The sequence below is a fragment of the Aspergillus piperis genome, assembly GCF_003184755.1.
Source record: "Aspergillus piperis CBS 112811 unplaced genomic scaffold BO85scaffold_13, whole genome shotgun sequence".
Lineage (NCBI taxonomy): Eukaryota > Fungi > Ascomycota > Eurotiomycetes > Eurotiales > Aspergillaceae > Aspergillus > Aspergillus piperis.
The window spans coordinates 1-500,627 of record NW_020291603.1 but is presented as its reverse complement, the minus strand read 5'-3'; the positions used below and the strand labels follow the sequence as shown (position 1 = coordinate 500,627).

The following is a 500,627-nucleotide window of genomic DNA, read 5'->3' as shown; positions in this document are numbered from 1 at the left end:
GCACGCAGTTGGCTCAGACGACGGAGGGGTCCTGAGGAGCGAGAATCGGATGGGAGGTTGGAGGAGGCGGAGGCGGAAACGGATGCAGACACAGACATGGGGTTGGGATTATTTGGAAAGGGAAAAAAGGGAAAGAAGAAAAAGAGAAAAGAAAAGAAACAAAGAAAGAAAAGGAAAATAAAAAGTGAATCAAATCAAATCAAGGCAAGAGTCAAATCAATCGGGTTTTGCTTCTCCTGATTTAATTCTTGGAAATTGAGTGGGAAAGGGATCGGATTTATCAAGTCTTCTGATCCTTTTTCTTTTGTTTCTTCCTTCTGTCACCCTCCTCTCTCTCTCTTATATCAACCTGCGTCGAGAGTGACAACTCGGTCGGTTGTTAAGTTAGTTAGCTGATCGGGGGAAACAGAGGTCCACGAGACGATCGCTTCTCGAATCTGCTGTTCCTGTCCACTTTCTGGTTGTCTGTCACCTCGTGCGATCGACGCGACAGCCCTAAATTGGGATCTTATTTTTTTGACAGTCCTCAAATTCTTCCGTTCAGGTTCAGTCGGGGACAGAGGAGTGAGGTTTAGAGTTGTCCGCTGCTTCGGCGCATTGCAATGGTTCGAAGGTGGATCCGGAGGCAAATCTGGGTCTCTTTGGGAATCAGGGCAGACGATCAGGGCCAGTGATGTAGGGGGAGGAGGACAATAAAAAGAAGTTATCCTTGACAGGTTCTAAGGGGAAAGAAAGGGAGGAACTAGTAAAGATAAATTGCGCACTGAACAGAAAAAGAGGGGAGGAGGAAATATCCAAGTCGAGGCTGGTGGGAAAGTGTTGCTATTTCTCTTACTTCTTCGTCTCCCTTGGGTTGGAATGCCGGAACAGAATGGCAACCATGCGAGTCAAATGGTAAGATCTTCTCCTCTGTGGGGCAAACGGAATGCGCAGGTCTGCAGTAAGTATCTAGTAGTAGTAGTGGATGTAGTACGTACTAATTCTACGACTAGAGACGACCGGTTCCCCATTCGAAGAGGGACCAGCCTGATACTTCGAGAGAGAGAGAGGCGCATCGCACCATGTCTGCTCTATCCAGAAACTCCATCCCTCCAGGGCGGAGCGGCGAATTACAGTGAGGGTCCTGTTATTAGTTGGACGAGTGAGCCTGCGCCCCCCGAAACACGGGCTACCATGGTTGCCCGTCTGAGAAGATTCCACTGGGCTTCCATTTAGCGTCAAACTACCAGTCGGGTTCGTCACGAAGTACATAGTCTAACTACAGGTCCTCGGTCCTCAAGGAACATAAATCTCCCCGATCGGAGCTGTTGTCTGACTGCAGGTCGATGGATTGACTGCAGGCATCTTTTAAGTAACTCCGGGGAGTGGAGCAAGTATCAAATTGGTCGCCCGGGTTGCAGGGCGAAAAAGCAATGCCGATGCCCTCAGCCGTTTTTCCCGGTCTGAGATCAAATAAAACGTCCGGAACATGGAACATCCTTTCTGCAGGTTTATTCCAGGAGCCTCTGTCTGACTGACAGTGGCAGTCTAGTCTCCGTCCTCCGTAACCAGTAGTTTGGCCTCTCCCCTTTGCCCCAGCATTCCATCGCCTGCATCCTGCATAGTGACCGGGATAGTCGATTTAGCACGGTGTAGATAGTAAGTAGTATCGAAGTATCCCTTTTTTTTGTATATACCTGAATCTGTACGACTGCGTCACAACTGACGCACGGAAGGGATCGATCTGTCCTGGGCAAATCCACATGGGAGCATTGAAGGGGAGGGATGATTCGATACCAGGCCATGCTATGGACGGGGATCTCGTGGGCTCCTCCGCACTTTTGCGCTGCCCATGGACATTTTAGCTTTGCGGGGCAGGGAGAAAGGAGAAGACATCATTTGCACACCGGGAAAAACTTGCTTACTGTAAGCCTCTGAGGTTTGTCGAATGGATGGTTCAGCCGGCCAGTGATTGGCATCGGGATCATGGGCCCGGGCCTTCATGTGATGCAAGCCATTTTTGATGGTGTGAATATTGAGAAGACGGTTTTTGCTCATCTCCTCTCACGTGGTCTATGTGGTGGCAACACTCATAGTCACATACACCCACTCACACACACTCTTTCTCTTTTTCTGGTGTATCTCCCTGGCGTTGCATGTAGTACTCTGAGAAATATATTGAGTATGTAGATGCACGGTAGATAAACCAGTGAGGTTGGATATGGTTTCAAAAGCACGCACAGGTAGATGCAGGGGTAAATGCGTCGCAACAAGTCTCAGCGTGGAATCCAATGCAATCTCATCACCCATCCAAGTTTCATTAACTAATCTATCCCTGTCAGCAGACAACTACAACTACTTCTACCTACTAACCAAATTAACAAGATTAGTTCCGCCACGGGCAACACGGCTGTACCCGTGACAGATCCCAGATGACTGGAATTTAAATATAATTCAGCCGTGTTGTGCCTGTACTTTTGAAGGACTGATCCATTGGCATGCCACTAGTTTTGGGGATGCTATGATGATGATGATGGTGGTGGTGGTGGTGATGGTGGAGGAGGAGGATGATGGATGGTTGACAGGTGATTGATCCAAAATAGTTAGTAGAGAGTTGTTGGTCCAAGCATGGATGTTGATCATCTTCCCCGAATGCTGTCCGGTGATCAGCATAGTCGCCTCACTGTCCACTCAGGATGCTTTTCTGAGTTAATACTACTTGCGACTGTACAAACTACATAGCAACGGATTCTAGGAACTACAGCGATAAATGATCCTGGCCCTGCAAGCTGGTAAGTAGTAGTTGTTCATTCATGCAGACGGGTAGGTAGCTTTCTTTAACATTCTTTTCCCTTTGTTGCTGCTAAAGCTTAAAATGTGTAGACCGGGCTATACTACTACTAATAGTTAGCTGCTACTACCTGGGTCTTGCTTTAGAAATCATGTACCTATGTTCAAATTCGTCACAGCTGAATCTACGGTGTAGGAACTGTGCTCTGGGGCGATGGTTAGCTTCCGAAGTGGAACCAGAGGTATTTATTTCTTGACCCCATCATGATGTTGTTGATGAGCATGCGAAAAATGAAATTGGTATAGAACGGTTGCTAATTAGTTTAATTTGTTGAGATCAGTTGATGACATGCTTCAATGTCTGCATCAAAGGTGGGAACACTCATGGGACTAGTTTCAGAATCCTAGACGATATGGCGGGAATGTGGCTGGGAATTGGGTGGAGGTGGAGGGAGGGAGAGCAAAAGAAGGTGAGGCCGAGCAACAGAGCTCTCTCTCTCTCTCACGCACTCTCTCTCATGAACTAAATGACGGGCATGGATACTAAAGGGACTAGTGACGAGTGGTTCCATCCAGAGCTGTTGCCCAGTGGGGCCGCCCGACAGAAAACGAGCAAGCGAAAAGCAAAGCAATGACGAGCAAAAGATAAACAACCGGGGGATGATGTCCCCGGTCGGGGGAATGGGACCTTCTGGTTGATAACGGCGGTGACAGATCTATACGATATAGATAGATACGTAGTAGTAGTTAGTAGTTTAGACGACAGAGTTATGAATCTAGTTGGAGCAATAGTATAGTTCAAGATTGAGTAATATCATCACCTAAAATTAAAATTAAAATGATGAACAGAATAAGGTGGTTGGTGAATTTGGGAGCTTCCCCTGCCTGCTTTTTTTCTGCGCGTTATCATTTGCCCGACTCCAAAGTGGTGCTGGCGCGGGTTCTTACTTTACCACTAAACTACAGTAACAGTAACTAACCATTACCACTGCGTGAAACTAACTCACAACCAGACTGGCTTGCTTCTTTCATCTCTGCTCACTCACTCTCTCACTCTCTCTCTCCATCCACCCATCCCAGAATCCACTCTGGTGATGAACCTCTATCCCCCTGGGTCTTCCATTCTCCGCCATCTCCCCCTCCCCTTGTCATATTGCTCTCCCCTCCATTGACTCTTTTCCATTGTATGTTTTCCAAAGAGGAAAGCAACGTGCTTAAGGGTCCCTTGAAGCAAACGGAAGCTACTTACCCAACCTGACCTAACCTAACTAACCTAACCAACCAACCTCATTCCGTCTCATCTCCCCTTCCTCCTACTTACGACAGTCGACTACTACACTACGGCTACAGCAAACCACTCCTCGTACTATCTATCCATCCATCCCTCCTCCTTCCCTCTCCCCTCTCAGGAAACCATCACGCGCCGGGCCTTGTGTTCCCGTAGCTCCCTCTGCCAGAGCCTCTCTTCCCGTCCCCTTCTTGCGTTTCCCTCAATCGCCATTCGGTCCTTCCCTCGAACTCTGCCTGCTCTTCCCCCGACCGCCTCCCGTTCCCACGTCTATTCCGCCTCCGCTGCAAGTCTTTGTTGGATGGAATAAGGGAAGGCGACTAGCTTGCTGGCACATTAAGGAGCCCGACCTGATCCTCTCCTCTCCCAATCCATTCGGCGTATCTTCCGCCTACTCTTTGCTTTCCTGTTCAAACGCTGGCGGGGCCGTCTGTTGGTCCTGCGGGCTCCCCATTCTGAAGGCATGAGCGGAATCACGAACGCCTGTCTGTCCTGCTTCTCGACAGTTGACCGATGGTGCCATATCTCAGCTTGTCTCGGCCCGATCGGAGGCCGCTCAAGGGATGGCATTTATGAAACCACTTTGGCAGACAACGAGCGCGAAGCGGTTTCCGATCTTCTGGGTTACCTTGAAAACGTATGTTCATTGCTGTCGCACCCTTCAGTGCTGATTCTACTCCACCCGGCGTTCGCTTTTTACTTACCAAGTATTCCTTGGTAGAGGACCGAGACCGACTTCTTCGCCGGTGAACCCCTTCGGGCCTTGAGCACCCTCGTCTATTCCGACAATGTCGATCTCCAACGAAGTGCCAGTCTGACATTCGCTGAAATCACGGAAAGAGGTACGGCTGATACGCACAGAGACCTTGTTGTTCCGATGGTGGCTAACATCCGGGGTATTTGCAGATGTGCGCGAGGTCGATCGAGACACGTTGGAGCCCATCCTCTTCTTGTTGCAGAGTTCGGACATTGAAGTTCAACGTGCTGCTAGTGCAGCACTAGGCAACCTGGCTGTAAATGGTGGGTTTCGCTTTCATCCATTCCTCGCGCCAGCAGGATCACTGACCGGTCGCAGCGGACAATAAGGTGCTGATCGTCGCTCTGGGAGGACTGGCTCCTCTAATACGGCAGATGATGTCACCAAATGTGGAAGTGCAATGCAATGCGGTCGGTTGCATTACAAACTTGGCTACCCATGAGGATAATAAGGCTAAGATCGCTCGATCCGGTGCCTTGGGCCCGCTGATCCGTCTAGCCAAGTCGAAGGACATGCGTGTACAACGAAATGCCACGGGGGCGTTGCTGAATATGACACACTCGGGTAGGTTGCGAAGGATCCCCAGACGGAGTGGCTCTGCTAACATTGCGATCCGTAGATGATAACCGACAACAACTTGTCAACGCTGGCGCTATCCCCGTTCTTGTTCAATTGCTCTCCTCACCCGATGTGGATGTACAATACTACTGCACTACCGCCCTCAGTAACATCGCTGTCGACTCGTCGAATCGCAAGCGCCTGGCTCAAACCGAGTCCAGGCTGGTTCAATCACTGGTGCACCTGATGGATTCGTCAACACCAAAGGTCCAATGTCAAGCGGCGTTGGCACTGCGCAACCTTGCCTCGGACGAGAAATACCAGCTCGAAATTGTTCGAGCCAAGGGTCTTCCACCCCTCTTGCGACTGCTGCAGTCATCCTACCTTCCTCTCATCCTATCCGCCGTCGCGTGTATCCGCAACATCTCCATCCATCCCCTGAACGAATCGCCTATCATCGATGCGGGCTTCCTCAAGCCCCTGGTGGACCTGCTGGGATCGACCGACAATGAAGAGATTCAGTGTCACGCCATCTCGACTCTCCGGAACCTTGCCGCAAGCTCGGATCGAAACAAGGAGCTGGTCCTGCAGGCCGGCGCTGTTCAGAAGTGCAAGGACCTCGTCCTCCGTGTGCCCCTCAGCGTTCAGTCGGAAATGACTGCTGCGATCGCGGTTCTGGCTCTGAGCGACGAGTTAAAACCGCATCTCCTTAATCTGGGGGTGTTTGACGTCCTGATTCCTTTGACGGAATCGGAAAGCATCGAAGTGCAAGGGAACAGCGCTGCGGCGCTGGGAAATCTCTCCTCTAAAGGTATGCCCCCCACCGTGTGCAAACGTGTTAACTTGCCCTCCATATACTAACACTTGTGAATGCAGTGGGTGACTACTCCATTTTTGTGCGTGATTGGGCAGACCCGAATGGAGGTATTCACGGCTACCTCAACCGCTTCCTCGCCAGTGGCGACCCGACATTCCAGCATATCGCCATCTGGACTCTGCTTCAACTTCTGGAATCAGAGGACCAAAGACTCATCGGATATATCGCCAAGTCTGACGATATCGTTCAGATGGTCAAGTCCATCTCCGACAAGAATATCGAATCGGACGAGGAGGATGCTGAAGACGGGGAAGGCGAGGTCATTGCGCTGGCTCGGCGATGCCTCGAATTCCTCGGGAATGGTCACAAGCTTGTAGAAGCCTAAACAATTCCTCCCTTGACCTTGATCCTCACCTCATCTAACGACCTGTGTATGGCTTTGGACCAACCTCTTTCACTTCCCTATTTATCTTCGACCGACTTCTTTTCTTCTATATCTGTGTTCCCACTGCCGTTCTTATCTATAAGTTGAGTCGCCTTGTGTTCCAATGTGTTGACCCATTGATGTCTAGCTGTCCAAGGTGTTAAGCGGGCATGTGCTTCGGTGTCTCTTTTGATTCGTGTCAGCGAGCATTCGGTGTGCTTGAGATCGTTGTCCGTTTGTTGTCTATAGTCACCTCTCCGAGGGAGAAATGACGCTGTGCCGACTTTTAATTGTGTCTGCGCATAATACTGTATTCACCGTTAGAGGATTTCGAGTCTATACTTGCAATACATTGATACCATGATCATAATAGCTATCGTTGTAGATACTTTGTCTACATGACCTGTCTCAGTAACACAAGATGTATACAAAGGCCTCTTGATTGGCCCGTGCTAGCTGTCCGGAAAGAGTGTTGTTCCGGCCGAGACCGGGTCCCGCCGAAAAAGAAAAGCTTTGCCAGCATCTCGCGTCAACAACTTAAGCTCGACTATCTCCGAGCCTCTCCCTTCTCTTCCTCCTTTATTTCCCTCTAATATCCAGTCTGTAAGACGCAGCGCTGGAATGGCCACTGCACTACCCACTTTGGCTATCCCAGGCCAGCGCCTGGGCTCAATTGCCTCATATGCCGCCGGTCCTGGTACACACGTGCAGAACGCAACCATCTATGCCTCCATCGCAGGCCCCGTGGTCGTTGATCAAGCGCAACCCAGCTCCAAAGCAAAGCTCATCCTGAGTGTCTCCCGCACAGGCCCCAAGAAGGCAGCTGCACCTGCACCCAGCACCAAGGCGTCCGCCAAACCAGCCACCACTGGAAAGCCCAAGCTGAGATACAACACCCTCCCCGCCGTCGACTCGGTCGTGTTGGCGCGCGTCACCCGCGTTCAGAAGCGACAAGCCACCGTGTCTATTCTAGTCGTGCTCGACGAATCTGCTAGTTCCCAACCTCTCAACCCCGCACAGACTGCATCGGACAATGACAACATCGAAGCTATTCTCTCGTCCGCGGCTAATCCAGAGAACCACAGCAACTCGGATGAACTTCGCTTCCAGGCGCTGATCCGCAAGGAGGACGTGCGCGCTGTTGAGAAAGACCGCGTCGTCATGGATGAGATGTTCCGTGTTGGGGATATTGTTCGTGGAACGGTCATCTCCCTCGGTGACCAGAGCTTCTACTATCTTACCACCGCACGCAATGATCTGGGTGTCGTTATGGCCCGCAGTGAGTCGGGTAATATGATGTTCCCTGTTAGCTGGAAGGAAATGAGAGATCCTGTTACTGGGGTTGCGGAGTTGAGAAAGGTTGCTAGGCCGTTTTGAGAGGTCTATCACCTTTTTTTCTGGGGTGAGAGGAATTGATGATACCAGCAATTATGTATGATGCGTTTGGTCTGGCCGAGCCTTGATGATGGCTGGCTAGGCTAGACTATGGCGCTCATCATTAACAACCACAGTCTACTATCTGCCACGGTATGCGCCTAGAGGGGTAGCCGGATTGGCTGAGTGACTGATCCCGAAGGAGTCAGGCCCTTGCAGCAGCAGTACCTGAGGTCGGTGCGCTCGCGCTCGCTTATGATTAGGCCGGCTCCTGCTTGCTTACAGCTTGCTTTGCTTTGCTCTGAAGAACAGTCGCGGAAGCGCGCGAGTGCATATGAACTGCCGCCGAGCAAGCATATTACTTACACTCGACATGACTGTACATAATCTCAACAGGTGATGTACTCACATCATCGGCTAGTCGTATGACATGACATGACTGCCAACCCGCATCGCGGGCATCCCAACATATTCTTGATCCTTGTGAGGGATACAAATGAAACCGCGTTCACACTTTCTGCTTTCCAGTTTGCTTCGCTACTACCCTTAGGAACGTCTTTGTTTTATTGTTTTTTTCCTCCTTAGTATACATGGCTTTGGCTTTCCCAATGCTAAGCTGTGTTTGTCATGTGAGGTAGATGGATGGTTACCGCGCAAGGTCTTATACTCACTTTGCGACCCTTGTTTAGAGCTTCCTTATTCTGATTTTCCATGTGGATTGGGAAGTATTATATACAAGGGCACACATATACCTCTATTGTAGTTAATATAATATAATTCAATTCAACTTTTTCTTTCTCTCACTAACAACATCTATATACCCCCTCAAAAAAAATTCGATGAAAGAAAAAGAACTACTACTACTTACTACTTCTTCAACGTCTTCTGCTTCTCCGCATCAATCAACTTTCTCCCCTGCACAACCAACCCCTTCCTCCGTCGCACATTATCCATATACCTCTTCGCGACATTCTCCCTATCCGCCAACTCACCCAAATCCTCCAATTCCTCCTCCGTCGCCGGAACCCAGAATGGATCTTCATCGAGCGCCTCGAAGCCCGCAAAGATCAACTGAGGCTGCGCTGCCCCGGACGTCCGCTTACGGATTTCTTCCGCGAAGCCGAATGATTCTGCCACGGGCAGTAGGGATAGGATGGTGAAGAAGGGTGTGCCTTCTTTCATTACTTCGGAGAGAATACGGCCCCGGCGACGGGTTATGACGCCGTAGACGCGGCCGAGGACTTCGGCTGTTCTATTTTTTAGTATTTGATGAGGGTAAGGGTGAAGGGGTAGGTTACGCACTCGAGGCTTGAATCTCGCAACTGTACATGGCTAGCATGATTCGAGGACTCCAGTCGAGGAAGCCCTGGGTGATGCTGTCGCGGACGAGACGGATGGCTTCGCCGGTAAGACGGCCTAGGTCGAGGTCTTCGTCGGTGGTGGTGGTGTTGATGGACACGGATTCGAGGAAGACGGCGATGCCTTGCATGGGCTCTTGGCAGAGAGGACCTTGGCCGGTTGCGAGTTGGAAGGCGTGCGCGATCTTGTCGCTGAGGTCGCGGACCATCAGGGCTTCGCGGGTGCTGGTGTCGGTGTTGATTTGGGGTTGTTGTTGGTGGGGTTCGAGGAGGCTATACATAGGTTTGTGTGTGTTAGATGGGTGAGGGTTCTGGTGATATTTTGGGGGTGGGGAGGAGGAGGGGGCATACAATTTCTCGCAGGTGTTGACCTCTGTTGCGTCGATCAGGATGTTGGGTCCAACGCGTCGTGGGCCAAAGGCTGTGATCCGCTCGACTACGTCCTTCCAGCGTCCCTTGTCGTCGGTTGCTTCGTCTTCGAACAGCTTGGCCAGTTCTTGCTTGAAGTCCTTCAGGGAGAGGGAGGTTGCTTCGCGGGCCTCGCCGGTGGCGTCGCTGGCTTCCATTTGCTGGGAGCTTTCGGCCGTGGTGGTTCCGTTGGTGGGTTGTTCTCCCTCGCCGGATTGGGTCTCTGCTGCTGTGCGCTTCTCGGTTTGCAGACGCTTGATGGTTCCCACGTGCTTGGAGATGAAGTCCGTGACGGCTTCAGGAAGTGGCACCACGCGGAGGCGTATGGTCAGTTGCTTGGATGAGGAGGTGGTCTGGACGCCGCCTCGTCCGAGCTCGGGGTTCTTGGGAGCTGCCATTTCGGGGGCGCTGATGATGGTTTCCCGGTAGGGTACGATGGTCTGACCGGTTGAGATTTCACACTTGGCGAAGCGTTCGCGAAGATCCTTGATACAACGCTCGAGATGCAGTTCACCGGCGGTTAGGATGACGTGCTCGCCGCTGGGGAGAACCTCGTATTGCGCACAAGGGTCGCTTTGCTCGAGGAGACGTAGACCAGTTACCATCTTGCTGAGGTCTGCTGGGTTCACGGGCTCTAGGGCGACTCGCACGATGGGTGGCGTGTTGAGAGAGACACCAGCCAAGTTGATGCTGCCCTCGAGCTGCGAGGACAGAGTGCCCGTCTTGAGAACGTGGCCTGCGAGACCGCCAATGCCGAAGACGACACCTGCCGGTACCGACTGAAGAGGTTCGAAGCTGCGGCCCATGAGGAGGTAGAGATCGGTGACGGTAACCTTCTGGGGTACCGGGCTGGCATGCGGGTTCTCCGGCGAGAACTTGGGTGCCAGGACGTACACCGAGTCTCCCACTGAGAGGGTTCCGGAGTATAGACGGGCAAATCCAATGAGATGTTCCGGGTCATCCTTCTCCTCGCTCTCGGCTGGTTGATCATCTGATATGGTCGTCCGTTCGAAGGCAGATGTTATGCGAGTATACTCATCTGTCTGGTCGCCGTTGGCTTCTGCCTGCATTTTGGCAATCTCCTCTCGCTTCTTGCGAGCAATCTCCCGGGCTTCGTCGGCAGACATGGTGCCACCAGCTCGCTTCTTGCTCGATCCCAGCTCGCTCTCCGGGATGGACATCATTTTACTGACGTAGGCAATGACAGGCTCATCTTTTTGGGTCTTGAAGTTGACCATAGCATCCTTCACTTTGGGATCCACGAACTGGGAGCCAGGAGATTCTTCAATCATCGCTGGCAACCGAGCTGCTTGAGCAGCTGGCGGGCTGGGAAGGTACTCGATGACGGACACCAGCACGGCAGTAGACAAAGGCAGCCACATCGAGAACAGCGTGGTCATGATATTGCGAGGATCGCGTGAGCGCAGGATGTATTGGGGAATGTTGATGTTCAGAGACTTGGTGATCTTTTCCAACAAAGCCGGGTCACTGTTCAAATTAGCAGATGTACATCACGTATATACCGGTTTACATACCCCTTTCCTGTGCCTGTGCCTGTTGTCGCCTCGTATGCCGCCCAGATACTGTCCAAGACAAGCTGAACGAACATAGGCTTCAATGCACGACCCTTCAAGTGCTTCGAACCCAGGACTCGCTTCGTTTTGGGATCGAGATAGTAATCTCCCCAGAGCACCTTTTCGAGGACAGTGCGCTTGATTCCGAGCTTTCTTTCGTAAATCGCGGCAAATTGACGGATTGTAAAAGCCCAGCCATCGACAGCACTACAGAAGATGACGTTGTTCTTCTCTGGCGCAAAGTAGAGATCTTCATCGTCTTTTTCCTCATACTCGGCCGTAGGCTCGTCATCCTGCTCCTGCTTCTTGGAGCGAGCAGCAGATTCATTAGCACGCTCCTCCATGCGCTCTCGCCATTGAAGATCCTCTTCCATCCGTTCACCCTGGTAGAAACTACCAATGACGGCATTGACCTGCTCCAGCAGCTTGCTCATATGGGAGTAAGCTTCGCTGGGACTCATCTTCAGCTCCGTGATCAGTCGATCGATCTTATTAATGACAAGGATGGGCTTCAATTGCTCCACCCAGGTTTGACGCAGCACCGTGACGGTCTGACTGCAGACGCCCTCTACGGCATCCACAAGCACCACGGCACCGTCACAAAGACGGGATGCGGTCGACACTTCACTGCTGAAATCGATATGGCCGGGCGAGTCGATCAGGTTGATCAGGTACTCTTTCGCCACGGGCGCAGCGTCTGGAGCAGGACGGCGCATCATAGAAAAGAAGAGCGAAATGGCAGAAGACTCCATGGTGATGCCTCGTAGCTGCTCATCTGGACGGGAATCCAGATAGCGGATCTTGCCCGCCAGCTTTGGTGAGATGATGCCATTGGTGGCAATCAAACTATCTGTCAAGGATGTTTTACCGTGATCCTAAATAGGTGTGAGTAGAGAGAAATTCATAGACGGATGTAGTCTGCTAGACTTGGACAAGCAGAAAGTACATACGACGTGGGCGAGAATGCAGATCTGGGATGGCTGTTAGTGATGGCGGACGGAGCAAAGATGATGATGGAAGTGGGATGGAGGGGTAACTTGCATTGCGGATGTCATCGGGCCTCCGTTGCAGACGGACGAGATCATCCACGTTAACAACAGGCATTTTGGAATATTGCTGGTGCTGCCAAACAGCTCCCAGAGTCCAAGGTAAAATCCAGGCCGGAAAGTTGCTCTTTCGTTGGGTTTCCGTGCCGCAAACTGCGGAATCTGGTAGAAAAACTCGTCGCGGGAAATGTCGAGCTTGAAGAACTTGCCTTATCCCTCGGATTTAAAGCGTGGAATTCACGCCAGACCTAGACAGTAGGAGATGTGGTTAATATACTATATGGGAAGATTCTTTTACATGGCCTTTAAAGGTTCAAGCCCTTGATTATTAATTGCTGCGATTTTACTATGACTACAGCGGACCCGAGTGCTATACTCTCTCTGTTCAATTATCGTCATCATTCTATGGTATCATCCTAACTAAGTATGTATCTACCAAAAATTGGAGGAAAAAAAGAAAGCTGAACAAGCGATACAAAATCTCTTCTTCAACCATGATAGGGTATCATTATTGTAGTATATAGTGACTCAAATCCTGTCATTATGAGTCATCTTCATCGAAGGATAGCTTGATCTTCTTCTTTTGCTTTGGTTTCCGAGTGCCTGGTTCTTTCTTTTGTACCTTCTCGGTCTCTTCACTGGGAGTGTCTTCTCCCACTACTTTGGCCTGTTTCCTTTTCCGTGGCCCTCCTATTTCGGCCACGTTCTGTTTGGAGACAGGTGCCTCGGCCTGGGTATTCGCTTTACCTTCTTCGCCCGTCGCAGGCTCTTGTGTATCTTTATTGGAGTTCTCGGTATTTTTGTTATCCTCGCCACGGACTAAGGCTTCATATTCCTCCTTGGAGATGATCTCGTTGCTCTCTTCATCAACGTAGGTAGGGCCATCGTCGTCATTGTCGTCCCTCGGTTTCCGTGGCCGCGCAATGGGTCTTTCGAGGCGACCAGAGGTATCTCCGTATTGGTTCTTGAGTCTCTGTAAGAAGGCAGGCTGCTTCGCCTCTGAAAGATGGTTAGGTCAATGCCGACAGGGAGTGGAGACAGACAACGTACCATATGCGAGGTCCTTTGATTTAAATGACATGGCTTGGTCAGCCACAGAGTCACTGTCAGCCTATCTCTATTCTATAATAGTCAAGAAAATAGCAGGACTGATGTTACGGCAGCTTAATAGCGAGCGAATGTGGGCTGTATGACGTGACGCTCCTTGTGTAGGACACCATGCACAATACTTTGTATAAAGATATTCCGGGTCAACTGTAGCGTAATAACACAATATAGATGCCTCGCTCGCAAGCTACAGACACAAACACCAAGTAGATATGAGCATGGAATAGAAATAAAAGGCGACTTGGTATACTCCGACCAAAGAAGTTGGCTGGCCCGCCAAGGAATCAGTGGGCTGCGGTGCGCTAATCCGCATCGGGCGAGGTCGAAAAGTCCAGAGGAGCCGCAAGCTTCGCGTCGAACCAACCTCGTCCTCCATCAACCAACATACATCAAATACCATGCTCTGCGCAAGTAAGTCGTGCAATGAATTGCTCTTGCAGGTCCAATTACTGATGTTTGATGTGCAACAGTTTCGGGAGAGGCACCGCAAGTGCCCGTCGTCTCGCCCAAGAGCGGTATGTCTCAACCTCGAAAGCATCGATGCGACGTAATGCAGCTAATGCTCGACTAGGCAGCGTCTTTGAAAAGCGACTGATTGAAGCCTACATCGCGGAGAATGGAAAGGATCCCGTGAATGGAGAAGAGCTCTCCACAGACGACCTCATTGATGTCAAATCCCAGCGCGTCGTCCGCCCCAGACCTCCCACCCTCACATCCATTCCTTCCTTGCTCAGTGTCTTCCAAGAAGAATGGGATGCCCTGGCTCTCGAAACCTACACATTGCGACAGACCTTGGCACAGACCCGCCAGGAATTGAGCTCCGCGCTCTACCAGCACGATGCCGCCGTTCGCGTGATTGCTCGGTTGACAAAGGAGAGAGACGAGGCCCGTGATGCCCTATCCAAGGTCACTGTCGGTGCCAGGAGTGCCGCTGCCTCCGGTGGTGAGGCTATGCAGGTTGATTCGACCGGTCTGCCCGAGGCCGTTCTGGCTCGTGTTGAGAGCACACAGGCATCGTAAGTTGCTATGTATAGGATTCTACTGCGTTTGGTATATCTAACAACCTACAGGCTGTCCAAGACACGTCGTAAGCGCCCGGTTCCGGAAGGCTGGGCTACGGCTGAAGCCATCTCCACATACAAGCCTACGGAGAGCTCCAACCCTCTTTACCCCGGCAGCAAGGCATTCGCCGTTAACTCGTCGGGAGAGCTGGCACTCATCGGCGGCGCGGACGGTGCCGTTGGCATCTATTCCATTCCCCAGAAGCAGGTTGTCCAGGACCTGCAGGCAAACGGACCAGTTACCGATGCCGTTTGGGCAGGCGAGAAGGCTATTGTGGCATCGTCTACGGGCTCTGTGAAGGTCTTCGAGAACGGCAACGAGGTCGCCAACTTCAACTCCCATGCTGGAGCCGCAACCGCGCTTGCCGTGCATGCTACTGGTGACATTGTTGCGTCGGTTGGCGCCGATAAGAGCTACGTTCTGTATGACCTTACGACGAACTCGGTCATCACTCAGATTTTCAGTGACGCATGTGAGTAGCCCGATGACAAATTGTATGTCCGGACATGACTGACATTGCATTCTTTTTCAGCTCTTCTCTCGGTCAAGATTCACCCTGACGGCCACCTGGTTGCTGCTGGTGGCGTGGACGGGCAAATCAAGATCTTCGATATCAAGACTGGCGCGTCCGCTGCCACTTTCGCCATGTCTAGCCCTGTGAAATCCCTTTTCTTCTCCGAGAATGGTGTTTTCCTGGCCGCGGTTACCCAGAACTCGACCACTGTATCCATCTGGGATCTCCGTAGCGCACAGGAGAGCAAGGTTTTGGAGACGGGGAGTCAGGTTGACTCGATTAACTGGGATTACACTGGACAGTTCCTTCTGACCGCCGGACCTAGTGGCTTGACGGTGCATCAATACACCAAGGCCTCCAAGTCGTGGTCCGAGCCCTTGCGGAGCGCGGTGCCCGCGGTTGCGGCGGCTTGGGGCTCTGCCGCCCAGACTATCGTGGCGTTGAACAGCGAGGGAGGCGTGACGGAGCTGACGGCACAGTAATTATGATACCTACTTATGGATACGGAGTGAAAATTCCATTTGTTGTTTTGTATTTCTAGCTGTCGGTGCTACTTTTCTTTTTTCTCCTTATGTGTTGTTGTTTCTTTTTCGTCACCGGCGTCTTTATTTTTTTTTCTCTCAGACCAAACCCAAAGAATAAAGGAAGGAGAAGCCACCTGGCAACAATAACGAACCCGGATTATAATGGGATTATCATGAGCATAGAAACAACCAGAATCTGAGTTGTCAGCAGACCTACTACCTACTGCTGTGATTATTGGTGATTGATGGTGACAAGTCATTCACGCAGTGATCGGGGGTGCTGGGCAAGTCGGCGGGAACCCTCATACTACTAAATTATAAGACTAAAATATATTTGTCTCCCCTCCGCAAACTGAACCACTCCGCCTGGCTCTGAATTTCCACGGATTACTACCCTGGAACTGCAAGTGCCAGAACTCTTACTAGTACTCAGTAGTACTCCCAGAGGGTCCGTCCATTCACTGAAGAGTGGCATGCTGGACAAACTCTCACGGTGTTCAGTGAGGCAAAAAGCAAGTGAACCGGAGACATGCCACTCCTGACCGCAGGGCACTCGGACCCAGACCACTTCGTTAACACGACTAAGCATGGCGTTCCACCAACCGCAAGTGAGGCCTAACACCGGCTGTTAATAACTCACTACTACCTCACCTTCTTCTTGCCATCAAACCGCCCTCCCCTCGCCCTTTTTCCCTCTCCCACCTTCTCTTCCCCTCCAACACCGTCGTCTTCCCCTGCGGATTGGTTTCCGGGATGAGTGACGATTCAGGTGTCTTGTTTGTGGGCTCTCGCCCCCGAAAGGTTCGTATCAAATCTCCCCGTCGTCCCTCGAATCTCCTCATGGAGGCGGGGTATCCCCATGCTAGATCAAGGGATTGGAGGTTCAACTGACGCCCGACTCCACCTTCCAGAGAACTCACCGCGAGATATCCGAAGTTTCTTCAGGACGTCCATCCGGAGAACCATCTTCATCATCCCTTTCCGCAACACCGGGGCCTTCGTTGCCACCGCTTCGGCGCTACCCCGGGGACGGCCTCGACCTCCGCCGACCGGCCACAACCCAGCCGTCTGAAGATGTGATAGACCTGACCGATGAGCCCGATACACCCTATCAGGATTCGTCACTGCAAGAGTCCCGTACAACGAACGAAGCTTCTCGGCCGCGTCCTCCCCGATTTCCCAGGGACATCCTCACGGAAGTGGTTGATCTAGAGGAAGAGGTGGACGATAATGACCAGCAACAACCCCCCAGCAGCCCCGAAGTCGAATTCATCGGAGCCACCGTGAGGCGGCCACAGTTGCCGCCGCCGCCACAACCACCACCTCCGCCTCCGCCGCGCAGCAATGAAGGTTTCTATATGCCCAGCTTGTGGCAGCAGATGCTACAGTTTCGATCCCCGAGACCACCTGGACGGGTTGGAGACCATAGCAGACCGGATCTATCGTTTCGAGGATTTCGGAGACATCCTCCAATAAGTGATGTGGAGTCATTCTGGATCGGAGATGGCCCGGCGGGCGCCATAGATCTAACGATCAACTTGGATGTGGATGGCCCGTTAGGATTAGACTATCAACTAACGGGCCTGACACGGCAAAGGACGCCCGCAAACGCCTACAAACCTCCAAGTCCGCCACCGGAGGGGTTCACCCGAAATGTTGCAGAGGACGATGTGGTTGTATGCCCGAATTGTGATATGGAACTGGGTACTGGTGACGAAACCAAACAGCAGATATGGGTGGTCAAGCAATGTGGACATGTACGTGATTCCCGGGTTAACGACGTTCGTTATCATCTTCTAACCTTGACCATAGGTATATTGTGGCGACTGTGCCTCGAACCGATCGTTGTCGAAGGCGAAAAAGAACGCTTCAAAAGCCAAGCCTTTCTCTAAATGCCAGGTATTCGGTTGCGGGAAGCCCGTTAGCTCGCCCAAGTCAATGTTCCAAATATATCTATAATGATGCTGCATACCATCTCTGGCGTTTGCATAGTAATAGCATGTGATGATGGTGGCGCATGGGCGGGGCTTCCTTTCTGAACTTTAACCTTGGCATTTACGAGCAACATTTTGATACCCTCATTGCATTTGTTTCGGTTGGGCGGGATTATGTTTGTGTTTACCTCTATGGCATAGAGAGCGTTTTGGGTATAGGTGGTGGTCCGGTCGGGGCCATCCATGTGGATAATGACACTCTACTTTCCTGATAATTACTTTGCTGCATACGGGGAGCGGGAGCCCATTTCATGGGATATCAAATAAAGACATTCTGTACATATGATACATATCGTTCAAACAAAGACAGAGTCGGGTTCGCAAAAGGCAGGTACACAAAACAGATGAAGTAACCCATAATACATCGAATAGGAAATGATATTTGACCCAGAAAAAGAACACCACCGTATGATCGCACAATCCCCCATCTTTACACCGACTTGTAGCCACCGTGGTACGGAGACCAGATGCCCCTGACACTCTCGTTGATACTCGTGACGGGCTTCTTGGTGCGCTTCAACTTCTCTCCGCTGGCCTGCTTCAACAGATCGGCCTTCTTGCCTATTTGCTCAGGCTCGAGATTCCGCACGCAAACCGCCTTCTCCCGTCCATTGATGTAGTGTCCCTTGATTACGGGGTGCTTGTGTGGCCGCGGCGATACTCGGATTTCGATCTGAGGGTTTGCTTTCGCGAAGGCAGGAAGGTGGTGCTTGAGGTAGGCACTATCATAAAACAAATATTAGTACTTTCGGATCAAAGATAACAACCCAACAGAGAAAGAAGAACATACACCATGCCCCGGGAGCTACCAGCCCAGTCACAGTAGTGGAAATCCAACCGCTTGCATTGTAGGATAAAGGCACCGACACCGTTCTGGATGATGAAGTTAGTCTAGGAGACACAGACGGATAAGATCCCAAAGAACACATACTCTAGCGGCCGTAACCGTCCGGATCCCTTGAAGAGGCATTGCGGCTATCTGGGATTTGTATGTTCACAGCGAAGGCGTCAACAGCTTTCCAACAATCTCGAGGGACACTCTTCGGGGACTTTTCAGGGCCGCCTCCAATACAGAGCCGTCATTGGGTGCAGCGGCAAGCTCGGCTACCGCGACTAGCGGTTCCAGAAGCAGACAAGCACCTGACGGGAGGAACGCGAAACTCCCCCCAACGCTGCTAATAGGACCAAGTGACAAAAGACCGCCATATCTCCTCTTCCCCCATCTCGTCCTTTCATCCTCGATGCCTCTGAAGGCTTTGAATTAATTTTTTTCACGTTTATTCAGAGCACTGGCTGAGGGCACAACATGACGGACAAGCTCCCCCCTCCGCTTCTGGCGCTCTTCCAACCTCGCCCGCCTCTGCGTTATGTCACCCCCATCAACCGTGCCCCAGAAGACTGCAAGAAGAGTAGCATTGGTGGTATTGCGCAGTTTCTGCCCGAGGTGAAGAAGTACGAGGAAGAGATCCCATACACGCCTACGGAAAGCTGGATCCAGCGCAAATTGCGCCAGAAGGTGGAGAAGAAAGAGAACATTAACAAGCAATTGACGGAAGGCCTCGAGAGTTGTATGATCATCGCATCTGTTCTGGGCTTTTTCTGTGCTAATACTGATGATTTGTTGCAGATGAACCATCCAACGACCAACAAGCACGAGGCGATCCGTTCAAGACGCTGTTTGTCGCTCGACTGAGCTACGATGTTAAGGAATCGGACCTGGAACGGGAGTTTGGCCGTTTCGGTCCTATTGAACGGGTACAGTCACAAGCCGAGTGGGCTTGATGGGTTACACACATGATTAACGTTGCTCCCAGATTCGCATCGTGAAAGACACCGTAACGCCAAAGGGCTCGAAGAAACCACACAGAGGATATGCTTTTATTGTCTATGAGCGCGAAAAGGATATGAAAGGTATTGCTACAGATCTAGTCGCCTGTCACTCTGGATTCAGACTGGTACCGAATCCCCGTACTTTCTTGATGCTAACCTAGTTTTCTTTTTGTCACGATTTCAGCTGCCTACAAGGAAACGGATGGTATCCGTATCAAGGACCGCCGTGTCTTGGTAGACGTCGAGCGCGGTCGTACAGTCAAGGGATGGAAGCCTCGTCGCTTTGGTGGTGGTCTCGGAGGTCGTGGTTACACCAAGGCCTTGCCTTCTCGACCTATCGGCCCTGGCTCTTTCAACGCCCCCTCTGGTCCCGGTGGCTATGGTGGTGGATTCCGTGGTGGGTTCGGCGGCAGAGGTGGTTTCAAGGGAGGATTCCGCGGTGACCGTGGATTTGGTGGGCCCCGTGGAGGTGTCGGATACCAAGGTGGTCGCAACGGATTCGGTGGAGGTGGACAGGCTCCCCCCAACGCCCCTTCAGGTCCGGGAGGCGGACGCAGCGGTGGATTCGGTGGTGGTCCCCCTGGTGGTGGCAGATTCGAGCGTGAACCCCGCGGCGCTACTGGCAGCAACAGAGAACCCATCAGGCCCCGGGACGGGTTTGGCGACCGCGATCGTCGAGACCGGGATCGGGACCGCGACGGTGACCGTCACCGGGACCGTGACAGGGATAGCTATCGCTACCGTGACCGGGACCGTGAACGCGACCGCGATCGTGGTGACAGGTACGGAGGCCGGGGCGACGACTACGGGCGGAAGCGATACCATGAAGATGATTCGTATGATGATCCCCGTGCCAAAAGAAGATACTGAACGTCTGTCCGCGAAGGATATCCCCATTCCAGTGTTCAGTGACGGGTTTGCTGGTGGGTATCATTAACTTGGTCCTTCTCTTGTTATACCTCGTTGCAGCAATGGGTAAGGCAAGGTCAAACAAGGCTCAAGCTCCGTGCTATATCGGACTTCAACCATCGTATAACTCACAACAGTTGAAGTGCTCCGTATGCATCATCTTTCCTTCGTAATCCTGGTTACGTTACGAGATATCCATCTTCCATTTGGAGCAGGCAGGCGCAAATTCCCCCCCTCGAAGGTCGATTTCCCGCCGTTGCAGCAGACACAGATACGCGCTGTTTAACGGACACACCTCTTTCCCTGCCTGTCACGCTCATGCTCTTTTACTCTCTTGTCTTTGTTACTACTCGTGTCCTCTTCTCTTTTTCTTTTACTCATGTCGTTTTATTTCCCTTGGGCCCGTGTGCGGCCGCTACTTCTCTTCAGGGGGTAAGTATGTACTTTAGATAGTCAACACTTTGTGTCTTCACAGGCGGAGCTTTTTATGGTTTGGGATCTGGGTTTCGTTTCAGGTAAGAAGATCAGGTAGGGTTGTTTTTTTGTCAAAAAGAGAAAACTTATCAGTCAGTTCTTGACCGATTGATTGCCAACATGCAATGCAGTAAGTAAATGAAGGTAAAATGATATACTACTCCTATCCAGGGTGTGTGACATATGCCCTAGTTATCTCATCATGTAAATATTTCATCCGCGGCATTAGTTGCCATCGTTAAGCGGTGGGTACTAAGCAAGTAGTATAGTAGTAGTAATGGTAATCCTAGGAACTTGAGAGAGATGTTATTCTATTGTAACTGAACTGTTCGGATTGGTTTATTCATATCGGTATGTCCGTCATACGCTCATCAACTGAAGCAGAATAGTAGTATATACCGAATCAGACACGAAACACACACACGAGTCGAAAATTCGACAATCAATCATTGGAAAGAAAACGCCTAAACCCAACTCCAAAGATGCCCAGGGGATCTCATCATCAAAGGGGTGTGGGGAGGAGGTGGTGGTGTCAGACAGGCTGGACTTTTTAAGTCCACATATAGATAGATAGTTTTTTTTTCCTTCAAAGATTGAGAAGGAAAAACCTACCACGACCCAAGACCAAGGCAACACCACCAGCACCACCAGCAGGAACCCCGACTCTAAAGAAAAATACCGAATCGAAACTTTTTCTCAAAGCATCATCAACCGACCTAAACGAACTTACTCAACCTCCATACCAGCCTCATCCTTCTCCAGAATCTCCACCTCACCAGACTCCCTCGTCCAATGAGCCTTCAAGGCAACATGGAATTCAGCCATAACAACTCCAAACATCTTCAACAGCGTCGTCTGCCTCGAATCGAGCACCTCTCCCTCCCTGCAAATGGGGAATCCCTCCTGCCCCTCCGTCAACTCCAACATAACCTTGCCCTTGACCAACCGAGTCGGGACACCAAGTTTCCGCAACTCCGGCTCAATAGTGTGGCTGAGCGGCTCGTCCTCAGAAGCGGGGATCTCTCCAGCCCGCGAATACACCTGACCGTTGGGGATCGAGAAGGCCCGAGTACTGACGGTTCCGGAGCGGGCGAAGTCAAGCGGCCGGAAGTTGTCGAAGTAGTCGGTCACGGATTGAGGGTCGCGGGAGGTGAAAAGAAGGCCGACGGCGCCGGTGAGGTAGGGGCTGAGTTTGTGGAGGTTGGGCGCGGCTTCATTCTCGGGGTTGTGGCCCAGAGCGACGGCCATGACTTTGGTTTTGCCGAAGAAGAGACTGTGTTCAGGTGGTTAGTTTAGTTTACATTGCATGGTGATTGTTGTTGTGGTTGGAGGGGAGAGGGGCAGGCGGGGGGTATTTGCAGGGGAAGAACTAACCGGCTATCGGCGAACTCGGTACGGACATCCTTCAGATAGGTATTGCGCATGTTGTCAACACCGAAGACGAACAGGTGGTCGTATTTCTCAATGCATTCCCGGATGTTGGCGTACAGGCGACGGGTCTGTTCCTTGTGGGACTTCTTAACGGTCTTGGACTCGTGCACGACGCGGGCACGCTTGGAACGAGGCATGGTTATTGATTGAGATGTGGAAAAGTACTAGACACTAGGAATATTGGGAGAAATGAAGAAAGCACCGAAGAAAACGAGTAGGTTGAAATGGTGATAATTGCAAAGAGCCGGCGCGGGAAATTGTGGATTCGAGATCCAATGATTTTTTTTCTTTGCGGCTGTCGATAACGCCCGGATTATTGTTGTCGCGCGGCTTATCCGTGCCCCCATCTGCCCTAGTCTGCTTCGGGAAATGAGCTGATTGCGGGCTTCATCTTCAATCCGCTTCATCTACTCACTCTCTCTCCCCATCGGGATACTCTACTGCAGGCCCAGGCCGTCAATGGTGGGCTGTACCATGCTGGATGGGTCTCACTACTGAGGCTGCTTGATTCATCCCCATTGCTTCCGCACCATCCCCGACAATGCTCGATTTCATGGATTACATCCAACTCGCCTTCGCCGAGGCGACGAATTGGAACCGCGACAACTCGTACTCGTCGCTGACGGCCACTGCGCAGTGTATGCATACCAGCCCTTCTCCCTCTCAACTTCCATCCAAAACACCACTAACAACAAGTCCCCAGCCCTCCTCGACTTCTCCACCCCCGAGCGCCTCCGCGTCCATCTCTCCTCCCTCTCCACTCCGCACTTCGCAACAAGTTACACCCTCGGCACCGTCGGCCTCATCGACGGCTCCGTCTCCTACCTCTTTAGCACCGTCCCTCTAGACAGCTTCCCCAGCCGAAGTGCCCTAATCCCCCTCCGCAAGCTCTCCCCAGGTTACCGCCAAGTACAAGCGCCCATTGCCCCCATCGCCGAAACCATCCTCATCAACGACGACAACAACAACAACCTCCTCAACGATGCCTCCCCCTCCGCATACAACTCCATCGGCAAAAAAGCCACCCTCTTCCACGCAACCCTCCACCTCCCACCCCCGACAACCCTCAATGCCCTCTTCCTGCGTCGTCTCTCCCCAACCATGCAGTTGTCCCTAGCAGTCTGCTCAACGCGAGGCCCGCCGCTCTCCAAATCCGCCCCGCAGGCCTCCCTCCTCGCACAACTCTCCCATAACACGGGGAAATACAACAATGAGTACCTCTTCAGTACGGATAATGCCCTCTTCGGCTGGCGGGGGCTATGGAACTTCGGGCCCGATCCTAGGGACCCTGTCCCTTCAGGGTCTTCGCCGCGGCTGTCGTTGCTGTCTGCGGGCGCGGAGGCTTACTATTCGCCTGTTTCGTCGCTGATTGGCATGTCCACGGGCCTGAGGTTTAGCACGTTACCTGCTGCTACGGATGTTCCTTCTTCTTCGTCAGCCCCTTCAACTAGCACCAGTAGTGCTAATGCCAACACTCCGATTTCGACATTCCCCTATACTCTAACTCTCACTCTGACCCCGTTAACGGGTTCACTTTCAACGACTTACTCGCTCCGCGCATCGCCGAATTTGGCATTCAGCTCCCGCTTCGGATTCAATGTCTACAGTTGGGAAAGCGAGATGGTAGCCGGGTGCGAACTCTGGCGGAAGAGTAAACCCCGCTATCGTGATGATGATGGTGATGGGGTGGAGTGGGCGAGACGGAAGATTCGCGAGAGCTTGTTTCCTCATCCGCATCCGTCTACAGCTACACCTCCTGACGATCTTAAGGACTTAGTGGGCCGTGGATTGGGAAAGGGGAAACAAGAGGAAGAGCAGAACGAATCCGTGTTGAAGATCCGGGTGGATCAGTCGTGGAATGTGCGGTTGTTGTGGGAGGGACGGGTCAAGGAGTTGTTGGTTAGTGCTGGGGTGGGGTTGGGACCGAGTTCGTTTTCCTCGTCGTATGCTTCTGATGGGGGTGGTGGGGAGTCTGGGAGTTTGAGGAAGTCGTATTGGAGGGGGGTGGGGGTTTCGGTGTCGTATTCGTCGTGATCCTTGTGTATATTATTGATCTATATGACGGGTTATATTGGGCGTGGGGGGTGTGGGGATGGATGTAGATACTATGATATGTGCTATGATTATACTGCAACTTACTAGGTAATTGATAGAGTAGTCTAGAGTTATAATTACAGAGGGTGCATGGGGAAGGTAAGGTTAATGGTGGTATTCAATTTGGATTTATTTGGTATAAATTCGATTTTTTATATTCTTTATAGATTTTCATGCTCTGCAATTGTTCATGGTGTCTGCAGAGTTTCCAGGCTGACTTCCCCGCCTATTGGGATTCGGATATCATATCACATGTCCATCAATCATTCCATTGTTTACAGACGAGCGTTGATGATGTCGACGACTACAACAAATTGGTCAGTAAGCTGCTTCAACCAAATGGAAGGTTATACATACAGGCAGGCTTCAAGCTGGCACCACCAACCAGGAAACCGTCGACATCGGCCTCCTTGGCCAGGTCACGGCAGTTCTTCTCGCTGACGGAACCACCGTAGATGATGCGGGTGTTGTCGGCAGCCTCGGGGGAGATGGCATCAACGAGCCACTTGCGGATAGCGGCGTGGACCTCCTGGGCCTGGGCGGTCGTGGCGACCTTGCCGGTACCGATAGCCCTGAATCGGGGTTAGCGTGCGACCAGCAGGCCAGACGAATTGATAGAGAACTTACCAGACGGGCTCGTAGGCGACAACAACCTTAGCCCACTGCTCCTTGGTGAGCTCCTTGGCAACAGCGTTGAGCTGCTTGGTGACAACGTCGATGGTCTTGTTGGCCTCACGCTCCTGGGGGGTTGCATTAGTCTCGGTTCATCTCACCGGGTCACCGCGAGCTCGAAGAGGGGTAGTCGCGAGGTTAAAAAAAAGCAAAATCAGAGAAAGTAACAGGCCCACATACCTCAAGAGTCTCGCCAATGCAGAAGATAACGCTGAGGCCACCGTCAATGGCGGCCTTGACCTTGCGGGCAATGAACTAGATGGGGGTTAATATTAGCCCGACTCAACTAAATAATATTTGGCGGGGTAGACCTACCTCATCGCTCTCCTTCAGAATAACACGGCGCTCGCTGTGACCAATGATGGTCCAGTCGATCTTGGCATCACGGAGCTGCTCGACACTGATCTCACCGGTGAAAGCACCGTTGGGCTTGTCGAAGACGTTCTGAGCAGCGACGCCGATCTTGTCACCGGCGGCCTGGCGGGCGGGGAGCAGGTAGAGGGTGGGGGGAGAGACAACCACCTCGGCGGACTTGTCCAGCTCGGCGGCATTGAGGTTCTTGATGATGGAGGCAATGCTTTCCGCAGTACCGTTCCTGTGTGAGAGTAACGCAGAAGTCATTCGTTAGCCAGCGGGCTCGTTGAGGGTGAAGCGATATTTGGTGAAGAGCTGGCGGGGCAGCGGATGGAGGGGTTCCCATACATCTTGAAGTTACCACCCACGAAAAATTGACGAGGCATTTTGAAGATGTGTTGGTGTGATTGAAAAAGACGGGGAGAGTGTCTGAAGAGGGAAATTGTGGAAGGAAGTGAGTCAACGAGTAAAGTACAGAGAAAGAAGAAGAAAAAGAAGGGAAGAGAGAGAGAGAAGAAGGAGGAAAGAGGGAAGAAGAAGAACCGGAAGGATGAATGACGATGGGGGGGAACCGAGAGAGGGGCAGAGCAGCTGCCAGCACTGCTAGTTACTACTACTAGTAGTTAAACTGCTACACGGGCGGGGCTTATCGATAAGTCACTCGCTGAGCTGGCAACTCCTTCTCTTCTTCTCTCTTTCTTTCCTCTTGCTTCCTCTCTCTCTGTGTCTCATCTCTTTACTACTAAGCTCTACAACAACTACTCGGTGTCTGCTTCGGGAATGGATAACTCGGCGCGTGATAATCCACCTATAATATAACATTGCTATTGCACAAGGATGAGAAATGATAATCTTCAGGGTGCGTCTGTGTGTGTGCGCGGTTGAACTGCAGCTTCCGATGGAACTTTTGTCTTTCCCCCCCATGACGTTATGAGATACCCACTTGGATCCCTCCTTCACCCGATCCCAAAATGCAAATACCCGAAAATCCACTGGTAAACTGACTTTCCCAGGGACAAACAATGAAGCGATTCCCCTTCCATTGCTCCCCCCCCCTCTTTCCTCCCCCAATTCGACTAGTCCTATGTAACTAATCCCCCCCAAGGACCCTGCACCATCATTGAAGCCCCTCCGGGAGGTAATATCGTCGAGGGCCATAGAAGGTGCCCGGTTCGCGCAGGGACATGCGTCGTCCGAGGTAACATGCATCATCCAAGCGTTCCCGTTCCTCCAGCACGCGGGCCCGGTATTCCACCATCCGCTCGCGATGCTCCAATCGGGCCTCGCGGTCATCTAGTATTCGCGCCCGAATATCGTTCCGGGCCCGCCCCCCTCGGAACCGCTCTGCCCTCTCGGCCAAAAGTTGCTCCAAATCCAACTCGTCTGCACTCACTGGCGCATGGATGATCTTGGGCCGGTCCCGCGCTGGCCGGCTCACTTCTTGACTGGCACCACTGCCACTACCACCACCACCACCACTAACGGCACCCTCGCTGCGTGGGTCGACATGTTTACTGTCTGCAGGCACCACGTCAATGCAGCCATTGGGATACCCTGACCGGCTCGTCTTGCTGTCTGACCCGTTCTTCTGGGGCTGCTTCCGATAATGGGTGCGGTACGCATGTTTCGCTCGGGGGGCGGAGTGTCGACGATATAGACTGCCGCGCCACGGCTGGGGTTTATCCTCCAGTTCGGGCTCTTCATCAGAGCTATCGGTGATGGAGCTGTCGTCGTCAAAGTCGAACACGGATTCATCGTCCCCCACACTACTCGACTCTAGTCCCAGTTCTAGCTCGGGATCTGCCGCCGGCGTCGAGGGCCTGACGTTCTCGGGCTTAGTCTCTTGGGGAGCGGGGGTAGTGGTTGGAGCAGGGGCATGGGCAGGGGCGGGTCCTTTGTCAGGAGGATGGGTCTCTTGCTGGCCGGAGAAATGGGCGCGGGGGTCGAATCCCTGCCTTTGGTGGAACATTCCAGCTGCCATGTGGACGCCTCGCAGGCCATTCGGCTGAGCCATCATGTGCGGAACATTGGCTTGGCCAGACATGGCAGCACCAGGCATGACAGGAGCAGGCACTTGAGAACTGGGCATAACAGATGCAGGCATCGTAGAGACAGGCATGCCTGGCTGAGCGCGGTGTGGGGGCATACCAGCTGGCATCCCGTGCACCCACGGCCAGGGCCCCTGGGGCATATGTGGTCGTGGCCCCGCATATCCCTGAGGAATTTGAGGAGGTGGCTGATGGAACCTTGTAGGCAGAGGCTGCTGGTTATGATTCATGGCCGGTGGCATTGTCCCCTGATGGATAGTAGGCCCAACCAGTGGCTCACTAGGCTGCATGCTCCTAGACATCCCCTTTGGTCCCGATTCGGATGGATTATTGTGCACGTGAGTTGGCACACGGTCCTGTGGTTTAGGAAGGGCCTCCACATCCACATGGTCGTCGACAGGTATCTTGGGAAACACCAGATCTGTAGCCTTTCTCATGATGACAACGTTCACGGAGAGCGTCTCATAATCACCCCGCCGGGAGTTCTTACCCTTGAATGGCTTCTCGTCCTCCTTGACATAGACGCAGGTCCATTCAAAATGGGGGTCACTCTTCCTAAGTTCGCTGATCAGCTGGTCCACATGCGCACGTTTGACCTTGGACAGGGACTGATATTGCTCCGCGATAGGGATCTTCTTGGTTCGCTTGTGCACCAGCTTCATCAGATCAGACTGGCTGAGGTTCATCTTGGTCCGCTCCACATGGTTCCAGGTGGACTTGTGTCCGGGTACGGCATCGGCCTTGAAGAAGGTGTACCCCAGGTAGTAGAAGGGTGCACGAGCATCAATCTCCTCAACGACTGTGGTGGTCTCCTTGGGCTTTGGATTGTTGACAGCCGGGGGTTTCTCCGGTTGAACATTGAGTCGATTCATCTGATGAACCAAGTACTCCGGGTTCATGGGACGTGGTGAGCCCGCTTGCGCCACACGGACACCCTCATTCGGGCGCATAGGTGGATGATGAGTCGGAGGCGCAGGAGGCACCTGTTTGTTGTTGTTCTGGTTGATGACCGCCATACTGTAAGACTCCGCTCCTGTTGGGGACCGAGAGGATGCGGCCACGGGGACCCGTAAGTATGTCAATCCTCAGGCAGAAAGGAGGCAGCTGTCAAGGTGAGCGAGAAGGAAGAAGAAAAGCAGCCGCGCAGAAACAAGAAACCCTAGGGAATGGGATGGGATTCGGGAAAAACGGAACTGGGGGAAGCGGGGTCAAGAGCAAAGAGCGAGCAAGTATAGCCTCCTTATATCTCCGAACGCGCCAGGGAGGTCATGGAGGGGTCAACTGGCCTCTTTTAATGACGACGGACTACCGGCAATAATCATGGTGTAAGAATGTTTCAGGAGATGAAGATCCCTGGTGCTTTCTGCCTTGCCATTAGGTTTGGAAAGCTGCATGCCCAGCAGAAGCAACCATCCAACCCCAAAAGATTCGGGATATCATGGTCGCGGAGCTACTGGAGTCTTTGCTTGTGACCATGGCAATCGTTCAATCACGATGCGCCGTCCAAATGAAAGGACCAGGGGAAAAGCGCGCAGGTCCCTCCGTCGCTGCGCAAGACGGAATTAGCAGGGCGCGACATCGCCCGGGCATGGGCAAGGAGAACTGCCCTGGCCATTTTGGCGCATTGTCATTCGCCCCTTTGACCTGCGTCTTTTTATATCCACCCCCCTCCTTCTGGATGAATGATAGTCGTTACTGAGTCGCGGGCTCGCGACTGCTTCTCTGGCCGCGTGTTTGCCCGGGCTTCGTATCGCAGGCAGCCTTCCTCAGCCGCAATGGAATGGGGCGATGCAGCAGCAAGTAAGAAAACCCAACATCTTCCCAGAGCGACGAGCAACTACAGCCCGGAGTAACAAGGCGGCAGTAAAAAAAAGTCTGATCTGATGTTGGATGGGCGATGACGGGTGAGCAAGACAATCAGATGGAAGATGAAGAAAAAAGAACAAGCAAGGCCGCCGTCATGGTGCACTCTACCTGCATGTGGCCGACCGGCTAGCGGGTTTGCTGCTGTGTTCAGGCCCAGGCTTTCACAGTCCAGGACGAACATCGCTGCAGCCTAACCGCCATTCAGCGCTGTTGCCCAACAATGAACTTCTAGTTCCCACAAGCCTGATTGGCCGCAGGGATGCGCCGGTTCTGCAGCCAAACCCCCCTTTGCCGCCGTCTGTCCGTCTGGTTCAAAGAGAGATGTTCTGCTTGCCCGTCACTGTCATTGAAGTAGAGTGGATCAATCCACTTCCCTACATACAGAAAGGTATAGAATTATCCAGCAAATGCTGCACGTCATGAGTTCTTTTCTTGTTATGCTGATCGTGCTGCATGCGATAGTGGAAATGATCAATTCCGCTCTGTCGTCTTGGATGGCCGCCACCAGCAGCAGCAGGATCACCCACCACCACAACCATCACCACCATGAAACGGTACTTTTCTCCCCCTCCTTTAAGAGTCCTGGAGAAGGATATCGTCATCTTCCTTGCTAGTCGTGTTGAGAACGGCCGCCCGCGTTGATGATAGGCTGGATCAGCCGTGACTCATGGCAAATGCCTGCAGGTGCTCCAGGCCTCAGCTGGGCCCATCCTGCAGGTTGGGAGGCCCTTATTGGATGTTCAGTCTTAGTACACCCTCCTTCCATGACTTATAGAATCTATATCGGAACATGACATTGCCAGTCCGGAAAATATTGGTATCTCACTTTACTAACAGCCCCTCCACGAGCACAAAAACTAACGCTGAAAGAAACCCTAGGTGAGTGAAAGTTAAACTTTGAGCAGCACATACATCCTCAAGATGTTGCCTTCATGTGATCTATCAAATTGACCGTTGGGCTGTTGCGCGAGTCATGGCCCAGTTAGGGTTTCTCAAGACTATACTGGAAAAATCGCCTCATGTACCGTTTGATCTCGTAGTAGGGTTTTTGTTAATGTCCACAACCTTTGTTCTTTATATACATATTTGGACTAATAGAACAATCCGAACAATCACTCGCATACCGGGCTCTTTCTTTTCGATGTTCCAACCATTAACAACGGCGCAGTAAAAACAAAGGCTCTTTATGTGAAAGTAAGGAAACCACGATCCGCGATGCATCCCTTTGTCGGTAGTATTCATGGCGCTCTTGGAGCCCTCCAGTTTACCTCCACTACTATAAAAGCCTGCCCTCTATTCAAACTACCGGGAGGAAGCTATAGCTAACCCTGAAACCCTATTTCGACATCTTTTAACATTCTCGCAATGGCGGACGACAATAGAAATCAGATGTTCTGGAGCCGCGAATTCGCCCGCCTCGTCGGGGTTTTGACTAGTGCTCATCTCTTGAGTGCTGCAGAGCATCGGCAATTATGGGCCCACGTCTACACATGGGAGTCGAGCCTGGCAGCATTGATCCACGATCTTTTACAACCAGAGAGTCTGCTAGCAGCCGAACATCCCCAACTCCATGAGGTACTCTCAAGGCGCTACTACGCCAGCATGCAAGCCAGAACAGAGACAGAGATATCCAAATGCACGCACGAGGTGGACGGGGAACCTCGAACAGACAGTTATAGATACCAGCAAAGCATACACTATAAAGATTCTACTATCCGTCGTCAAGGCGATGAGAACGTGTGTGATACGTACCGCGCTAGTATCTGTCCCAACCTGGATGACGATTTTGTTCTCCGGGGCCTTCTGGGGGTAGGAAGTATGGGGTTCTGACCCTCTTGTGCTCTTGGATAGTTCGCTAACACAGATTTACAGCCTTTGGCGTCGCCTTCCTGGCACATAAGCGTAAGGCCCCTGACCTCAGGATGACTAGTGCTGGCTTCCTTTGCTGACCAACATCTCTAGGAAGTGATACCAGACCTCCTAAACAACAAAAGCTATACGCAATCAAGGTCGAGACTTCATCGACCATCAATACAGATATAAGAAAAAGGACAAGTGACCCGAGTGTGGCGCCTCTATACTATCAACAGCCGCATCAGTTCCGCTATATCCCAATGGAGGCATACCTTCTGCTGCTCACGGCTGGCTGTAGGCGGTTCCCGATGCTGGACTCCGTCTACTCCCACGGCAAGTACAAGGCAACGGTGATGGAAGCTACAGTCCCCAATGAAGTCCGTGAAAAGAATTACGACCCATATGCCGAAACGAAGGATTGGCTTAAGAAGGGGTTGCAGCCACTCGACGGAAGCAGTTACCTTTTATCGAGAGAAAAGCAGACCGGACTAAACGAGGTGACCGTCTGCCAGATAGCAACCCAACTGCTTGAAGCAACATCATACCTATATGACATGCGACTCTGCCACACGGACATCTCACACGTGAACTACCTACTTGACGATGCTTTCAATGTAAGCCCCTCTCCACAGACACAACCCTACAACCAACCATCCTACACCCTAAAAGAACCCACCTACTAACCCCTCCAACCAAAAACAGACAACCCTAATTGACCTCGGCCTCATTCACTTCGGCCTGCGCGACGCAGACTTCCAAAAAAGCCACACGCCCTACATCCCCAACTACGAGAAATTTATGACACCCGAACTCGCCACCGAACTCCTAAAGCCCAATTATGACAACACCAACTTCAGCGACGGTACCGTCCAAATCCCCCTTCGCCACGATGTCCGCGGCCTCACGCTCTGGCAACTCGGCTGCATCATCTACGAGCTCTTACACGGCTTCGCGCCTTGGGAAGAGCCAAACCCGGATCCGGATATCGGGCGTCTTTCCGATTGGCCTAAGGGTAGGAGTGCTGCACAGCAGGCCCGGAGAATGAGGAAGATCAGGGAGCGAAGGCAGCGCGTTATTAGAGAGGAGTTGCCTGTTAGTGAGGACCTCTCGCAGGATTGTGTGGATATGCTGAGGGCTATGTTTACGAAGGACCCGGAGGAGAGACCGAAGTTGCAGGAGTTGTTGTCGATGCCGTGGTTTGGGCAGTCGAGTTATTGGGTAGAGATGGACACGCTGGAGATAAGGAGGCAGGCTGCCACTGGGTGAGTTGCTTTTAGGCAGGAGGAGATAGATGGATGGGTAAGTTGATGTGGGTGGTTGTTTGGGGTCCATAGTAAGTTACTCGTATAAGTACTCACTAGTTGTTGGATTATAGTTTGAGTTCAATTGGGTAGATCGTCAGCCTCGCAGGCGAGATGGCATATATATATATATATCACTATGCGCTTTCTCTTTCACTTCTTCAGCATACGTACAACAAGCAATGATAATATCTGTATCATTGGACTCAAGTCAAATTGCTCATGGATGGATGGAATCAATGCAAACCCAGTTACCCTAACGCCGTTCGAAACACGAAAACCGTATAACAAACTGCAAGAGTGCTTATAGCTATAAGAATTAAAATAAATGTAACTCATACTATCATATCACAAGTAGTATGAATCACATCACCTCCGCAGACTATCCAATCTCGCCTGCAGGTCATCGTCACTGGTATTCGCACCACCGCCACCTCCACCCCCAGCACCCACCGCTTGCGCAACTCTCGTCTCGCCCACGGCCGTCTTTTGTATATCGGTGGGTGTTTCTCCCAGCTAAATAGTATGTTAGCATCATATACCTCATCGAATCTCCCTGCGAAGAAAAGAACGCAGAAAAGAAGAGTGAGAGGGGCACGAACCGCCTGGCTAAGATCCACACCAATCTCATCAAGAACCTCCTTGACAATATCCTCGCCTTCTTCCTCCTCGCCTTCCAATCCCGTTGCTTCGTCAATCGCCTCATCCATCATTTCCTGTCGTTGATCCATGATATCGTTCTCTCGCTCAAACTCCATTGCGATTCGTTGCAATGCGGGGAGATTCATCTGTCGGTTCATGCTGCCTAGTAACATCGTTGCGCCTTTCATGGATTGCATCATTTGTTCGTTGCTCCGTACCGTCTATTCATCGATCCGTCTTGTAAGCTATGGTTCCTTTGCGTAAGATGGAAAGAAGGGATATCGTACCTGAATCCGCAGCGAAATGGCCTGTAACTGTGTCCGCATCTGGTAGAATTTCTGGACATACCTGTTTCCCGCGTCATTCATTAGCATACTGGCCCACCACGGCCTTCGGGATAAGAGACAAGGGATTGGGGGGCACCCACCTCCTCGTCCTCACCAGATCCTTCGCCTGGATCTTACAAGCACCAATCTGTCCATTCTTCGCGCTCTTCTTAATATCCTGGACTAGCTTCTTCTCCTGGTTCTCAAGCTTGACTCGTTCGCGATCCAGTTCGCGCTGGGTTCGGTCGAGCGCTCGTTGATGTTTGCGCAGACGCTCGGCGGGCGTCATGCGCTTGCCGAAGGCCCATTCGACGATCTAGTTGGGGGGTGGTTGTTAGTTTATTTTGTTTGGGTTGAGTTTGGGGCGATGCGGGGAAGGGGAAAGGTTAGGTGGATAGATCAGATAGATAGGGACGGACGTACGTTCATGGTGGGGGTGATTAAGAGTCGGGATAGAGAGTTCAATGGTGATTGCTATTTCGGCAGGATAGGAATAACATGCAGCTTGTGGGCGAAGGAGGAAGCGAAGGAGGGCTAGATATCATGAAACGATAACAAAGTAGCGATGAGGAATGAAGATAGGATAGGATGTCAGGCTACTTCTTTAGTTGAAGTGACATCAAGGTAACCGTACCATACCATACCAATTAATTACATACTCTAATTTACTCCGGTAATAAAACGGTGTCACATGCAGAAAACCAGACCAAACCCCTTTGGGCTTTTCCAGGGAATCTTTCGTTTCTTTCCATCTTCGCGTCACCGATTGATGGCTTTCCATCCCTATCAACTCCCCTCATACTTTCCCTGTCGGTCGCCATGAGTCAGGAGTATTTCCCCGGTCAGGGCGCCTCCTCTGCCGGCGAGGGTTCATCCTCACCTTCGTCCTCCTCGCCCACTCACGCCTATCCTCCGCCGCCGACGGAGGAGGAACGCCTTCCCAGCACTAGTACTTCTACTATGTTTCCGAGACCCCCGCCTGCATACATGACCGTCGGCAATGGTTCAACCTCCGAGAGCGCGACCGCCTTGATGGCTTCCCTGCATGAGGATTCCGGCTACGGAGGCAGTATTCCCAGTGGAAGTGTGATGGAAGGTGATGCTGGTGGCGACTGGAGGGCCGATTTGATGGTCGATCGCCCGACCCCCATGCATACCCCTACGCATCTGGGAGAGTGGAATCCTGCCGGTTCGTTTTTGTCCCCCGGACTGATACGGATATAGTTTATGTGGGAAAGGGACTGACGTGCGGGTTATACAGTGGAGCATGAGAGACATGTTGTTGCGAGCCATGTTCATCAATTATTATAGTATGTGGTTATCACTCTTTTTTTTTTTTTGCCCCTTCTATGGGATGTGCAGACACTAACCAGTCTGCTCTTCGAATCTACAGCAACTCGAACCGCACTAAGCTCGCGCGTGCTATCTCGCGCACTATCGAAACCCTCAAAGAACTCCAGAACATGAACCGCCAATGGCCTGCGCATTATCCCTCCTCCCAGAGCGCTCCTGGTTCCCCTGCGCCAAAGCCCGCCTTGCAGAAGAGACAGTCGTTTTTCGGAGATGCAAGCACCGAATCGGAAGATCTCCCCCGTCCCGGAATGGTCAGACGTGCTGCCACGATGACCGGTGGCGAGGATTTGGCTGAATCCAGCGCTGCGGCGGAACGTCGTGTCCCGTCGGAACCGAGGCTGATGAGCCCCCAAATCGCGCAGGAGTTCTCAATTCTCAAGCTGGATTTGAAGCTGGGTGCGCTGTCCCAGGCGGAGCTGGTGCACTCGCTGGAGAAAGCGTCGATTGCGTCGCTGTTGGATGGCAAGATCAGCCAGAGTATCAAGCATCTGTTGTCGCTGCGGGATCGGATTGAGGATACGTCGAGTAAGGTTCTGATTACGGGTGATTTGAACGCTGGAAAGTCGACGTTCTGTAATGCGCTGTTGCGGCGCAAGGTTCTCCCCGAGGATCAGCAGCCATGCACGAGCATCTTCTGTGAGGTTCTGGATGCACGCGAGAACAGCGGTGTTGAGGAGGTTCATGCTGTGCACAAGGATGTGCTTTACAACCGTAACGATGAGAGTACCTACGATGTGTATGCGCTTCAGGAGCTGGAGAACATTGTTATCGACAACTCCAAGTACATGCAGTGCAAGGTCTACGTGAAGGATGTGCGGACGATTGACGAATCTCTTCTCAATAACGGAGTAGTGGATATTGCTCTGATTGATGCGCCTGGTCTGAACTCGGACTCGCTGAAGACGACGGCGGTCTTTGCTCGGCAGGAGGAGATTGATGTGGTCGTTTTTGTGGTTTCCGCTGCAAACCATTTCACACTCTCTGCAAAGGAGTTCATTCTTAATGCTGCCCATGAGAAAGCTTACATGTTCATTGTTGTCAACGGCTTCGACCAGATTCGCGACAAGCAGCGCTGTGAGCGGATGATCTTGGACCAGATTGGCAAGCTCAGTCCCCGCACGTACAAGGAGGCGGCTGAACTGGTGCACTTCGTCTCGAGTAACGCTATCCCGGTAGCGCCTCCGGTTTCGGTGGTGAGCTCCGGTTCTGGTGGTGGTGATGGCGATGACTCTGATGATGATGATGACGATAAGCCTTCCGGCAAGAAGGATAAAGGAAAGGGCAAGGAGAGGGAGAAGATTCAAGACTTTGAGAACCTGGAGGGCTCCTTGCGCCGCTTCGTTCTTGAAAAGCGCTCTCGTTCGAAGCTTGCTCCTGCCAGGACCTACCTCTTGAACCTGCTTGCTGACCTCAACTCGTTGGCCTCGGTGAACCGTGATGTTGCTGAGACTGAGCTTAAGCGCGTCACGGATGAGCTGGCGGAGCTTGAGCCGGCGTACGAAGATGGTAAGAAGAAGAAGGTTGAGATTGGTGACCAGGTCGAGAAGCTTGTCGACAAGTCTTGCGACGATGTCTACAACCACACCCGGTCTACTCTGGGTGAAACCATCGCCCGTGTTTCGGAGGCTGATCTGGGCGTCGAATACCCGGGTTTCCTCTCCGCATTCCAATATGCTGAAGACCTGAAGGTGGCCATGTTGGAGCAGATTGCTTCGGCTGTAACTGGCTGCGAGGACTACGCTCGTGAAAAGACGGTAAAGGGCGTCGGGTTCATCCAAAACATCGGTCTCCTCCATGTTGGCGAGGACAAGTTTGCGCCCTTGAACTTCCGTGCAGACATGATGTTCCGTCGCGGTCGTCGTCACACTCTCGCTAGACAAGTGCACACGGAAGTGGAACTTTGGGACTTCTTCGACGTCTCGGGCATTTGGGAGCGTCAAGAGAAGGTGGCCGGCACAGGAATGGCCATGACCGCCTTGACTGTTCTTACAGGCCGTGCCTTTGGCGGAATCAGCTGGATCGACAGTGTGTTTAGCGCAGTCAAGTTCCTCGGACCGAACAATATGCGCCGCCTGTTCATTCCTGGTGTCATGGCAATCGGTGAGTCCTACCCTATAAGTCACTGTCTTGAACTGTTCACTAACCGACTAATTCAGCCGCCTTGACAGCCGCCTACATGGTCTCGTCCATCCCAACGACCCTTCCCCCTCGTCTCTCACGCAAGCTCGCCGCCACCCTCTCGGAGATGGACTACGTTCACTCCAACGCGACGCGCATCTCCTCCGAAGTCCGCCGCATTCTGCGCCTTCCCGCCGGAAACCTGCAAACAAGCCTGGCGCAGGACATCGAAGATCTCGGCCGCCGCAAGCACGAAGTCAGCAAGACCAAGCAGGAAAGCGACGCCGCCTGCAAGTACTTTACGAACTTGTTCCGCGAGAGCGGCGAGAACCGCACCTCAGTCGAAAACATCGATCTCGATGCTCCCTTACCTGGTGGCCTGGCAGCCCATGCTTAGATACCAACTCTTGACTTCTACTCTCATTTTCTTTTTATCATCCCCCATCATCTTTTACAACTGTACAAAACATAACATAATGATGCTGTACGAACTTGCTACTGCTATTCCCTCTCTGTTCAAGAGAAGTGTTAGCCGTGGCTGGCACTTTTCCTTACTTCTCTCTTCCTCGTCTACTTTACCACTCAAAATATCCCCCTCGTGTATGTACATTCACCTCCCCTTCACCCCTTTTCCTTATTTTTATCTGCATCATTACCCCATCCCCTTGCAGGATAGGGCTGGTTGATGATTGTTATCGTCAGCTTATGGATGATGATGATTACCTTAAGGATTTTCAGTTTCTGGCGTATCACCACCGTTGATTGGCGTCTTAGAGCTTAATTGCATACCTACCTAGTACTACCTACCATAGTTTCTGCTTATGGTTTTTAGTGTTCGTGGTTTTTTAGCAAAGGTATTAACTAGATTGAGGCTGTGCCTTTATTATTATGCTTTGTTCCTTTCAATTCTTCTAAGAAGTAATGTCCTAGCACGATTGTCAGATCTGGTAGCATTGTTTCGATGATGATGATGATGCAAATTTAGGGAACCGAGAACTGATATCATATAGCAGAAGAAGGTACACCAAAGCATTATGGAACTAAAACCAAGCATGACTTGCCCTAGTCGCTAGTAGTAGGTATTCATTCAGGACAGAGACGCCATGCTATGCTATGCATGCACTTAACAGCAGAACAGAATGGACCTCTGAGTGTCCAAACAAACCAAAGGTAGATAATTAACCCGTCACCGGTTAATTTCTTTTCTATCCTTTGTGGACAAAACTCGCACATCCATATATAAATCTATCTACCCAACAGAACTCACACGCCAATCCAGCAGAGATCATAGTTTAATTAAAGATTATCCAACGCGCGATTCGTATGCCTTGTCCTCCTCGCCGTCCCCCACGCACCATTCTCCAAACCAGGAACAAGTCTCCCCTCCGCAATCACATCATTCGACTTCTTCTTCTCGACTACCTTCCCGGCCTTTTGGAGGAATTTCTCCCGCATGGCTACTGCATCCGGGTCCTCGTAGTCCAGCTGCGTCATGGGCGGGGCCTCGTTCTCGTCCTCTTCTTCGAGGGACCCGTTACGCTCCGGGTACTGGTACTCGTATTGGTTGCTGTGAGTGTGAGACAGCGAGGGGATGCGGGAATTGGTGGCGGTCGTGGTGGTGGACTCGACGGCGCTGCCGCAGCCGTCTTCGTTCAGGGTGTCGATTGAGCTCGCGCGGGAGAAGGAGAAGTGCTTAGGGTGGTCCAGGGAGGAGGGGGCCCGGCCCAGCAGCGGTCTTCGGCCTCGTTGAGGTCGTTGGCGGTCGTCCGAGCCGGTGCTGGGTTCGGAAGGTTGGGCTGGTCGGGCGTTTTTGAGGAGGCTGGTTACGGCTTGGTTGAGGGCGGATTGGGTGGTTGTGGGTGTGCTTGAGGGGTGTTGGTCGGTGGGTTTGCGCTTGAGGGGGGAGGTGCTGGTTGTGCTGATCGGGGCTGGGGGTGGTTTGGTGGTGGGCTTAGGGTCTGATGAGGATGTGTCTGGTGGTTGTGCGTTGCTTGATTTTTGTTTCTCGTGCTCATGCCCGTGTCTGGAACGTGGAGGCTCGTTACTATTGGGGGGTTGCTTCTGCTCTGGGCGAGAACCGGCTCGCGGTTCCAGAGACTTTCTGCTTTGTGTGGAATGCTTTTGGATTAGGTATTGGTCGACTGGTTGTTTCTGTTCGTTGCGGATGGAGGACCAGAGCCAGTCTGCAGAGACGGCGGGGACGCCCCATTCTTGGGTATGTCGCAGCTTCTCCGGGTTCACCGGGCCAGCGTCGTTGCATATGAGGATGGAGGCGCTGGGCGTCAAGTACTCGTGGTAGGTGGCACCTGGAGGGTTAGACAAGTTCATCAAGCTGCTTAGAGTAACTCACCAACGAGGTGGACGAGCTTCGATAGATGGAGAAGGTCGATTCGGGAGAATCCAGTCGAGCAAACCTTCATTCCCGCGAATCCTGGGATTGTCAGCTAAACGTCCATCGGGAGCTGATTGGGATTCTACCTTTGAGGGGGAAAGAAGGGATCGGTGTATTCGCTGTGTGGGATTCTGGCGGTACCAGCGTCTTCGCATCGAGACATCTTTCCAGCCACATGTCGGTTACCACTTCGCATTCGAAGGCCAAGTCATCCGTGGATGGGACCTGTGCGCGGGGCATCTTGTAGGGCACGATGGTATAGAGGCCATGGCCCCTTTTGGGTATGTCTGGTCTAGAGAACTCGCTCAAGGAGCTCACCAGCTCTGCGCCATTGAAGGAAAGGTGATCTCGCAATACGTTGGTCTTGAAAGGTTAGAAGGTGGGAGAAAGCGTAAGGGTATGCAGACCGACCTGTTTAGAGGAGAAGCCATGGATGAAAAAGAAACAATCACCTAGAAAACCCTCGCGACGCTCTGCTGCTGGTGGAGGGGGCGGGGGCGGTTGAAGGGGCTCCTGCGGTTCTGCAAAGGTAGTCTCGCTCGCAAATGAGCGCGACTCCTGCAAAATAGAGGGCCTCTTTGTCAAAGACTGAGTCCTCTGCAGACTTTCTCTAGACGGCCTCGGATCGCTGCTGTCGAAACCCGTACCAACGATATCACCCCAGATGCCTTCATTCTGGTCTCCCAGCTTAGCACTTGCAATCCTCCGAAGCTTTCTCGGTCTTGGATTTGAGGGGTTTTCGTTATTAGTGACTTTTGGTTTCGGAGTAGGCAGCGATCGGTTCCAGGCACCAGCGCCCTGTTGCTCATCGGGTAGAAGAGGGTGATAGAGAGTTTCTTCCAGTACCATGCCACGCTCAAGACTATCCTCGAACCACTTCACTGTGACAATTTTGATACCCCACTGCGTTGCGAATTTGTATTTCTCACCCTCCGTATTCCTGGCGATAAGATGAGTGACGTTCTTGGTGAGGTCTTTTCGGAACTCGGCCCCGTGCGCAGTGACGGTATCCTGGATACGATTTCGCAGCGACACTATAGCATATGCATTAGACGAGTCTTCCAGTGCGCTCTATGTTTGGTATTCCCTACTCACTATCCTCAAAGCCCGTTATGCAGATAGATAGCCCAGCAAACGTCGGGAATCTGTACTTTTCTTCCAGAGCCCGAATGTCTGTATCGCCTCCCTGCATCCATGACTGGCGAACAGCTTCAACCCATTCCGGTTTCAGGACTGTTATGTCGGTACGCTCGCGCGCGACGAACTTGTACTTCGGAGTATTGACTTCGCCGATAAGCAGATGCGTGACGTCGGAGGTAAGGTCAAATTTGTGGGTTGCTCCCATCTGACTTGCGACGATAGCGAGTTCAGACTAGACGCGACACATAGCCATCAGTATTGTGCTGCATTCCTTGAATTACTATAGTAGGAAGAGGTACAAGCATCAGAGGGCGTTTAGCATACCCGCTGCTCTGGTAAGATGGAGGTAAAGCAGAGGACCACCCCCGCAAGAGGATGCTCCTTGTCTGGAGTGGAGTTAGTCTGTATCTTGCTATCTAAAAAGATGAATTGAGTACTGACTCGAGGTTGCTTTCTCTGCCATGCTTCATGATTGGCAAAAATCAGCCTGGGACCGGTGCGCCGATCTGAAGATTCGCTTTATCGGAGCTCCGCGCGGAAGCGCGTCTTGAGGAGTATACGCTGTCACGTGATAGAAGGGGGGGGGGTTCTTTCCTTTTGTGAAGATGCAGCAGAACATCCTCGACACCATCGATGGTACCAAGGACTGGCTGGAATCCTAACAGTAAGTAGCATTCTGATCTCCATGATAAATTAAGGGTCGGACAGCGTTAACAACCTCTCATTAATCTAGCTAGTATCTATATAATCTAAGACCGAAATGAGCAAAATGCTACTACTACCAACAATCAGCTAGCCACTATCCCCTCTACCTGATTATGCAAAGCATCGGACAGTGAGGTAGGATCCGGATACACTCTCGTCCAGTTAGGTGGCAACTTCAACCCAGTCCGTGCTGAGAGCTCTTTACGCATTTGAATGGCTCCTAATGAGTCCAATCCAACATCCATGAACCCCCGGTGCATATCTACTTCCTCTGCGGCCGCCACACCAAGTATCTTGGCCGTTACTTCCCGTACCAGCCGCTGAAGCATTGTTGCCCTCTCCTCGGGGCCAACCATCCTGATCATGGTCGTGAAGCTGTCCGTCCCATTCGACTTTGCTGCTGCTGCTGCTGCTGCTGCTGCTGTGGTTCCATTGGTCGTCTCTTGTTGACCATTTTCGCACAGCTTACCATGCTTCTGAACCTCCTGGACGTGAACCTGGACCGGCGCCTGCATTTGCATTTGCAACTGCATTCGTGGGACGAGCACTCGTTCGCCAAGCACAACACATTCAGGTTCGGTACTCATCATCAAGATCGAACAGAGTTTAGTGGCTATAGCGATGTCCACTTCACCCTCCAGATCCACAATACGCAGACAGAGTTGAGGGTATTTCACGCGCGCACTTCGCATCATGCCCCAGAGCGACGCCTCGCCCATATTTCCGGCTCCAGCAGCACCACGCGTCACCCAGACTAGCCAGGGAGAGAACCCCATCCTGGACACTGTCTGCAATTGCTCAGATGCCTTGGATGTCAAGTCATCCTCATTCTCTGATTCCCAAAAACAAAGCACGCCACTCATAGTTTTGGCTTCCGCCAGCTGATTGACTGTAATAGGTTGCTTCCCGGCGTGCAACAATGCTTCCTTCACCGGTACCATCCATGGCGCATCACTTGCTGGACAAAGTAGACCCCAAGCTGAATTGGGGTAATGGCTACTCGCATCAATAGCATGCCATCCAATTTGAATTTGTCCGGAGGGCTGAGCGCCACCCGAAGAAGACTGGCCAGATGGCTTACCGCTGTATACTGGTCGCAACCCGTCCAGCCAATACTGATGTCGCTGAAATGCGTAAGTAGGTAGCTGGATGCGGCGCCCACCAATGTCTTTGAAGAAGGCTGCCCAGTCGATCTCTACTTGTCGTATGTGCAGGTCGGAGAGGCTATTCTGGATTACCAGAGCGTCGTCGCTCTTGGGTTTCAACGAGGGCAGCCAAGCCAAGTTTCCTCCGCCTTCGCGGTCGGCCATTTTGCTCGTCTGAGTGCTGTCGTCATCGAGACATGAGGCTCCTATACCACACAGTGTCGCTGCTGGGCCTAATTCAACAAAGCAATTCGCACCTTGGTCGGCGAGGGTCTGCATGCCTTCAGCGAACAGGACTGGATTGCGAGCTTGTCGGACCCAGTAATCCGCGTTACTAAGTTGCCCTGGCTCTGCCAGTTTGCCCGTAACTGTGCTAACAATAGGCAGCGTTTGCTGCTGGAACACAATCGTTTTGGCGACGGCGCGTAACGAGGAAAGCATGCTTTCATTCAGGTGATGCGAATGAAATGCGCGACTAGTTCTGAGGACCTTACAAGACCGGCCCTGAGTCTTGAAGCGGGTTACCAACTTGTTGATGACACCCATATCCCCAGATGCTACCACTTGTGTCGGGGTATTGATACTGGCAATCGACACACTGTCCCGGGCACTGAGCTGCTCGATGGCTGAAGTGACCTCGTCTACGCCGGCTTCAAGTGCCACCATACCACCACTTTCAGGCAGCGCGTGCATCAACTTCCCTCGTGCCGCGACCAAGCGGCAAGCGTCCGCCAGATTCATAGCTCCGGCGACGTGCGCGGCCGCAATCTCACCAACGCTATGGCCCAACACAACTGCTGGCTGGACCCCCCAGCTCTGCCACAGTCTCCACAGTGCTACCTGGAGGGCAAAGAGAGCTGGTTGCGCATAATCCGTACGCAGGAGCAAAGAGGCGGCCTCGCTCTCCGGATCTGCCCACATAACATCCAACAGAGGCTTGTCTAGAACTGCCTCGAACAGGCTTGCGATGTGAGTGATGGTGTTGCGGAACACATGGTGACGTTCAGCAAGAGCCTTGCCCATCCTGTTCCGTTCAGTGCCCTGTCCGGAAAACAACATCGCCACGCGAGCTGACTTGCTGTTGTCAGCAGTTGCTGGTACTCCGTTGTCGATAATGCTTGCTAGGCTGCTCAGCAGTTCAGTCTTGTCTTGTGCCGCAAGAACGATGCGTCGTGGGAAATGTGTGCGAGTAGTTGCCAATGAGTATGATACATCAGACAGCTTGATTTTGGCAGTAGAACTGGAGATGTGATCGCGAAGTTTTCTCGCTTGCCCCCGTAGCGCTTCACTTGTATACGCGGAAAGGAGGAACGGTAGCGGCAAAGGCGACCTGGCATCATCATCATCATCATCATTAATGTCGCCATTAGACTCTGAGTGAACCCTTGGAGGCTCTTCAATTATAGCATGCGCGTTAGTTCCCGCTATTCCGAATGAGTTTACCCCTGCTCGTCGCGGAGTAGTCGGGCTGTTTGTTCTGGGTAGCCATGCCATTGGCCGTTGGGAAAGTTGCAACTTGCCACCAACCCAGTCGATCAAAGGGCTGGGCCGACTGCTATGCAGTGTCTGTGGCAGCATGTTGTGTTCCATCGCCAGAGCTACCTTGATAAGGCCTGCAACGCCGGCGGCTGCCTGCGTGTGCGCGATATTGGCCTTCGTGGAACCAATCTTCAGTGGTCCAATGGTATCATCCCGACTGCTGCTGAATACTTCTGCCAAAGCTGAGGCCTCGACCGGATCCCCTAGCTTGGTGCCAGTCCCATGCGCTTCAACATAGTCAATATCATACGGCTTCAAGCGCGCTGCCGCCAGAGCTGCGCGGATAACACGCTCCTGGCCTGGTCCACTCGGTGCTGTCATGTTAGCGCCACGGCCGCCGTGGTTGACTGCCGAACCGCGAATTATAGCGTGGATATGATCGTTGTCACGCTGCGCATCAGAGAGACGTTTCAAAATCACAGCCGAGGCACCTTCACCCAGTCCCATCCCAGCCGCGTCCGCTGAAAATGGTCGCGAACGACCATCTGGTGATGTAACGCGAAGCCGGCTAAACTCTACATGCAAGCCAGGGGAGGGCAAAAATGTGACACCACCAGCCACAGCCATGTCACACTCGCCCAGGCGAAGTGCGGTGCATGCCACATGCGTGGCGACCAGCGAGGCAGCGCACCCAGCATCCAAGGTCATAGTAGGACCCTGGAGCCCCAGGGCATATGCCACGCGACCAGAGAGCGAACTCGGCGCCGTGCCGAGACCTAGATGTCCTCCAAGCTTTTCTGTGCCGGCGGCGCTTAGCAGACCGTCATCCACAGAACTGTTACCGCTGCCGATGAAGACACCAGTCTGGCTGCCGCGCAAGGACTTAGTGCCATAGCCTGCCCGTTCGAAGCCCTCCCAGCAGGTCTCCAGGATCATGGTCTGCGCCGGGTCGATAGCCCGGGCCTCGCGAGGGGATATCCCAAAAAATTGCGCGTCAAACTCCATGGCGTCCCTGACGAAGCCACCACCCATGCTGTAGGACTTGCCGGGGGCCTCTGGATCAGGATCGTAGATGGCATCGGCATCCCAGCGCTCCTCAGGAACCTTGGTAACGGCGTCGGTGCCGCTGATGAGAACCTTCCAAAACTCTTCCGGCGTGTGGATATCGCCGGGCAGTCTGCACGCCATGGAAATGACAGCAATATCTTCACCAGTAGTATCGTTCCCAACGGAGTTCTGCGTCTCTTTCGCGACTCCATTGGTATTGGGTTGACCAGAAAGAGATGCAGCAAGGTTGGCAATGGTGAAGTGCTCATACAGTTTTGACACCGGCACTTTCCGACCCAGAAGCTTCTCCAGCTTCATTTGGACCCGAATGATACTAGCAGAGTTACCGCCGACGTGGAAGAAGTTGTCCTGCATGCCAACCTGACTGTGACCCAGTACATCGGTCCATATAGCCAGCAGCTGTTCTGTTAGTGTGGTAGCGGGTTTTTGTGCCACTGTGACAGTCGAGATCGGATCCGGTAGTGCTCTGAGGTCCACTTTGCCGTTGAGAGTACAAGGAAATTTGTCGACTTCGACGAAGAACGAGGGGACCATGTATCCGGGGAGGCGGCTTTCTAGCCAGGGGCGTAGCAACTTGGCAAGAGGAACATCATCGCTGCCAACAACCGGCTTTCGTATGCAATAAGCCACGAGTCGCTCGTCTCGATTAATCACAACGGCATTGGCAATAGCCGCGTGGGCTGTGATTGACGCCTCAACATCACCAGGATCAATTCTTTGCCCGCGAATCTTGATTTGTGTGTCTGCACGACCGATGATGGCCAGTCTCTTGGGGTCCAAGAAGCATGCTAAGTCTCCAGACTTGTACATGGTATGCCCTTCCCAGAAAGGGTCCGGCAGAAACGCAGCCTTGGTGCGTTCTGGATTGTTCCGATATCCACGAGCAACCCCTGCTCCGCTAATATACAGTTCGCCGGTGCCGCCAACTGGCACAGGTTGCATGTCGGCGTCGAGGACATATAGTCGTATGTTTGCGTTGGGCGTTCCGATTAAGATGTCCTCGCCGACTTGGACTTTCCAAGCAGTCACGCTCATTGTTGTCTCAGTCGGTCCGTATATGTTCCATACTTCCTCAACACAAGCGGTAAGGCGCTCTGCCAGGCGAGGTGACAGTGGCTCGCCACCGGTGTACAGCCTAGAGAAGCCCGGCGTGCCACACCAACCGCTGTCCAGCAGCATCTGTAAGATGGTCGGCGTCATCACGGCGAAGGTGACGGCATGGTGATTAATGAGATGTATCAGCGCGTGTGGGTCCCGGATCTCGTATGTCTGTGCCTGCACGACCGTGGCGCCGCACAGTAATGGCACGTAGATCTCAATCGCGGCCATATCAAAGGAAATGGTGCTCCTGAACAGCACGCGGTCCTGGTCAGTACGGCCAAGTCTCTGGTGTACCGACAGCGCATAGTTGCATATGGCGGCGTGATGAACTTCCACGCCCTTAGGCTTGCCCGTGGAGCCGGATGTGTAGAGGATATAGGCGAGGTCATCTCCTTGGACATCTACGGCTGGCTTCTTGTCCGCTTGATATCTCATCTGATCTCGCAGTTCGCTTGTCGTGCAGCAGGCTGCTTTATGACCATAATCACATCGACAGGTGCCCGTCATCCCTTTGGTACTAGCATGGCTAACTATCACCAGGCGTAGCGCCTCATCATCCAGCATCTGGTTGACACGCTCGGACGGTAAAGTAGGATCAATGGGTATATATGCTGCACCGGCTTTCAGAACACCAAGGATGAAAATGATCAGCTCCGGTGTGCGATCTAGTGCAAGAGCCACCACATGGCCACGGCTGATGCTTCGCGATAGAAGCAGGCAGGCCAGGCGATCCGACTCGGATGCAAGAGCACCGTATGTGATGGTATGGTCCCCGCAGACTATCGCGGCCTTTGAGGAGTATCGGGACTGGATCTGATTGAAGAGGGAAATGACATTGTGACCAAGCTTCGATGGGTCGTCGGTGAGGTTGAACTCGTTCTCTGGTACCATGGCTGTCGTCACTTCCTGATTCTTCAGTATCCTCTTCTGAACTGATCTTGAGGAAGGAAAGGATCTCAGCAGCAGGTGAATCTCGAAAAACGAGGACAAAGAAAGAAATACGATATATAGAATAAGGCCGGTAAAGTATACTGACTAATACTAGGGCAGGAATGGGTGGCAGCACACTCACCAGGCCCGTATATCACAAGCTGGTATATACTGCTATCAAGGCAGAACTTGCGGTGTGTGTATGCGGTATCACTTCCCTGCACATTCTAATACGCGTCATTCCTATGGGTTCGTAGGCTGGCCACTCTGTCATACCGGAAAACTGTTGCTGCTCAGTCAATGATGTCGTGATCACTGATATCTAGACACAACTGAGGCAATTCTGCTCAGGAGTAGAAGCCTATCATTGCCTAAAATTGCCCAGAGTGCTTAAGGTGCATAACTGACGGTTAGGGTACAAGCAAGGGAGTTCTATTGTTCTATTGCTTAGCGTCTGGCCTTATCACGGACTACTGGAGAGACTTGCAACTACTGTAAGGGTTATCAGTTCGGTACCTCGGCAAGTGACTATAAGATGGCTTTTATTTATCAAATGAGACCGTTTTCCAGCAAGGCATTCTCATAGAGCGTTCTGCCATTGGTCGAAGAGCCATCAAATAAAGCGCTCATAGGAAACAATGTAGGCAAGGGAGGGGGGAATGACAGGAGGATAAGACAGTTAAACTTCCAGTTAGACAATAAGTATACTAAACAAAGATAACGAAGTAGAACAAATGAGACCGTTTTCCAGCAAGGTATTCCCATGGAGTGGTCTACCATTGGCCGAAGATCCATCTAATAAAGTGCTCATAGGAAACAATGTAGGCAAGGGAAGGGGGAATGACAGGAAGACAAGACAGTGAACATTCCTGCCAGGCAGTATACGAATCAAAGACAACATGATAGAACAATATGGAACGTAAAAGCTGTTTGAGTGCTGTCATTCGATGGATAAGACATGACCTGCGCGAGCGGGTGAGACTGCATGATAGTTCTAGTGGCATTTTGGTATCCAGCCCTTCACACATTCTTTTCATTACCGCCAGGGGCGCCCATTTCCGTCCCATAGTTATCTTGTTGCCCTCGATTTCAAGAGCAAAGACTGAACAAAAGAAAAGAAAAGAAAAGAAAAGAAAAGAAAAGAAAAGAAAAGGGATACACACAAACACTCTCACTCTCACATCCACCCCAAATCAGCCATGACAGCTTCACCAAAGACCCCTTCAACCTTGGAAGAAGGGATTGCAGTCTATACTCCCTTTCTTCTCCGCTACTTCTACGATTTCTGGGTCCTCTGGGTTTCCAATAACTTTGCATGGAAATGCCCAACCTCAACCGTCCAACTCCCATTATTCAATGCCGCCATGGGCCAGAGTCACCTAGATATTGGCGTCGGCACAGGTTACTATCCAGCAAAGAGCCTAAAAGCCGGTGCCAAATGCAATGAGATTACCCTCCTGGACCTCAGTCCCAACTCGCTCCAGGCTGCCGAGCAGCGTATCCTGGAAACGGTAGGCCGCGAGGCGGTCCGCGTGAATACCGTCGTGGCCTCGGCCCTGGAGCCACTGCCCTTCGACAAGTCCAAGAAGTTCAACTCGATTAGTGTCTTCTTCCTGTTGCATTGCATTCCGGGTACACCTGAAGAAAAGTGCAAGCTTTTCGATGTGGTGCGGCCGCATCTGGCGGAGGACGGCGTTTTTGTGGGGACGACAGTCCTTGGTCAGGGTGTACCAATCAACTGGCTGGGACAGAAGATGATGAACAGCTATAATAACAACACAAAGTCGTTCCATAACTCGGAGGACAACAAGGCTCAGTTTGATGAGGGACTTCGTCGGAACTTTGAAGAGGTGGAGTCGTGGGTTATGGGTCAGGTCATGCTCTTTAAGGCGAGGAAGCCAAGACAACAGGGTGATGTTACCAATGTAGTTCCGAAAGGGGACTTGGATTGATGGGGATCATCATGAAGCTGTTCGAGTTAGTTAGTCTCTTGAATAACTAAAGAAGAAGGGAAGGGCGTCCAACGGAGGAGGGAGGGGGGAATGGCAGTCCAATATATCGAATATCGAAGTTATCCTGCATTTACGATGTTACTAGTTCATTATGACCTGCAATCCTGCTATTATCATATTACAGGCTGAGCACAATGACATCTTCTAAAGTAGAGGCAGTATTCTATAGACGGTAGACAATTGCACGTGCAAAGGGCATTCATAAGCCAGCCCTTATCGGAATCACGTGAGCGATAAGTAGTGGCGCGGCGCGTATCGCCAAAACGCGCCGGTGGATAATTGAATTAGTTTCATCAATAGATTGATCAGGGCAGGCAAGTGCTGCATCTCCAACTTACCCTGAATTCAAGTATATGTACCTTTCCAGACATCGCGCGTCGACCCCAGGTATCCTCCGCCAATTCCTTTCAAATGGTCCAGTTATAAAATCGCCAACGGCCTCTACTAGATACTCCGCATCGCGAACTTCGCCGGTTGGAGAGGAAGCTGTGATGTTCAAGAAAGCCGTCAAGGAACATTCAGTAGCGTCGGCGACTCCGCTACAATCCACGCTTACGCGCAGCAACAATGGGAATGCTTCAATGAGACCCCCGCCGCCGTCCGCAGGGGTCAAGCGCAAGATTGAGATGGCTACCGTGCGAGAGTCTAATCTGGGGTCCCTCCACGACGGTGTCTACTTCGACGAAAATGACTTTGACGACGATGACGACCTGGACTTTGAGGAACCCGATCCATTCATTCCCCCGGCCCCCATATCCAGACCGAGCGTCCCGAAACCTGAACCGCCCAAGTACCCGTCCCTCCATGGCATACCTGCGCAAGACGAAGAAATATCAATAGTCGACTTGACTTCACCCAGCAAAGCGGCGGCGGAGGTCAAGTATCCTGATTTACCCCCGGTTCCAGATGAGAGTGTCCCGCCATCCAGCAGCATACAAATTCCATGGTCTTCTTCGCCCCCCTCCCACTTCCAACCACCGACCAGGAAGCCTCGAACTTTACCATGGCTGAAAGACGAGCCGGAACCAGAACCAGAGCCCCCATCTTTGAAGCCGCAAACGCCTATGCGGCCGAAACAGACGGCTCCCTGGAACAAGTCAGCTAGCGCGATCAAGGATGAGCAAAGGGAACTGCGTCGGCAGAACAAGACTATGAAGGCACAAGCAGGCGGCCAAATGCACAACCCCCGCACGAAGGTAGCTTCGATATTCCTCAGCGATGAGCAACGCCATGTCTTGGATGCGGTTGTACAGCAAGGGAAGAGTATCTTCTTTACAGGATCTGCGGGAACTGGCAAGTCGGTGCTTATGAGGGAGATCATTAAGAAACTGAGAGATAAATACAAGAAAGAGCCAGACAGGGTTGCGGTGACAGCATCTACCGGGCTAGCAGCTTGTAATATCGAGGGTGTAACTCTCCACAGTTTCGCAGGTATTGGACTGGGGAAAGAACCTGTTCCGGAGCTTGTCAAGAAGGTCAGCATTGGCGTCGACCGATCACACCAATCCACATGTGCTAACTATCTATAGATTAAGAAGAACCAGAAAGCCCGGAATCGCTGGATGCGCACCAAGGTTCTGATCGTCGATGAGGTGTCCATGGTTGACGGCGATCTCTTCGATAAGCTAGAGGAAATCGCACGTCGCATTAGGAACAACGGTCGTCCTTTCGGAGGCATACAACTAGTAGTCACCGGTGACTTTTTCCAACTTCCCCCCGTCCCAGAAGGGAGCAACCGAGAAGCCAAATTCGCATTCGCAGCAGCGACATGGAACACTTCCATACAACACACCATCCTTCTAACCCACATTTTCCGTCAACGAGACCCCGAATTCGCCGACATGCTCAACGAGCTTCGACTTGGAAAGATCTCACCACGAACGATTGACACATTCAAACAACTTTCTCGGCCTCTTGACTTCCATGACTCCCTCGAGGCCACTGAACTGTAAGCCTGACACGCACCCCCATATAACCAGGCCCATTTCAAACTCAAGCACCCAACTTATTCCATCCACAGGTTCCCCACACGTCAAGAAGTCGAAAGCGCCAACGGCGCCCGAATGAGTCGCCTATCCGGCGAAACAATGACCTTCAACGCCGTCGACAGCGGCACCATCCAAGACCCCCAATTCCGCGAACGCCTACTAGCCAACTGCATGGCACCGCCAGTGATCCACCTGAAAAAGGGAGCACAAGTCATGCTCATCAAAAATATGGAAGACACGCTCGTCAACGGCTCCATCGGCCGGGTCGTGGCATTCATGGACGAAGCCACCTTCGACTACTACATCGACAACGAGAACGAATTCTCGGGAGCAGGAGGATCAGGCAACAACAGCGACGACGAGATCATGGCTCGTGCACGCAAGAAACTCAAGCCCATGGCCGCCAACAAGGACGCCAGTGGTCCCGGCGGCATCACGCTCACCCGCAAATGGCCCCTTGTATGCTTCGTGCAGCCTGACGGAACGGAACGCCATCTCCTCTGCCAGCCGGAGACGTGGAAGATCGAACTTCCCAACGGAGAGGTGCAGGCGCAGCGTCAACAGGTGCCGCTTATTTTGGCTTGGGCTTTGTCCATCCATAAGGCGCAGGGCCAGACGCTGCAGCGGGTGAAGGTTGATTTAGGCCGTGTGTTTGAGAAGGGTCAGGCCTATGTTGCGCTGAGTCGGGCGACCTCGAAAGCTGGTCTTCAGGTTATGCGGTTCGAGGCGCGCAAGGTCATGGTTCACCCGAAGGTTACAGATTTTTATTCCAAGCTTGTTAGTATTAGTGATGTTATGAAGACTTCGAAGAAGTCGAAGTCGGGTGGTGGTGGTGGTGGCGGTGATCCTGAGGATGATTTTGAGCAGGATTATTTAGAGCATTTATATGGGTAAAATGGGATTGTATACCATTCTTATGCCATTTGCTTATATTATCTGCACATTTCCAGGAGGGAAATACATCATCTATCCTTCATCCCATGTGTATTCTTATGATGTGGTCCGGTGTGACTATCTATTGACTTAATATCATTTGTACAGTAGAATATAGTAGATACGGTATCTTCGCTCAATCACTTCCTGCCTCGGCCAACATATGATACAGATCTAATACAGATACTTCCGAGTACTAAGTAGTATAATCTTTATATTGATTAATCGGATCATCCTATATGAAATAGGAATATATAGTAGTAAGATACTACCAAGATATATTGGAGCCGAACATATGTCACATATATCTCATTCAGAGAGGCAATTAATTGAGCTAACACAGCTTCACAAGAGTGTTAATAGCAAAAATTCACACGCATTAGTTTACAATAAGAATCAAGACTAAGAACTATAAGAGTAGAAGTGGGAATGCAGGGAAATAACAAAGAATGTATACTACATCGACGTATCGAGCCAGCATTTGAGGAATGAATAAGAAATCATGAAGTCAGCACCCATGGATAACTCAAATGAAAGGAGTGAACATAATCCAGTCAAAGATGGATGGATGATTCAATGGCAGTACAGAGTACGTAGGGTTTATTCCAGGATCTAGTTAACTAGGATGACTAGTCTAAACTTGTGAGGAACCACGAACCCCACAACGAGCGGGTCTCGTGCCTCCCTTATCGATAAGAGCCCAGCCACACGTGATGCCCGAGCCGAGAGCAAAGAAGCAAGCAAGCAAGCAAGCAAGCACAAGCTGACCCCAATCCACATCCACCTTTGGCGACCTTGTCGGGGCTCCTTCCGGTCCGTGGCGTGTTCTATCCCCGGCCCTTTGGACAGCGGTTGTATTCGTGCAGACTGCCGATCATGGCGGCTGAATTTATCGGCTACGATGTGCTTGTGACGCTGCGAGCGCCACCAAATGCAACTGTGCAGGGAGAAGTGGCTAATGTCATCGGTCAACGTCTGATGCTCCGAAATGGTAGGTATACGCCTTCTGCCCCCCCCCTCTCACTGCCTAGCACCACTATCCCCACTTTGCAAGGATCTAACATTAACTCTCTCATTCAGTGAAACTTTCCTGGATCGGACACCCGCTCCCTACGTACTCAATTGAAGCGCCCGACATCGCGGATCTTTCTTTGGGATCTTCGACTCCGCGCATCTCACAGCGTCCGCCTCCGCCTCCGCCTCAGGGATCTCAAAACATAGCCCCCGCACCTCCGCCTCCAACTGCATCGCAAAGCTTCGTGGACCCGGCGATTCTAAGCTTTTCGAAGCCACCTTCTGCGCCATCTAGCCAGGGTGCAGACTCGGGTCCGGTACAGCTTCCAGCCCCTTCCATTAGCCGGTCCACTTCTCAAAACTTTCAATTCCCGCAAGTGGCTCATCGTGACCAAGCAGCTGTGCTCAACGAACCGTTCAGTAACCTGGAACTTGATGTTGGAAAGACCACGAATGAAAGTCGCAGCGCTGTGCCAAGTGGCCCTGTCCCCGCTGGAAGGGAGAACATTGTTTCATCGCAACCAACGCCGCAGTCCGCCGCGAAAGCTAGTCGTCGCACTGGACAACCAAGGACCCCAAAGGCAGTCAATGAACACGATGGGGCGACGAATACGGACCCAAGAAGTAAAGGCTGGCGTCAGACTGCTTTCGTCGAGCCGTCTTATCCGCAGATGAACAAGTCACTCAATAAACAACGCCGGAAGAAGAGGAATAACAGATCGAATTATGTGGAGGACCCTAATGGCTGGGCTACAGAGGATGCGACGGATATTCAGGAGATGGGCGAGTTCGACTTCCAGAGCAACCTTTCCAAGTTCGACAAGAGAAAGGTGTTTGAAGAGATTCGCAATGATGACACTACCGCTGATGAAGATCGGCTGGTTAGCTTCAACAGGAAAGTACCAAAGCCTGGAACAAATGGCGGGAAGAATCTGCATTGGACGGAAAATGTCCTTGACAGCCCTGAGGAGACCGAGAGCGAGGATACCGACCAGGTACCCAGCGATGCAAAACTGAGCAGCGGCACCTATTCTGGGCGGGAACGGTCGAGGACGTCCCGCGCACCGAGCTCTCGCAAAGGAAGCGCCATTTTGGGCCAGCCGTTGGTGCCACCGCAGATCAATTCCCTCGGGCGCAGTCAGCTAAGCACGTCTCGCACAACCAGCCCTCGACCCAATAAGACTTCCGTTTCAGCATCCCCGATAAGCGCCCCTGGTGTACCTGGAGGCTCATTGCGGCTCACCACAACCAATCGAAGCTGCCCAACTGTCAGTCCATTGCAAACCCTCGAGGTTGAGCAGATTGCGGTTGCCGAACTGGGGCTGACCGAGGACATGATTACGGAAAATACGGGACGTGGTATCGCGGAAGCTGCTGTTGGACTCCTTACCAGCGACGCCGCTGCGCCCACGATGCTGGTGCTCACAGGCAATCATCGAACTGGCGCACGTGCCGTATCTGCGGCTCGCCATCTCCGTAATCGAGGCCACCGCGTGACGGTCTGTATGCTAGGCATCGAGCACGACAATGAGTTGCTAGAGAGTTGTCGGAAGCAGCTGGATGTCTTCAAGAAAATTGGCGGCCGAGTACACCGGTGGGAAGACCTATCGACCCGCCTCTCTACATCGGAATTCGCGCCTGACTTGGTTGTCGACGCCTTGTTCGGAATTCACATAGCATTTGATGACCTTCGCACGGATGACCAGGCCACAGCCTTTGAGATGATATCTTGGGCCAACCGGAGCAACCTGGAGATTTTGTCCGTGGACGTGCCTTCGGGGCTGTCTGCTATGAGTGGTGAGTATGCCGGATACTGTACCCTGTCATGACGTCGGTGCTAACGTATTTTATAGGCGAAGTTACTACAGTAGAAGGCGGCCGGCTATGCGTCAACTCGAAATCCGTGGTCTGTCTCGGGGCTCCCAAAACTGGGGTTGTCACTGCGCTACTCTCCGGGGAGGGACTATCATGGAATCTCTCTGTGGCCGACATTGGCATTCCTCAGATAGTCTGGAGAAAATATGGTAGTCGGCGGCGGCATGGGATCGACTTTGGGAACCGGTGGGTGGTACCATTGCGCTACCAGCCCCCTCCCGTATGAGTCCTTGAACGGGGTGGACATGCTTAATGATGATTCAATGACCATGAAGGTAAACAAAATGAGCCATACAGTGGGGCGTTACTGGAAGACAGGAATATCCCACGATCAATGCGTGGCTTAGTGGTGGAAAAGGCATGATTTATTGTGACGATGGCGCTTTTGTGAGCGCTTCTTACATTATGTATGTATGATAGTGTGTAGTGTAGTTTAGCAATTGATATGACCTTACGCCATGTCTACCTTGGTTTCTAGTTTGCAACATATACATAGCTTGTACCTCTATAAACGAATGCTCGGCTTTGGGATGCCGATCCCGTGACTGGTATCATCCCCGTATAATGGTTACCGAACGAGGGACATCTGCGGACAGTCTAGCCGAAATCGGCTAGATCTGGAAACGGCAATACATCATTATCCAGGCCTTGGGCGCGGCGACAGGATCGCAAAAGCGAGAGCTGCTGCACCAGGCATCTAAAGCTTCTGTCGTCAGGATGGGAAAAGGTTGGTTCGGCAAGATTCTTCCGCATATCGAAATGCAAAGCTAACCTACTCAATCACCTGTTTAGGGACCGATAAGTTATATGTACGAACTCCCTTCGTTGAAGATTTGTTCTTCCCTTTCTGCGCTCTATCGCTTATCGGACCTCGCATGGACTGACCCAACGACTTGTATAGATCACACACTCTGAATGGGCGTCGGAGGATGCATTCTCTGCTAGCGCTGGAGCCGGCGTGGGCAGAGCAAAGCGAGGAGGAGTAGATACGGCCTTTAAGCGCCTTCCCTTCAACTTCTGCTCCCTTTCACTACAGCCGTTTTCGCACCCGGTTTGCACCCCGTCGGGCACAATCTTCGACCTCACCAACATTCTCCCCTGGATCAAGAAACACGGAACGAATCCAGTGAACGGCGCGCCGCTCAAAAGCTCCGATCTCATTAAGCTGCATCTCGCGAAGAACGAATCTAATGAGTATGTCGATCCGGTCACATACAAGGTTTTCACGGACAACACGCACATTGTCGCGCTACGGAACACGGGCAATGTTTTCGCTTGGGATACGGTCGAACGGTTGAACATCAAGGGAAAGCTGTGGCGTGATCTGGTTACGGACGAGGAGTTCACTCGCAAGGACATCATTACGTTGCAGGACCCGCAGAACGTCGAGTCGCGGAACTTGAGCTCCTTCAACTATCTCAAGGAAGGCGAAAGTGGATTAACGGACGAGCAGATCCGGGAAAGGGAGGATCCTTCGAACAATGTGAACGTCAACGCGCTGGGCAGTTCGGCCAAGATCCTGAAGGCCAAGGAAGCCGTGGCCAAGGCACGCGCGGAAAGATCGCAACGTGTTGGCTCTGCGGCCGCTTCGAAAGACTTGACTAAATCTGGAAATGCGGGAAATACGGCGCAATCTCAGAAGACGGCGTCGTTTCAATCTGGCAAGGCTGTGCCGTATAATGCGGCCAAACACACTACTGGTTTGGCCGCCGCCTCACTCACCAGTACGGGGATGACGCCCCACACCTCTGCCGAGCTTGCGCTTTTGTCCGACGAGGAGTACATGCTGAAGAGAGGGCGAGTGAAGCAAAAGGGCTACGCTCGTATTTCCACCAACGTCGGGGATGTAAATTTGGAATTACATACGGAATACGCACCGAAGGCCGTGTGGAACTTCATCAAGCTGGCAAAGAAGGGCTACTATAGAGATGTCGCTTTCCATCGCAACATCAAGGGGTTCATGATTCAGGGTGGTGATCCCTCTGGGACCGGAAGGGGTGGTGAAAGTATCTGGGGGAAGTACTTCAATGACGAGTTCGAAGGTCCACTGAAGCACGACTCCCGGGGTACCCTCAGTATGGCCAACAAGGGCAAGAACACGAACAGCAGTCAATTGTAAGTTCCCAAGATGGAGATTGAGGGCCTGCGCTAACAAATTACCCCTTGACTAGCTTCATTGCTTATCGTGCCTTGCCCCATCTCAACAACAAGCACACTATCTTCGGTCATGTCATTGATGACCCCACGCCCTCCTCCACGACCTTGAACAACCTTGAAGTGCACCCGACAAATCCGACTACTAACCGACCTACTCCGGACATCCGCATTACCGATGTGACGGTGTTTGTGGATCCGTTCGAAGAGTTCTTGAAGCAGAAACAGACCGAGGAGGCCAAGGCGAAGGGCCTGCTTGTTAACCCCGAGGAAGAAGAGCAGAATGCGCGTCGCGCCGAAGACGACCGGATGACCTGGACGGGCAAAAGAGTCCGTGGCGCAGGAAGCGGAGAGAAAGACGAAGGCTCTGGCGGGGTCGGCAAGTACCTGAAAGCCGCGCTGGCCGAGAGGGCTGGGCAGGAGGAGGATGAGATTGTGGAATTTATAGATGATGAGCCCGAACCCGAGCCGATGCGAAAGAAATTCAAGGGTGGAGGCGGGTTTGGGGATTTTAGTTCATGGGATTAGGAGCTCATATATAATGGGGATCATACTACTTTATGTGTATAACAATAATAGGCGTTGATGATCAGAACTACTAGTAGTTGGGCTTGGTTTACTGTATTGTTCAAATATAGTGTAGAGATGGTTTTGTGGCTATTAGGGGATATTCCGAACACAAGATACTGCAGGCAACATGACGGGAATGAGTACAGGGAATAGATTCATAGGGAAATGAACGTTCTGGCACTATCACCAATCACATCAAGGCTCATAATGCTCTTTCACTTATCTCTCATCTGGACCTTGCCGCTGCGTCATCCTCCACGCACCATCCTTCAGGGTCACGTTATGACGACCTCGATTCACCGCCTCCCGAAAATAGTAACCAGACTGTGTCCGATCGGCTGGAAACTGTTGTAGTGAGTGGGAGTAGTGCTGGTGTGCACTTAACTTGCTGGGCACGACATGGCAAGTAGTACCAAGTAACAAGTACCCTTTTTCCTAGCGTGCTTCCCACCCGGAGGAACCAACGATTGCTAATAATAAAGGACCCCATCCCGAGCCCGCCTCACTTACCACCACCACTACTTACTACTACTTACTACTACTAGTATTACCTCCGATCCATACCAACTTCCTTCTTTTCCCTTTCCCTCTTCTCCCCACCCCCCCATCATCGCAACATCCAACTGTTGCGCATCCCTCCCCTTTTCTTTTTTCTGTTTGATCTTCTCCACATCCTTGTCGACATACAACCCAGCCTATCGCCAATTTCTCTCCCTATTTCCGTGAGTGTCCTCGATTCCTTCTACATCCTCGCTCCCCGTGGTCGCTCTGTAACCCTGTCCCCTCCGGCGCGCAGTGGGGTTGGTTCGGAAGGTGAGAGCTTAGGACGCTTGCTATAACGTGCCTTTCTTTAGCTTCTGTCTGAACTTCCGACATGGATGAATTTATTCCGGAATATTTCTCCCTATGTTTCGAATTACTTTTCTGCCACTGTTCGCTTGTCGCCGGAAGAAGGGTGTATATAGCCCGCTCCACTGCATGCATCCGGCGTTGCCTGACCACCATGTCACTTGTCCGCCCGCATTGCTGGCTGGAAGCCATCGGAATCTTCAAGCCGATCCCATCACCATCGTGCTTAGCTGGAAACTTGATCTTGTAGTGGATCGAGACGCTGACATGCCTTGTCTACCCAGCTAGATCATCTCGCCTCCGCCGCAATTCGCATCCTACGTCAGTCCTCCCGGCGGCTTTCATTCTTTGGCGCTCTCTCCCCCCTTCCCCACGCGCCGCCGCCGCCGCCCCCCTCCGCACTCTCTCGAACTTTTGATCCGGTTTTAAGCCCCCTCACCCATCAACGATCATCAAGCTGGCAGGGAATAAGCGGAGAAGTTTTTCTAGCCAGGGTGGGTTGCTGAACAGAATGTTCAGTGGCTCCTCGAGCCCACCCAAAGACAAGACAGATTCCATCACTCGTTCCGGCGCCATTGATACGCCTCCCTTGAGCATCCACACCGAGGAAGCCAGCATCAGCCAGAAGAAGTCCTCTCCTCCTGGCGGCTTCTTCACCCGACGGACCAGTGAGGACCAGAACAACTCTGGTGGCGAAAAGAAGCGCCGGAGTAGCACCGTCACCAAGGCAGCATCCTTCTTCACCAGTGCTAAGAACTCCCTCAGCCTGTCGAGCAGTCCGCGCGAGAACTCCTTCAACAACTACACCATCCAAGAACAGCCTGCGTTGAATAGGCTTGGGAGCATGGACCCAGCTCTGAGCGTTCCCCAAGGGTCGTTAAACAATTCGGCTGGAGAATCACTCCCCACTTCTCGCTCTTCGTTTAAAGTTGGCGTGACAGAAGATCGGAATCGAAAATGTCGCCGGACTATGGAAGATACCCATGCCTACCTCTACAATTTCTTGGGGACCCCCGCACCTTTAGCCCTGGCTGAGAACAATGGCAAAGCCCTCCCGAGTCCCACTGCCCCCTCGCCCACTTCTGAGGAACCCCCCGCGACCGTCGTGGAAACCGACAACGGTTATTTTGCCATCTTCGATGGACATGCAGGCACCTTTGCGGCGGAATGGTGCGGGAAAAAGCTGCATCTGATCTTGGAAGAGGTCATGCGGAAAAATCCCAACACACCTGTTCCGGAACTCCTGGATCAAACGTTTACCAGTGTAGATCAGCAGCTGGAGAAGCTACCTGTGAAGAACAGTGGTTGTACCGCGGTCATTGCCCTCCTCAGATGGGAAGACCGCGTACCCAGTCCGCATTCCGCGACGGGATCAGCGGCCCTTGCACCTGCCGCTGCCGCTGCCTCCAAGGGCGACGCCGATTCAGATGCGGGCGATACGCCTACTCAGGCCGCCGTATCAGGCGGCGCGGCGTCTATACTTCCCAAATTACAGGAGAAATCCCTCCGTCAGCGTGTCCTCTACACTGCTAATGTGGGAGATGCCCGCATTATTCTGTGCCGCAACGGCAAGGCACTTCGTTTGTCCTACGATCACAAGGGTAGTGATGAGAACGAAGGGAAACGGATAGCTAATGCAGGAGGATTAATATTGAACAATCGCGTCAACGGCGTGCTTGCCGTGACTAGAGCTCTTGGTGATGCGTATCTCAAGGATCTGGTAACCGGACATCCGTATACTACCGAAACAGTGATCCAACCCGACTCAGATGAGTTTATCATCCTCGCTTGTGATGGTGTAAGTTTGAACTCTTCTTATCTCGCTTAAAACCTTCTTGCTAACAGAGATTATTAGCTCTGGGACGTGTGTAGCGACCAAGAAGCGGTAGATCTTATCCGCAATGTGCATGATGCCCAGGAAGCATCCAAAATTCTGGTCGACCATGCTCTTGCGCGGTTCAGCACTGACAACCTTTCCTGTATGGTGATTCGCTTCGATTCTGACCGGGTGAAGGATGTCATCAACCGCACCGTGGAGCCTATCGGCGTGGACGGAGATCCTTCTTCGAATGTGGATCGCGGGATGAGCGAGGCCGATAAGATCATCGAAGGCGCCAGGAAGAGCATGGCCAGTGCGGGAATTGCAGATGATCCGACGACGGCTGCAAAGGCACAAGAAGAGATTCTGCAGAAGATGTCGAATGATGAGCCTGGGCCCGAGCTTTCCGTCAACGAGCACAGCCATGAGCAGGTGGTCAACAACCTGAAAAAGCCTGAGCCAAAGAATCCGAGTTCTTAATCGTTAGAATCAGAACTTAAAGGAACTTTAGTGTGACATTCTGTGCCGCGAGATAGAGAGACTGAGGCCACCTGGTCTAAGTCCGTCAATGGAGTTCTGCTGCTCTTCTCATCTCTTCCTTGAACATCTGTTACTTGTTCCATTGCTGCTGGCGTCGGTCGCGGACTTGCACACATCAGGTCCTCACTTTGTGACTTCGTTATCTTTTCTTCTTCTCTTCTGCCCAAGGGTCTGGGTTCTTGCATTGACACTTGACCCTATTGTTCTTCCTGTCTATCTTCTCTTTTGATCCTTCATTCTTCTATATTCTCATCCCTCCTTCGTTTGGAGCTTTGATTTTCCACATTTCTTACTTCGGCCGTTTTTGCTTGGACCGGACGCCGGCAAAGCCAGGACAGGACCGGCTGGCAGCGTGAATGACACTTCCGCCGGGGACGCTTCGTTGTATCCTACCTACTATGGTGATGTAAATTTGACCCGCAGGTCTTTCTTTCGCCAGCTTTGCAGCAGACATTTAGCAATACATGATTTCAGTCGGTGCGCACCAGACAAAGAATGCAAGTAGAAAGGAGTTCATGGTCTGCTAAGTGTCATTATATCTTTCCATAAACCAGCAATGTACCATCGTAGAATATCAATGAGCTCTAATACCATGATCTATGTTGATGCTGATCACCTGACCCCTTCAATCTCTAGGTCGTTCCTTTCTACAACTTCATTCCCAACGTCTATCCAACACCCCCCCGCATCGCCCATCGTCTCGCATCACGCACCTGATGTACACCATTTCATCATCTCTCAACGTATCATTGCTTTGCTTCCTATTGGAACATGCGGCGAAAGGCGATCAAAACAGAAAAGTCGCGCAATAATGAATATTGTTAATGGACCTTTCGTCCAGCGAACAGCTGCCGGGTCACCGTCCGCAGATCAAATCCCGCCCAAGCAACAATCAATTTGACATAAACCCACCAGATAATCCATAACAGTTGGTAAAAGGCCCGGTAAGGATAAGCTATCTTCCTGGCGAATATAGTCGAGCAATCATACATCTGCTTGCTGCGGGACACTAGCTCAAATGCACCGACTTTCCTGGTATTGAACAACCGCAATGTCCTTCTTTCTTCCACGCTCAACTTCGACATCAGCTGCTCAGTCTTCCCTTCATGGAAGTTGAACGAAGTACCAAAGATCTTGTATAGACGACTGATTGCGTTTGACTTTTCGGTATTCCACCCGTTCTCCTTCACCCACGTTAAACGAAACCGCCAAGGTAACCATCGGAGTTGGTAAACTGCCGCTTCTACCTCCCTGAAGAAAATCCGAGCTTTTCTGCCACTTACCGCATGGACGCAGCCTTGGGTTTGGTAAGCCAGATGAGCCAGAAGGCGATCTACAACGATGTCAACAGGGACTTCGTCCAGATTGGAGTCTGATTCCGGGTCGTCTAGCCTGCTGGACAATTCAAAGGAAAACGCTGTATGGTTGACAAACAAGGCCACGATCATAGTCATTGGGGTCGATGTGGGAACCGCATACCCGGGGTATGGAAGGCTCTCGGCCGGCCCAATCACCGAGGGCCGTAAAATCAGCAATCGGTCGTACTTGCCGTGTCTTGTGAACCTTTCCGTGACTAGGCGCTCGGAAAGATGTTTGGCATACACATAACCCCAGGGAAAGTCGTTGCTTTCGTATTCTTTGGTGGATCCTCGTGACTGTAGTTCCGAGTATTCTTCGTCCACAGTGGAATTAACATTATTGGGAGAGGTAGATTCAAGTGGTACTATACGCTCTTCCATTTCCACATCTCCTTTGAGAGACAGGCTGCACAGATGGGTATTGGTATACGCTGTTGAGACGTAAACAAAACGTTCCAATTTGTCACATTGGAGCCCCAGTTCGACAGCATACTCTGTGGCCCGGATAACGCTGGGCCAAATCTTTTGAAGCCGCTGGGCAAGGTTGATTGAAGATGCGGCATGGATGATGATATGGACGTTGCGCTTCAACATCTCAATGTGATCAGCGTCAAGGCCTAGGCTAGGCTTCATCATGTCACCGTCTAGAATGGTGATGCGGGGGTGATCTAGAAGCCATTGCGCAGTATCAAATGGGAGATGTTGGTGCCATTTCCCGGACAGGCCACTGTTATGGTCAATACGTGTAGGCCTTACACTATCTCTTCTTCCTACTGGAGTTTATGGCTTACCTTTTCCCTCCACGTTGCAGCAAGTATATGTGTTTGAACTCAATGGTTGTAGCGATCCGATGTACCAAAACTGTGCCAAGGAAGCCGGACCCTCCGGTGATGAATATTGTCTTTCCTTGATAATAGTCGAGCATTTTAAACATGATTCTCCAAAACCTATCCAGAAAAGAAAGCCTGCGCCACAAATTTTCAAGTCTAAACAGAGAGGGCTGACTTTTGGTTTCAACAGGGGTGATTATATACTACCTCACCTGGTCACACAGCGCCCACAGGTCGGCAGAAGGTATATGTAGTCACGTCACCCGCAGTATGCATGATCTATTGCAGGTTGTGTAACTGAACCTGATCGACCCTGAGATCACCTTAGCCAACTACAGTAACTGATATGGGGCTTGGTGTGATCTAGCAAAAGAAACGAGCATTATTGAACTTGATATTCACCGGTGGGTCTCCAAGGCGATCATGTGAAAAGGAGTTAGCAAGGAGGCCAAGGCCTTTGGGGAACACAAGATTGTAGACGATGACGATTACTGTTCGTGGGAATTTCAATCCACCAATTCTTGGATCCCGCGCTAACAATCGATAGTCATACTGCATATCTCCCACTCCGGGAATGTGGCCACAGGTATGGGCGAAACCCTACTTTTGGCAGACTTTGAAGAGCCTGAAGGATAGTTGTCACAGGCATTATCGACCGCTTCCTATCATAGTAGGAGTAATGATTCGACATTATTCATCAGCTGCAAAAAGCTCGCGAATACTATCTTATGATCTTAGTGGGCTGGCAAAATTCAAGGCTCGGTTGATAAGGCTACGAACTCTTCTTGCACCCTGCTCAAGCATTTATCTACTATTGAGCTGCTAACTCCTTAAAGGGTAATGATGTGGTGGTGCTATTCAGCCGCACGAGATCCATCACAGTTCAGCTCGGGAGACTATCTGGGCTGCCAGATCCGAGACCCACTGGCACTACCTCCGGAAAATAGATCCTGTGGACTGAGATTTGCGAAAGCAAATAGTTTTGGAAGGAAGAGATCATCTACAGATATGTTCGATTTGGGCGCGGCTGACTTTTCTCCACATAGATAACATACAGCATGCTTTTGCAAGCTGCGATGATTATCCACGTAGGACAGAGTCCTCCGATTTCTTCATATCTCATTACTCAATGGTTTCGATTGTGGAGTGCTCACTAGTAGGTATGTACTTCTTGGAAATGTGCATTCCAGGGAATCATTATTCAAAATTTGACTAGCCAATGAACAGGTGTGACTCCTGTACTGATGGTCCACTATCGGAACAAGCGCCATGGCTGTCCAGCTGAGGAATCTAATCTGCACTATGGATAGTTGGCTTTACGATCTTTTCTAAACATCAGAGCTCGTGAAGATATCTGGATATGTAAAATTCCCAAAAATGGGGACCGGACGAGACGGAGTTACTATTTCCGATGCCCACTTACTCAAGACAGAGGCAGAATCCAGCAAGCACTAGGCTTGCTAGAAGCGATGGCTGAAAAGGACGAGGGGGTAATGGCCCTCCACATGGTGGATATATCAACCCATTGATTCATCCAAACATGTATTTCACTCACCTATAGTAAAGATACCCAAAATGACGACCTACCAGTTCCACGACGTCATCAAATCCGTCACCGACATTGACAGACGCAAATGTCGTCGTGAAGTACCTATGCAAGTCCTGGCACTTGGACTCTGCCGGACAGGAACAGATTGTAAGGTGTGCATCTTAGATGGACGATCTGTTCCACCGCTAACGAGAATCAAAGCATTGAGACAAGCTCTCCGAGCCCTAGGGTACAATGATACCTATCACGGATACGCAGCAGTTCTGGAGAACCCTCGAGACTGTGAGATGTGGCATGCTGCTTTGAGCGCCAAATATGAAGGAAAAGGCCAGCCATTTGGTCGAGAAGAATTTGATCAGATCTTGGGGCACTGTCAGGTATAGACATCCCCCCGTGCAATCGAGTAGATGAGAGAGAGAGAGTTACATACTAAGCCAGATAAACTGACCACTGCTACTATAGGCTGTATCGGATTTCCCAGCAGCCTGCTTCGCAGACGAATTAATCCAAGCTTATCCAGAAGCCAAAGTAATACTGACAGTCCGAGACGTGGATGATTGGCACAGGTGCGTTCAATCCCTTCATATCTTAATCATGCAACAGACTTTTCTCATACAAAAGGCTACAGATCCGTCAGTAAATCATTCACCCCTCTTCTCACACACCCCCTCCTCCCCCTCTCCACCATCCTCGAGAATCTATGCCTCTCCCGAACGCGTTGGATCCGCCCAACCTGGCAAAAGATCTGGAAATACTACTTCAACGACAACTTCGACGCCAACGGCCGCAAAGCCTTCGAGGCGCATAACAGCCACATCAAGGACATTGTGCCGGCTGAGAACCTCCTCGTCTATCATGTCAGGGATGGGTGGGAGCCGCTGTGCGAGTTTCTGGGGAGGAAGCCTCCCTTGGATGGAAATGGTCATGTGGTGCCTTTTCCGAGAGGGAATGATCCGGGGATCTTTCGGAATAGGTTCCGGGATGCTATGTGGTATCATTTTTTGGAGTTGGGGGAGAGGGTGCTTAGGGTTCTTGTGGCTTTGTATTTTGGGTATTTGTGGGTGGGGTGGGTTTGGGGGTGGATGGTAAGGTCATGATATGTCAAGGTGAGTTTTGGTTTTGGTTTTGGTTGTAGAAAACGGAGTTGAGTGGAGATGAGATGTAATACCAAAGATCAATGCAGTGTGATCTGCTCAAACGCCATTGCATCATTTCTCTAAAACAACAATCGTAGTAAGTAGTGTAGTAGTGAGTAAAAATACAATTTATAATCAAAATGGAAAAAAACACGCAACCCTCTGCATATGTATACACCATCCACAACCCAGGATGTGATATCAATCAAATAAATATGAACATCTTAGTTCTTCTCAACCTCCTGCTGCTGCTGCTGCTCCGTCCTCTCACGGAACTCACCCTCAGCCAGGACCTCCGAACGCAGACCCTTCTGACCAGGCATGACATGATCGCGAGACAATTCCAACTCACCATGTCTAACCCTCTCAGGCCAGTTCTCCGCAAACCGCGCATCATGCAAATCCCTCCAAAGGATCTTCACTCCCATATCCTCCAACGCACCAGACGTATCCTTCGTCTCCTGGACCTTATACTCCACAACCTCACTACTCAACGCCTGCTCCAACCCAGCCACTCTAGCGGCCTGCTCGTTCGCAACCGCCTCCTCCTTAGCCCGAGCAGCACGTCTCCTCTTCCGCGCAGTAGGAGTCAAGTAACCCCTCTTTCCATCCGCAAAGCCATTGGCCACCTCCTCTTCCTGGATCTTCAGCACGGCCGCAATATCCGCCACACTAGTGGCCTTTTGATCCATGACGGCGCGCTTGCGGTGGTGCTTGGGCATGATCCGGCCGATCTTGTCCTTGTATTTCTCCAGGAAGTCTTCGGCGCCCTTTGGGTCGCGCGGACGTTTCTGGTCGATCCAGGCGTCCGTGATGGTGATCATCTCTTTGGGTGGGGAGAGTTGTCGCTGCATGCTGAATTCCCGGAGGAGGTGGTATGCTCGTAGCCCGATTTTGCTGTCGTTGAAGTGCACGCTGAAGTAGGGCACCCACATGTCTTTGCGGAGTCGGGCGGGGACGGTCTTTTTGCCGTGGTAGAGGAGTTGTTTCAGGGTTGCGTTGTTCTGGTGGTGAGGTTAGTGGTGATTCTTTTCTTTTGGATTGATACAATCGGTTTGGGGAATAGTGGATGGGGGAAACTCACCTCCAAATACCGAGTGAGAGAGTACACGACTTGATTCGTGCGAATATTGTGATAGGCAAAGATGTTCTTGCCATGAGTGAGTGCCTTCAAGGCCTTTCGTAACCGAGTTCCCTCCTTGGCCTGATGCGTCTTGAAGGCATTGGAGTTCTGCTCGCGCGGCTTGCCCTGGATAATGCTGTGGTTCTCGACCGGTGGACGGCGCACAATGTTCCACGTTCCGATCTTGGTCGGGTCCAGGATCTTCTGGAAGGGCGTCTTCGTCACCTGTTGTGAGGCCATCGCCGCGGCCGGGTTGGTCACCGTTCTCCGCGTGACCGGATTCTTCCTCTTTAGATGGTGATGAGGGCCGGGGGGAGGATCGTGGTGGGAATAGAGTGGACGGTTGACTTTCGTCGTTCACTCTATTTTACCGAATTGGGCCCAGATCCGGAGAGATTCGGGGGTAATTGGTGGGTGTGGTTGGGGATGAATTGGGTGAAGCTCCGGGAGAGGAGAGAGAGAATGGAGGAAGGTCGGCGGATCAATTTTTCGACGGAGATCCCGACCGGGCGAGCGATTCCGCCGGCAACCCAACTACTACTAACTTGCTGGCTTCATTCAACCAGCTCTATGTCAACGGTCGACGATCAGCAACGCTAATTCATTCATAAAGGGGTTTTAATTGGGACTTCATTCGATTGTATTTGTCGCTGTTGTTTTTATTCTCTGTCATCTGCTTAGGATGACCCGACACATACGCCCTGCGCAGTGCGACAGCTAAGCTTCCCCTCCGAGTGTCTGTCTTGCGATGGCGCTGCCGGCGACCGCCTGGGGATTCGCGGACAACGACGACGACACTGGCAGTCGCCGTGAACGACCTGGCTTGTTCCTTCCGGTACATTACTATCCTCTGGTCTTTGCGTATACCCATTGATGCATCCCGCTGATGATTTCCGCGCAGAATCGCAAGCTTCGCCATCTGCAGGGCGTCTCTGTCCGGAATCTCGTGGTTAGTCCGCCGAGTCGACCGCGCGGGAAGACCATCGACGATGACAACATCCCCAACTCGCTACATACGCCCTTGAAAGCGCTCGCCGAGGATGCAGCGAAACCCTTACATCAGTCGCGCTCCTTCACCGATCTCAAGTCGACCCCCGCCTCCAGCAGCGCAGAAGACCGCCCCCGGAGAGAACAGCCACCCCCGTTGCGACAATGGCAGAGGAGGAACACGCTACCCTGGAATGGGCCCAATCCGCGCACGCGTCAGGTGAAGCTGGAGGAGATTACGAGCAGCCGTATGGCCGACACGTGGTTCTCGATTCACTGCGACGGGGTCGACGAGCCGGTTTACGTGAGTGAGGTAGTCGAGCATGCCACCAACCCCAGCTTCCGGTCTTTCGATCTGAATATATGTGGGCCGGCAATCGCTCGTCGGGACCAGGTTACGGTGAAGGTCTGGGCACGTACGGCGGCCATGGAGGAGTACCTGCTGCTGGTGGAATTGCAGCTGTGTCTGCAGTCTTTACAATTCCTGGGGAAGTCGCTGGATAACTTCCATCAGCCGCTCCCACCGAATTCGATCCTGTTTCATTTCGCAGATGGCGTCTACACGAATCTAACTGACCTTCCTCCCGTGGTCGCTTCTATACCTCCCCGCCACCCCCGATCCGCCGATGGTGCCACGTTACCGACGTCGTCGTACGATGCGCTGATGCGATTGGCCAATTTGGATGAATGTATTCAGGATGCCCTGACGACCCGAGATAAGCTCGAGGCGCAAATCAGCTCGATATTAGAGAAGAACCAGCGTGCGCTGACTACGACCAGTAGTGCGTCGCGGGCCCGGGATAAGCTTGCGCTGGCCAAGCATGCTGTTGCAGCGGAGCGGAAGCAGCTTCGCACTTTAACGAAGCGGAAGGAAGAATTGATCTCCAGTCTTGCAGCGAGACGAGAGGCCATGGAGCGTGGGCGCCAGACGCAAGCCAGGGCGCGCAGTCATCTCCCGGACGCGCAAGAGAAACTGGGCTCGAGCGTGAAGTTGCTGGAACAGAACACGGACGAGGGCCGCGGTCAGATCCGGCGCATGTCGGAGGACCTACTTGCGATTTATCCTATTGAACCCATCCCGGACAAACCGCTGGCTTTCACTATTGCTGGAATGGCTCTGCCAAACTCGAATTTTACAGATGTCGACCGCGATGGGGTTGCGGCGGCGCTGGGTTATACCGCACATCTCGTGTATCTGCTGTCGTTCTATCTGTCCATTCCGCTGCCATACCCGGTCAGCCCGTATTTGTCGCACTCGTTGATTCAGGACCCGGTGTCTGCGTCGCTGCCGCAGCGAACCTATCCACTCTACCCGGTGAATGTGCAATACCGGTTTGAGTATGGGGTATTCCTGCTGAACAAGGATATTGAGTTTCTCTTGAATAAGCAAGGGCTGCGCGTGCTCGATATCCGACATACCCTCCCCAACCTGAAGTATTTGCTGTATGTGCTCACGGCGGGCACGACGGACATCCCCGCACGCAAAGCTGGGGGCATCCGGGGCCTTCTACCTGGGCGATTAACACCGAGTCTATCGCGCCGGGGTAGCGAGGCCAGCAGTACTAACGGAGAGGCGGTCTTGCCTCGCAAAGTGGTGGGTTCAGTGATAAGTGCCAACGGGGAAGGGATAGCGCCCGACAAGGGAAAGCGAGCCATGGCGAGTACTAGTTTGGCTGGCGCAGCGCCATCTGTGGCCTGAACGAGCATCTTGTTTTGAACTTGGTTTTTGTTTCTATGTGTGTATGATTTAGCTTTGGGATCACCCTACACATGACATGATCATGCTTGTTGCGATTGATGTGGTTTGGGTCTTGCATTTGTAGGCCATGTTGGGAGTTGAGCGTGTACATGTTTTCTTTTTGATTTTCATCTCCCTTTTTCCTTCTTATTCTTCTTACTTTACTTCCTTCCTTCTTTCCTTTCTTTTTCTTTTATCCAGCGGTCGAGTGGATTGGGCTGTTCTTCCACTCACCCGCTTATCGGCTTTAATTTATTTGACCGTCGGAGGCGCGCTCAGGCTGTCCGTGTACATAGTGATGATATCTAAACCTACTACACAAGACTCGAATGACCATTTAATTGCAGCCATGGCTATAAGGGTAGGGGGTTTTATCTTCGTATCTCCACCATTCAGACTGGCTGGAGAGAGTTGATTTCAGTATGTAGCTAGCAATAATCTTTCTTGTCTGAGGAGAACCGAGGAAGAATGGAGGAATGGAAGATGGATGCCTGGAGGGGGAAATGGCGGAGAAAGCGACCGGAGCGACCGGGAAAGACCAAACAAATCTACTCGATTCATCTTAGACCCAGAGTCTATTGCCATTCGCTTTGATAACAGGAACTGGGAGTGGATGCAAGGGCATGGGGGGAAACAGTTCCCCCCAGGAAGAGAAAGAGAGAGAAATTCCTGCGAGAAATCCAACTCAGCAGTGTGAATGAATGAATGAAGAAAGGAAGGAATGAATTTGGTTTGGGAAATTCCCTACCCCGCATTTTGCATTGGCAGTACACCTGACTTGACACACCGAAATGAAGCAGAAAGTGAAAGAGTGAACAATTCCCTGGTGTTATTGTTATGGTGGTGGTGGGTGGTTGTATTTTATTTTATTTTATTTTATTTTATTTTTATTTTATTTTTTATTATCAATTATTCCCACCCTCCATCATCATCAACCACCACCTGCCACGGATTCACTACTTCCTTCCCCGTCTTTTACCTTCTCCTCCTCACCACCACCATCATCATTTCCCTCCCCCCCTAAAAGTTGCTTGCTACTTTGCTGCCTGGTTATCCGCGGAGAACTTCCGGGCCGGGACGAAACCAGGACCAGCGCCGTTTAGAATCTGGAACTCAGCGACTGGATCTTCGCCCACAAAAAAGCCGTTTCCCCCCACCGCTTTTTGTCGCTTTGCATCGGCAATCCCCTCTGGCCTGAATATCCACTCTCCATCAAACCATGGCGGCGCCTGCGAGTAACGGCCAGCACCACCACGACGCCGCGGCTTCAGCCTCTCAGTCCCTCTATTCCCACGACCCCGGAGCTCCGAAATCGCCCTCCCCCCAGCTCCAGCAGCAGCAGCTCCAGGCCCAACAGCCCCAGCATCGGCGTGGTTACCAGGCTTGCGACCCTTGCCGGAAGCGCAAAGTCAAGTGTGACCTTGGCAGTAAGTTGCCCTCATTTCTTCCCCCCCGCTCCAAGCTTCTGATTAATTAACCTTCCCCCTCTCTCCTCTCCCCGGTTACTTTTCCCTTGATGCTTATTCGTCCCCCCCGGCAGGTGTCGATAATCCCCGTCCCCCGCCCTGCGTACGATGTCGCCGCGAAAGCAAGCGCTGCGAGTTCTCCGCTACTCGGCGGAAGCGCAAGCCCTCCGAAGTGGAGGAGCCCACCGAGGCCGTCCTGCGACGCGATAAGCGGATGATGGTGGGCGAGGTCATCTCGAATAGCGGATCCGTCAGTGATGGAGGCTCATCCTATGCGCCCGAGCGCACCTCTTCCTTTGATAACGGTGCCAGTCTCTCCCGACCAAAATGGACCGAGGAGTCGCCGGCCACGAACAATACACAGCAGCTCCCATCGTCTTCTACGCCCAGCCATCGGTTTCCCTCCAATCCATCGCCGTCCGGAAATGCGCCGTTCTCCGAACCGAGAAGCACGCGACTGCCCATGTACTCGGCTGCGGAGCGGAGTCATGCGGCGAGCTTCAGCCTCGAGGGTGGCCAGCCCATGATGAACCGGACCGCCGTTGAGTTGTTGTCGCCGGCCATCAGTAACAGTCATGATGCGTTGCACCTCTTATCGGAGGCGGCTGGTCGGACAGAGGATCTCAACCGCCAGAGTCTGGAGAACCGGTATGCTGCGCGCCAGTCGGTTTCATCATTCAATTCGCCCATGTCTCCGCTCACGCAGGCTGGTACGCCCCGGAGTGGAGGCGGGTCGTTCTCTCGACCACCCCGCTCCGGGACCGTGCCTGGCGGTACGTACTATGCTGCGGGCGCATCAGGGTCCGCTGATGCGCGACTTCCCGATGGTCGTGGACCGGCGGATGCTGCAGAAACGGCACAGGATCCTGGGTTCGTGGATGCGGTTAAGGCTTGGTCGCGACTACGATTTGTTCGTGCAGGGTGGTTGTCCGTGGAAGAGTCGATGGCCTATGTAGCATATTATTACGAGCATCTTGCCCCGCTTAGTCCCATCGTGATTCCGGACTTTTCGCATCCGTCCACTCATCGGACGTTGCTTACAGACGAGCCAGTGCTCGCAGTGACTATTCTTACGACAGCGTCGCGGCATATGAAGCCCAAGGGCGACGGGGCCTACACGCGTGCTTTCTACATCCACGACCGCCTGTGGTCATACCTCCGCGGCATGATTGAACGTTTGTTCTGGGGTCAGGAAAAGTTTGGTGGAAACGGTGTTGGCATTAGCGGGCCTCGTTCGTTTGATCTCGCGCCGACTTCATCAAAGATAAGCCATAAGGGCAACTTGAGATCACTGGGCACCATCGAGGCGCTGCTGATCCTGACGGATTGGCATCCGCGGAACCTACACTTTCCGCCCGGTGACGACGAAAATGCCTTGCTGGACCTGGACGCGCAAACGCAAAGTCGGTACGAAAAGGAACTCGAAACAGAGGTTGACAATACGGCCAACCGGGTCCCGAACAGTGCTGCTGAAGGGAGGCTGGCCTTCCAGAAGTGGCTGGAGCCCGCCTGGCGGTCAGACCGGATGTCGTGGATGTTGCTGAGTACCGCACAGGCATTGGCATTTGAACTGGGAGTATTCGACCAGAAGAGCGATGCCAAAGCTGCGGGCGAATCCCCGTCCGAGCAGACGCGGAAACGTCGACTCCGTCGTTTGATCCTGGTGTACATCACTCAGAGCAGTGGTCGCTTGGGTATCCCGTCCATGCTGCCGTTGCCTCAGTGGACCAACGACATTCAGCCCACGTCAGCCAGCGCCGCCAATGGGGCAGATACCATTGTTGACCGGATGCACGATTGCTGGATTGGAATTTCCAAGATCATGTACCAGAGCAATCAACTCTTATTTGCGTCGAGCGAGCAGACGTCAGAGCTCATTCGCAGCGGTCGTTACCGAGATCAAATTGACCGGTTCCAGCCATTCTTGCGCGAGTGGCGACATAACATTGACACGATAGATTGTAAGTGCTCTTTACCTCGTGGGCTGGACGCTAGCCGGTTGCTAATTGATTTACGCAGTGGCCCCCTCCATGCGGTGTATCTTGATGATCGAATATGAATATACCCGTACGTAGCTGAATCATGTGGTTATGACGTTCGACTTGCTGACTCTCTCAGGACTCTATGTCAACTCTTTGGCTTTGCAGGCGGTGGTGGATCGCTGGACGACAATGTCGAATGAAGCGGCTCAGGCCCAGAATGCGCGCCCGAATTCTGGTCCATCCTCGGGCACCGGTTGGTTCCATGTGCTCATGGAGTTATATCGTGTCAACGAGCAGTACATCCAGGAAGTGGTCGATGCCTCCCGCAAGATCCTGCAGACCGTACTCGAAATCCTCGTCCCGCGCGATCACCTTAAGCATGCCCCTGTCCGGACGTGCTTTCGTATCCTTTCCGGGATGATTTTTATCTTGAAGGTGAGCCTCATCGATTCCTCGATAAGCTTGTGGCTCCGCTGACGTTTTCTCAGACTTTCACGCTTGGTGCCAAAGAAGACGATGTGCGTGTGTCGCTGGATCTTCAAGATCGCACCATCGAGGCTTTGAAGACCTGTGTAGTTGACGATGTCCACCTAAACCACGCAATTGCGCGATTGCTGGAGTTGCTCACCACCAGCATTCGCACGCGTTTTCTGCGTTTCGCGCCCTTGGATCGCAGTGGTGACGGTGAACAAGAACGCCCATCAGCGCCAGTCTCACGACATCAGTCACCAAGGCCGCGTGAAGGGCCACAGAACCGTCGGGAGGGGTCGGCGCATGCCTGGACACCAGCGCAGAGTGCGACACAAAATCTGGGATATGTCGATAGCAATAGCCAGACGGGGACCAGCATGGCCTCTGTCCATGATCCGCTGGCCGGCATCCCTGCCCAGCCGATCAATTCGTCCAACATCAATGTCTCGTTCATGCCCCCTCCACCATCGGTATACTACAACTACTACGACCCCAGCGCAACTCCGCCGGCGGGCGAACTGGATGGGTCTAATGTTCCGTCTCAGGCGATGCACGACAATCCGAGCACGTCCGGCGGATTGCCTGACTGGTTTGCTCTGCCACTCGACCAGTTTTTCAACAGTTCGACGGCCGTGGTGGACCAGGGTCTGGGAGGCACGGGCCCCATGGTGGGCGAATTCGACATGCTGGAGGTGCTTCTGAACGAACAGTATGACGGTCATGAGGGGATTGAGTCGGCTGGCGGAGGGAACCTCCCGTCCCAGTTTTTGCAATCGTGATCACCGATGGTCTCATGAATGTACGAATTCACGCGTAGTATTATTTTTTTTCCCTTTTCTTGGATTCTTGCTAGTCTCCTTTCTGTACACTCCGGCTCTTGGCTTGTGATTTTGATTGTTAGACATGTATATCCCCACGGATACCGCCGGAGTGCGCCATTTCTGGTTACATTCTCTTTCCCTTTCTGTCTCCATCGTGAGGAGGAACGCAGGATGAAGACACGGCTTCTCCATGGTGGCCCACCAACCAACAATGTGCTTGGACGCCCAACCCTCCATCTGCAATCTATTGGCCCAATGCAAAGATCCCGTCGAGCTCAAATGGGTCGGCCAACCCCGAGCCGTCAGGGGCAGCGGCAGCGACGAGCTAAATTAGACCACTGATAAGACGCGATAGTCAAAGTCTGACTGTCACATTGTGCCAGCAGATAACTAAGTTGAATCGTGTGACTGGATGTTGGCTAACGCATGGCGTCTCCGGAGTCCCGACGGACCCTGAGCGATCGGCGGTGGAGCGCAATCTATGCCCATCCGCGCCTAAGATATCTATCCTTCAGCAGTTTAGCCTAGCCCTGCAGACCTGTTGCACCAGTGCTATCGTGATCGGCCCCCACGGTCGAATGAGCTCTTGTCTCTATCCGTCAGACCCTGCCAGTTAATCTGCTATCTACTCCGCGGTAACATCGTGCCTGTCTCCACTAAGGCAGGGTCCAGGGCTGCATGTCTTACTTTGCACCGAGTCGGCCTCCGGTTGGCTCTGTCTTGGCAATTGCGAATATCCTCACGGGTGACGGACGACACGGATTTGGACGGACATGCGGGGATCTTCGTCGGCTTATTCCTGGAAGGGACATCATCTCCTTCCATCATCGCGGCTGCCATGGCGGGGACTGAGACATTTTGCTCTGAAGAGTATGGTCGACTTGGATGATGGATGAGTTTGGTCGAGGTCAATGTGGGAGGGTTTGCAAGTATAAGAAGAGTCTGCTCGACCAGCAGAATGTCTCTTCTTGTTCATCAACCAAGAGTCTAAGGCTTCTTTGTCTGGTTCTATCTCTTCTCCGAACTCTCTTGCTTGACATTCTCGTGGTCAAAATGGTCGTCTTCAGCAAAACCGCTGCCCTCATTCTGGGTCTGTCCACCGCCGTCTCTGCGGCACCGGCTCCCACTCGCAAGGGCTTTACCATCAACCAGATTGCCCGGCCTGCCAACAAGACCCGCACTGTCAACCTGCCGGGTATGTATGCCCGCTCCTTGGCCAAGTTTGGCGGTACGGTGCCCCAGAGCGTGAAGGAGGCTGCCAGCAAGGGTAGTGCCGTGACCACGCCCCAGAACAATGATGAGGAGTACCTGACTCCCGTCACTGTCGGAAAGTCCACCCTTCATCTGGACTTTGACACCGGATCTGCAGATCTGTGAGCTTCCCTGCTAGTATGTCCTCACGAACTGTCACTAACCTGAACCAGCTGGGTCTTTTCAGACGAGCTCCCTTCCTCGGAACGGACCGGTCACGATGTGTACACGCCTAGCTCCAGCGCGACCAAGCTGAGCGGCTACTCTTGGGACATTTCCTACGGTGATGGCAGCTCGGCCAGCGGAAACGTGTACCGGGATACTGTCACCGTCGGCGGTGTCACCACCAACAAGCAGGCCGTTGAAGCCGCCAGCAAGATCAGTTCCGAGTTCGTTCAGGACACGGCCAATGATGGTCTTCTGGGACTAGCCTTCAGCTCCATCAACACTGGTGAGTAGATCCTACATCAGCTGGGTGACCAATTTGCTAACCGATACACAGTCCAGCCCAAGGCGCAGACCACCTTCTTCGACACCGTCAAGTCTCAGCTGGACTCTCCTCTTTTCGCCGTGCAGCTGAAGCACGACGCCCCCGGTGTCTACGACTTTGGCTACATCGATGACTCCAAGTACACCGGTTCCATCACCTACACAGATGCCGATAGCTCCCAGGGCTACTGGGGATTCAATCCCGATGGCTACAGCATCGGCGACGGCAGCTCCAGCTCCAGTGGATTCAGCGCCATTGCTGGTAAGAACCCTTTTGAGATATTCTTGCTTTCTCTTTACTGATTTGTGTACAGACACCGGTACCACCCTCATCCTCCTCGACGACGAGATCGTCTCCGCCTACTATGAGCAGGTTGATGGCGCCCAGGAGAGCAATGAAGCCGGTGGCTACGTTTTCTCCTGCTCGACCACCCCTCCTGACTTCACTGTCATCATCGGCGACTACAAGGCCGTCGTTCCTGGAAAGTACATCAACTACGCTCCCATTTCGACCGGCAGCTCCACCTGCTTCGGCGGTATCCAGAGCAACAGCGGTTTGGGACTGTCCATCCTGGGTGATGTGTTCCTGAAGAGCCAGTACGTGGTCTTCAACTCTGAGGGTCCTAAGCTGGGCTTCGCTGCTCAGGCTTAGATCAACACTGAAAAATCGGGGGTATTTGATCTGCTGATCCATCCCTCGTCGATGGGATACATGTGGACATATAGCAGATGATGGTGATGATGTTGATATTGATCTTGATGATGAACCGTACATATTTGATGAAGCTTGGTACATATGGAATGTGAATGTATCTACATGATGAATATATACTTCCAGCTTACGGCTCGCTGTGAGCGCAAGATGAACAAACCCTCTTAGTAGTGAAAATCACCACCAACGATCTGATAGGACCGAACCAACAATTAGTATTGGCAGAATGACGAGTATCAGGTATAAATAGTCAACCAACTCTAGCAAACATAAATAGTAACTGTATAAACCCTATACCTTGAGCAATATGATATCGAGAATGATCTACTAAGCTATCATCACTCACACAATTAGTAGAATCAGCAACTTCGTACACTTTGTATAAATTCAGTTGCCAGTTGCCACCTACATGATCACGAATGAATAACTTTCCTCTCTCATTAACTACCACTACTACTACTACTTCCTAGTAATTGCATCATACTATATATACCCTCTTCCACTTCATCACTTCAGTAATGTAATGGAGAGGAAAGAAGAATGATGATAGTAAATAGTGCGTAGTAGTATTTGCTGTTGTATAGATGATATATTTACGATATAGGGTGGCAACATGCTGTTAATTATACTAGTCTATCATATATATATATATATATATATGGTCGCGTATGATGAACATAGTAGTAGTAGTAGTAGTAGTAGTAGTACTTAGTAGTATCACCACTAGCCCATTATGATACAAGTATCTTTTTGTCTCTGCTAGGATCGTATATACAAGTATATAGAAGGTAGTACTGAAGTAAGGAAGGAAGGAGGGAGGAAGGTTGAGGGGAAAGGGGCGGGGTAATACTATGTATATATATATGCATAGTTCAATTGGTTAATTCGATTCTACTAATTCTGCTAGTACTTCTTAGGTCTATTGTGGTTGGCCTTTTTTATTATGATGATGTGATGATGATATGGCTAAATTATAGATATAATAGGTATTAATGAATCATGAATGAGAAAAGTCGGTGTTGTGTTTGCGTAGTATTTTTTATTTAGTATTGTGTAATTGCTATTAGTTACTACTACTTACCTTACTAGTTTATACTCGTTGTTACCCAAAGATATGTTCAGATTTAGTTAACCATGCATGAATACGGGGTAACCCCTCTATACTATTATTAGTGATTTCCATTTACTGCTGAAGTATAAGTTGAACAGAATTTAAGAGAGGAGGTTATCGTTGCTCATATTGCTATGGTATGGTATAATATCTACTAACCGAGCATCAGCTCAAGTTGATGCTCATCCTAACCCCACGGTTAGAAGGGCATGCATGCATGCTATATATAAGCCCAGTGGGAAACTCCGACAAAATGTCGTAAGTCGCCCAATTAAATCCAAATATTGTTCATGAAAAGAGAAAAGAATCGAGATGATTCCCAGGGGGGTATTGTATTTATCGACACCGTACGCCAAATTCATAACTCCTGTTTGTCCAGTCCCCATATCTCCCAATGTTGCAGCACCTCCCAGCCAACGCGTCGGACACGCCGTCGCCAGTAGCGACCGTCGCGGAGAAGGACTTGCGGAAGGCACGCGTTCATGCCTGGGTCGGGTGCTTGCTCGTCTGCCTGATGATTGGCTTCTCCTGGTTCTGTCGTAGGAGTGTCTTCTTCTCGTGGCCGTTTGCCCAGTACTGAAGGTGGGACATGTCCGTTTCGCTGCGATGGCACCATTGCATTATGGCCGTTGGCTGTTGGGGAGGGTCTCTCGGCTGGTGGGCTCTTGTCGTAGCCTATGTTGGCTTCTGCGCTGGTGGCACGAGAGCCTGTGGGTGTTTGGAGCTGGACGTGTCCTTGGTTTTCGGCCTGCTCGGCTGGCACAGTGTAGTAGTCTCCTAGTTGGAAGCCCTTGCGGCCCAGCCCAATGACCTTCAGCCGGTGAAAGATCTGCTGGTCTGCAAGAGATTCGCTGAGCCTCGCGATCAAGGTGTCATCGTCGGCTTCCACAATGTCAGAGAGCGTACGGGCGGCGGTGAGCGCATTGGCAGATGGAGAGAAGTATTTAAATGTCTTAGGGAGCGGCCCAGTACGAGCCGTCTCGGACGGTGAGGTACAGGTGGGAATGAGGAGACGCAGCGCCTTTAGATTTCGGAGGAATGGAAGAAGAAGCCCCAATGCTTCCAGGTCGGAGAATTCTGTAGCAAAGCCAAGCTGCTCCAATTGCGGACTGGCGTGGACAAGGCGCGCGACCGTGGGTGCCGATAGGGGCCAGCGAGCGGGGAGTAGAAGATGTCGTAAGGTGGCTGCATGATTCAGAGTGATGTTGTTCAGGTATACGTCCCGGACGCTTGTTTGCAAACCGGGGGAGTTAGTTGCAGCGGCAGAGCAATTGGTGGATGTACCATTAGTAGCGGGTTGAGAGGTGTCAGACGAAGGGGGAGAGAGCGCGGCAGCAGAGGTCAGAGGTCGAGGGGAGTTGATATCATCGTTGGGATTATGAGTGGCGTTGACGAAGTATAACCGTTCCAGACCGGTAAATTGGTTTAGGAATTGCGCATGTCTCTTGCTCACGGCATCCTGCCGAATCGATTTAATACGAATGGGATGAGCCGGCATTGTGGGCCAGGTGCTATCCACAAAAGTGTTCATCGAGAGATCCGCACCGCCGTGCTGGAGGATGGTGACGTCTTCTACAGTGCTACCATTTACCGCGAGACCGAAATCCTCCGTGTGCAAAGCGTACAGGTTCTGCAGGCCAATTTTCTTAATTGAAAGGGGTTGCTTCGCGGCGATGCACTTGCGGAAGTAATCGTGAACCATGACACTAGGCTCCTGCGCATTGCGCATGCGGGGAGACCAATGCATATTGAGCTCGCGCAGCTTGCGACACTTGAACACCAGAGTGGAGATGTCATCAGGATAGCAAAGAGGATCAATGTCGGTAACCTTTAGATACCGAAGATGTGGCATGGGTGGAATCACGATGGTTGGGCGGGGATGTCGACTTGAAGGAAAGCGAATAGTCAAGGCCGTCAGCTTAGGCAGCTGCGCCAGCCCAAGATAGACAGTTTCCAGCATTTTGGTATTGAGTTCCCAGCTGAAGCTTTCCAATTCCGTCATCCGATCGACCGCCGCACGCACCGCAATGTTCAGCATCATCGACGAGTCCGGCACGCGACCCACGCGCGCATGTTCCTCGAGCTCGAGCTCCCGCCAGTTGCCTCGAAGCGTAAGCGACCGAACGAGCGTAGCATAGGGACGGGTAATGATGGCGTTGAGACCCATGGAAAAAGGGCTGGCGCTACCCATACCCTCGGGTTCATCGTCGCGATATCGGATTTTGTCATAGGAGGTCAGGGTGATGTGTTTGTAGAGCTGGGGGAGAGCCATGTAGTTGAGAACGCGGCATGCTCGACAGAGACGGGCGAGATCGCCGGGATCATCTACCTGCAAGAGAGCACGAGATGGTTAGTGGGTTGCACAAGCTCTATCCATGAGAGCAGTAGCTAGACGAACGTAAGAGACAATGACCGCGATCAAGTTGAGTGGTAGGATCATTAGCGGAGCGCCCTGGGGGCGATCGGTGGTGACGCTGGCTTCAAACATGTTCCGGTTGACAGCCGCCATGATGCGACGCCCAGGGGCGATAGGGTCGCAGCATGGACTGGGAAAGAGACAAGGGGGGATGGAGATAAGCCAGGCGAGACATCTATCAAAGGGACAGAGGCTCTCCGACTGGGGCGGGATGAAGTCGAAGTAACTTTCCGATGAGGATTATCGCGGGATGGCAGATGGCGGAAACTCTTCGATGTTCCACTGCTGAGTCAGGATCCCGTCTCCTCTCTTTTAAGGTCATTAAAGTTAATTAAGACCTCGAGTGAATTTAATCGCCCTCTCCTTCTTCTTCATCTGCACAACTGGTCCAGTTTAAAATAGAGGAAGCATTCCTGCCAGTTTGACAGATGTGAGGTGGGCGATCACACGTGGTGAGACGCAAGGAGGATAAGTAATTGAGTTGGCACATTGACTCCCCTCCACCTGATAGGGAACTATACTATGGAGACAGCAGGTTACAATATCCAGGTTACTACAAGAGCATAGGCTGTGCTCGGAATTTCCTTCTGATCGTATCCTCCAGTCTGGGGCTCAATTGTGAAACAATCAGATCCCTGCCCTATTGTCCTGCTGCCGGTCATATCGAGGTTAAACAAATGACTTGCATATTCCAAGCCTCGCTTCTAGAATGATGACAACGGCGAACCCATCTGTCAGATTCGGGGTATATATTGACTTTGTGCGAAGGTAGATTGGATTGGTACCAATAAGTACCACCTAACTAGTACTAGTATTCTCTTGAGAAATGCAACGATGCCAACGAAAGGGAGAAGTACTAAGCAGGCCACTCATGCTATATACTCCTCGTAAATCAACTTAACAATTACAACATATCAGCATGATAACATATAACTCCCCAACTAACCTAGCTTATTCCACTCTCCAATCGTAAACTGCGAATTACACATATTCGTCAACTCCCAAGTCTCCGCCCCCAGCACAACCTTGCTCCCTTCATCCTCCCACTCCCCAACAGCGCCCGCCACAAAAAGCGCCGCCATGAAATGATCATCCGTAGCATGCGCATCCCTATACTCAGGATGCTTCATCAACCTCGTCATCGCGCGCCTCATCCTCGGCCCACCAGAACACTTAACCATAACATCCTCCACCGCCTGACGAAACTCCAACGCCCAGTCCTCCGGCGGCGTCTGCATCGCAAAGTTATCACGGAAGCGCAGCATCGGCGCCCACCGATTCCGGTAGAGGTTGTGAACGGCACCACCAGTGCCAATGATGAGGTAGTTCTCGCGACGGAGTTGGCGCAGCGTGGAGCCGACTTTCATGTGGTAGTGGGGGTCGTAGCGGGCGTTGGAGGAGATGAGGGTGGTGGGTGGACAGGCGGCAGGAAACATGCGGATGAGGATGAGGTAGACGTCGTGAATCCATTCGAAGGTGTCGTTACCGGAGGCTTTGAAGCCGGCTTGGTTGAGGAGGGAGATGCATCGGTGGGAGGTGGGTAGGTCCGGGTTGAGTTTGTAGTCGACGTATTTGGACGGGTGGACGTAGGCGACGGGGCTTTTGCCTGGGTTAGGGTTCGTGGAGACTTCGATGCCGTCGCCGTGGCAGGCCCAGTGGGCGCCCTGGTGTTGAGTTTAGTGGTGGTGCTAGATGGAGATAGGGAAGAAGGGGTGATGGATGTACCATGATGACCACGCCTTTGATGCCATGTGCTAGGGCTTCGTCGCCGCATTTCTTCCAGTAGTCGGCTGAAGTGGACTCTTCGCCGAGCATCATGGTCGAGCCATGAGAGAAGAAGTGGACGGGTGTTAGTCCTATACCTCGTAGTTACTTAGTATGCGCTGCATAATCCACAGTATTAAGGACGTACCCATGTTGGTGTCTTCTTAGTGTGCTATATAGTTAGTGTTGAATGACAATGCTAAATATTCGGCATATACTAATGCATCCTATAAGAACGTCGATTAAGTCTGCATGCTGATGCTAGTCTGGTTGGATGCAACGCTGGCACTTATACAAAGCCTCATGTCGGGACCATCGGGTCGGCGGACCACAAACCGAGAGGTCCATCCGAACAGCGCAACTCCGGCCCCCGAAAGCATTTCCGGGGTTAAGGTGGCCCCCACAACTGGGGAAGAAATATACTTTGATCATCTCGTAACGTGTGGGGTTGTTGAACCTGCCGGGGTTGCCGGCATTCTCGACTCAGTGGCAACTGGGATGTTCATCACAGCTTACTCTTTTACTACACTCATACCGAAGACAGCAATATGTCGCATTAATATTCCATAACAACATGTATAAGAAGGAAAGATCAGTGATATATGCATCCCAAGGGTATCTTTGTACATCAACAACAGTGCAGTCGCCTGAGACATGGAGGGCTCCAACCAACCCAGACCAGTCTATGCATACACCCGTGCCCAGCCCAGCCCAGCCCAAGCCCATGATTAAACCGAACATTGAAGAAAGCAAGTAAAGCAAGTTTTTGACCGGAAGAAATAGTGTCAGAAAAGAAAACTCCAGTAGTAGACAATCCGGCAGCACCCAAGATCTCCAATACTCCCCGCTAAAAATTCAGACATCAGCGGCAGAAAATGCGAAACAGAAGCGAAATGGAGTGTTTGAGACAGGAAGACGCAGGCAATCACACGTTACACGTGAACGTCACTGCTGGCCATGTGGCCCTCGTGATTCTTCAGGAGCCTCATCTGGAAGAGGTTGGGTTGGTGATATAGGTGCTCCTTCCGTCGGGTCGAGTTCCTGCTCGGGTTGTTGGCGCACAGCCGGCCCCCGAGTAGGCTCGCTGACCGAGCCATCGGCGTCCAGCGCCGGCTGAGATTCAGAGCAATGCTCACCAGGCTCCACAAGCGCTGCAGCTTCAGGGTCATATCGCAGCTCATAATTGCCATGACTGAACCCTTGTCCATCGGCTGCGCTCCATGGAGCGGCGGTTCGCGTTTGCGGCTGAATCACCCTCACAGGCAGGTCATCACGGGCCGGCGGAACACGCTGATTCGAGGTTGTTGTTCGTGAACTAGGCTCGTGATATTGTTGCGGCGACCAGGTCTGTTGACCACGGCGTCTAGCCGGAATAACCGTGACTGGCAAGGGAGAGTCGGAGCCTTGTCGTCCAGAACCAGGTCGCAGTCGTCGATGGAAGCCAAACCGAAAATCATGCCTGGGATGCAAGCTGTGCTCGTCGTCGCTGTCATCCAAGGAATGATGTTGTGGTTCCACTTGAGCACCTGCGGGATTCCCCTCTTCCTCGGCCTGTGCAGAAGCGACTTCTCTTGGTAAAGATGCCCGCCTTCGCTTGAAAGGATTGAGTAGCGCTCGCCACCTTTTATCCACGTGCACAATCTGAGGGGATTGTTCCCGGGTCTGTTGTTGTGCCAGCGCATCTTGCGCCAGGCCGGCTTGCTGACCGTCGGTGGTCATCTCCTTTGCGGCCACCGCTTCGTCTATGTCTTCATCCTCTTCCTCCATGTGAGGCATGGCCACCGGCGGAGTGGGACTAGAAACCGGATGATAATGTATGTTGTATACCGTGCTGGCCGCGCTGGTTGTGTCAGCGCGACTGACAGGCGTTATAGCTGCTGGGGGAGGAGTTGGTCGGGGCGCGATGCGCCGGCGCCGAGGGTCCATGGGAATGTTGTGCTGTTGGTTCTCCAGGTTCGACTGCCAGTTACGACCAACCCTCGTACGTAAAGGTCGATGAGCCAATCCCATCATGCCTCCCCAGCCTGAAGATGTTCCACCGCCTCCACCTCGATCATGGCCGTCAGGGTTGTAGCGCGGCCAATCGACCTCTTCCGAAGGGGTCACTTCCAACATCTCGTCTCCATCAAATATTTCGCGTCCAAGTATTCCATCCTTCCTCTCATCGCGTTCCAAAGCCTCGATCCGCTCCACCCATTCCCATACCACGACACTCGCTGCAGCAGAACCAACCCACCGAACATAAGTACCCCATCCGGCGATTTTCGGTTTTGCGATATCCAGAACAAAGAACACAACGGGTATAAGAATCGCACATAATGAGAGCAAGGCCACCAGGCAGATATTCCTCATTTTCGGATGGAAGAAGGCGAATCGATGTTTCGAAAGCGAATAAAAGATGACCCAAGCGGCGTACAAAAGGTTGAGAGCAAGTTCGAATAGATAGCTGAGAGCGGGGATCGCGTCCTCGTATAGCCGCGGATGAACGGTGTCAGTCTTAACCAAGAATTTGTCGAGGATACTAAACGTGGTATCAAAGACAATTAACGCGAACCCTGCCCACTTGATCATGATTTTCTCCTTATGTCGAGGAAACAGCCGAATCAAGGTCTGAATCTGGGCCAGCCACAGAAAGGTGCTGGAAATGATTCTGACCACCCGGATCTCCATACCGTCGATGACCTCGTCCGCCAGCGCTTCGGCATCGGAGTAGCCATAATAATATTGCTGTTCAGCCACACGAAAGGAGTCGACAGTCGCAATGGTGAGTGATACAGCGACTAACAAGGCCGCGACCTTTTGTAGCCACGGCCGACCACCCACGCCAACCACCGACGAATTACCACTGTACGAACCGCTAATCATACCATGACGTCCGAGAAAGTTTGCACCACCACCAGGACCCCCAACATAAAATGTACGCGGCGTGATGAGAAGTATTATAACGAGAAGATAGCTGACAACGGTCGTACAGCCCATAGCATACAGCGCCGGGGTAACGGAGGAATAGAAAGGATCGGTGACATCGAGCGCGGCGACCGCATGGGCCGTGGCAGTTGGCGTGCCCGTGCCGGTACAGATGGGATCGTAGATGGCATTTTCGGTCAAGGCGATGGAGTAGGAGCGATTCAAATAGACGTAACCTGCAAAGCAGCCGCCGAAGCGCCGCGTCAGTGTAACCGGACGGAAGCGAATTTGTTTGCCGGGCCGCATTCAAGGCCCAGCACGAATCCACATACCGGAACTGGGTAATAGAAAAGGCGTGCAGTCCGCTTCATAAGTCCTGGTGGTCGTTGTCGTTGGTTGAGCCCATATTTGGCGAGGTGTTAGATGAGCGGGTTCCCCCATGGTCGGCGGGGACGATTGATTTCTCCTCGGAGCAGCCCTCAGACCCCTACGAGATGAGTCGTAATGGCTATCATCAATGCCCTTGTCAAAGTGGACCCGTCACATGTGGCCTTTTCAAGCAACCATCATTCCGGCGGGGAAGGGTGGTGCTGGTAGAAGAAGACGGAGGGACAGGCAACGAAGGGCGCGAGAGTCCAGGCGAGAGCGAGTTGCTTTATCCGATGTTGGACGGGCGGAGGAAGTCGGGGGAAGCTGTGATGAATGGGGAAAAGGGGGAGCGGGGAGACAGGTTTCGAGGGGATCCGCGTCGGGGTTTGGTGATCGGACAGAAATCTGGGAGGGATTTGGGGGGGAGATGAGGGAGCGAACAACAACGGAGCGTAGGGGAAGCGGTGCTGCGAAAGAGCTGAGGTGGTAAGGGTGGTACACGGGATGATACGTCGTGGAGAGTAGCAGGCGAGGGGGAGGAGGATTTGGCAGCGCAATAGAAAGATCCGCCACCCGCGGTCCAGATTGCCGTCGCCAGTTCGGCTCTTCTTGTACACCGCTTGCCAAATCTCCACCTCAACAACTACTTGAACTATACTTCTTTCTTACTACTGTACAGCTATCACGTTTAAGATTCTTGCTAGTGTTTCTGCAATGCAACAATGACAATTGTCTTGATGGTGTTCATGTATGTACAGGTTGGCTGGACCCCAATTGCAGGTCCACACCAGCAGTCATGACAAAAAATCAACCCGCGATGGGAACCCAAGCATAAGACGAAGGCCACGAGGGAAATTGTTTGACTAACAGTTGATCACATGGAGATCTCAGCCTCCCAACAAAACAAGCATGGTAGTACAGGTGGATGAGAGAGGACCGGAGTTACCCAGACCCCATGCACTGCGTCCCCTATTCAGACACCACTTCCGTCGTACAAACATCCCCATTACTCCACCCCTCTCTATAATTCAAGCAGCGATCAGGGTCTCACACCCCCACATTCTTCCCCCGGAAAAGCTCCTACAGCCTTCCCATCATCTCGGAGGTGGCCCGTACGACATCTGCGTCGGAGGCAAGTATGGTGATACCAATGCTGCCCCCGTGGCACTGGCATATCTGCTGCGTTCTTCTTCCCGTTTCTTGACCTCGACCTCGTTTTGGATGAGCGTACAGCATGTGCAGCACGTTGCTCGAACACAGTCGGAGACAATATCCCCTTCAATCTTATAGGCCTTTCGCGTTCGACGGCGCTGGTACGCCGCCAGAAAACCTGCGACAGCTTGTTAGCATACTTTGCCGGTGCTGAAGACTGACGTGAGAGGTGCGCACTTACATTGACAACCGCAGAGCAAAGCCATAACAGTGCAGGAGCTATTGCACGTTTCATACCCGAGCATATTTGTTGGGTCTTCATTTCTTGACTTCATAGAAAGTCGATATTGCGTTTTCCCGAATAGGATGCATGGACAGAGTAGCCCGAGACAGCATGACCCAACATCATAGCATCCGCACATGCTAGTGCGCCATGATCCGCCTTTTATCTCAAGATCTGGGTGAGTTATTTGACCTGGGCGATGATATGCCATGAGATCAAATCCTACAGGTGTTGTTGGCGCCCCGTGGGCGACTGGAGGGGGAAATTGGGGTAATTGGGGCGAATGTAAAGGATTCGTGTCTGGTACAACAGCCATAGGCTCTTTTTTCGGTAACGGCTCTGCCATTTCCAGGTCCCTTTTGACTGGGAGAGGGCCTGGGGATTGTGGAGGCTGTGCGTATGAGTATTCGGGCACTTTTGGATTCTGCTGGACTTGCTGGATCTCGTCCGCGTACGGCGCATAGTTGGCTGGATGTTGCTCGAGATTCGGTCCGCAAGGGTAGCCTTGAACGGCCATATCTTGCTGGTACTGTTGCGACTTTTCGTTTAACGGCGGTTGAAAGTGCTCCATGAAAGTCTGTGGTTCTGCTGACTGGGCGGCCGCTGGAGGTGTGATCTCATCTCTCAGTCGGCTCCCTGGAGCGTGCATTTCCAATGGAGTTTCCATATAAGAGTATCTCGGATTGGGGCTCAGATTGGCCGTATTAAGCTGCAGTTGTCTGTTCATGTTGACGGTCGCTTCTGGTCCCAGATCGCAAACCCGTAGACCCGTCTACAGCTCCAGACACTATATTCCCAGTGCACAGAGCTTTCCGACTCTTTGACCCCCCCAAGAGAAAAAAGCTATTGCAGGGTGAACGGTAATTTCAGATCGCTCAAATGCGGTCGTCCCGTAGGGTTCTACATGTAGCGGCGAGGCGCAAACCTTCCGCTCGTAACCCGGAGGAGAGAAGCATCAATAAGCAGCACAGCACAATGAGTGTGCGAAGATGAAGTTCTTCAACATTCAAGTAGTAATAACCAAGTCACCAAATCAAGAACCAAAGAAGAACAAAAGCAAAGAAAGAGAAACAGAAAAAAAAAATAATCTAGAAGCACAACCCACACCCACCAGGACAAGAAACCGGAAGGCAGCGAGATTATAACTAACTAAGCAAAGCAAGTATAGTGGCAATTGGGTGATCACAATCGCCGGAGGTGGAGAGGGGATGGCATGGCGCTTGGAAAAGGAAATGGATGGACGACAAGCAAGCAAGCAAATTGCTTTGCTGCTGCGGCGGGGGGAAATCAATCATACGTATTGTAGTTAGTTATTGGCCAGCGAGTTAAGCGTCTAAGCACAAGTTGCGCCGAACGAACCCCTAGCGCTGCACCCTTATGTGGCTCTGTTCACACGAGTGATGAATCCTGTTGGTCTGGCGGTCTTTCGGATCATCCTGTTGGGTCCCGAAGCACACACTTTCTCTTCGATTCTCATCACATTTTCGCCGGTCGGCTGGCGTCACATTGGATGGTTGCCGACGCACCATTCGTTCCATTCCATCCCCTGTCTTTTTATTTCTTACCCTCCCCTCTTTCTTTCTCTCCTTCGTACGCAGTTCCGTGACAGTTGCCGATCACAACGCTCCTGGTTGGCTGGATTGCCAACTGTTGCTAGTAGCTCAGTACTAAGTAGATACCGGGGGTGAGAGCGTATCCGCCTATTGTGATGGTGGTTTCCCTCCGGAGAGAATATCCAGCCGCTGGCAGTCATAGTTACTGTCGTCTGTTAGCTAGCCTGCTGGCTAAGTATGTACCTATAGTCACTGCCAGCGCGAACTACTACTAGTAGTACTTTGTAAGCGGTTACATCCCCGTATGCACCAGTGATGCAGGCAGAGAGAGCATGGTGACCAGCCGAGTTGCAGTGCATGCCATGCCGCTCGGGAAAAGGCGTAGCGATAACATGGCATGTACGCGGTAAGTTCTGGATCCGTAACGGCTTGGAGATATATCATCCTGCATCTAGACTATGAAGTAGTAGTTCGGCGCTGAGAGCTCAGCTGGATCCGATCCATAAGCGTTATGAACCTCCGGATAAACATTAAGTAAGACTAGGATGGATGGCCATTACCCCTCCTTCATTCGGATAATTGGAGAGTGAAACTAGTGTCCATGCATCAGAGCAGCACATTGGTCACTTTCCATCATCACACAGAGTACAAAGTAGCTAAGAGATTAGGAAGGATATCCTAGGTTCTCTCGCATAGCATCACGTGACGCATGCTTACACAGCCGTAATGCCTCAGGCTGCACTCACATGCCTTCAGGTCTCTGGTGTCTTGGCGCCAGGGCTGGATGCGACAGACTATTTCTACCACTACAGATGATCGTACTGCATTCTATGCAATAAGAGAAATGAAGTAAGCACGTAACAAATTAGGTCCTGTCAAAGGTTGATACTTTCAGAGAGAGTGGAATAGCACGTGCAGTGCCATTGATGCATTGGTACACTACCACACCAAAAAGTATGATGAAAATAAATGCCAAGAAGCTTGATTCATCCGAATTTAATCGAACTCAGCATCTACAAATACTAGTCCATATGCATCATTAGCAAACGGATCAGTTGAGTTTAACCGTTTCAGATTTATGCAAAGGAACTCCCCCCCAACCCGTCAAAAGCCATCAACCGGCGTGTAACGAGCGCACTGGGCCCTCTGTGGCGCAAGCCCCCATCCATTCAATTCCCGGAACGAAAAAAAGAAAAGCTTAGGGTTGACCGCAAACTCCACTTGCAAGTATGTAACTCCACTACTCTATTTGGTCTGCTTCTCCATACTATTCGGTATGTTCATTGCAAAAAATTATACCACCAGAACTGTGAGGATGTGACACTTCTTTCACTGCTCTTAATGATAACTATGCTTCTTTGATAGAAACAACAATCTCGGATAATTCCCTTGATGAATGCGGATGCAACGGTGTGAAGAAACCGGTTGCTGACAGTTTCACAGACAAACGAGCAAGCATAACAACGAAAAAGAAATGAAAAGAAAATCTCGCAGCATGACTACTCAGATTTAAGCGTCTAGCAAATAGGAATGAGATATCTCAAGCCAATCAAACGGCTTGGAAACACTCGGAGATATCCCCTAGAGTCATCAAATCTTGTCATCAGGAAGCTCCAGGATGGATTCCTCCCGTGGTCATCTGCAAGTTTCAAAGACTCTGAATTCAGCCACAGGGTAACAGTTGGACACTTTGACAGATTCTTTCCCGCCTTTCGCACGGTTTAAAAAAAATACTAGCATGGCAAGTAAGCACGGAAGAATGTCGATCAATCGGTCGATCAAGTACAAGATAGAAAGTTTGTTCCTTGGTAGAAAAGTTCCGCTACTTCTTAGGATTCTATACTAGAGAAGTAACCTAATGAACTGAAGCAATTCACGATATTGAGTGGGCCTTTTCAGGAAACGTCTTCCGAAAGGAAAAAGGGTTTCAAATCGCAGGCAAGTCGCGATAGAGCAAATGCCTTCGAGTTAGGTAGCAGTGAGTCACCTTTCAAGAACAGTATCTATATAAATGGCTTGAAATCCCCGTTGTGTACTCGGTGATCAGGTCAACTCTAGCCAAGCACAAGAGTACTACTACACGTCTTTACTATTCCTACTTCAGTGAAATACGAGAGCGACAAACAAAGCTGCAGAAACACCAGGATCAGGTCACAACATCCCGGCAAGATGTTCGATAGTTTCAGCGAACTGTATGCCGATCAGTTGAAGTTAATTACGGATGCTCTGGACCAAGCTGGAATCAATAACGTACTTTGGGGCCACGTCATTGAGCGCTTCCTCGAAGAACATGTTTCGTCGGTAAGCACACTCCCCCGGTCTCTGACAATGGTCCCTGGTTTTCTTTTCTCCCTCTCTTTCTATCTCTCTAACATAACCAAGAGGGTATCGAATGCATCATTCACGATGGCATGGCCGAAAAAGCATGCCAGATACTTCTGGCTGCGGGGCTCGAGCCATGCAAATACGGGGAAGAATGTCCGGCGACGAGACATTGGCAAGATAGGCCGGACGCTGTAGCGCATGTGCACTTAGAAGCAACCACTTTAGGGTGTGATATACCTGTGATGTTCTGGGAAAAGTCGTCTCTTCTTTGGGCGTTCCCCGAGTTACCATCGTCTCCTCCTTCGTCGGATGATCCGTACTACATGCCAATCAGGATCCCAGGGACCTACTATCGTAGTAGGTCTCAGCGTCCTCCAATAGATTTGACTCCTGCAAGAATGATCAAACCAGTCAAGATCGTTGAAGCCCTGATATGGCTGATGTGTCGGGACCGGAATCCTAATGAGGGATTGGAATGTGGGTGGGAGCATCGGTGGCAGAAGGTCTTGGATTCCTGGGTGCAGAAAGCTCCAGGTCTTGCTAAGCATGGGCTTTTCTGCCGGAACGAATTGCGACCCGGTTTTCTGCCTCTTTGGGACTACCTCTGTGGTTGTGAAGGTGAACAGACCCCCGAGAAGCATCGTGCACACTATTTGGGGCTCCAGGCGAAGCTTCGTGCGGAAAATGCTCTTCCAAGCTCACCGCAACCAAAGAGAAGAACAGTGGAGGAGATTGAACATGAAAGCTGGAAGAGGTATCTGAAGTCCGTAAAACGTTACAGCGGCAATACCCCTTGGATTGAAGAAGACTAATTCCGAGGTGGTACTACTTACTACGAATGCATTCTGTACTTTGTTCCCAACCCTATGGCGTCTCCGCAACCTATGTCACACCAGTCGTAATAAATCCTACGTATTACCTATAAAAATATATACCAGTCCCGGATGCTTCGAACGTACTTTCATCGCGATGTAGATTTAGCTTCACCACGATGATTGGCATGAAACAACTTATCAGGTAGAGTTTCTCACACGGGGATGTCGGAAAGGAAGCCGGGGGAGCTTCTGTTGGCATTGGTGTCAGAACACAAATGCAAAGGTACTAGATAGTAGAAGGCATACCGAGAATTTTCACCACGGAAGGGCCGGAGCTGATATGTATAAGAAGGTGCCTGGTCGTCTTCTTCTCTTTGAGCGGTTGAGAAGATCTCATCATCGAACGATGATGCCAAATGCAGGACAATACAATGCCTGGAGTCTATGGCCGCAGTGCAATCACACCATAACAACCAGTATCGTGCGCAGCAGGCGACTTGATGATGTCAAATTAGTCGTCATTGGCCGGCAGTCCATCAGGCACAGTCTCCCGGCCTGGAAACCAGTGCATACAGTATGTATCCCTGACTGACTTATTCCATTCAAACCACCCATTCCTTACGAATCAAGCGCTACCCCTTTTACACATTCAGAAACTCACTGACTCGTCCGATGAGCCGTACGAGGCCAACACGGTCTCTGTGGCAGTGTCAGGGCAGGGGTCGATTCCCCGACTGATAGATGTCTTGATCACCACCCGCCTTTTCCTCCCAAGTGGTACAAATCGCGTAATATACAGAGACTCTTTTGGTGGAGGCGAGATTTCTGTCGAGTTTATTGCAGAACACGACGTGAGTGACTACGCTCTCCGGCTATTCATGAGCGCTGGATGACAGTTTCTTTTTCTTTTCTTTCTTTTGGTTCTATAGCTATTGTATTTACCAGCCCCTGCCACAAAAGTCGCCGACTTAGGAAACACCGCATACAGTATCCCATGCTCGTCTTTAGTGGATGTGCTTATCGATTATTTCTGGCGCTCGTCTGACTGGTCGACAACCACAGAATAAGACGATTTTCCGTATCTTCTGGCCGAAAAGATCTCAAGTTCCCCCAATAACATCACCCTGGTAACCACGGCACAGAAACTTTTTGGGCCAATTGCACTGGGTCGTGCATATCAAAGAAATTGGCGACGGAGTTTGAGATGGTGGAGAAGGAAATTCGGTATCAAGTATTAGCTAGTGATATGGGCTGATGTGTATTTCTATTTTGTTTGGTTGCTTTCGTTCATCTTTGGATGGGTGGTAATTTGTGCAGAAGCGACGGAACTTTGATTATTGAATTTGCTTGGTATAATTTGCTCGGCTGGAGTCTTGTTAGTGAAGGGAGCTACAAATTGATGTATTGAGTCTGTTAACTATTCATTTCGTTCAAGAATCCCACGTCCTCCGGGATGGCCTGTCCGACCGGAGGTGTTGGTTGTTTCGGTTCTGGTCTGCTGATGGGAATTTGACCAGTCACATTTGCGGCATCATCGTTCTGCATTCTGTTAAAGTGAAATGCGAAGCCAAGGGTGAATTGATGAGTTGTCAGCTCTATATCAGGGATGATCCTAGTAAATGGTAGATGGACGGAGGGGACGAGAAGGTGAAACAAGAACTTTCAATATGCTGACGAATGGAAGGATGGACAACGATCACCTGACGCCGCTGGCATTGTCCAATCCGTGCTGTGTTCAGTTCTTCGTGCAAGGGAATCAGGATGGTGTAGTGTCATGCTCAGATGAGACAGGAACACTTTTTGACCGGACTGGAGCAATGCGGCAGATAGACAGCATCAGATCAGTACTGATAGGGTACTACGAAACACTAAGAGTTGTGAGTTAGATGGAATGAGTGGATGGGTGTTGAGAGTATGCCAGAATTCGAGCCTTTAGTACGCTGAAGAAAACAAAGTATATAGTAATTGACAAGAACACCGAATACTATCTATCTAGTATGTACACAATATGGCAGGCACCATTCTATCTATGCACAGTATGCGATGGTTGGTTTACAAGGACAAGCGCTGACGCGAAAGCATAATGGACGTGTCGACAGTTGCCCCATCAATAAAGTCATTCATGAGAACAATAGTCTTCTCGGCCCGAAGTCTATCCAGAGCATTCTTTCTAATCCAAGGCAAAGTTTGCATGTCAAGCATCCCCTTGGTCGACGTGAGACAAGAGCTAGCCGCTGCTGCAGAGAAGACGCTGTAGACAAACACTTCCTTGATAGACTGGGAGGTCGCCTGGCACTGCAGGATGGTCAAGTCGGAGTCTGCCTGTCCCTCGGTAGTCATGGACTCAAAACGGTCGATTATCGGGTCGGCACTCAGTGTTGCGTACGCTTCAGCGGTCCAGCTATCGTACTTGTCGGCTTCGATGACAACAATCAGACGAGTCCCCGTGCGGCGCAATTCCTCAATCGGTTGTTCAAAGCACTCGCGTGTTCCCCATGTGAGCGGGCTACGCACAGCCCTGGCACACGCCTCGTTAAACACGTCTGAGATCTCGTCTTCTGTGGGCCGCTGGCAGTCTGCCACGATGTTATCCCATCGGATATGGATTGTGACAATCTCCGTTTGGTTCTCGTCGAGGAAGGCGACCTGCTCGCGGAGGAACTCGTCAAAGGCAATACCGGGGATGCACGCATGCTGGAAGTAGAAAGTGTCTCGTAAGGCAGACACTTTCTGAAACATGGGAAGGAGCTTAGCTGGACGGAACTCAAAGTACCGTGCTCCCATGGCCAGCATAGTCGAGACGGTTTTCTTTTGGGTGATGGAGAGGCCGTATACGATATGAGGTAGCTTCTTCATGAGAAAGTGGTCTGGAACGTGATTGACGTGCTCGAGCAGAGGGACAAGCCGGCGAACGACTGCCAGCATGTCCGAATCGAGATGCTGAAAGATGGCCTCGCATGCCGTCATCCCATTCATTCCATTGTCGTGTGGCGCAGCCAGCACGAAGCGCGAGAAGGGCTGCTGTGCAGCAGGGGATCCCGGAGGAGCCACACTTCCCATCCACTCCCGATTTCCTCTCGAGCAGATGGTCACATAGCATTGATGGCGATCGGTGAGACCAACCTCGCCGTGACCCGCGGCATAGAAGCCATAAGTGATGATGGCGTCCTCTGTCACGATCGGGTGGAAGTCCTGTGTCGCGACCATCGTGCCTCCCTCGACCTTTCCCGTCAGACTGCTAACGTCGTTATGGGCGCCAGCCACCCGTTCTCCATAGCGAAAGACGGTCCATTCGAAGCGACCTGTGAAGTTGCCGAGCCCCTGAATGTGCGACGAGTCGATCTCGAGCTGACGGCTGGTAAAGTTGTGGGCCACATCATGGAGCACTTCCTGCTGGGGCACAGCAAAGCCGACCTCGTAGCCCGGAACGCCGATATAGCTGTATACAGTGATGCCTTTGCTGGGCATAGTGAATGGACGGGTGGTGTTCTCCCGAAGGTGACTGAGGGTTGCTCGCCTTGGCGCATTGCCTTTCTGCAACTTGTCCCACTTGGATCGGTACTATTGAACTACTAGCCATATTGGGAAGTTCCCTGTCCGTCACATCGTGGGATCATCGGATATGATGATATGTCAGGGTGTCAGAGGTATGAGATGTTTCGTGAATCATATATCCTGCTAGTCGCCTCTTAATTCATCGTACTCATTGATTAGAGCATTGCATATCTATGGCCCTTGAATCTTCGTGTTGTTACTCCAATTTCTATTGCCCATGTAGACAGCGCCCCCCTGAATTACGCTATACGGTTAGTCTTTTGCCATTTATGGTTTAGCGCTCCAATACCTGTTGAAAAGCCCTGCCCTTTCGACCTCTTGTCAATAGATGTTCAGATAATCACAGCGTTGTGCTATAGGCCAATAGCGAAAATGCCTCACATGTTCCTGGCCTCATCTGGCAACCAATAATGCTGAGACTACGATTGTTAACTACACAGCCCTACGCGCATACTAAGCGGCGAACGACCCAGTCATAAGGATGACTGGCCTAGGCATGCATCGTAAATAGTCATCATCTAAGAAAGCAGGAATCGCAGTCAATGAACTACAACTCGTGTTCAATGGTTGTGGAAATCATGCCTTCCACAACCCTTTTTTATGTGTTCTGTAAAACAAACATACCGGCTGACGTGGCCGGCCGAAGTGCTGATCTCAGTGATCATATTTTGTCAGATGTGTCCAAAATTTAGTTGGTGTCTTGCTCAAGCTTTCTGAAGACCCGCCGACTTGATTCAGAAGAATTGTTGAAGATATTCCGACACTACGCTTTCATGTAAATGTGAGGCAAATAACTTGCAAATTTCCCTCGCCATTGCAATTCTCGTGGCTCATAAATCTGGAGTCTACCCTGTTCAAGCATTTTGTCCCCTTCCGCTGGTGAATCTATACTATTGGGGATCTGTCAATTGGAATGCATGTGATCAAAACTTTTGCAGCGCCCTTTTCTTTACTGATTTGGGGGTTGTATACGCAGCTTCGGGAGCATCAGGGCTTCTAGGGTGGGCTTGGAGGTTCCTGGTTGGTAAACCTCATAAAACCGCCCCTGGGCTCGTCGAAGCTTCGCGCAGCGTATATCGGCAAACCATAGACGATCTTGCGGGGTGAAGGGGCTCTTTAGATCAGCTTGGCTAAAACCTCATCAATTTGTCTTTCCTATTTCCTGAGGGCTTTGGGCATATACGGAGGAATGGGAGCCGATTTTAGTGTGGAATCTGGGATTGTGCAGCGCAAATCAAGAGCGAACTCAAGAGAAGATGCTAACAAAATCTTGTTCCTTAGTTAGATCATCCGAAAAAATCTGGACACCTGGGAGCCTGGGCACAAGACCCCTGAGATAGTCTTTGAGGCCCACCAAGGAGGCTGCGGAAGTGCGGATGCCGATCTGTACTATCGGATGGCCACCCTCGGCAACCCGAGGAGGCCGGGCCGGCCCCGTGCACACCGAGGGCACTGAACGTCCGGTGCCCCGGTGGCCCGTAGAGTAGACTCTCTTGACATTCCTTCATATACTAACATTGAGATTTTAACATAAATGTATCATAAAATAAGAAGTATCAAGCATGTCAAGAGCGCCAGATCTTTTACACCTGCTAATGTATATCAGGGTCACCTTTTAATCCCCCATCATGATCCATCTCGATCAACTGAACAAAGCTGGTGTTCGCATCGCGATTGTCAGTTCGAATTTTCTTTTGGCTGCCTGGTAGTCCCATGCTGCTGGCTTCCTTTGTTGATCCGAACACAGAGGGGAAGAGGCGACCGAGCAAGGATCGCAAAGCGGGTAGGCAAAGACAGAAAATGCCCACATCGATTTCTATCACGGACCAGTAGCCGCCAGCAGCCATGTCCCCTGTTGCTAAATTGTTAGAGAATCTGGTGGATGGAAGAAAGGACATTCGGGGATATTACATGTTGCGTTCGTGCTTGTTGCGAAGATCTTGAGCATTATAGCGCGGTAGATGCCGACACCTGTGATTCTTTTTTTGATTAGTGTTAGTAGTTAAACGGTCTGATGCCGAAGAAAGGAAAGCAAGGTGAAACCAGGAACTCACAAGAACCCCACAGAAAACATGAATGTGACTTGGAGTTTTGTACTGACTGATGCCTGGAGCTTCATCACTTTGGGTATAGGAAGGGCAATAACCCAAGCATCAAGTACGATATTCAATCCGGCGGCAGTAACCACTAGCGCATTCGTCTTGACGCAAGAACCGTGGTGCTCGCCGTCCCAGCTCGTCCAGTTATAGCTTATAGGCGTGCATTGGAACGCGAAGGCAAATATGAAAGTTATGCCCCAGCAAACGGTGATGATGCAGGATGCTTTGATAACGCGGCGCATTCGATCATTCGGAAAGATGCGAAGATAGAAGAGGAGGAAACAGATCTTGATGAGGGCGACACATGTAGCGTAGAGAATTTCTTGGATATAGAAAAGCTAAAGGATTTGGTCAGCAGGTTATCAATTCCGCGTGTCAGTTGGAAACTCGTACGTAGAGAATGCGAGTGATGTTTTTGAACTCGAGGGTCCAGATATCCTTTCCTAGGCCTGCTTTTCCAACTGAACTCGATTGTTAGTAATGTCATTGTTGTCAATATAAGAATTAAGGTGACCTACGCAAAATAGAACCGGAATTCACGGGCACCGCACAACACTAGGAGAGTTAGATTTGAGGGTTTCGAACCTCAGAGAAGGAGGGTGCAATCTTACCGCGAGGAAAATAGTTGCCCAGTCATCCAAGCCCATCTCTAACTTCGTGATCACAAGGCGTGTATATAACCTCAATGCGACGAACAACAGAAAGCATAGACCAACTGCTGGAACCAGTATGCTGATAGAAGTGCGGTCTCGAACTGGAGTTCCGCATGTGGTATCTGTGACATTGAGCGTAGCTGCAAAATTGTGTTAGATCACGGGCGGCTCGCATCTTCATCTATGATTTAATAGCCACTCACTGAGTTCCTCCTTGACAGTGCAATTTGCCGAAACGCAGACGTTCATCTGCTCCTTGAGCTCGAGATTCATACAGATACATGTTTGGTTGGCAAGGGTACAGGATGACTGAGGGACAAGCTCAAACATGCATTCTTTCTGTAGGCAATGTCACTATAATTTTCTGCGACAGAACAGCTCAATTACTTACAGCGCATGCTGGTAAAGACTGGGCTCCGGCTGATGCCAAGTCAGCCAATAATAATACTACGCAGGCTGAGAATAGAATCCCAAGTCGAAAAATTCGCATTCTGCTGCAACCCTGAACAGCTGATGCTGAGTTCAAATTCAATCAAGCATGTGGTAGGAAGGCTCAGACGATTAGCGGCGAAAAGGAAATCCGTGAGTGAAGATGCATTAGCTACAAAGGGCCTGTTCGCTTGTTAGAGGGTCTAGTAATTAAGCTAAGCTTTAGGTCTGCCCCTTAAATGAAAGGAATTTCGGGGCGCTTGCCACGACCAAAGCTAACTAGTACAATGTGAGTTAAGTGAACCATGAAGCATCGGAGCCTTCACCAGTCATTAATACAGATGCCGCGGGATTTGACTCCCGCGGGCCGTCAGAGGTTAAAATTCTCTAGTTGGCTATCACTTATTGAAAGATATTATTAAGGTGATTCAAAAGCTAAGAAAGGATGATCAATCTGTCTGAGCTGGCGGCAGAAAAAAAGATAGAAAGATCTGGTTAGCGCTCTGTTTCCAAGGCTCTGTTTCCTCCCGAATTGCTGGACAAAACGGACATATAATCATTAGAGTACATGAATGAGCAATTTCCGTCCGCAGATAGCTTCCATTCGATCAGTTATTATTCATATTACAGTACAATCATCGGAAAATGTTGAAATTCCCCATTAGTGCGCCGATCAGGCACATTGGCCTCGCAGATCAGGCTTAGTATCTTCCTGCTCCCATGACTCAGCGAAGGCAAAGGAACCAAGAAGAAGCACCATGATGCGAAGGGAATTTCCGCACTATGTACTGGGCTCGTTGGTCTTGACAGATTCAACTGACAGAGGATTCAATCGTGCATAACTTAATGGCGAGAAGGTCATGCATTGTATTCTGTGTGCCCCTGACGGGTGCGGGCCGTTGTTAACCAGTGTTTGCTTATTAGGTACGTAAGTCTCTTTGAAGGATTCGCGCTATGTGGAGGTTCTTTCGTGTGGAGACACTGGCACAAGCTTTCTGCCACTTGGATATCATACGATGCTTTTTTAGTTCCAATACGCACGGTAGCTAGTCTCGACTGGTCACTAGTTCACGGAGCAGCGGGAGAACAAGGCTGTCTCCATTGGCCTTGGTGTACAAACTAAGCACACTATCTTGGAGCCAGGAAAACAGGTCCAATGAGTCTAGGTGTCTTTACTGTTTAGGCAATTCCAGCCCGGTATCATTTTCATACGACCCACTCACGGGGGAGAGCAAGACCGAGAGTTAGCGGCAATGCGAGGTATTTGAGGAGCTAGATGGCAATCTGGAGATCTTCTCAGTTATGTTTGGCAAATATCAGCCATCTTCATTGATCTTCTAAAACAGAACCCTTATATTTTGTACAAAATCAGTCATAAGACTCGGGTCTGGCAAAATGGTCGTTTATAGATCCCCAGTTACCCCCATCCATGATGCGACCAATTTGTCCATTCCGCAATTTATGACACAATACAATCCGGACGATGTAGATGCATCTAAAGTCGTTCATACCGATACATTTTCCGATGAAGCTCTCACGTATGGTGGGCTTCGCTCTCAAGCTGCTCGTGCTGCTTGGGGCTTACAGAAGAGGCTGGGCCTACAACCCGGAAACACCTTACTTGCACTTGTTAACAATTCCGTAAGAGATCCATATGCGTCTATCTAGTATTCAGTTTAACTGGAATCGCAGAATACTTTTGTTCTCCTTGCGCATGCCACATGGTGGACAGGTGCTATTTTCGCGTAAGTAGATGTCAGGTCGCATAATGGGGAACTAGGGTTAAGATTCCGATAGGCCTTTGAATACAGCGGCAACACACCAAGACATATCGCATGTTCTCCAGATTGTGATGCCTACACATGTAGTCACTATTGGGGAGAAGCTTGGCACTGTTCAGGATGCTTTGGCCTCTCTGTCATTGGCTGACATTAAGGTTTTGACTGTTCGTTGCAAGGTGGAAAATTTGCCGCAGTTTCCGGAAGATGTTACTGGCGAAGGAGATTCGCAGGCCCTTCCCCCATATAATCTCCAAGGGAAGAACTCCAAAGATGTCCCCAGTACTATCTGCTTTTCCTCTGGAACAACTGGAAAAATGAAGGGTGTGCAACTCTCCCACTACAACCTTGTCATGAACAGCATCATGATGCGTGCCTCCATGCCTGTCAGAGTCAATTCAGCTGTTTGCGAAGTCTTTTTCGCACCATGTAAGTCCCCCTTCTTCCTGGAACTTTGTCCTTCCGGGTCTACTGATACATTCAAAATCTAGACTGTCACGTTTATGGTCTGACAATAGCGGTTCTGGCTGGCATGTGGGTTGGAGCCCATTATTGCGGCCTCGCGGCTTTCGACTTGGAATCTTTTTGTCGCAAGTCGAGCGAACTAAAGGTTACAGATCTTCATATTGTGCCCCCAGTAGCTCTTGGTCTTGCCGCCTCGCCCATTGCTCAGAAATATGACTTAGCCTCTTTGCAGCGGATTGTTATTTCTGCTGCCCCATTGAAGGTAAAACCTTGAGCTTGATATCTTGTAGCTTGTGTGTGATACTCACTGTATGTCCTCGCTAGAAATCGGTGCAGCAACTTCTCAAGAAGCGTTTTCCACACACCAGAATCTGTCAAGGTAGGTGTTGATATTTCGTGTTTCGATAATAGTTTGTTAACATCAAGTACAAGGGTATGGACTCACAGAATGTTCCGGGGGAGTAATCCATGAAATCGATGAAGACGAGAGGGCCTTCGGGTGTGTTGGCAAGTTATTTGCAGGAATGTAAGCTGTGATAATTGACTCTCTATGCAGCCATTACTTTTGCTGATGCCATAACAGGGAAGCTCGTCTTGTCGACCCAAAGACAAACAAGGATGTCCCTCTTGGTGAGGAAGGCGAACTTTGGCTCCGCGGTCCAGTTGTTATGATGTATGAGACTCTGTCAACTGTTCAAACTTGCAAGCATGAATGTGGTTAATCTTTCTACAGGGGCTACGTCAATGACAGTGAAGCAACAAAGCGCACTTTCTCCGATGACGGATGGATCAAATCAGGAGATATCTTGAAGCTGGACGAGAACCAAAATTTCTGGGTTACTGACCGTCTTAAAGAGGTATGTCTTTTCTTTTCTCACCATGGATACATGGAGCTAAACGAGAGTATTCAGATGATCAAATACAAAGGGTGAGTTAGAAATCTTCATTGGCAATATTCAGCCCTTGGCTAACCCGATCTTTCTAGGTTCCAAATCGCACCTTCAGAGCTCGAAGACATGCTTCTGCGTCATCCTAATGTGGCCGATGCTGCAGTCTGTGCAGTTTACGACGATGCACAAGTGACGGAAGTTCCCCTCGCATATGTGAGTCTCTCACCAGAGACGGCGGAGCTGCCAAGCCCCGAGAAACAGAAAGTCCTTGATGAAATCCGCTCTTGGATGGACGGCCAACTGGCAGGGTATAAGAAGCTCAGAGGAGGTGTTTTCCATCTTCAGACCTTGCCCAAAACACCGACTGGCAAGATTCTTAGAAGACTCTTGCCGGCTAAGTTGAACGATGCACGAGAGGCTAAGCTTTAGTTGCTTTATTCAAAGGTGCCTATATCATGCTCTTACTTGAAGCAGCTTTTTACTACCTTTTTGTTATCCGTTTTCAATTTGACACTCATGGGTGGTGATGGGTGGTTAATTCTTGACTCGTTGAACAATCCCTATGGAACGGTAACGGTTGATGGGAAGGAAGCAATTGCAAAACGTAAAGTGCATGACTAAAAGACAAATCGCTAATTAGTATGCTTCATAGGGTGGAACAATAGCATCTAAGTATCTCATACCTGTTCTTCTTTCACCTTTGTTCCTGACCATTTATGCGTCTGGTTGATCCAGCAGTTTTGGAAGACAGAGCCAGAGCCAGATTCTCGTCTGATATTTCTAATTCCAGCTTATTCATTTCGATTATTCCATCTTTTTGAACTGTTTTTGAGCCTGTTTATCAGTCAGCCAACTACAGACCTCTAAGCCTGTAACTCTAGTGATCAACGGGGGGGGGGGGGAAATCGAATCCCTTGCACTTGGATTAATTGACCTTTTTCGGACCCAAAGGCGGAGGTGCATTCAAAAGAGTGCGTATCGCTAATTGTCGTAAGCTTGCTTGCGCATTCTGGGCAAGTTATACATAGACTAGTCTGTTATATTAACATTTCTGATATACTACTCCCTTTCTGTACCCGACCTTTTCGTATGTAATGCCTCAGATAATAAAACTAAGCTACAGTAATTCTTCGCTCTCCCGATATCTTCAGAGTTCAATGAGAAGCTTAGTAAACCAAACACAGGAATATATACCAGCCTTTCTGCATGTATTCCTGAATGCATAAATAGCGAGGTAAGACCCTCCTGGTTACTATGATCGTAGATATCTGCTCAGTAGAGCTGTATTTTATAGACTGTTTCCAGTATACAGACCCGTATATCTAGCTATATATCTGGTTTAAGCTCACTGTAACAGTACTAGGCATTTGGCAAAGTGGTCTAATCCAGACGGCTGAAGGATATTATTCTGATCATATGCACAATCACTTTACCGCGTCTCTGATCGGGAATATGTGTTAATGAGATACGATCTTCCACAAGCACACGTAACAACATGGTGGAGATAGTGGGCAGAGATGCCATTGTATCTATCTTCTGTGGCTTGCAACTTTTTCCTGGGGGTGTTCTATTGTCGTTTGATGTGCAGTGAGCTAGTAGATCTAGACATACTACTTTGTAGCCAGAATCCTCGCTCTGCTTCAGATGACGAAGGGTTTTGTATAGTTATCATAAAAGGGCTGTATGGATGTATCCCGCAGTGGAATGATTGACTGAAAATCCTCGTTCACGAACAAAAACCGATAGTTCATAGGATGTCGAATTGAAGTAGTAGTAGTCTCATTCCACTGGCCGAATAATTCCTGATTAGATTTAGTACTACTATATGATAGTTCTGTGCTCAATATCGACCACGAGTATCCTATAGCTTTGTACTTCCCAGCAAGCAACATTCATTCAGTAAATATCGAGTCACCACCTCGAACTAGTATCAAAAGTCGTTTCTGATAGAGTGAGTGCCAGATCAGAGTCCATGAGGATATTCCAATAAAAACGGTTAGTTTGAGTTTATGAACTGAACGGATACTAATGAAGTATTATGAACGTATAATAGCTCAGATTAACTGGTGTGCTGCACGTTGCTAATACTCCTGAGCCATCTCCACCTGACTGAGGCTACATGAGAATAAGTGTTGCTTGGTCAGTGACCAGGCCCCTTCGCAACTGATCTCTAATATCTGTTAGTAATGTTCTACTACTCAGGGGGTGGAATGAAGATGCCGGAACACTGGTGCCTGCTGGGCAAGGCCCTACATGCCAAGAAAGGGAAACTCAAACCCGAGAGCTCCGAGTATTTATATATACTATGTTTGGCTAATTTGAGTCAGGCTCGGCATTGCTAGGCGGGGATGAACTGGGCGAGGCGACTTCTACTTGTTGGATGTCCAGCCGTTGGAGTGAAGGATTACTAGTAAGTACTTGACATGGATTGGTGTCAGTGTTCTTACTATTGATTGGAAGGAGCGCTTTTTAGTTTCCCTATCGATTAGATATTCTCTTGTTGGTCTTTCAAGTCAAATCCAGACCAGAATATGTTATACTCGCACGAGTGCTCAGGCATTAGTCAATATCGAGATGTTCGTACTACCCAAGTAACTGCCATAGCGTGTATCTTCGTCGCCGATTACGTGCTACTCTAAGGATATTTCACGCTGTGTTTCACACCGAAGCCCTCGGAAGGCAGTTAGCCAAACAACCATCACAAATTGCGCAATACTCGATGGTGGTTCACCGAGGTGCAGCTTGTCTTGGCTAGACGCCGGCCAGCACGGAATCAATCCAGGCATGGTGGCTCGATTTGAGGAATGTGAGTCTCAACGGGACATAAAACCTGATCTGGTGACCCTGATGGAAATTCTTTTTTTGCCCTTGCCTAGAAAAAACGGGATTGACGAGGATGATCCCTAAAACCAAGCGATACACGTCATATTTGGCAGCAGTAGCGGATATATCTATCAAATTGACCAAGGGGCATGAGGTAGGTAGATAGAAAGGATACTAGGGAGTCAAATAGGATTTCAGGGAGGGACAGAAGGTGGAGACCTATTACATAGTACTGATAGCGAGAAAATCAGGAAATAGTGTGGATTGTACGCAGCAGACACGGTGAGAAAGGGAACACGGGAATTGCAAACAAGACCTAAATGAGGTTGTGAAGGACCGACAGGGATGGAGTTCACGGCTTAGGCTTTAAGGCACTGGAGGATCTGGCCGTTTGGGCGCCTTATCAATGGGGCAGGGAACGGTTGCCAATAACCAACAAGCCGATCACGTTGACCAACCATTGGTCCATCCCACTGGAACGGGGTTATGCGGGAGTGGGCCTTCAATTGGGGGGAAATTGATAAGTGCGGGAATGTTGTTCACTCGGTAGTTGGGATCTCTTGTGGATGCTATTGAAGACTACTACGTACTACTTTCGACCACCGGTAGTAATTGTCTCTCTTCCCCTTCAGACAGGGTGTTCCCGGAGGTTCCTGAGGGTTTATCAAACCAAAACAATCATTTCCCCCCGTGCTTTGTTGATCAATCATCCGCCAATACAAACCAGCCACATGGGTCAGAATGCCACAAAAGGAGGTCGTTATCTATCTAGCAGGTTATCTCGAGGTGTCTTATCGAGCGACCGTCTATCTCCGGAGTACGGAGTAAAATGCACTCTAATCTCTAGTAGTTCCCTCGGATCGGCCTAGAGGCCTCCATTAGTGGAATTCCCAGATCGCGGACCCCACCGGGGCACCAAAATCAATAGTACTAGCCTCGCCGCAAACAAGGACACTTCAGTGTGAATAGTCGCCTATGCAAGGTCGTCGAATCTTCGAACCTTCTAAGGGGAATTGGTCCTGGTTCCTCACTCGGAAAGAAAAGAAAAGAAAAAGCAAACCCTCATCTTTTGAGGTTACAGATCAACTTCGGGATTAGCTTTCAGATGCAAGCCACAGTTCCCAATTTGGGTTGACCCGTTCCGAGTTCTATTTCCACGGTCTCATATACAGTATTTGTTTGTCGGATCAATCCAAGTGTCTGTCGCTGCAATTGTTGAGCGAGGGAATTGGGAGAAACCTATCCAGCCAGCCATGTTCCGTGCAGGGCGGTAGTCTGCATTCCGAGTTCCCCGAAGGCGCCTGTGGATGGTGATTTGTTCCGCGTCCACCATGCTGTGCAAGGGATTTCTCCTAGAATAGTGCGCAAGCACGTCACATGCGAACCAGTCTCAATAGTCGCCCATGTGCCAAGGGGGACTTTCCAGTCATTGGAATTGTCTGAACCTTTGACCTGGTCTGTACCATTTCTACTGGATCAATAAGGTGATTCAGTCAGAATGCTTCAGCACCGGATGTGGTATGCCGGACTATCAGACGCAGGGTGTTTCATCCACGGGACCACCGGGGCATGAGTTTGGGAATGACCTAGGTCACTTTTACTTTCGAATCTGGTCAAGGAGGGAAGGATCCGATAAATGACCGGGGCTTCTCACCCTTTGGACGACGAGAAAAGCCATTGTCACTGTTGATTTTACGTATCGGTTACTCGGATCTGTAAGTCGCCATTGGCTCAAATAATGCTCTCATGGGGTTACTATGAACGACTCGGTGACTTGGGCTCGAACAGAGTTCCAGTGCCTTGGACTTGGCTTCGGGGAGGATCATCAGTGGCTGAGAGTTCTAGAAAGAGGGTTCTTTGTGTGAAAGTCGGTACTAAATAGACATCTGGACAAACAGACTCCATATCTGGACTAGTGGTACAGCAAACATATTTGGGTGAGGCAGAACAAGAGTCCACTCTTCTACTACCTTCTGTAGTGTGCTATCTATCTTCTCCGTATCTATCTACTTCATAGAACAGGGTAAAAAAGGGAGGAAGATTTGACTTTCCCCAAATTTGCTCGAACGGGGGAGAGGCTCCACCCAAAGGCGGTGACGAGGATCCGCGTCATTTCTTCCGCGGTGAGCCAAACTGCTTCTTCTTCCTTTAGTTCCTTCTTCTTCCCTTTCCACTAGAACCATCCTGCTGCCTGCTATTTGGGGGAAAAAAAGGACACTACTGCTGCTACTACTGCCGGTTGACGGAATGTAAGATACCTCCTGCTTACTTACTGAAGAAACTATTATTCTTTTCCCGGGAGTTTGTGCTCTCTCTTTCTCTGTTCTCCCTATCAATTGCCGGGAATACTACGATCCTCACTGCCCACACCCCCAACCCAAAGCTACTAGTACCGCTGCTCACCACGCACTAGTTCCAGCCTCCGTTCCCCGATCATCCTTTACCAACCACGATAACACCTCGAATTTAACCTGTCTTGTCTAAGCCTTCTGGAGAGGTTCTCAGCTCCCCTGCTCTTTCCATCCACCCCCCCACGGCCCTGCAACTAATTTCCAGCCTGTAAGATGCCCTTGCCCCGGAACGTGGCTGATGTTCCCTGATCTTCTCGATTGTCCCGGTTTTCTGAGTTTCTATTGCCAGTGACGCCAGATCCGCCTCTGCCCTTTTCCTATTTCCGCCTTCCTCGGTGAAACAACCACCCAACCCGTAACCTTCAGCCTAACAACGCTTCTTCCCTTCTCGGCTCCTTTCGACCCTGTCCTCCTTCCTGCAGCTCCGACCAATGTCCTCCCCATGTCAAGGCCTCCATCTGCGACTGAGAATACCTGGTCAGGACCCCTGGTGACACCTGCCGCGTCTGCCCAACATGATTGCTCCGACGGGCCTGAACTCCTTCACGACAAGCAGCAGCGCCACCACGACGCTCGGAGCCAGCTCATCCACGACGATGTCGTTCAGCAAGTTCCCTCCCCATCCCGCGCTGAATCCCCCACGGCTCGTCAATGGGCCACGCCTGTTTCGACCTTTGCTCTAAAAAGGCCTACTACCGTCCCTGTGGAACGGCTCTCCCGCCCAGACCGATCGCATAGCCCTCAGCTGTCCGAGAGAGATAGCATTTTTGCAACCCATTACCTCCCTTCTGATACCGAATCCGCCGTCACACCGCAAATTGCGCCCGTGCAAGATGTGCACAATGAGCCACCCGCTAGCCTGATACCTCCCCTCGAAGATGTTTCTTCCACTCCTTCTCCGATTTCCCCTCACAAGGTCCTCCCTCCCCGTCCTACTCACGTCGGCCCTTCCCACATGGAAGTTGACGTTCGCAGGAAGCATTCATTAGGCTCTCCCTCGTTGCTTCCATCGGCAGTCCCGCATTCTACTCCCCTCTTGCCGGTGGACTCTGATGCGACCTTGGGGAAGCGTTCCCAGTTGCCAAGACGGGGTTCGCATACATCAGTGTGGGAGAGCCTGCAACATCTTCGCAAATTCGCGCCGGACGATGCTGCGACGAAGTCTGCCATCGCGGAGGATCCATCGCCTCATCGCAGTCTTCTTTCCGCTTCTCTCAACGATGCTTCCTTGGCGACGTCCCATGCTGCAACACGCTCGCCTACCAAAAAATCTCCGGCTACCAACATCGAAGTCATTTCTCAGCCATGGTCCGGACAACAAATTCAGGACGGCGCACGCGTGATGAAACCCGAGCGAAGCTCGAGTCGGGGCCGCCGGGCCAGAGTAGAGCAGTCTATCGAAGCAAATCTAGCCAATGCAGAGCCGACCTCTCATGTACGCAGCCGCAAGTCAAGCCACTACTTGGGCCTGTTCAAAGAGAATACCACATCACCCGATCGTAAACGCAAGGAAGAGCGCGCGGGTCGACTCGATGAGCTGCCAGAACCACACGACAAGCAGCAATTGACGGCTCATTCAGAACCTCGCTACTCTGGCGAACGCCGTGACTCGAATTTGCACGTCCCGCCCGTGCCTGAGGATACGGGGTTGACAGGTTCCAAGAGCCTTACACATCTGTCTATTGCTGACGCTCCTCTGTTCACGCCAGGCGCCGAAAGCGAAACTGGACCGCAGATGCCAACGGACAATGTGGTTAAATCCCAGCCTAGGGCCTTACCTCGCAGTTTGCTCGAGGAGATTCGCAACTTCCATCTCACTCCCGGGGGAGGTCATGGCACCTCGTTTTCACGGAGCATCCCAACCCAATATGCGGAGAGAAACCGAGATTACTTCTCCAAGGCACCTGAATTGCATGACCATGTCGAGTCACGTCTTTCTCCATCGGACGCGAGCAGAGAGCAACGCCGTGGCTCGGGGCAGTTTGAGGAAGAGGAAGATGAGCAAATTTCGTCTGCTGTCTATTTCCCACACGAGCGCGTCACTCTCTCTGAGGAAGTCGATCAGGTTCAACCTTTTACAGATGGCCAAGATAGCGTGGAACCCGTTGGTATCTCGACAGCGCAGAGTAGTCACGTTTTGGTGCCAAAGAGACAAGTCGTTCCTGAGGAGCAAGAAGCTAATCATGTGGACATATCCCTTCGATCTAAGAAAGATAGTAGAATCCTACACGGCGACCTGCAAGGCAGGCAGGATGCTCCCATAGACAAACTTAATGAAGAGTCTCTTCGTTCCATACCCGAGCGCCCTGCTGAATATTCAACAGAGTCCGAACCCGCGTCTGCCGACGAGAGCGGCATGTCTGTTCGTGATGAAGAGTCCAGCGTGACGGATGAGGCTGAGGTGACGCCGACGGCCACCCCGACTCAGCGCTCCCGTTTGACCCGTCCGCGTCACAAGCATGAACCGGCTGGTCCGCTTGGGGCTGTGGAGTTGAAGCCTTATCGCCATCAGGTTGGGGGCCATACAACCGTTTTTCGGTTTTCCCGTCGCGCTGTTTGCAAGCAACTCAACAACCGGGAAAACGAGTTTTATGAGCGCATCGAGCGCAGGCATCCTGAGATGCTGATGTTTCTGCCTAGGTACGTATGGCAGTGAAGCAGTTTGCCAGCAGGGCTGGTTCAGTCAGGATTTCGTCTAACTTGTCCTCCAGATACATTGGCGTTCTGAATGTCACCTTTTCGAAAACTCCCAAGCGATCGAAGACCCCAGCGAGCCACAGGGAACGCCCCGACAGTAGCAATGCGATCCATTCTACTAACAATGCGGACAATGATGGAGTGGCCGCCGCAGATGCCCGCAGCCCTACTAAGAATGACGCCGAACCGCAACGCATCTTCAGCCAGAAGCAGGTGACCGGCATAATTCCCCAAGTCATTCTCGAGAACAATCGTCATATAATCCCAGCCGATCTTTTCTCCCGCGGCCAGCGCCCAAGGACTGCTGACGGTTCCTTATCAGCTAATAGGCGCTTCCCCGGGGATTTCGGGCAGTTGCGAGACGAAGAGGCTCAGAGCTGCCTTCTGGATGGGTCACAGACCCTGAAGAAAAAGCAATGGGGTGCCACCACAGTGAACAGGAAGCTGCAAGAGCAAGTTCTGCGTGAAGTCTTCAGTCCACCTGCCGTGCACCATCACCGTCGCCATGCTCGAGGCCATCTCAATTTACCGAGGACATCATCAGATGGCATTGAAATCCGGCGGAGGGCCAATTTATCGGAAGACCATACGGCCAATAGCCGCAGAACTATACCTGAAGAACCTGACTCCACACAGTCCGGGGCAATCGATATTAATAGGCAGACAAGTGACGGACCGGGTCTGTCATCTTCAGCATCGACAGCGCTGGATGCGGGCCATAATCGTCTCGAGAAAGTGCGGACCGAAGAGTCTCCCCAACGTTCCAGCTCGTTATCCAGGACTCGGCAGGTGAGGCGGCGCCGATCTGGGAGCGGGTTGCAAAGACGGGGAAGCATGACTTCTGGGCAGCCGGGAGGCGATCTGCTGTTCTTTGATGATGAAGGTTACGGGGGTGATAAGGAAGACGGGATATTCTCAATGGAGGGCGATAATCCGGTCCCTCCACCACCCCATCCTGCCACGAATTCTTCAATCCCAGTAGCCCCCAAAGTTCCAGGAGCGGACCCTGTGCAGCTTGATGGCCGTGTGGGTAACAATGTCCTTTCCCGGTCTCCAGTCCGACCCAGCACCAATCATGTCGATGATGCGCAACTTCCTTCTAACCCCAAAGAGGCCCAGACCAGGAAAGACGATCGAGTGCAATTCTTTCTATTGCTGGAAGATCTTACTGCGGGCATGAACAAACCATGTGTCTTAGACCTCAAGATGGGGACTCGCCAGTATGGAATCGAGGCCAATGAGAAGAAACGCAAGTCACAGAGACGCAAGTGCCAGTCAACGACGTCCCAGCAATTAGGCGTTCGTCTATGCGGCATGCAATCGTGGAATGTTAAAAAGCAAGAGTACTCCTTCGAAGACAAATACTTTGGACGAGACTTGAAATCGGGGCGTGAATTCCAGGATGCTCTTACTCGCTTTCTTTACGATGGTGCGAGTTACAGAAGTGTGGCGAAAAAGATACCCGCCATTCTCGAAAAGCTGGCCAAGCTGGAAAACATGATTCGGAAGCTCAAGCGCTATCGCTTGTATGCCAGCAGTCTTCTGATTCTTTACGATGGAGACCCCCATAATCTCGACAAAACATCTCAAAACAATGGCCCCTCCGGGTCGGCCAATATGCGAGACACTCTACAACGCCAGGTTTCAGATGATGGGTACTCGGACGTGCAGTTGAAGATAGTTGATTTTGCTAATTGCGTTACGGGCGAGGATGAAATATCGCCTGATGCTCCCTGCCCTCCGCAGCATCCAGATGATATTGATCGTGGCTATCTTCGGGGCCTACGAACCCTTAGGATGTACTTCCAGCGCATCTTGAAACAGATCACCGAAGACGATTACGTTGAAAGAGGCGAAGGGGAAGCGATTGCGCTTGGCTCCCAGCACGCCAGCCGCGATGATTCCTCTCAGCGCTATTGGGACGAGAATGTACTGGAGACTGACCCTGGCGAGGTTAGCTTCTAGAACCGGGTTTCTTCGATCTTTGATCGTCGGCACTCGGTGGGCCTTTTAAATTCTGTTTTACCCCCACCATCACTCCTTCTTTTCGATCCTCGGGCTTTCGAGCCGGAGGAACCGGGGTTGCTTTTTCCCTAATGTCCACATGGCAAGTTCTTCTTGCATTCACGGCATGTGGCATCAAACTTGCGTACCAAAACACAGCTGGCTTTGGCCCTTCCCATCTCACGGTGCCATCGCTATACCCACGCTGAATAATGTTAACCGATTGCGATGACGGGGGTAGATGGGTGACATTACAACTTGTTTTTCGGCAACATACATTACGATATTGACGAACGATCATGGCATGATGCTCACCACAGACACCTTACTATCCGTGCCGGGCGCATAATAGAAGGTCTCTGCTTGGGGGGCCACTACATTCTCATGGCGTGTATGAAACTGATTTTCTTTTTTTTTTTTATTTTGATTTGGCCTGCCCCCCGCAAGGGCGTGCCGGTCTTGCTTTCTTCACGCTTTTTATTCTTTCTCGGACATGTGTTACTGATTATACCTCCTGGGGACTGGTCCGATACCCGGGGACTTTTTAATCCGTGCTTTTCCCAGCTTTTTTCCACAGAGTGTTGTTCGGTAGTTGTGTTTGTGTGTACATACCTATAGGCGCTGAGCTTAGACCGGGACAGGAGAATCGAATACCTATAATGATCAATAGGAATTCAGCCGTAGACTGCAAAGTGACAAACCAGCATAACGATGCTACAGTGTATGTGTGCTGCCCAAGGCCTTCAGGCATCAAGCCACGTGATAGCGGCGATAAGCGGTGTGGTTATCGCCTCACGGCTTATTATCTAATCGCAGCTTGGCTCATCGCCTCGTCAGTCACTCAGTCAGCAGCCCATCTCCGCATTCCCTTCTCCTCACGCTTCTCAGGGGTTTGCTGGTTCCCAGTTTCGATGTCTGGGAGGTCCTATTGGATGTGTTGAAGGCCTATGGTTCTTCTGTCTCTCCCTTATACTCGCGTTGATTCATCTTTCTGGTTTGCTGCTTTCTGATTTCCGTTTGCGGAGGAGTAGTTTGCGGAGAACTCACAGGCAGGCCCATCTTGCCAGGCACACTGTTATCTTTCCCCTGGTCGGACCCGAAACACGTTACCCAGGCAGCTATTGCCCGCTTCATACCCTCGAAGGATTTATAATCTGTGAAAAAGTCGTTCTCATCCAGATCGCGCTATCACTATTCAAAAGGAGACACTATGACGCCATCCCGTGATAAGCAAGACCCAGCTATCGACAAGCGGGACTTCGATGCTCATCGCCCGTTACTAGATGATGCAGATGCTGAGGCGGATGAGCAGCAGCGAGGACACCTACGGTCACGGGCAGGGTCATGTTTATCGGCCACCAACAATGACGATGGTCTCCTAAATGATGTTGTCGACGAGATCTTAGAAAGGGATAGAAAGAAAATGGCTAAGGAAGTGGTGCGGGTTAGCAGTTTTGCTTGGGGCGTTATCAGCTGGTAAGATCTCTTGTGCGTGTAGGACGCGCTGATCACATCCTCGTTGGTTAAGTGGCTAATCGGAATTGTGGTCATCAGTCTTGGAGCTGGTAGCATTACCGCATTCTCGCTATACGGACCCCTGTTGCTCACTCGCCTCCACTACACTCAACTCCGTGTCAATGCTGTTGCGATCGCCGCAGAAGTCTCGATGTACCTACCTGTTCCGCTTTTTGGATATCTCTGCGATCGGTACAGCCCATCTCCGCTGGCTTTATTCTCTGGTTTCGTGTTTGGGGCTGGCTACCTTCTGGCTGCACTCGCCTTTAAGAGTGGACCGCCTCCTGATGCAGGTGGCGAGGGCTGGCCGTTTTGGGTGATGATCGTGGCTTTCATTGCTATTGGCGTTGCTACAAGTTGTATGTACTTGGCTGCGGTCGCAACATGTGCCAAGAACTTTGGCAGGGGTAAGCATAAGGGCATTATGCTTGCTGTTCCTATCGCGGGATTTGGCCTTAGTGGCATGTGGCAGAGCCAGGTGGGAACGTACTTCCTGTGTGACCGACTGGAAGATGGTGCTCGTGGCGATGTCAACGTGTACAAGTACTTCTTATTCCTCGCGATCCTGTTGTTCTGCATTGGTGTGATCGGCACCTTTGCCCTCAGGATCGTGGATGAGAATGAAGACAAGTACATCGACGAGGCAGTAGAGGAATTGGAGCGCAGTGGCCTTCTTGAAGAGAGCGAATTCTTCCGGCCCAGGAACGAAGTTAGGGCTGCTTATGGAACGTTTTCGCAAGCCGACGACGGCACCGGATCCGATGGGGACCAAACTCTGACACTCTCAGAAGAGGAGCGAGAAGCAGCAAGACTTGAGAAGGAAAGGGAGGAAGAAGAGCGTCGGAAGAAGAACTGGCTGCTGAACTATGAGACGAGGATCTTCCTCCAGGACAAGTCAATGTGGTGGCTTGCGATTGGCTTCTTCCTGGTCACTGGACCAGGAGAGGCATATATCAATAACGTATGTTGCGTCTAATATACTGTGTTGTCTTAAGCTGACTGAGTTGCTCTCTAGCTGGGCACTATTGTCCAATCCCTGACTCCCGTATCAAATATTACAAACGCCTCGTCACCTGCAGGCCTACCATCAACCCATGTCAGCACCATCGCGCTGACCTCCACCATTGCCCGACTTCTCACCGGCTCGCTCTCCGATCTTTTCGCCCCGCCAGCAACCCATCTCTTCCCCGGTCCTTTAGAAAGTAGTCGCCCTGCGTCCGTCACATCGGCGACCAACCGCACCACCTTCACCCGCCTTGCATTCCTCCTCCCCTCCGCCTTCCTTCTCTCCATCGGCTACCTCCTTCTCTCCTCCCCGATCCCCCTTCAATACCCCGGCTTGACCCACCTCACCACGGCCCTGATCGGTCTCGGCTACGGCAGCGCCTTCTCTCTCGTTCCCATTATCATCTCCGTCGTCTGGGGCGTCGAGAACTTCGCCACCAACTGGGGTATCGTTGCAATGGTCCCAGCCGCTGGAGCAGCCGTTTGGGGTTTAGTGTATTCGCAAGGATACCAGGACGCCATGGACGACGGAAACGGCACGAATGACGGCCAATGTCATGGCTGGAGGTGCTTTGGGTTCTGGGCCGTGGGATGTACGGTAAGCGTCTGGATAGCTATCGGGGCTTGGTTAATTGCGTGGAGGTATTGGAGACGGCGAGGAGTCGTTGTTTAACTGTTATAGAAACTGTCTTTCCCTCAAATTACCACGGTTTTGGGTATATTTTGAAGCTACGTTGGTGTTTCGCGTTATATTAGCCGCTCACTGCATTTTCCTGCTTTTTCTTTTTCCTGCCTTATTTGGAGCGGGGCAACTTACCCCCTAGAGGGTAGTACTGGTTTTCACATCCGCTAATTGATGGTCCATGCTGCCATTGCTATTGCTATTTTAGCGGGTGAAGGGGTCTCGGGTTATTCGTTAAACCACATCATATTATACTTACACACGTCGATTGGGGTTACTAGAATGTCGTTTCATCATTTATTTATCTATCTATACTACATATGCATTGCAGAGCATGCATGGCTTTGAGTTGGAACTGCTTAAATGATTGTTACTATCAATCAATCAATCAATCACATGCATCATGCACTTTATTTACCTCAAAGATCAACTTCACGAGGAGTGAACTCCATACTAAACTCAGTATGAAAATACTGGCTGAATGATTGTTATACACTAGGTTGTGTCTCGGAAAGTTTACTACTGATCTACAATTGATTCAGGCGTGGTGAGACGATGCAAACCATTTAATACATCAGGTAGTTGACACAACAAGAAACGTTCGTTCGTTCATGGTGGGAAAACAACACCTTCAAGGTACTCAGAGACAAGATGGATGGGACAATGGATGTGTTAAATATTTCTATAGTTCTTGCAATATAATACCCTCACTCATCATTGCCATTACAATGATGTCGATGTCGTGGAGAAAAGAAAAGAGAGGGTATGAAAAAGAAAAGTCCCTTTCTATTATCTTAAGTATCTCATATATTGCATTCAATCAATACTCCGCTTGATACAATTAACGTAGCCTGCTAGCTCTCACCATGTCGTACGAGGCTGCGGATTTTGGTGGTCAGTTTTTGGGTTGCACCGCGAGAAAGCAGGGATTGCAGTAAGTACGTACGTTTAAGACAATGTATAACAGTTTTACAAGACTGTTCTTGGTGGTGTTTTGTCTGTCACGCGGGTTTAAAGATGCTGAAGCAACACGATAAGGTGGTGTGGACACTGTTGACGTGGAATGGATGTGTGATATAGTAGAGCTTGTTCTCCATGAACTCCCATATTGCCTGTTGGATGGTCTTCGTACTTGATTATTGATGGATATAGGCTCTCGATAGTGTATGTGGAAAGATGCATAGGAAAGGAACTAGCGTGCACGGGTGAACGACGTGAGGTGTAGTGTGGATGGAATGAAAGGGTGCTGCTGAGAGTACATCGGGGGTTGTTCTCCTCAGATGACTCCAAGCTTTCTTCTGGTGACTGGTTGTACGGCAAAGCAGGGTTGTGGACATTTTGCCCAGACTATATCTCGCATCCTCGTTTGTGCCTTGCGTATAGCTTTCGTTCATTAGGGTTTTTGGTGAATTTAGGTCGGTGCATCTGATCTGATAGGACGGAGAGGAGGCTTGGGGCAGCTTTGAAGTAATGCTCATAGGTGGTGTGGGCTTCATTGAGTCAGTCGAATTCGAGGATGGTATATCGTCCATGGGTTGATCGATACTCTCCAGATCGTCTCCACATCAATTGGGAGTTCAATCCGGCAGGTTGCAAAGTTGTTGCTCCCACAAGGCCTCCGGTAAACGGACAGCAACTGATTGAATGTCGGTCTCTGCTTCGAGTCATTAATAGGCTTCAGACCGCGCATATCCGATCAATACCCTCGAAGGTCTGCCGATGTCCTGGAAATATCGCCTTTTTCTCTTCGTAACGCCAGTGCCTTTGATCTTGGCTTTCGGGGGCATCACGTCTGTAGATTTCGGTCATTTCACAACTGTCTTTCGGATCTCTTCCGACGTAGTTTTGCAACTTTTTCCATCACTGATAGCAGACACACTAGAAGAGGTATGGAGAAGCTCTGTAGAAGCTCTCCCCACGGCTGGCTGTCTTCGTCATCACGAAATTGAATTGCAATGATCATCTCATCCATCCATCCAACGAGCGTATACGCCGCATGGGCATTGACCACGAACAGACAGATTGGCTGTAGCTGGTCATGCTTTCGATGTATATTGCTTCGGTCATCCGTCGAGTCATCTGAGCCAGGCCAATTGATAGCAAGTAAACCCGTAATATCTTGGAATACCAGCATTAAGGAAGTGATGTTCAAGGGGTACGTGTAGTGTATCAGGCAGTTCTCTTCAGGATCCTCTTTATGCACGAGCATCGTCCTCGTTCACCGCATCACTCATGATTGTGGATGGGGTGCACTAAGTGACAAGATTGTATCGCCAGTGTCCGTTTCGAGCACGGCCCCTCTCGCACTAAAGCAAACTGTCGAACGAGTGGTGATGCAGTTTCTTTTCTATGAGTTGTTCAAACCGCGTGCAGTCCATTGTGACTGCAGTGGTCTTTCGATGGTATAGTAGCCTCATGATCCAATTCGATTCGGATATCTCTGTATAGTAGTCGGGTTGTGGTCCAGCTCATGTATATCCAGCCATCTATCAGCTTCGAGACAGAATCATTAGCAAGGATGGCCTCGATATTGGACAACTTAAGGAAGGAGGTACTAACTCCACTCGATATCCTTCCCAGTTCTCCAGCGTCCATAGAATACACCCCATCACGTGTGGCAGATAGAACCACGACAAGACCAAAATCCATAAGAGAGGGATTACCACTGACTTCATCAGCAGTGGATTCCGAGTTTATCCCTTTGCGTGCAGAGCCGAATCGTCGTATTCCTCATACGACAGTTGACAGCCCCGTCGTGTGACGGTCTCCACCCCATTTTTTACAGGATGAACCCACGTCCATGAGCATATGTTCTTCGGGCTGGTCAATATAGATTGAAATAAAGGAAATAGTTGGTCTTTGTTCTCTCTAATGGAATTGTGAGGGGACATGGATGCAACTGAGTAGGAAGGTGAGGAGGCATCCTCAGAGGACTATTGAGTAGGGTGATTCAGAAAGTTGAACGAAAAACGCTGAAGGTATGAAGAAGGTAGATAGGAGTGAGAATAGAAGAATAGAGGACATGAGAAGTGAGAGACACTATATATTGAGTATACTGGATATGTATATAAGGAGACAGAGATGAATATTGATGAAAGTGATGAAAGGAGGAGATTTCGCAGATGAGAAGAGTGCAGAAAAGGATGAAGAGGGAGAGAGGGGAGGGAGGGAAATAAGTAGTCGGAGAAGGGTACTGCTGACAACATGTGACATGGAGGTATCTTGAGTACAAGATGCAGAGTGGTCCGGGATGAGGTGAAACGCGGGAAGTAGGAAGAGCGATGGATTGGCTAGACCTCCCGTATCCAGAGGGTTATGAGGACTTGAGTTGTACAACCACCCAGGGATTATCATTCAACATTAGGTATCCATACGGATAGATAGAAAGTACAGTCCAGGCAGCAGCTCAAGTAGGAAGTAGTACAACAGTGCTGGTACATCAAGTGACAATGTTACCAATTTGGAACTTTTCAGAAGTAATCATGGAGAGCAATAGTGTCAGACCACCTTAACGCTTCACCCATTCGCTGTCCTCTTCCAGCCACGCTTCAAAGTTTTTCAGTCCAGGGTGCGTCTTCCTTAGACCTTGAATATCAGCCCCATAGCCGTGATCGTAGAACCAGTTGAACATAATGCGCAGATCAGCGACCATCCACATCAATAAGTAACAAACCACCCGGTATGTGGTTGGCAACGTCTCCCCCGTCTTCGCCTTGAACTTCTTCTGCATTTGTTCAAATGTCAGGTCATCTCCGGCGAGAGAGATACACTGATTCTTGTAGTTTTGCGGCTCGAGGAAGGCTTTGGCTGCAAACACCCCGATATCGCTGACCGCAACACACTGCAGCGGTTTGCCCTGCAGGTAGGCATCCCAGGCCGTGGCAAGCACCTTGCCTATGAAGCTGGGGACAAGGTTGTCGAAAAAGAACACCGGACGAAGGACAGTCCAGGTCATGGAACCATCCTTAGTTTGCTCAAACAGATGGTGTTCGATGTGGTGTTTGCTGGTGAAATGAGGGATATTGGTTGCGTTATCGGTGGAGGCATCACCACCGCGATCGACGGAGGTGTAGACGAAGTGTCTGACGTCTTGCTTGATGGATTCATCGATCAAGGCTTTCCCTTGGATTTCTTCTTTGTCTACATTTTGACCTTTTGCCATAGGGTTCTATCTTGCGTTAATTAATCCTGCAAGTAAGAGGAAGTAAAGGTACATGGCTGAATACTACCTGAACACTGAAGACACCAGTTATGGGCCGAGTGGCGAGTTTCTTTGCATTTTCGAAGATCTCGGATGGATGATCAAGGTCACCCTGAACTAGCTTAATTTTGGGAGACTTTCTGGCAAGCTTCTGCGATGTTCCTGACTGCGGGTTGCGGGTCACGGCGAGGATCTCAACGTCTGCCTCCTGCGCCAGCAGAGCATTGATGACCTCACCACCTTGGTTACCAGTGGCTCCAGTGATGAGTAGAGCGGTAGCCATGATTGATAGGATGAATCAGAGTAATTATTCACAACGTTCAGTTATCCAGGGTAGGATACTAGACAATAGCTGAAGTCGACAGCATTCTAAGGCGATGCGCATTAAGGCCGGTCGATCTCCCGAATCTGTCATGTTGAGGTCATTGGGTGGCCGCACCCGGAAATGCCTTGCGCACCTGACTAATAAGGCCACCAATAACTAATTACTAAGTAGAAAAGTCTGAACAATTGGCTGGTTGCAATGGTCTGAGTCATGATAGGGCCACTTGGTTTCTTTTCCCTTTTTCTTCTTCTTTTTCTTCTTCACCCATTCTTGGGTCCGACTGAGAACTACACAAAAGCCAGTCCAATCCGGCAATGAGAGCCAGTTACGCAAGGCTGCAGGAAATACCGTAACATTACCATACCGCCCCACCTGCAAAACAGAAAGGGAAAAAAAAGAAAAGAAAAGAAAAGAAAATGAGAAAAAAGAAGGTTGAGGGATATAATCCTAACCAGCAGCAATGATGCTAATGCCCAGACAATTCAAACGCATCGAAATTTCAAGGCAAAAGTTGTACAGGGCTAGTCTAGAACCCACTAGTAAAGTAAGTACCTCAGCAGATCGACATGGAGAAGCCGCCAGCGTCCGAGGTTATAACGTAATACCCCGCAAGAGGGAGAGGAGATGTTGTGATCCATCTAGACCCCCTTTCTTACCCCATCGACCCGTGACCTGCCCGCATTACGCTAGTAGTAATGAGGAGGAGCTTCCCTCATGGCAAAAACTCAACTAATTAATTAATTATTGAAGGCGGTCATATGAACCTAAAAGGTTTTGATTTTCCCCGTGGCCGAGAAAAGTCTCTCTGACTGGTTGGTTTAAGTTGACCGGGTGGCTAAACCCGGTTGGGATGACAAAGAGAAATGGGGAGAAATCACGACACTCGCCTGAAATGGGTTGCAGCTCCACCAGCCCCAGGCTTCTCTCCACCGCAACTGCTGTAATTTGCTTCCACTTTGACCACTTCACCTTCCCCAAGAAATGTGAGTAAGTAAAAGTAAGTATCACGAATGACTGATCCCGAATCCATCCATCCAACCACCGCAGATGCCATTACGTACGGGAAATTCCCCCATTCCTCCCTTTCCCCCACAACATTACGTACCGCTCAACATCACGGTGTCAAGTTGCTCGTTGTGCAACAAGCAAGGAGTGTCAGGGACACGGGGACTGCCTGTTTCGCTGCTTGGTCTTGGTTGGGGACTGGAGGAGAGTAAATGGTACTATACGGATGTTATTTTTTGCTATTCATGAGTTCTCAAGTTCCTCTGCTTGGAACAGACGACTATTGCTGATCTATTAAGGGAAATATGGCTTCACTATGTACATGCAGTGAGACCATTTGCAAACTTTTATTTCACATGCTCGCTGTCTCCAGTGGCCTCTCGTGGGCAATTCAAACAGATGCTCTGGGGTCCGGGGTATTTTCGGGTCGCTGACAAGGGGAAGGACTCCATAAACGGTGCAAACTTTTCCTGAACCAAACGGCGTCTCCAGTCTCCGGGACGCTCAATCTCCTCGCCCATATCACTGCGGTCGGATTGATACTCCTGGCTATTCCTCCGACTTTGTGGGTAGACGCCTCTCCGACTGGGCTTGTAGGGCAAAGGTAAGGGCGACTTGGCCTTTTGCTGCTGCAAGCGTTTGCGAGACCGTTGCAGCTTATCTAGCCCTCGCGCAATCTCATCCTTGTTTCCCTTGAGAGCGTCACTGAACTGGAAGCCGAAGATTGGGTTCACGTGTTCAGGGTCGTCCTCGGGATAGGCGTAGTGGTAATTGTAGTCCCGCTGATGTCTATCCTCGCGCCGGATCTCCGCTTCAGTGCGAGGCCGCTGAGGAAGCAAGTGGATGAGATTGCATACATAGAGAGGGAAGTCGTTGGGCGAGAGGCGGAAAAATAAGCGCCCGGTATCGTTGGGATCAATGCGCGACTGGTCCCGTTGTCGAAGGGTATCACGGGCATGTTGGAAGCTGATGGGGTTGGGAGTGGCAGCCTTCTGATTCGGCTGTGCAGATGCCAGGGTCCCCGCCGAATACTCGAAGAATTGTCTGGGATCCCTTTCCCCCTCGTAGATGACCAGTTGCATGCCCTTCAACTTTAACCGATCCAATTCTAAAAGTCCGCCATCCCAGAAGGTGTCCCTCCAGGTTTGCTCAGCATAGCGGAAGTGGACATCCACAGAGATAGTAGACAAGCCATGGAACGCCAGGCTAATTAAAGAAAGCGTTTCGTTCCATTCGGCCAGATGTGTCTCTACGCTCTGCACCAATGGAATCCGTATCTTGAGATGAGCTATGGAGGCCACCTGCCATGCTTTCAAGGAATAGGTGAAGTTGGCAAAGCTGCCAAGCTCTTGGGTGAAAAAGGTGGCTCGACTATAGGGGAAGTGTCTTGCCTCTTCGTATACCTGACGACAGGTGCGAAGGAAGCCGAGACTAAGCGCCGGATTCCTCTCCAGGGACTTGGGGCAAGGATAATGCCCGGAAGCTATGAGTGGACCATGGCCGACGTAGATGTCACGACTGACTGTTTGGCCTTGTTTTGTTTGACAACCCGGATGTGAACAGAAGCCATCCCAGCTATTTCGATTCGTCTGGTCGGCCATGAACTGTCGCCGGACTTTATACCAGCATTTGTCGACCGGGCACCAGACAGGAATGGACCTGCGTTGGATTTCACAAACGTCGTTATCATCAAACACCGCCTTATAGATAAGGATCCGGATCTCCGCCGGTAATGATAAGAGGTGTCGCTTGGGGCTAAAGACAGTCAGCAACAACAAGATAAGAAGCGTTGTTGGGAGAAAGTCCCAGGGAAATAGCAATGAGCATACCGATTTGGTTCCATGGCTCATCCAGTGTATGTTGAAAGTCACGTCAAGAAAGGTACGAAGGTTACTATACCCTCTGGGCAGATAAGTAGGGACGGGGAAGGTGTCTTGAGATAGTAATGATATGATAGTATAGTATATACTACAAGCTAAAGCTACCCAGGCCAGGGGCAGAGTATTAAATAGTAGATTGGAAAGAATACCACAAACCAGCGGTCAACGAGAAAGAAGCCATTTGGGACAGTGAATGCCCTGAACGAGTTGCAGGAACCAGGCATTATTTATACAATTTCTGACATAATGAATTGATCTTTTTGGGGAAGTAAGAAAGAGCAGAAAATGACGCGATGATCCCATTGTTGCAGCAACTCGGAACTGGAACTCCAAAGGCGGTGGGTATTTTTGGTATCCACCCCCGCTTCCATACTAGTACTAGTACTGAAATACTCAATACTAACTACTAAAAGTAGCCCAATTCATTCCTTCCCTCCGGGAGTGAGCCATATTTAGTTGATCGTCCCAACGCCAATCTAACACCAATCACGCTGACCCTAAATGCACACTAAACCCGTAGCTCGTGCACCACCAGTCGCACTATCGCTCGAACTACCATGCGTGGTCGCTATCTCAGCCTTTCTCTCAAACAGGGGTCAACGGTTAGCTTGCTGCTCAGCCTCGTCGCTGGTAGAGAGGGTGTAGTGAACAGCCACAATGGCCTCCCTCCATGTCGAGATAAGGACCATGGACCATGAGGTATAAAGGCGTCATCTAGAACGTCTGGCGGATGGAATCAATGGACTTTTCCTTCTAAGCTTTCAACTCATCATCTTATATATCTGCTAGAGATTTTTGTTCTTTGCGCTGCTTGTGTCCTACGTACTGAACCGCAACCAGTGAGCAAGCGCTTCCACTTTAGTTGTCTACTGCATACCCAGCCTGCCCTTGCTGTCCATCCGGCACACAACATAATGACACGCCATCTCTCCGACATTCTCGGAATCTACCCAGAAAGCCAACCCTGTGTTGGCTGGGCGCCCTCAAAGGGCCGTCAGTGCCGCAACCCCACAAACGCCAGAAACCGCCGACATGCAGTTTCCCTTCTCGACCAAGGGACCCGCTTGCTCAGAGCCGGCCAGTCTATTGATCATGTACTGGAGGAGTTGGCTCCTCTCGTCCTCTGCCGACATTATCACCAGAACCAAGCTGCTGGCCTAACTGATACTTGGGTCTCTCGAGTCGATGAATACATCGCTGGACATCGGTCTCCTCCTTGGAGCTCGCCGAGTAGATCGATGCCTCGGCGGTCACCATCACCAAGGATGCGTGATGAAACAAGAATCATAGAGAATAGACTTGCGGAACTCGAAAGGAAGATGCAGGATGCAATTCGTAAGGCAGAGCGAGCGGAGCGGGAGAAAGAGCGGGCGAGGAGAGACGCAGAGCGCACTAGACGGGAGACTGAAGACATGGTCAGAAGAAGTGCGGCTATGGGATACGCCCGAGGACAGGAAGAAGCGAGAAGAAGAGCTTCACCTTCTCCTACTGTCGAGACTGAGACTACTACGGTGGAGCGCAACGAGGCATACGGGTTCCAGAGGAACTCGGAGTCCAGTGGCTTGCTGTCTTCACGGAGGCAGGATGCTCGTGGAGGGAGTGTTGAAACAACCTTGCAGGTCAACACTTCCACTAGCACGAACGTGCAACTACGCAGAAGCACCATTGTTAGCACAACCAGGGTCCAGAGGACAAGCGATGGCCCAGCTACTCCTGCTCAAGCTGAACGACGTGCTGCTACCCCGAGCTCTGTGTCTAGGGTAGTTGAGATCGGTGATACTAGCGATGCACTAGCTACTCCTTCCCCTGCCCAGCAAAGCAGCACCAATGCTACCTCCGGCCCCAGCGCTACGGGCTCGAGCACAAGAAGAGCACTTAGCCTTCCTAGCACAGAAACCGACTCTGCCAATACCACAACTACACCCAACAATGAAGAGCGTCCTTCATCCACAACCACCCAGGAATCCGAATCCACTCCTCCTACAGGAACCTCAGAAACCACCACTCCAAACCCTCCACTTCCAAGTCCTCCTACCTCAAACAACGAAGAATCTCGCTCTACCACCACAGACACTCCAGAATCTACAACCACCCAAGACACCACCTCCCAGCCTACCCCTACCTCTACCTCCATCTCTACCCCCCAACACCTCCCGACACCCCCATCAACCCCCCCTCCCTCCATCATCCCACCCACCATCTCAGAACATGGCATCACCCGCCACCCCATCGAAGGCGACTGCTGCATCTGCCTCTGCGCTCTACAAAAGGAGTCTACCGAACACAACCATACCTCTGATGACGACACCTCCCTCGTCTGGTGCCAGAAGCAATGCGGAAATAACTTCCACCGCGAGTGTATGGACCGGTGGATAGCTTCGGCGCTTGAAGGCGATCGGCAGACGAGTTGTCCGATGTGTCGGGGGCAGTGGTGATACCTCTTTCCTTTCCCTTAAGTCGTTGATTTGGTTGGTTGTTGGTAAGGTTGGAGTTGGGATATAGTTTTGGATGTCATTGCATGAGTTATGATTTATGATTTGATGTTTTGATTTGATGTGATGTGATATCCTTGGTTATCTTTCGCTGGATTGCTGGTGTTGGTGTTGGTGGGTAATAGCCTAATGACTAGCTCGTTGATACTATTTATTATGATATTTTGGAGTTGCATTTCATGTTCAGGAAGTGTGCGTGGTATTGTGGGGTCTAATCTCGTAGGCTATACTAAGAGAGACTGTTCCCTCAGTTTACTTGTTCGTTCATGACTACTGCTTACTTCGGCTACGTAGTGTGTTACTCAGTCTATAGAATATACTAGGGACAGAATAGAAGGATTTGAGCTTGTAAATTGGATATCCATTTGCAATAACCATAACCAAAACTGACAATTCATAACAATTATACTGTCAGATATTATCGAATCCTCTGAACCAATAACTCATAACTCTAGGTGAAACACCAAATCACATTCTCAGGCTGTCACTCAACCTGTCACTGATATCATCGCCATCACTTTCGCATAAAAACCCGAAAGATAATCGATTAGCAGTGAAACAGAACGCATGCATCCATGGGTATTTTTGTGTATATATAGTATAGATCAGACCCGTAACAAGACCGAAATATGAACTTGGTAAGTGCTGATATCATCGAACCCCCATATACTGCCATCGATGGGGTATCACCATCGCTCATCGCACGCAGGACTCATACCGGATACGGCACCCCAGTACTGTCTTGAATAGCTTCTGTTATAACTTTCAGGATATTGCGACGGTGGGGACTGAAGGACTGTATTTAGAACATCGTGGCGCGGCAACCTGTACTCGCGGCGGAAAGGGATGCCCGACGTGTCCACTGGGTTATATTGCGAATATTCTGTCCGATGAGTCTTGCGCGGTGCGGATGGTGGAGAATAGCGTTGGGGAATGATCAGATGAGAAGGTGTGCAAGGAAGCAGCGTCGAATACCATTGCTGGTTGGGCGGAGTTCTGGCACCGTTCGATCGGTAAACAGGTGCAGCCTCGCCCTGAATCCCTGCCTTGGTCAATCGGGGGGTTGCCTTGAGGTAGCCTGGCTGTTGGCTAGGTGGTGGGCTATTCAAGTCGGATACACGCAATGGGGCTTCTTTTGGTCGTGGGGCCCGATGTGGTGAGCTGAAAGGAGAGCCTAGGGGACGGGGAGATTGCACCTGGTCAGTCTCTGTGTCCGAGTCACTCGCATACCATGATTGGTTCGCAACAGGTATATCCCCGTAGCTCCCTGACTCTGGACTGCGAATAGGGGTGGAAGGCGGGCGACGAGCACGGAGTTGTTCGTTTGATTTCTTCAGGAAATCTTCATATCCTTCCAGCGTTTCCATCATGTTGAGCGGTGGATGGATCTCTGATTCACTACTAGCCAGATCCCTCATCTTCAGAGTTTGGCTGGCAGACATCGGTTTCGGTGCCGGGGTAGGGGTCCCCAGTCGTGGCGGTTGGTTCACATGCACGAAGTTGTCACAACCATCGGGTGGTGTATTCTTCTCATTCAGGCACATCTCCATATAGCTGTGCACAATTGGGACACCTGCGTTTTGACCCTCCAGAACGACATATTCAGAATCGGAGCAGTCTGAACAGTTGGTGTCCACCTTGGCAAGTTTGCCCTCACATGGACGACACTGGTAAAAGGGACCTTTCGGCAGAAGGTCATGGACAGTGGTGACCTTGTGGTCAGGAGGGTTCTTGGTGCCCTCGCGCATTGTATTCATCATATCAACACAGATGTCAAGGCTGAAGTTTGCAATATGGCCACAGTCAGGGTTGTTGTGGAAGGTATATTGGCACATAATGTTTGCTTGGTGTCTGAGGCGGATTTGGCCTTTATAGGATGCGTTGGAAGATTTGGAGCAGTTGTGAACGTTTCGTGACGCTGCACACACAGGAATTTCAAGGAGGCTTATATGTCTGCGATACGTAGAGGAGACAAAGTAAGAGAGCAATACCATTGCCTTCTTGTATAGATTCCGATCATAAGCCATAACGTTGTCGGAATTTGAAGCTAGTCGATACGGCATATCTCCCTCTTGATGGTTCACACTGGTGGTACAATTCGAGTATCAATCATCCTCCAATTCTGCATCCAAGTCCGTCAGATATTTGACTCCGGAATCTAGCAGCCACCATGCGGCCAGTTCATGAAAGAACCGAAGCACGGGGTTTTCAAGTGGCATTGTGGCGCGCTCTGTTCCATCCGCCTTTGTCCACATCGCAGTTTCACTGGCGAAAACAGCGTCCTTGTCCTCATCCCAGAACCGAATCACCAATCGCCCATCCACCCCTTTGTAAGTCATTCCGAACTCGACTTTGTTCGCGGTTCGGTCTAGGACACGGTAGATTCCGCAGATAACATCGCCCTTGTTAAAATCCAGCGAATCAATATGTGACGTATGAAACGTTGGGCGTTTTGTGGCTGGGCTGATCAGCCACAACATATAGCACTGAGGAAAGTGTGCGAAAGCTGTCATGTTGCGACGCAAGAGAATGGTCAGGATTTCAGCGTCTTTCTGGCGGGGAAGCAGCTGGCGAGGCACCCGGCGGTTAGCTCGATCGTGGAGAGCATAGTATTCTGGTGTGTAGACTTCGGAGGGGATCGTGGATATGGTGGAAGAAACCGATTTGGAGAGTGTACCGCAATGCGTCTCATGGTGGATTCGGTTCTTGAGACAACGGTGGAGGAAAGTCAAATATGTGATGGTGCTGAGGGAAGCAGCGAGCACAAAGGATGAAACGGAGAGGAAGGAGGGCATTTTAATTAAATGGTGAGCGCCTAAGGCTCCTTCCGTGCGACCAGCGGCAGATTATTATGAGGGAAATACTGAGTAGTTTGAAGTTACGGAAGCATGCGCCTGACATATTTTTGCGACCTTCAAGTGCACCAGTCAATCTTTTAAGAGAAGATTGGAGCTTTCCTACGAACCTTATTCTGTGCTGATGACGATCAACCCGAATACGAGATCCGTTGCCATCTGGACCACTTGCTGTCCCATCATTGGCGCAACTGCTGGTCCCATGCGGATGTGGCCCATCCAAGCCGTGGCAGCTCTTTCATAGTAGTATTCTAGGTGATTCAGTCAGATTTGTCCACAGCAATGTACAGTTACTTCTTTTGAGTTCACCATTGCAAAAGTCTAGGTGTTGAAATATCATCCAGTTGGGATAACATAATAGGCAAAATTAAAAAGTATGTATTCAGTATATCCTTTCCTCCCATCCAACTAAGACTCTGTACCCTTAATGCCAACACAGTCCAAGCAATCCATTAAATCAACGCAATCCGTCAGCGCCCAGATCCACCAAAAGCACGAGCGGGTATCCTTGACGGACGGACAAAAGGCACACAAAGATAAGGAGAACGTGCGTATCGATCGTTGCAGCGACGTAGCCAGCCCGAAATCGTATCCTTTTCATCCTTCCATCCTTCTTTCTCCAATACTCTCGTATCACAGCATCATCGGTCGGATCAGTCAAAGGTTCAAGCTTCGACCTCATATGACTGTTTAGCTGCTTTTCGTGCCATGCATTTTCGGTAGATGAAGAGTGCGATGATTCCCACAGCAACGATGAAAACGATGCAGAAGACCAGGACCACGCCCGGATTCTCGCCGGCCCAGTTGCTTCGCTTGATCACTTGGTGTCGTGCTTCGAGGGCGAGGAGGTCGATAGCGGCCATGATCTACTTCCTATTAGCCTACCACACAGAATCAATCTCCTCAAAGCATGTGCAACTCACGAACAACGACCGCGCGGCTTCGGTGAACGAGGACTGATCAAGAGAGATTGAGGATGCCCACGACCTGCGAGAACAACGGCACGGGAAGCAGAGATGATATGACACGAGGAGAATAAAGAGAAGGGAAGAGTTGGACGGGCGGATGAACAACCCTGGTTACTGGTAGGACTGGCTGCATCGGGAGCAGCGGAAGGTCATGACAGCAAGGATCGCAATGACGTGAAGGAGGGCACATGCATGCAACGCTGTATGGGCTGGTCCACGAAGCTTATTTCTGACAGGAGGGTAACTTGGTAAGCCGAACTCGGGACGCTCAAGGGTCAATCAAAACACAACAGCTCGAGGTGAAGCCATTCATGGCAGTCAATTGGCGCGGCAGCACTCCGGACAGATAGGTGTGTAATCTCCCCACCTCCAGTTACACAGAAGCGATTCGCAACCTTCAATGCCCATTCCTAACGCTTCCTCCCCAATCTGCATGCCATATAACGCGTATCGCGATGCCTGCCCATAAGGAACAGTCATGAAATCAATTGTGATCAAGGTTTGGCGATCCGCTCGTCCCGCTGGCGTCACCACTCTTTCACGGCCATGGTTCTCTACCACCGCCCGGCCTCCCGATTCGTGCCCGGCTGCAGTGGATGCAGGGTAAATGAGTCGTGGACAGGAGAATCGAGGATTCATCCATAAGCGAGAGCTCCAGCTTTGTTGATCGAAATTCTAGAGAACAGGCCCCTTCTCGTGTTTGCCGGAGGAACATCCTTGACGTCATACATTTGGTCCGCGCTCTTATCTAATCGGCCCCTTCCCAGCATTGCTGATGCAACGAGACATGGATTTACTACTCGCTTGACTTGGGAGAGCCAAAGAAGCCTTCCGGAATCAATGTCCTTTGACGCCAGAAGATGTGTACTGTAGAAAGATCCAGGGTCCAGCCATTAGGGCTGATATAAACGGTCCCACTTGGGTCCAGTTCTCGTAATGCGGCCTATCATGGCTGATGAACGGGCCCGCAGAAGATGATCAGCAGTTCGAGATAGTGACTGACGACCGCCCCAGGAATCGCCCAATCGGGTACTTGTCCTTCAGCCATAAAGATTGCGGTTTTATATGTCCAGTTCGGTCTGCCACATGCGAGTATGCGCAGAGGTACTCCGAAGTGCTTGGTCAATGTCACTTCGGTCATGTGAAGCTCGCAAAACCAAAAAAGTTTAGAGCTCAAGGCAGAAGCGTAAGCTTGAGAATGACCTAGAGGTTGGTTTCCTTCTAACATGCTGTGTTGTAATGCTTACTTCCCATAGGTTAAGCATCAAAGGTTCTTGCCTACACGCAGACCGTAAAATGTTAATCGTTTCCCAATTATCACAACTAATATGTCCAAGGATATGGTAAAAGACTCATAGTGGTATCACATCAAACACGCAAAGAGACATAGGCAACAGCATAATAAACCCCCATTACTTCTTCGAGCCAGGCCGATGCACATCCGTCCGTCCACTGTTATGCCATGTAGCCAACAAGACACCACAATTTCCACAGTAATGACATTGGTTCTTCAGCGACGACATCATATATGGAATACATCCTAGACACAGACAGCAGCAGAGCACTGCAGCCCAAGCACTATGGAAAACATCATTAGTTTGGTCCATTATTGTGGAAAAGCCGTGCACATACTGAGTTGAACTGCCTGTTTCGGCCTCCACGCGAGTCATTTTCCGCTCTCCACAGGCCGGACAGTCGACAGGTGCCGGCGTCTTCTGCAGTGCATACAGTGGAGTCGGAGTATTATAGCCGCTCGGGTGTTGAGAGCCTGCATAGAAGGTCTGCTGGGGCTGATGGGGTTGGATCTCAGGCGTCTGTTCGGTGGGAGGTTGCGCATATGCAGGCAGCTCTCTGGAGGAAAGCTCGTGGGTTTCGGTTTGTGGTTGTTGTTGTTGTTGTTGTTCCTCGTAGGTAGGAACTGCTGCTAGTAGTAAAGTTAGTAGAGTCATCCAACATGACGCACTTTCTTTTTAGGGTGAACGCACGAGGGTTTGCTTTCTCGGCCATTGTGAATAGGTATACGGTTGAGCTTTGAATAAATGTCCCCTTCAGCTAGTGTGTAATTTAGAGAAAACTATCTTAGTTAATTCCATCCCCGGGCGCATTCTTATAGTTGTGCTAATTTAGATTGGAGGCTCAAAGCCTCAGTCTGAGCCAACGCCTAGAATTTATTTGTGGAACGCATCGCGAGCCAACTTGGATACGAAACAAATATTATTTGCTCGTGCTCTGGTGACCTTCTGGGGATGAGACACACAATCGATCAATCATTTGTGGGAAGGAGATCCACGCGATTGGCAGGGGGGATGAAGTGGCCGTTGGGCTCGCGGGACGAGGCTGAGATTGCGCCTAATTACTACTACTAGTACTGGGCAAACATTGGTCTGGGGAAAAGGCTCTCACGCCAATGGTCCAAGTAGGGGCGGGGAACTCTGGGCATTCCTTCGTGGCTAGGATTTCAGGGCAGTGCCTTCTTGATCTGCAGTGTACAAGGGTAGCCTTGTGAGTTGTGGCAGGGAAAGGTAAAAAAATACGAGGGGCGCTGCCACGGCCAAGATTGTACCAAACTGAGTCCCAAGAATGACGGGCGCTCATCCTTCAATTTAGTTTGAACTTCTGAAACTTGGCGAGGTCATGAGTTGGGTCTACTGGAATGCTTTGACGTAGTTTCCTCTAATTCCCCCTGTGATGTTTGCTTCGACATCATCCCATATCCGTTTTGGGGGCCATTTGCTGGGGTTTAAACAAAAGAAAGCTCCACCCACAACGTAGCAGTGAAGGTGAATGAGACAGCACAAGCTAGGATAGTTCCTGCCATTACTCATCGGAAGTTAATTCCTTGCGATCGACGCTTGCCTTCCCCTTTGATCTCTCTCTATCTCTCTCTCTCTCCTCCATGAACAAACACATCACCATTCTCTGCACCTCACTCCTCCAGTTGAATGAAAACAAGATGAATGTGTTCCTGGAACTGTTCACCACTGTATATACAGCTTGACGGGTCAGCTGCTTAGAACACCGTTGCTGGGGTCCAGCGAACTGACTCCGCTGAGACGCGTTTCCATGCCTTAGGATGCTTTGGCGAAACTCACTCGGATTGACCTGCTGGGGTATGTAGCATTTCCATGTCTACTCCGGCAAGTGAGTTGTTCTTTTTGACTGGCGAAAACCCCTGTGCTGACTGCAACCGTGATCCCATATAGCCAGGCCACAGAAGATGTCATGGCATCCGGCCAGCAGCCGGAGCAATCTCGCGTCCCCGGATGCATCTGCATCCAGAGCTACGGTAGTCTGAACCATGACGTTTCAAAACGTGCCAGGATTTATCTCCCCGACTCGGTCAGATGTTCGTCACTGGCCGGTCGGGGTCCTGCGTGGTCATTTGAGTCGTGTCCAGCTCTCTTCTACAGTAGAAGTCTGCGCGTTGCGCGTCTGGTTGGTTGTTGGATGTCGTCCTAAAATGCTCGAAGGCTGTCCGAGCACATCAATTGTGTTCCGTCCTTCAGACTCTTAGGACCTTTTAATCTCTACTGGACACTCTAGGTAGGCATTCAGTCTTGACCATTCTGAGCTGTCTCTGCACACTCTAGTTTTTCTGAACTAATAGTGAAACTAGGTGGTATGGGGTTTTTTCGCAAGGTTTAGGTTTCTCTCAGATTATGGTGTGGAAGATACAGGATTTAACGAAATCCCTCTATCCACCTCTGAATTTCCAGTATTCCTAGGTCGCTATAATTAATACTGGTCTTCGCGAATTCAGCGTTGACGTTTCTACTCAAGATTGAGATGCTAAATCTCGGCCCTGATAATGCCTGCGTGTCTTTGTGCTTCCTCCGAACCCTTCTCTTCCAATACTTCGATGTCTAGAATGATACAGGAGGGTTAATAGATCCGCCTGCATGATGGCATAGCTCTAGGTGAGCAAACTACACATGCGATGAGGTAATTGCCAACATAATGTCATGTTACTCTCCCCGGTCGGCTGCCACTTACAGTTGGGCTTCGAAGCTAACCAAAACATGCTGTATGGCACTTATACGTTGCACGCTGTTTGGAATGCTGGTGGTCTTACGCAACTCTAGTCGCTATGCAAGCCGCTTGCTTTCCGTCTACTGAACACTTCAAGCCCGATTTCTGTACACATTGCAGCCTGAACGAGAACTGAACAGACAGCGTAGAACTTTTTAGAGCTAACCTGAATTCACCGATGCGTGGAGGCTATTAGCGGATAATGCTTGTGGTTTAAGTTGAAATCTTGGCCCAAGCCCCCATGAGTTTCATCCCATGCGAGCAATGTTCTACAACCACCATTACTGCTGTTGCCGTCTAATTTACATGATAGCATGATAGATATCAGCAGCATCATTTTACCGTCAACAATAGCGATGGATTGGAAAGTGGGCGGGACTGTCAACGGACCTGCCGATCATCAACTCGTTATACCTCATAGTATCGGCTTCAACAGCGACCGACCGAGCGCCAGAACAATTCGGGGGTCCTTTTCTCGGGGCAAGGGTTTCGGAGGATGTCCCAAGCTCGGAGGAGACATGTGTAAACGTGATGCGACTAGCAGTGTTCAGGGTCCACCAGCAACTGTGTTGATCGGACCGCCTCCGAACCCCCCACGGTATCCCCCACGTCCTCGGACTTCACAGCGACCCATTTCCCCTCCATAAATGGTGCCGGTCCACACGACAAAGATCACAGCTCAAGAAGCTAAAGCACATAATTGGAATTGAAAATGTCTAAACCAGCCATTGGCTTTGTCGGCCTCGGGGCCATGGGCTTCGGCATGGCCACCCACCTTGTTCATGAAGGATACCCTGTTTACGGCTACGATGTCTTTCCAGCCTCGGTGCAGCGATTCCAAACTGCGGGGGGCACGCCCGCCTCCTCGCTGCGTGAATCAGCGGAAGGAAAGTCTTTCTACGTCTGCATGGTAGCATCGGCGCCGCAGGCGCAAACCGTCCTCTTCGGAGACGAGGGTGTTGTGCAATGTATGTACCTCCCTAGCTAGCCAGTGATTCCCTCGAGCTAACATAATAGACCTTCCCCAAAATGCAACCCTCCTCCTTTGCTCCACCGTCGCCGCCTCATATGCACAATCTGTCGCTGCAGAACTCGCCTCTCGAGGTCGGTCAGATATCCACTTTGTTGATGCGCCAGTCTCGGGAGGTGCGAAGCGCGCCGCGGATGGCACCCTCTCCATCATGGCGGGCGGTGCTGACTCTGCGCTGCAAATTGCGCGCGATTTGTTGCAGACTATGTCTGCCCCAAGCAAGCTCTATCTTGTCCCTGGAGGAGTGGGAGCCGGCAGTAACATGAAGATGGTACATCAGGTGCTGGCTGCCATCCACATCTTGGGGGCCAGCGAGGCTATGGGTTTCGCGGCGCATCTGGGCCTGGATGCAGTGAATACAGCAGAGCGGATAAAGAGCTCAGAAGCGTGGACCTGGATGCATGAGAACCGTTTTCCTAGGATGGTGGAGGAGGATTGGAATCCTGGGGCGAGTGCTCTGACAATCATTCTGAAGGATGCTGTGGGTTGCACCTACCCTGCCATTACCATGCATACTAACATTATCAGGGCATCATTACTACCTCAGCCCGTCAAAACAACTTTCCAATTCCGCTCTGCGCAACTGCAGAGCAGATTTACCTCTCCGCTCTTGTACAAGGTTACGGCCCCAAGGACGACTCCGCTATGATCCGCCAGTACTACTCGCATCCACTCAAAGACCTCGATACTTCCTCCGCAACCGAGGATCCAGAAACCGCTCTACAGCTCGTGCTTGACCTCATGCAATGCGTAAACCTTGTCGCGGCTGCCGAAGTCATCGCTTTCGCACGGTCACTAGGTGTCGATATGGCGCAATTCTTCGAACTCGTCAGCGACGCCGCCGGTGGAAGCAAGGTATTCGTCACGAGAGGACTAGAGATGATTGAGGGTAAAATCGGCACACAGGCACCAGCTGGCTCAGAGACTCTGAATGCGGTAGTGAGTCGGTTAGAGAAGGTGGTGCAGAAGGCGCGGGACATGCACTGCCCGCTCCATCTCGGCAACGCAGCCCTGAACGTATTATTGATGTCCAAGGGCCAAGGGTACGGGTCGGAGGCCAGCACCAGCGTAATCCGTGTTTATCCGTAGACTTAGCCGCCGAAATAATCAGAATTTAATATCATCAGGAAATGATCTCATAAGGGTCGGAGCAACTCCGGCTGTAAATAGTGGAGTCAACATCAACCATTCCGTCGCGACAGAACTATAAGACTACCCTTCACACATACTCACACCACTAATCAACTTTCTTCAATACCCCTCTCTCTTCACTTACATCCTCTTCCTCTCAACCAAAACTACCACCACCACCACCACCACCACCACCACGATGCCCCTCCCCAACAACCGCGCCCTCCCCATCCTCGACCACGCCTACCAGCACCACTACGGCGTGCCCGCCATGTGCTGCTACAACATCGAAGGCATCCTCGCAACCGTCCGCGCCGCCGAAAAGCACCGCTCCCCAGCCATGATCCTCCTCTTCCCCTGGGCACTCCAATACGCCGGGTCCATCCTCGTGCACGCCGCCGCCGAAGCCGCCCGCAACGCCAGCGTCCCCATAACGGTGCACCTCGACCACGCGCAAACACCCGAAATCGTCCGCCAAGCCGCAGACATCACCCCCGGATTCGACAGCATCATGATCGACATGTCCCACTACGAGAAAGCCGAGAACCTCTCGTTAACGCGCGAGCTCGTCGCCTACTGCCACGAGCGGGGCATCGCGACAGAAGCCGAGCCCGGGCGTATCGAGGGCGGGGAAGACGGCGTCTCGGACACTGCGGACCTGGAGGGGGTGTTGACGACCCCCGAAGAGGCGGAGGAGTTCGTCAACACGGGGATTGATTGGCTGGCTCCGGCTTTTGGGAATGTGCATGGGAGTTATGGGCCCAGGGGGATTCGGTTGGAGTATGACCGGTTGGAGAGCATTAGGGAGAGGGTGGGGGATAGGGTGAGGTTGGTGTTGCATGGGGCGGATCCGTTTGATAAGGGGATTTTTGATAGATGTGTTGCGGCTGGGGTTAGTAAGGTGAATATTAATAAGGTGTTGAATGGGGAGTGGGTGGGCGTTATGGAGAGGAGGGCTGGGGAGAAGGGAGTCGGGGTGATGGGGTTGGTGGAGGAGGCGACGGCTAGGATGGAGGAGGCGGTTGGGAGGTGTATTGAGGTTTTGGGGTCGGGGGGGAGGTATTAATTGTTTTTTTTTCTCTTTTTTTTTCCTCCCTCTTTTGGTAGTTGGTTTTGGATTATGGGGTGTGGTTTGGTTTTTATACTACTACTATACTAGTATCTCGTGGTTGTTGCTCTATCTTCGTATATATAGATTGAGTGGGATTATCTTGAATGATTGTTGGTGGTAGGAATTGAAGTACTGCTAGTATCAATTGCTAGATGATTTTGTCTTTTACTATGAAGTATATATAAAGAAATGAGAGAACATGACTAGTACTGTGCAGTATACTAGTAATCATGATGATGTTGGGTACTGGCGGCAGAATATATAACTGAGTTGGACTGGCAGAGACCAGGTTTAGACCACTTGACTCCGTGTGATTCTAGGCATTTACAACATTGTAACTCCAGTTCAAAGATAATTGATTGGCGGTACCTATTATTGAAATCAAGGCGTATACACTCCACTATATATAATATATATGAAACCCGAATTGACACCGCCTGTACCTTACGCATTACGCTGATCACACAAGTATATACTCAATTGATCACTGGCTGACCGCCATGGCTATAAATCACATTCACAATTTACACCTATTGAAACACATCCGACATGAAAGACCTCGGGGATGGAGGGAATAAAGCTCAGACACGAATTAACCAAAAAGAAATGGGATAGGAAAGAAGGAAAAATACCCAGCCACACAAGACGTAATGCACAAAGAGAAAGCAATTCTTTTTAGATCTCGTGTCACTTCTCTAATGAGCAGTCATCATCTTCTTGATCTCCGCAATGGCCCGTGCGGGGTTCAGGCCCTTGGGGCAAGTCCGCGAGCAGTTGAGAATGGTGTGGCAACGGTACACGCTCATGCTGTTGTCGAGAGCGGCCTTACGCTCGGCGGTCTTCTCGTCACGGGAATCGGCCAACCAACGGTAGGACTGGAGGAGGATGGCGGGTCCAAGGTACTCCTCGCTGTTCCACCAGTAAGAGGGGCAGGAGGTAGAGCAGCAAGCGCACAGAATGCACTCGTACAGACCGTCCAGCTTCTTACGCTCCTCGGGGCTCTGACGGTTCTCGAGACCCTATAAATTTATCAATAAAAAAGCCCACATCGCAGCACACGCTGTCAATACTTACATCCGCGGTCGGGGTGTCGCGCTGCAGGTAAGGCTTGATCGACTTGTACTGCTTGTAGAAGTAGGTCAAATCGGGGACCAAGTCCTTGACGACGTAGGTGTGAGGCAGAGGGTAGATGCGAGACTCCTTGGCGGTATCGGTGGGGATACGGCCTATACAGCAAAAGGTCAGCGCCACCGAGCCGGGACATCGCACCAAGCACTCCAGGACAACATACACAGGCAAGCCAGGGTGTTGACACCGTCAATGTTCATCGCGCAACTTCCACAGATACCCTCTCTGCAACTTCTCCGGAAAGTCAGGGTGGGGTCCATCTCGTTCTTGATGCGGATCAGGGCATCCAGCATCATGGGACCGGTCTTGTTCAGATCCAGGGAGTAAGACTGCATCTTGGGCTTCTCGGTGGGCTGATCGGGGTTCCAGCGGTAGACATGGAAAGTCTTGACCCGGGGCTGCTCCGAGGGGTTGGGGTCCTGCACATTCGAAGTCTTAGATTCGGGAATGGTCTTGCTGCTCGCGTGGCCGCTTGCGCTCACCTGGGAAAGGGCGTCAACGGTCGCATAGGAGCGAGTGAAGGCGGCTGGGCGGAACAGCGGCTTCGAGGAAGCGAACAGGCGCGAGGTCGTGCGAAGGGCAGCCATTGTGGGCGGTCGAGAAAGAGATCACGGTCGATCGGGGGGCGAGGGATCTACCAGAGGGCGAAAAATAGGATATGCGCGAGTAGGAGAGGTCAATGAGACCGAAAGAATGTCGATGGCGGTGGAGGGAGGGGAGAGAGGCCTGAAAGAAGAGCAGCCAGCCAGCGGCAACGACAAACGAGGTCCAAGGGAGGCACGAGGAAGTGAAGTCGATCGGTTCTGGCGATGTTTTGTCGCCTTTGGCAGCTCAAGGTAACCTCGGGTCTGGCGGCCGGCAAATGGCTGACTCAGCTGGTGCTGGCCAATCACGCAAAGCCTAATTGCAAGCGTCGGGGATACACGGCGAGGCACTGGATTGAATATAATTCCACTCAGTGACCTTGAATCGGAAGTCAATTGAAGCCGAATTGTGTTCAGTCCGAGTAAGTAGCTTGATGAGAGCAGACATAACGTCCCTTACTGATATCAAACCCCACTGCCCTCTTCTACGTCCGTGTAACTCGAGTATGCTCGGCCAACAGGCAATATCCCAAAGGGGAAACGGAGCCGAAATCATTTGCCGTTCCGAAACATTGATGCCCAAGGCCACAAGGCAAAAAATCAACTGCAGCCATAAACATCAGGCGATAAGGCATCAACAGTCTAAGGCGCCAAGGCAGAGATTATAGGTGTCAAGGCCACAAGGCCTCAAGGCCATAAGGCAATAGGGCAACAAGAGGCCACAATATCAGGCATTGAAACTATCCCCGATTGGGCATCTCCACCATTCTAATCTCATTCTCGTCTTGGTGGAATTCCACTCACGCTTGCTTCTTTCGTGTGCGGTAGTGGAATTATGCATCACCCGCACTTTATCACATTGCAGTAGCCTGCATCGGTGGCCCATCAATATGCAGAAAAGTGCCGGTGGCGGCCTAGAAATGACGAATCTATATTACTCCTGCATGATTTCTCTCCCGTCATGCGGATATCCATCCCCGACTGCGTTTTGCCGGTTGACTTTCTACATCTAAGTTCCCCTCAAGGAACTGACGAAGATTGCGTCTTATTCAAGCATAATGCGGAAAGAGCTTGTCTATTGTGACCAAAGAAAATGACCAACGCCGAGAGAGCTCGATGTTTGAAGTGAACGATGGCCTTGGTGAGGCTAGAACCAACAAGTCTCTTCCGGGTGGTTCCGAATACCCCTTGGTCATTTACTCAGGCAATATATCACCAACCTACTTTCTGCAATAATATCATGCGAGCTCATGATTGCTCCCACCCTCAACTCGTGATGCTGTCCAAGAGCGGGGTTTGGCTGCCACTTCGAGGACTAGCCAATCCAATGGGCGCAGCACTTGCAAGCGGCAGGTATCGTGTTCAATATCAAGGAAGTCATCAGAGGTAAACACGACACCCTCGGGGAAGATTCTGGTTTCGGTTAAGCATAATCTTGAGTGTCAACAAGTCCACAATTAACCCCTATCGGGCGCCCGGTACCCAAGCGTCTGATCGTAGCTGGCCTAGTTCGATAGCTCCAACTGGGGTGATATTACAGTCCTCGTCAAAGGGCGAGTGGTACCGCGATGTGGCTCACCAGGTTCTAGACAGGCTAGACAGACCACATAGATGGGGTTTAATTAGACTACCACCCCATATTGTCTGATTCAGTATCTTCTTTTGGCGTGGAATAAGCTCCTTCTACGGCTTCGAAGCTTGACGAGCCAAGACGCCGGAATCCAAGCTTAACAGCAAAATGTCTCACTATAGTGTGCAGATGGACCGGAAATATGATTGATAGGGGCAACGTTACCCCATTTCCCCTGATTCGTGATACGAATGAGTGGTAACTGATGCCTACGGAGTCCGACATTTTCCCACCTTATCGTGACCACTCAGCCGTCCAGACTAGATGACAAAATCATCAGTCAGTCAACTAGGTCGATACTGAATTTGGATGGCTAAAATTCTGCACTGGAGTCGAAAATCGAGGAGTAATAGCTGCTCGGCCGTCGACTTAATGGGTGGTCACTGGTGTATTGCTATCACCGAAATCCGAAGACGGTTCCACTGTGGACCACTTGGCCGGCGTTCCTGGCGCCTTACCAAGAACGCCTAATTCGTTTTTTTTTTCTTTATTCCGCGCAGCTTTTCCAGCTGTTCTCATTCGACCAGAAGACCGACTAAAGATAGAGAGAGGCGTGGAGAGGTACTGAAGCCATTAATAATTGAAACAAAATCGGTCTCAGTGGAAGTCAAGGAAGTAAAACTCTTCAAAACTGCTGGAATGGTGATGCAGAATTGCCCCCTCGGTTCCCCTCTTGTTCTTCACCAGTGATGAACAGCCCTAACTGTCAAGCACGTCCAGCCTTCCATCCGCAACATCCTCAAACTACTAGCTACACCCTGATGGTCGAATTCGGTATTTTCCCGACTATCATTGCCACAAGGACTCTGCCAAGACGGAGGAATTGCTTCTTTACAGAATTTCAATCGCGAGGCCCACCAGCCCGAGTGGATGGACTACTTTAGACTACCGAGACTAAGTGCGCCGGCGCGGGCATCATGAAACGCCGTAAATCCCCCGACTCATTCCCAAGGTCCACCTATGACCTTCAATAGCCAGGCAGCACAGTGGACCATCCAACTCACTGTCCACGAACAGGGGCCATCACCGCGATGGACAAACCATGTGGCTACTACTCCTCTTTCCCCTTCCCATCTTGGTTGTCATCGATGTCTATCACTCCATCCATGGTCCGCTATGATGGATCTCCTTCGACTACCTGCTCGGTCAGTACCGACTTTAGCGCCGGTGGAGTGACCGAGAAGAATCAACGGTTTGGCTCGATAGCCCTTGGCTACTAATGAAAGATGCACTTGGCCGTTTCATACTGATCATCCGTCCAATTTACCCAGAATGGGTCTGAGCCAAAGGCGAAGCTCTATCAGATTCTTGTCAGATGCTTCCGTCAACCTGACGAGTCAGTCTTCCCTATAAAAAGCCCCAATCCCATCCAGGTTGACATCTTCTCTGTATCAAACCATTCCTTCCTTTCCTTTCCTTTCCTCTGCATACCTCTCTCTTCACTTTAGTCTTTCTTTCCCCTTCTTAGCTGGTTCTAAACACTTCACCATGAAGTACACTACTATCTTCAGCGCTGCTGCCGCTGTTTTCGCTGGTTCCGCCGCTGCCGTCGGCGTGTCCGGCTCTGCTGAGGGTTTCGCCAAGGGCGTCACCGGTGGTGGCAGTGCCACCCCCGTCTACCCCGACACTATCGATGAGCTGGTCTCCTACCTCGGAGACGATGAGGCCCGTGTCATTGTCCTGACCAAGACCTTCGACTTCACCGACAGCGAAGGTACCACCACTGGCACTGGTTGCGCTCCTTGGGGTACCGCTTCCGCTTGCCAGGTTGCTATTGACCAGGACGACTGGTGCGAGAACTACGAGCCCGATGCTCCCTCTGTCAGCGTTGAATAGTATGTCCTTGCCTGCTGTCATCCGCTTTTGATCTCGCATCTAACTTGAATAGCTACAACGCTGGTACCCTCGGTATCACCGTCACCTCCAACAAGTCCCTTATCGGTGAGGGCTCCTCTGGTGCCATTAAGGGCAAGGGTCTCCGCATTGTCAGCGGTGCTGAGAACATCATCATCCAGTAGGTTATACACGGTGTCATTAGGGAATTGCTCTAACAAGATCAGGAACATCGCCGTTACCGACATCAACCCCAAGTACGTCTGGGGTGGTGATGCTATTACTCTTGATGACTGTGACCTGGTCTGGATCGACCACGTTACTGTACGCCTTCACTTCTTCACTTTTACTAAATCAAGAGCATCGAGTTAACAAATGACAGACTGCCCGCATTGGTCGCCAGCACTACGTCCTCGGAACCAGCGCCGACAACCGCGTCTCTCTCACCAACAACTACATTGACGGTGTCTCCGACTACTCCGCCACCTGCGATGGCTACCACTACTGGGCCATCTACCTTGACGGTGACGCCGACTTGGTCACCATGAAGGGCAACTACATCTACCACACCTCCGGCCGTTCCCCCAAGGTCCAGGACAACACTCTCCTCCACGCTGTAAGTTTTATCTCTGCCGGTCACCTTCGACTGGAACTAACCACCAACACAGGTCAACAACTACTGGTACGACATCTCCGGCCACGCCTTCGAGATCGGTGAGGGTGGCTACGTCTTGGCTGAGGGCAACGTTTTCCAGAACGTCGACACTGTTCTTGAGACCTACGAGGGCGAGGCCTTCACCGTCCCCTCCTCCACCGCCGGTGAAGTCTGCTCCACCTACCTTGGCCGTGACTGTGTCATCAACGGCTTCGGCTCCTCCGGCACTTTCTCCGAGGACAGCACCTCTTTCCTCTCCGACTTCGAGGGCAAGAACATTGCCTCTGCTTCGGCTTACACCTCTGTTGCCTCTAGCGTTGCTGCTAACGCCGGTCAGGGCAACCTGTAAATGAGTAAACTCATTTACATTATATAGCAGTGGATGTAATTAGGGGACGCGGTGTTGTTGATAAGTTACCTTTCGTGTATCTACTTCTACTATAATTACTCATGGGGAGTGTTCACGACCCTAATGCGGTTGATAACCAGCCAACACAATGACATTATTCTCTGTCAATTGCTCTGCTTAAGTAGATCTTGTTTTGATCACATTTAGCGACGAGTATACAGTGCAAAAATCTGATAAGATGGCTGTCGGTAGTTAAACTTTCCACCCGTTATCCCAAAATAGGAACAAAGGCCTAATCTGGATAGCCGAGCCGGATATACTTCACCCCAAACAGTCCTTCAGGAGTAGATGCATCATCCTGGAATTGAATCTTCTTTGCATCGACACCGACTCAAGGTTTACCCTTTCCTTTATGAAAACATGAAGTAGCAAAGCAACTCAAACATACATCAAGATATCACGATAACGATTCCCCGTACAGTCTGTGCAGTATACAGCTGCTATAACGATCATGTTTGAACTTATTCTACAATTATTTATGCCCATTTGACAAGCAACAAAGGCTTCTGGAACATTATGTTGGAGGATTGAATCGAATAACATCTTCATTATGCAATAACGTCTACTACTCAATTCACCATGACCTCATCCTTGACTCACAGGATGACATCGTCAAAACTTGTATATTTGTACGCGAAGTAGAGAACGTACTTGAGAATAACAAACCAAGACAAATACACTACAGCTTCTGATGTCACGATACCTCAACACCTGGAGAGTGTGTCAAGTCTAGATGTTGTAGACGTAAGGATGTGTATACACCACATGTCCATGTATCCCTATAGGGCTGTACATTACTCCCATCCAGCGGAACCACTACTAGTAAACACAGATCAAACTCAGCTATTGGCCCAAAGAGGTAGCGTCGATGAGGTAGACGTGATATATAGAATATAGAAGGAGTCATAAACCTTAAATGAAGGGAAGTATAAGAGCCCCCCGTTTCTTGCAAGCGGAAACCTTTTACTCTTTCCCTTCTTCAACTACCTACTCCTTCGCTTACTACGCTTGAAGTTCAAATATAAGAACACACTTTAAGCTATTATACTTGCTCTTGCTTTTGCTCTTGCAAGCTGCTATCCATCTACTCTTCTCTTTTCTCTTACCAAACAAACCATCCTCTTTTTACGACCAACAACAGTCGAAATGGACAAGATCGTGTCCTTTTCCAACTGGCTCAAGGTAGTCAAAGCCAAGAGCCAGCCAGTCGCCTCTATGTATGCCTCTACGTCTAATGGCGACGACAATGAGCCGCCGAAGAAGAGGCAGAAGGTGTCACATCATTCTCCTTTTGCCGCTGATGGTGTTGTCGAGGAGCCTACTACCCAAGACGATGAACAGAGCATCCGTGTTATTGAAGGAGAAGTCGTCGAGTTTATGGGGATTGATGATTATGAATCTGGTGCTCCGTTGAAGAGAGTGCCTACGCCTCATCCTAAGAAGAATGAGGGTCAGTATGATGATGATGACGAAGATGAAGAGGGAAAGTGATTGAATGATGTAACTTGCCTCCGTTGAGGTATCTCTATGATGTATTGCTCTTGGTTAATTTGCTGTATAGGTGTTTGAAGCGATGTTGTTTGTCTTTTGATACCACCTCTTCTAGTATGACAATGTTTGTTAGCGAGATGTTTTTGATGTCTCTTTGAGTTGGATTTAGTCTTTGAATTAGGTTGCTTGCGTTGGCTTGAATGAATTGGGGTGATTTCCATCTTCGTCTTATGTACAGTAACCCGTAGTTACTGGTCGGGAAAGTAGCTGGTGGATGTGACGTGAAGCTGAAGTTCCTTCCCGTTTAGTTTAGCCATCCCACCGACTCATATCTTTTACAGTGGGTAGCCTTCTCATCTACCTGCTGTTCATCGGTATGTGAATATCGTTAAGTACATTCATTCAATCGATTCCTAATGTCACATCGAACTCTGCTATACATCATTTCACAAACAGCGAGCTGACACCTCCTAAAGCAGACGCCCCAACCATAACTCGCCATAGCATGTGAAACCCACCTACAAGCATCTCCTTCTGGTCCCTACCCTGCTGCGATAAGGAGGCCTCGCCTGCTTGGAAATCAAAGTGACTTCTCTCTGCGCCCTCCTGCCTCACTATTCGATGCAAAATGATCGCCCCGCCAACAGGAACAGCAATACACATCCCCCACGTCCGCAGAAGAGAGTACATGAGGATGCTTGATGCTGAGTAGTGCTCACTATCTCTGCTCGGCTGGTGTATGTGGTGCACCCCTCGATGGTGCCCAGAAATAAGGAGGGAGTGGCCTATTCCGGCACCAAGCAAGATGAAAACCCATACTTGAGGTGGAGTGCTGTCGTCTAGGATAATGAAGAAGCCTGTCGCAAGGACGCTGCACAACCATCCGATCCGGACCATCCAGGGAAAGGTACTCGGGTTTCGCAAAAGTCTCAACCTTTCTGTCAGAATGAGCGCTACCAACGCCGGACTGACGACCGTGAGGAGACTGAGCCCTTCGAATGCAGACGGCAATTCTTGGATCAGTCTTAGATACAGGGCACAGTTGAGGAGATGGCAGGATAACTATCGCAAGTCAGTGATTTTCGTCCGTTTCCACAAGCTGATAACTTACCAAGAATCCGTGCAGCAAGCTACTTAGGTACAACATGGTCCTCGCGATGCTGCTGAAAATTGTCGACGAGAAAAGCGGGTGGACAGACCACAGACTCTCATACAGGACTAGGACGATGATCGAGGCTGCCCCAGCACCAAGAACTACCAAAACGTGCCAGTTAGTCCATTCGTATAATATCCCGCCCCAATTGACGCCTATGAGAAGACAGCCCATTCCCATAAAGGTCAACACGGCACCCTGCCAGTCAAGCTCACACGCCTTGCACTTTGCGATACGCTTGTAGGTCCGCAACTCAACCGCGAACGGAATGACCAAAAGTCCCAGTGCGCAGAAGACAAGACTGGCATAAAAGGTCCAGACGGCGTGATCGACAAGCAACCCACCGAAGATGAGGCCAACAATGGCCCCGACCACTCGAGTCTGAAAGGCATAACCAGTAATTCGAGCCTGGTGAGGATATGGGATGACTTCATCTATCATCAGAAGCGAGGTCGCAATTACTCCTCCACAGCCTACGCCTTGGACAAACCGCCCTGGAACCAGACAAGCTAAGCTCATCGAACCACTACAGACCCCCGTTCCCACTGTGGCCAGCACAGCAGCTCCAAGGGCAATAGGCCCTACCCCAAAAATTGCTGCGAGCATGAAAGAAAATGGCTGGCTTGCCGCACTAGCCAGAAGGTATGATGCCTCAATCCATAGTGTGTTTCCGAGTGGCTGTTCAGATGTGGCTGATAGATTCTGCTCTATCCATATCAGGTGATCGGACGTTTAGATGAGGACGGACAAATGAACACACATACTGTTATCAGGGGAAGCACTACGGTCGCATTGAAGGCATCCATTGTCATCAATAAAGAGACGCAGGTCAGGACTAGCCATTCTTTAACACCGAGTTTCCATTCCACGGCCAGATTCGCCGCGGCATTGTGGCGCAGATGCTCTGCGCTGGCAACCTCGACCAGGTTCTGAGAACTAGCACAATTGCAAAGTTGCGGCTCCAGGCCATCCTTCGCATGGCTGAATTCAATATACTCAACCCCCATATGGAATGGTACCGCAGGTCTCTCGCGGGCACGCTGGACAGTTTCCACGACACGTGGAGGAATACGCAGGTCAAATAGGACTTCACACTAGGCTATCATCGTTCTGGAAGGGGCCTGCTACAGCACTCGAAAAGGACAGATGGTGAGAGTACGAAATGCAAGGGGCAGGGCACAGACCGCGTGGTAGAGGCACATGTTCCTGGGGAGATACAGGCACCTAAGCTGAACATGGGGATGAGGGCTGGTTACTGGGCAGCTGTGACGATTGGCTCAGCACAACTATGATACACGAGCTGCCTGATTGGTGGTCCTCACATTCCTCCGTCCTGGAAACTCAAGGTCCAACTCTGGCTACTGGGGCAAAGGGGCTGCCGCGCAATGACTGGTATGTGAGCTCTGACCTCGGTGACTTAATCCTGGAGCAGTGAACTAAGGAGTTGTAGAAGAGTTGCTCCATGCCATCCCGGAGGACACCATTCACCTGGATGCATGTAACCAATCTCTCTACAGACGAGCAGGAAGCACATAGCCTCCGATATCTGCAATAAACTTCATTTCTTTCGCCATGAAATCCGCAACGTCTTGACCTAGCCATGATGGGAGCAATGCCATCCTTGTCGACTCCATCTCTCTGAGAAATCTTCCAGCAACCTAGCACATAAGTCCCTTAGTGCGACTGTACATCACAATCACTTGTGCAATTCAGTGGACTCACCAGCATACAAGAGCCCCTTCGGTCCGTATCCATCCCGACCTGCTCAATAACCTCCGCCACCCGTTCAGGAGAGTTCGCTTCGAGCCCAGCATCCTGCCAGCTCTGAGACAAACCAGCCGTCATTCTAGTCGGGGTCATAAACGGTGCAACGGCATTAACCCGAATGCCATACTTCTGCGCCGTCACTTGCGACGCCCGAAGCAACCCCACAACACCATGCTTGGAAGCCACATAAGCCGTGACACCCGTTCCTCCAAAATACCCCGACGTAGAGGCCACCAGCACAATTGACCCGTTCTTCTTCTCCTTCTCTTTCATGTGATACATTGCCAGTCGCAGTGCTTCACACCATCATCAACACCATTAGCACAACACACCCCAGAAAACTCAAGAAAGGTAAACATACTACTCAAAGTCCCCAACAAATTAACACCCACCACCCTCCTCGCCTCCAAACCTTCCCTCAACTCCCCCGTCTCCTCATCAACATCCTCCAAATCCAAAACAGACGTAGACTCCATCATCCCCGCATTCGCAACCACCACATCCACCCCACCATATTCCTGCGCAATTATCCTAAACAGACGTGTCATTTGTCCCCAGTCCAGAATATCAGCGGGAAGAAAGACTGCCTTTTCCGGGTGCGGAAATGTACTCTGGATCAAGGACTCAGTGGTCTCTTGGTGAGTGGGCAGATCGGTGAGGATAATGGTGCTGGTCGGGTGGAGGGCGTTGAAGTGCCGCGATGTGGCCAGGCCGATGCCTCCGGCGGCGCCGGTTATGAGGATTGTTGCGTTGGTTGTGGTCATTTTGCTATACTAGTTGGGGTTGGGGTGGGGGTGGGGGTTGTGGGTGAGTATGTGGATTGGTTATATAGTAAATTAAGTACTAAATGGTGTGATGGGGAAAGAGAGGGGGTGATGATGCGGGGTTGTCGGTTTTTACTACTGTAGGTAGTAAGTAAGGAGTATTTTATACTTGTCAATATGATGGGATCATACTTGTAAATACAAATCGATATTCTGATGAAATAAAATTATTGATTGTTTTGCTATGAAAGGACATAGTGCACAGTTCATCGGTCTGCTTCAGGTTTGTATACACTATCAATTAGGACTAATGCCACGGCATACTCCTCACAACATGGCAACAACATCAAAATATCTATCGGGTATATACATCAATCAATCAGTCAGTCAATCACTCATGCCTCATCAATCAATCAATCAATTAATTTAATCCATCTTATCGCGCGACGGCGGTCTCGAAAGCCGCGACACCTCCGCCGACGACTTGACACTATGCGCGGTACTTATAGCATGGAACGAGAAGTCCAACTCGCCTACTAGGGCTTTGACGTCCCTGAACCAAATAAACAACATTCATTAGCAAATCACTCATTCCAAGTTCATACTGAATGAAGTGGAAGGAAGGAAAAACCACTCACCTCATTAATCTCTCCACATCACCCACGATGCAACGTGTCGAGATCTGCAGGACGGAAAACGTAGCGAACCCTGGCTCTGCGATGTGTCGCAGACTGAGAATATCTTTGTCAAGCGCCTCCAGACGCTTGGAGAAACTGTAGGGACGGGGTGTTTTCAGATACGGAGGTAGCGGTTGACGATTTGTTATGCTTGCGGATAGGAGACAGAGCACGGTGGTGATTTCGTGGGTTGTGACGCGGGCGCTGGCGACTAGTCTTTTGAAATCGTGGACCCAGGCGGAGTCGGATTCGTCGTCACCGTCGAGTTGCAGGAGGGTGTCGGAGGCGTAGCCTAGGAGACTGAGGTAGCTTACGATGCTGGTGGTAGTTAGTATTGGGGATATCATGATGGATAGATAGTAAAGGGTGGGGACACGCACTTTTCGATGCAAGTTATGATACTGTTATATCGTTTTTTTGGAAACCGACCGCCGATGGCGACTTCCCAGTTCAGGAAGCCGGCATACGTTCGGAGGTTGTTTAACATTAGCATTTGCTTTGAGAACACCTTGTTACGCGCCTTGAGAAGCCGACGACCTGATGATGTCTTCAGTGCTAGATCACCCTCGTCGCCGCGCATGCGCGCATTGACAGTCTCGTGGATAACGGAGTAGTAGTTGGCTAGGAGGTACAAAGAGGCTCCTAGACTTTGGCGTAGGACAGAGTGTTCCGAGATCGGATAGGGGAAGAATGTCCATATGAAGGCCACCGCTATACCAGCGCTCACAGTGGCCAGTCGATACGGGCCCAGGAGGTAAATTGGATAGTACTGCTGTCCATTGGAACTGGCCACCTCTTCTCCAATCTTACGCACCTCGAGCTCGTAGCCCACAATCATCGAGGTAGAGATGATGGTGATGATTCCGATGATACGGAAGCGGAAGATCTTGATCGGCACGTAGAAGACGCACGTCAAGAATATGAACAGGAATACGATGATGCCAGGCGTCTTCTGCCCCGGGATATACCATGCCAGAAGACTGAGCACCATGGCCAGAACCGTACCGAGGAGACGAAGAACGAAGCCGAATATGCTTTGCCCGGAAGTGGGTGACATGCTGAGGTTGACCATGATCATGGCCCAAACGAATCGCTGCTTGACGAAGAAATCCTGCGTATCGTGAAGGAAAGCAACCACAGCAACGGTCATCGTAGCGCACGCAACTCGGAACCCATATGCCGACTCGGGAGAGCGCAATGCCGTGGGTATGAGGCGAATCTTGTCACCGATTTTCTCCAACATATTCTCCGGCGGCAAGTGTTCCGGGTCCTTTCGGTGTTTATAAGCCTCGCCCAGTTGAAGGATGTTGTTCTGTGAGTTGATGTCACCACCCAAGTTGTCGTCCTCATGTGAGTCCTCCGCCTTGAAAGCGCTGATGAACCATTTTAGCAGACGCTTTGAGCCGGGAATTACGAGACGCTTCCGTGCGAGCTTCCCACTTGCAACCTTCTCGTCTGCAAACTGGATAAAATCATGGACAACGTGGCCAGTGGATTCGAGCAGCTGCTCCACCTGTGATATAGTCAGCATCAGTAGACATCAAGTGTGAGAGCAAGCTTACATAGAGAATCAAGTACAGCTGCCGTCGGCTCCTGTCTCGGCCGACTCCAAACTTGTCATCAGGAATATCGTCCACATCCAAATGTACTGATGACGGGTGCTCGAAAAAGTCAGGTGGCAGGATTATCCCCTTCTCTTCGCTCCAAGTTCGCAAGGCAACTCGCTTGGCGTACTTGAAGTTGCGAAGCTTTTTCTCGTAATACTCGCCAAAGCCTTTCTCGCCCGGTTTCGGACTAGCCGTTGCCTCCACATCTTCCGGCTCTTTGCCCGCTTTCGATGGTTTTGGCGGCTTTGTTAGCTCAAGCTGAAGAGACACATGATGCAGACCCTCGTCAATTGTGTGAATCATTGAGCTGAAAGGATCATGGACTGCTCTCATGATCTCGTTCCACTCCAGTCTAACCCTCTGGCGTACCTGATCGGGAATTTCTGCCCCAGTCGCGTCGATGGGCTGGTTCCATTTGTTGTAGTCAGACAAGCGCTGGAATATGTCCACAACAAAACTTAACCCGACTACGGGTATCATGGTCTGGCGCAGGTGTCGGAAGATGGCTTGGAGATCATCTGGCCCAAGCTTCCCAATTGCAACTTCGCGCTTGGCGAATGTCAAATCGCCATGAATTTTGGCATGAAGGTCTGTGACTTTCTGACAGGCTGTATGGATAGCCTGCGCCTCCGGGCTATAAACCTTGCCCTTATCGGTGACCTTCTCTACGGTCGAATCGTACGTCTCTGCCCTCCCGAACATGTCGTCCTTTTCCAAGGTCTCGAAGTACACCGTGTGTGCATTGAGGGCAGCACGCAGACCGCCGATGTAGCCGGCCATCTGCTTGAAGACGATGCCTCGGGTACTTTTTGGAAGTATGAACAATGAGACACCCGTTGCCACTCCCAACCCGGTTAGGCATGCTTCGAGTAATTTCTTGACGAGCGCAATCGCAGCAGCCATGGTCCCAAGCCTAGAAGCATAAACAAAAGCAACATTGGCAACAATCGAGTAAATAATCACGGGAAACTGGAACTGCTGGAATTTGGCTCGAAAAGTGTGAACCAGGTAGATTTCAAAGAACAACCAAACGCCACTGACGGCTGCTGCAGACGAGTTGTATGCTGTGCTTCCGTCGGCAGCGGCAGTGGCAGACTCAGAATGCTCCCGTGCCTTGACACACGAGTACATCATAAGTAGAGCAACAGCTGATGCAACACAGACAGCTAATACGTCGAGGACCATCATCTGAATGAACTTGGCCCGAGGCATGATTGAGAATCCCAAGACGGAAATGATGGCCACCAGATACCCGACTGTATTGAAAAGCGATGCCACGGCATCCGCTTGATATCTTTATTTTTGTTAGTCTGGCACAAGTAGCAGAGAATTGTGGGTGAACTTACATAGCTACACAAATTGTTGGTGCAAGGGCACCCCTGCGAAATCAATCAATACGAGCTCGGCAGTTGAGAGACACAGAACATACTTCATCATAAGAAGCAGAGTCGGCATATCCAGTTCCAAGCTCTTCCAACCCCGTTTCAGCTTGCTGAAGAGCTTCCATTCGCGGTTCCGTCGTCCATCATCTTCGCCGGGTAAGACCCGCGAGGAGGACTGGTCTGAGTCGACCTGAGCTGCCATCGTGGAGTGTATGTACACCTACCCACGACAAAGCTCTTTTCGCTCGATCTCACCCCTGAATGTCAGATAGGATTGATCCAAGAATCCGGGGCACGAGCCGGCCCCTCATCCACGGCCTCACTTCCCCAGACCACGTGATGCGATCGGCGACGCCAGATGCAACTCGGCTAAACTCTCGCAGAGTTCAGGTTGAACGCCTATTGGACTGGGCGAGGAAGAAGAAAGCAGGTAGTTGCGTAAGCTGGAGTGTCTCCGGTAAGGATTTTTGTGGCCGCGGGGGATTTTCGCTTCGGTTCTTGCTTCGGAAAAGGAAGAAAAGAGTCCAGAGAGGGAGAAGTTTAAACTTCGCAACAGTCGAAGTAGTGGCGATCGACCGCCGACTTTCCCAAGTGGATCCTTGGGCCGTCTGCCAAGAGCACAACCAGTTTTTGCACCGAGTCGGTGATTTGTTGCCTCTGTTTACCGATAAGCTAGTCTAGGTGTGCTCGTGTTGAATGGGTCGCTTTACCAGCAGATGTAGTAGTGAAGATAAGACCAGCTTTGGACTTGCGCAGAGTGAGATACCAAGACTCGGATCTCGGTAACTTGACGGCTCCAGACTGAACGGAGATGCCGCGCGGTGCCTGGAATTGGCTGGAATGGTTGGAACTGCCCGGATGCTTGGTGGATGGACCCACTGCCATGCAGGAATCGACATCATCGTATTGGAAGTAGTCGACCTGTTGGGGATTAGATCAACGGTCATGTCTGGTTTGGATAGACAGATAAATGGGGGAAAGAACTGGCATACTCAACTGGATTATGGCGCAGAGGATGACAGAGGAGGTGACTGCTCTTGAGAGATGAATACCAGGAGATATGTGAGGTGTAGAATTCGTGGCAGTCAAGGCAGGTGACCTGAATGTTGAATGTCAACTCCTGCTTCAATTCAGCCTCGATAATCAAGTGCTATGAGAATCATTATCGACAGTCGCTCTTTTATGTTAGCCTTCCAATAGTCGAGCGGTCGCTCATCACGACTGTCTGTCTCCACAATCTTGAATAGCATTGTGGGTACGAATCTCTTCGAGGGATTTGTTTTTTGAACCCCTTCTTTTTCCTCCTCTCTGCCAGTTACATTCCCCCTTCATGCTTCTCGTGCGTGAAGAGGATGTCAAATATTGATGTATGATTATTGTTAAGAAATTGCAACGATGCGTCATATACCGTGTCCATTGTCAACTATTTACATACAGTACGATCATCTAGTCTATGAACTCTAATACTCAGGCCACTCAGGATCAACCTGCTCTTTCCAGGCACGGAATCCTCCCCGAATATCAGCCACGACCCTCTTCCCTCCTTGATCCAATCCCAGCTCTTTCAGCTTCTTAACAGCAACCTGGGAATCATTGCCCAGTCGACACACCACATACACTGGGTCAGTAGACTGCGATGACGCTACGTCCGCCGGCACCCATGGAGGTAACGCTGGCACACCATCGGCCGACGAGTCCCCGTTACTCATAGCGCTCGCCGAAGAAGCCAGAATCGTGGATATCGGGATATTGATGCTATTGTCCAGACTACAGATGTCGTACTGGACCTTCTCCCTGACATCGATGATCGTCGGTTCCTTTTCCTCCTTGCCGTGATGCCTTGTACGATACTCGCGCGGTGTGATGCGCTCCTCGGGTGACAGCAAGTTTTCTGGAGCTGCGGTGCCGCAGAAGAAGATGTAGTCGGTAGAGCCAGAGCGTACAGTATCCACCGTGACGCTGGCCTCGGCGGAGCACACCGCGCAATTTGGCCGACGAGAGCGGAGTTTGATCGTGCGGAAGAGAGGTGTAGAGTATGCGGAGAAGATGTGCAATGATGGCGGCGGGGGTTTGGATGTTTCATCTGCTGTAATTACCTTGATTGCTTCTAGGGCCTGCAAAACGCCCATTGTTCCTACCACGGGGCCCACGATACCCCCATCCGCGCAGCTTGTGACAGTATTCGCCGGGGGCGGCTTCGGAAATACACAGCGGTAGCAAGGACCTCCGGTCTTGTCGCCGGCAGGTCGAGGAGGATTGTTCAATACCATGAGTTGGCCTTCTGTGCGCAGAGCAGAGGCCGACACCAGTGGTTTACCCAGGAGCACCGCAGTATCCGAGATGAGATATCGAGTCGCGGGGTTATCCGTGCAATCGAGAATCAGGTCGTAGTTGCTGAAGATCTCTGGGGCAGCTTCAGGCGCTAGATGTTCCCTGTGAGCGATGTATTTGGAGTGAGGGTTCAGCCTAGAATAAGCAGTCCAAGGTCAGCATACTGCACAAATAGTAGTAACTGAATCCCAGGTGTCAACTCACTCCTTCAAGTACTCAATAGCACTATCCACCTTCAGCTTCCCGATATTCCTTGTCCGATGTAAGACCTGACGATGAAGGTTCGACGACTCCACAGAATCTCCATCCACAAGTCCGAGCGTACCAACACCTGCTCCAGCAAGATACAAAGCTGCCGGACATCCCAGCCCACCAGCCCCTACAATCAACACCTTCGCCGACCGGAGTTTCAGCTGCCCTGAGTTGCGAAAGCACTGGTCAGTAATCCTAGATCTCCCGAACCCAGGGGAGGGGCACAGTTCACGAACCTTGTATTCCTAGCTGTGGCACGATAATCTGCCTTCCATAGCGTCGATACTCTTCGTCTAGAAGGGGCCACCTCCTCTCAGATCCCTTTTCAGCGTCCGCTGCATTCTGGCTTTTGTGGCTCGCGGCAGCCTGTTCTGCGACTTCGAGCTCACGCTTCAGGTCGGCAAGTTTGGCTTCAGTAGCAGCAATCTGCGTGCGCAAAGATGCGCACGTCTGTTCGAGTCCGTTCATGGACAGAGACTGTCTAGTTATCTCGAATTTACAATCCCTGTCTGAGGTATGCTCCGGCATGCCTGACGGAGGCGCACCCCGCTCGGAAGACTTTCTCCATCCATCTTATCAGCCTATCTGAGGCTAAACCATTTCTGGTTATCACATTGACACCTGTATTATCAGGCCAATATCTGCCGCCTTGATACTGAACTGCGTCTTTCACCTTAACATATTCCAAAGTCTCTCTTTTATTAAAACTGTGTAATGATAAATACAAACCTCAAAGCCTAATAAAGGTATCTAACTGCGTACCCACCAGGATTACGATCCATTCTACCTAGCTATCTACCTTCAGAGATCGCTTGAGCTTATTACGGATGAGTGTCTTCTGCTCGAATGCAAATGCCATCCCTATTAGCTCTTCTTCACTCCATTTTTTACCCAGGAAGCTGATGCCAAAAGGGATACCAGGGGCACGCTGAATTAAGTCACCGCGGGTGTTATATTCCACTGGTGTCCCATATGGAAATGCTCCCAGAGGAACAGTGATACCTGGGGTACCAACAACAGCTGGGATATCGAAGCCCACAAGAGTGGGCAGAATGACAGCGTCGAGTGTGTCACGGGACAGAGCTCCTAAGAGTCCTCCTTCCCCTCCATAATAGAGGGTTTGCTGATACAAGGACCAAAAGCTCGGGGATGTGTTGTTCATGCCCAAAGCAATCGTTTGATCCCACACCCCCGTGTCGCGCGACGGGTAATCTTCCAATGCGCTATGCTGGGTGAAGCTCCTAATGTCTTCAAGGCTATAGAGGCCGTTTGGGTTCTGCTCCAGATTCCTCAGATAGCTCTTGATGTCCGTCGAAAAGTCAGCTGCTACAACCATGGCCGGTTTCAGGCTGCCATAGAAGTCATTGTACGCTGTGAAGTTCGCATTGTCCACGACTATGGCACCTGCAGCGCTTATTACAGTGACTGCTTTTTCGAATGCCGAAACTATCGGAGCATTTGTGGGACCTAAGTAGTCGATGACGTTTCGAGGAATACCAATACGCTTGCCCTGTAGACCCGACACCTTGCAAGCTGCCAAGTAGTCGGGCAACTTTTCTGCGAAGGGTGAAGCCAAGGTATAATTGTCCTTGCCATCTGGACCAGCAATTACTTGCAACAGCATAGCTGCGTCTTTGACTGTCCGAGCCAATGGTCCAATGGTGTCCTGGCGCTCGCTAAGAGGGATGACCATGTAGCGTGAAGTAAGTCCAACAGTTGGCTTGATACCGACGATGTTGTTCCTTTCGCTCGGAAGCAGTATACTCCCACTAGTCTGATCCATCACGGTCAGTACCTATTTCATACACAAGAAAGTATCTTCTGACGTACCTCAGTTCCCAAGGCAAACGTACTGAGCCCCAAATCAGTCGCAACAGCACTACCACTCGAACTTCCATTCGGGTCCTGGTCAGGATAGTATGCCCCGAACGTATATCCGCGTCGCGCATTCCAACCATTTGACGAGTTCACCGAGCGAAAATTGGCCCATTCCGACATACTAGTCTTGCCCAGGATGACCAGCCCATTTTCCCTGAGCTTCGCCGCCACAGTTGAATCGGCAGGAACCTTAGCTCCAACAAGCGCCCAAGAGCCAGCTAGCATATCGTCAGCCAACGCAATGAATCCGATCAGAATGAAGGGATGATACCTGCTGTTTGCATATTATCTTTCGTGCCAATCATGTCTTTGAGCAAGACTGGCAGGCCATGCAGCGGACTACAATAGTCAATCAGCCACCCACTCAATACCATTACAGATACAGCAACTTACCCTCGGATATGCCCCTGATCCCTCTCATGATCGAGCTGTTTCGCTATACTCAGCGCATCGGGGTTCAACTCGAGGATCGTACCAAAGTGCACATCAATCTCACTGATTCGAGCAGTGTACGCCTGTAATTGTCAGCATCCCGCCGGCACAGTAGTACAGATAGGGCAGAAGTCACTAAACCTTGACCAATTCGACACTATCGAAGCACCCTTTCTTAAGACCATCTTGAAGCTGCTCTGCTGTTGCTTCAACTACCCGTGGGATCTGACACTCCTTCGCTCCATATGAGGCCGCGTCCGCCAGCATGAGACAATGTACCATGAAAAGGGTCGCAAAGACCCAGTATCTCCAGTCAAGCAACATCGCTGAGGGTTGGCCAATGTATTCTGATCTCAGGATGATGTACTAGGGAAAGGAAGCCAATTGTCGAAGACTTTACCGAAGAGTAAATAATTCTGCCACTTTCTCTTTAAGTACTACCAGTTGGTGGTTTATCCTTCACCGCAACTTGACACCGCGATGAGATACTATCGAAAGCCTCACAACCGATAATTAACTGAAACAAGGGCGAAGTAATAGCTGGATAAGGAAGGTACACCTGACCACCAGCTCAACCTCAAAGCTGAGTCAACGGGTGAAGTTAATTATCATAGTCAAATAATTAATGAGTAGAGGTCCAACCCTATTTTTGCTCATTCCTGCCAACTTTGTTTACCATCTGCACTACTAGATTACTTTCACTTAACATTATCGACATGCCCACATCTCAGAACCTATTTTCTGTATCAGATACTGAACTTCGTCAATTCAAGTACACCCCTATCAGTCAACATACCCACCCAATAAGAAATAGGAAATAAGAAAGCAGACAAAACTGCGCCAACGAGATTAACAACCTCCCCATGTCTCAGCCTAACACGAGCGCACATCTAAGAATAGCACCAGTCCATCAATCTCAATCTCGGAGTGTTTAGGGTTATACGGGGAAAGAAAAGAGGGTGGGGAGGGGGGAAAAAAAAGCATTCAAAAAACAGCGGCAAGGCTTATTCAACAAGCTCACTTAATTGCCAGTCAATAGCGGTTGTGTGGTACAAGTATCTAAGACATTGGTATTAGGACTAGATACTAAGTACTTACTTGGTTTTAATGCTAATCCTCCGGTTGGAGATTGGAGTAAGTCTATTTAGTGAGAGTTTGACGATGTCTGAGACTTTATTGAGCAGAACTCTCTTTATTGAGTTGGCTGTTGTGGTCAATAAGAATATACTAGAGTTGATATCGCTGTGATATCGATAGTGTACTTGTGTTATAGTACAATTCTGGATCCTGGTGAGACTCGGTGACCTGCAGTTTCAAGAGGATTGCCCCTTATCCCGAGGTGCCAGTTCTGATGAATGTCCTAGCTGTCTAACACTAATTGTTCCTGTGTGCCGTCTACATCAGGAGGTGGCTGGGTCTACCGTGGCTGGAAGTTAAATCCACTCGGTTTTACCAGAAAAATTTCATTGGACGAAGGAATAGAAAAAGAAACCATGCATAGTATCACACAACGTCAGTCCAGCCGGTGTCAGAATCAGTCGAGATCCTAGTGATAAACAAAACCCGATTCTATGAAGACCGATATATAAGCCCCCATCTAACATCTAGATCTATGCTGATTCGCCCAACTTTAAAACCATCCAGTCATACCCAGAGACGGGTTATATATTTCATTCGTACAAGGACTGATCTAGCCCAGCTAGACCTTGTCCTGCTCATGGCGAACACGCTCAGTCTCCTCATCTACGTCCTCGATGTGGGAGGAGCCGCGCTTGTGCATGGTGTGTTCCACCGCAGCACGACGGTCCGCCTCGTTGACAGCGCCGAAAAGGATGTCCATGTCTTCGAGACTGCGGCCCTTGGTCTCCTTGGCGAAAACGATGACGAAGACACACATGGCAACGCAAAAGATGCCAAACATGAGGAAAGTCCGCCAGCCGATGTTGTGGACAGCTTTGGGGGTGATTTCGGTGACGACGAAACTCCAGAGCCACTGGGATGTGGCTGCCAGACCGACACCGTATGAGCGTAACCGTGTTGGGAAGATCTGTCAGGCCTGTTAGATATATTGTGTCGAGTAGAGCTCAGTGATGGTTTTCTTACCTCGCTGACATACACCCAGGGGGTAGGGCCCCAGGAAGCCGAATAGCCAATCACGTAGAGATAGATCATGACGACCATGGCGATAGAAGCCTGGGAGACACCACTGGCGCTTGTGTCGGGAGGATGCGTGGCCAATACAGCGCCAATGATGAACATCATGCTCGCCATCCAAATGGATCCGCCGACCAGACTGAGCTTCCGACCCCAACGGTCGATACCAACGAACAGGAAGATAGCCGTCGCGACAACCTTCACAGTTCCGTAGACTCCAGTAGCGAAAAGAGACGAGTTAGTCGCGCTAAGTCCGATAGTTTGGAAGATCTCAGGGGCGTAGTATCCGATTGAGTTGGTGCCCGTAAATTGTTGTGAAAGCATGAGAGTGAAGGCGAATCCGAAGCGTTTGAGGTTACTCGGCTGGATGAACTCCTTGTATGTCAGCCCCTCGGTAGCTGCTACCTCTTCATCGATGGCTGCTCGGATCTCAGCAAACTCTTTCTGAATCACTTCGCTATCAGGAGACTCGTTTCTGATGTATGCGAGAGACTGAAGAGCTTCTTCATGTCGTCCTTTACCAGCCAGCCAGCGAGGAGACTCTTTGAGGAAGAAAAGGCCGAGGAGCATAAGACCGCCAGGAATCAGCTGAACAGCGACGGGGACACGCCATTGCTTCGTGCTTGAGGGAATATGCAGGGAGACACCATAGTCTAGCCAATAGGCGAAGGTGCTCCCAATGACCAGAAATTCCTGGAACATGCCAGCAACTCGGCCTCGAATGCTTGGGGGGCAGTTCTCGCTCACGAACACAGGCGTGATACTAGACATTCCACCAATTCCCAAGCCAGCTATGACACGGCCACCATAGATCTGTCCAATGTGATGCTTCGAAGCAACTTGAACAGCTGCTCCGATTAGAAATACGACGGTGAAGACCATCAGTGCATAGCGTCGGCCAATGCGCTCGTTTAGGGGGGCAGCGAAGATGGCGCCGAAGAAGCAGCCCGCGGTCAGCAAGGACACAACATTGGATGAGATTTCGGAGCTCTTGGAGGAAGCAAAACCAGAAGAGCCAGTCGGTATTCCAAAATCTTCCTTGAAGCTGGTCAGTGAAAGAACACTTCCCATAACACCCGTATCATAGCCTAGTAGTCATCAAGCGTTAGTTCACAGAGCGTATCTGATTCCCGGGTGTATGCATACCGAAAAGAAGTGACCCCGAGTAGGCCACTGCTGTGAGGAGGTAAACGCGATAGTTCTTGAGGAGACTCATTGTGGGAGGATTGTCCAAAGACTGGTAGGCAATTGACAATTGATCCTAGCAGCACAGGGCATTCCCAGGGGAAGAAAGAGAACCAAGGGAGAGGCCAAAAGTCTCACTCCCCGGAGATCATACGAATATTTAACACAGTCGTCTCCATCTTACTAAACTGTGTAGGGACAGATCCCGAAGGCTGGAGAGCATGCTAGAGAGTGTTCGGTCGTGCCGAGCAGAAACCCGATAGGCCCTGGCGAGGGAACAACCCCAAACATCAGCGACCATGATACCCGCACACCCGCAGAGACAAACCCCATCTCTCCCCGCACATTAAGCTGGATCCAGCAATTCCGGGGGAAGGGAGTGAGTTGGTGGCCCACGGTGGATACATCCGGAGAAATTGTGCGGAGATGCTAGGCGGGTTTTTCCGTCCACTGAGGAGCGTTGCTGCACTACGCTAGAGACCGACTTGACTGCGACTGGTAGGTTCAGCGGTAGCTCTGCTTGTTGGAGTAGCAGTAGTCTCTAATTATCATGCCATGAGTGATGGCAAAAAACTGCTCTATGACGTGCGGACTTAATCTGATCCATGATGACGAGGTTGCAGCATTCACAAGGATGCATCCATGTTGTTGGACGGAGCGAGAGAAGAAGCTGAAATATCCCGAATGACCGATGCCGATCCCGTGAGTCAAAGCATAGAGCATCTTATCATTGCTCCCTCATTGGTTTGAGCCTGGATAAAGCGTGGGAATAATGTAGCGACCAGCCGTGCAGATGCCTTTGAAGTGAGAGTGAGTCGGACTCGATGGCCTGAGTCTGGCGTTACTAGCGCATGTGTCTTGGGACTCACCGCTGCAATTCTTCCGGCATAGTGCCCCAGGTTAGTAAATTGATGGCTGATACTAGTGCAACTGCAGCTAGCTGCTATAACCTGATGTGTGTATTAGTATTGAACACTCTCTGTGAGTGGATAATGGTGATCTTATTGAACATGGCAAACTGCGTGTAAGAAGCGAATCATACACGCGACCGCCTCTTTTCTGCAAGGAGGCGCTCACTTATCAGTCAGTTCCAGGATTCAAGTTCGTTGTGCCAAGCACAAGCGCGTCGAGTGGCGTTTCTTCAAATATCGAACAGCAAGTCAAGCTTCGGCCTGTTTATTCAGAACCCGTAGTGCTTTATACCACGAAGCGGACGTGGACGTTCATAGATATAAGCCTCGAAGAAGAGTCAACGTGCTCGCCATCCAGCATTAGGCATGAACCTGGCGAGAATGGCCCGTAGCGGGACACTGTGGCTTGGGCGCACTTGACGAGTCTAGGCCAGTCTCACGCTTCGCCTTGCTGATGATTTCTTACCAGTCCACGCACATTATAAGATCCTCTCTTATGAAAGAGAAGTTGCCTGCCTTGCTCTTGCCGCGTTGTCGGAGACATGCCGGCGGGACTGCGATTTGCCGGTTGCCACTTTCCCGGACGACAGGCTGCTTCATGGTATGCTTGAATTGACTTGATCTCGTCCGTTTGCCCGGTATGAGAAAAGGTAACTGCGCTATAAGCACAGATCAGTGGGAATCCCCATCTCAGCTCTGCGATAAGATGCATCATTCTTACCGTAGATTCGCTCGAGACATCGATGAGCATCGCGGGAAAGGGTTCGATTGTATCTATACAGATAGTCAAGGGTTTGTCATGGGAGAAGAAAGAGGAAGGAAAGAGAAGGAATGAACACACACAAAGCAAACGTCATAAAAAGTGATACGGTTGTTCCCAAATCAAAATCAAGAATGATGTCAGGTAAAGAAAAAGAATAAGAAAAGGAAAGTGCAGCTATCTATTTACAACATGCAAATTCAAGATAAAGGTCTCCAAAAGGCCAATAAATTCTCAAATACCATCTACACGCACCCATTAATCTAGCAATGGACCATAATTACGGACTTTCATCGACTTCAATTTACAACCGCACATGGCCCATTACTATAAGATAAATGTCAAAATACATGTACTTTCTGTCCTGCGATAAGAAGAAAGTACTAGTATTATGCCTCGTCTTTATCATCAGGCGGTCAAGGCTTACGCCTATCTAGAAGCTGACTAAACTGTCAAAGTTCGGCTCAGAAGCCTGAGCAATATTCGCAAAATGAGTCAAAATCTGTCCAACTCCACTTCTGCAGTTCATGTGTGCCACTTCAATCTTCATCTAACTTCCCACACAGAAAGCCATGAAGAGTGGACTAAAGGTTGGGGTGGTGCATCATCCCTGCCATGCAACACAGCATCACTATGTTACACAAGACATGGTTATAGATAGCAGTGCCCTGGCCAAAATATGCAAGCCTACGTAGAGCAAGCATTAATTTGGCATTGATACTATGTATCCTGATTCCATTGATGTTAGGTCCAGGTTAATACCAACCAAGGGTCCCTATCTGAGGGTAGTCGGATAAGGGCATGTTGAGGATATCGCTTGGAATACATGTCTCTTTTCTCTAGATCTGCACTTAAAAGTGATTAGTACTGGAGCTTCATTCTACTAGTCATCCCAAAAACATTGACTGATCCCTGCGGTAGAGACGCTACTGTCTTGATGTTCAGTGGCATAATGCTCTTCGGATCCTTCAATAAGGTTATCCAGTATTGTTGTCTAGGTATCATAGATAACGAATCAAGTATTCTTGAAATGAGGCAGGCTTTATAAATAGACATCCGTCTCACCGCACTTTAATCTGCAGCTTCGCAAAGTCTCCCTGTAGAAAGGAGCAAAATGATCACCTGACCGTCCTGCGCGAAAGCCAAGATTACATAAGATCAAGGCACCAGATGGCCCGCTCTTAGCAGCAGCCAATGATATCGCTCGAAAGATGGACCCCTGAGCGCTGCGGCATGTGGGGAATCCATTGGCTGAAATGATCTGCCCGATAATTGGGTCTAGGGAGCAAACAACAAATCAAGCGCCCAGGCACAATTTTGCAGGTCTGCCTTGCAACCATGATTCAGAGTCTCTCATACTCTGTCCAGAGGTGCTAACTTATCTGATGATGAAGAAGAAATGGTCCGGGTCCGCTTGATCAGCACGACGAGGCTGGGTGATGCCCTAGTGAAGAATGACCTTTGGGGCATGTGCTCCTTCGGGGCTCATGACTGGCTGTCACTCACCGTGATGTCTCCATCATCCGGACAGGTCCATCGGCTGAATCTTGCGCTCCTATATCTGACTCCGACCTGATACGATAGATTCAATTATGCAACATAATGTCTTTGTTCTGCGCTGCACTTACTGAATGTGGTTATTCTTCTTGCCCCATGCCCGGAGCCCACTTCTCAGAAGGAGACATACCACTAGACGATTGGAATGTGTCTAGCTGTGTAACAAGTAGCCACTGTAACCGTAGGCGGGCTTGATAATGTGGACTTGAGAGTGCTGATTCCCGTGTGACAGGGCTTGGTAAATAGATACCAATCAAGCTTCAGACCATGGATGTGCATAACTGGGGCTATCCCACCCTTGCTTCCTGGCCGTTGGCGGCTAGCGGTCCCTACTCACCACCGGTGATCACGGCATGTGCTGGATCCCTATGCGCCCAGTGGGCTGAAGATTCACCACTAGAGGTGATCCATCCCTTCAACCGTCCAGTCACTGTTGTCGACAAACCACTTTGAATCCCCGCTGGACCTGGGATCTCACACACTCGTTTTTGATGCCCGGAACTTGGGGTTGATAGCACTAGTAGCAACCGGAGAGTTCCCATTGTGAGCCGCCACTTACCGTACCCACTGGCTTTGGGATATATATTTTGTAAATCCTTTCGAGATGGGTGGTTCGACGATATGTTTCTCAGCTGCGTTCCGCTGTGCCAGATTAGCCATGGCGAGTTGGTACACTATGCTGATATTGAGTCTACTTGAACCAGCTGCCCGCGCTGCGAATCTAACTTCTCACGTGGATTTATTGTAAGTGATACATCGAGACCCAGTCATGCATCAGCACACCAGCTGGATATTAAAGGTCGCGAGCCTAACCATGAACAAGCTTGGGATCCCAAAGTGGCGGCAATGATTTCCCCGGGGTTGCTCGTCCGTTTGGGGTGGTGAAGCTAGGACCCGATTTATATGTCTCCGGAACAGACTCATATTCCGGATATTTGCCCAATGGCAATTTCTCGGGGTTCAGTATGATGCATGAGCAGGGCACAGGAGGTGCGCCTAAGTACGGCACTGTCGCCCAGTTGCCGTTGATTGGAAATATCAGCAAACCGCTGTCCAACATCACTATTGGCCGGTCAGGTGCAGATGAGGCATCAGTGGGCTACTATAAGGCGAAGACCGCCGAAGGAACCGTCGTGGAGCTGAGCGCAACCGCTCATGCAGGAATCTATCAATATACTTTTCCGAGCGGCTCGGATGGTAATGTCTTGGTTGACGTTTCGCATGTCCTACCGTCGTATCGGGGAATGGGACTCAGCCAGGGATACAAAGGTGGTAATATCACCATCTTCCCCGACGGGCATTATGAGGGTCATGGTGTGTACGACAACGGCTGGAACCGTTCTCCCGACTGGTCTATCTACTTTTGTAAGCTTTTGCCAGAGTCCAAGCCGTTTCACAGCAGAATTAGCTGACTTTACCCAGGTGGCCATTTCGATGCCTCGCCCATCAGCAACAAGACCTATGCTGGAACCGATGCGGGCGGAAGCGTCGAGCAAAGTAGCGGTTTCGCATCGTCTTCTTCAGGTTCAACGCGAGTTGGGGGACTCTTCACCTTCAAAGACTCTGTTGTTACATCTCGTGTGGGCATCTCGTGGATTTCCACGGAGAAGGCCTGTAAGAATGTTGAAGATGAGATACCGGAAGACAAGGAATTCCAGTCGGTCGTAGACGACGCTCAGTCCGAGTGGGAAACGAAAGTCTTGTCGAAAGTCGCCACAACCAACACAAATGACACGACGCTCACCCTATTATATACGTCTCTCTATTTCATGCACCTGCTTCCCACCAACCAAACCGGAGAGAACCCCCAATGGACATCCCAGGAACCTTACTATGAGGACATTTTCACTTACTGGGTAAGTACTTGGGAGACACAAATAGATGACACTGTATCGCTCATTTGATTCGCAGGATCTTTTCCGCTGCTCTACCGCTCTCATGCAGGTGTTGCAACCCGCCGCGTATGAGGAGCAGATCCGGTCGCTTATTGATATCTGGCGATTCGAGGGCTATATGCCGGATTCGCGGTCCTCTAACTACAATGGTCGTACACAGGGCGGCTCGAATGCGGACAATATTCTGGCCGATGCCTATGTCAAGGGCGTGCGCGGTGCGGTAAACTGGGAAGATGGATACAAGGCCATGGTAAAAGACGCAGAAGTGACGCCTCCCAACGATCCAGTCGATCCCCAGGCTCCCGATTCCTCGACAAAAGAAGGCAGAGGCGCATTGCCAGACTGGCTTAGTTTGGGCTACATCACCCCGAGATTTACCCGTGCTGTCACGCGGGCAGTGGAGTACTCATGCAATGACTTTGGATTGTATCAGGTGGCATCGGGGCTTGGGAAGACCGACGATGCGGAGAAGTACTTGAACCGTTCCAGAAACTGGAGAAACCATTGGAATGCCAACCAGACATCGCTGGGATTCTCTGGATTCGTCGTTCCTCGCAACGAGTCTGGTTTCATCGAGACTGATCCACTGAATGACAGCGGCTATTGGGGAGACCCTTACTACGAAGCCAGTTCGTGGGCCTATTCTTGGGCGAGTATCCATGACATGAAAACGATGATTGATAAAATGGGCGGGAATCAAACCGTTCTCGACCGGCTTAACACCATGTTTACTGAAGGAGCCAGCGGTTCCAGCGGTATTATCTTTGATCCCACAAACGAACCGTAAGTCCGTTCTCTGCCTCACTTGGTCTTCTTGCGGGTATTGCTTTTGCGAGGGACATAGCTGACCAGGGTTCTTGATCCAGTATGTTCAACGTCCCTTATCTTTACCACTATATCGACCGGCAAGATTTGTCTGTCTTCCGATCGCGTGATATTGCCAAATCTTATTATGGTACTGGCGTATCCGGCCTCCCCGGCAACAGTGATGCTGGAGCTATGCAGACTTGGATATTGTGGAATATGATCGGACTATACCCTGTGACAGGGCAGTCGACATTTTTGATCCACTCTCCATGGTTTGACTCGCTTGTCATTGACCTGGGGGGTGGTAAGAAATTGAATGTCACTTCGAGTGGCGGTGATGGAAACGGAGGCGGTAATATCTATGTGCAAAGTCTTCGCTTGAACGGAAAAGACTGGAAGAAGAACTGGTTAACATGGGACGACATCTTTGCCCAAGGAGGGACACTAGACTTCGAGTTGGGAGCGACCGCAAGTGACTGGTTCACGGGGGAGCTACCACCAAGCCCGGCTTCCTAGAGAAAAGTCGCGCATGCGCAGGTTCCCGCTTCAGCGTGTATGTATTCCACTAATGATACCGATGAACATATCCGTCAGTACCCGGGAAGGTTCCACCTTAGACACGCTTTTAGCCATAGCAGCTCAGGGGACATTTACTGAGATGAGGATATTCGAGGCTCCATAATCAAAGGGGGAGGTGATGTAGTGTCTGTGCATCCCCGTAAAACCTGAAACCGCTGGGGATGTACTCCGTAGGACACTAGACGTCGAAAAAGGCTTTTCTGGCCCTCAGTCAGTAGGCAAGAACAGTAAACCCATGTTGACGATCGCGTTGATCGTTATTTCGATGACAGTGTTCTCAAAGGTCGCGGGACGAGACGGAAGAGGTACGAGCCATTTGTGCTCGTGAAAGTGGATTGGGCACAACTGAGGTGGGTGAGTGAGGGTAGTCTGGAAGTACCGTAAGGTTCTGCGAGTACCAGGGATCAAGGCCAGGACTATTTGCATCAACAGTTGAACTGAAGGCATACAGTCGGGTCTATCTACTACCTACTACCTACCGAAAGGGGGAAGCTAGGACTTATTCCCCGGCAATACAGTATGCATACAATAGTGGGCCCCACAGGGACGTTCTCCTTACGCCAACTTGCCACCAACGGGGAAGTATCCGGTGTATCGTCTAGCGTAATATCTGTGTATACTTCCCTATGGCCTTGCAAGTTGCGACATGCGAAACCAAGCAACGATCGCCCAACCTCCACCAGATGGGCCGTCACTTCTCCTTAGACCTTGTTGATCACGGCACACAGTTGGATTTTCCCGCTGTGTACCTGAGTGGCAAACCCCTCTTGTTTAGGAGTCTGCTGCCATCTCAGGAACGGGTTCCACGTGGTGGGCTGGCTAACCAGCCTATCCAGGGACTGACTATATGGAATCATCTCCCGGAAGAAACATTCCATAGCAGCTCGCTCGGTTGACCTCCCCTGACTACATTGACGAAATGAGGCTGGCTACCAAGATCCTCAACTTCGACCTGCTTGTTGCATGTGCGGAACTCGACAAATGAAGTTTACTCCCTGCGTTCGGAAACTAATTCTACTCTAAGTAGTGCACTATGTGTTCGCGTCATCACCAGCCACTGTGTCCCTGACTCCATGCAGCCATACATCACCACAGAATACGTATGAAGCCCACACGGCATGTCTCCATCTCGCGTTTATCGGCAAGATTCACAAATGAAATGCGTTTCCAGAAAACACTACAGCGGGAGGGCAAACTCAAATTCCTATAGAATCGAACCACTAGTAAAATTAAACAACTTCACGATCGGTAGTACGGATGCATCTACAGTTGCAGTACCATCTGCGCTCCCAAGATGCAATTGCCAATTTGAAAAACTTCTACTATAGTGGCCGTGCTCAGATGAGTCGTTGCAGCCTACTGCAGCTTCTGAGAGGTAAAGGCCATACGGAGTAGTTCTTGCGCAATTGTACACTACCAGGTAAGACATACTATTCCCACCATGTGTTGTATGCGGGGCACTCAAAGACACTTTGAGAAATCCTTAGCGAATGAATTTCAATGGTTAAAAATGGAAGTATTGTCGAATTCAGGTCACCTCACTAGCGGTAAGATTGCATATCCCCGGCGTCGAATTCATGTTTGCACTTGGCTGGCCACCGACTCGCCTTCATGCATGCATGCAAATATGCATAGCCGTTGCGACCTTAACCAAGATAGACTGCAAATAGTCGTACGCGATGGGAAAAGCAATATACCTTTTTTTACCATCGAATCTCTCCCCTTTATAACTGTTCCGTGAGAGGTTTGGATCGACAGGGACCCGGCATGATCTCAGACATGACGTGCTCACATTTCAACATCGTTAGTGAGAGCGAGTACCAATAGTATGTGTACTATTACTGGGTATAGAAGGCTAACAGCAATGCATGGGTCACAGTAAGTAAATACTACTAGTAAGATGAGGCTGCAGATCCTTATGGCAGTGGCGATAAATGTCCCGGTGGCTTTATGCTCCTTCAACGCCAATCAGCGGATCAGGGTGGCTGCCGATTGGGCGGACAACGTTCACGGCTCGTGTGGCTCACTGCCTTGCCGGTGATATTCATTCGACGGGCATCGGGAAATAGCGACAGTAAGTCCAGCTACAGCATGGCCATTCCAATAGCAAAATCTTAACTGCTTAGCTGCAGGCCCACAAAACAACAATGGAACCCACATGATCGTACATGGTACTACTGTATACGCCTGATCGTCGCCATGCGGTTTGCATGGCTTGAAGGGACAATCGAACGTTGACCAAGCTCGTAGCTGTCTCCACAACCCAGCAACGCTGCATCCATCACGCATACGCCCTTGCGATCCTTACAAGTGCTATTACACCCTAGCACATAGAGTTGACCCGCCAGCTAGTTGCTATACGTCCCAACTGCTAAGGGTCTCAAAAGGATAGGTAATTATGATGATCACTTGAGCGACGATGGGATATAAGAGCAAGCTTTCTTCGTCTCGAGTATTCCTCTTTCTTCTCATCAGCAGCACATCATTCGTTCTTTACCAAAGCCCACTACTGTCATTCCTTACCATAACCCACAAGAACATACCAAAGTCTATTCTCTCCCTTTCAATCTCCTTTATCAAATACCATCAAGCACAATGAAGGCCTCCTTTATCACTCTTCTCGCTGCTCTGGCCACCTCGGCCCTCGCCGCCCCTACCGGTGGTGTTCCTGGAGTCTCTGAGGTCACCAAGACTGTGAACATTGGTTCCGTCTCCAGCAACGTGATTTCCACCCCCAGTGCCAGTGCTAGTGCTGGGGCTACCGGCCACATTGTTCAGGACGCTGGCAATGGTGTCAACCAGGTCCTGACTGTTACTGGCGCCGACGCCAAGAAGCTCCTCGTCCAACTCAGCCCCGAGGTTGCTAATCTCCTGTCCGGCCTGGGTCTGCCTGGCCTTGGATCCTCTGTGGGTTCCATTATCAAGACCGCTGGGTCCGTTGGCGACCTTCTCAAGGATGTCGGCAAAGTCGTCGACGGCCTTCTCACTGTTGTCGATAAGGACGGCAGGGCTCTTCTGATCCAGCTCGACCCCGTGGTGACTGGTCTTCTCAGCGGTCTTGGACTCCCGGAGCTTGGTGTCCCCGTCGGCTCCATTGTCGGCACTCTTGGCGAGAATCTCAAGCGCTCGGCCGATGGAGAGATCGTTCAGGACCTTGCTCCCAAGGTTAAGGATGTCCTCGAAGTTACCGGCTCCGACTCCAAGCGCCTGCTCGTCCAACTCAGCCCCTCCGTCGCCTCCCTCCTCTCCAGCCTTGACCTCCCCACCGTTGGAACCTCCGTTGGACAGATCATCAAGACCGCCGGCAGCGTTGGCGACCTTCTCAAGGACATCTCTACTCCCGTTGAGCAGCTTCTGACCGTCATCGGCCAGGATGGCTCTTACCTCCTCATTCAGCTGTCTCCTAACGTCGCCTCTCTTCTCACTGGCCTTGGCCTCCCCTCCCTTGGCACTTCTGTTGGCAGCGTTGTTGCGACTCTCGGTCAGAACCTGTAAATTGTGAGTGCTCTCCGTTGTGTATTTACCCGATGAAGGTGCCAGTGCTAATTGTTCATCTTTCAGGGTGCGCGGTCACGGTGGTCTGCAGAGATGTCCTTCACATCAGGTTTGCATATACTCTTTTTCTGAGGAGTCGGCCTGGTTTGAATGCCGGCAATGAATAGCAACGAGAACCTCATTGTATATTACTACTCATTTTCGCCCTGGATTGTCGAATGTTGTTGCGGGGCGGGCAGACATGGCTATATATTTAATCATAGAGCTTCATGAATCGGTGAAAACAAGTTTGTCTTCCTGTGTTTGGCTTCTTAGCGTTTTAAATCACGATCGTAATAGCCACTGGTCCTGACTGGAGAGAGGGGATTCAGTTGTAACCGCAGGGTTGGGCCGGCGACATTCCGAAGAGGCAACTGAGTCCGGTCGGCAAGCATGGGCTTACTAGCGCCGAGTCCACCACTCGGCAGGGTCAGCATCCTCCTCATTTCTTTTCAATAACCACAAGGCTACACCTGTACCATCTAGCATTGGACCTAATGGCATCGGCAACCACACGGGCTGACTCAATATATCTCTTTGAAATCCAAACGGAAATCATCTAGAGTATATTGCAATTTAGCATGCACGGCAGACCCTGCTTAAGAGTTTATGCGCCGATTGAAGAGTCTCCGCCCAATCCCCTGATCAGTGCTATGGGCCACCGGCTTAGTCTTGACCTCGGGCGTTTCAGATTGAAGCTCCACCCTTCGTTGAGGTAGGGGAAGGGGAAGTTCCCAGCAATCTCTATGGAAGCTCGAAATTTTCTGTCTAGCAAGTGGTAAAGGATTTTGCATTTTGATTGCACAATAAACGCTGAGTCGTCTGCTATCAGTTAGCTTCATCAAAGGACTCTTGCATCTTCCGCTTACGATAGTCTTTCAAGGCTTGCCCGATGGTCCGATCAGGAGCAAACTGTACAGTATCGATGCCTCCTTAAGCCCTTCAATCAATTTGAGTCTCTGGGCGGGGCCAATGCTCCATTCAAATTATCTAAGACAAACACCCTAAGCATGGAGCAAGTCTCAACCGGGAGATAGCGCATCGATCCCGCTCTTTCGATGTTTTGGATTGTGCCACTACTTCCACATCCAGGAAAATTGCTTCAAGGGTTCCAGCAATAGTATCGATAGCTTCGTCTAGTTCAGTCTTGTCGTGTCAGAGGTTGCCGGTATGGCACCGGCAAAACGTTCTAGAAATAGAAAGATGACAGCGGGAAATAGACTACTGTCAGAGAAGCGCTTGAACAGCTTTTACCTATAAAGAGAGCGCCTGGGAACCCCTGCTGTGGGCATAGTCCGTTGGATATCTCAATGTTCATTCTTTAGGGGTGTTTAGACTCACTTCCTTTCACTCTTTTTTTTTTGTAACCCTCACATTCCTTTCTTTCATTATAGCTCGACGAAGCACCATGCTTCTCGACAAGCGCTCTTTTCTCTCTTTCCTGGGCCTGGCGCCCATCTTTGCTGCTGCGCAGCTCTCCGGTTCCGTGGGACCGCTGACTTCCGCGTCCACCAAGGCAGCTACCAAGACTTGCAACGTTTTGGACTACGGTGCTGTGGCGGATAAGTCTACTGACTTGGGTGCGCCGTTGGCATCTGCCTTTGCTGACTGCAAGTCTGGTGGTCTCGTCTATGTCCCCTCTGGTGACTATGCTCTCTCCACCTGGGCGAGGTTGAGCGGAGGTGAGGCATGGGCTCTGCAGATCGATGGAATCATCTACCGTACTGGAACGGACGGCGGCAACATGATCTATATCGAACACTCCAGCGACTTCGAACTTTTCAGTAGCACCTCCGAAGGTGCCATGCAGGGTCTGGGCTACGAGTTTCATGCCGATGATAACTGGAGCGGCCCTCGTCTGCTGCGTTTGTATGAGGTTACAGACTTCTCGGTCCACGATTTCATCCTGGTTGACTCCCCCTCGTTCCACTTCTCTCTCGACACTTGCACCAATGGCGAAATCTACAACATGGCAATCCGCGGCGGTAACCACGGTGGTCTGGATGGTATTGATGTCTGGAGTAACAACATCTGGGTCCATGATGTGAGTACTGAAGAGCAGAACGTTGCCTGCATGCATGCAGGTCGTTAACTGTTTCAATAGGTCGAGGTGACGAACAAGGACGAGTGTGTCACTGTCAAGGTATGGCCATCCCGGCGAAATGTGTCCCGTAAAAGAGTCTTAAACTAACCGTCAATCATAGAGTCCGTCGAAGAACATCCTTATTGAAAGCATCTACTGCAACTGGAGCGGTGGCTGTGGTATGGGCTCGTTCGGCTCTGATACCAATGTTAGCGACATCACTTACCGCAACATTTACACCTGGAGCTCGAACAACATGATGTTGATTAAGAGCAACGGAGGTAGCGGCTTCGTCGAGAATGTCCTCCTCGAGAACTTCATTGGTGAGTAAATTCTTACGCAACATGATGTGTCCCCCGATGAGGCTAACTGGGAGTTCTTTCTGTCTGTAAACAGGCCACGGCAACGCTTACTCCCTGGATATCGACAGCTACTGGGCCAGTATGAGCGCAGTGGACGGCGATGGTGTTCAGTTGAGCAACATCACTGTCAAGAACTGGAAGGGAACCGAAGCTTACGGTGCTCAGCGTGGTCCTGTCAAGGTGATCTGTGCCGATGGTGCCCCTTGCTACGATATTACCATCGAGGACTTCGCCATGTGGACCGAGGAGGGTGATTCTCAGTGGTACTCTTGTGAGAGTGCCTATGGCAGCGGATTCTGCCTTCAGGACAGCGACGACCACGTCTCCTACTCGGCCACCACTTCCACGGTCGACTCCGCTCCCTCGGGCTACTCTGCCACCTCCATGGCGGCCGATCTAACCACCGACTTCGGCTCTACTGTGTCTATCCCCATCCCGACCATCCCCACCTCGTTCTACCCGGGTGCCACTCCCTACAGTGCTCTGATGGCCGACAGCGCTTCTACTGCCGCTGCTTCTTCCCTTGCCAGCCATGCCACTGTCTCTAGCAGCAGCGTTTCCGTTGCTGCTTCTGTGCCCAGCGCTGTCGCCCCTAGCGAGAGCATCCCCGCTGCCACTTCCGCCGTTGTTTCGAGCGCTGCTGCCGTTGCCCCCAGCCCGGCTGTGGGTGCCCAGGAGGGATCCACTACCTCCGCTCCCAGCTTTGCTGCCCCCAGCGGTGCTGGAAACTCTCCCCAGGGCCCCAGCGGAGCTTCTGGATTCAACCAGAAGGGCCAGCAGGGCGAGCAGAGTGGACAGGGTGAACAGGGCGAGCAGGGTGGACAGGAGGTCTGCTACGTGTAAAGCCGGACCTGCTATAATCCGGATTATGCTGGAGGCTGCGCATCCCACAGCTTGATTCTGAGTAGAAGTTCATGGTAGAGGGCATTTTAGTACCTTAGCATGTAGCTCAATTCTCAACAGCTGCTGTGCAAGCTTTGTGTAACATAGTGACTTTAATCGTCTCCTCAAATGATGTTGCTTTAAGCCTTATTGTAAACATATTGTCGCACTGCATATTGAAGTGGCTGGCCCGTGGCTATCGCAAAGCCTCGCGAGTAATCTGACCGGCCCTCAGACCCCCTGAGCCCCGAGTTGCTGCGTAGGGCGGGTACCTGTTTCCGTACCTGAAGTCAAAGCTCAGCTTCCTCCTGTCGCGTTATCACAACACAGTGAAACACGGATATACACACCATCCCAAAAAGCAGTATACAAATATAGGCCGTAAACCAGCATCTCACATCGATGAATTCTTATTCAACGTTGAGAAATAAGCGCGCGACGAGAAAATAATGAAGGGAGGGAGAAGGAGGAGGGGGGCTGGGCAGACCAGGTCTAGAAGCAGGGGTGTTGCAGTGATGTCACGGCGGGAAGGGTAGCAGCAGCAAACCAGCAAACCAACAGGGAAGAAAGAGGAGCTTTGGCCTCGACTCTCCCCCGCATGGCCTCAACCACCACCACCTCCTCCTCCTACTACTTTTCCCATCGGTTGGGATTCCCCACCTCTCGTCCTGTTTACTCTTTTCCAGAGCTCATCTTGTTTTGACACTGTTAACTAGATTCCTCTCTTGTTTGTTGTACTATTATCTATTCTATCCCTACGGTCCACATTCCTCAGAGCTTAATCTCTTGCCACTGGCGATCCATTCTCCATGGCTTCTACCGAAACTCAAACTGCCCTTCAATCGGCGTCGCCAGATGGTACAGGTCAGTCGACTCGATTTGAGAGTTATTTCTTTTCTTTCGTCTAATTGTTTCGATAGGTGTTATCCAGCTTGATCCTTGGCTTGAGCCCTTCCGCGATGCTCTGAAGCAGAGGTTCCAGTACGTAGAGAGCTGGGTCAAGACGATTAATGAAACTGAGGGCGGGCTGGACAAATTTAGCAGGGTACGTGACATTTCTTGCTGCTACTGTTGTTCGAGATGATTGACACCACTCAACCGGGTTGTTTGGAATGACCAGCACCAACTAACTTGACGTTTGCGGTAGGGCTACGAGAGATACGGTCTCAATGTCAACGCCAATGGCGACATCACTTACAGAGAATGGGCGCCTAATGCTGTTGAAGCTGAGCTAGTTGGGGACTTCAGTACGTCTAGCTATGCGGAGGATATCAGCCGGTGAAACATTACTGAGACTGGCAGACAATTGGGATGTCACGGCCCACCCGATGACGAAGAACAGCTTCGGTGTCTGGGAAATTACATTGCCTGCGAAAGATGGGGTCCCGGTGATCCCTCATGACAGCAAGATCAAGGTGAGTGTGCATAGAGTCAACTAGGCAGGACGTATTTCTTTTAACATCGCTGCGCTTCGCAGATAACCATGGTCACTCCCGAAGGAGAACGAATCTACCGAATCCCTGCATGGATCAAGCGTGTCGTGCAAGACCTTACTGTCTCTCCGACTTATGAGTCCGTCTTCTGGAACCCTCCAGCTACTGAGCGCTATCAATTCAAGCATTCTCGCCCAAAGAGGCCCGAAAGCCTTCGTATCTATGAAGCCCACGTGGGTATTTCTTCGCCAGAAACGAGGGTCGCAACTTACAAAGAGTTCACTGCCAATATGCTACCTCGTATCAAGTATCTGGGATACAATGCGATCCAACTAATGGCCATTATGGAACATGCCTACTACGCCAGCTTCGGGTACCAGGTCAATAGCTTCTTCGCAGCTAGCAGTCGCTATGGTACGCCGGAAGACCTGAAAGAGCTAGTAGATACAGCACATAGTATGGGCTTAGTGGTGCTTCTTGACGTTGTCCACAGCCATGCGTCCAAGAATGTTCTGGACGGGCTGAACATGTTTGATGGCTCTGACCATCTCTACTTCCACTCCGGTGGGAAGGGTCAGCATGACCTCTGGGACAGTCGTCTGTTCAACTACGGCAGCCATGAGGTTCTGAGGTTCCTCCTGAGCAATCTCCGCTTCTGGGTGGAAGAATATAAGTTTGACGGCTTCCGTTTTGATGGCGTTACAAGTATGCTTTATGTCCACCACGGCATAGGAACGTACGTGATCAGTCTCCTATATCTTTTTGTTGCAATACTAACTCGACATTAGAGGATTCTCTGGTGGATATCACGAATACTTTGGCGGTTCAGTAGATGGCGAAGGTGTGATGTACCTGACCCTGGCCAACGAAATGCTCCACAGTCTATACCCCGAGTGCATAACTGTGGCAGAAGATGTATCTGGAATGCCTGCACTGTGCTTGCCGCACGCCCTTGGGGGTGTTGGATTTGACTACCGACTTGCCATGGCAATTCCAGACATGTACATCAAGCTCCTGAAAGAGAAGTCGGACAGTGAATGGGACATTGGCAACCTCTCCTTCACGTTGACCAACCGACGTCACGGGGAGAAGACGATTGCCTACGCGGAGAGCCATGATCAGGCGTAAGTTCATTTTTCCATTACTTCACTTGACCACAGCTAAATCATAGGCAGGCTTGTTGGCGACAAATCCATCATGATGTGGCTCTGCGACAAGGAGATGTACACCCACATGTCCGTGTTGACAGAGTTCACGCCTATCATTGAAAGAGGCATGGCTCTTCACAAGATGCTCCGCCTGGTTACCCATGCTCTCGGTGGTGAGGGTTATCTCAACTTTGAAGGTAACGAATTCGGTCATCCCGAATGGCTCGACTTCCCTCGTGCCGGCAATAACAATTCGTTCTGGTACGCACGTCGCCAACTAAACCTAACGGAAGACCATCTTCTCCGCTATAAGTTCCTGAATGACTTCGACCGCGCCATGCAGCTAACCGAAGAGAAATACGGCTGGCTCCATTCCCCACAAGCATACATCAGCCTGAAGCACGAGGGTGACAAAGTCCTTGTCTTTGAACGTGCAGGCCTCCTCTGGATCTTTAACTTTCATCCTACAAACAGCTTCACAGACTACAGAGTGGGCGTTGAGCAAGCCGGAACCTACAGAATCGTGCTTGACACCGATGACAAGGAGTTCGGTGGCTTCGGTCGTAATCTCAAGGAAACACGGTTCTTCACGACAGACCTGGCTTGGAATGACCGCAGCAATTATCTGCAGGTCTATATCCCAACGCGAACAGCACTGGTAAGTGCAATTGAGTCTATTCTACTAAGACACGAAATGCTAACAATCATGTCAAATCATAGGTTCTTGCCTTGGAAGAGACCCTATAGGTCGACCTCACGTAGTTCTCCTGATCTCCCCACTCGGCTAAAGCCAGCGTATTCAGACAATTGCAGCATAAATCCTAGGGGATGATATGTGTGAATAAGCATACACCACTCATTGTTCTGTTTTGAGTTAATGTCTATAGCGTCTGTTAATGTCTATTCTGCATTCTACCATTTACTCCTTCGATATAGTACCATGATATTTCAGTCATCTATAATATCCATAGTATATGAACTAGTTAGTACCATTAAGCAAGCACTCCCACTCTCACAAAAATATCGGTAGGACCACATCACCACTACTTGATACTTACCTAGCACTACTTAGTAACTACTAGTAGTATTGCTCACGAACCATAACTCGACCCCGATCTCATTCGTTGCTAACTAGTAAGCACTTATTATTATCAAGCAAACTATGAAAGCTGACCCTGTCCGTCCAATACGTTCCTTGCCCTTCCGTTATATATATATTAGAAGCACTACTCGTACTACTAGCTACTAACCATCCAATTTGAATCGAAGCGAAATAGCTACTACTATCTGGGACAGTGATGCTATGTCAACGAGATGTTGATACGTGTCCTAGAAGGGACGTTATGATTTAATATACAGAATTATGCAGAACTACACCCTACGTACCACTATACTACTAATGTCTACAAAGCAGATATCACGGTCTCCCGGAGTAACAAAGGAAATTGAGTACAATTGTCCCAGCCCAGCGGGTATCAGGCTGACTGTGGTCATTTTAACTTACTTACATGAGCACGTAGTGTAACACAAAGCCTGGAAGTTTCCATCCAGACTTTCAGAGAGGTGTACGTTAAGAGCGCTCTCATCCTTTTATATAGGGGGGACCTCGCCATTCTTTCAACTCCCTTTTCTCAATTCGAGTACTGTACACGGATCGGTAGAAAACGGCACATGGAAGAAAGGAAGTCCATGTCTAACAAAAAAGGAAAAGGGCGCTTAAAAACAATATTACATTTAGGCCTTGTTCTCGAGCTCGGCCAAGATCTTCTCACCCTTGGCGCGGGCAGACTCGAAGTCACCAACCATGTAGAAAGCAGCTGTAGAAAAACAAATTAGCATCCATGTTGGTCAACAATTAGAAGATCAAAAGATTTTTAACTTACCCTCAGGAAGGTCGTCACCCTCACCGTTGATGATGGCCTTGAAACTGCGGATGGTGTCCTTGAGGTCGACCAGCTTACCCTCGATACCAGTGAAGACCTGGGCGACGGTGAAGGGCTGGGACAGGAAACGCTGGAGCTTACGGGCACGCTCGACGGTGAGCTTGTCAGCCTCAGACAGTTCGTCCATACCCAGAATGGCAATGATATCCTGGAGGGACTTGTACTCCTGGAGCATCTGCTGGACACGGGTGGCGGTGTTGTAGTGCTCCTCACCGACGATACGGGTGTCGAGCATACGGGACTTGGAGTCGAGAGGGTCGACGGCAGGGTAGATACCCAACTCGGAGATACCACGGGACAAGACAGTGGTGGCGTCCAAGTGAGCGAAGGTGGTGGCGGGGGCAGGGTCAGTCAAATCGTCAGCAGGGACGTAGACGGCCTGGACGGAGGTAATGGAACCCTTGGTGGTGGTGGTAATACGCTCCTGCATACCACCCATGTCGACGGCCAGAGTGGGCTGGTAACCGACGGCAGAGGGGATACGACCCAGAAGGGCAGACACCTCAGAACCGGCCTGGGTGAAACGGAAAATGTTGTCAATGAAGAGCAGCACGTCCTGACCCTCCTCGTCACGGAAGTACTCGGCAATGGTCAGACCGGTAAGGGCGACACGGGCACGGGCACCCGGGGGCTCGTTCATCTGACCGAAGACCAGAGCGACCTTGGAGTCACCCTCGAGCTGGATGACACCAGTCTCCTGCATTTCGTGGTACAGATCGTTACCCTCACGAGTACGCTCACCGACACCACAGAAGACGGAGTAACCACCGTGAGCCTTGGCGATGTTGTTCTAGATAATTTGTTAGTTCTATGGGTCACACAAATCTCCATTTCATGGATTGGCAACTTACAATCAGCTCCTGAATGAAGACGGTCTTACCGACACCGGCACCACCGAAGAGACCAATCTTACCACCACGGGCGTAGGGAGCAAGCAGATCGACGACCTTGATACCAGTGACGAGAATCTCGGCCTCAGTGGACTGCTCGACGAACTCGGGAGCCTCAGTGTGAATGGGACGGAACTTGTCGGCCTTGACGGGACCACGCTCGTCAATGGGGTCACCAGTGACGTTAAGGATACGGCCAAGGGTGCCGGGACCGACGGGGATGGTGATGGGAGCACCGGTGTCACGGGCGGCAGCACCACGGGTCAGACCCTCAGTACCTGTGGAACATTGATGTTAGCCACGGCGAGACGAGTACACGTGGAAGGACCAGGTTAGAGAGAAAGCGGTGACAAGAGGTTGATATTGCCAAGCAAATCTCTATTTTCCTGGTCATGGGAGACAGAGGAAGCTTACCATCCATGGCAATGGTACGAACGACATTCTCACCCAAGTGTTGCTAGATTGGGTTAGCTATCCGAGCTTGATGTCATTGTAGCTTTGATTTTTTGGTGTACATACAGAAACCTCAAGGACGAGCTTCTGGCCACCGTTCTCGGTCTCAATGGCGTTGAGAATGGCAGGGAGCTTGTCACCGTCGAACTTCACTGTTGGCGAGAGTCAGATATCGTGTTCATTTGATGGCCATTGAGTCGAATTTGATGGGATTGTGGATGGAATCGAGGCTCGGAAAAGATTTTCGCGTAGCCGCCGGCAGGGTTTTCTCTGGAACGGGGGACCGGCACATACCGTCGACGACGGCACCAATGACCTGGTGAATCTTTCCAACGGAAGAGGCCTCAGTGCTGGCCATACGGGCCAGGGAAGGGAGGCCATTTGTCTTAGGCTGGAAAGCGCGACGGGCGACGGAGGTAGGTCGGGCAAAAGCAGCCCTCCCGAAGGTCCGGGCAAGACCGCTGTAACAAGGGGGAAAGAAATGGTTAGTTGCAAGCCTTTAAAAGGATTAAAGGTAGATAAAAAATTATCTTAAAATGTAAAAAGGTTGGAGTAGGGATCCGGGGGAGTATAGTCACACACCTCTTGAACATCTTGATGGTGTTGAAGAGCGAAATGGGGTATAGAAAGAGGTCAAAGGGACGAGAGGATGGGGAGAGGGAAGAAAGAGGGAAAGGAAGGGAAGAGGTTGAGGTTGAGGTGGACACGGGCGAATGTGTCCGGCTTAGCCTTTCCGGGGCGGTTTTGCCGACGATCCCGTGATGTACCGAGCAACGCGCTGGCCAGCATGGTAACCAGCTTTCAGCTCGCCGACATTCACTAGGAGGTTCTACTATGGCGACCGCATCTTTACCAGTCTATTCTGCAGAATCTAATGACTCCCGTATGTCCGTGATGCTGGCGGTCGGGGCGTTGATTCGATACTGGGAGCAATTCGAGCTTTCCCACCTTGCCCTGTTTGGTTGTTAGGGGGAAATTCGCACACAAATGGGGATGGTCTTGGCGCCCGGATGCACTGGGAGGAAGGTGGTACCCCATCAGAATAATACTAATACAGACTACTGTTCTTTCCTTTTCTTCTTCTCTCTCACTTTTTTTTTATGCCTAGGTAAATATATATAAAAATAAAAAAGAGAGCTAGCTATAATTAAATAAAATAAAATAAACAACATAAACAATAAAAATAAAACTTTATATACGGTGAATTTTATAATATTCATAAAATCATCATACAACCCAACTCCGAGAAATACCTCCCTTTCCCCTCACATCTGCAAAGAGCGCTCAAGCCCATTTCTTTTCGTGAGGGGGTTGGGGCTGCCTCCCTACAACAAGGCAAGTTGTTCTTTCGCTGTAACGGAAAGGCAGACCGACGATATCGGACGAACGCTGCTGTAACGAAAAAAAATCTGACGTGTTCCCGTGATTACCCTTTCGGGGGTCCCAGCTTGGTTTTGCGGTGTCTCGACGGTAAACAACCGGGCGACCGTGCATTTCATATTTGGATCCAACCAACCAACCCAGCCACCAGCACCACCAGCACCACCACCCCCCATTGATTCCTGAACATGGAGTAGATACACTACTGTGGTTATTTTTATAATAATTTTTCATTATTGTTATTACTGTTATTGCTCTTTTAATTTTCTAGAGGAGCATTAGACTGTGCATTTTTGACTGTGACAGCTCTCTTCCGGTTTTTAAACTTGAACCACCGACTTACCGCCTCTCTACCGAACAGTGGCTCCGAACCTTCCCATTTCTTTGCCTTGCCCAGCAGGGAATATCAAAGTAACGTCATCTTGTATGTAATCACCTATACAGTGATCATCGTAGCATTTTCCCTGTGTACATTGCAAGCTTTATCTATAGAAGTTCTAGGTTAAGATGTAGCACGCGTTTATTTCTAGCTACTAATTAGGAGCGTGTACAATTTTCATCCTATATATCATTCTACAGCATTTACAGCAGTAACACGAAAGAACCTGCAATCTGATCTTTCTATGGCTACAAAGGAGATGATTGATTATTGCACAGTACGAGATACAGAGGTCTTTTTGGGCTAACATTGGCAAACAAGTAGAACAGAGGCGAAGGATCGTGTCCAAAATTGATGGGCACAGAACCGGCGTCATCAAAGGTCGTGCGGTGGGAGGCAGCAGTTCATTCCTGTAGCCCAACACTGCCCATCCACTGCACACCCCGTCGTTATACCTGTTCCTCCCGAGGGGTGGAGGCAATCTATTGCTTCTCAGCAGGGGGGCTCTGGACGAAGCCCTTGCCCTCGTAACCCACGGAGCTGATACCGTAGATAGGGTTGATGTTCTCTTGCTGTTGTGATGATACATATCAGCGACGGTTCCACCATAAAGACAGTGCCAATTGGCAAGTGAATAATGCATATAGTCGATTTCACATACCTTAGCATACTCGTTGGAGGCCTCCTGCCACTCCTTGGTCATGGTCTTGGGCTGGGGCTTGGCGAACATGTGGATGATGTAGAAGATACCAAAGCTGACAAGGGTGAGCTGGGCGACCTTGAAGAAGATCTTGAGGTTCTCGCCCTTGGGGGGCACAGAGCGAGGGCCGTGGGGTCCGAAGGAGATCCAGTAGGCTAAATCGTGGGGAAGAAGAAAAAAAATACCCATGTTAGCAAAACTCTGCTGGACGCGGGGAAGATAGCGGAAAGGGGCAAGAAAAGAGCAGCATACCGGCCTTCTTCTCCTGGAGGGTCATCTGGTGCCAGTCGACCTTCATGCGGTCCCTCAGCTGCATCCACAGCTCGGCCTGCTCCTGAGGGGGCATGGCCTCCCAGCGCTTCTCAATACCGGCGAGTGTGGGATTCGAGATGGCATGCTCGGAGGCGGCGCGGGTCTGCTGGGGAGCGATAGACTTCTTCTCAGTCTGAGGACGAGCGTTCAGGCAAGCCATTGGGCCCGAAACGGTGCGGTAGGAGCGCAGGCCCGTGGTGGGCACAGCCGAGCTGCGAGCAGCAGCGCGAGTAACGGAACGAAGGAACATTGTGTGCTAAGGGTGTGCGCGCGTATTAGAATCAATTGATCGCCAAAAAGCAGCTCTCCAGCAGCGAGAGGGCCGATTCGTCGGAATTCGAGATGGGAAATACCTGGGGTGGAGTGGAGGGGGGTACCAAGAGTCGCGATGGGAGACGAAGACGACGTTCGACTTGTGGTTTGAGGTGGAAGTCGAGTATCCGGACAGGCTAGCTTAGTCCGTTTTACCGCCGCCCTCATTGGTCCACGCCCGCTGCCCGTCCCGACCGTCCGCCATGGCTTTTGCCCCCAAGACACATCTTACGATGATGTTCCCAATTCCCGTCAGCACCAGAATTCTCCTATAGGGTATAGTTATACTACTAGTATAATCTAAGGCTAATCCGTCTAGTCTTCTAGGGTGTCCCTTCCCATTCATCCCCGGCGCCTTATCTTTTCTACATCTAGTCAACGCTGACCAGCCGCCCTTCTCACAACCCAAGACCCAAGTGCTTCCTACTACCTACTCACTACTACTCATACTACATGGCCGGCATTCCTTCTCAGCACTCAATGGTCGAGATAGCCTACTTCACACGAATATCAGACCTAAGCACTCGACTGAAAGCACAGTTTTGGGGGGTTGGTTGTGTGCAGGGTGACCTGATGTTTCTACTCTACATCGAATCGCGTATTCACACATCATGGCACGTAACAGTATTCTGTACAGACAAACGCTGATAAAGAGAAAGAAAAGCCCCTCCCCAATATTCGTTCATCATTGGAAAAAAGGAAAAGTGCCACGATCGCAAGATGATACGGTCACTATCAAAAGAAATCAAGTCGTAACGATCTCTCATTTAACTAAGTTTGTGCAGAGAAACTGAAGAAGTTGGTCGTTCCGAGGTACTCCGCAAAGTGAGTCAGAGTGATGTGTTGCAATTTGCAACAACCAAGTCACCTGGCCCGGGCCCAGCCGGCGCCATTGTTTATTTGCCAGCCTTACCACCGCTGGCCTCGGCCAGGACGGTCTTCCACTCGATGTCGCCCTTGTCGTCGGCGTGGATAGAGGTGTGGATGTTGAGGGCGTTCTTCAAGTTCTCGCGAGTGCTGGCGTAGATCATGGACCACTATTTCATCGGTGTCAGTAATGATTTGGGGCTTAAACAGCTGAGACGGTGCGAAACGTACGAGGGTAGGGGTGTCGCTGGGAACCCAGGAAATGAAGATGATCTTGCTTCTGTGGTGAGAAGAAAGTGAGCAAATATCCTAGCACGGACGTTACGCCATCGCCATCATCATACCTCTTGCCTTCACCACCGCCCAAGTCGTACTCGACGTCGTAAACTGCATAACGGGGAGCGGGGTTGCCCTTAGCATCCTTAGCGGCCGCGAGCTTTTCGCGGAAGACCTCGTAGTCCTCGTCCTGGGAGACCTCGTCGATGACGACCTCCTTCTTGTTGTCGGCGATCTTGAAAATGATGAACTTCGTCTTGCTTCCCTTGCTGTTGCCGCTCATGCGGAACTCGTTGAATGCGGTGATGCACTCATCGGTGATAGAAACACTGTCCTCCGTAACTTAGTTAGCCTTGTTCGGGGTTGCCATCGTCGAGTTCTCCGATACGGTAGGGATGTTCGAAGACACATGCGGAGATTTGGAGCAGTCAGGAACATACCCAGATGCGAGCTACAAAACAGGGAAATGAACGGTTAGCCCTGAGCGGGAAGCACAAGAGGGATTATTACTCACAGACATGGTTGTTTATGTGGATAAAGGGGTGAGATGAAAAAGAGGTAAGGCGAGTTGACAGACGGATGACCTGCGCATGCACGCGATGTTAGTTGGCCGGATTCCCCCTTATTTGTCCTTTATCATAATCGCAGAATGGTTGAAGAAAAAAGGGCAAATGAAAAGAGAAAAGTGGCATACGCACCAAGCACCGTTGGGACTGTTCAAATGACTTTTAAAGGGGGTCTGCGAAAGAGCAACGGGGACAGGATGAGGGGATGTAAGAGAGGAATATAACGGGGGAGGATGGATGGGAACCGAGATGGAGATAGAGGGGCATTTAGTTGTGCTTTGCTGGGTTGCTGCTGCGGCGGGCGGCGGCGGTGGGGGGGGATGCCTAGCACGTGACCCACCCGTCGCACCACCGGCCGCTTATTTCCCCTTCCCACCCATACTTATTTTCCCCCTGAATCCTGCGGTTATGACGAAATGAGCCTGGGCTTTATTATGAGGTTGGGTTGGTCCAGTAGTTACTGTAGGCAGGCGTGACCAACCCATACGCACAACTGTTGGTAATGCACCTGCCTGCACCCTGATGCATGTCAGGCATTTATTCACGGGCTATGACGGTGCGTTGGGGCCAGTGCCTGGTACATGAGCATAGATCGGTGACCCAGGCATCTGCGAACCATACCTCGGCGGTCGCTCTCTAAGTGTGGGGGCCTGCTATCTTGGGAGAGATCAATCTAGCTGTAATAATATGTTGACCAGCTAGACTAGCTAGCTAGCATTTCGTAGACGCCTGCCTGCCTTTGTCAGTCTGCTGTTGGCTTTTTCTATTCTTGGTACCTCCAGGCAGACGAATCTTGCTTTACACCGGAAGAATCCGCCGTTGATAGATTACCAACCATGGAACTAGCCCCGGCTAGCCGAACAGTATCACGTCAGGGCATGAACCTGATATATTACAGGCAATGCACATGGCTGTCCGTCATCATCACAAGTTTCGTAGTGCCTGATGGCCCAAGTCGGACGCGTGTATATTCTACCTATGCCCTAGTCCAGTGAAGATGCATCGCATCCATGTGTTCCGGGTACGATCATCGTATGTCGTTATCATTCCATACAGAATGCGTAAAACAGCTACATTTCAGTGTCATTTTCAACCATTCAGAACGTCTATGAAAACACGGTATCAGAATAATCTATACTTCCAGACCGTAAAATTTACCATCGTTCAACCTGCACGATGGTGACTAGGTAGCCGCAAATAAGAACCCCGCTGCCGCGCCAATAATCGACATCACTTCGTCCACGAAATGTGTGTACATGGTGGGAACAGGGGCACAGAAGAGGGAATTTGTATGTAGAGATGAAGGGAAGCAAAGGAACAAAAAATCATACATGAAATGGCAACAAGTTGTTGCAGGAGAATGGGGTATATGGAAGCTCAAAGAATTCAACAGAGAATAAGCGCAAATGACAAACGTATGACATCGTCTCAGGATATCGTCCATGTCAGAAAATTTTTCAAGACAGGGTTGGTTGAAAAAGACAAAATATATGAGGGGTTAACCGTTATAACCAGCAATTGCGCAAAGAAAATCAATATCGGAAAGAAAGATCATCACTGGGGCATAAAATCTGGCGTTATTGGTGACATGTGGTGAATTGACGGATGGGCAAATAGCTGCTGCCCATCCTTAGTCGTCTTCAGCTTGTCCGCCATCGATGATCTTCCTCCAATGTTGTGGGAGGCATACACAGACCAGAGGGAATGCCTTGATATCCCCAACGGGAGCGGGAGATGTAGCGGCCCGCCGTGAGCCATTAGAAACACCACTATCTCGTTGCTCGCGGTGTCGAGCATCGTGATCCTCTGCCGTTTCGGGAATTCGAATACCAGTAGCCCAGCCATCGTCCCAGATGCCGATCACTTTCAGCATTTCGCCGCGGTCCAGCGCAAACTCATCACCTGCCCGAGGCTGGTATGCCCAGAGTACGGCAACCTTGTCACCCGGATGAATGTCATCCTGCGAGTAGTAGTCTTGGAAGGCAGATAGCTGCTCCGACTGGCCGCTGGTCAATCCGTCCGGTGACGAATACTGGCCGCCGGTTCCTGAACGAGGGGAGGAATCTGTGCCCGCACCAGCCAAGGCTGAGTTACTGGAAAGCGATCCATGGCGCTTTCCTGTTGTGGGGGGAATCTTTTTCGACATTGCTCCAGGGCTGGCACCGTGGTCGGAATCTGAGGTGTCGCTGTACTTTCCGCCACCGAACAAAGCAGAGTACCGAGATCGAGCGGGGGATGAGCTGGAAACTTCGCGCAAGGCGGACATCCTGGCAACTCGACCGCCGGGTATGGCAGCAAACTCATGCAGACTTCGGTCCTGCTGCATTGACGGTGACCCCTTCCTCTGGGGGTTGGGCTGATTCAGTGAGCTATCATTCTCAGCCCGGCGCCTGCGACGCCAATAAATCAATGCCAACACGGCTAATGCGGCGAGAAGGGCAAATCCGGCTACCGAACCTATAACAATCCCCGCTATTTGCCCTCCCGATAAGTCATTGGAGCCTGCTGTTGAGTTGGACGCAGCTGTAGAGGTGAATATCGGGGGAAGTGTCGAAGACGGAACTGTGACATTCGAACACCGAGTAGCAGCATTCGAATCTGTACAGCACGAATCGGTGGAATTTGACGATCCTGAGGCGCAATATGAGCACAATCCCAAGAGATTTGAACGATATCCGCAGTTCTTCGGTTCGTTTTCGACTCCCGTGATGCAAGTTACCGTAAGCGAATCGGCTGGTAGGGCGCAGATCGTAAAGTCAGACCGAATTTGAGACATGTAGTCGCTTGCCTTTTCGGAGCAGAGGTTAGTATCCGTAACTATCGCCTCTTCACTGATCGCCATTGATGCCTAACAGTAGTTAGTGAGGAATTCCAGGCAACGAATAGGTAAGAGGGCATCGACGAACGCAGGTATCAGCGCAAAGCGGTCTTGACTCTTCATCGGATAGGTTACAATCACTCTTTGAGCTTTGTACCAGGCTGCTACATAATACACTTGTCGTATAGCGGGCATAATAATCGTCGGTATCTGTCAAGTTTACTCCCTGACAGCCCAAGTATTCCTCATACCTAGTAGATAGTGCTTTGGTCAGACATCTCCCCGGCCTTTGCGGAATGGGGTACTTACTTTTCCCTGACATATCCCTGCATGACATAGCTGCTCAGCTCATTGTCGAACTGTGTTAGGTTCGACACGTATTGCATGAAGGGACTAGGAAGCAATTAGCGCAATGAATTTTCCATGCCGGACGCTTGTACATACAAGTCTGTATACAGGCTGGAGTTCGTCGAGACAGAGGAACTGTCAAAAGCAGGACATTGTGTCGAGCCCGACAATGAGATACACGTGCTGGACATGGTTGGATCAGCACTGGCGACTGCCAGCTGCTTCTGGATGCGAAAATTGATATCGTAGGGCAGAACAATGACGAGCAGATCACAACTCGGATATGGACATTCAGCAGGAGAGTGAATCAGTTGTTTCCATGCTCCTTCCCTTTTTTCGCGATCACCTTTGGGGTCGAATGAATGAACGATTGGGTGTGCGCAACGATGGTCTCTAATCCGAGTGGGTTTCAATTGTCGACGCGTCCCAAATTAGTGCGACAGATAGAATCGTAGAGAAAGCGAAAACGAATGGTTGAATAGAGCACTAGGGACTCCACCGATGCGATTAGACCCTGGGGATGAACGAGTGACTTGGTTGAGTTTATAGCAAGCAGTTGCCGGGAAGCACCCCAACGGCGAAGTCAAAGGACGGGGAGAAAAGCGCAGGATAATCGAAAAGTCACGGGAGGAGAAATGAAAAGAGGCGTCGATCCACGGCAGAAAAGGCAGGCGCTAGACAAGGAACCTGGAGGAAGGCCGTGCTTTCCCAGTCTGGGCTTGTTGTAATTGCCGCTTGGGTTCGAGGCTCCCCCGAAAAGAAGAAACCTAGAAAGTACTACCGGCAGGAGGGCGCGATTGGACTCCGATAGAAGTCGGTTCCTTCACGGGACAATATTGAATAATGGAAGAAGTGCAATGAACAGAAAAAGGTAAAAGGGCAGAAGCACCAGAAGGGCCGCGACTGGAGAAGACTGACTCAAAAGGGGGACGGGGCGGGCGGTTCGCAAGAGTAGCCGGCGTCTTTCCAATTAAACTGCTCCACTGCAATGCGCTGCGATTGAGTCCCTCCGCATGAAGGTTCAGTTGCGCCTACAGATCGAGTTAGTTCACTTGTTGCGAGACTCGGTGTTATCAAATGAGATCTTGAGTCGGAGCTCCACCAGCACCCGGAATTGAGGTACAAGAGCCGATCCCGACTCGGTTCATTATCACACCCATCAAACTTTCTAAAGGTGAAGTAAACACTTGCCTTTTTTGCGTTTCACTTTGTCTATACCTTGTCGCTTGCAGCAAGGATAGAAAATGGTCAGACTTTTCTTCTACTCCCTGGCGTAGAGTCAGACCAAATAATGAGATCCTGCAGGGGATACAGCCGTCTTTGCAAGGAACTCAGGAACAAGCAGGCGGAAGAAGAGAAGAAAAGGAAGAATCAATGCAGGAACCGGAAACTTTATTGCCCTGATCATCGCGAGGAATTTTGTGATGCATAGGAGCAGTTCTTAGGGATTATCTATCTCTGGCGGTGATCGACTGACGTGGCACACGTCCGATTTGAGGCTGTTGGTGCCAGAGGCACGGACTGTGCTGGACACAGCGAATGGCCCAGCCTCCACTATTCGGATGAAGTGTATCCATTGCCGTTAGCCTTGTTCAAGCCAACACAGAACAGTGTTTCAGGTTGTATACATCTCCGCAGTGGCATGTCTTCCAGCACTGTTAGGGAGTACATGTGCCAGCTACCTTAATGACTATCTACTCTGAATCTGCACCCTGAACCTTTGTGGGAGAAGGAACCAGGGAAAGCCGCAGCAGCAATTAGGGTGGGCCTGGCCGACACGGGAGCAGAACCAAATTGTGCAACTCTATGGTACACTAGGAACCGCCTGGTTGGGAAATTAATTGCTATTAGCTTTTCTGATATTTTCACAGCTGAAGCATTGTCCCAGGATGACGATTCTCAAGTGGTCAACATGTAAGCTTGAGAGTTGAGATACCATCCGCAGAGCACTTGTCGGTGTACCGTAAGTATGTTACTTACATCCACTTTGGGCCGATCGCTATCGTCGCCTCACTCGCCTGGCTCTGCTATACCAATGCCCACGAAGGACTGCTGCATCGCTTTCATCAGACTGGTCCCTCGAATTACTATCCCTTTTGACCCTACCTCGGAATATAGGCACGCTTGGTAGGGGCTTATAAAATAATTCAGATGCGTCCAATATCTATGGCAATACAACGACACAACTGGCGCGATAACTAGGTGTTCAACATGGCGTCGCAATACCTACCAATTATTCGAACTAGTTTTACCCCAACTAAAGAATAGCATTGATTATAATACACCCTTGCGCGTCGGCATACGCCCTTTTTCCGCACAATGCTAGGGTCATCTAACAGAGGCGAGGAGCTCGCTCACCACAGAATCTGGCATGCTGCTTCTGCGATTATCCGTCGTCGAGCTCGTTGCGAGACCACTATGACCCCTATCGAGGTGCATCGCAAGGTTGCTCTGAGACTCCCATTCGGTTTTCCGTGATTATGTCCGACTTTAGGGATGTAAGAAAGCCGACCGGGCTGCTCTGAGTTACCCCACATATTCTCCGTAACTCTGAATGTATCATGGCATCTGTATCACATCCTGCTCTCTGGCAAGAAGACATATTGGAAAAAAACACCCTAACCTTGCAATGTGTCCTGCAGGAAATCATTCTAGGAAGCCAATGAGACAGATACTAGGGGCACTTGGAGGCGACTTCACCCGAGATCGAGGAAGCAATTTTGTCCATCGCCTGTCTGGTCCTGACACATCGTGGCACCAATCCTGTGGCTGATGGATGTGTAGAATATTGTCCGTGCTGCTCGACCGATATCTAAGGTTCCGTTTTGGGTTTCTACTGATCACATTCTCGGGTTTACTCAGTTCGATCCCTTGGCATCATTTGAAAATTAGAGTTTCACTCTGTGGAATGCTTCTCGAGACACTTAGAAAGAAGTAGCAAGAAAATCTGGCCAGGATGAATTATCTCTCTCGCTCAGTGTAAGCAATCTAGTATCAATATTGTTACTTAGTTCATGTGAGATCTGCTGATAGTTCTACTTGTAGTATATTCAGTCCTATCCCTCTGACAGTCGCAGTGCAACTACAGTAATATCTTGTAGGCCAGGAACTACTGTAGTATGTCTCCGGAGCGAATTGGAGGAAATGCAGTAGGAAAGGCTATTAGGATACCATTACTGGTTGACTACTTAGTTGATATTATTAGTAGCGACTGGTGGGGGACTATACTGTGATGGGGAATTTAATAAACGACAGAGAGTAAGAGTACTAGTACCAGTATATATAAACGTGCAAGACCTGGATGCTGCTAGTACTAGATTGAAGATTCCTCGATTGTTCAAGACTTTTTTTCCGAAGAGACCTACTACTGTCCCAAGACGAAGCGATTCAAGCTATATCGCAGAGAATGTGTCTATAAAAAGCTCCGTGAAACAATAAATTTTGTTTTGTTTTCTAAGGAGTTCTATACCAACGCTGATTACCCTCAGTTTCCCGTCTCCAGCAGCCTCAGGTGCCCAGGCTCCCCAACAGCCTATGCACAGTGTCAGCCGTGGAGGAAGCAGCTCTCCGAATCATCATAAAAGAATTTGTGTCTAATGAAAGGAGTTCATGATATATACACATATATATGAAGCGTCATATTATCGCATCGAGACAATGATAAGAGATTACTGAATGTGGTGAATCACAGTAGTAGCCGTGCCGTCAGGTGATATTAACGACGTCATCTGACTTGGAGGCTCAGGCAGGCATCCATCCATCCTTATCGTTCGTCATCCCACCAACTACCTGCCGCTTCAGGATTCATGCGTACTTTCTCCTATACTAATCCCTACACCGTAGGATACCAACCAAGATCTTACAGTGAACACTTGCATGGTCAGGAGGTTGATCAATAGAGTACCTAGTCTACCATTGCAGCCATGTGTGGTTCAGATATCTTTCTAGCAATTCTCGCTGTTTTCTTCCCCCCAGTTTCGGGTGAGTACTCATCGCACACTGCATTCATGAGGTGGCGCATGCTAACCGACTGGCTCAGTGTGGATCAAAGTAGGCATTTGCACGGCCGATTCCATCATCAACCTTGCTCTCTGCTGCCTTGGCTACGTGCCTGGGCTTTTACACGCCTGGTACATTATACTCAAGTACCCCGAACCAGATTATGATGACCCTAGCTATGAGCCTCTTCCTGGCGATGCGGAAAACGGCCGCGTAACATATTACTATGTTTCCCACCAACCGATCCAGCACCCCTCCCAGAGGGGCTATGGTACAATGCCGCCACAACAGCCCCAAGCAGCAAACGCCCCGCCACAGAACCGGCAACCTACCCCGAATCACCCTCATGAACAAGCCCAAGCTGGCAGCAGCAGCCAGGATCACCCGGATAGTCGCCCACCTCCTACCTATGCTGAGGCCGTCAAGGGAGATCATAAAGTGCAGGACTGAATGCCTTAGAGCAAGGGAAGACCGGCAGCTCCATTCGCATTTAGTGCGCTAGGAGTGGTCAGTGCCCGGGGATGTTGCTTCAAGAGAGTTCACTCGCTATACACATCCTACTCATTTCTTGCTCTGTGGCTTCCATCGCTGGAGATTTTCTATGCAGTTAACTCTGCGATCACGCATAATGACGTTGTTAATCATGTATTGTCTACATCATTCTACCACTTTCTTTCGTATCAGCGGACTAGGACACCAGGCGGTTAATGTCGTTTCACGTTTGTTTAGCTCACTCTGATACCAATAAAATTACTATGCGAACAGGATATACACTATGTAAAGCAAAGAAAAAATCGAACAAACGAGCAAAGGTCTCTAATAATGCCACGAGAAATAGTCTCGTCGGAACCAACAAAACCATCCCCAATGTTGCGCTACTAAAATACCCACCAGAATCGTGCAGAACCGCGGCGATTCCGCATGACCGCCTTCTCTCCCGGCGCCGAGCAGCATTCAAACCCACCCGATAATCCAGCACAACATACGAACCCAGCGTCTGTCTGGTCGACGTCCCAGTGGCCTTAGCAACGGCCATGCAGTCTATGCCATTGCTGCTCAGGCAGTCCTTCAAATCAACCCTTAACCTCACCCGAACAACCCGCCCAGTACGACGACCGCTCCTGCCCGCCGTTGGTCCGAACTCTCTTTACCCTGCACCGCGGAACTTCTCCATCTGTCTGCAATGTCAATTCCGATCCCAGTCCTCGCTTTACTCATCTGATCCCCTCAAAGATGGGAAGCCTGCTGAGCAGCCGAAGGAAGATGAAAGCCCAGTCATAGCTCTTCCCGCAGGGAACGCAAATCTACAAGCCGATGCGGGGACTCAGCAACAGACTCCTCCCGCTGCTGCGGAGGCGGGAGAAAGTACACAGAGCCAGCAGCAGCAGCAGCGGCAGCAAGAAGGAGAGAAGAGCGAGGCCAATGGAAAGGGGTGGAGAGATGGAGGGCTTCCATCATACATAGAGCAACGCAGGTCACAATTTACCAAGCGGTTTAGTGATGTGATGGATAACCTCCAATCCAACATTTTCGTGGCAGGCCAGCGATTGAACGATCTTACGGGCTATTCAGCGATTGAGACGCTGAAAAAAGAGATTCATACACAAGGTATGTGACGCTCTTATTCCATAGCATTGTCATTATAGTATTGTTTCTAACTTTCGTCTTGGGTAAACAGAGGAGCGACTCCGCAACGCCCGCCTCCAAGTCCGTGCAGCAAAAGATGCCTACGCAGCTGCCATCAACAACAGATCGACCTCTCAGCGCGAAGTGAACGAGCTTCTTCAACGCAAACATGCCTGGTCCCCCACTGACCTGGAACGATTCACCCATCTCTACCGCAACGATCACACCAACGAAGTAGCCGAGCACGAAGCACAGGAGGCTTTGAGCCAGGCCGAACACGAGGCCGAAGAGGCTGCCGCGCAATTGAGCAAGAGCATTCTGTCCCGGTATCACGAGGAACAAGTCTGGTCGGACAAGATCCGCCAAATGAGTACCTGGGGTACCTGGGGTTTGATGGGAGTCAACGTGCTTCTCTTCCTGATCTTCCAGATCGCCGTGGAACCCTGGCGTCGCAAGAGACTCGTCAAGGGCTTTGAAGAGAAGGTCATTGAAGCCATTGAGAAGGAAAAGGCCCTTGATCGGATTCAGATCGTGTCTGCTCAGAGCCAGATGGCGCAGGAATCGTCTACTACATCTACCGCCTCTCCTGCGACTCCCGAGACCGCTGAGACTACTACTACTACCGAACAGTCTGCTTCTACTACCGCAGACGAACCGATCTCTGATACCGATGCAATCGTCACGATCGAGAGCACCGAACCGGAGGTATTCAGTTCGGACCCGGCTGATGCGGAACCGTCAGCCAATACCACAGTCAGCAAACCCACCCCTGACAATATCAAGGAGTATATCCAATACCAGCTCTCGCGCGTCTCTCCTCTCATTGAATCCTTGCGCCAATACCTCCACGATCTCTTCAGTGACCGTCAAGTCGTGCTCACGCAACGAGATCTCTCCACTGTTGCTCTTCAAAGCGCTGCTGCTGGTGCGGCGGTGATCGGCCTGTTGTCGATGATTATTCGGCAACGGTGATGATGAGGTCATCTTCATTGATCTGTTTGATAGCCTGATTGATGTAATTATTAGCATGTGATGTTCATCCTGGTCATTAGATGTACAGCGTTCAGATAAATAAATGTATAAATAGATAGACATTTCAGATCCAATTGGTGTACCTGTATCCATAGTATATGTCGTCGAATATACCATTACGTATTGGTACTAAGGAACAGTGACCTCGTCTTAGTACAAAAGAAACCGAAACAGTATTGATAGTAGCGACTATACGAAACAAAGTCAACATCAAACATACAAACAGATAAATACACATCTGTATGTCCATCCTCACCCACTCACACATCCTCCCCGACAACGTCTATACCGAAGAGCGAAAAGCCAAGAATCACAGGGGGGAACCCTGAAGAAACAACGAGTGAATGATACAGGCTCTCTATGAGCAAGCGGAGGGAAGTAAGGAAAAAGGGAAAGGCAAAAAAAGAAAACAGTGTTAAGAAAACTGTAATAGAACAAGAGGCTCATTTTTCCAGGGTCCATATTAAAAACACAAGGTCTCTTTAATCTTGACAAAAAAAGACACACAAAATAGAGTAGAAAGCGAGAGAGAGAGAGAGAAAAGAGAGAGGAAGGCTTTCGTCTATTGCACAAATACAAACCTTCTCTCTCCCTCTCTCTCTCTGTCTCTCTTTCTCTCCCTTCCCCTTTCTCCGACTTCTACTTCTGCTCTTACGGCCATCGCCCGATTCCCGCGGTCTCAGAAGATCGAATCAATTCTCTAAATCGTTTAACCGATGACGAGGGTGTCCTCGGAGGGGAAGTTGTATTGGGGAACCTCGAGGTTCAGAGGAGCGGGTCCCTTTCTTATACGGCCGGAGATGTCGTAGTGAGAACCGTGGCAGGGGCAGAACCAGCCGCCATAGTCACCGGATTCACCGATGGGGACACAACCAAGGTGAGTGCAGACACCTAGATGGGGGAAATTGTATTAGATGGGGGGACAATGGCGGGTCGGGGGAGAAGGGGATGTCGTACCAAGCATGACAAGCCACTCGGCCTTCTGGACACGGTCCTCGTCGGCCTGGGGGTCACGGAGGGACTGCCACTCGGTCTTCTGGGCCTCCTGGATCTCGTCCTGGGTGCGGTGACGGATGAAGACGGGCTTACCACGCCACTTGATGATAACCTGTTTCGGAATGGGTCAGATGCAATGCCGGATTGCAAAGGGGGAACGAGCCAGAGGACTATGGCTCGGGAATATGGAACATACGTTCTTGCCCTCGGGGATGGCACCGAGACCAATCTCAACCTTAGCCTGGGCGAGGACATCGGCGGAGGCGGACATGTTAACCAGGAAGTCTAGTGATTAGAGAGATTCCATATCAGCGATTTGTTCCGAGCGGTCAAGCACACATCCATTCCCTTCAATTGTTCAACCTGATATCCCCGTCTCCTAGTCTTTCCGCCTCTTTCTCTCTTGGATATGCGCAACATTGATATCTCCAAAAGTACCTACCCTGGACAGTGGCCTTAGCACCGACGGCAGAGGCCAGACCGAGGGAACCGGCCATGAAGTAAGAGAAGACCTGGTTGGAGCGTGGGGGCTTCTTGGACTGGTATTTGCTAAAATCGGGGATCTTCAAGGTGGAAGAGTACTCCTTGGAGCTGCCGAAGGGGCTATCGAAAGTGGACTTGGAGGCATCAGCGACTCCCCTCCGCTGCTGGCAGGAGGCAATGGCGGCGCGAGAAGAGGGCAGTTGTTGCCGAGCGCAAGCGCGCAGGATAGAGCTGGAAGCGGCGGAGAGAGACATGGCGAGACGAGCAATTGCAATCAATTGCAATAGAGAACGACCGCAGGGAGGTGGGTTGGGGTGTGGGGGGTGGAGAGGGAGAGATAAGGACGGAGGGAGGATTTGATTTTCCCAAGAGGTCGAGGTTGAGGTCGGAGGCCCGGCATACGGAAAGAGTCGAACCAAAGCTTTCGCTACGACAAGCGATCGGAATCACGGGGCGTTTCATTGGCCCGTCGTCCCGTCTTAGTCAGGCTTCTCACCTGACAGTCAATCATCACAGCCTATTACTACTCACTACTACTACGAACTAATTAGTATACACATCTACTTTCATTCTTACTATTTACTTTTATTTCCTCAACAACCTATGTGTCTTCATGATCATTCATTTATTCCTTTTTGTTTTGTTTTGCTAACAACTATATACCCGCATTACGCCATTCGTCGTTCACTCCCTTCCTCCCGCTCATCCCGTCGTCCGTTCCATTCCGCTGCCCCAATAGTATCCGAATATGCCAATGCGAAATCAACTAGTTAACAGCATGTTTTTAATTGACTAACCCACAGGTCAAAACCCAAGCAAAATAATACCCTCCCAAATAACTCCACCATGCAAAGATACACACATATATATATAATTCCAGAACTCATAATCGTCGGAATCCGTCACTGGTCCGTCATCTCGACATCCTGATCTCCAGCAGATGCATCAACCGTTCGATCCACCATCATTGTCACCGTTGGCGGTCGAGAACCCCTCGAAGGCTTGTCCTCTACTGGCTGTAGACTCTGTTGTTCCTCGACTTCCTCTTTCTCTTCGACCGCTGCAGGTATATTGCCGTTTAATGTGCGCTGTCCCTTCTCGGGTCCGGGTTCCTTCTCCTTTGCCCGTTTCTCCTTGAACTGCTTATAGGTTGTGGTTTTGGGAATCACGTCAGAGAGGAATTCGAGATTATCGATGTGTGATACGGCCGTAGCTGGAGATCCATCCGTCAGTAATGTATATTTATCATTCCCTCTGCCCAGTGGCCACGAACCCAGGTCTTTGTATTGGATAAGCTTGCGCGGCTTCCGTTCTGATTTAACGACGTTGTGTCCTTGTTCGGTAAGGTATTGGATGAACAGTTCCTGATTTGTGGAAGCAACGTGAGTTATCGATCGCCTCGAAATTAACTGGAGGGGAGAAAGCATCGTAGTCACGAACCGTAGCCATTGCGATCACAAACGTAGCGTTGCTCGAACATTGTACGATATCGTCATCTAATTGAATAATCTTCTTGATCCGCGAGACTTCAGCCCAAGTTAGTCTTGCACGTATAGCTAACAGTGTCGCACATACTGGGAAGTGCGCTCTGGCCCGTGATCTCTTGGGAAGATGATGCTTCCGCGGCAGCTTTGTCCTTGGGCGGCATCGCGACTGTCGCGTCAGAGATAGTTGTGCAAGTAATGCTCTGAACGATGCCGGAATACACCTGACGAGAATGACACGAAGTATTAGGTGTATTTGAGGCAGTACTTTTACCCCAGCGACTGTGTTGATGCAAAGACAAAGCCAGTAAGTGAAGTTGTAAAGAAGGGGAAATCCGGCGCGTGCGGCGTCGAAATCCACTCTCGCGCGTGGCGGAAGAGGAAAGTAAATGAATAATGTATGGTTCGGAAGAGGATCAATACTAGCTGATTACTTCACGCTTCTTAGGCAATATTTCAGCCCGCACTCGATGAAATATCCCTGCTACAGATCTACACATTCCACTCTATTGTCCAACATCCCAGCACTTTGTTCTTTGTCTATTCAGCCTCGTTTTGGGAGAAGCCCGAGAGCGGAACATAGTCCGGCTCCCTCACGTGGGCGGCCGCGCATCCTATCGTCGTCATCTCCGGTCCAACACAATTCCCTCTCCCCCCCAGAGTTCCCCTTTTACTAGCTTCAGCTATGCTCATCTTGCGCTGTCGGTCCATGGAATGAATTGCGATGCCTATCTCACCCTCTTCGGCTCGTCCGCCTCCCCTCTCGTCTGAGCGTCGGAATTGGAGGAGGTTATCAGGCTTATCTGTCGTCTCACCGATCCATGAGCGCCCGACCCCGGAAAATGGCCAGCCCTCCGCTATCACCGAGGAGATCAGCGAAATTAAGCGCTACGAAGATTTCACAACCATTGACTGGGTGCAAGATGCGGTCCATGAGCAGGCACGTCGGAGAGCCAAGCGACGAGATGGATCTGGGTTCTGGGACCAGGAAGGAACCTTTGGATGGAGACGCAAAGTGCGCGAGTCCTACGATGCCGGCCAGGCGTGGCTGGTGATCACAATTGTGGGGGCGGCCATTGGATTGATATCGGCGATTTTGAACATCATTACGGAGTGGCTCTCAGATGTCAAGCTGGGACATTGTACCACTGCGTTCTATCTCAATGAGCAGTTTTGTTGTTGGGGTGCTGAAGGAGGTATGTGGAACGGTGGAGCGATCGCCCCTCGTTGCCTGAGCTAATGGTTCTTTGTGTTTAGGGTGTCCGGAGTGGAGGCCTTGGACCTCTTACTGGATCGTGAACTACTTCATCTACATCTTCTACGCCGTATGCCTGCCCACTCTGCTCGTTTTGGATGACTGGGGCTGACTTGGTTAGGTACTGTTCGCGTTCGTCGCCGCAAGCCTCGTCAAATCGTTCGCGCCGTATGCCGCAGGTTCCGGCATTTCCGAGATCAAATGTATAATTGCGGGGTTTGTGATGAAGGGATTCTTGGGCGCATGGACGTTGCTGATCAAGTCGATCGCACTACCGCTGGCCATCGCATCTGGCCTGTCCGTAGGGAAAGAGGGTCCGAGTGTGCATTTCGCTGTGTGCACGGGGAATGTCATATCGCGATTCTTCAGCAAATACAAGCAGAATGCATCCAAGACGAGGGAGGTCTTGACCGCAACGGCAGCGGCCGGAGTAGCAGTCGCATTTGGCAGTCCCATTGGCGGGGTGCTGTTCTCTCTCGAGGTATGAGCAGCAGGGCTGATGTGAAAGCTCATACTGATTAGCTGGCAGGAAGTGGCATCTTACTTTCCCCTTAAGACTCTATGGCGCAGTTATTTCTGTGCCTTGGTTGCGACTGGTGTGCTAGCGGTATGTCTACCAATGTCATGATTGTTCGTCGCTGACACCTGCAGGTCATGAATCCATTCCGGACAGGGCAACTAGTCATGTTCCAAGTGCAATATGACCGTACCTGGCACTTCTTTGAGCTGATATTCTTCGTCGTGATCGGTGTCTTTGGTGGCTTGTACGGCGCCTTTGTGATCAAGTGGAACCTCCGGGTGCAAGCGTTCAGGAAGAAGTACCTGTCGCAGCACGCCGTCATGGAATCAGTTGTCCTTGCCCTCATCACGGCCATTCTGTGCTATCCGAATATGTTCCTGAAGATCAACATGACGGAGATGATGGAGATCCTGTTCCGGGAATGCGAGGGAGGGCACGACTATAACGGCCTATGCGAGTAAGTGGCATCATTCGATTGGCGCAACATGTACTCACAACTTGTAGGGCTAAGAACCGCTGGTCTATGGTAATGTCGCTTGCCGTAGCTACCATTCTTCGCATCTTCCTGGTCATCATATCATATGGCTGCAAGGTCCCAGCTGGTATCTTCGTGCCGTCAATGGCCATCGGAGCGTCCTTTGGTCGGTTCGTCGGTATCCTCGTCCAGGCGCTGCACGAAGCGTATCCGAAGTCGCAATTCTTTGCGTCCTGTGAGCCAGACATTCCATGCATCACACCAGGAACGTATGCTTTCCTGGGGGCGGGCGCGGCTCTCAGTGGTATCATGCATTTGACGATCTCCGTAACGGTCATCATGTTCGAGTTGACAGGTGCCCTGAACTACATTCTTCCCACGATGGTGCGTTCTTTATAAACCTATTCCCATACTACCACTAACTCATAATTAGATCGTCGTCGGAGTCACCAAAGCCGTCAGCGACTGCTTCGGAAAGGGCGGCATCGCCGACCGCATGATCTGGTCCAACGGCTTTCCATTCCTCGACAACAAAGAAGACCACGTCTTCAACGTACCAGTCTCCCAAGCCATGACATCCGACCCAGTCTCACTGCCCGCATCGGACTTTCCCGTCCGCGAAGCCGAGCACCTACTAAGCGACAACAAATACCAAGGCTTCCCTATCGTCGACGACCGGACCCGAAAGACACTCGTCGGATACATCGGCCGCACCGAGCTGCGATACGCAATCAACCGTGCCAAAGCCGAGGGGCCGCTATCGCCCACAGCCAAGTGCCTCTTCACTAAAGAAGCAGCCGAAGCATCGGTAACACGCAGGGCATCGACAGCATCGCATCTCCACGCGCCGGAGACATTCGATGACATCCAAACGAACACGGGGGCCGACTACGTCGACTTTAGCCGATACGCGGACCACACGCCGCTGACAGTACACCCCCGTCTCGCCCTCGAGACGGTAATGGAAATCTTCAAGAAGATGGGACCGCGCGTCATTCTGGTCGAGCATCGCGGTCGTCTGATGGGACTTGTCACCGTCAAGGACTGCCTGAAGTACCAGTTCAAGGTCGAAGCCGAGGAACAGGCGCTCGCGGCGACCAGTCCACCCCAACTAGCTCTGGGGGGAAGTAACGGCCGAAGCAGTGGTGACACATTAGAGGAACGGCTGTGGAACCTCCTCCAGCGCATCGGGTCTATACTGCCGTGGCAGCACACCCAACCACAGCAACAACAACAACCACCTCGACGACGAGACACCACAGTCCCCGAGCAGCACAGAGATGCGACGGATATCGCTCCCAACGAAGCAGACGAGACAGACGCCATGCTGGAATTAGAAGAGCGTTAACCCCTCCCCCTCCCCCTTCTCTCATGATAAAACATACACACATACCCATCCTAAGAATAGATACGCAGTAGATAGATAGCATTGATACCACACCACACACCACACAACATACACATTGTACATACACACAACCCTATACTATCCTCCCAAACTCCTCCCCGCCCCAAGAATAATATAATAGATTCAATCCCTCCTCCCCACAATAACACACCCCACGCCCATCAACCCCGCCCCAACCCACCACCAACCACCCACCCTCTCCCCAAAAACCCCAATACCTAGCACAGCCGTAACCAGGAAATTGGCCGCCGTGTTTGTAATCGACACCTTCGTCGTGGAGGATCCCGCCGTCAGGGCGCGCGTGAATAACGCCCACATGATGATGTTGCTGAGGATGTTGAGGCCGAAGCAGAGCGCGCGGATGAGGAGGATTAGAATCGGGTGGTCATCTAGGGTGGAGGTGGATGAGAAGAGGTGGATGAGGTGCGCGGCGAAGGTGGTGGTTGCGGTGTCGGTTGTTCTGTTATTGCTTCGCTTTTAGATTTTTGTGTATGGTGAGAAAAAGAGGGGGAGAAGGGGAATGAATGGCTTACAGCTTTGCGAAGAGGCCGTTGAGGGCTGCGAAGGCGCCGCTGGAGAGGGCGAGGAGGAGCCATTTGGTTTGGTGGTGGTGTTTTTGTTGTTGTATTGGGGATGGGGGTGGGGGTGGTGATTGGGATGGCGATTGGGGGTCGGTCATGTTGGATTGGTTGTATTGATGTGTGAACTGTAAGAGGTGTGGAGTTGTAGGTGGTTTAGGATGGCCTTGGTGGTATTAATCTGGGGAACTGGGGAGGGAGCTGAGGTTGCGCTCCCTATCGATAAGGTGAGGTCTTGGCTGTTGCCGGATATGGGCTGATAGCTAGCTACTGTATATGCAGTATAACAGCTAAGTACATGTCAAAGTGTTGTGATTAAGCTTGAACAATGACTACTAGTTCATGTATAAGTTTATAATAGTATGTGTCCTCACGGCGACAACCTCTGAATTCGCCATCTATACCCCCCCTCCTCCCCATCCTCTTTATGCACCCTCACATACCGGAATCGGTCATGCAACCGACTGCGCCGACCCTGCCAGAACTCCACGGACTCAGGGACCAAGCGCATTCCTCCCCAAAACGGAGGCAAAGGGATCTGCTCAACCCCCGCAAACCGTTCCTCCATCTCCTTAACTCGCTTCTCTAGTAGCGCCCGCCCATCATCGATGTCCGTCGCATCCACATCCCCGGGGACCTGCATCTGCGGACACGACGACGGGTCCAGGCTCTTGCGCCGACGATCCAAGAGCAACTCCGGCTCCATAGACCACAGCACCTTGCTCTGCCAGCTCGCCCATGCTCCGATCTGGCTCCCTCGTTCCCGAGTACGCCAGTACATCTCACTCTCGTCGCGACTGAGCGGCTCGACAAGACCCTCGATGCGCACCTGACGCTCTAGATTCGACCAGCAGAATGTCAACGCCGCCCATTTGTTGCCCTCCTGTAGTCCGGCCTGGAGAGACTCATCCTGGCCTGGCTCGGGCATGGCGCTGAGCGTGTCCTCGCCGTCTGCGTGGTTGCCGAATACTTGTCCGCCTTTGCCTTCTCGACTGCCCCAGTTACTGTATACTACCCAGCCTCGCTCGTCCAGTTCCTTGAGGTATACGACACGGGCGCTCACACGGCCCGAGGGCATGCTGGCTGTAGCTAGGGTGCAGGTCTCAGGTGCGGATGACGGAAGGAGACGAGGATCGCGGAACCAGTTGTGGAATTGGTGGAGGGGATTGGTCGGGTGCATCTGGGAGATGGTGAGGGGCGGGTTACTCACGAACTGGTGAGCGCGGGCAGGGTGGGAAACGATCTCATTTTCAGTCACCGAGTCGGGGGTCGATGCGTTCGAGCGAAGGGCTTCTGCGGCGAGACGAGAGATGGGCGCTGGTGCTGTTGTGACTCCGATGGCTGTAGCGGATGGATCGGGCGTCTCGGTGGGGGTGATTTTGGGCTCGGAGGTGGTCTGGATGTCTCCTGGAGCGACTATATGTAGTGAGTAATTAGGATCCCTTGAAATATACTGCGAAAACGTACAGATCAGCTTCTTGGGATGTTTTGCCTCGTGGCTGGGCCCATCGGGCAGTGATCCAGGATTCATCGTAGAGGTACGGCCGGAGCTGTAATGATGACACCAGGTGACTGATTGTAGCTGACGGAGGGATTGTTGAAGAGATAGACGCAGGCGATAAGGATGCATCGACTGGTCGTGCGATGCTCAATTGCCGGAGTCAGTCAAAGAAGTGAAGATGGGCTGATCAAAGAAGTGGGAGGAAGCGATGCGGAGGGCGGCGGGGTCATGCAGTCATTCGCGGCCAAAACACCAGCAGCCGGCTCGGCACCTCAACGTCACCATCTATTGGATCTACATCTACATCTACATCTGCAATAGATAAATCGAGATCTATGCGGAAAATATGCTGGAAATATTTTATCGTCCATTCATATAGACACTAAAGAGCTGAGAGGATCTATCGAAACACATCAAATCATGGTATATACAAGCCAGTCCCAAATGCTGCCACAACGCCTGTGCCAGTTCGCTAAATGCTTTCAAGTCTCAAATAAATCAACAATATCAATCAGCCAGCACAAGTTGCCCTCCCAAATGCCTCTGCCGAGACCATCGGGCTGGAAAAAGCCGAAAAGCAGGGATCCAGCCCTGGTGAATTAAAACCGGATAGTGATTCAGTCAATAAGGTTTTGTAATCCGCGAAAATCAAAAAGGATGGCAACTTTTGTTGGATGTAAAACAAAACACTGTGAGAGAACACTCTACAGAGCAGCGACAGCAGGTCCCGTGCCCACCAGATCGGCGATCTTGCTGGCCACAGCCGGGGGATACCCGCGAGAGAGCATCTCCTGCACGGTGCGCGAGGCTCCCTCCCGGTCGTTGTTGGCCAGGAAGGCCCGGGTCATCGCTTCGTAGGTGCTAGGCTCCCGCTTCTCAATGCCGATGCTGTCATACACCGTCTTAGCCTGAGCCACGCTGCCCTCCGTAGCCCATCCGTGGATGAGAGTGTTGGCAATGTAGGCAGTCATCTCCACTCCACGGCGGGCCATGTCCCGGACGATCTCCTCGGTCTGTGCGACCTGGTGGTTGGCCACCATAGCCTCCAGAAGGGCTTGGTACAGACAGGGCTGCATCCGCACCTTGCGCTCCTCCGCAACAGACTTGAACACAGCGTGAGCAGCTTCCATGTCGTGCATCACACATCCCTTGGCGTGGATGAGGGACGCGTAGTGGACGGCATCAGGTCGCTGGCCAGCAGCCTTGATGGTCTCGAGGACCTTCTCAGCCGCGGGCATGTCCACGGGCTCCAGAGAGGCGTGAGCGTCGATGAGCAGCTTGTAGGTGTGCATAGTGGGTTGGATGTTCCGGGTCAGCATGCGCTCGTAGTAGGCCAGAACCTTGCTACGGTCCCGCTTGGTGTTGAGGAAGTACTGGATCATCGAGTTGTACGGGGCCGGGCGCGGCTTGTAGTTGGGCATGGACTCCATCTCCTCGAACATCTCCTCGGCAAAACGCTCGTCGCTGACCCGGCAGAGGGCGTTGACGATCGTTCCATAGGTGACACTCGTCGGACGGACTCCGTTGGCACGCATCTCGGCAAAGTAAAGCAGGCAGTCATCAATCCGGCGGGCCTTGCCCAGCTTACCGATGAGCGCGTTGTACAGGAACGAAGTAGGCTCCACTCCCTCGGCCACGGCGCGGTGGAAAATCTTCAAGGCCTCGGTGGCTTCGTCGAACGTCTTGGTGGATTCCTTGAGGGTGGTGATGTAGAGACCGAAGGTGTTAGCAGAAGGAGCCGAGCCAAGTTCGAGAAGCTCCTGGTGGAACTTGGAGGCTTGGCTGCGGTCGCCCAGAGTCAGGCACGACGCCACCATGGCATCCAGGATCGAAACCCAGCCGTACTTGACGGCGCTGTACTGAGGAAGAAGAGGCACATCGCGTCTAGCCATGCTCAGGATCTCGTAGGCCAGATCGACCCGGTTGCACTTGGTAGCGGCCGTGATCATTTTGGCGTACGTGATGTAGCGAGGGTGACGACCGTTGCGGCGCATGTTGCGGACCCGAGAAAGAGCGTCGTTCAGGTGAGCCTCCAGCTTGCCACTGGTGCTCTCCAGCTCGTCGGAGATCATCGACGATCCGCGGAAGTCGGTGGCGTAGGCGTAAGGGTCAAACGAATCATCGGTGGAGGACATGGGGGTCATCGTCGACACATCCGAGCTGGGAGAGTGGCGGCCGCTCATGAAGGAGGACGGGCTGGAGGTCAAAGCCAAGTGGTCGTGCCATCTCTTGACCATGTCCGGCCGGCTGTTGAACAGCTTGCCGACGGCCTGGTCAACGACACGAGTAGTGGCAGCATCCATGGGCAACCCGGTAGCCAGAGCAATGTCGAGCATGTGAGAGAAACGAATGGGGTGAGCCACGTCGAACATAGCGCTGTGGTTGAGCAGCATGCCAGCCTGAACCTGGAGGGCAAGCATGAGATCGCGGGCGTTCAGTTGAGAGATACCGATGGGACCAAGGCTGGCGACGACATGTTCAGCGACAGGGGAGATCAGGCCTCCGTTCTCGACCATCGACCACAGGAGAGACATGGCAGCTTGAGGAGAGAGGACAGCCGCTGTCTGCACAAGAACGCGACCGATGAGATGAAGGCTTTCGTTGATCTGTTCACGGATGGGGTTCAGAACAGAGTTGTCAGCGACGGCGGAAGCGTTGCGGACACGAGCAAACATATTGCGAGCTTGAACCAAGGCTTCCTCGATCTGACCACTCTTCAACAGTGCCACCGCATACATGGCAGTCGGCTGGACCATGTCCGGTGTTGCCTGACCGGTGGTGTTCAGGGTGAGCCACACAGCCCGGGCAGCTGACACATTGCCCTGACGTACATGCAAGGCGAGCATCGAGACGGCGGGCTTCTGACGAATGGTCATGTCGGTGGGGAGAGCATCGTATGCTTCGGAAGCTGTCTGCAGATTACCCGCATCCGCCGCGGCAATGCAGATCTGGGACATGGCATGATCGAGGGCTCCATCGCGCAACCGGGTCTTGGCCTGATCCAACGCCCGCCCGTACTCGCCCGACGTGAGCGCATGCTGCACCAGCCCATCCTGCACCACGGCCGATTCCAAGGCTTGCTGACGCGCCTCACGGTTCTCGGTCACTTCCTCAAAGGAGGCCTGGATCCGCTCCAGGAATCGCAAAGCTTGCTCTTCCTTCCCGCAGACCAGGTACGCCCGGACCAGAGCAGCGTACACCTGACCATCCAACCGCTGCACAATGCAGAAGGTTCCGTTATCGTCCGAAACCGCCAAACCCTTGTATTCGTTGTAACATTCCACAGCGCTCTGCAGATCTCCCGTGGAGGCAAAGGCATCAATCATGGACGGGAAAATCGAAGCGTGCGGGGTCACATTGTGGGACTCCATATGCCCATACACTCGGATCATGTCTTCGACTTGGCCCTCCTTTGCACAGGCGTTAATCAGATGGCGGTAGGTGTCGAGGGGGAAGACGATATCGGCATGACGCGTGGCGGCAGTGTTGAACAACTTCATGGCAATTCCCAAAGAGTGATCCTCGGCGAGAATAGCGCGCTCCAGCTCACTGGAGTGCAACATGAACTTGCCCGGCTCCTCCATACCACCATAGCGAACACGCTCCTGCTCCAGCATGCCCTTAGACTTGATGGCATCGTTGGCACGGACCACAAAAAGCTGCACCAGAGTTTGGTAGGTCTGCTCGTCGGGAACTACCCTGCGACGAAGCATGTCCGAGTAGACATCCAGGGCCTTCTGAATAGCCTGAGCAGTATCGCCATGAAGTTGAATGGCCGATTCGAGAAGAGCATTGTAGGCACCGACCGTAGGTGTAAGACCGTCCCGCAGAAGCGTTGCAAATGCTCCGGGAATTTCAGCGTATTTCTTGCCCGATGCCAAATCGGTGATGTGCTCTGACGCAAGGCGGCTATGCTCGGAGGAGGCATCGGCGACAGCAGCAACATCCGGCGGCAAGTCAGGGAAAGCTTCCGTATCCGTGTTCTCCTTGGCTTCGGAAGCCTCATCGACCTGAGCCTGTTCCTCCTGTATTTGAATCTCCCGGGCTACAGCTTCTTCAACCTTGGCACTGACATCTGCGTTGGCGGACGCCTTGGTGATATGAGGCGAATTCTGGAAGTTGTTGTCGGTCGAGGGCAGGTTGTCGGACTCTTTCGATTTGACGCCATCCTCGTTCAAGGACGGCTTCCAGCCAACCTTCCTTTTCAGTTGCATCTGCTTCCAGTCACTGTCGTCGCCCGTCTGCTGGGCATGCTGCCAGGCAGCATAGTAGGCAGCCAAGCCCAAATCGCCGGAGCCCGAGGTGCCCTGGCTGGCCTTGGCGCCCGCACCGGACGAGCTAGATGGCTGGAAAACATTTTGTAGTTGCGTCGTCCGAGATAGCTTAGCGGCGGGTTGACTGGCAATCTGGTTGAATGTGGTGGTCGACGCGTATGACGACTGCGACGCCGCGACTACGGATTGAGCATAGCCATGAGTAAAGGCTTTGGTGAAACTCTGACGCGCGAGGTGGGTAAACGGCTTGAAGACCATTTATCTAGCGGGTGACCTCTTCAGAGGGAAGAGGCAATGCTGGTGAAAATGTCAGTGACTGTGTCCATACGTGGTATTTTCTGATAGTTCGGATTTTGTGTGCCTTTTGTCCGAAGACGCCACGGGAAAGCGTACCTTGCAATCAAAATAATAATGAAGATGCAGGTTCATTTGACGACGTCAGGTCGCCAAAGGAACGCGCGGGATAAAGGAGGGAGGGGGATAGAAGGGAGAAGAATGAGATTTGGCGAAAAGCCTTTCAGTGACAAGAGGATGAGAATTCAGTAGCTGCAGAGCGTGTGGAGGGAAATGCTGGGTATTTCAAAGCCGCCGGAAAGCTGATCTGTATCGCCGGGCGTGCCTAAAGCGGGTTAGCGCCGATCCTATCCCGACTTTTCCTGTTTCGAGACTAGGTACTTTTGCGGACCAATGGGAAGACGGAGAATTGAGTTTTTCACTGGGGCGCGGAATGAGGAACCCTCACAACAAGCTGAAAGGGGAAAACTAATTGTATTGTCGGTCTTGAATGTATTAGTGATGGGAATTAGTATATGTGGGGAAGACATTGAGTATTACCGAGAAGAAGGGCCTCTGGGCTATAAATTTGTAGACTTCGTCCGTTTATCCGTTAAGAGGGGTAAAGAACAAGAAAAACGCCCCTACGGAAAATTAAGGAACAGTGTCTTAAGTAGTTACAAAGTCAAAAAAGGAGTACGACCATGAGCCATGGACGAACAAGAAAATGAGTAAGAAAAAGTAAAAAAATCCTACGAAAATTTCTCTCCGGCATCCACAGGCACACGAAACAAGAAAACAGAGGGCAGAAACAGAAGCAACGTCAGCCTTCGAGAAGCGTCGTTGTTGCCTGAGGCGCAGGAGGAGCGGGAATTCCCAAAAGGAGCTGATCAGGTGGTCTCACGGCAAGCCCCGGATCGTAAGCCAGACCCAATCGGGGCACGCGACACACTGGGGCCGTAGGGAAGAACAGGAGCGCCATTTTCTGGATCCTCCCCTGGCGTCTTCCATTTGCCATTCTCTGCCATTAGAATGGGTTTCTGCCACTGTCTGTCACTGTTCGGACCAGTCTGGCCGGCCCGCTCCTCTCTCAGTGAGTCACCCTCCGTTCCGGCTCTTTTTCTTCGGGCCCGGAGTTTGACTGCCAGACCCCGACAGCCCGCCGGACACCCGGATGGCCGACTCTCCGTCTTGGGTTTGGCTCTCCCCAAAGGGATGACGGACCCTTGCCCTGTGGTCTCAGATCGCGAGACGTATTTACGGCGTAGTCCCAGGCTAATCTCCGTGTGGAAGACACTGTGGCCTCTATTAAGGAGACTGCTAATTGGTCCCTTTGATCAGATACGAACTGTTGACCTGGTCTCTGGTCCCGGACCCCTGGTACACAGTCCGTTGACGGAAGTCAATTTAGGGGGTACCTTAAAATCGGGTGTGAGAGGACGATAGATGGAGGAGCGTGACCGAGCAGATTATGAGCTGTTACCACTGACCTTCTCGGTCCCTCTCCCAGCATGGCTCTTGCTCCGTGATGAGCCTGCAGCATCACTTAAGACAGCACGATGTGACGGGATAAACTGCATCCTTTGAAGCTGCTGCCTATCAAACACTCTGGCATCAGATGACAGTACGGAGAAGTTAGATTGTTATCTACGGAGGACACCCATGCAGTAACTCTACACTGCCACCACCGGATGTCACTCTTCCGCTGACGTAGATGCGATTGCTGCTCTAGCGCATAGGGCTATCTACCATGACGACAGTTCTGAGTACAAAGTACGGAAGAGATAGCCATAGGCTAATTTTCGAGTCAAATCTCCGGAGTAAGTTGGCGGGTAATCTATCAACAGTAATCAGATGCAGATCACGGGACCAGACTTGGATGACAGCCACTCGTCAAGCCACACCTGGAGAGCTCTAGCCACAGTTTGCCTGTTTGGAAGGAAATGAGTGGAAAGTGGCACATCAACATGTCAACCAGTTCAGTTCACCTCAACAGTCAACAACTGACAGACGCTGGATGCCGCTGCAGCTCTACACATATTTCCGATCTTCGGCTACCAGACGCAGGTCAGTCAGTCAGTCATCATGCATCCGCTCTGGGCCTCTTCCTTATCCTTTTTTCTCCTTGCAGGTAGTCTCTCCCCGCAAGACTTGTAGACTTCCCCCTCTAAGCGGGGCTCCTCCATATTGACGGAGTTCGCAAACTGTTCCAAGCCCCGATTTGCTTTTGCAGCCCTTTGCAATTACCAACCCATTGGATTATTCACCGACCACGCTTACTGGTCTGACAGTGCGTACATTATCTCCCTGAATATCAGCTTGCAGTTTGGTTGGGGTTATATACTAACCGTCTCGCCCCTTTAGTTCCTCCCCCGTGCCAGACGGAATAGAGCGCCCACTCCTTCGTGATACCCGAACCGCACACTCTCCTCGCTTCCCCTCATGTCCTACAAAGCTCCCACAGTAACGGCGGTGTCCGCCCCTGGAAAGGTCCTTCTCACCGGCGGCTACCTAGTCCTGGACCGCGATTACACCGGCACAGTCTTCGCCCTCGACGCTCGTATCCATGTCGTTGTTCAGCAACTGAGAAGATCTCACCGCAGTGGTATGTCCGGACTCGAACACAAACCAGGGATGGTGCGGAAATAACTGAAGATGAGGCTGCAGATGAACAAGCTAGTGAGGACGTAATCGTCGTTCGTTCCCCGCAGTTTGTCGACGCGGTGTGGGAGTATGGCATTCAGCGTTGCGATAACGGAGGTGGGGTCAAGGTCGTACAGAAGAACGACGGGTGAGGTGCATAGACTCGCATTTGGAGCAACCAGGGCTAAGTTTGCAGCAGACGAGCAAACCCGTTTGTCGAAACCTCTCTCAACTACGCCTTGACGTACATTAGCTACGTGGCCGCCTCGAAAGACTTCGGTTCTCTTTCCATCACGATCCTTGCCGATAACGACTACTACTCGGAAACCGCCTTCTCCAAAATCTCCAGCCTCCAGTCTCCGGGACGATTCGTAAACTTTGGCGTGCCCCTGCATGAAGCACACAAGACCGGATTGGGCTCATCCGCAGCCCTGGTCACCGCTTTTGTATCCGCTCTAGTCATTCATCGCACCCTGCAGCCCGAGGACCTCGGGGCTGCTCGCGAGAAGCTGCACAACCTGGCGCAGGCCGCTCACTGTGCAGCACAAGGCAAAGTGGGATCTGGGTTTGACGTGGCGGCAGCGATCTACGGTTCCTGTCTGTACCGGCGGTTCTCGCCGTCCATCTTGGAGTCAGTCGGGGATGTTGGGTCATCAGGTTTCGAGGAGCGCTTGTTTGCGATCGTCGAAGATGCCGACCCCAAGCATTCGTGGGATACGGAGTGTCTGGATTTCGGCATGAAGCTTCCCCGGGGAATGCAGATGGTTTTGTGTGATGTCGAATGCGGCTCTCAGACCCCGTCCATGGTCCGGAAGGTTTTGGAATGGCGCAAGCAGAACCCGGAAGAGTCCCTGATGCTATGGCAGGCTCTTCAGTCCAACAATGATCGACTGTGCTTGGAGCTGAAGCAGCTATCCCAGAGCCCAGATGCGGAAGCCCCGAACGGCTTCGACGATACTCGTCGTCTTATCGAACGCTCTCGGGACCTCATCCGCACCATGACCCAGAAGGCCGGGGTTCCTATCGAGCCCAAGGTGCAAACCGAACTACTTGATGCCATCACCAGCATCGAGGGTGTTGTCGGCGGGGTCGTCCCCGGCGCCGGTGGGTACGATGCCCTGGCCGTGCTCATCGAGGACAAGGCGGATGTCATCCAGCGTTTGACTCAGCTCTTTGAGACGTGGGAGAGCAAACTGGAAGATGACTTCGGGGGCAAGATCGGGAATGTCCGCCTTCTCGGGGTGCGCCATGGTTCTGCCGGTGTGCAGAATGAGTCGTTGGACCAGTATGCAGGGTGGTTCTAGCCCTCTGCTGGTCTGAGGTATACTATATTACCACGAGTGCATTGTTAGCATGAACATGACCATGCATGAGCGAAAATATCACTATCACATGCCTTAATAATAGAGACGATCATTTCCTCTCATACACTCATTAATCTTATCAAAAAGTTTACCATCAGCATTCTTCTAACCCTCATTCATCCAACATCATACTATCATCCCCATCTATCTATCCATCTACCATCCCTACCAACCCCCCAAATCCACCAACCCAGGCACATACAAAAAACTCGCCAAATCCCACCCTTCAAGATCATCCTACATGAAACCAACAACAATTAGCCCTCATTCCAGAAACAACAACCCAAACTCAAGTAATGACTTACCAATCCCATCCCAATCCCCAACCCCTCTTCCATCTCATCCAACCCCCCAGCACCAGCACCAGCACCAGCACTAGCACTAGCACTATCCGGCGTAACAAACATCCCCAACCCCTCCGCAATACCTTCCTTTTCCATCCCCCTCAACATCCCCACTCCATCCCTCAAACACCCCCTAACAGCCTCATACACCACCCCCTGCACATCATCCCCAGCACCCGCACCATCTTCCAAAGCCCTGATCTGCGCCACCAGCGCCTGAGAGATAATATACCGTTTCAGCGCCGGCGACTTCCCATGCATTTTCAGAACGTGTGCGCTCTGCAGGGCGAGGTTCTCGAGGGTGTGCAGGATGGGGGTTCGTATTGTTGATGATAGCAGAAATAAGGGACTGGGTCTACTACTAGTACTAGTACTATTATTATTATGATTGTTGGGGTTGTTTGTGGTATCCGGGGCCTCCTCTATCTGGGTGATGAGTTCCAGCGCCAGCGTGCAGATTACATCGAGGTTTAGCGGGCCGCGGAGGGGACCGCGGGCTGTGAGGGTTAGGAGGGGGAAGTCGTTGTCGAGGGGAGTGAAGGAGGTGGTGGTTGGGGCGAACGAGGCGATTGTGAGGGCGGATTCGAGACATAGTTTCCGGGAATAGTGGTATTGAGGGGTTATGTGGGCGGCGCGGGCGAAGGGGAGGTGTAGGTGGAGGATGTAGCGGGTTAGGGTTGTGAGGAGGTGGGAGTGGTGGAATGATTGGGGTGATGTGGTGGTAGTGGTGATGGTGTGGCAGGTGGTGCGGAGTTTGGTGGTCAGGTCGAGGGCCTTTTGGTAGGGGATATTGTTGGGGCTGTGGATGAGGTGGATCGTTTCAGCGCGGAGGGTGAAGGAGTCGTGGAGAAGGAGTTGGAGGGATGTGTCTGTGTGGGTGGTGGTGCTGGGGTGGGGAGTTGGGGAGTGCTTGAGGTCTGGGTGGATGTCGGTGTCGTTGAGGTTGGATGGGGGCTTGGTGTCGAAGTATGGGATGGGGATGGGGGAGGCGGATTCGAGGGAGGACTGGAGGGTTAGTTCGAGGACGGTGGTCCAGATACGGGCTCGCATTTCGGATTGGAATGGGGAGAGAGATGGGAAGTGGGCTGAGTCGCGGTGCAGGCCCATGGCTGTGGCTGTCTGTAGGAGGGAAGCGGCGGAGAGGTATAGAGATGGGCCTGGGGATCCCAGTTGGCGGGCGAGGAGGAGTAGGCAGAAGATCTGGAGGCCGTCCAGGTTGAAGGTGTTCTTTTCGGTTGGGCCTGTGAGCCACCATTGGGCGGCGTAGATCCAGGTTTGGATGAGTCGAGTATCGTATTCTTTGCCGGCTTTGCCTCGTTGTGGGTGGAAAATTGTGCCGATGGCGAGGATCAATGCCAGCTTCATGAGGAATGGAGTGGGTGTTGTTGGAGGGTGGTCCCAGAATTGCTGGTATTCTTTGTTGAAGGATGGTATGTGGACGATGCGATAGATGCTTTCGAATGTTCGTAGGTAGCATTGCACCAGCTCATCGCACACCGATCTGGTTGGGATGGTAGAGAGCAGGTCTGGCACAGGGTCGTTCAACCGGGGACTCTGTGCTGCCTTCACTGATCCACGGAGGTAACGAAGCTCCTTGATTTGAGCAGTCAGCTCTGCCTTGAGCTCGGGGCATAGTGGCTGGGGACCCCGAGTTTCCATTGAGCCTACGAGTTGGAGCTACGTATAGTTAGTCTTCATCCAATCCATCATGGAGACAGGGCTCGCACCTTATCCATCGTGTGCATGTAATGAGTTGGTCCAAACAGCTTCATCTTCTTGGAACTGGAGTGTAGTCGAGGAGGCGCTGCAGCAATGGCCAGTTCTCCTTTCGGTGCTTGGCTTGATTGCGTACGTAGTAGTCGCTGCTCCAGGCTCTGGACCTTGTCGCACAGCTCTCGAAGTGCCTGCTGGATATCAGGTTCTGGCCGTGCTATGTCCGGGCTGGTTAATTGTTCCTCCAGACGCTGTAAACGAAGCTGGAGGTCACGGATCGTTGATCCTAACTGCGACGAGAAGCATTCCTTGCTACCGCATTGAGGTCCAATGTGTGGCGTCTCGTCCAGGGACACCGTTGAGCCATCTGGCATCCCAGATGGCAGCGGGTGGCCCCGTGCATTGCGCTGCGGCTCATGCGAGATAAGGGGAGATGCTTGGTGATCAGTCGGTGACGGAGAACGACTGACCCGACGATAAGAGCAACCCAAAGATGAGCGAGCTCGTGTGCAAGGCCCACAGGGTACATTGCGGTCACAGCGAACCTTGCGTTGGCGGCATTGCTCACACGATTTGGCGGGCCGGCGACGTTTGCGAGGTTCGGTGTCGGTCATGGATGCCGTATGCAGCTGGATGGTGTTAGTCTGGACATACCATAGATAACAGGGGTAATAGGACCCAAATTAGTACATACAGAATGGCAATTGCCTAAACCAGCTTGCTTGCTCACAGGAGCTGATGATAGTGATTATGTGATGGTGGTGATGTTCATGGTGAGGCTGACTGAAGTCAAAAGCCGAGAACTCGGTCTTTCCAACGCTAAAGACCGAGGCCGAGCCCGCGAAGGATTCTCGAACCCCGAACTTCACCAAGTATAAATCAATCATTCCACCATGGGGACATAGATTAGGTTACTATCGCCCAAAAAGACTATCACCTGTATGGATCACATCGAATATGCGTTCACCAACTCCCTATTTTAATCAGAACTACACTCGCCATCTCTATGCTCGGGGTTATGGCGCTCCAGGCTTCGGGCGGTTCGCCAAGGTTGCCATTGTCGGAACTGGTGTCTACTTTGTCTCTAAGAAGTTGTTCCAGTATGTTCCCTCATGCACACTATTGAACAGTAGGGCTAAATAGATCATGCATGCAGTCAATGGCATGTCCGTCCTGAGAATCCACAATCGAAGGTGGCTTGAGCTATTGGTTACTTGAACTCGATGGCGCTAGCGGAAGGAAGAACTATTAGAGTTTGGATCTGCAGGTTAAAACATTTAAGTGTCCGGACTACAGGTATGTTTGCTTTTGATCCATGGGTCCTGCCGCTAGTCGTCTGATAGCCTTGATAATTTAGGTTTCTTGTAATAGATGCTTTGCAATAATTTGGGATCGTCGTTCAATGAATGATATCCATTGTTACCCTAATAAATGTATGGATTTGCATATTGTCAAAGACATGGTTTGATTGTTCATTTAGCAATCAAAAGGTATCAAACTGCCAAGAGCAAACAGATCTATAGATCACTCTATCGGACATAACATCTACACGCAGATGACCATAATACATCTCGAGGCTGCTCAACAACCACGCGTTAATTATGAACAAGTGCTTCCTCTTCCCTCACCTGGGACCATAGCCAAGAATCTTTGGAAAGAGCCACAATAAGCACCAAGTGCCAGATAATACACGCGTAAGCTTGGTTGTCCTGCAACGGCTCGGTAGAAAAATCAAAACAAAATGGTATAAAACTCATGTCCAAAGCATATCATCATGCGAAAAAATTTTCAAAGACCAGGTAATGGAAGGTGGTAGTGTGTGGTATACACCCTTTACAGCTGGGTAGGCTGGAACTGAGAGAACTCAGCAGACGCAGGAGGATCCTTCTCGGCGATTCTCTCCTCAGCCTTCTCCTCGTCGCCAAGAATTCCGTATTCAGCGGCCTTGGCCTCGATCTCTTCGTCGGTGAGCTTGGGCAGTTCCTTCGCTGCCCGGACGTAGCTCATGTTCTCAACATAACCCTTGGCGAAGATCAAATCGATCTCTTCCAGACTGCGACCGGCAGTTTCCGGGTAGAAGAACCAAATGACGGGGATGAAGAGACCGTTCCAGGCGGCGAAGAAGAGGTAGGTACCCCAACCAATGTGCTGGACCATGACAGGAGTGATCATGACAACTGTGAAGTTGAATAGCCAGTTGCTGCAAGTCGACACAGCATTCGCTTTGGATCTGGTCTTGAGAGGAGAGATCTCGGCCGGGTAGAGCCAAGGCAGGGGAAGCCAGGTGGCACCGAAGACACACATGTAAAGGAAGAAGCCAAAAACAGCTCCCTTAGCGCTCTCGGAATCACCGGGAATCAAGCATCCGAAAACAATAACCATAGCAGCACATTGACCATAGCTGCCTCCGAGGAACAGCTTACGCCGACCAATCTTCTCAATGAAGAACCAAGAGAAGGTGGCGAAGATAGCGTAACAGATCATGTTCACACCGCCAATCAGAAGGGCAAAGTCGTGAGATTGTCCGATAGACTGTTCCAGCAGCACGGGAAGATAGTAGATGACAGCATTGCATCCAGAAATCTGCTGGAAAAACTGGGAAGATGATCCTACAATCATCCGGCGGAAATGTTGGGAAGGACCACCGGTGAGCAGATCACGGAAACTAGCCTTGGAAGAACCGGACCTAAATACAATGTCAGTTTTTGCTAGCCATCAGACCTTATCGAGAAAGAACTTACGCTCTGATCGAGTCAAGCGTCAGTTGCTTCTCCAACTGGACATGAGGGTCATCAACTTCTGCATCTGCCAGCGCAGCAAGAACCCGGGTGCCTTCCTCAACCTTGCCGTGGGCGATCAAGTACCGAGGAGAGTCCGGAAGATACGTCATGCCGACAATGATCAAGATACCGAAGAAGATCTGGAATGCGATGGGGAAGCGCCAGACAAGATCAGGCGGGCCGTAGTGGGCACCGAAGTCAATCCAATAAGCGATCGCTGTTCCAATGGCGATAATACCACCCTCGATACAGATCAAGAGACCACGGTTGGTAGACTTAGAACACTCGGCTTGATAAGTGGGAATAGTCGAGGTGTTCATGCCGTTGCCGATACCAGTGATAACACGACCGAAGATGAACTGTAGCAGGGGGATATGGCCTGGCATGGCGGTAACCTGGATGATGACACCGATAATCATCACCCAAGCGCCTGAGATGACCATAAGACGGCGACCCAATGTTTCACCGAAGATCAAAGCGAAGACAGCACCGACGAGGCAGCCTGCAAGGCAAGGATTAGTGACTTGACATACATTTTATGCCGATGTGACATTTACTGACCAACTTCGTAGACAGCAGTGACAGTGGCCTGCATGACATTGTCGTTTCTGGTAGCCGTGAAGACATTATTGAACGCGGCGTCCGAGATAATACCAGACATTACACCCTCTAGAGTGATAGTGGTTAGTAGCTTACCCTTGCATGGTTACATACTGGGATCGACAACTTACGATCGTAACCGAAGAGCAGAAACCCCATCGTAGCAATGCCTGATAGAAACAGGGATAGTTTCCGGCCAGACATGCCAGCGTACTTTGGGGGCGCCATGATGCCGAGTCGATCAAACCAAACAGCGCTGGGACTGCGCACGAAATCCGGGGAACTGGGGTAGGAGGAGATGGGGAAAGAGGGAAAAGGAAGGAAGAGTGATCGAGAAAAAGGCGACAGCGGAGAGGAGACGAACTGGCAGATGTAGCAGACTTAAAAGAATGGAAAACCGCATGCGGCCACCGACAGTGGAGCGCAACTTGAGCCGTCCCAGAGGGGGGCACACCCACGGGGAAAGATTGGAAGCGTCTTAGCCCTCCACATCTCAGCGGATTCACCCATGGGTATGGACCTGCGACTGACATCACAGGCCAGTGGTGCGAATGGGCAACCGCCAACTGTCCACGACAGGATCTTCGGTGAGCAGCACGATGGTTTCGGGGCAGGTTGCGCGATGATGTGAGGATGATGCATTCCGAAGTGGATGATCGTCGGAAAGCGCAGCGAGTGATGCAACTTCATGGCGCCTGATAAACCGGATGGCCCACACAGGGTTCACTAGATCCCCACTTAGTGGAGGCAAGGCCCGTGCAAGGGCAGGTTTAGCGTGGGTCTTCTGGACATAATGGGCCTCCCTTGTCCCTGGAAGCGTTTAACCTCTCTGAAGAGTTTTCAATCATCCACTCACAGACGGAAGGTGGATCTCGGTAGACTGTGATGCAGGCCACGGCCGCGGGTAGGCTTGAACACGGCTGGAGATCGCCACCGGGAACGGTCGCCAATCGACGGTGCCACCGAAGCTTTCCCGACCTCCCGCGGCATTCGGTCCAGTGGTACGACCAGCGGCCTACCCCATTTTTATTAATGCTTATCTTTATAATCATTCTTGAGCGGAGGGGGTGGAGATGATGGAGGGTGGTGGTGTGGTACTGCTGCTGGTCGGAGTCGTTTGTGTGTGGACGAACCGAACCTATCGGCCACAGCGGAATTCCTAGGCATCACCATACGCTGGCAGAGAAGCATTGGTATGCTGAGCATAGCAGGACCGAAGTGCGAGTGGAACCTTCGCCACTTTTTGCACAATGCGCTCGCTGCTTGAACCGAGGGTATTATCCCTTGGGGACACCATAAAAACAAACTGCACGCTATTCGTTAGTTTGATTTTCCTTTTGTTTTCCGTTTCGAGTCATTCTCCCAAGTTTTGTGGCCTTACCTCCAGCCAGTGGCTCACCCTCACATTCTTGTACTTGGTGTCATAGTGCATGCCTTGCGTTCCAGTCGATACACAATGTAAATGGCAATCTGGAAGTTGCAAGGTAAGGTCCATCACAGTCTCCTCTTCCGCAGCCTCTAGTCCACTTGGTATCTCGGGATCCCCGACCAACTTCGCAAGTGCTCCGTCATCCTTCGCAGCCGATTCTGGCCGCTCATCATCAACATTCTCGGCCCGGTGGAGCGACATAGTGGGTCCGGTTTTCTCCACTTTTTCATATAATATAACGCGTCTAAAAGGACCCGGGCAGCATGCAAGTCCATCTTTTTGGTGATATTGGACGTTCTCCGAGAGAAAAACCTGCAGGCCCCGGAACTCGGATTTCCTCGATTCCGTAAGGGATACTGTAACAGGCAGCCGGTCACCGAGGGGAGCGCCTCGCCTCGAAACGAGGATTCCACATTGAAGCAGCCCTTTCCAAGCCCGCGCAATGTATGCTGGTTCAGCGTCTTCCACGTCGTCTTCAGCTGGACAGTGAACCGTAGCAATAGCCTGCTTTTTTGCAAAGCTTCGCTTCAGAAAACCCGGGCACTCGACGCACGCGCGAACCCGGTACTGGACATGGGATTGTCGAATCTCGACTGATTCTGGTAGATGAGAGTGTAACACCATCTCAAATTCGTACGTATGTGTTCCAGCGGGTAGACGTTGATATTTTGGCCCTGCTGCCTTTCCGTGTGTTCCGTCCATACATAACGTGGACGGAGCTGCATTCCGCAGCTTGCGTTTATCCCTATGCCATGTGGACTTTCTTCCCTCGGACAGGGCGCTTGAATAGCAGGGAAGTGCGGGATCCGAGGCCTGTGGGCTAACCAAGGTCAACGTGCTATCTGTCACGGTCTGGGTGTCATGAAGCCCTGCGAGAGATCGTCATGGATTAGTTTCGAAGACAGATGGTCCTACAAGCAAGACGTTAGCCTCACCATGCGGCCATGTCACACGACTAGTCCCACGAAAATTCACAGTCAACCTTTTTACCGTCAGATTGTTTTTCAATCTTAACTGGCAGGTACCCCGAAGGACAGCCGGCTTGTTCGTAAACGTAGGCACAAATACCGCTGGTTCTGTGATGTTCAAGTCCAGGCTCAGGTCACTGGAGTCATCATGAGTGTAGAGCTTCCGAGTCGCCTTTTTTGCGATTGAGAGGGACTGTCGAAGCATCTCTAGGAAAGATTAAGACTTCCCGGGTGATCAGCATAAGTGAGTTAGGGGGCGCTGTTTGAGGATTAGGGTGACGGGGCAAGGCCATTTATATGGAATCAGGCCTGCAGTAGGGTGGCCATATGACTTAAATCCAGATCATGCTTCGTAAACAGCTAATTACATCAGGGAAGTTTTGGGTCTGGGCCACTGCATATCCGTATCAGGTCCGGGTTGTGTGACAGCAAGGGTTGCTGTCTACTTGTTCTCTATCCCAATCCAGTTAACTAAACCTGTTCAGGGATGCCTCGGTGAGAGGAATGCTTCAGAGGGGTAGGCTACCTCTCGAGGTTAAACCGGACTTGAATGATTTACCTTCCAGCCTCACGACGCCCCTCTTTTCTTCACGGTCAAAATGTCGGGTCAAGTTCAGACGAGTCTTTGTTGGGCGTGCGCCGTGGACACCATTGACGCACATCCAGGCAAGAATGATGTCACACTGTCAAGGCCGGTCACCGGGCGAGAACATGGCAGGAAAGATACCATGGATACCGCTATTCGAGTCCACCAAATGCTACTTGCAAATGCGAGGCATAAAGCCATGTCTGAATCCTGGACCATGGCATGGTGGTTGTTCGTCCACGTGGACATGTTCTTGGTGACCTGGCATCTTCAAGAATCCTAGGCAATCAGGAGACGACGGATCGCCGGGCTGTTCTCGAATTAGCACCCAAGTTTCAGAATAACAATAGCAGAGAGATAGTCTAGACGGGATAAGACTGCCGGTTAAGTCGGATACCTATGGGTAATGGGTCGAGCAAACATGCAAAAGTTCGTCGATCATCCAGTAACACATTCACCGATATGAAGCCCCTTCATCGAGCGATCATGATGTCAAATCGTCAAGACTTTTGCTCTGGAATCCTCGAATTGGCTCACTATAATCAATTTGATATTTTATGTCAAAGAGGATTGTAGTTTATCAAGCTGATTTATCAAGCTAGTTGGTCGATCGTGCCATTATCGGTGTGGCGTGACCACGAGCCCTTCGGATATAGATGGCTCGTACAGAAATTAGATTGCGGAATGTAGATGATGCCCCACCAAGACCGAAAATTTTGAGAAGATGAACATACTGCTCAACCATGCTGTTTTCTGATGATTTTAGCATGATTCAGTCGGGGGGCAGTGAGTGCGAGGTGGGGAGGTGCGGATGGCGGATGACAATGAGATAAACAACAACGCACTATGCTTGTATCTGCCTTCCCTCTAAATACTCTCACAAAGACGCGACTACGCATTAGTCATTCCAATCGAATTAATCTCTCTTGCCTCGCTCGCCTCTTGTAATGAGTTAAATCTGATACAATGTCTTACCCATTTCTCCCTTTCTTATTACTGTGTATTTAAGTAGTTGTTCACATTCCTAGTACGCGTACTCAACCTTCAGAGAGTCATCTACTTCATATTCAATGGATCCTTATTCCTCAGAGTTAAGTTCACTTCAAACGCGCCAAGGAACTCTCCACTCAGAAGGCTGATTCAAGGAATCCCAGTTCTTCCCAGAGGACAGAACCCTTTCCTGAAGCAATACATTGCGTCCATTGTATCGGATTCTTTGCACCTACACATACTACATTTAAGAAACTGTGGTTTATGGGTACACTATAGATTCGCTAACGTCTCTAGGGGCCCTCGGCAATGGCTTCTATCGCCATGGGGGGAACACCATCGCTTGACTGCCAGGCCTTGGACGACTCGACAATTCCTATGCGGGGGATAGGAGGCGAAACTTAGTCGGTGAGATTGGTATGAAGTTCATCACCATTGCTCTCTGAATTGACATTGAATATGTCTTTCTACCCCTGGCCTGGAATTCTCGATGTGTGTTCAACCACTGATTCGCTACCTTTCCTATCGGTGCCTTCGTATTGAGAAGGTGATTTTATGCCTGCAGACACTGCAAGATGGTAGCATGGTTTTGGGAATGTGTAGCCATATAACATTGGACAATCCCTGAAGGTAGTCCCGCCGTGGCATAGGCTTCATGACACTGTATTGTATAGTATTATTCGCCGATCTGCGCTGACATCGCTAAGGATATACGAGAGCACAAAGCTGTGTCCGAACAAGTTACCAGAGGCTCTGGTCGAGGTTATCCTCAATCCGCGCTGGCTATCTATGCAAGTTTCAGTGATATTCTTTAAGATGCTCCTATTCGGCTCTTTAACCAGACCCCGTAGTAGGAAGTACGAGATTCCCTCGTGGGAAGTCTTCCAGCATTGACGCATACACACAAAGTAAATGGTAGCTTAGAACCGATCGTTAACAGCTATGAGAGCTATCGGTACTCTGGGAAAGGTTAGCACTGGAGAATCCAAGCTCCAGTGTATCTATGACGGTGCGACAGATGCGACAGTATATTGCCGACAAGCAGGGAATATGGAGCGACTGCGAGGACACATTCTCCAGTTCAGTCCGTATAATTTAGCCGTGATACAATCCAAAACGAATTCTGAAGCATCATCGCTATCCCGGGTCTAGACAGCTCTGGTAGTCAACGTATACTAAGCGAGACCCAGCTGGCGAAAACAGTCACCATGGAGAGGTGCCAGCGCGGTGATCATGTAGTGGTCAAGTAGAAGCCTAGACCGTGGGGGCTTGAAAGAATTAAATAAGTTCTAGTCCATAATATCCGGATCTTTCTATCTGACGTACGCGACGGGATTTTCGATGACAAACCAAATAGTGACCTGTGATCTAGAATAGTTCTCGAAGCTGGAATATGACTGTGGATTGATCAGCGACCCACTTTATAATTAATGGCCTGAGGCAACGGGGTCGTTTCACTCATGAAGGCAAAGTCAGCCGCTTCTAGTGTAGAACAGCTCCAGGAGATATATGACAGATACTACTCAGGCGTAGTATTTATACCCGAACTGTTAGATTGATAGTATTCATTGCCTCTAGATATGGTATAAAATTGACGAGTGTGATAGACTTCTCTCAGTCGCGATATTCCTTGTTAGGTTGGTCGATCTACCCCTCGAATATTAGGTGCAATCTCACAGAGCACAGATAACTGGCCTTAACATGGTACTGATGAAGTCGTGTTGTCCTATGGACAAGACTGACTAGCTAGTTTCACTGTCGCATAGTCTCAGCCATAACTGACGAAGCAGGCAGTTGAAACCTCTTGCTTCTAGGTTCCTGCAAGATTAGTCATGGAAAGGTCTAGAAAAATAAAATAGGGTTTTGCAAAGCTCTCAGAGCTAGTATCGTGATTAGAGTGTTGGCGATCTCTTCTAGACTGTAGTATGTCTCAGTTACTTGGCAATCCGACAATTCGACTGCGTCGTCGTAGCATGCCTTTTTGAGGCATATTTCTATTGCATAGTTTTACATTAGCTATTTAGCTCTGCTACGAGTGACTGATCGCGCTGGATGTCCCGACGTGGCCAACACTTGGTCTAGAGACCTTGCGTAAATGTCAAGTCACGTCAGCACGTGTTCGCGCAAAGTAAAGTGACGATCATCGCTGATGTGCGAGAATCTGGCATTGATTGTCTACCTCAAGAGCACCATGTTAGCGCACGGAATATCACTTTGTCAATGCGCTAGATGCCTGGAAAGATAGTTCGTCGTCCGGCTTGTAAAAGGTGATTGTATGCAGGGTGGTATGAAACACGATCACTTGAGCAGGTGCAACCCCTCAATCGACAGCCTTAGCAAGGCGGCATACTCTAGTGTAGAGCGCTAATGCACCATGTATAGTGTGTAAGGGGCATATGGTCGAAGTGGTGCATTCGTTTTGTACTGATTAGATAGAACCTATCATCTGATGAATGAACATCTTTATCTTCCGCGTGCATGCCTTGGGCCCAGTTAACAACATGAATTGTCTGGGAGTTGCTTATCTCCCTAAGCTAAGCGTAGAAATCTAAGCCATGTGTAGAAGTTTGACCGCACAGCTTCTATGGAGTCAACAGGAGCGATTTCCAGCATGACAGGTGTCACGACCTGCTCATGACGCAGATATGTCCGGAAGCGACCAGGATCCGCTGCCACCAAGGCCTCAGCTGCACGCGGGAATTGATTCTCATTCCGTCCATTCAAACCAATGCTGACGCCCAAAGAATCACCTGCATGCAAAGCCAAGTTCAACTGACGAACGATGATTGAGATGAACCGGAAGGGGAAGAGGGACAGAAGAGGGAGAAGGATGAAGGAAGAGTAGAAAGGGCCGTTAATTATGGGCGGTGGCCCACCGATCCAAGGTGACGCCCGGGGAACCAACCAACCAGATCAGGGCTCCCCTCAGCAGTGACTGGCTTGGACCTCTCTGTCTTGTCTGTCTGTCTTGTCTAGTCTCCTCTCTCTCTCCCTTTCCCTGTCCATCCCATCCATCCATCAATCAATCAATCCAGTCTTTTTGTCCCCTTCTCCTACGTACTTACTACTTCCTGTTTCCCCCCCTCCCCTTTGCCTCCCCCTCTCCCATTCTTTATACATTCCCCCATCTTCTTCATTGCCACAAACCTTTTTTAGTCTCCCTTTCAGCCTTACACACAGGGTAATAATCAATCCTCTCCTCATTCTCCTCCTCCTCCTCCACTCGTGGGCCCGCCCGATCGCCTTCGTGGTCCCTCGTCTCCTCACTACTCACGCCGTCCCCTTTTCGCTCTCGCTGGTCTCCTTCGGGTCGCATGGCCCCCTTCACCCATCCCCGATCAAGGTTCTAGTCTCTTGTTCGGGCCACCCTTGGAAACTCCTCCTCGCCTACCTAATTTAGCACCCTCTCTCAGCCTGCCCTCCTTTCCCTCCTCCGTGCGCGCATCGCCTTGCTTCATCCGCTCCTGTCTTCGATCCCCAGCCTGATTCGCCTCCCCCCCTTTTACCCTCATCAGTCAACTCCCATATCGGTTCAGCTATCCCCAACGGAATTTTCGCTGCAATCTATTCTCTCTCTTAAAGTTTTCATCGATTCCGAATTGCTAGCTTAGCCTTCCTTTCTTCCCCTCGCGCTATCTGACTCGTGCGGCTTCACGAGGTGTGTCAGAACCAAACCATGTCGGTCACCGAAGACCCCAAAGTTGATCCCATGTCGCCCACCTCCGACTCCAACCTGCCTTCGCAGTCCACAACCATTGCCGTGCCGTCGTCAGAATCCCAGGAGCTTCCTAGTGCCGCCCCTCATCCCGATAACGCCCAGGCCGAGAGCCAAGAGTCCAGTTCGGTGGATGCGAAGCCCACAGACAATAATGAGGACAATACGTCAGCACCCGTTCCCAAGCAGGACCCTGTAGATGCGGCTCCATCTGCAAGCGCATCTCCTGAACAACACGATGAGGCGAAGGCTCCGGCAGCTGGCTCCGAGCCATCGTCCCAGGGATCAGATGAGGCTGCCAAAGAGGAGGAGGACACAGGCCCATCCTTAGTGATCACCCTGCTCTTGATAACAGGCTCCCGACACCCGTTCAAGATCGATGGAAAGTATCTACGGAAACGGTCGGTCAATGTAGAGAATTACGATCCCTTCGCCATGAGTGTATACACGTTGAAGGAATTGATCTGGCGGGAATGGCGCCAAGGTATGCGTGCAATAGCCAGGGTTGTCTCGGAAGTTGCGGGTGGCTAACATATGATTTCTGGCAGACTGGGAGCCGCGGCCATCATCGCCCAGCTCCATCCGACTCATCTCATTCGGCAAGCTGCTTGATGACAAAGCCCCGTTATCAGGTATCTATCACCTCTACCGCTTCTCTGGTGCTGGTACTGATCTATTATCATCTAGACTCCAAGTTCAGCCGGGACGCTCCCAATGTGGTTCACATGACTGTGAAGCCCCAGGAGATCGTTGACGAAGAAGACGCCAAGTCCAAACCCCAGTACACCCGGGAGCGGGAGACCAGTGAGCGTAGCCCTGGCTGTCGCTGCATCATCCAATAATGAATAGCACGGTTTCCGCCCGAGAAAGGAGACGACAGAAGTCATATACTTAAGGCAGCCCTCCCTTGCTTGCGTCCTCGGGAACTGCCATTATCGCTTTGCCCTCCCAGATACCAATGCCAAGCTCACTTGCTTGTGCTATTTGAAGATTCGTCGATACGAGCTTTCTTCTAGACCCTTATTGGAGCCTTGTTGCTTCTCTCCTGCTGGGTTCGAGTAGGCTTTGGTCCTCCCTCGCGCTTGTTCGCCTTTTTTTGCCGCAAGACATTGCATGTGGTTGGCTGTCTGACCGTAATGAGACGGCGTTATGGATGGGTTATCATCACTTTACCAGCATCGCTGCATTGACATTTACCCCGTTGTCTGTTCCACCAAGTGGTCACCGTTTGGCTTGCATAGTTCCATGAGTCGCTTGATGCTGCTCCGCTTCCGCTTATTTCGTATATACCCTAAAGCTCATGTTCTTGCTTGCTCTCCCGCCCCCTGTGTTGTCTCGTTGGCCGGTCTCGAATTTGTTGCATTTATGTTCACATATTGGAAGCCTATCTCTTGCAATTGCTTACATGGTCCTTTGCCGTTCTGCTGTGTTTCTGTTGCGTTAGGGCTTGGACCGACGAATTTGCAGTGCTCACGGAAGACCCTGGTGGCCCTCTTCCGATCTGGCCAGCCATTTGATTGAATCTAGTTTGAGATACGGGGCTTGTGCGACCCACAGGTTGATGTCAAATATAGCGTTTCCTTGGTTTGAGGCCAGCGGAAACTACATAATGTACAAAGATTGCACATATGGTAGCTATTCAGCCTGTAGTAGTACTTTCCTTTCAACCAACGTAGGCTTACTCAAAATTGTTGGAGTAGATGTAACCACCATTTATTGATTGTATTGTATAATTTACCGCAGACAGCGCCTGTATCAAGAAATAAGAGGAAAACAAACTTAAAATCCGATTCATAACAACCCATTCAACAGCCAACCAATGAGTTTAAGTAAAGCCATGCCATGCCATGTCATGTCCAGACCAGACTAAGAACTGCCACTACCACCCACTCAGTGATCCATACGCAATCTCTTCTCCATCTCATCATGGAAAGCAGGCGGTTCACGGAACTCATCACCTAAACCCCCACTCGTTAGCAAAACACACACACAACCAAACATACAAACAGAGGAAAGAGTAGGTATAGGTAAAAACTCACCCTTAAACACATCCTCCCAACCCACCTCAGCATCCCTACCACCAAGGACCAAAATATCCTCATGGAGATTTCCCATTCCGAGACCACCCAACGCAGCAGGCCTGAACGTCCCATCCCGCACGATCTTCAACTCCATGCCGCGGCGCACGGGTTCCGCGATGCCGTACGCCCGACGCAGCGACTCCATTTTCAATGCATCCTGGGTGGCGCGCCACGCGAGGAGGCGGGCTTCGAGCGGGTGCGTCGAGGATGGGGTGGTGGTCGCTGTGGAGGGAGGGCCCCGGGGTGCTTGAAGAGTGATGTTGTCGCGGAGGGTGTCGGGGAGACCGGGGGCCGAGGGGGCGCCCTTGGAGGGGTGGGGGAGGTCGATGACGGCGCGGGTGGTCGTGTTGGTTGTTTGAGTTGGGTTGCTGGAGGGGGGGGCGATGCGGAGGGACTATTGATCTTTGTTAGTTATCCGTTCTGTATGAATGAGGGTTTGGGGGTGGTGAGGGTTATCGGGGAGGTTGTGAAGTAGGTGGATGGATGAACAGACCATTGTGACGGTTGTGATGGGAGTTTTATTTGTAGGGTGGTATATGTGTTGTGTCGAGGGCTGATATTAGTAGTTGTTAGATGAGTGTGGTTGTTCGTGAGATGGGAGGTTGAAAGTCGGAGGAGGATAGTTAAGCAGTGTCAGTAAGTAGAGGTAACCGACGTAGCACTCAAGCAAGCACCAGCAGCTCTGACATCGCAGCCAGGCAGCCAGTCCACTGGCGCGTTCCCGCAGCAAAGCTCCTCCGGCGCACCACACCCACCACCTCCGCCATCTTTCACCCGTCACGTGATACAATCTCTCTCAGCCCCGTCCAGGAAATGTTTCCCATCCCGATAGCCAATATAACCCACCCAGGCCAAAGCACATCGCCCAGGAGACTAATAAACAAAAATGCCGCCCCTCGTCTCCTCCCTCGCCCTGCGCACGCTCCGGACTCTTGTTCAGCGTCCCGCCGCTATCAAATCCACCACTACCTCCTGCTCTATCACCACCCTCGCCGCTCCCCGACGACCTTTCCAGCCCGTCCTCCGCACGCCCACCGCAGTAGCTGCTGCTGCTGCTGCAGGCAAGACCTCCGTCACATCCTCTTCTTCCTCCATTCTCCGGCAATTCTCCACCTCCCCGTTCCGCCAGGCCACCTACAACCAAGTGCGGCGCGGATGCCGTACTGCGCAGCGCGCACGTCGCTCTCGGTCTCCGGCGCTGATCGGCCGGTCTCAGATGAAGGGAGTGTGTTTGAAGACGGGTATTACGAAGCCTAAGAAGCCGAACTCTGGTGAGCGGAAGACGGCGAGAGTTAGGTTGAGTAGTGGGAAGGTTGTTACGGCTTATATTCCTGGTGAAGGTGAGTTCACTTTCCTCTCCGCTTTGGTCTTTGTGGGATTGGGGGGGGGGGGTTGTGAAGAGAATGAGAGCACATGGGAATCATGGACTTGGATGGATGAGGCTAATTGGTTCATGGTGTGTAGGACACAATATCCAGCAGCACAGTGTCGTTATGGTGCGTGGTGGTCGTGTGCCTGATTGTCCTGGTGTGAAGTACCATTTGGTTCGTGGTGCGATGGATTTGGTACGTCTTACTTTCTGCAATTGGGTTTTTGGAAATTGGGGTGGAATTGGCTAACTTCTCTCAGGGTGGTGTTGCTTCTCGGTTGAACAGTCGGTCGAAGTATGGTACGAAGAAGCCTAAGAAGGATTAGTTGGGTATGAGGGATGTTGCTTGTGCTTGATTATATTTTTTGGTATTGTTTGTATCATTACATCGTGCTTTGACGGATCTTTATATCGTTGTTATTATTAGAACACGGCTATGTACATTTATGAGGCTTGCCTGGCTACAGAGCAGTTATTTTTCTTTCCCTTTGCATCCCGACTCCATCCAGTACATCCTGCAAACGATCTCTGTACTTTGCAACCCCTATACCCGGAATATAGAGAAAAATGATGCGCGCTTGTGAAGTGAAGTTCCCGACAATCTTATAAACACATGACACCCTCGTCCGGAAATCAAGAAATGAAGAATATTTTTTCAAATGTTGTGAACCTGCGCCCAGCATTCAGCAGGAGGGTTGGAAATGGTTCAGTAATGAGCTGGGATTTGTCCCGTTAGTGGACGTTTTCTTATGCCTGGACAGAGCCACTCGATCGTGCTGGTCAAGAGATGTCCGGCTTTGCTGATCACATGCACGGCCAATTTTGCGCTTCGCAACGACATAATTTCCAATTACTTTTCGAGTGATATATTCAGTCATGAGCCCCTCAGCTCTCATTCTCGTAGCCCTTAGGCTTGTCCATGTCGTTGACTTGGAAGAACCGGGACGTGCCTGTACGTTGCTCGTTAGTTTTGATGCCCGAACGGAAGAAAAGTGGGGAACTTACAAGAGTATCCCTTCCAGTCAAAGTTGTCCTTAGGGTTGCAGTGGCACTTCAGGTCCAACCTTAGCTGCTCGCCAGTCGGGCAGTGGGTGAATGGGACATGGTAGTAGCCAATCTCGTTGAAGAAGTGGATCTGCTCCTTCTTCAAGAGAAGTCCCGCGGCGATAGAGTGCACCGGCGCATCGCCCCAGCGTTCATAGAAGAAGCCACCAGCGTGGTCGAGCGTCTCAAAGTAGTCAATGTATTCCTTGGAGCGCAGCCATTCCAGACTTCCAATCTCAAAGTTAGACCACTACAAATTGGTTAGTTAAGCCAGCGGAGAGGTTAAGGGGCAATACTCACAAAGTGACACTTGTTGTAAGTCTTGCCGCCATCATCACTCAAGAAACCCATAGAGTTGCCGTCCGCGATATGCTCCGGGTGCTCCTCCATGAACTTTTGCACCGTACCCCACAGGCTCGGGATGGTGTCGTAGTACTCGTACAGACTCAGCACAAAGCTGTACTTCTTGTCGTTCTCTTTCACGTAGCGGAATGGGTCAAAGCTGACATCGCAGAAGAGCTCAATGCTGGGCTCCACGCGCCAGTAGTACTCATAGTTCAGCATCAGCGGGTGCCGGAAGAAGAATCCGGATTCATAACGGCACATGTGACGGTAGCTCTCCGAGTCGCCGTAGATGATCTTCTTCTCTCCCATCTCCTGTCGGACCTTCTTCGCCTTATCCTGGTCGATCCACTCGGGATATGACCAATGTTCCTTCGGAATCACGCCATAGAACGTATTGCCGGAGATCAAGGCTGAGGTGACCTTCTTGAACTCGTCATCGAAGGGCTTGTCGTTCAAGAACACCCAGTCGTAGTGATAGTTGTGGTTAAAGCGGTCTTCCACCGTCCGGATGGACTTGACCATCTCCCAAAGATCAGTGTTGCGAGCGAGGGTCACGAAGGTGGCGTTCACGCGATCCGTCGGGATGTCTTTGATCGGTCCACTTGATGACAGCGCATCATTGTGCGAGGAGGGAGAGGAGGAAAAGGTATCTTTGTAGGTCGCGGGGTTCAACTTGGTGCCGATGTTCTCGGGGATTGGGATAGCGCTCCTAGAGATGAAAAAGAAGACGGCCAACCCCTTGAAGCCAGTCAGTGATGCGAAAGGGGTCCTGTGGCGGGGCCAGACACACTCACCGTGATGGCAAACAGAAGATATCGCAATGGCCCTATAGCCATGATGTGAAGGGCACTGCGCTGTGCCGAAGCGTCGGTGAGGAGGTGGGAAAAGCAATGCTTGGTTGCGCAGGGCTGAATACGGGTGCCTGTTGCGCAGTGTCGGAGAACAAAGGAGGAGGGAGAGTGAGGATCAGAATGCTGATGAAGTTGACAAACGAATGACGGACAGCTAGTATGTAAGGAAGGAAGAAATCCCGAGAGATGGGGCCTCTCTCTCGATCTAGGCAGTTGTGACAGGCCCGGTGAGAAATGCGCCTCCCAGATATTCTTGGGGAATCTATGGGCGATCGGTAACGACGATGCAGCAGATGATGGACCCGCGGCGCATCAGGCAAAGATTAAAGTTAGTTGGCAATTCGGGGCACTGGTTGTCGATCCTGACCACGGCTGCTCGTGCTTCCCCAACCGTTCTTTATGATTAGAAAAAGTTGAGTCTGAACGTAAATATTTCAGGAGATTGGAGGTCAAATGTGGGAGAAAAAAGGCAGATGTCAACAAAGCGCCAGCGTAAGTTGGCAGTCTAGCCTATTTGCCCCGGGATGGTGAGGGCGACGTAATTTCCCCCATTATTGGCCGGGCCACGTACGTCGCACCGATTTTGAGCCATCCAGTGGATGCGTGAGATAAGAAAAGTATACATTCCGACATTTGATTTCTACAAGGAGGAAACTTTTACTCTTTCGTAGGGAGGGGTTGTGTCTATACCAGAAATGACGTTAAGGAAGGGATGCGATCGATGTTTGAGGGTATCAGTCCATCTGGCTGGGCGTCGATCCCATCCTGCCTTGGGGTTGGGGACCACATACTACATACTCCCTATAGGGCGAGATGGACCAGATAATATAATACATGCAAAGCACTGCCCTAAACGCTACTTTATGAAGTAGACAATTATCCGTGTACTCCGAAGGCTTTCGAGTATGGGGTGATATACATAGATACTAAAAGGGGTCGTTCTCATATCTACAAAGTCCATTATCTTCCGAGTCCAACGGAGACAACAGGAGACCTGATGACTAAGGGGCAACCGCTTCCCCGTGATGCGGTGGCCAATTGTCTGCCTTAATGCCTTAATGTCTTACTGCCTCAGGCTTTCAGGCCACAGCGGACTAAGCTAAAGCGGGTGATATCAGACCGGCTGTGAACCTCATCCCGCACTACCCAATTATGCCGCGGTGGTAATTCTCGCCCTCTTCCTACACCCACTGCCTTACCCCCCCCACCCCCCGCTTCCCCCGAAGATGTCCTTCTTCGGCTTTAATACCACCCTGCCTAGGGATCGAGCTCCTGCGGGCGAACAGAGGGGTATCTTCGACACCCCTGATCCGTTCGCCGAAGTTGCCCGCGCCAGACTGGCAGCAAACTTCCGAGACGACAAGGATGACGACGTGTAAGTCTCCCCCACTCTGCTTCACTTAGATCAATTGAGACAACGGGGAGCATGGAGCTGACCAGCGGCGCTTTCTTTCAATTGCTATAGCATCGACTTTGAGGATACGTACGATGGCCTGGGAGACCAACTGGACGATGACCAGGATGCGTTCAACGATGACACGTTTGGTGGCGGCTTCGACACCGGCCCGGTTGGAAAGGATTTCGACTTCTTTGGAAAGACTGCTCAGGTCGCCGATGTGATCGGAGAGGAGCAGATCCGTTACAGCCTTCAGAAACCCGGTGCGCCTGCGACCGCTCCTTCGCAACCCGCGGCCGATGCTGCTCTGCCAGACACTGCAGACCAGAAGCCCAAACGGTCTGGCTATGAGAAGTACAACGACCCGGGTTACATCCCTGATCTTCAAGCCAAGTCTAGCGTCTGGGGCATGTCGAAGAAGCCGGAACAGCAATTCCAGCAACAGCTGCAGCAGCTGCAGCAGCCCACGCCCCAGATGGTAGCGCAAGCAAAGAAGATGCTGAGTCTCGAGGAGGTGGAAGCGCAGCTGCGGAGACAGGGTCCATCTTCGCTCCCCGCCCAAATCCCACTGTCCCTTCCGCAGTCGATGCCAGAGCCCACCCAGCCTCTCCAGCGAGCTCAGATGCCCCCTCTGCCCGAAGGCTTCCCGCAGCTGCCGCCTGAGATTCTACAGGCCCAGTTCGCCAAGGGTGTCCCACCGGCACTGTTGCAGCACCAGCCACCCATGGTTCCGGAGCCGTACCCGCTCCCTCCAAACCTGCCGATTCATATGCTGCAAAATGCTAACTTGCCTCCTCAGCACATGGTGCCTCCCCAACGTCAGGCGATGCCACCGGCGGCTCAGCGACCCCAGCAGCAGCAACCGCCCCTGCCCCAAGCTCCCCGTGGTAACAACGCGCAACTGCCCGTGATTACCAACTCCCAGCAGTTGATGCACCTGACGGAGGAGCAGCGCGTAGCGTACTTGATGGAAGATGCCAAGCGTGCGAAGCGCAACCACAAGATCTTCCTTTTGTCCAGGGGTAACGGACTGATGACCCCGCAGGACAAGAACTTCATCACCCGGATCCAGCTTCAGCAACTAGTCGCTGCTGCTGGCAACGTGGCGGACTCTGATGCAGAAGCTGTCTTGGCAGAGGACTTCTACTATCAGGTCTACAGCCAGATCCGGGGTGCGCCGCGGCAACATCCGCACCAACCTCTGGGTCACTTTGCGCAGACATACCTTCTCCAGACAGGCAACAGGCTCGGGGGGCATGGCTCTCGCCGGCAGTTCCAGAGCGCCGACAACCACATGCAGAGAATGCAGCAGCAGGTCCAGCGTGCGGTGGAGGCTGCTAAGCAGAAGCCTAAGAATAAGCAGCTTATCATCGAGGGCAGCTTGGGTAAGATCTCTTTCAGCAACGCGAAGACGCCAAAGCCCATGCTCAACATCAAGCGTCCGGAGAGCTCGGAGGGCGCTAAGACGGTGAAGAAGCCGCACACCGATCTGAGCGTTAGCGATCGCAAATCAGTCCTGACCAACCTGGAGAGTGTATACAGCACGCTCATGGATATGGAAGACATGGAGCGCACGATGCCTCCCCCGCCGGATGAGAATGATCCCGAGGCCATTCAGAAGCACATGGAATGGAGACAGAAGATCCGTTCGCTCAACCAGAAGCTGTGGCGCAATCTTAAGGTCATGGAACCCATTGTTCCCAACACCAACACTCCCCACCCGTTCATTGCCTTCCTTGCTTATCCCAAGGGCAAGAAGGCCATTCCCCGCATTTTCCGCCACATTGATCAGGAGCAGCGCGTTACTATTCTTACTATGATTGTTGTACACTTGGATTCTCTGGACGTTGTCCGACGCGCCCAGCCTGTTCCGGGTGAGACTCAGCCCTCTCTGGCCGTTCGGGAAGCCATCGAACTTTTCTCTCAGGCCGTCATGCCCAGTCTTCTGGGATACGTGAACGAGGCACCATTCAATATCATCATCGGATTGCTGGGGCTTGTCATTGCGCAGACGCATGTCCAGATGATCTCGAGGACCCGCATTGGACTTGGAATCTTGACCATGCTTCTCAGTCGCGCCGAAATTGTGAAGGAAGCTGGACAGGCTACGGAGCGGGACTGGCAGCAGTGGGTTGAGAAGTTCAATGTGTTGTTTGACACCCTTGAACCTACCTTTGCGGATATCTTCCCCAGCGCGATCAATGCTGGCGACGACATGTATGTGTGGCAGTTCTTGGCTGCCGTTGGTATCGGAGCTAGCCCCGAACAACAGCAACGCCTCGTTATTGCGGTCAAGTAAGTTCCACCCCCTCGTCTGCATGGTTTACATTGTATTAACCGTTCTACAGGGACCGGGTGATGGAGACGGTGACTTACAGCAAGACGCTTCCTGCCGATATGGCCAGCGCGCGTCTTGGCAACGTCAACCTCTTCATGCGGGCTATTGGCCTCGATGTTGAACTTCTAGGTTAGATGGCGGGGGCGACTTCCACGAGATACTTCTTTCGCTGGCCAATTCCCACAGCTCCTTGGGCAGGCTCTTGCCCCGATTATGCGTTATCCAGGACCGGACAGAAACCTATCTCAGTATCAATCGTGAACACCCGAGTCCCAACATGACAGGATCTGTTAGGTGGACTCCGGGCAGATGTCCTTAGTGAATTTGGCCTATATTTAAAGACCGATACCCGGTAAACGGGTGCTCGGGAGGGGACAACTGGCTGAAAGGTCAGTTTGTCTCTTGAGACGCGAAGCCGAGGTATGACGGCGTGCTATTGCAGCCGAATAATGGCACTGGCGAATGAAGCGCGTGCGACCAGTGATGTATTATGTACGCATCACCATGATTCTTATGTTCCGTCCCACGACATGTTTGGTGGGTCTGTCAATAGTGATGTCTTCTAGCTATGTCTTCATGTGTTCTCTTCAATCCTATTTCTTTTATTTTGGAAAAATTCTTGTCGGTAGCCGTGGGTTTTGTATGGATCAGCCGAGTAGCCTGACCCTGCAATGTGGAGGGACGGACTTATCCACCTTATCATTTTATATTCACCGGCAAATCTCCAGCCTTGTCTGAGGCAGTGCACTATCCCGATCTATTTCAACCACTGACTTCATCACCAGCTGTCACGAAACCTTCCATCCAAAGATGGCATTTCCAACTCTCCTCCAAGTCGATCCCGATATGGTTGGATGATCTCCAATCCCGTCGCATCACCCATAACTCAGACCACGTACGGTATTCGCAATGAAAGATGATGCCAACATGTAGTTGTAAAGCCTTGACGATCTTGCAACGAATACAGGTCCGCCCACATGACCAATTCTCTTTGTTTTCCGTGTATCCATCCGCTCTTTGAAGGCGTCATTTGCTCCGCCTCACACACCATCCCTCGGTCTAAGGAATAACCAACAAGTGAGCCATAGTCCTGACATGCATTGGAAGCCAGAATACTCGAGGTAACTATAGATGTGGTACCCTGCACAATTGTGAGCGGCCTCGAGTGGCCTTGAGAGTCCAATAAGACTTCAAAACAATGAAACTATCAGTGGCTGGAGCTGAAAGTACAATTAACTCGCTTCGAAACCAATCACAGGCACAGAGACGAACCTGCGAATTATCATTATCCCGAGAAGTCTGTTCATCGCTGGTTAAGCGCCGTGCACGAGCTTAGCGGCTCTCCCTGGACGCTAATTGCATAGTCACTTGTGCTAGTCAGCTTAGTGACAGCCCCAACAGTACTAATGCAAGGCTACATGTTGCCTCATGCCCTGACCTGTGGTACTCTCCAGGATAATCCTTGCAAAGTTGGCAAATACGACTGAAGCGCGTTCAGCCCATCAGCACTAATGCTGTTGCTGTCACACAGCAACTTACTTGGGGACAAAACGTGGATCGGTTGTGATTGTCACCAACTTCGTTTATACTGTACGCGGATCCACTAAACTAGGCGGCTAAGCCTAATATTTGAGATAAGTTCAAGTTCCGCCTATCAGATAGGAGTAATAATGATGATCATCTTTGGGAACGTAAAACTGGATCCAATATGGACCAACGTGGCTTTCAACGTCGACATTGGAAGGAACGATGAGTGTTGGAAGGTGACAGACCAATTTGCATCTCTCTTTCTGGTTGCGCCATCTCATATAAGATCGATCTTGGGTTCTGAGCTCGCCCAGTGAATGCTAAATGAAGTCGAGTAGATGGATGATCTTTGAGCCCATCTAACTATACACGCCCTCGCTTAGCGATCTACTTTGACTTTCGATAATGCTGGAAAGTGTGCTACGGTCTTTACAGGATCAGCGGGAGAACTCAACAAGTACAGCCATCATGAATCTCTTGGGGTGTGGAGTCATCGCCCTCGTTGGCTACATCATTTACCAAGTTTGGTTCCATCCACTGTCCTCCTACCCTGGCCCATTCGTCGCCAAGCTGACCAACCTCTACTCGGTGGTACACGCCATACGCGGCGATCGCCATGAGGACCTATACCACCTGCATCAACGCTATGGGCCCGTTGTGCGAATCGGGCCGCAGCGCGTTTCCATTCTCGATGCAAAGGCGTTGGAGCCCATCTACGGCTTTCATGCCAATGTTCAGAAGGCCAAGTCGTACACCATGTTTTATGGCGTGAGCATCTTCACTGCCATCGATCGCACAGTGCATGCCCGCAAACGTCGTGTCATGTCTCATGCTTTTTCCAGCCAAGCATTACGTGGGATGGAACCTCATATCTTGTCAGCCATCCGCGACTGGTGTGCCGCTTTGGTAGATCGGCATCCCGATGAGCAGGTGCCATCTGCGCCCTCCAGTCCTGGCAGCTGGTCAAAGCCCAAGGATATGGTGCACTGGAGTGCCTGTGTGATCTTCGATGCGCTTGGGGAGATCTGCTTCGGCAAGACATTCAACACCTCTGTCAGCGACGCCAACCACTTCTTCTTCCCGCTGATGGCCTTGAACCTCCGTATCATGAACATTTGTGGGCAGATGCCTATTCTACGCTCCCTGGGTTTTGAAAAGTATCTCCGGCGTGGCACCGTCGCCAATCGCCAGCGACAGATTGGTTTCTCCCGGCAGCAATTGCGGACTCGGCTGGCCGCAGAGTCCACCCAGCGCCGAGATATCATCTACTATCTGCAGCAAGCACGGGACCCGAAGACCAATGAAGGTTACTCTGAGGCGGAACTGATGTCAGAGGTTATGACATTGCTAGGAGCCGGTATGTACACAACCTCGTTTCAACTGAGACTTTGCCCTGCTTTGTCCTTTGGCTGAAACTTACGGATTGAACTATCAGGTAACGACACAACCAATACAACATTAACCGCCATCTTCTACTACCTTGCTCATAATCCAGCTATACTTGCCCGGCTAAGCGCAGAGATCCGTGCCGTCTTCCCTACACTGGAGGCAATCGTTGCCGGTCCCGATTTATCGCAGATGGCTTACCTCCACGCTTGTATCGATGAGACCATGCGTATCTGCCCGTCAGTACCTACTGATCTGCCACGAGAAGTCCTCCCTGGAGGGCTTCGAGTAGGAGAGTGGCATTTCCCAGCCGGCACGGTTGTCGCAGTCCCCACCTATGCGTTGCACCACAGTGAAGAACACTTCGACCGCCCCTTTGAGTACGATCCAAGTCGGTGGCTATTGTGTGACAGCAAAGGCACTGAGCAAGGCGAGGGGGTGAGTGCTGAGGTGCTCAGTCGGCAGCGGCAGGCCTTCGCACCTTTTAGTATCGGACCGCGAGCGTGCATCGGGCGGAATGTAGCCATTCTCGAGCTCGAGCTGACTATTTCCCGGGCATTGTGGTTGTACGATATACGACTGGCACCGGGGAGGGAGCAGTTGGGCGTCGGCTATCAAGGAGAATACAAGATCAAGGACCATTTCGCGGTTGGAAAGGAGGGTCCGGTGTTGCAGTTTCGGATGCGACAGAAATGAGGTTGTTTCTTGATTGTTTCTCGGGCGGGAGTTCATGGTTCGCTTCAAAACAAGGTCATTCCCCATTCCATTATGGTTCCTAGTCAAGTGTTTCTGAAGCATGTGTACTAGCAATCGCTAGTACTTTCAGTTGTGTCTCGCCCCGATCGGGGTCTCATGATATCATTGAACTATATTTATATCACCAAACATCAATGAAGCGTGTTTTAAGCTTTGTCCTTGTTACTTACACTCTGGTTCGATGGCTGTAGCGAGTATCTGACAGGTTGTAGCGCAATACCCACCGAGATGCCCGGAATGTACAACTCGACTCTGATTGATACGCGGACAGGTCAGAAGCGTGATCATTTCGTTGGGAACAGAGACAGGCCCGTATTTCCAGCTGGTCAACTATCTGGTATGTAGCTTCAGACGGTGATAACGCCTGCATGGGTAGCTCCATTAGCCTATTGAAGAAGACAGATAGCTGACGTGCTAAAGATGCAGCATTAGCGCTGCGACCCCGCGCCCTAGTTGGGGTTATTGGGTAACGAGTAACTAACAGCTCCTTATAGGCCCGGAAATATTCTATCTCCCACACCATTTCAGCGTGGAGAGAAATTACAGTGAATCATGATCAGTTGCAAGTCTCGGTGCGGTTCACCGATGGAATGTATTGCTACTACTACAACTACACATCACCCCCAGGAAGACCAAATGGGGAGGCTGGACGTGTCAATCTCACCTCCAATATATCTCTCCCGCATTCATAGGCGGGGCTTCTTCTTAGCGAATGCATCGTCTTGCTCTAGACACCAAGCTAGCTATAATTCCAGGTCATTGTGGCACCTCCCAGCCCCAGACCAGCAGCTATCATGATCGGTGGTTGGTGAGCCAGTTGTTTCTCATCCCGTTCCCCTCTTCAACCATCTGCAAGGCCGACAGCGCTACGAGCAGATGCATTAGGGTGGGTGGGTATATGTTGTCGGTTCTTATAGTATTTATATTGTCGCTACCCCTTCACTGCCCATGTCCGATATTTGTCTCACGGCTTCAAAAACTGCGCTGGCATTCCATACAGCCACCATGATGGCTCTGGATATCTCCCACATCTGGCTCGCCCTTGTCGGTATCGCAAGCTTTTACGTCCTGCGATCCATCTATCGCCTCTATTTCCATCCCTTATCTGGAATCCCCGGGCCTAAGCTTACAGCGGTTACGCATCTATATGAGTTCTACTATGATGTTATCTGCCATGGAAGGTTTCTGTTTCAGGTCGAGAAAATGCATCAGCAATATGGTAGGTACAGAGAAATCCATCCAGCTGAAGCTTGGCTAATTCCTCCCTCAGGTCCAATTGTTCGCATCAACCCCCGTGAAGTCCATATCAGCGACCCCTCCTTTTATGATGAGATCTATGCCTCCAGCACTCGCAAACGCGAAAGGGACCCTCTGGCCTACGGCGCATTTGCGCTCCCCTACTCCATGATCGGTACGATCGGCCACGAACATCACCGCTTCCGCCGCAATATCCTCAATGATTTCTTTTCCAAGCGGTCTGTCCTTGCCATATCTCCCTTCATCGAGGAGCGGGTGGAGAAGCTGATGGGGCGCTTCGAGGGGTTCTATCGCGATCAGAGTGTCGTTAATCTGAGCGATGCATATGCCGCGCTGACTTCAGATGTGATCACCTATTACTGCTATGGAAAGCGCTGGGGATTCATCGAGGATAAGGACTTCCGCAGCGACGTCCACGGAGGTAACGAAGAGAATACTGGACTTGCTCACTTCAACCGCTTTTTTCCTTTTGTGCCGGAAACCATGCGCAAGATTCCGCTGCATCTGATGGCCCTATGTCTCCCCGGCAAGGCCGGTATGCTCCAGTTCCAGGGTTCCATTCTGAGTACGATATCCGAAAACACGCACGATGCCTCCAAGGCACTGGGGAAGGACGACCGGACCATCTTCAAGAGGTTGACGGACCCCAGCTTACCAGTCGCGGAAAGAAGCCAGCGTCGCATCGAGGACGAGGTGTTCACGCTCCTTGGTGCAGGCACAGAAACGACCGCGAGTACCTTGATGATCATGACCTACTACGTGTCGCGAGACAAAAGCATCCGAGACAAGCTGCGGAGTGAACTGAAGCAGGTCCTGCCCACACCCACCAGTACCGCGACCTGGCCGGAGCTGGAGAAGCTGCCGTACTTGGTATGTCGTGAGTCTGCACGCTGACAATTCATCCTAACTGACTTGCACCTCCAGACGGCCGTTGTGAATGAATCTCTCCGATTATCCTATGGGCTGATTATGCGGCTGCCACGCGTGGCACCAACTGAAACACTAAAGTACAAGGACTATGTGCTTCCACCGGGGGTACGTTTTCTGTCACTCTGCCTTCAACACCCATCACAAGCTAACAATACTTGATAGACACCAATGAGCACTTCCACCTGGTTTGTCCATCGCGACCCCTCCCTCTTTCCCGAGCCGGATAGATTCGATCCGGAGCGCTGGATCAAGGCTGCAGAGGAAGGGGTCAATCTAACACGATACATTGTATCGTTTATGAGGGGGAGTCGAGCTTGCATTGGGATGAAGTCAGTCTGCCCTTGCCCGCATTGGGGGTATCTGCTAACCAATTTAATAGTCTGGCATACATTGAGCTCTACCTGACCATTGCGCATGTAATGCGTCGGTTCAACTTTGATGTGGAGAGCACCGGCACGGAGAGTATACGCATCACACGCGATAGGATTGTTCCTGGTACGGAGAAGGGGTTGGTGCGGGTGTATGCAAAGGTGACGGATATGGTGGAGTAGCAAACAGTGAATTAGATATGATCAAATCAGGATGGATGCAAACTAATTGACGGACAAGTGACTTTGCTGTAGTAGTTATTTGTATAGTACATCATCCTAGCAACTGATATTAAGACATCACCTTCCATAAACATTAGGAGGTATCTCACATCTACATTAGCAGAGCAACCGCACCGTCCCCATCTTACATAGCATGTATGTTAGTTATCATGCAAGCAAAGTAGACCCCAAAAAAAAAAAAAAAAGATGAAATAAAAAGCAATGAATAAATTAATCAGGTCGTGCCCGGGTTCGAACCGGGGTTGTCGGAACTTCCGAAGCACAAGAAGTACTCAAAATCCGAAGGGATAACCACTACCCCACACAACCGCATGCGGATAGTTGTCACCTGCGATTTACGGTTCATCAGGTCACTACTTCATTCCAACCTCCACTATTTTTTGCTCTTTGGAGTGAGGGATTATTCGGACACATAAATTATTAACTACATTGCGGGCAAATACTCTAACTATTTCACTGTATACTAACTATAACTTAATATACTCCATACTACACAGGGATATACTACGTATCCTACTAAGGTAGAAAGCCATTAGCAAGGAAGCAAGCAAGCAAGCAAACCAGTGGGGACTCAGACTAGACCAGACCAACAAAGACCACCTGTTCGGGATGAGCATTAATTACTTCATAAGTAACTGGGGAATGAATACACTCTGCACTGCATCTATCTACCCCTGAAATTGACCAGACATATCTCATCAGCACATGGATCCTCCCTCATTTACCCTGATCATCATCATCATCATCATCATCATCGTCATCACCAGCAGACTCAAGTAGATAAGGTACGTATTAGGTATAGCAATCTGACACTCGCAGATCGTTTCCTTAATTCCGTAACATAATTTCGCCCCTTAACAAACCATGGGATTATCACAAGGTAGGAAGAGAAAGAGGGACAGAGAGAGAAAGAGGCAAATGGCAGCGTGACAGCCCACCCACGATTGATTGGACCCTTGGGATCGGGTGGAAGCGGTCCACTTGACGACTAGTACTATAGTAACTTGGTAAGTAAGTACCAGGTGTGATGTGGGAATTGGGACCTTCAGTTGGGACTGGATCCACTGCCGAGTCTGGTTCCTGGACCTGGCTGGTGCTGGTTAAAAGGGAAAATGAAAGAATAAGAGAATAACAATAGGCATGGCGCCATCCTAATAATACTATTGTTGTATTAGTATGGTATCTTGCAAGGAACAGGAAATACTATGTAGATTAGTACTAGATAGTATCTGGTGATGGTGGTGCAATCAAGTCAATTAACCGTGACGGACGGAACTTGTCTCGGGCCGTGTGTATGTTTCAGTTTCTAGTCTATCTATTCATCTACTATCTACTTTGTATGATACACTTATTAACCGAGAACTGTTTATATAATAATATGATGATGATCAAACAAGGTATTATTATTATTATCATTATGGATATGCAGTATGCACATGGCTGGATTTGGTCTGGAGGGGTAGATAGAAAAACTCCGTAAGTCAGTACCTTTTTATTTTTGTTTGGCCTGAACTTTACTCCGATTGTTATGCAGCATTGCTGCATATATGCATGCATCTGCAGCTGTGATACTGATACATATACAAAACACAAAGTATTTTGAATCAGTAAACTGGATGGTGTGATGTGGTGGTGGTGGGATGTGGGATAATAATGGCGGGGGGAGAATTAATATGGATCGTCCCGTGGTTGAGGGCTGTTTACGTAGACTGTCTTGGTTGATCAGCAGGTGGGATTATGGTAATATGAGAATATGGCAAAAGGGGGTTTGTTGAAGAAGAAACTGAGGAAGGCAGACAGACAGAAAAGGCAGTAGAAGAGGCAATTAGGCAAGAAGAGACAGTACCAAGTAGTAAGTTGTTCATTCTGTACCTGAATATTACGGTGACTCCATTGGAAGCACCAATTGCGGCCGCCCCTTAAATATCCCGTCCCCGCCGCCCGACTTTCTTCCCCCCCAAATCTCCGTTTGCGCCATCTTACCTTTCCGTTTCATCTTCTCTCTAATTCCCTCTTCATCTTCTCTCTCTCTCTCTCTCCCTCTCTCTCTCTCTCTCTTCCTCTTTACCTCCGAATCTATCTTCCCTCTCATCCTTTATTTTAATCATACACTATCATCATGCCTGCTGGATCAGTTCTTGTCACCGGGTAAGCTTCCCATCAATGCCTTTGTCCCTCCATTACACCCGCTGACCCCGCAATTCTCCCCCAAACAGTGGAACGGGCTACATTGGCTCTTTCACCACCCTCGCTCTCCTCGAGGCTGGCTACAAGGTTGTCGTCGCTGACAACCTTTACAACTCCTCCGCTGAGGCTCTCAAGCGCATTGAGTTGATCAGCGGCAAGAAGGCCGAGTTCGCTCAGCTCGATGTCACCGACGAGGCTGGCTTCGACCGTGTCTTTGAGGCCCACCCCGACATTGACAGCGTCATCCACTTTGCTGCTCTGAAGGTGCGCTTCCCTCTACGCTTCTCTTTTCTATACTGTTACCTGCCTCTATGCGTCGATCTGCCTCTCTGAATATCTCGCGCTTCAATTGAGGTTCTAGCTGACCGGTATCCAGGCCGTCGGTGAGTCCGGTGAGAAGCCTCTGGACTACTACCACGTCAACGTCTACGGCACCATCTGCCTCCTGCGCTCCATGGTCCGCCACAATGTCACCAACATCGTCTTCTCCTCCTCCGCCACCGTCTACGGTGATGCCACTCGCTTCCCCAACATGATCCCCATCCCCGAGGAGTGCCCTCTGGGCCCCACCAACCCCTACGGTAACACCAAGTTCGCCGTCGAGACTGCCATCACCGATGTCATCAACGCTCAGCGCAACAACGCCATCAAGACCGGTAACGAGGCCGAGGCCCAGAAGTGGAACGGTGCTCTGCTCCGCTACTTCAACCCCGCCGGTGCTCACCCCTCTGGTATCATGGGTGAGGACCCCCAGGGTGTCCCCTACAACCTGCTTCCCCTCCTTGCCCAGGTGGCCACCGGCAAGCGCGAGAAGCTCCTCGTGTTCGGCGATGGTAAGTTTTTGCAGAAATATACTTCGAATTTAGCATCTAACTAACTGGCCAGACTACGCCTCCCACGACGGTACCGCCATCCGCGACTACATCCACATCCTCGACCTGGCAGATGGTCACTTGAAGGCCCTGAACTACCTCCGCGCCAACAACCCCGGAGTCCGTGCCTGGAACTTGGGTACCGGCAAGGGCAGCACTGTCTACGAGATGATCCGTGCCTTCTCGGCGGCCGTGGGCCGTGACCTCCCCTACGAGGTTGCTCCCCGCCGTGCCGGTGACGTGCTCAACCTGACCTCCAACCCCACGCGCGCCAACAACGAGCTGGGCTGGAAGGCCGAGCGCACCCTCGAGCAGGCCTGCGAGGACCTCTGGCTGTGGACCCGCAACAACCCCCAGGGTTACCGCCAACAGCCCCCGGCCGAGCTGCTGGAGAAGCTGCAGAAATAAATAATGACCCCGCATATGCTTAGAATTTCTTTTTCTTGCCAGGAAAATCGATAGAGACACGATTGGACTTGCTAATTGGATGACGAATTTCCTTTTTCCCTTGTTGTATCTAGAGAGCAGAGCTTGATGTGATGTTGATGTAACTGTGATTTCGCCATGCAATATGCAGCGATAGGATAGACCTGGATCACCGTAACTCTATCAATACAGATCAATGTGATAATGTACACCCACCCAAACACCAGAACCTAGTATACAGATAGATACTAATGATATACACCTATTTCCCCTTCCGACTCCTCCTCGACCCCGGCGTCTGCTCCTTCGCCCCAGACGACGACGACCCCGACGCCTTATTCTTCTCCATCTGCTCTGCCACCTCCTTCTCCTTATTCGCCAACGCCCTCCGCACCGCCGACTCCCTCTCCTTGACCTCAATCAACTTCTCACTAAACTCCCACAACATCTTCCCGGCCTCCTCATCCTTGACCTCCTTCCTCGCCAAATCCACCTCCTTACACTCCTTAATCATCCACCCCCCTTCCCCACGTCCATACTCCGCCTCCATCGCCGCATACAACACACTCTGCGCTCCCTGCTGCGGCGACTTCAACACCAACCACCACACCGGCCACGTCACCAGATACACCAACAGTCCCCACAGCGATCCCCCCGTCATCCACCTCCTCATCCCAGGCGTCCGACTAAACCCCGGATCCACCATAATCACCCGCGCACTGCACGGCTGGTTATCCGGCCTCTTAAACGCATTGAGATGTTTCTGGAACGATTGCGCAAACACCATCAGCGAGAGCTTGCTGAGTCCGTACAAACTGACCCCCTTCGCCGCCTTTTTAGCAGCCTTGGGCTTAGCCTTCTCCCGTTGTAACTTTCCATTCTTCATCACCACCCTCCTTCCATCCCCATTACTACCCCCACCCCCATTATCCCCCTGCTGCTGCGCAGCAGCAGCAGCAGCAGTAATAGCAGCAGCCTCCTCCACCTGCCTCAAATCCCACTTCGCCCCGATATAACTCGAACAGGTAGTAAACACGACCCTAACATCGCGATGCGCCGGCTGCGCCCTCAACGCCGGCGAAAGTATACTCAACAGATGGAAATTCGCCAGGTAATTCACCATCCATTCCTCGTCGATGCCGTCCACAGTCAGCTTCCGTTTCTGGGATACGGGCGGCGCTGCATTCCCGCACAGAATCACCATGTCCAGGCGTCGCGGGGGCACATTATCGATCCATTTCGTGGCGAAGGTGCGGATGGAGTGTAAGGAGGAGAGATCGACTTGCTCCGCGTAGATTAGTTGGTTGTTGGTGCTTCGCCGGAGGTCCTCGATGTATTCCGAGAGGAAGATGTCCGTTGCTGGGTGTTGCGTTAGGAGGATGATTTGGGCGCCCCGCGAGGCGAGCGCGGAGGTTACTTGGGCGCCGATGCCGGATGTGCCGCCCTATTTTTTTCCCAAGGGTAATATATCAGCATTGCATTGAGGGGGGATTGAGATAGGGGGAGGGATGTTACAGTAATCATAACGACTTTCGAATGCATTAACCGCTCAGAGGTATTTCTGGCACCCCCGAAGTAATATTTCAGGGCCGCGAGGATGACCGCCCAGGGGAGGAGTTTTAATATGCTCCATAGGTGCGGGATGGAATTTGTGCCTTCTGTTATTGCTGTTGTGATGATGGGGATGGGCATTTTGCCGGAGGAGGGAGGGGAGGGGTGGATGTGTTTGTTTGTTGTATGGTGAAAGGGAGATGGAGGAGGAGAACAGATATGTCTGACGGAATTAAGTCCAGACACTCCGTCCTCCGTCGGAGGTACGTACGGTACATATCTTAGCGGCCGATCTCCCGCCACTTCGAGCTGCCATTATCCCTCCTCACTTCACAATTTCACTATCTTCCTTACTTCTCACTCACTATCCTACAAAGAAAAAGAAAAAGAAAAAGGGTATGGACAATGCCACCCAACAACAACAGAGAAATAGACGACGAAGATGAAGACGAATACTTCCTCCCCCTACAAGACCAACGAGTCTTCGGCGCAGGGATCCGTCGCAAGCGCGTGCCGTTCGTGCGCTCCTCCGAACAACATCAGCAACATCTCTCTACCACCACCACCACACGGGTATCATCCTCTGAGCCAGCAACACCTTCTTCCTCTACTTCGACCGGGCAGAGTATAGCGAATAGATACCTCTCGATTGTTCTGTCGAAGTCGAAGTCGAATCCCGCTACTCCAGAACCGAGTTCGAGTTCACAACCACATAGTGAGCAGAAGGAGGAAGTTGAAGAAGAAGATGTTGAGATTTGCCCCGTGTGTAACCTTCCATATACTACTACACCTACACACGACACATCAGGAGGAATAGGAGGAGAAGGAGAAGGAAGGAGGCATATACACGAAGCTACACTCCCGCATCAACTGAGTCTCCCGCATTCGCACCCGCCGTCTCATCTTGATCGCACACGGCCCGGACTGCGGTATCTCGCGGCGTATGGCTGGGATCCGGATTCGCGGGTGGGATTGGGACCTCAAGGAAGAGAGGGCATACGGGAGCCGGTGAAGGGGAAGGTGAAGGAGGATACGGTGGGGTTGGGGGCTGTTGTTCCTGAGGTTAAGGATAAGAGTGGAGATAAAGGGGGGAGGGGGAGGGTGCAGAAGAAGAAGAAGGTGTTGAATGCGAAGGAGGTGAGGAAGGGACAGTTGGAGGAGAGGAAGAAGGGGGAGAGGTTACGGGAGTTGTTTTTCCAGGATGAGGATGTGTTGAGGTATCTTCATGGGAAGTAGGTTCTTTTTTTTTTCTTATAGATTATTGGTTTCGGGATGGGAGCGTTGGTTTGGTATATACCCAGGAGTTTGAATAAGTATTAGGGTTCTGCTGGTTTGCATGGTACATACATAGTCACTACATACACAGAAGATACTAGAGGCTAGTATTAATGTCCGCAGGAAGTGTGCTGCGGAACGAGGCTGGTTCAGTTGGAAGAATGGCCAAGGCTACCGGAAGAAGCGGTGCTTCTTTTCCTTCTTCTCTTTCTTCTCCTTCTTATCCTTCTCTTTCTCAGGCGGTGCTGCTCCGTTCGTTGCTTTGCCGTTCGGTCCCAGTGACATCGCCGCCAGCCCGGATGTCGGTGCCATCGGGTTCAGATTCACCGGAACTGGCTTCTTCACGGGCTGTGCCGGTGGCGGTGGAGCTTCCCGCTCGAAGAGATGCGCCGGCGCTGTGGGCTTGGGCCGTTCGGCGGGAATGTCGAGCCGGCGTCGGTCTACACTGAGATCGCCCACCTGGCGCAGGAACAGTCCGGGAGACAGCATATGCGATGTGGCCAGGAACACGTCCTTGCCGCACGACTGCGAGATCTCGTAGCATGTGCGTGCCTCTCCATATGTAGCACCACCTGCCATGAACACGATGATCCGCTGTTTCGGCTGCTCGCCGGTAGACCGCGTCCGTGCCCACGTCGGTTTGGCACTGCGCAGCGACGCCTGGGAAAGACTCTCTTGTTGTCCCGGCGAGTCGGCATCCGTGTGTGGCCGCGTGAACGGGAAGACCCCGGGGTCCAGCGTGCCGCGCACCAGCTCCTCCAAGATCAACTTGAGGTTCAGGTCGTAGCGCGAGAGGCTTTCCTCTTCGTCGATGGGCCCAGACGGCGGCTTCCTGGTGAACAGCGGCTGCACGGGTGGCTTATCATCCTTCAGAGGCTTCTCCACACGGGCTCCAAGTAGATCGAGATTGGCTACAATTTCACCGTCCTGCGGTGCAAGTTGCGCGTGTGCCAAGAGCTTCCGGATATCACCCGCGAGGATGCCTCCCCGGTAGATAATGTAAAGCAGCAGCAACCTCAGTCGCTCTGGCTGCTTGATCGCATCGTCGTCTAGCAATTGCACCAGCTGGGAAGCCAGGTTCTTTGCCTTCTTGTAGTTCTCGTCCATGCCGGTGGCGAAGCATTGTTCAACCGAGCTCACTTCGAGGAGCTTGTGTTTCTGGAAGTAACTCATACACTCCTGCGCCATGTTAAGGTGCAGTGTATAAGCATCTCTTCCCTTTTGGAACTCTGTCAGACCCGCCAGCATGTCCTTAATAGTGTTCACGTTCGCTTTATCATTGCTGCGGCGCCGTTAGTAAGGAAGAAAGTCCATCAAAGGTTGTCACTCACTCTTCCGCAAACTGAGGGTTGGCAGCTCGGAACTTGGCAAAATCTTCACCTAGCTTGCCGAGCACGTCCTTCATATGCATGTGGCGATACTCCACCCACACGCTGTCTTCTTCATTGATCTCCATATCCTTGACTTCCTCGTTGTGGCTTCCCTCATTGATGACAGTCTTGTAAGTTACCTTGTCGCCATCGCTAATCGGAAGCAGATCGTGCACCATGGACTGATATGTAAACTCATGGAGCAAGGGCGCGACCAAGTCCATGGACCGATCCACGATCAACAGCACTCCGCGCGGTCTGGGAGACGGGGGTGGAAAGTCGCGCTGGAATTGCGCAAACTGATCCAGCTCGTTCTGAATGAACCGCGCCAGGTGTGAACACAGTACGCTGGCCTCGTGTGTCGGGGCCCGGGGGCGGTAGTACCGGATCACTGGGTACTCTCCTAAGCTCGCACAAAGCGACACAACCTGTCCAGTTAATACCAGCTCATCGACACAGGTAGTCTAGCTCACCTTTTGCGCCAAGCCCTCCAAGTGTGCGCGGATCAAGTGATTACAACTAGGGTGGAACAACACCGGAAAGCTCCACGGGTCTCGGAAGGTAATCAGGCGCGATTCCCTGGGGAAGTAGTCGGCATTCATAATGTGAACATTGGCGATCTGGTCGCGAGCAATCTGGGAACGGTCCAATCTAGCGCGCTGTTGCGGATCGAGAACTGCGAGCGACGTCAGCACCAAGCGGCCGTTGAGGAAGCAGGTGCCCGACATGATGTCCAAACCAACCACGCTTTCCGGTATCTCTTCCTCTCAAAGTCCGCCATAATACAGTCGACAATGTGTGGGAGGGGCGAGAGGATATACAGCGCATCCATCGTCGGATTGGGGGAGCGCCGATGCTCGATCTGCTCAACATCTTGCGGGAGGCCATTAGCGCCGCACCGGGACGACGAGGAATACACAGAGGGTAACTTACTGGTGACATTGAGATTGAGAATATCATCCTCACTGACCGCATTGTCGATTAGCTTGCGACTGGTCTCGTCCACCACCAAGACCTTCCACTGTAGACAGAATGTCAGTTCTGCGGCGGGGTGAAACGAAGCGGGGGCCAAATCCACGGTAAGGAGAAGGGGAGGGGAAGCAATCGCACCTCATTACCCGCCGCATAACGGATCGTATTCAAAATAACTAGCGGGTGAATCATTAATATACGAATAGTCTATAAGTAGAAGGCAGGGAATACTCACGATCACGCTGGATGTTGAGGATTGAGGAGCTCATTGTGGCTGACCGGCAGCCCTCACGGGGGGCATAGACACTTAGACTTCACGATTGCTGGGGAGGGGAATGACGGGGGAGCGGTAGGGAGGGAACCGGAAGATAAGGCACAGCCAGAGCCAGCAATGGTGGGGGGATGTAATGGAGAACAATACTCAGGGGCAGCCGTGATGGACACCAGCGATGCGGGCAGGCTATCTTTTTGAAACGTAAGTCGGGACTCAGGATATCCCCGAGACTGGAGACTGAGACAAGAAGAGACCCTCTTTCTGCTCTTTCTCCCCAGCGGGTCAAAAGCATCATTCTTCCTGTCTAATCTCCCGATCCGCCAGGCGGTGTGACCCCTCCCCTTCCGGTTTCGGTTAGTCTGCGGCGATCGCCAGCTGCAGGCAATGAGGCACCCAGGCACCCAGGCCGCGAGAAAAAGCCGATGGCGAATGATTGCCATCCAGATAGTTAGTATTCTCGGTTTTCAACAACTATTCCCTCCCTCGCGCGCGGTTGCAGGACGATGCGGTGATTGGTCTCTGACTGGTCAGGGGTTACTTGTGTCGCTTCCTTTTGGATATCCCAAATCAGTCCCTCGTTTTTCTCCTCTCTCGTCTCCAGCAGTTAAACTACATTTCCGTTCTCCGCAGAACCCGCTCCGCAGCTTGATAGTAACGGCAATCATTCGACCTGACATTGCTCCTGGCACAGCTCGGTGGGATGCAGTCATGGAGTCGCAGAGGCAACTATTGCCTCTTCTGCACCTTCCAATCGGTGTCACGTCCCGTCAGGACATTTGTGACATCTCCGGTGCTGCAGAGATCCGTAAGGCCTTCCAAGAAACAGCGCCATCTACAAAGCCTGGAAAAGAAAAATGAGGGAGCTACGGTACATATCCATAACCCTACCCCACCACTTGTCTATTATGTTTGATTTTAAACGGCTGACTTTTGATCTACGTGTAGTCTTCCAAGAGATCTGCTCCCCCATCCTTCGCTTCAAAACGGAACACTCGACAAACGCTTGCAGCCAAAGACTTCGCGGGCGTTGTAACACACGCTTTAAGCATCTACCGACAAAATCTTACAGATAAAAATGACCCAGCTTTGGCTAATTGGGCCCGGTTTGAACGAACCATGCTGAATGCATGCAAACTAGACGAGCGAAAAAGTGTTGGTCCCTTACGCCACATCAAGGATGCGCTGCATAGATCTTACCTCCAAAACGGTGTTCGGGGTTTAATCAACGAGCTGGAGTTTCACATGTACGCAGAGGATGTCACGTCGAGATACTCAGCCCCCAACCTCGAAGCACAGAAGAAGGTGGCGGATTTGCGACGCCCGGCCGAGTGGTATCCGCAAGCGCGCGCTTTGCAACGAACGATTCATCTGCACGTGGGACCAACGAATTCGGGAAAGACGTATCACGCGCTGAAGCGTTTGGAAGCATCCAAGCGCGGCTTTTACGCTGGCCCTCTGAGGTTGCTCGCTCAGGAGGTTTTCCATCGCTTCCAAGCGAATGGAACCTCCTGCAGTCTCATCACTGGTGATGATGTCAAGATTCCGGAAGATGGAAAGCCCTCCAGAATTGTCAGCAACACCGTTGAGATGGTCAGCTTGGGAGATCAATATGAGGTCGGTGTTGTTGACGAGATCCAAATGATCGCGGACCCTCACCGTGGGTGGGCTTGGACTCGTGCCGTGCTCGGTGCGCGTGCCACGGAACTGCATCTCTGCGGTGAAGTCAGAGCTGTGCCTTTGATCAAGGAATTAGCTGCCTTGACTGGCGACAAGCTCGAGATCCATCGGTATGAGCGACTGAACCCGCTGAAGGTTCAGAACCGCAGTCTCAAAGGTGACCTGAAGAATCTCCAAAAGGGAGATTGCTTGGTTTCATTCTCTCGTGTCGGTATCCATGCCTTGAAAGCAGACATTGAAAAGAATACTGGAAAGCGGGCAGCCATCGTTTACGGAAGTCTGCCAGCTGAGATTCGGACCCAGCAAGCCAGTCTGTTCAACGACCCCGACAATGACTACGACTTTCTCGTTGCTAGTGACGCCATCGGTATGGGTCTGAACTTGTAAGTTGCCTCTACATACTGTCTATGTATCGTATCTAACTGTAGCAGGAGCTGCAAGCGCATCATTTTCGAAACGTTGATTAAACGGGTTCCCGGAGGCCTTCAGAGACTTAGTGTTCCTGAGATCAAGCAGATCGGTGGACGCGCTGGACGGTATCGGTCTGCCGCGCAACAGCAGGCAGACAGCTCCGAGGAAGACACCAACGTCGGCTATGTGACTTCTTTGGAAGATATTGATTTACCTTATATTCGCGAGGCAATGGATAGCGAACCCCCACCGCTCGTGTCGGCCGGTATCCTTCCTCCCGACTCAGTCTACCAGAAAGTTGCGGCATACTTCCCGAGCAATGTTCCGCTAGAATACTTGATCAAACGCTTGATGGTGGTCTCCCAGGTCCACCCGCTGTTTTTCCTGTGTGACCCTCGCAACCAGCTAGAGAATGCCGAGGTCATTGATACTGTCGATGGATTGCGGACGGCAGACCAGCTTACATTCATGGCCTCACCCATGCACACGAGGCTCATTGCAGGCCGCGACGCTGCCATTGCTTTTATCAAATGCGTCGCAGAGCATTCCGATGGTCGTCTGCTAGACATCCAGGCGCTCAACCTTGAGATCTTGGAAGAGCCGGTGTCCGGTAACAAGGAGTACCTTAACGAGCTGGAGACCTTGCACAAATCTGTCATCCTGTATCTGTGGCTCAGTTACCGGTGTGGCGGAGTTTTCACGGATAGAACGTTGGCATCCCACGTCAAGCAGCTGGTGGAGGAGAGGATGGTCAGAGCGTTGACTGAATTTTCGGCCAACAAGAAGCTCAGAAAGGATGCCTCTCTCCGCCGACAAATTGCGCTGCAAAAGCAGATTCAGGAGCAGAAACGGCTGCTCGCCGATGCAGATGTTGACTCATACGGCACCGAAGATGAGACCGCCGCTGTTGATCTGTCTGCTGACGAGGAGCAGATGGAAGAGCAGCTACAAGAGCAGTCCGAAGAATCTGGAGAAGCTCCCCAAGCGCGCGCTGCATAGATACCATATACACACATGTAATATAGTTTTTGTTGAGATGATCATGTACATAGCTCAAAACTCGACTCCAGAGACGCCACGACGTCCTCTCTACCAAGCACATTATACACAGTACAACATGAGAGTAATTACATTGACTTTTTATACACTGTGTTATACTCAATGCGAGCGTAGATAACTAGAGCTGCTTATCTTATCGGTGGCGGATTTCCCGAAAACGCCACAACGATTTTCCGCGCCAGTGAGCTTTGCCGGTTCCAGAACCGCGGAGAGAAAGACGCAGTCCTCGCTTTGCGACCAGAGGAGTGTTTTGCACTCTCTCGCGACATCCTCTAATCATTACTCCAGTCATTCATCCATACCACCTCATTTCTCTAGTGCCGACAAACAACCGCAATTCCCTCCATCCGCCATGGACGACCTCCAGTCGCTGGAGCTCTTTTCGCTCGTGTCGCGGATAACGAGCGAAATCCAGAACCATCTCGGCGTCAACGACAAGACGTTAGCAGAGTTTGTGATCGACCAGCACCTAAAATGTGGCTCATTCGCGGATTTCAGCAAGAGCATGGAGGAGATGGGCGCGGAGTTCCCTCGGAGTTTGCTGGAGAGTATCGATCGTCTGGTGCTTACGATGCATCCGAAGTATAAGTCGAAGAAGACCGAAACGACGAATAACTCGGCCGGCGATGATGATATGGATGTTTTGGATGCGCTGGAGAAGAAAGCGCGCGTTTTTAAGGGGTTGGCTGTGCCGGATAAGGTTCAGCAGTGGGATGAGGAGAATGTCGAGGAGGGCGATGCGAAGGCTGATGCTATGGATGATACGTTTGCTATGCTGGAGGGATTGGCGGGCAAAGCGCGTCAGGATAAACCTTCCCCGGCGCCGCAGTCATCGTCGTCACGGAATGACCGCGGCAGTACTAGGAAGCGCAGCAGAAGCCCCGATTACGATGATCACCGACGTGGACGCAGACGCCATGATAGATACCGGTCTCGATCGCGATCGCACAGTCCTCGATATAGCAAGAGGGGTGGTGATGATGAGGTGGATGAGTTTGGTCGGTCAAAGAGCAAATACAGCAGCAGGGATGATTATCGCAATGGACACAGTGAGCGGAGGAGTCGCCGGGATCGCGATGAGGATGGCGGGTACTTCCGGAAGCCGCCGCCTGTGGAACTGGATGATCAACCGGTGCTATACAAGGTCTACGATGGACGTGTCACGGGAGTGAAGGACTTTGGCGCTTTCGTGAACTTGCTTGGTGTGAAGGGCAAGGTGGATGGCTTGGTACATGTTTCGGCCATGCAGGAGGGAGCGCGTGTTAATCATCCTTCCGATTTGGTGTCTCGCGGCCAGCCGGTCAAGGTCAAGGTGGTTAGCATTCAAGGCTCTCGAATTGGGCTGTCGATGAAGGAGGTAGATCAGGTTACTGGTCTCGATTTGATCCCTCAACGACGTCTGGCATCTGGCGCAAATATGGAGCGTCTTGACGGCATGACTGGCAAGGATAGATATGGTAACCTGAGTTCTGAAGTGCCGGTTATCGAAGAGTCGGATGGAAAGCCTATGAAGAATAGGAAGCGCATGACTTCCCCTGAGAGATGGGAGATCAAGCAGTTGATTGCATCTGGCGCTGTCTCCGCAGCAGACTATCCCGACATCGATGAGGAATACCATGCTACCTTGACGGGTGAAGGCACTTTTGAGGAAGAGGAGGATGTCGACATCGAAGTCAGGGACGAGGAACCGCCCTTCCTGGCTGGTCAGACTAAGATGTCTCTGGAACTCTCTCCGATCAGGGTCGTGAAGGCTCCCGATGGCTCTATGAACCGGGCTGCTATGGCAGGAACAAATCTGGCCAAGGAGCGACGAGACATCAGGCAACAGGAGGCCCAGGACAAAGCAGCTGAGCAAGCGGCGGCAGTCGACCTCAACGCGCAGTGGCAGGATCCTATGGTTGCGCCTGAAGAGCGGAAGTTTGCTGCTGATCTGCGCAGTACTCAGCAGTCCAAGCCGGATGACTCGGTCCCCGAGTGGAAACGGGTCACCATGGGCAAGAACCAGTCTTTCGGAAAGCGGACCAGCATGTCCATCAAACAGCAGCGTGAAAGTCTGCCGGTCTACAAGTTCCGCAAGCAACTTCTCGATGCTGTACGCGATAACCAGCTGCTGATTGTTGTCGGAGATACTGGGTCCGGAAAGACGACGCAGCTGACCCAGTACCTGGCCGAGGGGGGTTATGCAAACAACGGTATTATCGGTTGTACGCAGCCTCGTCGTGTAGCAGCCATGTCTGTTGCCAAACGTGTGGCGGAAGAAGTCGGCTGTAAACTCGGCGCGGAAGTCGGATACACGATTCGTTTCGAAGATTGCACGAGTCCTGACACTAAGATCAAGTACATGACTGATGGTATGCTTCAAAGAGAAGTTCTCCTGGACCCGGATTTGAAAAGGTATTCTGTCATCATGCTTGACGAGGCTCACGAACGAACCATTGCCACCGATGTTCTCTTTGGATTGCTCAAAAAGACCATCAAGCGGAGACCGGACCTCAGACTTATTGTTACTTCGGCTACGCTGGATGCTGAGAAGTTCTCTGAGTACTTCAACGGTTGCCCTATCTTCTCCATTCCCGGTCGTACATTCCCTGTTGAGATCATGTACTCGAAGGAGCCCGAGTCCGACTATCTTGATGCCGCTCTCATTACAGTTATGCAGATTCACCTGACAGAGCCCTCGGGCGATATTCTGCTCTTCTTAACAGGTCAAGAGGAAATTGATACTGCCTGCGAGATTCTATACGAACGGATGAAGGCTCTAGGGTCAACAGTACCGGAGTTGGTCATCCTTCCCGTCTACTCTGCTCTTCCGAGTGAAATGCAGAGTAGGATTTTTGAGCCTGCCCCGCCTGGAGGTAGAAAGGTTGTCATCGCTACGAACATTGCTGAGACGTCTATCACTATCGACAATATCTACTACGTCATCGATCCTGGTTTCGTCAAGCAGAACGCTTACGATCCCAAGCTGGGTATGGACTCTTTGGTTGTCACGCCCATCTCGCAGGCGCAGGCCAAGCAACGTGCTGGTCGTGCAGGCAGAACTGGTCCCGGAAAATGTTTCCGGTTGTACACTGAAGCCGCGTACCAGTCAGAAATGTTGCCGACCACGATTCCCGAAATTCAACGCCAGAACCTTTCGCATACTATTCTCATGCTCAAGGCGATGGGCATCAACGATCTGCTGCACTTCGACTTCATGGATCCTCCGCCAACGAACACTATGCTTACTGCTTTGGAGGAGCTGTATGCACTGTCGGCTCTAGATGACGAGGGTCTCTTGACTCGCTTGGGTAGAAAGATGGCAGACTTCCCCATGGAGCCGGCCCTCGCCAAGGTTCTCATCGCATCGGTCGACATGGGATGCTCAGAGGAAATGCTGAGCATTGTGGCCATGCTTTCCATTCAGTCGGTCTTTTACCGTCCCAAGGAGAAGCAGCAGCAGGCAGATCAGAAGAAGGCCAAGTTCCACGATCCCCACGGTGACCACTTGACTCTTCTCAACGTTTACAATGGATGGAAACATTCCAACTTCAACAATGCCTGGTGCTTCGAGAACTTCATCCAAGCCCGTCAGATCCGCCGTGCGCAGGACGTCCGTCAGCAGCTGCTTGGCATTATGGATCGCTACCACCACAAGATCGTCTCCTGCGGAAGGAACACCCTCAAAGTACGCCAGGCACTTTGTACAGGATTCTTCCGGAATGCAGCTCGCAAGGACCCTCAGGAAGGGTACAAGACTCTTGTCGAAGGCACGCCGGTCTACATGCATCCCAGTTCTGCATTGTTTGGCAAACCTTCCGAGCATGTCATCTACCATACACTGGTTCTTACAACGAAGGAGTACATGCACTGCACAACCTCCATCGAGCCCAAGTGGCTCGTTGAGGCCGCCCCGACTTTCTTCAAGGTGGCACCCACCGATCGTCTGTCGAAGCGTAAGAAGGCCGAGCGGATCCAGCCTCTCCACAACCGCTTTGCCGGCGAGGATGATTGGCGTCTATCCGCACAGAGACGGCAGGGTCGTGGTGGAGGAGGTGGTACCTGGGGTTGATCTTCAGATTTTTCGTGGCTATCTATTCCACTCCTTTTGCTTTTGCATCTTTCTTTTCCTTTTCAAATCATTCTTCGGGCATATATATGGTAGTTTAAAACATACCCCTTACGAATCTTGACGCGACGCCAGATGGCGCGCTTTTCCACTCTTGGCTAGAGATGTATTCTAATGAGATATTTGTGAATGTGTCAAATAGACTGATTGTTGCTTCCAACTTGTTTGATATAGTTTCTAACACCCAACTCATTTCCCCCCTCCCCCCGTTAATAACCTCCCCCACCACATCATCAGCATCAAGCCCGACTAACCCTCTCCCACACCAACACCGGCTTCATCTTCTGCTCCTACCACCACCCCAAACACCATCAGCAAACAACCGCCAACCATCACTGCCAATGTAATAGTTTGTACTCACCGTCCCCATCTCCATCAATCCCAACCCAGACAACCTCAACCTCCCCTCGGGAGAAATCACAGCCTGCCGCTTCTGCGACCCCTCGAACTCCACCGAAGACGCCATGTCGACCTCATGATGCACAATCGGGACGCGGCCCTGCTGCTGCTGCCTCTCATCCCCATCACCAGCATCACCATCATCGCTACTACCACTGTATTCAATCCAGTACCGGCCCGCGTACATCACCCCATCATTGGAATTCTCCCACACCTTCTTGGCAACTTTCGGCAACACGCTCACGGTCACCTGGCCGTCTGGGGTATAGACGAGGGTACCGCGGGCGTCCAGGCCCATGGGGTGGTAGTGGGTGGGAGCCTCATCATCTTGGGGATTCGGGGGCTCGGCGATGTAGGAGATGAGGGTCCAGGCGCCGATGAGGGAGGATTTGGTGATGGGGGTGGAGTTTGGGGTTGGGAGTGGGGACATTGTATGATGCGATAGACGATTTTGCTTTTTGATATTGGTTTGAGGGTGGTAGTAGGTCTAGTTTGGGGGGACTATACTTACGGCGTCGAGGGGAGGGGGGAGGTATAGTAGTATACTAGTCGCAATGAACTTAGACGGTCGCTAGATGCCATTGCCGACTGAGGGATATGTGACAGTACCCTTGAGTTTATGCTTCTGCAATGTTTCGGTTTGGGAACTACTACTTGTGGGTGATGATTATATTGGGAAAGCAAGGGTGTATGTACAGATTGGGAACTCTGCGCATATTGGTCTGTGGCTACTACTGGTGTTGGGACTGTGATTGAGTCATGGGAGGGTGAGGATCTACATATTTTCTTGGATGGGTACAGAGTTGGGGGTTGGAATGGTGGTAGGTTCAATTGTGCTACTGAAACTGGGTTGGGGATATTTGAGTGCCTGGTTCGGGGCAAGTTGATGGGGGTGCCTGAGCCGGATATATATATAATTTAGACATTCGAAGTTCCTTGGGTGTGGCTGCCAACTGTAGTGGCTTTCTTGAGAGCTCCTGCATGCTGTAGAATAGTAAGTGACAAGCATGGAGTTAGTGATTTTCTATTATGTTTTTCATTTTTCAAAAATAAGAAAGATGGATCAATGGTAGATGGTTGTTGGCTGTGCCTACCCGGGTAGACAAAAGTGACAAAAACGAAAAACCAAAAAATGCTTCCACGCGGATTCGAACCGCGGACCTCATGATTACTAGTCATGCGCTCTACCAACTGAGCCATAGAAGCTGGTTGATTTATTGTTTTTTCAGCCCATGGTATAACAATGCGACAATAATGGTAACGGAGAGATGGAAAAATCAGCTCGGTAGGTACATCGTCATGGATGGAACAATCGGAATACGACAGGGTTTATACTAGGAGTGATGGAGCCTCGCCCCTCATTCACTATAGTAGATCAGCACCCTGTTAGCCTTTATTACTACCAGTGAGTCGCCTGTGAGTGTTAGTCTGAATCGCCGTACTGTCTGGACCATACTTGATCTGACCAATGGGAGGCCAGATACATTCACGGCAGCGGATCAATTCATCTGCGCAGGACTTTCCAGAAGTCTACCGGCGAGCCTCTTATCGCAATATTTTCATCCACTTACGATTATCTTCCTCTATAATATATATTTACATATTTCCCAGGAATACGCTTGCTAGCTGGACGATCTTGTCCATTCAACTTTGCCGTAGTGGCACTAATAAAAGACCAATTCAGCAGTCGCAAAACTCTGAAGGTCTGAATCGGACGAAGTTCCTGCCGGCCTACTACTAATCCTCGTCGAGGTCCAGTCCCCGGTCTTTTGCATAACACGAGCATCTGCATTAGCCCAAAATGTCTTCCCACGAGGGTCAGCTCCGCAACAAGAGGAGAAAGTTGGACAATGGCCAAGATGTCGATGCTACTGCCACCATATCTTCGCACACGCAGCTTCGCTCTTCCTTGGCTTTCCAACAGAATCCCACTGAATCCAAGCAAGGTAAGTAACATCCTGAGCCAAGTCACGCATGATGTTTTCAATACTCATCAAAACAGGTATAAGAAAGTTCAAGGACTTCCTCACGTCCATTGGGCAGAGTGAGGATGAGGCTGAAAAAGCCAAGAAGTTTCGCATCCTCAAAGCATACTGTGATTCGCAATTCTCACGGGTAAACGAGAACGAAGCAGTCTGCTTTACCGATCTGGTCCAGACCTGGAGCTTTGCGGATACCAACAACAATGAGTCGTTACTGACTGTTGTGCCCTCTGTCCTCGCTCAGTTCCTCAAGACGGTGTCCACCAACCTGGAATTTCGGGATTTCGGAGTGGCACTATGCAAGTATCTCCTTCAGAAAGAACAGCTGAGACTGTTCAACCGTGGCTTGACCGCTATCAAATCAAAGGAGCATTTGATTTCTCCCTGTCTTCGTCTTCTCACGGAGATGGTCAGCTTCGATGGTGGAGCTGTGGCGCGCCACGTCCATGCTGCGCGGTATATCACATTCAAACGCATCGAAGTCTTTCTCACCCCCAACAAAGCTCAGCTGGAAGAAATATTAGAGGCAGGCTCCAAACCTACACTGCGCAGGAATGCTCAGAAGTATGTCCTTGCAAACCTGCGATTTTTGCAATCAAACGGGAAGAGTGATATTATTGAGCAACACAAAGTTATTAGAGCATTCTTTGAGTACATTAGGAAAGACCCAAGAGATATCATCTTGGAGACTATCAGGTGTATTGACAAAGACATTATCCAAGATGCTTCGATTTCTCGCATCGCAAAGAGCAAGTTCTTCAACCGATGGAACCTGGAGCGACTCGTCACCCTCTACGGTTATGATCGTGAGTCAGAGGAGCCCAACCCGGCGAATGTTTCCACTACCGACGAAATCCACAAGATTCTGATGAATGTCTGTACAAACACCGAACTTGGAGTCTTGCTTCCAGAGTCTGGTTGGTATCCACATGGAAGTGATCCCGCGGCGCTACCCACGGACGATGACACACTGATCGATTTGGGTCTTGATTCTGCTCTTCATATCGACAAGTACAGCCAGTCTGTACCTGTTCGCAACGGAACACTGTCTTATCTGATCCAGACCCTTCGCCCGGATACCGACAGTCTCCAGATTGAGCTGTTAGTGGCCATCTTCAAGGCCGCCCCGGAGCTAGTTGCCGATTTCTTCACGAAGAAGAGCATGTTTACTGCGGACCCAAAGCCGACCCCAGCATGGATGGCCGAGTCTGCGCTTCTCTTCTCCGCCGTACAGCTGCTTGTGCCCTCAAATTGTGGCTGGAAAGACAAGTTACCTCCGACACCGCCGCCCGTTTCCGTGGTCATTGAGAATGTGCTTCCTCGCCCTCTGACCCAGAAAATCCTTACCCGCTGCTTGAATATGAATGCTGAGATAGTAACATTGTTTGCTGTTCGAATTTTGACAATTGCTTTCAACAAACTGCGGGCTGTTCTCAAGATCTTCAACGCCGACCATGGGGTCAGCCAACCCCTGTGGACACAGGCGGCAAGCAAGCTGGTTGCCGAGTTCAGTCGCCGGTGCCCCGGAGTGAAGGAAGTCATTCTGCTCTTCAAGCGAACGGATAAGGATGACCTGCAGCAGCAGGATGCTGTCTCAGAGCTTCTCGCTTCGTTCTACGAGGTAGTACCGGATGCCGCCTTCGAGGAAGGACTTGACGTTTCACTCATTTTGGTTGACGTCTTGAAGCGATTGGATGAAGGCAAGCTCGACGAGGATGATACCGAGTCAGTGCTGAGCCAACTGCAAAACATCATGAGAATCATCAAACAGTCTACCTCCATGCGTTGGTGGCAACAACCGGGGTCTATGCAGTATTCCGCTTTTACGTCAATCCTAAAGGTCCTGGTTCAAACAGCTTCAAGATACTCTCTGCGTGAGATTGACCAGCTGCTGCGGACCGTCCTCACCGAGCACTCTGTCCTGCAGAACCCCTCCTCGTTTCCCGCAATTCTGTCAAGCTTCGAAACTTCAGACTCGGAGAAACTCCAGCGCCAACTATCGTTCTTCGATAACTGCGCCTGCCGTATCGCAAAGAAACCGGTTCACTATCAAGACCTCCTTGACTCCTTGGTCGAGGGTGCCTCCAACCCAGTTAGTCCTCTGGTAGCTGCTGTCATCGAACAGTGGCCATTCGTTGTCAAATCCGGAGACGCGGCTGTCGAGAGTGCGGTGGTTGCCTGGATTGCTGAGACGCTAGGAAGCTTGAAGCGCGCTGGAGAAAATGCCAAGGCACTGAAAACCGCGCGGGACAAGCTGATGGAGAGTGCTGAGAATAAGAAGTCGAAGTCGGCTCTCAAAAAAGCATTGAAAGATGCTGAAGATGCTGAAGACGACCATGAGATGGAAGTTGATGCTCCTGCCCAAGACACTACAACTGCCGCCAAAAAGGATGAGGTAGACTTGGAGGAGGTATTCGGAACCGTACCGACAGAAAGTACCACCCACAATGAGCTGCACCGATGGGAGAAGGATGACATCGAGGTGGCGGTTGAGCAAGGCCGGATAGCCGAACTGGTTCTCTGCTTGTGCTCGGCATACGAGGAAGTGAGGAAGCAAGCATTCACGAGCATTGTTCGTTTCATGGGCAAACTTAAGGTAGGTCAACCGTTGAGCCGGTACCTTCTGCGGAAATCAGAATAGAAAAACAAACTGACATACTCGCAGGAGTCTAAATATGTGGAATGGCGATCAGTCTATATCCTCACGGGAGAGCTTCTCGAGACTGTCAAGCAGATTGGGCTTGAATCGCCCGTACCGTGGATTGTAGGGGAGTGCGCGTCCAGCTGCTTGACTGTTCTCACGAATCCGATGCACAAAATGTACGGCAAGGTCAACAAGTTTCTGCAGAAAGCTCCTTCCTGGGAGGTGGAGAAGATCCCATCCTACTGGATTGACAAAATCTTCCTGCATGAACCGGAGCTTGACGACGGATATTTCGACGAGACTAGCTGGCTCCTTGATTTACTCATCAAGGGTCTTCGCACTGAAGCTGTATGTCGCTGTCTTCCCTTTCTTACACCATCATGTTACTCATTCAAATTATAGGATATGGACATCTACCGCCGTGCGAAGGTCTTCGAGAGAGCGCTTGCATTCTACGAGTCGCCTTCGGCAGGCTACTCAGCCAAGAGAAAGGTCTTGCAATTAGTGTACCGCGCGACGCAAGTGCAAGGAAGCACAACACTTGTCACGAGAGCGGGTATTCTCAGCTGGATTCAGAGTCAAATTCCGACTGTCAAGGGCAAAGAGACGTCGACTCTTGCGGCCATTGCCGACTCCTTGAAGCAAACCTCGGATAATGATCGGGTTTCAAAATGGAGTGGAGGAGCCGCTTTGCGAGCGGTAGAGAGCATTGTGGGCTAGTGTCCGGTCGTAGGAGGTTGGATATGAACGATGCTGCCCTCAATCTAGGCGCTTGGCTGCATAGTAATTGTCATCCGAATCAGGCGTATAGTTATTAGAGCAATCCGTAATGGTCTGTTTAGTCAGTTGTGGAAGGAATATGAAATCTGATAGGTTAATCTGATCTTGCATTGTAGTAACCAAGTACACACTGGCCTCATCTTTGCGCCATTGAAAGACAGGCTATTTTAAGAGATGGAATGTACTATAAGACATACCCCAAACGATGGCTTACTTCATAAGGATTCTGCTCTGCGTTGGGGTTGGTTGCTGGCGGTACCGAGGGTTGAGTTGCTTGGGGGGAACATGGATGACTGAAAGCGCAGTGAATGATGGGCAGGGGAAGGATTAATTAGTAAAATAATAGTAAACAGTCACTAACTCCTCTGTGTGAGAAGGCGCTTGATTTGCAGCAGTAAGAATGGAAAATCCCGACAGATGGAGAAATTGGGGAGAAGGGAAGAAGTGAAGAACAAGGTGTCGACAAGCTGACAGGCGACCTTCCCCATTGGGCAGTGCACACGTTTTGAACTTCGTTGCGGTCCGGCGGTCCTCGACATCTTTGCCCGCAACTTTGCCCAAACTCCCCTTCCCCTTCACCACCTCTTCTGCTGCTGCCCCCTTTCTATTTGTTCCCCCACCAGCTTTTGTCCTCCTTCCATTTACTCTACTGTCTATCGATCTATCCGAGACCAGTTGGGATTCCCTCTACACAAACAAATCCGGCCACACGGTTTGTTGCACCGCTGGTGCCCCTCATCTGCTTCCCAACGAGCGCTCCTGGACCTTTGACCGATCGAAGCTCCTCTCTCCTCCGCCTTTTCCCTTGCCACTGGCAAGCGGCTTCGCTTCCTGCTTGCCCACTCATCATCTATCCTCTACACACTACACAGTACACACCTTTCACGCCCACAGCCTAGCCTCCGTGTCTCGCAGTCTACCTCACTCGCCTTTTCTTCCTTGTCTTGTCCCGCGATAAATTCCAACTCCACCTTTTCTCATCCTTGAACTGTCGGCGACCAATGAGATCGACGTAACGGCATACCGATAGCATCCCACACACCCACCTCACCCCAAGCCATCCTCATGGCGCGACGGTACCAGATCGATGAGCTGCTATGGCTGCGGTCGTCGCCTCTGGTCACAAAGCCTACCAATTTACCGCCGGTAGAAGAATGGATGGGGTAAGTTCGCTCTGCCTGCTCCTTTGCCTTATCAATCAATTGCGATATCCCGAAACTGACGCAGTCATTCTACGTGCTAGCCCAATCCCCGATCCAGCTACCCAACGGAAAGCTACAAACTCGCGAGACCCCAATAACCCCCATGAATCGACCCCCAGAAGGCCCAGTCTGTTTGAAACTCGTCATGTGTCCCGGAATTCCAATTCAGGTAATAACCATCCTCACTCCTTCTCACACGATGTTGAATACCCCCGTGTCCATTGTTCTTTTTACTTGGATTGAAAATTCGAGGATCTTACTGATGCATGACGTCGTTGATCGCCCATAGAGGACATCATTCTCGGACCTCCCAAAACTGCTTTTGCTTCGGCATCTCGTATACCCGGTAAAGGATCGATAGATGCTACGGAACGATCGTCAAGGCCTAATGACCAGGATGACTCGAAGAACGACCGTTTTAACTTACGGGAGAAGTTCTTCAAGGACCGGGAGTCTGGTGACAGAGATTTTGACCGACGAGATGGAAAGTTAGGAACATTCAACAACAACAACAACCGGCGTGGGGACAGGGAGGACTGGAACAGTGGACGCCCCCGCCGTACCTTCGGCCCCGAGGAACAGGATCGAAAGCCGAGACGCAACGGAGAGTTTGATCGGTGGGAGAACCGCGACCAGCGAGAACCCAACAATGACCGAGGAGTTAGAGATAAGGATGCACGATTCTTCCCACGGAAGGACGGCACGCCCGGACGTGCGAGACACGAGGGAAGTTGGTTTCGTGAGGAGAATACCCACGACGCGCCTGATGCGGAGGAGGAGAAGACTCCGATACGAAACAGGGAATGGCGTCGGGATCGGCACGGTGCAGATCGTGACTGGACGCGGGGAGCCAAGTTCGAACAGGATCCCGAGTGGATGGATTCGACTGATCGAGATGAGCCTCGCCGAGTGCATACACAAGAAGACTTTGAACGCTGGAAGGAAAGGATGAAGGCGGGCTCCTCGCAGGTTCAAGCCGAAGAAAAGGAGGTCCCCTTGGAGACGACCCCTGCTCCTGCCCCCGCGCCGAAGCCAGAGCCCAGGCCTACAGATGGTGAGATTTTCAGTAGCAATGGCGCTCCGTTCACGTCAGATTCGGCCATGGAGCGGTTCTTTGGATTGCTCGGGGACTCCAAGCCACCCCAGGCGCCTCCACTACCCCAGGAGATCAGCTCTCCTCCTCCTCCTCCCATGATGGAACAAACAATGAAGAAAGAGCCACTTCCAGGAAAGCTTGGAAAGTCGTCACGCTTTGCTGGACTCTTCTCGCCACCACCGGGAAGCCCGGCCAAAGAACCAGAAACTCATCCAGAGACCAGGTCGTCGCCTTCGATGAACACCGTCAACACTGATGCCGACCAGGAAGGTTTCCAGCGCATCCTGCAGATGCTTGGTGGAGGAAAATCGCGCAACGCGACACCTCACAATGACCCTGTTGCATACAACCGGCCTCCTTCGCAGGTACAGGCCGAACAGATCCGGAGTGCTGTTTCATCTCCTGCTCGAGATCAACTCAAGCGGCAGGAGTACCTGGCCATGCAAGAGACAGTTGCTCGTGGTCCTGGCCCTAACCCTTATGTCCAGGAGACACATGCTCGAGACCGGGAACATCTACTGCGACTGATGCAGCAGGTCCGTGTTAGTCCCGTTGCCAACCAGGGTGCCCAGAGCCAGCCCCAAAGCGCTGGTCCTGTCGGCCCGGCCCCCGGTTTGTTGAGCATGCCGGAAGTGCTTTCTCCCCCTCCAGGCATTCCGACCCCGCAAAAGGGCCCCAACTTCTTGGATGACCCTGCGATAGCAAACATGCAGAGACCCGATGCTGAACATCTTCGTCGCCGGCCCGCAAACGGGCCCCCCATGGGATATTTCGAAGATATGCCGTTCCCTCAGGGCGGACAACTTCCTATGACGCCCGGCGGAAGCAGAGCTCCCCAGGCTCAAGGCCATCCTGCTATGGGCATGCAGAGACCTCCAGGCTTCGAGCATTTGCCTCCTCCTGGATGGCCAGGACCTCAGATGCCCCCGCAGCAAGCTGCTGGACCCGCGCCTTTGGCACCTCCTCCGGGTATTCCGACACCTACACGCGGCGTCAACCCAAGTTACATGTCGAACATGATGCCCATGCATGCGAATGCACCACCCCTCAACGAGCGTGAACCCTTCCCGCGTCCTCCCCCTCCAGGCATGATGCCTCCTCCCGGATACATGAACGGACCCCCGCCAGCCGGTTTCCCACCCATGCCGCCGAACGGTGATGCTCTCATGGGGCTTCCTCACCGTGGCCAAGGGCCTTTTGAGGGCAACCCTGGACCTCAAGTGCCTCCCCCCGCTTCCAGACATTTGTTGGATATGTTCGGCCAAGTTGGCGGCGAGGCCCCGCGCGGCATGCTCGGGCCTGGACAGTTCCGGTAGGGGTTGCGCGAAGTCCGGGGTGGTTCGTACAGTGTCCTAGGGAGGCGAATTCAAGGAGAATGTGCAAACGCCATATGAGATATGTCCTTGATCTTCTCATACTTATGTCTTTGTTACGCCAGAACAATGCACCCTTCTAATCTTCTTGTATCTGATTTATCTATGTGTGTGTGTATTTGGTGCATGACAAAGGGCTAGTTTGATGGAGTTCAGGAGAGACCTAGCCACCTGCTGAGGCTTGGGACTGATGAGGAGACTGTATCACAGCCGGACTCGTTTGTGTCTGGATGTATAACAACCCTGGGGGATTACATAAAGGAAAGCAATAGGCAGATTGCAGATCTCCGAGATGTGATCTAAAGCCATTATATTGCAGACCTGAATCACTAGCTGACATCATGGCTTCAATGAACCTATTGCTTGAACCGTGCTTAACCTGTAGATGTGTGTAGGCTATACTTGGCACAGGTGCCTGAGGCGAAGTAGCTGTAGTGAATGACCGGTGGACTCCGCGCTACCCACGATTAAGCCATCTCGCTTCCCTTTCCTACTTCCTACTTCATACTTGTTCTTCCTACTTTATCCCTTCACGTCTGCTCGAGGATTCGGCGACTCTGACTCTGACCGCAGAGCTTCCACTCCAACTCATCTGTATAAAGATACATCATCCCAAACCTCAGGTGAGTAGGTTTCTATGAGCTGTCTTCTACACCCGGTTGATGATAACCACGATGATGGCACTCCCAAACGCGTGAATAACCCATCCTACTATCGTCTCAAGAACCACTCTTGACAGCTTGTCCTACAAGACAACCAGCCTTCGCTAACCTTCAATCCCCACACAGCCCATCCGAATCCATCCACATAGAGCAGATATCCATCCTACCACGATGACCAAAACCATCGACGACAACATGAACCCAGAAACAAGTGTAAGTACAGCTCCATATCAATCCAGATCCAACAATCCGCCATTTCTCATTCTCCATCCCCTCCCACACTGAAATCATCTAATTACTGTCCATATCCTAAACCTATCCAGACCACAACCGCCATGACCACAACCATCACTCGTAAAAGAAGAGCAGTCTGTGATGATAATGACAACGACTCCTCCAACAACCATACCTCCACAGGCTCTCTCAACAACCTCACCCCCAACGCAACCAACAATGAAGAAAACAGCCACCAACCCTTCAAACGCCCTCGTCTCCCTTCCCCATTCACCAGACAAGCTGAGCGGTTTGAAGAGGCCTTGAACAGAGAAATTGAAGACCAGGAAGATGCTCTCCGCATGAACGAGTACCGGATGCTTGCGGTGCGGGCCTTGGAGAACGAGGCACATGATAGAGCGTTTAGGGATGCTATGGACGTGAGCTCGACTTATCAGCAGCACCAGCAGTATACCTCCACACAGAATCCATCTGTTGCTGCTGCTGCTACTGCTGTTGATGAGGACATGGACATGGATGTCGACGGTGACGATTATCATAACCCTCAACCTGAGGATTCTAACGGGAATGGAGGAGGTGAAGAAGGACAAATGGTAGTAAGTCCCCCCACAATGAATAACTCCGTTCCCTGTTTCTGGTGAAATATGAATAGCAGCATCATTCTCACCATCACTCTCATCACAACCAGACACCCACAGTCCAGGAGACAACACCACAATCAACCATCCCAACCCAAAGCGGCTGCCTAACCAGCAGCCTCATCGGCCTCGACAGCAACAACAATTTCACCCCCATTTCCAATCCTTACCCCATCCCCACCCCCAGAACTAGACCAAGCAACAACAACAACAACAGCAATCTCGACTTCACCATCTTCGAAGACATCGTCATCCCAGACAGAGGGGGTCTACTATCCTTCTCTCCACGCCCAAACCGAGTAGCCTCAATGCTGCCCGGTTACCTTCATTATCCCTACACCAACAATAACCATCATCATCACAATGATAACCAAGAAGTACGTGCCTATAACCAAGACTGGGACTCAGATAAAGAGAACATCAATAGTAATATTGTTGCTGGGACCGTCCACGATCCGGTGGGAATGATCACTGAGACTGAGGCTGAAAGTTTTTCGCAGGTTGTTGATCGTTCATATCATGATCATTATGATGCTGATGCTGATGAGGATGAGATGAGACTCGATTATGATGAAGGTAGTCCTGCTGGTGCTGGTGCTGCTGCTGGAGGTGGAGGTGAGAGTGGAAGATGGGGTTCTGGGGTTCCTACTTGGAGAGTCGAGTCGGAGTCAGAGTATGCTGATACGGAGGTGGATCCTGATGATTTGGGACTGGGGGTGCATGATTACGCGAATCGGAGGAGGAGAAGGTATCATCGTTTGAGATGGCAGTCGCGGGTTTTGGGCTCTCAGGATAGGGGGTCGGTGGCGTTGAATAGTAGTAATGTGCTGGTGCCGAGGATGCTTGGGGAGGGGATGCAGGGTGATGGTGCTGGTGGTGTTGCTGGGCGTGGAAGGCGCGGGCCGAGAAGGTTGTAGGTGTATTCAGTGGGTGAGGGTGAAGTAAGGTGGCCAAGTTTGTTGTGTGTTGGGTTGGTCGGGGTCCAATTTGCCTGCGTCGGTATTTCATTGAACTGTGAGTGTATAGTATCTTGATCGGGAAGCGTGAAAACCTCAGATAGTAATGTATTTCCTCTTAAAACTAGAGCAACTAAAAAGGAAATGTGCTATCCTGTCGCGCTCATAAATATCATTATCACTGAAACAATTGCAAATAATAGCCAGCGCTATGGCAGACCTAACTAAATCGCAAAACGAGACCGATTTCAGATATAAAGCGAAACAACCAGAACCTCCGAGTACGCCGGTCTCCCCTCGGTCAAATTCGCTGGGCCTGAATCAAGCAAACCCATAAATAAAAGCAGCATGCAAAACGAAAAGAACCGTCATAAAACCCGTAGCATATAGTCGTTGCTTATCATAATGGATTTCCATTCAAAACACGCCAAAAGTTGGTCGGAATCCAGCTCCAATCCTAATATCCCTCGACGCTGTCTTGGCCCTGAGATGAAGCACCCCATTAGGGTCCTTTTCGACATCTGCGAACATTCGAAGGAGATCCTCAATTGTATCTCGTCCCGCTAGGACTCCGTCGCCCATAGCTCCGGTAATAACAGCCGTCTTATGTGTCTGCAATTTGAGCAGGTAGTCATCAATAGAATTATCGACGATAAGCTTCACAAATTCGACCTCGCTTTCTTGCCCGATTCGAAACAAGCGGCAAAATGCATAAAATCCAGAGCGTTAACAGCTGCACCAGAATTTTATTAGGCAATATGACTGGACAGAATTATACATACCTGCTCCTGAATAGCTTCGTTCCACCACAAGTCAACAAGAATGCATTTGTTGGCGGCTGATAGGTCTAGTCCTATGCCTCCAGCCTTCAAACTGGCAATGAGAACCCTCACTTCGCTATTCTTATCACTAAACGTCTTCATATTGTCTTCGCGGACTGATAGACCCAATTTTCCGGTCAACTGTAGAAAGTTAGCCACCCTGGGTTCTAAGTATATTTGAGGTCTTGTTTGCTCACGAGGACAAACGGCCACCCTTCTGCTTTGCACATGGTAGACAGGATTTCAACGAAATCTAGAAACTGGGTAAAGATGACTATCTTGTCCGAGGATTCCTGGGCAAGCCACTCTGTAAGAATTTCGCGTATCTTCGTGAGTTTCGCACTAGGCATATGCTGGGCACACGCTCCAATCCAGTCCGTATCCTCGTCGGCGTCCGGCTCTTCATCCGTTTCGTCTGCTTGTGGCGCCGTGATCTGGCGAATGCTGCTCCTAGATTGTTTCTTGGTTGTGGTTCTCTTTTTGCGCTGTTTTCCCTTCCAGATAGTTGCCCCGTGAATCGATGCGGGTTGTGTCTTTTCGTTACCCTCTTCCTTAAAATAAGCGGCTTCCGTGATCGAAACACGGCAGTTGACGCATTTAGGCTCCATAAGCAATTTGTCCTTGTCCATCCGTAAGGAGTAGTAGCACTCCTCACAATATAAATGCCTGCATGAAGTGATCACAGGGTTCACTGGTGCAGATTTGCATATGGGGCAATTTGTCCTGTCTAATCTTTCTTCCCAGACCTCTCTCAGATGGAGCTCGTCCATTAGTTGGCGGAAACTTTTAGTCAGTGCTGTCTCATCCCCATGAAGCTCTGTGGCATACTGGCCCGTGTCTCCATCATTACGTTCATTAAGCACTGTCGTGTTTTTTCTCACTGATGAGAGCCATTGAACTATAGTATTTGACGGATTTGATTCCCCACTTCCCTTGGCAATTCTAGTAAGTCTTTTCATCAAGTTCCCTTCTGAAAGCAGCCTCTTAACTATGCACTGCGTTGTAAGCAAATGACTGCAGAACATACGAAGCATCAAAATCATTGATAGAAAGCATCGATACTGTGCCAACTTGGGTTGATCGAAATGGGCACAACCTGATTCAATGTCAGTGATATTCTCCTGAAAAACTTATCATGGCAAAATATGTCTCTGGCGTACCATTGATGTTTTCTATGAAGACCTCTGATATGGCGTTGTAAAGCTCTCGTTCGACGGCGCAGAATTGCACCCTGACGATTCTTTCGTTGACATCCGGTAGTTTGATTACTGGCAGTGAGAAAAGTCGACTTTTGTGTGTTCGCCGAAACAGAAAAGCTCGCAATAGGTTTACGAGACGGTCATGGCCTTCGTCATCCTACAGAAGGATTGGCTTTAGATTTCCTCTCCAAAGATCAATGGAAGTCACGCACGCTGCAAAAGTTCTTTATGAAAAGTCCAGCATCTTTGATGCCGGGAACGCCGAGAAAGTCGAAAAGCGGATAGAATTCTTCTAGATGGCTATGAATACTATGTCAGAAACCACAAAACATTAAACGCCAGTCAGCAGCTGAACATCAGGTGCGAGCTTACTTGTGCACTGGGGTTCCGCTTAGAATCCACTTATAGTGGCCAGTCAGAGAGCGGACGGCGATCGACACTGAGGATATGTGATTCTTGATGGTGTGGCCTTCTGCAAATTGGTCGTCAAACCTAGAACTCGCGATTGATGCCAAAAGGTGAGATTGAGCGGGTGGGAGACAGCATACCATCAAGAATGATTCGGTGAAACTTGATTTTATGTAGCGGACCGACCTCTGTATCGAAGGATTGATCCCACCAGGCTGAAAGCTTCTCGTCGTCCTTCATACTATCGGTGAGCTTCATTGGTGGATAAGATCGCCTGACTTCATCATATGTAGTGATTCTGATGACTGCGTCAGTATACCACCTGATATTGAAAGAGCTGCATGGTACCCGTACATAACATCATATTTTGCGAGGCTTCCTACTGTATTGAGGGACTCAAGCCTTGAACTAGCTTTGTATATAAGGACATCACCAATTGCTTTCTCGTCACAGTGCCTGTTGATCTGTGTTTTCCTGTTCAAGTCAGACTGAAAGTTGGGTACATAGCATTGACCAAAAATTACCAGTGAGTGACTAGGTGCGACGGAACAACAATGAGCGTCGTCTTCTCAGGATCCTCCGGATCAGAAGGTTTTCCATCTACAATATTTGCTAGACCCAGATTAGCTGTGCCACTTTTTCTTTCCACATGCACTCACCCAGTGCTTGAATAGTTTTCCCGAAACCCATGATATCACAGAGGAGTCCCCCAAAGGGTCCCTCTGACGAACTTTCGCGGTCACGCTGTTCTAATCTTAGCCGCAGGTCATTCCAAGATATCGATGTATATTCTTCTTACCATAAAAGCAGCCCCAAGTAGCTATTCGTACCTGTCAGCTAGTATAATAGTAATAAGGGGCATATGCACACGAACCTGATAGTGATATAAACTTGTTTTCATTCCCTTGATGTTCCACCCGAGTTTTCCATCGCTTCTCGGACTGCATGTGAACTTGCGAGTAGCTTCAAGAATTTTCTTCTTGTCAGATTTAGCCTCCTTCTGATCCACACTCGGAATGGTAGCGACAAGTCGTTTGAGTGCTTTCATCTTATTCTTGTCAATAGAAGCAGGTATCGCATCCAGTGAAGCGTTGACATGTGCATCTTCCGCGACTCCAGAAGAAAGGAGGGATTCTAGGTATTTTTTGGTACCCAGGGGCCCTCGCTTCGGTCTTTTACTGGGGCCAGGGATTCCGTTGTCGAACCCTCTATCTTTGCGCTTACGGGGTGCTCTCTTCGACATCTCCCTCTTCTTCTGGCGCGCAAGAACAACAGCAAGACCGAGTTCCTTGCTCTTTCGCTTTTCTTCTGCTGAAATCCTGTTTTGCCGTCTCTTTTTCGGCTGCGGCTCGACAGGGATTGCATTAGAACTCTCGGACTTTTGCTCGGTAGGAGCCTCTTTTGAAGTGGATTCATTGGGCTCGTCGATGTCTGAGAGAGAGAGATCACTCTGGTTTTCGATGGCCTTTCTCCTTGCCACCCTTTCCTTCCGAGCGTATTCTTGTTGCCTTGCTTTTTCCAAGCGTATCTCATCTGCCACAGATGGCTTCTCCAAACCATCAAACCATTTCTTGATAGAATTGAATCTAGGGCAATCAGTTAGACTCAGTCTGGGACATAATGATAAGATACACTAACTGCCGCTTTGATAGGTCAGTCCTGGTACTAGCTTCAAGCTCCTCGTCAGGCCATTCTGTTGGGCAGCTTTGGTCTCCAGTGTCATCCGGGAAGTCTTCTACCGGAACGTCAGTGTTCCCAGAAGTCGAAGATGAGGATGATAATAAGTCGACACATGACGGTGCGGACAGCCTTGGGTCTTCCTCATCATCGGCAGGTGCAGCTGCTGTGCCTGCATTTCCTGTTTGTGAAGCACTGGCGCTCGAGTGAGGTGCAACCTGCGAAAGCTGTTGAACAGGTGAACTTGTGTCACCTTCTGGATTGAGCCCCTGAAGTAGTTCGAGAATATTTTGATCATCTGGAGACATCGAAGGCACATCTGGTCCCAAAGATGGAAGATACAACGAGGCATATTCTTCCTGCGGCACGAATAGACTTTTACCAAATCCTGTTTGCGCAGCGGGTACCTGATCGTTTGGTACAGAAAGAAATTCAGATGGCGAGTTTCCTGTATGCCGGATTGCTAGCAAGAAGTCAGTATCATCCGCGAAGGTGACTGCAAACTTTGGGAGGCCTTACGATTGTGGATATCAAATCCCAAGTTAGAAAGGAAAAAAGCCTGCCTGGAATTGTACTGTTGCCTACGGCGATCAATTGCCTCCAACAGAATCTGTTGCGGATCGAAGCTTTCGGATTGGAGAGAAGATCCTTGCTTACCGGGCTCTTGAACATCTTCAGAGCCTGCTGCTGCTTCCTGCGTGATCTTAGGTGGTTCCAGTTCCTCGCTAGAGCCTTCCATCTTTGCTTGATTCGCCGATGGCGTACGGAGGATTTCCGTATTGAGCAAGCTGATTGTGAGGTTGTAGAAAAAGGATGATAGTAAGAGAAAGGGGGTCGCACAAGGATCTACGAGAGCTCTGGCTAGAGGAGAGAGAAGAGGAGAGGAGTGAGAAGGGAAGAGGGAGGGCAGGGGGAGAGAAGAGGGTTTATATAGAGAGAGAAGGAGGAATACGGAAGAGGGAAGAAGATCAGGGCAGGGAAGAAGGGAGCTTATACAAAAGCGGAAGAAGCAAGAGAGAGGCAAATGAGGCGAAAGGAAAGAAGATCAGATACGAGAGGAAGGTGAACAGAAGATGAGGAAGATGACACAGCCGAGAGAGATGAGAGGAAGGAAGAATGAGCTCGGGGACACCTCAGAGATGAGAGACCGATAGAAAGATCGCAGTCTTTGCCATACGATCGCGTTGATAAACAAGAGTAATCAGGAAGAGAGAGCGAAGAGAGAGCAAAGCGAGGAACACCAGCTCAGGTTCACGTGGCCGAGAATGGATGGAAGGTGACGAGGGTCAAAGCAGTAAGGTAGAAGGTTGTGAGACTGCTCATACAACAGCCATACTAAGTCAAACCGGGTGAAGAGTTGTTTCGGGATGCTACATGCAAGCTCGCATACAGTCGAAAAAAGACGGAAAAAATCTGACAGATCATGAAGCGTCATATATGAGATTAGAAGATATGCCTAAAACCAATGCACTCCAGACCTCACTTCTATAGACATATACTTCACCAGTAAATCATGCGTAAGGTCAATAACAAATCAAAGTCAAACAGGGATATCATCACTCATAACCACCAGCTCCTTTATCAGACCCATTTCAATCATTGCTCAGCGTTTCCTTTCCTTTTTCTAAAACCAAACACTAAACAGACATTACATCTCATCAATGGCGCAGTTGGGATGCATCACGTAGACAGTGCGTTGAACTTGCTCACTTTGCCCTTCATCATCGGCATCCACAAGGCCTTGCCCGCGAATGGGCATCAGAATGTTATCCTGCAGGAAGTAATTGAGATTAGTTATGGGAACAAGTGAAAGTGACAGCGATATGATTGCACATACCTTGATCATTCGCTTCAGGACCTTCACAGCCAAGTCACGCTCATTCTGGAGATCGTCCTCTGTGTCAATCTCGGACTCAATCTGCTCCAGATACCAGATGAGAAGATCCTCTTGCTCGACACCCTCACCGGAATTCGCTTCATCGTCCCGCACACGACGAACCATGAGGTTCAGGATCTTCATGTACTTGTCATATGTGATCTTCGTCCTTGAGCGTTTGGGCTGGGCAGTTTCGGCATCTTCGCGCATAGGGCTGTCTCCATCACGGTCACGATCGCCCATCTCATGATCCTCTTCAGCAGCGCGACCCTCCGCTGCGGCGGGTTCATCATCGTCGACTTCGACATCATCTTTCTCGACCGTCACAATGCTCTGTCGGAGAAGGTCGTAAGCCTCGCGCACAAACTTGGGTATAATCTCTTCCACACAGTTGGCTTTGGCAACGGCTTCAGAAAGACGGATCAGAGATTCCAGCTGTCGAACCGTGATGCGGTATGAAGAGCGGCCCATGCCACCTTGAGCATCGCCAGCACGAAGCTCCTTATACTTTTCGACCAGATAAGCCTTGGCCTCCTCCGTGAAAACGGGCTTGAAGGTACGGGCGAATCGAATGTAGCGTAGTAATTGCTCGGTGCTGAGCTCGGGATGAACAGCTTCGTCGCGGTTCATGTGGACATTGACAATGTGGTCAGCCAAATTGCGATCCACTGTTTCGTTTGGATCATCCCGGATCACGAAGAACAGATCAAATCGACTCATAATGGGGGCACTGAAGTTAAGGTTGCCGCGTAGTGTAGTCTTGGGATTGTATCGGCCGCCGATGGGGTTGGCGGCAGCAAGAATCGAAGCCCGAGCATTAAGGGTGGTGTGGATTCCTGCCTTTGCAATAGAAATAGTTTGTTGTTCCATGGCTTCGTGAATGGCGACCTGGTCGCTGATGTCCATCTTATCGAACTCGTCGATACAGCAGATACCACCTCCATTCTGTATCACAATATGTCAGTTTCGAATGCCGACCAGATAGATCAGGTTACCTACAGCCAACATCAAGGCACCAGCTTCAATCGTGAACTCGCCTGTCTCAGCGTCCTTGACAACAGATGCGGTCAAACCGGCGGCAGACGAGGCTTTGCCACTGGTGTAGACTGCGCGAGGGTGCAACGAGCAAATATATCTGTTTCGTGTAAGCATGGCATGCAAAGCAGTATGCAATAGCCGGTATGAAACTTACTTCAAGAACTGACTCTTACTCGTGGATGGGTCACCGACAATGCAAATGTTGATGTCACCACGAAGCTGGAGGTTCTCTTGCTCTGTGGACTTGCCGACACCGCCAATCAGCTGCAGCAGCAGACCCTTCTTGATCTGCCGATGACCGTAAATCATGGGGGCGATCGAGTCAATCAACCGCGAGTAGATGTACTCGGAGTGAACGAGATTCTTCAAGTCTTGAACCTCGTAGGGTGTCAGGCTCTGAAGCAGAGCTTCTTGGGCCTGGTCTTCGTTGGATTCAGGATCCCGGTTTTGGTTGAGCGAAGCCAGGATGTTGTGCGATTGTCCATTCAGCTGCTGGTTAGACTGCTGACCTGGCGTCGTGGTGTCGGGAGTGACCATGCAAGAAAGGAAGGCGAGTCGATATGTCAAATCCTTGATACCGAGCGCCTTCAAACCAGTAACACCACCGCCTCCAATATCACTTCCCCGGAATGCACCATCATCACGAACTGCCTCCGGCCGCACGCCAGGAAGTCCTAGTTGACTGACATCGGGTACCACGATCAAGGTACCTGTGAAGATACACCGCTCACCAGCCTTAGCGCGATCAACCATCTCACCGCGAAGAATGACATCCATCGTCCGTGGCATACTGCCAGTTGGGATTTCGTGAGAAGATTCCTGCAATTTCACCTTTTGCCAGTCCACGAAGGTACTCTTTCCAATGTCCAAGCGCCAACCGGAGCGGTTACCGCAGGTGTTGTTCGGACATTGGGAGGGCTCAGTGTAACGGAAGGTCTGTTCCACGTTGGTCACGACGGCCTTGCACTCCTCGCAAATGAAGGTTCCCAGTGACAGTTCTGGGCGAATTTCAGACGTCCGCGTGACTGTACCAGACACCGAGACCAATTTTCCAATCTGGGATGTGCGCAGCTGGCGCAGTCTGGAAACAAGGGGCAGGTTATAGAAGGCCAAAGAGAACAGCTTATCCGTCTGCTGATGCCTGGTCTTCTCGCGGATATTGCGCTCCAATTCAGGGTTGTCAGATACACTAGAGTTGCCAGCGATCATCGAAGTGCCGGCTTGGGAAAAAACACTGCCTGCGGCCGTAGCTTGACGGTGGGAGGCGAAGTACTCCGGTTCATACTTGGCGATAAGGTCATGAAGAGCCTTGGTCAAGAAAGGTTGGAATCGGTAGTATTGATTGGCAATGGCATCGGCAAGAATGGGGTTGCTCATAGAGGTCAAGTGGGTGAAATCGACGTAAAGGGTGGACAGCTCCCATTTCGCCATGCCCATGATCTGGGCGATGTAGTATTTCTCACTCAAAACTTGTGACGATGGCGCCGCCTGTGCCGACGAAGGTGTCTCTTCCTGGTAGGTCTCGAGGAGCTCTGCGAAAGCCTGCTGTACCTTCTCGCCTGCCACATCGCTTACCGGGGGCGGACCGGGAAGATAAGGATTGCGTAGTCGGGTAACGGTCGAGGCACTGGAATCGGCGACTTGGTCGTCGGCAAAGCCATGCATGTCACTCATGGGGCCATTGCTTTCGGAAGGCGGTTGGGGTCGTGAGCTGGGAATCTGATCGGAGTGAAGACGATGATCGCGAGAGCCCGCCGTGGAGCCCAACTCGGATTGCAGGACGGCGTCAAAAAGGGAAGACATGGTGGTCAGGCGGAGGGCCAAAGGGAGGCCGCTGAAAAGGGTGAGGGGTGCGACTTCAATATATGTGTAGACTAATTAATTAAACGTGAACGGGTCCCTAGGGCCTGCCTTGAAGAAACAAAGAAAATAAGGAAGAAAGAGGAAAAGTGGTTAAAGAAAAGTGGTTAAAGACGTAGTGGGGTTGAGAAATAATTGACCAAGAGCAGGCAGGCAGCGTTGATGTTTTGGTTGCTGCGGTTTCGCTTCTTTTTTGTTCGAGCTTTTGCAATGGGACGCGAATGCAACACGAACGCGTCGGTAGAACAGTTATTGCGGAATACCGACGCGTAAAGTGCTTTTGTTCAGGACTGTGAGAGACCTTCCCAAAGGGGCAGAATTAGTCTGCTTAGATCAGCAGCGTGGGAGTTGCGCACGGAACGCCATGCCAACCCCACCGGGACTAGACTGGTTGCGGGCAAAGGTCCTCGAGCCCACACCGGCCCAACCTGGCCTCCAGAAGCGGATCCCTTCCAAGGGCAGAGGGCTTCCTTCCGCACCCAATAAGCGCCGGCGGAGACACTTTTCCCGGAGCCTGAGCTGACAAGCAGCCAATCACAGCAACCCGTCAGGTCAAATAAACTTTCGGAGTCGGACTAGCGGGGCCTCTTAGTTGTCCTTGACCCCACCACTAGCACTGACTAACCCGTCCATCCCTAATAAGATGGAACGGACAGGTCGGGGGGTTTGTCGTTAGTCCTTATGCCACGGATAGATAAGCAAACCAAACTGCTGCTCTCTTCATCAACTGCTCCCTCACTACTACTGCTCTGACTTGACAGGTGGTCCGAGTTGGTTAGTCCCCATTCTACTAGCCCATTCTGCAATGCCTTCTCCTTGTCCTTCTTAGAAAGCTCCCCGTCCCCATTCGCTGGCGGCTTGTGTGTGTGTTCGTGATCTCACTACCCCCCGAATATGCAGTCTTAACGAGTTCCGCTCTCGTTTCACCCTGTCATCCCGCCCAGCAGTCAATCTCTCTCCCCTCCCCTTCCCCCTGTGCGATTGTAAGAAACAATACCAAAACGGAGAGAGGGGAACGACCAAAAAAATCAAAGGAAAAGAAATCCCGCCATGTCGGCGGATAGACTTCCTTTGGCGGAATCAACACCTCTCGACTCCTCCTCTACCTCAGGCGTACGGGGTACTTCTTCGTCTGAATCAGAACAACAACGTTGGTTTCTTTGCCGCCTTCTCTGTGATCTGACCGTCCAGTCGACGAACTTACCAACACCCTTTCCTCAGGAACGTCCAGCGACCCCCCTCAAATTCCTGTGAGGATTAGACGACGAAGGCACTTGCCTATGTCCGATGATCAATCCTCCCGGAACCAAATCTTCTACTTTGTTGACTCCAATTCCTCGTCCCGCGAAAAACGGGCTCATGTGATGCGTCACCATGTTCAGGAGAAACGCCGGCAGAGGAAGTCATCCCACTCCCGGGCGGACGGCGACCGGAGGGGTAGTCGCCCTCTTCGCTACTCCCCATGGCCTCATAAGAGGACAGATGTAGACAATCATGATGATTACGAACCCATTGCCCCTCAGGAGGTTCCCAGCGAAACTTCAATCAACGGGCATTCCTTGGTAAGTTCACCATTTACCATCAATACAATACATTCACCATTAATTACACAAATGTCTCCACCGCTCGTCATACTAATCTAATTAATGGTATAGATTCCGTTTGGTCTCCCTCCTGTGCAATCACCACCCGAATCGGTAGATGGATACCAGTCACCTTCACCTGTCACTATGCTTGATGCCTCGAGAAAAGATCCATTCAATTCTCTTCCAGGCGTCTACTCCCGTGATGACCAAGAGCTGGCCGACTACTGGACTAATCGGCTAACCTACTGGTCGGGCCAAAATAAATACATCAAAGACCTTGTGTTCAAGGCCGCCATGAGCCACCCATTGTGCTTCCAAGCAGTCATTCTCACCTACTGCGCCCGCTGGAAAGCCCAGCTCTACAACCTGAAAGACAGCAAGGAAGCTCAGTATCATCTCGACAAGGCCGTAAAGGGAGTCGAAGAAGCAAGGATTGGATCTGCGGGAGTCGACGAAGATAACCTAGCATTGGCACTTAGCGGCATGTCACTACACGAGGATCGGTTTGGTGACAAGCAAGTCGCTCGGAAATACGAAGACCAGGCTGTCGAAATCCTCCGGTCTCGATCCGGCACGCAGAGTACGGTCGAGGTTTTCATGCATTACGTGCGATACGTGATGATCCCGCCACCGATGGAGATGAGCGAAGAGGGGAAGCGCTGGCTCGTCTCTTTTCTTCATGCAGCGGAGCAGCTGATGCACCAGCATAGCACACCATCCTACTTGGAGTCTGTGCCCCAGCGACGGACTGCTTTCCAGATGGATAGTCCCTTGTTTCCTTTACTTTCCAGTGGGCCCCGCCCTTCGCAGGTGCCTCAGGATTACCGCATGTATGTTGTGCGCAATGCGCCCACCCAGGAGATTACTAGAACCGCAGCCTTGATCTACATTACCGCGGCGCTGTGGGATCTGGCAGCCTCGGAGAACAAGACCGGGCGGTTTCTCAACCATCTCCACCACCTCGTGCGACTACACAACCTGGACCGGTACCCAGCCTGCGAGACCTTCATCTGGCTGCTCCTGGAAGAAGGCTATGGAGCGGACCTGAAGGAGTCGGAACGCGGATGGTCCACCGGCGAGCTACTGAAGATGCACAAGCAACTCCGACCGGACCTTCAATTCCAATACAACGAAATCCTCTTCAGTCTGCTCATGCTCCATCCGCCAATTCGAGGAATTGATGCTTTTGAGGAAGAATTGCTTGGGCCCATTTGAGCGAGAGACACGATCCAGATTACTTTTCGAGATACCCCTTCCCCTGTCGCCATTCATCTACTTAGCCAGTGTTTTCTTCTCCATTTTTAAAAAGGAGCGTGTGTTGTGCCGCGTTGTATTGTGTTCTGTATGTTTGTATATTTCGGGCAGAACAGGAAAAAGTACTGATTAGGTACGAATCCCAAACGCATGATTGTTTTCGCGACGTGCAGGAGCGTCGCAGCAGTCGTACATGATTATTTACTCCGTACTTTGGTGAAATCTTTTAATTGCCTGTAGCTAGCTGTCTTAAGTAAAAGTAAGTAAGTAGTGGTGGTAACCCCGCATTTTCGGGGGTTCCCAATAGGTTACTTACTTTACTTACTGACTGGTTGGTGTCACCTCAGATCGGGGTTTTCTAGAACGACCTGTTCCACGGTTCCCAATCCGCGACCAATATCCCTTGCGGGCAATTGGTCACTCACTTGTTCACAGATACTAAGTTACCATCTGCTTACTTACCTACCCTTCCGTGTATCTAACTAACTACTACTTTGAATTAGTTAGGATGACTTTTGCCACGTAAGCCGATCTGCATCGGAAACCTCTAAGCTAACTACCCACTTATTCCTTCCCCCCCCCCTCCCCATCGGATCATCATCCTCCCTCTCGTAAAGAAAGAAACAAAAGGCCTAATAGATATATCTATCTATCTATCTACTCTTCACCGTGACGCCGCGTAATTCGATCAACAGCCCGACAATCCTTCATTCGATCGACACCACCAACTAACAGAATATCAGTGGGGAAAAAAATACACAAGAACTTACGGTGAGAGAGAGAGAAAGAGATATGAGATATTATTTTCCAATCTGTGTACAGTAGTAGTACTGTACGTATGTGGATCATTCGCACACGCACGGACCTACAAAAAACGATGTGCATTTCCATTAATGGATGGGATGAGTAGATAGATAGATTTTTTTTTCTTTTCTTTTACTTATTTTTTTACTTATTTTAGTCCGGCGGTGGGGGTGGGACGGACATGTCACATACTTTCCTTTTTTCCTTTCCTGCCGGATATAGAATCCGCTGGGTATGAAGGTGCTGTGCTTCATTGAGTTCGTTCATTTGTGGTATCTGCTACTACGTACCCCTACTACTAGTAGAAGTTGTGTACAGTAAGTACACAAGATGCATGGTGTCTTGTTTGTGGTACTTTTTCATTAAGTTATTCTTATTTTCTCTCTCTCTCTCTGCTCCTTTACCAAGGGTTGGATTCCGCACTTTGAATACCATTAGATAAATCGACTCTTGGGTAGAGAATAGATTCATCATGTCTGTCAGCTGAGCTTTGGGCTGATGGTGGCGGGACAGAGTTTCGTTATTTAGTTAATTAACTAGTTAGTTAGTTAGTGTCAGTGCCGCTTAGTAAAGAAATAACATGGCTGGGATTGACTTTTAAAGAGAGAGAGAGAGAGAGAGAGAGAGAGAGAGAGAGAGAGAGAAAAGAGGGGTCTGGAGCTCACGCCACTACTACTACTACTACTGTACTCTGAACACAGAACAGGTAGTACTTCAATACCAAACAAAAATAAATAGATAAATAGTAGTCAACTTCTTAGCTATTCTAGTACTTTTGATCAATGATCCCTGCTCCCACCTACACACACACACACCAGATTACACACGCTACTGCAGGCCGCTATTTTGGGTCAGGGCATCGCATCCATGCCGTCCGCCCGTCCCCCGTCCGTCTGTGTGTCTCACGGGAGAGAGGAAAGGTTTGTGGTAGGTACTAGACGGGGCTAGCAGAAGTACGACCGGCTGGGTTGGGCTGGACTGGACTGGACTGGACTGGACTGGACTGGGCTGGTATGATCTGAGTGGTTACTTAAGCTTATTGATTACTTTGGGTGGTTGGTCAAAGGTGGAAGTATTGAAAGTAGAGTAGATAGGTGTGGGCGGGTAAGTGGGTAGTTGATTAATTTATTTGATGGAAGTGTGGTGTTAATTTAGCTCATTATTTCTATTTAAGGTAACGGGAGTTAGTTGATTGGAGATACGTAGTTTGTTTCGGGACTGTTGTATAGTATAGTGCCTATGTGCTCGTGGGTCGGGACTTGTATATGTGAAGCTGCTTGTGCAGAATTAGCATCGGTAGTAACTATCATCTGGGAAACTTTGTGCCACAAGAAGATGATGATCTGGATACTACTGTAGGGGTATTGTTTGAGGGTGGGATCGCTGCCGGGTCTGAAGTTGTGCAATGTACACTCTTCAATGTCACTTCTTCATGCAAACCTTGCACATTTTGTGTTTGAGACAATTTACTAGGATTATACTCCATGCATCATCTTCGCTTTGAGAAGTACTACTTCTTTGTAGGACAAATCTTCTCTGGTATGACAGGGAAATAAATCCTTCCGCGATACACGCGATACACGCGATACACGCGTTGAGTTTTTGCATCTATTAAATTATCTTTCGAATGCCTGTACAACAGTCAATCGCCCCAGAAAGGACACCTTCATAAAGTCCTGTCTCAGATACTAGTCCAAAATCAAGGCTAGACCTGGCATAGACTAGCCCTCGTCCCGTATCCCCCCAAAAGCAAAAGCCGTGACAGTAACTAACCTCTAGGATGTTGCCTCAGGGAAAAAGGATAGGTCTTTCTCAGATTTCTCCAGTTGCTTGCAGTATGATAGGTGTCAATGGCCAGCCCGTGTCCAGCCACATGGTTATTCATTATTTATTCGCATCCTGTCCTCGGAGCGTTAGGATTAACGGACGGACTTGCTCCATATTATTCTGGCGGAAGCTGATCGTAGACAAGTAGAATGCTTGCTTGTCTGTCTGTCTAGGCAACGGGATTGAGATTTGCCGCTGGTGTTACTACATAACTTCGTGGCAAAGTCTGCTGCTACTTGCTACTACGGGTGCATGAAGCTTCCTTCCTTCAAGCTTCCTCCTGTGTATGATGTGGTGATGCCAATTATAGATTATAATCATCATCTGCAGAAACCACATATAGACACATCTAACTCGACCACGCGTAATGACGATAAACAGAGAGGAAAAAAAAGTATCACATCGCGCAAGTGACAACAAACAGACAGAACAGACACATAAACATTCTTCCGCACTGGCGATCGAAAACTAAGCAAGCAGTGCTTGCATTCAGTCAAACACACCGCCGAATTCAAACAGAACACTAAACACAGCCAGGTTAGCGTTGACAAATTTTTAGCGGAAAAAGAAAAAAAAGGGTTGCCGGGCTAGTGGTTCCAAGGGCAAAAAGGTCTCTGATCTGGTACGGCAGATGGTGGCCCCAGCACGAGGCTGAAAGACTGGTTTGATTGCCTGCGGGTCCCTCCATAGGCATCGATGGGATGAACCTATGATCCGAGATCCAAGGGACGATGAGGTGGAAATGAGCCAGTCTTGTGATGCGTATGTACGGATCATAGATGATGCACCTGTTGATGGGGGAAGATCTGGTTTGTTGTTTGCTGTTATTGTGTTGTGTGAAGGAAGGGACTATTTGCGCGGTGGCGACTAAACTAGATGCTTACACTGAGGACTGTTTACTGTTGACTGTGTAGCACAACTGCATCCATGCCCTCCATTTCTAGCATTCCAGTTACCCCCTTCTCCTCTAATCCTGGTACTTACTACATGCCAGTATATATAGTCCTGTTAGTTAAAGAATGATAGATCAGACCGACCACAGACACGATGGCGCAAAATGAAACGGGCGGCCCGTGTCAGAATCTTCGCAAGTTGAAACGCATGGCGCCGTGGATGCTGTGGCTGGAGACTGGAGACTGGGAGAGGAGAAAAGAGAGTCGTAAGCCAACCATCGGACAGATCCCGATCTTGGCTTTTTTTTTTACCAACTGTCACGGGTTGAGGTTTTGCAGATTGCTTTTTTACTGTTATTATGATTTCATAACATTTATTGGCTTCTCCATTTGAAAGGAAATGAGATCACAGGTACATCTCTAATTTCATACTGTGACACAATAGTCTGATAGTTTTAATAACTAATGATTTCATTGCTGCCGTTTGCGTCGGTCGCAGAGTGCTGCCCCTTTCGACACCCACGGAGAAGACCGTCTCAATCAACCACTGGAACAAACCCACTCTAGCCGGCCGTCTGGGGGAGAAGAGATTGCGTTCCTCGATTTTCCTCCTCCCTGACCTGAGTTAGGAACTGAAAGGTTCGGGCAGATTCGAATTTGCCACCTTCGCTACCGGACGAAAGGCCATTATTCTATCTACACAGTATTGACCAACCTGGGTAGCAATCCGCATACAGAGGGTTACCAGGATTTACCAGGCATTCCTGTGTGAATGTATGGGAGAGTCCACTGCAAAAAGCGCGTCGGAACAATACGATACGGTAAGCGAGTCGCGAGTCAGACTAAGAGACACTAGTCAATCTGCTAGGCCCGATCTATTGGGACCAACTCATCCACTCTCGCGCCTTATCATCTTCCCTCATCGGGTCTCTCCAGCCACAGTAACCAAACGGAATCCCCTCGGAGAATTGTTCAGCTTTCCATCTATTCCTGGTTGGCACCGGGCCACATCAGACAGCAAAAAAGAGGGGAAGCAAGCTTCTCTCGGTGAACAACATCATAATGGGTGGCTGGGAATTGAATTCTGTGCCGGTCCGATGGCAAAAAGGCAAATGAGAATTCACCTGGGATCGGACAACATCAGTCTGGCTGGCATGATGCTGCTCATATCATGATGACGAGCAGTGGCTGAAACGGAGTGCGATCGTCGCTTTGCTGTTGATCAGCCCAAAAGTCAAATGCAAATCTAGCATTTCGCGCGCTCCTGATCGGAATTCCCCTTACGCTGGCCTCCCCTTCAATCGTCATCGACTCCTCCACTTACAGCAGTGTGACCCGGGCGACCCAACGATCCCATCTGAGATCCAGAGTTGACCTGCCAGTGGCATCGCCTCTCACTCGTCCTGCGCGGCCCCAAGTGGAGTGGCTTGTTCCCTCGTGGGTGGCACTAGCTTCATTCCCTCTCCATCCCACCCAGACTTGACCAAAGCCCGGATGAGCTCCCCTTTTAACTCTTCTCGTGATGCTAGCCTGAGATTTCCTTCACGGGAACCATTCTTTCGGTTCAGCCGAAACCATTGCCATTCCTAGGGGTCCAATTGGCATGCGCTGAGCTGTGCACCCAATCTGCTTTGCCGGCTCTTTTCTACCATTTCACTTTCTTTTTTTCTTTACAGTGGGCAGATCAGCAAACCCACTTCAAGTCCCAGGCGACCCAAACAGAAAAAGGTTTCCTTTCCTTGGGTGGCTCCCCCTCTCCCTTTAAGCTTTGCGCCCCTTGAGTCTATCCTTTGCTTTTCTCATTTTTCGTTTAAACAAACCTCCCTCCCTCCCTTTCGTTTTTGTCCAGCTGCCCTGTTTGGATCTCACACTCTTTCGATCCTGGCCGTGCCCTTGCCTGTGATCCCCTCCCCCTCTCTGCGGTCGACCGCTCTCGATCGTGCGACATTCTGCCTCTTGACGTAACCGCACCTATATTCTACTTGACCACGGCAGACTCGTACTGCCACGGGCATTGATTCGTGCCATCATGGCTATCCATGATGTCGGCCTGGAAGGCCTTCATCAGCTATTCCAACGGGTGAGTCCTAATGATGTTTGTGGGATTGCGCTCGGTCGCATTCCTTGATTGATGCTGAAGAGCGCATCTCTAACCCTCCCACAGAGCAGTGATGATCCGCAAAGCGCTTCCAACTCGGCCTCGGGCCTGGTCACGACCTTGGTCCCCTCCTTGATCTCTGCCGCGGCCATGGTAATCATCTTCATTATTTTGCGACGCAGTGAAACTCGCATGTACATGCCCCGAACCTACCTGGGTGTTCTGCGCCCCTCGGAGCGTACTCCCGCTTCTCCTACTGGTCTCTGGAACTGGATTTTGCAAATGTACCGGCTGCCCGATGAATATGTCTTGCAGCATCACTCCATGGATGCCTATCTCCTCCTGCGCTTCCTGAAGGTTGTGTCGATGATTTGCTTCGTGGGAGCTTGCATGACCTGGCCTATCCTGTTCCCGGTCAATGCAACGGGCGGCGGCGGCGGTCAGCAATTAGATATGCTGAGCATGTCGAACGTCAGCGCCGATAAGTATGCTCGCTACTTCGCTCACGCATTCATTGCATGGCTCTTTGTCGGTGTGTACTTCCTGTAAAGTATGGCTCGGGGGTGTCCGTCACTAATGGTATTGCTAGGCTTCGTCTTCTACACAATCACCCGCGAATGCCTGTTCTACATCAATCTGCGCCACGCTTACGCCCTCGCTCCGGCATATGCCAGCCGTCTCTCGTCTCGCACCGTGCTATTTACTGCGGTCACCGAAGATTACTTGAGCCGCGATAAGATTCGACAGATGTTTGGTCCCGAGAAGGTGAAGAATGTCTGGCTTACGACCAACACCAGTGAATTGGACGATAAGGTTGCCGAGCGCGAGGACGCTGCGATGAAGCTCGAGGCGGCGGAGACGAAGCTCATCAAATTGGCCAACGCTGCTCGCCTGAAGGCCCTCAAGAAGCAAGGGTCCGTGGAGGAAGGCCAGAACGCAGGCGATAGCCTTTGCGACGATGACGATGAGTCCGGCTCGGTTGCAGCTCGCTGGGTTCGACCCCAAGACCGCCCTACCCATCGGCTCACATTCCTGGTCGGTAAGAAGGTCGATACCATCAACTGGGCGAGATCTGAGATCGAGCGTCTTCAACCCGAGATCGAGGAACTTCAGGCCAAACACAGGGAAGGTAATGCGGAGCTGGTGTCGTCTGTCTTCGTTGAATTCCACGCCCAGGCCGATGCTCAGCAGGCTTTCCAGTCTGGTTAGTGTTCCATGTCCTCCGTCTTTTGTGTCCAGCTATGCTAACTCGCGCACAGTGGCCCACAACTACCCCCTGCACATGGCGCCTCGTTACATCGGCCTGGAGCCCACCCAGGTCATCTGGTCCAACTTGCGCATCAAGTGGTGGGAGCGACTCGTTCGTTACTCTGTGACCATCGCATTTGTTGTCGCTTTGATTGTCTTCTGGGCCATCCCCACTGCCGTGGTTGGCTGCATCTCGAACATCAACTTCCTGACTGAGAAGGTTCCTTTCCTTCGCTTTATCAATGACGTTCCAAGCTGGATTCTGGGTGTTATCACGTCTCTTCTGCCTACGGTCATGATGTCCGTACTCATGGCCTTGCTGCCAATTATCCTCCGATGTAAGTTGCAACCCTCGGCCTCCATGTATGTGAAGTCTGAGCGCATTCTCATCTGTCGATAGTGATGGCCAAACTCGGTGGCGCTCCCAGCTTGGCTGCCGTGGAGTTGACTACACAAAACTTCTATTTCGCGTTCGAAGTCATCCAGGTTTTCCTGGTTGTCACTATTTCATCTTCCGCCTCCAGTGTCGTCTCCGATATTATCAACAATCCCACTTCCGCTGCGTCTCTGTTGGCTGAAAAGATTCCCACCGCTTCGAACTTCTACATCTCGTACATCATCCTGCAGGGGTTGTCTTTCAGTGCCGGTGCCCTGCTGCAGATCAGTGGACTGATCCTCGGCAAGGTCCTGGGTCGGCTCCTGGACAACACGCCGCGAAAGATGTACAGCCGTTGGTCCAACCTTGCTGGTCTGGGCTGGGGAACTGTGTATCCTATCTTTACCCTTCTCGCTGTGATCGGTAAGTAACTGTTCGTTAAGGATGTTGGGAACGGCCAGCTGACAATACATACAGCTATCGTCTACTCGTGTATTGCACCCCTCGTGCTTGGGTTCGCCACCATCGGTCTTTACCTCTTCTACTTCGCCTACCGCTACAACATGCTGTATGTGTCGAACGCCAACATTGACACCCAGGGCAAGGCCTACGTCCAGGGTCTGAAGCACCTGACTGTGGGCTGCTACCTCCTGATGGTCTGTCTGATTGGTCTCTTCGCCATCGCTACCGCTGCCGACAGCATTGCCACTGGACCCCTGGTCCTCATGATCATCCTGCTGATCTTCTGTGTTCTGTACCACGTGGCCCTCAACAATGCTCTGGAGCCCCTGATCCACTACCTGCCCAAGAACCTCGAGTCGGAGGTAGAAGCCCTGCTGTCTCGCGAGCAGACCAAGGTGAGCCAGCCCGGCGAGGCGTCGGATGACGCCGCCGGCGGCGGCTCCAAGGCACGCGACAGCGGCGTGGCCAACATCGACTCCGCCGAACGGGGTCTGACCTCCGACGAGCCCCAGGCTAAGCCCAACTTCCTGCTCCGGTACCTTCGTCCCGACAGGTACGACAGCTATGCGCACATGCGCCGCCTGGTTCCTAGCGGACAGGAGATCACCAAGTATGACCCCGAGGTGGAGCGGGACGCTTACTTCAACCCGTCCATCAAGGCACAGGCTCCTCTGCTCTGGATTCCTCGCGATGAGCTCGGTGTCAGTCGCCAGGAGGTCAAGCACACCTCCCGGGTCATCAAGATCACCGACGAGGATGCCTGGCTGGACGAGAAGAACCACATCTGCTGGGACTTGGACAAGGGTGTTCCTCCGATCTTCAAGGAGAAGGTTTACTATTAGATACCCAGACGCAAGGAAAAGAGAAAAGAAAAACGATGTGTATGGATATTCTACCGACTGTTGGATGATAATGGTGATGGTGATGGTGATGGGAGAATAAGTTTACAGAGAACCTTGATACCCACGGATTTGGAGGCCATAAGAGTATATGGCTGGCTTCTGGAAGATAAAGATAATACGGATGTTCATGTTTTATTTCTAATTATACTAACTAATTATGAGTCCCTAAGTGTTGAGAAGAAGAAATGGCCTTGATGTTTACATACATATATATGCAAGGCTATTATAAATATCACATAATGATCGTTGAAATGAATATCCCCCTAATACCTCAAGCGAGCTGTTATTACTATGATAAGATCACTTCCCCTCACCAGGATGAACCCTCTCCCAATCCCTCCTCACCTCCATTCATCCGATCAAACCAACGCCTCACTCAAGGAAGCAACCTCAGATTAAAGACATATTGTCATATTGACTCGCCGCCGTGGCATACGGCTAATGCACTATATCAGCCACCGTACTGTCATGTCACCAATAATTAGCCCGAGACTGTGTTCTTCGAGGATGATGGCAATGGTGGTGCCGGTAATGGACGCTTTGGGGGTGGTGAGGGTGATGGTGCTGGGTTCTTCAGTGAGGTTCATTGTACTACTATTGTTTCGTCGTAGGTAGTAGGCTGTGAAGTGTTGGAGTGGGGGAGGAGGGAAGGAATAATATTGGATAGTATAGATGCAATGCAGATGGATATGTAATCATGATAATAATCTGGGGGAGGGGGATCGTGCTTGACGTCACGGGCATACGTGAGAAAGGGAAAAGTTCAGGAACTGGTTTGGGATTACAGGAACTGGTTAATTTTAGATGTCGGTGATACGGAGTTACATTATGTCACTATGCCTGTGATGCTTGTCTGGATGTATTTTCAATTCCAATGTTTGTTTTAAGTTCCCTGCATCCATCTCAATGTAGTATCTTCAGTCTGCGAACTATTGGATGGGATTAAATGAATGCAAAGCCGAGGTGTCACACCCAAAAGAGTAGAAAGTAATTAAAATGGGCGGGTCTGGCCACCGCGAGCTTATGGCCCGTCCCACCAATCACAAATGATGGCCGGGCCTGGCTCGGTCGTCGTACAGGTCGGCTTTCCCTCCCTCGGCATTTGATTGGCTGGGATTGACAGTTTCGGCCGGCGGAGAACGCGGCGTCATCAAGCCGTTACGTTTGCCGTTTTGGCCGAAAAGGGTCTGTCTGTCTAGTTTGCAATTCTGCAAGATTGCACACCCACAATTACCATCGCCCCCCTGTGAATAATTTCTGAGCAAACATACATCTCTGATCAACATCTCTGGTCCCTTCAGATGAACCATGGTTTGACTGTCCAATCCGCCACCATCGCCGTGCCTGTGTGACTTGTGTGACTTGTATCCCCCCGGAGGGGTTGCGCTATAAGTATCCGATTGTACTCCCCCGCATCGGCCAGGGGAATGAAGCAGGATTCGGCAGCAGTAACAGACTCCCACCCCCCACGCGATCATGATGCAGCCCACCCCTGTTCCTCGTGATATCCTCATCGTTGGCGCCGGCATCGCGGGTCTGGCCAGCGCCATCTCTCTTGCCAAGGAACTGGCTTCCTCCATCCCCGACCTCAAAATATCCGTCTTCGAAGGCGCTCCAGGACTATCTGCCTCAGGGGGCGCCATCAGCCTGACACCAACGGCGCAAAACTATCTCGACAAGCTGGGCGTCTTGTCCGAACTCAACCGCATGGGCAGTGAAGCCGGCATCGAAGTCGATCTCATTGAACTCTTCTCCCTCCGCTCAGGTCGCAGACTTGGGCCTCTTAAATTCACCGACGAGAATGGCTTTGGTTACGGTGGCTACAAGGGCCGTCGAGTCATGCGAAATGCCCTCTCGCGCGCCATGTTATCCGTTATCCAAAATCACCTACCCTCGGTTTCCGTCTACTTCAACAAGAAAGTGGTAGGCGGCACCACAACCGACTCCTCCGTCACCTTATCTTTCGAAGATGGCTCCTTCGCTACCGGAGATCTTGTTCTGGGCTGCGACGGCGTCCACTCTATCACGCGCACTCGCATTGTCGATCCCGGCAACCGCTCCGAATACACCGGCATCTCCTTCATCCAGAGCGTCTCCGACGCCCACGATCTCCCAGTCCCCATGCATTTCAACCAGACCGCCATCCACCTCACCCGCCATAGTTCCCTCCTTACCAGTTACTGCGACCCTGATCGCCAGAAGATCTTCTCCGCCGCCATCCTCCGTGTGAACGAACACCTCATTGAGCGCTACCAAGCTACTTCGAAAAGCGATTGTCCCGAACAAGCCAGCATGAAAATGTCCATTCGCTATCTGGTGCGCACGCAGTTTGCCAAATCCGCCCTCCCTAGCATTCGCGCACTTCTCGACCACACTGAAGATTGGGCTTTGTACCCGGTATATCAGGTCCGGCAACGAGGGAAATGGCACAAGGGACGGATTCTTCTCTTGGGGGATGCAGCGCATGCGGTAAGCCATAACCTAGCCTCCATATTTTTTTATCTTTTGAAGCAGATATTGATCATCGAATATAGATGCCTCCCCGCGACGAATCCGCCGCATACTCCATCGAAGACGCCCTCATCTTCACACAAATCTTCTCCCGCAACCTACACGCTCCTCTCTCCATGACCTTCCAAGAATACGAGTCCCTGCGCCGCGAGTTCGTCAACAAAGTCTTTGACGCCTCCCGCCGTCTCTGGCAAAGTGATCTCGACAAGGGATTGTTCCCAGGCCACGTGCGCGAACTCATGTCGCCGGTGCATATGTCGCCTGGGGGTTGTGTCCCGGCACCAACGACAGCAATAGCTTCAGCAAGACCGGGCATTCCAACGGCTACGCACCAGAGTTTCTCGGATCTGTCGGTGTACTCGTTGACCCGGGAGTTCCAAGGGGAGATTGAATCTTAGTTGATTTGAACTATGGATAGATACAAGGACGGCATATAGAGGTGTTTACAAGGTCCTTACTTCGGGTTTTATGTTCTCTTGCGGGTACGCAATGTTTATTCTTTCACACGGATGGATCATAGAAAGGAATGGGATCTGGAATGGGACAGGACAGGACCGGACATATGGCTAGAAACGAGCGTTACGACCACACTACAAGCAATGATAATACTTTTCCTTTCAATGAACTACACCTTTCTTCATCTCCTAGTGACCCCTATATCACCCGCGTGGTTCATATCAAATAGCCTTTTCTCGACTAGAAAGGTTAGTGAGAAGGGGCTGATTTGTACTGTAGCGCCACAAGACCAAGTATCTGTCTCCGGGCCCTATTTCATCTGGGGGCATTGCCTCTGGACTTCTGAAAATTGATATCCCAATCTCATCGCCCGGTGGGGTGCGCAGGGAGATCTTGGGGACCGTGCTGCCGAAGCCGGCGAGGTGGATGTCTTTGATTAGGTGCTTATTGTTATGGCCATCTTGGACCAGCTGAGCTTAGCTGTGCAAATGAAGTAGATTTATTGGAGGATTGAGTGTAGATCTAGAAGGATGGAAGTGATCCACCGTGGCGTCACCGCCCGGGCGTGCCTGGTTTTCTGCCGTCCATTTTTTCCGTTTATCAAAAGATCCCCGAAATCCGTTGCTTCTCCGTTCACCTCCTCCCTCTCATCCTCCCATTCTCCCTCCTTGTGTCTTATTTATTTTCCCATCTTCATTGGTTTAATAGATATTTCTTTGTTTTTAATTTGTTTCCCTGTTACCCTTTTACCCTTCCCAAGCTCCTCATCATGCTGGGCGCTTTCCGCCGTTCCGCCGGCGCCGTCCATGCGCTGCGAGCTTCACGATCTCTGCTGGCCAGATCGATTCCTCAGCAACCCCAATGGCTCTCTGCTTCAGCGCCTGCGGTCTCATATGGTGCTCGCGCCCTCTATCACCCGTCTCCGGCTTTTCTTGACGCCAGAGCAGCAGCTCAGGCGCAACTCAACGTCGCCGCCGACATCGAGCCCCGGCTACCCAGTACCGATTTCCACAGCCTGGCACAAGACGGCCTGGTCAACGACAGACTGATCCGAACCGTGACAAATTCCATGAAGATTCAAACCATGACTGATGTCCAAGCCAAGACGATCCGCGAAACACTGAGCGGCGATGATGTGTGAGTAGTTCCTCGTCTCTGCCTCCCTTCTTTCATCCTCTTGCAATGGCGGCTGACTTTGATTTTTCTTCCCATACAGCTTGGCACAGGCAAAGACCGGAACCGGAAAGACCCTTGCGTTCTTGATCCCCGTTATCCAGCGCCTTGTTAATGATCCGTCGATCAAACGCTCGCGTCCCGGATACCGGGGGAGAAACCCACCCGACATTCGGGCGATTGTCATCTCTCCGACTCGTGAGTTGGCAGAACAGATTGCCAACGAGGCACAACGCTTGGTGTCTGGATTGGGTTTGGCCGTGCAGACGGCAGTTGGCGGCACTCAAAAGAGATTGCATCTAAACAAGATCCGGACCGAGGGCTGCAATATCTTGGTTGGAACTCCTGGTCGTCTGAAGGATCTTCTTTCCGATCCCTACAGCGGTGTCAAGGCGCCGCAGCTTCAAGCTCTCGTCTTCGACGAGGCTGACCGCTTGTTGGATGATGGCTTCTCGCAAGAGATCGGTGAGATCAAGGACCTCCTGCCAGCACCCGAGGAGGTCGACCGCCAGACCCTGATGTTTTCCGCCACCGTACCAGGTGAGGTTATGGACATGGTGCGTCAGACTATGAAGCCTGACTTCAAGTTCATCAAGACTGTCTCGGAGGATGAGGTGCCCACCCACTTGCGGGTGCCCCAGAAGGTTGTCTACTTGGATGGTTTCCAGAACGGCTTGCCTGCTATTCTAGAGCTGGCAAAGAAGGGTTACGCTGAAAACTCGCATTTCAAGGCCATTGTCTACCTGAACGCAACAACGATGGTCTCGCTGGCCAATGACATTTTCAGGCGGCTTCAGAATGATCCTGAGGACCGTACCAAAGGACATGCTCTCAACCGTCTCCCTATCTACCAAATCCATTCGCGGCTGACTCAGGCGCAAAGAACTCGTGTCACGAGTACTTTCCGCAGCGCGTACCGCGGCATTCTCTTCTCCTCCGACGTGACAGCCCGTGGTTTGGATTTCCCCGACGTCACGCACGTCATCCAATACGGACTTCCCAACGAGCGTCAGACCTACATCCACCGCGTGGGGCGCACGGGCCGTGCGAACAAGGAAGGTGAGGGTTGGATCTTGCTGCACAAGAACGAGAAGCGTGCCTTCAAACAGATATTGGGCGACCTGCCTATCGAGGAGGATCAGACCTCGGTTCCCGTTGCGCATGTCAACATGCGCGAAGAGATTGAGGACGATGGCTCAGAGACGAGCCGAACTCTACAACAATACAAATTCGCCGCGCAGGATGTTCCCATCGACGATCGAGTGGAAGCATGGAGGTCCCAAGCGGGTACCATCATAGGCAAACTCCAACCTCTGTCGGCGACCCTGCCTGCCATGCATGACCTGTGCACCTACGGATACTTGCTGCCCAAGCCTCCGCAGCTCCCTTTGAGGATCCAACAAGCTCTGGAGAGGGGCGACAAGCCCCCTCCGAGGTCCAAGCGTGGTGGACCCCGCGACTTCAGGTCCCGGGATTCCTACAGGCCCCGTTCCAGTGGTGGATACAATGACCGCTATAATGACCGCTACCAACACTCCTCTTCATCCCGCGATTCCCGCAATCCTTGGAACGAGAGAGGCTCCTCTCGCGGCCGTCGCGAGGGCCGTCGTGAGAGTCGCTCCTACAACCGCTACTGATCCCGGTGCTTGAGGCCAGGATCATTAACGCTCTTCGATACCCTTCCTATGAAACGCAGCCCTGCTAAAATTGACCTTTGAAACCGGCTTGTTATAATAGTGCCGCATATCTATTCGGGGATGAGCTCTTCCTTTCTTCTTCTTCTCATTGTGGTTGGACTGCGTGCAATATGTTTCTCAATAAAAAATGTGTTCGATATATGTGATCGGCTTGTATACTACATAACAGATACCACGTGAATATGGCATAGTCTCTACTCTAGATATAACATATACTTGTATAATATGATGGAAATTCCAACATACGATCCTATCATTATCAGTTCGTGTGACGTAGGAAATAAATCAGAAGATGGCCTGCTTTCCAGTCTTCGTAACGTGACCACGACTTACAATTCATTCTAGCACCATACTGATTATAGTTCTACTTATATTGAAACCGATGTAAAGAATAAAATGCTTTTGATCTATCCATAACCCCAAGACAGTCAGTCCTAATATAATACATACATACATGCTGCCTTCTATATCCAATAAGATAAAACCATAACAATCGCTATCAAAAGCATCATTAAGCATCCTCCCCATTCTTCTTCTTCTCACTCTCCGCCTTCTTCGCCGCAAACCTCTCCCTAGCCAACTCAATCTTCGACTTCGGCTTCTGACCTCCTTCACCACCACCAACATCCAATCCCTTGGCCTTGGCCGCCCACTCACCCCTCCGACGCTTATACAAGTCCATCGACCAATTACGCCACACGGCACGACCGACAAACGAATCCCTCAGAGCCATTTCACTTCTTGCCAGTTCCTGCGCCATGCGCTCCTTGACGAAGAACACGTCCTTGGTAGCGTGCCAGAGGGCATCCACGACGCGGGATCCGCTGCTATCCAGGGCCAGTTCTTCGAGATGGCCTGTGAAGCGGGCGGTGAATTGACGCCGGAATTGCGGCGTCGAGGTGGGCAGAGTGAGGGACTTTTGGATGACGTGGGAGGCGGTGGGGTCTTTGGCGATGGTGAGGAGGGATTCGGGCGTTTGGGAGAGGAGGCTGCTGTAGACGAGGGCGCTGAGGGGGCCCGGAGCTGTGAGGATGGTTTGCACGAAGAGGGAGTTGTGGAGTTTGGCGCCTTTGGGGTTCGTGTTGATGTTGGCGTTGGCGTTGTCGGGGTCGAAGTTGGGCATTGTGGGGGGTTGCGGGTGGTCTTCGTCTTGGTCTTCGTTTTGGGTTTGTTGGGGTTGGGGTTCAGAGGGGGTGGTGGTGTCCTCGAGAGTGAGCATTTGGGCCAGTCGCTTGGCCGGGTCGCTGTCGTAGGCGGTTTCGAGGGAGCGTGCGATAGGGGTGGTGTCGACGCCGCGGACGATGCATCGCTCGACTAGGGTCTTGGGGACGATGACGCGGGAGCGTTCGATGAGGTTGGGGATCTGCGGGACGAGGAGTTCGACGGCGTTTTCGAGGTCGTCTTTTCCGAGACGTTCTAGGACTTTGAGCACGACGTAGCCGGCTGTGATGTTGCGCGACAGGGAGCGGAGTTGGTCGCGCAGGAAGTTCTTGTAGAGTCCCTTGAATAGCTTGCCCGGCATGTATCGGACGATGGTCTCGAGCAGGCGGGATCCCACGGGGTCGTAGAGAAGGCCGCGGATGAAGGTGGTGCTTTCTGTGCCTTCTTCGAAGGTGTCGTCGGGGATCAGTCGGCGGATGATCGACTTGGGGTCCTTCGCGCTGGCCTTTCCGAAGTGGGAGAGCTCCAGGTATACGAGGACTTGGAGGACTGGGTTTCCGACGGGGTGGGTGGCAAGTGCGCGAAGATAGGTGTCGTCGAGCACGGAGACCATATCCTGCATGACCTTCTTCAGGGTGCCCTCGAATGATTCGGGCACGCTGCGCTTCTGCGCAACGGGGTTCTCGTCCTGCACTTCGTTGAGGACGCCGTGTCTTTCCTTCTTGCGACTAGCAACGACCGAGTCGCTTAAGGATAGATCGACAGGCTCTCCTGCGAGCACCAGAAGGAGAACGCGAATGGTGTGCGACGCAAACCGCTCCGTCAGCAAGTATCCCCAGTTTCCTTCCAGCTCCTCGATGACCTTCATGAACATCTCCGCTAGCGACAGTTCGGGCTCGGGCTCGTCTCCATCCTCGGCGTCGGTCTTGCTAGCCTTCTTGGATGGCTTTTGCGACACACCTGGTGCAGCGTGGATGAACAGAGTCTCGCAGCAATGACTGGCGAATCGGTGCTGGACCAGGTGCAAGAAATGTCCGATGAATTTGTTGAACAGTCTCCGGATCTGGCGTATGTCCGACATCGAGATCAACTTCTCCATGAGTCGCGAACAGGACTGACTGCACGAGATTTTCAATTCCTTGCCCTCGGCCTCCTTGTAGACACTCTCAACGAAGACTCGTCGCTCCTCCGCATCTCCGAACTGGTTGGTTTCCAACACCTCGTTTGCACGCGAGAAGTATTCCTGCTCCTCGGGATCGAGAAGACCGTAGAAGGGCATATCACCCGTCTGCGCCATCTCCTCGTCCTGTTGTTGTCCATCGTCCAAAGCGATATAGTCGGCACCGTTAACGAAGTCGTTAGTCTCGTCTTCGGAAGGCTTCACTCGTTTGGACACGACATCTTCGGGGGCGTCGTCGCGCTTCCGCTTGCTGGCTTCCTTGTTGGCTTTTTCGGTGGCGCGACGGCCTCTCTTGACCTTTTCACGAGGCATGATGTGACGATGTGCAATTGGGAGTTGAAGGGGGAAGTTTTCTTCTCGCCGATTCGCTTTTTTTCTGCGTTTTTCCCGCAATCGATAAGCGGTGGTCCGAGCGTCTTCCACCGCAGTTTGTCTTGTTTGCATTGCTTCTACTCCCTAGAGCAACTTTCATTTCACAATGATTTCTTCATGACAACTGTTGTGAAGAAGACGAGAGAATAGGAGTAAATACTCAAGAGGTGACTTAAATCAGTCATTAAGGTGCGACATCAGTCACCTCACCCGACGTTGAACTGACTTCAAAGCTGCTGCGGGACTATACAATGCCAGACTCAGTGCTCATGAATGTGATTGCTGACAATATAGATAGTGGATTTACTACATAATTGGCTAATCCGACTAAAATGAAGAAGACGAAGGAACAAGACTGATGAAAACCCTTAAACGCTATGAGAAGCAAGTCCGCAATTCTCACTGAACTTCTAGCAGACACCGATGTCCCTTCGTTGATACCAGGAAATGCAGAACTTGCTCCATGTCATCATCACTCATTCCTTCTCGGGATGATACCTCGGATCTTGGAAACTGTCGGAAGAAATGGGCAGTAGCCAAGCGCAGCTCTATCCGAGCCAAGTGCAATCCAAGACAGTCTGTTACTGTCGGGTTAGCTGCTGGCTGACGTGCTCTACAGTCCACAGTCGGCACTTACTACGTGTCCCTGCCCCAAATGGCATGAATGCATCCTTCATCTCCTGGGTAGGCGAAGACCAACGGGAAGGGTCAAACCTATACAAGTACTAGTTAACAACCTCGGATTTGGCCAGCCCGAGTGCGAATGCTTGGACCACCTACTTTTCGGGCTCCGAGAACGCAACGGGATCACGGTGCAAGCTCCAGAGTTGCGTCGTTACAGTGCTCCCTCCGGGAACCCAATGGCCACCGAATATTGCCCCGTGTGGTGGTACAACGCGAGGGAGAGCACAAGGGACAGCGGGATACAGGCGCAAGGTCTCGTCAATGACCTGGTTCAGATAGGATAAGTTCTGGACATCCTTATCAGAGAATTGCTCGGGTAGTGTGGCCACCTCGGCAACAAGTGCTTGCCGAATTATTGGTGTTTTGCAGACTGCCCAGGTGAGATAGGTCAAAGTGTTAGCAGTGGTGTCACTTCCAGCGATGATGAGATCGGACGCATCGTCGCGGATTTCCGCATCAGGCAATCCTGCTTTGCCAGCATTATACAGCTTCGTGAAAAGTGTAGGCTTGACATTATCGGGGCTAGCAGCTAGCAGCTTTTTGTACCGATTAATGGACTCGTCAGTATACTCCACTATTCGATTCCGGCTCTTGTTAGCCTCCTTGAAGAAAGGGATCGGCAGGAATGCCGCGAGCATGGAGAGCACAGGAAAAGCTGCTCGAGTCTCTCCGACGAAGGCGGCTATCTCCATGTCTTTGATGTGTTGATTTTTCTGTGTGCCTCGTTAATCCACGTCCAGAAGCTCGGCTGGCGATAGGCTATAATACCTTGCCTTGTTCCAACATCCGGAATGAGTCCCCGAAGGACAGTTCTCCAATAATGTCGCTAGCCATAAAGGAGAACCATTTCTGGACATCCGCTACTCCACGGATAGTCATTTCCTCTCGCATGCGTTTCATCGTGAGGCGGATGCGGCCCTCTATCAAGGGCTCCAGTGAATGCAAGTTCGCATCTGCGAAGGGCGATGAAAGGAGTCTGCGATGTTTACTGTGGAACTTTGGATCCGAAGTAGTGAAAATACTTTTTGCATTGTCGTGCTTGAGCAGTTCGTATACTGGCGACTTCAGGAAGCCACTTCCTATGCGATGGATTTCCCGAGCCCCAGCAATCTCAGCAATGTCGACTGCGTTCGGGCCAACCCGGACGACAGGACCTGCATAGAGGCACGTAATTAGCCCCGAGGACGCTTCTGTTCAACGAGATGCCCTTACCATATTGTCGATGTAGCGCTTGCACATATCGTGGCCGGTTCCCTATGACCGTTTGATATCTAACGAAGATATCCGTCCACTTGCACAGGAAGGGGCCGGGGACCGATGACAACGGGTTCCTTCGTTCGCGGTAAATACTCTACTCGTTTGCATGGTTAGCCTCGATCTATCAAGCGGGAAAAAAAAAAGATAACTCACATTCACAACAAAGAAAATGAGGAAAAGAAAGATCAAAGCCGGACCATGGCTAGCCACGAAGTTGGACCCCATCGCGCTTGCTGGGTGAAGAATTACTGGATCCTCAATGAACTAATGTCACGGTCGACCGTCGGCTCTCGATATTCTCTTTATAATGCAGAATGGAGGTGGGCTAAATTATGGACCGCTTCCTCAAATAATAGCTGAAACGTGGGACGTGCGATGAAGTAATACCAAGTACAACCGAAAACGGACTGCAACTGAAGCTTCTGCCAGATAACAGTACACCATCCCCTCTAACAGCCAATAAGGGTACACAAGCCTACGGACTGGCTCATGCTCAATGTTTGTTCGAGGTAGCGACTATCTCATATTGTCCGCGGATAGAGCAGCCGACACCCTGACGCAAGGTGCAGGGCGATCGCGGGGTTGAGATGAATTGGATGGCAATCATCCCATGGGCTCGACATCCAAATCTGCTTGATGAAGTGGGATTTACTCTGAGCTCAACCTAGCGGTGTAACTGCCGGGCGCAATGTACTTGCACTTTTACTGCATACCTTGCATATCAACAGTTACACTGGTGAACTGGCTGCCATGGAGCAAGCCAAAGATCGATATCAGAGATGATGTGGCACGACAATGCCATTATTCACTGGGAAAATAAGCCAACCTTTGACTGTTCACTGATTAGATAAAACTGGTCATCACTGAACCGACCGTCGTTCATCCCGAGTGATCGCCGCCAACTGGCACAGTTTGGAAGCCCTATCTCGACCGCATCCGGAGCCGCGACCGAACATGAACCCTCAACCAGGAGAACGGCAGCACCTGCACTAATAGCAAACCTAATTTACCTGCCATGACCTGGCTGACAGTCGTGTTCTCGAACGACTCAACTCTAATTATCTTCCCTACTGTTCATCTTTCGGGTCGCGACTCTCATCCGCGGTTACCATTGGCTCGCGGGCGGTTCCGAGCATCATCGACTTGCCCTGGATACAACCTTGCTATCGCTGGCCGGCGTCATCGATCCGTCAACTTCCGGATACCGTTGCTGGTCCGCTGTGCTATGACCCCTGTTACAATTTACTTTGATGTTGTCTCATTCCTTTCCCTCCGCTGCTGCTCGGTCGCGATGCGTGCGCGGCTTCAAGGCATCAGCAGAAGTTGTTGACAGGAGCTTAAGCCAATCAAGGTGACCCCGGAGTGTCTCAATTGACACGACTAATTGGCTTGCGATGCCTCTGCTGTACGTGCGGGCTGTAGTCCCCTTTGAAGCCGGGGCGAATGCCACCGATGTGCTCATCAACGAGGTCCATTTCAATCGAACCGCATTGAATTACTATCACTACACGCTTTTCAGCAATGGGACTCTTTCCAATGGTACGGACTGCTATCTCGCCTTTAATCAATTCCAACCACACATGAACGAGAATGGGACTTTCGTGAACGGGACCTCCTGCTATGCACCCATTCGGGATATGGGTCGACATGCGTCGGCCGGCCTGGCTTTTGCCTTCATGTTTGTCTTTGCCATTGTTTTCACATTGATCAACATGCGCAAGCATAGCCGGCGGTACCTGCCTGCTGATCGCCGGTGGACACTCCTGGGCCGTCGGGCGAAATGGATCTGGATGCTTTTCATTGCCGCCTGCGGCACCATTAGCTGCTTCATGAGCATCGACGTGGATCGGGGGTACATCGTGAGCGTCCCGTTGATTCTGCAGAGTGTGTTCTACACGCTGTTGACGCCGGGGATGATGGCCGCGGTATGGGAGGCGGTACGGCACTGGTCAGTGATGATAAGTTGCATACCTAGTCTTGTGGAACAGAACTGATACAAATTGCAGGGGCTCCTGGCAAGAGCGACAGATCTACGATCGGGATCCGTATGCATTCCAAGTATCCAGTAGCCGGCAAGGGCAGGAGTTCGTGCTCCCGCTCGTCTTCTACGGATGCGCTTTGGCCAATTTTGTCTTGACCGTTCCGCGCTCCTGGACTGCCATTGAGATGCAACGCAGTCTCGACCAACAGCTCAATGAAGCCAAGCCAGTGGCTACAGATATACGATGGCGTGCTGCCGGATTTGTCGCAATAGCTGGCGTCTTAGTGATCTGCTACAGCCTGGAGCATAGCATCTACCGCTACCGGGCGCGACCAACCAGTACCACAGGTCAGCTCTTATTCTACCTGAATGCGGCTCCATCGCAATTCCTTATAGCTATTGTGTTGCTTGGCATAAAGATCGGCTACGCTATTGCTTCTGCCTTCGACTGGACGATATCCCCCTTGAGATACGGAGTCGATTCTGGATGGTTTTACGGGCTGGGATACACACCGGTGCTGCTTTTGCTCATTCTGTTCAACATCTGTGGATTCTGTGAACTGAATGAAGATAAGGCATTGATCGTGCAGCGAGACGAGTTCGACCATGCAGTTGCCGATGCTGTGGGTGTCGGGCAGAGGAAGCCCAGCTGGTGGAAGAAGAGCCGCACCTTCGTTCGAGAGCTTAGTGACCATCACCGACGCCGGGTCTCGCAGCAAGACGATCGTGATATGAGTCGATTTGTAGAGATGGGGATCATCAAACCACGAGAGCAACCGCAGAAGGACGAACCCAAGCCAGAGACATGGGTGACGACGCGGACTGCCAGCCAGGGTAGTGAGTCGACTGCGGTGGCGAGTACGGAGAGCAGCCCACCGTATGTCGAGTATACATTGCAGCAAGAATTGTCTCGTGATTCTTCTAACGAGACAGAGGTACATGGGCGCCCGCAGACTGGAAGGGACATATTGGGATAAGAAGAGAACAAGCCTGTAGGAATACAGATGTCATTGGAGGAAGTAGATAATTAGTCAGTTTGAGGTGTATCATGAGTTGATGATTATTTAGGCCAGATAAATAATATATATGGAAGCCAATGAAATGAAGTTATCCCCAGGTGATACATACCCATGCAGACTATAGATAATTGCACGTGACCCTATGATTGCATGTTTGATCGGTTTGCCTCACCTCCCATCGCAAAGCTTCAAGTCATCCTCCAACACCCACTTCACTACCATTGCTGAGACAGACCACAATTCGCGTCTAGATAACCCAAAGACGAAGCAGCGAGCAGGCCTTGCACACCATAATACCCCTCAGTGATTCTACCCACCCATCCTTCCAACTCACAACATGGAACCCGAAAAGCGCAAATACGCCGCCGGGCCTTCCCTGCCACCCACCAGCGAAGACGACTCCAGCAAACGCCGCAAAGTGATCGGTCCAGCCCCCCCTCCTCCCTCCGCCAGCGCAGACGCCAATACCTCCGACAACAGCTCCTCCGATGATGACTCCGACGATGACTTCGGACCCAGTCTCCCTCCGCCAGAAGGCACCGTTTCTTCTGTCCCCGACTCCAGCGCAACACAACCCGTCCCCTCCGCAACTACCTCGGAAGCGCCAAAAGCTCCTCAGCGCGACGCCTGGATGCTCGAACCCATTGACGGTTCGAACCGCAACTCCCGTGTCGACCCCACGAAACTCCGCAATCGGAAATTCCAAACCGGGCGGGGAGCCAACACTACGCCCAGTGCGGGCGGGCTAGATGTTTCCTGGACCGAGACGCCAGAGCAGAAGATGAAGCGCTTGCAGGATGAGGTGCTGGGTGTACAGACACGGCCTACTGCTCCTGATGCAGGGGACTCGGCGGGAGGAGCGCGCGGCGCACAGCCCTCGCGGGCTATGCAGGAGAAGATCCACCGTTTTAATGAGGAGAAGAGAAAGGAGGAGGCAAAGGCGAGGGATGCGGAGAGAAAGAAGAAGAAGGATGGAGAAGAGGAGGAGGATGATCCTAGTGCTCGCGCGTTTGATAAGGAGAAGGATATGTCGCTATCGTCGAAGATAACGCATGCGCAGAGACGGGAGATGATGAATAAGGCGGCGGACTTTGGGTCGAGATTTACGAGTGGGAAGTTTTTGTGATTGCGCGAAGCTTGTTCGGTATCTATCACGAGGGTATTGAACAACCTGTTTCGCATGGTTGCGGCTCTGTCGTACACAGGTGTCGTACGGTCTATCCGTTTGGTGATCAATTCTGCATAATGTGATGACTGGCGGCCGGATGCTGCGCAGCTCCTTTATGCCAATGGTCGTTTTGGACAGGCCCATCGGCCTGAACAGTCAACGTTGATCACATTCTTCGTTGGATTTGATAGCATCACCTGCTGTTCGATATCAAGGCTCATGGTGCCGCGCAAAGGACCGGAGATGCCATCCCAGGTGGTCGCCGCGGCGCGGTGACATGTTGGAGTACTGGAGAGTGGACTATGGCGATCATGGAATTGTCTTCTAGTGTCCTCATAGGTACAGATAGTAGGCTGATTCGCCGGAGTAAGATAGATTGGGTTCTCCGAAACCCGCCAAGATAGGAAGATCAAGATAACTTTAATTGGCGGCTGGGCTGGTTCGGATGGCGATCCCGCAGATAACATCTGGTGTGATCCTGGGGTACATCCACAGGCTTTGTGTTGTATATAGTTTATGTAAAGGCCATAGAGAAGCCTAGATGAACAAGATCTATTATCAAAATTAGCTATAATTATTATCACTTACGTAGAGGAAATAGTCAACGGAGCCATTGGACGCATCTCCGCGGGATGATCGGCTGATCTTATCAGACCATCGATGATGCGGGGAATGTTTTTGCTCCGCCTTGCTTCGGCTTCGTTCCTTGCTTTCATCATCAACTCTCCCCTCTCCTCTCTACTCTTCCCTCCTCATCCTCTCTCCCTCCTCTACAAGTCCACCACCATGAATCTCCGCCAAATAAACGCCCACAACCTCTCCACCTTCCGCCACCACTATGTCTCCGAGATCTCCGGCTCCCTCGGTGACCTGGGCACATTCCTCCCCATCGCCATAGCCCTAGCCGTCAACAACACCGTCTCCCTCTCCAGCACGTTAATCTTCTCCGGCCTCTTCAACATCCTCACCGGCGTCTTCTTCGGTATCCCCCTTCCCGTCCAACCCATGAAAGCCATCGCAGCCGTCGCCATCGCCCGCAGCTTCACCAACGGCTCCATCGCCGCAGCCGGTCTCTTCGTCGCAGCCTTCATCCTCCTCTTCAGCATAACCGGACTGCTAACACGCTTCGCCAACGCCATCCCCATACCCATCATCAAAGGAATCCAAGTCGGCGCTGGCCTCTCCCTGATAATCGCCTCCTGCAACTCCCTCCTCAGCAACCTCTCCTGGCTCTCCCCCTCCTGGGCCGACAATCGACTCTGGGCCCTCGCCGCATTCTGCTTCCTCCTCTCCACCACCGTCTACCGCACTGTCCCCTACGCCCTCTTCGTCTTTCTTCTCGGCCTCCTCTTCGCCTTAATCCTCGCCACCTTAGCCTCCGACCTCCCCTCCCTCTCCCTCTGGCACCCCTACACCGTCCTCCCCACCCCCTCGGACTGGTCCTCAGGCATCTTCGACGCCGGAATCGGCCAAATCCCCCTAACAACACTCAACTCCATCGTCGCAGTCGTCCACCTCGCCCATGATCTCCTTCCCACGCACACCAACTCCTCCCACCTTAACGTCACCTCCATCGCCCTCAGCGTCTCCGCCATGAACCTCCTCGGCTGCTGGTTCGGCGCCATGCCCGTCTGCCATGGCTCCGGCGGCCTCGCGGCCCAATACCGCTTCGGAGCGCGTTCCGGTGCCAGCATCATCTTCCTGGGTGTGTTCAAGCTCGTGATCGGCGTATTCTTTGGTGAGTCGTTGGTCGGGTTGCTGAAAAGGTTTCCGACGGCTTTGCTGGGCGTTATGGTTATTGCGGCGGGGATGGAGTTGCTTAGTGTGGGCGAGAGCTTAAATACGACGGGAGCGAGGGATATAAGGAAGGCGGTTGCGGGTCAGGCCGGGTTGACCGGGGAGGATTTGGGCCCTATGTTGAGTGATTTTGAGAGGAAGAAAAGGTGGATGGTTATGATGGTTACGGTGGGACTGTTGGTCGGGTTTAAGAATGATGCTGTTGGGTTCTTGGGGGGCTTGTTGTGTCATTGGGCTTTTGGCATTCCGGCCGCGGTGGAGTGGGGGGCGAGAAGGTGGAGAGAAGGGAGAGTGAGGTTGGAGTAGATGTAAATGTTATTTCAGAGGGGAGTGTGGTGGGGAGTGTATATATGTGAGTTCTGGGGTTGGGGTTTGGTTATAAGATATGATATTGATGATGTGTGATGAAGATATGTTATGATATGTGATTGCATTGCGTGCTGTTATTCTGTGTCTGCATTTGAAAGTGGTATCCTGCTGTGTACAGCTTTGTTTGAGCAAAGATGCTTTTATTTTCTATACTCTATATGATTAGTCTATCTCTATTTCCAGTCTATCTCTCTATACACTATATATGCAACAACTGTACAGTCATTCCCTGGGCCAGGGTACTGGCCTGAAAACTTCAACAAATCAACACACTCATCTGACACACTCATCTCATATGCACTTACAACCCCTCGCTCTCATGCCACACAACACACCACTGCACCACGACAAGCAGAGAGTCTATGGCTTTCCTCTACTCCGCCTTCTTCGAAGCCTTCGTCCGGAGCTTCATCAATGCAAACACCAACGCATAGCCACTAATTGCAAAAATGACCGAGATTCCCGCGTCCCGCCATCCGTAAAAGTAGTGGTTGATATTTAGTGTGGTCAAGAAGTCACTTCCACGGCGGTATTCACACACCCTGCAAGTCGAAGTAGCATCCGGGTTGGTCAAATTGACACGCCAGCCCTGACCCGCGATGTAGTCCTTCAAGTATTCAGCGCAGGTGCCATTGGTAGGGTTGAACAGCGCAAACTCGTCCTCGTTACAGGTCACCTTGGCATCCCACATATCGAAGGTGAGCATTCCCGAGACGACATAGTTGAACGGGTTGAGGTAGTAGAGCCAGTATTTCCAGAACACGTTGAGTTGCGTGTATGGAACGAAGATGCCGCAGAAGAGCACCAAGACACTGATAATCATGGGGTTCACGAGTGCGGCAAATGTTGGGTTGGGTGCGTATGCTGCAATAAACTGGCCAATACCCGTGTAGATGAACTCGTAGATGAGCATGATGAAGAAGGTGGCACCCGCCTTGTTGGAATCATGAGGCAGGCGTACGCAGTAGTACCAGCAAAGAAAATACAAGACTGCGCATACACAAAGGTACGGGAACTCGGATACAATCAGACCAATGACGAATGAGATCCATGAATACATCTTTGACTTCTTCTCTCGTGCATCGTAGATATCGCGTCTCTGGATGAACAATGGTTGGAGCTGATTGATAACACCTGGTGCAACGAAAACAAAGTTGAAAATAGTGAACATCTTCAACTGCAGGGCTGTCACGCTTGGACCGACCCTCCAAAATGAGAAACCGTTGAGCAGGGCGGAGATGATATGCAGGGAGAATTTATTGTTAACGTAGTTGGTATTTCGGAAAAGAGCCACGTTCATTCTGTGGGTAACGATCTTCGTCTGCTCCCAGAGCGGCATCGAGAACTCGCATCCATCGTCATTTACACTGGAGGGCTTCGAGGCAGCCTCAGATATCAAGTGATCAAGCTCGGTGATCATCTGCTGATGTTCAGGCGACTCAAGCCAAACCTGGTGCCAGTCTTTGTCCTTGACGCTCTCGATGCCTCCGGTGACCACGTCGATCATGAATTCGGCTGGGTTGGCCTCAACGGGGCATTGTGCACCATATTTGCCGAAATAATGTTTGATTGTCTGCCCATTATCGCCGATATCGCCAAAATACACAGTTTTGCCGCCGCGTGCGAGCAGCAAAAGAGTGTCGAACTGCGCAAATAACTGGGCAGAAGGTTGATGAATAGTCACCAAAACAGCCTGTCCAACATCGGCTAACTTGCGAAGAAACCGCACTGTATTATAAGCAGACTGTCCATCCAACCCAGAGGTAGGCTCATCCAAGAAAATCAAGATGCTCGGTTTGGATACAAGCTCCACACCAATAGTCACTCGTTTTCTTTGTTCCACACTAAGGCCATTGCCAACTGTGCCGATAAGAGTGTCTGCCAGATCATGAAGCTCAAGCAGGTCAATGATGGTATCAACATACTTGAGTTTCTCTTCTCTAGGGGTTGTCCGGGGTTGGCGCAATAATGCAGAGAATTCTAGAGATTCCCGAACCGTAGCGAACGGTTCGTGAACATCCAACTGCTCGCAGTATCCAGCCATTCTTTGAAAGGACACAGGTAACGGCCGGCCATCAACCATGATAGACCCAGTAATGGTGCCCTCCGTCTTTCGCTGTGCAAGAACATCAAGTAAGGTTGTCTTGCCCGCTCCTGAAGAGCCCATAAGCGCCCCAAGCATACCTGGCTTGACCCAGCCGTGGATATTATCCAACAAGACCCGGTCGCCGGAAGGTGTTTTGACAGTGTATTTGAGGTTCTTCCAGGTAAAGACGGCAGTATTGCGGGAAAGGTTGCCATCCACCTCCGCAGTCGTGTCGCTAGTGGCAGCTTTAGTTTGCTCCTTTTCCTTAATCTGAGACTCCTCGTCAATGCTTTTCTGGTGCTGCTTCAAGTTTTCACGGGGGATCAACAATGAAGCACTTCCCCCGGCACCGGCTTTCCAATATGTGGTGCAAATAATCGTGAGCACGGCGAAGAAGCCCCACCACGCCCATACGACCCCGAAATTCCTCCAGAGCTGCGAATGCTTGTAATGGAGCGAGGAGAGATACTGGTCACCGGTCACGTAGTCTGCACCAGGCAAAGCACCGCCTACTCCAGTACAAGCTTTGTTGGCAGAGTCGACATCCTCATATCCGGGGCCGGTAGGGACAATATTCTTTCCGACACAAGGGATAACCTGACCGTGAAACTCATTCGACAGCGCTGCTTGGAAGGCATAAGCCATTGGGTTGGTGTAGTAGAGCTCGAGGAACCAATTTTTGACCTTTGGTTTAGGGATCATATAGCCAGCATACATGACGATTCCTTTGATAGCGGTTCCCGAAATCTTCGAAGCGGCTTCGAAGGTACTGAAGGCTGCACCAATGCATCGAAATAGTGCTGTAACACACTAAGTAATGTTAGTTGAGAGCTATTACTGGGCTTGGAATGACTCACTAAGGTCGTGGTGAACAGGATGATCCAAAAGGTGAAAAATGCCGCTGCTGTTGCTTTGAGCCCGACCATCCAATATAATACGACCGAGAAGATCGTGCATTGGAAGAGTAGCACCGGAAAGTCAGCTGTTATCTGCGCCAAGCAGAAGGCAGCCGGATGGTAGAAAGCAAATCCCTTATGCTTGATGAGCACAGGGCGCCCTTTAAAGGACTCGGTAACCTCGGACATAGCGACGATCGTGTTGTACAACAGGGAGAAAAAGACTGCTCCACCTTTTGTGAAGAGTCCGGCAGATGTCTGGGGAGCGTTATAAAAGCAGGATCCGGCAATCAAGGCCATAACCAGAGACAGGATCTGTTTGATCAAGAATGTGGATTTCTCCCCCCACAGAATCTGATACTGGCGCCGCGTACACGCGAGAACTTGGGTCCCAAATCCAGTGGTGAAAGGACTCTTCTGTGGTTGGTGCGTGGTCTTTTCGAAGGCAACAGACTCCTTGAATGCCTCCGTCCGCTCCCTGGCAACTGTGCTTGTGGGATAGTCGTATTCTGCTGTCATGTGGCTGTAAATAGCTGACGCCTTATACTCTGCCATGATAGCATCGGCATTTCGCGGAAACCTGTTTTCATACCCAGGCCTTATCCTTCGCTCAGTAGGCACGGTCACACCTGTTAGGAAGTCACCTGGCAAAAGGTAGATGTTAGTCAAGATTCCGTAGTGGGGGATGATTTGAGACGACTAACCAACATTGGCACCGTCGGTATAGACAAACCCCAGGTTCTCCATGAAAGGTTTTGCTGCAGCTGCAGGGCCATAGAAGATCTGCTTCCCCTCGTCCAGAACCAAGACCTTATCAAAGAGGTTGTAGATTCCATTCCCCGCTTGATACAGGGTCACAATGGTTGAGAGTCCGAGAACGTTAGTCATCGCTCGCAAAGCCTTAGCCCACTCCAATGCAGTACTGGCATCGAGACCGCGGGTACTGTTGTCCCAGCAAAAGACAGATCCCCTTGTTGCCAGGCATTCAATGATAGATACTCGCTTTCGTTCTCCTCCTGATACGCCCCGTACAAACTCGTTTCCCACCTTCGTGTCGGCGGTATGTGAGATCCCCATAGATTCCATGAGGAACTGCTTTGTCTCAGCAGTATACTCGCTCACAGATGCGGTACCATCAGGAAGATGAGATGGAACTTTGAGCCGAGTAGCAAAGTCCATTGTTTGACCAACGGTCAACCGGGGGTAGAATAGCTCTTCTTCTGTATTCATCACAATATGGCTCCGATATTGAGCTGCTTCTTCATGGGACATATTTCCAAAGCTCACGTCGCCCTTGATGGTATGGTAGCCATGGCGGCGATTGGAGAGTAAATTGAGAAGAGTGGTACACCCCGAACCCGGGCGTCCCAATACTAGGAGCATCTCCCCTGGCTTGACACAGCCGTGACTTTCCGTCAATATAGATTTCAGGGGTGGTTTCCGGGTGAAGTCACGGATTCTTTGAGGTACGTTGAACTGGGAGAATAGGTTCTCATTGACTGCTGCCTCCGCTGCAAGGACATCCACGCCGAGGTTCTTCCAGGTCACACCTAGCTCTCGCTTCTTGAATCCTGCCGCAGCCTCACGTTCCTGGCTCCGAATGACCTGCGGGGTCATGCTCCATTCTGCGTCTTTCCCAGGAGGGGAGGTGGTGTTCGCATGGGGTACTGTCAGGGTTTCTGAACTTGGAGCTTCTCGAACATTTATATGGGGAACATTCAGTGTGTCGAGACTCTTTCGTTCTGGAATTGGTAAGTCGGAAGACTTTTCGTCTTCCGGGAACCCAGGAGAATTCATGACAGCTGAATTAATAGCCGGACAAGATTGATGATACACAAGATATTGTATTTCTGTAGTTCACGAGAATGGAAGCATCTTATATACATTTACGGAGCCCCTAGGGGCATCCAAGAATGATGAAGGGCCTCTAGTAATACCTCAAGTAATTTGGGTGAGCCGAGTACCCGTGAGTGGATTACTTACAGATGAGAAACATTATGTGCACCGTGCACCTGCCATCTACTATCTATGAGGTTCCGGATCTGGTTCAGTCGTCAGGGCGGATGATCGGCTTCTATCGTCTTCCCAAAACGGCAATATAATGCAATGGCCTCGGTTGTTCGCCCCCATAGCTGTTTCACAGTAGATGAAATGTCCACGACAAATTCACGATAGCTCGGTGGGTCGGGCTTCTAGAATACCTCGGGAAGATCATTATTGTCCTCGCTTTTCTTTTCGATGCCGTAGGGATAACCATATTCCAAGTAGCAATGTTTGGCTGCAGCAAACTGCGGGTGGCGAGGATGAAGCGTCCTCCGTCAAACAGTTGCGCTGGGTATGTTAGTCGAATGACCGGATGTCACGCCCAATCAATATTTCAGCAGACGCGTAGCGCTTGAAACTCTTCAGGCATTGCGTTGAGGGGGCGGCATGCCGACCAGATCTGGCGGCATAGATAACCGACAGTCTCCCTTTTTGAGCGTTGCCGACCTATCCGGGTATCCAGACAATCCACATTGCTGAGGTTGTCCAGACCATCGATAGTCTTGGCTAACCCACAAGAGCCCTGTTTAACGAAGCAATGTCACTATCTGTCTGCATAAGTGATCCTATTCCACTTATATCCCGCAACGGTATCTGGTTGGCAAGGAGGTCATCGAATTAGGTATGAATCCGGGCTTCAAGTGGCGCTGCTTACTTACTATCGGAAGAGGACGAGTGGCTTGGCTTCAGGAGCGGAAAAGACCGGAATTGAAATCCGCGAAAAATGCCGGACGGTAAAAGGGGTGGATAAATCGATTCGAACGAGGAAGATGTCGCTGGCTAAGTTGGGGGGTGAAGTGAAAAAAGCAGAAGTTGCTGCAGCCTACTCGACTTGGCGGACTTAGAGCCTCAGGTTCTCCATCCACATTCCTTCGCTCTTTCTTCCACCACAATAACTTACCGTGCCATTTCAAGGCGCATCGTCCTCATATCTTTCTGATAACTCGTCCAGTTTCAGGTAAGGGTCCCTGGTGCATACCTAATTTAGACAATTGATGAGGATGTAGCAATTGACACAGGAGACCATCTAGCAGATAGAAGACATACTGTATGCAGCACAGCATAGAATCAAAGCGAGCTCGTGAGAGTGCTTCCCACGGGATACGCCAAAATACTCATCTATGGTGTCGACACCAGTATTTCCCAGGATCAGGTGGGCTAAGTGAACTGAATCGGCATTCCGTGCCACTGACTCGTCAGGACGCGACGAGCGCAAACTAGTATGCACACTCAGCGATCCCCTCCTTATATAAGTTAGACATTGACAGTTGAAAGGATGGAACAAGGACAAATCGAAGAGACGAAGACAGGTCTTATTCTATCATCAGATATCACTTTAGTTTGATTTGACAAGTTTGCCATATCGCCATACATGCGTGATGTTCTTCGGATCAGAGACCACTGTTATATTCTCTAGTGGGTTTGCTGTCAGTGCGATGATATCTGCGTCAAATCCCTCCCTCAACTGGCCACTCTTTGGCGCCTGGTCACCGAGTGTTAACGGCCCATTGGCTGTGGCAGCTTCAACTGCAGCCAGCGGTGTCATGCCTGCCGCAACCGCGTACACCAGTTCTCCACCATTGCGTCCATATCCCAATGCGGGATTATCCGAGCTGATGAATTGATCTGTACCAAGAGCAATAGGCACGCCACGTTTGACTGCTAGCTGATACGCCCTCTTATGCGTATCAGCTACCTCGAGCAATTTTTGGTATGAGCCGGGCGTGAAGAGATCACGCATAGCAAGTCCGCTTTCGATAACACTGCGTGTTGCCACCAACATAGCGCCCTTCTCTAGCATCAAGTCGATAGCCTCTTCATCCAGATAGCTGCCGTGCTCAATCGTGCGGCAACCCGCACGGAGAGCATTCATGATGCCTGCCTTGCCATGGCAATGAGCGGCCACAACGCGTCTTGCCCGCGCCGCCTCGTCAACAATAGCTTTAAGTTCTTCGAACGAGAATTCTTGATGCTGCGGGTCGTCGATAGCGCTCACTACGCCACCACTGGCGCAGACTTTGATGACGCGTGCCCCGTGCCGCAGCTGCTTTCGTACGGCCTGCAGACACTCAGGCACACCGTCTGCGATTGTCAAAGGCAAGCCATGCGTGCATAGGTCACGCAAGCCCTCGAGATTCACACCGTGTACGTCTCCATGGCCTGCGGTCATGCTGATGGCGCTGTGCGCACCGTAGATGGTTGGTCCTGGAATGCGGCCCTCGTCGATGACTTTGGCCAGCTCGCAACCGTATCCTCCGACTTCGCGGACTGATGTGAATCCCGCCATAATGGTTGCATATAAGTCAGGCACACTTCGTGCCCCTGCCAATGCTTGTGGCGTATTCACAATCGAATCCATGCTCGCCGCCGTTGCGCCTAAGAAATGAATGTGGCAATCCCACATGCCTGGCATGGCAACGGGGACATTTGTGGTAACAGCATCCTGATATTCGACTGGTACTTCATGCTGCGGGCCAGAATAGAGGATTGTTTTGGATTTCCAGACCACAGCTCCGCGAGGAATTGGTGCCCCCCTTCCTGGAATTAGGATACCTGCGTTGATGCGGTAGAGAGTGCTGTCTGTCAGAGGTCGATGCATAATTAAAGGGGTAAGTATGAGTTCAACGCAGTTTCACAGTTCTGACACTGACAAGGATGTGATCCTAGTCCAGCTAGGAAAGCAGCATATATGAATTGAATGCAAGATGCCGAGGCTATGTGCTTATTTGACGTCGTGTGTCCACTCGAAGCTGGCTGATTTGTCGATAGCGACCACATAAGACGTGGATCCAGGCACTCGCTCGTGTGATGGCCGACATTCTGGGCGAGGCCCGTTTGGGGTTGCAATCTACCAGATCAGTAGGTCGAAGCGAGGATGTTCCGTGCCTATTCTGGCTTAGTTGAGCATACAAGCCATGACCGTAATAAACCGGCGTGAGCCTAAGCATGCCGCTAGTCGGAATGGTAACACATCGGCGGGCCCAAGCCTCGGCAGCGGCGTCACGCCAATAGCCCTAACGGCGCAGCGCCAGATGGTACCGTCAACTAAACCCGGGTCGAGACCGTACTGCATATGATAGTATATTGTCCTGAACGGAGGTTAAAGAGCTTCTCTGTCCTTCCTTTGCTACTCCCATCGCCCTAGCAAGGATTCTGTCTATTCAGAACCACCATCCGACATGTCCGCCTCGGACAGTACCAACTCCTCTCCTCCAACGGAGGACGAGAAGAGCTTTGCTAAGGGCCCCAGTGAGACTATCCAACATCTTTCAGAGAGGGAGGAGAAGGCCATCATTCGCCGCATTGATCTTTGCCTTCTTCCATTGATGTTTTTTTCATACTTGCTGCAATATCTCGACAAGACCACCTTGTCGTATGCATCGATCCTGGGCCTTCTGAGTGGCACGGTATGCTCCGATCCCGTGTGCTCCTCAGCTTCAGCTTCACCTAACATTATATCAGCACATGACCACAGCTCTTTACTCATGGACCTCGAGTGCCTTTTATTTCGGTTACCTAGTCGCATCCTACCCTGTATCCCTGGGTTTTGTAAAATTTCCGCTCGGAAAATACCTTTCTACTATGATGTACGCTAGTATCCTTCCAACCCATATAAAAATATACTAACGGGCCAGGATTCTATGGGCTATCGTCTTGACATGCCACGCAGCAGCTTCCAACTTTGCAGGGATGACCGTCCTACGTGTACTTTTGGGAGTCTTTGAAAGCGCCATAAGCCCCGGGTTCACCTTGGTCGTGAGTATGTGGTATACGCCATCAGAGCACGCTCTGCGCAGCTGCATTTGGTTCGCAGGCAACGGCGTTGCTGCAATCTTCGGAGGCGTTCTCGCCTACGCCATCGGTCACATTGAAGACAGATTGGGGCCGTGGCAATGGCTCTTCATCATTTTTGGACTGATCACCCTGGTATGGTCGATATTCCAATTCTTCGTCCTGCCCGACTCCCCACATAACGCCAAATTCCTCCAACCGAATCAGCGCGAGCCCGCCTACCTTCGCGCGCAAGCATGTCAGAAGAGCTACCAGAGCCGCGAATGGAAGAAAGATCAATTTATTGAAGCATGGCTTGACCCGAAAACATGGTTCTTGTTCGTCTACAATTTCATGGTCTCTCTACCAAATGGAGGCATAACAAACGTGAGTTCTCTCAGCCATCTGAATCATATGAACGAAAGAAACATGCACTAAACCAGTAGGCAGTTCTCTAGCCTGGTTATCGAGTCTTTCGGCTTCGATACCTTCAACACTCTCCTGTACAGCATCCCCATGGCTGCTGTGGCTCTCGTCTTTCTGCTTGTTAGTGCATTCACGTGCAATCGCTTCCGTGGTCTCCGCTGCTACTGGATGATTATCACTCTTCTGGTCAGCCTCATCGGTATTCTCCTCATGCGGCAGCTCCCTACCGAGAAAAAATGGGGTCGGTTGGTAGGGGTCTGGCTCGTCAGTGTCTTTGGTGCAGGATGGCCTCTTAGTCTTAGTCTGGTCTCAAGCAACTTTGCCGGATTCACCAAGAAAAGTACCGTGACAGCTATACTTTTCATTGGGTACTGCGTGGGAAATATTGCCGGCCCGCAGTTATTCAAGACCAACGAAGCGCCAAAGTACTTGGTAAGAGCCCTCTCTTCTATTTCACTCAGTCTTCCTTTGTCTGCTGTTATTGAGGTACTGACGGTACGTGTAGACTGCGTTCGCTGCTATTCTGGCCTGCTTCTGCATTGCTGTCGCGGATGTCATTGCTCTGCGAGTATACATGATGTGGGAGAATGAGCGAAGGAATCGCAAGCAGGGCCGGACCATTGAGCCCGAGTCACCAGAGATGGAGGATGCTGTCCAGGCGTATTCGGGCCACAACGAGTCAGGCGATATTACAGATTGGCAGAACGAAAATTATCGGTACTGTTTGTAGGATAGGGTAGAAGCAGGTGCAGGAGAATGAGTGTGCAGTAGGGATGAAAAAGTGAAGAAAATTGATACTGCTTAATTCTGGAAACGATGCCTGGGGTATACAGCTGGAAATCATGTGCACGTGAATCAGGTGACAAAAATCCTCAGGCGAAGCTCGTCTGCCACCCCAGGAATTCCATCACCAACTCCCACTCAAACCGACCGGTTCGTGTTCTCTCCCCTGCCACATAAAGCTCACGTCGCTGCCACAGTAATTCAACAACTGTCTGTGCCCGTACCGTGTTCTCATACGGGGCTTTTGCCTGAGCTGCCTGGAATTGTGCCAACGCCCGTGCTTTCTCAGATTCGGTCGTACTGCAGCACGAGGCAATGAAGAGTGGCCATAAAGGCCAGGAGATCGGGAGGTGATCCAGCGATGAGACTATTGATTCTACCAGAGATAGGATATAGTCGACATGGCGCTGCTTCCGCGTTGCATCCAACCCCAGACTGTGTTCACTGGTGTAGCCGAGGAAAGCTGGCGTGGACGCTTCTGAGAGAAGCAGGCACGCAGCAAGACGATAGGATTCGCCAGTGTACTCAAGAAGACGACGCCTATGGACAACCTCGGCGGAATCGTGACATCGTCGCAGTGATTCAGGGAGCAAATCTGTTGTGTCCTGGAGATTCCTTTGTAAAGTGATAATCTTGGCCTCGATGGCGCTTCGTCTCTCTTCGACTTCGAACCCTTCTCCATACATGACCTGCACATCATCCTTGAGGCTCAATATATCATTAATAAGCAGGAGCATGCGGTTACTCATGCCATTCCACACGTCAATTTCGCGAAGCGTATCCGGCTTCATGGCCTTGGACAGTGACTCTGAAGATGTCCAGCAGGTCCCTTCTTCTACGGGTGACAAGGGATCGTTCCGCAATTCTACAGCAGGTAGTACCTTGTCAATTGGGAAAAGGGACTTTGCCAGCACCAGATGCGCCGAGAAGTAACTCATGAATAGTTGCGGCACATATGTCTTTGTGTGGCGGCGAATCCTCTGCTTGATGACCATCTGGAAACATGTCAGGTGGCGAACCCAAGAGGCGTCACAGCTGTGGGATATCTGCGGCGAGTCAATACTGACGCTCACGAAAATACCAAGAACGAGGAGATTACATACAGCCGAAGAGCAGAGAAATATAGTCGGCAGCAGCACGTCTTCAAACTCAAAACAACTTTCCGCTAACGCTTGACGCAAGCCTTTGAGTACCCTTTGCCGGACCTGCATTTCAAATAGTTCAAAGCGACTATCGATTGATCTCAGGTACTGCGCGCTGGTCATGAGAACAGAATAATATGCCAATTCAGACCGAAATACCATGCGCATTACTGTATTGCGAAGAGGATTGGTTTCCTCGTTGTCGATAGTAACGGCAGCAGGGCACATCATCGACTCGTAAAACGACAAGCACACATCATCAACATCGGGTACACCGAGCGTCCAAGGCAAGGTTCGGAAATTGGTATTTGATGACTGAACCTTGCTTTCTTTCCAATGATGATACTGACTCTGATATGTGTCTCGGGTCGAATAAGAAACGCTTTTTGACGTCGCGGCCCGCAGTGGGCTGTGCGAAGAGGGTGGAGTGAGTATCAATGCGGATTTCCCGTCGCTACCAAGTTGATCTTTGCGTTCGATCCGCTTCGAAGACGGAAGTCGATCGTCCTCTTCAGATTCTTTGCATCGTAGCGAACCCCTTCTGGCTACGATCCCGGTTCGTCCATGGCATTTCCCCGCGGCCCGCATATCATCCTCCCATTGAAGGCGGACCCCGTAGTTGCATTGATTCTTCGACCGTTGGCAGCGCATACATACTGGATGAGCTTCTGTACGCACCGGAGAATGAGCTTCGTTGTCGATTTAATTTGCCGTGTAGAACACCGAATCGAGTCATTAGGAGCACGAGGCTCCTATCAACCTAGGAATGGGACAGGCAATGGACAACACGCACCGTCGCATTTGACCCGTCTCCGACGACATGTAAGACAACCGCTGCGGGACCGGATTCTGGGCTGGGATGTCATCGGAGGCGACGAATCTGAGTCGGGGGAAGTTGGAGGGCCAGGGTTCAACGACCACGAGATGAACATGTCGACAGTCAATCATATCTTTACTGTGACACTCAGCGCCAGATCCAGTTATTTCCCTTGTGGAAAGGATAAGATGGGGAACAGACCTTTGGGGGACGCCGAGCGGGCTAAACAGGCTTACGGAGGGGGAAGGCTATTGTGGACGGCCAGACACACGGCCATCCTACCTCGGGGTGGCCACGGGCGAGCTGAAAGCCTAACATGCGGTTAATATCGAGGGCTGGATGGGATTGGCGAATGGATGAAGCTCCATCCGCCATCGGAACGCTAATCGTGTCCGAGGCGGACACTAATGAGGTTTCCCCGTACCCTGAAGACGGTAGGAACGGTCCGTCAGCCGACAGTCGCTGGAATCCCCCCTCATAATTTAGTGGGATAGCAAGCTGAAACTCACGGTGTGATTGCGTGTCCAATCGCCTCGAACCACTGTCATCGGATCTTACCATCGGCGGTAACCCGATTACTGACGCCTCTCAGCCAAAATAGCGCGTTCCTAGGCTTTTCATCGGAGGATCGGACTCCACTTGATGACCATCCTGGGCCGAGCGCCAGATGATACCGTTATCCACCAAGCTAGGTTCACTTTGTGAGATGGTTCGATGCAGTTTGACTGAGCTGTCTCAACTACTAGTATGGCAATATCCTCGAATCCCCACCATGTGCGAATACTCTCCTCCCGCCTCAGGAAAAGAAATTGCGCGACTAATCCTGCTGTATTCGATCCAGGTCCAGACCATGGAGTTTCCATTAGTTCACTGGCAGGATTTCAATTCCAGCTGGTGCCGATTACCCCTGTAGCATAGAGGACGTATTTAGCAGGCCTGCATCATGATATCTAGAGCCCTATAAACCGATCGGGGCCTGCAGGAACCTCAGAGGGACCAAAGGTTCTAGGCACATGGTGTGTTTCAGAGCATGTAGGCTACCATTATGAGCTCGCAAGAGACTGCCTCGAGGGTACCTGTGGTGATAGCTGGATACACCGTTCCTATCGTTTGCATGGTGCTATGCACAGGTTTACGGCTTGTTGTGAAAGTTCGTGGTCCATCAGAGGACCGCTTTCATGCAGATGACTACCTAATTACCCTAGCCACGGTGCGTTTACCTCCCTATCACCCGGTCCCTGCGCATACTGACGATCCTTTTTGTTTTGGTCAGATACTGGAGGTAGCGTACAGTATTATCATGCTGGCTGTCGGTATGAATGCCCTCATGCATCTCTGGCCGGAATCCAGCTAATCTACATAGGGGTGCGTCATGGTTTCGGTAAACATGCTTCAACTATGGCGACTAGTGACCTAGAGGCATTCTTGAAGGTACAATGAGCCATTGACTACCTTCGATGTAACTGACATATATATAGGGAGACTATATTGCTAGCCACCTCTATAATGTCGGCCTGGCAAGTGTCAAACTCGGAATCCTCGCCTTATACTACCGCTTATTCGCTATACAGTGGTTCCGCAGGACAGTAATTGGCTGTGTTACATTCGTCTGCCTGTGGATTGCGACCATAGAGATCTTTATGGGCCTGCTCTGCCGACCACTGGAGGCGTTCTGGGATGTTAGTGTCAAAGGCCATTGCTTCAACTCCAGCGCACTGTCATACTACGTCAACACCTCCAACATGATCACGGACCTTGTCATATTTGCTCTCCCGATAGGAGTGATTGTGCGGCTCTGTACGACCCGGAGCAATAAAATTGCCCTCTGTATTATATTTTCGATTGGATTCATGTAGGTTCCTTCCCCACCTTGCCTTCTTTTATGATAGCCAAGCACCAGCACTTACATGATCACCAGAACATGCGGGATAAGCGCTGCCCGTCTAGCCTTCGTCTTTGCCGAAAGCTCGTCCGACATCACCTGTGCGTCCTCGCCCTTCTTCCACCTCCACAAACTACCACCACACTTGAACACACTAACATGAAACAAACATAGGGGATGGAGTCGACCTCGGAGTCCTATCCGGCTTTGAATCGCTCGGGGGCATCCTCTGCGCCAACCTCCCCATCATCTACCGCCTCTTCAGACAAGCCGCACAGAAAGTCACCAGCCGAACAGGAGGCAGCTCCTCCCTTCCCCACCTACAGTATGGGCGCGAGTCCAAGAATTTCACGTCACGATCGCGCCCTCGCCGACACCGTCTTAGTGAAACGCTCAATGAACAGTGGATCCAATTGCAGAACGGCAATTCGTCGAATGATAGCCATCTCCCTGGGGGACCACAGGATTTCGCTGTGCAGAAGGTGGTGGACATGGAGACGGGGATGGAGGTAGTGCGGTTGAGTAACATCCCAAACGCTATTACAGTGAAGAGGGAGTTTCATCAGACGGTGGAGGGTAGTCGGTGATAATTTACTTTTGGGCGCTGTCTAGAGAGTAGTCATTCATTTGTGTCCCTGTTCGGGGAGAATTTTCTTATGTTGAGGTAGACAAAAATAGATGAACACCCTTACTTTGGAACTTTAGGGAACCACGGTGTGAGAATGAGATCGGGATAGTTACTCATTGAAGCCCCTCCCCTCTCACCCCAGGAGTAGTAGTAGTAGTAGTAGTAGTATTAACTCGACATCGAGACGTTCGGTAGTCAATATATTTGCACTGAACACAGGTGTGAATCACTTGCATCCAAGAACTCTACCTTTTGACTTCGGGCTTAGATAGTTTGTTACATCTTAGGTTACTTTGTCGGCTTTTCTAGTTAGACTGAGGTGTAGCTGCTCCAATTTTAGGGTTCGTATAGATGGTATATAGTAAAATTATTCGGGGTTTTTCATCTATTAGTAGTTAGTAGAGAACAGGTTGTTCCGAGATGCTATGTAGGCCGGTTTTTAAGAGGGATTTATGTGGCTTCGGATGATTCAGAGTACATCTTTGTATCAACAGTAATCAGTGTTTATGTTTTCAGACAATAAGTCACACGAACGAATGATATCAAGTACAGGAAACCTGACACGTACCCAGGCCAACCAGTCCAGTCCAAACCAACTTATCTAGATTATATACATGCATGAGAGAAGGCATTCACAAAATGTAGTAGACCTATAGACACATTGCGCCTTTCCGAAATCGCCCAAATAAAAGAACATAGCAAGGACAAAGGGGGGGGAATCGCCCAGCCATATTTACCGAATCACTATAGACAGACAAATCACAATAATCTGTAGGTTGGTGGTCTATTTCAACCGCCAATGACCATCCAAGCGATCATACCTCCCCACATCCCCACAAAAGCAATGGTCAGGATGGAGGCACCCGCCTTGTCGCCCGTGGTGATCTTCGATTCGGTACTGCCGCTGTTACCGGTGTTGTCACCCGTACCCGCGTTCGGATCACTAGAACTGTTGCCGCCGGTACTGGAGGTCACAGGGGCTGTTTGCTTCGTGCTATACAATGCGGAGGCCAGAACGTTGGTGACGGCAATCTCTTCCTCCATTCCGTTCCACCCATCCCACTTCTTGGGATACCAGCGCACACCACAGGTGTTGTTGCCCATTCCGTCGCAGGAAGCCGCGGCAGCTTCGGCGGACCCCTGCAGTTTTGGCAGAATGAGGCTGGACGTCGACGGCATAATCAGAGCCACAAGCCCAAGCCATCCCGTGACGAGTCCCTTGAACAGGATTTCGTTGTCGTTACACACTTCGGCCGGTTCGCAGAGAATTTCGGACATGATGTTTCCACCATACTTCGCCGGAAAGAAGGTGTCGAGCGTCACGTTCAAGAGACCCTCCGCCGCATTCTTCCATTTGGCCTTGCCGGTCTACGAATGGCATAAAATCAGCACCTGCTTCCTCCACACCTGGCGGGGGGCCAAAATCACTTACGTAGTTGTACATGTACGCGGCTCCCGTTAAGAAGACGCCGTAATTGTAAGACCACTGATTGTTTCCTTGGGTTTTGCAGTTATTGTCGACATCGGTGGAGTCGGCCACGTTCCAAGTCTGGTTGTTTAACAACGGAGTCGAGGCACACCAATCGAAAATCTTCTCTGCCCAGTCGGCGTACGTGTCGTTGGAGGTGTAGCGGGCCAGGCGGGCAGCGAGTTGGAACAGACCTCCGTTAGAGATGGAGTTCTTCATGGCGTAACCGGCTTCATAAGGATAGATCTGCCAGCGCAGACCACCGCCACATGTCGAATCGTCCCATCGATCGACCTGAGTGTTGTAAACGCCCTGGGCCAAAGCGAGCCAGGAGTATCCGGAGGAGCTGTCGGCGAATTCGATCTCGGCAGCAGTGATGGCGGCAAGACCCCAGAACATTTGATCGTCGTTACCCTATTAGACAGCGAGAAGAGTCAGACTACTGTCCAAGTTCAGGGGAAGATTGAGTATTGTCATGCTGCTTACCAGGTAACTACTGTAGTTGGCGGGCATGTAATCGCAGTCACCCGCCTGCCATTGCATACCCTGACGGACCTCGTCGTTGTAGGTACTGTCTCCGGTGTAATACCAATAGAGGAGCAAACTTGTGAAGAGTGCACTACCTTCCCACCACTTGCTAGGGAAAGCACCGGGAATCTGACCGGTTTCATTTCCATGATACCAGGTCATGGACCCGTAGGCGGTCTTACTGGCGGCATCCTTGATGGAACCTATACGGGCGATGATGATGGTGGTCAGTTGTCAATTCATATGATTGGTGTATGTTGTCGAGATGGAAGACACAGCGGACTAAATTTAGTTGACGCAACTGCTCCTAATTATGTGGGAGAGGGGAAGGAGAGCGGGGATGAAGGACGGGCGGGGACAGCAAAGGATATAATAAGAGAAAGAGCTAGAAGTGGGGGAAGGCATACTGGTACTGCTGATATCGATATCAATGGCGTCGGAGAGCTGAGAGAAAAGCGCCGTGTTTAGGAATAACCCCCCATACAGGCAATCTCGAACGAGACGCATGGCGGGAGGGAGCGGGGAGGGAAAAAGAGAGAAAAAGGGGTGGGAGGAGGAGGAGATGGGAAGGAAACGAATGTATAGAAGCGAGGGACACGGTCAAGGAAGAGACTGACCAGCAGAAACGGAGAGTAAACGAGAGTGGAAGGGAAGAGGAGGGGGGATGATAGGATGGAGACAGTTGACAGTCAAGTCAAGAATGGGGATGATGGCATTGCAGCAAGACAAGAAAAGCAAGAGGGAAATCAAGCTGCGTAGACGCCGGGCCAGGCCTATTTTTAATCGGCGGGAAAAAAGAAGGGAAGAAAGGCCCAAAAAAGCCAACCATCGGCACTGGTGGAGTTGGTCCCCGTCCACGTCAGCTCCTCGTGCAATCAGCGTCCTCGCCCTCGCATTTCTTCGTGCCCCCAAGGGTCATGGTGTGACAGGGTCAGAAGGGGTTTTAGAAAGGAGCTAAAAGAGGGTGATGAAATTCCCCCCAATACTCATCAGAGTAAAAATCATTTGGTCCCTGGAGAGAAGTTGAGGCTGGATGGAAGTTACTTTGGAAATTCTGATAATAGTATCAATGTGAGCCTGAGGCCACAATACGAATACGGCATATTCCGATCATCAATTTCTTATTTTGGATGTTCTTTTCCCTTTTTTTGCCCCTGGGAAATCAAGCCAAACAATAACTGATCCCGAACAAAGGCTGAGTTGAGTGAGTTCTGGCCCGTCGGGTACCATGGATCCTCTTTGACTTCCCTTTCCCCATGAATGGCTGCCACAATCAGTCCGTCTCGCAACTTTGCGCCCGGTCGCAAAGATAGGCATGTCTTGCTATCCTAAGCTTTCTTGCCCAGCACTGCTAATCCTCACCAAGCAATGCCGGGCATTCCGCAGTTTGAACTGTCATTGCAGCCTGTGATCTTGGCAGAACCCAATCAGCCGATCGGGGGGAACCAGTCAGCCCCCTCCTGGCGGGTACATCACAAGCACCACTCGGAATGCCATTGGGAGTTTGTCTCTGCTCGGACGCGCCATCATCAGCGCTCTTTGATCAGGATCGTCACCTGCTTTGGGGTCGAAACTTGCGATCGCTGCGAAGGGCTGTATTTGTTTGTACTATTCAGAGCGTTTTTCCCGTCGCTCGGGATCTTCGCTGCCTGGTACTCCAACAACAACCAACACACAACTATGGGACTTCGTTCGTCGCTCAATTGTGAAACTGAACTCTTCGCACTTATCCCCCCCCCCTTCTGCAGGATGGCAATGAGCCGTTCTAGACTTCTGCGCCGTAGTTAACTGCGGAAGTACCTGCGTGTGTCAGCCTTGACACTCCGATCCCGGTCCGTCATGTGACAGGACATCACATGTTTGTCTGGTTTGTTGATCTCTCCTCCTGACTATCAACAAGGGTAGTACTTCATTGTCATTGAAAATGTCAATTAGGGAAACAGCACACTACAGTCATTTACAACCCTTGCGATTGATAATTAGCAGTCATTCCGAATCACAAATATACAGTGTGGATAAGCCGACGGAAAAGAGACTGAAACATTGTCTTACTTCCCATTATCAATAAGCCGCGCTCCCCATCTCCGTCCCCGTCTCCACCACATTGAACATCGCAGGATCATGTTCTCGTCAGCAGAAATGGAGATTAATGTTTACCAGCCATTGCTCACTCAGCTCAGTACTGTAAATTTGCAGTGTTGATATCTAGCCTTATCTTGTAGTGACCAGTGCACTCATCTTCTTGTCTATCAAGTCAAAAATTCGTAAGACCTCATCAACTATATATGTTGCACAGAAGACAAGAAGGACTAATTGTAAATTAGGTCACACTTTTTGTTGCCTTTGTAACCTTCAAGTTGGTAACCTTGTAGAACTTATATTGATAGTATGAAATGGGCAGTGCTGCCTCACGTAACTAAATTACTCTACGAAACTAAAATATATACTACTACTATTACTAGTAGCATCATCTCCCACCGCACAAAGTAGTACTAATAGTAGACGGTTTCACCAGGTCTAATAGTAAATAATGAATACTATTACATGCTCAATGTTGTGGCATAGCGAAGAGCTTACTTGTAGACTATCGACTAGAATCGCAACTGGAAGAGGTATCTCGTGTGGTCTTCTCTATTTGTCTCTGCCTCTGCCATATATTCTGCAATTATTCACAGCGTTGCTTCAACCTCATCCACAATGGTCACCTTAATGCTCCCGTTTCTGGTATCCGCACACATATTCAAGGCATCTACGGCCTTCTCTAGGGGAAAAACGTGCGACACCAATTTTTTCAGGTCCAGTATGCCCCCACTGAGACACGCTATAGCAGGCGGCCAGGTATCGCGGTATCGGTTGATGAACAGCAAATCGATCTGTCTTGGTTAGTGGTCTTATTTTCAAGCTTAACACGAGAAAGGCTTACCTCTGCCAGGGAAATATGCATAAATGGCAGGTTATTCATTACTGCCTTTCCCACGCCAATGACGACCACCGTACCACCCCGACGAGCGGTAAATGCTGCAGTACACACACTGTTCTCAACACCAGTGCACTCTAATACAGTTTCTGGCGCGTTGTACTCGTCCGGACCAAAAATCGCTCGGATTGCCTTAGCGTTGCCTTCTGCATCTAGTGCTGGATTAACCTGGTATGTGTTGCACCAAGGCGCAAATTCCTTTGCAAAGGCGAGTCGCTTTGGCTCAATATCTGTGATGACTATGGGGTGGGCCCCTGATGCCCGAGCAGCTGCGAGGGCGATCAGTCCAATAGGCCCAGCACCACATACGACTACACCACGACCTAAGTGGAGACGTGCGACCTGAATTCCGCGCATGACGACCGAAAGTGGCTCGAGGAGGGCCCCTTCAAGATAGGATATATTGTCTGGAAGCCTGTAAAGACATTTTAGCATACTTAGCTCACACCAATGGGAGCCAAAACGCACTTATGTAACCATTTGGCCGGGTGGACCTTGTAACGTTGGATGGTACCCGCATAAGGATATACTCCCGCAAATTGGACGTCTTCGCAAAGGTTATAGCGACCGTCATCACAGAGGAAGCACTGTTCGCAAGGAACCCCAGGTTCGACGGCGACTCTGTCACCTGTGCCTCCCGATAAGTTATCCATTGCAGACATGATGCATAGCATGACTAACCAGGCTGGAGATGGGTCACTCCATCTCCACACTTTAGCACCACACCCGCTGCTTCATGGCCAATTATGCAATCTCCTTCGAAGACTAGCTCTCCAATGCGACCAGTTTTCCAGAAATGAATATCGGACCTGAGCACGTTAGAGAATAGTGTACACATATAATTGAGCCAATATTCTTGCATACCCACAGACGCCAGTGGCTTTGATTTGCAGTAGGACCTCACCTCGCCGAGGCGCATACACCGGGGCGGGGACAAATTTTAGATTGTGATCTGCTGTGATCTGGAGAGAGGGATTAGGGAATGGAGGCGACAATTGCACCTGCTCCGTTGGCGATGACTTTGAGGTAGACGTTGGAGCTGGGCTCGATAGAAGGACAGAAGGGGCCATGATGTTGGATGGTGTGTGATCTGAACGTTGTGAGTTAGAGAAGACGCCTGGGGTGCGTCTGGTTTAAGCTGAAAACATCTTGGGCGTCCCTAGGTTAGCTGGGAGTGACACAATTGCTGACTTCGAGCAATAGGATGCAGCGGAGATAAGCTACCTTTGCCTGGGCATCATGGAGATGGCAACTGGAGGCACGGATGACCCAGCGTGGATCCAGTCCAGGTCATATCTTCCCCGCATGGAATTTCTGGGGTTGGGTCCAGTACTTACCCTTTTGGGTATTCCACATCCGCCTTCCCCGATCTGGTGGTTGGCGCCTCCAATTACCCGATTGGGAAATGGGCTTAATGCTGCCGGATGAGGTTATTCGATCCAATTCTTCATGCTCAGTCCACCTTCACTCTGCAGAACTGGGCTTGTTCTGTTCCCACCTTTTCTCTGCTCTGGGCACCGTGCCTGTTATAAATTTGACCCATGTCCCCTCTTACCCCGCGCCATGTATCGCCCTCAGAATCATTCCTGCAACTATGGCTGTTGGTCCTGTCCCGCAAAGTAACGGCGCATCGGCCTTGCCGCTGGTGCGCCAGCTGTCTAAAGATCACGACCATGTCTTGAAGTCATTCCGTCTTCTGATTTCCGACCTGTGTCAGCAGTTCGGCGGAGGCCACCCGGGGTATGAGTCCACCGATAATGAGCCCAGCAGAACAAAGGGTGTTGACTGACTTGACCAGTGGAGCTATTGGCATGGCGGCCATAGGAGTCGCCCTATGGCGATATGTTATGCGATATGCGCCACACACCCCAGAGTACTTCAACCGCGATCGCTTCATCCTTTCCAACGGCCATACCTGCCTTTTCCAGTACGCCTTTTTACATCTCACTGGCTACAGAGCCATGACTTTCGAGCAGCTCAAGTCCTACCACTCCGACCGCGTCGACGCATTATGTCCGGGCCACCCGGAAATCGAACACGAGGGCATCGAAGTCACCACAGGCCCCTTAGGTCAGGGCATCGCCAATGCTGTTGGTCTTGCCATGGCCACGAAGAATCTGGCGGCCAACTTCAACCGTCCAGGGTATGATGTCGTATCAAACCACACCTGGTGTATGATAGGAGATGCATGTCTGCAAGAAGGAGTCGGACTCGAGGCAATCTCCTTCGCGGGCCATCTCAAACTCAACAACCTGACAGTCATCTACGATAACAACCAGATAACCTGCGATGGTTCAGTCGATCTGACCAACACAGAGGATATCAACGCTAAGATGCGTGCCTGTGGCTGGGACGTCATTGATGTGGAAGACGGTTGCTATGATATCGAGGGGATTGTCCAAGCCTTGGAGGAGGCTCGCGCCTCCCCAGAAAAGCCTACTTTCATTAACGTCCGGACCGTCATTGGTCTAGGCAGTAAGGTGGAAGGCATGGCTGCTGCTCATGGCGCCGCATTTGGTGCTCCAGACGTAGCAGAGATGAAGAAGAAGTATGGCTTCAACCCTGACGAGCACTTCGTCATCAGTGATACAGTCCGAGAGTTCTTCCAGGAGCTCCCCGCTCGAGGCGAAGCTCTTGTTCAGCAGTGGAACTCGTTAGTGAAGCAATATAGCGTAGAACATCCGGAGCTTGGGGAGGAGTTCCAGAGACGCATTCACGGAGAGCTGCCTTCGAACTGGAAAGACCTTATACCTTCCAGCTTCCCTGACAAGCCAACAGCTACGAGGGCCTCATCCGGCCTAGTCTTCAACCCTCTGGCTAAAGATATCAAGTCTTTCATGGTCGGAACGGCTGACCTGAGCCCGTCCGTGAACATGATCTGGCCAGGCAAGGTTGATTTCCAGCACGTAAGTTCATTCTTGCCGTTTCTCTTAGACCATTTAGTGGCACCATACTCACTAGGTACAGCCTGATCTACGTACTACTTGCAATATCAACGGTAACTATTCCGGCCGATATATCCACTTCGGAGTGCGTGAACATGCCATGTGTGCCATCTCGAATGGGCTGGCAGCGTTCGCTCCAAACACATTCATCCCTATCACTTCCTCCTTTTTCATGTTCTATCTTTATGCTGCTCCTGCCGTGCGCATGGGAGCTCTTCAGCACCTTCAGGTTATCCACGCTGCTACCCACGACTCCATTGGCATGGGAGAAGATGGTCCGACACACCAGCCGATAGAGCTGGCAGCGCTCTACCGTGCTATGCCAAACCTGCTGTATATTCGACCGGGAGATAGTGAGGAGACGGCAGGAGCCTGGCTTGCAGCCCTGGAGGCCAAGAAGTCGTCCAGCATTATCTCCACCTCCCGTCACGCTTTGCCTCAGTTGAAGCAAACACGCCGGGAGGGAGTGGCTCATGGCGCGTACGTGCTGGAAGAGGCTGATGCTGCCGCAGTGACCCTCATTGGCGTCGGCGCAGAGCTCTCATTTGCGCTTGATGTAGCTCAGCAGCTGAAGGAAACTAAAGGGATTGCGGTACGCGTCGTCAGTTTCCCATGCCAGCGACTGTTCGAGCAGCAGGCCCTCGACTACAAGCGCACGGTCCTGCGACGCCATCAAGGGATCCCGGCGGTGGTAATCGAGCCATATGCGCCGAACGGCTGGGAGCGGTATGCCGATGCAGGCATCAACATCCGCCGATTCGGCCACAGTTTGCCGGGCAAGGCTGCATACAAGTTTTTCGGCTACGAGACCGGAGTGATGGCGGCCAAGGTGGGCGATTATCTGGACCGACTAGAAAAGGGAGAGTGGCAGCGTGGAGAATTTGTGGATCTGTAGGCTAGTGATCCTTTCGATATCATTATCATTCAATGAATAAACTTAGACTTAAGACAACTTACCAATGAATAAGTCCAACTCAGTAGCAATTGGAAGATGACCGGAGAAGAGATGTGGGGATTGACTAGAGGGAAGATCCACTCAGACGCGCCGAACTCGTATTAAGGAATCGGAAGCGCCATCCCTCGCTGCTTTAGTCTCCCCACTTCCCCCTCCTTCTTCCCAACTCAATTCCCCTCCACGTTGTTATCTAGAGACGCTTCGGATCTTATCTCTAGAGGATCCAGACTATTGCTAACCCTGGAATCGTCTCACAATGGCTTCCGCTGATGCCGCAATAAATGAATCACCACTCACCGCTCCCAAGACGCTAGATAGCTTTTTTCTTCGCGTATCACACGCACTCAAACTCAGTCCCTACGATGCTTACACACTACCCCAGTTAGTTGGGAACAAGGAAGTTCAAGCGAGAGTGTATTGCCAGGCCCGGACGGGATAGGTCTTTCCCATCAACGAGACCTGGCTTGCAAGCTAAATAGCTGAAAATACTAAAATATGAAAGAACAGGACAGGACAGGATAAGACAGAACAAGACACAAGAAGCCAGAAGTCTGCTTCACAAATAACGAAAAAAGATGAGACAATCAACTCCAACAACCTGAAGATAACCAAGATGGAGATAAAGAAACGAGCAACTCTCAAGGGTATATCAGCCTCTCAGGCTAAGCAACGCTATTATAGCATTATATCATCATCTAGGCGCTGCTCCGGGGCGATTACACAGACTCCCCATACGGGAGATAGGCACGGAGCCGAGCGGGTGCCGCTGGCATGTGCGTTATAGAACCTCTCATTTGATTCATCAGCTGGCTCGCTGCTTTCGGGGATCGCTTCGGTATTGTCTTGCGGGAGCTCAACTGTACTCTCGCCGTTCATATCATTTGTGTGCTCGATGCTGCCCACGCCATTCAATGCGGGAACACCGCTGGCATCGCCGTTCATTATAAGTGCGGGCTCGCCGCTGGTCGCACCGTTCATCATATGGTTGGGATCAACGCTGCCCTGGCCGTTCATCTCATGTGTGGGCTCGGCGTGACCGCCGTTCATTTCAAGGGTCGGCTCTACTATGCCCTCAATGGCTTCTTGTGTGGGCCTTTGGACTGGTTGAGGGTCTTCAGAGGAATATATGCCAATGGGTGCACTCCTTCTTCCTTTCGCCATCTCGAACCGGAGAGTGCGTTGCTGCAGCTTGAATACCGATTCTTGACCATTTCTCATTCGAAAGACTTTATTCGCAACCTCCGGTGTCTACACTTCATTAGCTATTGCTATTGAGGTATGAAGCATGACGCGTACCTTGAATTGCACAAAGGCGGTTCTCAGACCAGAATTAGGATTCGTCTTCACTTTGACATAGCAACATCCGTATTCGCCAAGCATCCTCTTGAGCTCGAACTCCATCTGAGGTGGATCAAGAGCACTTGGTAGACTGCAGGGTGTTAGTTTTTGTCTCATGCACTATTGAGTTTGGAAGGGGGTTTAGCTCTTACTTTCCAACAAAAAGGCGAGCTCCAAGAGGAAGGAGATCTTGAGCGTTGTCGTCTGTGACTTTTATTCCTCCGACGATAAGAATATCATTTTTAATATCAGAACCACTTGGTCCCGCCTGGGCTTGAGCTGAGCCATCTGGGGACGGCTGCGGAGGGCTATTGGTCACGGTGGGAACCAACTGCCGGAGCATCTGATACAAGGGGGTGTCTCGACGTACACGGAATCCTGGATGGGTCATACGTGAAAATCGGCGGTTAGGAGGAATAGACGGGTGGTTATCGGCAGGCATAATATACTGTTGTTCCTGGACGCCATCAGACATCTCCGAGATGAAAGGATCCCCGTCAGGTATGTCGGTATCCTTAATGATCACATCCCATTGAGGTTCCTTTGGAAACTCAGGCAGATGCCTGCTCATCCCAGGCTCACACCAAGGAGGTATATCCATAAACAGCCAATTAGGCTCTTGCATTCCTTCAACTTGCATACGAGCCCCGGTGAAGAAAACCCATTTCATGGTACTATGATTGAAAGAAGGGCCAAAAGGTTTCTTTCCAGGATATGGAATAGCACCGGGGTACTGCTGACAGAAATCCATGTTGACTGCTTGAGGGGAAGGATGCATTTCTCAAAGCAAAAGCCGTGAGTAACTTACCCTCTTAGTGATCAAGCAAAGCCAAGCTAAGCAACAGACGCTAACAAGCACGAATCAGATATTATCCTCCTAAAGGAGAACTTTAACAAAAGCGTACAAGAACGACGAGCAGTGTGGAAAGATGAGATTGATAAAAGAAGCTGTGGTTACTCTGTCAAACGATAGCGAGCAGCCAAAGCGTGAGTGTTGTGAGGATGGGAGAAGTATGAGAGGCAAGGAACAAGCGAGCCGGCAAGGCTCACATACTAACCGTCGAACTCTATGCCTTCACGATGAGGTATGAGAAACGAGCGCCGCAGCAATGACTACACCTATGACCACGACAAGGCTTCAACTACGGTCCGGACTCTGTTCCTCATATTCCTCGAGGAATCTAGTTACTCCTCGCCGCTTTTTGGCCTGGAATGGCATCTACGGGATGAAGGGCATGGGACGTTAGAACAGGGCTGTGCATTCGCTCCAGAGCCATCTGCGGTAATTTGAAGACGCCAATATTTGTCAGGAGAAGTACGACTATATGTGCGAATAGTTGGGTCTGTCCTTTTGTCCTGGGAAAATCGGGGTCTTGTTGGGGAAAGTCGGGCATGGTTCCTTGGGTGCGAGGACGAACTATACAACTATACGGCTCTAGGCTTGGTATCGTGTCCGATACAATACATTCGGTGCGGAAGATTCAGCCTGTAGGTATCAAGTGAGCGTCATGGTATGGTTTGTGGCCATGGCCTTTGATATGGAGGCTTGTTGTCGAGCTGGGGCCTGAGGGACGGTCTAGATAGTTGAAGGCAGAAATCTCGACATATCGCATAAAGGGGGCTGTGTGAGAATAAGTATAGAATGGCTGCTTCGAGAAATTACTTGTGGTATTGTAGTTATACCGGGTTGTATTAATTATACAAAACGAGGAAAGAGGCAGGTCATGATTATGTCGTCACCAAGGCAGGAAGTATGCAAACAGGCAAGGTATATACTCAGACAGTGAACGAGGGGGTATCGAATAAGCTTGTCTCCCAGGAACATCATCATGAAACAAATCGTCACTTCACTTTGCAGGCATCCCCATCAGCTCTCCCAGCTCGTCGCTGGTGAGTGTGCTTCGGCGTCGATCCCGGTGTCCTTTGCTGGATCCCTTGAGAGCCCGCCCACGCTTACGACTCTCGCTCTCTTTGCGAGCCTTTTCTGCCTCCCGGGCCTCGCTTTCAGCAGCTGCTAGCTTCTGGGGCACGCTCAGGCGAGCTTGGCTGCTTGATGCTTGGATAGCAGCTGCCCGGCGAGACTCTTTGGGCTGGGGACTTTGAGCGCTGCTTCCCTGGCGGGAGAGCCCCTTCGATTCAGCTTTCCTTCTTGATGGTCTACGTGTTACCGCTTCCGAACGGTGTGCTTTTACTTGTAGCGTCTCATCGTCCGCGCTCGGTTCGCAAGGCGAGTCTTGTAGACCCGCAGTAAATGAGACCTTCCGTGGCGAGCGTCCAGTCATGATGTTGTCACTCTTTTCTTTCAAGGCTTTACTGGCTCTCCTGGATCTCGTTTCTCGCGTCGACTGGCGAGTTCTCCTGGGGGACTCTGCAGGCCGACTAGGCTCAGTGGTAACCTTCGCAGCGGTTTGTTTCTCTTCCTCCTCTTCTGCCTCTTGGTCTTCGAAAATGGGTGACTGGATGGTCGTGTCTCGCCCCACGTCTTGAGACAGTGCTTGCGTGATGTCTAGGCGTAGGTCTAAGCCTTGTCGGAGCTCTTCCGCTTGAATCGAATGGCCTCCATCCGCGATCCGTTTATGCCAGCCATCCATCATTGTAACGGCCTGGCTCCACCGACTTTCCATTTTCTCCCAGCCTTCGCGAAGTCGTTTAATTTCTTCGTCCCGCATTTCTACTTCCTCGAGAGGTACGAACGATGGGTTCGTGAGCAGTGTTCGTAGATGCTCGAGGACATGGTCCATTTGTGCTGATAGCTCGTCACAAGAGGTAGGTAGCGCCGTTACCGAGCCTTGCAGGGACCGTCCAGCCCCGACGCTTGCCATCCCGGTCGCGGACTTATCTTCGTCTTCGGCTTGTGATAGACCCTGGAGATCCTTCAGAGTTTCGACTGTGTTCCGTGCCAATGATATTAGCGTATCATTTTCGTCGCTGAGGTTTTGACATAGTTCAGTGAGGAAGTCGTTCGTTTCCTGCTTGAGGCTGTATCCAGGATCGTTGATGCCCTCACCACCGGCCGCCAGTCTAGATCGGGACGATTGACTGGCTGCTGGGTTGATATTGATAGTGGTCATCGACAGCCCTTCCCGCTTTCCGCGCTGGCGTTCAGCCAAGTGCGATTTCAGTTTCTGCATTTCCAGGTCGCGTTTGCGGATGTCGTTGGCGCATTGAGCTCGAACTTGCTGGATGGTCGTCTTCATACGCTGCACTTGCTCTTTCAGTCCTCGGATTGTCGAATCGGCACTAGAAGCGTTCGCCTTCAATGCTCGTTCCTGCGCTTCTGCGAGAGCCAGGGAACGGGTTAGCTCGGAGGCCTTCGTCTTGACTTTCTCCTACAGCCAAGTCGTTAGCCTTCTCTGCGGTCGCAAAGTATACATTTGATGCCTATCGTACCAACTCTGCTGTTTTTTGCGATTCCTCCGCGCGTAGGGTGCGGATTGTGGTCGCTAGATTCTCTCGGTGTTCGGCTTCACGCTGTTGTGGCTGTTAGCCAGTGCGACAAATTCCCTGGACATTGTGACTCCGTACATCTCTGCGCAGAACCAAATCGTTGACCAAATTTATGATCCTCCCCATTGTGGCCGCCGTGCCTCCCTCCTCATCTTCAGGGTTGGCGAAATCAATGGGTTGGCCGCTCTTCAGCAGCCCCCTGGCCAGCAAGACATTATTGATGTAAGTAGATGCTGCCTGCAGATTCTGTGGCTCCATGGCTTGCCTGCAAGCTCTGGTGGCAGCGACCTCTCTGAAGGGAGAGGAGTTGCCGATTGATGTCGAGGGGTGTTGGTTGCGATAATGCGTCGGGGACCGCCAGACTGTTATTATTATTTTTCGACAGCCGCGGGATTCCTAAAGGGGAAGAACATAAACAGCAGGCGCACTCCGGTGACCGCCACGCCCCACTTCCGCTGTATGCTTATGTCATGCACCTGCCCACATCTGATCTGTAAAGGGAAGTAAATCACTTTTCTTATCGCACGCGTCGCTCGCGCGTCCTCTTGCTTCTTCTCAACTTCATCCTCCCAATTGGCAACATGGCGCGCGTAGTCCGTGGCGAGGGAGACTCTCTGCAACGGAGAGGACAGCTGCTCTTCAGACAGGGCAACTATTCAGACGCTCTGGCCGCGTTCACAGAGGTGCGTTCGCGCGGTCCACCGCGTCCGATAAGGAACAGGCTACTAAGGCAATTGGCCCACAGGCTCTCTCTTGTAAAGGCGCCGATGTGATGAGCATCCTGGACAACCGGGCCGCAACGTACATCAAGCTCACTCAGTATGATCGCGCTCTCAATGATTCGCGACAGATGGTCCGCAGAGATACCAAAGATGGACGGGTAGCTTGCAGCCTGTGCGATGGTCGATTGTGTTCACTGTAGACTAATTGAGCGTTAGGGCGTTTTGCGATATGGTCAGACCTTGCTTCTGACTGGGGATCGTGCAAAGGCTCTCAAAGCTTATGGCTATGGCTTGAAGACTCTGCCTGAAGATCATCCCCGTCGTAAGGTAAGCGGGTTTCAGCGCATTAGCAGCAAGATGCGCCTTGAACGCTGACCGGCTCAGATGATACTTCAAATGTATTGCAAGGTGAAAGAGAAGGCATCAGTGAAACGTCTAGATCCGTTTGATACTTTACCTCTCGAGTTGGCCATGATGGTGCTGCAGTATTTCAATTTCAGGGAGCTGGCGTAAGTAGCCTGTACAAAGAGGTCCTATAAGCAAGCTGACGATCAGGCTCTTAGGGTTCTCCTGCGAGTTTCGAAGGGATGGCAGCGAATGCTCTCACAACCAGATCTTTGGATGCAATTAGATTTCACCGAGGCCCGACGCAAGGTCCATTGGCGCTCCTTTCGGGCATTTGTCCAACGTTCGCGTGCCTTGCTAACCCATGCTGTCATGACCAACATATCCACCCCTTTTCAAGAAAGAGTGCTAGAAGCTTTAAGTAGATGTCCAAAATTGGAACATTTGGAGATCCGGGACCCTATCACACAGCCTATTGGGCTTTGCGACGTGTTCAGGAGCTCAACACAATTGAGATCTCTTATTATCGCGAAACAGACACCGGTGGCTCAGGAAAATATCGCGAAGTTTTTATCAAGCTTATCCCAGCTCGAACGTCTAGAGGTTCATAACGCCCAGCCGTCGCCCGAATCCAAAGTACATTGGCCTTCACATCTGCCGAATTTGAAGAGTATCACCTTGCTCACGGAAGCGTCAATTCCGCCACCAGGTCGTGTTCCTGCTCTATACATTCCTCCCGCTACTGTAAGTTGGCTGGTCTCATGAGCTTTGTCTGGGTTCGTGCTGTTTCTGGTACTAACAGCTATCTCAGGAGTCAATGTCTTGCTCAATGCCCAACCTTGAAGAACTACGGCTTGAGTCGTATCCCAAAGTTTGGGCGCCGTACTATCTATCATTTGACCCTATCCGATACTCCAGGCTACGTAGACTGGATCTGAAAGGCGTATTCATAGGCACTTTCAGCTTACCGCCGAGACTCGAATACCTTTCCATTCATGCAGGTGCCGCTCCACCTGGGGAGGAATTCCCCTTTTCTCCCGAGCAACCCTTACACCTTCCAAATCTCCATACTCTTATGCTTCGCGACCTAATTTGGGTCACCTACCGCACGCTCCATCGTTTCATAGTCGACTCCAAGGCTGTAGTACGGAACCTTGTCGTCGACCGCTGTCCACAACTCGACTCTGAGAAGCTCAGTCTTGTTCTGGCGGAGAATTCGGTCAACTTGACTGAGCTCGGAGTTCCTCAGCTTCCAGGCATCAATGACTCGACCGTGAAGACCTTGGTGGAAGGTTTGTCAAACCTCACTGCTCTAGATGTCTCCAACACCGATGTCACAGGCCGTCTGCTCAAAATGCTTGCTGACGCACGTTCCTCGGATGTCGACTTTCCACGTGTTGAGTATGTATACATCAAAAATTGTGACAATATCCCATACGAGGCAATAACCTACGCTCGGTCACATGGTGTCAGTGTCATCCGGTGATTAGAAGCATCAGTACAAATTCCCCTGAAGCATGCTGGCATGCATAGGTATGCGTTTTATATTTGCATTCGGCTCCATATCGCATATTAGGCTATAGTTCTACCATGTTTGCATACGTGGTATGGCTGTTCTGCCCCCCTGAAGTCCAATCTGGTCTAGAATACCCGCCAATATTTCACAAACGATAAGTCTTGCTGCATAATCTATGCGACATTGCTCCTCATCAAAATACAATTTGCTGGGGCGTTCCTGATAACGCGGGTCGATTCACAACATGACCAGGTCATGATACACGAGGGACATTTTCACAAACCTCCGTTGCTCCCCATTATTCAGCACACTGCTGTGAGGGAGATGGCTGCAGGCACGCCACAAGTCTGCAGTGGAAACAGACAGTTCAATCTAAATATTACGTCTTTCCAGGGCTCTAATCAGTCCTGTCAGGTCTACATTTCGGGCAATATCATCAATTTTCCACTTAGAACTATTAGCACCCCGAACTGAAAGAGTTTCAGATAATGTACACTATATCCTTGGATATTTATTTCCGAGTTCTACTCTAGTAATAACGCTATGAATACCCTTCGCCTCGGGTAGGCGAGTAATACGGTCTTTGGATAGCGATCGCCGTTGGAGACGGACTTCACGGACTTCAAGTCCGCTCCTCTTAGCCTCGACAACATCATATATAACGTCTGCCACCTCCACAAGTAGCGGGCGACATTGTTTCAAATATTCTTCCATCTATTACTCATCTATACTACCTATATTTCTCATAAGATTCATCTTCAAGCCGTGCAATGGCCACCATCTCCGCAATCCGGACCTCCAACTCCCAAATCACATCAGAGACTGTACCTCGCACGGCAGTCTTCACCGGAGCTACAGATGGCATTGGAAAGGCGACACTTACTCGCCTAATTTCTACGAATCTGCCAGTCCGGGTGTATATCATTGGCAGGAACGGCAAGAAGCATCAATCTTTTCTAGATGAGCTTCGACAATCCAACAGACAGGCACAGATCACCTGGTTGGAAGGTCAATTGTCTCTTCTAGCAGATACCAAAAAGCTGTGCGATGAGATTAGGAGACGCGAGACGAGTCTTGACTGCTTGTACCTGAGCGCTGGCTTTATCTCCTCGGGAGAGCGCATTGGTACGCCTCTTCTGATCACCATTGACCAGGAGTATCAGCTCACAAAACATGATTATCAGAAACATCCGAAGGAAAAAGCCTCTCACTAGTACTGAACTACTACAGCCGAATATTGCTGATGGTTGAACTTCTCCCCTTACTCAACTCATCGCCCAATAGCCCACGCATCGTGAGTGTCCTCAACGCGGGTTTTGAATCATCTGCCATCTACCTCGACGACATCGATCTCGAGAAACCAGGCCGTTTCGGCTTGGGTTCTCTCACAAAATCAATGTCCACCTACACTACATTGTCCATGTCAAGATTGGCTCAGGAAAACCCTCATGTGGTATTCATCCACCATTATCCTGGTGGAGTCAGTACAGATGCCTTTAAGAAGGCCTGGGGTGGAAAGTGGTATTGGCCACTGTTTAAAGCTGCGTTGTCTGCGTTCGGAACGTCCCCTGAAGATGCTGCGGAGAAGGTGTTGTATTTGATCACTAGTGCTAAATATGGTGGCAGAGGGGTTCCGCTTGGTGAGGGACAGAAGGCTGGTATGAATTTGACAAAGTCTGTTCAGGGTGGTGATTTGTTCGCTATTGATAATAATATGAAGGAGCTGTTCCAGGGGAAAGTGATGTTGGAGTTGCAGGCTATGAACGCGAGTGATATCATTTGGCGCAGGACGGTGGAGACACTTGCGCCGTATTCTTCGTGATGGCGAGGGGCGAGGGTGTAATATATAAATATGTTACCTAAATAATTACTGCAAATTGATGCTATTTGAATTGGAATCTAATGATCAGCAAGTCATCTGGATAGATGATGGCACTCAATGTAAGCCGAACGGACTTCGGCCAGTCAAAGTCCGGCGTACCAGAACGAAGTCCGGTTCAGCCGGCAGCCAAAGACCGTATCCGTCTCAACCACCGCACACCTACACACATGATTTCTAATTCTAGTAGTTCACTGCTATTATGGAGAGGAGAGGTCCCACTCCAGGCTCTGGTTCATATGGCAAGGCTTGCAGGCAATGTTCCAAGGCCAAGTGTCGGTGCGTAGCTCGACCCGACGGTGCCGGCTGCGAAAGGTAAGCGTCTCAGTATAATCAGTGACTTAATTGATCTGATCGCCACTCAGATGCCTGCGTCTCAAGAAACAATGCCAGCCATCAGAATCAACTCGTAGGAAATCTCATCGGGTTCCTGAGTCCGGCGCGCAGATAGCGAAGCTTGAGGGGAGAATTGATAGTCTCACGGCAATGCTTCAGTCTGTGGCGCATGCTACTGGAGTATCTAGCAACCTGCAGACTAGTTCAAATGCTAGTACAGGCGATAATATCAGCAGCTTAGCTATCACTGGCACTGATATTGACAGAGTACTGGTGCCACAACCATGGACCACCGCGCCGTCACAGTCAACTACGATACCGTCTCCTAGCAATGGCCCGAGCCAGCCATCGGTACTGCTGCCTCCTCTATATGAGTTGAACCTAGAAAAGGCAGCCTGGTATCTCAATCGCTTTACGACGAACATGCTACCATGCTTTCCTTTCATCTGCCTGCCACCCAACACCACTACGCAGCAGTTGCATCAAGATAGACCATTTCTCCTCGAGGCCATCATCGCGGTAGCTACGCCCTCAACGCAAGAGAAGCTGACTCATGCAGATAGATTGAAATCTCGCTTAACTATGTCAGCTATGCTAGAGAACCAGTCTAGCATTGACATGTTGCTAAGCATCCTGACCTACATTGCCTGGAGTACGGATCCGTTTGTTAAACGCGCTAGTAACCTGTCCCGCATGATCATGCTGGCTATTTCTGTGGTCTACGATCTCCAACTGGACAAGAAACCACTGCCGCCGCCAGAAGTGCCCATCATAGCGAAGATGGCACCAGGTCTGGGTAATCCGGAGCAAAGTGCAAGTGACAATTCTCTACAAGAGATCCTAGAGCAGCATCGAGCGTTTCTAGCTTGCTTTGTCCTCAACTCGATGTAGGTATATCCTCATCCTTTACCTGTAACTCGAGAGTGCATATCCTGACATGACTATTCCAGCATCTCATCCACCTTCAGACGCACAGTCCCCCTACCATGGACCCCTCAAATGGAACAAGCCCTAAATCTGATCGACACGAACAAAGAACACCCATCAGACGAGTACTTCACAATCCAAATCCGGCTACAGATCCTCGCTCAAAAAGCCCTATCCCTCCGCGACCCAGACGAGACAAATACAAATCCCTCTACCACCTCACCCACAACACCCCCAGCAACAACCATGTACCTCAAATTACTACACAACCAACTAACAGACCTCCAATCCACAATCCCACTCCATCTCCCCCACCGCGGTAAGCTACCCACCCATCCCTCCCTCCCAAATCTCTAATAACCACCAACCACCCTCCCATTATAGACCTCCTCCACCTCCAAACACACTATACCTCCCTCCTCCTACACGAAACCCCCCGCCTCACCAGCTCCAGCACCCCCCTCCTTTCCTCCACCACATCTCCCTCCCCGCTAACCACCCTCATCCACTCCCTCCAAGCAATCAAATCCTGGCTGTCAACCTTCCAAACCCTCCCAGCACAAACTATCACCGGATTCCCCTTCTTCATGTGGTTCCAACTCGTCCGATGCATCGTGCTCCTGAAACATCTCTCCACGTTCGAAGACCCAGCATGGGATCGCGACATCGTGCGACAGGAGGTGGATATGCTCAATTTGCTGGAGTGGATGGGGGAGAAGGCGGAGATGGCTAGTGTTGAGGCTGGGGAGATGTCAGATGATGATTTGTTTCGCAGGGTGGGGAGAATGTTGAGATTGGCGAGGGAGTGGGTGGTTAGGAAGGTGAGGGGGGAGGCAGATGTGGGGATTTCTGGGGATGGGAGTACTGAAGGGAATCGGGTGATGTCTGGAGATGAGGATAGGTCTGGGGGAAGTGGTGTAGGTAGTAGTAGTGGTGGTGGTGGTGATGGTAGTAGTGGTATGACGGGTATGGATCTGGATATGACGGATATGGCGTGGATGCATGCGCTAGAATCAGGGGATGGAGGTTGGCTTGAGGAGGTGCTGGGATGGTCGCCTTTGAATTTCTAGATGCGGGTCTACTTTAGATTTTGACAGATACCGTGTGGTAGTCCCTGCATTTATCGTGATGCTCATCATCTACTCTGGCTCTATCATCTATGATTGACTATACATCCCACCACCCCTCCAAATAAGACTTCAGATCAATAGTATCATGGCGTTTCAGATGCGGCGTAAGATCCGCATCCGGCAGCGTCTCTCTCGTCGTCCATCCATTCCCCAGAAAAGCGAATCTATTCCCACTCGGATTGGTATACGAATAGTCCCAATCTTCCCATCTAGGATCTCGTCTCAGGTAATTCAACGCTGCCGCACTACCAGGGAACTGACCATGAACTTTGCCACCAGGCCGACCGCCATTATACCATGAACTACAGTTCTTCTGACCCGGGGTAGAGTCGTCATTAGCTGTCCAGACCGTGCGTGGGTAGAATTTGTCGCAATATTCGACAAAGTCATCGGCTGCTTGCTTGGATGGCTCCATGGCTTTGATACCTTGGCTGCGGATCTTTCGTAGGAGCTTGGCTATGTAGGTAACTTGATTCTCCAGGGCATTGGGCACGCTGCCAGAGGGGCCGGTAGAGTGAGGACCGCCAATCCAAAGTAGATTGGGGAAGCCTGGAGTGGCTACTCCGAGGTAGTTGTAGGGAAAGCCATAGAGACCGTCGTGTTTCCAGGCCTTTTTGAGATCGATCCCGTTGGAAACGATGGAAAAGGGTGGGGCGTGGTCGACGTTGGCCCCGGTGGAGCAGATGACAACGTCGACGGGCCGTTCGATACCATCTGTGGTGACGATACCTGTTGAGGTGAATCGCTGAATCGGGGTTTGAATGTAGCTGACGTTGTCTTTGGTCAAGGCTTCGAGGTAGCCTGGGCCGGGGGTGGGACGGCGACAGTTGGGTGGAAAGTCTGGGATGAGCTTGTCAATGAGTTCGGGCTGATCGCCGACTCTTGACTTCATCAGCTCGGTCCATTTCTCGCGCAGACCGCGGTTCTCCGGGGAGTCTTTGAATATGGCGCCGAAGCGAGAGAAGTATCCTGCTTCGACGCTCTTGCGGTATGCTAGATAAGTATCGGGGTCGCGAAAGGACTCAAGTTGCTCGGGAGAGAATAAGTTTGCTTCGAGTCGACGCACACCAGATGTGCCGAAGGAGTCAGCTATCCAGGTCCTGTTGCGAGCATAATGGTCCACGTGTTGAGCAATTGGCTGGATCGAGGGCAGGACCTGCAATCCAGACGCCCCATTTCCGATCAACGCGATGCGCTTGCCGTTCAGGTCGACATTGTGATTCCAGTGCGACGAATGGAAAAGCACACCTGTGTACTCATCCCTGCCTGGGTAGTCGGGCAGCTTCCACTCATTGAAGTGGCCAATAGCGTTGATTAGCACGTCGAGGTCTTCGTCATATGTCTTATATTGGTTAGCCACTGCGCATAAGCCGCTAAGTAGGAGCAGTGTCATACTCGATTGGAATCCCCCAAGTCCTGCAAGGTCACCCGCCATTTACCCAGTTCAGGAAGCCACACAGCCTGGTCGACTTTCTGTTGTAGCCGGAGGTATTTGTGCACATCATATTTGCGCGCTAGAGATTCCCAATACTCGCGAATTTCGGCGCCTTGTGCGAACTCCTCAGACCATTGTGTGTTCGGTTCGAATCCGGACTGATAGACATGCGCGGGAATATCGCATCGTACTCCAGGATAAGTATTTTCGAACCTGTTCATCAGCACCAGTCGTCGCATGCAATAAGTAAGTTTTCTTACCAAGTACCTCCCTGTGTTCAGTGTTAGAAATGCATCGTATGTGACTCGAACTCGTTACTTACCACACCGGAATTTTTCTCATAGATCCGTAGGTCCAGACCAGGCAGTTTTGCTGGGAGCAAGACTCCTGCTGTAATTCCTGCTAAACCAGCCCCAATCACACCGACTTTGATCGGACGAATCTCGTCAATTGGATGTTCCTCGATTTCAAAAGCTGGACGAGCTTGGCCGTCTGCCTTATCAGACAAAGCTAACTCATTGATGAGCGACCCAAGAGACACAGTGGGGAGGTGCTTAGGATCTGTCTCTGTGACAGGCTCGCGACGTATGAGCTCGGGACCTTCGACTGATGCCATGGCGAAGAAAACTTGTCTGTTCTATGGGCACATATGAGGGCAGCAAATTGGCGAGGTGCAAGGATGTCTTTTATCTTAAGATGGCTGCCGATAGGGAGGGGTTGCGAGATCGGCAAAGCACATCACGCCTGATAAAGTGTAACCCCTCTTCGGAACAGCTGCACGCCATCTGCACCTCCTTTGACCTCACAGAGTAGCCCGGAGAAGCCAGTAGCAAGAGTTGAAAAGGTACCGGGATCACACCATTGCGGACTGGAATGATGCGACAAGAGGGGCTTATCTCTGGTTTAGCAGCACCAGTAACTTGGCAAAAATGTACCATACCCCAAGGTTGATTGACTGGCAGAAGGACCTAGTGATACATTGAGGATGTATCGAAGCTGCAGGCGGTTTGGTGGTTGCATTGGGCAGATGCAGTTGAGTTGCAGGATATTACCGAAATGGGAAAGACGGACAGGGATCTTAGGCCTCAGGCAGCGACCGCGTGTAGCCGCTCATTGGGACTCATCCTACTCTAGCCGATTCCTAGAATAGCAGTCATAGCCAAAACCAAGTCGCAATCCATGACATAGACAATCGTACTACTACCAAATCATAGCGACGCGATGCGAGGCTTTCATTAGGCACGGTATCACGTGAACGAGCAGTCACCACTTTTACCACTTCGGGATGTCATGTGACTCAACCCCATGGACTGGTGGTTGACATCACGTGGGAACCTGATACAGCCCAATACAATCCAGCAAATAGGCGCAAATTAGGTTTCTAAGGTTTATTCGTGTTAACTAGTAATATCCGACTGGTAAAGTATTCTCTCACAGCCAGCGCACATCAGAATGCTGTGAGTGATTGATTTGGGCAGGCAAGCGGGCCTTGATTGACAGGCATCCCCAGCCTTGCCTGGATGCCTCGATGCCTGTAAAACTCGGCATTCACAGCCGACCTCGTGTTCTCCTCGCTTCTCTTTGTCCAACTTCGTCTTGACAACGCCGGACGCTCTTCAGCTATTGTTCTTCGGGATAATCTTAACCCCAATCATTCCGTTGCTTTTGCTGTTATGATTCTCTTTTCGTGTGGTTGAACACATTCTTCCTGACAACCAACTCTCTCATTCCGGACTGCTGCGCGCCCGGCATCCTAAGGCTATCACTCTTTAAGCAGATATGGCTCCCGTTGGTCTCCTGACTAAACTCAGGACTCTGATCGCAAAGGACTATGGTAAATTCATAAATTATAAGGTTTTTATATCATTGTCTGACTTATCCCGCAGATGCGCCTGCCATTTCAACACAGACCGCGGCCTTTCTCTCGGTATGCACTCCTGATCATTGGCTCCTATCAACTATTCCCTGCGCTTTAAGTCTTCTTATTGCTCTTCTGGCTAGTATCTGATTTACGTCCTAGGTTTGCCTTACCCTGGTCTATGTGGTTCCTTTCTATGTGAACCCCACGACCCGGCCATCGCCCACCCTGAGTAGAGATGCGCCGTCGGTAATCCGGGCCAGAATTAGAGCAGTGACATTCTCATGCACTATCAGTAGCCTGGTCGTCTTATGGCTAATCGCTGCCAAAGAAAATGCTTCTTTCTCTCGAGCTCTCCACTTCTTGGGATGGTGGCCTGTCGGTCTCGTGGATATTTTCCGCAGCTTGCTCCTCACAGCCATCCTATTCGCCGGTCCACTGTTTGAGCGTGGTATTGCTGAGGGCGAATGGAGAGAGTGGGTTCAAGGAGGCCGAGTTACTGCGTCGCTTCGCAGCTGGATTGGATGGAGAAACTATGTAGCAGTAAGTTCATTCATGACGGCAATGTCTGGGTTTGTGATTAACTGAGCAATGCAGGGTCCCATCACCGAGGAGGTCATGTTCCGCTCAGCCATTGTTCCCCTTCATCTCCTTGCTAAGGTTGATCCCGGGCGCATTGTATTTGTGGCTCCTCTCTATTTCGGCATTGCTCACGTACACCATTTCTACGAATTTCGCCTCACTCATCCTGATACATCGGTCGTCGCAGCGTTATTGAGATCAGTCTTTCAGTTCGGCTACACGACGATTTTTGGCTGGTATGCCACCTTTGTCTACCTTCGTACTGGGTCACTTCTGGCAGTTATCCTCGCCCACACTTTCTGCAACTGGTGCGGATTGCCTCGATTGTGGGGAAGAGTAGAGGCGGGCGTACCCATGGGACCGCCCATGGTCAAAGGAAAAGGATCTTCAGACGCGGCATACGGCCAACTCAGTCTAGGCTGGACCATTGCATACTACGTGATCTTGGTCGCGGGGGCTATTGGCTTCTTCCAGGCGCTATGGCCTTTGACAGATTCGCTGAACGCATTAGCCAGCTTTTCTGCTACAGCCAAATGATTATAATGAAGAGAAACCAGCATATAGCGGACGGTTGATCCGAAGGATCGCAGCATCGACTTCTTGTCTGTCTTCGGCCAAATGGCCAGCTTTTCGGTTCATGGATTTGTCTGCCATTATAGCGACAAGCATTGTTGTTAATAGCTTGACCGCATGCAGCATTGTTATGACCATAGTATTATTAATGTCCAACACCTCAATTTGATCGAAATGAATTATTATGTATGCATCAAGGCAATTTGGACAATTATTGATCAAAGAAACATAATACATAAAAGTGTATGTACTACTGTGTTTCATAAGCGAAACTGAGTTCAATGTAATACAGTGCTAAGTACTACTAGTACTTAGTACTAGCTGATGGATTATAAGTGTGGATCGTGCGATATGGACTACAAACGGTGTTGATTGCAATCATGATGTCCCAGTCCGGTCATTTTCATTATCTTCATAGAATTTGGCCGGCAGATGAGTACCATTACTTTTAGTATCATCTACAGCGCACCATCGGTACTATGTCTTGAGCAACTGATTTTATGATCTGCACACTTGCAACGCGCAGGCAGTCTAATTAAATCTGAGCAAGATTAAGAGACTGCAAAGCAATGTATTCCCCAACCAGTCACCATTCTCGGATTATGAAGGCGGGACTCGGGAATCTCCGCTTATCTCCGACCGCGCCGAATCCTCCGCAGCTTCGGGGTTGCTCTTTTCAGTTTCCACCACCCACTCTTACTACCATTCCTAACCAAGAACTCTCCTCTTTGCCTTCTTATATACCTCTCCAAAACCTTCATTCCCTCGGTACATAGAATATGGCTGGACGACAAAGGATCATACGGGCAGCATCACTGCAAAGCCTGGCGCCCATTTCCCGACCCAACCGCTCCTCCGCCGCAACATCAGCTCGCCTCTTCTCATCCACATCCCTCAGCTCGAACCCTGCGCGCATACCCCTGGACATCCCTCCCCCATTTCCAGTTACCAAGACATGTCCCGAACCGAGTTGCTCCTGCCCGGCGACCCCGTCCATGCCCGCCCCCATCGACTATGACCAGCCGCTGAACGGAACGATGGCGGCCTACGCACAGCAGCTTCTCATCTGCACCGGACAACGAGACTGGACGAGTCGCATAGAAGAGGATGGTCAGGGCCAGAGCTGGGGTGAGATGGTCCGAGGATTGAAGAGCCTGCTCGGGCGTGGAGGGAAATATGCCGACGTAAGTCATACTTCATCATCATGCGGTCGCAACATCCCACTGACAATTGCTACGATAGCCCTTCAACAATATCCTAGTCACCAGCTCCTCCTTCCTCCCCTCGTCACAATCATCATTGTCAACCAGCGCAGCAACCTCCCAGACCGCATCCGCCTTCCTCTTCCCCAGCTTTAAGTACTTCCCCTCCGTCCCTGTCAATGTCCCCGAATCGGCATCCGCCTCTGCAACAACAGACCTCTCGACCTTCGTCCGCGCGTTCCTCCTCCCCAGCGAATCCAGACATGGCGGGCAGATCCGCGACCAATCCCTGGCAGCTGAGTTCCCAGATGCCGTTGATCTGCAACATTCCCCCGTTGTGCTGATCTGCGGGCACGGTGGTCGCGACATGCGATGTGGTGTCATGGCGCCGGTTCTGGAGACCGAGTTTCAAAGGGTGTTGCAGTCTAAGGGGTTCACGTCTGCGGGGAGTGATAACAACGTCGTTGACAGCCCCGAGCATGCGCATATCGGGTTGATCAGCCATGTTGGAGGACATAAGTATGCTGGAAACGTGATCGTCTACATCCCACCCGGAATGAAGGAAGCTGGCTCTTCCTCGCCGCATCCGTTGGCGGGCAAGGGTATTTGGTATGGGCGTATTGAGCCCAAGCATGTGCAGGGAGTGGTGGAGGAGACGATCCTGGGTGGGAAGGTCATTACGGATCACTTCCGGGGGGCCGTTGACCGGGAGAGTGGGGTGTTGAGGTTGTAGACTTGGAGGTTTGTTTGGAGTGGTAGAATATATTGTATATTAGAAAATAGATCTTTTGTCTATGATAATGCTGAATTGGAAGTGAAGCGTATAAATATAGAGCTGGTGACTAAAGTCAGATTAATGGAGCGTGTGGGTGATGATACCGACCGAGTGAGGTCTGCAGTACAATTCTATAGGACAGCACTTAGCAGAATATTAAGATAGTAAGTTGCAATTCTGTCAGACTGATGGGTATATTGTCCATTCATAGTATCTCTGATATTGCTTACGTACCAAAAACCCCAACCCCAGGATCATCTCCGCATCGGCTTCTCGGCTGCGGGGAAAGCAAAACATCGGGATGCCGTACTGAAACAGCATACATAACACAAAAAGCCAGCTAAAGACATACAACACAGCTCAATTGCCAACAAAAAACACAAGCTATACATACATACAAAAACCACAATTCTTTTATTTTTTCCCCCCCAACCTAACTCCCTACTCAACTCCACTCAATCACTCAATCTTCCCCTTATTAACCACAAATCCCTCCAACGCCGAAATAGCAGCCCACAACCTATTCTCCGCCTCAGGGAAAACCAACGACCGATTGCCATAAAACACCTCATCAGCCACCTCCTCAGGATGCCTAGGAAGACAATGCATGAACCTCCAGCCCTCATTGGCCCCACCCCTCTTGGCCAACTCACTCGTAATCTGAAATCCAGCGAAATCCCTCAACCTCTTCGCAGCCTCCTCCTCCTGTCCCATCGACACCCAAGTATCAGTAACCAACACATCAGCCCCCTTAACCGCCTCCTCGGGAACATTTGTCTGCACCAACTTGCCGGGGGACTTAACGCCCTCGCCGGCCTTCTCAATAATCTCCAACATCTCCGTAGGGATCTCATAACCCTTGGGTGTAGCAACATTAACATCGACGCCCATTTTCCTGGCACTAATAGCCATATCGAACAGCACGTTATTGGCATCGCCCACCCAAGCAATCTTCAACCCATCCAATCCCAACCCTTCTAATTTCCCACCCTTGTTCTTCCCAGAACCACCGAAATGCTCACTGATTGTCTGGAAATCCGCAATGGCTTGCAACGGATGATACGAGTCACAGAGGGCATTGATGACGGGCTTGGTGGAGTGCTTAGCGAGGTCCGCGACGTCAGCGTGCTTGCCTACGCGAGCAACGATACATTCCACCATGGAGGAGACGACCACGGCAGTGTCGTAGAGGGACTCGTTCACTCCGAGTTGGATGTCGTCCTTGCCGAGGAACATGGGGTGGCCGCCCATTTGGACGACGGCGCCTTCGGTGGAAATGCGCGTGCGGGTGCTGCGCTTGCTGAACATCATGGCCACGGTCTTGCCGGAGAGGGCGCCGTGGAGGGATTGGGGGATGGAGCCGGATTTGATGGCCCGCTTGTGGGAGGAGGCATTGCGGACGAGGGTTGCGAATTCGGTCGGGGTAAGGTCGGCGATTGAGAGCAGATGGCGCGGTGCGAAGGGCGAGGTTGCCGGCGTTGCGGCGGAGTGGCTGCTCGAGGAGTAGAGCCGGCGCAGGGCATGGCGGGTTGTGGAGGGCCCGTAGCGGGCGGCTGTGGCCGCTGTGCGGAGGGGGGAGGGCATTGTGCGTTTGGTAGGAGGGATTGGGAGGGTATTGGGAGGTGATGAGAGAAAAGAAAGATGGGAATTGGAGGTGAGTCAATATAGGTAGGACAGGACTGGGGATGCCGTCACGTGAGAGGTGTTGAGGGAGTGGGCCGATTACGGAGGACTATGACTCAATAGTTTGATTTGGTTGGCGGATGGGGAAAAATAACTACTAGACTAGTAGATCATTCTGTGCTCCGTAAAGATTCTGCTAGGAAGTTGTAAAGGATATAATGATGGTATTGGCTAACTACGATTATGCGCTATGTATGTATGCACAGGGTATTTGATTAGTATCTCTCCACCAGCCACTTGCGTCGCACTTCTGCCTCCATTGCATTCAGCTTCTTGATCTCGGCTCGTTTGACGGTGATATAGTTCTCAACCAGAGTGTTGCCAAGCACATCCCGGAGAGCCTTGTCGGATGCCATATTGTCCAGACTCTGTGTCAGGGTCGTGGGAATTTGGGTGGTGATTCCAAGGGCACTGCGGTCCGCCTCGCTGAGTGTTGCTGCGTCATCTACATCAATTCATTAGCATGTGTGCATGATAGAGGACAGTCTCACTGGCAGGAATACTTACATAAACAGTCCTGCAGAGTCAGGGGCAGCTTCTCCTGCACACCCAGAGATCCTGCAGCCAAAATTGCAGCCATCGCCAGATACATATTGGACAGACCATCAAGCGCCTTGATCTCCCAGTGACCCGCAGAAATCTTCCGGATGGGTGTCTCGCGGTTTTGGGTGCCCCAGGCGACCCACTCGCTTCCAGCCCAGAGACCGGAGTGCATCCGGTCGTAGCTGACATCATTAGATAGAGTGAAGGCCGTCAAAGAGGTGAAATGCTTGAGCACACCAGCCAGGAAGCTCTCCTCCTGAGTCGCTGGAGTCACGGAGACATGCGCATGGGCGGCTGAGCCAGCAGCGTGCGAGTAGGGTCGAGGGTGAAGGGTTGCGCGGTAACCGTGTTGTTCAGCGACATAAGTCACGACCTGTCGTGCCTTGAGTAGGGTATCGACAGCAGCGACGGGTGATCCAGGAGGTAGAATAAATTCAAACTGGCCCGGGGCGGACTCGGCGTGGAATTGTTCGAGGTCAATGCCGATGGACGCAAGGGTATCGACAATCTCCTCGAGCAGCGGCACCATACGTCGGGTGTCTCGGGTCATCTGAGACCAGGAGTGGTTGCGCACGCATGGAACAAACTCTTCCTCATCGGTATCCGGTTTAGTGACGCACTTCAGCAGAATAACCTCAATCTCGAACCCGCAGAGAACATTGATTCCGTGCTTGGCACGCAAATCAGCCGTGACGCGGCGCAAAAGGGTCCGTGGGCATCCTTCCACCTCCAAACCCTCCTCAGAACGCCCCCAAGTCATAACAGTGGCGCTCTTTGAGTCGATCCCCACATTTCTAGAGAGAGTTGAGAGATCTGGTTCGAGATAGAACTGGCCGGTTGTGGAACCTTCCGGACAGACTGTATCGGACTGGAGCATCAAGAATGTCGCTGTACAGATACCGATCCGACGTTGCTTGCGAACAATCTTAGCAAATTCCCGAATAGGGAACATCCGCACCCGAACTGTGGAAGTGTAGTCGAAGAACTGCATCCAAATATACTTGACATCTGGATTGCTATGCATGAAGCTTTCCAAAGCGTCGGTCGAAGAAAGTCCAGATAGAGTGCTGACGGCAGGGACCAGCCTGTCGTCGTAGGTAATCGTCTCATTCAGGCTATACACGCGGTTGGAGTTATGGAACAATATATCAGCAGCAGCAATCTTGGCCTGGTCGATGTTGTGATCGCCTTGATTCACGTAATCCACGAGAACCTAGCAAGAGTTAGTTTTTGAAAGGATATGTGGGGTTGTTTTGAAGGGTACAAACCTTTTCCAGTGCGTCGCGGAACTGCTTGTTCGCCAGCCAATATGTCTCCGGGAAGAAATGGCCATCGGTACTCCACAGAAGGCGGGTTGTGGGTACAATTTCCAAGCTCTCGCGGATGATAGATTCCTGAGCGTCTCGGCTCACCATGGGAAACACCTCCCCAAGATCCAAATACACGTTCGGGTAGACACAGGCGAGATAGCCGGCCTCACGGGTATAGGGATAAGCGGAATGCAAAAGCACAAAGTCCACCTTGGGATAACGGGCGACCAAATCCTGTAAATATGCGGGATTCGAGAGTATTAGGTTGATATCATTATCTCCGAGTCCTGTGTGCAGTTGCAGGGGTTTGTTGGGTCCCGACGCATCACTCTCCTTGGCAGATTGAAGCTGGTTCAGGGCCTGCCTGACCAGCCAATCGTTCAAGGGTTTGTCCTCCACGCGGTAGGTAGATCCAGATCCTTGCGACAAAGTCCGGGAGAAGGACTCGAGGAGGGTACCGTCGTCTTCATCGTCGGTCACTTGGACGTTCAGTCCAGTACGGTAGCAGATGACCGATTTGAAACCTACCACCACGGGATCTGCGATAGCTTCTGAGATCTTCTGGTTGAAACCCTGGCGGAACTGGTCCAAATACTGCCGAAGAACGGTGATGTCGCTCGAGGTCTTATCAAAACCATTGGGAAGGATGGAGGCAAGGACTTGGGCGGCCACAACTTCAATCCGTACGATCCGCTTGGTCGGAGCTGTGGTAAACCGATCATGCCAAGCAAAGGGCTCGATATCTTGATCCGTAAGCAAATCATCAAGGAGAAGGCTATGAGTGCCTTCCAGACACCGACGGATTAAGCCATCATAGTCACGCTCGACATATTGATCGCGAGCCGCTTTTACGCGGTCCCACTCGGAAGTCGGGCAATCGTAGAGGGTTGCTAGCTGGGCGGCGGCACGCTGGAGGGGTAAGGTAGACGGAGCATTGTGTAGGGCGGGGCCTTGGGCCTCAGAAGTGATCTGTTCAAAAGGATATTTTGCGTAGTTGCTGGCAGCGGCCTGCGCGAGGAGATTATGGGCGTGGTTGTCGATAAGAGGATGGGTTTGGATGAGGCGACGAAGAGAGGTGAGCGGATCCATGGTGCGCTGATTGGTTGGCCGGTTCGATCGATCGATCGTTTGCGGATCACGGTTAGTCGGCCAGGATTGACCGTGCGCCTTGGAACCAGGAAGGAAGAGGGGAAGGAGGAGGGGAAGGATTAATGCGACTGAGGCAGTTGACAGAGATAAGAAAGAGGGAAGAGTGACAGAAGAATGAGAGGAAATAGAAGAACTCATAAAGCATCAAGGCGAAAAAAACCTGCGAGCCTAGCCGATAAAGAGTGAATGATGAAGAGAGAGAGAGAGAAGGGGGCAAGTAGACGATGCTTACCCGATTAGGCAGCTCGCGAGTAACCGCCGACCGGGAAGGTCCTATTGCTTGATTCAGTCATTGGCGTTTCTGTTCATTGAATCTCATGGCCAAGCTCCCTGATAGACCTGGTCCGGAGTTCTCTCCGAACCAGTTGCAGGCGTAGCAGATGGTCATGTAAATGGCGTATATGCTCCGAGGTACACAAGCGGGCAATCTCGACGACCGGAGCTCGTCAACCATACGCAATCCGGTATCTTCCACGAGCTTGGGCGGAGTCCAGTTCCACCACCAGGTCGATCATCTTCATCGGAAGAATTCCTCAGGTTGGTTATTCTTATATATCAACTTCCGAGGATTACCCCTCGAACGTTTCTGGAAAACTTGACGGGCCATGGAGGAGATGTCTTGGAGCAGTTTTCACCTCCTCCATCCTCATAGGGTGATTCGGGCGATAATCCTCCGCTCTTGCGCTTTCTTCGTGGCCCGACTGTAGAAAGGCCAGGGTGCATTTACAATTTATGCACTATACGTGGAAGTCCTCTCGAGCAATCACACCGTGCTATGACCCAGATGAGACATGCTGACGACTGACAAGTTCCGCTGTCACCAGAACACTGGTGGGGATAGTTAAGTAGAGCCGTGTTACGGGCGTAGAAAGCTCCCAACTAGGTAACCAGCTCCCCTCCTCCAAGTCACCCCAATACATCAAAAACGGAAATACCCCCGGAGGGCCAACAACACCAACAGGATACGATTTCGGGTATTTGCTAACCGGTGAAGACTAGGAAAAAGAGACGGGCCTGGAAATCAAGCCACCGAATTTGCCCTACACTGCAGGTTCAGCGGAGGCTGTTATTGGTTCACGCAGACCTCTGTTGCGAGTTGAACACGCCCCTGAATATACCCAGAAGGGTGGATAGACGGACGTCGACCAGCACGAGCTGTTTTCGACAGCAGGTGTCCACCAACACGTACATGGTACCTTTGTTACTTTATTAATCCCACAGGTGGGTGCGGGAAGCAACGGGCCGAGGATCGGCTTGCCGAGGCACAGTGAAAAGAAAGTGTGGCCCCAGCGCACTTGGGACTTCCGAGTCGGAGCCTAGCGCCTGTTTGACACTGAGTGAGGTCGATGGCAGCAGTGAAACATAACTCAGGGGTGCTCACAACCTCGAGACACTAGACAGACATGCGTGGATTGCCACTCGGGTCAGTGCAGCTATAGAAGTATTACTTCATCAGGTGATGTGCTGCTTATCAGTGACCAGTACAAACGAAGCAAACAGTCTCTGCCAAGTATTTACAGGGTCCGTTACTGCTACTATTGTAGGCAGGTCTCTCGGCAGGTATGTACGTAGTCTGGCGCATAGACCTGCCTGCCGAGAGCAATTATAATAAACTTGCATACCTGGCGAACTTACTAACCACAAAGGGTGTGTCACACGCACAGCTGACCAAGACTCCAGGAGTGCATGAAGACGGGTTGTAGTTCACATGGGTGAAGGCCGCGAGACAGGTACGTATGGTATGGATACATGTGATGACGTTGACGACTACTGCAGTCAGACCTGACAAGGCACACACATACCGCAATATGATGGCTAAAGGTCATTACTGTCTCATTTCATCATCATGAACAGATCGCTCAGATCAGCCGGAGGTGTCAAAAAGTTTACCATGATTGTTTGTAGCCATCCATACTGAAGAAGTCAAATTGCTTAACAGACAGAATGAAAGCTGATCATATATCGGACGAGTACGTAGGTACTGCCGACATGTCTACTCATCCAGGTCAATAGCAACTGGGGATTAAGCAAAGGCGGGGATGGAGTCTGGAGGAGAAGAGGCCTGAGGCCAGCAGAGAGGAACACCCCACGGGCACATGGGCCTTAGTCAGCTCCCCACAGCGCCAGGGGCTCTGCACCTAACTAATTACACTTTCTCACATTTCACTTGCCTCTTGCCTCTTGCCTCTTGCCTCTCTTGCCACAACATTCCAGTCTACGGGGATCAGTCCTCACTTCTTTTGCAGCCTGTTGACGTTCTACATCACCACGTGTTTTGTTCAACTAAACATAGACAAGGCACGGGAAAACCGGTCTATAGATGCAGCCCCTCTGAGACGAGACAGGTCTGAAAGAACTAATTGACTTGGCCATCGACAATTGCAGGGTTCGACCGGACCCGGGAGTCCCCGAAAATCCCCGATCCTTGGCACGGTGATCACAGTCAATGACAGGCGTGTAAGCGAAGCAAAGCATGCAATTGACTTTGTTCGCTGAACTCGCTGCTAGCGGGACAGAAAACGAGCAGAAGTTGGAGACTACGGTAGGTAGGCAGGTCTGATAACTCGGCTAAGGTGAACAGCGATAACCGTCCAGCCGAAGCGAGGGTGCGTGAGACAATCAGGGTGGGTGAATTTCACAAGGCCTCATGACCTTTGTTCCGCTAGAATTTTGATCGAGTAAAGGAATTGCCTAAACGGGCCGGAATTGGAGATTTGATCGAGTAACAGCGGTGAGGAGGCAATCACTTGCATTGCAGCAGGAGAGGTCCGATGGCGGATGCCGGAGGCGCCCGATAGCCCGACCCATGGTTCTGACTGGCCCAGAAGATAAGCCGGAAATTCTCTTCACTTTCCCCACGAGGGAATACGTCCCGAAATGGCAACAATGAGGGTGTACAGACGAAGGGGTTGTCCAGTGGAAAAGGCATCCTCCCGTTTGGGGGGAAGGAAGAAGAGGTGGACAAATATAACCTCCGGTTATCGATATGGTGATAAGGATAGTTACCGGGGCAGGCACTTGCAGACAAACAGGTCAGGCGTGAAGAAAGAATGGGCGAGAAAGAGAAAAAGAAAAAGAAAAAGACGCTTGGATGGCAAGCCGGTGGATCCGTCAAAGGGGGTGGAGCCAGTTTTTGTTACTCGATGGGATTATTTGGTTCGATCGCCGTGGGTCTCCAGGGAACAATGGCGGCTTATCTTCTCAAACATTTAAAGCCCTTATCGCAGCCAGCAATTCGTCCTCTCGCCTTCTTCATCCTTATCAAGTCAATTCATCCCTTGCCTTTTGACGCCGGTGGAGCCTTTCCGCATCAGTCTATCGCTTATCTCGTCTTTGCTTCTTTAACTTTTTGTCCGCCCATCCTGGCTTTGATTGCTCTGCAGCTTCATCGTTCTTTGCATCTTTGGCCTCTCTTAGCGCGCAATCCTTCCAATCGATCACCCTCACCATGGAGGCTTCTCAAATCCCATCCATTGCCGTGATCGCCTCGTCGCGCGCCGTCATCTCCGGCCGTTTGACATCAGCCACCATTGTCATCTCTCGCACTACCGGCAAGATCACGGCCGTCTTTGATTCGGTGATCCCGGCTTCTGATTTCCCTGCTGGCACCCCCTATACTGATTATTCCCCCCACGTTCTGCTCCCCGGTCTGGTTGACGCCCATGTCCACCTGAACGAGCCGGGCCGCACCGAATGGGAGGGCTTCTATACCGGTACCCAGGCGGCTGCCTTTGGCGGTGTGACCACGGTCATCGACATGCCCCTGAATGCAATTCCTCCTACCACCACGGTGGCCAACTTCAAGGAGAAACTCCGTGCTGCCCAAGGGAAGTGCTGGGTTGATGTTGGCTTCTATGGCGGCATCATCCCCGGCAATGCCGGTGACTTGAAGGCCCTCGTCCAAGAGGGTGTCCGTGGTTTCAAGGGCTTCCTCATTGACAGTGGGGTAAGTCTCAGTTGTCTCTTTCTAGAGGATGTAGGTGTGCTGACATATGGCTCTAGGTCGACGAATTCCCTGCCGTGTCTTCCGAAGACATCCGTAAGGCCATGGCTGAGCTAGCGGATGAGCCCACGACCCTCATGTTCCACGCCGAGATGCTGCCGCCCTCCACTGATTCTGAGGAGAAGGACCAGGCTCTCGAAGGTCCCGCAGAGGCCTACTCGACTTTCCTCGCATCCCGTCCGTCGGCGTTTGAGACCTGTGCCGTAGAGGAGATCATTAACCTGTCTCAGGTGGCCCCCAAACTCCCTCTTCACATTGTTCATCTGTCTGCCATGGAAGCTATCCCTCTGTTGCGCAAAGCCCGCGCTGATGGCGTTCCTATCACTGCGGAAACCTGCTTCCACTACCTGTCCTTGGCGGCTGAGGAGATCCAGGATGGAGACACCCGCCACAAGTGTTGCCCACCCATCCGTTCCCAGTCGAACCAGGACGCGCTGTGGGATGAGTTGGAGCGCCATGCGGAAGATGGTGTGATCCAGACGGTTGTCTCGGACCACTCCCCCTGCACCCCTGATCTTAAGCTCCTGCCATCCCACGTCCCCGGCTGCTGCCCATCAGACGGCGACAGCACTCAAGTTGACAATGAGGGTAGCTTCCTTTCCGCCTGGGGCGGTATCTCATCAGTTGGCCTCGGCCTTCCCATCCTGTGGACGGAGCTTAGCCGTCGCAAGGCCCTGAAGGCAGCAGACGAAACCACGACCCAACAGGCTCTGCAGGACGTTGTACGACTCTGCTGCACCAACACTGCCGTCCAGGTTGGCCTACAGCACCAGAAGGGTGACCTTGTCCCCGGCCACGACGCCGACATCTGTGTCTTCGACGACACCGCAGAATGGGTCGTCGAGCCCAGCACCATGCTCTTCCGCAACAAGTGCTCACCCTACCAGGGCCGCAAGCTTCGTGGACTGGTCCGCGAGACTTGGCTGCGTGGCGAGAAGATCTTCAGCCGCGACGATGGCTTCAGCACCAAGACGCCCTCCGGAGGCTTGCTTCTGGAGAAGCGTGCTTGTTAAGACCTCTCACTCCTCCCACCTGTCCCGAGTCACTCATGATCACCCTTTAGGACTGTTGACAGCCCATTAAGCGGATGACACGACATCTTCATCATCTATCTCTGCCGCAAGCATCCTCATCATCTCATATACACGACCTGACATGATACCCGCAACCTGATGATTTACTACTAATGAGCATTCGCAGCATATACATCAGCGCATAGACTAGTATCCCATAAGCGACGGGTGTAGACAGACAGCACCTCGATAGACACGAATACATCATCTTACTGAATATATCTTCTTTCCAAACTATATTTGCAGTATAGTAGTATAGCATAGCACAGTGCAAAGAGTAGTTAGTAGCATGTGAACAACAAAAGTATGAATGATCAACAACAACAACTTCCCTCGCCACTCGCCCCCGGATCGATGAAGAAAATTTCCAAAACCACCACGATGGATAGTCAGTTAACTTTGTAGATACCTTAGTCAGTCAGTCATTATTGCCCCAGAGGTAACGAAATCATGACAGACAGAACTTAGTAGATAGATGGTTAGACACCCGATGATCCTTTCGCCTTCACCGCCACCACCCACCCATTACCCGACGAACCCCGCGTCCAACATCCATCCATCCCTTCTTCCTCCCTACTAAATAACTACTACTAGTTACGTACTTACTGCCTGCCCCGCACGTGCACGCGCCGTTTTCTCGGACCTCGGAGTTATTCTCACGGACGGACCAGGATTATTCCACTGAATTTGGTGTTGATTATCATCATCATCTATTTTACTAGTTAGTTGGTTTAGTTTACTTGAGGAGTTTTTCTTCCCGCTGAATCTTCAACAACTCCTCCTTCTCTTTTTCTTTTATGACTGCGGTTGTTTCATCTCAGGATAACAATTAGTTACCCTTTCAGCTGGTTTTATTGGGAGTGGGTGCGAATACTGACAAAAACTATTTACCGTCCCGGATTATTCTAAGGGATAAAGGGGGGGAGTTAGGTGAAAAATGAGAAAGGAATTCAGTTCATTATTGATTTGGCATCGCCCTAGGTCCGAGGGATAGAATAAAGGGCCAAAGTAGGGGGGGTTTTGAATCATGTTGGGAACAAGCGGTGAAAAAAACAGACATGATGACAAGAAAGACAAGAACAGAACATGCTTTCGCAAAACGCCGAATAATAAGGCCTACGCCATGCTACGGAAACCCCGCTCAAAGAAGAAGCCCGACAGAGAGTGAACTAACATGGACGTGAAAAGAGATTTTGTTGGTTTGTGCTGATGATTGATGGGTTCATAGGTTGCGAGAGGTGGTAGTTCTCCGTCCATCCTCGGCTGAAAGCCAAGACAACTATTTCGTCTTCTTCACCTCCTCTACCGCGATGTCCCCGCTGTGAGCGCTGGTGGAACCGTCAAGCGAAACCACATCTTCGTCGGGGTCGATTTCGTTCCGGACACGTTGACGACCACGCTCTTGCATCGAGACATGAATCCGGCGGTTGACTTCTCCAAGATCGTCCTTGGATTTGATGGAGAGGGGCTTGAGGAGTGTGTCGTACAGGAATCCCGCGCTTCGGGATCGGCTCCGGCTGGTTCGGTCTTTGCTGCGGTTGCGACTTTCGGGCTCGCTGGGGGGCATGCTCTTGAGACGGGATTGGTAGGTGTCGTCCTCGGGGTGTTCGTGTGAGATGAGCTTCTCCGATTCGAAGTCAGGGAAGATCTCGGGGGCGAAGGTGTCGATTACGTCGACTACTCGTGCGGAAAGGGCCTGGCGTTCAGCGCGGAGTTTGGCGAGCGAATTGGCGGATCTTGGGTCGAGGGCCCGGAGAAGAGGAGGTAAGGATTTCAGAACGTCGATACCAATTTCGCCGATACGGAGACCCGCGAATGAGACAGAGATCATGAGGCCAAAGAAGAAGATCGAGAAAAGCGCAAGGGGGATCGAGTCGGAGATGTAAGTCCTGGCGTTCAGCCACCACGGCGCTACAGACGCGTAGTATCCGTCATGGCGGCAGTAATGGAGCCAGATAGTCACAATTACAGTATACCAGGTATAGAGGGCTGGTGCCAATCCCATGGCGACCAGGATCTTCCACGTTCCAACGACGTCGCGACCCTCGAGCTTGACCACGGAACCGGCAAGGGCCTTGCGCTGCTTCTTGACCGAAACAACCTTGGCCGTCACGAAGACAGGCCAGAAAAGTGCCACCGATGGCAAGGTTCCGATCGCAAGCGTAAGCAACTCTCCCACGCGGTATAACAAGGTACCAAAGACAAGCCACCACGGCCGATGCGTCACGTCACCCCATTCAACCTGATGATCCCGAATTCCGAGGGCCCGGAGACGGCGGTTATAGTCGGAGATGGCCTTCTTCAACTGGAGCACCTTGGGTTCATCTTTGAATTGGGTGTAGCCTTTGAGAAGTCGGCGGTTCAGTTCGATCACAACGGGCAGAGGGAGCTTCATTCGCAAGGGCTTATACAGTCGTCGGGTGGCTTGGATGACCATCAGGGTCTCGTGGTCGGGCGCTTGCTGGGTTACTGCAGTGAGTGCTTCCGTGATTGTCTCCAACAGAGATCCCACAGCATTCCGCTTCGAGTTTCCACCAGCCTTGAAAGCCTCAATCTGATCCGGGTGAACTTGCACAGGGTTACCGAATTCAACAACGGCACGAGAACGGAACTTGTTCGGATGGAAGTAGTTCATGCCGCATGGGATAATGGAGAGACCGCAGTTGGGATCCTGCGCGAGCGTTCCGAGGGCGATAATGGCGACACCGGCTTTCAAGGGCAACAGACTGGGACGATCATGACTTCCGCCTTCCGGGAAGATACCGATACAACCACCTGCGACGAGCTCGGAATACACGGAGGCGAACATCTTGCTCTGATCGATGTGAGGAGCAGCCTTGAATGGGGTACCCTTGCGCAATGGCTCGTAAAGGGGATGATCCTTCTCGAACTTCTTAAATGGTTTCCGCAGACGAATTTCCTCGGGTCCTAAGATCTCCTCAATTGCCTGTTGTTCCGGACTCGTTTTGCCCACACGCGGGAGAATGATGGCGCCGCCCACCATAAACTGATCGGAAGTGAAGTCGGTTCCCCTGCCACGGACCAGGGTCGGATCGTTGTCAGGATCGGGGAGGTAAATTTCACCCTTGGCGGGTTTGACATGGTCCATCGATCGCACGACGGGCAGGGCGCCCATGCACCCGGCCATGGTGCCGATGTACGGCTCGCGCATGGACTTCTCTGCGATCAAAAACGAGGTTCTGCGACCGGCATAGTGTTTCAAGATGCGCATCAACAGAATGGAATCTACAAACTGATTTGCATGAGGGGCGGCGACGATGATGACAGGGCCGCGTTTGGGAATCCGCCATGCGCCGCGCGAGTAGACCTCGCGGAAGAAGATGTCCAGACAGAGAGTGAAAATCCACACTCCGAGGTCGTACAACCACGGGATCATAAATCTGCGCGCCATGACTTGCGTCTGTAATTTGACACTAATGCTAGATAGTGGTGCACAACAGGGAATCAAGAGCAGAGTATAGAAGAAGAAAATCGAAAGGGGAGAGGATTAGATGAGATGATATGTGTTGATCTCAACTCATGACCGCGGGGGATTTAATTGCCAGTGACGTTGAGGCAACAGGCGGAGTTTCTTGGGGCGGACAGCAAAAACAACGGCAGCAGCAAAGCGCGTTAAAAGGGAACAAAAAAAAAAGGCCGGGGAAGAGGCAGAGCAATAAGAACCGTCTGTTTGTTCTTTCGCAGGGGTTCTCCGCCTGAGGGAGGTAGGTTTCCCTTAATCCGTGGCTCAAAGGAGGAGGTGTTACCGCAGCTTGCCAGATAAAATGTCGCAATAATCCAGCTTCACCGGCAAAGAAGCTTCGCGAAAAAAAGAAAATGTTTTAAGAGGAAAACCAGTGAGCGAAGAATGATGATGTTCGGTGTTCCACCCAGACTAGACTAGGCCTATGCCGGAGAAACCAAAACGGGTCTGAGCTAATCAATTTGGGAGAGTTACTCCGGTGCAGTATCGCCGGGGTAGGAGAGGTGTATTGCCAATTGTTGGGATCTCAACAGAACAGTTGGGAATAAATTTGATAGGGTACAGCTGGTTCGATAGGTAACTGACAATTAGACCAAGATGTGCGAGAGTTCTAGAGCGTTGGCAAGCGAAAGTGCCAATCATAGCATCGGACTCGCTGGTCGATGAATCATGGGATGCGCGCGGGGTTCTCGGATGGGCGCGTGGAGGTCACGTGCCACTCTCGCCGTTGCGGTTAACCGGACTTGGACTAGCGTGTCGTTGGCCCATGTGGTTACGGTATGGTACTCTGTTGCGGTAAGTTACCCCGCAGAGTTAACAGTCTGTACGGTATCAGTTGAAATGAAGTTGGGAGCTCATCAATTCCCTATAAGGCTTTCGATATGGAATATGTTTGGAATCTCACCGTCACTGCTTCATGGTGACACAAGAAAGTGCTCGTGGGAGTACGGGGGAAGTACTGGCCCTCACGCTGACTATACTGGATGCCGCCCTGAACAGCTTCAGTCTCGTCGCATGGCTAGCGGATTCCCCACGACAAACAGCTCCAGATCCGACCGGAACCTGGGGAATGGCTGGGTATCGGTCGCCATGACCAAACACAGTGACTCCATTTGTCAGGAGTCAGACTGAATCTTCCATCAAGTGGTAGAGAAGCGGGTGGTGGGGACGCTCAAGTGGGGAAGAATGGGGTGTTACTTGGCGGACTCAAGGATGATGAAAGGCAGACGATAATGTTGTCAACAAGGCGATGTTGAAGTCCAAAGCATATCAAAATGAGAAGGATGGAAGCATGAGAGATGGAAGAGTAAGAGACGCATCCCGGCATAGAGGGCCGGATTCTCCGCAATTTTCCCACTCTGATTGGAGTGGGGGAATGCAAGGCGCGCGAGTCAGCCGCGAAGGACAACAAACAGGTCGATCTCACGTAGTGATAACTATAGCCTTTCCCACTTGCACAGTCTCGCGACGAACTAGTATAAAAAGGTGCGGCTGATCAGAATAGACGGACACCCAGTATTAGACCTATAGACAGACAGACATCTTGCAAGTGCAACAAACAGCATGTCGCCCATCAAGGAGGAAGTCCACTGCGACGACCATGTGCCCATTCTGATCGTTGGGGCCGGCCCATGTGGCTTACTCCTTGCGTATTTGCTTGCCCAACTTGGAGGTATGGGACCACTGCTCGACAATATCAGAGAGTCCCGTTCTGGATAGAATTGCTGACTGTCTTATACTTGTCTTTTAGTCCGATCGCTTCTATGTGAACGTTACCCCACCAGACTGCAGGTGCCAAAAGCACATGCACTATCGCCCAGGACACTTGAACTATGTCGGCAATACGGCCTGGATGTGAACGAGATTCGCAGCATTGGTACCAAACGCGGAGAGGCGTTCTGGGTCAATTTTATTACAAGTTTGAGTGGCAGGCAGGTCGGGAGGCTTCCGTATGAGCGCATGGATCCCGCAGTTCTCGAAAGCACACCCACGGTATGACAACTATATGAAGACCTCACAACCCGAGATACATGCTCATGCTAGAGATAGATGATTCATAACATCCCACAGCCAGAATTTGAGGAGCTGGTGGCTAAGCGGTTATCCAAGAACAATCTGGTGGAGATACGCAAGAATCATTCCTTCGTTAGACTGACTGATGTAAGATTCATGGTGGATCGTGAAACTAATCTAGAGCTGTTACTGATAGGATAAAGCGCGGTGATTATGTCTTAGCCACCATCGAAGATCGCGCAACACAACAAGAATATACTGTGAAATGCAGCCATCTTGTGGCATGCGACGGAGCAAAGAGTGCGGTCCGGAGATGTCTGGGAATAGAGAGCGAGGGCGAGGACTCTTGTATGTGGTACAGCTGACCCATTCAATACTTTGAGGCTGACCACGACTTAGATGAGACCATGATGACTATCCACATCAATGCTGACCTGCACCCTGTGGTCAAAGAGCGAGTCGGCATGTTACACTGGGTGATGGACCCAGAAGTATCCGGTTTCATTATTGGGTACGACCTGGGAGGGAACCAAGTCTTGATCTGTAATTTCGATGTGAGTCTCCTTGATTGCTTGTTTATTCAAAAAGCAGCCACAAACCAACTCTGTGTAGGCTGAAAAGCACCCAGTCAATTGTCGCAAAGTTGTTGACGCAGCTATTGGTGCAAAGATCCCATACGACGTATTGAGTTATCGACCGTGGATATTGAGTAGGAAAGTCGCCCTTGCGTACCGAGCAAACCGTGTATTGCTGTCAGTAGTATCGCATTCCAGTCTCCATTTGGTACGTGCTAACACAGTCGCTCAGAGCCGGAGATGCTGCGCATTCTTTCCCACCTACTGGGGGATTGGGACTGAACAGCGGTCTAGGGGATGTCCATAACCTCGCATACAAGCTCGCAGCAGTGCATCATGGATGGGGTGGCGACAAGCTTCTGGACAGCTATGAAGCTGATCGGCGGCCAGTTGCCTGTGATAACGCTGAGCAGAGCGTCAAGAACGGCAAACAGATATTTGGTCTCTTGAAAGCGCTCGGCACTACCGATCCTGATGTTCAAGTTGCGAGGCAGAACCTATATCGCAACATTGAAGATACACAAATGATGAAGGAGATAAACAAAGGCATTGAAGGCCAGCGTGAGCACTTTGACAACCTTGGTCTTCATGTGGGCTATGTCTACGGTAACCACAAGCGCCCAGACTGTGCCTCAACATATGAACCCGTTTGCATTCCTGGAGCCCGCTTACCGCACGCGTGGATCGAGTTATTGACCCCAGACCAGATACGGCTCCCCCCCATTGATTGTTCCTATGTATCTGAGTTTCTTCCCGAGGAGCTAAAACTGAAACAGTTCTCCACGCTAGATTTGTGTGCATTTGACGCCTTCACACTCATTGTGGACATAAGATCAGCCGATCATTGGGGAAAGATCCTCGAAGAAGTGAAACGGCAACTCCCCGGCAAGTGTCGTGGGCTAAAACTCGAGATGATGACCAGGGGGGCCAACTTTGACTTTCAGGCCGGAGGTGGCGAAAAGTGGATGGCGCTGACGAGATTAGCGGAGGGCCAGGCAATTCTAGTCCGTCCCGACCAGCACGTCTTAGCGCGCTTTGAATATCCGGGGGAATCTAGTGGGGTACTGGGGGAATTGAGGGCGCATCTGGCGTGGGATGAGGGTATAGGTGGTTCGGGGTAGATGGACCAACGGACAGACGGAGTTATGCAGAGCCGTCGGGATATCCGGGAGGGTGGGCTGATGTACGGTCTGAGAATGAGGGACAATGTGGTTTTAGATAGTAGATAGAACATTATCACTCTGCAGAGCACGTCTAGTATATCCGACGGGTATAAAATCGATGACCGTTCGCATTGATCGCCCATATAGTAGATGTGAGTAAAGAGGGAAGACCGGCAATGGCGAGGCAAAGTGTGGAGGAAAGCAGTTGCGGATAAGAAAACAGCCGCTCTCCACCACCCACGGTGGGGATTCGTGTGGAGAGAGCGTGGGGAGTGACGCCACGGGGAAAAGAATCCCAAGAAGTACGGAAAGCATATGCCGATCTCAGTCTCACTACACGTTCAGCTATAATAACTACGCGTCGCTGCCTGCTTCCTATTACCCCTCCCCCTCATTGTCTCTCTCTTTTTCTCAATCTCCCCGTTCTTTCCTCTCCCTGCAACACTGGCTCATCCGCCTTCTGCCTTGTTGCAATCCGCCCATCATGTCCCACTCCGCCGCTGAATTGCAAAAGCCTACGGGCGAGTACCGTCAATACTTGCCCGACCTGAGTCTGAAGCGCTTCCAGGTGATGCGCAATCAGGATGCTCACGAATACGCCCATGATTTCAAGACGCTGAAGAACCCTCCGTGGCTGCATGCGCTGTATATGCACTGGGTTGATCTGCTGCAGGAACCCTTCAAGGGTGTAACCACCGATGGTAGGTTCTTTTTCTCCGATACATTCACCCCGCACCGCCGCTTCGAAGGGCCAATGCTAATCAATTGCCAAAGGAAATGTTCGCCCCGGCTTGTTCACGCTCCAAGATGAAGATGTGCCCGTTGGCGACATTGTTGAATCCGTCCAGAACGTCCTGTCCCTTGCCGACGACAAGCAGCGCCAGGCGCTGTCCTACCACATTGACTCCCCCGAATGGAGGACCTGGTCAAACCCCGAATTCCTTTTGGCCCACAAGGGTCTGCGCCTCGACGAGATTGACAACAAGCTGCGCGATGCCATCATGAACGTCCTGAAGACCACCCTGTCGCCCGAGGGCTACGACAAGGCCGTCAAGGCCATGCGCATCAACCACTTCCTCGGCGAGCTGGTGGAATCTCCCAAGGTGATGAACGAGTTCTCCTACAACTTTGTCCTTTTCGGTCGTCCCTCGACCACTCGGCCATGGGGCTGGTCCTTCTATGGCCACCACCTTTGCCTCAATATCTTCCTGTACAAGAACCAGATCGTCGCCTCCCCGTGGTTCACCGGCGCCGAGCCCAACGAGATTGACGATGGCCCGTACTCGGGTACTCGTATCATGCAGATCGAAGAAGAAATCGGTCTCCGACTGATGCAATCCCTCACCCCTGACCTCCAGCGAAAGGCCCGAGTATTCGAACAGATGCACGACCCCGCCATGCCCCCAGGCCGCTGGAACCGCGATGACCAGCGCCACCTGTGCGGAGCTTACCGGGACAACCGCGTCGTCCCTAACGAGGGTATTACCGTCGAGGGATTCACCGAGGAACAGAAGAAATTCATGTACGGTATTTTCGAGCAATACCTGTTGTACCTCCCTGCTCGGGCTCGTCAGATGAAGCTGGATCAGATCCGCCAATACGAGTCGGAGACGTACTTCTGCTGGATTGGCGGATACGGCGACAGCGATCCCTTCTACTACCGTCTGCAGAGCCCCGTGGTTCTGGTCGAGTTCGACCACCACTCCGGTGTCTTCCTCAACAACGAGGAGCCCAAGAAGTTCCACATTCACACCTTGTTGCGTACGCCGAATGCCGGAGATTACGGACAGGCTTTGCGGGCTCAGATCCCCGCTGTGGAGGGACTTAATGGCAAGGAGATTGTGTGGGAGAAGTCCGCTCTGTGAACTGCCGGGCCCGTGTCAATATATGATGATGTTATGTGAATAGAGTGTTATATAGCGTACATACATATGGAATCCATGATATCCTCCAGGATGGCTATGAGGCTGTCACCATCCTGACAAACCACTTTTGATCTTTGAAATTTGAATAGTGTACCGTAAGCATAAACCTAAGCTTCTCCGACCAATCGAACTTGGACCAATGGACCAATTGGACCCATTCATCGGCATAGTTATTAAGAGAATAATAGCCGATGTCGGGGCTCAGAAAGGGACCGGATCAGCGGAGGAATGCAGATGGGTCAGGAAATAGCCCGTCTTCTTATAGGGACAGACTTATCCCACACGGTCCTCATTCGTCCTATCTGTTTCTTCGCTCTTTACATTTTATAAGACAGGGCATGAGGTAATGGCCTCTATCTAGGATATCTGCTGTTGTCCATACACGGATTGCGATCATGCAGAGGAGTCCTATAGATATGTCGCCATGATTTTTCTGTGAATCTATTCGAATCGTTGAGTGAGTAAACTTTTGTGAATTCGGAGAAGACAGTGCTAGTCCGTAAGTAGTTGACTGTGTATAATGTGGATGTGTATAGTATCAACTAATAGTTAGCGTGGTGGCTATTTATTTTGTCCTGTGGGTCCTTGGCAAATCCGGTAGTATGGATTATGACATTTCACTTCCATCTTCAATTTCATGCTAGTTTAGTGCTAGTATAACGAACTTGTCATACTAGTATGGGTACCACTATATGAGCGGGCATATTTGTTGATTTTGGTGGTAGATTGATCCAGTTGCTGAGGAGGTTATGTGATGGTTTTTGAGCTGTTTGTTGTCTCTTGCTAGGCATAGCCACAGTCTATTGCGACTCTACTGCAGAGTATATTCGTCTTGTCTTGTCTGCAGTGCCGTACAGATCAGAGTATACCGATTTCAGCTCGCTTGACTACATGCTATTTGTGAGACCTTTGTCCCGGAGATGACATCTCCCGGATCTAAGGATAAAACCAATAATATCCTGCATTATAATGCACAAGTTGCAAGGATGTCCAGTAACGTGACCAACAACAACTCCCGAAAGCGACATCTTGCTTTATCATGCCCGCTAAACCGTGAAGCCTTCTCAAACTGGATCCTCCCAGCGCAATGCAGACAAGCGAGCAAGCAAGCAGGCAGACAGGCAAAGCACTCTCGGCTCCGAATTGGGCCATCCACCTACTGACCCTGCTGCTTCAGTGGCCTGTCACTCGTTTCCATGTCTGGCTGCCTCGTCAATCCTGGGCAATTCCACTTAACCTTCAGAAACCGATTTGCTTTCCTGGAAGAGTGCTCCACTGACTTACCCCCCTCAGTTTTGGCCTTCCAAAAACGGTACTCATAAACAGTTAGCTTCATTTTCAGCATCCACAGCTCGATGTACCCTGTACGCAAGTATCCCGACATAGGTTGGGACCTTCATGATGTCGCTGCGGTTCGGGCTTCCTAAACTCAATCGGGGTGGCACACTCGGTGACGCCGATGACCTCAAAGACTTTCCAATCATCAGCTGGACTACGACAGGGATGAGGTGGCTGAGTGTTGAGCGGACGCGTGTATCCTGCACTGTCTGACCGATCCACTTTGTTTATACGTATACGAGGGAGTTTTCATTGTTCCTGTGAGAATTCAAGCCCCGCAGCTTGCGAGTGGACGAGACAAGGCAATCACGCTGCAAACAAGATTGCTATGCCCAGCTGAAGTCCCACTCCCCATCGGGATGAACATACACCATTGAAACTTATGCATCAGGCCATGTCTTCGACAGTGATTGTCATTCTTCTTGCGCAGTAGTCATTCCAAAGTGATTAAGCTGCACAATGATCGGGCGCGGCTTGTTCCTTGCCAACTTCTATTGCGATAAATGAAGGCTTTCGCATAGTATCATCCTGTCAACCTCGTGGACCGGATTGTTTACCCGGCGGCCGGATTTGAATACCGATTCGATGACATGACACGTCGACATCTATCCCCAAATGGTCTTCCGCGGATCAGTTTGCGAATATAGTATTTGCGTGTCGGAAAGGGCCGCCCCATCCAGCCGTGTCGGGCATGGCGCCATCCACCCAGGACCTATGAGGGCTGCAGATGAGGCTTGGAGCTGACGAGTCCTCGACGGATTGACTGCACTGGAGAAAGTAAAGATAACCGGGGAGGAGGAGCATCAGTAAGGCAGCGCCAAATAAGAAGGAGAGATCGGGTTCTTACCAGCAGCGGCTCGACCCGCTAGTCGGCTCCAACCGCCTGGCGGATCTGGCTTCTGGGCGCTTCGATCCGAAAAGACCCCCATCCCACTACACTTTTTCCTCGCTACTGGCTCATGATCGCTCTCATGGCCTCAAAAGCGGTCCGGACTATATCCCTGGAGGGTCATGAAATCGTATCGTGTTGGGAGGCTAGCAAGAATATAATTTGAAGGCCTCCGATGTCGCCGCCGTGGTATAAACTCGGCATCCCTTTCTATGGGCTCTTGCATTATTTGCCTCCCATACTACTGTTCCATTCTTCTTTCCTTCTTGAACCGTTCCTCCTTCCTTCCTGAACCGTTCTTCCCTTTCCCCTAAACATCCTTTAAATCCCCTGCTAACCCCACTTTTAATGGGTAGCGGGATACAGAATCTTTCTAGAAAAGATGGGCGAACTTCAGCACTATCCGGCCGATACACCCAACGTGCCCTTCGCACAACGCCCGATCATCATTCTGGGTGCGGGCATTATTGGCTGTGCCGCAGCGCGACAGCTTCTACAGGATGGCTTTCCAGTCATCTTGGTCGCGGAGTATCTACCTGGTGATCAAGATTTCCGCTATGCATCCGCATGGGCTGGGGCGGCATGGCATCCAGCGGGCGGAATTTGTTCGGAATGGCGATATCTTCAAGCCATCAGTCATCGCCACCTGCTGAAAATGGCACAAGAAGAACCCGAATCTGGAGTCAGTATTGTCGATGCCCTGGAGTATGTCGAACGACCCCCCGCTGAAAATTCGTCGGCATGGGGAAGGACTCTGGCTGCCAAGGTAAGACAGCCCGCATAAGCAGTGATAGACACAGCTCGGGAGTTAACACAAGACCTAGTGGCGTGACTTGCAACCGGGTGAATATCCATCAGAATTCAGCTGTGGATGGTCGTACGAGACTCTCGTCACCGACCCCACCATCCACATGCCGTATCTGGGCAAGAAGATCACTGCTCTGGGCGGCCAGTTCATTCGCAAGCGGGTAGAGTCTCTAGAAGACCTCTATCACATGTTCCCCGAGTCAAGTATATTCATCAACGCCAGCGGAATCGGAAGTCAGACCCTCAAGGATGTCCAAGATGACCAGTGCTTCCCGGAACGGGGGCAGAACGTGTTCTACAAGACGGAAAACTGTCGCACAATGTACTTCCGGAACGGCCAAGAATACACCTACGTGATCCCTCGACCCATGTCACATGGTGTCATTTTGGGAGGCGTCAAACAAGCTGACAACCTGTAAGGCCTGATCAGGAGCACCTAAGCAGTAGGCTACACCTTTGGGGACAACGAATACTAACTCTATAACAGATCCTCCGAACCAGACATGGAAATCGCCCGAGATGAGATCGCACGCGCACACCGTCTTGCACCCGAAGTCGTTCCCGAGAACCCACCCGAAGACACCCTCAGCTACATCGTCGGCATCCGGCCCTCGAGGAAGGGTGGCTTCCGCTTAGACTCAGAGCAGCACGAAAACCGGTACATCCTCTCAGCCTATGGATTTGGCGGAGGCGGCTATGCCTTCTCGTACGGAGTCGCCGATGCACTGTGCAAGATGGTGGAAAAGGTGGAGCGAGAGAATGTGATCTGATCTGATCCTTGTGATCGAGGGTGCTGATACCTTTATGGGAAGAATGCTGGCCATTCAGCCCCGTGGATGTGACGTTGACGTTGACGTTTAGTAGAATCATTAATTAGCATTGGGCAGTGTCATCGCAGCACCCTCAACACTATTATTAATACAATTCATTAGAGTACTTACAACGTAAAGCGAAGAGTTGACAATTACATGCAGAAAGCTAGCTAGACCAGTAATCAACCATCCATAGCACCAACAACCCCCATATATGCCTCAGGCAACAATACACACATATACCTCGTACCCGTACCGAAATAACAAACCCTGACAAAACACCCCTCCTTCAACGCTGACAAATGTACCGCCTTGCCAAGCAGATCAGTCAATCTGGGTCTTCTTATTGGACAATGATTCTCCACGATCCAGGGAATCAGTAATTAAGCGTGTCAGCAGGGTGCATTAGCGTCTGCCTTGCGCCTTGGTTCTCCGGACGGTGGAGATCGTATCTCCGGAGGGGAGGGATGGCATAGGAGTTGGTGGTGTAGAGAGTGATGATGTAAGTATGCGTTGTTGTTGTTGTTAGATTGAGTGCTTATGTTCATGTTTATGCCTATTCTTATTATATGTATGTGTCTGTATACGTATGTATTATATACTATATGTTGTGCTACATCAGTTGCTATAGTATGGGGGGTAGAAAAGTTAAGGATCATCACTGCACTCATGCATATATACTCACTCACAGTTTGGACAGTATGGGAAAAGGAAGGGAAGATCATAACCCATTAGATATATTCAATCTACTTACTCATCACATCATCACCTACAAATACCTAATAATCATCTTCTCCCCCCTCTTCTGCCTCCACCGATTCGTACTCTTCAACAACTCAGGACACCCCCTCAACACCCACGGCCACTTTCTCAAAAACTGCTCCGTGACCTCCCAATTCGCCGGATCCGACGGCTCCCCCCACACCAACAAACTACACGTATCGGACGCATTATCCCAGAACCCCATAACATCATGACAAAGCTCATCATCATCGAACCGATCAATCATGAGGCACAAATTATCCCGGAGGCGCGGCAACGGGAAGAAATCCAACCACGGGTGATGCGGCACCTGCATTTGGATCTTCGTCGGACGGAGACTCACAGGTAGTCGCTTTTCCTGGATTGCCTCGGGCGGGAGGGTGTTGAAGAGGGAGAGGGCGTCGTCGTCGTCACACCACGTGGTGGAATTGCCGAAGCCGAGGACTGTCATGTTGGTCATGAAGGCGCGGAAGACGTTTAGTTTGCTGAGCGTCAGGAGGTGGTCCGCGGATGGGGAGCCGCGGAAGTAGCTCTCGTAGGCGACCCGTGCGAAGTGTTCGAATATTCGCCGGATGTTTTCCGGTTTGGAGACTTCGCTGGTTAGGGTGCGGCGGGTGATGAGGGTTTGGGAGGAGGGGGAGGAGGATGTTGATGATGATGGTGGGCTGGTTTGCTCATGCTTGGTGTTGGGGCCTAGTGCTGGTGGTGGGTATGAGGAAGATGACCGTGTGACCAGGGCATTGTTGATGTTGCTGTTGCGTTCGGCTTGTTTTCGCTTCCCTGTGGTTATCGGGATTAGTTTGGATTGATCGTGGATGAGTATGTGGTGGAGGTATCTCACGGTATGCTCGCTGGTTCAGCCGGTTCTGTCGTCGTCGACGTTCCTGGCGGTCGCAGAGACCAGCCCAGTCATCTTCAGGGTCCACTTGAGCGGCGGCGGTAGAAGCAGCAGCAGCAGCAGCAGCAGCGGGGGTCACCACGGGGAGTGGCGGTGATGAGGAAGACCGCGTGGCTTTCTCCGTGCTGTTGTCTTGACTAGTCGGCGACCGTAGCAAGTCCGATCCCATGTGAGTGTGTATGAATTGAATGGGTTCCTGTACTGGGAGGCGAGAGATGATGATAGTGACGATGGGGGGGAGATGATCGGAGAGAGAATGCCGCTATAACGGAGTAGGAAAGGCAAGTCGAAATCCCATGAAAAGAGCAGGTCCGCCGGTGCTTTTAAAGTCCAGCGCTGCGACAGTTTCCAATGTGTTTCGAGGACGCTAACCGGATGGGTAGTAGTGGTTGCTCTTCATACATGCGGTATGGTTCGGTAAATACTAATGATACGTTACGCGTTAGGAGAACATCTTCTATAAGTTAACGAGTAGTACATTCATTCTGTGTCGATAAATAACCTGATTAGAAAGTTGTTGTGAAAGAGGTATCTTCAGCAGGAAAAGAAAGATACCCCATACTGTACATATCGATTAGAATACAAACCAGCCACCCAAACGCTAATTATGCTGAACAAAACCAAACTAAGAGCTTCGAGACCTTGTCTCTTCTCTTTTGATGACTCGCTCCAGATGTGCTCGCTCTCCACTGTGCTCTACCAGATTTCGAAACACACCTCCTTCAATGTCGAGTAACTCCTGCGGTGTGCCAAACTCCACGGCCTTTCCGGCGTCCATCACGAGGATTCGATCAAAATCCGCAACTGTGCTGAGGCGGTGCGCAATGACAAGGAGCGAGGTAGCATTGCGTCCAAACTCTTCCCGAATGGACCGCTGAATCAGAGTTTCGGTCTCCATATCCACTGCGGAGGTGGCCTCATCGAGGATCATGATCTTCGGTTGGGAGACTATGGCCCGCGCTAGGCAAAGTAGTTGCCGTTGGCCTTGGGAGAGATTGAGTCCTCCCTGAGAGACGACTGATGACAGCGACGCGAAAAAGTTGCTTGTTTTCAGCGGCTCCGTACTCGAGTTTGCGGATGACGGCAATGTACCGCTGTCGCTCAGTGGCTCGCTACTCGAATGCGACGCCAGGGTCAGTGTATCCTCAAACGAAACCAGATGTACGCGTTCTAGAGCGTTGTAAAGTTCCACATCACTATACTCGTTGAATGGATCCAGATTAGACCGCAGCGTTCCCGAAAAGAGCACTGGGTCTTGTGGAATGATGGCAAGACGACTGCGTAAAGCTTCAAGCTTGATTTGCGAGATATCCAGCCCATCAATTAGAATGCGCCCTTGTCGGGCCTCGAGGAAGCGGAACAGTGCCAGGGTTAGCGATGACTTTCCAGCCCCGGTACGTCCAACAACGCCCACTCGCTGATTGTTCTCCATAGTAAAACTAAGCCCGTCAATCACAGGAGGCAGGTCGGGGGCGTACCCCACAACCAGATCCTCAACTTCGACCTTTCCACGCGTGGGCCATGCCGCTGGCGGGTTATGCCCCCCTTGCTCCTCCAGCTCAATGTTGCAGTACTCCAACACCCGCTCAGTAGCGTTCATGTCTGTTTCCACATTTGCATAGAAGCGCAGACCCATCGACACGGCATAATTGTATTGTAGCGCAAATGTCATGGCGAAACCTGCCAGTGCCGGAGAAATGCTGGGAACGTACACTACCAGAGCTGCTGTCATCCCGGCCAGCACGGCTCCCGCAATACTCATCCGAAATGATAGCCATCGGTCTAAAAGCCAGAGATACCACGCCGCCTGAGCATGACGATCGATGCGATCGTACATATCTTTCAAATAGATATCTGCTTTGTTGAAAGCTCGAATCGTGGTCAGACCGGAAAGACTGGACCCAAATCGTTCCAGGACAGGACTTTTAGCGGTACTTTCGAGTCGTTTGATTTGACGCATTCCCGTGAGGTAGATCTTGGAGAGTCGAAAGCATAAGATCAGGAGGATACAGGCAAGCACCAACAATATCGGGGATACCAATACTCCTGCTGCTAGTATACTAGTCAGCTCCAGAGCCTTGAACACGAAGTGTCCAATATCATAGCCGAGCCTCCAGTCAAGAATGTACATGTCAGATGTGAATCGATTGAGTATCCGGCCAAGGGGCACCGTATCTAGCCACCGCAGCGGTGAGCGCAATACAGCTGCTAATAGGTCATCAAAGAGTCGCTGGGAAGACTCCAGAGACGCAAGGGCAAGGGCCAAAGTCCTCAAAGTTCCAATGATACATGCAGCTACGGAAAAGCATACATATATGCTAAGATAGAACATGGAGTCCTTGTCGACAAAACGTCTGTTGACATCTATTGTTCGAGATTGGATGGCAGCACTCGAATGGGCCGGTTGGGATGAGGATGTGGACGAATCTGTCCAAACGCTTATCCACCAGGACTAAGAACGGTCAATTGTGGTCCATGACTGGAAGGATATGAGCACTTACTCTCCCGACTAAAAGCGTCATAAATGCGACATAAGCCAAAAACGTTATCGTCCACCAGCGTAGGCATTTCCCCTTGGTAATATATGTTGTGTACACTTGCAGAGACACGGCTCCTTTCTCGCGCCTCTCGTCTTCCGTGAACTTCCTTGGAGGCTCGGCGACACTTGTTGCTACTGAGAAGCCTGACTCGGTAGATACGCGCTTCATCGGTGTTATCGGCGTCACAGGTTCGTCGTCTACTACATCAGCATTGCGGTCATTTGATGACTTGGCAGATTCGCCCAACAAATCTATCAAATTCTGAGTGGCTGCCAATTCATCTACTGTCCCAGCATGAATCGTAAGCCCGTCCGACAGGATAACACAGTAGTCAGTCCGAGACAGGCACAAGCCAAGATGATGCGTGACCAGGATCCTGGTCCTGCCATGGCCTAACTTGCCGATAAGGGCATGCTCATACACGTGGCGCCCAGTCTCAGCGTCAAGTGCACTGAATATATCATCCATAACTAGGATTCCGGCACGGGAGTACAGAGCACGCGCAAATGAAATGCGCCAGCGCTGGCCACCACTCAAATTAATTCCGTTTGCACCAATATCCGTCCGATCGGCATCTGGAAACATCGCGATGTCTTTTTTCAAGCCTGCGGCATAAATGACTTTGCGGTAACGATAGCGATCGTACGGAAGGCCGAATAGGATATTGTCCTTGATAGTGGCGTTCTCCAACCAGGGGTTCTGAGCAACATATGCGATGGCTGAGTCAATGATCCAGTTATGGCGAGTGGCTCGCTGATCATATGTCCTGTTTATGGAAGGAGCATGGGGTACTGCCACGGTCCCAGATAAGACATCGCACTCCCCTAAGATTGAAGCTAAAAGTAGGCTTTTCCCAGAGCCAGTCTTTCCAGATATTACACTGAGGCCCTTGGGAGGGAATTGCAGGGTGAGGTCTCGGAGCAGAAAGCGCTGGTCGAATTCCGCCCCTTCTTCGCCAGGCCAGGCGATGGTCGCATTGTGGAAGGAAATTTTGTCGACAGCAGAGGTATGGGGGGACTTTTCGGATGAGCCCAGATATCGTTCGATGCGATCCGCGCTAATTTTGGCCTCCATTCCCTTCGAAAGTAAATCAGGCAAGCTTGCCATGGCTGATTCTAGGGAGCCGAATATGGAAAGAGTCGTAAACGCAACGGAAGCAGAAAGCTCACCACGAGTCAGAGTATACACTGTCAATGAGACGGCAGACAGCATTAGAGGTCCCATGATCCACACAGACACCATGCCAATAGTATATAGTGAGGCCTGCCAGAGGAGGCCTAATTCAACGCGGCGCTTCTCGCTAATGCGATCCTGCCATTGCTGCTCCAATGCTGCAAATTTGATTTGCCGGATCCCATGAAGAACCTCTCCTACAGCTCCCATGCGTTTATCGCTTGCCTTCATGTATTCTTCTTGTGCCATGGAGTAGTTCTTCGTCAAATAGGCGTTCATAGGAGCCACAAGAAGAGCAGTTGCGACGCCGGCCAATAAACTCGGCCATCCTATGAGGTGGACTAAGAAGACACCTCCTATAAACAGTCGGATGACAGATGATGGAATCAAGTAGTTGAACATGACGAAATCTGCAATGCGTTTGGAGTCCACCGAGGCAAGATTGATAGGGCTTTGGCTGACAACATCCTGTTGCGGTTCGTCTGCATCGTGGTCACCCCCTTCCTTTTCGTCTAACGATACAAGCTGCTTGACATCCTTACACCTCATTGACTTGGCGAACACGAGCGCTGAAAGACCTTCGTAAATAGGGATCCAAAGCTTTGCATATATGATCCACCAAAGCCACGATTCGATGCTGGACGAGATGATGAGAACGGTTCCCAGCCCGAACACCCAGGCCCATGCCTCATCAACATCCTTTGGGTTCTTGTCAGGATTGAAATAGCGATTCTCGAGCGATTTCAATATACCGTACATCGCTGCTTGCGGACCGAAACTTAACACACAGATAATCATGCTAAGCGATGACTGAAGGATGAGTGACCTTTGGTGTGCCACCACGAGGGACCGCCAGAGTGCTCGCGAACCACGCGTACGATCAAGATGTGCATGAAGAGTTTCCGAGCGTGTATCAAACCCCATCTTGGGGAGATCATCGATCTCCAGACCTTCATTGGCGACCGCATGGTCCAAGAGATCGTTGACCCAGCTGAATGTGAACCGTTCCATAGCACTCACAGTACGCTCTCGGTCGACAATTTGGCCATCATGGTACACGTTCGGGCGGCGGGGAAGTAGAAGACAGAGTGTAGCCCTAAATAAGGATATTCCAAATTGACTTATCGCTAACCCCACCGACACGGCATCTAGGCGATACCCAGTATTCCAGAACAAGCCAATCTCTAAGCAGGGAATTATGGCGGCGAGTAAGCTAGCCCCGAAACCATATACTCCTAGCATGTACCGCTTGGTAGGTGCCGGTTCAATGAAGAAACCAATCGTTTGTACAGATAGAACTCCCTATATTCGGGTTTTCCGTTAGAGTTGGTTAGAGTCAGAACAAACATTTAGCTGTCGGACTCACCCAGCTCCCCATCTGCAGGCAGAAGGGAACAATCAAGACATGTTGGCCCTTTGTTATGGACAGGATGGCCTGTGCCAGCGATATCCCAAGCCCAGTGACTGAAAGAATGGCTATTCCTAGTCTCTTCCAAAGATCTGAAAAACCTTTCAACGCCTCATCACTGGCCTCTCCGTCCTTATCCTCATAGCCAGGTCTGTCGAAAGGATGTGCTCCGGGCAATTGAATCGGGGGTCTTTCTTTAACATGCAAAAATCGCCGGATTATTCCGAGTAGTGCGGGAACAGTACAGCTTGAAATGAGTAGAATGCCTAGAGCGCCTATAGCAATAGACGCCATGTCCTGGTTTGATGCCATCCTACACGGAGGCAGAACCACATCCGTTGCTGTAGGCTGGAGGGCTGTTAGTGTCGAGATTGGTTGTAAATGTTAGAGATCTAATTCAACAGTAATTTTGAGAGGTGTTTTGCTCCCACGCGTAGCTGTAGAGCCTGCATTCCACCTGCATTCTTATTGCGTGCCTTGCATCAAGGGGGAGCGGCCACGATCGCGTACCAACACCACGGGTGAATAAAGACACAGAAAGGCTGCCCCTACTTATAGTAAGCCCAAAAATTGTATTCTCCACAGGCTGGTGTGGCATTATTGCGGCAACGATACGGATTTAATTGCAATAGTCAGTAGTATACCGGTGTACAGTGTAACAGTCCACCCATCCATCTGACCACAGTGAGGATGGGTCCGTCATTCTCTGACCGATATCGCATGATTGTCAAAAGCTTTGGTGTGACCTTTGGGTAGACAAAAAGCGTAAACGCAAAGACGGGAATACTTGATAAAGGCCGGTGTGTTAAAGGTGAAGCACTAACAATAAGCTTTGTATAGAGGAACCACCCAATTCGGTAAGGTGCACGAGGTACTTGGCGGAGTCGCCGCATTGGCTTACAAGATGGCATGAGGTTCTGCCGCTATTATGAGCGGTCAACAAGGCGGTAAATATTTATACAGATGCAGACTCATTGTTCCGGGGACTGTTGAAAACTATATCCGTCTATATCCGTCTATTTCCGCAATTTTCTCAGCGAGGTCGACGGGGTTCTGCCGCTTTTAGCGGTCAGAGAAGCGGTAATAATGAGCAATAAACTATGGCACCCGGGGCAAACAGTAGTGCAGCTTCGGGATCGGCAAAACCAGAAAGCGACCGCGCTAGTCCAGCTTAGGGTAGCTCTCTGGAGGTCAGCAAGTCACGGGGAGAACCCGCTATTATTCAGCGGGGCCGAGATGCTGATTTGCTGACAATCCATGGCCGTACATTGGGCGGCGCGGAGTCGCTGTCCAACTCCGGCCCCGACTTCGCTGCGGAGGACCCCGGCCCATTTTTGCTACTTGGAGTCACTTTCCTCGGTCGGCTCTACTTAATCTCTTCCTCTTGTTGTGGTCAAGGGTCTTGAAGGTCTCTGTGTCTGTTTGAACGCATTCACCCCGCTGCTGCACCCTTCCCTGTTACACTGTCCCGCGATCCACGCGCACCAGGACGGCAATGCTTCTTTCCCAAACCCGTGGGCGTATGCCCTCCGCTCTCCGGAGCATCGCCAAGCGCTCTTTGCTGAACAGGTATGGATAACGGCCTAGACATGACTTGTGTCCTCCAATTGCTTCAGAATACCGGCTGATATTAGTTCCATTCACTCAGTCGCCCTCTGTCCACCACTCTGCCGAAGCAACAGAACGGTAACGATGACGAGTATACTGGCCTCAACAAGGTCTCCCGCCACATCACCCAGCCCATCTCCCAGGGTGCTTCCCAGGCCATGCTGTACGCCGCTGGCCTCACTGAGGCGGACATGAACAAGGCTCAAGTCGGTATTTCGTCTGTCTGGTACAATGGCAACCCCTGCAACATGCATCTGCTCGATCTCAACAACCGTGTCCGCGAGGGTGTCCAGAAGGCTGGTTTGGTCGGATTCCAGTTCAACACTGTCGGTGTTAGTGATGCTATCAGTATGGGTACCAAGGGAATGCGCTTCTCTCTCCAGAGTCGTGATCTGATCGCCGATTCTATTGAGACCGTTATGGGTGGTCAATGGTATGACGCTAACATCAGCATTCCCGGCTGTGACAAGAACATGCCTGGTGTGTTGATGGCAATGGGACGTGTGAACCGCCCCAGTTTGATGGTCTACGGTGGTACCATCAAGCCTGGTTGCGCCTCCATGCAGGGTAACGCCGACATTGATATCGTCTCCGCCTTCCAGGCCTATGGTCAGTTCATCAGCAAGGAAATCACCGAGCCCCAGAGATTTGACATTATCCGCAACGCCTGCCCTGGAGGTGGTGCCTGCGGTGGTATGTACACTGCCAACACCATGGCTACTGCTATCGAAGTCATGGGCATGACCCTTCCTGGATCCTCTTCCAACCCCGCCGAGTCTGACGCTAAGTACCTTGAATGTCTTGCGGCTGGTGAGGCCATTAAGACTCTGCTCAAGGAAGACATTCGTCCTTCGGATATCCTGACTCGCCAGGCTTTCGAGAACGCCATGGTTTTGGTCAACATCACTGGTGGCTCCACCAACGCCGTTCTTCACTTGATTGCCATTGCGGACTCTGTTGGTATCAAGCTGGATATTGAGGACTTCCAGTCCGTCTCCGATCGCATTCCTTTCTTGGCGGACCTCAAGCCTTCCGGCAAGTACGTCATGGCTGACCTGCACAAGATTGGTGGTACTCCCTCTCTGCTCAAGTTCTTGCTGAAGGAAGGTCTCATCGATGGCTCTGGCATGACTGTCACCGGTCAGACCCTGGCTAAGAACTTGGAGAATGTGCCGGACTTCCCTGAGGATCAGAAGATCATCCGTCCCCTGTCCAACCCCATCAAGGAGACTGGCCACATCCAGATCTTGAGGGGTTCTTTGGCCCCTGGTGGCAGTGTCGGCAAGATCACTGGTAAGGAAGGAACCGTCTTCACTGGAAAGGCTCGCGTCTTTGATGATGAGGATGATTTCATTGCTGCTCTCGAGCGCAACGAGATCAAGAAGGAGGAGAAGACCGTCGTTGTCATCCGCTACACTGGTCCTAAGGGAGGACCTGGCATGCCCGGTAAGTCGCTACAGCAAAATGTTCTCCTTTCCACTGCGTACGTGTACCAGTAACGCTAACGAATTGCGACGAGTAGAAATGCTGAAGCCCTCTTCTGCCCTGATGGGTGCCGGCCTCGGACAGTCCTGCGCCCTGATCACCGATGGCCGTTTCTCCGGTGGTTCTCACGGTTTCTTGATCGGACACATTGTTCCTGAAGCCGCCGTCGGTGGCCCCATTGGCCTGGTCAAGGATGGTGATGTTATCACTATTGACGCCGTGAAGCGTGTTCTGGATCTTGATGTTGAGGAGACCGTCCTCGCGCAAAGAAGAAAGGAGTGGGAAGCCGACAAGGCTGCTGGCAAGCTCCCTCCCACCGGCCTGACCCTCAGAGGTACTCTTGGCAAGTACGCTAGGTACGTATCACACTTTTAACTGGCATCGCTTATATTTTTATGATGCATCTCTATGGCTCATGTCTGGACGCGATGCTAACGTTACCCAATAGAACCGTCAAGGATGCCAGCCACGGCTGTATCACCGACTCTCTCGAGTAATCGGGATGGCATATATGATTATATGTTCTTCTTTGCGTCCGTATATTCTTCGAAAGTAACTTGTGTCTTATATCAATCTCTTTTTTTCTTTTCAGCTACTCTATCTGGGATGATTTTGGGTCGTTTTGAGTCTGGGACCGCACGTGGCTACTGTTTTGTATAGGCGAATTGAAACGAACCAAAAGTGCTGCTTGTTATGACCTCACTATATGGTCTCGTGTATTTACAGAAGATCAAATACAGCAAATAATATTGTTAAGAAATCATCTATTCTACCTGGGAAGCGAGGTTATTTACTCCGCACCCCATATCCGTTCCACGGATCGTATCTGGATGCACGTGGGCCGTACATCACATGACTGTCGCTTAGTGTTTGCAAAGTTTGTAAATTTTTCTTATCGGCTTCTACTTTCTATCGAGGGGCGTCTCGTTCCTACTTGGCTCAAGCCTTACTTCGTCGGACTCGCATCTTTCCAGGCCCCAGCCGGAGTATATCTTAATCATGGCCCCTGCTCCGATCGCGTCTTCGAGCGATGATATCGCGACTGTTCTCCAACTAGTTACGCCTCCCCAGATTGCCCCGCACCGCTCCCACGACCCCTCCAACAATCAAAAGCGGAGTGATCCCTTCCAGTTCGGCTCCCGGTACCTGGAAGAGGGAGACGATGTCTTCGAGTTCAACGCCTGGGACCATGTCGAGCCCGACGACGAGTTCAAAGCCTTCGCAGAAGTCCAATATTCGAAGCAGCGCGAAACCCCGGTTTCGGATTTCGACAGAAACCGTTTCAATGCCGACCCTGCCAAGTGGTGGAACCTTTTCTACAAGAACAACACAGCCAACTTCTTCAAGAACCGAAAATGGCTCCGCCAGGAGTTCCCTGTCCTTGCGGATGTGACTCAGCCTACAGCAGGAAAGAAGGTGGTGCTGGAGGTCGGTGCAGGTGCCGGAAATACTGCCTTCCCATTGTTGGAAAACAACGAGAACGAGGAGCTCATGGTCCATGCTTGTGATTTCTCCAAGACCGCTGTCAAGGTCATGCGCGAGAGCCCACACTACAACACTAAGCATATGACAGCTGATGTGTGGGATGTCACGGCGGAGCCCGATGACAACAGCAATGGACTTCCTCCTGGCCTTACTGAGGAGTCGGTCGATGTCGTCGTTCTCATCTTTATCTTTTCTGCTTTGGCCCCAGAGCAGTGGAACCAGGCTATTCGTAATGTGTACCGCGTCTTGAAACCCGGCGGACATGTTCTGTTCCGCGATTACGGACGGGGCGACTTGGCACAGGTTCGCTTCAAGAAGAACCGATACATGGGCGAGAACTTCTACGTTCGTGGTGATGGAACACGGGTGTACTTCTTTGATCGCGATGAGCTTGAGAAGATGTGGGGCCAATGGACTCCGGAGAAGGGCTTGCCCACGGCACTTGCGACAGGAGAGGAAACCGAGGTCAAGGATGATCAGAGCCCTACTGATACCAAGGGTGCCTTTAACATTGAGAAGCTAGGTGTCGATTACCGGTTGATCGTTAACCGTCAGCGCAAGCTGAAGATGTACCGCTGCTGGATTCAGGGCCATTTCCTCAAGCGCGATACCACTGCCGCCATCGATGCTTCGAGTAACGAATCGTGATATCCTGTGATTCTTCCGCAAAAGCTTAGCCATGGCTCTGGGGCGTGGTGGAAATTGCAGGATGATCACTCATAGTGGCGTCGGCATGAACAAGCTACTGTTGTCTAGACTACATGCAAACAGCCAGCTTCTTTCCATGTCACACATCTGTTACATGAGGATTCGGAGACTTCCTTTCGTTCGGAAGATGCTTTAAATCCATCCGACGCTCGAACGAACTCTCGGAAATCACATGGAACGGAGGCTTAGGGCAGTTGGTCACGCGCACAACCAGTTCGTTGCGGCATCTAGTTGATATTTCAATCGACTTTTCGTGAAAGATATGACTGTCATTCGGCGCCAGTGCTCACGTTCTCAATGAAGGCAAAAGTGAGTTTCTGATCCTCGATGGAGGATCTGATGATACCCATGACGATAGATAGAGACTAGACTAGAACTCATTTGGTTACATTCTTGGGGCGAATATCACATGGATCAATTGATCGCATTAATTTCCCCGTTTCATTGATTGGGCGGATGTTGGGAGCCTTGTTCTACCCTAAGTATCACAAGCTCAAGTAGAATGACCCTATCGACATTCCCGACAGCTCATGGTACGTAGGTGAGCTTTATGCTTGCCCCCTCATAGTCCGAAGAAACAGACTCAGCTTGGTATCTTGATATAATCTCTGTCAATAGACTCTATAAGGCGATGCCTGACCCAACGAGACCCATGCATAGTCCGGTATGAGCAGGAACCGCAAGTCGAAGGCACCTTGAACTGAAACAAGGGAGATCTGGCCATACTCAGGGACTCAGAACCCCAAGGGATCAAACAAACCCCGAGCGGATGTTTTCAGCAGCCACGCGGACATGCCACAGAAGCGGAAGGGGTCTTGTGTCGATTGGTATGTGAGATTCCTCATTCCTGCACTCGTCACCCTCCCTTCTGCAACAAAGCCACATAGACAGCTACTGCCGACCCATGTTTCGGATCAGCTCAGTTTTAATTTGCCTTCATATCTGACAAGTTGTCTATTTGTTTATGTCTGACAATGAGATCAGACATTCGGTCATGTTATATGCTTCAACAGTGCCCCTATGGCAGGTGATACGATCCGCTGAAGGCCTCAGCGCATCCAACCACCATAACCGCAGCTTCAGCAGTCGTCGATCCTGTCCTATTCCGTCGTTCATCTGCCTTACCTATTGCATCTGAAAGCCCTGTTCGGTGTCTTGCACCTATCAGGGAAAACGTGCGCACTGCACCCACTCTTTCCGGCTGGAGTCTGGGAAATCTGGACGGTCCCAGGTAGATCGGTGCTAGGGCAAAACCTTGATAAAAATAACTTGTTCGATCTTGGGTCCGACGGCCAATTGTATACGCACTGGAGACTCTTGATGATTCGGTCCGTGACGTACGTGCACCTCCACACTCCATCGGTGGATTATGTGTCCCCGTGGGCACGCGGAGATCGGGGGCATTAGTCGAGAAACTTGCCTAATCTAGTGACAAGCAGGAAAGTAAACGCTATCCGCATGCGACTTGCAGATCTTCCAGAGGGATATAATAAAGTCGTGCATCTATGACCTTGCAGGACACGACCCGCCCCCTCCTGCCCTCTATATTATCGATACCCTCTGCCACTAGCGTCGTACATCACTCTTCACAATCCATTCTCCTCTCATTCATGATGAAGTTCACAAACTATCTTTTGACAACTGCATCACTCGCAAGCAGTGTCCTAGCGGTTCCAGCTCCCCGCACCGGCTTGGAGGACAGACTCCGTACGCGGTCATTGCAGCGCCAGTCACATCCTCTTGCACCACTTCCACTTGACACATCCACCAAAGAGGAGTCCCGACTCCTTGAACCTGACGAAAATACTACCCATGTTACATACAGCAGTAATTGGGCGGGCGCAGTGCGCGAGCAACCACCTCCGCAAGGCACGTATTCTGCCGTGTCGGCAACCTTTCGCGTACCAGAACCCACGGCGCAAGGGGGTAGTGGAACGCAGGCTGGATCGGCCTGGGTCGGGATAGATGGCGACACATACAGCAACGCCATTCTCCAAACAGGAGTCGACTTCTACGTGGAAAACGGGCAGACGTACAACGATGCCTGGTATGAGTGGTATCCAGACTATGCATACGACTTCGACCTGGATGTGAGCACAGGTGACACAATTGTCGCCAAGGTGGAAGCCATCTCGCCGAGTCAAGGCGTAGCCACAATCGAAAACATATCAACAGGGAAGAAGGCCACGCAGACGATCAAAGCCCCAGCTGCGACAGCCACTCTTGCCGGACAGAATGCCGACTGGATCGTGGAGGATTTCCAGTCTGGCGACTCAATGGTCGATCTGGCTGGCTTCGGGGAAATCAGCTTCTGGGGCGTGCAAGCACAAGGGGGAGGGTCTACATGGGGTGTAGATGATGCGACTATTGTCGAGCTGAAGCAGGGCAACCAGGTGTTGACGGACGTGGACGTGCAAAGTGACTCGGCCTTCACCGTGTCATATACGAGCTAATGTGATGGTATATAATTGCATTTTCTCATTCTTCGATCATTTTTCTCCTTTTTGGCCGGTGACATAATTTCTGTGGTTGATTTTGAAGACGCCTTGATGTATTTCGGTAGTACTACTTAGCTTAAGGTTGATACATCCAGCATGCGGGCTCGGCTATTGGGAGGAACCAAGAAGGCTATATGGCCCTCGGGTATTTGCCGCATTCTATGATCGCATGCCTTTTCGGTTTTCCTTATATATATCAACTTTCTACTTCCCTAAACCAACTCATTTTCGATGCGAAAATCTATCCATATACTCAATCAACCATGTCCCGTATATACCAACTAAGTCGCGCCCTTCAACACAGCCGAATTGGCGCTCTCAGGCCGGGCTCCTCCCTTCTACCCGCCCGGCCATCCCGCCGCTGCGGCTTCAGCACCAGCGCCGCACGCCCATTAATGGAACTAACAGGCTTCACCGAAGAGCAACTAACAGTGCGTGACGCGGTATCCGCCATCTGCGCCAAATTCCCCAACACATACTGGCAAGAATGCGACCAGAACGAGCGCGACCCGAAAGAGTTCCACGCCGCCCTAGCCCGAGACGGATGGTTAGGTATCGCGCTTCCTGAGGAACTAGGAGGCGCAGGTCTAGGTAGGCCAATCTCTCAACCCCCTCCCAAACAACCTTTGCCACTCTTCACAGTGTTATATAACTAACATCACATCCAGGAATCTCCGAAGCAACAATGATGATGCAAACCATCACCCAGTCCGGCGCCGGCATGGCCGGCGCACAAGCCATCCACGCCAACGTATACGCAACACAACCACTCGCCCGGTTCGGCACGCGCGAGCAACTAGAAGAAACCATCCCCAAGATCATCGACGGTACATGGCGCACATGCTTCGGCGTCACGGAGCCCAACACGGGCCTCGAAACGCTCAAGCTCAAAACCCTAGCCACCAAAAAATCCTCCGGAGATGGTAGTAGCATCTACTCTGTCTCAGGGCAGAAGATCTGGATTACCTGCGCGCAAGTGGCCAGTAAAATGATTCTATTAGCGCGCACGACCCCGCTGGAAGAAGTAACCAAGTCCACGCAGGGTCTATCGATGTTCTGCATCGACCTCGATCGCACCAAGCCCGGTCTGGACATGCGCAAGATCAAGAAAATGGGCGGACGGGCTGTTGACGCTAACGAGGTGTTCTTTGATGGGTACGAAGTACTCGCAAACACTCTCATTGGGCAGGAGAATGAAGGGTTCCGGATTATTCTGCATGGGATGAACGCGGAGCGGTGTTTGCTTGCTGGTGAGGCATTGGGGTTGGGGTATGCGGCGCTGGAGCGAGCAGCGGATTATGCGAAGGAAAGAGTGGTGTTTGGACGGCCGATTGGACAGAACCAGGGCATTGCGCATCCGTTGGCGGATGCGTATATGAGGTTGGAGGCGGCCAAGTTGGCGACGTATCATGCTGCCAGGCTGTATGATGCGTCGAAGAAGGATGAGACGATTCCGTTGCATTCGGTGGGAGTGGCGTGTAATAGTGCGAAGTATTTGGCTGCTGAGGCGGCGTTTACGGCGTGTGAGAGGGCGGTGCTGAGCCATGGGGGTATGGGGTATGCGATGGAGTATGATGTGGAGAGGTATTTGAGGGAGTGTTTAGTGCCCAGGATTGCGCCGGTTAGTAGGGAGATGATTTTGAATTATGTTAGTGAGAAGGTGTTGCAGTTGCCGAGGAGTTATTAGGGTGGTTTATCGGGTATCATGGAAATATGTCTTCAACTACTAGATCATACTACTAGCGTCTTCTATCCACAAACTTCATAACTTTATTCCCTGTACCGCTCTTCTCGAACCCACGTATATCTTCAACAAAGGTCAATTTAAACAAGTGCCTATTATCCGGTAAAACAAAGAAAAACCTCTCCACTTCATAAACATACTGCTCAAGAGAGATCATATCGTCACTTGCCGCGGCACGAAGCATCCTAATCTCAAGTGTTGTTTGGGGAGAAGAATCAAGCGTCCCTACGATAACCTGCCATTGTAAAATGCCAAACGTCTCCTTCTGCATGAACATCTCAATATTCGAAAATTCAAAATACTCACCATACCACTTAAAGCTAAACCGACGGTCACGACCCCGGAGTCGGAGGACGCGGTAGTATTCCATCTCAGATTCCGGGACAATGGATCTTGCAATTTTCGGCACTGGATGGACGGATCCAAGGTCTCCAGTGATATAGCGCACCAGCGGGTTTCGTCGACGCTGTAAAGACGTTTGCACAATGACACCCTCTTCGCCCTCTGGAAGAAGCTTCAAATCAGAGGAGGGCGTGTCACTTTCCATGATGGAACGAGGGAAGATCTCAACAAGGATGCTGCGGGTATCAAACACAAAGTCTATAGACATATCTTGATATGACGATGCTTCTCCAGTAAGATCAGGGTTATGGATTGCGTAAGGTCCTGCCTCTGCGCTTCCCAGGATGGAGTATGTCTTCACTGCCGGACCCAGTATGGCATAAATATATCTTTTCTGAGTGTCGGTAAGTGGCTCGGATGTGTAGATCACTTTGGTCAACTTGATCACATTTCGCTCGTCTGCTGAAAGAGTCGAGATATGATGAATGACTTGGATCACTTGGCTGCTATCGCCAGTCAACACATTGACGTTGTATCGCGCCAGTGCGCGTACAACTTCGCTCGGTTTCATCAAGTTGCCAGCACTCAGTATGGTTCCTCCTGCGTTTTCTAGGATCTCGGTCAGAAGGTCAAGTGATCTGCGCAGCGTTGAGAAGAGTCAACTTTCGTCGTTGGCATTTAATTGTCCTCGGGCTTGGAAAAGTAACCTACCTATACAAATACCCCGAGGTATGCGTCGTCAGTATCCAATCATGCGGCTCGACAACTCCACAGGTGCGCAGAAACTCGCCAAACGCTGCGCGATGTTGACGGTTTTCTTTCACATCTGTGAAAAACATCAAGTGCATATCTCCGGAACCGCCGCCGGTAACGCTGACGTAGGAGCTACGCCGGTATTCATTTTGGGTGTTCGTGTCCTTGGTTAATCGCTCGATAACTTTGTAGCTAGTAGGAAGGTCATGAGTATATCACCTGATCGGAGGAGATGTTTTAAACAGCTGGTAAGACTTACAGGTCCTTTTTGGTAGTTAGGGGCCATGACTCGAGGGTGCTGATACCAGAGTCCGTACTAGATTGTGCCTGCACAGTAGCTTGGATTTCCTCAGGGCTGGGTGGGTAAAGTAGATTAGGGTTGTAAAGCGGATGGATCTTCGCAACTGCGAGAACTTCGTCCAAGGAAAATGGGTTGGTACTCATGATGATGAACAAAGGACATTATCACAAGATAGAAGTTCCTAATGTTAGGGTTTCAAAGAACAGGGGATTTGTTATACCCTCACGCTGCAGTCACCCATAGGCTCAGACTGACGCTGTTCAGACCCAAATGCTACTTCCATGGTGGTTTGCTAATCGCGTGAAGTCATCTTCCGCTTTCTCGAGATGAACTGGTCAGGTGGGAATCAAACGAATATTCGAAAATTTCAATGTGGGTTATATGCCTAACCGTGGGGTTTCGTAGCGAGTGATTGGCGTAATCTGTTTGTTTTCCTGACGAAGACAAAATAGTATGTAACTAGTACTTCCCAGGGGCTTGCTGCATATGCTGTAAGTATGTCGTACGCTAGATTGGGTTTACGAGATGCAGGTAGGGGGGTGCGTTACGTTGCAACATGGGAATTCGTATCCTCTGCAACTGAATTGCTTACTCCTAAAGCGTTATGAACTGAACTGCTTACTACAGATACGCCGTATAACCTCATGTCCTCAACAAGCAACCAATCTGAATCCAGTTCAAAATTAAACTGCTTCGAAGCAGGTGACACCCTCCAGCGTGCAAAGAGCTGCGCATTCTCCACCAGAATGCGCTGCAGCATCTTTCCCCTCTCCTCTACCCCAGGCCATACGCCCTGCCATTCGCGTACATACAGTTCCATGATCTCCAAGGCTTCTCTGACCCATCCCCCTGCCCTCTTCCTGTCAATGAATCCCTCCTGCACCATCCGCCTTCCCAACTTGCCCAAGAACCGCTCCCTCTCCTGCCTATCTTTCACCGCGGCATGCATGACCGCTAGTAGTATATGCGACCGGATTGACAAGTCCAATTCATCCACATCAATTCCTTGGACCCCTAATCCAAGTGTTTCCTCCACTGCAACAGCGGCTAGAAACTCTACCTCCTCCTCACTCCCAACCTCTCCCTCCCACCCCCTCCACCACGCCTGCACTCCAATTCCTCCATCCGGCCACCCACACCATATCACCTGCTCTGACTGGCTATTTCCATCGGGACCCTCCCCCCGATATTTGTGCAAGATACTCTGTCTCCAGCCCATATATATCAAACATTCCCTGCGCGACCAATATCCCAAACCTGTCGGATCCCTCTGTTTGCCAGGGGGTAACCTCAGCCACGCGAGATGGTGGTGAGGTATCAGGAGTAAAATGGTTAAGTGAGAAGCGCGGATGTGATTACGAATAGGATGGTGCGCTGGGGTAGGCCGTGTGCCGGCGTGTCATAGTTGCCTCCAGCGTGCTGAGGGCCAATGAAGTAATAGTAGCAAATGGTAGAAAGGGCTGCCTACGGTGTGTGCACGCGAAAGTGTAGGCCCAGCGAGGGAGTTGCAAAATGTGTATAGATGATGCCGGACTTTGACGATACATATATGTCATCGGGCCTTGTTTATATCTAAAGACTGCTCAACTACTACAGGAATATGCTATTGAACTCTGCTGTTAGCCTTCAATGAGGTAGGAAAAGGTCTCGCATCCCAACGAACCCTCCGCAAATGGCGCTCCGGATCCCTGACATTGCTCCGAGCATGAAGCCACCTATAATTATCCATCAAGATTACAGACCCCCTGGGCAAACAATCCGACGTAAGTTGCAGGGTCTCTGCCTGCACCTTCTGTCCCAGCAAGCAATTCTTCAACTCCTGCAACGCTAGCGCCGCCTCCGCAGTCAACGGGGTGACAATATCTTCACGAAAACGAACCATACTAGGCAACCCCTTGGCATCCGTAGCCATCAAGCCGCCCACAACATGGCGTTTCGTATCACATTTCACAAACTCGAGTGGGACAGTAATACGATACTCGGGCCGGAGCAGTGCAGTGCAAGTTGACGTCGACAGCAGGGAACTCAGTCTGCCGACATTCATTACGGAGAGAGTACCACCGCCACATTGGTCTTCTCGTAGGACCTGCAAGGCAAAGTACCGAGGTGGGGCTTCTTCATAGCTACAATCAGTGTGCCAAGGAAACTCCTTCATTGTCTCGGATCGGGCCTGATGAGATGGGGTTTGGAACGACGTGCTGTTAGGTCGAATGTCCCAGAACCAGCCGCGGGATGCACTGTGGGTGATGGGCAGTCCGTGGCCATGTTGTTTGTGGAGACCAACCATGAGATGTTGGAGATAGTGGCTGGAATCATCCTCAAATTGCAGACTGACCTTGAGGATGCCGGTTTGCCGGAGGGTGTTCGATACATCTGTGATGTGGCTGGGATGGCTTGCATGGCGGAGATCGTTGGCTACCAGATGTGGCACAGCGCGTGATGTCTCTGATTTTTATCGGGTGAGTCAGAAGGCCATCCCCCTATCGTCGCTTGAAGGTCAACTTACTAGCTGTAGAGCCCAATGGTTTATTGGGCTTGATGCTCCTTATTGCTTGCTGCATTTTCAGGGGAATTGGGCTCAGCTTCAGAATCAATATACAACCTGAAAGAGAGGAACTTTAAAATGAGAAAAGACACTAAAGAGAAAGGGCAAGCAGGAGAAGACTTCAGACTGTTCTGATGTAACAGATTGTCTCTGTATGTGGTAGCACCGACAAGAAAGCGGCTTGCTGATCTAAGTTGTCTGATCAGTTAATGGAGAGACAGGAACTACATGGGCTACATATAGAAGCCCCCATGAAAGTCAATGCGAATTAAGGCAAAGAAAGGCTCAGCTGGAACTAATCACCAGTTCGTATGTCCCCACGTTCTGTCCTACTCTCGGTGCAAGCCTCTGAATACACGTATGGTGTACTTGCTCTACTGCATCTCCAATTGGCGAGTTACATACAGTGAAATTCTTCTTGTGACCAAAGCAATGTGGATTATGTCATTTATGTAATCCAGAGTATTCTCAATATATCTAGTAATTGACAGCTAATGTCTAGATTGACTACATCGTAGACCTCAAGCTTCTTGCCTACGCCTAAAGCACATTCAGCTTCATATGTACCCTGGACTCTATTATCATCAAATATATCAACCCTTCAAGAAACACATACCATCTAGAAGTCTTCTAGCTCTAAACTGTCAACAACCATTTTCATTAACAAAGAGATTAGTTACTGTTAATTACAGAGCACGTCCACGCTCCTCCTTGGCTTATAGCACAGATTCTCTGCGGACTACACCTCCACACACCAACACCAAGAAACTCACCCTGAATCGAATGATACGTCCCAACGAGAGGATATCTAGCCAATTCTCCCTCCGAATTCAATACCACATCGTACCGAGCTTGATTGACTCTGCGCTGGACAATGCATGTTCCAGGAACCAGGATGGGGGGGCGCAAATCCTCCAATCTTGACACCCAATCCGCAGCGTCAAGGTCTTCGCCAAACAAAATCCCTTCTCCTTTTCCACCTCGAATTGGTTTCAAAATATACTCTTTCTTTAGCTCGGGACTATCCTTGCAGTATCCAATAAACCGGTCGAGCTCCGATGAGCCAGGCAGTAGTGTCTCAGTAATGCCTTTGTTGAGGGTCTTGGCCTGTGCGGGTGTAATAATGTTTCTTTCTATCAGTGATTCAAGTTCCTGTCTAACAATTCCCAACATCCGTTTGTCATGCACCAGCAGAATTGTGCGCATGTCATTGAAGCATCTGAGGCTGATTTGATGGAGCATTTCTGGACTCAGAGCGCGAAGTTCTCGCTGGTGCAGCTCAAGACCGACTTGATGGATCTCCTCCAGGATCTCTCTGTTGTGATAGATCAGTGACGATAAGCGCTCAGTTTCCTGAGATTCGCCTTCCCTAACCACGCAGCAGAGTCTGTATTCATCCTTGTCTTCTGGATTCGGCACAAGTCTGAGATCATTAGGTAGCACGAAGCGAGAGCTGATTCCAAAGCGCGTTCTGAGCAATTCCACAACCATGTGGATGTCAATCCCATGTTCATCACCTTTGAGAAGATGCAATGGCAAGTTGTGATCGAACAGACTCATTATACCGCCTATCATCTATTAAGTCGTATTGTTAGCTACTGCATGGTACTGCTCAATGGCCAGTATCATGATCAACATCACTTACTTCTGCGGGGTCTGTCGCTCCGATAAAGCCAATACTTCCATCAGCAATACCCTGCTCCTCCAATGCCTGTTGCCCGCAAGCTGCATACATCAGTCCGTTGAAACAAAACCGAGCATTTATTTCACTGATTCGAAAGTTCTCTATAGAACCAGATGCCACTTCATTGTCTTCTTCAATTAGAAAATCCGGTCTCCACGAGCCGCGGCACTTTCGGTACGGATGTATCTTGCATGGAACTTGGCTATCAATCCACTATGACATGTATCATTTAGCAATGTGATTGCTTTCACAGCACTATATGGGGTTAATAACATACACGAAGAAGGTCCTCCTCCACAGGATCCAGAGGCATCCGTTCAGGGAATCTAGACACCGAGTCCGTCCACCACCTCTCCACGATATCAGTGATAGCAGAGACTAAAGCATTGTTAAGCTCTTTCCATTGGCGCTGGTGCTCTGAGGAAACAAGAATAGGCCGAGGCATAAAGGCTGATCTTGAGCTGTTGTTCCATGATTTATCAGAGCAGAATTGCAACAGGCTCTCCTGGATCGCCTCATGGTCTTGACTGTATGTCGCCTCATGAGAGTCGAAGGAAGTTATAGGCTCGTATCCTCCTCCATCGAGGGGGATATGAACTTGTTGAAGGCGTGCTGGTGCTGGCGGCTTCATTGTGCTCGGATATAGGTGAACGTATATATTCAGAGGTCGAAGTGGACAGTTACTGGTTGTTCAATGTGATGTTTAGTAGTAGTAGAAATCCTTGTATTGCCTCAGCTACTAATACCCTATGAAGGTGCATGTAATAGAATCATATCGATTACCAGGATGTGCATGCAGCTGAAGGGCTCTTCTATCCTTCCACACCGCGCTCCACCACTTGGGCAGCACAAACGAGAAATACATCAATCTCAGCTGATCGTAGTCAGAGTCTCTTACTTCTAGCTACAACACTGATTCTTATCACAGCTACAGCGAAAACTTGGGATCATGACGCAGGCGAATTTCCAACTATCAGGCTCATACCATTAGTACCTAGCCAAAAAAAAAAAAAAAAAAAAAAAAAAATTCAAAAAAAAAAAAAAAAAAAAAAAAAAAAATCAGTATGGCAATTATCGAGAGCAATCGGCTTAAAGGTTCATGATACAGCTAGCCATGGTATAATGTCATAATCCCCCGTATAGTAGTTATGTACCGGGATCAGGGTTGCATCAGAGCAGCACAGAATACGGGGTAGCAATTATTGCTACTAGCTGAATAAGAACATTACTGTATGTATCTGGATGATAGATTACCAACTACGTATGCGAAACTTCCCATCAATATGTACTCCGGAAGAAAAATTGTGTATTCGCCTTGGACTATGCCATGGTTGTGATTTCGACGGCTTCGAGGTTTGCTAGCTATTGTTGCCGGGCAAACTCATAAGCCTGGCACAGATGCAGCACGCATGTCGGGTCAGGAATATGGAAGTTGGTTGTTTGCATTGTAGATTCTACAATTGGCTAGCATATGATTGCTCGGTATGTAGGATGCTGCCATGCATGCATGTTTCAGGGCATACATTCAGAAGTGGAAACTCCAGGCCTCCGTAAAACTGAAGTAATTAGCATATTTACAACGCCCGCGAACGAGCTACGCATGCAGTCTATGTCAACTGCTAGTTTCCGCCTGGACTGAATCTTGTAAGACTCTACAGTCCTGTCTCTCCGATCCAATAACCTCCGCAGGTGAGTCGTCGGAGCTTTTTTGGGAATGTAAAACTTGCTTATAAACCGGCTGTTCTTCCTCCTTCAACCCACACCCGGACGGGTCTCTTCGGATAAGGAAGTGTTGGACCCTTGCATCTACCGACTGCATTTGATGCTGAGTGTTCTCCCTGCGCCCTTTCAAAAGGCGGGATGACTCTTGGTTCAGCTCCCAAAGCCGGTCTTCGTAACCGCTGCTGAGCTTGCTAATCCAAGATGCCTGGAGCGCTCCGCCCATTAATGTCAGAAGTATCACGAATGTCGCAAAGGTCCGATGGTCCACCAGAGTCTGCTGCTTTCCCTGGTGACGATTATTCCACCTTTCCCAGTCTTCCCACGTCGCGTTCGCGTATATCGGACCGTAGTTACTGGAGCCCGTTCTAGCCCAGGATGGGATCGGCGTTTCATACGGATGGAGGTTCCACCCCGCGCCACTGAAATCGTAGGCTGCCCGTCTACTAGGGTCAGATAGAATTTCATGCGCAGCCACTAGGATGTGGTATCGCTGAAGTCTCACTTCGGGTGTGAGGTCTCTGCATAGTGGATGTCCGCTACATGGGCGATCCGGATGGTAGATTTTGACCATTTCATAATAGCGAGTCTTGGAATATGGCGCGGTCCGATCTTGTTTAAATAGCTCATATGGGGTGAAAGTGGGAGATGACGGCCATGAGAGATCCGTCTCTGGGTTGTGAGAAGCGGTGGCATAGCGCCTGGCGGAATAGCGAGACTGTGAGGGGAAAGCACGAGACCGAAGTGGCGAGGACAGGCATGGGGTGTTCAGTAACTGCAGTCCACCACCACAGCAGAGGATGTTGGGTTTCTTAAGCATGGCCGCATGGTTTCACATGGAGAGATATGTAAGACCTCTCCAGAATGTTTTAGACCGATGGCAAAGTAGAAAGCACCGGGGTTTGAACGGGATTGTCTGGTTGTCGATACAAATAATCCCGCTAATTCCGAAGTTCGGATCTCCACATGAGATCATCACGTGCGGGTCTCCGAAGCTCCAAAGCTTCCCGCATGAAAACTACCTCCATCGCCGTCGTCGACGCTGTATATAATTCCGCTGTATAGAAAATGCCTGATTCACGCGACGATCACGGCCGGAGACGGTACCGATCCCCCTCCGGCTCACCAGCTCCTGACCGCGATCGACGACAGCGACGCCGTGACGACGACCGTGGCAGCGATTCGGGACATCGCGAATCTCATCGAAGCTCCCGAAGAGACAGCTCGCGACGGAGGTCATCCCGCAGCCCGGCCGACCGACGAAGCCACAGAAGAGATTATGACCGTCGGCGCAGTGAGCGCAGGGATAAGGAGGATGTTTCAGACGATGACCGGAGAAGACGCCGACATACTTCCGACCGAGAGTCTTCATACCGTCGTCACCGTGACCGAGATTCTTACGACAGAAAGGAGAAGTCTTCTCGCAGACGACGTGACTACTCGCGATCCCGCTCGCCGGACCCGGACTCGCGCGCCCCAGTACGATCAAAAGCGCCCCTACCTCCGCAGCAGGATGCATATACCTCGTCTGAAGTAGTTCGGACTGAAGAGTCGGAAGGCCCTCCTCCCGAGAAGGAAAAGCCTAATTTCGGTCAAACTGGGCGATTGGCTGCAGAGAGCAAGACTGTGAATGTCAATGGTAACTCTGTCGTTCTCAAGTATCACGAGCCTCCGGAAGCGCGCAAACCCCCAGCAAAGGAACCGTGGCGACTTTACGTGTTCAAAGGGCAAGACCTCCTTGAAATGGTGGAATTGGGCATACGCAGTTGTTGGTTGGTTGGGAAAGAACAATTGGTAGTGGATTTTCCTCTAGAGCATCCGAGTTGCTCTAAACAGCATGCCGCGCTGCAGTTTCGCTTTGTCGAAAAGCGGAATGAATTCGGAGATCGGATCGGACGTGTCAAGCCTTATCTGATCGATTTGGAAAGCGCCAATGGTACTACAGTGAACGGAGACGCGATTCCCGCTGGCCGGTACGTGGAACTGCGGGACAAGGATGTAATCAAGTTTGGCCTAAGTACCCGGGAATACGTCCTCATGCTACCTCCGCCTGAATAAGCATGATATTCGATAGACATTATTCCGTATTGGTCTCTTAATGCGATTGGTGCCTTGGAGAATCATCAAATCTTCCACATTGGCTTCGAGACCCGTGTCCGGAAACATAACTCGTGGACATACATCCCGTTCGGTCACCTCGTTTGGCGTGCTTGCTAAAGCCCCCGGCAGTTCGTGCCACCCGATTCCAGTCTTTCCGAATCATATGATGGACTTCCAAGCTGTTCGTGAAAGCAGGCTTACCCATCATAATGATTGGTTCCTATGGGTTCGCTTGAGGTATTTTCATCATCCAATGATGCATTCGCTCCATCCACCAACTTAAAGCCCTTCTTATATACAGCTGAACGATGACGCAACGGTTGTTAATTGGGGAGCAAGCCGCCTTCTACGCAAACGTCAAGTATACCCCCGGCGCGCTTGTTCGTCAAAGGCTCGCATTGCCATAGGCCCAAATCAATACTTTTGTAACGTCGCCTTTAAGTCTGGAACTTTCATGTGTGGTTGTTTATTGAGATACCATCGAATAACCATGGAGAAAGGACATGCTCAGGAGTCAGGGAGATATAGACAGCAAAGTCGAACAGAGAGAATAATTGGAGGATTTACAGATGCCTCATGACAAGCAAGGATATTCAACCCTTATTTACTGGCTAGTATTAGTATAAGTGATCATACTAGACATGATCTCAGTTATTGGAATCCATTGAGCTATGGATAGTAGTAGATATGGGTAGTTGTAGTAGAGTTTCTGACCCCTTGCCAGTGGAGTACAAGTGGTAGTGACCAGTTTATATAACCAGCATGACACTATTTTTCATCTTTGACCCAATTTATATACTATGTGGCGTCACTTAACAACAAGGATTTCTGATTGAATCGACCATAGTGGTCTTCTATAAAGAGCAATGAAGACTTAAACACAAATCACTTAACTCCAAGACCAATGTCGTGGGCCATGTACTCCCTCCTGCTCTTCTCCGCATACTTCCCTATCGGCCGGGCTAAACCACACCCGGTTAGGCTGATAAGCGGCGGGCGGTCACTATTCTGCCGGATGATCATTGCGCTTCATTATCAATCTGATCACCCACACTCCGCTTGCTAGTCATCTCCAAGTCTGGCTAGTCCGTTGATTCTCGCAGATTTTCGGCTCAGTTGAGACCAAACTGTGACAACATAACTTTGTAATGGCTGTCAACGGATCCGTCGAGTCCCAGTGGCTTGCCCAGCTGGCAGCCATGCGCCAGGCCATTGCGGACTTGAAGCTTCCCCAAGACCCCGCCAAAGATACAAGCTACGGAAGCGAACTGGACTTGGATTTCGACGAGGACTATTCATCGCCCGGAACTGCCGATGATGATATCTGGGACATTATCAGCTCCGATGAAGAGGCCAGCGACGACTTCGATGACTATGACGAGCTCCCCTCTCCTCCGACATCATCCGGCTACGACCAGCTCTGGCTTGAGCAGAAGTGCGTGAGCCTTGCTGCTATAAAGTCGGGTATGGATGCCGGAGAACTAGCGCAGCAAATCACTGCTGCCCTAGCGACGGACAGCGGAGACGACGAGCTGCAAATGTCACTGGCCGAAATCGTGGGATTCGATGACCTCGACTTCGTGATTGACCTGATTGCTCACAGGGCGGATATTGTCGCGAGTTCGCATACCGGCCCAGAGGCCCAAACGGATGGATTGATGGCTGGGAAACTTATGACGAGGGCAGAAAGAGAGCAAGCTTTGCGACAGGCAGACTACGAACACAAGCATGCGTCCTTGATGCCGGCCCAGACGAGATCGGAACCGCATTACCCTCATGTATTCAAACTGCACGAGTCCAGAAATGTCCTTGCGCTTGGAGGAAAGAGATATGGATTGCCAATGGGCAGTAAGCAAATCGACGAGAAGAAGTATACCGAGGTTGAGGTTCCCGCGTCCAAGGTCGGTACCTTAAGACCCGGGCATAAACTCGTGGAGATCGCCTCGTTGGATGGCTTGTGTCAAGGCACCTTCAAGGGATACAAGACCCTCAATCGGATGCAGAGTCTACTATATGAAGTAGCCTACAAGACGAATGAGAACATGCTTATCTGTGCCCCGACTGGTGCTGGTAAAACAGATGCTGCTATGCTCACAATTCTAAACGCCATTGGGAAGAACACCATTCCAAATCCTATCGAGGAACCACAAGCCACTGAATTTGCGGTTCAGGTGGAGGATTTCAAGATCATTTACGTTGCTCCGATGAAGGCCCTGGCCGCTGAAGTTACCGAGAAGCTCGGGAAACGTCTCGCTTGGTTGGGGATCAAGGTTCGAGAGCTTACAGGTGACATGCAACTGACGAAGCGAGAGATTGTGGAAACACAGATCATCGTCACTACCCCTGAGAAATGGGATGTGGTGACCCGGAAAAGCACGGGAGATACAGAGCTCGTGCAGAAGGTGCGTCTGTTGATCATCGATGAGGTCCATATGCTTCATGATGAGCGTGGTGCTGTTATTGAATCGTTGGTGGCTCGTACCCAGCGTCAAGTCGAAAGTACGCAATCACTTATCCGCATTGTCGGTCTCTCCGCAACTCTCCCGAATTATGTCGACGTCGCCGATTTCCTCAAAGTCAACAAGATGGCTGGTCTCTTTTTCTTCGACCAGTCCTTCCGCCCTGTTCCTCTGGAACAACATTTCATTGGTGTGAAAGGCAAACCTGGCACCAAGCAGTCTCGCGAGAACCTTGATACTGTAGCTTTTGAGAAAGTCCGTGATATGCTCGAACGAGGGCACCAAGTCATGGTTTTTGTCCACTCGCGTAAGGACACTGTCATGACTGCCCGAATGCTGAAGCAGATGGCCGCTGAGGATGGGTGTGAGAACCTGTTCAGCTGTCAAGAGCACGAAGGCTATTCGAATGGTCTTGGTGATGTTAAACGCAGCCGTGCTCGCGAACTGCGTGAGCTTTTCGCCAGTGGGCTCGGGACACACCATGCTGGTATGAGCCGGAGTGACCGCAACCTCATGGAGCGACTGTTTTCCGAAGGGCTCATAAAAGTACTCTGCTGTACTGCCACACTTGCGTGGGGTGTCAACCTTCCTGCTGCCGCGGTAGTTATCAAAGGTACTCAGTTGTACAATCCGCAAGAAGGTAAATTCGTCGACCTAGGTATATTGGATGTGCTACAGATCTTCGGTCGTGCTGGTCGACCCCAATTTCAAGATACAGGTATTGGTTTCATCTGTACGACCCACGATAAGCTCCACCACTATATATCTGCTGTAACATCACAGCAACCAATTGAATCTCGATTCTCTAGCCGGCTGGTGGATAACCTGAATGCCGAAATTTCTCTAGGAACGGTTACCTCCGTCCCAGAAGCCGTGCAATGGCTGGGATATTCTTATCTTTTTGTTCGCATGAAACGAGAGCCACGCAATTACGGAATTGACTGGGCAGAAATTCGTGACGATCCTATGCTGGTGCAAAGACGTCGTCAGCTAGTCATCCAAGCTGCCATCGTACTGCAAAAGAGTCAAATGATCATATACAACGAAAAGACAGAAGAGTTGCGCGCGAAAGATGTTGGCCGCATTGCAAGCCAGTACTATGTCTTGCAGACCAGTGTTGAGATTTTCAACAATCTAATGCGTCCTCGAGCCAGCGAGGCGGATGTGCTCAGAATGATCAGCATGAGTGGTGAATTCGATAACATCCAAGCCCGGGAAACCGAGTCCAAAGAGTTAAATAGACTCCGTGACGAGGCCATCCAGACCGAGGTTGAGGGAGGCAACGACTCGCCACATGCCAAAACCAACATTCTGTTGCAGTCATACATCTCTCGCGCTAGGATTGAAGACTTTGCTCTGGTGTCTGATACAGGGTATGTGGCACAGAATGCAGCCAGAATTTGTCGTTCCTTGTTCATGATTGCCTTGAACCGCCGTTGGGGTTACCAGTGTCAAGTTCTGCTCTCACTCTGCAAGGCTATTGAGAAGCAGATGTGGCCGTTTGATCACCCATTCCATCAATTTGACCTTCCTCAGCCGATCCTCAGGAACTTAGATGACAAGCTTCCGACATCCTCCATCGAATCTATGAGAGACATGGAGACTGCCGAGATTGGTCAGCTGGTTCACAACCAAAAAATGGGGAAGACGTTGGCAAAGCTGCTTGATAATTTCCCTACCCTTGGAGTGGAGGCTGAAATTGCACCATTGAACCGTGATGTTCTACGAATCCGATTGAGTCTGTACCCAGAGTTTATCTGGAATGATAGACATCACGGTGCCTCCGAATCGTACTGGATCTGGGTAGAAAACTCGGAAACATCTGAGATATACCACCACGAGTACTTCATTCTCAGTAGGAAGAAGCTGAACGATGAACACGAGTTGAATTTCACCATCCCACTTTCTGATCCTCTTCCCAGCCAAATCTACGTTCGTGCGATCTCTGACCGCTGGTTGGGCGCAGAAACGGTGCATCCTGTGTCTTTCCAGCACTTGATTCGTCCAGATACGGAAAGTGTTTACACTGATCTACTCAATCTCCAACCCCTTCCCATATCTGCGCTAAAGAATCCGATATTGGAGGAGCTTTATGGGCAGCGTTTCCAATTCTTCAACCCAATGCAGACGCAGATCTTCCACATGCTGTATCACACCCCGGCTAATGTTCTGCTGGGCTCCCCGACCGGTAGTGGAAAGACTGTAGCCGCAGAGCTGGCTATGTGGTGGGCTTTCAGAGAAAAGCCGGGCTCGAAGGTTGTTTACATTGCACCGATGAAGGCGCTCGTTCGCGAACGTGTTCAGGACTGGAAGAAGCGTCTGACAGCACCGATGGGCCTGAAATTGGTGGAATTGACCGGTGATAACACTCCTGATACACGGACTATCCGGGATGCCGACATTATCATCACCACCCCCGAAAAGTGGGACGGTATCTCCCGTAGTTGGCAGACTAGAGACTACGTGCGAAAGGTGAGCTTGGTGATTATCGACGAGATTCACCTACTGGGTGGTGATCGAGGACCGATTCTTGAAATCATTGTTTCTCGAATGAACTACATTGCCTCGCAATCCAAGGGTTCTGTTCGGCTGATGGGTATGTCCACTGCCTGCGCGAACGCCACCGACTTGGCGAACTGGCTCGGCGTGAAAGAAGGGCTGTATAACTTCAGACACTCCGTGCGTCCTGTACCGCTTGAAATCTATATTGACGGATTCCCGGAGCAGCGTGGGTTCTGCCCGCTAATGCAGTCCATGAATCGACCGACATTTTTGGCAATCAAGAACCACTCTCCCGAAAAGCCGGTGATTGTGTTTGTCGCTTCCCGTCGACAGACTCGATTGACTGCCAAGGATTTGATCAACTATTGTGGTATGGAGGATAATCCTCGTAGATTCGTCCGCATGTCCGAGGAAGATCTGCAGCTGAACCTTGCAAGAGTCAAAGATGACGCATTGCGCGAGGCACTCAGCTTCGGTATTGGTCTGCACCATGCTGGTCTTGTCGAATCAGACAGACAGCTAGCTGAGGAGCTCTTCGGCAACAACAAAATCCAGATCCTGGTGGCCACCAGTACCCTCGCCTGGGGTGTTAACCTTCCAGCACATCTGGTCGTGGTGAAGGGAACACAATTCTTCGATGCTAAGATCGAAGGATACAGGGACATGGATCTCACTGATGTTCTGCAGATGCTTGGTCGAGCAGGACGTCCTCAGTTTGACACGTCAGGTATCGCGCGCATTTTCACACAAGACGCAAAGAAGGCGTTCTACAAGCACTTCTTGCATACCGGATTCCCCGTCGAGTCAACACTACACAAAGTGCTCGATAACCACTTGGGTGCCGAAGTTTCCGCAGGAACAATCACGACACAGCAGGACGCCCTTGACTACTTGACCTGGACATTTTTCTTCCGCCGACTGCACAAGAATCCCTCCTACTATGGCCTGGAAATCTCAGCCGAGGAGCACAACACCATGGCAGCGCAGGCAATAGCGCAGGACTTCATGATCGAGCTAGTTGACAAGTCGCTCGGAGAGTTGGCTGAGTCTTCCTGTGTCGTACTCGATTCAGCAACCGGAGAAGTTGATCCAACCCCATTCGGCAAGATTATGAGTTACTACTACCTGTCTCACAAAACGATCCGCTACCTCATGGCACACGCTAAACCCAACCCAACCTTCCATGATGTCCTGAGCTGGATGTGTTCAGCAACCGAATTCGACGAGCTGCCCGTTCGTCACAACGAAGACCTGATCAACGCTGAACTGGCACGCAACCTCCCCCTCTCAGTCGAATCCATGGGTGACCTTCCCCTCTGGGATCCACACGTCAAAGCCTTCCTCTTGCTCCAGGCATACATGTCCCGCATCGATCTCCCCATTTCCGATTACGTCGGTGATCAGACCTCCGTCCTCGACCAAGGCATCCGTATCATCCAAGCTTCGATCGACGTCATGGCTGAACTGGGCTACCTCCACGCCTGCCACATGTTCATGTCGCTCTTGCAATGCATCAAATCAGCAAGATGGCCCGAAGACGTGCCGCTCTCTATCCTCCCCGGAGTCGACCCGGCAGAGAAGCAATCGGCGCACCCTGCGTCCCTCACCGCACTCGTATCCCTCCCCTACAAAGCCACCGAATCTCTCACCAAGAAGCTCAACCTCCCCGCGCAGTTCACAAAAGCTGCATCCAACCTACCCAATCTATCCTTGTCTATTCCAACCATCACTCCAAACGGTCTCACCGTAACTTTGACGCGCAAGAACGCCCCAAGAGACAGAGACTACAGGATCTACGCTCCTCGGTTCCCCAAACCCCAGACAGAGGGCTACTTCATGCTCCTTTACAGCGGCGGCGCATCCTCCGATGGCAAGAATGGGGAGCTCCTGGCTCTGAAACGTGTTTCTTGGCCATCGTCATCGAATCAGCGTAACGGAGGTGGTTCCGGATCTGGGTCGAGTAGGAAGCCTAACGATAACAGGAATGGACCGCTTGTCGTTCGTTCGTCTGTTAAGTTCCCCGAGAACGTAAGGGGTCAGAGCATGCGGGTTACGGTCAAGGTCGTTAGTGATTCGTACCCAGGTATGGAGTGGACGCTGTCTGATGTGGAGGTGGATGCGGGAGTGTCTGGGACGCAGACTTTGCCTGAGTCTTCGACTTTTCCTGAGAAGAGTTGAGTCGGGTTCAGATGGGATCAGAAATAGATAGCTGTTAGTACATAGAGCTCAATAGAAGCATGGATATAGTCGAGTTCAAATAAAGAACAGACGAGATCATATATAGTATAGTTTCTATGTAAACCCAATTTCTGACGTAGTTGGTAGTGGACATACTAGTAGTAGTGTCCAAGATATATAAGAGAAACGAACCATGAAATGAAATTCCAGGAGAGTATTCCATGTCCTGGCATACATCGCCAAGCAAAAAATCAAACATGATAATCAGCATAAGCTGTCACAAAGAGAAGAAAAAAAAAATGCAACCTGGAAAAGAAATCCACAAACCAAATACCACCAACTCTGGTGCACCTAGCTGGATAAGAACATCAAAATGGTGAACGCTACCTGCGCTGTTGAAATGAAAAACAAAGACTGCAATGGTGATATAAGAAGCATAAAATAAGCACGTGATCATAAGCATACCGACTTCCCAAGACTAATCGCTTAGATGGTGTCGACCAGTACTTCCTGCGATCGTCCAGGGAGATGGTTGCGATCAGCTGCCATAACCTGGGGCGCTTTTCCCTTCTTATCGCCCACGCGCTCATTGGGATCCAAACGGTCTGGCCGTGGTCTGATAGGTACAAGGACCTGCCTTTTACCTTTTGAGACGGAGACGGATCGTGCGATTGAGATTTCGACGGTGGGGACGGGGTTTTCTGGATCGGATGGGTTGCTGTCCTTTTTGGCGTCCCCGGAGGGCTCGCGTCTTGGTGAGGTGGGGGAGGTTCGCCTGCTTGCGGGGGACGAAACCTCGTTTCTTTGCCGGGGCGCATTGACAGGCGTGTCTGATGATGCAGACAAAGTTGATGACGCATAGCTGGCCGTTCTGGGCGAATCTACCTGCGTATCGATCCTTAGAGACGGAGGTGACTCGCGTACGGGTTCCTTTGCTGTAGGCTGCTTGTTGATGATCTCCCATTCTGGTTCCTTTGCGTCAAAGTATGAACGGACAGGACCTAATTTCTGCAAGAGGAGCCGTTCATCCTCGGAACCAATGGTCGTGGAAGAAAGGAATGAAGACACCGAGTTCTGTTGCTTATGTGACGGCTGCGAGCTATGGACCATGAGGACCACACTACTCTTTTCCGACAGATTTTCTTGATTTGATTCCCCTAGGGATGTTTGACTCCTGTGGATTGGGCTGGGGCCGCGAGGAATATTCTGACTCCCCAGGACCTTCGAGGCCTTGCTCGTTTTGGTCGGAGGGAACAGGCTGAAACTGGGACTGGGGGATTTCGACCGTGTCGGAACCGGCGAGTGAGGAGTGTCCTACATATTATGTCAGTAAAGTGATATCTTCAAGCCAGATGTACTTTTAGACACTATACCTCTTCTGTTGGAGGCTTCGTATCTTCCACATTCTTGCTGCGCCTACTCATGGAAGACAGCCTGTTCTTCTTGAGGACTCCTCCAAACATGACGCTGTATCGCTCCAGCTGAATGTCAGGAATGTCAACCTGGAGTAGGGGACCGGATCCAAGAGACTGTTCCTTCTCCTGGGGCGAACCACTGGTCGCATCTGCGTGAGACTGTTTCGGTTCCTGCGTAGAAGTCTGGACTTCCGGTACTATAGAGGGCCATGCGTCCGTGCCTGCGGTGGGACTGGCAGGATTCTCGAGGCCTGAAGACTGGATCTTTGGCTGCTGCTCGAATGAATAGGTCGAGCCTTGCATTGGCCATTCATTTTCGAGCCGGACCTGATAGAAGGGTTGATTTGGAGGGGCTGTCATGGCAGCCTTGGCCTTGAAAAGGCCGCCAATCTTCTTCCATTTGCTTGGCTTGCGCTGCAACGATGGTCGCGCTTGGGGTTCTGCCGGTTTGACAGGAATCGTCTCCTGTATCTGTGATGTGGGAACTTGCGGGTCGATCATCCGAGGACTTCCCAACGCGACGCCGATAAGACTTCCATTCATGTCATTATTGGTGCTGACGGGTGACGATATGGGGGAAGAGGGAAGTGGAGGAGCCTCGGTGTTGATAGGGCTCATGGCTTGCAACCTCTTCTGCGGGTGCCCTTCCGATACCATTGGGCGATGAAAGCTCCGATTTGGATGAGGCGCTGGGCGGCTGTTATTTGCGCCATCCTCGATACACTTTTGGCCCTTCCGTGGCAGCACATCAGGGTGTTTTGATGTTGGGGAAGAGCCAGCCTCCGCCTGCCTGACTGTACGTGACCTTCCTAGAAACGTCCCTCTAGCCATTGTGCACGACTGCCTGTATATCAAATACCGAAGTGAAAGTGATGGGTGAAGTTCCAGAGTATTGCTAAGAAGAAGATGATGGTGAAATAGAAAAGTAAAGAACGTTAGAGGGAGCCAAGCCCTGTTTCTATCAAAATCTCGAGACAAAGGAATGGACGGCCTTCCAGAAGACCCAAAGTTGAAATGCAAGCAGTTCAGACAAGGAAAGAGTCAGTTCATGATGGGGAGAAAAGGAGAATGGGCGATAGAGGGTCAGCGCAGCATAGTTAAGACGTTGCGGCAGTTATTGTGGAGCACTAGGCAGAGCGCTACATCTAAGTGAGACGTGTGGCAGGGGCGAACTAGTGCGAGGGCTTAGATTAAAACATTGTGCAAGATCTGACGAAGCGCGACGGCAGAACAGCCAACAGAAATTTCCAGAGAAATTGCTCAGGAGAGACGACACGGGCGTCCCCGCATGGCTAACACTGGACACGGACATTCGTCCAGTCACAAGAATTTGACAGCTCTGTGATTAGGAATAGGTGAAGGCCATCAAGAACCACACGAGGCGCTTATTCTAGTAGCTGCAAATCAGCGCTGGATGTTGCGGGCGCATTTAATTACGAGCGCGGGCGAGGGGCCAAAGAGAGAGGCTCCGGCCGACGGATTCACCTCGAGTTGGAAGTATGAGCGTTGGCGCAGCTGGAATCATTGGTTCCAGCTGTTCTGAAACCCCTGTGCGCTCGACCAATGAGATTGTGAATATCTCAATCGCCTGGCGATCACACAAGGCCTGAGACTCATTCTCAGGGCCTTGGTGTTACGGATCCTCTAACCGATGCCGCAGATGAGAAAAACCCTTTCACGGAGATGCTCGTGCGACCATGCCTGCATTCTGTCGACAGCCGAACGTTGCAATTTTCCGAGTCTCTTGGGGCAGTGGATTGCGATAGCCCGTTGAGGCACGAGGCCCGCTAGATAAGACTGAGGAGTCCACTGGGGAAATTAAAGTAAGAGGCCGCCCAAGGAACTGGCCCGCGGCCCTCACCTTAAGGTAAGTCACGGACCAGCCATCTCCTGAAAGGCGTTTCTAGCTTCTTTATTATTTCGTAGATCAAGGACTGATGGCTTGAGAATGGTGTAGTATCGAAAACATCATTAGAAAAGGTTAATGATGGACGGGAGTTTCCGCTATCCACCGTCATCGACAAGGAAATTGTCGAGGAGTGAGGAGTAGGAAAGAAGCGACTGACGGATGGCTGCAGATGATCCCCGGCACCTGACTCGATGACAGGCACGTGCCCAGTCAACCCACCACACATCATCTCAACTCGCAGGTGACAGTTGCTCCGATGAATTTGTTCCCATGGCAGAGGCATAAGGGATGAATAGACAGGGAAGAGGCGGTAAGAAGAAACCGGTGAAAAGAGGCCCGCAAAGTGGGCATGCTTGGGGTGTCTAACAGGTCTAGTTTTGCACCGGTAGGGGACTAATCCTAATTATCCTATACTGAAGCGGGTGAACTACGGAGTCGGCCTGCCGTTGAGCCCTCCACCGCCTGCATACTCTCTACGCATACCGTAGCTTTGGTGGGTGATCCCAAGGTTAAACTAGACAGTGATGGAATGAGGCTATTCAGAGTGCAGCTCTGTGTTGCTAGGGGGATGACGTAGGAAGACGTACCATAAAAGTGATCCCCCCAAAAAAGTAGATGACAGCTGGTCATTAGTAGTCGTGAGCGGAGGGGAAAGAAGAGGCAATATGATAATATGATGTTTGATCTCGGCATGTACCACTTGGTAGTGAGGATAAAGTTCAAGTAGGAGCTATAAGGTAGCAGCATACGATAAACAGAAGTTAGAGATCCATCCATCTTACGGTGACCGACAAGTAGAGAAAATGAGAAAAGTCGGGAATTGGCGGGGCAGGAATTACTAGCAGGAGATGCTCAGCTGGGAAAAAGCAAATGGAAACCAATGCCTGCCACCCCCACCAAAAGCAAACTAAACCAACTAAAGCAGCAGCAGCAAACCCCCCAAGCCCGCTCTTAGTAAACTCACCTCATCGTCGGCCTCCTTCTCCCCCTCCTTTCCCACCAACTTTCTTCGAGACTCATCTCTACTATCTACTACCACCTTCTTCCCCCCAGCGCATTATTTCTCTTTCTCCTGGTCGATTCCTAGTCTTCGCCCGGAGTCTTTAACCACCCCCACGTTCCACTCTTCTTACGGATTGCTCTGCTTATCCGTCTCTATTCCCCTTTCCCGACCGTCCCGTCATTTGTTTATCCGACCGTCACCATGGGTCAGCACTCCGCTATTTGGCAAGGTATGACGATAACGCATGCTCCTGCGACACTCCATTCTTTCTGTATAGCCCTTTATTCTTGGTAGTTCTAGGCTGACTTCTTTCTCTTCTTCCATCTCAGGATATGTCGATTCCAGGTACCGTATAACCTAACCATGTTTACCCCGCTTCGGCCACTGCCGCCCCTCCAAGTTGGGATCGGAATTCTGACGCGAGGCCGTTCAGCTTGATGGGATCTGGTCAATTTGACAAGGCCGGTATTCTGAGCCACGACCTCTCCGGCGTTGAGGCTGGCTCTCCCGGCTTCTCGGTATGACACGCTCCCCGACCACCGCTGGTTTGATCGGCGTGACCCCACGGCCAACCAAGCGCCAAACCAGCACGAACCCAGCGTTAACAACCACCACAGGCCTCCCCTCAAGAGCTCCAGGGCCTTGCCGCTGCCTTTAAGGACCCCAACTCTGCCTTTGGCACCGGTATCACTATTGGCGGAGAGAAGTTCGTCACCATCAGGGCTGATGACCGCAGTCTGTACGGCAAGAAGGTACTGTCACGCACACTTTGCCCTCGCCATTATCATCCCTCGAAAATATCAACATTCACTAACTTATGGAAACAAATAGGGTAAGGAGGGTATCGTCGTCGTCAAGGCCGTCTCCTGCGTCATGGTCGCCCACCACGCTGAGAACGCCCAGACCACGAATGCCGCTACCGTGGTCGAGAACCTCGTTGACTACATCAACAACCCCCGGTGAATGGGTTTAAAAGCAGAATGAAATTGTGTTTTGTCTCGCCTTGAGCAAGGGACAGTCGGTAATACTGGTTATTTAAATGTAAATCATCATGGTGGTCTCCTTTTTCTCGATTGTCTTTTCTCTCTCCGGTATTCTTCGCATCAATTGGCATTTACTACTACTCGTAGATTCATAGCTGTACATTATATGCTATAAGTAAAGCCATTCCAGCGAGCCTTTATTGATATGGAAGTCCAGACCGGCCATTTCACATGCTCAGGAAAGAAAAGTTAACAGGCCAAAGCTATCTAGCGTCCACACCTGTCCCGCATTCCGAATGATATCACCGGCCACTCTGTTATTCTGACAGCTCCGATCTATGCAGCATGCACAATAAGGTAATCTCCAAAATTAGCATTTAACTGTCATATCACAACCCATACTACCGAACATCGTAAAGAATACTGTCTCCCCAGGATCATGATACCCCCATCATCGGAAAAAATATATTAACAATTAGAAAGTCTCTAGTACATAATAATAGCCCTATTATAAAAGCGAACAACATCATCACCACCACCACCACCACCCCGCTCATCCAGACAGTAGGAAGTAGAAGTAGGTAGACATGGAACTAGACCAACAAATGATAGCAGTCCATGCCACACCACACCACACCATCCCATACCCATCCCATCATGCAAATATTCGTAACAAGAAAAAAAAAAGAAGTAAACCCTAATGCCACATAACTATTCATACACATGAACATGTCAAGATCCCTCCATCATCATCGTCATCGTTATCAAAAATATCATTCCCTCACTTATACCCATGCCTACACCCCCAAGAGCGAATGAAGGTTCTCTCTATACAGGCAACTCGGCATTCCTCCTTCCACCGGCCAACGTCTCCAGAACCTTTTGAATAAAGGGCCCTACGACGGGGATATTCCCCGCGAACTGGCCAATGGTGATCAGGAAGTCGCCGAAGAGGATAAAGAGACCGTACAGCTCGATTATGAACCCGGTGAGTGGCCAACGGAGGAGGATGAGGAGGATTCCAGCGGCGAAGGCGGCGGTGCCTTTGAGTTTTTGCCGGCGCGAGAAGAAGGCGAAGGTCTTTTCGAGGCCGATTATTAGGGTTAGACCGATGAGGAAGAGGATCTGTGTGTGTGGTTGGGTTGGGTTAGTTGGGTTTTTTTCATTGCGACTCGGGTGGAGAGTGAGGTGGGATCATTAGGGGTAGCGTACGTTGCCCATTGCTAGTCTATTGGGTGAGATCTGTTAGTTATATTGTGTGTTTTTGAAGATGTATGGGTAGGTGAAGGATATGGACGTACAGTGAGCGATCGAAGAACATTAGGACTCCGCCGAAGAGGAACAAGCCTCCTGTTTGGGGGACATCGTTAGTATGTGTATCATCGGTTGGGTGATGTAGGATTCGTGGTGTCGATGCAAGCATGTTATGTAGACATACCAGCTGAGCAGAAGATAACTCCGATCTCTATTGTAGAAAGAACGTGCGTTAGCCAATGGATCCGGATATGATCTCGTGCGAAGCGTGCAAAGTAGGCGTTGCTTACTCTGGTTATCGGATAGCCACATTGTAGGCATATTGGCTATTTTCTGATTATATGGAAAAGCGCGCGCACTGATATAAAAGTTGGAAATAATACGTCGAGGACTGAAGCTAAAGGAGTTCAAGGTGGATTATAGCTCCCAACGATACGATGCGTTCGTCGCTCGGGGATTCGGGGGCTTGCGGAGATCGCGTGCACGGGGCACTATATATCGTGGAATGGACGAGGAGGCGGTAAATCCACAAATAACTAGAAATTGAGAAGATGAAGCTATCGCACGCCGATATATAGGTACTCGTCCTGGAGGATTCACGAAGCTCTTGATGTACAGGCGCCAGCAATGCGAGTAAACACGGAACCAACTGCGGCTGCTGCGCAAAATTCCCAATTCTGCCACGTCCCTTTCTTGGCTAGGTTTGTGCTATTCCGCGTTCGGATGGCGGTCGGGTGATCAACAACATTCGCACAGCCGCTATTTTCGATTCTCTCAACTCAACTTCTCAACCGATTCTACCTTCTGATGTTTACCATCGTGGGAGGACCATGCGTGTCGACAATATCACTCGGGTTGCATGCCATTGACTAGGGTCTTTCATGATTGGACACCTTGTTAGCTTCTAATGTGCAATCTTTCTACGATATTATGGATGCGGCGGTGCAAGAGACACGCAATGCTTCTACGAAAGGGGTGCCTACGATGATTTGAGGTATCAAGATGACTTCAATCGGCGACTCTATTACTGCAACTATTATGCCCGTATATACCTGGCGAGCCTTTGGGCTCAGCTCATTTCACGCCGCGGCGACAGCATCTTCGGATGCTGTAACTGATGTTCCGGTTCCTGGAGCTTCGGTACTAGTCGAGTGCATCTTGCACAAGGCGAAGATAAACTTTCACAATAAGGTCACGAATAAGCCGGAGCGTTTTCTTTGAACCTGTCTCGAGAGGGGCATGGTGGGTGGAAAGGGCTTGACTGTGTTGGCCGTACATAACGCGTATTAGATTAGGCTACTATCTAGCCTGGCCTCAGTTAGAAGTCCGCCGCATTATCGTCGCAATGAATATGACAACTTACCTTGATATCTTACAGTGTAAAACAAACATTTCCATAGCAAAATTCATAGCATCGTTTATTTGAGAACCACATGGGCAGCTCTGAGCTCCAAATAGCTCTCCGGCACTCCCTGACCAAGTGTTCTAATCACACCAAAGACCTCCTTGTCGTGATACCTCAATCGCGTCTTAGGATCTGTGTATGGCGCAGGTAGTCCTGTTATATCGCAGTAGCGGGTTTGCTGCGACGGGTGCAATGAGGGGGCGGATTCGATATTCGTGTAGGTTACGGCAGGTCCAGATGTAAATGCAGCTCGTGCGTTCTTTTCCAGCACCAGTGTCGAGAGGTTCTGCGCGGCCTGCGCGATGTTCGTTCGAGGTGTGCCATCGGCAGGGGTTTGGCTGCCGTCGGTGCTGGCGGACGTAGCTGGGAGTGGGGTGGTTGCGCCGGAATTAGACTGTGTTGCCATAACAGAAGCCTCCTTCCTCGAGCTCTCAGAAATAAGCTGCTTGACGTTCTTGTTGCGACGCTGCGATGGCTTCCAATTCGGATTGCGGAACGGACGGGAAACTGCCGCAATGTCGAGACGATCGAGAAGCGCTTGGTGATTCTCCTGTTCTGCGGGGGTAAGAGGAGCCATGGTAATGATGAAACGTTGAGATGCGAGTGAGGTTTTAGTTTGAAAGGATGAGGTCGGTGTCTTGGTTCGGTGGTGGAGGTTTGGTCGATAATGCCGAACTGGGGATATGGTGGTGCTCTCCCACGTCCGAGCCTTGCTCGAGTTGTGAAACTAGGATGCACGATGTGCGCCGATGTCGCCGATGCTGAGGGTCAGATGGCGCAGTTATAGTTACCGTTTGCCCGGAGATAGAGTCAAAGAAACAGTGAAGATAGAGAATGAGCCAAGTTTGGAGACCTGATGTCTGGATAGTGAACCTTCCAACCAGTTCCCAGCTCGGTATCAGTCACGTGGCAGGGTATCTTGGGTTGCCGTGAATCCCAAGAAGCAACAAACAAACACAACATCAACAATTCATCCACGAACTACACCAGATCGCAAAGATGGTAAGCAATACAGTGCACTGGAAGATTTAGTGGTAGCCAGGTCATCCTAATATTATATTTAGGAAAGTCCACATGAGCACCAGCAGGCCCTGCTGCTCTCTCGCATTATCGGCAACATTGTATGTGAACCGGAGGGCATTCTGAGTTGCAATAGCTGATCGGCTCTAGGAAAAACTAAATGAGTCAATCATGGTGATGAACAGAAGCCTCCAGGTAAGCGCATGTGCTTGATTTCCGCCAGGGTAGAGTACTGATGGGCGTTACTAGGAGGTCAACATCCAGAACATGAACGTCGAGCTTGTCGCACAGATGTTCAAGAACTACCAGTCCAACGTTCTATTCCATCTAGAAGGTAGTTTTCCATTGAATTCTTAGTTGAGTTTGGCTGACCAGTATTAGCGACGGAGAATTTGAAAGACCCGTCATCCTCGTCCAGTTCTTGATACCCAACAGCGTTTCCTAGTTAAATTGATAATGAAGACATGATTTCCACGTAACTCCGAATTTCACTTATCCCTCAAATTTGAAAGGATAGTAGACCAAGTAAAGACAGCCAAGTGTGACTGCTAGGTTCCGTAAAGAGGCATAGTTACTCGTGGAGTGATCGGCTTGGCGGCATATGAGCGCCGCTGGCGGTGGCCGGAGAGGCCTCCACGGCCCCGACCAAAGCTGGGGAACTTTCAAGCTCCCATTTCCTTTCCTTCCTCATCACCAACACCACCGCAACCTGCGTCATCCTATCTTTGACTGCCTTATCAGCGCGCATCTATCATCTGCTAGTGGGTAACTGGTGCACTAACGCTTGCGACACTCACTGCAATGCAGTGAGCGGTCTTTACCTGGAAGCTTCCAAGTTGCTGCTAAGAGCGCCTGCGTCCAACCACCATGGCTATCACCTCGATCCAGCCGGTTCTACCGACTCGGTTCACGATAAATTCGACCGAGAAAGGTGCCAAAAAGCCTCCCCCGGAACCCTACCACGTGAAAGACCATCCATTTAAAGGCTACCACCCCCCTCAGCCGGAAGGCTACGAAAAGAGCAAGAGTACTAGCGCCATAGTTATTGATAATGGTGAGTGAAGGCCCTGGCTTGAGACTACATTGTGTACGGTCTACTGACTTTTGCGATCGACTTGAAGGCTCGAACCTGGTCAAAGCCGGGTGGTCGTTCGACAAATCTCCTCGTTTCGTGCTTCCTCCTGTGATGAGCCGGTATCGCGACCGGAAGCTCAACAAAGCCTGCCAATTTATCGGATACGATTCCTATGTAGATGCGACTACGCGCGGTCAGCTGCGCTATGCCTTTGACCCTGGCACGAGTGTGGTGGGTAACTGGGATGTCATGGAGGGGGTGTTGGACTATCTGTTCATCAAGCTGGGAGTCGATGGTGCCAATGGAGGGGTGGACAGGCCGATTGTCATGACTGAGCCGATAGCCAACCTCGCTTATCCCAGAAGGAGTAAGTTGTATCACTTGCAACTACAGTGGTGGCATTGCTGACGATATTCTAGTGATGAACGAGATCCTGTTCGAGTGCTATTCCGCGCCATCGGTCGCCTACGGAATCGACTCCCTGTTCTCCTATCGGTACAACCGCGGAAAGGACGGACTCATCATCTCGTCCTCGCACACATCGACACATGTGATTCCTGTGCTGAATAACAAGGCTTTGCTATCCAACTGCTCGCGGCTAAATTGGGGTGGACTGCACGCATCGGAATACTTGCTGAAACTTATGCGCCTGAAGTACCCGACATTCCCTGCAAGGATGACAGAAAGCCAGATGGAAGACATTGTGCACAAGCATTGCTACGTTTCCAAGGACTACGACCAAGAGCTGAGTCACTACCTAGACTGGACGGGGCTGGAGGAGCGAGACTGTATCGTTCAGTACCCTTATACCGAGCATGTTGTGCCCGAAAAGACCGAGGAAGAACTCGCCCGGATTGCCGAGAGGAAGAAGGAAAGTGGGCGTCGGTTGCAGGAGCAGGCCGCTAAGATGCGGCTAGAAAAGTTGATGAAGAAGGAGCAGGAATTGGAGTACTACAAGGACCTACAAAATGGACTGGCCTCGGAGACGAAGAAGGAAGCCAGGCGCATCCTCGAAGCGGAGGACCTGAAGGATGAAGCCCATCTAGATCGACTGATTCGGGATCTTGAGCGGTCCATCAAACGATCCCGGAACCGGGACCTGGGTATCGAAGAAACCGAAGAGCCCCAGGAAGAGATGTCATTCCCGTTATTGGACGTCCCGGATGAAGAACTGGATGAAGCTGGTCTGAAGGAAAAGCGCCATCAGCGACTGATGAAGTCCAACGTTGAAGCTCGACAACGCGCGAAGGCAGAGAAAGAGCGTGAGAAGGCTCGCCGGGAAGAGGAGGAACGCCTCGACCGTGAGAAGCGCGAGAACGATTTCGAGAATTGGCTCGCTGAACGCAGAGCAAACCGTCAGGTATGATTGCTCCCCGTACTGATAATGGCACGTCTAACCTTTCTACACAACAGAATATCATGCAGAAGATCAAGGAACGTGACAGGATGAAGGCGGATCTCGGCAACCGCAAATCATTAGCCAGTCAGATGCGCATGAAGACACTCGCCAACCTCGCTGCGGATGGGCCCAAGAAGCGGAGGCGTGGCGGGGACGATGACACCTTCGGTGCCAACGACGAAGACTGGGGTGTCTATCGAACGGTGGCTACGGGTGAACAGAGTGATGAGGAGGAAGAGGAGGATCTTGGAGGCATGCTTGATACCGTTGAGAAGGAGCTACTCGAGTACGACCCCGAATTCACAGAGAACCACACGCTCGCCGCGCAATCCGACTGGACGAAGAGCCTAGTGCACGTCTTCCTGCGGGGCCCCTGGCCCTTTGATCCCGAGAGCCAACGTGAGGCTCATCAGTTGCACCTGAACGTGGAGCGAATCCGCGTTCCCGAGGTGGTGTTCAAGCCGTCAATTGCGGGCGTTGACCAGGCCGGCCTGTTGGAGATTGCTGCCGATATTGTGAACCAGCGATTCCCGAACCCCGAGGAGCAATCGAAACTGCTGCGGGATGTGTTCCTCACGGGTGGCAACACCATGTTCAAGAACTTCGACGAACGTCTCCGCAACGACTTCCGCGCGTACCTCCCCGTGGACGCCCAACTCAACGTCCGACGTGCAAATGACCCGGTTTTGGACGCATGGAAGGGTGCTGCGCAGTGGGCATCAGGGTCAGAGTTGGCCAAGTCCTCGATCACTCGGCAGGAATACTTGGAGAAGGGCAGCGAATATCTCAAGGTAAGCACGGGAAAATTCCTCGCTGTGATGCAAGCGAGATCGGCTAATAATCTTCCAACAGGAGCATGATATGGGCAATGCCACTACATGGTAGATGTCAGAGCCTGCAATACGTTCTGCCTGTCTAATACCTATACCAAGAGTGAGATCTTAGCATAATCCGGTTGGGGTATACGAGGTCGGGACTGGGAACGCCTTTGGCGGACTGTGGATCAGCGATGCGACAAACCCAAGCTGCACCACCGAACTACCAAAGGCGTAGATGCGGGTGGCGGTGTGTATCCAGGGCGCGAAGGGACAGGGAGTCGGGCGTACTAACTCGGATGAAACATTCAAATTTCGACGAGGAATGATTTGATAGATTAAGATGGCATGGATAGTTTTACTTCCTTATTATTCTTATTTTGTATGCTACAGTCCTTTTACTATCATATGCTTTCCTCAATAATGTATAGTAAGTGAGCTCGTATGAGAAACAGGATCCTCGCGTCCGCAATTCTGACCATCAGCCCGTCTCGGCCTTACTCGTACAGGCGCGATATGATAAAGTAAAGTACTTACTGAACTGCATTGAGCAAGTTTGGCGATGCGAATGCCGACGGTTTAGTGAAGCCAGCAACGTAAACTAAAGTTCCGTATGCATTTCACAACAACACTAATCGCTCATCAAGCACACTTCCAAGACTGCACACCCCCCATCTAGATATACCATTATGGGAAGACATTGTGATAGCGCAAACAGTACTTGATGGCTGCTGATCTCTCCCCACCAGCAACTCAGCAACGCTGGACACGGCCCATGTTTGCTTATTAGCTTCTTGCTTCACAGCCTCGACCACAGCCCTGTTACACTACATACATTACACGCATACTTCAACGCCACTTCCAACGCGCTCAGCTAGTTATAGAAAGTGAGCGCCACCATTGATCACCAAGCAAGGAACTAGGTAGTTGCTTGCTTTAAACCGCTCAATGAAACTAATGGACTGATTCCATTCAGCGCGTAAGCATAGTACTCCCCTGGCCTCCCCAGAATTAACTGTAAGGGAAAGGTCAGTCTCAGCTGTTTATACGTGCAATGTGATATTAAGTGCATTTGCGGTTGATACTTTTTCGACGCACCTAATATGCACTGGTGACATATGCTGTGCTTGTAATATGTCTGGACAAATCAAAGCCCCGTTGCAACCCCTATGCCGCCAGCTAATATCAGCAATGCACGACAGGCGTTAGCTATACCCGCCGATCTTAAGTGATAGCAGCCCGACAACAAACAAACCCTTGCCCACTGTGCATGGTGTGACTGACATGTTTGTTGTTGCTTGTGACTTGGGTGTCACCAATATTTTTTCGTCATCCTGGGTGTGCACCCTTACGCCTGTCGTAAGGTATTCTACCTGGATGTGGTGTCAATTGTGTGTATTGCTATTGCATCTAATTTTCAATCCTTTGATCCCGATATAAAAACTTAGACAAGTGCCAGGCGACTATTATCATCTTAATAACATCACAGGATTATTAAGACCATTTTCAATTTTACTACATCCAAAACCTCAACAACCCTTCGCCATGAAGTTCAGCTTGATCTGGTCTCTGAGCCTGCTCTTGACTGTACATGCTGCAGTTATTCCACGTACGTCAAAGTCCCTAGTAGTAACCACGACGCCGATAATAACAGGGAGTAGGACCTGCTGAGTCCTCGATGTCTCTCGAAGCAGGTGTCCGCGCCGCTGGATATGAAGCTAGTGGTATTCATGAGAGATCTGCATTGCCACATGATGAGGACAATACTGTTATCGGGGAAGGGTGGTAGATGAGCGTTGGAGCTGTCTCGAGGTTATGTGGGGTCTGATGGAGATGTCGTATGTTTTAGGTGGAGTATAGCTCCAGCCAAGAGCAAAAGCCTATAGCCGATAATGTTTCTCTCTTCCATTCTCGTGATCCATTATTACACCTCCCAATCAAACACTCAACCTAATCCCATCCCCAATCTCCATTTCACCATCTTCGCACCTCGTAAAATGATCAACTAGTCGAATGGGCTGCTCACTATCCTTATAACAAGCCGTTCTCTGACGAATCCACTCTCTCCGACTCCTCCAATCGAGACACTTCCGAGCCTGTCCATCACCAGTTTGATTGCGTCCCCATGTGTAGAGAAGTGTATCTCCAGTTGTTCCACATACAATATACTGCAGCAGGCTGTCGAAGCAGTGCCAAGAATGTTCAAGGGGAAGTTTGGGGGGCATTCCTGATCGTATCTCTAAGAGTGTCCGGCGGATTATCGTGAGGCAGTGGATCTGGTGGTACCTATCAAGTCCGTAATCACCATGAGTTTGTTGTTTCCAGTATCACAAAAAAGACTCGTTCGAAAACTTCAGGGGGTAGAGAAATCAGAGCTGGAGGAGTAGTCCGGCCTTACGCATCAAGAATGTACACTCCCTTCGAAGAATCTGATGGAAGACTCATGCTCGCTGGGAGGTGGTTCTCCACAGCCCACCCGTGATCAACCGCGACGAAGCCGTACGCTGGGATGACTTCCTCCCAGGCCTTATTCACGGCATCGAAATCTTCGGGCTTCGAAGAGCTATAGATTCCTGTCGTCCATTGGAATTGAATCCAACGGTCATGGTCTGAGGTCGTATCTTTTGGTTTTTTTGTTTGGTTAGAGATCATTCTTAGATCGAGTGAACGTTGGAGAGTCAAAATTAGTACCACTGACCGTATTCTGGATTAGCCTCGGTAGTTCTACCATCCAGCGGAGACAAGATACGGTTTACTAGGAGTCCTGTACAAAGGATGCTAAGACAAACTATCAAGACTTCTCGCCAGATATGACGGAGCGATAGGATGGACCCATAAAGGCGCTCGGGTAGAGAGGGAGGATCAATGGGTGCGGAATGATCAAGCGACGCATATTTGGCTTCTGAAAGTCGAAATTTAGCAGGCATGTTCACTTCGGGTCAAGGTGTAGTGCACTTTGGAGCGTGACCATAGATGAAGCATTGATGTGGCTATCTGTACCATTTTAATTCTGGAATCGTATTTGTAGGTAATGTGTGAGTTTCCGTGTTTGACAGACTATCTGAGCCTCAGTCTTGTTTTTGAAATCCCCTGGCTGCGCCCGTGTAACTCAAAGGGCTGGTCATAAGGTAAGACACTGTCATACGGTGAGACTACTTATGCAAGTTGTTCAGGGTTATTTCAACTCTAGAGGCTGATCCCATAGACATTCATTGGCCCGTCACCTAGGACTGGATAGGTACTAGTAGCAATCAAACTGACCAGGGCTGTGCTGTCTACTGCCTCCTATGGCCCGGAATGCCATGGTCTGACAAGGTTCACATTAGACGAGTTAGAATTTGCCGAGCCGTCTAGGCTATCGATTTGTATAGCGCTCGATGCCGTAGACTGGGGATTTCGGTACAGGTATTTCTTAAAACTGTTGACGAGAGAGTTTAACGCGCGTTTTCTGTACATTGGCCGTAAGGAAGGGAGGCAGATAACGATGACACCGAGACCGCATTCGATCATGGTCCAGAACAGGAGGTATGTGACGAGTGCTGTTCTGTTAGCTTTGGCCAGAGTATTGTTCCTGGTTTCGTACTTTCTCCATCTGATTGAGCGAAGGGATTGATGAGATGTGCGATGTAGATAGCCATTCGTGTTGCAGAAGCTGCGATTGCCCTTGGACGGGCGTCAGACACACGCTATGACTCTGCAGGAAGCACACTCACAAGAGACCAACGAGGAATATTAGCCCAAGTGCCATCCTCTGGCGAACAGAAATGTTTAACATCCATATCTGTGGCAGGATGAGCTCGATAGTTGGTGGCCCCAGCATGATTTACTTACCCGCGGCAGGGGGAGTAGCCATATAATCACATCCATGATAAAGTCAGAAATGGCATATCCCTCAACAATCGGGACCTGTAGACTACATTCGGATGTAACGACTGCAACAGTTCCCCAGGCGTTCACGGGATGGGCACCGCAGATGAAGATTGTACCAATGCCAAAGACTACAGTCCAAACTGAGACTAGCACTATCATGCACATGGTCACAGAGTGGAAGGCAGCGCGAATGGTCCGTCTACTGCAGAATATGCTGCGGTAGAAATATAGAATGCTGAGTTTTGCGAAACCAAATGCCCAGACTGTCACTATGTCAGCGACGTATTGGATCTATTAAGGATTAGTTCTTGAATCCGATTTAAGCAGAGAGATGTGAACCTGTAGAAGCCTGATTTGTTGATCAGAGTTTGAGAAGATGTAAGCATCTGGACGTGGGTCATCGGGCTGAGGAAGAGGACTTCCTAAGGATCCTGTTGTTGCTCCCCAGAGCATCAGGGTGGCGAGTACATATTCCAATCCCTCAATGAGTCAATATTATTCAATTTCAAGGCCTCAGGGTGCATATATTTTACCAGTGCAGGCAGTGTCAACCAGTCGTCAATCCACAACACAGATTTCGTCTTTCTTCTGGTATAGAAGCGCAGAATCACCGTTAAGGTGCCCAAGATAGGAAAGAGAATAGAAATCGTAATCATTGCAGCGGGGTTTGCGTATGTATGTGACATGATGATAACGGCGACCTTGGAATCCCACCGACAATGGGAGAGGAATCGTTGTTATGAGATGAAGAGCGAAGCGACACAACAGATAATGCCATCTTGCCGGTACTCCCCTCGCGTCCTTGTTTTAGGTGTGTGTGTTTGTGCGTACGTGTGTATACCTTGTTGCTCTCAGCTAGAGGCGGCTACGGGCATGCTGACTAGACTAGTAGGGTTACACACCGGGATGATCCTGGTCAGGCTCACCCACAAAGCGAGGCTATTTTCAGAAGCTTCTTCTCTTACCTCTTGCTTGACATGCTGTCAGCATCTCTTCATCCCTTCTTCACTGAATTCGGTTATTGATTATGACTTTGCTCTGGAGTCTGGGGGTTGCCGCCTTGCTGTCCGTACTTTGGACAGCAAGTGAAGCTATCCGCCGCCTTTACTTCCACCCCTTAGCCCATATTCCCGGTCCCCGTCTTGCAGCCCTCACATGGTGGTATGAGTTCTATTTCGACGTTATTCAGCCCGGTCAATACGTGTTCAAGATACAGAATCTGCACACACGATATGGTATGTCAAGCTCTGCTTCATGTGTGAGCCCCACTGACGGTTGTAGGCCCAATCATCCGTATTACCCCAGATGAGGTTCACATCAATGACGTTGGCTTCTTGGACACTATCTACGCCCCATCAATGGCCAGAAGGGACAAGTATGGCTATCAGCTGAGGAGCCTTCGCGTCCCGGGTGGATTGGGCACAACCACCGACCATGACTTGCATAAAGTCCGGCGAGAGTCTCTTGCGCCCTTCTTCAGTAAAAGGAACATTCTGCACATGGAGGGGTTGATCTCAGACAAGGTAGACCAGCTAAAGCGATTGATAACCACCCATGTTGCCGAAGACACCCCAGTCAACTTGTCAGATGCGTTCTTCGCATTCTCGAATGAGTAGGTTGACCCGTCATTCACTCGGTATCGAGGCTAATTGCCCAGCGTTGTCAACAACTTCCTCTTCGCGCACCGGACAGATGTACTTGCAAGCGAACCGAAAGCCGCCATCCTCCGCCACAACAGCAAAGAGCTCTTGATGGGGATCAATATCAACAAGCACTTTCCACAAATACCCGATTTCCTGGAGTCGCTCCCTGTGTCCATAAGCCGCCCAATGATGCCTCCAGGCCTTGTTGATCTGCTGGCCCTATTTGACGTGAGGCTCCGCACCGAGAATATATACCAAGTCTAACAGTTCAATGCAGCGTGTTCGCAAGGAGATTTTCATGATCACAAAGGCTAAAGAATCAGGGGTAGCTGTCAAGGACAAAACTGGACCAACCGGCAAAGAGTCAGTGTTTGATTCATTACTGGACAGCCCAAACCTGCCAGCCTCAGAGAAAATGCCCCTCCGGTTGCAGCAAGAAGGAGCCCTGCTAGTCCTAGCGGGAACCGAATCGCCAGCTCAGACACTTAACATCATCTTCTATCATCTTCTTGCCAACCCCACAGTTCTCGAGAAGCTTCGCAGGGAGCTCCGTGCCGTACCTATACCTTCCTCATGGACACAGCTCGAGCAACTTCCGTATTTATCTGCGGTAATCGAGGAAGGCAACCGGCTTTCTTTTGGCGTCACGGCTCGGTCCGCACGTATCGCTTATGAGCCGCTGACCTATACGCCTTCCTCGTACGTCGCCTTGACCTGTCCACCCAGCACCAAAAGCAAGTCGTACACAATCCCGCCACGCACTCCAATATGCACCACGACTCTGAGTGCACACACCGCGGACACCGTCTTTCCGGATCCTTTTGTCTTTGACCCGGAACGTTGGCTTGGTGATGCTGGGAAGGAGCGACGAAGGTTTCAAATGGCATTTAATAAGGGAGGGCGAAAGTGCCTTGGCATCGAACTCGCGCGTGCGGAGCTATATCTTGTGGTCGCAGCCCTGGTTCGAGAATTTGACATGACACTGTTCGAAACAGATGCCGATGATGTGGCGTTTCTGTATGATTTTCAAGTCGCCATGCCGAAGATGGGGTCTAAAGGAGTGAGGGTGATGGCGAAGTTGGTTCATTGATTACATTCGACCGCTACCGGAAGATTTTCGGGGGTTTGATGTCCAGCATACTGTAAGGGGGACTGGTCAGAAACCATGGATCTATAGAGGACTAATCGATCCTAGACTAGTTGGGTGGGCTCAATTTCGGTTGGTGCCGCCAGTTCATTGCTATCAAATTGCTTATAACCACCAACGCCTAGCTCTCGAACGATGCATCATTCAAATCATCGGTCTTACTAATGCCAAGTCGCGCGGTACATGCGCCGGCTTCCATCAACTATGGTTCGGTCAATGACTTGACACACTAATGTACAACTAGCTCTGTATGTCTCACTTAGTCCGTGATACGCGGACATTCTGTGGGTTGTGGGTCAGTTAAATCGACGAACAGACAGTGGAGCTGCGTGCTAGGCGCTTATGTGCTGAGTTGATAAGACCCTGTGATTAGTTCCTAGTTGCAGGGATGTAGACCCTTTCTGCCCCTGTAATACTCGAGTCTGTAGGTGAACTATAGTGGTGTGTAGGTGGCTGTGGGTACCGATAGTCTTCTCAGCCTTTCGGTCGTAACCCAGTCCCTTAGGGCGCATCATCCATACCTGACTACGTTAATTGCCAAGAGGAGGTTGTCTGCTACTAAATGCTGCTACCTGCGCTGTTTGCCTTTTTTGAATGAAATATTACTCTAAACCCTAGCAAATGCAGCTGCCACCGTTCTGATGTTATAGCTTCGTTCCGAGCCTTCCTCCACGCCCCCCCCCTCCTATAATTTCCACGATACAATGCTTCCATTCTCTCTGAATAAAGTCGCCAAGCAAGTTCTCACTCATATTCCTTATTATCTTCAGCTGCGCGCATCGAAAATATTCATCCTCAGCCTGTTCGTCTGGCTCCTAATATTCTACTATTGCCGAATCAGCCTCTGGCGTGATCCACACTCTGCCTTTTTCCAAGATCGCCATGTCTACGAATTGGATTACAGTCTCCACCGTGAGCGTGAGGCCTGGCATTTTATCTCGCAGCACAACTCAGGCATTGATCCACCAGACTACGTGAAGAGTGGAGGCACACCTACAGCTTGTATCGCCATGGTCACTGTTCGACGAGACTCGGACCATTATTTCGAAGCATCTGTTGGCTCACTGCTGGAGGGGTTGGACGAACGAGAGCGACAGGCATTGTATCTTAGTATCCTGTTTGCCGATACGGACCCGAGAGTACATCCTAGTTGGGATCAAAAATGGGTGGGCAGGCTTGTGGATGCAGCGGATACTTATAATGTGTCGGAAGGGCAGTTGCAGAACTTGCAGGATCTGGAGAGGGATAAGAACTTTTATGAGAAGGGGGTCTTGTGAGTTTATGAAAATTTTCCAGGGCCTTGGTTCTTATACATCTGCCTCTAGGACCAAGCCAGCTAACAATGTGCAGCGACTATATTTACGCCCTCCGAACCTGCCAAGAAGTAAACGCTCCCTACACGATCATTTTCGAAGACGACATTATCCTTGCCACAGGGTGGTTCTCGAAGACTTTGAAGGCACTCTCCGACATTTCCCAACGGAATCAACAGCCACGAAACCCTTGGATATACCTCCGTCTTTTCTACACTGAAACCTCGTTGGGGTGGAGCGACTCCGACATGGCATACAGCAACATGCCCCTGATATTTGGCCTCCTCATGCTATCTACATTTTCGTCCTTGATGATGCTTCGGCGCACTCGCTTTGAGCGACTTCACGTCGACACACTGAGCATCGTGGTTATCTCCATGGTGTGCGTTCCAGCCTTCACCGCACTCGTATACATGGCCGGGAAATACAATTTGATGCCGCTCCAAGGGGTTGTTGAGATGAACAAGTTTGGATGTTGCACTCAGGGCTTGGTGTTTCCGAGGGAGAGTGTGAATGGCCTGATTGATTTCTTGACTGCGAGAGGACATGGTCAGACCGATTCCATGATCGAGGAATACGCTGATCAGAGCCAGTTGACTCGATATGCTCTGGCACCGCCTCAGCTTCAGCACGTGGGGTTGAAGTCCAGCCGGAACAATCTTGACATCAATACGCAGAGTACGTGGGCGTTTTGGTTTGAAACTAATGATGCGGCCAAATTGAGAAAGGAGCATGCTGCACTTTTGGAAGATGATGAAGTGAAGAGGATGTTAGATATATAAACCACATTAGCAGGATAACTACTTGAACGTCAAAATACGTGAAATTGTATATGCTGAAGTATGTTGTACATGAAAGTGTTGAAACTACCAGCGCCTGGGATGTTTTCGTCCAATGGCAAAGTCCAACAAACCTTTCCAAGGTAGTACAACCACTCGGATCTACTGGCGATGAAATATCAATTTCTAGAATGGGATACCGAGTCTACAACTTTGTGTAACCGCTCACATGAAGTCAGGTAAGTGTGAGCATGTGGTTGTGAAACAAATGCCATCTGTGTAGTGCAGACACAGAGAGCTTAATTCTGATCACTATAGGCCGACTATTGGCCATCTTCAATGTCACCATCCTAATTTGATATCTCATCTTCCATTCAGCATCATGACTGCCTGTGATGAATCAATCCTATTCAGCAAGGCTCATAACGCAAGCCTGTCATGCAAAGTGTAGTACCCAGACCGCCTGTCTGATGGGGTATATTCCGAGTTGCTCCATTGGGATAGGATCATCGTTACGATAGGCAGGAAAGCAACATGTCAAATGTCCAACCAAGGGCGAGATGCAGCACAGACACTTGGCTGCTCTCTGCCAGTCTCCATCCTCTTCTTTGGTGGGTCTGCCCCATAACAACTGCCAGTCAAAGGCAGTTTTTAGCTCATAAGGCGGGGGAAGCGTCCGTGATCACATGTAGCAGGTACTTCTCAACCACAATGCAACGTCACTAATCTTTATTTTATTTCCTTCACTGCATTATTCTGTCTCCTCTCTAAAAGTACAACATGTCAACAACCACAATTGAGCTCGTTTCACAGGGACAACAGGAGTCACAGAACCCAGTCCAACCATTCGGGCCGAGTACCGAAGGGGCAATCGTACAGCAGAAGCAGAAGTGGAATGATCCTCCCATCAATAGATGGCGTCTTTTGGCTACATTCATTAGTTTCACAGTTGTCGGAGCAAATGATGGTGTTTATGGAGTGAGCTCTCCTTTACAATGAATCCCCGCATCAGAAATGAATGACAAACTAATCACTTATGCTGCAGGCACTCGTCCCATATGTATGCGTCTGATCGGCTTAACTTGTTCCTTTCTTCCATCAGAGACATGCTGAGCGTGAATAGCTTCGCGAAGACTATAACCTGTCTACCACCGTGGTCTCCTTGATATTCGTGACCCCATTTGCCGGATATACGATAGCCACGCTCATCGTCAACAAGATTCACATGACGCTTGGACAGCGGGGTATAGCAATAATCGGTCCCCTATGCCATATCATTCCATATGTGATTATGGCCATTCATCCACCCTGGCCAGCAATGCTAGCTGTCTACGTAATTGTTGGCTTGGGCAATGGTCTCATCGACGCGGCATGGAATTCCTGGATCGCTGATATGGCCAACGCGAATGCTATGATGGGGGTCCTTCAAGCATTTTATGGTCTCGGGTATGTGGCTACAGACAAGTCCTACGACCATCAATTAGCAATACTGAGGACCACTGCAGGGCAACCATAAGTCCACTGGTTGGGACTCAGATGATCAAGTCGGGTCTTCGCTGGAACTATTTCTACTACACACTACTTGGTGCATCCGTTCTAGACCTAATGGTGAGCTCTGCTCTATTCTGGAAGGAAGACGCGGCTAGCTACAGAGCCAAGAACCACAGAGGTACCGATAGTGGCGGTGGAAGCAGAACTACAGAGGCTATGAAGAGTCCTATTACCTGGCTGATAGCTGTCTGGCTATTTGTGTACATGGGAGTTGAAGGTGCGCCGATCTACCAAATAGTTGAATCGAATGACCAAGCTGATGAATGAATCTGATAAGTGTCGGTGGGTGGCTGGGTCGTGGACTTCATGGTTCAGGTCCGTCATGGCGAGCCCTACGAATCGGGTCTGATTCCAACCGGCTTTTGGGCTGGAGTCACCGTGGGCCGTCTTGTCCTCGGTTTTGTGAACGACTGGTTGGGCACGTTTCTCCTTCCCCCTTCTTCAAGGCCTTACTACATAAATACTGACTGTAATCAAGGAGAGCGAATTGCTATCAGCATTTATCTAGCCATTTCAATTGCCCTAGAACTTATCTTCTGGCTCGTACCCCAGTTCATCGTGTCCGCAGTGGCTGTATCGCTGCTCGGCTTCTTTACTGGCCCTCTCTTTCCCGCAGCCATTGTGGTGGCGGCTAAGCTGCTCCCTAAGCACCTACATACCCCTGGAATCGGACTTGCGTCGGCGTTGGCTGGCGGGGGCGGAGCAATGTACGTTTACCCACTTACTTGACAAAAAGGGTTATCGATCTATTGCTGCTTGACATCCTTTGCTAATCCCACCTTGGTTATTCAAAGACTACCCTTTGTCGCCGGTGCTATATCCGGTGCGCGCGGTGTCCAAAGCCTGCAGCCATTCGTTCTCACATTATTGATTGCATTGATCGCTATATGGGTGCTGCTCCCACGGAGGAAGCATCATGCTTACGGTGTTTGAGGCAGTGGTATAACTGGGTGGTTAAAATGAAGGTAGACCTGTAGAACGAAGAGGTATATTTACTATCATATTTGATACAGTTACGTGCAGACATTTCTGTTTTAGAACTTTATAGAGTTTGTTACGAGATATTGTACTGCGCCTGTGCAGGACTACTAAACAATAACTCTTCAAGTTCATAAAATGATTCAACTCAGCTGCAATTCCAATATAAATAGTTATATAAAAATCCCAGTTCAGAATAAGAAGACAAAACCTAACTGTTTTCAATCATAACTATAAGTGTTCTATATAAGCGTAGTATATAGTAACAACAATCTATTCCCCCTGTCACTACTAGCCCGATGATACGCGTATGGATTCCTTCGTGTCACTCACTCAGCCCTAGCACGATCGTCTGAGCATTTGCCAAGGCTCGTTTGCATGTTTCCACCCCTCGCTTGACTCCTTCTGTACACTCGGGATTCTCTCCAGCTTCAGAGATTTCTCCCTCCACAGTGACCGTAGCATGTAAATCTCGGGTAATATGAGCAAGTTCCTCACAAAGCTTGTTATTTAACTGTTCAAATGCTTCGTCGATCATTGCTTCATAGTCGAGGGCAATATTGTCAGAAAAGCCTTGGAACAGACTACGTGAACTGAGATGACGATTCATGGTTTGCTTTCGACGCGAATCACTCCCCGTTCCTATGTGAGCCAGTTTGCATTAGCACCAAAAGAAAATGTGATTGAATGGAAGATGAGAGAGATAGCATACCACTTTGTTGCATGCAATGGTTATAGACTGGACGCATAACTGCCGCAATATACGAGCTCGCGTGCCCACCAACTGTATCCTCCATGATATTTCTGCAAATCAAATTAGTCCATCTCTCATAGTAGCATACAAATTCGTGCAACAATACTCAGTGTCATCAATGAGGCGTTCTATGGAGCATTGAAGAGCGTCCAGTATACACGTCCGTCGCATTCGGAGGTTCAGAAGCAGGTTCCCTAGGGTTTCTGGGGCCAGATCCCGTTGCTCTGACAAGTCAATAGTCAATAACACCAGCCCTTTGACCCTGAAGGACGCTTGTGAATTGGCATACCGTGTATAGAATCATGCACCCCTTGAAAAATCCTGGAGATTTCGTCTTCGAGCTTTCTACCCTCTTCTTCAAGCCAGTTGAGCACGGTATCCCACGCCAGAGATAGCTGGTCAATTCCCGAGCCGAGAATCTCTTCGTTCCAGCAACGATACGGTTGTTTCGCCGTTTCATGCGTTCCGTAGTTGCGACAGAATGCTGCATATGTCATGTGGTGCCACTGTAGGTAGACAAATTAGGTACCGAATATTCTTGGGGTACTGTGGGTCCTACTTACAGTTGCCCATTCTAAGCTCGCCTCGACTGCATCGTCCCTCCAATCACGTCGACTTCGGCCTGTATGAAGGGTTATTTACTTAGGTCTTCATGACTGGGTTGTAGGTCGGTGCCTACGAATTTGTTGTGTAATGGCTTCGGAGAATTGCCTCCTGAGGCTACTCTGTAAGGAGTGTACCTGCGAGCCATCACGAGTTGTGCTCTACGCGAATTAGCAATCATGGCATTTATAACTAAGCAGCAGATAGTAGATGCAGTTTTGGAGCCTGCATCTAGACAGAGCAAAGTGCATTTGGATATTAAGACGATTACCGTACCCCTTTCAGACTGCTTTCGGCTTCAGTCAAAACCCGTCGCAAGACTTCTGCCCGGGCCATAGTCATGGTGCTAGTCCCTGCTAAGGCCCATTGTGTGATAGAACCCAGCAGCGCTGGTACTTCATGTTGAAGATAAGATACCGTGGCTCGGAACTGCGCATCTGCCGGTACTGATTGGCAGTACCGTCGAAGTTCTTGGATACCACTGAGTGCCAAATACCCATTGGCCTGTCGTGGATCGTCCTCTCGATGGTCAGAGTAGAGCTTATTGCTCACGCAGAATATGCGAGCCATCTCGCCCCAGGCATGCAACAAAGAGTTGGTCACAGATGTATTTCTTCGAATAACGAGGAAGTTCATCAACCTGGCAAGTTTCAGATTAGACCAATATCTTGACTTGAAACAACCAAAGTAAGGGTTTCTTACTGAAGCTCAAGCGTTTCTTTCTGATCCCTGTACTGAATGAGATATAGGAAAATTTGGAGTATCATGCATCGGCTCCACTTACCTGAGGTTACTTTCCTCTGCAGCGAGACTCTGCATCTTACTTCCGTGCGCTTTTCGTCTGCGAGTACCTGTCTGCACGATTCTGCGATCGAGCTGCCGGATTTGGTTGTTCATGTTCCGGATACGTGCAGCATCTGCTGCAGGAGCGGTACGTGCCGCCTCTTCTGAATTGACGTCCTGGATTTCAGTGGTCATTTTCATGTCACCTAGATAATGAATCCGAAAAGCACTTACCTCGCAGCGAGTACACACAATGCGGATAGGTTGATCTCGCGCACATCGACGGATGATATCCCTTATGGACTGATCGGTTGTACATCGCATAATATTACTCACAATAAACACCTCGTCGCAGCTGTGCCGTAGGTACCTTTCCGTCGCTCGTACCCGAGCGTAGTTTAAGTCGCGAAATCCTGAACATTATGCTCTTAGCTTATTCTGCATGACACCATTATAGTACCTCGGTAAGATACCTGGGAGGTCGGCCAATACTAAACCCGTGCGTAGAACGGGCGAGCGCAAATAGACCCTATGTATAGATTAGCCACGTAACGCAGCGATTGCATACAATCACTTCTGTTATATACCTGACCAACTTCACAAACGGCCACAAAGCAGGGTTATCACCGTCGTCATCATTGGCCATCAGTCTGTCAAGATGCTTCATGCATTGATCCGCATGATGAGACACAACCGTATACTGTAGGTTATCACGCCCTCCTGGTCGGGTATCTAAGCCCGCCATGGCCCACTCCAGCAAGGTGCTCATAATTGTAGCGACGGCCTCGTCTCCTTCCTGGGCAAGGAAGTCAATGTCCAGGTCCCGCTCATGAGGAAAGAGGGATTTCAAAGTGTCCCAGGCTCTTTTGGCCGCAACTTTGATATTCTCCTGCTCTTCCGACGTTCTCACTTCACGGAATGCTTCCGTGTAGTATTTCCGAACACTGGATAAAAGCTCCTCGAGGAGCTCACGGATCTCGTCATTGTCCATGAAATCTGCAACAACAGTATAGTTTTCTGGATAGGTATCATTTACACTCCGGAATTCGGTAACGACAGTGGTGCAGGCAGCACCGTCTCCGCTCTACGAGAAGGGTAGAACATCGGGTATTAGTTTCTCATAGGTATATTATAATAATTTGTTTCAAACTCACCGACCGAGCCAAGCCCTCTTGATCTAGAAGTGAATTTATCAAACTGCTCTTTCCTGTTCGCACGAATCAGCCTCTTAACGTACGTGTGTCAGCTATCTTTCCGATACTTACCAACACCCGAGTCGCCGATGAAGCCTACCGTACGTGTCGCTGGATAAGCGAATCGACTTGCTTCACGTGTCTTCTCATAAAGCTTGGACAAGTCACTAGTATTGTCGTGGGCAAGGGTGTTACCGCCCATTATTTGTGCAAGACTCGTTAGTTCACTCCTGACATCTCGCAGCGCATTCTGAAGTTGAATATCATAGATAGGCTCCTGGGGAAGAGACTCATGACGAATGTTGTAGGCATCCTCATCATCATCTTCCGCTGCATCTCCCTCACTGTCGAGTGTAGAGCTCCTGTCAGAATCAGAAACATAACTATCTGCGTCTCCCAGATTTAGATTCTGGAAATGAGAGCTGACATCTCCCGAGGGCGAGGTTGGAGTAGGTGACCGTTGTTGGCTTGGTCGTACATGAGAGGGACCTATAGGGCTAGGTGTAGAATTGTGCAGATCCCGGTAGGTTGTACGATGAGTGCTGCGAGCAGGTGTTAGGCCAGAATCGTTATGAGGTATGCTTGATTGATCGATTGCTGGCTGTTGGGCTGCAGAAGAGATGCTATCGCTCAAATGAAGATCTTCAAAGAGCAACCGCGTGGTTGGCGTCGTAGAGGATCGGCGACCTTCTGGGGTAGCTGAGTTGAAGCCGTCGACGGACGAATTCGGGGTCAGGCATTCGGGAGACGATGGGCTGCAGGAGAACGTAAACTCGACCGAAGGAAGAGGATGATCTCTGTTTATAGAAGATGGGATCGCTTCCGCGCTCCTGGTGGGAGTAGTACCGTGTTGATCTGCGGTGTCAGCCATGACGCTGTTGTTGCATACCTGATGTCCACTATGCGGAAAGTAGTCGTCGAGAATATCAGTAGTGTCTGGGGACTCGCGATCATTATAAGGAAAGGAGGCTGAGCATGCGGGGCTTTGTACGGCGCCTATGAGCGTTTCATGTGGTGGAGAACATTGCGTGGGAAAGAGCCGTCTCTGCTAGCCTCGGCGCCAAACATTCCTAGCCAGAAGCACGCAACACTAGTCACCACGAAAGTTGCAGGGGTTCGGTCGCTTTCATTGCCCTCCTTGGAATGAACTGGAAGTGCATTTGGGATAAGAATAGTCCTCCAACTTGATCCTATTGCTGCCAACGGATAACTCGGAAACCTGGGTATATAGGATCCTCATGCATTCAGTTGTAGTCAAATTACCGTTGCTGAACTCAACATGATTGTTATATTGTAAATCACCGGAGGCTCAGTTTGTTGCGTGATCTTACCTGGGAGCCAGGGCTACCCATTAAGGGCTTCTTCTTAAAATGTCGCCGCTTTTCTAGATGGCTTCTAAAAGCTGGTGTTTGTCCACGGTCCATTGTCACTTCCGCTGCAACCCGCCGTTAGATACGCTCCTGCCAATGCCGGTATAGAAACACTGGACTATGGCATGTCGTTCCTCAATCTCCCAGATGTGCGCTGGTGACCCGTCAATCCTTCAGGACACACTCTCCCTTTGTACTTACTGTTTGCAAATTTTAAGGAGAGATAATACCCAGGACTGTCGATTTAGCCAGTCGGGGTTGGACGCTTCGACAATAGGGCAAAGCCGCGACGGCCCGGTGCAACCTTAAGAGCCACTAACCGTTCAAGCACTTAACTCAGTCCGGAAATACTACGAGTCAGCTGTCGTCCTACTAGTACGGATTAGTCTCGACAGATATTGGTTCTCTTCTGGCACAGCCTTGTTCCATATCCCAATCGTGTGCTTTCACAATCATAGCCCCGCGATGGTCGTGACCATTATCAGCCACTAACCAATAGTGATAATTTATACCAAGTCATGCACGGCATGGCCGAGGGAAATAGATTACAGCTTGTCTAGTAAAATAGGGAAGGTGAACTAATTTTCGTGGCTCGGCCTACTATACCACACTAATGTGTCTCGCTACCATACAAAGTTGCGGGGATGGTACTTAGTTTCGCTGGCTAAGTTCACACAGGGGTGTATAGGTCCCCAGGTCGCCAGGTCATACATATTTTCGGTTCTTACTAGTATGGGATCTGGTTGTTACTAATACCAACTATTAAAAAAAAACTAAACTGTAAAAATACACTGTCTTAACTTTATACTAATGATATAAAAATAAGTAGATATAGTTAATCAATTATAAAAAATTGTTATTATTTTAGCATAATAAAACTACTAAATTACTTAATTATCACTTAACAGTCAATACCAGTCGTTGCTAACACCCTCCTTAAAATGTTGACTGATCAAATTATGTTTAAACGGGAGCGAGTCAGTCATATCTAGATCGTCTTTGTTTGGCACGTCATGACCTAATCCCACGATCGTATCAGGACGGCAATGTGCTTGTCGGGTGTGGGGTGCCAATGCATCAGTTTGACACGTCATCAGTGGATTCTCAGCTGAGGAATCAGCTGTGCTCATATACGGCCCATGCCCGGGTTTTGACATTCCTTGTGCCCTTTGGATTTCCTCTATTGCTCTCAAGATAATGCGAAAAGTATAGATCGCAGACAAGAGAATAATGCCGACTATCCCCAATGATACCAGCGACGCTACACGACCGCCAGGAGCCCACAAAGAGCCACCTTTAATAAGCCTCTCCGACCCAGATACACCCGCATTAAACGCCAGCAACCGAGAAACATATAAATATACCCCTTTGCCACTACGTACGATCCGCTTGCTTCATCTGATGCCCCATGAAGATGAAGATGCTGAGATACAAGGCCAGCTAGTCGAATACTCCCTTGAACGATCCGGTGGTAGCCCAGCTCTATATGAAGCTTTATCATATGTGTGGGGTGATCCCAATAATCCACGCAAAATCTCCATCGATGGGAATAAATTGCAGGTTACAATAAGCTTACATAGCGCATTACAGCAAATTCGACATACGCTGATGACCCGAGTTTTATGGATCGATGCTATTTGCATTAACCAGGGAGACGATGTGGAGAAGGGACAGCAGGTCGGGTATATGGCAGAAATCTACAGCAAGGCTAGCCGCGTGATTGTTTGGCTAGGTGAACCAGAGAATGGATGCGACAAAGCGCTTGAAGATATCTGTCTGGAGGTAGATCAGAGATCCATGTCATCTCTCGAACCCCAGGTTAAGGAACAAATCTCAACGTTGCTTCATCGGCCTTGGTTTGAACGAATCTGGGTATGGTTCATCGAGAGCAAATACTTACATACACTCCTAATATAGTCTAATCCAGGTTCTTCAAGAAGTTGCTGCGGCGCGACATGTCGTGCTAAAGTGTGGGTCTGTAGAAGTTGATGGATACGCCTTCTGTGTCGCATTGAATTCACAGTCCTTGGGTCTCCTGGAAGGAGTGTCACCGACTGTGCAGAACGTGGTCCACTCAGCAATATATCTCATACAAGGGGCAGCATTTCGATCTAGAAGAGTAGCTAGCTCCTCGATGGGACGGTTCTCCCTTGGTATCCGCCCCCTTGGTGAGCTGGTGGAGGTATATCATACACGCAAGGCAACTAGACTACATGACAAGGTTTTCGCTCTGCTTGGTATGAGCTCCGATGACCAAATCGCAGCTGGCCTTTCCCCGGATTACTCAATACCCTGGTACACACTTATGGAACGCCTTATACAGGTTCTCCTTGGCCAGCAGGTGGCTGTCGCAACCTGGATCGACATGGAGATGGCAGTTATCCAGAGCAGGGGGCATATTATCGGCAAGATTACCGCGGTTGGCAATCCTCAAGACAGAACCAAACAAGAAGTGACCCTCCTTCTGAAAGACCAGTGGAATGAGCTAAGTTCAGTGATGAGATGGGATCTTCCACCCTTAGCGAAATCTGCCCGAATTGGTGATATTATCTGTTTCCTAGAGGGGGCTTCGAACCCTACAATTGCCAGGCCATGTAAAGATCATTTTCTAATCATCATGATCACAGCCCCCAAACTTCGAAGGAGTTTTCTGACGGGCACTCAATGCAATTTGTTACTTGTCTGGGATTGGGATGATACCTATGCGAGGATTGAAGAGGGGTACTTCGAAGAGTTTATGAAGGTTCGAAGCCCGGACCATCTCAGTACATCGACCTTCAGTTGGGAACGCGACACAACAAGAGCACTGAACATGGCTATGGTATTGGAAGAGGTAGAAGATTACCAAACAGCGGAGCGTACGCTTCAAGAATTTGTCGACAATCAGCGAAAGCAATACGGCCACAACAGCCCATATTTACTGGAATGTGAAAAAAGACTTGAATCACTGCGCCAGATATTGAAACATCTGGATCATATGCAGGACAAGAGTTCGAATGGCCATGTGGCAGACAAACTTTATTGCAGGAACTCTCGCCAGCGGGAGAGTTGGGTTGTCAGAATCTGGGCACAACGAGATGGTAAGTTCCCGGTGATCCAGGCCGGCGTCTTGGTCTTCTAAGATTGGTGCTTACACGAGGCTTGGAAGATATGCAGAACATAGCGGCCACAGGTTTCTTTATCCGTATACCTGGTCTTGGGAAACGAGTCATACTGACGGCCAGGTCAAATCTCATTGACTCGCGTGGGGCCAAGAACAAGATATTAAACATCGGCTGGGTTGAGAATGGCCAGTTCACTGCATATCCTACGGTCGGGTATGATATTTTTGTATCTGCCTCGGGAAGACCTGACCTCGATACTGAAGTTGACGCTGGCTATGGAGTGATTATCCTCCATTCAACGGTTGATAAGGACATAAGCGAAGTTGGTTTTGATTTTGCGCTTAAACTTGGACTAGACGACCTTCAAGGGCGATACCTTGAGCTCTTTGGATATGAGGGCGGCCAAGCCGAGCCTTCTATCAGCTCGGGAAGTTGTCTTGCTTGCTGGGAGGACAGCCTGAAACATGACTGCCTGAGTAGACCGGGATATAGTGGCTCCCCTATGCTTATGGCATACCAAGGGGCATATGCCGCAGTGGCTATCCAGTAAGGATATTACCATAGTTCCCAGTTGCTACCGGGTGGGCTCTAACATATGATCAGTACCAGTAAAGGCACCAGCCTTCGCCTCAATGAAAGAGTCATGGAAGATATTTTCAACTGGACAAAAACTAAGGAAACGAATAAGATCCTACAAGTTTCCCCTTTACACCTCGGTCCTATGTATCTTCAGTTCCGACCCGATTCGAAGTATGCTGTCATACGAGTTGGCTACGATGGCCTGGAGACAAGGTTTGATGTTCTCCCCGCTCATGGACACCAATCAGGCTGTGAATACGTATTTAGGCTGCGTCCACCACTCGCGTGGCCACGTCCCAGAAATGAGCGTTGGGTCTCGTGGGATATGAAGAAGCGAGGAGTTTGCCTCACAAGCACTCTAGAAGAGTCTTGTTACGTACGAATCTCCCGCAGGCCTGGAGAGGTGGCATTCAAGGTCATAAAGAAACAGGGGCGGAGAACTATGGAGGCTTGTATGCAAGCAACCGGGCTCTGTGATGACAGAATAAAAGGAGCAGAGTTCGAAGGAGCACTCTCCTTCAGAATGTACTACAGAAACAAGTTGCGGGATGGCACACAGTTCTGTCTCAGAAGCTATGAGAAGTCGGCCAGTGATCACTTCGATTTGTGAGCCGCACCAGGCAGCTTGTGACTAGGGACGGAAAAAATGATAGTATAGTCTGGTGTTACCCTTCTAGATTGTCCAAAAGTTACATTAATTGTGAAAATGGTATTCATGTAGCTATTAGAGACCTAGTGGCAGTTCTGATAATCTCTGTATGCCCAAAACACCACCTCTCGTGCAGTTGCTTGTTTGCTAGGCGACTGAGACGTTTTATTCTGTCAAGTAAGTATATATATATGTACTTAGGTGCCCATGAGGATTGACAAACAGTCATGGCGACGTGCTGGACTCCAGATTTTACAAAGAGATTAGAATATAATTAGATAAGGTTACACTAAGATGAGGCGAGCCTGGAAGCCCATTATCACGCAGAACGCACTGTTTAAAACCAGAGAAACATGAAGAGGCCAGATTCATGACCAATAACCACACAATTGTCACTGACAGCCACAGAGCTCAGTCGGAAGTCAGGTGGCAGCCCAATGCAACGTTGCCGGCCCCGAGTTATCCATTTCTCATCTATGAAGATATTGGCCCCCAAGTGCTCAATAGACGAACCTGATGGTTGATCTTTCATGGGGACTGAACCACGATCAGTCATATAATGACAGCCATCAGCCGAGAATGCTATAGTTTCAACTACTGAACCAACATCAAGTCTCTCTTGTTCCGCACCCATGGTGGTATCCCACAGTCGCGCTGTGTGATCGTGTGAGTCTAATGCCACCGTCTGGCCGTTGGGGAGAAGGCGACTGCGCAGACCCAGTCCGTATGCCGGTCTAGGGCGTGTTTACATGGTTCCCATGTCTCCCGCATCATAAATACGTGCTCCAGAAATTGCAACCGCTCTGTCCAAAAACCCTAATTTCGCTATCACAATTCCAAGGGCACACACGCCAGCGCAGCCCCGCAAGTCTGCGAAGGTGCTTTTGTATAATAAATCCATTGCTAGTGTCAAATCTCTCGGCCTCCTTCCAGATAGCCTGATGCTCATGGTGAGTACGCTTGGTGCGGGGCAGCGCTTTCCGTTGCCTCCAGCCGCCTAACATGTCCCAAAAACTTCTCGTTCCTTTCGTTTCTGGGTCCGGGTTCGGATGATCATACTGCTCAAGAAGCCGAATATAGAGAACCTACACCATTGCCAAAGCATGGAGAGCAATTTCACTCCTCGCGATACTGGGCAAGATACTGGAGTCTGTGGTAGCAGAAAGGATCTCATATGTAGTGGAGACTTACGGTTTGCTCCTGAGTAATAATAATAATATATTTAATTTCTATTTAAACAAAATTTTATATCAATATTTATTTCCTCTAAACTTCACATTGTACCCGAATGACTGGATAAATTTAAAGAAAGTATATTTAAGTAATATTGTCTATTATACCTGCGAGTTTTAAAAATAAACTATAGAAATCCTTGGCTGATGTGATAGGATCTACTTGTCAGGGTAGAAAGCCTGTCGACTAGGTAAGGAATCAGCCACTAAATACTATGGATTTATCTGAAAACGACAACTATATGTCTATATCCACCGAATAGACTGATTTTTAGAGGATCAGTAGTCTCATATAAAGAAATCAGTATCTTATAGATATACTCCATGTATGTGGCCATATGGGAGAATATTCACCGCTAGGCTCAATCCAATAATCGTTAGAGCCATGCATGTGCGGTTGCCCCATTGCAAGATCGTATTATCAAATTATCAATCATAAGGGAATATAGGCAGTTAATTATGCGCTAGTGACGCAGAATTTACTTTCGCGGAGGCTGCAGCAGCTATTCCCTTATTCTACGTCCAACACTGACGCCCCTGATATATAAGGGTGCCTATTGTCCGCGATGACTTAGTCATCAAGGTGTCTTTTTGGCTTCCCAGGATATCCAATATTCATATATAGTATATTTCTTTCCCTTTGCCTACTGAGCCCTTTATTTGGCAGAAGGCAGTCGCGAAGCACGATATTATACGCACAACAGCGAATATCGTTAACTCCTATTTCAAGAATATTGTTCTCAAAATCCACTCCAGTGATCTTCAACACCAGCTTCCGATGGATCGGTTGACGGCAAGTCTGTTATTCTATATAAACCGGACGCTTTAGAACAGACAGAAGAGTCATCGATACCCGTCGCCCAGTTCCTGAGAAACTTCAGCGACTCATATTCCGCATGCCAAAGACGGGCAGACAGTGAATACTGCTCTCATGGCATTTCTGAATGACCTTACAACCGACTTTGACTATACCAATATTGTGGCTGGATGCTGCACAAGGCATTCTTTCTCCGCCAAATATGAAGCTGCTAAGAATGAGGCTCGAACGGACGGATATCTCGTCGACGGCAATGAGAGCCCTTCTTAATCTCTCATCGAAGTAAAACTGGTCATTCGAGCAATACATGAGGCAGGTTCTGGTGGGAGTTTACATGTCGAGATAGACCAGAAAGGAATGTGATGTTCTTCCAGTCACGCTGTAGGTTCCCTCCTTCTACCATTACCTGTCTTTCTTTGACCTTATATTAACGGCATATAGATGCTCTGATATATCTCAAGATCAGCACGAAATATTCATAACCTTTGCAGAGTATAATAACATCAATTGCCAGAGGCCCGCAGACACCAAAGTCCCGCCAATCTTGACTATGCATCAATCAATATGCACCGTGGGATACTACCATTTCCGGACCCACACCCTATATCGAGGCTAATATCACGAAGGTGGGGAACAGATTGGAACAATCTGGTCAGCCTTCGTTTTTTTTTTTTATCCTAGTTCTAGGGTTATATAGTAAATAAGTTAGTTCTACCAAAATCCACATGTCTGGTTACTTTCGCACGGCTGAGGCATGTTCAAGCTACTACTTCAATCATTCAAATCTAATAAGTTACGTTCGTTTATATTAGTAGATCTTTGATGTTTCTCTCGTCACCCCTAGAAAAGAATGAGTTAACCGACAAATGTAGAAGATACTAAATGAATGTTGGAGCGTGCTAGAACACGCGACAGCAGTGCAGTATCATGAGCGGTGGGGTATCATGAGCAGTGCGTTAAGTTCTGATGAGAGACATATCGGCCTCTTTAACACTGGATTATATAAGAATATTGGAGTGTGAATCATAAAGTGTCAATATATAGATGTGAGATGTAGGTTAAGTGATTACTTATTCATCTTACTGCTTTATTCTGTTATATTCGTTTGGTAGCCCTAATAAAGTCTATACTAGATAGTAATATACTAAGTTATTCTCAACTTTACATATCATTGCCAAGGTTTCGCTTGTTCTCAGGACCACTAATGAGTAGCGGCAGCGCCCCGTATCGAGCGCTCTACACAGCGGGACTACTTAGCGGGACAAGACAACCAAACCCAATCATGCTAGGGATCATCGTGATCAGCTCTGTACCCTTGTCACCTTTGTCAGAAGTTAATCAGCATCCTGCCTGTTCCGTAGAGACGGTACTTTCGACACCCTCTACAAAGTAAATATTCTTTACTGATTTCATGCCCAACTGATGGGTAGTGCGGTCTCTCAAATGAGGAGCAGACCCCCTTGCCTAGATAGGCAGATTCAAAACACGCGAATTCAACGCGTACCGGATCTATGCATATACACAAGTATACTTTTTAGCTTTGGGCAAGAACTTGAACAATATTGGAGACGAGAATATGAGTCTCAAACCAGGGCGGGGGAAAAGTCTAATCGGATAAAGGTTCAATAGCTGTCTCCGTGGCTGGAAATAGTCCGAGCATGATTATGGTGGATGGGAGGGTTGGGATCCCCGGATCAGCGAGATTGATCACGGTGGAATAAAATGCAAGGGAAACCTGGCCAGCCAGTTGTAAGTGACTGCTGGCAGTGGTAGATTATAGGCTGGGTTTAGGTTGGCGAGTAGGTGTCATGTGTTTATTTGGTTTTTCTTTTGAGAGGGGGAGGGGAAAGGTAAGTAGGTTTCGGTTATTGAGTTCGGGTTGAGAGGTACGAGACTTTGGTAGGGTTAGGTAGCTCTTGTATGCAGGGAGGTGAGAGATAGCTACGATAGCTACTCTGTAGGGTATAGTTTAGAGGGAGAGAAGGAGAGGGGGGAAAGAGGGGAACACACATGCATAATTTGGATGCGGTGTACATGCCTACCTGCATTACAGACGGGATGTCATACAAACAACCAGCCGGGCATCCCTGTTGCAAGAGACAAACCTGCAGGTAACAGCTGTGGTGGTGGTGGTGGTGGTGGTTGAGAGTATAGAGCGGGATACCAAAGTGTGGATCAACCGGAAGAGACGGGAAAGTGTCGACCCAATATTCATGGCCATCCAATTCCTGCTTCCATTCAGCCTTGTGGGTCTGGCATCACAGGTCCATTGTTGAGTCACGAAGCCTACTCTGAACAAGCCATGTTGTCGAAAGGAATGGAAGAGAAGGAGGGATGGATAACCACGGAAAGGGAGGAGCAGGTGACTGCTGGAAACCGAGGAGGGATGATCTCATTCTGCCGACCGTTCCGGGATGCGAGGATCTGCATCAGTGCAAGCACGGCGGAAGATTTAGTCTTGCTGTAGCTCGAAGCTTCTCGAGAAGAGGACGAGGGAAAGAGGGAAGGTGGGATTGTGCATTGACTGATTATTGATCCCGCTGGAACCCGGCGGGTTGCACGATGGGAGGTGGCGTGGTCGCCATTGGTCTGTGCCGAAGCTGGTGGAAGCTGCTTGATGACCGCTGAGTAAAGTGCTGAGTCACGGTGAAATCATACATTCCTGTATTGAGTTATCCAGTATGAAGAAAATTAGATGATTCTATTGATGGAATGGATGATAGAATGGAATGAATAATGTGGGAAGAATGATGGAAAACGGTAGAAATGAAGCCAGAAGGGAGTATGAGGATAGAGAAGAAAAGCAAAAGACCGAAGGAAATCCGGCCAAGATCCAGACCGGGCGATCCCCCGTGACGCCAAGCCATGACGATGGAAGTTGAGTGGCTTCACGCCTTCTTCTTCTTCTTCAGTCAATCAATCAATCACCTTTCAGCCACGCAACCTGGAAAGAAAAATCATGAGTTGACCAACAACATCTCGTCTCCCTTGCCTGGTCCGTTCCGGCTCTGTCCATCTGGCTCCATCCATCAGTCCATGGTCCACGCAGATCCTCACACTAGCCATGCCGGACCTGATCCCCGCCCTGGCTGTGATGCAGACCCAGCTGCGTTGTTGCGCTTGTTGTTGCTGCTGTGATGGCCATCGCGTTCCATCTCGGTCGGGCACCCCTCTTGTCCTAGGAACAGTATGATGCTGGCCCCTAGTTTAGTAGTATACCTCTGTTGATGTGGTCTTCCTGCACAACTACGGCAATCTAGTCAGTGCAATCACACAACCCCTACTACCTTCCCGGCGCAACGACTGGTCCGCCTCGGAACTGACTTACTTCATGCAGAGGAAATTATGACGCATCTGGGGGAAAGCGCAAAAAACCCGCCAAAGCTGGCTCTCCTTCCGTTGGCGTCGTTCAGCTTCCCTGGACAGGCCACTGCACAGGGCCAGAAAAACTTTCGGCTCAAGCTCCAGAAAAAAAAAATACAATAGTATCCTCTGACGTAAAAGATACGCCCCGTTGATTCGGTCCACCATACACCCTTCCGTTCTATCCATTCAAGCCGGCCAGGCGACATATAAAGAACCTTGTCCTGGTCTCCCACTCCTGGGCATTCTCTTCCCCTCTTCATCATCCATTCATCAGAGCCGGACCAACCAGTCTGTCAGTGGAACTGAGCTTCTCTTTGCGCCTCGCCCAATAAACTACCAGTTGCTCTTCTAATTCACTTTATTGCCATCTCTATACACTTTCAGTCCAGTCAACCGCAGCCATGTTCTCCAGTACCGTGGCCCGTCCACTACAGCTGGCCACCCGGTTCATGCAGTGGGCCAGTGCAGTCATCGTGATGGGTATCACTTCATACTTCATCCACAAGGGACCTCGCGGCCAGCACACTATCTACTGGGAAGTCATTGTAAGCATGCTCCTATCCTTGATGTAAACAAGTCGAACCTAATCAAACTAACCATGGATTAGTCGACCATGTCTGTTGTCTTCTTCCTGCCCGCCTTCATCTCGCCGTTCATGCCCAATGCCCTAAGCAAGTTTGTCCTGATCATCGATGTCATCTTCTCGTACCTGTATGTGCCATTCAACCAACCATGCTATGTGCTGTTACTGACCTAACCACAGCTGGCTCACAGCCTTCATCTTTGCCGCGCAAGACTACAACTGGCACAACTGCGCCTTCAACTCTCCCCCCGGCCTGTCCTGCTCTAAGAAGAAGGCCAACGAAGCCTTCATCTTCCTGACCTTCATCTTCACCTTCTTCGCCATGTTCCTCGAAGTCGGTGCCCTCTGGGCCTATCGTCGCGAGAGCACCCCAGTCCGGGAGAAGAACACTGGTGGCGCCCACGGCGGTCCTGCTGATGCGCCTCTGGCCACAGCCTAGACTTCAGACTCTACCTGATAATGCCATCTCGTCGTGTGATGACGACTACACATGCCAACATCCTCTCTTGCGCAGCCTCCATCCGTCTGCATCTACGTCCTGCACAGGAGAGAGAAGTCGTCCGTCTCCTGCGAGATGAGGATTCGATACCCCTTTCTTGTCTCTCTTTTATACGACCATGATACCACAGTTGACTTTGGCTTTGATTGAACATCTACCATTAATATTGATGATGTTTATACTTCTGATATCCCTACATACTAATGTCCCTTCGTTAATGTCCGTACGACTTGAACATGCTTGAACGACCTGAAGAACACGGAGTAGGTGGTGGGTGTGGGTGTGGGTGTGGGTGTGGATGTGCATAGATGGATCGGGGTTGTGACTAGGATCGTTACTGTTACTAATACTATCTTTACTAATTACCATCATAATCTTGTCTTGTCAATTTTTCCAGATCTGGTTCTATTCTATTCTAATGGCTCTATCCCGCGCTATGCTGCATCAGGGCCATCCATCCACTGTGTAATAATAGTACGATATTAATATATAGTCTGTGTCTAAAACGAAAAGATATCAAACGAATGCAGTCTTACCTTGAAACAATGTCATAAGATCAGTGAAACTAGATACAGCGTATGGAGTATACTATATTATTCATGACGGACACACATTACCAACCAATCTGGTACCTCCAACACAGTAAGTAGTAGTACATGATCAAGTTCACCCTGAATCATTACTACTTCGTTTTCGACTACTCGACTGCATAGTAAGTAAATATAACCAATAGAAACGCATACACACACACGCACACACACACATATATATATATATTTATATATATATTTCTAAATCAGCAACTTGCCTCAGCTACCATTACCAAACAATACATACATACATACATACATAACTACTATATGGCAGAAATGATACTACTTACTTACTTACTCATTTCTCGCAGGATCTGGGGGGTGTCAAGTCAGTTAGTAAGTAGGGTGGGAATGAGCTGAGCTGAACTGACAGCAATTAATGAATAACTTACTTATATTGTTAATACTAGTCATTAATGATATCTGAGAAACTAAGCAGGCCCACGCAGGGGAAGAAGAAATGCATACTGACTGCTATGTGTATATATATGCAAGGTTACAAAAAGAGTCCGTCATGTCTATTCATAGTCTATCTATTTATTGCTTCCAAAGTCTATCCAAGTCGTCATCATTCTTCTCTCGCTTCAATCAATGGTCCATCTACGCGTACAATACCGCATACACCCGCATATTCAGCTGATCGTACATATGCATACACACATCACGCACGCCCCAATCCTTGTGGAAAATCCAAAATATCCAACGGATCCCACTTCTTCTTGATCTCCTTCAATCGGTCCAAAGCATCCCCATAATACATCTCTGCCCAGTCCTGCAAATATGGGTCGATATAATTCTGATATGCTTGCCAACCACCCTCAGGATCGGCCTGGCGCACCGCATCCGCGACATTGGAAAGCCTGTCAACTGCAGTCTCCCGTGCTGACGCATTTGTGAACCCCGGGAAATCCCAAGCATAGATTTGCGACATGAAGAGATTGTTTCGATGATTGAAGGCCATGGGCCCGACAGTGTCATCCGGGGGAAGGGTGGTGACGACATCTGGACCGTTCAGGTCGAAGGAGATAAAGGCATCAGGCCCGGCAGGCTGGATGGCGGAAAATATATTCGCGATGGAGGTGCTAGTGTAGTTAGGGTGACCGTCGTCGAAGAGGGATTTGGCGTAATAGGGTTGTGGAACAGACGGGGAGTCAAGGTCACCCATGAGATTAGTGAGAGCGGAGACCCAGTTGGTGTAGAAGGAGCTGGTGGTTGTGAGGGGCTGGATGGACTGGCGTGCGAGTGGGGAAAGGAGGCGGTCGATAGTTTTGTTGTAGGCGGCGGAATCGCCGAGGTATTGGCCAGTGAAAGTGCAATAGGCCTTAGGGGCCTGGTAGCCACCATCTATGATGAGTTCTCCACCCAGAGAGGTTGGAAAGCCGGTGGAGGAGGTCGCCGGTAGGGATCCGATCTCTTGTAGGGTTAGAAGGACCTGTACGCAGTCTGACTGAGTCGCGAAGCCAATGTTGTAGTTAACGATGGCCGTTGGAGCGGGCTCCATGCGGTAGGTGAACGACGTCACGATTCCAAAATTGTTGGAGCCAGCACCGCGAAGTGCCCACCAGAGGTCATTATTCTCGTCGTCCGTAGATGTGGTATTGGACTTTGCCGCCTTAGGGCTGATCGTTCGGATGCGGCCGGTCACGTCCACAAGCTCCAGTGAGACCACTTGCCATGAAATTAGCTGGGACCTTGGTGAAAGGACTCGAACAAATCATTCAACTTACCTCTGTCTACTAGCCATCCCCACTCGCGAGAGGTAAACCCCCAGCCACCCCCCAGACTGTGCCCAGCTACCCCCACCCCCGGACAGGTGCCATGAGGCAAGGCATATCCCGCGCGACCCATGGCCAGAGCCAGCGGGCCAAGCTTCTGACCCATTTGCACGGTTACCTCCTGTGTGCTCTCGTCGAGGGCAATGTCGGTCATCTGGCTGGAGTCAATGACGACCTGTCCTGAAAGACTGTACGCAGCATAGCCATGGCCACCGCCACGGGTCGTGAGAGTGACCCGACCCTGCTCGGCTGCCACGCAGCGAACAGTAGCAGCAACTTGCTCCGTTGAATTTGGAATGACAAAAGCTTGAGGATGAGGGTGGTAGTTGCTGTTGTCTGCCACCGTGAGATTCGAGTACCCAGCATCCGTGGCGTACACAACGGAGGCGCCAGTGGCTCCTAGACAGGATTCAAGGGTTGTCGGCAGCGCGCCATTGTTGGCCGTTGCGGGGGTGGAGATGTTCCCAGGGTTCTGGTGTAGGGCTGCGAGTTGATTGGGCAGCGTCAACAAGACTGCTGCCATGAATATGACTGGAAGAGCCATGACGTGAATCGTAAAGGTGGGTGATGCCGTGGTAAACAGGACCAAGGGGCATACCAAGGACTGGTGCAATGTCCTTGGCCGGTTTTCTTGGGGAAGAATCGAGGAAATGTAAGGGGTAGCGGTGTGCACTAAGCCAATTCGCGGTTCAGATCGGCGGGAAAAGAAATGGGAAAGGTGCCATTTTATCAAGGGGTACGCTCATTCCGGGAGATCTGATGTGTCTCAGAGGCGCCGACAGATATAGAAGTCATTCTCAGATCTCTCCCCAATACGCCTTCCGCGGCTGTAACTCCACATACATTCCTTCCTCCGCATGCATCTCCTTATCACCAACCAAAGTCACATCTCCCCTCTAACCCTCCAAATTCTCCTTTAATCGACGGATAAGAATCTCGCCCGTCGGGCTTCATCTGAGACATGACCGCATCCCTGTCTATCCTGCATCGCCTTCGTTGGGGGTGCTTTGTTGGCTGCAATGATCACCGTTCCAGAATCAGCCAACGTTCCTTTGCTAGCCCTTAGTCACCACATAAGCACAAAGGTTTATTGATACGAGGCCGGAAGTCGGGCAGAAGGGTGACCGATGATGAGCAGCCGGCAGTCTCGGCTCGCATACGAAACACGGAGAAACTACCTGAGAGGACAATGCCTCTGTCCACCATCTATCTATCAGCTTGCCAATACGTTGCAGAATAAGAAGACTTGCAAGGCGAGGCAGGCGCGCTGACATATTGCAGGGCCGGGAGGATGTATGGAGCGGTCAGGACACCAGTTAGGCCCGACATCTGAATCCTGCGCGGCTGTGTAGTGATATCACACTGGCCGGTGATGAATCAGCCGCAACAGGCTCACACGCATACTTACGCTGTCAGCCTAGTATTTACGGTCGCACCAGAAGGAGCCATAAGACCTGACTCAGCTTATGCAGGAATTTGGCCCAACAAAGTGCCAACGATGTCGTGACTCAAGAGCCAGCATCGATTTCTGGGCACATCGCGTAAAGCTCACAATAACACTGTTGGACATCGGGGCATCTGGTATATTAAGTCAGCATTTTTTTTTTCCCATTTTGCATCAGATAGAGTTCGCAGCACATACGAAACAGGCTGCTCAAGGAAGATGATATGCCAGAGCATCTCAAAGACCGACCCCGCCGCAAAGTTATCCATATCGGTCGCCAAAGCCCAGTCGCGTATTCGCACATAGTCATCTCGTGGCCGTTCCCGGATCCGGTCCCTTGTTAGTACAAATTGACCACAACAGACCCCACCGATCTCGGTAGGGACCTGTTCCCGCGGCACGGAGAACATGTCCATGTAGATAGAGGTGAAGTTGCGATACACCACGTTATGATTCGACTCCATGGCTGGATCAAAGGGACGCACGGCCACGGGACATCCTGGGCGGTGCTCACAGCGGAGATTCGCATACCCAGCCTTGTTCACGGCGTCTAGACTGAGTTTTTGCAGCAGGGAAGATGAAGCCATGTCGCCAACATCGTTGTGCCACTGAGTGGCGGAGGCATGCATGAAAGCCGTAACATCCGCAAGGTAGTCGTAGTGTTCAATAATGTGTGTCAGGTATGCCATTCCCTCTCGGGCCTTGTTTGCCGGGATAGGACGGTATCCAGGCTCTTTGTCGGAGGTGTAGATGTAAGGTTTCCAACTATCCAACTGGTGAGCATGCCGGGACAAGAGTCCGACCGGGAGGTAGGAATTGAGTCTAATACACTTACTGGGGCTTGAGAGCGTAGGCCCAGGCGACATCCTCAGAGCTAGTTTTAGCCATAACCAGAGCGTTCGGTTTGCGCCTGGCCGGATGTTTCTCGACTCGACCTGCATAGTGTAAGCTACCCTGGTGATTTCAATTCCGAGCTTGGGGGATGGATTCGTACTCAGAACTAAGGTGAGATCATCCTTCAACAGTCTGATGTACAGTAGAGCCAGGAGCCCCAAGCAAAACATGGTAAAGCACCATGTATACAGGCGCCTGGAGCACATGGGCAGACCCAGCGATAGGACCATTTTGTGTAGATCCTACTCACGGGGGAATACTTCGGGCTTCGAAGACGCTGGCGTCTTTGAAGTGATCTCACCCGAGGCCGTTGGGGAGGGAGTAAATGGGAGGATTGATGAATAGGCTCAGCCTTGCATGATGGTTCTCGCATTAAAGTTTGGGAGACCCTGCAGCATCGGGGTTTGCGAAGGTGGCTTTGCTGGTCAGCGAGGCCACACGCGCATTGCAGAGAACACCCAGCTCTGTCAAGATAAGTCTCCGACAGATAGCGGGTGAATTAATTGGGATGGAAAAGTTGGGAGAATAATGACGATCGATGATGATGATGTTGACGCTGATGTTTGATGATCGTCGGAGGAAAGCTGGCGAGGTCCGATTCGGAGGAGAACCCAAGCCGCGTGTTCACAACAGCCGAGGGAGGGGGACAGAAAAAGAGAGAGGAGGGGGAAGGATTGGATTATGGGAAGCTGACTGACAGCCACTCGCCAACAAACAAACAAACGGAATTAATTACTCCTCACCCGCAGTCCAGCCGATAGCTTCAGCAGCAGATCAAGTGGAGCGATCACCTAACAACTTTTTTCTTTCTTTCTTTCTTTCTTTCTTTTCTTCTCCGCTCCGCTCCACGTATGGAACGACAGCGAAAGAGAATGTTGACCGACGAGAAGAAAGAAATCATCTATAAGTCGACTTAGCAATAAAAGGGTTTCTTTCCGCTGGGTCCCGGGATCCAGCCTTGCGTATGGCGAGGGTCTAGACCCCCTTGGGGCCGCGAATCATCCCGACCAGAAAACTGGGGACGGGAACCACTCCCCAGTGCTGGGGCCAACTATTTACATGGTCGATGGGGACGAGCGCGGGAAATAAATGAATTCTCTCGGTTACACGTCTATCTATATGTTATCTATCTATCTACAACTCTCGGGTCTTTCGAGATTGGACTAGCGACATGCACGGCAAAGAGGGGGATAGTCTCGGGTATAAAGCAGAAGATCACCGCTGCAAATCCGGGAGAAAAAAGAGTGATACATGGGAAACAGAACTATCCCACCCCCGGCCGGCTCAGTCGCAGTCAAATATAGCATCGTATGAGAGTCGGAAAACATTAGATACTGGCGCGACGGGGCGCCAGAGTCCGCTGGAGCTTCTTCTTCTCCTCCGTCTCTTCGGGAATCGGAAGTGATCCCTCGCGCTTCAGCTTCTCCAAGTAGTTCTTGCCATAAGCATATCCCAGCTGGTAGATCTCGTCAAACTTCGCAAAGTCCAGGGTCCCGTATGGATCAATGGGCGGGCGCATGTACAGACACCCAGGGGTGTTCTTGGCACGTTCGAGGTTTTCAATCGAGGACACATACGCCAGGCGCGCCTGAATTTCAGACAGCGTAGGCGGGTTAGGACACGAGCTAAACGGATTCCAGCGGTTCACCACGGCCCAAAACCCAGACAGGGAGTCGCCATATCCTTGTGGGGTGTTGTCATCAATGGAACCCACGTCCACCGCAAAGATCACATCCGCGCCCAGCCCTTTCATATGGTCGACCGTAAGATTATCAATGTAGCCACCATCAAGGAGCATGCTACCTTCATCACAGATAGGCGGGATCAAGCCGGCTAATGACATGGATGCACGTACGTACCGCCACGTGTAGCCGGAAGAGTGATATTCGGCACGCGACCGGCTAATGTTGGTGGTGTTGCAGTAAAACTCCAGCCAGAAGTCTTCGATCTGACTATCCCCAAAGGTCTTGAAGATGCCACGGTTGAACTCATGCCCAGTAGTATAGGAGACGGTAGGGTATGTCAGGTCCAGAGCGAATCGCCAAATGCTTCCCATGCGGCCAGCGAATTTCTTTGCACGGCCATACATGGGCACAACGTCAGCATCCCGTGCATACAGGGCTCCGATGAAAGAACCAATTGAAGTGCCGCCAATGATATCAATGGGAATGCCTGATTCTTCTAGAGCTTTGATTACACCAACTTGAGCGATACCTCTGGCACCTCCACCACCTAGCACAAGCCCCACTGATCGGCCGCAGAGTCGACGCGCCAAGCGATGGAAGTCCCCCTTGAATGGTGTCTGTGCAGAGTATAGCGGCGATTGACGAATACGGCGAGAAGTGTACTTCTGGATCTCCGCTTGAATAACTTGGACTCTCTGCTTCAAGACGGTTCCAAAGCGTTTAGTCTGGGGATGAGAGGGTTCAGCTGTCAGTCGGAAGGCCATCTGTACATGATGATGGCCTCCATTGATCCAAACACGATTCTTCAGCCACTGGCGGGTCAGTCCCGGAGGACAGTAGCGTTCCCCGTGCAGAAGAACTAATTCTTTCCGAGCGGTCGTCTTCATCCCAAGCAGAAACCTCTCGTATTCACCGATACTAGGCGTCGACTCCGCAAGGCCAACCAGCAAGATGCAGTCGGCCTGTGTAATACACGTTTGCGTCCACGGAGAGTTCACAGTCGTATCCGCGATGTAGAGGACCATGCCGTACTTCTCCTCCAGATCCGCCAGGTACTGTGATAACTTCAGTTTACCCATCTTACTGAAGGCATGTCTGCCTAGATGGTTAAGAATAGCCGCTTGATTGAGAGACGTGGCACCGTTGGTCACCCCGATCTGGTGAAGCGCCTGTAGCAGCCTGTTGCCAAACTCAACGACGGGAACTCCTGCTGTTACAGGAAGGATGCCAACAGTACGAAGATTGAGAGTCGATTTTGCTGTCTTCACTGTGCCAGAAGCACCAGGTTCACTTCCTTTCTCGGCAACCGGAGTCTCAACAAGATCCCGCATCCGCTGTGCAATGAGTTTGGAGACCTGAATGGTGATTCCTGGATGTTCCTGGGCGAGACTGTTGAAGAGAGTCCGGGGAAATTTGGCGAGTTCAGTATCGCGGATGGCATGGAGAGTCGCCGGGCGAGTCGATTCAGTCATCACCTCCAGTTCACCCACACTTTCTCCCTGGCCGTATTCACCGACGACAGTCATCTTGCCATTAGGGCCTTCATGTACAGACCGCAAACGCCCATTCAAAGCAAGGTAGATTGCATCGCTCTCGTCGCCCTGGTGATAGATCACCTGGCCAGCACTCACTTGCACCCATTCCAGGGCGAAGTCAATATGGAGAAGTAGTCGCGGGAGCAGACTGGTCAGCCGCTTTGCCAAAGTCAACAGGGCCAAAGGGTACCGCTCCGCTATCCTTTCCAAAGACGCCCGTGGAAGGAATCCTACGTACACGTCTGTCTTCGCAACGACATCGGTATACGAGCGGTAAGATGCGACAGCGCCCACATAGCCTTGGATCCCACCAGGCTTAATCAGGTAGAGCGACTTCCGCGACTGCTTCTTCCGCCTGGGATCGTTTGCTGCGGCTGCCGATCCCGACACACGAGAGGAACTCGTGTTGGTGCGTCTGAGCGTAGGGAACAGTTCCTCATGTGCCGGTCTGGAGGATCCCACAAGGTCTTCTTCCTTGTCGTCCACGGGAATACCAACATCCAAGAAACCATCAACAACGTAGTACAAGCCCGGATGGCGCTCGCCTTGCTCAACAAGAACCGAACCCTGAGGGAAGTAGACAATTTCAATGTCATTTCGGAGCTCTTCCCTCAAGTTGACAATAGGCGAGGTGCCACCGGCACTGGTAACCGACATGGACATCATGGATTCGCTCTCACCATCCGCTGAACCTTCGTAGGGATCAATGAACCCAAACGCGTTGTTGCTAAAGACGGCTTTTTGGCGGCGAGAATCATACGAGAGGAGCTTCGGGGAAACGTCGCCTGAAGGGTGACTGCTTTTACGCAAGAAGTCATTGGTGCTTCCGGTCAAGCCGATACCTTTCATAATGCACTCCAGGATCGATTCACGGAAGAGCGCATCTTCGTCCAAGGACTCTTTCCGGTGAAAAGGAGATGCGCGTCCCGGGATCATCGGAGATGGGGACCGTAAGGGGGAGTGTTCTTTCTCCGTAAGCGGACTCAGTAACCGGGGGGCAAGGTGCTCGTATCTCGGACCGAAGCGCGAAAGCTGAATGGTCGATAGAAGATCTCCAGGACTCACACCTGAGTTTTCACGATCACTCAGTGCACTATCCTGAGCAACCATGGAGACTGGCCGTTTAGACGCGGCCATCTTTGCCTGAAGAGCGGCTTCCTTCCTTCGAAAGCTACTCGACCGGGGTCTTCGCCCTCCATACGGGTTATGCAACGCAATCCCTTTGGTAACTTCCTCTTGACCTAGGCGATCTCGCTCTTTGATGAACTTGTCCTTAAGACGGTCCAGAGCAGACCCACGCAGCTCATTTGGCAAATCGTAAGTTGTGAATTTCGTCATCTGCTTCTCTATTCCCAGCACCTCGTTATTTAGACCCAGATAGGAGTGCGCTGTAGCAAAGGTGACTCTCTGTAGGCGCGTAAGGATAACCTGGACGATATGGGCAGTCGCTTTTGGGTATACTCGGGTCAAGCGTCGGAATGCGCTTGCGGGGATGATCGCAATTGTCGTATCTACCATCGCTCGTGCAACAATATCTGGATGCACTGACTTCCTACGCGTTTTGCCCGAGTACTTTCTGCTTCCAGAGCGAGCAGAGTGGGCAGGTGGAACTTGGCTTTCGCCCAGATTTAATGGTGGCACAGCCGGTAGGTCTTCGGCCGTGCTGTTCCTGTGAGAGGCCGGGTCAAGACGATCTCCTTGATAAACATGGGGAGAGTCGTCCATTTCCCGAGGGCTCGCCGGAAACGAGTCGGGGCCAATGGCAAGACCAGGACCTATACTAGAAGCGCTGGAAGCTGAGCTATCCGCATATCGTAATTGGACATCCTCGGTAAACAGCGACAGAATGGAAAACAGCGAGGACATCGAAGCGCCATTCTTTACTTCGGTCAGCAGTTGGTATCCCTGCCTTCCGTCCGGTCGATGATCGTCTTCGTCGGAAGATTCACCTGCCATGCGGTTCAGCTCTTCGTCTGTACCTGACTTCCTGTCCCGCATGGACTTGACGAAGATTTGGACCAAGCCGTCAACAACCAAACAGAACCCTTTCTCTTCCTCCAGCAGGAGCGTTTCGCCGGCGATCAATTTCCTTGTCTGCATGGTGCGGGTCAACTCGTGGAACACAGGCCGCTCGAGGTAGCCGAAGACTTTAATGGCGCTCAAAAACTCATCCAGATAGTTTGCCAAGCCCGGTTTCGTGTCGCTGTCCGGTACGTCGGGGAAGAGATCGAGCTGGGGTTCCTTGCGCTGGGGTTCTGGAGGCAGACGACTGTACATGTTCAGGAAACGATAGCGGATAAACCAACTGATGGTCGAGACCACGGCCAGCGCGATCAAGAGTCTATCGATCGAAACCGTCATTGTCAGCATATGTTGACACTAGAGAATTCAACTGCGATTGCCAATGGCAATATAATACAGCAGGGGATCCAGAGTGCGTCACTCACAAGGTCGTGAAGTTCATGGTGAAGGTCAGGCTCATAGAAAAGAGCGTAAACAGCCATGTGGGCAACGTGATGGTGGTAAAGGTAACAATCCAGTATAAGACACTTGGAATGACCTGGAAAATGAAGGAAAAGATCCAGCCGATCCACCCCACCATGGTTGAAGGTGCTGGAGGGGTTATTGGCGGGGGAGGGAGGTGCGAAGAGAAGCCGGACACGACGGAGAAGCTGGCGGTTAAGGCGGGGATTGAGGTTGCGAGGGATCGTGCGGCGGTCGACGAGGATGCAGGCAACACATGGAGAGGGTCCAGGCTTGAAGATTCAAGCGAGGGTAGTGCAGCGATAATTCCGTCACCGGTGGCCATGATTCCCTGAGCTTCCATGAGAGCTCGATGGAGACCAGACGCTAAGACACGCCTACTAGTTGGATTCCAAGAAATCAAGGCACCACCGCACCCCAACTTGGAAACAACTCTCGTCCTTGTTCTTCTCGCTCTCTCTTTTTTTTGCTCTCGTTTCAATCACATCCACGCCCACACTCAGGCGTCACGGCTGGATGCAACGAGATGGTGGGCAGACAGTAGGCAGGCTCGTAGCCAGCATCATCCACGCAGGGGAGAACGTGCACCCAGGGATGCTTGTGGCTGGTTGTCGAGACGCAGCAGCTCGAAAAGGCGGGCTTTCTTTGGGTGCGGAGACCCGGGCAGAAAACAGCCCGGGCGGTAACTACTGGATACTACTAGAGTGACGTACTTGCTTTTTGGCCCGCTTTTCCTGCAGGGTTTGGAAAGTTTAGATATAGATAAAATTATTATCGTTTTATTCTATTTTTCTGAGGATGTATGCCATTAAGTAACCCTCATTCACAATGATCGGCAAGCTTATACATAGTGGCAATGTTCGAACTTCTATTATTTGTTCAACGGGGAATTATTGAACGTTCCTACAGATGTCAAATGCAGTCTTCTGCAGAGACTCAATCCCCAGTAAGATCGAAAAGAAAAAAAAAAAAAAAAAAAAAAAAAAAAAAAAAAAAAAAAAAAAACAAAAAAAAAAAAAAAAAAAAAAAAAAAAAAAAAAAAAAAAAAAAAAAAAAAAAAAAAACTGAAGTATGAATGCTTGAACCTTTATCGACTTAAGTCTCAGATTGCGCCAATATGGTAGAACTTCATCTGAAGAGATATATGAATTCCCTGGTAGCACGGTGCTGGCTAGTAGTACTACCGCAAGAAACATATATTTGAAGCGAGAGCACAGCACTACCCGAATTGTAATTAATAGGTAGTGAGTAGTTACCACGGAGAAAGTAATTGGATTATCGCCATCGTCATATTGACCATCATGAGCAATTCTACTAATTGTCAGGCTACCCTAGTAGTTCTCCTTTTAATCCCTTTATCTCAATATCAAGGCGTGCTGTCATCGAGGCTGTCTCTGCGCTAGAGGTATTGCTATCGTCGAAGAGACCCGCTTCTTTATCTATATATAGTAGCTTCTTCACCATGAGGGGGTACAGTTATCACAACTCCTATGGTATGCGGTGTAGTCTTTATGTTGGGTACATACAATTACAAAATCGCCAATTAAGTGAAGGTTGAATGAACAAACCATCTCCTTGGGGGGAACGGATATATGGAATGAACAGAAACAATTCAACATGAAATTAGTGTAGATAGATAAGTGGCTGCTCAGTGCTCACCGCCCCCAGGAACGAGTCCACTTAAGTTATGCACCCGCTTTCTGCCCCGTGCTGGCCGCCCAACTGCCAACCGAAGAAGCCCCCGTGCGGATGAGTTGTTGTAGTCGCCGCCGCCGGATTTCATGCTCCCCTTCTTTCCTGCCTATCGCTTGCTTCTCCTTGTCCTCACCCTTTGCCGACTTCTCTTTTTCTGTCTTTCGTTCATCAGTCTTGCTGTGGCCTTGGCTCACAGGCCCGCCACGGTCATGTTTCAGGTAGGTGGCCTAGCCCGCTAGTTGTTCTCAAACCTCCCTCTCAACCTGTCCATTACTATTTACCCGTTTCGCATTCCTCGTGCTATCTTGTGCTCGTGCCAGTGCTGTGGCTGATCCCGCCTTGTTCCCAATTTAGCGCCTGCGCGACGCAATCGATTCGCGGATTGCAGAAGAACAAGCTCGTCAACGGTCTGCTCAAACTTCACTTTCGCGCTCCAACTCCGCTCGTCATCCCACGGGTCGCAACTTATCTCCGACAAGGCGAGCCTCTCGTCCTCGGCGAAACACCGGTACCCCTGTCCGTGGCCCTGATCCCAACGAGTTCGAACCGGAGTTCGCCATCGGAGATGATGAAGGTTCCAGCAGATCAGCCACTCCGCGTCTGGAGTCGGCGGGTGGCTCCGAAGGTGCCCCGGAGGAAAACGCCGGGGAGGGGAAGACGTCTTCTGAGGAGTCCGCAACCAAGAAGCCCGAGGCTCAGCCTGTAACTGAGACGAACCAGTCACCGTCTGAGCTCCCACCAGAGATTCGGGTAAAACTGCGAAGGTTGGGCAAGCTTGAGTCCCGTTATCAAGGTAATGAGCGCTCTGCAACGACAGCCCGGCAATATTGTTAACTTGTTGCCGTACTTCAGATCTCCTTAAAGCGTACCGCATGGCCCACTCGCGTGTCCTGTCGATCGAACCATTCGAAGCTGCCCTGCGAGAGAACACCCCCCTGACGTCGATCAGCGAACCAAAAGCGTTGACGGAGTACTTGAATCAGATTTCGTTGAAAGGTGACCTGGTGACCGAGGAATTGAAACGTGTAACAGCAGAGCGGGACGACTACAAGAAGAAATTGGAAGAGTCTCAGAAATCCACCAAAGCCGCTTGGGATGAAGTTACAAAACTTAAGGAGGATAGCAAATCCCAAGCTAAGAAAGACGAAGGGCCAGCTGCCGAGAGCTCCGCTACCGACGAATCTACACCCGATAGCGCTACGAAGTCCGGGAAGTCGACCACTTCTGGCGCCAAGGATACTGCGGAGACGTCTCCGAAGGAGTCTGGGACACAGGGTGATAGTGAGGAGTTCTTCTCATATGACAGCGAAATTCCGCGACTGGAGACAGAACTGAAGGAGAAACAGGAGGAGATTGAGACTCTGAAGTCCCAGACAGAGTCGCTCAAGCGCGATTTGTCAGTAGCCCGCGAGTCCACGGAAGGCATGGTCCATAACCTGGAGTCCGCTACCCGGGAGCTTGTTGAGTTGCGGGACACTAAGGACAAACAGGATGCGGAGTTGGAGAAGCTCAAAACCTCTAATCAAGAGGAAGTCGAGGAGCTCAAAGCCAAGCTCGAAAAATCAGAAGAGGCTGTGGCGAAGACAAGCTCCGAAATCGAAAACTTGAAATCCGAGCTCAAGCAAAAGGCCGATGAGATCGAGCAACTCCAGGCTCAGACTGCTCAAGCCAAGAGCGCTGATCAGCAAGCAGAGATTGAGTCAAAATTGGAAGACTTGAATCGCGAGAAGGAGGCCAATGACCGGCGTCTTGGGGTCCTACAAGGTCTGGTTGACAGTTTGCGGTCCCAGCTCAAGGAGACGGAAGAAACATTTACCAGTCTCAAGACTGAAATGGGACAGAAGACAGAAGATATGGGCAAACTACAGAACGTTGTCAATTTCCTGGATGCTAATCTCAAAGATAACGAGAAATGGAAACAGACCAAAGACCAAATTGCGAATGGAAAGGAAGCAGCATTTGATGAACTTCGCGAGAGTCTGGCTCCTTCACCCCAAACTGCAGCAGTGAAAGAGGACTCCGCCGGGCCTACCGCACCAGCAGCGAACCCCGCAGGCGGTGCTGGGGGAGGCAAGAAGAAGAACAAAAAGAAGAAGAAGGGAGGCAAGGCGAACGAGGAGGCCAACAATGTAGTTGAAGCTGCTCCTGCTGAGGAGAAGCAGGAATCGGCAGAGCAAGATGATCAAGCAGCCTTGAAGCTCACCGAGCTGGAGCAGAACATTGAATCGCTCAAAACGCAGCTGGCTGAGAAGGATGCTACCATTGACCGTCTCTGCTCCAGGATCAAGGGAGAGGAGGACTTGAAAGAGGAAATCGAAACTCTGCGCGATGACTTACTCAATATCGGCCAAGACCATGTTGAAGCCAAGGATAAGGTGAAGGAGCTAACCGCCGAGAAGAACGCGCTGGAGGAAACGATATCCAAGCTGGAGAAGGAACTGACAGATTTGCGGACGAGTAGTGAGTCTAGTAAGGTTGATACCGAGAAGGCACACAATGACCTGAAGGACGAATATGAGAGCCTCAAGATCAAGTCTACTACACTGGAGACTGAGCTTTCTGCTGCCCAGCAGCTGGCTGCCACGCGGTTCAAGGATATGACAGAACTGCGGGAGACCCTGCAGAAACTGCAACCGGAAGTGAAGAAGCTACGGGCCGAGTCCGCGGAGCTGAAGTCGACAAAGGAATCCTTGAACAGCAAGACAGCCGACTTGCGAAACCTGGAGGGGCAGCATGATGAGTTGCGCGCAGAGCTCAAGTCGCTGAAGTCTACCATATCAGAAAGAGACGCAGAAGTCAAGTCTCTCAACCAAAAGATCAGACAAGAGACGGACAGCCGTCTGAAGAGCGAGGAGAAATTGACGGTCGCCCAATCTGATTTGCGATACTCAGAGAGCAAAAAGCAGGAAGCCGTGGAGGCAAAGGAGAAGCTGGCATCGGACCTGTCCAAGGCTCAAGATGAGCTCAAGGCAGCTCGGGCCCGGCTCCGTGAAGCTGAGAGCCAAGCTGCTCAGTTGAACAAGGATCTTGGCGGCCTGCGAGAGGAGATCCAGCTGAAGACTGCACAGCATGCCAGCGCACAAAGCTTGATGAATAGCATGCGCGACCAGGCTGGGGAGTTGGGCATGCAGATGAAGGAAGCCCGGGAGCGTTGTGAAAGCCTGGAAGAAGAATTAGCGGATGCTCATCGCCTGCTGAGCGAACGTACTCGGGAGGGCGAGACCATGCGACGTCTTCTCAATGATATTGATGGTCGCGCAGAGGCTAAAGTACGGGATTTCAAGGAGCGCATGGAGGCTGCCATCGAAGAACGCGACAGGGCTGAGGATGAAGCAAGTGCTCAGAGCCGCCGCCGGGCGCGTGAGTTGGAAGACTTGAAGGGCAAGCTGCGCGAAGCGGAGCGAGCCTTGCGTACTGTGGAGGAGGATAAGGAGGAGCTAGAGCATACGCAGAAGGACTGGAAACGCAGACGGGATCAACTCGAGGCCGAGTCGGAGAAGACCACCCAAGAGCTCAGTGATCTGCGACAGGCTATGGCACGGTTGCGGGATGCCTTGGACGAAAGTGAGAAACAAGTCCGTGATCTGGAGAAGGAGAAGGCCGAGTTGCGCCGGTCCGTGGAGGAGACCAACGCGCGCCTAGAAAAGGTCCGTAAGTCCAACAAGATGCTACCGGACGAGAGTCGCTTCGGTCCCAATCCGCAGTCATCCAGATCATCCATCGATTCCGGATCACGCAAAGCGCTGGCCTCTCCAGTCTCCAAAGACCGCAGTCCGTCAACCCGGAGAAGCGAGACGCCCACCGGGCCGAATACATCATCCATCGATTACATCTACCTGAAGAACGTTCTCCTCCAGTTTCTGGAGCAAAAGGACAAGAACTACCAGAAGCAGCTGGTGCCTGTCCTGGGGATGCTGTTACATTTCGACCGGTGAGTATCCAAGTGTTCATTCTTCCCTTCTGAAGACTTGTATATGCTGACTTGAACAGGACCGATGAGCAAAAGTGGATGGCGGCCATCACCTCACGCTAGACTTCCAGGCCTTCGCCGGAAACCATGGTTCTTGGAGGCAAGGACATAGTTGTAATTATACCTGGTACATAGCATTCTTGATTCACATCTTATTATACCTTGTCGATACTCATCTTGTCTTTTCAAAGTAGTCCTAGTTGACATTGTCATTCTCGTGTTTCTGCGACCTTCCAGAGGACTCGATGTCAACCGAAGGGCGCAGGGCAATCAAAGTCCCTTTCGAGTAGGAGACATTTGCGGTCCCGACCGCACGGTGGGGAACGACAGGCGGGTCCTCCGGGGTCTTCATATATATTCGTCCCCGGCTTCTTGCTTTCGTCTTTTTCCAACAATTTGCTTCTCTCTGTAGCTATTGCACATACCGGAACAATGTCTGACCAGCCTACTATTCGCCTTGCGACTCCTGAGGGCAAGTGTTTCCCTCTGATGTCGTCCAAGCATGACCTCCGTTGGCCCATTGGCAATGCCTCCGATCTTGACTAACCATGTCTTGGCTACCATTGCAGATGTCCCCATCATCCACCAGTTCATCTGCGAGCTGGCAGATTATGAAAAAGCCCTGCACGAAGTAGAGGCCACCCACGAGTCCCTCCTTGAAACCTTGTCCTTCCCCGACAGCCCGCCCAAGCGTGGCTCTGTGTACACCGCGCTTATTACCCCTCCTGCGACGGCGGAGAACCCCACACCCAAGCCTGTCGGCATGGCGCTCTTCTTCTACAACTACTCTACGTGGCGCGCAGCTCCGGGTATTTACCTTGAGGATCTGTATGTTCAGCCTAGTGCTCGGGGTAATGGTTACGGCTTCAAGTTGCTCAAGTACCTTGCCGCCAAGGTACTGGAGATCAAGGGAAGACGTCTTGAGTGGAGTGTGCTGAAGTGGAATGAGCCCAGCATCAAGTTCTATGAGCAGGTTGGGGCTAAAGCCATGGATGAGTGGACCAAGATGATGATGGAGGGTCCGGCGTTGAACAAGTTGGCGGAGGGATTGTGAACGATTTAGGAGCCTGATCACAAGATGCGGGAGGAAGTGGATGGATTATTTATGCATGTCCATCCCGATCGCAATAAACTGTACAGATTACGATTCTAGAATAATACTGTGGCTGTGGCTTTCAAGCATCACATGAAATGATTAACCTCTTGGGCTACTTTATATGGAGCCACTGGCAGATCAGCAACAGGGATATGTCTCACCGCCCGGAAATACTCAGGAGCAGAAGGCGGTGAAGGAAAAACAACATATCCAGTTTGGATAAGGACTCCGGTGCATTAAGCTAGCATCATCACCCCTCAAAGGAACTTGATGAACGATCAAGGCACACTGGAGCAGAGAGAAGTGCTGATGAATGAAAGCATGGTGACGATGGGGGCGACGATCGGCACCAGCCACGATGAGGGCTAACCCTAAGCGCCAGATCGGATCGGTGGTGACGTCGTCATCGCGGCGTAGATCCCCTGGGAAAAAACGGTAGCTCCTCCTAATCACTAGATTACTATTAATTACTGCGAGTAGATCCCGCTCCCCTGGCATACTCTCGATGCTTTGTCGACAGTGCTCCCTGTTCGTACTCATGATTCCCTGATTGCACTCGACATCCCTCTTTCTTAACCATTCAATGGCTTCCACTCTCCCTCGGGACCCTGTGCATAGCAACCACTATGTGGACTACGTGATTCGCTACAACTTTGGTGGTGAGACTGGTAAGATGGCGGTGTGCCCCAGGCCCAGCAAGTCCCGGTGTCGCTCCGACCTAACCACCACTATCTCTACTTAGATGCCGCCCATGCGACCGAGCAACTTGATCGACTGCTGCGGAAACTCTTCGAGGTTGGACTGCAGACCGAAGTCAGGCAAGGGGACGAATCGTCGCTGTTGATATTCGTCCGAGCGTCACGGAAGAAGAGCCTGAAGCGTGCAATCTATCAATCACGGTGAGCGCTTACTCTTTGCACGGTCGGGTTTGGTCGTCTCTTACTGATCCGTCTATTTTATTTCACTAGCATCCGCGATTGGCTCTATGGCGTCCGCAACACCGAACCCGAATCGGAATCCTCAGCGGAGGCCCAGTCGGAATCGGAGCGTTTGCGCGTTATCTACCATATGATCACTGTCCCTAAAGAAGCAGGTGGCGCTGGTATCACTCCGAAACACGGCGAATGGAAATGTGTCGATGCGATCTTCCCGCTGCATGATGAGGCCATGAATAAACAGTGCATGAAGGATTGGAGCCAGAAGACGTTTTTGTCGGCTGATGATTTGGATCAGATACGCAATACGTTCGGAGAGAATGTAAGGACAAGACCGGCCTTGCATGCGTACTTGATCTGCAGCTAATGGGTGTTCTACGTACAGGTCGGCTTTTACTTCGCATTCCTACAGTCATACTTTAGGTTCCTTATGTTCCCTGCCGTATTCGGTTTCTCTTGCTGGCTGCTCCTCGGATCCTTCTCCATCATATATGCGGTTGTGAATAGCTTGTGGTGTATCATTTTCATCGAGTACTGGAAGCGCCAGGAGGAGGATCTAAGCTGTCGTTGGCAAACAAAGGGGGTCTCGGTTGTGCGACCCAAGAGACGCGAGTTCAAGCCCGAAAGGGAAGTTCAGGATGAAAGCACTGGTGAGGTCAGGGGGGTTTTCCCGGCGACCAGGCGGATGTATAGACAACTGCTGATTGTCCCGTTCGCCTTGCTTTCCGCGGTTGCATTGGGTGTCATCATCGCCACGTGCTTTGCCATTGAGATCTTCATCTCGGAGGTATACAATGGTCCACTGAAGACCTACTTGGTGAGTCTGAATCACGGGGATTTTGGACCGTCCGCTAACAGATCAGGTCTTCATTCCCACCATTCTTCTCTCGGCTCTCATCCCAACGATGAGCTCGGTCCTGGTGTCGATCGCTACGAAGCTCAATGACTACGAGAACTACGAGACGCAGCCTGCATACGATGTGGCTCTGACGCAGAAGGTGTTCATTATCAACTTTATCACCTCGTATCTGCCAATCATTCTCACAGCCTTTGTCTACGTACCTTTCGCGAGCCGGATCGTGCCGTACCTTGATGTCTTCCATCTGACTGTTCGGCCCTTCGTGTCGAAGGAAGACGCAAGCTCACGGAGGACAGAATTTAGCATTGACCCGGACCGTCTGCGCAAGCAGGTGATCTACTTCACCGTCACAGCCCAAGCTGTCAACTTTGCCATGGAGACAATTGTGCCTATGCTGAAGCAGCGCCTTTCCCGCGAATACAAGCAATACAACCGCAGAAAGCAAGGAAAGATCGAGACCGAGGATGGCGCCGAGGCCAAGAAAGAGGCATTGTTCGACGACCACCCCGACGAGACCAAGTTCCTGACCCGGGTACGCAACGAAGCCGACTTGGAGGACTACGACGTGACTGAAGACCTGCGAGAGATGTGCATCCAGTTCGGATATCTGGCCTTGTTCTCTCCTGTCTGGCCCCTCGTCCCCGTCTCCTTCCTGGTCAACAACTGGGTGGAGCTTCGGTCCGATTTCTTCAAGATCTGCATGGAGTGCAAGAGACCCTGGCCGCAGCGCGCCGATACCATTGGGCCCTGGCTGGAAAGCCTCGGCTTCCTGTCGTGGGTCGGCAGCATCACCAGCTCCGCCCTTCTCTACATGTTCAGCAACGGCCATGAAGGCCCGAACGGCGAGCCTACCGGTATCCGCGGATGGGCTCTGCTGCTGACGATCTTCTTCTCCGAGCACATCTACCTCATGGTTCGGTATGCCATCCGCGCCGCCATGGCCAAACTGGAGCCCCCGAACGCCAAGAAGGAGCGTACGGAGCGGTACCTTATGCGCAAGCGGTACTTGGAGTCGACGATCGCGGCGCGCAGCAGTGATGACGAAGGGGATGAGCAGGGGCCGGATCAATCCATGGAAGTGCCCGATATTACGCGGAAGTCATTGGAAGAGGATGCTCGTGAGTGGTCGACTCACGACATTGACCCGGCGGAACGGTTCTGGATGCGACAGAAGGGTTGGAAAGAGTCGGCGCATGTTGGGGCCACTATTATCAAGACGCTGGCGACTGAGCCCACGGTGAAGAAGGAGCAATGAAGGGAGATGGAATGACCAGAGAGGAGAGGAGATTATGTCATAATGGATTGGGGTCACGAACGTAGTATATACATGGGTCATGAGTGGGAGCTGGAACTTCTCTATTGTCTATATGTGTCATGAAGTTTGATCGATGTACTTAATCATTATTCTAGTGCTGGCTAGTATGTTGTGGTTCGATGTGTACTCACTAGTAACAGACTGTCTAAATGTCAGTTCCAAGTACATACTTGAATACATACATCAATTACTACAGTGTAGCGAATTGATTGTAACACCGAAAATACTACTGTTGGATAATAAACCTAGTGGATGAGGGTCCAACAAAGTCAACTACAACTACCAGGCAATACGAAGCATGCAAGACAGAACCCCCAATTCCGACCGCCCTCCCCACCGCCCAAAGCGGCAGAAGCTAGTCGACCTCGATGAAAAAACCTCGGATTTTGTCGGATTTTAGACTATACAGATCCCAAACACTCAACCTGGATTCTGTATAGAACTTGACCGCCTTTTGGAGGTATGGGCAGAAAATGGTCGCTGGGACTCGAGCCTGGACTTGGCCATGGCTCACCCAATGACATTACGTCCTACGGTCCAGCCAATTCTCGGCTGAGTCAGAAGACCTTCCTTCCCCACTGGCTCACTGCACTGCAGGCATCGGCATTCTTACCCCGATGGATCCGACATTCCAAGTGACACCGCCCGGATGCCGGCGGAGGGATGTAGTAAGTGGTTGAAGATCATTTTACGTCCCGGGTGTTGTACGTATGTGTAGCTCCGGTTGGGGGAGGATCTGTTGAGGGTTTTTGCTTGATTCGAAGACGAGTTGATTTTACTCATGATAGGAGATTGTATCTATCTAGGTCTCGTCGGAGAGTGGGTTTACTACTGTGCAGTGGGAGATTCCGTCAACTGCCGGCAAACTACTATTTGGGTGACTAAGTTAGTGTTGTTGTTGTGGAAAGCGATGAGTCAGCACATGCCGGATCAGTCATCAGCCGTGGGTCAGGTAGAACACTGTAGAAACGAGAAACAAAGAAGTTCGGATTGTTGAGGGGAAAGAAGGAGGGGATATTTGTGTAATGTTCAGAGTTAAGTTAGGAGGAAGTAATGAGCGAATGAAGTGATGATAAGATGTTGAGAGAAGCCAGTAAACAAAGACGTGAGTCTCCTTGAAATGCAGGCTTGGACACCTGAGGAAGCAAGGCAGGTAACTTGACTGACTAGTACTAACTTAGTACTACGGTGGTGGTACCGGTACAGTGAAGTTCACCGGGGGAAGGGCCCTTTTTCCCTCGGCGCCAGCCACTCGCCCTCCTCCATTTTTCCCACACGTCACTTATTTCCTGACTGATCCTTTAACTAATCTTCCCTTTCCCTCTCTCGCCCCCCTCTCCCCCCCTCTCGTGGTCAGCTCTTCCCAGCACTTCCCGTCACAACTCGCTGCTTACGAGATCACTGCCTCTCATAATTACTACTAATCTGCCCACACCCACTTTCCCACCCCCCCCGGTTATCACCAATAATAGTCAGCAGTCAAACTGCAATCCAGCTTAGTTAGTCAGTTAAGGCACCTCCCGCGTGAGCAGCCTTTACCTAAACACTCCCACTGCCTAGCGAAAACGAGCTATCTCCGAACTGGCTCGCTCTCTTTCGTTCTCTGCTTACCTCATCGTCCTTCCCCGTTTATCCTACATCGTTCCTCTACATCCTCGTCTCCCCCTCGAAACCTCCAAAGAAAACGTGTGAATATACTGGCCGAGCTCGTCGTCCGCCCTTCTCCTCTTCGTGAATTGATCCTGTCGTGTCTTTTTTCCGGCGCGTCTCCGTTGTCTTTTGATCTATTGCCTCGATGCAGCCCACACTAGCCCCAGCGCCGCATCCAAGTATGCAAACGTCTGCTCAGGTAAGCAGCCTATGCTTGTCGCGGTTTGTCATCAGATCGCGTCTGTCCCATCTTGGTCTTTCCCCCGTTTCCCCAGATTCGCGCAGCTCATGTCCCGAGCCGGGAGCTTGAGCTTTCTGGTCGTGTTCGCGACTGCTGTCGCCCTGTCTGTCGGACGAGCGATGCCGGATCACGCCCAGGTTTTCGCGACACGGGGGCCTTGAAATGCTCACCGGTCGCGTCAACCGGATATACATGAATTATGGAGTATATAGATGCTAACTGTAGGGTTTCTTGATAGGACCATGCGGATCAGGGTAAGTGAGACCAGTTTCTCATCGCGAAGGAATAGGGGAGAGAAAAAAAAAGAGACAAGCAGGAGGAAAAACGCCCCAGCAGTCATCGCGTCATCGCGTTTGCGGGCTGCTTACTGCCTCACTCCACTTCCCTGGCCTCGTATGTGTTTATATTAAATGCTGACTCGCGTGTCTGATCTCCAGTGCTGCATGACCAGCTCCTGGCTGCTCACCAACATCTGTCGCACCCACAGCAGGCACGTCCGCAAGGTCCGACCGCGCAGCCTCCGCATATGCAACCCAACACCACTAGCCCTCGAGACCAGAACAACATCGACCCTGCCATCTCCGGCGCTGCAATGCTCAGTGGTCCCCCTCAGACTCCTCCCCAGCCAGAGCCTACGGGCCAGGAATCCCCCAAGACATATGGCAAGCGACCGCTGTCGACTTCCAAGCGCGCTGCCCAGAACCGGGCCGCACAGGTATAGTGAACTCCAATGCATGGCATCGAGGATGTGGACTGACCAGAACCAGAGAGCTTTCCGTCAGCGCAAGGAGAGCTATATTCGCAAGCTGGAGGAGCAGGTGAAGGAATTTGATAACACAAACGAGACTATGAAGCAGCTGCAAGCCGAGAACTACCAGCTCCGTGAATATATCATCAACCTGCAATCGCGCTTGTTGGACTCTCAGGGCGAGGTTCCCGAGCTGCCTGGCAACATTGATCTGAACCAGCCACGCAATGATATCTCCGTTCCTCCGCCGGGGGCTCCGGCGGCCACCGGTCCCGCGCCCGGTCCTGGTGGTGCACCGCAGCAAATGCAGGTCCCCAACCCCGGTGCTGCCTCGAACGAAGACATGAACTCGCTGAATCGCATCGCGGTTGCTGGCCTGGGAATGCGCAAGCACCCCAATGAGGAGGCTAACTTCCTGGGGAACAACTTCCAGGCTCGTCGCCCGCGCAATGACGACGGACAGCCCGATGGGTCTGACGCCACGAAAACGGAGCCTGGTCACGGGTTGCCCGTTGTATCATGAGTGATCCGGATATGTTCGAACTTGATATTACACCTGATTGTTGTCGCCATTCCTGTATTCTGTTGATTGCGAACGCCCGAGATATATCATCAGCTCATTGCTTTTCTGTTTCGATATTCCTACCGTTGTCGTATCTTCTGGTGTATGGCGTGATGTAACTAGGTATCCCATTCTGGCCTCGGAAGGAGCGGTGTTTTGTGCTTTTCATATTGATGTTCATCCACAGCGTCATTAGCTACAGGAGTCTCCTGGGACAGAAGAAGTGCACCCATAGTTGTGAATGCAGTTGGGTGTTTCTATCCCGTTTGCCGATTGCCCGATGCATTGGCAGTGGGCACAGGAGGCTTCCGGTACTTCCCCAATTCAACACTTGCATACGATGTTTGTTAGAGAGGGCCCCTTCCTACCAGAGGGTTCAGGTAAACAGACTGCTCGACTTGCTCATAGTAATCCATCTGTGTCTGGTCTGAAGATGCTGCTGCCCTCCTTATCCTCGTTATGTGACAGTTCAAGACAGAACCGAATATCAATCTATTCCGAAATTGGGGGATGTAATAAGTACTACTTTTATAATTCTGTAGACCATCCATTCACGATTCGATTTTCAATTTTAGCAGCCCGACCCAACAAACAAATCAACCAGTATCCAACCAAGCTTTCGGCTTCCCAAATTAAAGCACGAACCAATCCACAGTGGGAGCGTTATCTCCCAACCCAACCCCAGAATAAATACCACTGTGATTAGCGAATGAATCTATTGATAGTACTAGTAGTAGCTGCATAATGCCAACCCCGCCAGGCCAGCCAAACCAACCAAGTTTGTCCAGTTTGTTTACCCCACCCCTACTTTATTTGAGTCTCTCTAGTCTCTCTCCCCTCCTCCACTCTGACGCCTCCTGGAACCCAAATGTTAATTCATTGAGATAAGTTATTTGTTTTGATAATCTCAGCGTCTCTTTCTCCTTTCTCTCTTTATCGTTTGACCTCCTGCTGGGGCCTCTTTCACCAGCATTTGTCTCTATCGTTGTTTCTGCCCAGTTTGCTTTTCTTTCCAGTGATACCCCGATGACAGCAAAATGACTGCTGCTGCTGCGACTTTACTTCCCGCCGGCGAAGATGCGCCCGCATACCGCCCGCGCAGCTACCAGGTGGAGATGTTCGAGGCGAGTTTGAAGGAGAATATCATTGTCACGGTATGCCATATTTACTCTTCCCGGAAGGTTCAGGCTAATAGTATGTTGCAGATGGGAACTGGCAGTGGGAAAACTCACATGTATGTTTTGTTTCTCCACAGTGGAAGTTTATTTGGAGTTGACGGTTTCACTGCAGCGCTTTGCTGCGAATCATGAAGGAGCTGGAGAGTAATCCGCACAAGGTGAGAAAATAATGGAAAAAAAAAAAAAAAAAAAAAGAAGGATGTGAAGTTCTTGGCTCATAAGTCATTGACTTATCATGCGCTTGCTCCAGTTAATCTGGTTCTTAACACCCACTGTCGCTCTGTGTCTGCAACAATTCAAATTCATCTCCGACAATATCCCTGCTGTCCGGGCCCGGACCCTCACCAGTCTAGACAAGGTCGAGCTCTGGACTGAGCAACCAATCTGGGATGCGATCTTGAAGGAGATGCAGGTGGTGGTGTCCACGCATGCGGTTCTTGCCGAAGCGATGAGCCATGGGTTCGTCAAGATCACCCAGCTGGGTCTGATAATTTTCGATGAAGGTATAGTAACGCCATGCTTTAAACCCGGAGTTTATGATGTAGGGGGCTGTGGGTGTGTGGGTATACATGTGTTTGTGAGATGAGAATTGCTTATGCCGTTGTGTTTTTTACTGGCAGCCCATCATTGCATGCGACGCCACCCTGCAAATAAAATCTTGGAGGACTTTTATCACCCTGAGCTGGAAAAGCATGGTGCGGAATCTGTGCCTAAGATTCTCGGCCTCACGGCTAGTCCCGTGGTGAGATCAAATAAACAGGAGCTACTGTGAGTGTAGTTTTGGCGTGCAGGACAGGGCAGGGCAGGGTAGGGTAGGGCTGACCAGATCAGGAAGATTGAGTCAAATCTTGATGCCGTGTGCAAGACACCACGGATTCATCGGTCAGAGCTGATGACGCATACCCATCGGCCACATTTGCAGCAGATATTGTTCACCCCGGTGCTGCTCGATGACCTACAGGCTGGAAGCAGGACCTTGAAAGCTCTTGTGAACGCCTGGACGTCTATGAGACTCGAGGATGATCCGTACATTAAGAAGTTGAGAAAGAGCCCCCTTGACGGAAGGGCGTTACAGAAAGTCCTCGAGTCCGGGAAGACTTACTGTAACGATCAGCTGAAGAGATTTACAACTAGAAGCCTGCACATTTTCGAAGAGCTTGGTGAATGGGCTGCCGACTACTTCATATACGCTTCTGTCGAGCAGCTCAAAACGAGAGCCGATAATTCGGTGGATAGCATGGGCTGGACCGACGAGGAGAAGGCATATCTATTAGATATCGTCTCGAAGCTACCCACCCCGAGTATCGATCTCACTCCTTCCGACCCAGATAGAATATCTATTTCACCCAAGTTCCGATCCCTGCTGGAATTCTTGGATACAAAGGGCGAGCCTAACTTCTCTGGCCTGATATTTGCTAAGCAGAGGGCTACAGTGAGCGTAATGGAAAAGCTACTGTCTATTCATCCTGTGACGAAACATCGTTTTCGATGCGCCTCCTTCGTCGGCTGGTCCGGCGGAGGTAGCAAAGACGTTCTGGGTGAGCTCCTTGACGCCCGTATGCAGCGCGATACGCTGAGCGAGTTCCGGACCGGTCAGAAGAACTTGATTATTGCGACGGATGTGCTGGAGGAGGGCATTGACATTAGCGCCTGCAGCGTGGTAGTCTGCTATGATAAACCACCGAACTTGAAGTCGTTCGTACAGAGACGAGGTCGTGCGCGGCACCGGCAATCCACTTATGCCATTATGTTCTCTACAGATGATGAATCTTCTGCACTGAGCAAGTGGGAGGATCTGGAACAGGCCATGATTGAAGCGTACGAGGATGACGAAAGGCGACTGCGCGAGGCTTGGGCCCTGGAGGCTATCAACGAAGAAGTGGTGGAAAGGCTTGAGGTGCCATCTACTGGGTATGGCGCCGCGCAGCACCTGCAAAACGTGTACTGATGCTGATATCTTCCAGTGCTGTCTTGACGGCAGACACCGCTGTTGCACACCTCAACCATTTCTGCGCAGTCCTGCCGCGCCAACCGTATGCGAGCAACGAGCCTGAATTTTCATTCGAGAAAGATGATGCAGATCTATTGAGAGGTACTGTCACATTGCCGTCCTGCGTCCATCCCGAAGTCCGCCGTACTCAGGGCCAGCGATGGTGGCAGACCGAGCGAGCAGCTCGGAAAGAAGCAGCCTTTCAAGCCTATAAACGTCTCTACGAGTTTGGTCTTTTGAGCGATCATCTACTTCCATTCAAGAGGAATTTAGAGCTCAAAGAGACCGATCATACTAACCTACCGGCCCTTGTGGAAGTATCGGAACAGTACGATCCATGGGTCGACTGGGCTTGTTCCTGGTCATCCCCTGATGTCCACCAAACGCAAATTGCCATAAAGCACAACGGGGACTCACACATGTGTATCAGGTTGACCAGCCCAACGAGCCTACCTCCAGTTGAACCGATGACCTTATTCTGGGACAGCGAGACAACCTATACGTTAGCGTTCAACAAACCGCAGCGAATGAAAGAGGTCGCCGCTGACAGCATTGAAAATATGAGACTGGCAACAGCACTATATCTCCAGGCTGCAAGCTCTAGACAACTGAGACCCGAACAAGACTTTGTGACTCTGTTTGGGCCCGACCTTCCTGACCTTGAGCTAGCAGAATGGCTCAAGAAGCACGCCGGAGACGAGCCTGCTCTAGAGGTCTACTCTCGCAAGGACTTTCCTATGATAATGGGCATTGTGCGGGACCGCCTACGCTACAATGAGCCTATGGTATTCAAACGATGGGTTGTGTCCGGACAGGATGACACACCCATCGTCGAGCTCGAATGCGACGCCGTCCCAAAGCGACGAAACCTTTTGCACCGGCAAACATTAGCTGCTAAGCAGCCTGATACTGAAACCCCTGACATCCCCTCAAAGATCCGTCTTATTCTTGCGGAAAACTGCACCATAGACAGACTTCCCTACGCCGAAACCATCTTCGGCCGCTTCATATCAGTTATACTGGATAGACTAGAAGCCACATTGGTTGCGACTAGACTATGCGCGACCATTCTCCGCGATCTTGAATTCTCCAGCATTCGTCACGTCATCACGGCCATCACCGCGCCCAGCGCGCAATCACTCACCAACTACCAGCGATACGAGTTCTTCGGCGACTCAGTCCTCAAATTCACCGTCTCATGCCAACTCTTCTTCCAGCACCCTAACTGGCACGAAGGCTATCTCTCCCAAGGACGAGACGAGATCGTCCAGAACTCGCGTCTCGCCCGAGCCGCTCTCGACGCCGGCCTCGACGCCTTCATCATGAACAAGATGTTCACACCCCGCAAATGGACCGCCCCCCTCATCTCCGAAAAGATCAGCCTCACCCCCAAGCAACGAACAATGTCCACCAAAGTCCTCGCCGACGTAGTCGAAGCCCTAATCGGAGCCTCCTACATCGACGGCGGCTTCGCCGCCGCCCACGCCTGCATCCACCGCTTCCTCCCCGAAGTGAACCTCGAGCACATCGACCGCACCACCACCACCACAGCCCCCTCAACCCCAGAAGGCACCACCAACCACACCCTGAACGACGACCACCTAATGACGCACATCGGCTACACCTTCACTCACAAATCCCTCCTCATCGAATCCCTCACCCACCCATCCTGCCAATTCGACACCACCACCCAATCCTACCAACGGCTCGAATTCCTCGGCGACGCCGTCCTCGACATGGCCATCATGTCGACCCTCCTCTCCCACCCACACGAAATCCCCCAAGGCCAAATGACCAAGATAAAGCACGCGGTCGTGAACGCCAACCTCCTCGCTTTCTTCTGCATGGAATTCGCCCTCGTCGAGAAACGCTCCACCGTACAAATCACCCCCTCCGGAACCGCCTCCCTCAACCCCTCCTCCACAGACCACAAACTCGAACTCTGGCGCTTCATGCGCTACCAAGGCGCCCATCTCCAAACAGCCCGAGACGCAGCCCTAGCCCGCCACGCCTCGCTCCGCAAATCCATCATCCACGGCTTGCAACACTCCCCGTCGTACCCCTGGAAATACCTCTCCCAGCTCAACGCGGATAAATTCTTCTCCGATATCATTGAGAGTATTCTGGGCGCTATCTTTATTGATTCGCATGGGAATCTGGCCGAGTGTGAGAAGTTTCTGGAACGCTTGGGGCTGTTGTGGTATTTGAGGCGGATTCTGAAGGATGGGGTCGATGTCATGCATCCGAGGAATATTGCGCAGCAGATGGCCAAGGGGGAGATTGGATTTGAGGTGGTAAGGGTGGTGGTGGATGGGGATGGTACTGCTGGTGGTGCTGGTGGGGATGATGATGGGGCGACGTATCGGTGTACGGTGACGATGACGGGCGTGGAGGGAGTAGCTGTTCTTGTGGAGGGGTGTTTGACTAGTGAGGAGGCGGAGATTACGGCGGCGGAGAGGGCTGTGGAGATTCTTGTGGGGAGGGGATGTAGTTTGTGATTAGTACTGGGTTATTTGGAGTTAGGTTTTAAGGGTGATGTTTGTAGTATGAGCGATCTACACCTTGGATATGAGAATGAGATACACTACTGGTTGACTCTACTTTGGATATAGTCTGGATGATATGACCTGGTATTGATAATAATGCCACACGAATAAACTAACTACATTACAGAACAGCCTTAGTGGCATATCGTCAACCCTTCCTTCTTCCACCCTTAGCCCGAGATCGCGTAACCCTCTTACTGGGTTGTGGTTCAGGCTCAGCCTCTACCTCATCCTCACTCTCCGCCGACTGCTCTGCCTGTTCCTCCGACGTCTCAGCTCCCTCGCTGTGCGACTCGAGCTGATCATCCTCGCTACCAGTAGCAGCCACCATGACGCCGTCATCCGTTACATCTCCTCCCACGGACGAGCGGGTCTCTGTGCCATCAACACTGCCACTGGAGATGATATTGGACGACTGCTGTTGTTCCTTGCGGATGCCCGCCAGGACCTTCTTCGCCTCGCTTTCCTCACCGTTCCATGCGCCACAGTTGCCGCATCTCCAGCGGCCTAGTTCTTCAAGTGTCTTGATACCTGGGGGCGCCTGTCCGTTGACAATTCGACAGGTGGAGCAGATCAACGCGAGCCGGTTCTTGGGCTGGGTTTCATCTTCGCCCAGCAATACGTCCAGCAGGCGGTCGTACCAGTGAGACTGCTCCACATATTGTGGGGGCGTACTGGAGAAAGCGTTTGGAGCGAATCCAGGCTCTTCGAGGCCTACGTTCATGCTTGGCGACCTCTGCTGCGGTGGTTGTTGCTGGCCTGGGAAATTTTGCGGAGACTGCTGGTGGTGCTGGAATGCGACTGGCGGGGTGGCAGGCGGTTGAGGAGAAGGAGGGAATCGCTGCGGTGCTGGTCGTCGGATATTCGCTGTCGGGGGCGGGGGGATACCCGTGCGCTGGACCTGCTGCTGCTGCTGAGATGGTTGCCTGCGCTTCGCTCCCTCGGACTTGTTGCGCTTCGCGTCGCCAGACTTGACCGAGTTCGAGCGCGCGGGTTTGGGCGATTCCCCACCGTACTTTTCCAGCAGTTGTTGGGTGGAGTTCCAGCGCGTGGCGGTCTTTAGGTCCTCGATGGTTTTCTCGCGCTGTTTGTGGAGATCGTCGAGATAGGCCTGGGTTTTGGAGATGCGGTAGTCATAGTAGCGGTTGGAGATGGTGCGGATGAGGTAGATCCTGTATGAGAATGGTGGTTAGAAGCAGTGATGCAAGTGTGACGCTCCGCAATAGGGGTGGGGTTGGGGTTCGCAGGTCGCAGTGAGGGAGTAGAAAAGGGGGATTGTGGACGTACAGGATTGGGCCACCGATGATCGCGCCGTATTCTGTGATCCCCCAATTCTGCCACCCGAGGACTAGAGCAATGATAATTGAATAAAGGAGGTAGGCGAAGGTGGTGTACAGAGTCCAGAGAGCTTTGAAGCGGCGGGCATGTTGGCGGTGGAGGTCGAGACGAGTGGTGGCTCGGGTGATCTTGGTGGAGAGGGCAGCAAGAGCTTTTTCAAAGGATGCTGGAGAGGTGTCCTCGGCCTAAGAATGAGGAAATGGTAAGTTGGTGGACTGGAGACTGGCAGTGGATGGGGACTTGACTTACCCTGAAGGGCCACAGGGACACCATGACGGGCTAGCTGTCTAGGGAGTGTGTCGGGGAGTGATCTAATCGAATAATACAGGTCGCACTAGGAGTAGGACATGGTAACTGAACAATAGAAAGCTTGAAAGAAAGACCAGGGTGGAATGGAGAGAAGAGAAAGAGAGGGAAGGGAAGGAAAAGAGAGGCGGAGAGGAAGGCGTGAAGAGGAAGAGCGAGTGGATGCAGGCAGAAAGTGAGACTCGCTCCATCGACGTCAACGTCAGCAGCTCCCGCGCACAGACCAACTTCTTTCATACATTGTCTCCATCTTCCCTTCTTTCTTCCACTCTCTTTCTTCTCCTCTCCGTCTCTTCCACTCACCGCTATTACTATACCCCGCTGGTTCAACCTTTACTACTGTGTTCCTTTCTCTTGAGGACATGTTTGTAACCATACAATTTTAGTGATGATCCCGTTAGATCGCCAAATTGGGCTCTGACACGATGATCTCTCCATCGCCGTTCTGATAGTCTCCGCATCCAGCTGGACAACATCTCATTTCCATAAAACCCAGGCCAACCTGGGTGAATAATATATACTCTGAGACTTCTAGTGTGAGCGCGATAGGTTTCATACCTGCCCAGGGACATCAACAGCTTCCGCTTGGTCATCCAGTCACGCTGCCCGCGTGACTCGCAGGTCTCATTGCTTGTTTCAGAACTCAGCTGGTCTCTGCTCTACATTACACTTGAGTAAAGAATTCCAATAGTTTTGCCTGCAAAACGAATGGAGCTAATCACTCCGTGACGGGATTGTCCCCGTTTCTGTTCCGCAACATAGCCTGTGGATTGCACCTGCGGTGCATCCAAGCAAGGGTCTTCGGACGTCTCCCTGTCTGCCAACATTCCGTCAAGCTCGCCACTCTCTGATCGGAAGATCTTCAAATACCCTCTTGTGCATACCGGCAGGCTGGTAGTTATCTACCAGGCCTCACGTAACCCCGAACTCCTTCACTTCTCGTCGGTATCATGAGTCCGGCCCCCATGCAGCCCTATAGTAGCCCTTGTAGCTCCTTGCAGCTCTGGTAAAGACCACTCATCATCATCTCACTGGCGAAGCCGCAGTCACCTATTCACGTAAGGAAGGCTATGTCGGATACGGCTTTCTGCATAGACACATCGTCTAGATCGAGGGCTCGCATATGACACAGCCCCAGGTGGCTCGCATGCTGCCGCAGGGCTGCTGCCAGTGTACCTTCACAGCCTTCATCTTCTGGGCCTTATTCTTGGCTATATGTCGACCTGCCAAGCCTCCAATGCCCGTAAGCGCGCCCAAATGGTCCGACAGACCCGCCTGAGCGGATTCTCCTCACAAGCAGACATCTATCAACGCTCTGGGTTCAAAGTCATTGTAGTCGTCCAGGAATGTCGTAGTGAATTGGGGCTTGGTAGACACTTTCGTATCTTGCACGGGTCATCTCGCTCCTGGGGTTCGTTCATTTTTGCAACTCAGTTCTACGTCCGGGTAGCACCGATGCCTCCGAATCATCCGGACTGAAGATCCAAGATGACGCATATTTGGGATCGGCGTCGATCCTCATCGCATGAATTGCTGGGATGTCTGGGGAAGTGAGCGAAGTCGCAGGGATGTTACATTGGGGAAAGTATATCGTCCTTCCCGTCGTCTTTATTTGGCATTGCCTTACGGCACCAGCTCGTATTCCTGAACTCCGCCTTCCCTAATTATTCCATTTCCCTGGTCTGGCAATTCATTCGATCTGCCATTGCTATTGAAAATTATGAGCATCATACATGATGAGGACGATATTTAGTCGCAAGAAAACATGCCACTATGTAGGGACCATCGCCGCCGTCGAGTGCAGCCTGCAATGCCCGTCGACATGGACTTCTCGTATTCACGCAACAACACGAGCTCTCCACCGCACCATTTCTACGATTGGAGAGTCAAGAATCCCCGGCTCGCCGTCGCATCGACTCGATGCTGAAGGTTTGAGACCTGCATCTCACCCTCACGTGCCCACCGTGAGATGTCATAGATATCGGTCCCGATTTAGCAATCAACCATTGAGATGCCTCTTATTCGACTCTCGGCGGCGTCGGAAAGTACATTCAAAGATCCCTGTCTCATGACGTCGGTTCAAATTTGTCTACACTCGGCTGTAGGCGAGAGGTTGTGAATCCAATCGACGTCAACTAAAGTCATGGAACGCCTGAAGCCGTGGCAGGGTGTCTACGACCCGGCAGGAAGTGAGACAGATACGAAGAGCCAGAGACCGCATGACAACCTCGACAAAATATAGTATATATGGCCTTCAGTACAAGGAGCGAAAGGAAAGGGTATAAAGCAGGCCTTCTCCCTCGACATTCAAGGATTATTCCAGCACCACAACAGCATTCCATCCCAACTTGTCTCTTGACCATCATCATTAATCAATCATCTAATTCCACCTTCAATCAAACACCTCCTCCTTACCTCAAGATGAAGTCGATCAGTGCCGTCCTCATTGCCCTCCTGGCTACCTCCGTCTCTGCGGGCCCTATCATCCCCGCTGTGACCATTGCCCTGGCCAACGACCAGACTGGTGCACAGGGCAGCGCCGCCGTCCCCGCCGACGGCAGTGTGCAGAGCATCTCGGCTCTGTACGGAAACACCGGAGTCGGCTCTGGTGGTGTGGTCAAGGCCTCGTCGGCGCAATTGACCAACTTCCAGGCGAACACCAACTGCGTGATCACGAACTACGGATCGGTTCTGGCTACCCTGAACTCCCGGAACACCTATGTGGACCTGGATGGAAACCCGAGTGCGGCGCAGCCAGTGGACCTGAGTGCTGCCACTGTCAAGTGCACTGTCTAGTCGCTTTCGTTACGGTGGCATGCCGTTTAGGATATATGGCGAGGGGGACTAGACTTTGGGTCATATTGATCAGCAGGTACCAATGAGGTTGCGTATAGGGGGGAGATAATGAAGGATTTCGGGTTACTCATATCGATATACAAACAATGAAGTGAATCTTCTGCCATGCCATGCCATGCCATGTAGTTCTCATAACTGTCCCCGTAGAGATCATCACAATGCAGTAGATGCCACACATTTGTTTTGCCAAGCACCAGTCAATAGCAGAATATATTAGAGTTGTTCTCGACAAATGACAGCCGGCCCACAATAAAACCTTATCTAGCAGCCAAACCGATCCGAAGGCCATAGTTTGCCTGCCTGGCTCCGGATCCGAGTCCCCGGACATCTCGATGCTCAACCGAGGGTGAGCCTGTCTTCACAATTGTCTGTGCGTATCCCAGACTCCGTCGCATCGGTCAACCATAATGCATCAAACACCTCTATAGGTAGCATTCATGATTTTCTAGTGAGATTAGTATCAAGTTGTTAGTAGTCCAGAAATCAGCACATCAAACAAACAACCTGACTCACTCCATAATTACATAGATAACTACTTACATCGGCTTACATTTCCAGACCAGAAAATCTCACACGCGACCAACTGCTCATCAAATGGATGAACTGCTCTCAGCTGTTCCCCAATTCGTCACTACAAACCAACACGACGATCTCCCGTGGGCCTCGAGAATCCTTGCTTTGTTCGTAGCTTCGCAGCTCCGCAACGGACGGCTCCAGACCCTTGCAGGTGCCGCTCTCAACCACGGATCCCAAAGATGAACATATCAGAACTTTATCTGCGGTTGATTGAGGGTTAGTTCTATACAGCCCCGGAGATGGTTTCTCCTACATCCACATCTGGTTCGGATATAGGACTTCAACTTCAGCAGTTGAGCTACACACACATTCACGTCGAGTCTTTGTTATACTCGCCCCCATAACATAGCCCTCACATCAACCCTATACCATATAAACCAACGTCTTCATGGCACCCAACTCATTCCCAAACCAGATAATGACCCAACTACCACCACCATGAACATCACCACCACCACAACAACAGAACCCTCCGCCTCCTCCACCCTCCCCCAACCCGACATCTACACAGCAATATCCCTCCTCTCCATCTCCACCTTCACCTGTCTCCTCCTGTACTACCTCATCTTCGACCTCTCCTTCTTCCCCCCAAACCCATTAAAAGCACCAACCACAACCACCCTCCTTACCACAATAACAACCACAACAACAACAACCCTCCTCTCCACCACCTTCACCATCCTCCTCCTCTTCAACCTCCCCCCCAACAACCCCGCCGTCCGAATAACCTCCGCCATCCTCCTCGTCCTAACCACCACCACCTCCAGCATATCCAACACCCTCCTGCTCTACTTCTCCCTCCCCCTAATAACCATTTACCAAAAGCCCTACTTCCACCTGAAAGCCCAACAACGGATCCTCCTCTGTGGCATAATCGCCTCCATCCTCCTCTTCCAACTCCCCCACGTCATCGTCGCCCCGGGTGCAGCCACCCTATACAAGAACGGCCACTGGTCGCACGCCGTCACAATCCTCGAGCGCATCTCAGTGACAGCGTACTGCGGGAGGGAGATACTTCTCCTGGGGTGTTATGCCTGGGGTGTGGTGAGGTATCTTCGGCCTGCTATACACGACCATTACCAGCAGTACCACCACCAGTATCAACCCCATACGGGACATGGGAAGGGGACACAGCTCCTCTACACCCTCCTAATGGCCGGCTGCGTCTCGCTCATCCTCAACATAGCCAACATCGTGGCCGTGTATGTGGTTCACACCGCCGCGGCGATGGCTTTCTTCCCCTTCGTGGTTAGTACGAAGGTGCTGGTTGAGGGGGTTGCGGTGGGGAGGCTTGTGGGGTTTGTTGATACTTCCCTTCAGTACTATCAGCAGAATAGTATATATTCGGTTACTGGGTGTGGGAGTCAGTCGAGGAGGGGGAGTGCGCAGCCGCTTATTATGCAGAGGGGTTCTGTGGCGATGATGTCTGGGGGGTTGGGGAGTGGCGTTGGGATTGGTGAGGGTAAGGTTGGTGGTGGTGGTGGTGAAGGGGAAGGAAGTCCCGGGGGTACTTGGGGGAGGGAAAAGGAGCAGTGGTGGTATAGGAGCAGGATGGGATCGGTTGATACGGTGGTGTCTGTGGCGGAGCCGCCGGTGGCTCATTCGGCGGAGCATTTGGTGCAGGAGGTGGTGGTGGATTTAGAGGGTGGTGCTGGTGTTGGCGTTAGTCGGCGGACGTCGGTTGTATAAATGGGTGGGATAAGTTATTGGGGGTATGATTATCTTTCATGGATGTTGTATCGTGATTATATTAAATCGTGGGCTGTGACTAGATATATTAGTTTGATTCATCAAGTGATCTGTGTGTAACGTTGAAGTGGTCCCCTCAAGCACTCGCATACTTTACTGCATTCTACGTACCAATACTTCCCACTGAGTTGAGAATTATACCACGCGTGGCTGTGTTGACCATTCATCATAATATCACACGTGATATGTAGTATACAAAAGGGATAGACACCAGCAAATTCTCGCTAAAGCTAAGCAGGTAGAACGAAAACAAAAATCCTTGTAAAAATAGTTAACCGAACGTGCTATATGGCTGTATGTGTGCTCATAGACCATTAAACATAACATAATGCATAAACCGACCAACCAACCAAGCCATGATAGATGAAGGACTCAGATCCCATGAGTTCAAAACACAAAGATGAGCCTAGACAAATCAACTAATGGGGTATACATGGACAAAGAAATGTAGAATTTTCACAAGACGAGGCTCCAATCAGGTCGAACACACGTAGAATGCCGATCATTCATTTTCTTTCGTCATGTCGCGGTCGTGACTTTTGTGTGCTGTTGTAAAGTAGATGTGAATAATCATGCGCTCAAATGCATGACAAGAAATGGATAACGTATTCCGTGTGGACATACGCTATTTTGAGAATAGAGAGAGGGTGATGATGAGGCAATATGGTGGTGCTACTGCTTCTCGGGAATAGGCGTGAACCAGCCGCCTTGTTCCCAGTCGCAGCCTGGATGATACGTAGCAGCGTTTCTTGTATCTCCCGTCTGAAGGCCTTCAAAGAGCACGTTAAGTCGGTTGAAGTTGATGGGTTTCATGACCCAGCCATCGAAGCCTGCATCAACATATAAGGACATGTCCTTCTCTAAAAGAGAGGCTGAAACTGCAAATATGGGGATTCGATTGTTCAGCTTTGCGACCGACGAGAGCTCTGTCGAATCGGACGAGGTTTCGAACTCGCGGATCATTTCCGTCGATTTGATACCATCCACAATCGGCATCTATCTTGCATTAGCATGTCTATACTAACAAATACTTAAGGAAGGCCTACCTGGATATCCATCAAGACGACATCGTATTGCGCAGAATCGGCTCGGTATGCAGCTGCGCATTCTTCACCGTTTACTGTCAGTTGGACAGTGTGGCCTAGCTTCCCGAGCCTCTTCTGTACAATCTTGCCATTGATAGGGTCGTCTTCGGCCACGAGAACGCGGTACTTGCCAGACGGGGCTTTAGTATCCGAGCTTGCAGGAGCACTCGTTGGAGCGGGTCCTGCAGGGCCTGCAATAGTGCTTGCCGGTTTGTCGGATATGGACAGATTCTGCACGTTCCGCTGCAAAGCACGTGTGACGTCATCCAATCTTTCAGGGGTTGAAGGCAGCGTAACGAGTTTCCGACGATCTGAAGAGGGAAGCAGGCCAGCAGCTTCGTCTTTCGTACGATCAATAGATTCCTCAACTACCAGTTTGGCGTCCAGCTCGTCTGCAGACGGGCTATTCGCGCCACGATAGCTACCACTGCGTCGCCATCCATCACTTGGTGCAGACGAGCTGCTGTCGACCAAGATAAACTCTTCCTTGGCCTCAAAAGGGATGGCGCCATCGTCCTGCGTTGACGTTTGTGGGGTTTCGGGGTGGTCAGCATCCGTATCCTCTGGTGTGGCAAATTGTAGCGAAATCTGGAAGCGGCTACCCTTGCCCTCCTCCGACCGCACTGTGAGCTGACCGTGGGTATTCCGTACAATGCGAGACACCAAAGCGAGCCCCAACCCGAGGACACCTTTCTGGCGTTCACTCTCAGTATGCTGCGAGTTATTGTTAGGATCTCGGTCGAAAAAGTAGCTGTCGTCCTCTGAGGAGACCTGCTCCAATTCCTGGAACATGGTCTCCAGTATAGCGGACGACATTCCGGTCCCCGTATCAAGCACCGTCATGTGTATGGTTGCAAACCCAGGCTCTGGATTGCCAGGGGCTCGCCACATTTCGACAGTGACGCCACCCGTAGATGTATGCTGGATGGCATTTGAGATCAGATTTGAAATTGCCTGCCGAACACGCCGTTCATCACCCATGACGGTCTTCGGGAGCCCGGGGTGGGCGTGGACCGTATACTCAATTCCTTTCCGGTGCGCCTCGCCGGAAAACATGCCGGTCGCTTCCTTGAAACATAACGGAAGATCGAAGGGTTCATCTTTGATTAAATTGTGTCCCTTTTCGGTGTTGGTCAGGTCCAATAGGTCGTTGATGACGTAGATCAATGATTTCGAGGCGGAGTATGATTTGGTTAGATTGTCGCGAGTCTCCGTGTCCAAGGCACCTTCGAGAGCAATTTCTAGATAATTGACAATGGCATTCAGCGGGGTTCGGACTTCGTGGGCTGAGTTAGCCAGAAGCAGCTTCGTCAACTGCGAACCTTCCAGCGCAGCTTCCTGTTGTCTCCACACTTTGATAAATTTGCCATAGACCAGGCATAAAACGGCTGCAGTCTCTACTTCAGATTCGCTCCATTCACGAGCCCGGTCCATGACAGTCTCAGTCCAGACCTGGAAACTCGCGCGAGGTTCGAGGTGACCATTTTGCAGAAGTTTCGTATAAGGATTGCCACCCCATTTGATCTGCGTCAGCTCGCCCTTGCGGAAGAAGACGATAAAGTCCTTGCCATCGGCCGACAGAGGCACGTACAACATGCCCGAGATCTCCTTGAAGCCTGGCGGGTAACGCAAGTCCGGAAAGTCCTTCTTAACATGATGCGATGCAACGACGGAATTGAGCTGGCGGATCTTGAGAAACTCTAGCAGAGCCAGCATCTCCTGTGACTCGGTTGACTTTCCGAGGATCTTGGTCTCCCCTCTGATAGACAATGCGCCGTAGTCCGCATCAAAAAGCTTCAGTAAATCGTCCGATGAGGCGATTATGTAACCAGAGGGGTTTGCGTCCGTAGGTATGGTGTTTAGGAGCTTGCGTGCCTGGAGACGTGATGCGTAAGAGAGACGCTCAATGTTCCGAGAGAGTGTGTCACCGATCAACCGACACATTTTCCGAATCGGGAAAGGTACTCGCATGCCGGCGTCTCCATATGAGTGGCAGGAGATCAGACCCCAAAGATCATGCGTGTTGTTGATACTGATCGACATGGACGCACGGACCCCCATGTTCGCTAGGTACTTGATGTGGATGGGCGACATTGCACGCAAGTAGGCATGCGTCATGTCCAGAGGCGTCTTGAGATCCTCGATGCCTCGACACACCAACCGTGAGCTCATCTGCTCACGGTCGTAGAGTATGCGTACTTTGTTGAGACGATACAAGTCGCGGGCTTGCTTCGGAATATCCGATGACGGGAAATGTAATCCCTTATACAAGTCCTTGGTCATTCTCGTGTCAACTAATTCTGCCACCACATCTCCATTGGCCTCGCTATCGAATTGATATATCATGACGCGGTGAAATCCCGTCAACTCTTTAACTATGCCAATCGTAATGTTGAGCAAGGCGTCCATGTTCTTGGCATCACCAAGCTGATCCTGAATCTGGCTAACAATACTGAACACCTCCATGGCAGCTGCCTCGCCTCTCCTTCTGCGTGCATTGCGAAGCACTCGTAACGGCTGGCTGATGTTCACAGTGCTGCTTGCTAATTGATCAGGTGTTGGCTCAAAGCCCAGAGTATCTGTCGGGGATGTAGGTGTTGTGCGCCCAGCAACGTTGAGAGGGTTAATTCGGTCGTCCTCCAATTCGAACTCACAGATGAGCACATCCCGGTGAGCAGGGTTTACATGAATGGCACACCAAAAGCGTCGAGGCCGGCCAAATCGGTCCTTGACAGCAAGGATGAATACCTCTGGGCCATCGCTAACGGGGTCGTATCCATCGTCTCTAATGAAGTCAATGTGATCGAGGAGGATGTCGGTCTGATCGTCTTGCAGGAGGTCAGAGAAACTCTCCAGCGCAAAAAGGCTGCTTGGTGAGTGACCCAGAATAGCTTCAGAATTTTCACTAGCTACATGGACCGCTAGTGAACCCTCAGATGTCTCGCGCAAAACAAGCATGACGCCAAAGGTTTGCACGGCGCCCGGAATGTGGATCGGTTCGTCTTCACAGGCCCGAAAAGAATCAGGTGTATTGCCTGTTATAACAGCATGACCCGCCGCCGTGACCACGTGCTGGAACCGCGACGTAACAAGGCTCACATGGCCCTCTTCCGGCGCGACTTTCCTGTACGTGGAGCGTTCGTCCGGCGGGGCGTCTCGCTCGGCAGCGCTCGAGGCCGGCGAGAAGACATCAGAAGACTGCTGCGAGAGCCGACCGGTCGACTCAGGACTATGGACAGGCGCGTTGGGAGACGGATTGGTATGTGGCGAACTAGTAGATTGTGAACTCAATTGGTCCCAAGTATCGGCGTCAATAATTGAATATGAGCGAGCACCACTTCGCGGAGAACGGATTTCATTTGGTATGCTTTGCTGAGTAGTGTCTGTAGAAACGGGATTAAAGGAAATGATTGACCGAATAGGGTATACTCGGTCCGTGCCGCCTACAGTCGTACCGTCCATGGAGGTATTGTGGCCTTGATCTGGAACAGTTGTTTCTTCGTTGGATGTCGGCGGTACTTCGGAGGCTTGAGGGTCGAGATCCGTGCCCCGACCTGTCGAGGTGGGGGGATTGTTCAAATCCATTATCGGACTAGGTGGGAGGAGCAGTGGCCCGGTAGGAAATTGTTTGCTCTCCACGTATGCTCAACGTGACATTGGCGAGTTGTGACTATGGGGTGGTCTGGGCGATGCGAAGCAAGTGGTTCAACCGGAGTAAAATGTTGTCCTCCCAATTCGACCGCGGGGCGAAACTGCTCGATATGGGGGAACGGGGCCGCAATGGGATACTCGACGTACAAGGTGACGCGGGGTAGGACAAATCGGAGGATATGGGGGAGGAAGTCTGGAGTATGCTGATGAAGGGTTAGCGGTGACTTGGCAAGCTGAAACAATGTAGCTAATAGTAACCACCACTCATCTAGATGGGGAGGGTAAGAACCAAACACATACTAACAATAGGTGAAGAGGGGAGGTCGAGACCGGGGGGGGGGGAGGGGTGTGGTGGCAGGCGGACTGATAGTGAGGAGCAATATATTACCACTATATAGAATGGTCACAGAGGCGAAGGTGATATAGTTCGTCGCACTGCCCGAACAATTCAAATGGAGACCGGTTACCGACCGAGAGGGTAAGGTATTTCGGGAATCCAAACGCCCCTTAGCGAGGGTTCCAGCGAAGAAACAAGCAAGATGGAGCAAGTCAGAGGAGGAGGAAAAAGAATCAGTTTCATGAGGACGGACTCTCTTTCGTTCCCCAGATGGCCCGGATGCCTTCTTCGGGTTTAGCGGCCAGCCGTTGGTGGCCAGAAGTTGGCAGAGACCAATCAGCAGCACGGATGACCCCTCCACACGGCCTCCCGCCCGACTGGGAAAAAAGATGAATTCCAGCCCGCGATTCACCACGTCGGGTAGTGTTCCTGCCAATCACAGCCCTGCGCATCCCGTGACGAGTGCCGTTTCCAGGCTAGCCCACATGTCCACTCCACACATACGTACCCATGAGGGTTATCCTGGCATTTTTGGCCAATTTATCTCTGCATTTCCTCATCGAGTTAGCACAGCACCTGGATGGTTAGTCAGTCACGTTCAGGTTCACAGTAACGTTCTGCCTGGTACGTTAAGTAGTGATGAAAGTATGAAAGTGTGGCAGCTGTCAGGCAGACAGCATTGTGGCCAGGGTTCACCCACCACACCTCCCAAACTTATCGACCCGGATAATAACTTAGAGTGAACATGAACGTTCAGACAACCACCCACGAACTCTCTCGTTCCAGAGATTGAAATTGACCAAGTGATGACATCATCGCTAGTTTTCGGGGGGTTACAGGGTAGTTAGTCATATTCGTACATCCCTGCCTCAATCTTTCCTCATAATTGGGTAGCTTTAAGCAACCTTTCAACAACACAATGATTTGATCCTGGTCGGAAACTTTGGTGGCACTGGCAGTGGCAGCGCCACGTACCATCGCGTCCCGTCTCCCAGGAATCAGGTACGATTCTTCCTTCGAGAGTCTTTCTTTCTTTCTTAGACAATATCTGGCTGCATGTAAGGTTAACCCCGTCGCAGCTGCCAAGTGGAGACTGCCTAACTATCAGCCCGATTCAATGATCGGCCCTGTCGGCTTGGGCTATCTATCGATCCTTCGGTGTGTGAGCCTTCCATGACTCGCAGATTGACCGTCAGGCCGCATAAGAAACTCCCAAAAAGCAGGATACGACCTGCTGTCTAGTGAACATTAAGAGTCATCTATTACGCAGGAGACGACCCTGGCCAGCCACGGGACTCCGCTTCTCATGACGGCTACCGGGACTAGACTATATGATACCTCATTAAGGGCTCCTCTCTGGACTCCATCTGGCTCGGACTGGTCCACGCCCATAGCCACTAGCTGGCCGATGTACCGCACCTATCTCATGCACGGGTCCGAGCTATCTAATTCGAATCGCCCGGTTGCTGGCCAGTGCTGCGGGTGATGATAGTTCCGACCCACCATCCGATTTCTGTCTCGGCCGATCTTGTTCAGGGCCCTGTGGACGCGCTCGATGGCGACATGCAACGATCTACTACTTACTACCTTTGGGAATTTCGGCCCGCCCAGTCACCCCCTCTACGTCCGAATAAGGTATACGTACAGAAGAATGATCATCTATCGTAGCATGGTACAGATTATATACAGATGTAGTATATACAGAAATAATGGTCATGACGTATACATGGCTCAGAGTGACAAGACTCCGGTCCGGGCAGCCGTGTGGGCAAACTCAGCCATCACTGCAGCCACTTTCCCGAGTTCCGGGCAGTTTGCTGTACAATGCACGGGAAACCTGCTCGGGGGCGAGCTCTTTACCAGGGCAGAAGCCTTTCTCGGAAGACTAGAACCCGATATCAGGATCGGTGTAGCCCTGGTGTGAGATATATCACAGTTTGACTTCGTATATACATGCGGCAAGGTCTTGCAGCACAGAGAGAATTCGAATGTCAGGAGGGTCGCTCTATTTCCGACGAAGTGACATGCTGACTTCGGCGATCGGATAGGGCAAGACTGTCCATGGAGATGGCTGCCCACGGGTACTGCGACTGCCGTCGACTGTAGGCGGGGGCAGCACGTGTCACATCTCCCGTGATCTGGTTGGGATCAACAAATGTTGGGTAGGTCTCCTGATCCGATGAGCTCGACTCCGCCGGGCGGGTATTGACCAGCGAAACCAGTTTCCTCAGGACGCCAAATTCCAGCTTCAGCTTCACACTGTAGACTGCAGCCTTCAAGGTGGTCTGGAGTGTGTATAGTCCCACATACTCTAGAACCAGGAGTGTGACATCCAAGAGAATGATCACCAGGTTGATGGCTATCAGCTCATACATGGTCTTATGCCTTTCAGCGTCCTTTTCGGGCCGCAAACGTAGCAGCTTCAGAGTCTCGACGATGTAAATGATCGAGATGAGAATCTCCTGTGCGCAAAACCACGCAAGCTGCAAGCGCTCCATCACATTGAAACCTCGAATAACGGGCGTGGTGCCGACATAAATCGTACAATAGGTGAGAACGGTTGTAGGGATCAAGAGGACGATTGTATCGAAGATGATGAGGTACAGCACCCGCCGCAGCAGCGTTTGACTCTGTACGACCAAATGAAGTCGAGAGTAGAGTACAATGGATTGGCCTGGGACCATAAAGTAAAAACCTAATGTAGAGAAGGTGACTGCAAACCAGAGGGGCCCGATGGCGAAGAACTCCAGCAGAAAGCCGATTGCTTGGGGGATGACGCCAAGCACGGCGGAGAGCAACATGGCCCAGAAATAGAGACCGCTGTAGCGAGTGAAGGTGAGGAAGATGAGAATGACGAGTTCGACAGCATTATATAGAGCAATTGCACAGAAGACTGCCATCAAAATCTTGATGGCCATGCTACCACCCTGGTAACCTCCAATGAGGCCCTCGGGCGGTTTGGAGAGAGAATCCCACATGTTTGGGGATCGGTGACCTCGACCACAGGGTTAGACTGATATAGTAGATGTCCACCACCCTCCCAGGAATGGAGGTCAGAGGACGAAGGCAGTAGGCCGGTTATAGATTCCGATTGCGACGAGTTTAGAAGGTAGCGCCATGTCAAATCGATGTCAAAGTCCGGCAAATCGGTCTATGCGTCCCGACGAGCAAGAAATGCGACAGACCAGAAGCACTTGTAAAACCAAACCACGTCTTTCTTTGCATCCTTATCTTCCCAGTCGAATAACTGCCCAGCCGATCGCAAGGGGTCTCTGGAGCCTCCTAGGTCCAGATTAGCCTTCGTCAAGTGAGGCGCAGCCAGCGTCCGGTTTACCGGATAGCCATGAAACGCACGCAAGCGCCCAGTTTCAATACTGAGTTGAAGGTAGGACGCTAGTGGGAGGAAAAGACTCTGGTGGCGATTTAAGGTGGTTGTTCGTACCGTTCGTCGCAAGATGAAGGGGGAAGGAGGTCTTCAAGGGCGACAGGGGAAAAGTCGGAAGGTTTTGGAGCGGCGCCACTGGAGGTCTATTTTAATTGTATCGCTGAAGGAAAGCCAGAACGAACAGTGAAGGAAACATAGAAAGAAAGAAAGAAAGCCGTTAACACCCGGAGGTGGAGGGGTGGTTGTTTGATTTCAAAAGATTGAGAGATTGAGAAAGAAGAGGGTAGAAAATGGAAAGGAGCGGGGAGGCGAAAGAAGAGCGACAGAGCGAGCGGAGAGAAGAGGAGAGAAGCGAAGGAAAAGAAGGGACTAGATTATTGGATCATGGGGGAGGAGTTGGGGAGGGGGTTGGAAGAGACAGAGTTCTGGGACGGGACTTAGGAAGAGTCTGGGGTTGAACCCGCCTGCCTGAATTTCGGGGAACCTGGCATTACAGCGCCGGCGCCTCTGGCAACTCTGCAGGCTTGGGCCTCTTGTCCGGCTGACCCTAATTCCGCGGGGGCCGGGCGGTGTTAAGGGTCTCCCAGTCCCAGCAGGTACCAGACCTAAGTACTCCCTAGTACTAACTAATAGTAGGCCTGGGCGCATACTTCAGCGTACCGAATACCCGCTGCTCTGGTTCCCCGGCTGGTTCGTCGGGTCTCCCAATAGCCGAGCCCAGCCAAGACTGTGGCTGGTGGTACGGTTATTTGGGGGGAAGAGAAGTCACATGGTTCGTCTGCTCTCCCTCGTCTAACTTCCCTGGAACTGTCAGTTCCAACTCCCTTCTCCCCTCTCCTTCTTCCCTGATCTCCTACACTTTCTATATTTATGCTTCGCCATCTCGTCCGAAAGATACCCAAATTAGACATCGAGTCTCCGAGGCACAACCTTTCGTGGCTCTAGTGGTTTACCCCAGATTCCTGTTCAGTAACACGAACCAAATAGTAACGCCCCCCCTTGAAACTCTGAAACTTCGATGGTCGTAGCATCTTCTCGTATACACCTCCCTCCATCTACACGGAATAAGCAAGGATCTGCATAATTCGTTCCTCAGCCGGGAACGAAAGCTGGTCAGTGCCATAACAAACTATTCATGCCATGTGCTAAAGTTCCGCATTCCACCGATCCCATTGTTGTGGACCCGAAGCCACTGGTTCTCCTAATTACATGTATACTTGGCTTCGGATGAGAGCGCCAGCCTACGATGGCATGAAATCCTCCCGCATACTTTGATGGCCTAGACCGGTGCCATAGTCTCCTCCCTGCACATACTCTCAACATCCCAGTCCTCGCTGCCAACCCCGTTCCGCACCATGAACAGGCCGTCCGGATCCCACTGGCTCTTGATTTGACGCAATCGGCCATAATGGCGACCCCAGAAAGCATTCTGAAAGTCACTCTGATCGGGATCTGCCTCGTTGAAGTAGACACCACCTCCCTCAGGATCGATGGAGGCAAGGATAGGTGTATTGATCTGGGACAGCGTTTGATGTGCGGCTGATTGCGCTTCGGGCGTGGGCGGGAATGATTGCATCAGAACTACAAGGAGGGAAGATGACCGCCACATCGGATTGACAGATGTGTCCTCGTCCTTGGTGTTGAGGTTAATCTGCCCTCCCAGCACATTGACCGTGATTAGTGCCCCAGGATCCAATACCAGCTTCGAAAAGGACGCTGTCAGTTTTGAAGGGCCGGCGATGCTATTCATGAATGACTCGGATATCACTACGCTGCTTTGCAGGTATCCGATCCCGCCAATGTCTGCCTGCTTGGGAATAGTGAGAAAGGCGCTGATTCTGGAGTATTCGGCCAACTCATATTGATACTCGATACCAAGCCAGTCAAGAAAATTCAGAAAGGGCAGAACCTGTTCTTCAAGCAACTTTGAATCGTTGTCGTCCCAGACAAACATTGTCCAGTTCACGTACCAATGGTAACTCGGCAGACGACCTACTATGTACTGTCCAGAATTTCCGTGGACCGACATGGATTGCGTTAGTCCCACAATCTGTGTTAATGTCGGCCAGAAGATATCATTTGCTTGTGGATAGGTGAAATGGATGGTCGGGATAACTGATGGGATATCTCGGAATGTGCGCATCGTGGCTTTGGTGACAATGCCATAAGTGCCTCCTCCGCCTCCCCGGAGGGCCCAAAACAGATCCTCGTGTTGGTTCTTGTCTGCAGAGATTATGTCGCCCTGATTCGATTAGCGCCGTGAGGGTCGATGGAAAGTTGCACGTACCTGTGCCGTTACAACTTCCAGTTCCAGAACATGGTCTACCGCCAGTCCGTACAATGGACTAAGGACTGTTGACACTCCACCTCCCTGGAGATACCCTCCAGCAACGCCGACCGTGGAGCATTCTCCTGCTACCACGATAAGTCCCCGAGCAGCAGCGGCGGCATAAAGCTCACCTACTATGACTCCTGCCCCGATTGTGACAGCAGGCACTCCAGTGGCGTCGACTTTATCCATTTCCCATCCCCCTTGGGAAGGGACGAAGTCGTCGTGGAAGGTTATGTCTTTCAAGCGATTCGTGAAGATCTGAAGAGAATTAGGAGCACCTGATCGACCAGTTGAGTCATGACCCGTATTCTTAATAACCAATCGAATATTTCTTTGCTTGGCAAACCTGACCACCGTGCGGATCTCGGCGACCGAGTGGACTACTGCAGAGTATAACGGTATGCGCCCTTGCCCGCACACGGAGCTCGAGTTTGCCTCAATGGTACAACTTTCGTTTTTCCCCGGCCAATTCTCCCAGTTGAAGCTTTGCAAAGCTCCTGTAGTGTTTGCATGCATGTCAGCGACAACAGACCGAGGCATTTCTCATGACTGGCAGCCTACCTGGTTGCTCTGCGCGCCAGTTAGAATCGTACTGCAAGTGAACAAGCTGATTGCAGGAGGCTTGGTTGAAGAAGGGCGCATGGCATACGTGACCAATGGGGTAGACGCGAACCAAACGGCCACTGATGGATTCATTCAAGTGTTTCCACTCATCCCCGGAAGGCCAGCATGCGTCACTAGGTTGACACCGACATGCAAAACTGGCTCTGACGAGAGACGATACCTCGAGCAACAGCAATGCTAGGTTTATCAACATTGTTGATCGTTGTGGTTGATGCACCTAACTCGCTGACCGTAGCAAGCATAGGAAGCTCCATCCGAAGCATCGAGCATATCGGGGAACGGACCTACTGGGTCGGAAGGTCCTTCCTGTGTTACTACTACCAACTTTAGATCACCATGGCAGCCTCTCGTCATATTTGCTCGACAAACATTTTGACGACTATATTTATACCCCAGCTACTTGTGTGCGGACATTATCTTGGGCTGTGACACCAAGCTACGCGCGGTGTACTATGCGTCCCAGGGCGGGCCTCAAAGTACCCTTATTAGAACTTCCTCTTAGTAAGAACAGTCGACCACTAGCTTCAGGAAAAGGAAGTAGTACAAATTTACCATGCAGGTAAGCGGCAGTACAATAGAAGAGGTTCTATATTTCGTTTTTGTTGGTAGGTGCCCCTTATGATGCTTGCCTGCAATTGCTGGTTTATATATAGATATAAGGGTGACCGGATATACAAGCGCATACTGGGACTATCCATCATCTTCATGTCTACTTTAGTCTTTCAATTCTTTTTACGATTTGTCCTTGGTGGCCGTGTACTCAGTAAAGCAACTGAACGTAGCAGGATGCCTTTACCCAATGTAGTGTGGCCTCAGGCACGACATTTGGAGGGCTCTTTTCTCAGCTCTCCAACTCCCATATTCCACAAATCCACTCTCGTTCACAGCCCAACTTTGCAACCATCTGCCATCACTGATTTTCTCCGGACTCCGAAGTACTATCGTTAGTACTACGGTATCCGAGCTACTGTACACCTTTTTTGATCACCGACAAACGCTCCCCACTTGGGTTGCGTCCCGATCGGCGCTGTCGCGCAACCTACGGAGTACAGACTACAGAGACTGGTGAAGTGGCCGCGCTAGTCGCGCTGGACGAGCTCTTCGCTCAGTTCACTGACCCCCTTTTTCTCCACAAAAATTTCGGATTTCCATCCCCGATCCAGAGTCTAAGAGGCCCCCATATGTTGTCCTCATCGCCGTGCCGATCGACTCTGCTGCTCGGGCGCTAAGTTCGGACCTGGAATACCAGACGGTTGAGGCCTGGGGAGGAAATAATGCGGGCGTCCATTTGTCTGTTGAGTAGTGAAGGAGGAACAAAGAAGGAAAATAAAAATAAAAGCGATGCGGGAGGTGATAAGCTTCTGCAGCAAACTGCATTCCATTATGCAGGTTTTCTCGACCTCGCGTCTCTGCAGCTCTTCATGAACTCCGCCAAGCAGTATCTGATCTCGTACCCCCCGGTCGCATACCCGACAATTCTGGTCTAGCCGGCTTACAGAGGTCTGCACTGGAATGCTATGTCTTCTCCCCTCTTTACTCGTGTTCACTTCCACCAATGGCAAAGAGCTGGACGACAAGTGGTGGGCGAAGGAGCATTCAGCAGGGCGACTAGGAAGATGATCCCTGTCAAGCTTATGCATGCTGTTAACTCCTTGAGACAATGCGTCAATTCCACTGCGGAAATGCCCCCGAGGAGGGAAGGTCTCGGGGAAATAGAGCAGTCGGTCCTGCGCCGCGAGACTCAAAGATCATCACTTTGAACGGCTTTGAGTGGACCTCAACAGTTTGCCTAGAGACGTCCAACTCACTTAGTCTTGACTCTGTGGGCCTGGAATAGCCCATGATGTGTCCGCACGGCTGACTTGACCCAAGACACGGCAGCTCACAACACAACGGTGTAAACCGTCTCTGGTTCCGTCTTTTAGGTTGGCCGGGAATGGACATGGCGCGAATGTTGCGGGGTTGTCATTCGTATCTTACTGTCGATCCCAGGACTAGACACAATGGGAGTCCCACCCGCCAAGCTTCTGTCAATTGCCTTTATTTGGGGCATCTGCTCTTCTGACTTGTCATCCTTTTGTCTTGTGAGACACTGTTCTTATCGCTGTGTTACGGTTGCCGACAGGGTGGTACTCTTGACTTTACAATGGCCTCGACTGATCAGACGTGGGAATTCATCGTTGTGGGTGGTTAGTATGGAAGTCTCTTCGTTGATCAGGAGCTTTACACCTAACAATATTATAGGTGGCCCGGCGGGTTGTGCCCTTGCCTCAAGACTTGCTCGGTCAGCGCGACGCCCTCAGGTCCTCCTGCTTGAAGCCGGCCCTCGTAAGGATGATCCATTGCTGCGTGTGGACGGCCAGCGATGGCAAACCTTTATGAATGGAGACCTGAATTGGGGCTACAAGACCACCCCACAAGAGCACTGTAATGGTCGACAGATCGACTATTCTCGGGGCAAGGTGCTGGGTGGCAGCAGTGCCATCAACTTCGGTGTCTACACCGTGGGTGCGCGAGACGACTATAACCAATGGGCTGGGCTTGTTGGTGATGACTTATTTCGCTGGGAGCGCATGCAAGCTCGATTCAGGCAGTTGGAGACGTTCAACGGTGCCATTGTGGACCCAAAGCACAGCAAATATGCGACCCCAAATACCTCGGACCACGGCTCCCAGGGGGGTCTAAAGGTCGGCTATGCGGCTGAATGGGAGCAGGATCTTCCTCTTATGATGGATGTGTTCGAGCAGGCTGGCCTGACTCGCAACCCTGACCACAACTCGGGAGACCCGATTGGAATGGCTTTGGTCATCAACTCATCCCACCAGGGCCGAAGAGTGACGGCAACTGATCTTTTAGATGGGGCACCATCTAATCTGACTATCATAACGGAGACGCCGGCGCTCAAGCTCGTACTCCAAGGCACCAAGGCTGTTGGTGTGGAAACCACGGGGGCAAGATGTATGCATTAGAATCATCATTTGATTGAATTATCCAACTAACCAAGCTCGTCGCTGCAGACTTCGCATCTAAGGAAGTGATTCTAACAACCGGATCACTGGACACGCCCAAGATCCTCATGCATTCGGGACTTGGACCAGCGGACCAACTGCAACAATTTGGGATCCCCATCATCAAGGACATACCTGCGGTAGGTCAGGGTCTTCGAGACCACTTCTTCGCACCGCTTTGCTTCCAACGGAACCCGACAACGAACGATCGTGATGCTTTCTTCGGCAACCCGGCCGCCATGGAGTCGGCTCTAGAGCAATGGAGCAAAGATGGCACTGGACCATGGGCACGTCACTCGTGTCAGATTGGCGCCGGCTGGCTCAAATCGGATCGCTTGGTCGCATCTGAAGAATTCAAAGCACTGCCTCCGACTGTGCAAGATTTCCTACAACGCGACACGGTGCCGCATTATGAATTCATGACACACTTCCCACTGCATCTTATCTCTCCCGAGCCCTTCAAAGACTACAGCTACGTTTGCATGCTCGTGTTCTTGATGAACGAGCAATCCAGTGGCGAAGTACGTCTGCAGTCAGCCAACCCCGAAGACCCGCTGTTGTTTGACCCGAAGTTCCTGTCACATCCGTTCGACAGGCGCGCATGTATTGAGATCTACCGCCATGCGCTAGAGGTAACGAAGCATGAATCTTTCCAGAAGGACACAGTGTCCGCCTTAATTGCTCCCCCGTCCGACTCGGATGAGGATATTCTTGAGTTCTGGAAGAACACACTCGGGTCCAGTTGGCACATGACTGGCACGACCAAGATGGGCAAATCCGGGGATGTCGATGCGGTCGTGGACAGCCGGTTCCGGGTATTTGGTGTCGAGAATCTGCGAATCGCTGACATGGGTGTGGTGCCTGTTTTGACCAACAACCACACGCAGGCGACCGCGTATGTGACTGGTTTGACATGCGGAGAGGCGCTTGCAGAGGAATATGGACTTGATATTTCGGAGGCTCGATTGTAGGTGGTTTACAAGACATGAACAGGATTCGTCTGGAATGTGACCATGGTCAATCACTGGCTCTCTACATTGATACTTTATAAGGGCCTATGTCAATCTATATCTGGAGCCGGGACTCGGTGTATACGAATGATGATGTTCTGAAGGTGGGACTGGTGAAATCTCTATACGATCCTCATCATTTCATCATCCTCCCGTCTTCAAGTGGCCAGTCGTGTACCTCATCAACACGAATAAATGATAATACCCTACGTAACCAGGAACGTACCTTTCCTTTGGAAGTCCAGATGTCTCGGTCTTTACCTGTCCATCACATTACACTACAACGCAACAACTAGGACGACAACAAAAGAAAGTCTCCACAACTAGTTTCTCATTTACGCAATATCTACTCTCAGGGTAAACATTTCTTTACTTGCTATATAAACAAAACCCACCTGAAAAGCTACATCATTAAAACCAGAACAATGGAATCACCACACAAGATATTCCTCATCCCCGAGGTACTGGAACAAGTCCTCGTGAAGCTTGACGCAACCACCCTCCTTCTCTCCCAACGCGTCTGCCACCTCTGGAACTCACTCATCAAGACATCCCCGACCCTCCAAAGAGCCTTATTCTTCCGCCCTGAAAGGCAGCCACCAACGGAAGAGCAGAATCCCAAGCGCACCACAAACCCGTTCATGGACAAGCTCCTGAAGCACTTCGTCAGCAACCCTAGATTAGTCGACAGCACACAAGATAGCAGCAACTGGCTTCGCCCATTCATGCCCCTACAAACAACGAACCATCCAAGGCTAGGACGGAACCACCCCTACTCCCGCCCCGAAGCCAGCTGGCGAGAAATGCTCCTCGACCAACCACCAACCCCGAGCATAGCGGTCAGGGATGACCTCATACCCCTGAGACCATTCGGGGTACTCTGCGAAGAGAGAAAGTCCGTCATCAGACTAAAGCATCTAGAGACGCTTGCTCAGGTGTGTTTATTGCTCCCTGTGGGGAACATTCTCATCTTCTATCCTATGCAAAGTCGTCCTTTGTGCCGCGCGTCGGTCTCATGTCTACGAAGATCTTTGGAAAATCGTCACACTTATATCATGCCTAGATCCTTTAGGCCGACGGTATTGTCTGCGGCGGGGGGAGATGCCTCCATGCAAGGTGGCAGAACTGCAGGTCTCCCATGGTTGACTGGGGTTGTGAGGTGGCTTAAGGAGTCGGGTTGGGGGTGTATGCGGGAGATTTGGAGCTTGGAGCATGCTCTTCACTTTATGGACTTATATTTTGTGTGAGGTCGGACTGTATGAAGTACTAGGGTGGGAGAGTAGTGGGGACATGCAGATACTTGCTTCTGCGCTATACTCTGGGAAGTGTGCGTATGATTACATCCGTTGGTAATTAAAGATTTGGGTACTCTGATGAAGAGTGTAGGTTTATGTCGAGGGATAGCTGGGATAGTAGTTAGGTTTTTGTTTGTCGAATGATATTGAAGTTTGCTCATCTATGCGCTCTCCTCCTGTGCAATGTTAGGCATACTCACATCGTAGTATATACAGATCATACAGATTGCCTTCAACAACATGAATTTATAGCATCACAAAATTCCAGGGGGGTGTATCAAGACTCGAGGTCAGCAGGAAGATGCTAGGGTAGTATTCAATGAACTGGAAGCCAAGTAGATGCTCACCAACCAACCACACAGACTACCTCCAAATACTGTCCCCCATGACCGCTCGGTTGACCGCCAAATGCGGCAGAACCTAGTGAACCTCGATCAAAAAACCCCGGATTTAAGCGGATTTAAGGCTTTCCAGATCCCAGATGGTCACCGTGGATTCTGTATGTTTTTTGACCGCCTTCTGAATTCTGCCGTTTGGCATGCCAGTGCCTTAACAACTACCAAGTACACATTCAGCATGAACTGTGCAATGTCTTAGACACTATCATGCTATCTGATAAGAGGCCCGCCATATTACTGCATGCCAGATTCAATATCCACGCACTCTGTGAATTTGCAAGCAAACTTCGACAGAATATTCCATGCATTTGCGACCTTAACCAACATCCCGCGAGCGGCAGCCTCAATTGGGCTGTGTTCATTACTTTCGAGGATGGAACCCAGTGGGTGCTGCGATCGCCGCATACAAAGGGCACTGAGATGTCATGGAGGTCATTTTGAAGCTGCTCTTTGACTCTACTGATGACTACCATCTCTTTGCTGCCATCTGGTGACATATCTATGGCCAAGAAAAGGACGCTAGGTCTTATTATACCGAGAGGCGATCGCCCCCAAGCTTGATCGAGCTGTACAATGAGATTACTTTCGGGGTCATAGACTATATTCCAGGAGGCCATTGCAAGGAAGCTAACACTAGTTTCGCAGTGGGGTTGCCAGTACATGCCACCCCCCATCAGCACCGCCTCCGGAAAGCGGGGGAGCTTTTTGTCACTGACTCAAAGGTGTGAAAGTGGATCTTTCTTTTTTAAAGAAGAGTTGGATCGAATTTACGGATACAAACCCGTCTCAGAGAGTTGAACCGATACAATATTACTTCTTTCACAGATTAATCAGAAAGGTGGTCCTGTTGCTCTATATGCTATTCAATAAAGGAAGAAATACAGTTCTATAAGAATCCCCGGAGATACTCGCCCAGCGCCATGATGGCCATGGCCTGTCCATATGGCATGGCTGTCAAGGGAATCTTCTTATAGAATTCCAAAGAATCTCCCATGCCGGTGCCAAAGCTCGTCTGCTGCAGTTCTCCAGTCTCATCAACGGCGCCCAACACTGCCTGAACGGCCTTCTCTGCAACTACCCGATACTTCTTTGGCAGATACCTCTTCCTAACAGCCTTGAGGATACCATATGCAAAGCCTGCCGTGGCGGAGGCCTCGACGTACGAATCGGGATGGTCAAGCAGGGTGTGCCAAAAGCCCGATTCCTCCTGCAGGCCCATTAATGCCTCGCATTGGGCCTCTAACGTATCCAACAAGAACAGGCGAATGGGATCTGTCTCCTTCAGTTCCAACAACTCAACAAACTCTGGGATAACCATCGTCACCCAACTATTACCGCGCGCCCATCTCGCCCGAGCAAAGTTATGTCCTCCCTCCTCGAACGTCCAGCCATGAAACCACAGCCCGGTGCTCGTATCCACCAAGTATTTTACGTGCACCAACGTCTGACGCTTGGCCTCCTCGACATACTCTGGCCGATTCAGCAACTTTCCAATTTTCGCTAACGGCATCACGGTCATCATCAACGTATCGTCCCACAACTGCTGGTAATTCTCCGTGAGGTACGTAGCATGCTGCATTCCGCCCTGCTTGGTGCGTGGGAGCTCATGCATGGCCCACTCGGCCCATGAATCCAGCCAGGGAAGGTAGACGGGGTTTTTCGTCTTCTCGTATACGTATGCCAGAGTAAGGAAGACGGCCATTGTGTTGATGTTCTTGGTGGTGCCGCCTTCTGCGAAACGGGCGGCAAACCAATCTTCGATAATCTGGAGGAGGTGTGGGGAGCCGGTCATCTCGTAGTATTTCCAAATACCATAGAGGCCGATACCATGTGTCCACTCCCAGCCATGCCAGGACTTGGTATCGATAATGCGGCCATCGGCGAGGGGGAGGAGGAATTGACCGGTTTTGTCTTGGATGTTGACGAGGTTGGTGATGAGGAGGTCAATCTTGGACCTGACAGCGGGAGGAGATGTAGAAGCCATGGTGAGAGATGAGGATCGAGGAGGTTTGCTGGGGTGGCGGTTGATTGTGCTGCAGTATGGTGACACCGGTGTCTATAAGTGGGATGAAGCACCCCTCGTGTCGAGCTCCAGCAGCAATGCGGGGAATGCCCTCGGGCTAAATTCTGCCGAGCAGCCACGTCTTAATCCTGCCAAGCTCGCTCGGCAAATAGAGGGATTAGTCGTTTAAGATGCTAAACTAAGGATAGGCTCTAAATTGCTTCTAAGCGAAGGGTTCGGGCCAATTGTCCCCGCGCGGGGGCGGCAGGGTCCGCCCCCGGATTGTACGCGTGGAGAATCCCAGCCCGTAGGCATCCCTGGCATCAGACTATCAGACTATCAGACCTGCCCATAATGCCTCTCATTGGAGTGAAAATGCAGCCACGGAGCAGCCACTCATGCCCTAGTCAGACTCTATCTTCCGCATGACCGATATAAGGGTGTCCGGTCCCCCAGCTGAGTTGACCCAGTTGATCCTCTCTAACCCTAGAGGTCTGGCAGCAATATGTCTATGGAGAATATTAACTCGATGCCCGCGGGCGGGCCTGACTCCAAAGGAGCTTCCACAGCTGTGGAGGATCACAAGCCGACTCAAGATGTCTCCCATGTCGAGCGGGTGCTCTCCCCCACCGACAAACTCAAGGACCCGATCGATGCTGCTCGTGTCGATAATGAGGTTCTGGAGTATGCCACCCGCGGCCAGATCGAGGTCGATGAAGCCGAGAGTCGGCGTCTTCGCCGTATGATTGATCGTCGTGTGTTGGTCATCATGATCGTGACGTATTTTCTGCAGGCGCTGGATAAGGGTACCATGTCGTTTGCTTCCATCATGGGCATTCGCGACGATGCTCATCTCGTGGGACAGGAGGTGAGCGAGCCTATACCTGGATACGTTCAGGCACTAACTGAATAGTACTCCTGGCTCACAACCTGCATCTACATCGCCGTCCTGATCGTCGAATACCCTACCAACTGGATCATCCAACGCGTCCGCATCGCCAAATACCTCGGCTTCAATATCGTCTGCTGGGGCACAATTCTAGCCCTGCACTCGGCATGCCACAACTTCGCCGGTCTAGTGACTGTGCGTACTCTGCTTGGTATCTTCGAAGCTGCCTGTCAGCCTTCCTTTGTTGTGCTTTCCGGCATGTGGTATAAGCGAGAAGAACAAGCCTCTACCGTCACCTTTTGGTAATCCCCGCCCTACACCTTTCATCTACACACACTAACATGGCAGCAGGTACATGATGAACGGCGGCCAACAAATCGTCGGTGGTCTCCTAGCCTACTGCTTCAGTCTAATCGGCTCCGACCGCGCGCTCAAATCCTGGCAAGCGCTCTTCCTCACCTACGGCTGCATTTCCGTGCTCTGGGGCCTCTTCGTGGTCTGGTGGATGCCTGACTCCCCGATGCGCGCCAAGTGTTTTACCGAAGAGGACAAACACAAGATGGTGGAGCGTGTGCGCGCCAACCAGACCGGACTGCAGAATAAGAAGTTCCGCGCGTACCAGATGTGGGAAGCATTCCGGGATCCGCAGATGTACTGCTACTGCGCGATTCAGATCTTTACCACGCTGCCCACGAGTGGACTGGGAGCGTTTGCGAATATCATCATTAGTGGGTTCAACTTTACGGAGTTGCAGACGCAGTTGTTGGCGATGGTTCTGGGCTTTTACATTATTATTGTGTTGTTGACGAGTGCGTGGTTGGTCAAGAGATATCAGCAGAACTTGCTGGTGATGCTGGGATTTATCATTCCGTGAGCCCCTCTCTCATATACTATTCTCATTTTTGTGATACTAACAGGAGATAGATCTTTCGTCGGAACCATCGTCCTCATGACGGTGCAAAACCACTCCCTTAGCACCAAAGTTGGCCTGCTCATCAGCTACTACATCACACTCTCGTTCTGGTCTGCGCAGAACTTGGGCTTGTCCATGGTGACAAGGAACATTGCCGGCGCTACTAAGAAGTCAACTGTTGTGGCTGCGACGTTTGTGTCTTGGGCTGTCGGGAACGCCATCGGTATGACCCTATGTGTCCCTATAAATCCAGAGACATACTAATGAAGTAGGCCCCCAAGTATTCCTCGATCGCGACGCCCCACGGTACTTCATTGCCTTCGGCGTGCACCTCGGCTGTTACTCCGCCATGACACTGGCGGTGATCTTCCTGCGCTTCTACCTGATCCGAGAGAACAAGAAGAAGGACAAGGCAATGGCAGAGATGGGTATATCCCTAGAGGGCGAGGACCATCTAGCGAGGGCGTTCGAGGACAGGACAGACCGCGAGAATATCCACTTTAGATATATATACTAGGCCTAGCTAGCTACCCTCCACCTCCCATTCAATCAAGCATTTGATACCCTTATCACCCCACCAACCCACTATATACACCCATTATACCATACTATATCGACGATAGATCACTTCCTCTCAAGATCCGCCACCAAATCATCCACACTCCTCATCTCTTTCGCATTATTCTCCCCCACATCCAGGGCAACCAATACCCGACTCACACAATTATACCCCGCCACGCCCGTCGTCAACTCAACAATCTTCCGATCCGACAACCCCACCTCCTTCAACTTCTCAAACGTACTATCCTGCACTTTCACCGTCCGCGTCATCTCATCCACATACCGCACCACCGCCTTCTGCAGATCCGTCAATTGACTTCCCTTCAACTCCTCCTCCGCCTTCGCATCTCCCTCGGCCAGAGAGGGAAGTGTCCGCACCGCACCCAATTCCACACCCTTAATCCCGCCCTTCAGCGCCAACGGCGCATGCGCATTCCACTCGTAAATGGCATTGGTCAGCACGGCGACGCGACACACCGCCAGCTCGAGTAATCCGCCGTCGATGATGGTCTGGGTGCGGATCGCGCCGAGGAAGCTGTTCCAGCCGTCGGCGACGGGAGGGGAATGAAGCAGGGAGAGGTCGAGGGGGATGAGGGGGCGGGGATGCCGGCGGGCGGCGATGCGGGAGTAGATTTCGGTGGTGGGGAGGTCGGTGGGGTCCGGGGGGGTGGAGGGGGCGTAGGGGAGGCGCATTTTTCGTGATTGTATTGATTTACTGGTGATGTTGTTGTTAGGCTTGTTGTAGGAGAGGATTGTGAGGGGAGTGATTGGCTTACAGTTTGTAAAGGTAGGGTTTGGGTCGGGGTTTGGGGATGATAAACATAAGTTGGTTAATGTGGATGGAGGGAGGGGGTGGTGGGGTGGGGATGAAAGCACTTTAGTATTATTGTATGTTGGAGTGAGTTTGGAATGGACCGTTTATCCGCCCGACCCGAGATTGGTTGCCGAGTGGGTGCGGGTGCGGGTGGTCGGCTGTGTAGATGCCGATAGTATGTTTGTATGGGGTGAGTTGGGGTGGGAGTAGCACTAACTCCTAGGTAGGTAGGTAATTGTCAACTAATTGCCAACTACTTACTGCTCACTGGTGCAGGGGGAGTCTGGGGTGCGGGGATCGTGCGTCGGCGCATTCTTGGGTCTGCAGGGGTATAGAGCAGTCATACTGGATTCGGAGAATAGTAGCTGAGATGCTAAGATCGGGAGAGATGGGCTAAGAGTGTGATATCGGGTGTTAGGTGTCGTTTCTATTAAGTTGACAAATTTATATTCACTTGCTAGCTAATATTATCCTATTTATATATTGTTGAGATAGACTCACCAAACAATCCCACATTGTCATGGATATATCACCGAAGTTTCTCACATACCAACCCTGCAAGGGACCCCCTCGCTGATCCCTCACGTCCCTCTTTGGCTCTCTCCAGCTCCATGTCACATAGTGGCTTAGAATCTCCCGAGCCCCGACTGCTCCAACAGCACTATTCCAGCCCAATGCCATCGGCTGATCCACGTCTATTGAACCTTGTTTTCCGCCATGACAGCTACCATTTTCGAGCCGTCAGCTTGGCGGAGAATCAAGCCCTGCAAGGGCGATGCAAGGGGAGACGCAGAAACAAGTATCCATCAACGTTCCAACGTCGTTGCAATGGAACATGTCTGTCTTTACATGCATGACCCTAGCAGGTAGCTTCCCATCGAGACATAGCTGACCGCTTGGAGGGTATATATCCTCGTTTACCAGACTTTAGTCCGAACAGTAGGCCTGATACCTTTCCCACCACCATCCCAAGTAGAATCACCATGAAGTGGCTCAACCTCCTCCCCATAGCCTTAGGGCTAGGTACTACCTCCCCTCCCTCCCCTTTACCACCCACCACCTCTACCTGTACTAACCAAGCCGAATACCAGCCCACGCAAGCATCATCTCCTTCTCCCCCCCAACCAACCCGGACATCATCTACAGCCTCACCATCCCCAACACCACGACGCTCTCCACCCCAGGCCCAATCTACATCCAAATCACGGCCCCAACCTCCATCCAATGGGTTGGCCTAGGCCAAGGCGCCCAAATGACCGGCGCGAACATGTTCCTCCTATACACTTCCTCGTCCACCAAAATCACACTCTCCCCGCGCTCCGGCCTCGGCCACTTCGAACCCCAATACACAAGCAACACCCAAATCACCATGCTCCCAGGCACCGGCATCTCCACCATCAACTCCACCACCGCCGCCCTCACCAACAGCAGCTCCCCCTCCTCCGACAACACCAGAACAACCATGACAGCCAACTTCCGCTGCGACAACTGTCTCACCTGGCAAGACGGCACCGGCACCATGAACCCCAAGGACACCAACTTCCCCTTCATCTGGGCCTACCGCGCCGGCGTGCCCATCAACTCCGCCTCCATGGACGCCGACATCTCCATCCACGACGACATGGGCGGCATCCAAGTCGATCTCACTCGGGCCGGTATGCCCCCTCAAGCCAACAACACCACATCCCCAGATAGTACTAGTAGCAGTAGCAGCAACACCACAAACCCCTTCGCCAACTACAACCCACTCACGGACTCCATCCCCGCCCAATCCCCTACCACCAACCCATCCACAACCTCCTCCCCGCTCCCTAACCTCACCAAAATGACCCATATCCTCATCACCCACGCAACCCTCATGGGCCTCTCCTTCGTGCTCTTCTACCCGCTCTCGGCCCTGCTCATGCCCCTGCCTATCTCCCTCCCCATCTCCAAATTCAGACTGCATATGCCTCTCCAGTTCTTCACTATGCTCATGACCCTCGCGGGCTTCGGATGCGGGATCTACCTTGCCTACGAGACGGGGCAGTTGCGCACGGCGCACCCGATCCTAGGGATTATTGTCGTCGGGGTGCTGGTGCTGTTTCAGCCGGCTATGGGCTGGTTGCAGCATTTTGGGTATGTGAGGACGGGGGGTAGGACGGTGTGGGGGGTTTGTCATCGGTGGCTTGGGAGGGGGGTTATTGTAGTGGGGGTGGTTAATGGGGGGATTGGGATTCATGTTGCTCGGGGTATGGGGATGGCACCGGTGGGGGCGGTCGTTG

General features: G+C 51.0%; 179 protein-coding genes and 2 non-coding genes across 181 annotated transcripts in view; 93 read left to right on the top strand and 88 right to left on the bottom strand.

Annotated features, from left to right (window-relative positions):
- Positions 1–420, bottom strand: part of BO85DRAFT_60686 (FHA domain protein) — a 2,242-nt gene extending 1,822 nt beyond the window's left edge. Inside the window, exon 1 of the mRNA XM_025665518.1 lies at positions 1–420. This exon is cut by the window's left edge and continues 981 nt beyond it. Coding sequence (XP_025514094.1) covers positions 1–98 — 98 coding nt within the window. The 5' untranslated portion in view covers positions 99–420.
- Positions 421–4,134: 3,714 nt separating this feature from the next.
- vac8 (protein anchor VAC8) lies at positions 4,135–6,985 on the top strand. Its single transcript, XM_025665517.1, has 6 exons — positions 4,135–4,694; positions 4,779–4,899; positions 4,964–5,077; positions 5,133–5,378; positions 5,434–6,183; positions 6,249–6,985. Exons 1-6 carry the CDS (start codon positions 4,521–4,523, stop codon positions 6,572–6,574), a joined length of 1,731 nt encoding a protein of 576 aa, XP_025514093.1. The 5' UTR covers positions 4,135–4,520; the 3' UTR covers positions 6,575–6,985.
- A 249-nt stretch (positions 6,986–7,234) lies between these two features.
- BO85DRAFT_375022 (exosome non-catalytic core subunit CSL4) lies at positions 7,235–7,990 on the top strand (the record flags this gene model as incomplete). Its single annotated transcript, XM_025656149.1, has 1 exon — positions 7,235–7,990. The coding sequence occupies one exon, from the start codon at positions 7,235–7,237 to the stop codon at positions 7,988–7,990; it is 756 nt and encodes a 251-aa protein (XP_025514092.1).
- Positions 7,991–8,730: 740 nt separating this feature from the next.
- On the bottom strand, positions 8,731–12,545 carry BO85DRAFT_400460 (GTPase RIA1). Its single transcript, XM_025657124.1, has 6 exons — positions 12,369–12,545; positions 12,278–12,298; positions 11,289–12,202; positions 9,697–11,241; positions 9,290–9,618; positions 8,731–9,234 (listed from the first exon to the last, which is right to left on the bottom strand). The coding sequence occupies exons 1-6, from the start codon at positions 12,429–12,431 to the stop codon at positions 8,855–8,857; spliced, it is 3,252 nt and encodes a 1,083-aa protein (XP_025514091.1). The 5' UTR covers positions 12,432–12,545; the 3' UTR covers positions 8,731–8,854.
- A 193-nt stretch (positions 12,546–12,738) lies between these two features.
- On the bottom strand, positions 12,739–13,715 carry BO85DRAFT_479104 (DUF4604 domain-containing protein). The gene is made up of 2 exons (XM_025662932.1): positions 13,424–13,715; positions 12,739–13,372 (listed from the first exon to the last, which is right to left on the bottom strand). The coding sequence occupies exons 1-2, from the start codon at positions 13,452–13,454 to the stop codon at positions 12,915–12,917; spliced, it is 489 nt and encodes a 162-aa protein (XP_025514090.1). The 5' UTR covers positions 13,455–13,715; the 3' UTR covers positions 12,739–12,914.
- A 124-nt stretch (positions 13,716–13,839) lies between these two features.
- On the top strand, positions 13,840–15,538 carry BO85DRAFT_521448 (WD repeat PRP19 family protein; the record flags this gene model as incomplete). The annotated part of the gene is made up of 5 exons (XM_025665203.1): positions 13,840–13,891; positions 13,951–13,995; positions 14,052–14,496; positions 14,551–15,014; positions 15,075–15,538. Exons 1-5 carry the CDS (start codon positions 13,879–13,881, stop codon positions 15,536–15,538), a joined length of 1,431 nt encoding a protein of 476 aa, XP_025514089.1. The 5' UTR covers positions 13,840–13,878.
- A 575-nt stretch (positions 15,539–16,113) lies between these two features.
- Positions 16,114–17,872, top strand: BO85DRAFT_60636 (putative RING finger domain protein). Its single transcript, XM_025665516.1, has 3 exons — positions 16,114–16,381; positions 16,492–17,337; positions 17,393–17,872. Exons 1-3 carry the CDS (start codon positions 16,334–16,336, stop codon positions 17,537–17,539), a joined length of 1,041 nt encoding a protein of 346 aa, XP_025514088.1. The 5' UTR covers positions 16,114–16,333; the 3' UTR covers positions 17,540–17,872.
- BO85DRAFT_479101 (mitochondrial 54S ribosomal protein mL43) lies at positions 17,680–18,608 on the bottom strand. Its single transcript, XM_025662931.1, has 3 exons — positions 18,506–18,608; positions 18,365–18,447; positions 17,680–18,296 (listed from the first exon to the last, which is right to left on the bottom strand). The coding sequence occupies exons 1-3, from the start codon at positions 18,542–18,544 to the stop codon at positions 18,005–18,007; spliced, it is 414 nt and encodes a 137-aa protein (XP_025514087.1). The 5' UTR covers positions 18,545–18,608; the 3' UTR covers positions 17,680–18,004.
- A 272-nt stretch (positions 18,609–18,880) lies between these two features.
- Positions 18,881–20,274, top strand: BO85DRAFT_375042 (U1 small nuclear ribonucleoprotein 70 kDa; the record flags this gene model as incomplete). The annotated part of the gene is made up of 4 exons (XM_025656150.1): positions 18,881–19,142; positions 19,202–19,329; positions 19,389–19,509; positions 19,589–20,274. The coding sequence occupies 4 exons, from the start codon at positions 18,881–18,883 to the stop codon at positions 20,272–20,274; spliced, it is 1,197 nt and encodes a 398-aa protein (XP_025514086.1).
- A 798-nt stretch (positions 20,275–21,072) lies between these two features.
- On the bottom strand, positions 21,073–22,467 carry BO85DRAFT_521444 (ribosome assembly factor MRT4). Its single transcript, XM_025665202.1, has 2 exons — positions 22,162–22,467; positions 21,073–22,060 (listed from the first exon to the last, which is right to left on the bottom strand). Exons 1-2 carry the CDS (start codon positions 22,353–22,355, stop codon positions 21,514–21,516), a joined length of 741 nt encoding a protein of 246 aa, XP_025514085.1. The 5' UTR covers positions 22,356–22,467; the 3' UTR covers positions 21,073–21,513.
- A 160-nt stretch (positions 22,468–22,627) lies between these two features.
- On the top strand, positions 22,628–24,252 carry BO85DRAFT_400445 (mitochondrial distribution and morphology protein 10; the record flags this gene model as incomplete). Its single annotated transcript, XM_025657123.1, has 2 exons — positions 22,628–22,856; positions 22,922–24,252. The coding sequence occupies exons 1-2, from the start codon at positions 22,760–22,762 to the stop codon at positions 24,250–24,252; spliced, it is 1,428 nt and encodes a 475-aa protein (XP_025514084.1). The 5' UTR covers positions 22,628–22,759.
- Positions 24,253–24,410: 158 nt separating this feature from the next.
- BO85DRAFT_450818 (triose-phosphate isomerase TPI1) lies at positions 24,411–26,042 on the bottom strand. The gene is made up of 6 exons (XM_025660464.1): positions 25,687–26,042; positions 25,300–25,579; positions 25,165–25,239; positions 24,940–25,052; positions 24,670–24,884; positions 24,411–24,616 (listed from the first exon to the last, which is right to left on the bottom strand). The coding sequence occupies exons 1-6, from the start codon at positions 25,722–25,724 to the stop codon at positions 24,588–24,590; spliced, it is 750 nt and encodes a 249-aa protein (XP_025514083.1). The 5' UTR covers positions 25,725–26,042; the 3' UTR covers positions 24,411–24,587.
- Positions 26,043–26,455: 413 nt separating this feature from the next.
- Positions 26,456–28,336, bottom strand: BO85DRAFT_375262 (uncharacterized protein; the record flags this gene model as incomplete). Its single annotated transcript, XM_025656161.1, has 1 exon — positions 26,456–28,336. The coding sequence occupies one exon, from the start codon at positions 28,334–28,336 to the stop codon at positions 26,456–26,458; it is 1,881 nt and encodes a 626-aa protein (XP_025514082.1).
- A 2,281-nt stretch (positions 28,337–30,617) lies between these two features.
- BO85DRAFT_424068 (Protein kinase domain-containing protein) lies at positions 30,618–32,372 on the top strand (the record flags this gene model as incomplete). The annotated part of the gene is made up of 4 exons (XM_025658033.1): positions 30,618–31,068; positions 31,125–31,154; positions 31,215–31,720; positions 31,809–32,372. The coding sequence occupies 4 exons, from the start codon at positions 30,618–30,620 to the stop codon at positions 32,370–32,372; spliced, it is 1,551 nt and encodes a 516-aa protein (XP_025514081.1).
- Positions 32,373–32,472: 100 nt separating this feature from the next.
- Positions 32,473–33,950, bottom strand: BO85DRAFT_450815 (ESCRT-III subunit protein DID4). Its single transcript, XM_025660463.1, has 5 exons — positions 33,799–33,950; positions 33,477–33,691; positions 33,337–33,397; positions 33,010–33,270; positions 32,473–32,923 (listed from the first exon to the last, which is right to left on the bottom strand). Exons 1-5 carry the CDS (start codon positions 33,802–33,804, stop codon positions 32,777–32,779), a joined length of 690 nt encoding a protein of 229 aa, XP_025514080.1. The 5' UTR covers positions 33,805–33,950; the 3' UTR covers positions 32,473–32,776.
- Positions 33,951–34,138: 188 nt separating this feature from the next.
- Positions 34,139–37,734, top strand: BO85DRAFT_521438 (mitofusin). Its single transcript, XM_025665201.1, has 4 exons — positions 34,139–34,564; positions 34,637–34,685; positions 34,769–36,828; positions 36,885–37,734. Exons 1-4 carry the CDS (start codon positions 34,195–34,197, stop codon positions 37,241–37,243), a joined length of 2,838 nt encoding a protein of 945 aa, XP_025514079.1. The 5' UTR covers positions 34,139–34,194; the 3' UTR covers positions 37,244–37,734.
- A 408-nt stretch (positions 37,735–38,142) lies between these two features.
- Positions 38,143–46,767, bottom strand: BO85DRAFT_439863 (BRCT domain protein; the record flags this gene model as incomplete). Its single annotated transcript, XM_025658735.1, has 7 exons — positions 38,143–39,152; positions 39,197–39,277; positions 39,325–39,601; positions 39,650–40,272; positions 40,334–40,610; positions 40,660–40,764; positions 41,191–46,767. The coding sequence occupies 7 exons, from the start codon at positions 46,765–46,767 to the stop codon at positions 38,143–38,145; spliced, it is 7,950 nt and encodes a 2,649-aa protein (XP_025514078.1).
- A 1,004-nt stretch (positions 46,768–47,771) lies between these two features.
- BO85DRAFT_450809 (class I SAM-dependent methyltransferase) lies at positions 47,772–48,825 on the top strand. Its single transcript, XM_025660462.1, has one exon. The coding sequence runs from the start codon at positions 48,006–48,008 to the stop codon at positions 48,756–48,758; it is 753 nt and encodes a 250-aa protein (XP_025514077.1). The 5' UTR covers positions 47,772–48,005; the 3' UTR covers positions 48,759–48,825.
- Positions 48,826–49,126: 301 nt separating this feature from the next.
- Positions 49,127–50,797, top strand: BO85DRAFT_60257 (uncharacterized protein). Its single transcript, XM_025665514.1, has one exon. It carries the CDS (start codon positions 49,172–49,174, stop codon positions 50,345–50,347), a length of 1,176 nt encoding a protein of 391 aa, XP_025514076.1. The 5' UTR covers positions 49,127–49,171; the 3' UTR covers positions 50,348–50,797.
- A 1,727-nt stretch (positions 50,798–52,524) lies between these two features.
- Positions 52,525–57,520, top strand: BO85DRAFT_424050 (peptidyl-prolyl cis-trans isomerase). The gene is made up of 6 exons (XM_025658032.1): positions 52,525–52,730; positions 52,820–54,550; positions 54,607–54,848; positions 54,926–55,015; positions 55,530–56,743; positions 56,800–57,520. The coding sequence occupies exons 1-6, from the start codon at positions 52,616–52,618 to the stop codon at positions 57,308–57,310; spliced, it is 3,903 nt and encodes a 1,300-aa protein (XP_025514075.1). The 5' UTR covers positions 52,525–52,615; the 3' UTR covers positions 57,311–57,520.
- Positions 57,521–58,553: 1,033 nt separating this feature from the next.
- ptcG (type 2C protein phosphatase PTC1) lies at positions 58,554–60,941 on the top strand. The gene is made up of 2 exons (XM_025665513.1): positions 58,554–59,999; positions 60,057–60,941. Exons 1-2 carry the CDS (start codon positions 58,713–58,715, stop codon positions 60,498–60,500), a joined length of 1,731 nt encoding a protein of 576 aa, XP_025514074.1. The 5' UTR covers positions 58,554–58,712; the 3' UTR covers positions 60,501–60,941.
- Positions 60,942–60,954: 13 nt separating this feature from the next.
- On the bottom strand, positions 60,955–62,928 carry BO85DRAFT_450804 (male sterility domain-containing protein). Its single transcript, XM_025660461.1, has 2 exons — positions 62,710–62,928; positions 60,955–62,645 (listed from the first exon to the last, which is right to left on the bottom strand). The coding sequence occupies exons 1-2, from the start codon at positions 62,841–62,843 to the stop codon at positions 61,382–61,384; spliced, it is 1,398 nt and encodes a 465-aa protein (XP_025514073.1). The 5' UTR covers positions 62,844–62,928; the 3' UTR covers positions 60,955–61,381.
- Positions 62,929–64,323: 1,395 nt separating this feature from the next.
- Positions 64,324–65,534, top strand: BO85DRAFT_439857 (sulfotransferase family protein; the record flags this gene model as incomplete). Its single annotated transcript, XM_025658734.1, has 5 exons — positions 64,324–64,444; positions 64,499–64,674; positions 64,760–64,863; positions 64,926–65,382; positions 65,532–65,534. 5 exons carry the CDS (start codon positions 64,324–64,326, stop codon positions 65,532–65,534), a joined length of 861 nt encoding a protein of 286 aa, XP_025514072.1.
- BO85DRAFT_424038 (mitochondrial 54S ribosomal protein mL67) lies at positions 65,473–67,002 on the bottom strand. Its single transcript, XM_025658031.1, has 2 exons — positions 66,518–67,002; positions 65,473–66,437 (listed from the first exon to the last, which is right to left on the bottom strand). The coding sequence occupies exons 1-2, from the start codon at positions 66,794–66,796 to the stop codon at positions 65,658–65,660; spliced, it is 1,059 nt and encodes a 352-aa protein (XP_025514071.1). The 5' UTR covers positions 66,797–67,002; the 3' UTR covers positions 65,473–65,657.
- Positions 67,003–67,304: 302 nt separating this feature from the next.
- BO85DRAFT_489543 (putative UV radiation resistance protein (UVRAG)) lies at positions 67,305–69,242 on the top strand (the record flags this gene model as incomplete). The annotated part of the gene is made up of 2 exons (XM_025663609.1): positions 67,305–67,391; positions 67,458–69,242. 2 exons carry the CDS (start codon positions 67,305–67,307, stop codon positions 69,240–69,242), a joined length of 1,872 nt encoding a protein of 623 aa, XP_025514070.1.
- A 1,258-nt stretch (positions 69,243–70,500) lies between these two features.
- BO85DRAFT_375592 (Zn(II)2Cys6 transcription factor domain-containing protein) lies at positions 70,501–73,979 on the top strand (the record flags this gene model as incomplete). The annotated part of the gene is made up of 5 exons (XM_025656179.1): positions 70,501–70,708; positions 70,822–72,708; positions 72,767–72,814; positions 72,866–73,164; positions 73,218–73,979. 5 exons carry the CDS (start codon positions 70,501–70,503, stop codon positions 73,977–73,979), a joined length of 3,204 nt encoding a protein of 1,067 aa, XP_025514069.1.
- A 1,095-nt stretch (positions 73,980–75,074) lies between these two features.
- Positions 75,075–76,413, top strand: BO85DRAFT_375591 (pepsin-like aspartic protease; the record flags this gene model as incomplete). The annotated part of the gene is made up of 4 exons (XM_025656178.1): positions 75,075–75,394; positions 75,446–75,723; positions 75,775–76,023; positions 76,076–76,413. The coding sequence occupies 4 exons, from the start codon at positions 75,075–75,077 to the stop codon at positions 76,411–76,413; spliced, it is 1,185 nt and encodes a 394-aa protein (XP_025514068.1).
- Positions 76,414–77,687: 1,274 nt separating this feature from the next.
- On the bottom strand, positions 77,688–80,260 carry BO85DRAFT_400399 (uncharacterized protein). The gene is made up of 2 exons (XM_025657122.1): positions 79,983–80,260; positions 77,688–79,913 (listed from the first exon to the last, which is right to left on the bottom strand). The coding sequence occupies exons 1-2, from the start codon at positions 80,091–80,093 to the stop codon at positions 77,943–77,945; spliced, it is 2,082 nt and encodes a 693-aa protein (XP_025514067.1). The 5' UTR covers positions 80,094–80,260; the 3' UTR covers positions 77,688–77,942.
- Positions 80,261–80,941: 681 nt separating this feature from the next.
- On the bottom strand, positions 80,942–81,916 carry BO85DRAFT_497625 (DODA-type extradiol aromatic ring-opening family dioxygenase; the record flags this gene model as incomplete). Its single annotated transcript, XM_025664001.1, has 3 exons — positions 80,942–81,664; positions 81,726–81,856; positions 81,913–81,916. 3 exons carry the CDS (start codon positions 81,914–81,916, stop codon positions 80,942–80,944), a joined length of 858 nt encoding a protein of 285 aa, XP_025514066.1.
- A 298-nt stretch (positions 81,917–82,214) lies between these two features.
- Positions 82,215–82,607, bottom strand: BO85DRAFT_59850 (uncharacterized protein). Its single transcript, XM_025665512.1, has one exon. It carries the CDS (start codon positions 82,503–82,505, stop codon positions 82,248–82,250), a length of 258 nt encoding a protein of 85 aa, XP_025514065.1. The 5' UTR covers positions 82,506–82,607; the 3' UTR covers positions 82,215–82,247.
- Positions 82,300–85,540, bottom strand: BO85DRAFT_521424 (PalH/RIM21 family protein). Its single transcript, XM_025665200.1, has 2 exons — positions 85,004–85,540; positions 82,300–84,907 (listed from the first exon to the last, which is right to left on the bottom strand). The coding sequence occupies exons 1-2, from the start codon at positions 85,110–85,112 to the stop codon at positions 82,710–82,712; spliced, it is 2,307 nt and encodes a 768-aa protein (XP_025514064.1). The 5' UTR covers positions 85,113–85,540; the 3' UTR covers positions 82,300–82,709.
- A 594-nt stretch (positions 85,541–86,134) lies between these two features.
- Positions 86,135–87,202, bottom strand: BO85DRAFT_489537 (DUF614 domain protein; the record flags this gene model as incomplete). The annotated part of the gene is made up of 2 exons (XM_025663608.1): positions 86,135–86,370; positions 86,434–87,202. The coding sequence occupies 2 exons, from the start codon at positions 87,200–87,202 to the stop codon at positions 86,135–86,137; spliced, it is 1,005 nt and encodes a 334-aa protein (XP_025514063.1).
- Positions 87,203–90,004: 2,802 nt separating this feature from the next.
- BO85DRAFT_521422 (uncharacterized protein) lies at positions 90,005–91,165 on the top strand (the record flags this gene model as incomplete). Its single annotated transcript, XM_025665199.1, has 2 exons — positions 90,005–90,329; positions 90,413–91,165. Exons 1-2 carry the CDS (start codon positions 90,198–90,200, stop codon positions 91,163–91,165), a joined length of 885 nt encoding a protein of 294 aa, XP_025514062.1. The 5' UTR covers positions 90,005–90,197.
- Positions 91,166–91,508: 343 nt separating this feature from the next.
- BO85DRAFT_497621 (uncharacterized protein) lies at positions 91,509–92,408 on the top strand (the record flags this gene model as incomplete). The annotated part of the gene is made up of 3 exons (XM_025664000.1): positions 91,509–91,742; positions 91,822–92,019; positions 92,098–92,408. The coding sequence occupies 3 exons, from the start codon at positions 91,509–91,511 to the stop codon at positions 92,233–92,235; spliced, it is 570 nt and encodes a 189-aa protein (XP_025514061.1). The 3' UTR covers positions 92,236–92,408.
- Positions 92,409–93,110: 702 nt separating this feature from the next.
- BO85DRAFT_450795 (phosphatidylinositol-specific phospholipase C domain-containing protein) lies at positions 93,111–94,640 on the bottom strand. Its single transcript, XM_025660460.1, has one exon. The coding sequence runs from the start codon at positions 94,634–94,636 to the stop codon at positions 93,221–93,223; it is 1,416 nt and encodes a 471-aa protein (XP_025514060.1). The 5' UTR covers positions 94,637–94,640; the 3' UTR covers positions 93,111–93,220.
- Positions 94,641–96,315: 1,675 nt separating this feature from the next.
- BO85DRAFT_460662 (CFEM domain-containing protein) lies at positions 96,316–97,805 on the bottom strand (the record flags this gene model as incomplete). Its single annotated transcript, XM_025661729.1, has 7 exons — positions 96,316–96,575; positions 96,635–96,702; positions 96,778–97,160; positions 97,216–97,283; positions 97,341–97,377; positions 97,434–97,615; positions 97,679–97,805. 7 exons carry the CDS (start codon positions 97,803–97,805, stop codon positions 96,316–96,318), a joined length of 1,125 nt encoding a protein of 374 aa, XP_025514059.1.
- Positions 97,806–99,365: 1,560 nt separating this feature from the next.
- Positions 99,366–101,466, top strand: BO85DRAFT_375254 (amp dependent CoA ligase; the record flags this gene model as incomplete). Its single annotated transcript, XM_025656160.1, has 10 exons — positions 99,366–99,545; positions 99,597–99,649; positions 99,702–100,111; positions 100,174–100,409; positions 100,472–100,526; positions 100,580–100,673; positions 100,731–100,820; positions 100,881–101,004; positions 101,059–101,075; positions 101,133–101,466. The coding sequence occupies 10 exons, from the start codon at positions 99,366–99,368 to the stop codon at positions 101,464–101,466; spliced, it is 1,593 nt and encodes a 530-aa protein (XP_025514058.1).
- A 5,187-nt stretch (positions 101,467–106,653) lies between these two features.
- BO85DRAFT_439843 (inositol polyphosphate kinase KCS1) lies at positions 106,654–110,873 on the top strand (the record flags this gene model as incomplete). The annotated part of the gene is made up of 2 exons (XM_025658733.1): positions 106,654–108,851; positions 108,923–110,873. 2 exons carry the CDS (start codon positions 106,654–106,656, stop codon positions 110,871–110,873), a joined length of 4,149 nt encoding a protein of 1,382 aa, XP_025514057.1.
- An 879-nt stretch (positions 110,874–111,752) lies between these two features.
- On the top strand, positions 111,753–114,538 carry BO85DRAFT_400381 (MFS transporter). The gene is made up of 3 exons (XM_025657121.1): positions 111,753–112,388; positions 112,467–113,388; positions 113,443–114,538. Exons 1-3 carry the CDS (start codon positions 112,123–112,125, stop codon positions 114,103–114,105), a joined length of 1,851 nt encoding a protein of 616 aa, XP_025514056.1. The 5' UTR covers positions 111,753–112,122; the 3' UTR covers positions 114,106–114,538.
- Positions 114,539–117,442: 2,904 nt separating this feature from the next.
- On the bottom strand, positions 117,443–118,853 carry BO85DRAFT_450788 (NmrA-like family protein). Its single transcript, XM_025660459.1, has 2 exons — positions 118,344–118,853; positions 117,443–118,282 (listed from the first exon to the last, which is right to left on the bottom strand). The coding sequence occupies exons 1-2, from the start codon at positions 118,596–118,598 to the stop codon at positions 117,623–117,625; spliced, it is 915 nt and encodes a 304-aa protein (XP_025514055.1). The 5' UTR covers positions 118,599–118,853; the 3' UTR covers positions 117,443–117,622.
- Positions 118,854–119,856: 1,003 nt separating this feature from the next.
- BO85DRAFT_479072 (uncharacterized protein) lies at positions 119,857–121,706 on the bottom strand. Its single transcript, XM_025662930.1, has 3 exons — positions 121,682–121,706; positions 121,475–121,578; positions 119,857–121,400 (listed from the first exon to the last, which is right to left on the bottom strand). Exons 2-3 carry the CDS (start codon positions 121,486–121,488, stop codon positions 119,993–119,995), a joined length of 1,422 nt encoding a protein of 473 aa, XP_025514054.1. The 5' UTR covers positions 121,489–121,578; positions 121,682–121,706; the 3' UTR covers positions 119,857–119,992.
- Positions 121,707–121,991: 285 nt separating this feature from the next.
- BO85DRAFT_521414 (uncharacterized protein) lies at positions 121,992–124,304 on the top strand. Its single transcript, XM_025665198.1, has one exon. The coding sequence runs from the start codon at positions 122,440–122,442 to the stop codon at positions 123,958–123,960; it is 1,521 nt and encodes a 506-aa protein (XP_025514053.1). The 5' UTR covers positions 121,992–122,439; the 3' UTR covers positions 123,961–124,304.
- A 399-nt stretch (positions 124,305–124,703) lies between these two features.
- BO85DRAFT_439838 (uncharacterized protein) lies at positions 124,704–125,852 on the bottom strand (the record flags this gene model as incomplete). The annotated part of the gene is made up of 1 exon (XM_025658732.1): positions 124,704–125,852. The coding sequence occupies one exon, from the start codon at positions 125,850–125,852 to the stop codon at positions 124,704–124,706; it is 1,149 nt and encodes a 382-aa protein (XP_025514052.1).
- A 270-nt stretch (positions 125,853–126,122) lies between these two features.
- Positions 126,123–127,161, bottom strand: BO85DRAFT_497605 (uncharacterized protein; the record flags this gene model as incomplete). Its single annotated transcript, XM_025663999.1, has 1 exon — positions 126,123–127,161. Exon 1 carries the CDS (start codon positions 126,810–126,812, stop codon positions 126,123–126,125), a length of 690 nt encoding a protein of 229 aa, XP_025514051.1. The 5' UTR covers positions 126,813–127,161.
- Positions 127,162–127,406: 245 nt separating this feature from the next.
- Positions 127,407–128,161, bottom strand: BO85DRAFT_59378 (uncharacterized protein). The gene is made up of 2 exons (XM_025665511.1): positions 127,947–128,161; positions 127,407–127,738 (listed from the first exon to the last, which is right to left on the bottom strand). Exons 1-2 carry the CDS (start codon positions 128,028–128,030, stop codon positions 127,538–127,540), a joined length of 285 nt encoding a protein of 94 aa, XP_025514050.1. The 5' UTR covers positions 128,031–128,161; the 3' UTR covers positions 127,407–127,537.
- A 971-nt stretch (positions 128,162–129,132) lies between these two features.
- BO85DRAFT_450781 (LITAF-like zinc ribbon domain-containing protein) lies at positions 129,133–130,073 on the bottom strand. The gene is made up of 3 exons (XM_025660458.1): positions 129,826–130,073; positions 129,473–129,764; positions 129,133–129,418 (listed from the first exon to the last, which is right to left on the bottom strand). The coding sequence occupies exons 1-3, from the start codon at positions 129,845–129,847 to the stop codon at positions 129,253–129,255; spliced, it is 480 nt and encodes a 159-aa protein (XP_025514049.1). The 5' UTR covers positions 129,848–130,073; the 3' UTR covers positions 129,133–129,252.
- Positions 130,074–132,581: 2,508 nt separating this feature from the next.
- On the top strand, positions 132,582–133,988 carry BO85DRAFT_374949 (oxidoreductase; the record flags this gene model as incomplete). Its single annotated transcript, XM_025656147.1, has 3 exons — positions 132,582–132,837; positions 132,887–133,380; positions 133,428–133,988. The coding sequence occupies 3 exons, from the start codon at positions 132,582–132,584 to the stop codon at positions 133,986–133,988; spliced, it is 1,311 nt and encodes a 436-aa protein (XP_025514048.1).
- Positions 133,989–134,054: 66 nt separating this feature from the next.
- Positions 134,055–135,388, top strand: BO85DRAFT_497603 (class II fructose-bisphosphate aldolase). The gene has a single exon (XM_025663998.1). It carries the CDS (start codon positions 134,230–134,232, stop codon positions 135,094–135,096), a length of 867 nt encoding a protein of 288 aa, XP_025514047.1. The 5' UTR covers positions 134,055–134,229; the 3' UTR covers positions 135,097–135,388.
- Positions 135,389–135,480: 92 nt separating this feature from the next.
- sdh2 (succinate dehydrogenase iron-sulfur protein subunit SDH2) lies at positions 135,481–137,268 on the bottom strand. The gene is made up of 4 exons (XM_025660457.1): positions 136,752–137,268; positions 136,433–136,688; positions 136,216–136,367; positions 135,481–136,160 (listed from the first exon to the last, which is right to left on the bottom strand). The coding sequence occupies exons 1-4, from the start codon at positions 136,854–136,856 to the stop codon at positions 135,837–135,839; spliced, it is 837 nt and encodes a 278-aa protein (XP_025514046.1). The 5' UTR covers positions 136,857–137,268; the 3' UTR covers positions 135,481–135,836.
- Positions 137,269–139,971: 2,703 nt separating this feature from the next.
- On the top strand, positions 139,972–141,320 carry BO85DRAFT_439831 (polysaccharide lyase family 1 protein; the record flags this gene model as incomplete). Its single annotated transcript, XM_025658731.1, has 5 exons — positions 139,972–140,318; positions 140,372–140,497; positions 140,544–140,640; positions 140,699–140,932; positions 140,985–141,320. 5 exons carry the CDS (start codon positions 139,972–139,974, stop codon positions 141,318–141,320), a joined length of 1,140 nt encoding a protein of 379 aa, XP_025514045.1.
- A 1,206-nt stretch (positions 141,321–142,526) lies between these two features.
- BO85DRAFT_439830 (uncharacterized protein) lies at positions 142,527–142,871 on the top strand (the record flags this gene model as incomplete). Its single annotated transcript, XM_025658730.1, has 1 exon — positions 142,527–142,871. The coding sequence occupies one exon, from the start codon at positions 142,527–142,529 to the stop codon at positions 142,869–142,871; it is 345 nt and encodes a 114-aa protein (XP_025514044.1).
- Positions 142,872–143,246: 375 nt separating this feature from the next.
- On the bottom strand, positions 143,247–145,119 carry BO85DRAFT_59235 (MFS general substrate transporter). Its single transcript, XM_025665510.1, has 3 exons — positions 144,789–145,119; positions 143,983–144,731; positions 143,247–143,933 (listed from the first exon to the last, which is right to left on the bottom strand). Exons 1-3 carry the CDS (start codon positions 144,865–144,867, stop codon positions 143,313–143,315), a joined length of 1,449 nt encoding a protein of 482 aa, XP_025514043.1. The 5' UTR covers positions 144,868–145,119; the 3' UTR covers positions 143,247–143,312.
- Positions 145,120–145,473: 354 nt separating this feature from the next.
- BO85DRAFT_521405 (short chain dehydrogenase/reductase) lies at positions 145,474–146,573 on the bottom strand. Its single transcript, XM_025665197.1, has 3 exons — positions 146,153–146,573; positions 145,747–146,087; positions 145,474–145,682 (listed from the first exon to the last, which is right to left on the bottom strand). Exons 1-3 carry the CDS (start codon positions 146,553–146,555, stop codon positions 145,536–145,538), a joined length of 891 nt encoding a protein of 296 aa, XP_025514042.1. The 5' UTR covers positions 146,556–146,573; the 3' UTR covers positions 145,474–145,535.
- A 169-nt stretch (positions 146,574–146,742) lies between these two features.
- On the bottom strand, positions 146,743–150,477 carry BO85DRAFT_400352 (uncharacterized protein). The gene is made up of 6 exons (XM_025657120.1): positions 150,269–150,477; positions 150,186–150,218; positions 148,795–150,133; positions 147,613–148,745; positions 147,194–147,550; positions 146,743–147,108 (listed from the first exon to the last, which is right to left on the bottom strand). The coding sequence occupies exons 1-6, from the start codon at positions 150,421–150,423 to the stop codon at positions 146,982–146,984; spliced, it is 3,144 nt and encodes a 1,047-aa protein (XP_025514041.1). The 5' UTR covers positions 150,424–150,477; the 3' UTR covers positions 146,743–146,981.
- Positions 150,478–151,618: 1,141 nt separating this feature from the next.
- BO85DRAFT_400350 (HesA/MoeB/ThiF family protein) lies at positions 151,619–153,319 on the bottom strand. Its single transcript, XM_025657119.1, has 3 exons — positions 153,041–153,319; positions 152,757–152,970; positions 151,619–152,687 (listed from the first exon to the last, which is right to left on the bottom strand). Exons 1-3 carry the CDS (start codon positions 153,270–153,272, stop codon positions 151,682–151,684), a joined length of 1,452 nt encoding a protein of 483 aa, XP_025514040.1. The 5' UTR covers positions 153,273–153,319; the 3' UTR covers positions 151,619–151,681.
- A 272-nt stretch (positions 153,320–153,591) lies between these two features.
- BO85DRAFT_375272 (putative amidase) lies at positions 153,592–155,438 on the bottom strand (the record flags this gene model as incomplete). The annotated part of the gene is made up of 5 exons (XM_025656162.1): positions 153,592–154,578; positions 154,635–154,900; positions 154,954–155,021; positions 155,076–155,197; positions 155,256–155,438. The coding sequence occupies 5 exons, from the start codon at positions 155,436–155,438 to the stop codon at positions 153,592–153,594; spliced, it is 1,626 nt and encodes a 541-aa protein (XP_025514039.1).
- A 1,002-nt stretch (positions 155,439–156,440) lies between these two features.
- On the bottom strand, positions 156,441–158,894 carry BO85DRAFT_59135 (sugar porter family MFS transporter). Its single transcript, XM_025665509.1, has 3 exons — positions 158,415–158,894; positions 157,218–158,356; positions 156,441–157,161 (listed from the first exon to the last, which is right to left on the bottom strand). Exons 1-3 carry the CDS (start codon positions 158,482–158,484, stop codon positions 156,814–156,816), a joined length of 1,557 nt encoding a protein of 518 aa, XP_025514038.1. The 5' UTR covers positions 158,485–158,894; the 3' UTR covers positions 156,441–156,813.
- Positions 158,895–162,118: 3,224 nt separating this feature from the next.
- BO85DRAFT_400342 (alpha-1,2-mannosidase family protein) lies at positions 162,119–165,056 on the top strand. The gene is made up of 5 exons (XM_025657118.1): positions 162,119–162,425; positions 162,505–163,046; positions 163,104–163,537; positions 163,593–164,359; positions 164,443–165,056. The coding sequence occupies exons 1-5, from the start codon at positions 162,286–162,288 to the stop codon at positions 164,897–164,899; spliced, it is 2,340 nt and encodes a 779-aa protein (XP_025514037.1). The 5' UTR covers positions 162,119–162,285; the 3' UTR covers positions 164,900–165,056.
- A 2,338-nt stretch (positions 165,057–167,394) lies between these two features.
- Positions 167,395–168,464, top strand: BO85DRAFT_450769 (uncharacterized protein). The gene has a single exon (XM_025660456.1). The coding sequence runs from the start codon at positions 167,558–167,560 to the stop codon at positions 168,455–168,457; it is 900 nt and encodes a 299-aa protein (XP_025514036.1). The 5' UTR covers positions 167,395–167,557; the 3' UTR covers positions 168,458–168,464.
- A 1,440-nt stretch (positions 168,465–169,904) lies between these two features.
- On the top strand, positions 169,905–171,784 carry rhgB (putative extracellular rhamnogalacturonase; the record flags this gene model as incomplete). Its single annotated transcript, XM_025658729.1, has 4 exons — positions 169,905–170,540; positions 170,601–170,639; positions 170,701–170,902; positions 170,976–171,784. 4 exons carry the CDS (start codon positions 169,905–169,907, stop codon positions 171,782–171,784), a joined length of 1,686 nt encoding a protein of 561 aa, XP_025514035.1.
- Positions 171,785–172,355: 571 nt separating this feature from the next.
- BO85DRAFT_450765 (1,4-alpha-glucan branching enzyme GLC3) lies at positions 172,356–175,327 on the top strand. The gene is made up of 8 exons (XM_025660455.1): positions 172,356–172,687; positions 172,744–172,868; positions 172,971–173,070; positions 173,126–173,238; positions 173,301–173,992; positions 174,045–174,380; positions 174,432–175,062; positions 175,125–175,327. Exons 1-8 carry the CDS (start codon positions 172,633–172,635, stop codon positions 175,149–175,151), a joined length of 2,079 nt encoding a protein of 692 aa, XP_025514034.1. The 5' UTR covers positions 172,356–172,632; the 3' UTR covers positions 175,152–175,327.
- Positions 175,328–176,138: 811 nt separating this feature from the next.
- Positions 176,139–178,283, bottom strand: BO85DRAFT_460641 (F1F0 ATP synthase subunit beta; the record flags this gene model as incomplete). The annotated part of the gene is made up of 7 exons (XM_025661728.1): positions 176,139–176,221; positions 176,288–177,137; positions 177,199–177,515; positions 177,652–177,694; positions 177,757–177,842; positions 177,985–178,151; positions 178,273–178,283. 7 exons carry the CDS (start codon positions 178,281–178,283, stop codon positions 176,139–176,141), a joined length of 1,557 nt encoding a protein of 518 aa, XP_025514033.1.
- Positions 178,284–179,666: 1,383 nt separating this feature from the next.
- BO85DRAFT_450761 (cytochrome c oxidase subunit IV family protein) lies at positions 179,667–180,719 on the bottom strand. The gene is made up of 3 exons (XM_025660454.1): positions 180,402–180,719; positions 180,111–180,304; positions 179,667–180,021 (listed from the first exon to the last, which is right to left on the bottom strand). The coding sequence occupies exons 1-3, from the start codon at positions 180,709–180,711 to the stop codon at positions 179,932–179,934; spliced, it is 594 nt and encodes a 197-aa protein (XP_025514032.1). The 5' UTR covers positions 180,712–180,719; the 3' UTR covers positions 179,667–179,931.
- A 555-nt stretch (positions 180,720–181,274) lies between these two features.
- Positions 181,275–182,673, bottom strand: BO85DRAFT_450760 (actin-binding ADF family protein). Its single transcript, XM_025660453.1, has 6 exons — positions 182,615–182,673; positions 182,431–182,500; positions 182,357–182,367; positions 181,985–182,245; positions 181,872–181,920; positions 181,275–181,810 (listed from the first exon to the last, which is right to left on the bottom strand). The coding sequence occupies exons 2-6, from the start codon at positions 182,434–182,436 to the stop codon at positions 181,670–181,672; spliced, it is 468 nt and encodes a 155-aa protein (XP_025514031.1). The 5' UTR covers positions 182,437–182,500; positions 182,615–182,673; the 3' UTR covers positions 181,275–181,669.
- Positions 182,674–184,112: 1,439 nt separating this feature from the next.
- Positions 184,113–185,839, bottom strand: BO85DRAFT_375285 (SH3 domain protein; the record flags this gene model as incomplete). Its single annotated transcript, XM_025656164.1, has 4 exons — positions 184,113–185,330; positions 185,389–185,551; positions 185,610–185,693; positions 185,745–185,839. 4 exons carry the CDS (start codon positions 185,837–185,839, stop codon positions 184,113–184,115), a joined length of 1,560 nt encoding a protein of 519 aa, XP_025514030.1.
- A 3,571-nt stretch (positions 185,840–189,410) lies between these two features.
- On the top strand, positions 189,411–190,412 carry BO85DRAFT_521392 (putative stress response RCI peptide). The gene is made up of 2 exons (XM_025665196.1): positions 189,411–189,629; positions 189,688–190,412. Exons 1-2 carry the CDS (start codon positions 189,572–189,574, stop codon positions 190,095–190,097), a joined length of 468 nt encoding a protein of 155 aa, XP_025514029.1. The 5' UTR covers positions 189,411–189,571; the 3' UTR covers positions 190,098–190,412.
- A 164-nt stretch (positions 190,413–190,576) lies between these two features.
- Positions 190,577–192,245, top strand: she9 (putative mitochondrion biogenesis protein (She9); the record flags this gene model as incomplete). Its single annotated transcript, XM_025662929.1, has 2 exons — positions 190,577–191,255; positions 191,326–192,245. The coding sequence occupies exons 1-2, from the start codon at positions 190,682–190,684 to the stop codon at positions 192,243–192,245; spliced, it is 1,494 nt and encodes a 497-aa protein (XP_025514028.1). The 5' UTR covers positions 190,577–190,681.
- Positions 192,246–192,890: 645 nt separating this feature from the next.
- rip1 (ubiquinol--cytochrome-c reductase catalytic subunit RIP1) lies at positions 192,891–194,197 on the bottom strand. Its single transcript, XM_025665507.1, has 4 exons — positions 193,744–194,197; positions 193,498–193,586; positions 193,263–193,413; positions 192,891–193,196 (listed from the first exon to the last, which is right to left on the bottom strand). Exons 1-4 carry the CDS (start codon positions 194,036–194,038, stop codon positions 193,015–193,017), a joined length of 717 nt encoding a protein of 238 aa, XP_025514027.1. The 5' UTR covers positions 194,039–194,197; the 3' UTR covers positions 192,891–193,014.
- Positions 194,198–194,329: 132 nt separating this feature from the next.
- Positions 194,330–194,622, top strand: BO85DRAFT_58542 (uncharacterized protein). Its single transcript, XM_025665506.1, has one exon. The coding sequence runs from the start codon at positions 194,388–194,390 to the stop codon at positions 194,556–194,558; it is 171 nt and encodes a 56-aa protein (XP_025514026.1). The 5' UTR covers positions 194,330–194,387; the 3' UTR covers positions 194,559–194,622.
- Positions 194,390–195,765, bottom strand: BO85DRAFT_479047 (histone-fold domain-containing protein). Its single transcript, XM_025662928.1, has 4 exons — positions 195,360–195,765; positions 195,225–195,310; positions 195,058–195,148; positions 194,390–194,997 (listed from the first exon to the last, which is right to left on the bottom strand). The coding sequence occupies exons 1-4, from the start codon at positions 195,430–195,432 to the stop codon at positions 194,687–194,689; spliced, it is 561 nt and encodes a 186-aa protein (XP_025514025.1). The 5' UTR covers positions 195,433–195,765; the 3' UTR covers positions 194,390–194,686.
- A 157-nt stretch (positions 195,766–195,922) lies between these two features.
- On the top strand, positions 195,923–199,065 carry BO85DRAFT_469903 (chloride channel protein). Its single transcript, XM_025662358.1, has 7 exons — positions 195,923–196,464; positions 196,526–196,593; positions 196,645–197,004; positions 197,053–197,130; positions 197,175–197,500; positions 197,548–197,902; positions 197,952–199,065. The coding sequence occupies exons 1-7, from the start codon at positions 195,993–195,995 to the stop codon at positions 198,864–198,866; spliced, it is 2,574 nt and encodes an 857-aa protein (XP_025514024.1). The 5' UTR covers positions 195,923–195,992; the 3' UTR covers positions 198,867–199,065.
- Positions 198,958–199,706, bottom strand: BO85DRAFT_58533 (uncharacterized protein). The gene is made up of 2 exons (XM_025665505.1): positions 199,460–199,706; positions 198,958–199,386 (listed from the first exon to the last, which is right to left on the bottom strand). Exons 1-2 carry the CDS (start codon positions 199,603–199,605, stop codon positions 199,050–199,052), a joined length of 483 nt encoding a protein of 160 aa, XP_025514023.1. The 5' UTR covers positions 199,606–199,706; the 3' UTR covers positions 198,958–199,049.
- Positions 199,707–199,799: 93 nt separating this feature from the next.
- BO85DRAFT_450752 (pyridoxamine-phosphate oxidase PDX3) lies at positions 199,800–201,189 on the bottom strand. The gene is made up of 2 exons (XM_025660452.1): positions 200,972–201,189; positions 199,800–200,920 (listed from the first exon to the last, which is right to left on the bottom strand). Exons 1-2 carry the CDS (start codon positions 201,033–201,035, stop codon positions 199,875–199,877), a joined length of 1,110 nt encoding a protein of 369 aa, XP_025514022.1. The 5' UTR covers positions 201,036–201,189; the 3' UTR covers positions 199,800–199,874.
- A 161-nt stretch (positions 201,190–201,350) lies between these two features.
- Positions 201,351–205,771, bottom strand: BO85DRAFT_58480 (pentatricopeptide repeat protein). The gene is made up of 2 exons (XM_025665504.1): positions 205,673–205,771; positions 201,351–205,576 (listed from the first exon to the last, which is right to left on the bottom strand). The coding sequence occupies exon 2, from the start codon at positions 205,535–205,537 to the stop codon at positions 201,710–201,712; it is 3,828 nt and encodes a 1,275-aa protein (XP_025514021.1). The 5' UTR covers positions 205,538–205,576; positions 205,673–205,771; the 3' UTR covers positions 201,351–201,709.
- Positions 205,772–206,565: 794 nt separating this feature from the next.
- Positions 206,566–207,124, top strand: BO85DRAFT_450750 (uncharacterized protein). Its single transcript, XM_025660451.1, has one exon. The coding sequence runs from the start codon at positions 206,585–206,587 to the stop codon at positions 206,996–206,998; it is 414 nt and encodes a 137-aa protein (XP_025514020.1). The 5' UTR covers positions 206,566–206,584; the 3' UTR covers positions 206,999–207,124.
- Positions 207,125–207,994: 870 nt separating this feature from the next.
- Positions 207,995–209,499, top strand: erg8 (phosphomevalonate kinase; the record flags this gene model as incomplete). The annotated part of the gene is made up of 3 exons (XM_025656170.1): positions 207,995–208,157; positions 208,220–208,343; positions 208,395–209,499. 3 exons carry the CDS (start codon positions 207,995–207,997, stop codon positions 209,497–209,499), a joined length of 1,392 nt encoding a protein of 463 aa, XP_025514019.1.
- Positions 209,500–209,671: 172 nt separating this feature from the next.
- BO85DRAFT_479042 (C6 zinc finger domain protein) lies at positions 209,672–212,361 on the bottom strand (the record flags this gene model as incomplete). The annotated part of the gene is made up of 5 exons (XM_025662927.1): positions 212,311–212,361; positions 211,631–212,245; positions 209,865–211,580; positions 209,762–209,796; positions 209,672–209,690 (listed from the first exon to the last, which is right to left on the bottom strand). Exons 2-5 carry the CDS (start codon positions 212,228–212,230, stop codon positions 209,672–209,674), a joined length of 2,370 nt encoding a protein of 789 aa, XP_025514018.1. The 5' UTR covers positions 212,231–212,245; positions 212,311–212,361.
- A 73-nt stretch (positions 212,362–212,434) lies between these two features.
- BO85DRAFT_58239 (uncharacterized protein) lies at positions 212,435–212,792 on the top strand. The gene has a single exon (XM_025665503.1). The coding sequence runs from the start codon at positions 212,574–212,576 to the stop codon at positions 212,757–212,759; it is 186 nt and encodes a 61-aa protein (XP_025514017.1). The 5' UTR covers positions 212,435–212,573; the 3' UTR covers positions 212,760–212,792.
- A 657-nt stretch (positions 212,793–213,449) lies between these two features.
- BO85DRAFT_460629 (putative MFS monosaccharide transporter) lies at positions 213,450–215,224 on the bottom strand (the record flags this gene model as incomplete). Its single annotated transcript, XM_025661727.1, has 4 exons — positions 213,450–214,302; positions 214,358–214,898; positions 214,958–215,065; positions 215,128–215,224. 4 exons carry the CDS (start codon positions 215,222–215,224, stop codon positions 213,450–213,452), a joined length of 1,599 nt encoding a protein of 532 aa, XP_025514016.1.
- A 931-nt stretch (positions 215,225–216,155) lies between these two features.
- Positions 216,156–217,598, bottom strand: BO85DRAFT_375044 (uncharacterized protein; the record flags this gene model as incomplete). Its single annotated transcript, XM_025656151.1, has 3 exons — positions 216,156–216,302; positions 216,378–217,294; positions 217,361–217,598. 3 exons carry the CDS (start codon positions 217,596–217,598, stop codon positions 216,156–216,158), a joined length of 1,302 nt encoding a protein of 433 aa, XP_025514015.1.
- Positions 217,599–222,409: 4,811 nt separating this feature from the next.
- On the top strand, positions 222,410–223,680 carry BO85DRAFT_58223 (uncharacterized protein). The gene is made up of 3 exons (XM_025665502.1): positions 222,410–223,168; positions 223,233–223,316; positions 223,372–223,680. The coding sequence occupies exons 1-3, from the start codon at positions 222,646–222,648 to the stop codon at positions 223,524–223,526; spliced, it is 762 nt and encodes a 253-aa protein (XP_025514014.1). The 5' UTR covers positions 222,410–222,645; the 3' UTR covers positions 223,527–223,680.
- Positions 223,681–224,550: 870 nt separating this feature from the next.
- Positions 224,551–225,348, bottom strand: BO85DRAFT_450741 (proteasome maturation protein). Its single transcript, XM_025660450.1, has 3 exons — positions 225,259–225,348; positions 224,724–225,159; positions 224,551–224,642 (listed from the first exon to the last, which is right to left on the bottom strand). Exons 1-3 carry the CDS (start codon positions 225,259–225,261, stop codon positions 224,575–224,577), a joined length of 507 nt encoding a protein of 168 aa, XP_025514013.1. The 5' UTR covers positions 225,262–225,348; the 3' UTR covers positions 224,551–224,574.
- Positions 225,349–225,611: 263 nt separating this feature from the next.
- Positions 225,612–226,740, top strand: BO85DRAFT_450740 (mitochondrial 37S ribosomal protein uS12m). The gene is made up of 3 exons (XM_025660449.1): positions 225,612–226,105; positions 226,230–226,330; positions 226,395–226,740. The coding sequence occupies exons 1-3, from the start codon at positions 225,652–225,654 to the stop codon at positions 226,458–226,460; spliced, it is 621 nt and encodes a 206-aa protein (XP_025514012.1). The 5' UTR covers positions 225,612–225,651; the 3' UTR covers positions 226,461–226,740.
- A 279-nt stretch (positions 226,741–227,019) lies between these two features.
- BO85DRAFT_375468 (glycosyltransferase family 15 protein) lies at positions 227,020–228,359 on the bottom strand (the record flags this gene model as incomplete). Its single annotated transcript, XM_025656171.1, has 4 exons — positions 227,020–227,084; positions 227,140–227,428; positions 227,479–228,261; positions 228,318–228,359. The coding sequence occupies 4 exons, from the start codon at positions 228,357–228,359 to the stop codon at positions 227,020–227,022; spliced, it is 1,179 nt and encodes a 392-aa protein (XP_025514011.1).
- A 1,241-nt stretch (positions 228,360–229,600) lies between these two features.
- Positions 229,601–232,242, top strand: BO85DRAFT_375096 (deadenylation-dependent mRNA-decapping factor PAT1; the record flags this gene model as incomplete). Its single annotated transcript, XM_025656153.1, has 3 exons — positions 229,601–229,749; positions 229,840–232,065; positions 232,119–232,242. The coding sequence occupies 3 exons, from the start codon at positions 229,601–229,603 to the stop codon at positions 232,240–232,242; spliced, it is 2,499 nt and encodes an 832-aa protein (XP_025514010.1).
- A 1,861-nt stretch (positions 232,243–234,103) lies between these two features.
- Positions 234,104–235,717, top strand: BO85DRAFT_375051 (cytochrome P450; the record flags this gene model as incomplete). Its single annotated transcript, XM_025656152.1, has 2 exons — positions 234,104–234,992; positions 235,071–235,717. The coding sequence occupies 2 exons, from the start codon at positions 234,104–234,106 to the stop codon at positions 235,715–235,717; spliced, it is 1,536 nt and encodes a 511-aa protein (XP_025514009.1).
- Positions 235,718–236,582: 865 nt separating this feature from the next.
- On the top strand, positions 236,583–238,632 carry BO85DRAFT_450736 (cytochrome P450). Its single transcript, XM_025660448.1, has 5 exons — positions 236,583–236,996; positions 237,048–237,904; positions 237,959–238,069; positions 238,127–238,293; positions 238,344–238,632. Exons 1-5 carry the CDS (start codon positions 236,783–236,785, stop codon positions 238,513–238,515), a joined length of 1,521 nt encoding a protein of 506 aa, XP_025514008.1. The 5' UTR covers positions 236,583–236,782; the 3' UTR covers positions 238,516–238,632.
- A 159-nt stretch (positions 238,633–238,791) lies between these two features.
- BO85DRAFT_t179 lies at positions 238,792–238,884 on the bottom strand. Its single transcript has one exon. It is a non-coding gene; the product is annotated as a tRNA-Gln (tRNA).
- Positions 238,885–240,694: 1,810 nt separating this feature from the next.
- On the top strand, positions 240,695–242,042 carry BO85DRAFT_375514 (NAD-dependent epimerase/dehydratase family protein; the record flags this gene model as incomplete). The annotated part of the gene is made up of 4 exons (XM_025656174.1): positions 240,695–240,723; positions 240,792–241,026; positions 241,124–241,595; positions 241,648–242,042. The coding sequence occupies 4 exons, from the start codon at positions 240,695–240,697 to the stop codon at positions 242,040–242,042; spliced, it is 1,131 nt and encodes a 376-aa protein (XP_025514007.1).
- A 102-nt stretch (positions 242,043–242,144) lies between these two features.
- BO85DRAFT_450733 (putative oxidoreductase) lies at positions 242,145–243,802 on the bottom strand. The gene is made up of 2 exons (XM_025660447.1): positions 243,576–243,802; positions 242,145–243,504 (listed from the first exon to the last, which is right to left on the bottom strand). Exons 1-2 carry the CDS (start codon positions 243,750–243,752, stop codon positions 242,323–242,325), a joined length of 1,359 nt encoding a protein of 452 aa, XP_025514006.1. The 5' UTR covers positions 243,753–243,802; the 3' UTR covers positions 242,145–242,322.
- On the top strand, positions 243,683–245,096 carry BO85DRAFT_479032 (putative G-patch domain protein). Its single transcript, XM_025662926.1, has one exon. The coding sequence runs from the start codon at positions 244,017–244,019 to the stop codon at positions 244,845–244,847; it is 831 nt and encodes a 276-aa protein (XP_025514005.1). The 5' UTR covers positions 243,683–244,016; the 3' UTR covers positions 244,848–245,096.
- On the bottom strand, positions 244,727–247,738 carry BO85DRAFT_423900 (Sec1 family protein). The gene is made up of 7 exons (XM_025658030.1): positions 247,464–247,738; positions 247,367–247,404; positions 247,190–247,277; positions 246,983–247,129; positions 246,730–246,932; positions 246,218–246,684; positions 244,727–246,168 (listed from the first exon to the last, which is right to left on the bottom strand). Exons 1-7 carry the CDS (start codon positions 247,495–247,497, stop codon positions 245,058–245,060), a joined length of 2,088 nt encoding a protein of 695 aa, XP_025514004.1. The 5' UTR covers positions 247,498–247,738; the 3' UTR covers positions 244,727–245,057.
- A 212-nt stretch (positions 247,739–247,950) lies between these two features.
- Positions 247,951–250,714, top strand: BO85DRAFT_423897 (ATP-dependent RNA helicase SUV3). The gene is made up of 3 exons (XM_025658029.1): positions 247,951–248,370; positions 248,448–249,562; positions 249,611–250,714. The coding sequence occupies exons 1-3, from the start codon at positions 248,203–248,205 to the stop codon at positions 250,587–250,589; spliced, it is 2,262 nt and encodes a 753-aa protein (XP_025514003.1). The 5' UTR covers positions 247,951–248,202; the 3' UTR covers positions 250,590–250,714.
- Positions 250,715–254,996: 4,282 nt separating this feature from the next.
- Positions 254,997–255,586, bottom strand: BO85DRAFT_489480 (uncharacterized protein; the record flags this gene model as incomplete). Its single annotated transcript, XM_025663607.1, has 2 exons — positions 254,997–255,047; positions 255,119–255,586. The coding sequence occupies 2 exons, from the start codon at positions 255,584–255,586 to the stop codon at positions 254,997–254,999; spliced, it is 519 nt and encodes a 172-aa protein (XP_025514002.1).
- A 703-nt stretch (positions 255,587–256,289) lies between these two features.
- On the bottom strand, positions 256,290–256,362 carry BO85DRAFT_t178. Its single transcript has one exon. It is a non-coding gene; the product is annotated as a tRNA-Thr (tRNA).
- A 381-nt stretch (positions 256,363–256,743) lies between these two features.
- Positions 256,744–260,662, top strand: BO85DRAFT_450729 (NPA1/URB1 family protein). Its single transcript, XM_025660446.1, has 4 exons — positions 256,744–257,102; positions 257,159–259,734; positions 259,804–260,130; positions 260,185–260,662. The coding sequence occupies exons 1-4, from the start codon at positions 256,958–256,960 to the stop codon at positions 260,500–260,502; spliced, it is 3,366 nt and encodes a 1,121-aa protein (XP_025514001.1). The 5' UTR covers positions 256,744–256,957; the 3' UTR covers positions 260,503–260,662.
- Positions 260,663–261,135: 473 nt separating this feature from the next.
- BO85DRAFT_423888 (uncharacterized protein) lies at positions 261,136–264,600 on the top strand. The gene is made up of 3 exons (XM_025658028.1): positions 261,136–261,725; positions 261,806–261,933; positions 262,054–264,600. The coding sequence occupies exons 1-3, from the start codon at positions 261,628–261,630 to the stop codon at positions 264,174–264,176; spliced, it is 2,349 nt and encodes a 782-aa protein (XP_025514000.1). The 5' UTR covers positions 261,136–261,627; the 3' UTR covers positions 264,177–264,600.
- A 161-nt stretch (positions 264,601–264,761) lies between these two features.
- Positions 264,762–266,951, top strand: BO85DRAFT_479025 (uncharacterized protein; the record flags this gene model as incomplete). Its single annotated transcript, XM_025662925.1, has 4 exons — positions 264,762–265,108; positions 265,219–265,725; positions 265,818–266,680; positions 266,927–266,951. The coding sequence occupies exons 1-4, from the start codon at positions 265,067–265,069 to the stop codon at positions 266,949–266,951; spliced, it is 1,437 nt and encodes a 478-aa protein (XP_025513999.1). The 5' UTR covers positions 264,762–265,066.
- A 72-nt stretch (positions 266,952–267,023) lies between these two features.
- On the bottom strand, positions 267,024–271,567 carry BO85DRAFT_497531 (putative SNF2 family helicase; the record flags this gene model as incomplete). Its single annotated transcript, XM_025663997.1, has 16 exons — positions 267,024–267,395; positions 267,506–267,685; positions 267,742–268,442; positions 268,572–268,640; positions 268,705–268,900; positions 268,956–269,043; positions 269,116–269,215; positions 269,292–269,449; positions 269,506–269,625; positions 269,676–269,763; positions 269,811–269,895; positions 269,951–269,971; positions 270,026–270,582; positions 270,709–270,737; positions 270,790–271,291; positions 271,348–271,567. The coding sequence occupies 16 exons, from the start codon at positions 271,565–271,567 to the stop codon at positions 267,141–267,143; spliced, it is 3,369 nt and encodes a 1,122-aa protein (XP_025513998.1). The 3' UTR covers positions 267,024–267,140.
- A 676-nt stretch (positions 271,568–272,243) lies between these two features.
- Positions 272,244–275,763, bottom strand: BO85DRAFT_423884 (MCM DNA helicase complex subunit MCM6). Its single transcript, XM_025658027.1, has 4 exons — positions 273,897–275,763; positions 273,704–273,839; positions 272,666–273,649; positions 272,244–272,599 (listed from the first exon to the last, which is right to left on the bottom strand). The coding sequence occupies exons 1-4, from the start codon at positions 275,543–275,545 to the stop codon at positions 272,477–272,479; spliced, it is 2,892 nt and encodes a 963-aa protein (XP_025513997.1). The 5' UTR covers positions 275,546–275,763; the 3' UTR covers positions 272,244–272,476.
- Positions 275,764–276,652: 889 nt separating this feature from the next.
- BO85DRAFT_423883 (uncharacterized protein) lies at positions 276,653–278,652 on the top strand (the record flags this gene model as incomplete). The annotated part of the gene is made up of 3 exons (XM_025658026.1): positions 276,653–276,722; positions 276,794–277,164; positions 277,258–278,652. 3 exons carry the CDS (start codon positions 276,653–276,655, stop codon positions 278,401–278,403), a joined length of 1,587 nt encoding a protein of 528 aa, XP_025513996.1. The 3' UTR covers positions 278,404–278,652.
- A 4,916-nt stretch (positions 278,653–283,568) lies between these two features.
- BO85DRAFT_57821 (putative DUF221 domain protein) lies at positions 283,569–287,115 on the top strand. Its single transcript, XM_025665501.1, has 6 exons — positions 283,569–284,046; positions 284,131–284,596; positions 284,654–285,268; positions 285,324–285,650; positions 285,713–286,111; positions 286,166–287,115. The coding sequence occupies exons 1-6, from the start codon at positions 283,996–283,998 to the stop codon at positions 286,990–286,992; spliced, it is 2,685 nt and encodes an 894-aa protein (XP_025513995.1). The 5' UTR covers positions 283,569–283,995; the 3' UTR covers positions 286,993–287,115.
- A 1,199-nt stretch (positions 287,116–288,314) lies between these two features.
- BO85DRAFT_450720 (FAD-dependent oxidoreductase) lies at positions 288,315–290,219 on the top strand. The gene is made up of 2 exons (XM_025660445.1): positions 288,315–289,521; positions 289,587–290,219. Exons 1-2 carry the CDS (start codon positions 288,529–288,531, stop codon positions 289,959–289,961), a joined length of 1,368 nt encoding a protein of 455 aa, XP_025513994.1. The 5' UTR covers positions 288,315–288,528; the 3' UTR covers positions 289,962–290,219.
- Positions 290,220–290,664: 445 nt separating this feature from the next.
- Positions 290,665–293,134, top strand: BO85DRAFT_423872 (DEAD/DEAH box helicase). Its single transcript, XM_025658025.1, has 2 exons — positions 290,665–291,156; positions 291,236–293,134. Exons 1-2 carry the CDS (start codon positions 290,789–290,791, stop codon positions 292,827–292,829), a joined length of 1,962 nt encoding a protein of 653 aa, XP_025513993.1. The 5' UTR covers positions 290,665–290,788; the 3' UTR covers positions 292,830–293,134.
- A 140-nt stretch (positions 293,135–293,274) lies between these two features.
- Positions 293,275–295,558, bottom strand: nop9 (RNA-binding RNA processing protein NOP9). The gene has a single exon (XM_025660444.1). The coding sequence runs from the start codon at positions 295,540–295,542 to the stop codon at positions 293,401–293,403; it is 2,142 nt and encodes a 713-aa protein (XP_025513992.1). The 5' UTR covers positions 295,543–295,558; the 3' UTR covers positions 293,275–293,400.
- A 443-nt stretch (positions 295,559–296,001) lies between these two features.
- BO85DRAFT_497521 (cytochrome P450) lies at positions 296,002–297,785 on the bottom strand (the record flags this gene model as incomplete). The annotated part of the gene is made up of 6 exons (XM_025663996.1): positions 296,002–296,180; positions 296,240–296,316; positions 296,383–296,999; positions 297,055–297,440; positions 297,499–297,637; positions 297,741–297,785. Coding segments are annotated over 6 exons (1,443 nt in total), but the record flags the coding sequence as incomplete, so codon positions are not given.
- Positions 297,786–298,855: 1,070 nt separating this feature from the next.
- Positions 298,856–302,280, top strand: BO85DRAFT_469877 (uncharacterized protein). Its single transcript, XM_025662357.1, has 5 exons — positions 298,856–299,491; positions 299,550–300,459; positions 300,896–301,652; positions 301,749–301,753; positions 301,820–302,280. Exons 1-5 carry the CDS (start codon positions 298,938–298,940, stop codon positions 301,985–301,987), a joined length of 2,394 nt encoding a protein of 797 aa, XP_025513990.1. The 5' UTR covers positions 298,856–298,937; the 3' UTR covers positions 301,988–302,280.
- A 157-nt stretch (positions 302,281–302,437) lies between these two features.
- BO85DRAFT_450715 (putative sulfate/molybdate transporter) lies at positions 302,438–304,046 on the top strand. Its single transcript, XM_025660443.1, has one exon. The coding sequence runs from the start codon at positions 302,498–302,500 to the stop codon at positions 303,812–303,814; it is 1,317 nt and encodes a 438-aa protein (XP_025513989.1). The 5' UTR covers positions 302,438–302,497; the 3' UTR covers positions 303,815–304,046.
- On the bottom strand, positions 303,949–308,656 carry BO85DRAFT_497517 (ATP-binding cassette transporter; the record flags this gene model as incomplete). The annotated part of the gene is made up of 3 exons (XM_025663995.1): positions 303,949–306,773; positions 306,821–307,503; positions 307,564–308,656. The coding sequence occupies 3 exons, from the start codon at positions 308,654–308,656 to the stop codon at positions 304,251–304,253; spliced, it is 4,299 nt and encodes a 1,432-aa protein (XP_025513988.1). The 3' UTR covers positions 303,949–304,250.
- A 1,374-nt stretch (positions 308,657–310,030) lies between these two features.
- Positions 310,031–311,501, bottom strand: BO85DRAFT_497514 (metal-dependent hydrolase family protein; the record flags this gene model as incomplete). Its single annotated transcript, XM_025663994.1, has 1 exon — positions 310,031–311,501. The coding sequence occupies one exon, from the start codon at positions 311,499–311,501 to the stop codon at positions 310,239–310,241; it is 1,263 nt and encodes a 420-aa protein (XP_025513987.1). The 3' UTR covers positions 310,031–310,238.
- A 538-nt stretch (positions 311,502–312,039) lies between these two features.
- On the top strand, positions 312,040–313,900 carry BO85DRAFT_497509 (vitamin H transporter). The gene is made up of 5 exons (XM_025663993.1): positions 312,040–312,309; positions 312,365–312,489; positions 312,538–313,060; positions 313,124–313,531; positions 313,605–313,900. Exons 1-5 carry the CDS (start codon positions 312,082–312,084, stop codon positions 313,827–313,829), a joined length of 1,509 nt encoding a protein of 502 aa, XP_025513986.1. The 5' UTR covers positions 312,040–312,081; the 3' UTR covers positions 313,830–313,900.
- On the bottom strand, positions 313,726–316,083 carry BO85DRAFT_423860 (uncharacterized protein). The gene is made up of 2 exons (XM_025658024.1): positions 315,798–316,083; positions 313,726–315,713 (listed from the first exon to the last, which is right to left on the bottom strand). The coding sequence occupies exons 1-2, from the start codon at positions 315,970–315,972 to the stop codon at positions 313,972–313,974; spliced, it is 1,917 nt and encodes a 638-aa protein (XP_025513985.1). The 5' UTR covers positions 315,973–316,083; the 3' UTR covers positions 313,726–313,971.
- Positions 316,084–316,886: 803 nt separating this feature from the next.
- BO85DRAFT_460598 (integral membrane protein PTH11-like protein) lies at positions 316,887–318,310 on the top strand (the record flags this gene model as incomplete). Its single annotated transcript, XM_025661726.1, has 5 exons — positions 316,887–317,154; positions 317,205–317,272; positions 317,320–317,693; positions 317,760–317,824; positions 317,898–318,310. 5 exons carry the CDS (start codon positions 316,887–316,889, stop codon positions 318,308–318,310), a joined length of 1,188 nt encoding a protein of 395 aa, XP_025513984.1.
- Positions 318,311–318,820: 510 nt separating this feature from the next.
- BO85DRAFT_450711 (glycoside hydrolase family 76 protein) lies at positions 318,821–321,071 on the bottom strand. Its single transcript, XM_025660442.1, has 4 exons — positions 320,755–321,071; positions 320,306–320,550; positions 319,784–320,233; positions 318,821–319,719 (listed from the first exon to the last, which is right to left on the bottom strand). Exons 1-4 carry the CDS (start codon positions 320,852–320,854, stop codon positions 319,141–319,143), a joined length of 1,374 nt encoding a protein of 457 aa, XP_025513983.1. The 5' UTR covers positions 320,855–321,071; the 3' UTR covers positions 318,821–319,140.
- Positions 321,072–322,926: 1,855 nt separating this feature from the next.
- Positions 322,927–324,587, bottom strand: BO85DRAFT_521351 (putative alcohol dehydrogenase). Its single transcript, XM_025665195.1, has 5 exons — positions 324,189–324,587; positions 324,006–324,133; positions 323,793–323,952; positions 323,271–323,739; positions 322,927–323,220 (listed from the first exon to the last, which is right to left on the bottom strand). Exons 1-5 carry the CDS (start codon positions 324,392–324,394, stop codon positions 323,017–323,019), a joined length of 1,167 nt encoding a protein of 388 aa, XP_025513982.1. The 5' UTR covers positions 324,395–324,587; the 3' UTR covers positions 322,927–323,016.
- Positions 324,588–325,040: 453 nt separating this feature from the next.
- On the top strand, positions 325,041–327,213 carry BO85DRAFT_450710 (transketolase). Its single transcript, XM_025660441.1, has 3 exons — positions 325,041–325,064; positions 325,123–326,230; positions 326,292–327,213. The coding sequence occupies exons 2-3, from the start codon at positions 325,136–325,138 to the stop codon at positions 327,162–327,164; spliced, it is 1,968 nt and encodes a 655-aa protein (XP_025513981.1). The 5' UTR covers positions 325,041–325,064; positions 325,123–325,135; the 3' UTR covers positions 327,165–327,213.
- Positions 327,214–327,899: 686 nt separating this feature from the next.
- On the bottom strand, positions 327,900–329,313 carry BO85DRAFT_469868 (RNA recognition motif domain-containing protein; the record flags this gene model as incomplete). Its single annotated transcript, XM_025662356.1, has 3 exons — positions 327,900–328,472; positions 328,521–328,653; positions 328,715–329,313. The coding sequence occupies 3 exons, from the start codon at positions 329,311–329,313 to the stop codon at positions 327,900–327,902; spliced, it is 1,305 nt and encodes a 434-aa protein (XP_025513980.1).
- Positions 329,314–330,207: 894 nt separating this feature from the next.
- Positions 330,208–332,366, bottom strand: BO85DRAFT_423848 (uncharacterized protein). Its single transcript, XM_025658023.1, has 3 exons — positions 332,088–332,366; positions 331,953–332,033; positions 330,208–331,891 (listed from the first exon to the last, which is right to left on the bottom strand). Exons 1-3 carry the CDS (start codon positions 332,265–332,267, stop codon positions 330,410–330,412), a joined length of 1,743 nt encoding a protein of 580 aa, XP_025513979.1. The 5' UTR covers positions 332,268–332,366; the 3' UTR covers positions 330,208–330,409.
- Positions 332,367–332,547: 181 nt separating this feature from the next.
- Positions 332,548–334,705, top strand: BO85DRAFT_57600 (Leucine Rich Repeat domain protein). The gene is made up of 6 exons (XM_025665500.1): positions 332,548–332,692; positions 332,755–332,889; positions 332,948–333,058; positions 333,116–333,240; positions 333,295–333,820; positions 333,888–334,705. Exons 1-6 carry the CDS (start codon positions 332,591–332,593, stop codon positions 334,560–334,562), a joined length of 1,674 nt encoding a protein of 557 aa, XP_025513978.1. The 5' UTR covers positions 332,548–332,590; the 3' UTR covers positions 334,563–334,705.
- A 657-nt stretch (positions 334,706–335,362) lies between these two features.
- On the top strand, positions 335,363–336,414 carry BO85DRAFT_479006 (NAD(P)-binding protein; the record flags this gene model as incomplete). Its single annotated transcript, XM_025662924.1, has 2 exons — positions 335,363–335,717; positions 335,777–336,414. The coding sequence occupies 2 exons, from the start codon at positions 335,363–335,365 to the stop codon at positions 336,412–336,414; spliced, it is 993 nt and encodes a 330-aa protein (XP_025513977.1).
- Positions 336,415–336,619: 205 nt separating this feature from the next.
- Positions 336,620–338,853, top strand: BO85DRAFT_57579 (fungal specific transcription factor domain-containing protein). Its single transcript, XM_025665499.1, has 4 exons — positions 336,620–336,786; positions 336,837–337,694; positions 337,758–338,053; positions 338,119–338,853. Exons 1-4 carry the CDS (start codon positions 336,674–336,676, stop codon positions 338,802–338,804), a joined length of 1,953 nt encoding a protein of 650 aa, XP_025513976.1. The 5' UTR covers positions 336,620–336,673; the 3' UTR covers positions 338,805–338,853.
- Positions 338,835–341,312, bottom strand: BO85DRAFT_450704 (flavin-containing monooxygenase). The gene is made up of 4 exons (XM_025660440.1): positions 340,622–341,312; positions 340,560–340,570; positions 340,260–340,512; positions 338,835–340,206 (listed from the first exon to the last, which is right to left on the bottom strand). Exons 1-4 carry the CDS (start codon positions 340,913–340,915, stop codon positions 338,902–338,904), a joined length of 1,863 nt encoding a protein of 620 aa, XP_025513975.1. The 5' UTR covers positions 340,916–341,312; the 3' UTR covers positions 338,835–338,901.
- A 352-nt stretch (positions 341,313–341,664) lies between these two features.
- BO85DRAFT_423835 (CAAX prenyl protease RCE1) lies at positions 341,665–343,627 on the top strand. Its single transcript, XM_025658022.1, has 4 exons — positions 341,665–342,133; positions 342,186–342,226; positions 342,320–342,700; positions 342,755–343,627. The coding sequence occupies exons 1-4, from the start codon at positions 342,079–342,081 to the stop codon at positions 343,274–343,276; spliced, it is 999 nt and encodes a 332-aa protein (XP_025513974.1). The 5' UTR covers positions 341,665–342,078; the 3' UTR covers positions 343,277–343,627.
- A 151-nt stretch (positions 343,628–343,778) lies between these two features.
- Positions 343,779–345,349, top strand: BO85DRAFT_450702 (sucrase/ferredoxin-like domain-containing protein). The gene is made up of 2 exons (XM_025660439.1): positions 343,779–344,496; positions 344,555–345,349. The coding sequence occupies exons 1-2, from the start codon at positions 344,092–344,094 to the stop codon at positions 345,245–345,247; spliced, it is 1,098 nt and encodes a 365-aa protein (XP_025513973.1). The 5' UTR covers positions 343,779–344,091; the 3' UTR covers positions 345,248–345,349.
- Positions 345,350–345,443: 94 nt separating this feature from the next.
- argB (ornithine carbamoyltransferase) lies at positions 345,444–346,921 on the bottom strand. The gene has a single exon (XM_025665498.1). It carries the CDS (start codon positions 346,871–346,873, stop codon positions 345,749–345,751), a length of 1,125 nt encoding a protein of 374 aa, XP_025513972.1. The 5' UTR covers positions 346,874–346,921; the 3' UTR covers positions 345,444–345,748.
- Positions 346,922–347,187: 266 nt separating this feature from the next.
- On the bottom strand, positions 347,188–349,914 carry fluG (extracellular developmental signal biosynthesis protein FluG; the record flags this gene model as incomplete). The annotated part of the gene is made up of 3 exons (XM_025663606.1): positions 347,188–347,417; positions 347,480–348,728; positions 348,784–349,914. The coding sequence occupies 3 exons, from the start codon at positions 349,912–349,914 to the stop codon at positions 347,188–347,190; spliced, it is 2,610 nt and encodes an 869-aa protein (XP_025513971.1).
- Positions 349,915–350,263: 349 nt separating this feature from the next.
- On the bottom strand, positions 350,264–358,462 carry BO85DRAFT_375313 (putative glycerol-3-phosphate acyltransferase Sct1; the record flags this gene model as incomplete). The annotated part of the gene is made up of 3 exons (XM_025656165.1): positions 350,264–350,378; positions 354,862–354,982; positions 356,596–358,462. 3 exons carry the CDS (start codon positions 358,460–358,462, stop codon positions 350,264–350,266), a joined length of 2,103 nt encoding a protein of 700 aa, XP_025513970.1.
- Positions 358,463–359,979: 1,517 nt separating this feature from the next.
- Positions 359,980–362,290, top strand: BO85DRAFT_57156 (3-propionate hydroxylase). The gene is made up of 7 exons (XM_025665496.1): positions 359,980–360,206; positions 360,285–360,526; positions 360,584–360,694; positions 360,751–360,895; positions 360,947–361,101; positions 361,160–361,299; positions 361,355–362,290. The coding sequence occupies exons 1-7, from the start codon at positions 360,098–360,100 to the stop codon at positions 362,241–362,243; spliced, it is 1,791 nt and encodes a 596-aa protein (XP_025513969.1). The 5' UTR covers positions 359,980–360,097; the 3' UTR covers positions 362,244–362,290.
- Positions 362,291–362,705: 415 nt separating this feature from the next.
- On the top strand, positions 362,706–364,273 carry BO85DRAFT_423815 (DUF3500 domain-containing protein). Its single transcript, XM_025658021.1, has 2 exons — positions 362,706–362,986; positions 363,060–364,273. The coding sequence occupies exons 1-2, from the start codon at positions 362,770–362,772 to the stop codon at positions 364,148–364,150; spliced, it is 1,308 nt and encodes a 435-aa protein (XP_025513968.1). The 5' UTR covers positions 362,706–362,769; the 3' UTR covers positions 364,151–364,273.
- Positions 364,274–366,819: 2,546 nt separating this feature from the next.
- Positions 366,820–368,014, top strand: BO85DRAFT_439756 (FAD-dependent oxidoreductase; the record flags this gene model as incomplete). Its single annotated transcript, XM_025658728.1, has 3 exons — positions 366,820–367,203; positions 367,262–367,659; positions 367,732–368,014. The coding sequence occupies 3 exons, from the start codon at positions 366,820–366,822 to the stop codon at positions 368,012–368,014; spliced, it is 1,065 nt and encodes a 354-aa protein (XP_025513967.1).
- Positions 368,015–368,663: 649 nt separating this feature from the next.
- On the bottom strand, positions 368,664–369,979 carry BO85DRAFT_450692 (DUF3425 domain-containing protein). Its single transcript, XM_025660438.1, has 2 exons — positions 369,660–369,979; positions 368,664–369,598 (listed from the first exon to the last, which is right to left on the bottom strand). The coding sequence occupies exons 1-2, from the start codon at positions 369,883–369,885 to the stop codon at positions 368,826–368,828; spliced, it is 999 nt and encodes a 332-aa protein (XP_025513966.1). The 5' UTR covers positions 369,886–369,979; the 3' UTR covers positions 368,664–368,825.
- Positions 369,980–370,341: 362 nt separating this feature from the next.
- BO85DRAFT_375181 (putative ABC bile acid transporter) lies at positions 370,342–375,131 on the bottom strand (the record flags this gene model as incomplete). The annotated part of the gene is made up of 3 exons (XM_025656157.1): positions 370,342–372,168; positions 372,218–374,731; positions 374,796–375,131. The coding sequence occupies 3 exons, from the start codon at positions 375,129–375,131 to the stop codon at positions 370,342–370,344; spliced, it is 4,677 nt and encodes a 1,558-aa protein (XP_025513965.1).
- Positions 375,132–376,154: 1,023 nt separating this feature from the next.
- Positions 376,155–378,692, top strand: ilv3 (dihydroxy-acid dehydratase ILV3). The gene is made up of 4 exons (XM_025658020.1): positions 376,155–376,406; positions 376,486–377,891; positions 377,968–378,286; positions 378,379–378,692. The coding sequence occupies exons 1-4, from the start codon at positions 376,333–376,335 to the stop codon at positions 378,425–378,427; spliced, it is 1,848 nt and encodes a 615-aa protein (XP_025513964.1). The 5' UTR covers positions 376,155–376,332; the 3' UTR covers positions 378,428–378,692.
- A 237-nt stretch (positions 378,693–378,929) lies between these two features.
- BO85DRAFT_375324 (tRNA(Thr) (cytosine(32)-N(3))-methyltransferase) lies at positions 378,930–380,063 on the top strand (the record flags this gene model as incomplete). Its single annotated transcript, XM_025656166.1, has 1 exon — positions 378,930–380,063. One exon carries the CDS (start codon positions 378,930–378,932, stop codon positions 380,061–380,063), a length of 1,134 nt encoding a protein of 377 aa, XP_025513963.1.
- A 1,108-nt stretch (positions 380,064–381,171) lies between these two features.
- On the top strand, positions 381,172–382,838 carry BO85DRAFT_423797 (A4/G1 family peptidase). Its single transcript, XM_025658019.1, has 2 exons — positions 381,172–381,460; positions 381,563–382,838. Exon 2 carries the CDS (start codon positions 381,629–381,631, stop codon positions 382,574–382,576), a length of 948 nt encoding a protein of 315 aa, XP_025513962.1. The 5' UTR covers positions 381,172–381,460; positions 381,563–381,628; the 3' UTR covers positions 382,577–382,838.
- On the top strand, positions 382,833–384,308 carry BO85DRAFT_423794 (acyl-CoA dehydrogenase family protein; the record flags this gene model as incomplete). The annotated part of the gene is made up of 2 exons (XM_025658018.1): positions 382,833–383,212; positions 383,290–384,308. Exons 1-2 carry the CDS (start codon positions 382,885–382,887, stop codon positions 384,306–384,308), a joined length of 1,347 nt encoding a protein of 448 aa, XP_025513961.1. The 5' UTR covers positions 382,833–382,884.
- Positions 384,263–386,211, bottom strand: BO85DRAFT_521328 (uncharacterized protein). Its single transcript, XM_025665194.1, has 3 exons — positions 385,720–386,211; positions 385,419–385,652; positions 384,263–385,345 (listed from the first exon to the last, which is right to left on the bottom strand). Exons 1-3 carry the CDS (start codon positions 385,902–385,904, stop codon positions 384,361–384,363), a joined length of 1,404 nt encoding a protein of 467 aa, XP_025513960.1. The 5' UTR covers positions 385,905–386,211; the 3' UTR covers positions 384,263–384,360.
- Positions 386,212–386,220: 9 nt separating this feature from the next.
- Positions 386,221–386,710, bottom strand: BO85DRAFT_439749 (uncharacterized protein; the record flags this gene model as incomplete). The annotated part of the gene is made up of 2 exons (XM_025658727.1): positions 386,221–386,250; positions 386,384–386,710. The coding sequence occupies 2 exons, from the start codon at positions 386,708–386,710 to the stop codon at positions 386,221–386,223; spliced, it is 357 nt and encodes a 118-aa protein (XP_025513959.1).
- Positions 386,711–387,172: 462 nt separating this feature from the next.
- BO85DRAFT_56734 (Clavaminate synthase-like protein) lies at positions 387,173–388,661 on the bottom strand. Its single transcript, XM_025665493.1, has 3 exons — positions 388,434–388,661; positions 388,268–388,363; positions 387,173–388,206 (listed from the first exon to the last, which is right to left on the bottom strand). Exons 2-3 carry the CDS (start codon positions 388,320–388,322, stop codon positions 387,365–387,367), a joined length of 897 nt encoding a protein of 298 aa, XP_025513958.1. The 5' UTR covers positions 388,323–388,363; positions 388,434–388,661; the 3' UTR covers positions 387,173–387,364.
- Positions 388,662–388,857: 196 nt separating this feature from the next.
- On the bottom strand, positions 388,858–390,977 carry BO85DRAFT_450685 (uncharacterized protein). Its single transcript, XM_025660437.1, has 3 exons — positions 390,268–390,977; positions 389,952–390,203; positions 388,858–389,881 (listed from the first exon to the last, which is right to left on the bottom strand). Exons 1-3 carry the CDS (start codon positions 390,619–390,621, stop codon positions 388,979–388,981), a joined length of 1,509 nt encoding a protein of 502 aa, XP_025513957.1. The 5' UTR covers positions 390,622–390,977; the 3' UTR covers positions 388,858–388,978.
- Positions 390,978–391,573: 596 nt separating this feature from the next.
- Positions 391,574–392,653, bottom strand: BO85DRAFT_56707 (Hsp40 co-chaperone Jid1). Its single transcript, XM_025665492.1, has one exon. The coding sequence runs from the start codon at positions 392,527–392,529 to the stop codon at positions 391,603–391,605; it is 927 nt and encodes a 308-aa protein (XP_025513956.1). The 5' UTR covers positions 392,530–392,653; the 3' UTR covers positions 391,574–391,602.
- A 628-nt stretch (positions 392,654–393,281) lies between these two features.
- On the top strand, positions 393,282–393,767 carry BO85DRAFT_375362 (SMAD/FHA domain-containing protein; the record flags this gene model as incomplete). Its single annotated transcript, XM_025656167.1, has 1 exon — positions 393,282–393,767. A coding segment is annotated over one exon (486 nt), but the record flags the coding sequence as incomplete, so codon positions are not given.
- A 1,177-nt stretch (positions 393,768–394,944) lies between these two features.
- Positions 394,945–401,053, top strand: BO85DRAFT_450682 (RNA helicase SLH1). The gene has a single exon (XM_025660436.1). The coding sequence runs from the start codon at positions 394,958–394,960 to the stop codon at positions 400,946–400,948; it is 5,991 nt and encodes a 1,996-aa protein (XP_025513954.1). The 5' UTR covers positions 394,945–394,957; the 3' UTR covers positions 400,949–401,053.
- Positions 401,054–401,326: 273 nt separating this feature from the next.
- Positions 401,327–403,335, bottom strand: BO85DRAFT_56696 (uncharacterized protein). Its single transcript, XM_025665491.1, has 2 exons — positions 402,322–403,335; positions 401,327–402,262 (listed from the first exon to the last, which is right to left on the bottom strand). Exons 1-2 carry the CDS (start codon positions 403,192–403,194, stop codon positions 401,435–401,437), a joined length of 1,701 nt encoding a protein of 566 aa, XP_025513953.1. The 5' UTR covers positions 403,195–403,335; the 3' UTR covers positions 401,327–401,434.
- A 1,974-nt stretch (positions 403,336–405,309) lies between these two features.
- On the top strand, positions 405,310–406,335 carry pfy1 (profilin). Its single transcript, XM_025660435.1, has 5 exons — positions 405,310–405,504; positions 405,605–405,620; positions 405,709–405,793; positions 405,893–406,027; positions 406,107–406,335. Exons 1-5 carry the CDS (start codon positions 405,477–405,479, stop codon positions 406,236–406,238), a joined length of 396 nt encoding a protein of 131 aa, XP_025513952.1. The 5' UTR covers positions 405,310–405,476; the 3' UTR covers positions 406,239–406,335.
- A 534-nt stretch (positions 406,336–406,869) lies between these two features.
- Positions 406,870–408,141, bottom strand: BO85DRAFT_450678 (Got1 family protein). Its single transcript, XM_025660434.1, has 5 exons — positions 407,803–408,141; positions 407,697–407,723; positions 407,560–407,608; positions 407,471–407,486; positions 406,870–407,383 (listed from the first exon to the last, which is right to left on the bottom strand). The coding sequence occupies exons 1-5, from the start codon at positions 407,831–407,833 to the stop codon at positions 407,087–407,089; spliced, it is 420 nt and encodes a 139-aa protein (XP_025513951.1). The 5' UTR covers positions 407,834–408,141; the 3' UTR covers positions 406,870–407,086.
- A 789-nt stretch (positions 408,142–408,930) lies between these two features.
- On the bottom strand, positions 408,931–409,494 carry BO85DRAFT_375564 (uncharacterized protein; the record flags this gene model as incomplete). Its single annotated transcript, XM_025656176.1, has 1 exon — positions 408,931–409,494. The coding sequence occupies one exon, from the start codon at positions 409,492–409,494 to the stop codon at positions 408,931–408,933; it is 564 nt and encodes a 187-aa protein (XP_025513950.1).
- A 614-nt stretch (positions 409,495–410,108) lies between these two features.
- On the top strand, positions 410,109–410,362 carry BO85DRAFT_489427 (uncharacterized protein; the record flags this gene model as incomplete). Its single annotated transcript, XM_025663605.1, has 3 exons — positions 410,109–410,132; positions 410,187–410,271; positions 410,319–410,362. 3 exons carry the CDS (start codon positions 410,109–410,111, stop codon positions 410,360–410,362), a joined length of 153 nt encoding a protein of 50 aa, XP_025513949.1.
- A 73-nt stretch (positions 410,363–410,435) lies between these two features.
- BO85DRAFT_450675 (actin-related protein ARP5) lies at positions 410,436–413,710 on the top strand. The gene is made up of 5 exons (XM_025660433.1): positions 410,436–410,991; positions 411,059–411,379; positions 411,432–412,372; positions 412,426–413,202; positions 413,264–413,710. The coding sequence occupies exons 1-5, from the start codon at positions 410,805–410,807 to the stop codon at positions 413,294–413,296; spliced, it is 2,259 nt and encodes a 752-aa protein (XP_025513948.1). The 5' UTR covers positions 410,436–410,804; the 3' UTR covers positions 413,297–413,710.
- Positions 413,711–414,720: 1,010 nt separating this feature from the next.
- BO85DRAFT_450674 (uncharacterized protein) lies at positions 414,721–415,501 on the top strand. The gene is made up of 2 exons (XM_025660432.1): positions 414,721–414,835; positions 414,888–415,501. The coding sequence occupies exons 1-2, from the start codon at positions 414,772–414,774 to the stop codon at positions 415,013–415,015; spliced, it is 192 nt and encodes a 63-aa protein (XP_025513947.1). The 5' UTR covers positions 414,721–414,771; the 3' UTR covers positions 415,016–415,501.
- On the bottom strand, positions 414,915–416,442 carry BO85DRAFT_56393 (uncharacterized protein). Its single transcript, XM_025665490.1, has 4 exons — positions 415,925–416,442; positions 415,625–415,847; positions 415,389–415,512; positions 414,915–415,322 (listed from the first exon to the last, which is right to left on the bottom strand). Exons 1-4 carry the CDS (start codon positions 416,151–416,153, stop codon positions 415,164–415,166), a joined length of 735 nt encoding a protein of 244 aa, XP_025513946.1. The 5' UTR covers positions 416,154–416,442; the 3' UTR covers positions 414,915–415,163.
- Positions 416,443–416,511: 69 nt separating this feature from the next.
- BO85DRAFT_521318 (uncharacterized protein) lies at positions 416,512–417,930 on the bottom strand (the record flags this gene model as incomplete). Its single annotated transcript, XM_025665193.1, has 6 exons — positions 417,630–417,930; positions 417,436–417,576; positions 417,058–417,387; positions 416,940–417,007; positions 416,810–416,889; positions 416,512–416,765 (listed from the first exon to the last, which is right to left on the bottom strand). Exons 1-6 carry the CDS (start codon positions 417,780–417,782, stop codon positions 416,512–416,514), a joined length of 1,026 nt encoding a protein of 341 aa, XP_025513945.1. The 5' UTR covers positions 417,783–417,930.
- Positions 417,931–418,072: 142 nt separating this feature from the next.
- Positions 418,073–420,058, top strand: BO85DRAFT_450673 (cytochrome P450). Its single transcript, XM_025660431.1, has 4 exons — positions 418,073–418,331; positions 418,378–418,708; positions 418,754–418,967; positions 419,017–420,058. The coding sequence occupies exons 1-4, from the start codon at positions 418,124–418,126 to the stop codon at positions 419,827–419,829; spliced, it is 1,566 nt and encodes a 521-aa protein (XP_025513944.1). The 5' UTR covers positions 418,073–418,123; the 3' UTR covers positions 419,830–420,058.
- Positions 420,059–420,590: 532 nt separating this feature from the next.
- On the top strand, positions 420,591–421,981 carry BO85DRAFT_460564 (uncharacterized protein; the record flags this gene model as incomplete). The annotated part of the gene is made up of 2 exons (XM_025661725.1): positions 420,591–421,159; positions 421,237–421,981. The coding sequence occupies 2 exons, from the start codon at positions 420,591–420,593 to the stop codon at positions 421,979–421,981; spliced, it is 1,314 nt and encodes a 437-aa protein (XP_025513943.1).
- Positions 421,982–422,690: 709 nt separating this feature from the next.
- Positions 422,691–424,674, top strand: BO85DRAFT_521315 (MFS transporter). The gene is made up of 7 exons (XM_025665192.1): positions 422,691–422,956; positions 423,024–423,038; positions 423,102–423,424; positions 423,484–423,746; positions 423,807–423,947; positions 424,008–424,236; positions 424,324–424,674. The coding sequence occupies exons 1-7, from the start codon at positions 422,759–422,761 to the stop codon at positions 424,460–424,462; spliced, it is 1,308 nt and encodes a 435-aa protein (XP_025513942.1). The 5' UTR covers positions 422,691–422,758; the 3' UTR covers positions 424,463–424,674.
- Positions 424,675–424,704: 30 nt separating this feature from the next.
- Positions 424,705–428,828, bottom strand: BO85DRAFT_450668 (uncharacterized protein). The gene is made up of 14 exons (XM_025660430.1): positions 427,913–428,828; positions 427,802–427,854; positions 427,235–427,731; positions 427,121–427,176; positions 426,882–427,060; positions 426,649–426,824; positions 426,567–426,593; positions 426,141–426,504; positions 425,941–426,025; positions 425,825–425,883; positions 425,551–425,767; positions 425,368–425,485; positions 425,220–425,311; positions 424,705–425,149 (listed from the first exon to the last, which is right to left on the bottom strand). The coding sequence occupies exons 1-14, from the start codon at positions 428,709–428,711 to the stop codon at positions 424,833–424,835; spliced, it is 3,039 nt and encodes a 1,012-aa protein (XP_025513941.1). The 5' UTR covers positions 428,712–428,828; the 3' UTR covers positions 424,705–424,832.
- Positions 428,829–430,440: 1,612 nt separating this feature from the next.
- Positions 430,441–432,864, top strand: BO85DRAFT_489419 (HET-domain-containing protein; the record flags this gene model as incomplete). The annotated part of the gene is made up of 3 exons (XM_025663604.1): positions 430,441–431,082; positions 431,138–432,290; positions 432,359–432,864. The coding sequence occupies 3 exons, from the start codon at positions 430,441–430,443 to the stop codon at positions 432,862–432,864; spliced, it is 2,301 nt and encodes a 766-aa protein (XP_025513940.1).
- A 2,518-nt stretch (positions 432,865–435,382) lies between these two features.
- Positions 435,383–436,203, top strand: BO85DRAFT_450666 (uncharacterized protein). The gene is made up of 2 exons (XM_025660429.1): positions 435,383–435,972; positions 436,033–436,203. The coding sequence occupies exon 1, from the start codon at positions 435,706–435,708 to the stop codon at positions 435,859–435,861; it is 156 nt and encodes a 51-aa protein (XP_025513939.1). The 5' UTR covers positions 435,383–435,705; the 3' UTR covers positions 435,862–435,972; positions 436,033–436,203.
- A 2,088-nt stretch (positions 436,204–438,291) lies between these two features.
- BO85DRAFT_55995 (uncharacterized protein) lies at positions 438,292–438,825 on the top strand. Its single transcript, XM_025665489.1, has one exon. The coding sequence runs from the start codon at positions 438,457–438,459 to the stop codon at positions 438,727–438,729; it is 273 nt and encodes a 90-aa protein (XP_025513938.1). The 5' UTR covers positions 438,292–438,456; the 3' UTR covers positions 438,730–438,825.
- A 533-nt stretch (positions 438,826–439,358) lies between these two features.
- On the top strand, positions 439,359–440,451 carry BO85DRAFT_469833 (uncharacterized protein; the record flags this gene model as incomplete). The annotated part of the gene is made up of 3 exons (XM_025662355.1): positions 439,359–439,502; positions 439,565–439,668; positions 439,721–440,451. 3 exons carry the CDS (start codon positions 439,359–439,361, stop codon positions 439,977–439,979), a joined length of 507 nt encoding a protein of 168 aa, XP_025513937.1. The 3' UTR covers positions 439,980–440,451.
- Positions 440,452–441,282: 831 nt separating this feature from the next.
- On the bottom strand, positions 441,283–443,394 carry BO85DRAFT_55914 (FAD-binding oxidoreductase). The gene is made up of 2 exons (XM_025665486.1): positions 442,360–443,394; positions 441,283–442,300 (listed from the first exon to the last, which is right to left on the bottom strand). The coding sequence occupies exons 1-2, from the start codon at positions 442,949–442,951 to the stop codon at positions 441,294–441,296; spliced, it is 1,599 nt and encodes a 532-aa protein (XP_025513936.1). The 5' UTR covers positions 442,952–443,394; the 3' UTR covers positions 441,283–441,293.
- Positions 443,395–443,798: 404 nt separating this feature from the next.
- On the bottom strand, positions 443,799–445,143 carry BO85DRAFT_55900 (DUF3431 domain-containing protein). Its single transcript, XM_025665485.1, has 4 exons — positions 444,846–445,143; positions 444,687–444,786; positions 444,050–444,616; positions 443,799–443,985 (listed from the first exon to the last, which is right to left on the bottom strand). Exons 1-4 carry the CDS (start codon positions 444,973–444,975, stop codon positions 443,916–443,918), a joined length of 867 nt encoding a protein of 288 aa, XP_025513935.1. The 5' UTR covers positions 444,976–445,143; the 3' UTR covers positions 443,799–443,915.
- A 672-nt stretch (positions 445,144–445,815) lies between these two features.
- On the bottom strand, positions 445,816–451,041 carry nte1 (lysophospholipase). Its single transcript, XM_025660428.1, has 2 exons — positions 450,413–451,041; positions 445,816–450,306 (listed from the first exon to the last, which is right to left on the bottom strand). Exons 1-2 carry the CDS (start codon positions 450,772–450,774, stop codon positions 446,073–446,075), a joined length of 4,596 nt encoding a protein of 1,531 aa, XP_025513934.1. The 5' UTR covers positions 450,775–451,041; the 3' UTR covers positions 445,816–446,072.
- A 1,457-nt stretch (positions 451,042–452,498) lies between these two features.
- Positions 452,499–456,177, top strand: BO85DRAFT_375417 (putative vesicle-mediated transport protein (Imh1); the record flags this gene model as incomplete). The annotated part of the gene is made up of 5 exons (XM_025656168.1): positions 452,499–452,937; positions 452,997–453,140; positions 453,177–454,501; positions 454,577–456,075; positions 456,135–456,177. Coding segments are annotated over 5 exons (3,450 nt in total), but the record flags the coding sequence as incomplete, so codon positions are not given.
- Positions 456,178–456,298: 121 nt separating this feature from the next.
- BO85DRAFT_55874 (GNAT family N-acetyltransferase) lies at positions 456,299–457,441 on the top strand. The gene is made up of 2 exons (XM_025665484.1): positions 456,299–456,586; positions 456,684–457,441. The coding sequence occupies exons 1-2, from the start codon at positions 456,547–456,549 to the stop codon at positions 457,166–457,168; spliced, it is 525 nt and encodes a 174-aa protein (XP_025513932.1). The 5' UTR covers positions 456,299–456,546; the 3' UTR covers positions 457,169–457,441.
- Positions 457,442–457,458: 17 nt separating this feature from the next.
- BO85DRAFT_400110 (anoctamin family protein) lies at positions 457,459–460,535 on the top strand. The gene is made up of 5 exons (XM_025657117.1): positions 457,459–457,878; positions 457,953–458,109; positions 458,179–458,467; positions 458,531–458,962; positions 459,009–460,535. Exons 1-5 carry the CDS (start codon positions 457,794–457,796, stop codon positions 460,257–460,259), a joined length of 2,214 nt encoding a protein of 737 aa, XP_025513931.1. The 5' UTR covers positions 457,459–457,793; the 3' UTR covers positions 460,260–460,535.
- A 1,579-nt stretch (positions 460,536–462,114) lies between these two features.
- Positions 462,115–463,481, top strand: BO85DRAFT_375183 (uncharacterized protein; the record flags this gene model as incomplete). Its single annotated transcript, XM_025656158.1, has 4 exons — positions 462,115–462,168; positions 462,449–462,464; positions 462,648–462,925; positions 462,978–463,481. The coding sequence occupies 4 exons, from the start codon at positions 462,115–462,117 to the stop codon at positions 463,479–463,481; spliced, it is 852 nt and encodes a 283-aa protein (XP_025513930.1).
- Positions 463,482–464,377: 896 nt separating this feature from the next.
- Positions 464,378–469,282, top strand: BO85DRAFT_423735 (putative RNA helicase/RNAse III). The gene is made up of 7 exons (XM_025658017.1): positions 464,378–464,674; positions 464,726–464,754; positions 464,811–464,856; positions 464,949–465,201; positions 465,319–465,466; positions 465,530–466,609; positions 466,663–469,282. The coding sequence occupies exons 1-7, from the start codon at positions 464,558–464,560 to the stop codon at positions 469,184–469,186; spliced, it is 4,197 nt and encodes a 1,398-aa protein (XP_025513929.1). The 5' UTR covers positions 464,378–464,557; the 3' UTR covers positions 469,187–469,282.
- Positions 469,283–469,300: 18 nt separating this feature from the next.
- Positions 469,301–471,028, bottom strand: BO85DRAFT_450655 (uncharacterized protein). The gene is made up of 3 exons (XM_025660427.1): positions 470,822–471,028; positions 470,522–470,757; positions 469,301–470,406 (listed from the first exon to the last, which is right to left on the bottom strand). Exons 1-3 carry the CDS (start codon positions 470,843–470,845, stop codon positions 469,383–469,385), a joined length of 1,284 nt encoding a protein of 427 aa, XP_025513928.1. The 5' UTR covers positions 470,846–471,028; the 3' UTR covers positions 469,301–469,382.
- Positions 471,029–473,299: 2,271 nt separating this feature from the next.
- Positions 473,300–473,674, top strand: BO85DRAFT_439723 (uncharacterized protein; the record flags this gene model as incomplete). Its single annotated transcript, XM_025658726.1, has 1 exon — positions 473,300–473,674. The coding sequence occupies one exon, from the start codon at positions 473,300–473,302 to the stop codon at positions 473,672–473,674; it is 375 nt and encodes a 124-aa protein (XP_025513927.1).
- A 794-nt stretch (positions 473,675–474,468) lies between these two features.
- Positions 474,469–476,033, top strand: BO85DRAFT_450654 (uncharacterized protein). Its single transcript, XM_025660426.1, has one exon. The coding sequence runs from the start codon at positions 474,749–474,751 to the stop codon at positions 475,997–475,999; it is 1,251 nt and encodes a 416-aa protein (XP_025513926.1). The 5' UTR covers positions 474,469–474,748; the 3' UTR covers positions 476,000–476,033.
- A 698-nt stretch (positions 476,034–476,731) lies between these two features.
- On the bottom strand, positions 476,732–480,729 carry fphA (putative sensor histidine kinase/response regulator; the record flags this gene model as incomplete). Its single annotated transcript, XM_025663603.1, has 2 exons — positions 476,732–477,055; positions 477,106–480,729. 2 exons carry the CDS (start codon positions 480,727–480,729, stop codon positions 476,732–476,734), a joined length of 3,948 nt encoding a protein of 1,315 aa, XP_025513925.1.
- A 2,360-nt stretch (positions 480,730–483,089) lies between these two features.
- Positions 483,090–484,458, bottom strand: BO85DRAFT_55692 (uncharacterized protein). Its single transcript, XM_025665483.1, has one exon. The coding sequence runs from the start codon at positions 484,108–484,110 to the stop codon at positions 483,124–483,126; it is 987 nt and encodes a 328-aa protein (XP_025513924.1). The 5' UTR covers positions 484,111–484,458; the 3' UTR covers positions 483,090–483,123.
- BO85DRAFT_489404 (FAD-binding oxidoreductase) lies at positions 484,284–487,666 on the bottom strand (the record flags this gene model as incomplete). Its single annotated transcript, XM_025663602.1, has 4 exons — positions 484,284–484,414; positions 485,832–486,759; positions 486,805–487,346; positions 487,411–487,666. The coding sequence occupies 4 exons, from the start codon at positions 487,664–487,666 to the stop codon at positions 484,284–484,286; spliced, it is 1,857 nt and encodes a 618-aa protein (XP_025513923.1).
- An 853-nt stretch (positions 487,667–488,519) lies between these two features.
- Positions 488,520–489,253, bottom strand: BO85DRAFT_55674 (uncharacterized protein). The gene has a single exon (XM_025665482.1). The coding sequence runs from the start codon at positions 489,111–489,113 to the stop codon at positions 488,664–488,666; it is 450 nt and encodes a 149-aa protein (XP_025513922.1). The 5' UTR covers positions 489,114–489,253; the 3' UTR covers positions 488,520–488,663.
- A 366-nt stretch (positions 489,254–489,619) lies between these two features.
- BO85DRAFT_423720 (GMC family oxidoreductase) lies at positions 489,620–491,831 on the top strand (the record flags this gene model as incomplete). Its single annotated transcript, XM_025658016.1, has 3 exons — positions 489,620–489,662; positions 489,718–490,431; positions 490,491–491,831. The coding sequence occupies 3 exons, from the start codon at positions 489,620–489,622 to the stop codon at positions 491,450–491,452; spliced, it is 1,719 nt and encodes a 572-aa protein (XP_025513921.1). The 3' UTR covers positions 491,453–491,831.
- An 85-nt stretch (positions 491,832–491,916) lies between these two features.
- BO85DRAFT_489402 (uncharacterized protein) lies at positions 491,917–492,554 on the top strand (the record flags this gene model as incomplete). Its single annotated transcript, XM_025663601.1, has 2 exons — positions 491,917–492,426; positions 492,480–492,554. The coding sequence occupies 2 exons, from the start codon at positions 491,917–491,919 to the stop codon at positions 492,552–492,554; spliced, it is 585 nt and encodes a 194-aa protein (XP_025513920.1).
- Positions 492,555–494,070: 1,516 nt separating this feature from the next.
- BO85DRAFT_521296 (glycoside hydrolase family 88/105 protein) lies at positions 494,071–495,189 on the bottom strand (the record flags this gene model as incomplete). The annotated part of the gene is made up of 1 exon (XM_025665191.1): positions 494,071–495,189. Exon 1 carries the CDS (start codon positions 495,166–495,168, stop codon positions 494,071–494,073), a length of 1,098 nt encoding a protein of 365 aa, XP_025513919.1. The 5' UTR covers positions 495,169–495,189.
- A 502-nt stretch (positions 495,190–495,691) lies between these two features.
- BO85DRAFT_423714 (putative 2-ketogluconate transporter) lies at positions 495,692–497,505 on the top strand (the record flags this gene model as incomplete). The annotated part of the gene is made up of 5 exons (XM_025658015.1): positions 495,692–496,054; positions 496,100–496,377; positions 496,427–496,945; positions 497,000–497,211; positions 497,258–497,505. 5 exons carry the CDS (start codon positions 495,692–495,694, stop codon positions 497,503–497,505), a joined length of 1,620 nt encoding a protein of 539 aa, XP_025513918.1.
- On the bottom strand, positions 497,475–498,310 carry BO85DRAFT_450650 (carboxymuconolactone decarboxylase family protein). The gene has a single exon (XM_025660425.1). It carries the CDS (start codon positions 498,240–498,242, stop codon positions 497,613–497,615), a length of 630 nt encoding a protein of 209 aa, XP_025513917.1. The 5' UTR covers positions 498,243–498,310; the 3' UTR covers positions 497,475–497,612.
- Positions 498,311–499,346: 1,036 nt separating this feature from the next.
- On the top strand, positions 499,347–500,565 carry BO85DRAFT_489398 (cytochrome and DOMON domain-containing protein; the record flags this gene model as incomplete). Its single annotated transcript, XM_025663600.1, has 3 exons — positions 499,347–499,386; positions 499,455–500,481; positions 500,553–500,565. 3 exons carry the CDS (start codon positions 499,347–499,349, stop codon positions 500,563–500,565), a joined length of 1,080 nt encoding a protein of 359 aa, XP_025513916.1.
- Positions 500,566–500,627: the final 62 nt, after the last annotated feature.

What these genes read in the sequence shown, in the direction of transcription:
- vac8 (XM_025665517.1), top strand. Translation starts at nt 4,521, where the DNA reads ATGAGCGGAATCACGAACGCCTGTCTGTCCTGCTTCTCGACAGTTGAC. An exon ending in AGGCAACCTGGCTGTAAATG is followed by an intron (nt 5,078 to 5,132) that starts GTGGGTTTCGCT and finishes GACCGGTCGCAG; the next exon opens with CGGACAATAAGGTGCTGATC. An exon ending in GGGAAATCTCTCCTCTAAAG is followed by an intron (nt 6,184 to 6,248) that starts GTATGCCCCCCA and finishes TTGTGAATGCAG; the next exon opens with TGGGTGACTACTCCATTTTT.
- BO85DRAFT_400460 (XM_025657124.1), bottom strand. Translation starts at nt 12,431, where the DNA reads ATGCCTGTTGTTAACGTGGATGATCTCGTCCGTCTGCAACGGAGGCCC. An exon ending in GGCACAGGCACAGGAAAGGG is followed by an intron (nt 11,242 to 11,288) that starts GTATGTAAACCG and finishes TAATTTGAACAG; the next exon opens with TGACCCGGCTTTGTTGGAAA. An exon ending in GTCAACACCTGCGAGAAATT is followed by an intron (nt 9,619 to 9,696) that starts GTATGCCCCCTC and finishes ACCTATGTATAG; the next exon opens with CCTCCTCGAACCCCACCAAC.
- BO85DRAFT_479104 (XM_025662932.1), bottom strand. Translation starts at nt 13,454, where the DNA reads ATGTCATTTAAATCAAAGGACCTCGCATATG. An exon ending in ATCAAAGGACCTCGCATATG is followed by an intron (nt 13,373 to 13,423) that starts GTACGTTGTCTG and finishes ACCATCTTTCAG; the next exon opens with AGGCGAAGCAGCCTGCCTTC.
- BO85DRAFT_60636 (XM_025665516.1), top strand. Translation starts at nt 16,334, where the DNA reads ATGAGTGACGATTCAGGTGTCTTGTTTGTGGGCTCTCGCCCCCGAAAG. An exon ending in TGGGCTCTCGCCCCCGAAAG is followed by an intron (nt 16,382 to 16,491) that starts GTTCGTATCAAA and finishes TCCACCTTCCAG; the next exon opens with AGAACTCACCGCGAGATATC. An exon ending in TGGTCAAGCAATGTGGACAT is followed by an intron (nt 17,338 to 17,392) that starts GTACGTGATTCC and finishes CCTTGACCATAG; the next exon opens with GTATATTGTGGCGACTGTGC.
- BO85DRAFT_479101 (XM_025662931.1), bottom strand. Translation starts at nt 18,544, where the DNA reads ATGCCTCTTCAAGGGATCCGGACGGTTACGGCCGCTAGA. An exon ending in GGACGGTTACGGCCGCTAGA is followed by an intron (nt 18,448 to 18,505) that starts GTATGTGTTCTT and finishes TTCATCATCCAG; the next exon opens with AACGGTGTCGGTGCCTTTAT. An exon ending in GGTAGCTCCCGGGGCATGGT is followed by an intron (nt 18,297 to 18,364) that starts GTATGTTCTTCT and finishes GTTTTATGATAG; the next exon opens with TGCCTACCTCAAGCACCACC.
- BO85DRAFT_521444 (XM_025665202.1), bottom strand. Translation starts at nt 22,355, where the DNA reads ATGCCTCGTTCCAAGCGTGCCCGCGTCGTGCACGAGTCCAAGACCGTT. An exon ending in ACCGAGTTCGCCGATAGCCG is followed by an intron (nt 22,061 to 22,161) that starts GTTAGTTCTTCC and finishes ACCTGAACACAG; the next exon opens with TCTCTTCTTCGGCAAAACCA.
- BO85DRAFT_450818 (XM_025660464.1), bottom strand. Translation starts at nt 25,724, where the DNA reads ATGCCTCGTCAATTTTTCGTGGGTGGTAACTTCAAGAT. An exon ending in GTGGGTGGTAACTTCAAGAT is followed by an intron (nt 25,580 to 25,686) that starts GTATGGGAACCC and finishes ACTCTCACACAG; the next exon opens with GAACGGTACTGCGGAAAGCA. An exon ending in TTCTGAAGGAGAGCGATGAG is followed by an intron (nt 25,240 to 25,299) that starts GTAGGTCTACCC and finishes ACCCCCATCTAG; the next exon opens with TTCATTGCCCGCAAGGTCAA.
- BO85DRAFT_450815 (XM_025660463.1), bottom strand. An exon ending in GATCTGGTGAGGACGAGGAG is followed by an intron (nt 33,398 to 33,476) that starts GTGGGTGCCCCC and finishes CGCGGGAAACAG; the next exon opens with GTATGTCCAGAAATTCTACC. An exon ending in CCATTTCGCTGCGGATTCAG is followed by an intron (nt 33,271 to 33,336) that starts GTACGATATCCC and finishes ATCGATGAATAG; the next exon opens with ACGGTACGGAGCAACGAACA.
- BO85DRAFT_521438 (XM_025665201.1), top strand. Translation starts at nt 34,195, where the DNA reads ATGAGTCAGGAGTATTTCCCCGGTCAGGGCGCCTCCTCTGCCGGCGAG. An exon ending in CATGTTCATCAATTATTATA is followed by an intron (nt 34,686 to 34,768) that starts GTATGTGGTTAT and finishes TCGAATCTACAG; the next exon opens with CAACTCGAACCGCACTAAGC. An exon ending in TCCTGGTGTCATGGCAATCG is followed by an intron (nt 36,829 to 36,884) that starts GTGAGTCCTACC and finishes CGACTAATTCAG; the next exon opens with CCGCCTTGACAGCCGCCTAC.
- BO85DRAFT_450809 (XM_025660462.1), top strand. Translation starts at nt 48,006, where the DNA reads ATGACAGCTTCACCAAAGACCCCTTCAACCTTGGAAGAAGGGATTGCA.
- BO85DRAFT_60257 (XM_025665514.1), top strand. Translation starts at nt 49,172, where the DNA reads ATGTACCTTTCCAGACATCGCGCGTCGACCCCAGGTATCCTCCGCCAA.
- BO85DRAFT_424050 (XM_025658032.1), top strand. Translation starts at nt 52,616, where the DNA reads ATGGCGGCTGAATTTATCGGCTACGATGTGCTTGTGACGCTGCGAGCG. An exon ending in GGGGCTGTCTGCTATGAGTG is followed by an intron (nt 54,551 to 54,606) that starts GTGAGTATGCCG and finishes CGTATTTTATAG; the next exon opens with GCGAAGTTACTACAGTAGAA. An exon ending in TGCGCTACCAGCCCCCTCCC is followed by an intron (nt 54,849 to 54,925) that starts GTATGAGTCCTT and finishes TGAGCCATACAG; the next exon opens with TGGGGCGTTACTGGAAGACA.
- ptcG (XM_025665513.1), top strand. Translation starts at nt 58,713, where the DNA reads ATGTTCAGTGGCTCCTCGAGCCCACCCAAAGACAAGACAGATTCCATC. An exon ending in TCATCCTCGCTTGTGATGGT is followed by an intron (nt 60,000 to 60,056) that starts GTAAGTTTGAAC and finishes AGAGATTATTAG; the next exon opens with CTCTGGGACGTGTGTAGCGA.
- BO85DRAFT_450804 (XM_025660461.1), bottom strand. Translation starts at nt 62,843, where the DNA reads ATGCTCGACTATTATCAAGGAAAGACAATATTCATCACCGGAGGGTCC. An exon ending in CTGCAACGTGGAGGGAAAAG is followed by an intron (nt 62,646 to 62,709) that starts GTAAGCCATAAA and finishes TGACCATAACAG; the next exon opens with TGGCCTGTCCGGGAAATGGC.
- BO85DRAFT_424038 (XM_025658031.1), bottom strand. Translation starts at nt 66,796, where the DNA reads ATGGCCTCACAACAGGTGACGAAGACGCCCTTCCAGAAGATCCTGGAC. An exon ending in CTCTCACTCGGTATTTGGAG is followed by an intron (nt 66,438 to 66,517) that starts GTGAGTTTCCCC and finishes CCTCACCACCAG; the next exon opens with AACAACGCAACCCTGAAACA.
- BO85DRAFT_400399 (XM_025657122.1), bottom strand. Translation starts at nt 80,093, where the DNA reads ATGGCGGCTGTCAACCGGAACATGTTTGAAGCCAGCGTCACCACCGAT. An exon ending in TCGCGGTCATTGTCTCTTAC is followed by an intron (nt 79,914 to 79,982) that starts GTTCGTCTAGCT and finishes GCTCTCTTGCAG; the next exon opens with GTAGATGATCCCGGCGATCT.
- BO85DRAFT_59850 (XM_025665512.1), bottom strand. Translation starts at nt 82,505, where the DNA reads ATGTTCGGTTTAATCATGGGCTTGGGCTGGGCTGGGCTGGGCACGGGT.
- BO85DRAFT_521424 (XM_025665200.1), bottom strand. Translation starts at nt 85,112, where the DNA reads ATGGGGGAACCCGCTCATCTAACACCTCGCCAAATATGGGCTCAACCA. An exon ending in TTTTCTATTACCCAGTTCCG is followed by an intron (nt 84,908 to 85,003) that starts GTATGTGGATTC and finishes GCTGCTTTGCAG; the next exon opens with GTTACGTCTATTTGAATCGC.
- BO85DRAFT_450795 (XM_025660460.1), bottom strand. Translation starts at nt 94,636, where the DNA reads ATGCCCAGCAAAGGCATCACTGTATACAGCTATATCGGCGTTCCGGGC.
- BO85DRAFT_400381 (XM_025657121.1), top strand. Translation starts at nt 112,123, where the DNA reads ATGACGCCATCCCGTGATAAGCAAGACCCAGCTATCGACAAGCGGGAC. An exon ending in GCTTGGGGCGTTATCAGCTG is followed by an intron (nt 112,389 to 112,466) that starts GTAAGATCTCTT and finishes TGTGGTCATCAG; the next exon opens with TCTTGGAGCTGGTAGCATTA. An exon ending in GAGAGGCATATATCAATAAC is followed by an intron (nt 113,389 to 113,442) that starts GTATGTTGCGTC and finishes GTTGCTCTCTAG; the next exon opens with CTGGGCACTATTGTCCAATC.
- BO85DRAFT_450788 (XM_025660459.1), bottom strand. Translation starts at nt 118,598, where the DNA reads ATGGCTACCGCTCTACTCATCACTGGAGCCACTGGTAACCAAGGTGGT. An exon ending in CTGGTGTCTTCAGTGTTCAG is followed by an intron (nt 118,283 to 118,343) that starts GTAGTATTCAGC and finishes AACGCAAGATAG; the next exon opens with AACCCTATGGCAAAAGGTCA.
- BO85DRAFT_521414 (XM_025665198.1), top strand. Translation starts at nt 122,440, where the DNA reads ATGACACGCCATCTCTCCGACATTCTCGGAATCTACCCAGAAAGCCAA.
- BO85DRAFT_59378 (XM_025665511.1), bottom strand. Translation starts at nt 128,030, where the DNA reads ATGTGCCCTCCTTCACGTCATTGCGATCCTTGCTGTCATGACCTTCCG. An exon ending in CAGTCCTACCAGTAACCAGG is followed by an intron (nt 127,739 to 127,946) that starts GTTGTTCATCCG and finishes AATAGGAAGTAG; the next exon opens with ATCATGGCCGCTATCGACCT.
- BO85DRAFT_450781 (XM_025660458.1), bottom strand. Translation starts at nt 129,847, where the DNA reads ATGGCCGAGAAAGCAAACCCTC. An exon ending in GGCCGAGAAAGCAAACCCTC is followed by an intron (nt 129,765 to 129,825) that starts GTGCGTTCACCC and finishes CTTTACTACTAG; the next exon opens with CAGCAGTTCCTACCTACGAG. An exon ending in GAAACAGGCAGTTCAACTCA is followed by an intron (nt 129,419 to 129,472) that starts GTATGTGCACGG and finishes TGTTTTCCATAG; the next exon opens with TGCTTGGGCTGCAGTGCTCT.
- BO85DRAFT_497603 (XM_025663998.1), top strand. Translation starts at nt 134,230, where the DNA reads ATGCCCCTCCCCAACAACCGCGCCCTCCCCATCCTCGACCACGCCTAC.
- sdh2 (XM_025660457.1), bottom strand. Translation starts at nt 136,856, where the DNA reads ATGGCTGCCCTTCGCACGACCTCGCGCCTGTTCGCTTCCTCGAAGCCG. An exon ending in CCGTTGACGCCCTTTCCCAG is followed by an intron (nt 136,689 to 136,751) that starts GTGAGCGCAAGC and finishes TCGAATGTGCAG; the next exon opens with GACCCCAACCCCTCGGAGCA. An exon ending in CAACACCCTGGCTTGCCTGT is followed by an intron (nt 136,368 to 136,432) that starts GTATGTTGTCCT and finishes TTTGCTGTATAG; the next exon opens with GCCGTATCCCCACCGATACC.
- BO85DRAFT_59235 (XM_025665510.1), bottom strand. Translation starts at nt 144,867, where the DNA reads ATGGCTAGTCCTGACCTGCGTCTCTTTATTGATGACAATGGATGCCTT. An exon ending in TAGTGCTTCCCCTGATAACA is followed by an intron (nt 144,732 to 144,788) that starts GTATGTGTGTTC and finishes TGATATGGATAG; the next exon opens with AGCAGAATCTATCAGCCACA. An exon ending in GCTTGCTGCACGGATTCTTG is followed by an intron (nt 143,934 to 143,982) that starts GTAAGTTATCAG and finishes GACTTGCGATAG; the next exon opens with TTATCCTGCCATCTCCTCAA.
- BO85DRAFT_521405 (XM_025665197.1), bottom strand. Translation starts at nt 146,555, where the DNA reads ATGACCACAACCAACGCAACAATCCTCATAACCGGCGCCGCCGGAGGC. An exon ending in TTTGTTGGGGACTTTGAGTA is followed by an intron (nt 146,088 to 146,152) that starts GTATGTTTACCT and finishes GATGGTGTGAAG; the next exon opens with CACTGCGACTGGCAATGTAT. An exon ending in GAAGGGGCTCTTGTATGCTG is followed by an intron (nt 145,683 to 145,746) that starts GTGAGTCCACTG and finishes CTTATGTGCTAG; the next exon opens with GTTGCTGGAAGATTTCTCAG.
- BO85DRAFT_400352 (XM_025657120.1), bottom strand. Translation starts at nt 150,423, where the DNA reads ATGGCAGCTCAGGTCGACTCAGACCAGTCCTCCTCGCGGGTCTTACCC. An exon ending in AGCTGTACTTGATTCTCTAT is followed by an intron (nt 148,746 to 148,794) that starts GTAAGCTTGCTC and finishes ACTATATCACAG; the next exon opens with GTGGAGCAGCTGCTCGAATC. An exon ending in GATGTGGAGAGATTAATGAG is followed by an intron (nt 147,109 to 147,193) that starts GTGAGTGGTTTT and finishes TATTTGGTTCAG; the next exon opens with GGACGTCAAAGCCCTAGTAG.
- BO85DRAFT_400350 (XM_025657119.1), bottom strand. Translation starts at nt 153,272, where the DNA reads ATGAACGGACTCGAACAGACGTGCGCATCTTTGCGCACGCAGATTGCT. An exon ending in GCCACAGCTAGGAATACAAG is followed by an intron (nt 152,971 to 153,040) that starts GTTCGTGAACTG and finishes TTCGCAACTCAG; the next exon opens with GGCAGCTGAAACTCCGGTCG. An exon ending in GCTATTGAGTACTTGAAGGA is followed by an intron (nt 152,688 to 152,756) that starts GTGAGTTGACAC and finishes TGCTTATTCTAG; the next exon opens with GCTGAACCCTCACTCCAAAT.
- BO85DRAFT_59135 (XM_025665509.1), bottom strand. Translation starts at nt 158,484, where the DNA reads ATGAGTCTCCTCAAGAACTATCGCGTTTACCTCCTCACAGCAGTGGCC. An exon ending in CTCGGGGTCACTTCTTTTCG is followed by an intron (nt 158,357 to 158,414) that starts GTATGCATACAC and finishes GATGACTACTAG; the next exon opens with GCTATGATACGGGTGTTATG. An exon ending in CCTGGGTGTATGTCAGCGAG is followed by an intron (nt 157,162 to 157,217) that starts GTAAGAAAACCA and finishes CAGGCCTGACAG; the next exon opens with ATCTTCCCAACACGGTTACG.
- BO85DRAFT_400342 (XM_025657118.1), top strand. Translation starts at nt 162,286, where the DNA reads ATGGGTGGTTCGACGATATGTTTCTCAGCTGCGTTCCGCTGTGCCAGA. An exon ending in ACTTCTCACGTGGATTTATT is followed by an intron (nt 162,426 to 162,504) that starts GTAAGTGATACA and finishes ACCATGAACAAG; the next exon opens with CTTGGGATCCCAAAGTGGCG. An exon ending in TTTGATCCCACAAACGAACC is followed by an intron (nt 164,360 to 164,442) that starts GTAAGTCCGTTC and finishes TTCTTGATCCAG; the next exon opens with TATGTTCAACGTCCCTTATC.
- BO85DRAFT_450769 (XM_025660456.1), top strand. Translation starts at nt 167,558, where the DNA reads ATGAAGGCCTCCTTTATCACTCTTCTCGCTGCTCTGGCCACCTCGGCC.
- BO85DRAFT_450765 (XM_025660455.1), top strand. Translation starts at nt 172,633, where the DNA reads ATGGCTTCTACCGAAACTCAAACTGCCCTTCAATCGGCGTCGCCAGAT. An exon ending in GGCTGGACAAATTTAGCAGG is followed by an intron (nt 172,869 to 172,970) that starts GTACGTGACATT and finishes CGTTTGCGGTAG; the next exon opens with GGCTACGAGAGATACGGTCT. An exon ending in CTCATGACAGCAAGATCAAG is followed by an intron (nt 173,239 to 173,300) that starts GTGAGTGTGCAT and finishes TGCGCTTCGCAG; the next exon opens with ATAACCATGGTCACTCCCGA.
- BO85DRAFT_450761 (XM_025660454.1), bottom strand. Translation starts at nt 180,711, where the DNA reads ATGTTCCTTCGTTCCGTTACTCGCGCTGCTGCTCGCAGCTCGGCTGTG. An exon ending in CCTCCAGGAGAAGAAGGCCG is followed by an intron (nt 180,305 to 180,401) that starts GTATGCTGCTCT and finishes CCCACGATTTAG; the next exon opens with CCTACTGGATCTCCTTCGGA. An exon ending in CCTCCAACGAGTATGCTAAG is followed by an intron (nt 180,022 to 180,110) that starts GTATGTGAAATC and finishes TCATCACAACAG; the next exon opens with CAAGAGAACATCAACCCTAT.
- BO85DRAFT_450760 (XM_025660453.1), bottom strand. An exon ending in GGCGGTGGTGAAGGCAAGAG is followed by an intron (nt 181,921 to 181,984) that starts GTATGATGATGG and finishes TTCTCACCACAG; the next exon opens with AAGCAAGATCATCTTCATTT. An exon ending in CCAGCGACACCCCTACCCTC is followed by an intron (nt 181,811 to 181,871) that starts GTACGTTTCGCA and finishes CCGATGAAATAG; the next exon opens with TGGTCCATGATCTACGCCAG.
- BO85DRAFT_521392 (XM_025665196.1), top strand. Translation starts at nt 189,572, where the DNA reads ATGTGTGGTTCAGATATCTTTCTAGCAATTCTCGCTGTTTTCTTCCCC. An exon ending in TTTCTTCCCCCCAGTTTCGG is followed by an intron (nt 189,630 to 189,687) that starts GTGAGTACTCAT and finishes CGACTGGCTCAG; the next exon opens with TGTGGATCAAAGTAGGCATT.
- rip1 (XM_025665507.1), bottom strand. Translation starts at nt 194,038, where the DNA reads ATGTCTCTCTCCGCCGCTTCCAGCTCTATCCTGCGCGCTTGCGCTCGG. An exon ending in CCATCCCCGAGGGCAAGAAC is followed by an intron (nt 193,414 to 193,497) that starts GTATGTTCCATA and finishes ATTCCGAAACAG; the next exon opens with GTTATCATCAAGTGGCGTGG. An exon ending in CGAGTGGCTTGTCATGCTTG is followed by an intron (nt 193,197 to 193,262) that starts GTACGACATCCC and finishes TCCCCCATCTAG; the next exon opens with GTGTCTGCACTCACCTTGGT.
- BO85DRAFT_58542 (XM_025665506.1), top strand. Translation starts at nt 194,388, where the DNA reads ATGTGTCTTCATGATCATTCATTTATTCCTTTTTGTTTTGTTTTGCTA.
- BO85DRAFT_479047 (XM_025662928.1), bottom strand. Translation starts at nt 195,432, where the DNA reads ATGCCGCCCAAGGACAAAGCTGCCGCGGAAGCATCATCTTCCCAAGAG. An exon ending in GGGCCAGAGCGCACTTCCCA is followed by an intron (nt 195,311 to 195,359) that starts GTATGTGCGACA and finishes CTTGGGCTGAAG; the next exon opens with TCTCGCGGATCAAGAAGATT. An exon ending in TTGTGATCGCAATGGCTACG is followed by an intron (nt 195,149 to 195,224) that starts GTTCGTGACTAC and finishes TCCACAAATCAG; the next exon opens with GAACTGTTCATCCAATACCT.
- BO85DRAFT_469903 (XM_025662358.1), top strand. Translation starts at nt 195,993, where the DNA reads ATGCCTATCTCACCCTCTTCGGCTCGTCCGCCTCCCCTCTCGTCTGAG. An exon ending in TTGTTGGGGTGCTGAAGGAG is followed by an intron (nt 196,465 to 196,525) that starts GTATGTGGAACG and finishes CTTTGTGTTTAG; the next exon opens with GGTGTCCGGAGTGGAGGCCT. An exon ending in GACTATAACGGCCTATGCGA is followed by an intron (nt 197,501 to 197,547) that starts GTAAGTGGCATC and finishes CACAACTTGTAG; the next exon opens with GGCTAAGAACCGCTGGTCTA.
- BO85DRAFT_58533 (XM_025665505.1), bottom strand. Translation starts at nt 199,605, where the DNA reads ATGACCGACCCCCAATCGCCATCCCAATCACCACCCCCACCCCCATCC. An exon ending in AACGGCCTCTTCGCAAAGCT is followed by an intron (nt 199,387 to 199,459) that starts GTAAGCCATTCA and finishes AAGCAATAACAG; the next exon opens with AACAACCGACACCGCAACCA.
- BO85DRAFT_450752 (XM_025660452.1), bottom strand. Translation starts at nt 201,035, where the DNA reads ATGAATCCTGGATCACTGCCCGATGGGCCCAGCCACGAGGCAAAACAT. An exon ending in ACATCCCAAGAAGCTGATCT is followed by an intron (nt 200,921 to 200,971) that starts GTACGTTTTCGC and finishes CACTACATATAG; the next exon opens with TCGCTCCAGGAGACATCCAG.
- BO85DRAFT_58480 (XM_025665504.1), bottom strand. Translation starts at nt 205,537, where the DNA reads ATGGTCTTCAAGCCGTTTACCCACCTCGCGCGTCAGAGTTTCACCAAA.
- BO85DRAFT_450750 (XM_025660451.1), top strand. Translation starts at nt 206,585, where the DNA reads ATGGGTTTCTGCCACTGTCTGTCACTGTTCGGACCAGTCTGGCCGGCC.
- BO85DRAFT_58239 (XM_025665503.1), top strand. Translation starts at nt 212,574, where the DNA reads ATGCGTTCACCAACTCCCTATTTTAATCAGAACTACACTCGCCATCTC.
- BO85DRAFT_58223 (XM_025665502.1), top strand. Translation starts at nt 222,646, where the DNA reads ATGTCGGTCACCGAAGACCCCAAAGTTGATCCCATGTCGCCCACCTCC. An exon ending in CTGGCGGGAATGGCGCCAAG is followed by an intron (nt 223,169 to 223,232) that starts GTATGCGTGCAA and finishes GATTTCTGGCAG; the next exon opens with ACTGGGAGCCGCGGCCATCA. An exon ending in TGACAAAGCCCCGTTATCAG is followed by an intron (nt 223,317 to 223,371) that starts GTATCTATCACC and finishes ATTATCATCTAG; the next exon opens with ACTCCAAGTTCAGCCGGGAC.
- BO85DRAFT_450741 (XM_025660450.1), bottom strand. An exon ending in TTGGGAGGATGTGTTTAAGG is followed by an intron (nt 224,643 to 224,723) that starts GTGAGTTTTTAC and finishes GTGGGGGTTTAG; the next exon opens with GTGATGAGTTCCGTGAACCG.
- BO85DRAFT_450740 (XM_025660449.1), top strand. Translation starts at nt 225,652, where the DNA reads ATGCCGCCCCTCGTCTCCTCCCTCGCCCTGCGCACGCTCCGGACTCTT. An exon ending in GGCTTATATTCCTGGTGAAG is followed by an intron (nt 226,106 to 226,229) that starts GTGAGTTCACTT and finishes CATGGTGTGTAG; the next exon opens with GACACAATATCCAGCAGCAC. An exon ending in TTCGTGGTGCGATGGATTTG is followed by an intron (nt 226,331 to 226,394) that starts GTACGTCTTACT and finishes AACTTCTCTCAG; the next exon opens with GGTGGTGTTGCTTCTCGGTT.
- BO85DRAFT_450736 (XM_025660448.1), top strand. Translation starts at nt 236,783, where the DNA reads ATGATGGCTCTGGATATCTCCCACATCTGGCTCGCCCTTGTCGGTATC. An exon ending in GAAAATGCATCAGCAATATG is followed by an intron (nt 236,997 to 237,047) that starts GTAGGTACAGAG and finishes TTCCTCCCTCAG; the next exon opens with GTCCAATTGTTCGCATCAAC. An exon ending in CGAGCTTGCATTGGGATGAA is followed by an intron (nt 238,294 to 238,343) that starts GTCAGTCTGCCC and finishes CCAATTTAATAG; the next exon opens with TCTGGCATACATTGAGCTCT.
- BO85DRAFT_450733 (XM_025660447.1), bottom strand. Translation starts at nt 243,752, where the DNA reads ATGCCCATCCCCATCATCACAACAGCAATAACAGAAGGCACAAATTCC. An exon ending in CGAAAGTCGTTATGATTACT is followed by an intron (nt 243,505 to 243,575) that starts GTAACATCCCTC and finishes GGAAAAAAATAG; the next exon opens with GGCGGCACATCCGGCATCGG.
- BO85DRAFT_479032 (XM_025662926.1), top strand. Translation starts at nt 244,017, where the DNA reads ATGCCACCCAACAACAACAGAGAAATAGACGACGAAGATGAAGACGAA.
- BO85DRAFT_423900 (XM_025658030.1), bottom strand. Translation starts at nt 247,497, where the DNA reads ATGAGCTCCTCAATCCTCAACATCCAGCGTGATC. An exon ending in CCTCAACATCCAGCGTGATC is followed by an intron (nt 247,405 to 247,463) that starts GTGAGTATTCCC and finishes TTCACCCGCTAG; the next exon opens with TTATTTTGAATACGATCCGT. An exon ending in AACCCTCAGTTTGCGGAAGA is followed by an intron (nt 246,169 to 246,217) that starts GTGAGTGACAAC and finishes ACGGCGCCGCAG; the next exon opens with CAATGATAAAGCGAACGTGA.
- BO85DRAFT_423897 (XM_025658029.1), top strand. Translation starts at nt 248,203, where the DNA reads ATGCAGTCATGGAGTCGCAGAGGCAACTATTGCCTCTTCTGCACCTTC. An exon ending in AGAAAAATGAGGGAGCTACG is followed by an intron (nt 248,371 to 248,447) that starts GTACATATCCAT and finishes ATCTACGTGTAG; the next exon opens with TCTTCCAAGAGATCTGCTCC. An exon ending in ATCGGTATGGGTCTGAACTT is followed by an intron (nt 249,563 to 249,610) that starts GTAAGTTGCCTC and finishes TAACTGTAGCAG; the next exon opens with GAGCTGCAAGCGCATCATTT.
- BO85DRAFT_450729 (XM_025660446.1), top strand. Translation starts at nt 256,958, where the DNA reads ATGTCTTCCCACGAGGGTCAGCTCCGCAACAAGAGGAGAAAGTTGGAC. An exon ending in TCCCACTGAATCCAAGCAAG is followed by an intron (nt 257,103 to 257,158) that starts GTAAGTAACATC and finishes TCATCAAAACAG; the next exon opens with GTATAAGAAAGTTCAAGGAC. An exon ending in AGGGTCTTCGCACTGAAGCT is followed by an intron (nt 260,131 to 260,184) that starts GTATGTCGCTGT and finishes TTCAAATTATAG; the next exon opens with GATATGGACATCTACCGCCG.
- BO85DRAFT_423888 (XM_025658028.1), top strand. Translation starts at nt 261,628, where the DNA reads ATGGCGCGACGGTACCAGATCGATGAGCTGCTATGGCTGCGGTCGTCG. An exon ending in CCGGTAGAAGAATGGATGGG is followed by an intron (nt 261,726 to 261,805) that starts GTAAGTTCGCTC and finishes TCTACGTGCTAG; the next exon opens with CCCAATCCCCGATCCAGCTA. An exon ending in GTCCCGGAATTCCAATTCAG is followed by an intron (nt 261,934 to 262,053) that starts GTAATAACCATC and finishes GATCGCCCATAG; the next exon opens with AGGACATCATTCTCGGACCT.
- BO85DRAFT_423884 (XM_025658027.1), bottom strand. Translation starts at nt 275,545, where the DNA reads ATGTCTTCCCTTTTTGACGCCGTCCTGCAATCCGAGTTGGGCTCCACG. An exon ending in CTGGTGCCTTGATGTTGGCT is followed by an intron (nt 273,650 to 273,703) that starts GTAGGTAACCTG and finishes ATTGTGATACAG; the next exon opens with AATGGAGGTGGTATCTGCTG. An exon ending in TCCTGAAGCGAATGATCAAG is followed by an intron (nt 272,600 to 272,665) that starts GTATGTGCAATC and finishes TACTTCCTGCAG; the next exon opens with GATAACATTCTGATGCCCAT.
- BO85DRAFT_57821 (XM_025665501.1), top strand. Translation starts at nt 283,996, where the DNA reads ATGGCTATCCATGATGTCGGCCTGGAAGGCCTTCATCAGCTATTCCAA. An exon ending in GCTGCCAATTATCCTCCGAT is followed by an intron (nt 285,651 to 285,712) that starts GTAAGTTGCAAC and finishes ATCTGTCGATAG; the next exon opens with TGATGGCCAAACTCGGTGGC. An exon ending in TACCCTTCTCGCTGTGATCG is followed by an intron (nt 286,112 to 286,165) that starts GTAAGTAACTGT and finishes CAATACATACAG; the next exon opens with CTATCGTCTACTCGTGTATT.
- BO85DRAFT_450720 (XM_025660445.1), top strand. Translation starts at nt 288,529, where the DNA reads ATGATGCAGCCCACCCCTGTTCCTCGTGATATCCTCATCGTTGGCGCC. An exon ending in TGGGGGATGCAGCGCATGCG is followed by an intron (nt 289,522 to 289,586) that starts GTAAGCCATAAC and finishes CATCGAATATAG; the next exon opens with ATGCCTCCCCGCGACGAATC.
- BO85DRAFT_423872 (XM_025658025.1), top strand. Translation starts at nt 290,789, where the DNA reads ATGCTGGGCGCTTTCCGCCGTTCCGCCGGCGCCGTCCATGCGCTGCGA. An exon ending in ACACTGAGCGGCGATGATGT is followed by an intron (nt 291,157 to 291,235) that starts GTGAGTAGTTCC and finishes CTTCCCATACAG; the next exon opens with CTTGGCACAGGCAAAGACCG.
- nop9 (XM_025660444.1), bottom strand. Translation starts at nt 295,542, where the DNA reads ATGCCTCGTGAAAAGGTCAAGAGAGGCCGTCGCGCCACCGAAAAAGCC.
- BO85DRAFT_469877 (XM_025662357.1), top strand. Translation starts at nt 298,938, where the DNA reads ATGCCTCTGCTGTACGTGCGGGCTGTAGTCCCCTTTGAAGCCGGGGCG. An exon ending in TGGGAGGCGGTACGGCACTG is followed by an intron (nt 299,492 to 299,549) that starts GTCAGTGATGAT and finishes TACAAATTGCAG; the next exon opens with GGGCTCCTGGCAAGAGCGAC. An exon ending in ATTCTTCTAACGAGACAGAG is followed by an intron (nt 300,460 to 300,895) that starts GTACATGGGCGC and finishes GAACCCGAAAAG; the next exon opens with CGCAAATACGCCGCCGGGCC.
- BO85DRAFT_450715 (XM_025660443.1), top strand. Translation starts at nt 302,498, where the DNA reads ATGAATCTCCGCCAAATAAACGCCCACAACCTCTCCACCTTCCGCCAC.
- BO85DRAFT_497509 (XM_025663993.1), top strand. Translation starts at nt 312,082, where the DNA reads ATGTCCGCCTCGGACAGTACCAACTCCTCTCCTCCAACGGAGGACGAG. An exon ending in AAATACCTTTCTACTATGAT is followed by an intron (nt 312,490 to 312,537) that starts GTACGCTAGTAT and finishes CTAACGGGCCAG; the next exon opens with GATTCTATGGGCTATCGTCT. An exon ending in ACGAAGCGCCAAAGTACTTG is followed by an intron (nt 313,532 to 313,604) that starts GTAAGAGCCCTC and finishes CGGTACGTGTAG; the next exon opens with ACTGCGTTCGCTGCTATTCT.
- BO85DRAFT_423860 (XM_025658024.1), bottom strand. Translation starts at nt 315,972, where the DNA reads ATGATTGACTGTCGACATGTTCATCTCGTGGTCGTTGAACCCTGGCCC. An exon ending in GTGCGTGTTGTCCATTGCCT is followed by an intron (nt 315,714 to 315,797) that starts GTCCCATTCCTA and finishes TCGACAACGAAG; the next exon opens with CTCATTCTCCGGTGCGTACA.
- BO85DRAFT_450711 (XM_025660442.1), bottom strand. Translation starts at nt 320,854, where the DNA reads ATGCGTCTCGTTCGAGATTGCCTGTATGGGGGGTTATTCCTAAACACG. An exon ending in CCAACTACAGTAGTTACCTG is followed by an intron (nt 320,234 to 320,305) that starts GTAAGCAGCATG and finishes GCTGTCTAATAG; the next exon opens with GGTAACGACGATCAAATGTT. An exon ending in CCGCGTACATGTACAACTAC is followed by an intron (nt 319,720 to 319,783) that starts GTAAGTGATTTT and finishes TGCCATTCGTAG; the next exon opens with ACCGGCAAGGCCAAATGGAA.
- BO85DRAFT_521351 (XM_025665195.1), bottom strand. Translation starts at nt 324,394, where the DNA reads ATGGCCCCTTCTGTCCTTCTATCGAGCCCAGCTCCAACGTCTACCTCA. An exon ending in AGTGACCCATCTCCAGCCTG is followed by an intron (nt 323,953 to 324,005) that starts GTTAGTCATGCT and finishes CGGGAGGCACAG; the next exon opens with GTGACAGAGTCGCCGTCGAA. An exon ending in CCGGCCAAATGGTTACATAA is followed by an intron (nt 323,740 to 323,792) that starts GTGCGTTTTGGC and finishes ATGTCTTTACAG; the next exon opens with GCTTCCAGACAATATATCCT.
- BO85DRAFT_450710 (XM_025660441.1), top strand. Translation starts at nt 325,136, where the DNA reads ATGGCGGCCATAGGAGTCGCCCTATGGCGATATGTTATGCGATATGCG. An exon ending in GCAAGGTTGATTTCCAGCAC is followed by an intron (nt 326,231 to 326,291) that starts GTAAGTTCATTC and finishes CACTAGGTACAG; the next exon opens with CCTGATCTACGTACTACTTG.
- BO85DRAFT_423848 (XM_025658023.1), bottom strand. Translation starts at nt 332,267, where the DNA reads ATGGAGCCACAGAATCTGCAGGCAGCATCTACTTACATCAATAATGTC. An exon ending in ATTTGGTTCTGCGCAGAGAT is followed by an intron (nt 332,034 to 332,087) that starts GTACGGAGTCAC and finishes CAGCCACAACAG; the next exon opens with CGTGAAGCCGAACACCGAGA. An exon ending in CGCAAAAAACAGCAGAGTTG is followed by an intron (nt 331,892 to 331,952) that starts GTACGATAGGCA and finishes ACTTGGCTGTAG; the next exon opens with GAGAAAGTCAAGACGAAGGC.
- BO85DRAFT_57600 (XM_025665500.1), top strand. Translation starts at nt 332,591, where the DNA reads ATGGCGCGCGTAGTCCGTGGCGAGGGAGACTCTCTGCAACGGAGAGGA. An exon ending in CTCTGGCCGCGTTCACAGAG is followed by an intron (nt 332,693 to 332,754) that starts GTGCGTTCGCGC and finishes ATTGGCCCACAG; the next exon opens with GCTCTCTCTTGTAAAGGCGC. An exon ending in GAGATACCAAAGATGGACGG is followed by an intron (nt 332,890 to 332,947) that starts GTAGCTTGCAGC and finishes ATTGAGCGTTAG; the next exon opens with GGCGTTTTGCGATATGGTCA.
- BO85DRAFT_57579 (XM_025665499.1), top strand. Translation starts at nt 336,674, where the DNA reads ATGGAGAGGAGAGGTCCCACTCCAGGCTCTGGTTCATATGGCAAGGCT. An exon ending in GACGGTGCCGGCTGCGAAAG is followed by an intron (nt 336,787 to 336,836) that starts GTAAGCGTCTCA and finishes ATCGCCACTCAG; the next exon opens with ATGCCTGCGTCTCAAGAAAC. An exon ending in ACTCCATCTCCCCCACCGCG is followed by an intron (nt 338,054 to 338,118) that starts GTAAGCTACCCA and finishes CTCCCATTATAG; the next exon opens with ACCTCCTCCACCTCCAAACA.
- BO85DRAFT_450704 (XM_025660440.1), bottom strand. Translation starts at nt 340,915, where the DNA reads ATGGCATCAGTCGAAGGTCCCGAGCTCATACGTCGCGAGCCTGTCACA. An exon ending in ACTTGGGGGATTCCAATCGA is followed by an intron (nt 340,207 to 340,259) that starts GTATGACACTGC and finishes AACCAATATAAG; the next exon opens with ACATATGACGAAGACCTCGA.
- BO85DRAFT_423835 (XM_025658022.1), top strand. Translation starts at nt 342,079, where the DNA reads ATGGCTCCCGTTGGTCTCCTGACTAAACTCAGGACTCTGATCGCAAAG. An exon ending in AGACCGCGGCCTTTCTCTCG is followed by an intron (nt 342,227 to 342,319) that starts GTATGCACTCCT and finishes TTTACGTCCTAG; the next exon opens with GTTTGCCTTACCCTGGTCTA. An exon ending in GATGGAGAAACTATGTAGCA is followed by an intron (nt 342,701 to 342,754) that starts GTAAGTTCATTC and finishes TGAGCAATGCAG; the next exon opens with GGTCCCATCACCGAGGAGGT.
- BO85DRAFT_450702 (XM_025660439.1), top strand. Translation starts at nt 344,092, where the DNA reads ATGGCTGGACGACAAAGGATCATACGGGCAGCATCACTGCAAAGCCTG. An exon ending in GTGGAGGGAAATATGCCGAC is followed by an intron (nt 344,497 to 344,554) that starts GTAAGTCATACT and finishes TTGCTACGATAG; the next exon opens with CCCTTCAACAATATCCTAGT.
- argB (XM_025665498.1), bottom strand. Translation starts at nt 346,873, where the DNA reads ATGCCCTCCCCCCTCCGCACAGCGGCCACAGCCGCCCGCTACGGGCCC.
- BO85DRAFT_57156 (XM_025665496.1), top strand. Translation starts at nt 360,098, where the DNA reads ATGTCGCCCATCAAGGAGGAAGTCCACTGCGACGACCATGTGCCCATT. An exon ending in CCTTCGTTAGACTGACTGAT is followed by an intron (nt 360,695 to 360,750) that starts GTAAGATTCATG and finishes GATAGGATAAAG; the next exon opens with CGCGGTGATTATGTCTTAGC. An exon ending in GAGCGAGGGCGAGGACTCTT is followed by an intron (nt 360,896 to 360,946) that starts GTATGTGGTACA and finishes ACCACGACTTAG; the next exon opens with ATGAGACCATGATGACTATC.
- BO85DRAFT_423815 (XM_025658021.1), top strand. Translation starts at nt 362,770, where the DNA reads ATGTCCCACTCCGCCGCTGAATTGCAAAAGCCTACGGGCGAGTACCGT. An exon ending in CAAGGGTGTAACCACCGATG is followed by an intron (nt 362,987 to 363,059) that starts GTAGGTTCTTTT and finishes CAATTGCCAAAG; the next exon opens with GAAATGTTCGCCCCGGCTTG.
- BO85DRAFT_450692 (XM_025660438.1), bottom strand. Translation starts at nt 369,885, where the DNA reads ATGGGATCGGACTTGCTACGGTCGCCGACTAGTCAAGACAACAGCACG. An exon ending in GCTGAACCAGCGAGCATACC is followed by an intron (nt 369,599 to 369,659) that starts GTGAGATACCTC and finishes CGATAACCACAG; the next exon opens with GGAAGCGAAAACAAGCCGAA.
- ilv3 (XM_025658020.1), top strand. Translation starts at nt 376,333, where the DNA reads ATGCTTCTTTCCCAAACCCGTGGGCGTATGCCCTCCGCTCTCCGGAGC. An exon ending in GGGAGGACCTGGCATGCCCG is followed by an intron (nt 377,892 to 377,967) that starts GTAAGTCGCTAC and finishes TGCGACGAGTAG; the next exon opens with AAATGCTGAAGCCCTCTTCT. An exon ending in ACTCTTGGCAAGTACGCTAG is followed by an intron (nt 378,287 to 378,378) that starts GTACGTATCACA and finishes GTTACCCAATAG; the next exon opens with AACCGTCAAGGATGCCAGCC.
- BO85DRAFT_423797 (XM_025658019.1), top strand. Translation starts at nt 381,629, where the DNA reads ATGACCTTGCAGGACACGACCCGCCCCCTCCTGCCCTCTATATTATCG.
- BO85DRAFT_521328 (XM_025665194.1), bottom strand. Translation starts at nt 385,904, where the DNA reads ATGAGTACCAACCCATTTTCCTTGGACGAAGTTCTCGCAGTTGCGAAG. An exon ending in CTAACTACCAAAAAGGACCT is followed by an intron (nt 385,653 to 385,719) that starts GTAAGTCTTACC and finishes CCTTCCTACTAG; the next exon opens with CTACAAAGTTATCGAGCGAT. An exon ending in ACCTCGGGGTATTTGTATAG is followed by an intron (nt 385,346 to 385,418) that starts GTAGGTTACTTT and finishes AACGCTGCGCAG; the next exon opens with ATCACTTGACCTTCTGACCG.
- BO85DRAFT_56734 (XM_025665493.1), bottom strand. Translation starts at nt 388,322, where the DNA reads ATGCAGCAAGCAATAAGGAGCATCAAGCCCAATAAACCATTGGGCTCT. An exon ending in ACCATTGGGCTCTACAGCTA is followed by an intron (nt 388,207 to 388,267) that starts GTAAGTTGACCT and finishes GATAAAAATCAG; the next exon opens with AGACATCACGCGCTGTGCCA.
- BO85DRAFT_450685 (XM_025660437.1), bottom strand. Translation starts at nt 390,621, where the DNA reads ATGAAGCCGCCAGCACCAGCACGCCTTCAACAAGTTCATATCCCCCTC. An exon ending in TGGAGGAGGACCTTCTTCGT is followed by an intron (nt 390,204 to 390,267) that starts GTATGTTATTAA and finishes TACATGTCATAG; the next exon opens with TGGATTGATAGCCAAGTTCC. An exon ending in GAGCGACAGACCCCGCAGAA is followed by an intron (nt 389,882 to 389,951) that starts GTAAGTGATGTT and finishes ACGACTTAATAG; the next exon opens with ATGATAGGCGGTATAATGAG.
- BO85DRAFT_56707 (XM_025665492.1), bottom strand. Translation starts at nt 392,529, where the DNA reads ATGCTTAAGAAACCCAACATCCTCTGCTGTGGTGGTGGACTGCAGTTA.
- BO85DRAFT_450682 (XM_025660436.1), top strand. Translation starts at nt 394,958, where the DNA reads ATGGCTGTCAACGGATCCGTCGAGTCCCAGTGGCTTGCCCAGCTGGCA.
- BO85DRAFT_56696 (XM_025665491.1), bottom strand. Translation starts at nt 403,194, where the DNA reads ATGGCTAGAGGGACGTTTCTAGGAAGGTCACGTACAGTCAGGCAGGCG. An exon ending in CGAAGCCTCCAACAGAAGAG is followed by an intron (nt 402,263 to 402,321) that starts GTATAGTGTCTA and finishes CATAATATGTAG; the next exon opens with GACACTCCTCACTCGCCGGT.
- pfy1 (XM_025660435.1), top strand. Translation starts at nt 405,477, where the DNA reads ATGGGTCAGCACTCCGCTATTTGGCAAG. An exon ending in CTGGCTCTCCCGGCTTCTCG is followed by an intron (nt 405,794 to 405,892) that starts GTATGACACGCT and finishes CAACCACCACAG; the next exon opens with GCCTCCCCTCAAGAGCTCCA. An exon ending in GCAGTCTGTACGGCAAGAAG is followed by an intron (nt 406,028 to 406,106) that starts GTACTGTCACGC and finishes GGAAACAAATAG; the next exon opens with GGTAAGGAGGGTATCGTCGT.
- BO85DRAFT_450678 (XM_025660434.1), bottom strand. Translation starts at nt 407,833, where the DNA reads ATGCCTACAATGTGGCTATCCGATAACCAGA. An exon ending in GTGGCTATCCGATAACCAGA is followed by an intron (nt 407,724 to 407,802) that starts GTAAGCAACGCC and finishes TTTCTACAATAG; the next exon opens with AGATCGGAGTTATCTTCTGC. An exon ending in AGTTATCTTCTGCTCAGCTG is followed by an intron (nt 407,609 to 407,696) that starts GTATGTCTACAT and finishes TCCCCCAAACAG; the next exon opens with GAGGCTTGTTCCTCTTCGGC.
- BO85DRAFT_450675 (XM_025660433.1), top strand. Translation starts at nt 410,805, where the DNA reads ATGGCTATCACCTCGATCCAGCCGGTTCTACCGACTCGGTTCACGATA. An exon ending in CGCCATAGTTATTGATAATG is followed by an intron (nt 410,992 to 411,058) that starts GTGAGTGAAGGC and finishes ATCGACTTGAAG; the next exon opens with GCTCGAACCTGGTCAAAGCC. An exon ending in AACGCAGAGCAAACCGTCAG is followed by an intron (nt 412,373 to 412,425) that starts GTATGATTGCTC and finishes TCTACACAACAG; the next exon opens with AATATCATGCAGAAGATCAA.
- BO85DRAFT_450674 (XM_025660432.1), top strand. Translation starts at nt 414,772, where the DNA reads ATGAAGTTCAGCTTGATCTGGTCTCTGAGCCTGCTCTTGACTGTACAT. An exon ending in ACATGCTGCAGTTATTCCAC is followed by an intron (nt 414,836 to 414,887) that starts GTACGTCAAAGT and finishes AACAGGGAGTAG; the next exon opens with GACCTGCTGAGTCCTCGATG.
- BO85DRAFT_56393 (XM_025665490.1), bottom strand. Translation starts at nt 416,153, where the DNA reads ATGCCTGCTAAATTTCGACTTTCAGAAGCCAAATATGCGTCGCTTGAT. An exon ending in GGAGTGTACATTCTTGATGC is followed by an intron (nt 415,513 to 415,624) that starts GTAAGGCCGGAC and finishes CGGACTTGATAG; the next exon opens with GTACCACCAGATCCACTGCC. An exon ending in ACAGCCTGCTGCAGTATATT is followed by an intron (nt 415,323 to 415,388) that starts GTATGTGGAACA and finishes GGTGATGGACAG; the next exon opens with GCTCGGAAGTGTCTCGATTG.
- BO85DRAFT_450673 (XM_025660431.1), top strand. Translation starts at nt 418,124, where the DNA reads ATGACTTTGCTCTGGAGTCTGGGGGTTGCCGCCTTGCTGTCCGTACTT. An exon ending in GAATCTGCACACACGATATG is followed by an intron (nt 418,332 to 418,377) that starts GTATGTCAAGCT and finishes TGACGGTTGTAG; the next exon opens with GCCCAATCATCCGTATTACC. An exon ending in TTCTTCGCATTCTCGAATGA is followed by an intron (nt 418,709 to 418,753) that starts GTAGGTTGACCC and finishes CTAATTGCCCAG; the next exon opens with CGTTGTCAACAACTTCCTCT.
- BO85DRAFT_521315 (XM_025665192.1), top strand. Translation starts at nt 422,759, where the DNA reads ATGTCAACAACCACAATTGAGCTCGTTTCACAGGGACAACAGGAGTCA. An exon ending in TGTGTACATGGGAGTTGAAG is followed by an intron (nt 423,747 to 423,806) that starts GTGCGCCGATCT and finishes GAATCTGATAAG; the next exon opens with TGTCGGTGGGTGGCTGGGTC. An exon ending in GCTGGCGGGGGCGGAGCAAT is followed by an intron (nt 424,237 to 424,323) that starts GTACGTTTACCC and finishes GGTTATTCAAAG; the next exon opens with ACTACCCTTTGTCGCCGGTG.
- BO85DRAFT_450668 (XM_025660430.1), bottom strand. Translation starts at nt 428,711, where the DNA reads ATGGCTGACACCGCAGATCAACACGGTACTACTCCCACCAGGAGCGCG. An exon ending in GCAGAGGAAAGTAACCTCAG is followed by an intron (nt 426,594 to 426,648) that starts GTAAGTGGAGCC and finishes CATTCAGTACAG; the next exon opens with GGATCAGAAAGAAACGCTTG. An exon ending in CGAGCTTAGAATGGGCAACT is followed by an intron (nt 425,768 to 425,824) that starts GTAAGTAGGACC and finishes GTCTACCTACAG; the next exon opens with TGGCACCACATGACATATGC.
- BO85DRAFT_450666 (XM_025660429.1), top strand. Translation starts at nt 435,706, where the DNA reads ATGGCATTTCTGAATGACCTTACAACCGACTTTGACTATACCAATATT.
- BO85DRAFT_55995 (XM_025665489.1), top strand. Translation starts at nt 438,457, where the DNA reads ATGACGATGGAAGTTGAGTGGCTTCACGCCTTCTTCTTCTTCTTCAGT.
- BO85DRAFT_55914 (XM_025665486.1), bottom strand. Translation starts at nt 442,951, where the DNA reads ATGGCTCTTCCAGTCATATTCATGGCAGCAGTCTTGTTGACGCTGCCC. An exon ending in GGGATGGCTAGTAGACAGAG is followed by an intron (nt 442,301 to 442,359) that starts GTAAGTTGAATG and finishes TTTCATGGCAAG; the next exon opens with TGGTCTCACTGGAGCTTGTG.
- BO85DRAFT_55900 (XM_025665485.1), bottom strand. Translation starts at nt 444,975, where the DNA reads ATGGTCCTATCGCTGGGTCTGCCCATGTGCTCCAGGCGCCTGTATACA. An exon ending in TGATCTCACCTTAGTTCTGA is followed by an intron (nt 444,787 to 444,845) that starts GTACGAATCCAT and finishes TACACTATGCAG; the next exon opens with GTCGAGTCGAGAAACATCCG. An exon ending in TTCCTTGAGCAGCCTGTTTC is followed by an intron (nt 443,986 to 444,049) that starts GTATGTGCTGCG and finishes TTAATATACCAG; the next exon opens with ATGCCCCGATGTCCAACAGT.
- nte1 (XM_025660428.1), bottom strand. Translation starts at nt 450,774, where the DNA reads ATGGCCACCGGTGACGGAATTATCGCTGCACTACCCTCGCTTGAATCT. An exon ending in ACCATGAACTTCACGACCTT is followed by an intron (nt 450,307 to 450,412) that starts GTGAGTGACGCA and finishes TTCGATCGATAG; the next exon opens with ACTCTTGATCGCGCTGGCCG.
- BO85DRAFT_55874 (XM_025665484.1), top strand. Translation starts at nt 456,547, where the DNA reads ATGTCTGACCAGCCTACTATTCGCCTTGCGACTCCTGAGG. An exon ending in TCGCCTTGCGACTCCTGAGG is followed by an intron (nt 456,587 to 456,683) that starts GCAAGTGTTTCC and finishes CTACCATTGCAG; the next exon opens with ATGTCCCCATCATCCACCAG.
- BO85DRAFT_400110 (XM_025657117.1), top strand. Translation starts at nt 457,794, where the DNA reads ATGGCTTCCACTCTCCCTCGGGACCCTGTGCATAGCAACCACTATGTG. An exon ending in CGTGCAATCTATCAATCACG is followed by an intron (nt 458,110 to 458,178) that starts GTGAGCGCTTAC and finishes TTATTTCACTAG; the next exon opens with CATCCGCGATTGGCTCTATG. An exon ending in GCAATACGTTCGGAGAGAAT is followed by an intron (nt 458,468 to 458,530) that starts GTAAGGACAAGA and finishes TTCTACGTACAG; the next exon opens with GTCGGCTTTTACTTCGCATT.
- BO85DRAFT_423735 (XM_025658017.1), top strand. Translation starts at nt 464,558, where the DNA reads ATGACTGCTGCTGCTGCGACTTTACTTCCCGCCGGCGAAGATGCGCCC. An exon ending in TCTGATAATTTTCGATGAAG is followed by an intron (nt 465,202 to 465,318) that starts GTATAGTAACGC and finishes TTTTACTGGCAG; the next exon opens with CCCATCATTGCATGCGACGC. An exon ending in CTTGAGGTGCCATCTACTGG is followed by an intron (nt 466,610 to 466,662) that starts GTATGGCGCCGC and finishes GATATCTTCCAG; the next exon opens with TGCTGTCTTGACGGCAGACA.
- BO85DRAFT_450655 (XM_025660427.1), bottom strand. Translation starts at nt 470,845, where the DNA reads ATGGTGTCCCTGTGGCCCTTCAGG. An exon ending in TGTCCCTGTGGCCCTTCAGG is followed by an intron (nt 470,758 to 470,821) that starts GTAAGTCAAGTC and finishes CCTCATTCTTAG; the next exon opens with GCCGAGGACACCTCTCCAGC. An exon ending in ATCATCGGTGGCCCAATCCT is followed by an intron (nt 470,407 to 470,521) that starts GTACGTCCACAA and finishes ATTCTCATACAG; the next exon opens with GATCTACCTCATCCGCACCA.
- BO85DRAFT_450654 (XM_025660426.1), top strand. Translation starts at nt 474,749, where the DNA reads ATGAACATCACCACCACCACAACAACAGAACCCTCCGCCTCCTCCACC.
- BO85DRAFT_55692 (XM_025665483.1), bottom strand. Translation starts at nt 484,110, where the DNA reads ATGTGGGATTCTCTCTCCAAACCGCCCGAGGGCCTCATTGGAGGTTAC.
- BO85DRAFT_55674 (XM_025665482.1), bottom strand. Translation starts at nt 489,113, where the DNA reads ATGCATAAGCTTGACAGGGATCATCTTCCTAGTCGCCCTGCTGAATGC.
- BO85DRAFT_450650 (XM_025660425.1), bottom strand. Translation starts at nt 498,242, where the DNA reads ATGCGCCTCCCCTACGCCCCCTCCACCCCCCCGGACCCCACCGACCTC.